At 38.0% G+C, this 576,716-nt stretch overlaps 4 protein-coding genes, 1 long non-coding RNA gene and 5 pseudogenes across 16 annotated transcripts; 7 read left to right on the top strand and 3 right to left on the bottom strand.

Moving 5' to 3' along the window:
• Positions 1 to 34,358: 34,358 nt before the first annotated feature.
• LOC118526529 (U4 spliceosomal RNA) lies at positions 34,359 to 34,423 on the top strand (annotated as a pseudogene).
• A 23,456-nt stretch (positions 34,424 to 57,879) lies between these two features.
• Positions 57,880 to 58,417, top strand: LOC118526513 (small ribosomal subunit protein uS12 pseudogene; annotated as a pseudogene).
• A 59,288-nt stretch (positions 58,418 to 117,705) lies between these two features.
• Positions 117,706 to 161,608, top strand: OTUD4 (OTU deubiquitinase 4). 4 transcript variants are annotated; one of them, XM_078069275.1, is made up of 21 exons: positions 117,706 to 118,470; positions 123,450 to 123,533; positions 126,049 to 126,099; positions 131,907 to 131,953; positions 132,639 to 132,711; positions 134,388 to 134,469; positions 136,059 to 136,191; positions 139,845 to 139,902; positions 140,156 to 140,273; positions 140,367 to 140,431; positions 143,076 to 143,170; positions 144,213 to 144,316; positions 144,436 to 144,622; positions 148,932 to 149,094; positions 150,909 to 151,032; positions 151,341 to 151,396; positions 151,888 to 151,965; positions 153,005 to 153,149; positions 153,892 to 154,152; positions 155,118 to 155,158; positions 156,572 to 161,608. In XM_078069275.1, exons 1-21 carry the CDS (start codon positions 118,312 to 118,314, stop codon positions 157,778 to 157,780), a joined length of 3,333 nt encoding a protein of 1,110 aa, XP_077925401.1. In that variant the 5' UTR covers positions 117,706 to 118,311; the 3' UTR covers positions 157,781 to 161,608. The 4 variants fall into 4 exon arrangements, with proteins under 4 accessions (XP_077925401.1, XP_077925402.1, XP_077925400.1 ...); XM_078069276.1 differs by having other exon boundaries at positions 143,073 to 143,170; positions 153,008 to 153,149; XM_078069274.1 differs by having other exon boundaries at positions 143,073 to 143,170.
• A 3,663-nt stretch (positions 161,609 to 165,271) lies between these two features.
• ABCE1 (ATP binding cassette subfamily E member 1) lies at positions 165,272 to 196,293 on the bottom strand. Of its 4 annotated transcripts, XM_078069268.1 has the most exons (19): positions 196,153 to 196,258; positions 193,822 to 193,904; positions 190,209 to 190,337; positions 188,579 to 188,664; positions 185,742 to 185,839; positions 184,695 to 184,812; positions 183,951 to 184,088; positions 183,736 to 183,805; positions 183,392 to 183,488; positions 182,417 to 182,506; positions 177,189 to 177,310; positions 174,314 to 174,535; positions 172,849 to 172,908; positions 172,689 to 172,747; positions 171,122 to 171,232; positions 170,900 to 171,042; positions 170,653 to 170,775; positions 169,119 to 169,230; positions 165,272 to 167,506 (listed from the first exon to the last, which is right to left on the bottom strand). In XM_078069268.1, the coding sequence occupies exons 3-19, from the start codon at positions 190,309 to 190,311 to the stop codon at positions 167,459 to 167,461; spliced, it is 1,800 nt and encodes a 599-aa protein (XP_077925394.1). In that variant the 5' UTR covers positions 190,312 to 190,337; positions 193,822 to 193,904; positions 196,153 to 196,258; the 3' UTR covers positions 165,272 to 167,458. The 4 variants fall into 4 exon arrangements, with proteins under 4 accessions (XP_077925394.1, XP_035935060.1, XP_077925395.1 ...); XM_036079167.2 differs by lacking the exon at positions 193,822 to 193,904 and having other exon boundaries at positions 190,209 to 190,342; positions 196,153 to 196,293; XM_078069269.1 differs by lacking the exon at positions 193,822 to 193,904 and having other exon boundaries at positions 190,209 to 190,315; positions 196,153 to 196,292.
• A 76-nt stretch (positions 196,294 to 196,369) lies between these two features.
• ANAPC10 (anaphase promoting complex subunit 10) lies at positions 196,370 to 451,865 on the top strand. Of its 3 annotated transcripts, none has more exons than XM_078069273.1 (5): positions 196,370 to 196,487; positions 199,358 to 199,484; positions 217,536 to 217,626; positions 239,974 to 240,094; positions 451,442 to 451,865. In XM_078069273.1, the coding sequence occupies exons 2-5, from the start codon at positions 199,370 to 199,372 to the stop codon at positions 451,475 to 451,477; spliced, it is 363 nt and encodes a 120-aa protein (XP_077925399.1). In that variant the 5' UTR covers positions 196,370 to 196,487; positions 199,358 to 199,369; the 3' UTR covers positions 451,478 to 451,865. The 3 variants fall into 3 exon arrangements, with proteins under 3 accessions (XP_077925399.1, XP_077925397.1, XP_077925398.1); XM_078069271.1 differs by lacking the exon at positions 451,442 to 451,865 and adding an exon at positions 291,113 to 296,647 and having other exon boundaries at positions 196,373 to 196,487; XM_078069272.1 differs by lacking the exon at positions 451,442 to 451,865 and adding an exon at positions 291,113 to 296,647 and having other exon boundaries at positions 196,396 to 196,476.
• LOC118555302 (NADH dehydrogenase [ubiquinone] iron-sulfur protein 5 pseudogene) lies at positions 321,487 to 321,834 on the top strand (annotated as a pseudogene).
• On the bottom strand, positions 371,058 to 372,382 carry LOC118540746 (farnesyl pyrophosphate synthase-like; annotated as a pseudogene). Its single transcript, XR_013446474.1, has 2 exons — positions 371,757 to 372,382; positions 371,058 to 371,546 (listed from the first exon to the last, which is right to left on the bottom strand). The product of XR_013446474.1 is annotated as a farnesyl pyrophosphate synthase-like (transcript).
• LOC118540747 (large ribosomal subunit protein uL11 pseudogene) lies at positions 404,012 to 404,581 on the top strand (annotated as a pseudogene).
• A 4,454-nt stretch (positions 451,866 to 456,319) lies between the features above and the next one.
• HHIP (hedgehog interacting protein) lies at positions 456,320 to 550,992 on the bottom strand. Of its 3 annotated transcripts, none has more exons than XM_036100067.2 (14): positions 550,090 to 550,992; positions 544,185 to 544,377; positions 538,492 to 538,648; positions 537,604 to 537,805; positions 494,354 to 494,505; positions 493,801 to 493,974; positions 492,905 to 493,048; positions 489,352 to 489,473; positions 486,874 to 486,997; positions 485,768 to 485,898; positions 481,784 to 481,865; positions 466,364 to 466,512; positions 463,031 to 463,159; positions 456,320 to 462,201 (listed from the first exon to the last, which is right to left on the bottom strand). In XM_036100067.2, exons 1-14 carry the CDS (start codon positions 550,366 to 550,368, stop codon positions 462,191 to 462,193), a joined length of 2,049 nt encoding a protein of 682 aa, XP_035955960.1. In that variant the 5' UTR covers positions 550,369 to 550,992; the 3' UTR covers positions 456,320 to 462,190. The 3 variants fall into 3 exon arrangements, with proteins under 3 accessions (XP_035955960.1, XP_035955961.1, XP_035955959.1); XM_036100068.2 differs by having other exon boundaries at positions 463,035 to 463,159; XM_036100066.2 differs by lacking the exon at positions 456,320 to 462,201 and having other exon boundaries at positions 462,220 to 463,159.
• A 57-nt stretch (positions 550,993 to 551,049) lies between these two features.
• On the top strand, positions 551,050 to 554,088 carry LOC118540750 (uncharacterized). The gene is made up of 3 exons (XR_004919783.2): positions 551,050 to 551,343; positions 552,909 to 553,005; positions 553,289 to 554,088. It is a non-coding gene; the product is annotated as an uncharacterized LOC118540750 (long non-coding RNA).
• The last annotated feature ends 22,628 nt before the right edge of the window (positions 554,089 to 576,716 follow it).

The following is a 576,716-nucleotide window of genomic DNA, read 5'->3' as shown; positions in this document are numbered from 1 at the left end:
GGGGAGAAAAAACACTTCCTATTCCTTGTAGGTTCACTGCCTGGAACTCTATAAATTAGATGGACAAAAGACAGATTAACAAGAGAAAAATAGAAGTTTATTAACGTGTACATCATGTATACACATGGGAATATTTGGCAATGAGTAACTCAAAGGGGTGGTTAGAACTTGGGCTTATATAGCATCTTAACAATTTTAGAGAACTGACAAGACATTTTTAGAGAACTGACAAGACAAAGGAAAACAACTTTGTTTCTCAGATGGCAAATTGTAGGAAGCTAAATATATGGGTGAACTAATGGAAGGACTGGTTAGGAAGATTTGTAGATTCCTCTGGTGCTATCTCTGGACTGATAAATGCCTAGAGTTGTTTCTGGTGATTAACTTCTGTCCTTCTTAATAGAGAAGGTAAAGGGCACACATTTATAAATTTACGTCACACTTTTAGGTAAATAGAAGGGAGACAGAGCTTTTTTTGGTATCTGCTTCTTGACTGCTTTCAGCTCAAAATAATCCTTATACCAAAGTGGCATATTCTGGATGGCACATTGTGCTATCCTTTATATTGTCATACTCCTACAATTATGACCCCATGACCAACTGAGTAGTTTTCCCACCTCAACAAAGAATTCAACCCATTTGTAAATATATTTGCTGAGTTCTGGGTTTCCAATACTTGCAAACAACACAAACCAAAAACACCATCTTGCCTAAATTTCCAGCACACCAGCAAGTAACAAGGAGCTGTGTACATTCACCTAATTATAGTCAAGTCTTGATTATTGCACTAAATGGACTAGTTCTGTGAGTAACCTTAAATGGCATGTCTAAAACTATTCCTATTTGACTTCAAAATATGTTCTGGAGTGAATGGCACTTGACAATAGAACTAGCTGATATTCTAGTAACAAATTCTATTTGAATTTATTTCAAAGATAGCAGTGAATATTTACTAGGAAGATCTGATTCCAAAACTTCGTAGTTTCCCAAACTCTCTTGATCAACCCTTCCCAATACTCTATTCTGTGTTCTCTCACTGAATGTTGAATTGCTTTTCCTGAAACTTTTCTAGAATAAGGGGGACAGTGAAGTCCTTGGGTATCAGAATTCCCCCACCTATGAAATAAATAGAAGAAAATTAGATATTGACCAGCAAAACATCTGCTGTCAGCAGTGAGAACCAATATAAACTAACAATGACCATTTCTGATAGACTAACAGAAACAAAAGAAAAGAAAGTTTTCAAGATTTGTTCTGGTTTAGCAAAAAGGGATATAGAATCAGATAATCAGAAAGTGCCTTGCTTTATTTTTTTTAAATTTAATTTTATTATGTTATGTTAGTCACCATACATTACATCATTAGTTTTTGATGTAGTGTTCCATGATTCATTGCTTGTGTATAACACCCAGTGCTCCATTCAATATGTGCCCTCCTTAATACCCATCACCAGGCTAACCCATCCCCCCACCCATCTCCCCTCTAAAACCTTCAGTTTGTTTCTCAGAGTCCATAGTCTCTCATGGTTCATCTCCCCCTCTGATTCCACCCCCCTTCATTTTTCCCTTCCTACTATCTTTTTTTTTTTTTAACATATAATGTATTATTTGTTTCAGAGGTACAGGTCTGTGATTCATCAGTCTTATACAATTCACAGCGCTCACCATAGCACATACCCTCCCCAGTGTCTATCCCCCAGCCACCCCATCCCTCCCACCCCCCACCACTCCAGCAACCCTCAGTTTGTTTCCTGAGATTAAGAATTCCTCATATCAGTGAGATCATATGATACTTGTCTTTCTCTGATTGACTTATTCCGCTTAGCATAATACCCTCTAGTTCCATCCACATCAGTGCAAATGGCAAGATTTTGTGGTTTTTGATGGCTGCATAATTTTCCATTGTATATATATACCACATCGTCTTTATTCATTCATTATGTTGTTGGACATCTTAGCTCTTTACAAAGTTTGGCTATTGTGGACATTGCTGCTATAAACACTGGGGTGCATGTACCCCTTCAGATCACTACATTTGTATCTTTGGGGTAAATACCCAGTAGTGCCTTGCTTTATATTAGCTGTCTGACTTTGGGCAAGTTACCTAAGCTCTCTGATCTTCAGGTTTTTTTCCCTTCTATAAAATAGGAAGAATAATCCCCACTTTTGCACACTGTTGTGATGATTAGACATCTCTAACAAATTACCTCGTTTGGTGACAACAAGCAATAGCTCCTAGAACAGCACATAGTAAGCATTCAGTAAATACTTACTGAATGAATGGCAGCTATAACAACAACAAGATAATATATAATAATAATATGTAAAGGAAGAAGAATATATAAAATAAAATTATTATAACTCTTACATTTTTATTCAATTCAAAACTAACCTGGGTGACTGCCATTTGGGGCAGAGGACACTAAAAGACAAATAACTTTATTTTAATACTCAGAGGATTAATTCCAACCTCTGCAGGAGAAATAGATTATCCAAAACTGTGGTGTTTAATAGTTATTGCTGAAAGAATTGGAATTTTTAAAGAATTCCAGGAAACCAGAGGCTTCTAGGTAATACATTAATTATGGGTAAAGGAATCACCATTCTCTGATGTGAGGTTGATTCTCTAATGTTAAAATAAGGTCGTAGACTTTCCATTACCTTAACTTAAACTGACCTCTTCTAATGAGAAAGCCAAGTATGACTCAGGGAAACCCTGAAGGCTTGGCTAGTGAGAAAGTGTCTCTTTCCGCTGTTGATGTAGATCTCTTGTATGAGTTTGAACTTCTAGCTGCTTTACTCTGCTCTGGGTCTGCTTCCTAAAAAAAATATTATTCTTTGGCCTTTTCTTTATTCCAATCTTAATTTCATTTGGGTATTTACTGCTTACTTCCCTGAGATTTATGTAACCAGCATGGTGTACATATGTGTACCTCAGCATGTTTTAGTCTCTTGATTTTTCTATTTAATAGAATGCATGTTACTTCTACTCCTTATATAGAATTGGGGTGACCCTCAGCCCAGTGCAGAGTACCATGAGCTTGTCCTAATCTATTATCTGAGTGTAATCTTTGAGCTTCCTCATGACAATAATTGCTAGTCCAGAGATCCATCTTTATTCTTCTAATAGACCTCTTCATTAGGCATTCAGAAGTCCCACCATGCACAGGAGTGACTTGAGAAGGCAGGTCAAGTTGAAGCTACACTAAGGTCTGTGGCACAGGAGCTTTGACTGCTACATGGAAGCTCACCTTAGAGAGTCACAGCCAAAAGGTAGAACTGGGGAAGTCCTTGATTGTAGTAACCAAGTGCCCTATGGATCAGGGTTACAGTGGAGAGGTTTTCAATCAAACTAGCCTGGACCCACCTACTTAAAGCTCTTTTACTTCTCTATTGCTTCATAGAGCTGAGTCTTCACAAGTTCTGGCTCCAGAGAAACAGTGTACTAAAAGCTGAGAGATCTGGAGTGAAAGGCATCTCCAAACACTTGTGTTGAATCTTCTGTGACCAAAGCAAGACGTTAAAGAGATGCCTACACCCTAGAAGCTATCTCCAGAGCAGTACTCAGCTCACTGGAGGAGGCACTGTTTTCTACTCCTATCACTGCTCTTGGCTCAAAATCAAGGCCTTTCACAGCTGTTCCTATAGGGAAAGGCCATTCCCTGCATCTCATCCATTATAGGACCCTCATGTCCTGAGATTTCTGATCCCGAAGATCTCCGGGTGATTAAACTTCTTCGGTTCATGCAGAGTCACTTCTCAGAATGCAGCATGGCCCCAAGAATGTTGGCCAAAAAGGAAGTTCCCACCTTTTTCTGCAGGGATGGCCTTATAACTTTTCAAAGACACTTAAAACATCATAGTTCTGGTTACACTCTTCTCCCAGAATAACATCCAGCTCACCCTGCACTTAAATGACTCAGTAAGGCCACTTAAGTGACACTTCTCAAAACAAGGAAAATCTTTTCAAAGTCACACTGCCCATCAAGACAATGGAGTCTATTCACACCACACTTACGTAAGTGAGGAGACCACTTAAGTGATTCTTCTCCAAACAATAGTGATCTGTTTCACTGCATTTTTTGCCCCACGTTCATTATATGCTAAAACAGATGCCAACTTCTGTCTTTGAAAATGCTCAGATTAATTGCAAAATGAGGCATCAGTTTGGTAGGGTGACCACCACAGATGTCCTGATGCTCTGTTGCTTTACTTCTCACTTGCATTCAGTATGTTAGCTTCTAAATATACCTATGCCTTTACCTTCAATCAGTAAAAATGACAGCATGTTTAAATATATGAATATGTATTTATACACACATGCACACACACACACAATGTTGATATCTATATCTCACTGCAAAAATCTAAACTGTAGTTTCCTCTTGCTTTCAAAAGCTGCCTGAAAACCATGATCTTAACTGTATTTGATAGAATATATTTTAGGAGTAAAGCTATATGTCAGCTTAAGAGTTAATGTTATGATATATTTATCTAAGTTCCACATGCTAAGGAAACCTCAATCATATTTTACTTTATTTTGTTAAATATTTATTTATTTATTTTGGAGAGAGAGAAAATATGAGCAGGGGGAGGGGCAGCAGGAGAGAATACCCAAGCAGACTCCCCACTGAGCATGGAGCCTGACACAGGACTCGCTCCCACAACCCACAAGCTCATGACTTGAGCAGAAACCAAGAGTTGGACACTCAACCAGCTGAGCTACCCAGATGCCCCTCAGTCATATTTTAATAGAAAGTTGGGGGTTATGGTAGAATCCCACCATAATATGACAGGTAGGGTCCAAAAAGGCTTACTATAGACTGTGTAACATACAGAGTTGCATTACCTTGAGGTAATAAAATTACCTAGCCTGCCAGTCAGGAGTTATCTTAGGGAATTCTTAGTGTGATCCAAATCCATCCAGATCCCTGCAGCATTTTGGAGCCCTTTGGTGCGATCCCACCTCTGACGGCTCCAACAAGCCTAAATACCAATGAGGATGGTTCTGGGTCTCACGTTGGCTGGGATTTCCACAGCTGTGAAAGTGACTCCAGGAATTTCATTTTGTGGTGAAAGCTGTTCCATCAACCCAACTTGCGAGACTGAACCAATGGAATATTGCAGACCTATTCTCTGGATCTCTGCTTCCCAATTGGGATTGCCACCTGTTTGCCCATCAAACTTCATGTTCCCCTCCATAGTTTCAGCCTACTTCATATGACTTAGGAACATTAACCCACTTGCACTTGGAAATGGGGATTGGATCATAGGCAAAGGTGCATTGTCCTGGGGTATGTTATGATGGGGTTTTACCCTAATAGCCCTGTGTGCCTGTATTCCTCATCCATTTCCTAAGCTCCCACCTAAGAGCAGAGGCAAATAAATATTTTTAAAGTCATTGTAGAGCTTCTTTTATTCCACAGTCCACAGTAATACATGTGATCCCACAATAAACCAATAATAGCAGGGCCAAGAATATATGTCAAGCGTGTGGGTCCCATGAATAATAACTTACACCTTTTGATGGCCGGTACAATACTTAGCTTTAAAGAGGAATGGGTGGCCCCCTGCTCTTCAAAAGCTCCTGAAGTCATTAAAGGAATGGCTTCTTAGAAGCCAAAGACAATTATAAAAAAAAAACAACAAACCTTTCGTAGAGTAAAGTTTTGAGCTGTGGCTGGCAGTACGGGGTTTTGTCTAGAGAGAGATTGCATTACACTATCACAGTCATAATTAGGCACAAAAATGTCATATCTGTGCCAGTGGTGAAACTAGAATGTCTGGATGTCAATATAAATAGACATCAGGATACAATACAAGGGGTTGAAAATATCATTGAGATTGTGGGTGTTTTTTTGGCAAATTAAAGCCATTGAGCAAGCACGTATGTTATTCCAGTAAGCCACAGACTGCAAGAAATCAAAGCTTAAGTGCAGGATTTCATGTTCTCTCTTCAGTGAGGGGGGCAAAAAACAAGGGTACTTTCCAAGCCGGTAAACCAAACATTCGTTAGTTGGGAACACTTGATACATATCAGTACAGGTGCAGCCACAGATTTGTCTCCAGGGACAGGGATGTGGGAAGAAAAATATGTGTTCCACGGCGAGGAGGTGACAAATGGAATTATTATCACAAACAGCCTGTTTAATTAAAGAGATATTGCTGCCCCCTCCTAAGAGCGAGATTTTCAAACTAAAGTGAGCTCGGAAATGACAGCAAATAGCTTATGGCTTTGTGAGGTTTTTGAAAGCAATTTTAAATGACGGTAGCTTTACAAAGAAGTTCTAAACGACTTTATCCACTTCGATGGCTCTCAACTACATGCTGGGCCTTGAGAGCCAGAAATGAGAACTGGGAGCTTCACTTCTTTATCACTGCTGAGACAGTTCTGTGTGTCATCAGCTTTAGGTACTGGCGAGAGGTTCAGGATGCATCTTCTTTGGCTCTGGTACCTGGCACCGTGCAGAACAGGGCATGTGCAGGGGACCCCAGGGCTGGTGCATCATCAGTAGCGTCATGGCTCCCACCTCAGCATTCCCAAAGCAACTCAGAGGAAAACAGTGAAGTAAGGATGCTTTGACCTGTTTTTCAGGGGTGTATACCCAACCAAAAAAAAAAGTCTCACTCTTTGTAAACAAACATATTATCTATAAATATATGAACAATTCTTACTAATACACAGTTCAAACTATCACTTTAAAGTAATTGTTCACAAAGTCTACTAATGAATGGCCTCCTATGGCTTCTCCGACGGAATCATGACAAAGCACTAAGTGCCCACGAGGGCCTGAAGCCAGCCCAGGGTTTTTCCCAGAGTTCTCCAAGAGAACTAGAAAATCAAAATAAACCAATGAGTTGCAATAATCAAATTTTAACACCCAAACTGCCTATGAATAAGTAACCCAACTGATATAACTGTAACTGGATCCAATTTACTAACTCTTCAAACTATCCTATTCAATTCAGCAAACTTTTTGCAGGTCCTCTAGGCCTGTTGTGCTTGGTGAACAACAGTATCAAACAAATATTCTTGGGTTAAAAAAAATTTCTTGGGTTAAGCTATAGAATATTAATGTATCAGCTCAGGGATGTTCAGCCCACATTCCAGATGGGGCAATTATAGTTCATTCTGTTTTCTGTATCTTGAGATCAATAACCTACACCTTACTCATCAGCATACTGAATGTCAGAAACAAATCTCTGGTGTTTAACAGTGTTGATTTGTATGATGAATGTTAAATGTTAGATACGGAACAAAGTTGGTGATTTATGAGGCACCTGGCTGACTCAGTCAGTGGAACATGCCTCTTGGTCTTGGGGTCGTGTGAGTTCAAGCCTTACACTGGGTGTAGAGATTACTTAAAAAAAATAAAATTAAGTAAAATGTTTTTTTAAAAGTATTTATGATACATGGATTGGTTGTAAATATTTTAGAGATTTTCTTCATTCTTGCCTAAATAGGGTATAAGAAGCAAAGACTTAGCCTTTACCCTTAGTGATAGAGCTCAAAGTTTGGCCCGTAAGTAATCTTGTGTCTAACTGTTGGTTATGAGTACTTCCGGTGGCCTGATGAATACCACCAGAGTAAAAGATTCCTGACTCTGGGGAGCTATGTCAGTCTCTAAGCAGGCAAGGTAGTTTTCAAAGGACTTAGGATGACAGAAAGCGGGGACTTTATTAAACTTACAGAATTGCATAAATGGTTTTGGACCTGCTTGTTAATCACTGTTTCACTAATAAATGTCTATATATGTGGCAGAATTTGTTGAGACTTGCTTTCATTATGACCTAGTAGCAAGGTAGAGGAGTAACCAACCCTCATCTACCTCAACTTCTACAATGGCTACTGTTATCTTCCAGAAAGAACCTAGGAATTGTATATGACCAAAATGACTTAGATCAATTGCAATACATAGGACCAACTTGCAAGGAAAACAGAGGCCTAACTATAAGCCTAATTGCCACTACCAGAGGCTACTAGAGTTCAAGAGACTGACCAATCAATAGCCATGATCCAAATAAAAGGTATATATAATATATATACATTAGTCCACTAAACCATGGTCTTCAATGAAAGATACCAATTAGTCCACTAAATTTCCTTTAGCCAATAACTGAATGCATATCACTTTTCTTTTACAGGAACATACATCTTGGGAAAATCCATATATTTCCTCATTCCCTAAGAGATAACGAACTTAAAAGTTCATAGAGAAGGCAGTCTTACAGTGTGTTGTGGGCCCAATGGTCAAAGTATCAGAGAGGATTTCTTGACGTCTCCCCTATACTTTGTTACTGACAAAGAAATCGTTCTGAATGGCAAAGATAAAGGTAGAATCTCTTGTATATCAATGTTTAACTTTGGGTTTCTCCTCAGAAGATTTTGGTCTTAAGCTGTATTTTTTGTTTGGCTTTTTTCCCAACCTTAGAGGTGAGTCACTGTAGTCCGGTGATGGGGGTTCTCCTGGCAGTTGCCCTTTGGAATAAATTGCTTGGTATAATTGTTAATAAGGAAATACGAGCCAAAATGGAACAATTTTATTAACACCAAAAATGTGGCCTTAGTTATACAAGTATAAGTCACCGTCCTTTGGCTGACTTGCCCTCTGGCTGCCATTGATGAAGCATCATGTCCTACCACAAGCTGTAATTTGCAGAACTGTAAACTTCACTTCCCTCCATTTCCTCCTTCTTACCCATCCCATCAACCACCACCGATTTTTAAATATAGAGCTGTCCTTTTTGGTCATAGTTCATGGCTAGTTATAGCAAGACTCTCTTGATACACAGCCAGACTTTGATGATTTTTTTTTAAAGGTACCAGTTAAGAATACCGAAAGTTAAAAATAAATTTCTCTACAAGTTCAGAGTAAAATTCTCTCCTGCTTCCTTTCCCATGAATACTAAAATAAAATTATGAAGTCCCTTTATTTCCCATCCCCACAAAACTGTTTTGCTTCAAATAGCTCTTCTTCTTTATGCTTGAAATCAGTGAGCAATATTCATTTTTTATTTACTTTCTGAACACTTATTCTATGGTGGGTATCTCACTGCATGAGTTTTTTAAAAAAAGGAGCTCACAAGTCTAGTGGAAGAGAAAGACTAGTATACAATTAATTACTAACTACCCAACGACACATGTGAGACTCTGGGACATCTAGGTCCCTCCCTAGAATGCAGCATAGTATGATGATTAAGATCACTGGCTTTGGAGACAAACCATTTTCCTTCAAATCCACCCCCATCATTTATTAGCTGTGTAGTCTTGGGCGAATTAGATAATTTCTCTGAGCCTCAATCTCCACATCTGTAAAATGGAGCTAGTATTAATTTTTCTTTATAGTGGATATAAAGCACTTAGCACAGTGTCTGGCACAAAGTAAGCTTATAATAAATATTAGGTGTTGTTTAGTACTGATCTTTCAAGGTCTGAGTCAAATGTGAAGGTCTTCATATACCAGCTAAATCCTAACCTTCCAACTTTATTTTTTGCAAATTAAAAAATTTACTTTAAAAAATTAAATTTAAATTAAAATGAATATGCATATAGAACACTACAATATTGTATTATTTTTTAATTTAAAAATTATTTAATTACAAATACCTTAGCCTTTTAAATGATGTGGATTTCAAGAACAATACAATAGAATGATGCATAAGAAAACAAATTTAATCTGATGAAGCTCAGAGAGAGGTAATTGCTCTACAGAAGAAAAAGGCTGGATGCTTAGTTAAATATGGTAAATTGGGAGTTTATTTCTCTCCCAAGACTCTGCTAAAATGATAAGTGGGTTTTAAAGTTACAGAAATTCAGAAACAAATACAAATAAAACAGATGTCAAGGTGAGACATTGCAGATGAAAGAGCTAAACGTATTTTTGGAAGAAATAAATTAATCGAAGACTGGTGACCGACTTAGCTACAGTCTAAAGTACCTATAAAAGAGGCATCTGATTAAAAACAAACCAAAGCTCTGAGACTCTCCAAAGGACTTGGAGCTGCTTGGTATCACAGAGTACAAGAAAGAGGAATAATGAAAAATAGGGGTATGGGTTGAGTGTTTGAAAATGGAGCAGTGGGATTACCATGCAGACAGACCACTAGCTCTTGGTACTCCCTCAAAAGAGAATGAGGCCAAGGACCCAATGTAGGGGTTACTCCAACTGCCAAGCACATCAATCCAATTATATAATTGGGGAACCAGAATAGTGACCATCTGGTAGGCCAGTGTACCCTCTCTGTAAGCTAGACTTTGGCCAGAACTTAATTTATTACCTAACCTCCTTCCATGTACCCTCCCAGGGGGTCCATCTTGATGCTTTGTGTCTCTGGATACCAATGTCAACTTGGACCCTATGTCCAAAGAGACCTTACAATGTCTGGCTATTCCCTTTATCCCAATATACTGTTACATGAGTAAATGGTTGTAGACGTCTGGGAAAACACTAGGGTAAGCATTGCAGTGTATACTTGTCATGATGGTGTGTGTGTGAGAGAGAGTGTACGTGTCTGTGTGTGTAAAAAAGAGCTAGGTAGTAACTCCAGAAAAAAACAATAGATTATAAAAGATAATGTATAATCATACTACATTAGTTGGCTTTGTAGAAAACAATATTGACAGTCATAACATGTAAAACAAAAAGTTATTATTTTAGCCAGAGAAAATGATGTAATTATAATGATAGGGTGAGGATGAGAGAGAAGTAAGACCAGAGTATTGACTGTGAGCTGGCACTTCAGCTGCCCCTTCGGCAGGCCACTTCAACACTCACTCAAAGCTCTTGTGTACTAGCTCATAATGAGGAGGGGAAGCCCTTCTGCACATCCATAAGGTTCAGAATAGCCTGGGGAGTCAAAATCTATAGAGGCATCTGCCCAGATGTCCTCTTATGTCAGGGACTCATGTTTTCCCAGCCAGAGTCATGACAATCTCAGTTGAGATTTCAACTGTCTTTGAACTTTAGCCAGTCTGAATATCAAATCCTGGGCTTGATCTTCAGCTTCATCTGTGAGCCTTTTGCATGAGATGAGAACTTTGAAAGCCACCAACAAGATGCTTGGCTCTTACATCAAGTTTTCCATGTGTTAATTGCCCTCAGCTTTTCATTCTCAATCTGTAGAGTTTCAATGCAATTTAGAAACAACCACCCAATTCTACTATCATTGTGTGCCTCATCCCCACACCACCCCCCACCACCAACACAAATGTCAAAAGCCTGAATCATCTCATTGACTATTGCATTTCCTTCCACCATCACATCCCAGCTCACTACTTGTGAAGGTTTTGTCAGCTGGCCTGCCACCTTGTTCCAGGTTTATCTGGGCACCACCTGCCACCAGGAATTAGTTCCTCATTAACAGCCAGGGAGTGAGGGAACCTCTACCCCACCTTGCTGCCTGCTTTCTTGGACCACTTCTGGCACCAGTGGTCACAGGTTGGAATCTCCAGGAAACAGATGTGAGCTTGATTGGAGAGTGCAAAAGTTTATAGGAAGGAACACTTGTGAAAGAAAAGGGATGGAAACAAGATTAGGCAGGATAAGCGTCAGACCACAATGCAGATGTGACAAATCCCTGCCAGCCCAACGGCAGCTTTGGGGCAAAGATCACCTGCAAAAGGAGTCTTGCAAATGTCCAGACTCTTTTACCACCCCCTTATGTGCTTATACGCTAGGGGCTGCCAGAGAAAAATATGAGCCCAGCCACGCTACTTTGCTCAGTCGCTGGCTAGAAGCAGCCCTGAGAAAGGATGGCCTTGACTTAAATGGAGATCTCTACCCTAAAGGAGCTAGCTGCAGTGAGTCCTTTCTTAAAGGGACATCTGAGCCATACATCTCTGTATCTGTTACTAATGGTTCTTATCCTGAGCTTAAATGCTGGTGAAAGAAACAGACACATAAACATATGATTTCTATTCAATATGGTATGCACAGTGCACAGGGTCAACTCAGCATAGCTACATGGAAGAGTGAATGGGTGGGATAGAGTGGGAGTGAAGATTCTTCCACTCTCACCTGCATTCAATACCAATCTCAAGAATCTTGATCATTTTCTTGTCCTTTGTTAGTGTGTCAACTTGAAAGACTGCAATAAGACCATACTGTGTATAATAAGTATATTCAGAGATGGTCAATCTATCTTTTACTCCCAAGATGAAAATAACCAAAACAATGCTTGACATCTTGCAATCACAAAAGATGAAATATTTAGCCAAAGTAGAAACTAACTTGATTTTTCATGGAGTTATAAAAGAAAGCCAAGAGAATGTCTTAGTGTGGCTTTATGCTTACTCAATTTTAAGAGTTTAATAGATTTTTCTAACAATCATCAAAAGGTTTTATCAAGAGACTAGCCTTATCATGGTCCTTGTAACAGAAAAAAAAAAAAAAAAAACCTTTATTGTGGAAGGTATTTTGAGTTCGGGATAGTCAATAAAACTTCTAGACAAGCCATCATCTAGAAAAACTCAATCTATTCCTTCAAAATGCAACTGCTAAGAGTCATTATAAAGTTACCTGATCTCTTTTCTCTCATTGGAATTTTTAAATTATAGAAGGAAAACATACTTTAGCTTAAAAAAGAGAGAATAATACAGAAATAGCAATATATCATCTCTCTTTTAGAGGAAGAATACCAGTTTTATGATTTTCCAGATACTCTTCTGAATATCTTTATTTCAGTCTGGGCACCTTGCTTTACCTTGCATGTGTAGAAGAATCACCAGGCTTAGGCATTCAGATCTTTTGCAGAATAGGTCACAATTCTCTACAATAACTGGTTTTATCAGTGAATAATTACAATATAGCACACCAAGATGGGGATAAATGAACTCCACTATGTGCCCAGTCTTACTTAGTCACTATCAAGAATCCTTTGAACTATTACATCACCTTCAAGGATTTCCCCTAGAATATGTTACAAAGAAATCATTCTCATCTTGGTTCCTCAGATTTGTTTTTCCTCCTTATTTATTGAACAAAATATACATATATATTCTATAAAAATCTGTGGCTATAAATACATATTATTTAAAGATTACAAACAATTCTATCAAGTCATAATAGGTGCATAATGGATTTCAGGATCTGAAAAGGTCTAAAATGTTGGATCCTTGCATGAGATCACTAAGAAAAACTACTCACAAATGAATGATTTAGGCCTTTCTAAAGTAACAATATTCTAAAGCAGGCAGAAGTCAGGGTACTACGGCTAGATTCTTCTGAGAAAACTCTGAGCCATGAAATGCCTCTACAAATCCTTAGTCAATACAATGGAAACCATCTATTATTTTTTTAATCAGATATTCAGCGATAGGAATTCCTAGGCCTCCAAGATTCTACTTGACTTTAATAGTACGGCCTTTGTCAAACATTGTGCAAGAAAACTACTGAGATTCTGCAGGGCCACATGTCCATGTGGGTTTGATTTAGTTAATCTATCAAGTACTTGTGTGCAATTTTTCAGGCACATGGTTTTGCTTCTCTGCTTTTCAACTGAGTTCTGTTTACTTAGGCAGATGTTGCAAATTAGCTCTTAAAATATTGCAAATGAAGTAAAGAAATCCTTTATAGCAGTAGATCTGAGTCTAATGTGAATTTCATTACTGATTCACAGAGACAGACTAATCCCAGAATTCTATTTAAGTTCTCAAGGAAAAAAAATTTTTTTTTCTAATTTAAAGACATTTTCCCCCTCCTCTTTCTTGTTCCTTGGTATGCGGTATCACCCCTGCACCTTATGGGCACCCCAGGTATCTGGAAAATTTTGAACTCAGATTCATTCTTGGCCATACAAAACGTGAGTACTGTTAACCTTTTCTGAATTTCTTTGGTTGCTCCATTAAACCAAAACTCTATTGTGAAAGAAGTACTATTACAGCATCCACTTACACTTCCGGTTGTAAGAATTTCATTAATTAAGGTATGTGGGTCAGCTCATTGAATTCAACATGAGGCAACCTTAATAGCACTTAAACCTATCCAGTTAAGACATTTTAAAATGCTGTTTTGTGAATATACATCATGAATAGAAAATATTTTGAATCATTATGCTGAGAATACCAAGGTTTTTCTTTTCCTTTTAATCAGTTCCATCAATAAAGAATAAACTATGAAAAAAATTTTAAATAGAATAAATTATCGCTCAGGAAGCTCATCCATGAACATGTTTTCCACCATTTACCCATGACTGATGACTCCTAAAGCTGGGTCTCCAACATACATTTCTCCAAAATAGTCTGTCCCCATATTTTAACCATCTGCACTGTGACTCCACCTGGATAGGACTAGCACTCACAATCATTACTCCAAAAAGAATCATATTATCAGTTATACCATGTTGAGGAGGGTAGGATGCTTACACTCAATACTCAAAGTATGATTTGAATGTCAACAGCATTGGCATAATCAGGGAGCTTCTCAGAAATGCAGAATCTCAGGCCCTGTCCCAGTCCTGCTGAACCATGATCTATTTCTTAACAAGATTTTACCTAATTTTGCTACACGTTAAAGTTTGAGAAGCACTGAAGAAGACTATGTGAATTTTGGGGTCTGACAATTTTCAGTTTGTTTTCCAGTTCTGCGACTTATTGGCTGTGAGATCAGGAGAAAGTTACTTAGCCTCCCTAGAATCTCAATTTCCCCATCTGTAAAATAAGGATAATGATACTTACTTGAAAAGGTTGTGTTGCAAACATTTCTAAGAAAAGCATTTGGGGGGGTACCTGGCTGGCTCGGTGGAGCATGTGACTCTTGATCTTGGGGGTCATGATGTCAAGCCCTACTTTTGGGTGTAGGGATTACTTAATTAAAAAAATTTTAAAAGGGGCACCTGGGTGGCTCAGTCAGTTAAGCAACTGCCTTCGGCTTGGGTCATGATCTCAGGGTCCTGGGATGAGCCCCGTATCGGGCTCCCTGCTCAGCAGGGGAGTTTGCTTCTCCCTCTCCTTCCCTCCCCGCTTGTGCTCTCTCTGTCTCTCTCACTCTGTCTCTCAAATAAATAAATAATCTAAAAAAATTTTAGAAAAAGAAAAGCATTTGTGTGTGTATGTGTGTGAGAGAGAAAATTAAATAAGTTATTTATGTAAACTATCAGGTTGAATCATCAAATACTGACAATTTCATACAGTTCAACCTTAATTGGCAGAGAGAGCTCTTAATAAAGTACAGGCAATAGATACCTGTATTAGTTTCTGAGGGCTGCTGTAACAAACTATTGCAAAATTAGTGGCTTAAAACAATAGCAATTTATCCTCACAGTTCTGGAGGCCAGAAGTCTGAAATCAAGGTGTAGGCAGTGTCAGTTTTGAGGCAGAATCTGTTCCATATTCCTGTGCTATCTTCTGATGCTTGCCGACAATCCTTGATGTTCCTTGGCTTGTAGATGTGTCACTCCAACCTCTGCCCCCATCTACACGTGGCTTTTTCTTTGTGTATCTCTGTGTCTTCCCCTCTCCTTATCAGGACACCTGTCATTGGACTCAGGGCCCATCAAATATCAAGTATGACCAGAGATCATTATTTTTTTTTAAAGATTTTATTTATTCATGAGAGACAGAGAGAGAGAGAGAGAGAGAGAAGCAGAGGGAGAGGCAGGCTGCCAAGGAGCAGGGAGCCCGATGCAGGACTCGATTCCAGGACCCTGGGATCATGACCTGAGCCGAAGGCAGACACTTAACCATCTGAACCACCCAGGCGCCCGATCAGCATTATTTTTTGACTGTCCTGTTTCTTATATTCAAAGTTTTGCCCAGGTCTAGCAATTTCCTTCTTCAGAAATGTTTCTCAGCTTTTAGTAACGTGGTTTAAAGTTAGGCAAAAATAGAGTGGGACCTCAAAGAGCCGTGGCTGCAAAAGACTCCATCTTGGGGAGAAAACGACTCCAAGGTCACAGGGCTTGGGAGGCTTAGAACAACTTTGTTAGCAAAAGGCATCCTTTCTCTGGGCTGGTGCAGCACTGCTTCTCGTGCTCATTCACATTCTCAGCAGAGTACTTCTGTGCAGTGAGTCATCCCAGCAATGTATGCGGTATCCCTGAGTTCGAAACAAGATCCATTGGAGAAGAGTATTTATGTAAAAACATAGAAAGTTTGTGAGAAATGCATCAAAATGGTAATAGCGGATGCCTTTGCAGAGATGGAATTAGCGGCAGACCCTAGCTTGGCCCTCCTCCCCCATTTCCTAGAATGTGCATATATTAACTTATAATAGAAAAAAAACCCGGGGCACCTGGGTGGCTCAGTCAGTTGAGCATCCAACTCTTAGTTTCGGCTCAGGTCATGATCTCAGGGTCATGAGATCAGGCCGAGGTGACTCCATGCTCAGCACAGAGTCCGCTTGAGATTGTCTCTCCCTTTGCCCCTCCCCCCACTCGTGCTCGCTCGCTTGCGCTCTCCCTCTCTCAAAATAAATAAATAAAATCTTAAAAAAAAAAAAAGAAAAAACCCAAACCTTTTTCAATATCTTAGGGAAAAGAGGATTACAAAAAAATGAGTGAATAGATAAATTACCTATCAAATGGAGTTATCAACTGGCTGACTGAGAAAATATTTCAGCTAAAACCCTAAATACCAACCAAAAAAATTAAAGGGGCACCTGGGTGGCTCAGTCAGTTAAGCGTCTGCCTTCGGCTCAGGTCATGATCCCAGGGTCCTGGGATCGAGTCCCACATCGGGCTCCCGGCTCAGCAGGGAGCCTGCTTCTCCCTCTCCCTCTGCCGCTCCCCCCTGCTTGTGTGTGCTCCCTCTCTCTCTCTGACAAGTAAATAAATAAATAAATAAATAAAATCTTAAAAAAATAAAAATAAATTAAAAAATTAGAAGAAGGGGCGCCTGGGTGGTGCATTCAGTTGAGTCTCTGACTTTTGGTTTCGGCTCAGGTCACGACCTCAGGGTCGTGAGATTGAGCCCCACGTCGGGCTCCATGCTCAGTGCAGTCTGCCTGAGAGTCTCTCTCTCTCTCCCTCTGCCCCTCCCACTTGTGCTCTCTCTCTCTCTAAAACAAATAAATAAATCTTTTAAAAAAATTAGAAGAAAATATAGGTAAAGAGTTTCATTAGTACCTGGATTTTCTCAGTATTAAAGCAGTAGGAGTGTTTCAGTTATCTCTTGCTATTTTACAAACCACCTCAAAATTTAGTGCCTTAAAATAATCACAACCATTTATTATCTTCGAAGAGTCTCTGATTCGATGGGGATCAGCTGGGTAGTTCCAGTGTTCCAAGTAGTATTGACTAGGGTGCAGAAATCTGGAGGCTCCACAGCGCCAGGACGCTCACAATGTCTCTTTTATGTGGCTTGCAGCTGGTGATGGTTGTCGGCTGGGAGGCCTGCTGGAGCTGTCAACTGGTGTGCCTCAGTTCCCCTCTATGGGGCTTCTCCTTGTGGTTCGGGCTCCCCACAGCATAGCAGCTGGGTTCCAAAGAACCAGTGAAAGTGAGAATTGCAGATCTCTTAAGCCCCAACTTTGAAAGTTATACAATATCATTCCCTAGATTCTATATGCTACGTGTCAAAATAAGACCAGCCCAGCTAGATTCAAGGCAGAGGAGAAAAAAATAGCAACTCTCAGTGGGAGGAGGAGCATCTTTAATCCATCACTAGCTGAAATAAGAAGGAAAAGATCAATTACTACAATGATAGAAAAAGCTCTGAATGTCAAATGGTTCATAAAACAATAGAAGTAAAGGACCACATTAAGAAAAAAATCTGTAGTAAATATGATTAACAAGAGTTTACTTTAAAACCCTCAAATGTAGCGATTTGAGTTATGCTCCTTGGTCCATAGCACATTATTTTTCCCCATCTATTAATGACCTCTCTCGTGTATTTTACTTATTTTCTTGCCCTTCTTTTTAATTCCCACTTCTGTTTCTCTCCTGAGCCCAGGCCACCCCCAGGGCTACTGTGTTGCATAATTCCAGGAACTGGGCTGCGTGCAGCAACCTTGGTACCCATTCCTAATATATAACATCTATACCTTAAAATATGTGTCCAACCTCTTAAACATGTAGTATTGTTTCGCATTTTTTTTAAGCTTTTATTTATTTATTTGACAGAGAGAGAGAGACAGCGAGAGAGGGAACACAAGCAGGGGGAGTGGGAGAGGGAGAAGCAGGCTTCCCGCGGAGCAGGGAGCCCGATGCGGGGCTCGATCCCAGGACCCTGGGATCATGACCTGAGCCGAAGGCAGACGCTTAATGACTGAGCCACCCAGGCGCCCCCGTTTCACTATTTTAAATGTACATATATAGTGGAATATTTTTTTTTTTTTTTTGCAAATGTTTTCTCCTGCTCGTTGTTTGATTTTAGTTTCCATTGTTCTTTCTTCTTTTTTTTATTTGATTATAGCTCACTCACAATGTTATGTTAGTTTCAGGTGTATAGCAGAGTGATTGGACAAGTTTATATATTACCCCATGCTCACCACCAGCGTAGCTCCCATCTGTCAACATGCAAGGCTATTACAATACCACTGACTGTGTTCCCTTGGCTGTGCCTTTTATCCCTGTGACTTATTTGTTCCATAACCGAAAGCCTGTACCTCCCACCGCCCTTCATCCACTTTGCCCATCCCCCTACCCACCTCCTCTCTGGCAAACATCCATTTGTTCTCTGTATTTATAAGTCTGATTCTTTTTGTTGTTGTTGTTTATTCATTTGTTTTGCTTTTTAGATTCCAAATAGGAGTGAAATCATATGGTATTTGCGTTCTCTGTCTGAGTTATTTCACTTAGCATTATACTCTCTGGGTTCATTCATGTTGTCACAAATGGCAAGATCTCATCTTCTTCATGGCTGAGTAATGTTTCACATCTTCAGGGTACCTGGCCAGCTCAGTTGTAGAGCATGTGACTCTTGATCTTGGGGTGGTGAGTTCGAGCCCCATGTTGGGTGTAGAGATTACCTTAAAAAAAGGTATATATACCACATCTTCTTTATCCATTTATCTGTCGATGGTCATTTGGTTTGCTGCCATATCTCAGCTATTGTAAATAATGCTGTAATAAACCAAGTAGTGCGTATGTCTTTTTGAATCAGTGTTTAGTGAAATTACTGGATCATATGGTAATTCTATTTTTAATTTTTTGAGGAACTTCCATACTGTTTTCCACAGCAGCTTCACCAATTTACATTCAGTAGTGGAACTTTAAATCTCATGCCTTTTCCTAATTTTTTCTCTCAACACTATGTTTCTGGAATTTATCCATGTTGCTTCCTTACATGTACTTGTCTGCTTCTCCTGGCTGCATATTCCATCCTATACATCCACAACATTTTATTTATTATTCCCCTAGTGATGGACACCTAGTTTGGCTGCAATCTGCTGCTACCACATGAGTCTGAGACGTAAATCTTTTACGTATTTCCTCTCAGGCTCTGCTCAACCCGCATGCTGAGCACCAGCTATGTACCTCTCAGTGGCCGGTGTGTCAGCCTTGTGGCACCCTCCTCTTGGAGGAAGCACCAATCCCCCAGGGCCCCTCCTCAAAGCCTCTATACTGTGGTCACACCACCTCTTGCCTTTTGTCCCCTGTTTCTAGAAGTGGTAGCTGTGACCCAGTTACTAATCTCTGAGTTTCCCCTGGCTTCTTTTGTTCTTCCAACTCCTGTTTAATCAGCCCCCTGTATTAAATACTCCCACTTGAAATACTAGCATGATTTTTATTTTCTTGTCTGTATTCTGATGGATTCATCTCCTACATTCTAGTGCAATCATTTTAGGGAGAGAGAGGAATTATACCCAGGAGTGGGATCACTGGTTTATAGGAAGTATGCATACATAATTGTTCAAAATATTGCTAAAGACAGGCCAGTATGTCTATACACTTAAACCCCCTCATCAGTGAATGAGAGGCTCCAGCCCCTCACATGCCCGTCAATATTTGATATTATCCACCTTCTTAATTTTTGACATTTGGGCATAAAGTGATATTTCATGGTTTTGTTAAATTTTTTATGTCATAGTTTTAATTTTTTTTTTCCAGATTCTTAGAGAATTTTAGTTTCTCTTCATAACACTGTTTCTCATTCAGTCTTCAGGTTCTTGCTTGTGTATCTCCTTTGTTAATTTTTTGTGTGTGTGCCCTATCCTTTTACCGCTGATTTACTGAAGTTTGCTGTAGACTCTAGGTATCAAACCCTTGTCATTTTTACAATTTACAAGTATTTTCTCCCAGTCTATTTCTGTCCATTAACTTTGTCATGTGTATTTCTTTGAACAGAAATCCTAATTTTATATAGTCAAATCCAGTGACCTTTTGCTGCATAATTTTTGCTTTTTAAAATCAGATTAATTTTGATCTAATGTTAATGTCCTTTAATAGAGTTCAACTTTTTTTCTGTAAAGATCTTGCGCATTCTTTGTCAGGCTCCTTACTAGTTTCTTCATAGATTTTGTTGCTATTCTGGATGTTTTATTTTATGTTCTATTTTCTAATTTCCAACTGCTGAAAGAGAGGAACATATTTAACATTTGTCAGTTTGATCTTTGTTCTTTTTACTATTGCTGAAAAACTAGACCCCAACACTCAGGGGCATAAGGAAACCACTTTATTCTGCTCATGGATTGTGTAGGTCAAGAACTCTGACAGGGAACAGCAGAGTGGATTATCTCTGCCTCATGATGACTGGAGCCTCAGCTGAAGAGAATCAATGCTGTGGGTGACTCAACACCTGAGGGCTGGAACATGTGACGGTACCTTCGCTCACCTGTCTAGTAGTTGAGACCAGCTGCTGACGGACCTCAGCTGATCTTTTGGTGAGAACACCTAGATGTGGTCATTCTACTTAGCCTCTCCTCATGGACTGATTTGGGTTTCCTCACAACATGTAACTGAGATCCTGGGAGGCCAAAGGGGAAGTGATAGGCATTTTATGACCAAGTCTTGGCTATCATAGTGTCATTTCCTACCACAGCCTATAAATCAAGGCAGTCACCAAGGCCTCCCAGTAGAAGAGTAGGGGATATAGAGCCCACCATTTGATGGAAAGACTTATCAAAAATTTCCAGGCATGTTTCAAAACTACCAAGTGTGCCCTCTGATCTCAATATTATTATTTATAATTATTTACATTTCTCCCACATACACAATACACTCATACTTTCCCAAGAACTCCCCAAATTCTCATCCTGTTATGAATCAGGCTCAAAATCCCATCCAAATCAGTCCCAGGTGCACCTAAATTTCTCAGGTATGGAACCTTGAATGCAGCTCCTTGAGCACCATCCTTATTAACATGAAGATTGGCAACAGTTCGTTGACTTGAGCCACTATCTCAGGATGTGGGATTTGATACCCTTAAAAAGACCCTACTGATAAGGCAAACTCAGGGCTAGGGTGGCCTCTAGGAGCCTGGAGGAGGTAGTTTCCTACCCCAGCAAAAGTGAAATGCCTGAGCTGCTGTGAGAAATAACCTAGGAAGGAATAAAAAGGCTGAGAGAAATGGATGGGCGGGACTGGATATATTATGTGAGGCCAAAAGAACCACCAGAGCTATATGTCCCATGAAAAGACCCAAAGATCACACCATTCAACAAGGCCATCAGGAAGGTGCCAATGAGAGAAAAACCAGTGCTACTAGGTGTTCAGCAGTGATGCTCTTCTGCAGGCCAGGGCTGGTGATGTGGGAGGTGGTTATGGAGCTGGATTCTTTAAGAGTAATAGAGGCCAAGATCAGAGCAGAAATCAGTGAAATAGAAACCAAAAGAACAGTAGAACAGATCAATGAAACTAGGAGCTGGTTCTTTGAAAGAATTAACAAGATCGATAAACCCCTGGCCAGACTTATCAAAAAGAAAAGAGAAATGACCCAAATCAACAAAATCATGAATGAAAGAGGAGAGATCACAACCAACACCAAAGAAATATGAACAATTATAAGAACATCTTATGAGCAACTCTATGGCAACAAATTAGATAATCTGGAAGAAATGGATGCATTCCTAGAGATGTATCAACTACCAAAACTGAACCAGGAAGAAATAGAAAACCTGAACAGACCTATAACCACTAAGGAAATTGAAACAGTCATCAAAAATCTCCCAAGAAACAAAAGCCCAGGGCCAGATGGCTTCCCAGGGGAATTCTACTAAACATTTAAAGAATTAATACCTATCCTTCTGAAACTGTTCCAAAAAATAGAAATGGAAGGAAAACTTCCAAACTCATTTTATGAGGTCACCATTACCTTGATCCCCAAACCAGAAAGACCCCATCAAAAAGGAGAATTACAGACCAATATCCTTGATGAACACGGATGCAAAAATTCTCACCAAAATACTAGCCAATAGGATCCAACAGTACATTAAAAGGATTATTCACCATGACCAAGTGGGATTTATTCCTGGGCTAAGGTTGGTTCAACATCTGCAAATCAATCAACGTGATACAATACATTAACAAAAGAAAGAACAAGAATCATATGATCCTCTCAATAGATGCAGAAAAAGCATTTGACAAAGTACAGCATCCTTTCTTGATCAAAACTCTTCAGAGTATAGGGATAGAGGGTACATACCTCAATATCATAAAAGCCATCTATGAAAAACCTACAGCGAATATCATTCTCAATAAGGAAAAACTGAGAGCTTTCCCCCTAAGATCAGGAACGCGGCAGGGATGTCCACTATCACCACTGCTATTCAACATAGTATTAGAAGTCCTAGCCACAGCAGTCAGACAACAAAAAGAAATAAAAGGCATCTGAATCGGCAAAGAAGAAGTCAAATTCTCACTCTTTGCAGATGCTATGATACTTTATGTGGAAAACCCAAAAGACTCCATGCCAAAACTGCTAGAACTCATACAGGAATTCAGTAAAGTGGCAGGATATAAAATCAATGCACAGAAATCAGTGGCATTTCTATACACCAATAACAAGACAGAAGAAAGAGAAATTAAGGAGTTGATCCCATTTACAATTGCACCCCAAACCATAAGATACCTAGGAATAAATCTAACCAAAGAAGCAAAGAATCTGTACTCAGAAAACTATGAAATACTTATGAAAGAAATTGAGGAAGACACAAAGAAATGGAAAAATGTTCCATGCTCATGGATTGGAAGAACAAATATTGTGAAGACGTCAATGCTACCTAGAGCAATCTACACATTCAATGCAATCCCCATCAAAATACCATCCACTTTTTTTCAAAGAAATGGAACAAATAATCCTAAAATTTGTATGGAACCAGAAAAGACCCCGCATAGCCAGAGGAATGTTGAAAAAGAAAAGCAAAGCTGGTGGCATCACAATTCCGGACTTCAAGCTCTATTACAAAGCTGTCATCATCAAGACAGTATGGTACTGGTACAAGAACAGACACATAGATCAATGGAACAGAATAGAGAGTCCAGAAATGGATCCACAACTCTATGGTCAACTAATCTTCGACAAAGCAGGAAAGAATGTCCAATGGAAAAAAGACAGTCTCTTCAACAAATGGTGTTGGGAAAATTGGACAGCCACATGCAGAAGAATGAAACTGGACCATTTCCTTACACCACACACAAAAATAGACTCAAAATGGATGAAAGACCTATATGTGAGACAGGAGTCCATCAAAATCCTAAAGGAGAACACAGGCAGCAACCTCTTCGACCTCAGCCTCAGTAGCTTCTTCCTAGAAACATCGCCAAAGGCAAGGGAAGCAAGGGTAAAAATGAACTATTGGGACCTCATCAAGATAAAAAGCTTTTGCACAGCAAAAGAAACAGGAAACAAAACCAAAAGACAACAGACAGAATGGGAGAAGATATTTGCAAATGACATAGCAGATAAAGAGCTAGTATCCAAAATCTATAAAGAACCTCTTAAACTCAACACCCAAAGAACAAATGATCCAATCAAGAAATGGGCAGAAGACATGAACAGACCTTTTTCCAAAGAAGACATCCAAATGGCCAACAGACACATGAAAAAGTGCTCAACATCGCTTGGCATCAGGGAAATCCAAATCAAAACCTCAATAAGATATCACCTCACACCAGTCAGAATGGCTAAAATTAACAAGTCAGGAAATGACAGATGTTGGTGAGGATGCGGAGAAAGGGGAACCCTCCTACACTGTTGGTGGGAATGCAAGCTGGTGCAGCCACTCTGGAAAACAGTATGGAGGTTCCTCAAAAAGTTAAAAATAGAACTACCCTACAATCCAGCAATTGCACTACTGGGTATTTACCCCAAAGATATAAATGTAGGGATCTGAAGGGGTACGTGCACCCTGATGTTTATAGCAGCAATGTCCACAATAGCCAAACTACGGAAAGAGCCAAGATGTTCATCAACAGATGAATGGATAAAGAAGATGTGGTATATATACACAATGGAATATTGTGCAGCCATCAAAAAACCCCAAAATCTTGCCATTTGCAACGACGTGGATGGAACTGGAGGGTGTTATGCTGAGCGAAATAAGTCAATCAGAGAAAGACATGTATCATATGACCTCATTGATATGAGGAATTCTTAATCTCAGGAAACAAACTCAGGGTTGCTGGAGTGGTTGGGGGTGGGAGGGATGGGGTGGCTGGGTGATAGACATTGGGGAGGGTTTGTACTATGGTGAGCGCTGTGAATTGTGCAAGACTGTTGAATCACAGATCTGTACCTCTGAAACAAATAATACATTATATGTTAAAAAGAAGAAGAAGAAGAAGATAGCAGGAGGGGAAGAATGAAGGGGGGGAAATCGGAGGGGGAGATGAACCATGAGAGACGATGGACTCTGAAAAACAAACTGAGGGTTCTAGAGGGGAGGGGGGTGGGAGGATGGGTTAGCCTGGTGATGGGTATTGAGGAGGGCACGTTCTGCATGGAGCACTGGGTGTTATATGCAAATAATGAATCATGGAACACTACATCAAAAACTAATGATGTAATGTATGGTGATTAACATAACATAATAAAATAAAAAGAGTAATAGAGGCCATGTGGTGGTACTTAATCACTAAAAGCCAGGTGAGAGGGGCAGCTGAGGGCCTTTGACCCACAGACAGTTATTGAGATGGTTAATTGAACATGGTGTCCTCAGGGGCAAAATAGACAGGCAGCCAATAAGACTGCTGCTTAACATCCGTAGTAAGAAGAAAGCAAGAATGGGGAAGCAGGAAGTTGGAGCTAGCTCTCCAGATAAATAGTCATGACCCCTTGCTCTGTTCCCTATCTGAGCCAATTTTCAGATCAGGACCCACTGACTAAAGAAGTGCCAAGGCCCCTAGGAAGAAAGACCTTGTAACCCTGTAGCATCCTGGCAAGCATATCCTGTCAGATTCCTTCAGTCCTTCCCCAAAGCCACCCATAGCCATGAATTTGAGGGGCTATCCACTGCAGAAATAGAAATAGCCACACTTTGTGAGGTCTGTCTGACACAAAGTCCTTGCTGACATTCTCAGAGACCTGAAGCATCACCATGCCCTACCTATTAGTGTGGGGGCATATGGGAGAAGTTAATAAATGGAGTCCTGGCCAAGGTCCAATTTATTTTTCCTATCCCTGATGCGTTATTGGGATTGACATACCTGGCAGTTAAAGCCCTGGGCACCATTGGGTCCCTGGCCTGTGAGTAGAGCTACCATTGTGGGGAAGGCCCAATGGAAGCCTCCGAAATGCCCCACTCACCTCCCTCTAGCAAAAAGAATATGTCAAAGCTAGTATTGCTGGGGACGGGTGGGTGCTAGGGATTAATGCTACCGTTAAAGACCTAAAGGGTTCAAGGATGGTGCTTCTTACCATATCTCAACTTAATTTGCCAATCTGACCCCCGCAGAACCTGGATGGATCCTAGAAAATCACTATAGACTACTACACGTTTCACTAAGTAACAGCCCCAACTGCAGCTGCTGTACCAGCTTTGGTGTCTCTCTTTTCAAGTAGATTCATAAGGGCCTCAGGAATGGGCGATGCAGTCATTTGTCCGGAAGATTTATTTTTATATCTTTCATTCAGGAAAGAAGATCAGAAACACACTGCATTCATATGGAAAGCACAATAATACATAGTTTTGCCCCAAGATGATGTGAACTCTCCCTTCCTCAGTCATAATATAGTCCAAAGTGATCTGAACCATTGGGACCTCTTGCAGAGCATCATATCTATTCATTACATCAATGATACCATGCTGATAGAGCATAATGAATAAGAGGTGACTAGTACACTGGAGGACTTGGTAAGATAGACATGTTCAAGAGGATGGAAATAAACCCTATAAAGATGGAGAGTGCTATCACTTCAGTAAAGTGTTTAGAGGGTCCAATGGTCAGGGACATTCTGTGATATTCTGCCAAACTAAATTGCTCTATCTAATATCTCCTACTGCAAAAAAAAAAAAAAAAAAAAAAAAAAAAAAAGAAAGAAAGAAAGAAAAGAAAAGAAACAGCATAACATTTACTGTAAAGTTTATGACAAGTCCAAATGGCAGAATCTTAGTGCAGACTCTAGGGTTCTGAAACAGCATCATTCCATCTGTAATGGAGAGTTACATACACACTTTTTGAAAAATAGCTCTTGGAGTGCTATGGAGCTGTGGTAGAGAGCTAGAATGTTTGAGCACTGGACACCAAAGTCATTATGCATCCCTAACTATAAAACATGAGCAGGAGCCTATTGAACCTGCCAAATGGTAAGGACACAAGGGCCCAGTAGCAATCCATCATAAGACAGAAATGTACATCCAAGCTTGATCATCAGCACGTCCGGAGGGCACAGCAAGGTGCAAGAGCAGGGGGCCTGGATCCACCTGTCATCCATGGCAGTTTGCTAGCATCCCACCTCCAGCTCATACCTCTAGTTATATCAGGGGAGAGAGGAAGTCCTGTATGATCAAATGAGAGAGGAGGAAAATGCCCAAGCTTCGTTTACAGATGGATTGGTTCCATATGTGGAAACGATAATTTATATGGCAGCTGTGTCACACTCCTACTCAAGAGTGGCCTTGAGAGACAATTGCAAAGGAAGGCATTATTGAGTAATACTCTACTCAATGGCTAGAGTATTAGGTGGTGCACCTGGTCATATTCACTTTGTGTGAAGTAGAAGTCACCTGAGGTGGGGAATATATGCAAACTCATGAAAGTAGAAAATGGCTTGTCCAGCTAGTTAAGGATCTGGAAGGGAAAAGATTAAAATCTTGGAATTCAAAGTGAGGAATTCTGGGGTAGATAAATGGGATAAGCACATAGAATTGCATGTGAAGTCTGTAAAATAACCAAGTAGGCAAAATAAGTTGGCCAGTTAGCTAGCCTTTACCAGTGTCTGCTGCAGTGCTGGCAAAATGCATACACGAAGTGGCCACAGCAGCTAAAATAGAGATTTTGTACAGGCCCAACAGCATAGACTCCCGCTAACCAAGGCTAATCAAGCCACTTCCAGTGTCTAACCTGCCAACACCAGAGACCAATGCTAAGCCCCTGATATGGCAATGTTCGTCAAGGAAATCAACTGGCCATTTTGGTAGCAAACTAACTTCGTTAGGCTTCTTCCATCTTGGAAGTTCCAGCAGTTTCTTCTCATAAGCATAGACACTTATTCCTGATGTGGGTTTGCCTTTCCTGTCCACAGGAAAGCACCACTATCTCGGAATTTATGGAATGCCTAATCCACATAACATTCAACCAGGGAACCAACCCACCTTACCACAATAGAAGAGAGAAAAAGCGGGCCCATGACCATGGGATTGAGTAGATCATACCATATACAACTTCACCCACATCCCCCGGAAGCAGCTGGCCTGTTAGAGTAATGAATGGCTTGATGAAGGGGCAGCTAAAGCAGCAGCCAGAAGTAATGCCTTGTGAGGATATCACACTATCCTCCAGGAAGCAATACACTCATTGAATCAGAGACCTTTCTATGGCATTTTGATCCTTTCAGGAAGAATACATGGCTGGAACCAAAAGATAGAAGTCGAATTGGCCCCACTTACTATCACTCTCAATGATCTACTGGGATATTCTGTAGACTCCTGTCTTTACAACTCTGGGCTCTGCAAGATGAAAGGCTCTGCTCCCAAAGGAGGCATGCTCTCACCAGGGGACACATATGGTCTCAGTGAAGTAAAGTCTACAGTTGCCCGGTAAGCACTTTGAGATCTGTTTTCAGGGACCAGCAAGCAAAAAGAAGAGTCGCCAGCCTGTCAGAAGTAATTGACCCTGAACAGCATGAGGAAGAAGTCTTCCTGGTACACCAGAGAGACAAGGAGGAATATATGTGGCACTCAGGTGACCCAATTTGAGCACCCCTTTGCCCACATGAATAGAAACATGCAAAAATTCTGGCTAGAGAAGTTTATGTTTAATAGGGAGTCAGACTCCTGAAAAACGGCGGAGACCAACATAGGTGGTAGCTGAGGGTGAAGGAGATTTCGAAGGAAGAGTGGAAGACAGAGAGGATAAGTACCAGTTGTAGCACTGAGAACACCGGCAGAGATGGGGGCTCTATTCTGTCACACTAACCTCCCTCTATGTAAGTGTCCCCTCAGGAAGTGAGGTCCACCAGAGCCCGTGAGGAGCTGTTTCCAAATGTCCCAGAGAAGTAGATCTGTGTGGCCCAAGTGGTGGATGATGGAAGATAAGGAGAGGTGTTGCTCAGCTCCCCCTTCAAGAAAGGACTCGCCAACTAGGAAGAGGAATGTGGTTACCTGATGGATTCCAGCTGTTAGCTTCTTCAGGATTCACGTCAGCATTCAAGCCACGTTCCTGCACTCCTGGGAGTAGACCCTGCTTAATGATTGAGGGAGGCTATGGTAGAAGAAGTCAGGCTCTTCTGGAGGTGGCCTCCAGCCAATAACCAAGCAAGACAGTGGTCGAAGGGCCTGGCCCTTTACATACAGTGCAGCCATTCTGCTCCGGACCTTCCTGCTGGGATGGCCAAGACACTGTCAGGTCATCTTGTTCTGATAATCTCCTCTGCTCATCCTGCTTCTTCCACTTCTAATTCACAGAGGTCACTCTCCTACGAACAATTTTTGTACTTACAATTCCATCTCAGTTTCCTTTTGGAGAACCCAACCTGCAACACGTGCTCTGTTCATTTTTGTAACCTAACAGTGTGCCTGGAAAGATAATAGATGCTCAATAAACGCTTTGCAAATAAGGGCTAAATTGCCTACCGCATTCTATGATAGACTATACGCTTCCTCACGGTCAAGTAACATGGCAGATGCCAACACAATTTCTTTTCTTCTTTTTTAGTGTCATCTTTTGATTCATGAAACTTTTAGGGATTTGAACACAGCAAGGATGTTGATGGTTTTGTTGGCTTCTTATTCATTAGACACAACCTAATTCTTCCAAGTCCTTTGCAGTTTTCTGATGCAGAAAATTTTCCATGCTGGGAAAAGAAGACAAATTTGTATTTACATCACAAGGAATTTTCACTAAGTATTTCTCTCAAATGACTAACGATGTGTTCATCAAAGCCAGTCACATTTGAGATGCTACTCCTAAGGCCAAGGCAATTGAAACGGCCTATCAGCTAAAAAAACAAACAAACAAAACCCACATAAAAGTCCTCGAGGCAACTCAGAAGCCACCCACGTAGCCGCCAAGCAATCAGTCAAAGGCTGAGGCAGGAACTAACTCATGTGGTGGCTAAAAGACTAGTTGAAGAAGCTGTCAAACGCTTGTAGATTTTATGAGGGGGTTCTTTAAGATGAGAAATAGAAAATGATTTAGATCAGCTGCCCCCACCGTGAATCAAATTTCCTGCGTCCCTTTGTAGATGCTTCACAGCCATACATAATGCTTTGCTCTGGAGAACTCATATAAATAGCACTACCCAAATATACTCCATAGAATGAGAGCGGTTCCGATTGCGCCTCTACACAGATGAGAATGTCTCTCTCCAGGTCAAAGAGGTATGTAAAAGGAAAGAACTTGGCCCAATTGTTTTATCCCAGGAATGAGAAGAAATATCCCCATAAATTTTCTTTAAGCCTCTCAGTGATGAAGTGAGTGAAAAGCAGACCTCTGGACTAAAAGCCTGACACAGTCTCCACCACAGTGTTTCCCGGGCGATCCCGACTTAGTTTATCTCATAAAATTTGAGGAAGCTTAAAGACCTACTGTAAATTCCCATTTAGCCCTTTCCATTCCCACTAAAAGCCCCACAGTCATTTTTGAGTATGACTTTTGGAGTGACTTGTAGCTTCATTAGAGTTGAGCCCTGTGCAAAGCCCCAGGGAGGCTACTAAGACCTATGTCTGCCTCAGAGCTGAGCCAGTATGCCGATCTTGAACTTCCTCTTGGGCAACCGCGATTATGCAGTGTGCTGAAGTCTACAGTGGTTTCGTGATTGAAAATAGATGCAGCTGAAGATCAGGGCTATAAACTCCTTTTTTCTTGAGATATGAAGTGCATGTCTAAGTAAGTGCTTCATTATACCATCTTAAGAGACACAGGGTAATTTGGTATTCTCCTACCACTTCATTTACCTTCAAGTTAAAATGTAACATTTTCCTTGTGCAGAATTTCCTCACCCCTTTGTTTTGTCAAAGCGTAAGAGACTCGTTTAATAAGAGGGACCCTGAAGCATACAAAGCATAACTGACTTCATCTAAAGAGAATATTTTTCACATGTTCCTGTGGATGTTTGTAATTTGTTTATACTAAATACAAACAAACACCCCAGTTTGTTGGCACATTAAACAACTGTTACCATATGTCTGACATAATTCTGGGGATAGAGAGTGAATTTTAAAAGTAAATTCAATTTCATGTGCTAAATACATCTCTTTTAAAAGGAAAAAGAATTGCCTTCAATGGAAGCTTCTACAAGAAGCCCTTTAAATGCAAATTGCTAGAGGAACCTTGCAAATCCCTTACCAATAATATACTGTACTCCTAATTTCTCTTTAACTGCAGGGCACAAAAACACTTGCTTTTCTAAGGTCACATTCCCAATGGTTAAAATACACGTGTGCAACAGACTATGGTTTTTAACTGGCATTAGGTTTCCAAAAGTATGAATATGACATAGCAGCAAAAAAGAAAAAAAAAAGAGGAGGGTGGTAATAAATAGTATTTATTGAAAATTCAAATGTGCCGAACAATTGTTTGGCATATTATGTAGTTTCTGGTAACCACACAAAGGAAGGTAGCAAGTCCAGTCACTAATCACAGTTTTCAAAACACATATGATATTGTATTTCTTGGAAGCCAAGAGCAATGTTTTTAACATTTTTGGTGCTAATAAGAAGTCTACTTTTTCCTGAGATCAATTAAAGAAAAGTTCCATGAGCAGAGATGCAAACTCTTTCTTTTCAATAATTTAGTGAGCCTAATTGTACATGCCATGCCAAAAAAAAAAAAAAAAAGTGCACAAAATAATGCGTTAGCATCTTTTGCTTCAAATAAATGGCATAATAGTTTGAACAGTTGATTACTGAGTGACAAGAAATGAATCAGTATATACTGGGCTGGGAGGCATCATGTAACTAAGGAAGAAATTCCAATTTTGAAGACTGGAGGTATTATTGGATACCATAAAGAGAACTCCTGGGAAGTTATAAGACATAACCTGAAACTACCCATGAAAGACGATGTCCTAGTTATCAACTGGTGCATCACAAACTACTCCAAACATTAGTGGCTTTAAACAACAATTTATTATTATGATGTCTTACTCTTCTGAGGGTCCGGAATTTGGACAGGACACAGTGGGGACAGTTTGTCTCTGTTCTATAGTGTCTGAGGCCTCAGCTGGGATAACCCAAATGACTGGGGGCTAGAGAAATGGAAAGAGAGGACTGCCTCTCTCTCTCTCCCCCCCCCAAAATCCCCCCCCCCAGATTCCTCCTGTGGCCAATTTGGGTCCTCCCATAGTGTGGTAGCCTCAGGACTACCAAACTCCTTACCTGAGAACTGAGGGTATAAGAGGACCAGACCAAACCTTCCAGGCTCCTAATGTCTAGGCCCAAGACTGGCAGAGCGTCACGGGTCAGCCAGGGTCAAGGGGAAGGGAATCATGTCACACTCCTCAAGGGATAAATTATCAAGGAATTTGTGGCCATTTTTAGTTAACCACAGGTAGATAATAGAGACATTTGAAAATTTAGGGCATATAAAAAAATCATGATTTCTTTTTAAAAATCTTTTTGATGAGAAAAAAATTTACCTGAGTTGTGCAGACAATTACACCCATTCTGAACTCACATGAATGGGCACAATTCAAAAACACTGTATTGGATCTCATTACTTTCATCCTATATTTTTGCCACTATTACTTTGGTTTTCTATGTCCTTGATATTTAATAGCAATGACATTCAAAACATGATATTTTAATCCATAACAATAACATTATTTTCTCTTCTGATGTAAAATCACCAACCAAGAAAGGCAGTCTATTAGGAATACCTACTGTGGCTTCAAACAATCTTTCTGAAGAAAGAATGGTTTTGTATTCACATCAGCCTTTAAGAAAGTGAATTTTTTAGAAATACAACACACTAATTTAACATCAGAATAACACATCTGAGTTTGAAGGAATGTTGGATCACTTGATTAAAGATTAAACAAATTTGTATCTACCAAAGGCCCTAAAAACATATTTTAAAAACCACATACGATATCCCTGAACAAAGTGAAATTGAGTAGCAATGCAGAACCATGATAATCTGTTGGCACTCAGACTCCTGACAGTGTGGAATCAGGACAGTTGGTTAAGCTTCATGAATGCATCAGGAAGCACCAGCACCTCTTCCACTTAGCATCACTTGCTTGGCATAGAGCTACCTGCTCTGCCTGACACTCAGTTTGATTCAGCAAATGTGGATGAGAAGCAAGTTCTATGCTAGGAATTAAATACTAAATGACATGGGCACTGCCCTGGTGGGAATTTTAATCTAGTGGTGATTCTTTCTTTTTCTTTCTTTCCTTTCTTTCTTTCTTTTTCTTTCTTCTTTCTTTCTTTCTTTCTTTCTTTCTTTCTTTTTTCTTTCTTTCTTTCTTGATGATTTCCTATTTCCCATCTTCCTTGTCCTCTGTGAAGCAGACTCACAGCATTATATTCCCATTGCTCATTCAACATATATTTGTTGAATGCTCAATCTGCACAAATTATGTGAATTACTTGTAAATAAAAACAAAGATGCCATGGTTCCGTGGGCCCTGTATTCGTTTCCTAGGGCTACCATAACAATGCAATAAACTAGGTGGTTTAAACAACAGAAAGTATTGTCCTGAGCAATGGAGGTTAGACGTCTGAGCTCAAGCTATTATCTACATTGGTTCCTTCTGAGGGAGAATCCGTTCCATGCTTCTCCTAGCTTCTGGTTGTTTGCTGACAGTCTTTGGCATTCCTTGACTTACAGATCTCTGCCTTCATCTGGACATGGCATTCTCCCTGTACGTGTGTCTGTGTCCAAGTCCCCCTTTCTCATAAGGACACTAGTCATATAGGATTAGGGGCCCACCCTACTCCAGGTGACCTTGTCTTAATAATTACCTCTGCCACAACCCTACTTCCAAATAAGGTTACATTCTGAGGTACTGTAGGTTAGGACTTCAACATATGAATTTGGGGGTGATACAATTCAATCCATAGCTCTTGAGGTCAAATTTCCTGAGCAACTATCCACTCTGCCCAATGAATAAATCAACTTTATTTCTATCTAAAGAATGAGAATAAATAAAGACAGAGTGATCACAAGAGTAGCCAGCTCTCAAATGCTGTAAGCTTTATTCTGTTCATGTTCTAGACAAGGATAACTTAGAATAAATGTTTTATGCAAAAGAAAGTAGGAAGGTTTCCTTGAGTATCTGAAATTTATTCATATATGCTTATTGGGCATTGTTCTGGGCACTGAGGAGATAACAGTGAACAAAATGGACAAAAATCTCTTTGCTCATGAAGATTCCATTCCAATGAAGGGAGACAGGAAAAACAAATAAAAAAGTAAGTTACATAGTACTTGAGAAGTTGTCAAGTGCTATGAAGAAAAACAAGACAGAGTAAGAAGGGATGGGAGAATGCAGGATGTGGGGCAGGGGCTGCACTTTTCAACAGGGGGGTCAGGGAGGTCTCAGCCAGAAGGTGACAATTAAACAAGTTGTTGATGGACCATGAGGGAGCAAGTCACGGGGATAGCTGGTGAAGGAGTGTTGCCGAAAAGGAAAGAGTGGGATAAGAGTATGGCTGATGTGTTTAAGGAAAACAAAGAGGCCAATGTGGCTGGAGAGAGAGGATGAGTGTGGTCAGTGGATAAGGTCAAAGAGAGGTAAGGGGCAGATCATAAAGAGTCGTGTAGGATTTCAGCTTTTCTCCAAGTAAAGGAGGAAGCCATTGGAAGCTTCTGAGCCGAGGAGGGTTATGATCTGATTTGGGTTTTATCAGGATCACTCTGGTTCTAAAGGTAAAGGGGAGCTTTGCGCAGTGGCAGTATCGTAGCCAATGAGGTTTATCTGAGGCACGATTATTGCTCATAAAGGTAAAGGGGACAGGGAGAGAAGCAGGGAGAAACACCAGGAAGCCATTGTGAGAGAATAGGTGAGAGGTGCTGGTGGCTGAGCCCAGGGTGGTAGAAATGGAGGTGAGGAGAAGTATTTGGATTTTGGATATGTTTTGAAAGGAAGGCCAAAGGGGTTTGAGATGGATGGATGGAGGGTGTAAAAGGAAAGAGAGAAGCAAGGAAGCAAGGAAAGAAGGAAGGAAGGAAGAAATGATAACTACAGTTTTGACTTGGGTTAAATGGCAAATTCTCCTCACTTTTCATCGTTATCAATTATTCATTTTCGTCTAGGCAAGATGAAACATACTGAATAACTAAATCCAGAAATGAAAGAAACAGGTAATAAATTGCTTTAAATTTGAAATTTAAAAAATTCCCTGGAAAGATGCAATCAGCTAAGTCCAGAATGTGAGAAATTCCACAGTATGAAAAATCCAGGTTGTTCAATAAATAAATCGCAAGGAAGAAAAAAAGAAAAAAAGGAAAGGTGAACCTATAGATTAAAAGATACTTAAGAGGTGTCTGGGTGGTGCAGTCAGTTAAGTGTCTGACTCTTGATGTTGGCTCAGGTCATGATCTCAGGGTCGTGAGATCGAGCCCCACGTCAGGCTCTGCACTAGATGTGGAGCCTACTTAGGATTCTCTCTGCCCTTCTCCTCCCTCTCTCTCCTCCTTTAAAAAAAAAAAAAAGATACTGGGATGCCTGGGTTGATTAGTTGGTTAAATGTCTGCCTTCAGCTCAGGCCATGATCCCAGGGTACTGGGACTGAGTCCCGTATTGGGCTCCCTGCTCAGTGGGGAGCCTGCTTCTCCCTCTGCCTGCCGCTCCCCCTGCTTGTGCTCTGTATCTCTCTCATCTCTCTCTCTGACAAATAAATAAAATATTTTAAAAAAAAAGATACTTAAGAGATTTATCAATCAAATACAATGTGCAGACCCTGTTTGGATCCAACTGTATAAAAGAAAAAAAATAATGAGATGATCAGACCAAAACTGATTTATTTGATGATTGGTTACTTGATAATATTAAGGAATTATTGTTAACTGGGGGATATGATACTGGTATTATAGTTGGCTTTTTAAAAATAGTTATTTTTAATAGACATACTAAAATGTTTATAGATAAAACATGATGTCTAGGATTTCCTTCATCATAATCCAGTAGAGAAATGAAAGATGACCATAAATGGATGATTATTATTTGTTTTGCTGTTCTCTCTACTTTTATGTATGTTAGAAATTTTACATAATAAAGAGTAAATGAGTACAAAAATAAATAAATACATCAATACAATGTTATGTCAGTACATTAAAAATTGGTAACATGAGCTGCCTTAGGAAAAGGATGGCTGGGAGCAGGAATGAGGGAGATTCTTCCCTGCCTCCTCTGTTGTATCTTTCGACTATCAAACCATTGAAAAATACTGTCTATTAAAAAATACAATCAAAAATTAGTTAACCTGCCCTGGCAGGTGTGTGGAAGAAGCCGCAGCTTGTAGAGAAGAAACGTCCCAGGACAAGCTGCTGATTATTTTCTCCCTGAGCCTCCCTGTTCTGATCTGCTAGCCTCAGGTTGTCTCATGACTCCTCATTCTGAGGCAATGCTTAATTCAGCAGAATATAAGCCAAAATTATAATGACTCAGAGAATAGTACCCCTGAGTATTAGAGCACATATTCTGAAGCAAATTTTTCCATGCAAGTTTCATCAGCTCAGTTCAAAAACAGTGCTTACATTGCAGGAAACTGTGGACTACTATTAACCTCTGATTTAGGATGGTAGTCTGTTTTCCTAACCTAACGGATAGGTTAATATCCTTGTACTATTGGTGAGCAGGTTAGGTTTCATGATATGACCACTATCTATATCGTGGGAGTAACTTTTATTCATGAAATGAACATATCATATCTTATCTAAATGATAAATATATTTTATTTTATGTAAGATGTCATGCCATTGCACATAGCTCCATAACTTTGCAGGGTACTTGTTGTACATTAATCATAAAGTCTTTTGAACTTCTAACACTCAGAGACCAATTTCAGGGACATCTATTAATCCAAAGGGTCTTCCGTGACACTCTCCAAACTCTAAGACTTGAACAAATAGCTTTTTTAGAAAGGTGTGAGTAAATTACTTTCCTCACCCTTTTGGAGAGTCTAAAATCAGCTGAACTTTTACATTTTAATTCCTTGGTCTAGGAATCTAATCATGGAATAAGGAAAGTTGAATAGATTGATTCACATGAAAATTATCAGGGTTTTTTGTTTGTTTGGGTTTCTTTCCCAAATACTGGTCATCATCTAAGTTGCTGCCCCTATGATTTATGGCTGAAACTTTCATTTTCTACGTCAACCTTGGAAATCAGACATAAAAAACAAAGTGAGTAGGGGGCCCTGGGTGGTGCAGTTGGTTAAGCATCCGACTCGGTTTCAGCTCAGGTTGCGATCTTGGGGTGGTGGGATCGAGCGCCACGTCTGGCTCAGCGCTCAGTGCAGTCTGCTAAAGTTTCTCTCTCTCTCCCTCTGCCCCTCCCCATGTGCTCGCACTCACTCTCTCTCTCTCAAATAAAAAAATAAGTCTTAAAAAAAAACACACAACAGGGGCACCTGGGTGGCTCAGTCGTTAAGCGTCTGCCTTCGGCTCAGGTCATGATCCCAGGGGCCTGGGATCGAGCCCCACATCGGGCTCCCTGCTTGGCAAGAAGCCTGCTTCTCCCTCTCCCTCTGCCTTCTGCTTGTGTTCCCTCTCTTGATTATTTATTTATAAATAAATAAAATCTTAAAAATAAATAAATAATTAATTAAAAAACCACAAGAAAGAGAGTAGATTTCACACTTAGCTATATAAGTCAGTGTTTTTTGTGTGTCTAGAAGAGTCTTAGCATGTAACTTGGTAAAGAAATTATTAGGGTCTTACCTTCCAAAGATCACCGCACAAGTGTGTTAGTTATTGAAGCAAGTATAATGGTAAGAGTTCACATGTGAGAATCAAGGGTTCTGCTACTAACTACCTTTGTGAACTCTGGCTACCCTGCTTACACGTCTCTGACTTCTTCAAGTATAAAGTGAGAGAGTTTGATTAGACAGCCTTTAAATGTGCTCTCAGTATTTAGAGTCCATAATTTTTAATATTTTAGAGAGAAGCACGTGAGAATCTATTAATTCGGGAGCTCTTACTTTTACCCTATCCTAAAATTATTTATGAACCTCTCACTTAATAAGGTGAGAATTGTTTTAAACACTAGTTAGGGCGCCTGGGTGGCTCAGTCAGCTGGGCATCTGCCTTCAGCTGGGGTTGTGATCCCAGGGTCCCAGGATCGAGCCCTGCATTGGGCTCCCTGCTCAGCGGGAAACCTGCTTCTCCCTCTCCCGCTCCCCTGGCTTGTGTGCTCTCTCTCTCTCAATCAGATAAATAAATAAACATCTTAAAAAAAAATAGGGGTGCCTGGGTGGCTCAGTCAGTTAAGCGTCTGCCTTCGGCTCAGCTCATGATCCCGGGGTCCTGGGATCAAGTCCCACATTGGGCTCCCTGCTCAGCAGGGAGCTTGCTTCTCCCTCTGCCTGCCACTTAAAGTCTTCAAAAAAATTTAAAAATTTAAAAAATAAAAATAAAAAAATAAACACTATTAGTGTCCACACAATATCCATTCTCCCCTCCTCCTCACTAAGACCACTCTAATGTAATGTATGCCAATGCTGAGTTTGGCTACTATCCTGTCACTTCATGTACTCTCACCAATGGGAGCAGAAGTTGCTGAATGAGCCTTCTTGTAAAGCTCTTTCAAAGATGGTAGACTCTGCTAGCAAGTATCTTTCACACCTTGGCTCTTCTCTTCTTCCTGCCTGGAACTGGGACACAATACTAGAGGTGGAGCCCCCACCGTGTGAATACAAGGCAACAAGCACAGCCGAGCACAGCAGTGTATTTGTTTCCTAGGGCCACCATAACAGAGAACCAAAGCTGAATAACAAACTTGGAGCAGCAGAAACTTACTCGCTCATGGTGCTAGAGGCCCCACATCTGAAATCAAGATGTCAGGAGGGCCATGCTCCCGTGGCTCCCTTGGCTCTTCTAGATCCTGGTGGCCCCAGGTATTCCTTTGCTCGTAGCAACATAACTCCAATCCCTGCCTCTGTCTTCACATGACCATCTTCCTGTGTGTCTCTATCTACATTTTCCTCTTCTCAGAAGGACATCAGTCATATTGGATCCTAATGACCTCATCTTAACTTGACTACATCTGCAAAGACCCTATTTCTAAATAAGGTCACATTCACAGGTCCTGGGGGGTTAGGACTTCAGCACCATTGTGTGTGTGTTGGGAGGGCGCAATTCAACCCATAACAGTCCCGATGGCATTCTGGAGCTACTTTATCAGCTCTGGATTTTCTACTTCTGAACTTACTACATGAGAAAAACAAAGCCTCCAATTTGTTTAAGCCTCTACTTATTCAGAGTTTTTTGCATTTAGAAGAGAACTCAACTCTATCTGACACAGTAACTTCAAAGCGAAGCCTGGCAATTACAAAATTATCTGACATAGGGAGCCTCCTTATTCAGAGAGGATAGTTGTAATTTCTTAAAGATAGAGACGATTATTCTCTTGTGAGAGAGTGGGGCAATTGGTGGGAACCTGTGCTCAGCTAAGATTTTTCCAGTCATAATTTAAAGATCAAATCTGTTTTCAAAATAGAGTTCACCAGATACTGAAAAGGTCAATGGGCCTGTATTCAGCAACCAGATTTAAGACCTAACCCTGCCCTGGACTGACACCTGTCTCAGATATTTCTTTATTAGTCACCACTATGTACCTCAATGAATGAGGATACAAATGCAGCCTTTGTGCTTCAATTACCAGAAGCACAGTTTACTTGTCTAACACAATCAGGTTCAATTTTATGATACTATCTTTCTGCCAGGTGTGGTGCTCAGAAATATATGTGCCAGAAAACACTTCAAGCAGCCAAGATTGAAATTTGTCTTAATTTTGAGAGAGTTGCTGAGTCCTTAGACCATTTTCAGGGCATCTATACCAGGAACATAACCATGATTTATTCAGCTTACTTATGGCTCCGTCACTGGGGACAAGCAATTATTCCTGTCATCTCTGTTAGTCAGAGTGCCCTGAATTGTTCATTTGACTGCTCAGCAGGCTCAGAAAGGCTGACATCAGAGTAAATAGATATTCCTATCACTTCTGCCTAAGAAATACAAGGGCATAGTTGGTAAGTCAGGACTTTCCATCCTTCCATCCAAAAAAAATATTTGAGTGCCTATCTTGTGCCAGACTAATGCCAGGCACTGAGGATTAAACAAATAAGACACAACCCCTACCTTCAAGGAGCCCACAGTTTAATTAGAGATAGGCAAATCAACCGATTTCTGCCTTCAGTTCACAAGACACTGAAGTAAATGCTGAGATTGGTTGAAGAACTGATGTGAGGGAAGCATGCAGGCAGGGCAATTAGCTCTTCTCTGGGCAGAGTGAAGCTCCTGATTAAACTGGTGTCAAAAGTTAGACCTGCAGGTACACTAGGAGTTAGCCACGTGAGAGGGAAAAGCATATGCAAAGACTCAGAACTAAAGGAGCACATGACATAGTTGAGACCTGCACAGAGTTCAGTATGGTGGAGTATGAGGTGGAAAATATCAGTAAAAACAAACGAAACGTGGTCCACATTCTGAAGGCACTGGGGAGCTACTAGAACAGTGGTGAGTCAGACAGTTATGTGATCAGGTTTGTAGAAAGTGTCTTTCTGGCAATGGCACACAGACAGATCAGAACAGAGCAGGACCGGACATGGAGAAACCAGTAGGAGTCTGCCGAAGCATTCTAAGGGAGGGGGGAGTAGCGGGAAAGGAATGAGAAGACACACTTAAGGAGTAAAATTGCCAGCACTTGATGAGTTATCAGATTTAGCAGGCACCCAAGAATGACACTAAAATTTATGGTTTAGTTAACTGGTGTGCATGGGTGTGAGGAGGTATTCTTACAGCTTAAAAGTTAGGAAATGGCAAAAATTGTTAATTCTCTTATATTGATACTAAAAATCCATATTCAAATTTCATATTCATATTTAATAAAGTAACTCAGTTATGTTCCCTAATCAAATTTCTGATATAAAAACTATTTGGGGGCACCTGGGTGACTCAGTGGGTTAAGCATCTGCCTTCGACTCAGGTCATGATCCCAGGGTCCTGGGATTGAGCCCCGCATTGGTCTCCTTGCTCAGCGGGGAGCCTGCTTCTCCCTCTCCCTCTGCCATTCCCCCTGCTTGTGCTCTCTCTAGCTCTCTCACACTCTCTCAGTCAAATAAATAAATAAAACCTTTAAAAAAAACTATTTGAATTTTTTTAAATATGAAAAGCAAATTTACTTTAGAAACTAGATATTGATGATGATGAATGATGAAAAAAAATTTGTAGAGTATAAAAGTCCTAATGTATGGAGCAGTAGTTCTCCATTATTTTGTATCTCAGTCTCGTTAAGAGTCCCCTTCCACAACATCTTAAAATAAACTCTCAGAATAGCTCTTTGCTGAAAGGTCATTGGGGCGGCAAAAGGAACACATGCTTGCTAACTACTACATGTGAGGGGGCCTGGGACATGGGGTCGTGGGGACTAAAGGTGGCAATATTTACAGGTAACCAAGCACAGGTCCCCGTGATTGATGGCTACAACAGGAAGACTATGAACCAAAATCCATTCTCTACTTTGTTCTCTGCACAAGGCTGCCCAGCTAGACTGCATTTCCCAGCCTTCTTTGCAGTTAAGTGTTGCCCCGTGACAATATTCACCAAAGGAACATGAGCAGAACTAATGAGTGCCGCTTCTAAATCTGGGCCCTATGATATTGCAAAAATTCCTCCACATTTTCCCTTTCCTTCAAGCTGAACAAAAGCATGACTGCACCCAGCAGGTGAGAACAACGCCCTAGGGACTGCCATGGGAATAAGGCAGAGGGAGCTTGGGTCCCTGGGTGGCCACAGGGAGCGGAATTGCCAGCCTCCCCGCCCTGGACTGCTGTGAAGGAAAATAAACATTTTTGTTCTTTAAGCCACTGTACTGCCTGGTGTATCTGTTACAGCGGGCTTGTCTTTGTCACAAGTAACACAACTTTTTTTCTTTTTCCTTCTCTTCTCCAGCACAGCTATTTCATTTTTGTGGTATTGTCTTCCATGTGTGTAAATATTATAAGAGCTGTAAATGCAACTCTGTTATTCTCATTCTCGTATCACAAGCATCTTCCAGGATCAAAATTATCTTCAATTATTTATTTTAAAATAAAAAACGAAATCACTCAGAGAAGATTAGTGCAGGGCAAAAAAGTTTGGGTTCTTTGCGATTCTCCCTTTTTGTAATGACTGCTGTAGCCACAAGTGTATGTAGTGAATAGAGAATGTTGGAGGTTGTAACACCATCAGGATGGCAATATAGGTCATTCCCGATTTCATTTCCCTCACAGGAAGAACAGCTAGCAACTGTCCATAGACAAGATACCATCGTGAAAATCCCAGAACCTGGGGAGGAAGCTGAAGCAGGCCCCTTGACCACAGAGACTGAGAAGGACAGCATAAGAAGGTAAGAGAGATGGCTACCTTCTGGCTACATTGTTTGCCCTCAGGTCAACACAGTGCTGCATGGAAAGGTCCCCCTAGACCTAGGGTTTCACCAATGGGTAAAAAGAGCCTAAGATGGACATTCAGCACCCCACCAGTTGCAGGACGCATCCCAGGAGGCCCACTCAGGTCTTGCCTGACAGGAATCAAAGGGGGGAATCTGTGAGGCTTGACTTCTGGAGATCAGAGAGAGACAGAGAAGGGGAGTGGGGTTTATAGCACCCAGCACTGAGATCTTGGCAAACCACATTCTTGCAGTGGCCTCTGAGCAGAGATCCCAGGCAGCTTCTCTGCCCATCTGCAGAGCTGAGCTGGTAGCCCTTTCTGGCCAGAGGGCCCAATTTCTAGTTCTGCCTGATTTGAGTCTCCAGGGAATAAGCCATACTGGCCCTGGGACCCATTCTACCACCCCATGCAGATAGGAAAGCAAACTGACAACACTGCCCAATTGCTGAGCATAGCCTCCAGTCCCTGCCTCTCCAAGAAGCCTGGGCAGAGGATATGGGCAGTTACAGAGCCCATCCTACAACCCTGTTAGGTCAGAGAGTCAAGCCAGCAGACTGGACCAACTGTTAAGCATAGCCTTTGACCCCACATAAGCAGGGAGCCTAAACAGTGACCCTGGGCAGTCTTGGAGCCTAGCCTACAGTACCACCAAGCTGCAGAGCCCAGCCGACAGCCCTACTGTAGGAATTTAAACATTTCACTACAAAAAATCAGCTAAGCATAGAAGAATACAGTAATGCAGAAAATGAAGAACAAAAAAGCTATAGAGCACATAGAAAACAAGTAACAAAATAACAGAAGTAAACTACCAAGTGTGAATCACGAAGAAATAGAAAATTTTAACAGACCAAAAAGACATTGAATCAGTAACCAAAAACCTCTCAACAAAGAAAAGCTCAGGACTTAATGGCTTCACAGTAAATTCTACCAAATATTTAAAGAAAATTTAATGCCAATCTTTTCTGAATGCTTCCAAAAATTGAAGACAGAACTCTCCCAAACTTATGAGGCCAGCATTATTCCAAAACCAAATGCAAATAAGGACGCTAAGAAAAGAAAACTGCAGGCCAATATCCTTGATGAATATAGATGCAAAAATTCTCAACAAAATACTAGCAAACCAAATTCAACAGCACATCAAAAGCATCATACACCACGATCAAGTTGGATTCATCCCTGGGATGCAAGAATGGTTCAACATATGCAAATCAATAAACGTGATACAACACATTAATAAAATGAAATATAAAAATCACATCATCATCTCAATAGATGCAGAAAAAGCACTTGACAAAATTCAACATCCATTCATGACAAAAACTCTCAATAAATTAAGTATAGAAGGAATGTACTTAAATATAATAAAGGACCACATATGACAATCTCACAGCAAAACCATACTGAATGGTGAAATCTTGAAAACTTTTCCTCTAAGATCAGGAATAAGACAATGGGGCCCACTCTCAACATATTCCACATAGTACTGGAAGTCCTAGCCAGAGCAATCAGTCAAGTAAAAGAAATAAAAGGCATCTAAATCAGAAAAAAAGTAATATTGTCTTTGTTTGCAGATGATATGATCTTATACATAGAAAATACTAAAGACTCCACCCGTATCTTACACTACTCACAAACATTCACTCAAAATGGATTAAAGACTTAAATGTAAAACCTGAAACCATAAAACTTCTAGAAGAAAACATAAGGGAAAAGCTCCTTGACATCGGTTTTGGCAATGATTTTTTGGATATGACACCAAAAGCACAAGCAACAAAAGCAAAAATAAATAAGAATGGTTATATCAAACTAAAAAAGAAACAATTGACAAAATAAAAAGGCAACTTTCAAAGAATGAAGGAAAAGAGTTGCAAACCACATATCTGATACGATATCCAAAATATACGAGAAACTGTACAACTCAATATCAAAAAAATTAGATAATCTGATTTTAAAATGAGCAAAGGACCTGAATAAAAAATGTTTCCAAAGAAGATATTCAAATGGCAAATGGATACATGAAAAAATGTTTAACATCATAATGATTAGGGAAATGCAAATCAAAACCATAATGAGACATCATCTCACACCTGTTAGAATGACTATTCTCAAAAAAGACGAGATTTACAAGTATTGGCAAAGATGCGGTGAAAGGGAACCCTTGTGCACTGTTGGTGGGAATGCAAACTGATAGAGCCTCTAAGGAAAACAGTATGGAGGTACCTCAAAAAATTAAAAATAGAACTACCATATGATCCTGCAATTCCACTTCCAGATATATATATCCAAAAGAAATGAAATCACTATCTGGAAGAAATATCTAGACCACCAGTTCATTGCAGCATGATCTACAATAGCCAAGACATGGAAACAACCTAAGCGCCCACTGATGGATGAGGAAATGTGATTTTATGTATACACACACACACACACACACAAACCAGAGTATTATTCAACCATAAAAAAAGAAGAAAATTGCCATTCGTGACAACATGGATGAAATGTGAGGGCATTTTGCTAAGTGCAATAAGTCAAATACAGAAAGACTCATATGAACTTATACGGGAAATCTAAAAAACTGACTTACAGAAACGGAGAGTAGATTGGTCATTGCAGAGAGGGCAGGGAGGGAGGAATGGATAAAGGTAGTATAAAAGGTGCAAAGTTCCAGGTAAAAATGGGGCACCTGGCTGGCTCAGTCGGTAGAACATGTGACTCTTATTCTCAGGGTCTTGAGTTCAAGCCCCACACTGGGCATAGAGCTTACCTTAAAAAAAAAAAAAAAAAAACTAGAGGGAGAGAAAAAAAAGATAAGTTCTGGGGATGTAATGTACAGCACGGTTACTACTATTAGTAATATTGTATTGTATATTTGAAAATTGCTAAGAAAGTAGATCTTAAAAATTCTCAACACAAGCACAAATTGTAACTGTGTTAAGTGATGGGTAGTCTTAACTAACCTATTCTGGCAAACACTTCACAATATATACATACATCAAATCATCACATTGTACACCTTAAATTTACATAATGTCATATGTCAATGATATCTCAATAAAACTAGAAGAGTAAAATAGACTCCTAAAGAGAAGGTTGGAGTTGCAGATTGTGAAGCAGACCATTTTTAAAATATCAGTTCCTCAATAGCTGATTCATCTGGTGGAACCTCTAGAAAACCCGACTCCCTTTCACCCAACAATGAATTACTCTTCCCAAAACAGCCCAACTTCCTAAGTGGAAGTTGAAATCATCCTAAAAGCAACAAGAATTTTCCTGGAGAGCAAGTGCCCAATTGTGATTTTTTTCCTTAATGGAAGAACAATGTGTACCTTTAGTTTTTTGACACCTGAAAGATTTGTGATTTTGTTTTCTTGAGAAGCTTAGCAAGAAATTAGTTCAATTTAGTATGATTTCAAAATAGTAGGCATTATTAAAATATTCTAGATAATATGGCAATTTAAGGATGCGACAGGATTAGACTAGAAGTCAGTTAGGTCTTATAGAGTAAGTAAACCAAGCAAACCGATTTCAAATCAAGCTAAAATCATTTAGTAAGCACCTACGGTATGCAAACCACGTCTCAGATACTCTCCATCACCCGTGAGCTGTCTAGTGCGGATGGAAGACGTATAACTGACTAATAAAAATTTATGGTAGAATAAAATGAACTCTATAATACTTGTATAAGCAAAGTATATTTGGGTCATCTTGGAAGAAGAAATTAATTCGATAAATGTTGAAGTAGGGGGAAGAGAAGGAAAGTGTCCAACAGCAGAAAATAAAATCAGTGTTTACCACCCCACCCCCAACAATTCCCATTTCTCAGCCCCTGAGACTCACCTTCCTCTGGGATATTTGAAAAAAAGGATGTTTGCCTCACATTTGTTCCTGAGTCACCCTCTTTGCAGCTGCTTCTGTGAGTCACTTACTCCTCTCCGTTACCCTCAGCTCTGCTCAGATTCTCCATCCTGGCCGCCCCCCTGGATGATCGGGGATTGCTGTTCTCATGACATAATGATGGTGTCCCTGGAAGGATATAAGATCACACTTCCTTTTGTTGCTTTTCTCTTTAATTTCCCACAACACCATCAATACAAAACATGTGCCTATTTGGTAGATTTAATTAAAGGATTGGTGAAAACCAGGGGCATTTGTTTATAATATAGGAGAATAAGACTTAAAATTGGATGACAAATATGATAATTCTCACAGCCCAAAAGGAAAAACCCAAAGTCCTTTTGGGGCATCCTTTTGGGGAAATATCCTAATTCCTAACTTTGCTCTCTTGCTTGAAATCCAGCCTCCTCTTGCCCCTTCTAAGAATGGCTAAGTTCTTCAACCCTTCAAATGCAAATCCTTACTACTACTACTGTATGAAACTCCCGCCCCCCCCACCCCTGGATAACTCAAGGACACAATAACTACAGTAAAGCATTATTCCAATGGGGAGACTCAGGACAGCCGAGATGAGTGCTGCGCTGCAAGTCCAATGTGTCTTCTGAACTCTCTATGCCAATCTGCTGTGAACCCGGGCATCTTCATCATTCTTGCAGTTTTCCCAGTGGATTACCGTTGGACTGAACGTGTCTCACACTCCTTTTCTAGTAGAAACAATACTTTTCAAAGATGGTATACTCTAAATTTACATTAGAGGAGACACGCTTTTTCTAAATGTGAAGTTATCCGCCTATATTCTCCTGCCCACAATGGAAATTACACTTTACACGGTTGTGCCAAGAAGTTTGGTCTCTTTTTCCTACTTCCAGGCAATTCCCAGAGGCCTACCTGTGTTTCAGAAATACAGCCTTCCGTGCCAACAAACAGAACCATCCACCATGACGGCCAGCATTTATTACATAAAAATGAAGAAGGAGATTTCAAAGTTCATTCTTTTCTGAGAGCCTGACTGAATTCATGGGCAGGCCTTTTCTTCTCAGGGATCTCTGTTAGGGTAAGGGAGACAAAGCACAGGAATAGACACAAACAGCCAGAGAGCTGTCTGGTGTACAAAGACCCCCTACTCTTCCTTAGGCTAACAGAACCCACCTCCTTAAACTCAGGAATGGACACGTGACCAGCCTGAGCCAATCACGATACTTCATATTCTCAGCCGTACAAATTCATCCAAGGCTTGGAAACAGGATTTAAACCTAAGCCTGGCCCATCAGAGTCCCGCCTTAGTATTTTAATCTAAAATTGGATGAGAGAAGCCTCTTTTCCTCTAAGGGTGATGAATGACTGAAACCCTGTTTTCTGCCATGAAGAAAGAACCTTCCCTCCACAGTAAAATAGAATAAAACCAGTATGAATAGGAAAGCAGAAGTGAGATTCAAAAGAGTATGTTCCTTAGTGCTTGAGTGCCTGGTTCCAGCCCCTGAGGTCTTCAAAATTGCTGTAGTTCCTAAGAACCATTCTTCAATTCTCTGACTTATTCCAGTATTCTTTTAATTTAGCTCAAATCTTACTTAAACTGGATCAAATTGAGTTTCTCTTCTTGCACACAAAATGTTCCTGAGATTATACCCTGTCCACACCAAATACCTTCCCTAAGGGTGGGAATGAAGACAGGAGAAGTTACCCTTCCATTTGAACAGAAGCAAATCCTACATATGCAATCAGAAAGTCCTTCTCTGGGGCCTGGCATTATTCTACGTAGAGTCAAACGGGACTCTTCAGAAAAGGATTTTCTAACACGCTAATATATCGCAGATCCTATACGTCCGAATGGACCAGTTGTTAAATAGAGCCCAGTGCCTCCTAAGTATCAAACCAATTGCGTATGCTACAAGCTTGTCTTCAGAACATAACTGCAATACATCTATGCATGTCATGTCTAATAATTATTGGGCAACACATGATCAGTGAAACAAAATGGTGACATGGCATACCAAGAATTGTACTTGAGATCCGTTTTATCCAAGGGATAAATCTTGCTAAAGTTTTTTTCTTCTTTTCCAACTTTACAAAAAATATGATAGAGTTTTAGAGTAGCATGTTTGATGACAAGTTTTGTAAGCCTCTAACTGGGGCGTCCCCTAATCTGAGAGAACTGACCATGCTCCTGCAGAACGCCATAGCCACTAACCCAGACCACCTCCTGCGAAGAAGTGGGGAGACTCAGGAACCCCAGGCTGATAATTCCTGATACTTTGCTGCAAGTGTTTTCTTTGGGAATATCACAATAGCATATAATTTCTGTAAGATTTGTGCATCAATTCTCAAAACCTCTGACCCAGTCCTATGAAGAACTACTTTGAGGCCCCAGAAATCAAGAAATACTGAGAAATGTAGACTCTAGTGGAGTTTTTACCAATAGGTAGATCAGAGAGCTGGATAACTTCTAGATATTCAGCCCAAGCCCTAGTTGTTACCAAGGGGTAAAAAACCTCAATGCCTACATTATATACCTTACCAACTACAACTCCATGCTTCAAAAGCAATGTGAGTTATTCACATGTAATCCAGATGTCGGATGAGTCCCTTTGCCTCTTAAGATGGTTCAAACTCCCATTCCAAATTTCTCCAGTGGAAGTCCAGTGCCCTGCCCCAGAGTCCTGGGTATTCACAGGGGACTTTCATTCCCACTGTTATTTCGGACTCCGACTGCTGATTCCACTGATGAGTTTAACTGACAGATTACCTTGCCATGTGGCACACTCGGTCCCTATTCTGCACCACATTAACCCAGACATGGAACCCGGCCCCTCGACCCCTCCAGGACACTTACTCATATATGCACTGTGTTTACACAGGGAATTCGTGTATATGGCACAGTTCTCCAAAGACTTGGGACAGTGATGGTGTTTCTACAGAAATAAAAAGATTATACACTGAACACGGCCAGTTCCACATCTTAAAAGATTTTAAGGTCTCTCCCGTATTAACCCACCAGGTGCTCTCCCACAGATCCTGTTTGCTCAGTTTTCCCCAACCCCAGGTGTTTATTGCAGAGCAGTTTGCTCTGAGCGTTCTTTCTTTGTGTCCAGCTACCCGTGCCCTGGGGATGCACCTTCCACCCAAGTAACTTACAGAGTATTTCCCTAAAATGGATTCTGGTCCCAGCTGCCAAGAATTTTCCACCTAATGTGCATAGAATGAATTAAATCCTGACACTGGAGAATTCTAAAGCACTTGAGCTTTTCTCGCGCTACATTTCATGGGTTCTTACATCAGAACAATAAAAGCTCTCGCCTTCCTTCACCTCTCTCATCCTAAAGAGCTTTGTGTTACCAGTTCATTCGCTGCAGGTAAGTCCCCACCAAGACATGATACTGTTACTATACTCCTGGAAGTTTGTCTGTTAGAACATCTAGGTTTTTGATAATGCATAATAAATTAATTGAACCCCAAATTAAACTTAAAAAGGCACATTTGCAAGAATGGAAAGGAAGTTAGATTCCTTCCTGTAGCAGAACATGTGGGATTGAAGAATGTAAATGACATCAGGAAACAGTTGGTCTTCAGATAGATGTGTTTGTCCTCTAAAGTGATTAATCACCATGTCATTTTGAACTTTAAAGTGGCTATTTTCCCAATTCTGCAAGATCATTCCAGTCAAAGAAAGTGTTTATTTTCTACTTTGATTTGAGGAATGGGAAAGGAAGCAGGCATCTCTCTCCCTCTAGAGAGGGTGGGTAATGAATATGACTGAAAAATCCATGAGTTTGCATTCTTTCCTTTGAGTCCAGAAACACGTTCGCGTGAACTGTATCCGGGTATGGAGGGCTAGGATTTTAATGCTGTGGCCTAAGGTCCCAGCTACCTAAAACCAATTCAAAAACAGGAGAATCCGGTGACAGGGAGTCAGCCTTCTTTCCTCCTTGGAACTGCTGACATTATGTCAGCTTCCCCGGCCTTGCTGACCTCACCCTGTGATCTCTAACTCCTCCCACCCTCAGCCTGGAGCATAGACTCAGTCTAAACCTTCCCTCCCATATCTCACTGAGCTCCAGCCCCAAACATCTGCCTGCAGTTCCCCAAACACACGAGGCATGTTCTGGCTTTAGAGCCTTTGCACTGCTGCTTCTCGAGCTGGACAGGTCGTCCTCCATATATCCATCCCCATGGCAGCTTCACTCTCTTCATCCCCTCACACAAGCTCTCTCTGACCACCTTACCTACAAGAGGATCCGTGTCCTCCTTTATCCCTCTCCCTTACTTTATCTTTCTTCATAGAACTTATTGCTGCCTGATATTCTATATAATAACTTAATATCTGTCTCCCTAGTAGAGTCCCTGAGATCAAGAACGTTGTTCAGGGCATCACTGGATCTCCTGTGCCTAGAACAGTGACTCTCACGCAGTAATTGAATCAGTGAATAAATGAATGAATGAGTGATAGCCTTGGAAGAAACTGTGTAACTTAGTGGTTTGGTGCATAGACTTTTGAGATAGCAAATCTGGTTCGAATTCTGGCTCCTCTCTTTACAAGCTGTCTGGACTTCGCCGAGTCACTTATCCTATATCACAGGATTATTGTACAGACTAAGTGAAGTAACATATGAAAGTCATTTAGCAGGATAAGCATCGTTGTTTTCCTATTGTTCCAGCCTCTTATTTTATAGATGAAGGACCAGAGGTAGACTGAGGCAGAGGAACTGGGGCAGCATCTCTAATCTTGGGGATGACTTGTGCAGAGAAGGAAACAAATCTCCCATTCCCTCATAAAGGCATCCTCAGCCGCTACCAAAACCTTAAGAATATACTCTCACTTTGACTCAGCAATTTTACTTCTGCAAAGGTATCCCAAGGAAATGATCACCTATGTGGGCAAAGATTCTGCCACACAGATTTTTATCACAGTCTTATTTAAAACAATAAGGGAGTTGCCTGGGTGGCTCAGTTGGTTGAGCATCTGCCTCTGGCTCAGGTCGTGATCCCAGGGTCCTGGGATCGAGTCCTACATCAGGCTCCCTGCTCAGCAGGGAGTCTGCTTCTCCCTCTGCCTGCTGCTCCCCCTGCTTGTACTCTCTCTCTCTCTCTCTGTCAAGAGAATGAGTAAAATCTTTAAACAAACAAACAAACAAATAAAAATAAAACAATAAGAAATTAGAACGATACTAGGTGTCCAAGAGGGAATTGATTTGATAAATTATGGTATGGTTAGATGATGTGATATTACATGGCTATTTAGAACTAAATTGAAGAAGATTAGTAAGAGGAAAAAATGCTTGCATATACTCAAATAAGAAGGACCAATATCATCAAAAAGTCTGGGTGGTTGGAATCAGAATGAATTGTATTTTCTTTGTATATCTCCGAATTTCCCATATTTTCTTTAGTAAATAGGCATTCAGTCTTTTAAATAAAAATAACAATAGCTTGTTAGCATTCTCACAATAAAAAGTTACTACATTTTATGGGGAGAGCAATGAGGGATGCCTAAACTTGAGGAAGTTTCCCAAGTTCAGAGGGCATGAAATTGTTTTCCAGATGTCATGATTTTAAGTGAGCAATCCCCCTAAAAGCTTTGGCACACAGCAGATTCCAGAGTAGTCTAGCTTCATGACCATTAGGACCAACTGCCGTGTGTCCAGAACATCTACATTACTCTGTATTAGCACATTTAACTGATGACATTAGCAATGTTGCATTTTAAAAACCAAATTGACTTATAGCATTGCTCATTAGATTTAAATACTAGAGTGATTCATCATTTACAGTAAATCTATTAGATAAATTACACTGCAAAATGCAGCATCGTCAGTGTGGCAGGCCTGCCTGGAAATTAAGAATGGAAAGGGAAATTGAAGGAGAGAGATTCCTATCCGTGATTTGAAATTTAAACTTAGATTGCTATGGCAAGCATCTGAGCCTCGGCCAAAGAGGACAAGGCATCTGCCACATGTCTAAGATATTCCACTCTAATAATAGCCGAGGACCTCTTTTGGAACAGGTTAATGCCTTGCTTCATAAGGAAAAATCTTGAATGTTAAAATACTTTTAGGATTATTTCCTTACCCTTTAAATTTTTTTTTCACAATGTAACTGGGCTGCATATGTGATATATGCAACCATGGTTGGGTTTCTGCTGGTTAAATATAGTCCCAAACCCACAGCATGTTCAGCTGGGGGCCCTCGCTCACCAGATGTTATTCCACTAATAGTGAGTGAGCTCATCCTTGGTGTGGAAGGTTATTCATTTGGGAGAGAATAATGAAAGTGAGACAATCATTACGTCACCTTTTCCTGTACATTATTCTCCCCTGCAGCTAACAAGGAAAACATGCTGCCATGTTAGTAGTAAGCTAAGTCATGTTCTTGCTTTCTTAGATCAACTTAAAGTGAATCATAGGGTAATTCTAGTCCAGATTAATTATTTTAAATATATTATGTGATAATTTGCATTTGGAGAAAGAGACTTGGGAATGGTCTTTGTCTCAAACCCAAGCACCATGACTATCTGAGGTGTGATTAGCAGCACCTGATGCCCAGAGGCGCTGTCCTCTCTCCACACCTTTGCAGAAGTTAGCTTATTGTCCTCAGGGCACCATTGGAGAGGCAGAGCCTGCTGTTTCTGGAAACACGAAGACTTCTGAATAATGAAGTAAACTTTTTATTTCATTTTCATATTCAAGTAAAATAATGCTCATGAGATCATGTCTTTTTTCTGTTTGAATGACTCATTTGGCATTACCTATCAAACCCCAAGTTCAAGTTCAGAGTAAAATTAATTGAGAGATAATACAGCAAACAGGCAATCTCTCTCTCTTTCATACACACACACACACACACACACACACACACACATTTGTTAAAAAAACAAAAGCAATCTTTATGTGAAAAACTATTTATTTTATTTTATTTTATTTATTTATTTATTTATTTTTTAAAGATTTTATTTATTTATTTGAGAGAGAGAAAGCATGAGAGGGGGGAGGGTCAGAGGGAGAAGCAGACTCCCTGCCGAGCAGGGAGCCCGATGCGGGACTCGATCCTGGGACTCCAGGATCATGACCTGAGCTGAAGGCAGTCGCTTAACCAACTGAGCCACCCAGGCACCCAAAAACTATTTTTTTTAGAAAACACACATTTAAACTAATGATGTAATGTATGGTGATTAACATAACATAATAAAATTTAAAAAAAAGAAAACACACATTTATCATTAAGAACTTTAACTCATTACTGAATTTTATCACAGCTTTCCTTTAAATACAATAACAATTCAGCAGCAAGCAATTTTACTAAATTTCTTTAGATGGTTTTAACTTTCTGCCAAGAGCCTAAACTGATCTAGTTTTTCTAGTGTCATATTCATCTTTATAGAACTTGGCTCCAAAAGGAAATGAGACATCCAATAATGACCCACCTGACGAAGTTCTTCAGTTGGGCGCCCCGTCTGGGCCCTCACGATCCCTTGTGCTCTCTTGAGCTGCCCGTGTCTTCATTTAGGCACCCAAGTGTCATCTCAGAGAGAAAGTTTGGTGCCTAGAGAAAATCGTGGCCCATTATAAAGCCTTCCATACTTTTTATTTCTATCACGTTTGCCCATATTGGTCTCTACCCGGTATCTGCCAGCTCCTACGGCACACTTCGTGCAAAGAGCACTGTACTGAAATTCAGGATTTCTGGGGTAGTTCCCAGCTTTACACATTTTCTCTCTCCTCTTCTTTCCACTTTTCAGACTCCTCATTTGTCAAATTGAAATAATATCCCAGGTGACAAAAAGTCCTGAAATTCTTGGCACATTCATATTTAATAAATTTGAATAGGTTGGGACTTGCCAGTGGATCCAGGGCCCTAGGCACTCTTGCCTTCATAGGCCCCTTCCTCCATAAAAAGATATTTAAAATTATATTTTATTCTCTGACATGGACCATATTAACATCTTTCTAGCTATGTCTCCTGAGGCAAGGGAAACAAAAACAAAAATAAACTAAAAAATTAAAAGCTTCTGCGCAGTGAGGGAAATAATGAACAAAACTAAAAGGCTACCTACTGAATGGAAGAAGATATTTTCAAGTGACATATTCAATAAAGGGCTAGTATCCAAAATATATAAAGAACTTATACTATAACTCAACACCCCAAACCCAAATAATCCAATAAAAAAGTGGCAGAAGACATGAACAGACATTTCTCTAAAGATGGCATCCAAACGGCCAACAGAAAACAAAACAAAACAAAACAAAATGGCCAACAGACACACGAAAAGATTCTCAACATCACTCATCATCAGGGAAATGCAAATCAAAACAACAATGAGATATCACCTCATACCCATCAGAATGGCTAAAATCAACAACGCAAGAAATGAGAGGTATTGGCAAGGATGTGGAAAAAGGGGACCCCTCCTGCACTGTTGGTACGACCCTCAGCACTGTGCCTGATAGATAAGTCAGCACTGTCCCAACTCCCCACTGTGATGTCATAGTTTGCTCTCTCCCCTCTATCCCGGACAGCTTTTGTTGTTGCTGTGCCCCCTTCCCTTCTTTCCCGTTTTTTGCTGATTGCTTCCAGTAGAGATAGGTTGCCTCTTTCCCTTGTCTCCAGCCTCCCTTATGTTCTTCAACCCTGGTGAGTCAAGACACTCTTGCAAACAGACAAAGCTCAAAGAATTAAAAATATCATGTGGCGCCTGGGTGGTTCAGTCGGTTAAGCATCTGACTCTTGGTTTCGGCTCAGGTCATGATCTCAGAGTTGTGAGATCGAGCCCCATATCGGGCTCCATGCTGGGCGTGGAGTCTGCTTAAGATTCTCTCTCTCTGCTCCTCCCCCCTCTAAAAAAAAGAAGAACCACTTCTAAGTGGAGAAGAGATTTCTGGGATCACATGCACCAAATTTTAAGAATGGTTTTTATTAGGCTTTGGGCTTTGGGTGACTTTTCTTTTTCTTCTTGGCAATTTCTATATTTCTCACATTTTTGAAATGAGCATAATTTTTAATAGAAAGGATAAAAATAGTAAAATTTTATTTTAATAAGGATCAACTACTATATTTTTCCAGCATAGGTGCTGACCCAGCTTCTATTTACCCATTCCAGAAGAGTTCCTTGGTCTCGATAGCATGCCTTGCTAACTCCATGCCCTTCAATAGTCAGTGTCTTTCCAGGCTAACTCTGGACTTGGCCATATAACTTGCTTTGGCCAATGGATTAATGCTACCAGTAGAGTTTTAAATAACCATTTTCTTGAAACCATGTTTTGGGTTGGAGATTAAGACACACCTTTCAAAAGACTTTTAAGTTTCTTTCAGCCAACATGATCACCAAGAGAGAGAAAGAAGAAAAATCTTTGCATTTTCCTTTAACACATTTTCCATCTGCTATCATCTGAAAGTGCGAAAGAACTTCAAGTGCCTCGGTACTTAAAAGGGAGGAGTTAATATGATGAGGCACAATAAGTTGAATATTTTTCTCAGTGGGTGGCCTTGCAAATACACACCACACACACACACACACACACACACACAGAGTGACTCTGATCTAGCTAACCATATGGTCCTCATTTTCTGTATCTATTTCTATTTATGTTAACACAAGAATTCTGCCACTGTAAGACGGCTGACTAACCTTTTGCCCCTTGTTTCTTTCTTATATTAAACAGAGGGCTTAGCTGGAAACATTTCTTGGGTGCTGTTTTCTTCAGTTTTCCTCACATGGGAAAAAGAGTACAAGGCTAAATTGCTCAGTAAAAAATTACATTCACATTATTATTTTCTTTTAAGGTGTCCCCCTAACTGCATCGTCTAAATCTTTTTCTTTTTGCATTTCATTTATTTAAGGCCGTAATCTTGCCGTCTTCTTTTCCACCAAGAAACAAAGCAAAAAGATCCTGAATGATTTTAGCACATGAAGAGAGGGAATCAGTAAACAATCCGACAACTACTACCATGGTCCTTCCGTCTTACTGGACACCACGGGAAGTTGTAAGTGGTTCCTGGCGCAACTGAGAAGTCTGCGGCCCGGGTGTCCACAGGCTCTCCGCTCTTGGGCTGGGTGGGGACCATGGGGACTGGGATAGCTGCTACTCAGCTCCTGCCAACTGTTGCCATGTGGGAATGGAGGCCTTGTCTTGCCAGGTCAGCTAGTTTTTCCCAAAAAGCTTGAAATCAAGATTTTTGCCTGAAATCTCTCCATTAAAAAAAGTTGTCAACTAATTCACATTTTTAAAAAATACTGTGTGGGTCAACAAATGTGGAAGCCAAATCAAATAAGTCTGGATGGCCTGATGTGGGCCATAGCCTGCCAGTTTGTACTTTCTGCTTTACATTATAAACTTCCTCAGAATTTAAAAATGCTTAGCCCTCCAAATAACTTGGTGCCATTTATAATGATCTATGTACACGGTATGGAGAAAAACCTTAAATAAGCCTACTTGGACACAAATTCTAAACAGTAAAATCAGCCACTTCAGTCATTTGGTGCTAACAGGGCAAAGTAATTTCTTGACAGAATTTTTCACTTCTAAATAGTTGTTTTGACTTCATGGAGATTCAGCCTAAATTATGTATGCAGCAAGACTTAATATTATATTTTTTTAGGATCAGGTCTATATCAGCATCCCCCTCCTGACACACACACATGTAAAATACTACTCCACAACAAAAATGACCCCTATAGACGATTACTTGGGGTCCCTGCAGGATTATTATTGCTGGATATAACAAGTGGTTGGCAAGGATGTGGAGAAATTGGAACCTTTGTACCCTGTTGGTGGGAATGTAAAATGAGGCAGCTGCTATGTAAACAGTATAATGGTTCTTCAAAAAATTAAAAAATAGAATTACCATATGATCCGGCAATCCCACTTCTGACTATATATATCTCCAAAATGATGGAAAGCAGGGTCTTGAAGAGATATTTGTACACCCGTGTTCATAGCAGCATTATTCACCATAGCCAAAAGATGAAAGCAACCAAAGTGTTCATTGACAGTTGAATAGAAAAACAAAATGTGGTCTATACATACAATGGTGTGTGTAGAATGGTGGCCACCAGGGGCTGGGAGGGGGAAAAAAGTAGTTTTTATTTGGTGGGTGTATTAATCAGGGCTCTCCAGAGAAACAGAACCAAAATGATGCCTATATACATAGAGAAATTTATTTGAAGACAGTGGCTCATGCAATTATTGAGACTGACAAGTGGGAAGTCTGCAGGGCAGGCCATCAGGCCAGAGACCTGGGGAGGAACCGATGTTACGGTCTAAATCTGAAGGCTATCTGCTGGTAGAATTCCCTCTTGCCTGGGGCAGGTCAATCTTTTTTTCTATTCAGGCCTTCAACTGATTGTAAGGCCCATCCATGTTAGGAGAGCAATCTGCTTTACTCAGAGTCTACCAATTTAAATGTAAATATCATTTACATATCATTAAATATCAAAAAGAAATAGCCAGAATAATGTTTGATGAAGTATTTGGGTACTATGGCCTGGTGAAGTTGGTACTTAAAGTTAACCATCACAAGATGCCTGGGTGGCTCAGTTGGTGAAGCGTCTGCCTTCAGCTCAGGTCATGATCCTGGGGTCCTGGGATGGAGCCCCGCATCGGGCTCTCTGCTCAGCATGGAGCCTGCTTCTCCCTCTCCCACTGCCACTCCCCCCGCTTGTGCTCTCTCACTCCCTCTTTCTCTCCCTCAAATAAATAAACAAAGTGTTTAAAAAAAATTAACCATCACAATGGGTATAGAGCGTCAGTTTTATAAGATTGAAGTTCTGGAAATTAGTTGCATATCAGTGTAAATATACCTAACCCTACTGAAATTTACACTTTAGAATGGTTAAGTTGGTAAATTTTATGTTATGTGTATTTTGCCACAATTTTGTAAAAAGTATATTCGATCTTTCACCTGGGCCTGCAGCACCAGCAGGATGGGCAAGTGTCAAGGTCTTCGTAAGGAAGCTCCACAGCCACAAACAGGACCAAAAGTGGCGTGATAAACAGAACAAGAAAGCACATCTGGGCATAGCCCTAAAGGCCAACCCTTTTGGAGGCACATTACATTCAAAGAGAATTTTGCAGGAAAAAGTTGGGGGTAAAGTCAAACAGCAAAATTCTGCCACCAGGAAGTATGTCAGGGGCCAGCTGATCAAAAATGGCAAGAAACTCACAGCTTTCATACCGATACTGCAGAAAACAATGAAGTTCTGGTTGCTGGATTTGGTTGCAAAGATCATGCTGTTGGTGACATTCCTGGAATCCACTTTAAGGTTGTCAAAGTAGCCAATGTCTTTCTATCGGCCTTTTGCAAAAGCAAAAAGAAAAGACCAAAATCATAAGTTTTGATGATGCAAACATGATAGTAACAAGCTTTCACCTTCAAAAAAAAAAAAAAAAGTACATTAGAGAGAGAAACTTTCTTTTACCAAATACAAAAATAAATCTTTCCATAAGAGACATTAGGGTAGAAACTGGATTATATCCTAACTTTAGGGTTTTGCAAATGACCCCAAAAAAATGTTCTTCATATAATATGCAAACTTCTATCAAAGTTGAGAGGGTAAATTATTATATCTCAAAAAAGCTATTTCTATGAGGAGTTAAGATTATGTAATCCAGGTAGATTGCTTCCCAGGGATATAATTTTCCTCAGAAATAGAGCATAGAGAGTAAGAGAAATAGAAGTTAATACATTCCTTTGATTGTGGCTCTCAAATAACAAAGTTTTCAACGGAAGTATTGGTAATGGTTAAATAGCAGCTAATCCATGGATAATCATTTGATAAATGACTGTAATTTTAGTACTGTAGTGAACATTGCTATGAACCCAAGAGATAGAATGTGAGTCCTAGGATAAGCAAATCTATGCTCCCGAAGCACTTCAAGTAGGTTTTCTAGAATTTCATGCTCATCCTTAGAGATTCTTAATGAAGTAAGTGAGGTATCGTTTAGTGACTATTACCACAATCATAACTTGGAGATACAGATAATTCACTCAATTTTCTGTAGGCTAGAGAAAGTCTTCCTAGTACAAGTTTCAGAAACTTAAACTTAACAGATGTGACAAGAAGCACCCCTTCTTGGTACCACTCTAATCCAGCTGTCAGTGTATCCTATTAACAAGAGTATATGAGTCATAATAGTCCTGATCCTAATGCTGAGGATCAAGTGCCGATCATGGCAAGTAAAATAATTACCAGTTATAGTTTAAAAGGCAATGTAAGTTCTAGTTACTCTAAATTCCATGGGAAAGATCAATTTAGTTTTTTTGTATTTTACTAACAGTTTCTGTAAAGACTTTTTTCCCCCATGACATTAGAGAGTTAAATAAAAGAGATAATTACTGTTGAGGCAGAAAATGAGCTTTGCTTCTCCACAAGAAGGTAACCCCTCAAGAAGCTGTCAAGGCTCTAGGAAAAGCGCTAACACTTCGACAAGCTCATTTAGGCCTACGGAGAGCAAGTCCGATGAGGTGATGAGAGAGGTGCTGGCTGAAATGCTGAGCTCAGCTCATTGCAATTTCAGATTTTTGAGTCTCCCTGTTTTGAAAAGGAGTTTATTATTTTCTTTCATCTTTACTTCATTTTTAAAAAATCCTCAACTGTATACACACCCTTGGCAAACCAGTGAATCGTAAACATGAAGGAAATCCATAAAGGCCATCTAGCATATTTCTCTGCTTCTGAGTAAAACCAAACTTCAAACTTAGGTCCACCTTTTAAAATGTATCTCTAGGGGTGCCTCGATGGCACAGTTGGTTGAGCAGCTGACTCTTGGTTTCGGCTCATGTGGTGATCTCAGGGTGGTAAGATCGAGCCCCACCCCCCACCGTGGGGTTCCATGCTTAGCAGGGAGTCTGCTTAAGACTCTCTCCCTCACGTGGCGCCTGGGTGGCTCAGTCGTTAAGCGTCTGCCTTCGGCTCAGGTCATGATCCCAGAGTCCTGGGATCGAGCCCCGCATCGGGCTCCCTGCTCTGCGGGAAGCCTGCTTCTCCCTCTCCCACTCCCCCTGCTTGTGTTCCCTCTCTCGCTGTGTATCTCTCTCTGTCAAATAAATAAATAAACAAAATCAAAAAAAAAAAAAAAAAAGACTCTCTCCCTCTGCCCCTCCCCCCACAAATAAATAAATAAATCTTAAAAAAAAAATAAAATGTATCTCTAAGGAAGGCTTTTCCCTAACTGCTCCCCACCACCCCTCCCCAGACTAGGTTAGGTTTCTCTAGTGTATACTTCCACAGCATATAGTATCTCTCTTTCAAAGCTCATACCACAAAACCAGATAATTACTTGACTCTCAGTTTAAGATGGCTGATTAAACTCATACTTTTGCTTCTCTTCCCTCCCCAAATCCTGCTGAGATGATGGAAGAAATACAGCAATACAAAAAAATCTACAACAGGAAGGGCAACTGTAGACCAGAAGAGTATGGAATTTCCAGATTTAATCCAGTAGGAGAAAACTTGTGGAGGCCTGGAACCAGAAACTCCATGTAAGTGAAAAAGGAGAGACTTCTACACAAATTTTCCCACTAGACATCGGGAATAAGCCCTGATCAGAAGGAGCTGGGGCTAGTAGGAAACTGAGTCTGAGAGGCAGCCAGCACATAGTTAAGGGTCTGGGAAATATCTGCATCAGCTTGCAACTCTCAGAACCACTGACATGGCCTCAGCCCTGGGGTAAAGCCATGTATATGTTTTTAAATAGCCAAATAAAATTAGAGTTCTGATGAGAACACCCCCACTGTAAACACTGGGACTAGAGAAGATAGGCAGTAACCCCCCATAACTGACGACTAGCTTGAGGAACGGGGAGCAGCCCTCACACCGAAGACAAGGTACACAGCCACCGTAAAGAAAAGAGCCCAGGGACATCTGGGTGGCTCAGTCAGTTAAGCGTCTGCCTTGGGTTCAGGTCATGATCTCGGGATCATGGGATCCAGCCCCAAATGGAGCTCCAGGCTCAGGGGGGAGCCTGCTTCTCCCTCTGCCCCTCCCCCCATCCCCCTCCCAGCTCCTGCACACTCTCTCTCTCAAATAAATATATAAAATATTAAAAAAAAAAAGAGCCCACTTGGCCACCCTCAGTCCCCTGGTCCTCCCCTTCCTCCTAACCACCACAGCTGTCTCCTATAATAGGAATCTGTGTCCACTGCCAGGAGACCAAACATCTTCAAACATGCAACTGCCAATATAGATCTTTTTACAAATATAAACAGACAATAAAAAACTGCCAAACATTGGAATAAAACCACATTATTTCATTTTGTTATATTATTTCATTTCATTGGATCAACGTCTGAGAAAATAGTGTTAATACAGGAAATGAAAGACAATTTTAAAAGCATATAATTATTATCCTAAGAGAAATTAAGAAAGTACTACACCCATTAAAACAGAATAGGCTACTGTGAAAAAGATCAATTATAGTTTTTTGAAAGTTAAAAATGCGATTATCTAAATTTAAAACATTTCAACTTTTTTTCATATTAAAATTGAGATTTTCCTGTGACTACTAGAGAAGTTTAGCATATTTTTGTGTTTTTTGACCATTTATAACCCCATTTCTGTGAAATGCCTGTTTATGTTTTTTGCCCATTTTTCCCTCTTGGGTCATTTGGGTATATTCTGTATATTGATATGTTGCTTGATATATATGGGATAGATACTTTTCTCTTAGTCTGTTACTTGCCTTTTAATTGTCTTTCAACATTCAAGAATTTAAAATTTTTATACAGACTAGTCTGTAATTATTCTCTTAAAAGTAGTGGGCTTTAATTCCCCTTAAGAGTGTCTTCTCCAACCTCAACGTAATAATGGAACTTCTGCTATCTATAAATATTAAAACCATCTGATCTCCCTAAACATTTTACAGTTTCCTAATCTGTAAACTGGAAATAATATCTTCCTTACAGGGTGGCTGTGAGAATAATTAAGAAAACACATGTAAAATATCTAGGACACGCAGATACTCAATAGGCTTAGCCATGGTAGCCTTATTGTGGAGATAAGAAAATTGAGAGCAACGAAATAATGGGAACTTGCCAAGATAAAATACACATCATAATACAGCCTCCCAAATCACTGATTCAGGGAAGCCAGACTAAATCTCCTCTCCTTAGCCTCTGTTATGGACTCGGGCAGTTGGCTTTCCTTTGCTATGACTTTATGTTAAACGAGTACACAGACACACTGAAAATAGCTTACCCATCCCCTTGTTCAGTGAGGACAATGGCTTCTATGGTTGGAGTCTGCCTTGTCATTCCCTTCTCTTCTACCTCCCACTTGCCTACGGCTTTGTCTTTCCCTCTTCCTCACATTGTCATTTTCACCTCTGCCCTGGCTTCAAATCTATCAGTCCACATACCATGTCCCTAAAGCCTGGGACACTGATGGACATGTCACCAGTGAAGAAGGATCCAGGATTGGCGAACTCCACAGGGAGGAAGGAACACTTCTGACTCTTCTCTGTCCCCTAATTCCTAAGTTTCTCATCCCGCTCTCTATCCTGTAAATTACTTCAACAACCTCCTTGCCTCTCACCTTCCTACCCACCTTCACTTCCCTCCCACACACATATCCTCCATTCTGTTGCCTTAAGAATATTTCTAAAGCCAAATCTGATCATATCACTTTCTACTTAAAACGCTTTTGTTGCTCTGCCCTTCACTAGCTATTTGGCACTAGGAAAATACTCACCTTCATTTGGTCACTTTTTCCTTTTGAAGAATAGGCATAATAATGGTGATCCATTGCTTTTAATATCAAGTTAAGTATCTTAACCTGGCTTATAAATACCTGTATGATCTCCAGCTTCATCCTAGCCATTCTCTCTCTTCTATTTCTAGGTCCAGTCATCCCTGTCCCCTTTCCATTCCTAGAACACAACACACTCATTCTTAACACTGTAATGATGCAACACCTTTCCCACTGGAAGAATACTCTTCCCTCAGCTCCTAGTGCCCTTCTATACACCCTCATTGACCATTCTTGTTTATACTTCAACATTCAATTTCCTCCTGAACTATGTTTCAAGTACATAATAGTCTCTGAATAAAGATTTGTTGAATGAATAACTTACCAAATATTGAGAATCTGCTATATTTATAATCTAGCATATTAATAATTTCATGCACATTATCTCATTTAATGCTCACGAAATTCCTACGAGGTCAATATCATTATTCTCATCATGGGATGTTAAAATCAAGTCTGAGAAAGCTTGAGTGACGTGTCCATGTGTATACAGCTATACGGTTATAGGTGGAAGAGCTGGTATCTTAATCCAGGTCTGTGTGACTCTGAAGACCAAGTATGGAGTGACATAAAGGGTCAAGCAAGACACGAAGGAAGAAGTAATAGTAAAATCAAATCTTAAACATAAAGCTCTCAGAGGCTGCATAGGTTTTCAGAAGCAGCACCAAATCCTTAAAGCTGGGCTTTTTCACCAACTCGAGAGAGAGATGCCAAGCAGTACGTTTCTCTTGGCTGGGAAAGAGGTGTGGCAAACATTCCAGACAACCCTCTCCCACAATCACTCTTGTCCCACAGCATCTCTAGCATGAGAAATTGGGAATTAGAAAGCTCTAAAAAGAAATTCCTTCTTAAGAAATGTCTCCTTTTTAGGGCACCTGGGTGGCTCAGTTGTTAAGCGTCTGCCTTCAACTCAGGTCATGATCCCAAGGTCTTGGGATCGAGCCCCACATTGGGCTCCCTGCTCAGCGGGAAGCCTGCTTCTCCTTCTCCCACCCTCCCTGCTTGTGTTCCCTCTCTCCCTCTTTTTTAAATAAAATCTTTAAAAAAATTAAAAAAAGAAATGTCTCTTTTTTAACAAGGGATGTTATCCTGACATACAAGTTTACTAAAAAAAACCACACTATTAGAGTAGTAGATTGTAGATATAAAGGATAAGCTACTGAAGCACCCACTCCCAGGACTTGGGACAGTCTAATTTGTAGTCAGAGCACACTGAAGAGACTGTTTTAGTGTGTTATACATGGTCATAGATTATAGGTATAGAAATAAAACATGGAACAAATATAGGTCTCCATCTCCTCAAAAGGTTTGAGTGCCTTTATTCTCTGCTCATCATAAGAAAATACATTACAAATAGTCACATGCTTGTGGTACTGTTAAGCTTGCTGGGAATTTCTGTTAATAGTATGTATCAAATAATTCTGTAATGGTTTTGTCCTCAGACGATGCTGACTTCAAATAGCAAAGAAGGTAACTTTCCCTGATGATGGATGTAATGATGAATAGAGCTTAAAGAGAAGGAGGAGCAACAATTCGATATGTATTAATGATGGAACGGTCCAAACACAGGGACTGGGAGTGAAGCACTCAAAACATAACGGGTAAGTAGATTATGAAGTGGGAGGCAGAACGATGGACAGAATACAGTACAATTTGTGGTGTGTATGTGTGTGTTTTAATCGTGTGTATGTATTTTCATTTCTAAACCAAACAGGAATGCACAAGGTTGCCCAGAAATACAAGGCTCAGGTGTTTGGGGCACAGTGAAGCTCAGCCAAGCTACCTTGGATGCAGTCTAGCAGAAGCAGGCCTGAAATAAATACACAACATTCGGAAAATTGAGGCTTAAATAGCCCCACTGTGGCCCACCTGGAGAGAACCTAATGGCCCATATGAGAGCCAAGGAAAGAGGAATAGGAAAACTGAAAAAGACATGGGCATTATGGTGCCAAGAAAAGTGAGAGCTGAAAATCAAAAATGTATCCCCCATTCAGGAGCCAGCTCCCAAGGTCAGTAAGTCTCTGTCTCTGTCAGGTCTTCCCAGAATAGTTGGAGGCTTTTCAGACCATCATAGCTAGGGCAACATCTTCCACTTGTCTCTGCTTGCTCTGGAGCAAGTTTCTAATGATCACTTGGCTTCCCATACATCTTGACCGCAGACAAAATATGTCCTAATCAGCAGAAGGAGGGTGGAATGAGAGGTGATCCTAGCCCACCTTGCAGTTATGTGTCTTACTGTATTTAAATAAATGAAAAGAAAGTCACTTGTATACAGACAAGATAATAGTTCTGAAAGAGTTTTGGTTTCCAAGCATTTCCTTCTCTCTACTCATTGGCTCAGAGAAGATATGTGATGGCAGAAAACAGAGAAAAAATAGAAACTTTTTAGGTTTGTGTTTCAAAAGCTAGCTACATAGAATTAAAAACAAAAAAGGGGCAATCATAGCAAGGTTCAAAAACAGTAAGAGCAGGCCTTCCCTGTCTACCTTTGCTACCAACTAGAAAAGGATTCTCCACATCTGGTGAAAGAAAAGAATTAAAGGAGAAGTGGTAAGAGGATAATAGCAGTGTGACCCTGAGAAAGGGAGTCTGTGCTTTCCTCTTCAGCCTGAGCACTGGAATGTGCATCAGGGCCAAAAATTATGGAAACCAATAGCAGAAGACACTGTGCCCAACCAACTGGGTAGAACTCTGGGGATAGCATAATACCAGAGAAGAAATACCTCTGTGGTCTGTGGAGGCAGATAGCCTCAACATCTAACTTCAAGCTATCATGATGGGGAAGCAACAGAACGAGTCTCATGCGCCCAAGGAAGGTAAAGAAATAGTTGAGAGGGACAGGCTAGGTTTGAAGGCTTGCACAGATGCGAACAAGAGATGTCTCCATGACAAATTGTGTGGACCAATTAGGAAGGAATAGATTTTCTCCTGGCCTCCTCAAGGGAGACCAGATTTCCCCCTGTCCTACATTACCACCACCAATGCTTTGGAACCATATGAACTTGCATAAACCATATAAAGTCAGAACTCAGAAATAATACCATGTAAGGGAGGGGACTGGAATCCAAGCTGGCAGAGATACGTTTCTGCCATCCAGATGGAATGGCTACTCAGAATACAAATTTAGCTGAGCTACATAATAATAAAGTTGACATATTTCTTGGGCACCTAAATGTGTGGCCTTAGATTAATACCCCTTATACATATTGTATACCTCAGCTTCCCGTGAGTTTGAGAGGTTAATCCAAAGCTATTTACATGCAATGTGCCATTGGAATGTCAATTTCCCCATCAGTTGAGTAAGGATTTTAATATCCATCATGTGAGGTTAATAAGAGGCTTCGATGTGACATGTATGTGTAATGCCAAGCCCAATGTCAATGCTCTATAAATACTATTTTCCTCATTCCAATATCATCACTTCTATTGACATCCATAGAATATTACAATTTCTAAGTTTATAGCTGGTTAGACATTAATTACACTTTAAGTTGGCTGCTTCATGATGGCATCTTAGCATCTTAATCTGATCAGTAAAATGTCTTCAAATCACATGGATTACTTCTGGGAAGGGTTTCTATGGCCGGTTAGTCCCACCCACAGTGTGTGGTTTCCAGTAAGATTCAATCAAAGACAGTGTACCCTCCCTGACCTGAGCATGCTGTCATTTCCCAGTCCTTTTGCCACAATCATCTTGAAGTCCATCTTTTGGCATGCTAACTTTCTGTCCCTTATACATAAGATAAGCCATGGCCTGCTTGATCCAGGTCCAGGAAATGTGTGCTGTTCCACTGCAGAACATCTCTTCCTGTTGCTAGGTAAGGAAAAAAGAAGGGTATCAGTGCAAGCCCTTTATATACATTATTTCATTCAACCTTTGCAATTATCACCATTTCATTGACCAAAAATGAAGGCTCGGAGATGCTAAGTGATTTCCCTGGTATCCAGGAACTAGTAAGACATAGAGCAAAACTGGAAGCTAAATCTGGAAGGCTCCAAAGCTCATGCTCTTTTCGCCACACAACCACACGTGGAGGAAAGGAAGGGAAGAACAAGTATGATTTGTACCTAAAATTATGGTTGATTGGAGTACATGGCTAGTAATTAGGGGTATTTGCAGTTGTCACCAAAACACGTGTGTGTGTTTAGATAGTAGCATGTAAAGTCAGAAAGAGAGTATTCAAACATCTTTCATTGGGCTACCATCAAAACTGGGGCTGACATTTAGCTCTGTAACAGTAAAAATAAGGATAACAACGCTTTGTGTATGTCTAGTACTCGGCTTTTCTAAGTACTTTCACATCCATTATATGATTTAATTATTACAACATTCCTGGCAAGATGTGCAGGAAAAGCATCATTATTCCCATTCTTATGAAAAGGAAAACAGGCACAGACTTATCCCACATGCCCTAGGAATCTCAGAAACACAGAATTGAAGTCCCAAACGATGTTTGCAATACTCGTGGATACTCTGAGTGATGGCAGGAGATATGGAGGGGTGGGACCCCCGTTTCCTTGAAGTAGGGAATGAGGTGTACCAGCCAGGGGCTCAGCAGGAAACAGATGACTTGGTGAAGCTGGATCACTTGAGGAGATTTTAATAAAGGAACTATTTACAAAAGAGTGCTCAGGGTGCAGAGAAACCACCAGACACAGTGAAGTTCTCCAGTTTGCTTCAGTCCAGGGACATAAATACCTTCATCTTATTCTCCTCCCCCCTTCCCTCTGATCAGCTGCAATGCTTCCTCTTAGCCAAATCCAAATGAAAGTCAGAGGCAAGGATACCTATTGATGTGGTCAAAACTGTTCAACCTCATGAGGCACAGAACAGGAAGCAAAGAGGTAGAGTGGATCTGGAAGAGCAAATGAAGAATATCCTGCATATGAGGCTTTCCACTAAGGGTTGAGGCCACACTAGAACAGTGTGTCAGTAAGACTTCAGCTTACATGAAATGACTAAACAAAACAAGCTTTAGGTGCAGTCAAATCAGGAGTCTTGCCTTCTGGGAGGGTATGAGACCTGTCCTCCTCGGTGTGCCAGCTGTGTACTCAGGCTGCCTTACCACATGGTGGCAAAATGGCTGCAGCAGTTCCTGGTGCTTCATCTGCACACCACATTGACTGGAGAAAGAGAGGGACCATGTTTCAGAATTCCCAGTGAAAGCCCTAAGACTCCTTGCAATTGGCTATCTTGGGTCATATACTCAATTATGAACCAAACATTATGGCTGAGATATGGAAAGCACCAATTGGCTTAGCCTAGGTCAAGTGCTTCACCCCTAGATAAAGAAATGAAATGGCTTTCTATAAACCACATAGATTCTGGAACAGAAATTAGAGCTTTGTGGGGTGGCTAGAGAGGCCACCAAGAAGTACCCACCCAGGTGGGATTGCCGACCTGCCACTGTCAGTAAAGGGATGAGCCAACTAGGGCTAAGGAGTTTTTCAGTCCAAAATGTAATCAAACTGCAGAAACCTAAAACAGATTAAATGGACAAGGGTTTATTTCAGTCAATGAAGCAACAATGGGTAGGCCATCAAGTGCTGTAATAGTGGCTCAATGACGCCCTGTGGTACTCATACTCCTTTCTTCTGATTAGAACCTCATGGTCAAAAAATGGCTGCTGCTCATTCAAGTTCAAGGCCGGAAAAAGGAAAAGAGGCAAATGACGATCTAAAAGGAAAAAAGTGTTCTCTTCGAGAGCTAGTGCCTTTCTGTTGGCAAAGGGAAACTCTTTACATCATTGCTAGAACTATACTGTTCAGCCACCTCTTAGCTGCAAAGGATGCCTGGGAGTAGGGAATTGTTGTGTCCCAGCCCGAGTCGTAGATGATGGGAGAAGGAGGTTGGGAATTGTTTTGGAGAGCTCAACAACAGTCTCTGCCACAGAAATGATTGCCCAACAGCACTGAAGACCCAGCTGAGGCTGGAAATCATAAATCTGTGGTGGAGCCAATCAGCAGGGAATTACCCACTCAACAATAAAATTGGTTAACTGGAAAAAATGACAGTTTTATACTAAATTTCACAATTCTGCTAACTGAAGCCAAGCTTTCCTAGCAAAGAGGGCAGTGGAGCCAACCACATAGACAATTCAAGAAAACTGCTGGAACAATGGTGCTATCTCGCTTCCAGAAAAAGTAAGAGCTTTTCTGAATAAATTTCTAAGCCAAAGCCTATAGTGTATATCATATACCAAAGCTAATACTGGTTATTTTTCCAGAGAAGCTCATCCAATGAGGGAGAACCTTTCCATCGAGCTTTAAAGACTACCAGCAAAGTTTCAGTACTTGTCTAGATAAACCTAAACAAAATAGTTCATACTCTATTTAGGCAGGAATTCAAAAGGAATCCCTTAGTAGGCAGGTTCTCCACTTTTTTACATTATCATTGAAATACAAATTTTTTTTTTCTTTTATAAACATCTAGAACAGGGCCATATACAAAGGTGTATCTAATTAAATATAGCTTAATTAAATGAATTTTGTGCATATGATTAAATAATCCAAATATAACTTTGCTCTGACCTTAAGACCCACAGTGAAAAATTTACAAATTCAACTCCCAGACTTGAAGAAACATGTCGACCTTCTCTAGGTATTCTCTAGGAGCAATTAAGAGAGTTTACCCCCCACATAACACACCACAGTGTTCCCTCAAGTCCTTCATCACACAGCAGCTGCTGTCCACACAATTTTCTTCCTGTCTCTCCTACCTACCTGTTCCTGGAGAGACAGCCATGTCCTTATTTATGTAGAACCTTTCACCCCCTTTCTAGGCTCCCTTGGGTCCAAATCTTGTCACATTCTTCCACCGGGACATCAAAGGCTCTGTCTGTCTTCCCAAGCAGGAAAGGACCTTCCTTCTTAAACAAAAGAGTAAGGAGAAAGACTGACAAAGGTCAAATCCTAGCAATGTCAAACTCTAAGCAAGCCTTTAATATAGCTTCCTGGAAAGTACTAGTAACTTCCCACCTTTAAGAAATAATAAAAGTATTGGAGCAAAAACATATTAATGATTAATTTTCACATGACACCATATGGCAAAAATAACAAACGTCACAGATTTTGCAGATTTTCAGTGTGAAACAGAAGAGGGAAAAGACAAAGGGAAGATAATGATTTAAAAGATATGAAGCAAGAGCAATCGTTAACATTTTCGTTAGCAGACCATGTGTAACTGGAAAGGGACTGCTGGAAATATGGATTTTAAGCTCTTGAATAAAAGAAGTATGTTGTTCTATTAAAAAATGAAATGGCTCCCACTGTAAATATATAAATTATGCTTCATATAGCATGTGAACTAATAAAGTTGATTTGTGGTTTGTGAATATCCTTAAATATATAAATAACTGACAGGTAAAATGAAATTATTTCCATATCAAAACAAAGAAATGATTAGTGCAGTTTTTTTTTTTTTTAAGATTTAATTTATGTGTTTGTCAGAGAAAGGAGAGAGAGCACAAGCAGGGGGAATGGGAGGCAGAGGGAGAAGCAGGCTCCCCGCTGAACAAGGAGCCCGATTTGGGACTCGATCCGAGGACACCGGGATCGTGACCTGAGCCGAAGGCAGACGCTCAACCAACTGAGCCACCCAGGGGTCCCAGTAGTGCAGTTATTAAGCCAACCACCAAGTCCATCAGTGACTGCTTTCAATTTCTGTGATGCTTGTTAACAACCATGAGCGACGAATACCTGTATTCAAGTTTGGGTTCTTCAATTTACAAGCCATATGATTTTGGTCCAGCCCTTTAGCTTTTTCCCTGTCTCTGCTTCTTCATCTGTTAAACTGAGAAGATAATATTTGTCCTATGTCTACTTCTCCAGATGCAGTGAGGATCAGCCTAGGTGATGCTTGTGACAACATTGTGGGAATTGTGAAGTACGATCGAACCCAAAGTACTACTATCACTAATAATAGTGATAGATAGTACTTACTGCCTATTCACAGAGCATCTTGCAAGATGATGCTAGGCACATAGGATACACAATAAGATGTATCATGGTCACTCCGAAATACTTAGCCTTAGTCTCACTCTCTAGGGCAGTACAACATGCTCTTTGGAATATTAATTAGTAGATCTAATACAGTTATCATTTAGTGAGAGCTTACAAGGCACTAGTCTAAACACTTTAAATATCTTGTATCATTTAATGCTCACAAGAACCTAATAAGGGAGCTGGCGTTATCATCATCTCTATTTTACAGAAGAGGAAGCCGAGACTCAAAGAGTTTAAGTAACTCACCCAATTCCAATTCACAAGGGTATCGAGTGGTAGAACTTGGAACGGATGCAGCTGATAGACTCGACATGCCATGATGTCTCTTTGTGGTTAAACCAGTGATGTATCTATATACACAGGCAACAAATATGTGTTGACTGAATGAACAAAATAAATCCCCGTGTTTCAAGTAGTTAGAACATTATAAGAGATTCCTATGACATTTATTATTATTTTCTAAACGAGGAAAGGGAAAGAAAACTTTGTCATACCTGTACTAACTGTCATCATCAAGAAATGATCTTTCAAGAGCAGACTTTTCCAAATAGATCCTTAACTCTTAAAAGACTAGATTAAAAAACCTTTTATTTATTTTGATGAAAATTTTATAAACTATGCCCCCCCCAAAAAAGTTTGAGGGTCAGTGGACTAGGGATGGCTATTTGATCCCCCCTCCAAGAGATGAGTTGGTTTGTCTTCTAAATTATCCTTTCCACTGTCTGAGTACATTTTTGTGCGTGTGCTACTCAATTTCCCTGTGTCTAATATCTGTAACTGTGACATATCTCTGCTGCTTTCCACCTTTTTCTCTCTCTTTGCTCTTCTTTCCCCATAGATCATCTATTTCTTCTTTTCTCTATGCTTCCATTTGAAAATCTGGCTTTTTAGAGGCAGAACGCACCTTTTCACTCAACTATCAAAGTAAATAATCACAATGAATTAGATGTGTTCCTGATATTCATTTGTCTTTCCACTCAATTTCCTTGTTGCTTCTTGCCTGGGATCTGTCCCACTGGCAACAAAGACTTTTTTAGGGGGCCTAAATCCTAATTAGACAAAAATGGGCCACCAAGCATTTCCTGGCAATCCCTCCAGATTTCATTACTTTCCTTTCCCGCTCTCTAGAAGGACCATCACACTTTTTCTCCTCAGACATATGATGCCTCCTTCTCCATCTCAGCTGGTGATCTCACCTCCAATTTTTCTGAGCAGGGAGAAGCAGCACAAGTGCCCTGCCTGATCTCCCCCCACCAAATACATTAACATGCCGGTGTCCATACCTATATGCCCTCTCTGTTTGCTCTCTATGCTGTGTTCTGGGCTATTCTTTTTTAGGATCTCGCAAATCACCAATTCTCCCATTAACTATCTCCTAATACATTTGTACTCCATGACTGTATTTTTCATTTACAAATTTTTGATCACCTCTTTTGTGTTTCCTTTTTATTTTTATTCCATAATTTCTTGTTCTTTTTAGTAGAAGTTATGCCTTTATCCCTTTGATCATCTCAATCATATTTATATTAGAATCTTATCAAGCTGCTGCAGAGATAAAACTGAGTTTATCTATAGTCAATTCACATTCTAATTGTCGATTCTGTTGGCTTTCTTTCTGAGCATTAAACCTGTCCACGTGTTCTGGAATTTGGGTTTGCAAACATATGGAAGCATTTGGAAGCTTTTAACATTTTTCTTCCTATCTCTCCCTATGCCTTCAGCCATGAGCTCACCCCACTCTGTCAGCAGACCTTCGATCAAAAGCCAAATCTTATAGTAGCAGCTTGGAATTCCTGCCCTAAGGTGATATCGTGAATTCCACAGATCCAATCACAGAACAATTAGGCAGCTTGGCTCAATTTTTGATTGTAAGATTGTAACTAGGTACCTCCATCTCCCTAGGTCCGCAGCTTTCTAGAAGCCACGTGCCTAAGTAAAAATCATCTGGAGTTTTAATTTTTTTCAGGCTCAATTTTGAGAAGGAAGGGGTTTTCGAACTGTAAATTTGGATCCAGTTTCTCATGGAGCAATTTTAGTGTCTTCTACCCCTCAGGAGCTGAAATTCTGGCCAGTACTCTACACTTTCTGGATTTCCATAAACTTTGTGGCTTCAGCCTACTCCCTTGGCATTTTTGTTCTCTTTCCATCTGGGAGGTATTTGTCTTGTTTGTGAACCCAGATTTATCTTCCTCGTTTCTCCCTTTAGGTTTAATCTACGATTGTCATATGTTTGGAGCAGAGTGGGTTATCAAAGCTTGAACTCAGTGAGCTGTCTTAATCTAAAATTGTACCGATATACTCTATCTTCTCTTTCATTTCTATCATAAGCCAAGCTCCTCATTTGTGTACTGCATTTTAGGCACCCTGTCTTCTTAAGGACTTGGCTCCTGTAATTACTCCCCCTTTTTCTGGAATCATCTGTTTCTTCTCCCCTGGGCCATTCCCATCTCATACAGGTAAGCTGAAATATCACCTCTTCCATAAAAAAAAAAAAAAAAAAAAGGCAACAAATCTCTCCTTAGATTCCACATTCTCCTCCAGCTACTTCCCATTTTTTTTCTGCTCTTCTTTGTGCCAAAACTCTCTGAAAGAGTTCTCTATATTCACTGCCTTCACTTTCTCATTCCTCCTTCTTCCAATCAGGCATCATGTCTGAGACTGCATTAAAAAGAGAATGCTTTGCTCATGTGAAGTTTGAGTTGCCAAGTAGGCATCCAAGCAAAGATAATAAGTAGTCTTGAGGCTCAGAGCAGAGTCCAAAGCTGGGAATATTAATATGGGATCTTTCAATATATTGATGTTATGGCAGAGATTATTAGGTGCTTATCAAAAATTCTTTCTCCTCTGCCTCCTTAGTACAGAATTCAATTTTTAGCTAAGCATATTGCTGCCTGGAATAAAAACCTCCCTTGCAGGGAGATGTAAACACATGACTAAGTCTAGCCATTGAACTAAAGAGATAAGCATGCAAAGGGTGGGGAGCATCCCCAAAAGTCTCCTTTAAAAGAACTGATCTGCAAGGAGGGGCCCTTGCCTCTTTTCCTTCTTTCTGGAATGTGTATATAGTGCCTAAAGCTAAATCAGTGATCTCAAATCATACAGTGGGACATGAGAATGAAAGCCACATGCTGGAATGAGGGAACAGAAAATCACAAGTAGCCTGAGTCTCTGAGGACCTTGTGGATCTGCCACTTCAGCTATGGACCGACTCCTGACTCTCACTGTGTGAGAAAAATGAACTCCCACGTGTTTAAGCTATTGTAATCACTGTTATCGGCAGTGGAACACAATTCATTAGGGAACAGATGGCATTGAAAGCCATGGAACTGGAAGACAACATCTAGGAAATGAGTGGAGATAGAGAACAGAAGAGGACCGCGCCACAGCCTATGGAACTCGAACAACCATGGGAAGAGGAAGAGGATCTAGAGGAGGATCTAGGGGAGATCAACATGGTGACAGGAGAAGGAGGCCAGTGTGGTGTCCTGGAAGCAAGTGAAGAAAATGTTTGAAGTAAAGAGCAGTCATTGGCAAATGTTCATCATAGGTCAAGGAAGGTAGAACTGAGAATAACTGACCATTGGGCTTCGCAGCATGGAGCTCATGAGTGACCTGGACAAGAACAAGTTTGGAGGACTGATGGGGAAAAGCCTGATTTGAATGGGTGTGGAGAGAATGAGAGGAGAGGAAGACAGAAAGTGTAAGCAACTTGTTAAAGTACTTTTGTTTCAGAGAAGAGCGGAGAATTGGAATGATAACTGGAGAAGTAAGCTCAAAATAAGTTTTTGTTTATTTGTTTTAAGCTGAGAAAAATAGCAGTGCGTTTGATGCTTATGGAATGATCTAATTTAATGATGCAGGAATGAGAAGGTAGAATTGTCGGTGTGTTTTGTTTAAATCAAGTTGCTTTCTGAGCTTAACTCTAATAATCACTTTAATTAACACTTTATTATGTTTTCATAACTAACCATCATGTAGTTCCTTCTTCCTGGTTCTTTTATATTTAGTATGGTAAAAAATAATAATAAACTTAATGTATTTTTTAAAAGGGCATATACGATACCAGAAAAGAATTTTAAAAAGAATGCTTGATAAAAATATTAAAATATATCCTAATTCAACCTTATTTAGATTACATCACCTAGATGCTAAGTGCTGCAAGTAAATACATACATACATAAATCCCCAATGTATTAGGAGAAAGCATGAGTTGAAGGTAAAAAAAAACAAAAAACAAAAAACAGAGAGAGAGAAGTGCAGTAATTTTACTTTAGGGTATGCTTTGTATTTAAGGATAAGCACTTTGACATACAATGTAAAGGTATGATTCTGAGTTTGTCCTTCCTATAGGAATTAAAACGAAAATAAATAAATAAATACAATTTTAAAATAAAATTACTGTCTTAAAAAAGTACTTAAAGTGCTACCCAGTCTTAGATAAGAATGGAGATGACTAAAATATGAATGTTGAGGGGCGCCTGGGTGGCTCAGTTGGTTAAGCGACTGCCTTCGGCTCAGGTCATGATCCTGGAGTCCCAGGATCAAGTCCCGCATCGGGCTCCCTGCTCAGTAGGGAGTCTGCTTCTCCCTCTGACCCTCCTCCCTCTCATGCTCTCTGTCTCTCATGCTCTCTCTCTCAAATAAATAAAATCTTTAAAAAAAATAAAAATAAAAAAAAATAAAATAAAATATGAATGTTGAGCCTTAAGTATTTATAATGTTACATGGAAACTGGAACCAAATCAAGGACTAGAAGGTGGATTCTTTAACTTGACAAGGGATGCTTGAAGTATCAGGCTCTCAGGAAAGGAACTAGGGTGACCCCTGCTGGGAGGATGAAGTGACGGGCTCTCTGTAAAGAGTTAGGCGTGGTGTAAATAGGAGGTTGCAAATTCAAAAACTTAAGTGGAGGAGGATTTAGAATGAGGAAAGAAAAACAGTAAGAGATACGTGATCATGAATGACTGTCTGAAGTAATTAGTCTACAAGAAAAATTAAAGCAAAAACAGGGAAAAAGTCATAGCATGAAAAGAATCGTAGCACATGAAACTCCCAGTGGGTAAATTAACATGGAGGTTTTGGTTCCAGACTCCGTGAAAGGACATCTGCAAATCCCCTAAGAGCTCACAGACCCTACATAGGTAAAGACACCTTGCTAGGAGAAGATAATAGTCTCTAAGATGTGCAAATGGTCAGTCATGATGCACAAAATCTCTTCAGAAACTCATCATAATTTCAGAGAAACATTGGGGTTTAAAAAAATAAAATCTGAGAAGGGAAAAAAAATCTGAGGAGAGGAGACGACAAGAGGAATGACAACAGGAGGGCTGGGGAAGACTGGAAAAAGTGACGAGTTTTTTTTTCAGTGAGCCATCAGTGATCCTTGCGCCATAGTTTATAAACTCCCATGCTGAGTGATTTTAGTTATTTTCTCTCTCACTTCAGTTATACTTAATAGAAAAAGTACAGATGAAATTGAAATGAGAGAGAGTTTAGTACTATAAGATTAGAGATTTGATAGGTAAGATTGGTAGTTTGAGCTTCATGACCCGGAGCTACCATGGATGGCTTTTGGCGGATTTTGCTTTTATGTCTTCCCCAATATTTAGAATTATAGTTAGGGGGGACCATTTTTTTTGTACAACTTATATTTTTATTAAAGCATTGTATCATGCTAAACAAGTGGAGCAATGTGCAGTTTGATGATTTATAATTGTCATCGCTGGCCAGTTATAATATCCACCAGGCCTTCCTTTGATATGAATTGGAAATGTGACACATCATTATGATTGTGAACATCTACCTAGCTATACCTTGATACCGACTTAAGCTAGGAAATATCAAAACAAAAAATCATTGGGTTTTATTTGTACCTGTGAGCATAATGGAACGAAAAGTCAGAAGGCGTCTTCCGCAGCAAGATTTTTACCTATGGAAGTAGGAAGCCCAAGTGGTCCCTTACACCCTAAATACATTGCACCACGTGTTTCTTTTGCCTGTAAAAGGCTCAATTGGAAAATGTTAAAACTTTACCAAAATTGGACTTGATCCCACAAAGTGTTGTCCTGAGTCATCTTACAGAATTGCTCACTGCATTACCAGATAAAAGACCTTGGTGAAACAGTATGTCTTGGAAATGGTTAAGTTGATTTGTGCTTTAGAGGAAAATTTAAACACTAGAAAACTGCCTCTCGCAAATGTTCCTACCCCTTCCAGAATTGCTAAAATCTATTCCAGTATTTTGAAGCAGGTCATAAAGGGATTGCCATTTCTCTTCAAAATGAGAGTATTGACTTCTCCTAGCAGAGACAAGTCCCGGTTCTCATGTTATTGGCATAAGGACAGGATCAAATGAGGATTCCTATTTTGGGAGCCCTTTGGGAAAGTTCAAAGGCCTCCTGTGGTTTTGAAATTGTAAAAACTGCATTTGCCAAACAAAACGTCAACTCAAACGATGGTACGGGCCATGGTTGGAGAGCCAGCAATGCTCGGCAGCACCTCTGGGTTTCTGCCTTGGTGAAGAAAGAAACTCCACACATCACTAAGATTCATTCCATTCCAGATTGCCTTGTGTTCGTGTCGAAAACAAATCCTCAATACAGTGTTGTTTACTACCCCAAAAGTCGTCAATCTATTCAACATTAGAGACTTGAAGTTCTGTTTTTTCAGTTTTGTTAGGAATGTAGAATACAATTCTCTGCTACAATTCTCTACAATTCCAGAAATCCCCTGGCTGTATGAAAGGTAAGTCTAGTTGTCCTTAATTGAATTTGAGGTAGATAACTCATACTTGGCCTTAAGGTGTCAGGTTAAACACTTCTTTAGCATCATATCCCTCTATTGTTGGTACTCATAGAATCATGTACTTTTCCTCCATAGCAATTTTTTATTTGCGGTTGTGATTATTTTATTAGTATCTGTGTTCCCTACTAAACTGTGGGCTCAATGAGACCAGGGACTAATTCCATTTTCGTAGATCCTTGTCTCTGGCACACAGCACAGTCCTGAGCATATAGTGGTCTCAAGAAATCTTCAGAAATACATGAATGAACAAGCAGAAAAATAAGTGGCACGAAAGAATTTTTCCACAGCCTTCCAGGTATATGTGGCCATTTGAATAACGAAACATGGCTGTTCCTATTATAAGTCTATCTGAATTAAGCTAATTCTCACAATAATCTTGTCAAGTAGGTACTATTATTATCCACTGATGAGGAAATCATGGCATATAGAGGCAAGTAACTTGCTTAAGTTCTCATGATTAGTGAGGGGTGGACTCTTGTTCTAAATTGAGAACCCACACTCCTAACTCACTCTTAATTAGAGGAGTTGCTTGAAAACTACCTACTCTTTGGATGAAGCTACCTCTCTGGAAGTGAAGAGTGGAGGTAGACAGGTAGTTCTGGGGGAAGGTTTTCTGCCACCTAGAATCCAGGGTAGCAATTTCTCTGCAGGAAGAAACCTTTCAAACTGGGAAACACCGCAGAACCCTGTATGTTGCTTCTGCTCAAAATACCACCTGGAGAGGGGCGCCTGAGTGGCTCAGTTGGTTGAGCATCCAACTCTTGATTTCAACTTGAGTCATGATCTCAAGATCATGATATTGAGCTCCACAAGGGCCTCAGCATTCAGCGTAGAGTCTACTTGAGATTCTATCCCTCTCCCTCTAGTTCCTCCCTCGCCCTATGTGTGCTCCCCACCCTTCTCTCTCTCTCTCTCAAAACAAAAACAAAAACAAAAACACCTACACAGTGTCAATGAGGCAGATCTTGACAAAGATGACCTCAGTGACTACAAAACAAAGAAATGGTATAAATGGAATCCATCCCACAACATGTTTGAGAATTCTGACATTTTTTTCAGATTTAAGCCAAACTTCACCTGGAAAAGCAAGCAATGGGAATTTTTATTCCATCTGCAATACTTACCCTTGTACAGGGATTTCATAGCTTACTGCCATGAGAGGTAGAGTTCACATCATAAAATGTTAAGTATGACAAGTGTCACTATGCCAATGACCACTCCATAAGTTAAAATTCTTACTGAAGTTTTAAAAAGAAAAAAAAGGGGCACCTGGGTGGCTCAGTTGGTTAAGCGACTGCCTTCGGCTCAGGTCATGATCCTGGAGTCACAGGATCGAGTCCCGCATCGGGCTTCCTGCTCGGCGGGGAGTCTGCTTCTCCCTCTGACCCTCCCCCCTCTCATGCTCTCTCTCTCTCATTCTCTCTCTCAAATAGATAAATAAAATCTTTAAAAAAAAAAAAAAAGAAAGAAAAAAAAGCCATGTACTTTGACATTTCCTTTTAAGCAGAAATTTACCTATTGAATTTTTTTTTATTTTAAGTAACAATCTGGATTTATTTTTTAAAATTTCAAGTATTTGGAGACTATTTTTTTTTATAAAAATGTAAGTGAGAAAGATCCCATTACTTGTTTAATAAAATTTCTCTCTCTCTAAGGAGGAAAAACATTGTATGTTATTTTGTATGGGGGTTTATATGCCCTTTTTGGAGTCTGTGACCAAAAAGGAATTCGTAATCACCAGTCTCTGGGTTGAAACCGTCTTTAACGACTTTCTAGCTAAAGGGTGAATGTATGGGAAGAGTAGGATGTTGTTGGAAGTCTGTGTGGGGATATTCTCCATATGCCCCTCCAGATTTGCTATCTGTCCTTCTCATCAACTCTTGGGTCCCCTGCTTTCTGGTCTCCAGTTGGTTTCTCTACCTAAGGCCACACTCTTGTCTAGCAGCCCTTCTCCTTCAGCTTCCTGCAGCTGACACTTCCCTTTGCCCCCTTAGGCTTGGAGTTGGAAACTATCTCCTGCTAAGTCATCATCTTTTGTTTCCCTTAACCTTGACCACATCTCAGTAAATAGTGTCTTTATTACAATCTTTTCAGTGACCCTTTGACTATGTTTTCTATTAGGACCCTGATGGATACAGGCTGCCTCTCTTCTTTCACTTTACCTAGTCAAGAGGATTTTTTAAAAATAGGTGTGTTTTTTGTTAAGTGAGATATACCACTGAAGATCCAATCTATGAAAGAAATCATTAATAAGCTGAACCTCATTAAAATTAAAAAACTTTTGCTTCGCAAAAGACAATTCCAAAAGAATAAGACCAGCCACAGAGTGAGAGAAAATATTTGCAAAAGACACCCGATAAAAGACTTTAATCCAATAAATACAAAAATTTGTAAAATTTAACAGTAAGAAAATAAACAACCCAATTTAAAAATGAGCAAAAGGCCTTTAGAGACCCTTCACCAAAGAAGATAAACAGATGGCAAATAAGCATATGAAAAGATGCACCACATCACACGTCATCAGAGAAATGAAAACTAAAACAAGATACCTCTATACACCTATTAGAATGACCAAAATTCAGAACACTGACTACACCAAAGGCTGATAAGGATGTGGAGCAATAGAAACTCTCATACATTGCTGGTGGAATGCAAAATGGTAAAGCCATTTTGGAAGACAGTTTGGCTATTTCATACAAAACAAAACATACTCAGTCTTACCATAGGATACAGCAATCACACTCCTTGGTATTTACCCAAAGGAATTGAAATTTTATGTCTACACAAAAACCTGCACATGGATGTTTGTAGCAGCTTTTTCATAATTGCCAAAACTTGGAAGCAACTAAGTCCTACGGTAGATAAATGGATAAATAAACTCTTGATATCCAGACAATGGAATATTCAGTGCTAAAAAGAAATGAGCTATCAAGTTATGAGAAAATATGGAGGACCATAAATGCATATTACCAAGTGAAAGAAGCCCATATGAAAAGGCTACATACTACATGGTTCCAACTACATGACATTCTGGAAAAGGCAAAGCTGTGGAGACAATAACATTTTTCAGGGGTTGCCAGGGGTGGGGGAAGGGAGAGATGAATAGGCAGAGCAGAGAGGATTTTAGGACAGTGAAAATACTCTGTATGATAGTTTAATGACAGATATATTTCATTATACATTTGTTCAAACCCATAGAATTTACAAATCCATGAGTGAATTCTAAAGTAAACCATGGGCTTTGGATGATTTGGGGTGATTATGATGTATCAGTGTAGCTTCATCCCTGATTAAAAAAAAAAAAAATATATATATATATATATATATATACACACACACACAATTCTGATGAGTGGTGTTGATAAGGCTATTCATGTGTGGAGACAGGATATATGGAAAATCTTTATACCTCCTCTCAGTTTTGTTGAAAACCTAACACTGCTCTAAAAAAATAAAGTCTTGGGGCACCTGGGTGGCTCAGTCGTTAAGCGTCTGCCTTCGGCTCAGGTCATGGTCCCGGGGTCCTGGGATCGAGACCCACATCGGCCTCCCTGCTCCTTGGGAAGCCTGCTTCTCCCTCTCCCACTCCCCCTGCTTGTGTTCCCTCTCTCGCTCTCTCTCTCTCTCTCTGTCAAATGAATAAATAAAATCTTTAAATAAAAATAAAAAAATAAAGTCTTTAAAATTATTTTAAAAAAAGTGATTTAAGACTAAATTTTGTACTTGCTCTACATTTCTCTCTTCTTTCACTACTTCCTCTTCTCAGTCTAATAGTTTTTGTAACCTGAATGCCCTAAAGACTCCTTGGCCCACCCCTGCTCTCTATACCAACCTGGAAATCTCCAGAAAACACATTAAACTCCAAGAAGTATTAATAATGTCGATCTTAAAGATGTTTTTCTGGGCAGATGAAGGAGAGGATTATATCGCCCTTCCACAGAACAATTTCCTCTAAATTCCCTGGCTTTGACATCTCAGAAAGTTTTTCGCCACAGGCAACCTTCTCGTCCTCTTATCTGTCTCCAGAACTCGCCTGTCTTTCCAGACGCTTGGCTCAGCCTCTCTCCCATCTCCTCCCCGCCACATGTTTGCACAGCAAAACAAAGACCAAGCAAAACACTGCTTTAACACTGCCCTCCTTCCACCAGATCTCTCCAGATGTTCTGTTCACAGGAAACAGCCTTATAATGCTGTCTGAGAGGAGGTAGAGTAGCTATACATAATTCAATTCCCATTATTTGAAAATTATTATTTGGACCTTCTTCACCAAATCATTAAATCTGTAAAGATTGCCTTGATTGCATGTTTTGCAAGAAAAAGAAAGACAGATATCTTTTTTGTTTTTTTAATTTTTAATTTTTTTAATTTTTTTTAAGACTTTATTTATTTGACAGAGAGAGAGACAGCGAGAGAGGGAACACAAGCAGGTGGAGTGCGAGAGGGAGAAGCAGGCTTCCCGCTGAGCAGGGAGCCCGATGTGGGGCTCGATCCCAGGACCCTGGGATCATGACCTGAGCTGAAGGCAGACGCTTAACAACTGAGCCACCCAGACACCCCAAGATACCTTTTTAGGGTAAGAAAAGTGATGCCTGCTCATTGCAGAAAAAAAAAAAAAGTCAAACATTTCAGAAATGTGTAACTTACAAATTTAAATTTCCCTTTAATTCTAATATCCACAGATATCCACTTTATTGGCTTGGGGAATGGTCCTCCTGATCTTTATCTTTGTATATACTAATCAATATTATTTTATTCCTTTTTACTGTTTTTTTTTAAAAGGGACCACACTTTTTTTAATAAGCAAAAGATTTGAACAGATACGGATAGCAAACAAGCACATAAAAAGATACTCCACAGCCTTAGTTAATAGAAAAATGGAAACTAAAACCACAATGATTGCAACAACATGGACCTATGGGGGATAATGCTAAGTGAAATAAATCAGACAGAGAAAGACAAATACCATATGATTTCACTTAAATGTGGAATCTAAAAAACAAAACAAACAAATGAAAACAGAAATAGATTCATAAATACAGAGAACAAACTAGTGGTCGCCAGAGGGAGAAGGGGTGGGGGATGGGCGAAATAGGTAAAGGAGACTAAGAAGTACATACGTCTAGTAATAAGCTAAATAATTCTCGGAATGCATATAAATGTTAAATCACTATGTTGTACACCTGAAACTACTATGAAATTGTATGTCAACTATACTTCAATTAAAACAAACAAAACCACAATGAGATACCACCATGAGCCTATTAGAATTATTAAAATTAAGAAGACTGGCGATATCAAGTGTGGGCCAGGACTCAAAGACTGGAACTCTAATACACTACTGGTAGAATATAAAATGGTATAGTCACTTTGGAAAACAGTCTGACAGTTTCTTTAAGAGTTAAACATACACCTGCCCTATGATCCAGTCATTCCACTCCTGAGTATTTACCCAAAAAGAAATGAAAGCATATGTCCATACAAAGACTTGTACACAGATGTTCATAGGTTTTTTTTTAAATAACCAAAAATGGGAAGTAATCCAAATGTCCATCAACATTTGAATGGATAAAAACACATTGTACTATATCCACACAATGAGGTACTGCTCAATAATAGAAAGGAATGAATTATTGATAAAAGCAACAACATGGATGAATAAAATGCTGAGTGAAAGAAGCCAGGCAAAAGGAGTATACACTAAATGTTTCTATTTTCTTAAAACTCTAGAAAATGCAAACTAATCTACAGTGACGAAAAGCAGATCAGTGATTAGGTGGGAAGGAGAAACAAAAGAGAGATCAAGGTGCACAAGAAAACTTTTTTTTTCATTTATTTTTATTTTTATTTATTTATTTGTTTATTTTAAAGATTTTATTTAATTCATGTTAGTTAACATATAGTGTATTATCAGTTTCAGGGGTAGAATTTAGTGATTCATCAGTTGCATATAAACTTTTGATGGTGATAGATATTCTCATGATCTTTTTTTCTTTTTTAAAAAAATATTTTTTATTTAAATTCAATCAATTAATATATAATATATTCTTGGGATATTCTCATTATCTTGATCGTGATCATGGTAATGAGTTCATGTTTATAAAGATATGTCAAAACTTATCAAAGTGTACTCGTTAAAATATGCAGTTTATCACATGTCAATTATATCTGAATAAAGCAGCTTAAAATGGAGACAAAACAAAACATACAGCTTTGTAATTTATGGTTTTCAGGGAACATATGTGCATGATTCTTTTATATAAAGGAAGTGAGGGGCACAATTAAGATCACTTGTACTGGGGTGCCTGGGTGGCTTAGTCAGTTAAGTGTCTACCTTTGGCTCAGCTCATGATCCCAGGGTCCTGGGATCAAGTCCCACATCGGGCTCCCTGCTCAGCAGGGAGCTTGCTTGTCTCTCTCCCTCTGCCTGCTTCCCCTGCTTGTGCTCTCTCTCTCCCACTCTTTCTCTGTCAAATAAATAAATAAAATCTTTAAAAAAAGATCAGTTGTACTAAAAGAAATGCTCACCAATAATAAGAAACTATCTAGTTCAACAAATAATGTGTTACTAAATCACCCTTTTTTTTCGTATTTCACTTGTGCGATCTGTAAGTTTTCTTAAAAATAATGACTGGCTTAAATTGCTAAAAATCAATATTATAAGTGCAAAGGTGAGTTATTCAATAAATTTTGTTGCCTTTCTCAGATATTTCTCAATCTCTAATTAGTTTAATTCTCTTTCTATCTTAGAATTATTTGGAAAAATAAGTGCTTTTAATATATGCTTTTAAGTGCTAATAATTTTGATGCCATATCTCAAAGTCAAACAGATCTGAGTTTGAGTTATTGCTTTGATGGTAGGTAAAGACTCCTAGTTTTGGTTTATTCAATTATTAAAAGGGATCAAATGATCTACTTGTTAGGGTTTTCCTGAAGAATGAATGGGATAGTCATATAATGTACTTATCATTTAGCACGTATTCAACAAATGTTACTCCCCTTCCTCTTGTTCTTCCTAAGCAGATTCTTCTACTCCAGCAAATGATCTACTATGTAGGTAATAATAGGATGGCAAATAGGATGTAATCTGGTAATCTTGGAGTGTCAGAAGAGGCCTTAAATTTGAGACCGTTTGGGGAAGGGCTTACACATTCAAAGAGAAAAACTAGACATATCACCCTGAAGATAGTGAAGCTGGCGTGACCACCAGCATCTACCAAGAGCCTAGAGATTCATTTCAGAAGAGATTTCCTTCTTAGAATTCTTGAGAGTAGAGAACACTGAAGTTGCACAAACCCAAGGCTGCAACAAGATCTCAATGCAAAGCTTAGCATGTAAAAGTTTTTAAGAAAGCTTGTCATGTGTCCCCTGCAGTTGGGGAGCATAGAGGCTGGTGCCTGGATGAACCTAGCACAGGAGACTGGTGGAAGCAGCCAACAATGTCAGGGCCAGGAGGCAAGACAGGAGAGGGCCTGCTGTTTATACTACCAGTTGCAAATATTTTGAGTTGCAATGAAGCTGGTAACTTTTTTTTTTTAATTTTAGTTAGTTAACATACAGTGCAATATTGGTTTCTGGAGTAGAATTCAGTGATTCATCACTTACATACAACACCCAATGCTCATCACAACAAGTGCCCTCTTTAATACCCATCACCCACCTAGCCCATCCCCCACCCACCTCCCTCCATCAACCCTCAGTTTCTTTTTTTTTTTAAAGATTTTATTTATTTATTTGACAGAGAGATAGCGAGAGAGGGAACACAAGCAGGGAGAGTGTGAGAGGGAGAAGAAGGCTTCCTGCCGAGCAGGGAGCCTGATGCAGGGCTCGATCTCAGGACCCTAGGATCATGACCTGAGCCAAAAGCAGACACCCAACGGCTGAGCCACCCAGACACCCCAACCCTCAGTTTCTTCTCTGTCATTAAGAGTCTCTCATGATTTGTTTCACTTTCTCTTTTTTCTACCCCCTTCCCACATGTTTATCTGTTTTCTTTCTTAAATTCTGCATACGAGTGAGATAATATGGTATTTGTCTTTCTCCCACTGACTTATTTCCCTTAGTATAATACTCTCTAGCTCTATCTGTGTCATTACAAATGGCAAGATTCCATTCTTTCTGATGGCTGAGTAATATTTCATTATACACACACACACACACACACACACACACACACCACATCTTCTTTATCCATTCATTAGTCGATGGACATTTGGGCTCTCTCCATAGTTAGGCTATTGTTGATAATGTTGCTATAAACATTGGGGTGCAGGTACCCCTTTAAATCTGTATTTTTGTACCCTTTGGGTAAATACCTATAAGTGCAATTGCTGGATTGTAGGGTAGTTCTATTTTTAACTTTTTGAGGAAACTCCATACTGTTCTCCAAAGTGGCTGCACCAGTTTGCATTCCCACCAACAGTACAAGAGGGTTCCCCTTTCTCCACATCCTCGCCAATGCCTGTTGTTTATTGTGTTATTAATTTTAGTCATTATGACAAGTATGAGATGGTATCTCATCATGGTTTTGATTTGTATTTCCCTGATGATGAGTGATGTTGAGCATCTTTTCATGTGTCCGTTAGCCATCTGGATGTCTTCTTTGGAAAAGTATCTATTAGTGTCTTCTGCCCATTTCTTAACTGGATTATTTGTTTTTTGGGTGTTGAATTTGATAAGTTCGAAGCTGGTAACTTTTCATATCAAAATAAGAATTGAAAAAAAATGAGAAGAATTGTCCTTACAAACTAAGGACAAATACATATGCATTTACAAGATGGAAAGGGAGTTTGGAGTTTCATTGGACTTTTCATCAATGTTTATGTAGTTCATACTACGTGGATAAGAAGCAATTCAGCATTGGGGCACCTGGATGGTGCAGTTGGTTAAGTGTCCAACTCTTGGTGTCAATTCAGATGGTGATCTCAGGGTGGAGAGATTGAGCCCAGCATCAGGCTCTGTGCTCAGTAGAGTCTGAGATTTTCTCTCCTTCTCCCTCTGCCCCCCAAGCCCCACATGCTCTCCCTCTCAAATAAATAAAAAAATCTTAAAAAAAAAAAAAAGCAGCAATTCAGCATGGATCTTTAAGGGGTTCTAACTGGAGGCAGAAATATTTGAATATGTTACATAGTGATACCAAAATTTGTGATAATAAAAAGTAATAAAATGATTCTTTGGAATAAAAATAATATTTGAAGTTAGTGCTACATATATCCGTTACCATAAATAATGTTTGTTCTATATACAAGTATAGGTAAATTGAAACCATAAGGGTAATATCATTGAACTCATAAACTATTAGTTTAGCTGAATCTGATACTTTCTATGATCAAAAGCTGTTCTCTGTTCCCAGAACCACTAAAGCCTTGAGATAGACTTACAGATAAGTCAAAGATTGCTTCTGCTTATTGACTCCTAGGTTGCTTATTTCTTCACTGCAGATTGAGATCCATTAGCTCAATAGCCCTTCGGCACCAAACTCAAATATTTACATGTCCTATTGTTTTAAAAATAGTGCAATCAAAATTTTAGCCATTTAGTGACTGCTGCTTTGCATATCCCAAAAATCTTACTGAACTGCTGTTACGTATTGATAAGACAGGGCCTTGCAGAGATAAGACCCCAGGCTGATGCTCCCTTCAGAGCCTTCTCTCACCCAGAAACTCCATGTAAGGCTCTCTCTAATCCCTCTCTCCCGTGGAAGTTCCTTTGCCTTCCTCTCCCTCTGCGTGAGGAAGCCTCTGAATGGTTTCATGCTGGGAGGGTCTTCCTCTCTAATGTAACTTTGTTCAACTACCACCCTGTGTGTTACTGCCTCGCTTGGTCATCTTTTTCCTTGATCAGCTCCACATCCCTCGAACTCCTCCAGAGACAAATTACAAATTTAGGGGAAAAATTATAAAATGCTGCTGATATAGAACTATAAAAAGAAAAATTGTGAAATACATCTAAAATACATTTATTGTTATCTGAGACTATTAAGGAATGAAATGTGTGGAATATTACAAAGATTCAAAAGACACCAGTTTGGGATAGGCAACCAAATATGCCTTAAACTTAAATAAATGGTTCCCGGGCGCCTGGGTGGCTCAGTCCTTACGCTTCTGCCTTCGGCTCAGGTCATGGCCTCAGGGTCCTGGGATGGAGCCCCGCATCGGGCTCCCTGCTCCGTGGGAAGCCTGCTTCTCTCTCTCCCACTCCCCCTGCTTGTGTTCCCTCTCTCGCTGTGTCTCTCTCTGTCAAATAAATAAATAAAATCTTTAAATAAACAAACAAATAAATAAATAAATAAATGGTTCCTATTTCCACCTATATTCAATGGGAATGGACCATGATCTTGGTTCTGTCATTTACTAGTTGTACAAACCTGAGCAAGTTTTTTTTTTTTTTTTATTTCTGTGGACTTCTAGTTCTGTACCAATAAAATGGAGACAATCATACTCATTGTGAAGTTATTGTAAATATTATTTGAGATAATAAATGTAGGGCACGGGCACGTAAGAGGTTTTCAAAATTTGTGAGCCCTCTGACCTAAATAGGGTGCAAACTTGTTTCTTTTTTCTTTAAAAGTGTTTAAAGTGTTATTACGTATGTGATATATGTCAGTTATCTATACAAACAGGCAGTGTTTTCAGCAGTAATTTACTGAAGAAAAAGCTAATGTTTCAAAAGGTAGAGATGATCCAAATCACTCGCTTATGGAGAAGGTTATTCTTACTGTTCCTATCCTCGCCTTAAAAGAAGTCTTTATGCAAACAGTCAAGTGAGTAGAAGAGCTTCCTTCTGGCTTTCAGCCACACTCTGGTTTCATTTGGAAGACAATGTGGTCTAGTGGCCGAACAGAACAAAAACCTGGAGCCAGCTGATTCCAATGCAGTGTAGGGAAGGCTAGCCGCCAAGTCACCAACACTGACACCCTTGACCTTGACCTCCCAAGGCCCAGTCAAACCCACGACAACAAAGTGAAATGGACTAGAGTCAGGTTTTCTTTTCCTGAGAGTAAAGCATCTTTTAAAGGAGTCAAAGCAGCTTGAGAATTTAAAAAAAAAGAAAAAGAATCTTTCCGCCATGTCAACTCTGAGTGCAGTGGCAAAAAAAAAAAAAAAAAAAAAAGAATACAGATGTCATTGCTTCATACCAAAATCCAAATATCAGAATCAGGGAGATGGCACCATCCCTCCCCACATTCTTCCCCACATCCTTCATTGCTAGATTTTTGGCTGAAACTTCCATTATGCCAAGCAGAACCTTAAATTCTGACGTCTGAAGTGTTGGTTCAGAAAAGAGAGGGTAAGGGATTCCTTACACTCACGAAAGGACCCCCCCCCCAACTTCAATCCAAACTTTTACCATGTGTGGGAGAGAAAATAGTCTCTATTTTGCTTAGGACCTCACAATGCATTTCAAAACATTTTTAAGATTTTTGTTCAAAAACGACCTAATCCAAGACAAAGACCTGGAGAATAATTGCTTTAGGAAAAAGGAGAATAGAAGTTAGTCAGAAGATAGCCTGCATCCTGAAAGAGGTCTCAAGATGTCCAGCTTCTATATTGATTTATCCTGCATTTTAGGCCTCAAATAACATTTGGATCAGACTTTAAATCCATCAAGCTGTCAAAACATACACCTACACATGCAAGATCCAAAAAAAAAAAAAAAAATCCCACAACACATGCCCAAGGATCTAATGCCATCTAAAGGCAGCTGAGGCAAACTGCAAAGAAAAAAAAAAAGCCAAAACAAATAAAAAAATTATTAAAATTTTTCACTTTGGATACAAACATAAATGAAATGTTCTTAGCTTAATATATTCCTGTATTGATTCTATATAATACCTATTGAAGTCACTGAAACTTGTGTCCAAAAATCCAGTGTAAACAAAATAAAAATACAAATAACTAATTGGGAGGGGGAAAAATGTGTCTGTGTCTGTGTGTGTTCAGCATTATAATAAATTGAATAAATGTGATTAAAGGTACATAGGGAAAAGGTTTTTTTTTTTAATTCAATACTGCTCAGCCAAGATGTGGAAGCAACCCAAGTATCCAATGACAGACGAATGGATAAACAAAATATGGTATATACTTGCAATGGAATATTATTCTGTTTTAAAAAGAAGGAAATTCTGACACATGCTACAACATGGATGAACCTTGAAGACATTACGCTAAGTGAAATAAGCCAGTCACAAAAGGACAAATATTGTATTATCCCACTGGTATGAGTTACCTAGAGTAGAATGGTGGTTGTTAGGGGTTCAGGAGAGGGAAGAGAGGGACTTAGTATTTGCATGTTTTAAGATTTTATTTATTTATTTATTTGAGACAGAGAGATAGCGTGCACGCTGGGTGGAGAGGGGTTGCACATGAGGGAGGGGAAGGGGCAGAGGCAGAGGGAGAAGCAGGCTCCCCACTGAGCAGGGAGTCCAATGCAGGACTCGATTCCAGGACCCTGGGTTCATGACCTGAGCTGAAAGCAGCCACCCAGGCACGCTGGGAGCTAGTGTTTAATGGGTAGAGTTTTAGTTTGGGAAGATGAGAAAGTTCTGGAAGTGGATGGTGGTGATGGTTGGGCAGCAATGTAAATACATTCAATGCCACAGAACTGTACACTTAAAAATGGTTAATATGGTAAAATTTGTGTCATGTGTATATTACCACAATAAAAAAAATTAATGCTGGTATGAGAGGGCTGAGATGCATTAATACACTTTTGATGGAAGCATAAAATTGATGTACCATTTCTGGAAAATAATGTGACAATATGTAGCAAGAAATTCTTAAATGTTTATATCCTTTAATTTATTATGTTAGTTCTATGTCTAAGACTCCATCCAAAATATATATGAAACTCATATGCCAGGGATTCATTCAAAGAACGATATACAAGGATGATCATTAAAGCCTTATTCATACTGGGGAAAAATAGGAAACAGCCTACAAATCCTCTGACAAGGGGAGATAAATTACAGACAATCCATATAGATTGGTGTGTTGCAATTGAATCTTGTTTATGAAGAATACTCAACGACCTGCAGAATTAGATGGAAAAAGGGGGATTCTTGTTTCGTTTATTTTTGTTTGTATATTTTACAAATGTTCTATTATAAGCATTTCTTACCACTAACTGGAAAAAAATGTATATATGTAAACAATTCGTGACTTGATGAGAGAGTTGAATTCATTTTCTATTGGAAATGCATTGGCATTGTGTTTAAGAATTTTTAAGGCTTTTGTTGAGATATAATTAGCCTCCTCATTTCACAGATAAAAATTATTTGAATATTCAAATGTATTAAAAATTCACATTATATCTACCACTATGAGAATCTACTGTGAGTGAAATTATAATAAGCATTTAACAGATTAAATAAATTGTATCTAAAACCACCATTTCTGGGGTCCCTGGCTGGCTCAGTCAGTGGAGCATGCGACTCTTGGTCTCAGGGTCGTGAGTTCACGACCCATATTGGGCATAGAGCATATTTTAATAAATAAATTAATTAATTAATTAATAAAACCATCTCTCTTAAGCCCCCATTAGACTTCACGTGAACTTAAAAGCCATGATACAACATTTAGATTAACAGAATGCTTATTCTGTTACAATAAATAAAATAAGCACTTGGCCCTATGTCAAAGATAATGTTTTTAAAATATTGATTGCTTTATTCAATTCAGTAAGTATTTACTAAGTCCTATCTGGGTATTAAAGATACAGCAGTGAATAAAACAGACAAAAATCTCTGCCTTCTCAGAATTTACCATCTAGTGGGGAAGGGAGAAAACAAACAAAATAAGAAAGTAAAATATGGAGTACGTTAGATTGTGATAAGTGCTGTGGAGAAAAATACAACAAAAGAAGAGAATAGACAGTGTTGGAGGGGAGTAAGTTGGGTAATGAGGGAAGGTGACCTTTGGGGAGATATGAAGGAATTGAGGGAGTAAGCCACACATATTGATATCTGAGTAAAGGTGAAGGGCATTCCAGATACATGCAAAGGCCCTGTGGCAAAACAGTACCTGTGTTTGAGGAAGAACAGCTAGGAGGCCAGTGTATCTGGAACAGAACAAGTACGAGGGAAAAGAAGAGATCTGAGAGGTTGAGGGAGTAGGAGCTCATATATGGCCTCCTTTTAGATCATTATAATAACTTTGCCTTTTGTTCTACAAAAATGCCCAGGAAGTCTGGAAACAAAAATAACTATTTCTGTTATTTTATTTTTTACAGATTTACAGTATTTTTTTTTTTTTAATTTGTATTCATTTACCTGACAGACAGATGGAGAGCACAAGCAGGGGGAGTGGCAGAGGCAGAGGGAGAAGCAGGCTCCCTGATGAGCAGGGAGCCGGATGCAGAACTGGATCCCAGGACCCTGAGATCATGACCTTAGCTGAAGGCAGATGCTTAACCTACTGAGCCACCCAGGTGCCCCAACATTTATCTTACGTATCAGATTTTCTGGACACCAAAAATAAGATAGGAAGTCACTTGGAGGGGCAAGTCACTTGGATGACATACCTCTGCTCCATATGTCTTAACCTTCTACAGGCTAGCCCTGAGACGTTCCCATGGTAAAGGCAAAGGAACCTGGCAGTGAGTAGAAATGTGCCTGCACTTTCTCAATCCTCTGTTTGAAAGCATCCCCTTGGTCAAATCGAGTCACATGGCTCAGAAAGGCAGAAATGGGAGGTGCAGCCAAGCCAAAAGGGCTGCCAAGCCACAAGGGCATGGCTATAGGGAGGGGTGAAGACGTGAGGCCGGTAATGAACACCACTACTGATTGGGGGGGAGCTGCTGCTGGTGTCTCTTTTCTTTTCTTTTCTTTTCTTTTTTTAAGATTTTTAGAAATTTATTTATTGGAGAGAGAGAGAGTGAGCGGGAGAGAGAGAAGGAGCAGTTGGAGGGACAGAGGGAGAAGCAGACTCCCCCTTGAGCAGGGAGTCTGATGTGGGACTCGATCCCAGGAGGCTGGGATCATGACATGAGCTGAAGGCAGACGCTTAACCGACTGAGCCACCCAGACGTCCTGGTGTGTCTCTTTTCTGAGCCAGATGAAAGCCTAGGGACTTGGGCTAGAGAATACCAATGTTAGTATTTGAAATCCATATTTCTTATGGAAAGTGTGGTTCTCAAAGATAGGCAAGATTCCAAGAACAAGGTCAATATTCTAGGTCTAGCAGCCAGGGGGAGGATGAATAAACAGAATACTCAGGAAGAGTTCCTTATTAAAGGGGAGCTTCAGGAAGAGAATTAAAAGTAGGACAGAAACTTTAAAGAAGTTTTGTGAACAGCATAAATGGGCTACATATTTAGCATCCTAATTCACAGAAAAGATGTTTAAAATTGAGGCTGAAATTTCTGGCCTGAAGATCAAGTGATCATAGAACAAAAGCTCAGAACAAAAATACAGAGAGATGGAAACCATTAGGGAAATGATAAGAGATTTGAAGGATAGGTCCCGAAGACCTAACATATGAATAATAGTCATGCCACGGGGGAATAAAAAGAAATAATAGAAAAAAGGGAAAAATTAAACATAGCAGAGGAACATTTCCTTGAGCTGAGGAAAGATATGCAGGCTAAAAGGGCTCACTGAATTCCAGATGGTTTTAATAAGAAATGATACCTATTCTGGTAAACTCCAATGAGATTAAGAAATCATAAAAGTTTCAGTCAGAAAAAAATTTTACTTACAAAGAAAGACATACTGCCATCTGACTTTAAATCTGTAATATGAGAAGCCAGAAATTAGTAGGATAACATCTATAGGTTAGTATAAAAAGAATTGAAACTTTAGGATACTTTACATAGATTAAAACAACAACAACAACAACAGCAGAAAATGAATTGGCCAGCTGGGAAAGAAAGTTATAATCAGAGATTCAAAGAATATATCATGCCTGGATTCAATCTGTAAAAAATACTTGGGAAATCACTATAACCAAACAATATGTAAAGTCAGAACAGACGCCTCAATTTGGGTGTTGAGCAAACAAGGCAAAACGACGATGCAGCACATACGTAGAGCTGCATTCGTAGTAGAAGACTCGCTCATGGAAACAGAAGTCTCAGGAGTACAGATCCTCCCATTGCCCACACATCCTGGGGCCAGTGCAGAGACTTCTGGCCGAATCGATCTGTAGACAGGAATGCCAGCCCTTGGGCTATGGGGCTTTTAAGCTGCTTTTATGAGGTTAACAACAGCCCCTCCAGCACACCACTAGGTGTGATCACAGCTGGGACACAATAGCAACGTGACAGGTGCAAGAACTTGGTCTTAGCTCTATCCTAGCAGTTCAGAGGTGTCCCCTCATTCCCTGACATGAAATGGGGGTGAAGTTCTTGCAACTAGATGATGCCATGAGCTGTTACATGACTCAGGACCTTACCGTTCACGGCTGGGGGAGCAGGAGTCCCTTCCTTGCTACAATCAGGATGGAGGAGCATTGGTCCATTGGCCCAACAACTGCCCTTGGCCAGTGCCTTTATGCACTGAGCTGTCATCAGTTTCCATGGAACTTTGCAGAAAGGTAAATGTTTTTCCTGAAAGACCATCCTGCAAAGAGGTCAGTCCTGTACAAGTTAACCCCCAGTTCTTAGTGCCTCCCCCAATGATCCGTATCCCCAAATTTGACCTCTACACTTCATACCTTCTCTGTCAACACTCTGTTTCAACTACTGGGGCAGTGAGGCCAGTCTATTGACTCTGTAGGTGTCACTAGAGGTGATGAGAAATGACCTAGTGTGAACCCCAGGGTGCAGATAACGTGTACTCCAAGTAGACAGAGGAGGCCGTTTATGAGAACAGCCTGGGCCTGAGAGGCACGCACTGTCCAGTCTGGGATGTAAAACAAGTCCAGCATCTGTGGCTACAGTCTGCAGTTCAGAACAAAGTCTAAACAGGACTTAGGACCTTGTTCTCAAGCCTCTTGCAGTGACAGGGTACTGTGGGCTGGAGGAGGAGCCATCGTGCATGGTTTCATTACCAAATCTCTCCTATGTTTCATCTACCACTGCTTCCAGGCCCATAACTGGAGTCAAATGCTAGTTTGCCCTAGTAGGAGAATTACAAGGTCTGATCCAGGAGGAGACAGCTCTGTGCCAATAAAAAAAATAACCCAATAAAAGCTGGATTGGGGCACTTAGCTGGCTCAGTTAGGAAAGCACGCAACTCTTGATCTTGGGGTTGTGAGTTCAAGCCCCACATTGGGTGTAGAGATTACTAAAAAATAATAATTTTTAAAAAGCTGGACTACTATGAGCTCCGGTGTTTCAGAATAAAGCTTGTAGTCACCCGATCAAAAGCATCCCAACCAATCATGGTGCTGGATGAGAACAAAATGATTATAGAATGGGAGGTAAAGGAAGTAATAAATATCACCCTTGACCTTGCAATAGTTACAGAAATAAGGATCATAGCAGCTATGTTTTTTAAAAAACTATACACACACATACACACCAAATTGTTCTTTTTGTTTCAGATTTTTCCCTTTTTTTTCCTACTATGTTGAATGAGAACCAGTAGTGCTGAACTTTACAATCGAGTTCATAGGTCACCAGGACCACAGTGGGGACCCACACCCAGGGACGATTGCTTATCATCTGAAAAGCCTTGAGATGGACATGATGGCTGGTAAGGTTTTGTGTTTCTTCCCTCCCCTGCCCCCTTGCTAGGAAGAAGAGGTCAGTATCTTTGTTTGCATGATGGGTAGTTGCTTTATGTTAGGCAGAATGATGAAGTTGCCCTAAGGGTAAGGGTAGTTGCTAAATAGCAAGATCAGACCTCGAACCCGTCCTCTGCCCTTCCTGTGCTCTAATAATCTATATCAGAGAGAGCTACGTCTCCTCGTTCCTTTTGCCCTGGCTTGCAGGTAGGTTCAGCCAATGAAAGGCACAGGCAGAAGATTGGAGTACAGGAGGAGAGAAGGTCAGTTACTCATAACTCAGCACGGGCAGCACCTGTGGAAGTGGCTGTGTCACATTCTTGGTTTCAGTTTCTGCCAAGCAGGCCATCCTGTCCCAGCTCAGCGTGAACAGGTTCCCCGACTCTAACCCATTTTCTGGACTTTGGTCAACCTGCCTCCTCTGGTTGTCTTCCTGCTCTGGGGCAGTGGGAGCGTCCTGGGTTGCTAATTCCTGTGTTGCCTCGATATCCTACATTTGCCTTCTCAGCTTTTCTGTCACTTGTGTGTGAACCATGTAATTCTCTGAATGAAAATCCCCTCTTGTGAAAGACCTTGAGTGGTTTCTGTTTTCTTGCCTGGGCTTTGATAGATACAATACGCATATTTCATTATAAACTCAAATTCAAACTCTTGGGGAAGTAAAGTAGGAGTTTTACAAACTGGGGCGCCTGGGTGGCTCAGTCATTAAGCATCTGCCTTCTGCTCAGGTCATGGTCCCGGGGTCCTGGGATCGACCCAGCATCAGGCTCCCTGCTCAGCGGGAAGCCTGCTTCTCCCTCTCCTGCTCCCCCTGCTTGTGTTCCCTCTCTCACTGTGTCTCTCTGTCAAATAAATAAATAAAATATTTAAAAATAAATAAATAAATAAAAATAAAAATAAAAATTGAAAGATGCTGGGGCACCTGGCTGGCTCAGCCAGTAGAGCATGTGACTCTTGATCTTGGGGTCGTGAGTTTGAGTCCCATGTTGGGTGTAGGGATTACTTAAAAAATAAAAAACAAAAAAGGTTTTTTAAAAAAATTAAAATTGGGGTGCCTGGGTGGCTCAGTCATTTAAGCGTCTGCATTCAGCTCAGGTCATGATCCCAGGGTCCTGGGATCAAGCCCTGCATCGAGCTTCCTGCTCAGTGGGGAGTCTGCTTCTCCCTCTCTCCCTCTGTGCTCTCTCTCTCAAATAAATAAAATCTTAAAAAAAATTAAAATTAAGATATTAAAATCATTGAAATAGTTGAAACATTATCGCAATCATCTTTTAAAATTCAGTTATTAATTTTATAAAGTATAAAAAAGTTGTCTTTTTATAAGCTACAAAGCACTTTAATGTAAGATGGGGTTATTATTTACAAAAATATTGCTGAGTATATTTCTTGTAATGTGACAAGGTAATGATCTTTTTAAATTTTAGTCTCTTTTTTTTAAAGATTTTATTTATTTATTTGACAGAGAGAAACACAGCCAGAGAGGGAACACAAGCAGGGGGAGTGGGAGAGGGAGAAGCAGGCTTCCCACCGAGCAGGGAGCCAGATGCAGGGCTCGATGCAGGGCTCGATGCGGGGCTCGATGCGGGGCCCGATGCGGCGTTTGATGCGGGGCTCCATCCCAGGTCCTGGGATCATGACCTGAGCCGAAGGCAGACGCTTAACAACTGAGCCACCCAGGCGCCCCTAAATTCTAGTCTCTTGATTTACACAATGGATGGAGGTAATCTTTTGATGGATGAAATTCCACAAACCTCCCCAAAGAAGCCTGATTTCTAAATTTTATATTTGACCAAGCCCTAAATATATTCTTCCAGGCATTTTACTTTTTCTCCTTAAAATTGCATGTGAAGTTGCAAATAATCCAGATGTTACTGATTTGTTTATATTTAAGTAATCAGCACTGTTTGGCATAAAACATTTGAAGGCCTATGATGCTTTTCAAATATCTTTATCCTTTGAAAACCAAAGTTGAGTATTGCCAATGCTAAGTGAAACTTGAGCTACAAAAGACTCAAATCCAAGTCAGCCTAAGAAATTGTAAATTTGCACAAGCCCAAAGCTAACTGATGTTTTCACATCTGGCTCTTAATATTATGGAAGAGTTTTGTTTTGTTTTGTTTTCCTTGTTTTGTTTTTGACTGTTAATTCCATTCTTGTTAAAGGTTCCTATTCAGTCACAAATTATATTTAATGACTTATGATTCTGACCAGATGGCTTCAAGATTACACTGCATTTGCATTTAAGAATGTAAGCCAACATATCTGGCCTCTATTCTGAAACAATGTTTTTCTACTCATCAAATGAGATAAGCTGTTGTCAAATAATGCCTATATATTTTTCTGTTACTTATCTATTTTCATGAGCTGATGTACAGCCAAAGATCTTTGAAGAATTCAAGTATACTGAAAGAGGAAAAGATGAACAGTATAGCAGAGGGGTTAAACACAAGCTTTTGAGTCCGTAAGACTTGGTGTGGATCCTGGCTGTGTTATATCAGTGTCTTCCTCTGTAACATGAAGATAAGAATAGCAGCTGTCTCGTGGAGTTGTGAAAATTAAGTGAGAATTTTGGGCAGGGTGGTGGACAAGAAGAAAAATTTAAGTGAGAAAACATACGTGAAGAGTTCAGTATACTGCCTGGCACATAGGGCATGTTTAATTAGCTATTAATATTTTAATACTTTTTCCAGAACATGTTTTTCCCATGTTAGGAAATCTTTTGATACAAGGTAAAAGACAGAGATGAGAAGACATTCCTAAATGTGGGTAGAACCAATGAAACTTCTGGGTATTAGTGAACAATTCTGTTCACCTGTACATACTTTTGTTTTGTTTTGCTTAAACTTATTTATTTTTTCAAATAGTACATTTACATGGCTCAAAAGTCAAAAGGTACTAAAAACTATACAATGAGAGGACTTCCTCCCATCTAGTACCCCAGTTACCCAGTTCCACTCTTCATGAGACAACCAGTGTTAGTGCTTCCTGGTGAATCCATCCGAAGATATGTTATGCACCTACAAACAAATAAATATGAATATGATCCCGCTTTTTTAAAAAGATTTTTATTTATTTGAGAGAGAGAATGAGAGAGAGAGAGCACAAGCAGGAGGAGGGAGGGAGGGAGGGAGGGAAGGAGGGAGGGAGAGTAGCAGACTCCCCCCTGTGCAGGCTCTATCCCTAGGTCCTGGGAACATGAGCAGAAGGCAGAGGCTTAACAAACTGAGCCACCCAGGCATCCCCTGGTCCCACTTTTTTACACAAATAATAGCATACTACCCACTTTGCTTATTACGCACTTGTTATTTTTGCCTCACAGTATATCTTGTATATAACATTATGTATCAATATAGCTGCGGAGTATTCCATACTTTATTTTAACCACTGCCCTGTTAATAGAAATTTAGGTTGTTTCCAGGCTTTTGCTATTGAAAATAATGTTACATGTAACCTCATGTATTTATTATTTAGCATATATGCTATACCTAGCATATTACTTAGCATCTTTGCTATACATATCTGCAAGATAAATTCTGTCTATCTGTGAGATAAAAGACATGCTGGGTCAGAGTATGTGTAATTGTAATTTTGACGATTTTTGCAAATGGTTCCCATAGAGGTTTTACCCCATAGAGGTATAACCTCACAGAGGTTGTATTTTATATACCAACTAACAATGTATCTGGACATTTAAAAATCCACCTTTTGGGGTGAGTACAGACCAAAGGTTCAGCCCATGAGTTGATCTGAATATACTTTGAGTTTCACATCCTTTTTTTAGTGATAAGCTCCAGGCAGAAGGATATCTCAGAGAGATTTCTTTTTGTCTCCATGGTGACACTTACCTACTTAGAAGCCTCAAATTATTGTTCCTAGGTTACAACAGTAAAAACTCGGGATTAAAACAGTGTGCCCACTCCAGGTTTTAAATAGGAAAGAGATAAGAAAAATTTACGCTGGCAAACAGTGGTACACACACCACAGCATGTGCCTGAGGACTGTTCAATTTAGGCATTTTCTTAGTGTGTGTTTGGGGCTTTAATTTTCTGCCCGCTGAAACTGTCTTTAATTCTTCCCTCTGGCCTTTAAGAGTCTCTAATTTGTTTTCTTTACTAGCAGAACTTGGAGAGAGGGTAAGTTGGGAGGGGGCAGGTATGGGTTTGCACTCAATTTTCAGCCTCTCTAAGCAGAGAATTTTGCTATTTTCTGTCATGGCCCTTGATGACTTAAATGCATTTGAATTTCCTTTTTGTTATTAAGAGTTAAGACTGTAACAAACAGTGTTTTCCAAGGACAAAAATGTATCTACTTGTTTAATTTTCTGTTTCATTTCAGTAGTAATCAGAAAAAAAGAATTCAGCTGAGCTATTGGAAAATCTCACAGGGCAGAAGTAAACACATACACAATCCTCAGTGTAACTAATCACAGGGAAAAAAAAAGTCCCTCTAAAATATCCTTCAAAAACATCAGCGAGGGGGGCGTTTGGCTGACTCAGTCAGAAGAGCATGCAACTCTTGAGTTCAAGCCCCATGTTAGGTGTAGAGATTACTTAAATAAATAAATATTTTTTAAAAAAATCGGAGTACATGTGCTCCTATCACTTGGGGTCGATATGTGAAAATCTGCCCACTTGCCAAAACGATTTAGTTGGCTGTGAATATATTTGTTTGCAACACTGAACAGTCCATTTGTGAATATGTGCCCCCCTGCAGATTAACTGTTTTCTGCATTTGGGTCAAACCATGGGAAGATATTTAAAACAAAAATCTAGAAGGTTTAAGCTTTTACTAGAACTTCCTTCGTAGTGTTGATTTTAAATTCCAATTCAACATTAAATGAGGCCTCATTTCATTGGTCCAACTTTATGATGCTCTTCAGAGTGAAGATTTTTATTTATCCTTGCTGTTTCTTGGTACAAAATTAGTCTTTGAGTTCTGGAAAACTTGTAATTTCAGTTAGAACAGAGAGAAAAATAAAAGCAAAACTTAATATATTGTGTGATAATAAATCAGTTATTTACTGTACTTGAGAACCAAAACTTGATCGATATAACAAAGGTTTTGCTTTTCTTCTGTTTTGACATCATAAATACAGCTACCGAAATATTATCTGACTGCAAGTAATCAATACAGCCCCACAAATCTTTTCAAGCTTCTTTCCGAGAACATACATAAAGCTGAAATGTGAACTACAGCAAATGAATTGTAATTACTTTATTTACATCAGTAATAGTCCTTTTTAAAAAATCAGCAATAAAACTCTAGCAAGTACATTTTTATGGATAATTGCTCAAAGTATCTTAGGAAAAAAGGGAATTAGTTGGGTCAACTAACCAAAAAAACCTTTAAAATTTAAAGTAATTTTGACTTGTGACCTAAAATCTATTAATCCCACATGCTAAGATGTGGTGATTATTGAGAAAATGTTGTTTTATGTATTTCTTCTTAATGTATGAGCCTAATTTGATATAAAAATTGAAATAATTTCCTTTTATTTTTCCAAACAAAATTTAAACAAAAAGAAGAGAAGGCAATTTGGTCGGGGAATATTAAAACACAACCAACTACCACGCCTACTTGTTCATACCTGTTTTATGTTTGGTTTTTTGTTTTTTTTTTTTTCAGAAAAATAAAACTAGCTTTAAATGGTCACTGGTTTTAAAGATTTTATTTATTTATTTGAGAGAGAGAGAGAGTGAGTGAGCACAAGTGGGAGAAGGGCAGAGAGAGAAGCAGACTTCTTGCTGAGCAGGGAGCCCAACTAGGGGCTCAATCCCAGGACCCTGGGATCATGACCTGAGCCGAAGGCAGACATGTTAACCGACTGAGCCACACAGGCGCCCCTAAATGATCACTGGTTTTATTTCAAGACTGTGCGCAGGGCTTCTCCTCACTGCAATACACAGGGACATCAAAGGCAAATCAGGCTGATGGCGCCATTCCTAACACTGCCCCCATCCCGTTGTGTGTATACCATTAAACAGGCAGGTAAAGAAGATCTGACTTCATATCGAGAAGATTCAGAACTTCTAAAGAAAAAAGAATGTCTTTAGATGTCCAATGTTTAGTAATGATTATTTTGTACCCTTGGACTCCACCTAATTATTCTTCCTAAACCATCTCCTATAGCCAAAGAGAAAAGTATGTATAATATACCCCCAGAGGTCTTCCTTTTAAAGTATAAAGTATAAGCATTAGAGGTGAAGCAGCATAGCTTGGTGGATGAACCTTGGAGTCATTTAAGCCTTGGTTCAGATTCTATCATGTTAATTTAAGTTCAGTATTCTTATATTTAAAATTTAAATAATACTGGGGTGCTTGGGTGGCTCAGTTTGGGAGTCTGACTTTGACTCAGGTGGTAGTGATCTTGGGTTCCTGGATTGGTCAGCGGGAGAGGGGCTCCGCACTCAGCGGGGAGTCGCTTCGCTTTTCTTCTGCCCCTCCCCCAGTTCTAGCTTGTGCGGGCTCTTGCGGGCTCGTGCTTGCGCTCACACGTGTTCTCTCTCTCTCAAAATCTTTAAAATGAAAATAATACTTCATAGTGTTACAATTACATAAGATAATGTACATAAAATATAGTTCTTTAAATATACCAGCGTCTTAATAAATAGAGGCTATTGTTATTACAATATGCTATTTGAATATTTTAGGCACCATTTACTGTAATATATAGTTAAACAAGACCCCGAAAGGGAAACAGATAACCACATTTGTAGCCCCATGGGATTTCCAACTATCAGTTAATCAGCAAACCATGTGCATGGCACTGTAATAGATGTGAAGATTACCATCTAACCGGTTAGAGTGCTCTAACTCCAACAATTTTTTTTCCCCTTTCCTCCTATTGTTGCTCCCCCCACACACACACATATTAACTTCATTGTCTTAGACTGACTTTTTCTACAAGGCTGGAATTATAGTTACCACTAGGTCCAAGTTCACATCTCCCCAGCCTGGCCAGACAGGAAATGACTCGCTCCTTTAACTTCTTTTTTTTTTTTAAATTAACAAATAACGTATGATTTGTTTCAGGGGTACAGGTCTGTGATTCATCAGTCTTACACAATTCACAGTGCTCACCATAGTATTTACCCTCCCCAATGTCCATCATCCAAGCACCTGATCCCTCCCACCCCCCTCCACTTCAGCAACCCTCAGTTTGTTTCCTGAGATTAAGAGTCTCTTATGGTTTGTCTCCCTCTCTGGTTTCGTCTTGTTTCATTTTTCCCTCCCTTCCCCTATGATCCTCTGTCTTGTTTCTCAAATTCCTCCTATCAGTGAGATCATATGATACCTGACTTATTTCACTTAGCATAATACCCTCTAGTTCCATCCACATCATTGCAAATGGCAAGATTTCATTTTTTTGATGGCTGCATAATATTCCATTGTATATATATCTTCTTTATCCATTCATCTCTTGATGGACATCTAGGCTCTTTCCATAGTTTGGCTATTGTGGACATTGCTGCTATAAACATTGGGGTGCATGTGCCCCTTCGGATCACTACATATCAGATAAAGAGCTAGTCTCTAAAATCTATAAAGAACTTATCAAACTCAACACCCAAAGAACAAATAATCCAATCAAGAAGTGGGCAGAAGACATGAACAGACATTTCTGCAAAAAAGACATCCAAATGGCCAACAGACACATGAAAAAGTGCTCAACATCACTCGGCATCAGGGAAATCCAAATCAAAACCTCAATGAGATACCACCTCACACCAGTCAGAATGGCTAAAATTAACAAGTCAGGAAACGACAGATGTTGGCGAGGATGCGGAGAAAGGGGAACCCTCCTACACTGTTGGTGGGAATGCAAGCTGGTGCAGCCACTCTGGAAAACAGTATGGAGGTTCCTCAAAAAGTTGAAATAGAGCTACCATACGATCCAGCAATTGCACTACTGGGTATTTACCCCAAAGATACAAATGTAGTGCTCCTTTAACTTCTAAATCAGAAACATCCTAACCAAAGTCTCCAACTGGCTAGACTTGAGTCCTGTGCCTAATCCTGTAACAGTGAGTGTTACTGGCAACTTCCTATAAAATCATACATTTAGAAGAGTGGGTGGGAAAGGGAGAGGAGCAGACCCCCCACAAGGGAATGGCTGCTTTTTCCAAAATGAGAGGGTGCAGGACAGGGCAGACAAAACAATCGATGTGCAACACTAAAGGTGAAGTTTAAAAGTGAGGTAAGTCTGTATCTGTCTAGTTGAAGCAGGAATATGATCGGACAAAGGCTAAAAACCTACACTAAAATGAATAAACCTTTTAAAAACTTGACTTCCCCCTCTAATACACATTTGTGCTGTGATTAATCACTGGTCATAGATATGCTTGATATTTGCATAGTTTTGTATTGATAACAGATGGAAAGAGGCAAAATATAGCAAATGACTCATATCATCAGGGTCCAATCAGGAGAGATGAACGACATAGTGATTTGAACAGGGCAAGTTCTACATAAAGAATTATTAACTATAACAAGAGATTAGAGTAATGAGGGATTGTCTAGCAAGAGGTAAAGAGAATGCTAAAAGATATGTGAATAGCAGATGTTGGGAGCAGCCATCACCCAGAGGGCTGAGATAGAGCACCAAGGAAGGGGGACTCATTAGTGATGACATCCAGACTTTGTCAGAAATCTCATGGCCTTATCTCACCGGATTGCCAAGTTTGCTAAGGTGCCACACTGGTGAAACTTGCTGGAAATCCACCCCCTGGAGTGCTGGAAGAAGGTGTTCATGGAGAAAGACCTTGCTACCAACGCTCAGATGCAGTCACCCAAGAGGCGCCATGAAAAGCTGCTTATGAGGGGCGCCTGGGTGGCTCAGTCATTAAGCGTCTACCTTCAGCTCAGGTCATGATCCCAGGGTCCTGGGATTGAGCCCCATGTCGTCGGGCTCCCTGCTTACAGGGAGCCTGCTTCTCCCTCTCCCCACTGCTCATGCTCTCTCTCCTGTCTTTCTCTCTCAAATAAATAAATAGAATTTTTTAAAAAAGGAAGAAAAAAAAAGAGAGAAAACACTGCCTTAACCTATTTCACTTGATTTTCCTTTACTCTTAATTCTGTTGTCCTGGAAAACTAAGTCTATATTCTCTGTCTCCCTCACCCCACTACCCTCCCCACAAGAAAACACACACACACACACACACACACACACACACACACACACACATCCTTCTTAGTTTGGGGCACCTGGGTGGCTCAGTCGGTTAAGCATCTGCCTTCGGCTCAGGTCATGATCCCAGGTCCCTGGGATGGAGAACAGCATTGGGCTCCCTGCTCAGCGGGGAGTCTGCTTCTCCCTCTGCCTGCTCTGCCTGCCGCTCCCCTTGCTTGTGCTCCCCCTGCTTGTGCTCTCTCTCTCCCTGACAAATAAATAAATAATTGATCTTTAAAAAGAAAAGAAAAGCTGCTTATTGGAAGGTGCCATATGCTATTGGTCCCGAGTGCTGCTGGCCACTGCTAAAGCCTGAGGAGGGAAGAGCACCCTGCAGCCAGGAAGAGAAGCCCCTCTCTCCTCCAGCATGCTTGCAACACCTCTACTGACAATGCTTAAGGAGGAAGGAGAAAGTCCATTATTCTAGAGCAGGCAATGAAAGGTAGATTTGGAGGTGGGAGGCAATAAATTAGTAACTGGTACAAAGTATTTATGAGATTTTCTTAAATACTCATCTGGAAGAATACCCTCCATCAGCCTTATTCTGCCATACTTAAATACAACTTAGCCAGAGAAGGAGGAGGATAGAAAGTGTCCAGGAGGCTCTGCAAATTCTACAGGTGAAAGGACACGACTTAAAAATGTAAAAGGCAAGATTGAAAATCCTGCCACTGGAAGAGCTTTATTTGGCTCAGAATAGATGACTGAAGATGGAAATTTGGTAGTCTCTTACTTTGATCTGCAGAGTAGCATGGAAATACATGACTAGGTGACCTTTAGCTGTACAGATGCAGTAGAAAGTACATCCAAAGTAGATTTGTGTTTTTATAAAAATGTTCTACATACTCGAAGAAAAAGAAACTCAGATGTTTATTTTATATGGAAATTCATTCACTGGTATAGGAGGCTTTATAGGTAGTTGTAGGTGTAGGCAGGTTGAAAAACAAGTATGACATGTTCAAACTGAGATGAATTAAAAATTTTTAATTAAGAAGATGATAAGGGTTGAACTAACTGAGGAGCAAAACTTACCAATTTTTTTCCCCCTTTTTGGTTCAATCTTCCCTTTATAAAGGAAGAAGTGGATGCCCCTCCATGTTACAGTTAGCAGAGCGTAGTATTGTATCTATCAGAGTCCAATGAGGAAAAAAAAAGAAGACAAAAGAAAAGGAAAAACACTGGGTATGTTAACAGGGAGATTTTATAGAGACAGCTGGTTACTCGAGGGTTGTAGAACTGAAAAAACAAGAGTGGAGCAAGGAGGTAACCCAGAGCTGACAGCAGAAGCAGCAGCTACACCTAGGTCTGGGGAAACAAAAGGGAAGATCTTGGGATTACTAGTCACCTCCGTGGAGGAAGAGAACCTCTAGAGCTGGGGATCAGGCATCTGAGAAGTGCTTGCCGCCTGGCTCCCTCCAAGTGGCTGACAGAAGCTTGGCCAACACAGTTAGAAACAGCACAGGATCAGGAAAGAAGTCTTCTTCCTCCTCCCACCTTCTAATCTGGCTCTAGAATTGGCAGAATCTAACACCAGCTGGCAAAGGAGCCTGGGAAATGTAATCGGCAAAGTCCCAGTCATAGCATCAATAGAAAAGCTATGAAAGGGTGCGTTTGGGGTTGAAAGACGATAGGTAAATAATCAGTCCTGTGAGCTAGCCAGCTAAAGGGCATCATTTAAGAAATTTTTTCTTGGGGTGCCTGGGTGGCTCAGTTCGTTAAGCATCCTGCTTTGGCTCAGGTCATGATCTCCGGGTCCTGGGATCAAGCCCCGTGTGGTGCTCCCTGCTCAGCCGGGAGTCCACTTGCCCCTCTCCCTCTGCCCCTCCCCAACTCATGCTCTCTCTCAAATAAATAAATAAAATCCTTAAAAAAAAAAAAAAAAAAGAATTTTTTTCTTGAGGCACCTGGGTGGCCCAGGCAGTTAAGAGACCAACTCTTAGTTTCAGCTCAGGTCGTGATCTCACAAGTCCCATGTCTGCCCCCCATGCTCAGCAGGCAGTGAGCCTGAAGGTTCTCTCCTTCTGTCCCTCCTCCCACTCACACGTGTGCGCTCACACGCACGCTCTCTCTCTCTCTCTCTCAAATAAATAAATAAATCTTAAAAAAAAAAAAAAAAAAAAGAGTGCGCCTGAGTGGCTCAGTTGGTTAAGCGTCTGCCTTCGGCTCAGGTCATGGTCCCAGGGTCCTGGAATCGAGCCCCGCATCGGGCTCCCTGGCTTCTCCCTCTCCCACTCCCCCTGCTTGTGTTCCCTCTCTCGCTGTGTCTCTCTCTGTCAAATAAATAAATAAAATCTTAAAAAAATATAAAAGAAAAAAAGAAAACAGGAGATTTGGGCACAGGAAACGTTACTCATTTTATAAAACTGAATCTTGTAGTAGACCTGAAGGCAAATAATAATAAAATGCATTCATTTTAGACTTTTAAATTTTATTTTAAATACTTATAATCCATTTTATTTATTTGTAACAGCTCTACTGAAGTGTAATACACACGCCATAAAAGTCACCCTTTTAAAGTGCACAATTTCAAGGTTTTTACTATGGTCATAGAGTTGTGTGAACTTTACCGTGATCTAATTTTAGAACATCTTCATCTCCCCTCCAAAATCATACCTATTAGCACTCACTCCCCATTCTTTCCACCCTGCAGCCAGTAGCACCTGTAAAACTACTTCCTGTCTCTATGGATTTGCCTATTCTGGACATTTCATGTGAATGGAACTATACGTGTGGATTTTTGTGACAGGCTTACTTCACTTAGCATAATGTTTTCAAGGTTCATTCAGTTTGTGGCATACATCAGTACTTTCATTTTTATTACTAAAAGATATTGCATTAAAGGGCTATATCATATTTTGTTTACTCATTCATCATTTGATGGACATTTACATTGTTTCTAGTTTTGGCTATGATGAATAATGTCTGTATGAACATTAGAGTGTAAGTTTTTGTGTGGACGTACGTTTTTAATTTTCTTGAATATATAGCTTAAGTAGAATTGCTAGATGGTGTGGTAATTTCTGTTTTCCAATCTCTTCAGCAGTGTATGAGGGATCCCATTTCTCTACATCCTTACCAAAACTTGTGACTGCCTGTCTTTTTGATTGTAACCATCCTAGTGGGTGTGAAGTAGTATCCCATTGTAGTTTTGATCTACATATCCATAATGAATAAATAGCATCTTTTCATGTGCTTATTGGTCATTTATATAGCTTTTTGGAGAAACAAATAAGGATTGTGTTGAATCTGCAGATCAGTTTGCAGAGTATTACCACCTTAACAATATTAAGTGTTCTGATCCATTAACATGTGATATCTTTCGATACATTTGTGTTTTCTTTAGTTTCTTTTCACACCTTTTTTTTTTTTTTTTAAGTAGGCTCCATGTCCAACATGGGGTTTGAACTCATGGCCCTGAGATCAAGAGTTGCATGCTCTACTGACTGAGCCAGCCAGGTGCCCCATTCTTTAATTTCTTTTTTAAAAAATGTTGACAACTTTATAATTCACATATCACATAATTCACATACTACATAATTCACCAACTTAAATTATACAACTTAATGCTTTTTTTTTTAAGATTTTATTTATTTATTTGACAAAGTGTGCGCACACAGGCAGGGGGAGTGGCAGGCAGAGGGAGAGGGAGAAGTAGGCTTCCCGCTGAGCAGGGAGCCCCATGTGGAACTCAATCCCAGGACCCCAGGATCATGACCTGAGCCGAAGGCAGTCGCTTAACCGACTGAGCCACCCAGGCCCCCAATTTAATGGCTTTTAATACAGAGCTGTGACACCATCACCACAATTAATTAATATTCATCATCCTCAAAAGAAACCCTGCATGCATTGGTACTTACTTCGCACTTTTTCCTAACCTCTCACTTGTAGCCTGAGGCAAACACTCATCTTTCTGTCCCTATAGATTGACCTATTTTGGAGATTTCCTATAAATCGTACAATATAGTTTTTGTGAGTGACTTCTTTCACTTAACACAATGTTTTTAGCATGTATCATTGCCTCAGCTCTTTATTGCTGAATAATATTCCATCTTACGGATATGACACATTTTATTTATTCATCCATCAGTCGATGATGGACATTTGAATTTCTTTCACTTTTTGGCTCTTATAAATAATGCTGCCTTGAATACTCATGGATAGGCTTTGATACAATATCTGTGCCTCCTTTAGTTTCTTTTAGCAATGTTTATAGTTTTGCGTAAGTCTTGAACTCCTTTTGTTAATTTCTAAGATTTTATTCTTTTTGATATTGTAAATAGAATTGTTTTCTTAATGTCATTTTTAGATTGTTTATTGCTAGTGTGTAGAAATAAAATTGATTTTTGTATTGATCTTGTATCCTCAACCTTGCTGAACTTGTTTATTAAATCTTAGAGTTTTCTGAAGGATTCCATTTTCTTTTTTTTCCATTTTATTTTTTCAAAGTGAAAATGTGTCTTTGATATGTATGCCGTATATATACCTCCTCCATTTTTTAGAAAACCTTTTCTCTCCATTTACAACTCTACTGGTCAACTTTTGTTTAAACCCTTGTTCCTCTTATACTACTACTGTTTTTGTATATCTTGTGAATTGGGTCACTGCAAGATTTGCTGAACAAATCTTCAAATAAAAGTATATTCACACACACAAAAAAAGTATATTCATGCAAACTGATTAACAAACATGGATCAAAATATAAAAGTAATGAGGCAGTTTCTCAAAATTAGAATATTTGTGAAGAATGATCTTTGTATACGTTAATTTGTGATTGTCCATTGCCACATGGTGGAAAGAAAGCCCTGGGCATTTCTAGAAGATAGATTGGATGCCTCAAGAAGATATGACAGATAAAGACGCAGAGATGATTGGGATCAGATAGTCTCCAGCAGGAGCCAACGTAGCATAGCACTCTTGGAGTCAAAATCAGGGAAATCTGAACTTATTTTGTGGCCCAAACTGAAGAACCTATAAAAAATAAAAATACTCATTGTGTTGTTCTGTATTTGTTTTCAAATTATTACTTCGGACATCAGCTTTCAGCCAAGATGGAATCACAGGAACTTTATTTACCTTTCCTCCTAAAATAACCAAAAATCCAGACAAAGCATATGAAACCATGGTTTTAAAGACACTGGACATTAGACAACAAAGGACAATAACCACTGAAAGATGGGAAACAGATGATTTGAGTTCTACGATTATCCTAGCTAAGGTCTTCAGAGAGGTTTCAGGCCATGGTATAAGGAGAGGAAACTCAAGCAAAGCCCAGGGACTCTCTGAGCTGAGGAGATGGGGCACCAAGTCTGGAAATACCAAGGCTGCTACAATTCACTGGACAGTTTATGGAAGAGGAGAGAGCTACACAGAGAAAGAACTATGGTAGATTTGTGGAGTCCCATCTTACCAATGCATGGGTAGGAGGTAACTATCCAACATCAAGGAAACAACTGAGAAGATTAGAGAGAACAATGCCCAGTGTATACAGAGGGCCTGGAATAGTCCTGTATCCCACCAGTCAGACTGGAAAACCTTATAATTCTTGGGACATTAGGTAAAATACTCAGAAAATTCTTGCCTTGTAGTGGAAATTTAAAGCTAAATGCTGCTTTGATCCCATCTAACAAACCTTAAAAGACCCCCCAATATTTGAATAAACATTCAACCAAAGAAGATACACAGACAATACAAAAGCATACTTAAGGATGCTCAACATCATTAGTCATTGGGGAAATTCATATTAAAATCACAATGAGGGGTGCCTGGCCGGTTCAGTCCTAAGAGTATTTCACTCTTAATCTTGGGGTCAGTGCTTGCTTCGGCAGCACATATACTAAAATTAATCTTGGGGTCATATGTTCTAGCCCCACATTGGGTGTAGAGATTACTAAAAGAAAAAGGAAACTTAAAAAATGTCACAATGAGATGCTACTGTTTACCTATTAGAATAGCTAAAATTAAAATGTCTGACCGTATCAAGTGTTGGTGAGGATGTGGAGGAAATGGAATTCTTATATACTGCTGGTGGGAATGTAAAATGAAACAACCCACTTGGAAAACAGGTTGGCAGTCTGATTCTGGCACCAATTCCAATGTGTGCTTTTTTCACATCACCAAGCAATTTTCTGATACCAGCTGGATGTCCTATAATTCAACTGAATTCAGACACCATCTACCTGAAGATAATGTCAATCCCAAGGGTTAAGGGCTCAGTCCTACAAGACTGTCACCCACCTGTTCACCACACTTCTGACACAATCACAAGACCAGGTGTCACTGATACTTCTGACCAATCTGCTACAGATTGGAGGTTCTAAGGACTCCTCTCCCTGAGTTTGATTAATTTGCTAGAGCTGCTCCCAGAATTCAGGAAACATTTTAATTAGTAGATTACCAGTTTATTATAAAAGGTTAACTGAGGGGGTGCCTGGGTGGCTCAGTTGGTTGAGTGTCCGACTCTTGATTGTGGCTCAGGTCATGATCTCAGTGTCGTGGGATTGAGTCCCGAGTCAGGCTCCACGCTCAGCACAGAGTCTGCTTGATATTCTCTCTCTCCTTCTCCTTCTGCCCCTCTGCTCTCTCTCTCTCAAGTAAATAAATAAATCTTTAAAAAATTTTTAAAAAAGGTTAACTGAGGAATAGCCAGATGGAGGAGATGCATAAGGTAAAGTATAGGAAGAGAGGCATGAAGCTCCCATGCTCTGAGTGTTCTACTCTCCGGGAATCTACATGTGCTCACCAACCGAGCTCTCCAAACACTGTTCTTTGGCGTTTTAATGGAGGCTTCATTACCTGGTATGATTGATTAAATCATTAGCCATTGGTGATTGAACTCAATTTTCAGCCTATGTCCATTCCCCAGAGGTTGGGGTGGAATTAAAAGCTCTAATCTGTTTGTGATTGCTTCCTCCTTAGGTGACCTAGGGACTTTCCAAAAGCCACCTCACTAACTTAACAAAGACACTTTTATCACTCTTTTCAATTAGGAAATGCTAAGGGTTTTAGAAGCTCTGTGCCAGGTATTGAGAGGGACAAAGACCAAATGCGTATTTCTTATTATAAATCACAATGTGACAGACAATTTCTTAAAAAGTTTATACACACACCTATCATATGACCCAGCTATTACACTCCTGAGTAATTTGCCTCAGAGAAATGTGGAGTTCATAGCAACTTTCTTTTTAACTGCCTAAACTGGAAATAACCCAAGTGTCCAACAACAGGGAAATGGATAAACAATGTGTAGCAGGTCAAGACAATGAAATACAACTCAGGAATAAAAAGAAATGAACTATTTATACAAGAATGGCTTAATCTCAAAGTAATTAAGCAAAGTGAATGAAATCAGGCAAAAAAGAGTTCATATTGAAAGAGTTCCACTCACATAAGCCTCTAGAAAATGCAAACTAATATACAGTGACTGTTCTAAGCTGAACTATGTACCCCCAAAATTCATCTGTTGAAGTTCTAACCCTTAATACCTCAGAATGTAACTGTACTTGGAGATAGGATCTTTAAGGAGGTAGTTAAGTTAAAATGAAGTCATCAGTGTGGGCCCTAATCCAATCTAACTGGTGTCCTTATAATTTCCTAGAAGGAAATTTCTACTCAGATGGATACAGAATGATGACCTTGCTGTCTACAGACCATGGGAAAAGGCCTCAAAAGAAATGAACTCTAAGCATACTTTGATCTTGGACTTCTAGCCTCCAGAACTGTGATCAAATAAATTTCTATTGTTTAAGCCACCAGTCTGGTATTTTATTACAGTAGCCCTAGCAGACTAATGCAGTAACAGAAAGCACATCAGTAGTTACGTGGAGTTGAGGGTTGAGGAGGGATGGGGGGTAAAGTGTTACAAAGGGCAATAGGGAACTTAGAGGAATAATGGATATGTTCACTGTTTTGACTGTGGTGATGGTTTCATGGCTATATACACGTGCATCAAGGGTTACCAAACTGCACACTTTAAATATGTACAGTTTATTGTGTGTCAATTGCATCCTCAATAAAGCCATTAAAATTTATTTTTGCTTAACTTTTATACCACTTTTAAGAGTAGCATATTCCATATCTATTTTAGTTTTGGTTATTATGGTACAATTTTGTATTTTTTATGAACAATGCCTTATTGTATATTCCTATTTAAATTTTAAGCTATTGATACTGCATTTTGCAACCATCTTAAGAAACATAATTTTATCTTTAGATGTCTTTGCCTGATAGTATTCTACATAAAATAGTGAGTACAACATTAAGATTGGAGTCTTTTAAGAATTTTTCATGATGATCTAGGAATTATAAACTCGGGAATTTATTTCCTCCTCTCACATTAATTTAAAGGTCCATGATTTCCTTTTCTTGAGTGGTGTACACTGTCCCCTGCCACCATCCCAATTTTCAGATGTTCCCAGACCTGCTGGCTGATCTTTAGAATCCCCTGAGGAAACCCATAAAAGAGATTCCTGTGTCCTATCCCTTGTTACTCTAGCTCAAGAAACCTGGAGTGAAGTTTAAAAACCTTGTTTTTAATCTTTCTATTTTTTTTAAAGATTTTATTTATTTATTTGAGAGAGAAAGCGCAGAGAGAGAGAGAGAGACCGTGCACGTGCACCAGCCAGGGAGAGAGGAAATGGGAGAGGGAGAAGCAGACTCCCCACTGAGCAGGGAGCCTGACTCTGGGCTCAATCCCAGGACCCTGAGATCATGACCTGAGTTGAAGGCAGATGCTTATCCAACTGAGCCACCCAGGCACCCCAACCTAACACATAATCTTGACCAAATATTTAGACCTCAACTATAGTTTGCATAATTATAAATTTTCATTCTAAATATTTTCCTCATTGAGAGATTTATTGGAAATACATGAAAATATTTAATGAATATTTGTTGAAATATTCATCTAAATATGCAAAAACAAACTTTCTTAGACAGTTGGGAAATACAAAATAATCTTAAATTCTACAAAGCTACCAGAATTTATCATCCCACCAGAGATCTAGAGTTAATCCTCTGCAACGCGACTTTGTGAGTTTGCTTTGGTGAGGGTGGGAACTAAGAGGCGGTAGTACTAGGAAGGAGGGGTAAGAAAGACTGGAAATGTGTGGGGGTTTATCTAGAGAGATGAGGGACTCTGGCTAGCTGCTCGTATAAGAGCCTTAGTCTACTGTGAGATGGCTTAGTCTTTCCAGCTCGGGCATGGTTGTGTGTTCACCTCACAAGGAAGTTGACAGCTATGATAGGAAACTAAACCATAATTTGACTCTTCCAATCATACTGATAATAAGGTTTCAGGACTACAGTCCAAGCACTGTGGTTTGGAACTCAGTTTATTCCCTGAAGCTCAGATGGGTGTTCCCTCTCCTCTCCTCTAGGTATTCATACTGGGCCTGGGCAAGGGTCTCATGGCATACGCCTGCTTTAGTCTTACAGAGCAGTCAAGCAGCAAAGCACTGGGGTAGTTAACTAAAATGGCCAGTGGAAGATGCTCCCTCATGTGGAGCCTGGGAGGGGCAGGATGGAAAGGACGAAACTACTCTAGCTCTTGGGATCTCCAACCAAACTTCTTGCAAGATCCTTCTCTAGGTTTGCTCACCTGGTACTTGCTTGTCAGTTGGCACCAGGGGCACGCCCATTTATCCTCCCTCTCTCCATTCCTCCCTCCTTCCTTCTTTTTTTTTTTGGAAGTTCTTGAATTAATCTGGAGAGATATTAAGCCAGAGCAAAAAAAAAAAATTTTAATTAACTACAGGAAAGTGGCTTCCTTTTTCTGTCAGGGCTAGCAGAGTGTGATCTTGAAACACTTTCCTGTGGTAAGAAGAAATATTTGCTGTCTTAGGAGAAGGTGTCCCACCTCCACTATTCATTTGACCCTTTCCATGGAGCTAGGAAAACGTAGAACAACTGAATAATTTGTGCTGTGTTAAAGTATTTTGGATTACTTAAGAATGTGTAGTATTAAAGAGTTAAAAGATTCATCAAGGACCTTGTTAAGGCTTATATTTCAAGTTACTACAGAAATGGGCATAGAATCAGAGGCTTACTTGCAAAAATCTTTTAAAACCACAAGTCTTTGGGTGCCTAGGTGGCTTGGTCAGCTAAGCATCTGCCTTAGGCTCAGGTCATAATCCCAGGGTCCTGGGATCGAGCCCCATGTTGGGCTCTCTAGCTCAGCAGGGAGTCTGCTTCTCCCTCTCCCTCTGCTGCTCCCCCTCCTTGTGCGCTCTCTCTCTCTCTCTCTCAAATAAATAAATAAAATCTTAAAAAAAAATGTCTGTTTAAAGAGTTCTTCACTTTTGGGGTGCCTGGCTGGCTTATTCTGCAAAGCATGTGATTCTTGATCTTGGAGTCATGAGTTTGGGCTACCCTTAGGCATAGAGATCACTTAAAAAATAATGATAAAAAAAAGAGTTCTTCACTTTTGCTGTTCACAAATGCTGTTCTTCCTCAGGGTGAACATTTTCAATCAGATGTGGTTTCTTAAAAAGTTTCAGAAGTTAATATTAACAAGGTCCTTTGAAAGTGAGTTTCTGTAAATTAAGGTCCAGTTTAAAGCCATAGGACCCTTTAACCTTGTCTGAACAGTGAGCTATATTTGGGGATTTGGCATACAGAGGGTCTGACTTGGATTAGGTCTCTAAATACCTAAAGGATTTCCTTAAACAGGCCCAGGGTCAGATACAACAGGTGTTTCATTTCTAATTTTGGAACCAAAAGCAGCCAGTTGATAGTGAGGCTGTTCTTCACTCATTCAGCAGGAGTGAGAACAGTAATTTTGGCAAGATGTCAAATGTAGAAAACACCGGAAATGTGTTATTCTTCTAATACTTCTGATAACAAACCACAGTTTTAGAAGACAACATAGAATTTTGATGAATTCTGATAAAGGCTTCTGTTTTCTTAGTATTTAATAAATTCATTTAAAAATATTGAAAGTACACTTTAGTGTCAGGTTCTATACTAGAATACTCCTTTAAATGATCATGTACACTCTTATTTTGATTATACTATTGTCAGTGAATTAAATTTTTGTAATGGAAAATAAAGACATGTTAGGTACAATAAAGGATGTATCTGGTTTCCTTTTCAAAGTATTCAAAGGAATTTTGGAGCTTTAGAAGATGGTAATATTACTTTATTAAAAAATATATATGTAAGCACATTTAAATAAGATTAAAATATGGATAAGCTTTAAAAAATATGCTTTGAAACACAGCCACCCCAAATGAAATTATTATGCACATAAAAGTGAGAAAACTTTGTATTTGAAAAAATTAAAGCAATGTAATCATGAACATTTCCTTTTTTAAAAAAAGATTTATTTATTTATTTTAGAGAAAGAGAGAGAGTGTGTACACAGGGGGAGGGGCAAAGGGAAAGAATCTCAAGCAGACTCCCCCCTCCCCTTGGAGCGCACAGCCCAATGCAGGGCTCCATCTCAGGACCCTGAGATCATGACCCTAGAGGAAATCAAGAATGAGATGCTCAATGACTGAGCCACCTGGGTGTCTGAAACATTTCAACTACAAAACAAGGGTTGATAAAATTTCAAATGTGAGTTCCTGGAAATATACATTTCCAATACGGCCTCAAGATATTAAGCAATGCAATCTTAACATGATATATACGTAGATTCCCCATAAATACACATTGAACATGAGGTTAGCTTTAGAAATTCTTATTGAAGGAATATAAAAATAAATATTAGAAAAGGCATAGTTTTCTTTTGGCACACCAGAAAGTCTGCTCCTTATAAAATTAATCCTATGGAACCTACTCATTTTAGGAATTCAATAATTAAGCTCTACAGTTCTGATTTTACTTTGAATTCCTCTGTGGGTTTAAAAGGCAAAACATGTTAAGATTTTTTTTTTTTTTGACAGAGAGATGGAGAATGAGAGGGGTCGGTAGGGGCAGAGGGAGAGGGAGAAGTAGGCTCCCCGCTGAGCAGGGAGTCCCATTAAAAGGCAAAACATGTTAAAAAAAAAAACAAGCCATGTTGTAGGTAATAGCAAACTTGGTGTAATTCTTTTTGAGTGAAATGAGAAACATATATATGCAAAATAATTATTTTTAAAGAAAGAAAAGCAATAGGTTTGACTTGAAACTAGATTTTTCTAAAAAGTAATTCCAAACTGTTTCTCTACAAAATGTACAAAATTTAATATTGGGGCAAGAAATTCATTTAGGTCACAGTAACTTTTGTGTTCTTGAAAAACAGCACAATTAGACATAGACTCTTTAAACATTAAGAATTCAAAATTAGAAGCACCGAGGAAACCAAATCCAGGCGTCATTAACTGCTTGCACCCAAAGTACTGAAAACAAATTTCTAAAACAGAACTTTCAGTAATTTGCGTTGAATTCTCACCATCTGGCCAGCCTTGCTCCCATTCCAGAGTTTACTTAACTACATGTCTAAACCTATGCTAACCCTACACTTTTCCCTTCTCTCTCTTGCCCCACAAGGCCTCAAGACTGGAGTCCAGTTTATGATTAACCATGTATTTTGATAATTAGGACAGCAGATGCAGTTGTATTTTATCAAAGTGAATTCTGGTGCCACAAAAACACGCTGGATAAATTCTGGGTTCTAAAGCATGACGTGTCATTCAACTTTGAAGGGTAGAAAGTTGAGTTGGAAGCCTCTGCTGGTAGACATGGCAAAACCATGTTATCAAGCAATTACAAGACGAATTTTTTAAGAAAAAATATTCTAACTTGTCCTGACCAGTGATATCACTTTGTGCTGGGGTGCGCAGCTACAAGGGCAGGGTGAACAAAGTCTGTGGCAAAGGCATCATCTTGCCATAGCGAGGGAGCTGTACTTCTAATTTCTGATAGGAATCAGCAGTCCACGGTTGATTTATGGACAGCCTGTGTCGTCCTGCACGGTGCCAGTTCCAGGAGACCTCGCCAATTAGCTCTATTTTCTGCTTAAGCCGTTAAAGCCACCTCCATGGAAACGCCAGAAGAGGCCGGGGGGAGGGGAGCAGACAGGTGCGCCCTCTGTTTGGGAATACACAAAGGGCCGACCTAGCCGCCGCTGTGTCCCTGGCAACTCCACGCACGCAGGGCGCGCGCACTTCTCGCGGCGCCTCGGGGCAGTGGGCGGCCGGGCGGGTGGGGTGGCGCGCGCAAGTCGCCGCGCGTCGGCTCGCGGACAGCCTCGGCCTGCTCGCGGACGCGGTGCCCGGGAAGCGCGAAGCCGGCTCCCAGCAGCGGCGGCGCCCGCGCTGAAGGGACTTGTAGTCCGCGTGCCTCCCCGGCACCTCCCCCGGGTAGGCCGGTCCGCGCGTCCCCGCCCGCCGCAAGCCGACTTCCTGCCGCTGCCAAAACTACACCTCCCGGCGTCCTCTCCGCTGTGCGGCCGAAAGTGAAAACAAATTCTGGGCTGCGAGGTTGCTGCCCTCCGCCGGGCGCCCCCACTCGCTCCCCGCCCCTCCGGCGCCCTCCTGCGAGGTGGAGAAACGAAAGGCCGGGTCTTTCTCTTTTGGCTTCTTCGGCTCCCAGGGTGGGGAGCGCGCTGGGGACGCAGGCCTCGCTTCCTCTGAGCGGGCCCCGCGCACGCGGGGGGCGGGGGTTTCCTCGCTTCACCCCAGTCGGGACGAGGAAACTTGTGGGGGCGGCGACCCCCGGCTGTGTTCCTGAGCTGGGCAGCGAGGCCGCGGGGAAGTGACTTTTCACGCTTGGGGTTTCTTTAGTTTGCCCCCCGTTGCCGCCGGGCGCGTGGTCTCCCGGGAGGCGGCCGCGTGCGCACAGCCATGCATTAGGCAGGGCTCCCCTATGCGCGCGGGGAGCGCCGCCCGCTGCCTCGGGCCGCCGCCGCCTGCCGCCGCCCGCGGAGCCCGAGCCCGAGGCGGAGCCCGAGCCCGAGCCGCCGCCCGTCCTAGGCCGGGGCGTCGAGGAGCCGGCGGCGCGGCCATGTGGGGTTAGCCCGCGCCGCGCCTGCCCTGCAGTAGGACCGGCAACATGGAGGCGGCCGTCGGCGCTCCCGACGGGGTGGACCAGGGCGGCGCGGGGCCCCGCGAGGACGCGACGCCCATGGACGCCTATCTGCGGAAACTGGGCTTGTATCGGAAACTGGTCGCCAAGGACGGGTCGTGCCTGTTCCGGGCCGTGGCGGAGCAGGTAACGGGGTGGGGAACGGGGGGAGGCTGGGTGGGAAAGCGGCGGCGGGCAGCTGTGCGGGCCGCCCACGTCCGGGGCAGCGCGTGGCCAGGCTGGCGTCACAGCGGTCCATTGTAACGCAGGAATGGGACGCTGCCCTGGGTCTGGAAGCTGTAAATCGAAACTTAAAAACCCGTAAATTAACTGGGTGTCGGTGTCGTCCCTCCCGGTGAAGAGGTAATGAGGACAACCTGTGAGGCCTGTTGAGCGCGTGTACGGTTGATTGATTGCTGGGGAAATGATATTTTTCCATTCTGTTCCGCATTCACCTTCTCTCGGTTTTATAAGCACAGCGTTCACGCCAGTAAACCAGATGTTTACTAGAGGAGGTGGTGCACCAGGCATTACTCGCAGAGCTTTTTTTTTTTTTTTCCTGTACTGGACTTTGGAATGTGGGGGAGTCTAGCCCGTCGATGTCCACTTGACTCAAGAGCGGAAAAATGTGCAGTTTGGAAAGTCAGCTTTTTAAAAATATAGAATGTTTCAAAAGAATTGTCTTTGAGTAGATTCCACTCTTTGTTATGCTCTGCAAGGTGTGCTAAAAATAATTTACTTCTTAAAAGTCTGGTGTTGGGGATTCTCTAGGCTTTTGACCGAATTTTTCCTTGCTAATGGTCAACATGACTTTCTAACAAGGAATAATTTTTTTTCTTTTATAAGAGAGCTTTTTCCGTGTTATATAACACTGTGTAGTTGGTATGCAATCACCACAACACATTCTATATTGAAAAATAGCTGCTGAAATAGTTGGATAAAAGTTTCACATTACTGCCCTGGTGTGCATTTCATACCTTTCACAGTTTGCTTTCCTTCAACTTAAGATCTCTTCCTGCTCTTTCCCTGCTGTAGAGTTTTTATGATTTTTTTCCTACCTTTTTTTGAATCCTAAATAGTTTTTCAAAATTTCTGTTTGTGAGTAAATGTTTTACTTAACATCTGTAGTCTGTGGTCTTTTTTTTTTTAACTTCTAAAGGCCAGCCATTTATTTTCTAGAGGCCCTTGTTTTCCCATCAGTATCATAAAATCTTTTTTTCAAGCGAGAAGTTGATTTACCTACTTCAGGTTTGCATTATGTTGCAGGCATTGTCATTCAGACGTTCTTTGTATAACTCCCCAAATTCAGCTCTTTTTCAGTTCATTAGATTTCTCTCATTTTTAGAAATTTAGGATGTTCCAATGTTGTTGTGGGATATGTTCACACACTCCCACCCCAGTCTTTACTATTAGTAGATAAACAGTCTGTCCGATTTGTGAATTTTCTGGATCTCCGTCTGTCCTGCTGCTTCTGCCTCAGCCTCCCTGGACTGCTCAGCACCTCCAGAGGCAGAGAGAAGGGGTGGAAGTGAATTCAGCCCTTATTTACACATAGTGTTAGCTCTAGCAAGAATTTGGTAAGGAAGGAGGTAGAAACGAATGGAAATAAGGGAAGTATGACGCTTATTTGGCATTGGATTATCCCGATCCTGGTTCATACTGAAGTAGAAAAGTGTGTCTGGTTTCAGTATCCTGTGCCATAATTGGCAAACTTGATTATACAGAAATCTCTCTTATTGAAGGGGGAAATCTCTATTTTTTTTTTTAAGATTTTATTTATTTATTTGACAGAGACACAGCGAGAGAGGGAACACAAGCAGGGGGAGTGGGAGAGGGAGAAGCAGGCCTCTTGCTGAGCAGAGAGTCCGACGCGGGGCTCGATCCCAGGACCCTGGGATCATGATCTGAGCTGAAGGCAGACGCCCAACGACTGAGCCACCCAGGCGCCCGGGGAATCTCTATTTTTAAGTAGAAAGGTGCAAAGTTAGTATCACTAAGAACTAACTCATTGCTCACATCATATAACACCTTTTATTGTATCTCATAGGATTTAAATCAGGCATAAGAAAATACCCCTTCGGGGCACCTGGGTGGCTCAGTCATTAAGCGTCTGCCTTCGGCTGAGGTCATGATCCCAGGGTCCTGGGATCGAGCCCCGCATTGGGCGCCCTGCTCTGCGGGAAGCCTGCTTCTCACACTCCCCCTGCTTGTGTTCCCTCTCTCGTTGTGTCTCTCTCTCTCAAATGAATAAATAAAATCTTAAAAAAAAAAAAAAAATCCTCTTCGATTATGTGACTATGATTTTTAGTATACTGAGCTTAGAAAACTTAAATCCATGAATTTTGAGGGAAACTCCTTTCTTAAGTAGACATGGATTAAGGGTATAGCCTTCATGGCTAAAGGCAAAGTGTGTCTGTGTGTGTGTGTATGTCTGTGTCTGTGTATTGGGGTGGGGAGGGAAGTAACACCAACCTCAGGCTTAAAGGGTGTGCTCTATAAAAATACGTACAAAGGATTTACTTTTTTGCCAACAGTTTTTCCAATAATATTTATCATTTCTAAGGAGCCAGAGTAAATAATCTAAATGGCAGTCTTTGGGAGGTAGGGTAGGGGAGAGATTTGATTTAGGAGTAGTCTTTCCCTCCAAATTACCTGATTTAGTTAGGCCCTTCCCTTTTTACACTTCTGGACTTGGGCCTGCAGGAGGCCTGACCTGAATCAGCTCTGTGGCCGTGGAGCTAAAAATAGGGTGCTCTTAGAGGATTTGCTAAAGCAGTGTGTCTTGGCCTTTCCCAGTGTTTATCACTATCTTGTCCCAAGTAAAGATCAGAAAGTCTCCTATTTTCTAGGTTATTTTCATGTATATAATAATTTGCAGAGATATTTGTCTTACCACTTGCATTCTTCCTGAGTGTCCTTGAACTTGCACAAAGTTATACTTTTTTAAACAGTTGTCATTTAACCTTGCTTCTCTTGCAGTGCTTGGCTTTGTAAAGCTCCAGCACTCTGCAATTTATGGAAGTTGCTGAGAATTTTGCTTCTGAGTGATAGGTTCAGATTTCATGTGCTAATTAGACTTTTTAAGAGGAGAAAAAACAGATATGCTTGTCATTGTTTTTGATGGAAAATAAGCTTTATTCAGTTATGTCTGCCACCTGTTGCTAGGTAAATGGCTTTAGCACTATCTTCAGTTTGCCGATGCCAGGAAAGCCCTTAACAGACAACACTGGTTTACTCAAATAATACCTTGATTCATAATAGTGTCTAAAGTAGCTTCTGTGGAAGAAGTGTTGCTAAATGTCATTTGTTGAATTGGCAAAAATATTGTGTGGTGGTTTATTTTTATATATGGACATTTCTTCCAGGGCTGGAAGCTTAGAATGTATAAGGATGCTTTTTAATAGTTTCCAAGATAGCAATGTTAGGTGTACTTTGTTAAGCTAAAAACCAGCTGTATGCTGAAAACAAACTTATTGCTAACTTTAGCTAGTACATCTTCAATTTACCTTAATGTAAAGACATAACTAGCTGTCTCCAGACAGTTGTGCCTGTCTGGTTCTGTGAGTATAAAGATTTTATTTATTTATTTATTTTAGAGGGAGAGAGAGAGAGAGATGGAGAGAGGGTGTGCTAGTGATTGCAAGTGCGTGTGCCGGGAAGGGCAGAAAGGGAGGGTGAGGGGGGAAGAATCTCAAGCAGACTGCACTGAATGCAGAGTCCGGTGTGGGGCTTGATGCTAGGCTCCATCTCATGACCCTGAGATCAGAGATCATGACTTGAGTGAAACCAAGAGTTGGACACTTAACTGACTGAGCCACCAGGCGCCCCTTTAGTTCTGTGAGTATAAATGAACCTTGGATGTTATCCATAGAGACCTGTAAAATGCAGCTGGAGCCTCCCTTTTCCTGAATTCTCTGCTCACCTGAACATGAGGAAAAATCACTCATTTGGACCTGTAACTCTTAAAGCTACTTTATATTAATATAAATTCTCAAGAGCCTTATTAGTATTTGGACATGTGGTTATTTTAAATGTTTCAGGGTTTTGTCCCCCCCCCCCCTTAACCCTTTAGGGTACCAGGAACATCTTCGTTTGAGACACTCAGTAATAGAAAATAATTTTAATCTTTTCTTTTAAGCTTGATAGTTAAAAATGTTGGAGGTTAGCCAGAAGGGTTCCTAAACATTTGGTTATACTAGTTTCTTTCAAACCAAAGCTTCAGCATTTTAGTAAGAGACAAAATGCCCATAAGGTATCCTTTTGTTGAACTAGTTTAACAGAAGAATACAGAGGCTACAAAGTGAGAGGATTTGGATCATCTTTGTAGTGTCTTATTTCAGTTGGTGCTTTAAGATTTTGGGCTGGGGCTCTTGGCTGGCTCAGTTGGTAGAGCACGTGACTCTTGATCTCAGGGTCGGGAGTTTGAGCCCCATGTTGGGCATGGAGCTACTTAAAATAAAAACAAAAAAAAAAGATTTTGGGCCTAAGAGCAAGTTTCTAGGCTGTTGGGATGACAGCACACAGCAGCATGTTTGCATCCTGTGTGCTGCTCACTTGGATATTCTTTCAAGAGTTGTGTAAGCCTGACAAGGATTTGGGAATGAGCACCTTAATTTTTCTGAAACCCACAGTGGACTTAAATTTCTACATAAGGCAAGTAATTCCAAATTATTGAGAAAAAGAAATCTAATTCTTACAGGCTTAATGGATTCCTGTTGAAGTTGCCTGTTCTCTTTTCCAGCAAGCATAGGATGAAGCTAAGTACCATGTAGCAGGAATTCTGTTAGCCCTTCTTTGTGAAGAGCAAGGCTATAAGAGGGCTGGTCAAGAAAGGAAAAGTATGTTAAGTTTACAAAGGTTTCCTCACAGGAGTGACCTAAAGGAGAAATGGTAATAAATTCTTCCAGACTGACTTAAGAAGTACCACTGACTGTATAGGTCACTTCGTCTGTGGTTAGAGGAAGAGGTGGGAATGAATAAAGATTTAGAAATTACTAAATGGCAAATGGAGAGAGACTGATTTCTATCAGTTTTGAGGTTATTTAGGGTGTGAAAGAAAGTGCTAGCTTGTACCGTAAATCCTCTTTTAACAAAATGTGTAATAGTGTGTTGCTTTTCCTTTTCAGGTGCTGCACTCTCAGTCTCGCCATGTGGAAGTCAGAATGGCTTGTATTCACTATCTTCGAGAGAACAGAGAGAAATTTGAAGCGGTAATTTGTAATTTTAAACATGGAATGGTGTCTTGACTTGCATTTATATTTCAGCCTTTAGAAGTGGCCTGGTGGGAGTTTCACAGCCTGGATCTTAAATGCAGGTTATGGAAAAAAAAAAAATTAAAAAAGAACTGCTTTATTGAATTTAAATCCAATTATATTCAATTGTGACATTTTTAGGCTTTTTTGTGGTTTTCATTTCTTTAGACATTTAGAAAGCTATGATAGTTAACTGTGGAAGTTGGAAGGATGACCTGGACAGAATCCTTGCATATTAAGAGTGAGCTTTGTCTATCATGGTCAGGGAATTGGGTGTCAGTTAATTAATAGTTTTCTGTGATTGGTAACCCCCTATGAATTTAAAAAATTTCAGACTTGGAGTATAAAAAACATGCTGAGCAAAGCTAATACTGAACCTTTAATTTTATCAGAAGGCATTTATAGATTTTTAATTTTCAGGGTTCATCATCGTGAATCACACATCAGAACACTGTAATTATGTAAATAATGATTAATAGTTGCTAGGATGTTGTATAGCAACTTACTGTAATTTTCTCAGTAGTATGTAGTAGCTGTGAAATAGGATGCCACAGTGGCCTGTTTTCATTTTACATTGAAAGCTTTATAGGATTTACTAGTTACTGGTTTTATGACCTAGAATTATGTCATCGGACTTTCAATGATATTTTTCCTCTTTGACTGCCAAAAAAACACTGACACCTTGCAAATAACTCAATTCTAAAACTTAATAGGTAAATAGTTCTTAATTTGGATGTGCTTTTCGGTTGGTGTTCCTGTATTCAAGCCAGATGTTACTACTGGTGACATTCTGGGTGTATTCTGGGTGCCGTGTTATAAGAAAGGCAGTAATGTATTCCAGGAAGGAGAGTTAACCTACTTGATCAGGAGATTGAGAACTTGTTTTACAAAAAGGAAACTGGTGATGTGGAGGTTAGATAAGAGTGTTAGGGTATAGTACAAAAGGGGGAGGGATGGGGAGAGTAGAGTGCTCTTTAAGTATTTTAAAGAAATTACAAGTGATTAATCATTATTATTGGCCCCAGAGAGTAAAACACTGTTGACAGTAATGGAAATTGCTGTCATTGGTTGAGCACTTCTCTGTGCCAGGCATTGTTTAAGTTCTTTGCATATATTTATTTAGCCCTCAACAGTCTTAAGAGGTATGATCAGAGGTTGAAAGTTCCATGGGGAGAAGTTTTACTTTCCTTTTATAATTTATAGTAAGTGCCTTTAAACAATTCCTGTTGGCCAAAATTGGAAAAGGTGGTCATGGGAAGGAGGTGGAGTTTTGTGCTTTGTTTACTGACAGTGTTTAGTCAGTCTAGATGGATACTTTCTAATTGACTAGAAAGGAGAATCTCAGATTGGATGCAGGCTTGTGTCAGAACACTGTGTAGGTCTCTTCCAACTTTAAATGGTTCTGTGGGGTTTTTTTCCCCAAAAGTATAAATAATCACCTAATACAGAATTGTGATTGGTGGGATATTTAAAATATATGGCTATAAAATGCTGATTGGCAGGATATTTAAAATATATGGCTGTTTTATTATAAGCATGTGTTGAAACTTAAGATACTTTTTGGGAATTTGACAGCACATGATCTATAAAAGAATTAATCTCAGTCTCAAAAAAAAGCCATGGGTGTTTAAAAGATTTTTATAGCCGGGAGACTGTAAAAAGTGTATCATTTGCTAAGTTAACTGGGACTATACTTTAAATAGAATTTGATGTTTCAGACTAATGTTTTTTAGAGATTTCGCAGTTAAATTAGTGTGATGGCTAACAAAAATCGCATAGCTTGAATAAATTTTTTAAGTTAAACAATGAAGCAAGCTATCTTAGAAATATTTTGTTGGTTCTCCAAAATATCTTGCATTATTAGTTCTCATCTGTGTTTTTAGTGTGACTGATCTAAGAGACAATATACATATATGTGATTAGTAAATTAATATTTCTTAGCTAATACATTGTTCTTAATTCTATTCTCTGTGTTGGCCATTACCAAAATACTCCTAAGTGCTTGTTTTATATATTTCTCTGTTCATAATGTCACTGGCAGTGACCTTGAATTGCCTTCTCCCTCAGTCTGCAAGTCCTTCCTGGGCTCAAGGCCCTCTATAAACAGGTGGCCAGTTGTGTTCCTCTCTCACTCTCTTCTCCCCCACCCAGTTGTCCTGTTCCTGCTGGCTGGTTGGCTTCTGTCTTCTCAACACAGTGCTCACTGCCTCTTCATGCCACATTGTGCCTGTGCCTGTCCACATCCTGTCCAGGAAATCTTTTCTGATATTGTTTCCTTTATAAAATTCTTCTGTCTGTTTATAATCTTTACTTAATGATTTTTATGTATTTTAATAATTAGGTTGTATATATGTATATATATTACTGTTACTGATGTTTCCAAGGTTCATGCAAGAACTTAGTGATTCACAGTGAAAAGGTTTTTTGTTTTGATGTATTTCTAATAGACTTTTTTTTTTTTTTTTTTTTGCAGTTTATAGAAGGGTCATTTGAAGAGTATTTAAAACGTTTGGAAAATCCACAGGTATGCAGTGATTCTGTAATTCTATTTTTTATATATTGAAGTAATGTATTCAACATTCATTAAAATGCAATATAGTGTATGGAGGGGTTACAGCAAATACTTTTTTTAAAATAAACATTTCTTAGTTGCACATTTTATGTAGCATTTAATTGGAAGACAGTTGGAGCTGTGTACTGGATGTTGCTGCAGTAAGGACAGGGTCATGCTTTTTTTATTTTTGTCATAATGGCATCTGAATGTAGCATAGAAGACCTACGATAACGGTGATGATTTTCAGGATGCTGTATTGGTATGGGTATTGGTCTTGGTGGACAGGGTGCAAGATTTGCATGCTTCTTTAGGCCACTGAGAAGATAGGTTCTTCTATGGAGGTTCCATTTCCCATGATCAGCTTGAGAAGAGGGAAGAGACTGTTGAGAGGAAAAGGATGCCACTTCCCCAAGTCCCGCTGCCATACTTTTCTCAGTCATGTTGAAGTGAAAAGAATTTTTCTGTTTTTGTTGCTTCCAAACTAATACTCTCCCTGTAAAAATCCAAATATCATGAAATGCCACACAGAGTCCCTTGTAGAATATTCCATCATCCCCAGAGCTAATCTCTGTTGAGTTTAAAATGACATTAGCCAAGGAAGAAGCTAAGAAGAGGAGTCAGGTAGGGAGGAAAAGAAATAATAACTTAGGAACAGGGTGTTTGATTAACAGTTGGGGTCTCCATTTGATTCTCTGAAACTAATTTGAGTCCTTGTTGATGCCAAGAATTGACAGGCACTCTGGGGATGCAGAGGAAACTGGGATTTGGGTGCTGTTCTCAGGAGTTTACTTGTAGTAGGGAAAAATACCTAATAGAAGTGAGAAAGCACGTGTCATAAGAAGTGTAGATATGCTATAGGCATTCAGAGTTATCTTTTTACCTGGGTTGGCAAAGGAAGAGGTAGTGGGTTGGCAAAGGAAGAGGTAGTGGGTTGGCATTTGACATCTGAATAGATTCTGAATGAGAAATGCCTAGGGTGAAGGGTAATTCTAGGAAAGGGAAAACTGTGAGCAAGGCAGATTCAGAAAGCACTTCAGTTTGCGTGAAGCATGTGAAGGTAGGAGGTAGTGAGAAGTCAGAGGGCAGGCTGTGGGACCAATCACGGAAGAGCCTTCACTGCTAGGCTCAGTAGTTTGGAGCTTATGCTTTAGGCTGGCATTTCTCAGTGTCAGCCATAGACTATCTGCATCAGAATTACCTGAGGTGGTTGTAAATTCCACTATTCCAGACCTGAATCAAAGTCTATGTCTGGGGAGTGAGAATCTGGTATTGGGAAACCTTTTAAATTTTTTGAGACACGAAGTGAGGATGTCACTGCTGAGAACCAAGAATAGTGCTTGGCTTCTTTGTTGGCTGTCTGGATGGATGGATAGAAGAATAATGCAGAGATGGTTTGGAAGTGGATGAGACCAGAGGTGGGAAGACCATTTGCATGGTTTTAAAAAAAGAAATGTTTAATACATGGTAAAATGTGCACATTACATGCAGTGTGAAAAAAGGAGTAAGTATTGTGTACTCCAGTTTTGGAGACAGATACCTCTGAAGGTCTTTTCGCTAAATCCACTCCTGACTCCATTTTTACTTCAGTCATTTCAGTACTGAGTTTTGCCCACATATCATGGTCACAAATATCATTTTCCTGCATTTTTTTTTTTCTCTTACCTTAAAGCCTCTTTGAAGATGAGGATTGTGTATTTTATTGCTTTTGGGATTTTCATAGTTACCTTTCAATTTTGGGTGCTGAACTGATTTGTGTGTGTGGTTTGAATGTTAAATCCACATTGCATTGTATGTAACATACAGGAAAGATAAACACCAGAATGTTGTTATCTCTAGTAATATTCCTGGTAATTTTTACTCCATTATGGAAAATAAAGGAAAAGGAAATAACAAAGTCTGTTTATTAACTCCTCCCCCCCCTTTTTTTTAAGTAACGTCTACCCCCAACATGGGGCTTGAACTCACTGCTCAGAGATCAAGAGTCTACATGCCCTACTGATTGAGCCAGCTAGGTGCCCCTGTTCATTAACTTTTTAATCAAGAAAAATCCCACAGTGTTTTTTATAGTAATCTTTGTGTAGCAGTTCAGGTTGTCAAGCTATGAGGTTCTGAGGAAGGGCGGACATGGTGGGAGTGGAGAGAAAGGGGAGAGAGGGAGGAAATGACGTAGTGTGAAGTGAACTGAGACTGATTTGGGCCTCTCTAGGAGAGGAAGGAGGAAAGTTGTGGTTTTGAGCACATGGGACAGGGGTCTCCTTCCCAGGGTGCTGGCTGGCCAGCTTTTTTGTTTTTATGACACCCCCTTCCCCAATCTGATCAAATTTCTTCTCCAGATGTTTCAGGTACCTTCTCTTTGTGCCTTTTTTTTTAAGATTTTATTTATTTATTCGAGAAAGTGTGTGCGTGCATGCGCATGGGCAAGAGGAGGGGCAGAGGAAGAGGGAGAAACACACTCCCTGCTGAGCATGGAGCCCGTCCATGTGGGGCTCCATCGCAAGACCCTGAGGTCATGACCTGAGCCGAAGTCAGACGCTTAACTGACTTGAGCCCCCCAGGCGCCCCTTGTGCTTCTTTAATAGCAACAGATATTTATGTCTTTATTCGTTTTTCTTTTTCCCTGGTATATGGGATGTATGAAATGAAAAGAGAAACATAGTTGATAAACTCTTACACGTTTCACCCAGTTCTTAGAGAAAACATCTTTATTCTTTACTTAAAATGCCAGTGGAGCATTTTGAAAAATACCTCAGACTTTTGCAAGAATATATTTTTGTCAGCTTTATGGAGGTAAAATCGACACAGTGAAAATCACCAATTTTTTTTCTCACCTAAAATCCACCAATTTTAAGTGTATAATTTGATGAGATTTGACAAATGTATATAGTTGCATAACCACCACTACAAACACATAGGGGACGTTTCCATCACTTCACAAAGCTCCTTGTGCCCTTTTGCCCTTTATCTCTTTTTCCCCACCTTCTGGCTGTTGGCAACCACTGATCTGATATGTAAGTTTTGCCTTTTCTAGACTATATGAATGGAATCATATAGTTTGTAGTCTTATGTATCTGGTTTCTTTACTTAGCATAATGGAAACACTTTGAGTTTCATCCATGTTGTTGTTGGGTGTATCAGTGGTTTGTTCCTTTTTATTGAGGAGTTCATTATAGTGGATGTACTGCAGTTTGCTTGTCCATTCATCATTTCATGAATATTTGGGTTCTTCCCAGTTTTAGACTGTTTCATGATTAAAGCTGCTAAGAGTATTTGCCTGTAAGTGTTAATGGGGACATATGTTTTATTTTCTCTTGGATTAACACCTAGGAGTGGAATTGCTGTCACAGGGTAATTGTATGTTTAACTTAATGAGAAGCTGCCAAACTCTTTCAAAGTGGCTCTGCCATTTTGCTTTCTCATTGGCAATATATGAAAATTCCAACGGCTCTATGTCTTTGTTAACATTTAGTCTTGTCAGCCTTTGAAATTGTAGCTGTTCAGTGGTTGTGTAGTGGTATGTCATGGTGGTTTTAACTTGTATTTATTTCTCTAATGTTGAACATCTTTTCATGTGCTCATTTGCCATCCATATATCTTTGTTGGTGAAATGTCTGTTCATAGATTTTGCCCATATTTTGTTATGTTGCTGGTTTTATTGAATTGTGTAAGAGTTCTTTATACTGGATATAAGTTCTTTATTGATAATGTAATTTTCAAATATTTTCTTCCAATTTATAACTATGTTTTCATTTTCTTAATAGCATCTTTAGTAACAAAAGTTTATTCTTAGTGACTGTTGAAGAACATTTAAGTTACATGTTTTTTATATAGTTCACTAGTTAAAACAGATTTTGCAGAAATGCTGTACTGTCACCCACAATAAAGTATATTAAACATCGTAAGTGATGAGTAAATAAAATTACAGCCTTAAGGTGGAAGACAATGGTAGAACATTAGGTATTTTATATAACTTAATAATTGACCCTGGTTAGAGAAGACAAGATACTATGATAGCCATTGTTTATTTAACCACACTACAACAGAATTTATTCTGAAGATTAAGGACTTATGGTGCATTATTTGAGAGGTAGTATTTTGTTGACATGAATAGAATAATTTTCCAAAGTGATTTAACGTCTTTTGCATGAAGTAGATGTAGCTTATGTTTATGATTTAAACAAACTGGTTTGAGTGAAGGATTTCCTTTACCCCAGAATGTCACTTGTAGCAGTTTATGAGAAGCCATGATTGTTAGGCTGAGGCCTATTTTAAGAAATCTATTTTAATATATGGTACCCGTTTCATTTTGAAAACCAGAGCCAACCTTTAAGAACCATTAAAATGAAAAATCTCTGGGGGAAAGATTATCCTTGTCTGAGATCAACACATTGTTTAAAATCTTTTCCTTATCTCAAATTTCTTTAAAGGAAAAAGTGGCAACATTCGCTTACCGTAGCTCATTATTGTTAGTGAGTCTCGGTATTAAGTCTTTACTAATTTCACAAGTAGTATAGGAATGCATTCTCATGGTAAAAGATGTGACAGAATGAAGAGTGAAAATCCTTCATTTTCCCTGATCTTGTCTTCACTGTCAATTTAGGATGTATCCTTCTAGTCCTCATACACCTGCACATACATATACTAAACCTACCTTTTTGTTTCTCTTACCCAATAGGGTTTTTCTTTTTTTAAGATTTAATTAATTCATTTTAGAGAGCGAGTGAGACAGCGTGCGTATGCAAATGAGCAGGGAGAGGAGCAGAGGGAGAGAGAGAGAGGATTTCAAGCAGACTCCGCACTGAACGTGGAGCCTGACCCGGGGCTGTCTTATGACCCTGAGATCATGACCTGAGCCAAAATAGAGTTGGATGCTTAACTGACTGAGCCATCTAGGCACCCCATGACTGACTTCTTATACTTGACAGTCTGATCTTTCTAACTCAGTCATGTAGGTGTACCTCATTCTTTAGATGGATTGCATGGTGTTCCATGCATGGTGTGGATGAACCATAAATTATTTGATTACTCCTTTCCTATTAATGGAATATTTAGACTTTCTTTAAAAAAAATTTTTTTTAAACTATTACAGATAGCTACAGTGAACATCCTTGTTTATGTACATTTTTGTGGACCTATGAAATACTTGTTTAGGGTAGAGTTACAGAATTTGAATTGCTGGGTCAGAGAGTATGTATGGATATTTAAAATTCTGATATACTGGCCATTTCCTCTAATAGGCTTAAAGACATAGAGTGACTCCTTTAGGGCTGTAGAACTTCTATCTCATTTCAGAAAGATTGCTAGGACACTGATCTCTTTGTACTTTCAATCACCCTGAAAATAACAGACCTACTCCTTTTTTAACCTTTGTGATTCCTGAGTTCTCCTTCTATTCAACATCTCATTTTCTGGGCACATACATGTTCCAAGCTATGTCCTGGGTGCTAGGTTAAAGGACAGAGTCCTTGCCTTCAGCAGGGTCTCCACTTAGAGATACCACTCCGTGGTCTTACCATACCAGTAGGAACTATCATTTCACCCTGTGTTACTAAGGATTTTTACAACAGAGACTTGGGCTATTTTTTTAAGTAGTTTTTTAGTTATATATGTAAGGTCTGTTTTATATAAATGTTTTCATAATATTCATAATACTAATATTAATGAGCTTTTTCTAGCGCATTAGATATATTGTGTAAAGGTATGTGTTAAGGTATTGTATAGAGGTATATGTATTGTAAAGTATGAGACACTTAAGTGCCAACTTTTTTTCTTCGATACAGGAATGGGTTGGACAAGTGGAAATAAGTGCCCTTTCTCTTATGTACAGGTAAACACTGTAGTAACATAAGGAAACAAAAACTGAGTGGGAAATTAGTATATTCCATTATACTAAAAAATTGTTAAAATAGCTAAGCAGTTTTATGCCTTAACTGTGAAGCTTTTTTTTTTTAGATTTTTTAATTGCATCAATTAGATTTTGACATTAAATACGTCAGCGTTTAGAAATTGTAATTCTCAAAATATTTTTGGGAAGGAATACAGACTTTTTTCAGGCCTGTAAACGATATCACTTACAACTTGATAGAGGAATGGCTTCCTACTTTCTCAGGGCTGGTAGCATCAGATGGCCACTAGAACAGAGGCAAAACACCCCATGTTACTATTTTACTACTTTTGTTTGGGAGAGGAGCAGGTGAATGCTTTATTTTTTCTTTTTGAAATAATCTGTATAAAATTTTGTCTTCACAATTTCTGTAGTTTTGAAGTCTCCTTTTAGAATTGTATCTGAAGTTAGCGTATATGCAAATTATATTTGAAGTTCTACTTTTTAAAAAGGTACTTTCGTAGAGGTGTTTACAACTTAGTTATTGTATTACTGTCTTTAGTTTACTGCTCTGTGTCCACTGCCTGGAACGTTGCTTGAACATATTAGGCTCTTGATGAATGAACGAACAAATGGTTAAGTCATGAAATACATTTTCTCAGAAGTAATTGCTCAATTTTATTTTCAGGAAAGATTTTATCATTTATCGGGAACCAAATGTTTCTCCTTCACAAGTAACTGAAAATAATTTTCCGGAGAAGGTAAGAATTTTTCTAAGTGTTTCTAAAGGATTTAAGTGTAAGAACCACTTGCCACCTTGACCTTCTGAGCTCTAATTTTAAGGTGACCTTTTGAAATATTTTTGTATGAAGTTTATGATAATTTTTTAAAGTTCCTGTTAATCATTATTTATTTATTTTTTTAAAGATTTTATTTATTTATTTGACAGAGACACAGCAAGAGAGGGAACACAAGCAGGGGGAGGGGGAGAGGGAGAAGCAGGCTTCCCACAGAGCAGGGAGCCCGATGCAGGGCTCCATCCCAGGACCCTGGGATCATGACCCGAGCCGAAGGCAGACGCTTAATGACTGAGCCACCCAGGTGCCCCACCTGTTAATCATTATTGAGTCATATTTTGTATTTGTTTTTTTTTCCCCACAAATCACTGTGTTGAACGCTATCAGAACATTATACTAGAGGAAGAAACCTCAGATACTAGTGTATATGATTAACTAGACCGTTTCGCATGACTATAAACATTAAGTACTACAATAACTTGTGAAAGTAGATTCTGCCATTGCATCCAAAAATACTTGGGTAATAGTGATATATTTCTCCTTATAAAGATAATTTACTGGCTGAGGTGTTATTATCTAGTCACAAACTGGAAACAACTAAAAAATTGTGTGAAGCCTAGAAAGAAAAAAAAAACCCTCAGTTGATTCATTAAGAGAACTTTGTTTTAATTAGCAGTTTTGGAATCATCCAGGCCAAATTGAAGTGTTTTGTCATCATGCTAATGGTGTTAAGGGGGAGGGGAATTGAGTGAAATACTACCTTTATAAAAAGGACTTCAGAGTTTCTAAAGTACATGGCTCTGGATTTGGCCTTTCCAATACAGGTTTTGGAATATGACATAATCCAAACAAAATCAGTGTGTATTTCTTATTGCGTAAGTAATTGACTATCTAGAAAGTACTTAAAACTAAAGCAGCAGAAAGAAATTTACTTTTGATTGTGCCTCTTAGAGGTAAGCATCTTAATAAGGTTTTGGAGTATTTAGTATTTCTTACAGTCTTTCAGCTGTCTTGTTTTTTAAGTAGCTGATATTCTGTTGTTTTCATGTATATTGTGTATTTTTTGTGATCCCATAAGCATTTCCCCAGGTCATTAAGAACTTTTTGATTTAATGGCTATGTAACATTTCAGCATTGGATATACCATAATTGACCACATTGAAGCCTTAGGTTGCTTCTAAAATAATCATTTTAAGTAAGCTCCATGCCCAGCATGGAGCGCAGTGTGGGGCTTGAACTCATGACCCTGAGATCAAGATCTGGGCTGAAATCAAGAGTCGGATACTTAACCGATTGAGCCACCCAGGCGCCCCTAAAATAATCATTTTTTAAAATATTTTATTTATTTGCGAGTGCATGTGCGAGAGAGAGAGGGAGAGAGCATGAGCGGGGTGGGGAGAGGGAGAAGGAGACTCCCCACTGAGCAGGGAGCCTGATGCAGGATTCCATCCCAGGACCCTGAGATCATGACCTGAGCCGAAGGCAGACGCTTAACCGACTGAGCCACCCAGGTGCCCCTAAAATAATCATTTTCTATTTGGAAATTATTTATTAGTAATTCAGAGAAATTAGAGATAAAAGTTGCTATGTAAGTGTCATAAATGAAGGACTGAAAGGTGTCTTTAATTTTTCCCTTTCAGGTATTACTGTGTTTTTCAAATGGAAATCATTATGATATTGTCTATCCCATAAAGTATAAAGAGAACTCTGCAATGTGTCAGTGTGAGTATCACCCTTGTGTTTGTATAGGAAGTTATATTCCTAAGCTATACAGTCTTAATGCAAACAAGTCTGTTTTGTTGTATACAAAGATATACTAAGAATCTTAGGTTAGCAAAAATATTAATACTGTAATAAAAACTTGTTTGACTAGGGAAAAATGGAGCTAGTAGCTTGAGTTTGACTTGTAAATACAGTTATTTCTTTCCTGCAGTAATTCATTTTGGTATATAGGATTTGTATGTGTTTTTAAAGTTGCTGGTATAGAGCTTGAAAATCTAAATGAGCAAATCAAGCATTTGACTTTTTGCCTCTAGAACCGGGTTTCTTAACTTTGACACTACTGCCATTTTGGGCCAGATAATTCTTTGGAGCAGTTCTGTGCATTATGGGATGTTTAGTAGTATCCCTGGCATGTACCATGTAGAGGGCTCTCTTTTTCATTGCAACAAGCAAAAAATCTCTCCAGATTTTGCCAGGTGTTTCTTGGGAGGATAAAATCCTCTCTCCTTCCCCAGTTGAGAATTACCGCTTTAGTAGTTCCTTTCTACCTTCTTTATCATCACTCAAACAGAGCATCAGTGCTGGTCATGTAACAGCTTTTTCCTTTGTTCTTAAGCTAGTGGTGACCAGTAAAGATATTTGTAATGCGGTTTTTAAGATTGATGGATCTGTTTTAAAATAAAGTGTAGCTGTCTGTATCCTGGGCTGTGTCCTCCTCTTCCAGCTGGTTAAAATCTAGACATTTCAGCTTTGGGAAGGATAGCTCATGGAGCCTACCTTACCTTTACTTCTCAGTGCCTGTGGTCGGGATGATATCAGGGGTGAAAAAAAGTGATCTGTGAGAAGGTGGTCTCTTTGGGGACTCATTTAGAGAGTGGGCACCTATTGTTGATGAATTTTTAGTTTCATAAAGATCACTGCAGTATAACCAAATGAGAGTCACATATTGCACCATGTGTAATATGTTTTTGAGTATTTGGTAATCTATATTTTCGTGTTTTCTAGAGGTTTGTTTTTTTTTAAAGCAAAAAAGTTGATTAAATATGCTTCTTTCTTTCAGTGGCTGCTCAGAATACATTTTGTAACAGTTGTTTTTGGAGTCCCTTATGAAAAGCTGTCCTCTTCTAGGAATCTTAAAGTTTCTTAATGTTTTCTTTCCACATCTCTTAAGATTGGGCAGATTATGTGAACCTCTCTAATTCTCAAGTTTCCTCATCTGTACTGTTAGAATAATAATACTTTGCTGTGCCTGGAATACGAACATATGTGAAGGCTTTGCACAGTGCCTGGAATGCAGTAATTGCTCAATATGCATGTTTAGCTTTTACTGTCATCATACTTGTTTCACGGTTGTGGTACCTTTTTGTGTTTTAAAAATGGCAGTATCTTATGTAATGATTTTGAATTACAGAGACAGAAATTCTAGTTGCTTTCTATCTAGGTAACTTCGGTTAAATCGTGTTATTGATCAGAAGATGTTACAGGTGCCCTAGTTAGGATTTTTGAAGCCTGGGCAATAGACGTTGTCAGTTTTGGGTTAAAACGTAAAATTAGTTAATGTTGCATAACGTTTCTCTTATTAATTGCAGCTCTCCTTTATGAATTGCTGTATGAGAAGGTATTTAAAACTGATGTTAGTAAAATATTGATGGGACTGGACACCTCTGAAGTAGCTGATGAAAACAGCAGTGAGATATCAGATTCAGAGGATGACAGTTGCAAGTAAGAATGAATTTAAGTCCTAAAATATCTTTATAGTGCCCTGTAAAGAAACAGTTCAATAAGGAATGTGAGGCACAGAGTTGCCTGTGGTAGTCCTAAAATACAGCAATCTACAGTACAAGTTTCTTTTTTACTGATTTTTATCTAATTTTTATTATGGGACTGTTTTTGAAAGTTGATGTTTTTGGTTGATAGGCTCTATTTCTACATGAGCTACAAGTATATGTATGTGTATAATAGACTTAGTCCTGCCTATATGTGTATATATTTTGAAATTTTAAGGTTAACCTGTCATTTGTTTACATATCCAGTGATGAAAAAATGACCATTTTATTTCCGTGGCTTTCTTGTGTTGTTTCCTTACTCAGATAATGCCTTCCTTTTTCTTTTTAGATAATAAAAAGTTGGGGTACAAGTATGTGAACAGCTCTGGGTAATGCCTCTGTTTAGGGTTGTGAACAAGCACCTTTTAACTTAGAGTCTCTCAGGCTTTTCTTTTCCACACAGGATGTGTAGGGTAGTGGTTAAGAGCTTGGGGCTGTGGACAGCCAAATCTGGTTTCAATCCTGGCTTCCTGCCAAAGTAACTAGACTTGGGGCAAGTTACTGAAGTTCACTAGGAAGCCCTAATTCTATATAAAATTAGGATATATTAGTATTTCCTTGAAGGAGGGAATTTGTAAGAATTTAAAGAAATATATAATGTGTATAGCTTAGTTTCTAGATACTGTGTCCGACAGTTTTTAGTTTTTATTAACAGTATTAAAACACTTACTCTCTATAAGAACCTACCCAATTCCATTCCTAGTGAAGATAAAAGTATATTATTCCTACCTCACTGATATGAGGAATTCTTAATCTCAGGAAACAAACTGAGGGTTGCTGGAGTGGGGGGTGGGGTGGGAGGGATGGGGTGACTGGGTGATGGACACTGGGGAGGGTATGTGTTCTGGTAAGCGCTGTGAATTGTGCAAGACTGTTGAATGCCAGATCTGTACCTCTGAAACAAATAATGCAATATATGTTAAGAAAGAAAAAAAGAAGAAGAAGAATGTAGCAGGAGGGGAAGAATGAAGGGGGGGAAATCGGAGGGGGAGAAGAACCATGAGAGACAATGGACTCTGAAAAACAAACTGAGGGTTCTAGAGGGGAGGGGGTTGGGGGATGGGTTAGCCTGGTGATGGGTATTGAGGAGGGCACGTTCTGCATGGAGCACTGGGTGTTATGCACAAACAATGAATCATGGAACACTATATCTAAAACTAATGATGTAATGTATGGGGATTAACATAACAATAAAAAAATTAAAAAAAAAAGTATATTATTCCTAGTGTGTGAAAGTATGAAAGTATCCTACTTGGTGTTACATATTGTGAAACTAGAGAAATAAATGAAATTAAGCCTTAGGATATCTAATTCTTTATTAAATACTTAAATATTATCTCCTTTTATCTGAAATACCAGGCATTTGTTGAGTTACATTTTTCTGATCCTCATTGAAAATTTGATTGACTACCATTTCTTTGTAAGAGAAATGAGTCAGGTTAGAATCTGGGTCTGCTATTGTAAATTTAATTCTAGAGTAGACTAACTTTGAACAGATAGCAGTGCTGCTCCATCATTTAATTTAGGCCCCTCTCTGATTGGGATGTGCCACTGAGCTTAGAGGAAGTTGAGAGAGAGAATGACTCGCTTGTTATAACTTATTACCTGTGGTTGGTGTGGGGGGACTTCAGCATATGCCCTTTGGTTACTGCTCATTGTTTTAGCAACAGTTGGGTCTGGGATAGCAGTTGGCTGATGAACTAGAGTATGAAGTTAAGGCTAGTAAGCTGGAGAAGTTTATGAGGGAAGGTGTGCTCATTGTAAAGTGCAGTCTTTTTATACTTTGCTAGTGTGTAGCCCTTGAACATGGAAGCCATTTTTTTCTCCAAAGATTTATTTGGGAGCAAGAGAGTGTGCACACGCAGAGGCGTGCACGAGTGGGAGGGACAGAGGGAGAGGGAGAATCTCAGACTCCCGGCTGAGCACAGAGCCTGGCATGGGGCTTGATCTCAAGACCCCAAGATAACGACCGGCGCCTAAGAGTTGGATGCCCAACTGATTGTACCACTCAGGCTCCCCAACATGGAAACCTTTTTTATTTTATTTTTTTAAGATTTTATTTATTTATTTGACAGAGAGAGACACAGCGACAGAGGGAACACAAGCAGGGGGAGTGGGAGAGGGAGAAGCAGGCTTCCCGCCGAGCAGGGAGCCTGATGCGGGGCTCGATCCCAGGACCCTGGGATCGTGACCTGAGCTGAAGGCAGACGCTTAACGACTGAGCCACCCGGGCGCCCCAAACTTTTTTTATTTATTTATTTATTTATTTATTTATTTAAAGATTTTATTTATTTATTTGACAGAGAGAGAGCACAAACAGGGTGAGCTGCAGGCAGAGGCAGAGGGAGAAGCAGGCTTCCCGCTGAGCGGGGAGCCCGATGTAGGACTCGATCCCAGGACCCTGGGATCATCACCTGAGCCGAAGGCACACGCTTAACCAACCGAGCCACCTAGGCCTCCTCGAAGCCTTTTTTAAATTAACTTTTTGTTGCATTAATAACATTTCTCTTGTGTCATGTCTGGCTTAAGGAGGATAAGGCTTCAGTTAGGGAAGAATGCTGCATAATTATGGCACGATAGATAGGCATAGTTTACGTAATAAGGAGGAAAGACCAAGGATGTCACTCTACTCTTGTGCCTGGATTCTTTTTACATTCATATTGGTCAGTCTTGAAGTAGTGGGAGTTATGGGTGATTTTTTAGTCTAGACTGTAGATTGGGGTCTCTTAAATATTGCCACATTTAAGGACACAGATTGGGAGATTGTTCTGAAGACTAGAGATTGATTAATTAAGGAGGAATTGTAGGACAGAAGACTACGGTCTCCTTTGATCTTCCGTTCAGCCTGCCATCACTGTGTTCCTGCTTTGCCAATCTCTTGGCCACCCCAGGGTCTTTCCACTTGCTGTTCTCTCTGCCTGGAATACTGAATAGCCATGTGATTTGCTGTCTCATCACCTTTAATTCTTTATTGGAAAAGGCATCTTAGCAAGTCCTTTCCTCATCTCACTTTTTATTATTCAAGCCTATGTCTCAACGCTATCATTTCTGCTACCTGGAGCCCACCCCACCCTGGAGATAGCACTTATCATCATTTAACATACTGATTAGTTACAGTTACTTAGTTTGTGTCTGAGCTCATTATTGTGGAATATTTTGTTTAATGGAGCCTCATCTATATACTGAAAGAAAATTTTTATGTTAAATGTTAAATAAATTCAATTTTTCTATCCACCCAAATTTCAGTTTTTTTGTTTCTGTTTTTTGATGATGAGCCTTACACAAAGAATTACTGATAAAGTTTTTGATTTATATCTTAATATGCATACGTATGTGTTTGTGCATGTGCGTGCCGTGTTTGTGTGTGTGTGTGTGTGGGTGTGTTGTAAAAATACATCCTTATAATAAAGCTTGTATGAACTCACTGGAATATAGCTTTGACTTTTTGGAACGTAACTGTGACTTTGGAGATTTTTATGTGAGGTTAAGATAAGTTAATTGCATAAACACATTTTTGTACTTTTAATTATGGTTATATTTTTTTTGTAGGAGTAAAGCTACCACTGCTAATGATGTGAATGGAGTTAAAGCTTTGTCAAGTGATCAGGTATTTTTTTTTTTTTTTAATGGTTTTAACCATTAAGTTCTTCCACATAAGAAAGCACATGAATTTAGTCTTAATTTTTTCTTGTACGTGTTCAATGGAGTCAGGATCATATGACTGAGAAAATTTTTGGTGACTTCCTAATTTTTTACCTTTTCTGCTTCGTTTGATTTTACTCTTATACATATCTCAAGCAAAAATGTTTTAAAAGCGTTTCTGTTCTGTGTTGATTGGACTTCTGACTTTGTTTGTTTAGCACCCGAAAAACAGTGGGAACTCTTCTAGCCTCCCTTTGTCTAGAAAGGTTCTTAAGTCACTCAATCCAGCAGCCTATAGAAATGTGGAATATGAAATTTGGCTGAAGTCTAAGCAAGGTAAGTTAAACAATCTGTATTTTCCATAAATTTGCTTTGTGGCGTTTGAAAATAGCCAAGTCAACTTGGTATTTATACTGATATCGTTTACAGCTCAACAAAAACGTGATTATTCCATTGCTGCTGGCTTACAGTATGAAGTTGGAGATAAATGTCAAGTAAGTGATTATATAGAGGAAGGAAAGATTTTACTTGAAAATTTATTCTAATGGAAATTAAGAAGACAGTTCAAGTTTGAATGTGTTGTTAATTTGAGATTTCAGGATATACTTTACCACATACACATTTTTAAAAAAATTTTTTTTTTTTTTTTTTAAGATTTTATTTATTTGCGAGGGAGAGAATGAGAGACAGAGAGCATGAGAGGGAGGAGGGTCAGAGGGAGAAGCAGACTCCCTGCTGAGCAGGGAGCCCGATGTGGGACTCGATCCCGGGACTCCAGGATCATGACCTGAGCTGAAGGCAGTCGCTTAACCAACTGAGCCACCCAGGCGCCCTACCACATACACATTTTAATAGTTGTAAATATTTAGGTTTTTGACCCATTAGAATAAGTTACCAAAATTGTATGTATGTAAAACCCATGGCGTCCCATCATGTGATCTTTAAGTACAGTGTCAGTCTTTGATACTACTTGTTTGAAAGCAGTAAAATAACATCTTAGAGTTTTAGATATTTTCATTACAGTTGGCCGATTACTGAAATCTATTCAAACTTGACATTACAGACCAGTTTGTCCATTATAGGACAGTATAGGCCTGGAAGATTTTCATGGATACATAATGGTTTTCTGTTGGATTGAGGAAGAGCGAATAGTAGTGAAGGGAGTTTTGCCATTTATTTTGCGTAAACTATTGCTCTGGACTTAAGTAGCTGATTGTTAAAGGGGAAAGTTGGGTTAGATCAATTCTCAACTTGGAATGATTTTGCAGTCCTCACTCCCCATTTGGCAGGGTTGCAGACAACTTTTGTAGTCACAACCAGGGAGGTGCTACTGACATCCACTGGGTAGAGGCCAGGGATACTGCTAAATATCGTATGGTGCACACGACACCCCCTCTTACCCCCTAGCAGAGAATTGTCCAGTTTAGTGTCAATATGCCAAGGCTGGGTAATATCTAAGGTTCCTTTTCTGTTTTTTGTCTATGAAAAAATAGTACTGTTTCCAAAACAGAAATAACCTACGTACACAAAAATTTTATTTGGAGATAATTTTCATAAAAAATAGTTTTCATTGAAAAGTGTTGCCTTCTAAAAATTACTTTAAAGTAGGCATTGACAAACATTTTTGCTTGACTTGTGGAGGTAACACTCATTTCCTGTGTGGTAAAGGGGTTTGTGAAAAGTATCTGATTGACCAGGATTATATCAGCATCAATGATAGACTATCTTAAGAACTTTTAAGTGTTCTCATTCTGAGGTATTTGAAAGGAAAGGAAGAAGAGGATATGATTCATTTATGTTCTTCCTTATGGAATTGTCAGAAATGTGCTATAATTACAGAACAGAATTGTAGAATCTTTTGTTACAGTGATTTGGAAAACTTGGAATAAAACAGAAGAGAATCTAGGGCTTAGCGCCTCCCTCCCTGTCACTCCCCCTTAACAGAGAAGATTGCTTATCTTATGCTGCATCACTAAAACTGTTATTTTAAGTCAAGTATATTTCCTTTTAGGTTGCAGTGCTTTTGGTAAAGTAGATGCTCTTGATAAAGTAGATGGCAAAGCAGATACATGTGTTAATTTTTTCCTTCTTAGAGTATTTTGTTTCTATACCTACTAGACTATCTCACTTGGGTAAAAAATTTAATTGAAATTCTATTATGGAAACTGCTATGACTCAAAGGTGACCTTTGTTTACTCAGGCATGTAAGATGTAGTTTAAACTTTTGATATAGATTAACTTCAGAAAGATCTGTTTTATTGCTAGACTGTTGAGAGGAAGGCACACTGTCCTTTTTTGGTTAATGAAGAATGAAACCTCAGCTTTAGGACTTGCATCTACTAATAAGAAGTAGGAGGTTAACTTAAAGCAGTGCTGCGTACATTGGGCTCCTAGTGCAGTGATCAGCAGGTACCCTGTTCATTGAGTACCGTTTGACTCTCTAGGAAGAAACCTAAAGGCTTACTCTTGTCACAATTTACTATTGGGTAATATGAATTGTATATTAGAGAACACGTGATGAATCTATTTTTAGGGAGAAAAAGGTCACAGTTACGCATTTTAAATATTGGGAAAGTGAGAAGATAATAGTAATTATACTACTAGTTGCTCTCATTTATAGAGTGGTTGCTGTGTGTTAGTCAGTGCCCTTTCTGTATGTCATATGTTCCTCATTCCATCTCCATGAGTCCTATGATGTAGGTACTATTATTAGCTCCATTTTGCATGTGAGGACACTGAAGCATGAAACAAGTAATTTGCCAAAGGTCATCTTGCTGGTAAGTAGAAAAGATGGGCCTAGAATCCTGGTATGTGCAGTGCTATTGCCCTTTGTTCAGAACCGGGGCATGCTGCCTCTCGTTTGGAGCCTTGATAGATTGTGTTCCTACTCCCTGAATTATTTACAGAAACAGTTTATAAAACTTTGGAAGTGTAAACAAAGAAGTCTTTATTTTAGCTAGAGGTACAGAGGTCTGGGCGGTCAGAAAAATACTATGGTGTACCGTTTTGAACTTGGTTTTGTTTTTAACAGTATATAGTCATTTTCTCTTGAATTGAAAACAAGATAAAAATTTAAATGGTGATTATTAATGCAAAGGAAGCAGGTGACTGATTTTTCTTTCTGGAATTGTTCAGCAGGTTAGGTTGGATCACGGTGGAAAATTTTCTAATGCAGACTTTCCAGGGGTTCACTCAGAGAATGGACCAGTTTTGGTTGAAGAACTTGGAAAGAAGTATGTACCACTCTTCAACTAAGGCATTTACTGTCTCTTCCATTTAGCCTATTGTAATCATGAGGATTTCTAAATGGCTCCGTGTATTTGTAAATTAACCAAAGGTATTGCCAATATGTAGAAAATGTATTCGTTTAGATCTCTTGAAACAGCAGTGTGAGTTCAAATTTTGTGTTTTGCGTGTTAACGCATTTTAAAAACTTCTTTTGTTGTTTCCAGTTTAAAATGTGCCATTTGTCATAAAGGCAGTTTGGGAAATTGACTCTATTTTAACTATAAAGTGGGGATCACTGGAGGACAGGGACCATAGTCATTTCTAATTTTCACTTAGCACTGCATTGCATATAGTTGGTTTTCACTAAATGTTTGTCCCATGGAGTAGTAAAATACTATGGTTGACTTGCTGTTACACAGTCTTACTTTTTAGCACCTTTTGTTTCAATTGCTGCTGTCTTTGTTAGAAAAAAGGGTAGTAAGTCACACCTAAACTTTACTAGGGAAAATTTCAAACACACACACATGTAAAGGTGGTATAGTGAACCCCACTATAAGCATCACCCTGTTTCAGCAGCAGTGTTTGTCAGTCTTTTCTAATCTGTTCTCCTTAACCCCCTTTTTTAAAAACGGGAACGGAATTGAATATTTTAAAGCAAATCCCAGACATCACATCATTTTTTATAGACACTTAGATGCTTATATATTTCTCTGACATAATATGGATTCCTCCCTCCCCACCTTAGCTGTAGTACCATCAGCACATCTAACAGAATTAGTCATTCCTTTTTTATCCAGTCTTTTGGTAAGGTTGTGTTTAAGGCCTTTTAGTTTTCCATTTTTTTAGGTTAGAAAATAGGCTTTTTGATTTATGTCATCTCACTTGATTAGAATTACATCTGGAATGATAAATGCTTTGTACTTTAATTTTTAAATATAAGAACTAAAACTGTAATTTCTTTTATAAGTTAAAAATACTCATGCAGAATACTTAAGTAGATATTCTTACTAGGAATACTTTGTTGTTATAAATGTTTTTCTTTTGAAGACACTCCCCGAAGAACCTCAAACCACCTCCCTCTGAAAGCTGGAACACCGTATCAGGGAAGAAGATGAGAAAACCTTCCACTTCTGGACAAAATTTCCACTCTGGTTAGGATTATATCAAATTAATCTTTCTTCGGGGCGGGGGGGTAATGGTACTTGGGTTTTTTTTTTTTGTTTTTTTGTTAATAAGAAAATCATGCGGTATTTTTGGCTTCTTGTCACAGACATGGATTACAGAGGGCCAAAGAATCCAAGCAAGCCAGTAAAAGCTCCATCAGCACTACCTCCTCGACTCCAGCATCCTTCGGGAGTAAGACAGCATGCATTCTGTAGTCATTCTGCAGGGTCACAGTCTCAGAAACCCTCCAGTGAGCACAAAAATCTTAGTAGGACACCCTCACAGATCATAAGGTAACCTTCCTGAATGCAAGGGAAATATAAATTGAGTAGCATTTCTTTTATCTGCCACATTACATGCATTTAAATCATTATAATTTTTTGTTTATTTACTTGTCTATAGTGTAATATTAGAAGTATTGTTGATAAAATACCATGTGAGGATTTTAGTTCTTTATAATTAAATGCATAATTCTCTTTAAATGAATCAAAGTAGTTTTTAGGGTAAGGCATTTTTAGTTTTGAATACTTTTTTTCAAATGATCCATGAGACCTTATCCTAGCCAAGTCTTATTCTTGCACTTAATAGTTTTCTGGTAGCTTGTGATTTGTTAAATACTAAACTCCAAATTGCATTTCTGTTCCTTGGTGGGAGATGTTCCCTTTATATAGGAACTTAACCAAAATGGTCAGTTTCCTTTGTTCTGATAAGTTTGGGTTGTTTGTGGTCATGTGCCTCGTATTGAATGGGGCTACAAGTTTATAAGTTAATGTAATCTTGCATATTAGCAATCTGAATGCCCAGAGACCGGTGAACTTCAGGATCATAATTTTCCTGTGCAGTGGATTTTATTTTTTCCCTAATCTACCTTTTTGTGGAGTAGTTTATAGCCCTTTGGAGGAACTTTGAGAGGGAGGGTGTGTCTTAAGTTGAGGCTGTCCTTTTCATGCAAACTTAGCCATGTCTCTTGGGTGCTGGAGCCCTCCTAGGTTACTGTGACCATTGCCTTCCCCATTCCAAGCTTCTTCTCCCCAATTGCCTGAGCAGCTGTAGCATCAGCTTATGTGCTTGCCGTACTCTGGTCTTCAGTTCCTTTATTTCTGGCTTTTGGGTATTCCCCTTTCTTGGGAATGTACTTAACTTTTTTTTTTTTTTTTTAAAGATTTTCATTTATTTTAGAGAGCTTGCGAGTTGGGGAAGGGGCAGGGGGAGAAGGAGAGGGAGAGAATCTCAAGCAAACTTCCACTGAGTGGGGAGCCCGACATGGGCCTTAATCTCACAACCCTGAGATCATGACCTGAGCCAAAATCAGGAGTTGGATGCCTAACCAGCTGAGCCACCTGGGCGCCTCTTAACTTTTTGTCATTAAAGACAGCTTATGTAATGAAGATCTTCAAGACAGAGTTGTCAGTTCCTAGGCTGACATATGCCAAATACTGTATTAGTTTTCTGGGGCTATTGTAGCAAGGTACCACAGACTTCTGGCTCAAAACAGCAAATTTATTCTCACGGGTCTGGAGGCTGGCAGTCTGAAATCAAGTTGTGTCCGTAAGGCCATACTCTTTCTGAACACTCTAGGGGCAAGTCTGTTTCATACCCCTCTCCTGCTTCTGGTGTTGCCTACAGTCCTTGGTGTTCCTTGGCTTGTGGATGCATCACCCTGGTCTCTGCCTCCATCATCACATGGTGTTCTCCCTGTGTGTCTGTCTCTCTTCTAATAAGGATAGCAGTCATATTGGGTTTAGGGCCCACCCTACCCTAGTATGACCTCATCTTAACTTGATTACTTCTGTAAAGACCCTATTTATAAATAAAGTCATATGCACAGGTACCAGGGGTTAGGACTTGAATATATCTTTTTGGATTGCACACGTCAATCATAAAAACACCAGGACCTCGAGTCCATTACATTTTTCTTTTTAGTTTAACAAACTGTTGAGGATAGGAAACTACTTTATATTGTTCCAAGTCCAAAACATTCAGAAGTTTATTTATTCTGATAATTTTTCCTATCCCTGTTTTCCCAGTAATCTAATTTCCGTCTGCAGAGGCATCCAGTGTTCATAGATTCTTGTGTATCCCTGCCAGGATATTTTACATATGCATAAAAAGTACATGTGTATTCACAAACCAACTTTCCAAAAGTTCTAACGGGAACAAATGATTAAAAATCAGTCAGAAGAAAGATGTTACCTCATTCCTGAAGGTTGGTGATAGAAACACAATTCTGAGAATTGTCCTGGGTAAAGAGTGGTCAGGGCCTTGCCTTCTTGGCACGCCCAGCAACAGTGTGCAGGGTCGTTCAGGGATTGTGGTGGGTTATTGCTCCTAACAGACAGAATTGGAGCCATTAATCAACTGGTTGTGGGTAAAGTCTGTTGTTCGGACATTAGACTCCCCTAACATCTGGTGGCATCTTATTCAAAGCAGGCGAAGTACTTAAGAGGACTAACTTATTTTGAGTATTAACTTTGGAAACCTAAAAATAGGAAGTAAATATATGAAGGTCATAGGCAGAATTAAGATTTTCCTTAAATAAAGTCACTTTTTTAATAGATTAGAAGAGAAACATTTTTCCCCTTGAACACAAAGATACTCTTTAGTGTTTTAAATATTAAAGAAAATACACATAGACTACTAAATGGCTGATTTTATACTTTTGTTTACCACAAACTGAATTTATGGCCAGTGTTTTTGTGGTGTCGTATCCAATCTAGGAATTGGTAGAATAATCAGACAGTTGTGAAATGTCTTTGTCTTCTTAGGATCTTTTTTATGTGTTAGCTATATACTTGCTGTATAAAAACACTTGATAGCAGAAGGCAGTGGGTAATATATAGACATGAAGCTTCAAAGAATTTTTGACATTGTAACTGATTACATGGGAACCTACTTGGATTTGCAGTTAAGTGTGCCTTCTCCACTGTGGTTGAGAGTGAATTTTACTAGCATATCGAAACAAATTTAGAGACTGCTGATGACTATTCACAATAAGAGTTTTAAAAAAAATCTAAAGTATGGAATTTATAGCTAATAGTCCAGTTGATTTAAGCCCATTACTTTATCTTGACTTTATTTCTTATATTTAACACGTCAGTTTTGAAGTCTTTTAGGTACAGAATAAAAGAACTGTAATGTTGGGCCTTATGACCTCTCACTTTTTCATTTCTTACTGGTATTGGTCTCTCTCTTTGGAGATAAAATATAACACAAACCAGTGCAGGATTGCCATGTATGCTTTCACCATGCACATGCTGAAACGGAGTAATGTCGTTGCTGCATGTGTCCGCTCCAGCTAACTGCAGATAGGAAGGATTTGGTTCTTGCCATGTGTTGGGTGAGGGTGTACAGTTTGGGTGATGGGACATGGTGGTGAGGTAGTGTTAGCTTTCCAGGGATGCCTGGCACTTACTGAATCCTCTCTGGGGTCTGAGAAAGACTGGTCTAAGATTGTGAGGGTCCACATTTGCTCCTCTGCCTTTTTTTCCCCCAACTGGGGTTGACATCTGCCCTATTGGAGTTAGGGTGTGATTTTAAGTGGGACTATATGAGGACATGAAATGGCTATTCTTTATTTTGGAGGTAAAAAAAAAAAAAAAAATCAAATGGTATCATTGTGTCCTCATTTATTTATTTATTTTTAAAAAGATTTATTTATTTACTTTTGGGTGGGGGTCAGGGCAGAGGGAGGAGAGAATCCAAGCAGATTCCCTGCTAAGCTTTGAGCCAGCCGTGGGCTTGATATAATGACCCTGAGATCATGACCTGAGCTGAAATCAAGAGTCAAATGCACTTAGGTGCCCCCGTGTCCTCACTTTTAAAAGGAAGATTATATGTCTTGGTATTGTGACCATGTATTTTTCCTGTAGGTTTTGGATTTTCATTTTCCACTGTTGTGGAACTGGTAGACGTCGTGGAAGTAGTATTCATATTGCCTATAATAGGTACAAGCCATATAAACACATTAGGGTTTTGGTATAGGCTACTGAATCATTCACGAATTTCTTGTCATCCTTCTCGGACCAAAATTACATTGAGATGATGGCAGTCTTATCTGGGCAGTTCTTATCTAGTCTGGTGTATTTTAATTTTTATGCTTTCTAGCTTTCTATCTCTCTCATTGGTATCATCAAAAAGCAGGAGGATAGTCCTGGAGTCTGCTTTGAATGTTGCAGGTATAGAAATGAAATGGGGTACAGAAAATGAGAGTGCTTTTGAGATCCAAACTAATAACTTTCCCTTTCTTTTGAAAGTGAATTTCATGATAGTATTGGACTATGGCATAAAGAGTATATATAGTGCTTAAATTTCTGCCCTGATGAAAAGAAAAAAAAATCTGTTATTTCTGTACCACTTGGAAGTGAATTCTATTTTTCTTTTCTTTTTTCTTTCTTTTTTTCTCCTATTGTTAGTCTTGACTCTCTCATGTGGCCTAGGCTACAGGAGCTTCCATTTACTAAACATTTATTAGTCAGGCTGCCAAAAGTTCTATAATGTCACAGTGTAGCTAAATTAGTCAAATATTTGTATTGCAAAAAAGTTATTTTAGGTACTCAGTACACTTTGTCTTTTTTTTCATGACGAGAATGTTTTATTTGACAGAAAACCCGATCGTGAGAGAGCTGAGGATTTTGATCACACGAGTCGAGAATCTAACTATTTTGGCCTCTCCCCAGAAGAGCGCAGAGAGAAGCAAGCTATAGAAGAATCTCGTTTACTCTATGAGATTCAGAACAGAGATGAACAGGCTTTCCCAGCCCTTTCCGTATGTATGAAAAGAGATTTTAAAAGTTGTTCAGAAGTCTCTCCTTAATATAGTGTTTATGTTAAACTACAGTTTCTAATGGTAGACTAGTAATTTTTAAACTGAAAGGTACCTTAAAGATCATGTAGTTGCCCCTCAGTTTCACATTTTTCATGAGGAAGATGAGGTGTGAAGATATTACTTGTTGGCAGAGTGGAGGCAAGTAACTTGGTTAGCTCACTAGTATTTTCTCTTGAACCACAACAAAATACATTTATTTTGCTAGCTAAAGTTATGCAATAGAGGTTCACATTCAGTAAACAAGATACGTCTATAAACTCTTTTCAGTGTCCTTTACTAAACACCCCAGGACCTAATTAATAGATACAGAAAGAATTGTCATTCAGAGTGTTTGCTGTCGGAGGTGGTAGTCCATGTAATCCAGTGGCTTTGCCCTCACTATGTGTGTCAGTTGCTGGGCTGTGATGGATACTTCTCTGATGAAAGAAGTGTTCTCTATCCTTGGGTCTCTTAATTCTAGTGGGGGAGTCAGAAGGGAAGACAGTTCTCATGTAAAGTGAGGTAACTAACTCAGTTTGGGGCACTGGGGACCCTGTGCCTATGGTCTTTTAAATACTGGTAAGTGTACCAAGTACCGTGTGTTTCAGAATGGTGGTGGGACACTTTTTCTTAACAGTGGATTAAACAAACAAAATGGAATATTACAGGATGGCACCAGGTATACCAGTATAAAACATTAAAGCACCATACACTCAATTCTCTGGCCTCTGTGGAATCCTTCAGAGGCGTGAGATGCTCAGTTGAAACCACTGATCTGGAATAGTAGTTCAGTCTGGCCACAGAGGTTGGAGCTTAGGAATTATTGGAAGATGTGCCCAAATCCATGTGTGCATTATGCTAAGTATATTTGTCTCTATGTGATAGATGTTATTTTCCCATAACATTTAGATAATAAAGAAGTACAAATCATTTACGCTTGTATCCTAGCTATTTGTTCTGTTGTTGTTACTGTTGTTGTTGTTATGGTAAAATACAACTAGTGTATGTGAGTGGTAAAAAATACAACTAGTGTAATGTGGGAATAAATTGAAATTTTTTGATTGTTAAAATGGGTCATCACACTCGCCATTTTTAGGCCTGTCTTGGACTTGACAGTGACTCAGGTTTGTCTTCTAGAAAACTCTTGTCACAGAAGGCTGAGTTCTTGTTCTCAGCTGTGTGCAACATTTACTCACAGACAGCTAGAGAAGGAAAAGATTTTCAGTGATAGTTTAGCTTAGAAACCTGACTTTGTCCCTTTGTTTTCCCAGTTAGAAGGTTGGATCTCATGCAGACCTTAAGGATTTGCTGATGGTCAGCATTTCAGTGGGAAGAATCCTAGTGTACTGTATCTGCTAATTTGCACTTGGGTATTTTTTCCCTCAGAAAGGTCTGTGGCTTACAATGAGCTTTTGAAGGTTGGTATGAAGGATGCTGTTCTTGGTGCAAAGAATATAAGTGTAATACGTTGCAAGGTAAAGATTTGGTCAGGGTGGCTTCCTGAAGAAGGGGTATGAAGAAGTCGCACTACTAATTTAGGCTATAGGTCTGATTGCCTAATATTTTTGACTTATTAATAAGCCTGTTGCTCTAGACTATTTAATTAAACAGGAACCCAGTGTCCTATTTTTTGTAGTTTTGGAAGTATAAAGACATAGGGCTATGAATTTTGAGACTTCTAATCAGATGTACGAAAAGTAAGATGAATTATAAGACTTTTGTTCATACATTTGTGGGTAAATCTTTAAAACAAAGTGTTGGGTTTTCATTTTAAGAGCTCGTCAGTCAGTCAGTCAGCTTCTCAGAGTAGCAACCCATGTGTCCAGAGAAAATCATCACATGTAAGTGACAGAAAAGGAAGCAGGCGGAGAACGGATACCGAAGAACGGAAAGATAAAGGTATGTTATTTCATCATTTGAAAGCAGATGCTAGAGCTCTGTGTCTGGTTTAAAGTCATAGGTTGGGAAAGAATCCTTTCTAAATCATTAAGTAGTGTAACAGTCACATATCTCCCCATTGCAGAGGAACATTGACTCAGGCCAAAGCATATTAAATGTTATTCCAAAAACTGCATTTTTCATTGACTAAACACAGTTGAAGTAGTACTTTTGGTTTGTCTTCATATTTTGTTGTTCTGTCCACAGACCTGTCTAGTGGCTGATACCGGCCTTTTTTTTTTTTTTTTTTTTATCTTGATCTGTTACAGACTCTGTTCATGGACATACTCATTTGGATAAAAAACCTGAGCCAAGCACATTGGAGGTAAATGTTTTAAATAATAATTACATCTTTTTTTTCCCCCTCCTTAAACATGATAAAATAGCAGGAAGAAGTAGAAGGAAAAGCTGGAGATGATTTTATCATTTCATAACTGTTATGGAAGTAGAAAAGCAGAGAAAAAGTGGGGAAAAGATGCTCGTACTTGAGGAGAAGTCACTCACAAATTATAACCCATTTCTTTATGATGACCTTTCTGAATCAGTGGAAAGTAGCTTTTACTTTCCATTATTCTATAGTAGACTGCAATTTTTAAAGATTTTTGAAACCATATCCCCAGTAAAAACTGCCTAGTAGTTTGATATGATCAGGATGTGCAGGCCAAGTTACCTGTTGAAGATCAGATATAATTGAAAAAATACTTAGTCATGAGAGGGTTCAGTCAGGTGCAGGTAGGGTAAGCTGTATAGGCAGCCATGATTATTCTAGAATGTGGGTCTTTGAAATATAAAATTTCGTGTTTCTTGTTTCCAAAGAACATTAGTGATGATAAATGTGCAAGAGTTTCGTCACCATCAAAGTCAAAGAAATTAGAGTGCCCACCTGCAGAGCAAGTAAGTACATTGTTGTTTTTGACATCGAATGCTTCATTCTCTGGGTTTCTTACGTCTTTAAATGATCATCTGAAAACAGAAAATGGGAAGACTTCCTCTAGCATCTTAATTTGGGTGCAGTTCTGATTAATCTATAATTTTTTTTGTTGCTTATTTAGTCTAGAATGTTTTCAGTTTTTGTGGATTTTTGTTGTTGTTGTTGTTTGTAAGTAATCCTAAACCCACCGTGGGGCTCAAACTCAGAACCCTGAGATCAAGAGCTGCAGGCTCTAGTGACTGAGCCAGCCAGGTGCCTCCGTGAAATGTTAATTTTTATAACGCCATTTTTTGGACATAGAAGCCATACTTCTGAATTGATCTCAAATAAGTTTATATTTGGTATCTTGTGTTATCTTTGTGGTGGGTTGGGTTGGCTTGAAAATTAGATTTTTGAAGGGAAATTACAAATTTCTACTTTTAAGGAGTTATCTGAATCTTTAACAATTACTTCGTAGAAGGGAGGGAATGTAATGATTGAAGAGGTTAGAAAAATACATTTAGAAAGCAGTACCACCAATTTACAAATGTAATGAAGAAGGAACTTGAGTTCTGTCAGACGTTTTGGTGATTCTCAGTCTAATACAGGAGTAAAGTTCTTAGTCTTTCCTTGCCTTTCAGTTAACATCCTTCATGTCACTTGGAGAGCATACAGTTTAGGGTATGTCTTTGTGTGAGGAGCAATTCAACATAACGCAGGAATTTCAAAATGATTTCAGTGATTTTTGCGTTCTTTCCTTAAAAGCATAATATTCAGGTTGCTTTAGAGTTTGTTTATATCTCTTCCAGTGTCTTCTGTGACTTTGGTAGGCAGTCCCTGGTTAGGATCAAATTTGTTTGTGTGGAATTTTTAGCTACTGTGTTTTTCTTTCATTTCTAAGATCAGAAAGACCATTTATATAGAAACTACAGTTAAGTAAAAGGCAGCTGAGTGTACATTTGGTGTTAAAATTAGTGTTAAGCAAAATGAACTCTTGTCTTTTTCCACCCCCCTCTCTCGAAGAAGCCAGCAGAACACGTGTCTTTGTCACACCCAGCTCCCCTTCTAGTTTCTCCAGAGGTTCATCTAAGTGCTGCCCCTGCGGTGCCTTCTTTACCAACCACTGTGCCGGCCTGGCCAAGTGAGCCTACCACTTTTGGACCAACAGGTTAGCTAAGAATTAAAAAGTTCCTTGAACCGACCAACAAAAGCCCTCCAAGTCAGCGACTTCAGGGTCAATTTATTATTAGTATTATTTAATGTTTTATTTTACTTTTTAAAGTAACCTTTACACCCAGCACAGGGCTTGAACTCCCAGTCCCTCAAGATCCAGAATCGCATGTGCTACTGCCGACTGAGACTGAGCCAGCCAGGCGCCCCAGAGCTTTCAGATTCTTAATAGCTTGAACTCAGAGCACGGTTAGCTGTGTAGAGCCTCACAGAGCTTTTTGTGGTCCTCTGCTTTGCTCTGCTTCCAGTGTGGGAGGGCCATTTTAATTTGATACTCATTTGAGATAGGCCCTCAGAATCTCAGGAGCACGGTGTTTTCTCCCCTGCGTTCAGCACCGACACCACAGTTAGCATTTCCCGCCGACCAGCTCTGTATACCCCCTGCCCAGCCATTGAACCTGTTGCCTGGTTCTGTGTCTTGCTCATGTCTGTAAGAGCTACTACTAGAAGACACTGACTCAAAGCTTGTTTCCTGGGCCCATTGCCTCCTCTGTGTCTCGGAGGGTTCTTGGTTGATATAAAAGGTACTACTTCAGATTCCTTATATACCATTTTATCAGCTATGTCAGTTGTACGGCATTTTTTTTTTTTACTTTTCAGCTTAATGTAACCTTATATTTGTAGGGAGAAACATTTTCACCTTTTTATAGTTTGTGACTCCTTTCCTTCCTATTTTGTAGGTGTCCCTGCTCAAATTCCTGTTTTGTCAGTGACACAGACTCTGACCACTGGACCTGATTCTGCTGTGTCCCAAGCTCATTTAACACCCTCTCCAGTCCCTGTGTCAATACAGGCAGTTAACCAGCCCTTGATGCCTTTGCCTCAGACATTGAGCCTTTACCAAGACCCACTCTACCCTGGGTTTCCTTATAATGAAAAAGGAGATCGAGCCATTGCACCACCTTATTCACTGTGTCACACTGGGGAGGACCTGCCTAAAGGTGAGATCCTTCTCTGATGTGTACTCAGTTTTATTTATCGAGTACTGATAGGGGTTCAGGGGGAAATGTGAATAGAAGTCAGAGGTTATATTACTGAGTAAGCCTAAGGACTGACTTTGAGAAAGAGAGAGGAGATTTGGCTCTCAGTCATTTACTTTCTTGTTTCATCTTGGGTTTGATTGGAATATGGTTTTTGTATGTGTAGTAACTGTCCCTCCCTTGTGTCATTTTTTTCAAAAACAGCCTAAAACCATTTTGAATTAAATCTTAATAAGGTCACTAACTATGTAACTTAAACATCACTGAGTTTTCTCATCACTGGACTGGGTTTTGAAACTACTCCTGTTATTTCATGTATGAAAAAATGCTAAGAAAATATGACAATGTATTATTTTTTAAGAATTTCTTTTAAATTTGCCTTTTTTTTTAAAGGAATTTTAGTTTGCAAAATTTCGTATCTGTAGAAAAATTGAACAGTCATGGATTTTTGTGGCTAATTTTGTTAGTGGTTTGATGTTTGAGTCTATGGATAACTGGTTAATGTCAAATGAATACCTACTAATCTTTTGTTATTAATGAGTTAGGTTTATGTTGATTTTACCCATATCCCCCAACATTTTTATTTCATAATTTTTAAAACCCCACAGAGTTAAAAAAGAAATAAAATGAACACCTGAGTTTCCCTCATACAAAATTAATTTTAATCAGATAAAAATCTCAGTTTAAGCCATTTTCGGACTTAGGTGTTAGGAAAGACAAAGCATATTCAACCTGGAATTACCCTATAGTAACAGAGCTTGGTTTTGGTTATATTACGGTTTTTATCTATGTTTTATATCACAGGCTAGAGAAAACAATTTCAGTAGGCAGAATTGTCTTTAGAGCTATATATGGTTTGGGGATGGTGGGGCAGGGGAACCTTTTTAATGTATAATTTTAATGAGTGATTATTATGTTATTTTTAGATAAGAACATTCTTCGATTCTTCTTTAATCTTGGTGTAAAGGTATTTATATTTTATCATTTTAAATAAGTGATTTTTAAGTTAATACTGTTTTAAATTGTATTTAAATAATCTTAACTCTTACCTTGTCAGTGAATGACCTAAGGTTTACTAAATCACATTTTAAGAACTAGGATTTTCAGTACTGTAGTTTGTTTTTAGTGGTGGTTGAGGCTGCAATATTTGCTTGCTTTTCCTTTTAACTGGCGATGGTTTAACCCTGTGAGTATATTCAGGAAATAGTCCTCGTCCCCTGGGCAGCCTAGTGAAAATGCCCTCATTGAGGAATTTAATGAAAGATCTGGGTTTGAAATTCTGTTCCATCACTTTTTAGCTGTATATCCCTGGGCAAGTCATTTAATGTATCTTAGCCTAGCTTTTTTCATTGGTGTTATGTGGATAATATTCTTCCATCTGCCTCATTTAAAAGGATCAGAGGAAAGCACTTGTAAAAGTTCTCCTGTGGAGGTGGTGTGTTCACTAGCAGAGCAGAGGTATCCTTTGGGAAGTGGTCAGCCTAGAAATAGCTTGTCATAGAGAGGCTGGAGAACTCTATGTTCTTGTCAGTGCTGTATTATCTCCTGTTTTGGGTTAATTTCTGTGGGTTTTAGACCATTAAAACATGAAGTAAGGTGCCTTCCTGTAGCCTACTGGTCATTTCATAAAAGGAGACTTAGTTAATTTTATCGTCTGCAGTATTCATTGTCTAGTTTTATATTTAACTAGTTAATGTTGGCTTCAGCTAATTGGTTAATTTGCCAATTAACTGGTAAATTTTTCTTTATGTTTGGAGTTTAGCTGGCCCTTTGCAGGGGGAAAGATTTGGTTTATTTTGAGTTATTTCCCTTCTCTGACTGGAGATCTAACATTAATCTGTGCAGTTGGAATGTTCTCAAGGCTCCTGAACCTGTAGAGCCCTAACCTTGGGGATCTTCTACCTCTATACCAGTGTTTTTCTGGTAGAACAGAAAGGTCCAGACCAATTAACTAGTTGACATGGGGTCACACAGTGAGTTAGTGGTAGAGCCAGAACACGAATGCAGGTCAAGCTAGAGAGCCAGTGATTGAGATACTTAAAGCTGGAGGCTCAAGTACTTGATGGTGGTTGTTTCTGGGATCTTTATCACCCAAAACTGTTTCCATGCAGTTATATCCAAAGGATGGAGTTAGTGATCCTGATAATCTGTGGGTGAGTTCATCATATTGTCTCCTCATCACCTCAATACCAGGACTTTGGGTTGTTTTCAGGATAGGAATAAAAATGGAATCTTAGAACAGTGACTTATTTTTGTAATTCCTTTTCATGTTACATATCACAGTGATGATATGGTCTTGGCAGGCATGAGAAACTTGAAGCACTCGCTCTAAACCACCCCCCCCTTTTGTTAGTGTAACTGTTTTTTTTTTCTCTTTCAGGCATATAGTTGTCCTATGTGGGCCCCGCATTCTTACCTGTACCCTCTGCACCAGGCCTACCTGGCAGCCTGCAGGATGTACCCAAAGGTCTCTGTCCCCGTGTATCCTCCAAATCCTTGGTTCCAGGAAGCTCCTTCTGCTCAGAACGAAAGTGATTGTACCTGTACCGATGCACACTTTCCTATGCAGGCTGAGGCCAGTGTTAATGGTCAGATGCCCCAGGCAGAGATTGGACCGCCAACATTTTCTTCACCTCTGGTTATCCCTCCATCTCAGGTGTCTGAAAGTCATGGACCGTTGTCTTACCAGGCTGATCTTGAATCTGAAAACTCTGGGCAGCTTCTTCATGCTGAATATGAGGAGTCACTGAGTGGCAAGAATATGTTCCCGCAACCGTCCTTTGGATCGAATCCATTCTTAGGCCCAGTTCCCATTGCACCTCCTTTCTTTCCTCATGTTTGGTATGGGTATCCTTTCCAGGGATTTATAGAAAATCCAGTCATGCGGCAGAATATTGTTCTGCCCTCTGATGAGAAAGAATTGGATCTGCCCCTGGAAAATCTGGATCTGTCTAAAGAATGTGGTTCAGTTTCCACAGTAGATGAGTTTCAGGAGGCCAGAGGTGAAGGCGCACATTCTGTCCCTGAAGCAAGTGCTAGTAAGCATGAAGGCCGGGCGGAGCAGTCATCCCAGACACCCAAGGCAGATCTGGCATTGGCTTCCATCCCTCCTGTAGCAGAGGAGAAGGCCCATCTTCCCACTCAGATTCTAAACAGAGAGAGAGAAACTGTGCCTGTTGAACTTGAGCCTAAAAGGACCATTCCAAGTCTGAAAGAAAAATCAGAAAAAGTGAAAGATCCTAAGACTGCTGCTGATGTGGTCAGTGGGGCCAACTCTGTGGATAGCAGAGTGCAAAGACCAAAAGAAGAGAGTTCGGAAGATGAAAACGAAGTGTCTAATATTCTGAGAAGCGGTCGATCCAAGCAGTTTTATAATCAGACTTACGGAGGCAGGAAGTACAAAAGTGATTGGGGCTCTTCTGGTAGAGGAGGATATCAGCATGCGAGAGGTGAGGAGTCCTGGAAAGGGCAGCCGAGCAGAAGCCGAGATGAAGGTTATCAGTACCATCGAAATGTCCGAGGACGGCCTTATCGCGGGGATAGGAGGAGATCGGGGATGGGAGATGGCCATCGGGGGCAAAACGCTTGACAGTTGATGCTGTGGTATTTTAGGGCAGAAACCTCTTCTTAGGTGGAATGTTTCTGAAGGCTTTAAGAAAATACATTAAAATAAAAACCCAAATTGGAACTATCTCCTCCCCTCCCCCTTGACCCTCACTCCCATCTTGGACAAAATTTTGGATATGTGTTCAAGGGGCAAGTCAGTTCCTGGCATTGCCATTTTTCTTTGTTCAGAATCTGTTTATCAGGTAACTGCCCCCATAAAAAGTAGAAAATAAGTTTGTTAAAGTATTTTTTATAAACAGCTTATAATATAAAACTTAGATTTAGTGTTTGGTTTTTTCCTTATATAAGTTTAATTTCAGATGTTGGAAATGTGTGCTTTATAGTGTTTACTAAAGTGACAAGAAAAATACCATTTGACACACTGTAGATTCCAAAACCTAACATTGCACCAAATAGAAACGTATATTTTATTATGCAATGCCTTAGTCATAAACTGGGCTCAAATAATTCTTAGCCTAAAACACTGTTGTCTTTTGAAATGCTTCCAACCCAAAGGCCTTTCATCTCAATATCTGTCAAACTTGAATAATGTCTTCTCTTTAATATTACACATAAGGCAGCCTATTAACCTGTGTCTTAGAAATGTTGTATATAGTTCTTTTAATATTCATAGGGTATATTTTTGAATTTTGGTGAGTATTTGTTGAACTTGAGATCGCATACAAGACAGATGTTTAAGAAATAATAGGAAATCTAATGAAATGGCTGTTTCCACCAAGAATTCCTAGCACTGGTGTAAATATCATGGTGCCTACTTGAAAGAAATGTAGATGCTATGCATTTTGAAAATAATCTGCATCTGTTAAAACTGCAGAAGTTTTTTAATGCCACTTTAACACTAATGCACTGACAGATTTAAATATTTTGTGAGAAGAAATGTTGAACATTTTTAGCTTGACAGGTTTCTATGGAGTTACTGTGTTTTCTTTTTCTCTTTGCACCATTGGTTATGTGTATCACTTTACATTTGCATGTTCACCTTGTCACTCGCCTGGAACTATTGTACAAAAAAAGGATGATTGTGATTCCTAGTTCTTTTCTAGAGGATGCTGCTAGAAACAGGTTGCTTTGCATTTTATGGCTTGTTTACCTTTTCGGTAACCTAGCTCTTCTGATCCTGCTTCTTTTCAGTCTTGGCAGTATTCACAGAAATTCCCTTTGCATGTTGCACTCTATTCTCAGTTGGAGATTTAACTCTGAATCAACACAGTATTCATGCATCTGTGTTACTCTATAAATAACTGTAGCTTGTGGTTCTTATTTGTACATACCAATGTGAAAATCTACCCTTTTTTTAATGTTCTCTTTTGATCAGGAAATTTGAGTGCTATGCAAATAATGTAGTAATTTCTCTTTGCATGCCATTTGTAATATACCTAGCCAAAAATAGATTTTTGTTTTTTAAAGGCAGATTACTTTTAGAGGCAAATACAATTCACTTGAATTTGACAAACTGAAGCAGATGAGTTTTCTGGGTTCTCTGATTACCCACAGGAATGTTTGGATGCCAGCTAGGCTCAGTTGAATCTCCACTGTACTGTAATAATGGTTATTTACCTCTGTGTTGTTTTAATTACCTAATGTCTGTGTAACTGCTGATTTGAGTAGTGATTAGCATTTAGATGTTTTGTAACATAGGATTTTAGAGAGCACTTTGAAAGATAACATTTTATTATGATGGTGCTAGGTAAAAATTTGTAAAAGATGGATGGTTGTGTAGAAAAGAAAAAAATTTCATGAGAACTTGGTGAAAAGTTTCTTTTTGTCACCTTCTAAGCTAGAACAATTGGGGAAGGCACTGCCGAAGCCATTTTTTTCTTGGTTAACATCAACAGGTGTTAATGGAATGAGAAGATTATAGGGTCTCTCCACTTTCAGCTAATGCTTTTTTATGTCACATTAGCTTACCTGATAATTTTTATGAAAACACATTTAGATATAATGACCAGATTTAAAAGTGCAGTAGAAGTTTGATCTCAGGAGTCCAAAAGAAATTATTTCCACTGTCTTTCGTTTTATTGACTGAGATTGGATCTCCGTTTGAAATGTCTAAAACGTGGATAGGAAAGAGTACCGTTCATTTCTTCACTGTCACTCTGTCTTACCTCAGTTGAGTAACAGAATACTCTCTAATTCCTGCAGGAAATACTGATTTGCTTCCTGTTTCCCATATCTTACCTCCAGGACATGATGGAAACAGTGCTGAAAGAGAACTTTAGCAGATTGTACTTTACGCAGTGACCTCTGGAATAAAAGAACTCTGACTTTTGATATTTAGTTTTAAAATTAGTCTTTGCATGAAGGTCAGTTTTATTTTTTTCCTTTAGTTTTGTTTTAAATGTATTACTAGTGCAGGGGATTTTGCCTTATGCTGAGGTCAAACTAGGGCCAAGCAAGCTTTTGTCCTCCTTCATTCTAACTGAGTCATAAGGTATGCTGACATGAGATATGTTTCTGTATAAGAGAAAAACAGAAGATTAGGAGTGAGAATCATTTGTGTTTTGAGTTAGAAATTATGGAACTTCACGGTATTATGATTATACACATTTTGAAGAACAGATGTTTAGAATGACCAAAGCTCACCTGTTGATTTTTGTTAGTTGCTTTTGCTGAACTTGGTCCCTGTCCCTTTCCTTTTAGTATCGTGTGTATTTCTCTTCAAGTCCAGTTTCCTCTCAGTTACATCTTCAGCCCTTGTTCCATGTACTCACTGGCAGTAGGATGCTAGCATCTGTGCAGTCCTTGTCTTGTTTCCTGATAACCCGTATGTTCGTTTTCATGGCTGACCTAAGCCCAGACGCTGTCTTGACTTGGCAGGAGTAGGTCTTCCCCAACCACAATGTTGATAACAGCTTATTTGATGCAAACTATGTATATTCTTGCAGTGTGTTTCCTTTGTGACTCAAGGTTGAATTAAGATGCCTGTGAACTGCAAACTTGCTTATGATTGACTTGGTGCAATAAAGTTCCTTTCTAACCATTTCTGGTTTAGAAAACATTCAGCCATCCTAGAAACTAGCAATATTTATTTATGCCTCATTTATTTTACCTTTGGTTTTAGATGAGGTAACCTTAGTCTTTCACTTATGGGTACTAAGCAAGGTCCATTTTAGTGTAGCTAAAGAGAATGCATATTTGGCTACACGATTTCTGTTTACTGTATTTTGCTTCCTATTTAATGTCTAAATGCTATTGTGTTCTTGTTTAAAATCTTAGTAATGGCTCAGTTCCAGTATGTCAATTTCAAAGAACTAAGGTTTTGCTACTAGTATCAGCCATTTACTTTCCCACTAATTGGGATTTCCCACTAATTGGGAATTTTTTTCCCCCCTGAAGTGTAAGTTTTAGAAAATCTTAGAAGAGGGGTGGGTGCATGTCTTAATGCTGGGAAACAGCAACTTTGGGGTTGAATTTACTTGAATGGATTAAAAATTGCATTGTTACAGAGCTAGAAGAAAATTTATGTATGAAAAATGATAATAGCCTTACACTGAGTACAAATAATACTTAAAAGCATGTGAAGATGTGATCATTTGTGATGTTACTTGTAAAAAAAGTATATATACATATCTTTTGAAGTGTTGAAAGGAAAATAGTACTTTATATTCTTTATCATATCACTTTTTGTAAGTGTTGAATATATTCCTGTTTATTTTTCTATGTTCTGTTTTGTAGCCTTAAGAAGTGTTTCAAACATATCTGAATGTATAAAACAAGAGTAAATGCCCTACATGGTGTGATGCTGCATTATATATAAAACTGTGTGCATATATTAAATTTTGTCTCTTGATTCTGCTTGTGATTCTTTGGTTTCAGGGTTAACCAAGTAATATAGCATATAAATCTTAAGAGGAGTTTTAGTAAGCATCTAAAAATAAGAGATGATTTCTATGGTTTCTATCCAGTCAGAAGATAATTCTAGTATGTGCAACTAAAAACTACGTGGGATTTATAATCTATGGGATAGATACTGTTATTTTCCCTACTTAATTATATATAAAACTGAGGCCAAGTGATTTAATTTGACTAAGGTCATGCAGCTAATAAGTGGTAGAATTTGGAGTTGGACCTAGCTCTGAGTGGTTTTAGAACTAGTGCTCTCTACCATTTTTTCCAGCATTCATTAAAATGAAATGGGTTATGTAGACTAAGAATAATTTACAGATTAAATGACTTTATTTAAAGTTAGCGTTCAGTATAGGCATGTATTGTTTTACTGTGTTTTGCTTTATTGTGCTTCACGATACTATTTTTACAAATAGAAGGTTTGTGACAACCCTGCATTGAGCAAGTCTCTTGGTCCCATTTTTTTCAACATTTGCTCACTCTTGTCACATTTTGGTGATCCTTGCAATATTTCAAGCTTTTTCATTATATTTGTCGTGGTGAACTGTGATCAGTGATTATTATGACTTGCTGAAAGCTCAGATGATGGTTAGCATCTTTTAGCAATAAAATATTTTTAAGTTAAGGTTATGTACATTGTCTTTAGACATGCTATTATTGCACACTTAATAGACTACAGTGTAAACATTTATATGCACTGGGAAACCAAAAAAAAATTCTTTGATTCCCTTAGCCCCACAGTATCGCTGAGGTATACCTCTGTTACTTGTCTAATGAAGAAAGATCATTCAAAACAAAAGTTTTATTTGGAAACTGAGGGAGCAGATAGACTTAAACACTTCGAAAACCCAAGTTTCTTAATGCTTGTTTAATCTACTTATTATATGGACCTTGTCTTAAGAATGACTTTCGCAGGAAGGAGAGCCTGAAAGAAAGGCTTCCTTTTCAGTACAAGTGTTTGGTGGAGAGGTGAGCTGGGAACAGGGGTAGCAAGCCGGGAATGTAAGTTGGTTAGACATGGAAGCCAGTTGTTTGGGATTGCCCAAGCAGGTGAGTGAAGTGTCACAGAACCTTGGAATGGAGGGAGAGGACGAGACAGGGGAGGCATTTCGCTGTTAGCTGTGTGAGTGCCACTGTCTTTCCCCACGTAGTAGGTAGAGAAGCTGGAGTATGAGGAAAGCAAGAAGGGTGTCTTGGTGTTGGGTGGAGCCCTTTCAGAATTGGTTACTTGAAGTGGATGGGATAGAAAAGGTGAAACCAAGTGATTGGAAGTGTTCTATACAGTTTCTCTTAAAGTTTTCTATAGTTAGAAGGCTTGCTTTCCACTTGGAGTATTTGTTGTTTGTCTAGGGAATAGTATGAGAATGTAGACTACAACAGAAGGAAGTTAAATAGCTTCCTTGCATAAACCCTCAATTTATAAAGCTCTTCTAGAAGTGTGAATCATGCACTCATCAGAATAGTGAAGCTACAGACATTGGTTATAAACATTATCTTAGAATTTTTTAGATTGATCTGAGTTCATTAGAAATTGGAGCTTCAAAGTCCATCCTTTTATACATACCATTCCTGTGATTATATTTTTCACATTTAGAAAAAAAAATCTAGATCAAAGATGTAAATACGGATGAATAGTGTGATTCTCATGGCCTAGCCCTTTTAATATTTTACTTAACTGTCAGCAAAAATTCTGTGTAGTAAGCTAAATTTTTCTTTTAAATGAAAACTGGCGTTGGACTAACCACCTTCCTATGGAGTAGAAGACAAAGTAATGCTACGTACCTACCTAGGGATGTACATATTACTGTGTAACTTGTTGCATATTTCTTGTGAATTCTTTTCTAAATTAGAAGTCAGTAAAAGCATTTAAATCCTTCATAATTTTATAGGGTATATGTAATTATATGAGATATTCACAGATTAGGGCCAAAGATGGAGACCAGAAACCAGAGGTACACACTTGTAGTGGCACTAAGGCTGCAGCCCGTGAGAAGGGATGGATGGACATGGTTGACAATCTGATTAGCTGAGAACTGTGTAGGTCTGGGAGAGAAACTCTCTCCCAGAAAGGGGTACATGCAACGTTGTGGGCGGGAACTAACACATTTGCATTAAAGCCAGGAGCATCCCAGTAAAAAGGGCAGTCAGAAGAGTAAAAATTCCCTATACCTAAAAATCCCAAACACTGAGCACGTTACCGTATCTGTTTGCAAGCTAAGATGAAAAGTGGTTCCCAGCTGGTGGTAATACACTTGGGTCACCTGGCAGAAACAAATGTAGAGCCTTTGGAGAGACAGAATCCAGCCAAGGAGGCAAGATTACTTGAACAGGAAACCAGTTTGACTTATGGTAGCCTAAATAAACGGCTGTATTTCCCTCTCATGTAAGAAATCTGGAGAGGAGTGGCAGCTGGGAATTGAGCAGTTTTAACGTGAAGACTAGTAACCTTGTGGCTTTCTTGGCATTTCCGTGTGTCACCTTATGGGCACAATAAATCCATAAGAAGCAGTACCAGGTATGTATCTCCTTTTGTTAGGAAATCAAGAAGGCTTCCAGAAACACCCCAAGAGACTTCTACTTCGAACTTACTAGCTAGAACTGGGTCAACATGGCCAGGCCTAGCTGCAAGGGGGCCTAGGAAAATACCGAGGTAGGCTGTCACATATGGGCTTAGCCCATTTACGATCCACCATCCGGGGCTGGGCACATGCTACCCTGTCAAACAGCAAGGAGGGAGGTGCTGGTGAGTACAAGGTTGGGTGGGAAGGAAAAGGGGACTGTTTGGCACACCATACCTCAGAATTTTCAGATACCACCTCACTAAACATCAATTCACAGACCAGATTACAAAGAAACCATGACGGATTAAGTAGTGGTTCAACAGGGGCGCCTGGGTGGCTCAGTCAGTCAAGCATCTAACCTCAGCTCAGGTCATGATCCCAGCGTCCTGGGATAGAGCCCTACATAGGGTTCTCCCTCTGCCTGCCACTCCCCCTGCTTGTGCTGTCAAATCTTAAAAAAAAAAAAAAAAACTCTACAGAATAAAAACTGTAAGCTGAATAACTATCTTGGTAATTCTAGCTGCTTCTCTAAGTGGTTTTTGCTCTCTCTTCGATCCCTACTAGCATGGAAAAACCTCAAATTTCCATATTGAAGGCACTGAAAATCCGCATGTGCCTGCTGTATTCATCCTATTCTCACTCCTCTCCATGCCATGCTGATTTCTGCCTCTGACCTGACATTCTGCTTTACATTGCAGATTTATCATTTGTTACAGGTGCTACTTTTTCTGGGAGCTGCTTCCTTAGCCCTTTCTGACTCCAACCCAGAACAGTTTCTCTTCTGTACCGCTGGGTGTGCATAATATGCCAGACACTGGTTGAGAGCTTGACATAAATGTATCTAAATGTTAATGGATACCAATGAAATTACAGTACCAACTTGAATAGTTTATCCAGTCTTTCTACTTTCTGGCAAATAGGTTCATTCCTTCAACACAGAAGGCAAACTACATGCTAGATGCCAAAATATGCAATTACAAGCCAGAGATATGGGGCTGGGTTTCAAGATGCCATGGTCTAAAATTGTTAATATTGCTGTACACTGGTTGAACATAATACAGATTATCTCTTTATTGAAGATTTAAAAACTTAAATGATCTCTAAACAGTTGATACATACAGTATACAAAATTCAAAAGGTAATGGCCATATGTGCATTTATCTCATTTTCTTACCTGTTCTTTAACCAAGTTTTGTTATTCCCCAAAGGCTTATTGTCCTTTTGGTATTTTAATAGTTTGTATATTTTCATATAAATTGTGTATTGTGTTATACTATTTAGAGATATTTTCCAATTAGGACATATTGAGCATTCTTTCTAAATGTAATAGCTAACAACTGTGCTGTTGGTGTATTTTGAGTTGGTATTACTGATTTTTATAGAAAAGCTTTTTTCTTGTGTTAGCAACTGTAAAACCTTTCTTATTGCTATATAAAAATTTAACTAAATCTGTATTTTAAAAATTTCATTTACATGAACAATATCACAACTAATACATACTCTGTCCTCAGTTAAGCAGAGCTGTATTCTCATCACAAGTGTTTTCTTTAGGGCAGAATATGGAATCAGTAAGTAAAAACATCTTTTGTCTTATTTTATTCAATATACTTGAAATAATCATTCACAAATTTAACCTATCCTTAAAAATAGGCACTACTTATTTTAGTATAATCCCATTTATGTACAAAACAAACCCTTTACATATTCACACTTAGGTTAAGTGCACAGAAAAAAACCATAAAAGGATATGTATTATTAAATGCAAACACTGGTAACCTTTGGGAGGGTAATGTGAGGAAGGATCGTTAACATTTTTATTACATAAATTTCAGTAGGTTTCAATTTTTCACAACAAACATGTATTTATGGATTACTCCTAAATTTTTTAAAAGGCCTAATGGGGACCAGTTAAACCATATTTTCTATTCACCGTCTGCATATTAATTAACACTTCTATTGTTTCAAGGAGCTCTAAAAGTCTTCAATAATTTCCAATTCTCCAATTTTGCTTGCCCCATTAATTTATTTAGTAAACTCTTTTCCTCACTTGTAGTATAAGTTAGTTCCAGTTCGGTGCATTAGCAGTGTAACTGAAAGTGGTATCACATTACCTACCACTGTTCAAACTCAGAAACTCAAAAGATGTGGGTAAGTTTTTAGAGCTCGTGCTACATAGTATCCAAAACTGCCCCCCCCATCAAATAGGTTTAAATCATGTCCTCTACATCCGAACATGAAGGTGAATATATTTGGTACCAAGAGGTACTTTACATAGCTATATGGGGACCTGCTTGCATTAATGTTGCCTTTAGGAAAGTGGCTCACTGTTCTTGGCTGCCCATTAGAAATCTGTGGAAGTTTAAAATTACATAGATGATGCTTAGGCATCAACTCTAAAGATTTTCAGCCTATACTTTTAAAGGAAGCAAATATTCTTTAAAATGCTTTTCCTAAATCTTGATCAGTGATTATATACTTGTGTAAAGAATGACTGACATTACTTTGAGAATTATAGAATATAGAATCTTACGGAATACTAAAACTGAGTAATTCATAGTAAAGTTAGGGTTTTTTCTGGTGGATGGGGAGGAAGGGTGTTGAAATGATTTTTGATACTCAAAGATATTCAAAAGCACCAAAAACACTGTAAACAATGCTTAAGTAAGTTGGGAACATGGCCATTTTCCAACAGTGGTGTTTTGTAGATCATCTTCCTTTGAAAGTCTGAACACACTGAAAACATAGTGCAAAGACTGAAAACAAATAACAAATATAATCCTGATGTTTATTTATCAAATTTCATTAGTGGAGTCTTCGACCGGCTTTTAAAATAAGGGCAGTTTCATTATAAGAGGAATATTTGGCAAACTCTAAGTACGGAAAGCTTTTTCAAGATTTTTAAAAGGGGGTAACACTGGTCAGCATTTGGTACATGAATATGATAACACCTACTGAAAATCTTCCCATACATCATGAAAACTTGGAGGTAATTTGTGTAGCTTGAAATGTCTTCATTTTAGAATGTTAGACACAAAAAGGGCCCTATCAAGAACAGAAAAGTGCATTTTCTGTGTTTAGACTATAATTTAAAACACAACTGGCTTTTGATGTTACATTAAGTAAATTATACTTCAAGCTCCAGAGTATGTGGGGCATAAAACCTGATTAAAGTTTTATATGACAAAAATCCCAATAAATGTTGAAGAAATGGCTTTTCAATATTCTGATTCAGTCTAGTCATCCAAGAAAAAGTAGTTTCCACTCTTCTTTTGTTCTACATCCTAAAAAATAAAACAGAGAAACAAAATCAACACCATTCTCCTACATGTAGGGGTAGACTTTTCACCCACAGTATTGGTTGGCAATGTTTACAACAGCATCTATACAACCTCCTCTGCACTCACTGTCTGCATCTGGATACTCCTGGGTCCACTAAATCAAAGGCAAGATTAGTACCTCTGTTACTCATCCCTACCACCGGAAAACTTACCTTGGTCCACCTCAAGCAGAGCCCTTTTATATAAAATGACTTATTTATGTATGTAAAATTTTGCTATGTAAAATTTTGCTATATAAAATACTATTTTCAGCTAAACTATTAAATTCCATTTTCATCATTTTGATTTTAAGTCCCTCCTAAAAGGTTAACATTGTCAGTTTGAGAACTGCCTATTACATAAAATGTATATAAAAGTATTTTTTTCCAGTACTGTTTATAGAGTGGCCAGTAAATGATCCATCCATCTATCTGCCTAAGAACTTCCTTTTTAGGATTAAGGTATGATGACTAAGATGAGTGGGCACAGAGAAATGATGACTAGGTATACCTGGGGCCAGAACCACAGGTCTCTACACAAGAAAATGACAAATACGACATCTGTAACACTTCAGAAGGAATTCTTAGGAAAATTAAGCTGTGCATAAGTGTTGTAGAATGTAGTTCTTCTTTTCTACTTAATAATATGATTTTTAAAATAAAAACTTTTTAATTTTAAGTCAGAACTTGTAATCTCATTATCCTGGCCAGAGAGTAAAATAATTATAAACAAAATACACAGCAAAGTCTGAAGACATCAATACACTGTGTCAGGCGCTGAAGAATACATGATGTATATTTTGACCTGGTCTCTGCTTTCTAAGAAGTTATAGCTCAGTAGCAAAGCTAGAGTACAAACATGAAAATAATAAAATCTAGTAAATGCTAGTATTAAGGACAAAGGCTAGAGGGCCATGGAATGTTAAGGAGCATTAAGCAGGCCCTGCAAGAAACAAAAACACAGAAATGGTTTTTTAGAGTTCATTCACTTTTTTTCCCTGAGTGACCCAAGAAATTACTGCTTTCTAAAAAAAGCTGTTCCACAGAGTACATCAATTGCAGGGGGCATAATTAATAATTTTATGTACGACAAAGAAAGGAAAACACTGCCAATTAAACTGACAAAATGTTTTCCCACTGTGTACAATTTTATGCTCACTGAAGGAGCTTGTCTGGATTCTTAAAATATTTTAATCAGGTGTTGGCTGTTGTGTATGCAGTAAAAGAACAATAAATGAGAGAAAATGGTCATGATATTTGCAAAAACTTCTTTGTTCCAACAGTGAATTAGTGTAATCTTAACATTTAAAATGGCAATTAAACTCAACACAGGCAGCGTAACAGTGGGTATAACTCTGAGATAACATGAACGGGTCTGAGTCTCCGTAGCAATAGCAACTACATCATAATTACTGCCTACCAGACTGAAGGATGCCATCAGATTTTAATGTGAAAAATATGAATCTGAGAATTAACGAAATGACAAATTTTTTCATGAAACAGCCCTCCAATTTGAAACATGCCTTTCGATTATTTATGATGAGAAATTATCCACGATTTAGAGTTTTTCTACCTACCTTAATTGAATTGAGTTTGTTTATTCTTGGCCTATAGTTGTTTGGATCTCTTCTGAATGTAATTTCAAGCTGAGACAAAAATTTATTCATGCCAGCCAAAAGGGTTTGAGGACTAGAGGAAAAATAAGATCTTATCAATTGTGATTAAAATTTATCCCACAAATTTAACTACATTTTGGGATGAAGAGTATTAAAGCAGCACAGTTCCCTCTAGTTCCCCAATCATAAGTTATCTAGATAATAGTCTAATCACAGCATATTATGAATTCTATGTTCAGAAGGGTCTTTGCTTGGCCTGTTCAGTTTATTTGGCTATAATATTTCTGTGCAGAACAAACCCAGTTTAGACTATGTTTCTGATCTGGAAAAAAACATGTAAGAAATACTACTTTAGGAAAAACAAAAGATTAATTAGGGGATTACAGAATTTCCAATCTGACATTTTCAGGGGAGAAGAGAAATTAACAGAAAAGGTAACATTAACATCAGAAATTTGGAACTGGAGTGAAGATGTACAGCACAATGGATTGTACTCATTATTCCTTTCTCAATTTCTATGCTTTATTCATCTTTTTACCCAAACTAATTCTTAAATCATACTAAACTGCATCATACTTGTGGAACATTTTAAACATTTTTGTAAATACACAGGACTGTTATTTGAATTCAATAAGCTTCATATAGTCTATGAAATTTCCCTCTCAGAAATATGTTAATTCTCAACTGGTAAACAAATTTAAAATGAAAACAAAGGAATTTTGGGAAGAAGCTAAGTACTTTTATTTTTTGGATGAATTATTCAAATAGCAACTCCATTCCTCTCTCTTTAATATCAGAAAACACGCTGGGATCACACGAAATTGCTATTTTTACAGGAAAAAGATGGTGGCATATCAGTAATTCCATATGTTTCAACCTAACATAAGGTTTTAGCACTAAAAAGTATAAGAAATTTCTCATTAAACTGATATCAATGTTAGGCTTCTCTATATGACAAGTGTTCTCATTTGAGCCAATAAAAAAAAATTAGAGAATAAAAGGGGAAACGGTAAAATCATTCATTTTGTCTCTGTTGTAGATCAATACCAGATATTTGGGGTCCACTGTGAGCACTACCACTAGCAGTATAAGTTGGGCAAATCATGTAACCTATGCGCATCTTTTCTTTATCTGCTGTTTAAGAGCCTCAGTGGTTTTCAGGGAATCAAAATCCTACATCTGTTTTGAAAATCCAAATAATGAAGAAGACAAAAGTTTACTTGCAAGAAAAGGTGAGCGGCCCAGAGCTCTGCATGCTTATCCAACCCTGGGTCAGGAGGTCTATAGTCTGAACACTAGTCTTTCCAGTCCCATCCAGTATTCAACATGAATAATCCTGCAAGTCACACAATCATTCCTAGAATTTCTAGCTACCTCTTTAAAAATTAAAATGGTATGATTAATGTTCATAAGCTTAAAAGGAAAATTTTGACTAATAACTTTCTAATTGTTAGAACTTATAACTAGGCTTGAATGTTTCAGAAAATAGTTTTACCTGTTTGCGACTGTGTTCTTAGATGGAATGCCATCAAAAACGATGACTCGATCTGCTAGATAGGTGGCCATAATGAAATCATGTTCCACAACAAAGGCTGTCTTCTTAGCATGGAGTATGAAACTAAAATACATGATTTTGAAAATGTTTCCAGTTTTCTATTATCAACTATTCAAATGCTGTATTAAGCACCGCTGTATGCCGGTGCACATAATTAAAACTAACACTCTTACTGGTAGGACTTTACCGTTTGACAACCCGAGCTGCCATCAATCTTTGCTCAGAATCCAAATACGCAGATGGTTCATCAATTAAATAGACATCAGCAGGCTTGCCCAAACAAAGAGCTAAAGCCACTCGCTGCAGTTCACCACCAGATAACGTCTGCACCTATTTGGAGAAGAAGTTTAGCAAACTATGTAAAGACATGCAAAGTTTAAAATAATAAAATAAAAATCAGAGTATGTACTTCTTGATCGATGATGTTTTCAATTTGCAGAGGCTTCATCACATCAGTCACAAATTGTGGATGAGTGTAAGCATCTCTTATCTTTTCATGTAGCAACTGTCGAACACTTCCCTGTTTTTAGTGAAAAAAGTATTGAAGTTTTATTTCAGTACAGAACTCCTCTAATTATCAATATTGACAAAGTTAAGATCCAGAGCAAAAAAAGTATATCAATTTGCCACTCACAGATATGATAGTATTTTTATGCTTATTCATCATCTATAGCATGTTCTGAAATTTTTATGTTAAAAACATAAACATGTCCAACAAGTAAAAAAAAGCATCTTAAAATCTGAAAGTAGTAAATGATGACTGTTTCAAGAAAGGTATCATCTGAGAATAGGAATAATTCCCAAGGTCAGCATGGGTATGAAGTACCCTCTGGCAATCAGAAAGACAACATAAAATGCATAATGTGATGGGGATGAATCTTAAGATGTCTTGCGCTTGTTGTTTCAGGAGAGGGCTGACTGAATCTGAGAACTTAAAAGCTAAGCTTATATAAAGGATCAACAATACAATTTTTATTGTAAGCTAAGCTGTCTCAAATAGGCCTAACAAAGTGGTACTGAGTACAAATACTATACTTTCAATTTCATGGCTATACCACACTGTGTTTATCCATTTATCAGCTGATGGACATTGAGGTGGTTTTCCACTTTCTGGCTATTATGAAAAATGCATTTGTGTGCAAATTTTTGTGTTGAGACAGGTCTTCATTTCTCCTGGGTATGTATCTAGGAGTGGAAACGCTGGTTCATATGTAACTCTATATTAATCATATGAGGAACTGCCAAGTTTCTTTTTAAGGTGGCTCTTACCATTTTACACTCCCATCAGCAATGCATGAGGTTCCAATTTATCCACATCCTCACCAATACTTGTTCCTGTCTTTTTAAGTCATCCTAGTGGGTGTGCAGTATCTCACTGTAGTTTTATTTGCATTTCCCTAATGACTAATGGTGCTGAGCATCTTTACACATGCTTATTTGGCCATTTGTACATTTTCTTTAGGGGGAAAAAAAAAAGTCTATTCAAATCCTTTGCCCATTTTTAAACTGAGTTGTAACAGTTCTTTATATAATCTGGATATAAGTACCTTATTAAATTGCAAAATTGTTCTATCTTGTAGGTGGCCTTTTACTTTCTTGATGGTGTTATACGCAGCACAAAACACATTAAATTGCTGTTGTTGGGTTTTTTTTTTTTAAAGTTAAGCTCTACACCCAACATGAGGCTTGAACTCATGACCCCAAAATAAAGAGTAACATGTTCCACTGACTGAGCCAGCCAGGTGCCCCCACATTAGGTTTTTATTTTGGAAAAAGATGTCAAACAGATTTTAAAAACATTTCCTACCCAGTGGAAATGAATCAAGGACTGATGTCTTAATACTCTTCCTTCGCCACTTTTTGGTAAAACTACACAGAAAATAATTTGAAGAATTCCAATACAGTGAAAGATTAAAGCTATAGGCGTGTGTGTGTATAAACTTTCCTTTAATAACCAAATAACAATCATAACTCACGGTTGATTTGGGACTGATTTTCTGTGGCTTATAACTGACATTCAGAACTGGCACTTCTCCTGCAAAATAATGCAAATAAAGAAGACACTGAAAATTACCCGTATCTTCAAAGTTTCCTATGCGTGACAGGGTAAAAGCAGTCAACAATACACAACCGTACCTCCTTCATCAGGCTTAAGTCTCCCAGCAAGCATTCTGATAAATGTCGTTTTACCAGTACCTGCCGACACAATACATTAACAAAGGGACTTGAAAGATGCTTCACATTTATAGTAATTCACTATGTACACTCCTGGGTTTTAATAAGAAATTAGTTTTAAAGATATACACTGACACTAGTGAATTCTGAAGGTTATACAGAAAAATACTTAAAACTTTCATGATTCGGGGTGTCTGGCTGGCTCAGTCGTTAAACGTCTGCCTTCGGCTCGGGTCATGATCCGGGGTCCTGGGACAGAGCCCCGCACTGGGCTCCCTGCCCAGCAGGAAGCCTGCTTCTCCCTCTCCCACTCCTCGTGCTTGTATTCCCTCTCTCTGTCAAATAAATAAATAAAATCTTAAAAAAAAAAACCAAAAAGACTTTCATGATTCACCTCTAAAGTATTTGAAACTAAATTGGGAGGAATATAGACTAATAAATCTTATTAATAACCATCTTAATAAATGGTAGATCTGTAAAATACAAGTCTTGGGTTACTTTTTAGAAGACTTATTTAGCTCAAATACCAATACCATTTATTGTTAAGTGGTACAGTATTGTTAAGATTGATGCCATCCTTACAAGTCCGTTTATATGAAATTTTAAGTCAAATGCAAGCCAGTTCAAAATTCCTCCATTAGCTAACGACTGATATATTGCAAAATCCTCCTAGGGAATTCCTACAGATTTATAAGCTGAATACAATTCAAATCTTTTTTTTTTAAATCTTGAAAGCAATACCAGACATTTGGTACTCAAATTCAACTCACAGCTCTATTTATGACAGCAATGTAATATTGAAAATTCAGGTAATACAACTATTTACAAAGACAGACTAGCCTGAATTTAAAATGAGAGCTCAAATGGGAGAAATGCAAGAAAAAATTTTAAACTAGATTGTTTCTGAATTATCTGTTTTATCCTTTCTCATCTAAGATGAATAAATGTCCTATCAATTTATACACAGAAAAACTAGCTTGGAAAAAAAAAAAAAAATCTTTTTTTTTTTTTTAAATATTTTATTTATTTATTTGACAGAGAGAGAGAGAGAGAGAGAGAGAGCACAAGCAGGGTTAAGTGGCAGGCAGAGGGAGAAGCAGGCTTCCCGCTGAGCAGGGAGCCCAATGTGGGGCTCGATCCCAGGACCCTGGGATCATGACCTGAGCCAAAGGCAGCCAACTGACTGAGCCACCCAGGCGCCCCAAAAATCTTATTTTCACTACAGGTTATTAAACAAAATATATAAAATATAAACTTGACTGAATGACTATTAAATCCTACAACATCACAAAATGTGAACTACACTGAGAAATGTATGGATTCAGCCTAGCTCCAGACCTACAACCGAGTCAGTTTTTCATGGAGTAGTTAAAACTAAGTTACTGAATAAACAGATTTTCAAATAAAGGAAATAAGGAAAACTTACCATTTTCCCCCAACATCACCATGATTTCAGAATCTGTAAACTCTCCAGCTACAATTGCTAGCTCAAACTCTCCCATCTTTTTCTTCATTCCAGGATATTTATACATACACATCTTTTTAACTTCTTCTTCATTTGCTGTCTCAGCCACTTTAAAAACAAGTGATGCATCTCTGAATCTCAAGTTTTCTGTCGGAACGTAGCCATCCAAAAAAATGTTTATGCCTGTTGGAAAGTCATTGACAACAGATTAGTAAAGATTAACTAAAGACTAGTTTTTCTCCACAGCAAGAAATTATCATATAAAAGCAAATCCCTAGGCTCTCTTGGGAGCAATTTAAGCACAGATTTCAAATTTCTGTGGATTTGTGGTAACATGCAGTGATAACATGTTTTATGTATCTAATGCAAGTTGAAATAACCTATGCATATATATGTGCCTATGTACACAAAGCGTATCTTTTCATTATGATGTGATTTTTATAAGATTTTTTTCCATTAGGTTTTATGCAAAAGAATATGGTGCCATTTCTGCTGTATTTTTAAATCAAAACTTGCAATTTTTCTGAAAAAATGACAAGTAGTCAAAAATGGAATATTTTCACAGACTGACATAAAATGATATTGTCTGGGGAATAATTTTTTAAATAAATTATTAGTATACATTTTCACATGAGATCTAGATACCACAAACTGAAGTTATAATATATACTGAATTTTTTCAGATTAATTCTGCAGGTTTGTAATATATTTACAGTAATGAACGGACTTCATTTAACATTTTTTTGTCTTCACCGTACAAAAATAAACATTATCTAAACAGATTTTAATAACTGAAAGAAAATATATTGTACATGAGAATCCCTCCATACTAAAACTGTTAAGATCCACAATGGCAAACACAGAAAGGAAAAAGTGGGTTATTTGGAAAAAATGAAAAGATCTGTTTTCAGTGTTTCCTATACTTAAGATAATAAGAGAAAGATAGTAGCTCAAGCCTGGAAGGTCTTGAAAGAAAGCCTAGGGATGTTATTCATCTCCTCTGGAACTGAGAGGGGGTCTGTAGCCTCAGCCTAGAACACAGGTTTTCAGTATTTGCTGAAAGAACAAATCAATAGATTCTGCCAAAATCAGCATGGTTTTTTTTGGTCTTAAAACTACTTAAAAATGATAAATGTGAGGATAAAAAAATTAAAACCAAAAATTAGATAGGAACATAATTTGAAGGAAACCTTAGTGGCCATTTAATCCAGATACCTAATTTATCAGGCAAGGGAATGAGGCTCAGAAAAGTGTGACTGTGCAAAAAACCATTAACCAGCCTTTCCATCTCTACTCTAATGTTTGTCTTGTTAATTTAAGACAGTTCAAGCTATAACTGCCTTTACAGTTATAGAGTCCAAAGAGAGCTTTTACATATATGTATGGCATTAATTTCAGTATATTCACGGAAAGCAGAAAGTAAGTTTTAATTTACTTGAATTGTTTTAACAGATGGGGAACATCAAAAACTTCACCAGGAACCATTTCTTAAATGGTGTAGCTTTTAGACATGGCATTTATAACTAGAATTGTGAAGAGTGAATGCCAGCTGCCTACATCATTATCAACACAATTCGGGACCTACTACATGGTATAGAGTAGGTACTCAATAAGTACTTGCTAAATTGAGAATAAAAAATTGTTTTTTATATCCTCTCTTAAGACTATTGGAAAGAAAACTGGGCAATCTCACAACTTTTCCTTTAACATATGCATATATTTATATCAAATGTACAAACAGATAAGTGACAGCAATTCCTTCATCTTATCTCAACCAAAAAACTTTATGTACTTTTTATAAACTAAAAATTAGCTACAACTGCCTTTTTATGCAAAGTGTATGATGCAATATAAATTTCTTTTTCCAAAAGTTTCTTAGGTATCTCAAAAATTATCTCTTTGAAGAGATCACTTTCAAAAAAAAAGGGAGCCTGCTCAACCTAAAGACAACATGAATAATTATCCTTGTAAAATATGGTATTTTTTTCAAAGTATGAACTAGGTAGTCCTTTTGGGTGTTCCTAATTGTTCTAGGTTGTCAGCTGAAGGCACACCTAGAGAGATGAAATATAAAGTAAAAGAGGAGGAAGAAATCACCGGAAGGAAATGGCAAAGAAATTAAAAGGAAAAAGGCATACCAGATAGAGAATGCACTGACATTTGTTTCAGGTGCCACTTAGTGGTAGGTTAGTTTTTACTTTTGCCTAACTTGCTTAGGTAGAGAAGAGACATGGAAAAGAGAGGCCAGAGAGTCCCTCTTTCCTGAAAGTAGAAGGAATAAATGAAAATATACTTACTAAGCTATTTTATTAGACTTTGAGTTACTTATTAAACCATACTTAGTAAGCTATCTTATTTTAATATACTTATTAAACTATCTTATTAGGCTTTTAGACAGTCTTAGTTCTATAAACTTAGGATACAGATTACGAAAAATTTGAAACATGAAAGCAAGATGAGCACTAAATAAATTTTAAGAGTTTCACTACTGGTATTGGCCTTTCAAAGATAAAGATGACAAATACTACAATGATGCTGTAGAAGCCAAAATATAATAAAAACTTCTAAGATCGCAAAGAGTGAAACTGAGAAAGCATTTCTACCCCCTCCAATAGAAAATTCTCCAAAATGAAATGTTCTGAATAACAACTGATGGATACAACCTCATATATATATATACACACACACACATTCTGTTGAGTAATTAAATTCCATTAAAATTGGACTTTTGAATAAATTATCAGAGCAACACATACTATTTAATATCAACAATAATACATTTTCTAAGCATTAGAGTGAAAGAATACAGCATTGTGGAAATAGTTTTTTAAGTTACCTTCTCTTACACTAAAAGGCATAGTGACAACACCATAAGCACTTGGTACGCCATATAAACAGCAGATGAAGTCAGAGAGATAGTCTAATACACTTAGATCATGCTCCACCACAATGATATATCTGCAAATCAATATAGATTTTTATTTTTAAATGTAACATAACATATAATGAAATTAAAATTATATCTAATTACAATTTAAACTCTTAGAACAGTGTAAATGTCAGAAAAACAGATACGTTAAAAAAAATTAAATGTAGAGACAATACTAAACAAAAGCCTTAAAACATTTTCTTTAAAATAAGACTCATTATCTTCCATTTCAAATTGTTTTCCTAAACTAAAAGGAAGGGGGGAAAAATTAGCAGGAAACAATTTATGGATACATGAAATAAATGTGTTTTGCCAATAAAGAACACATTTTTAAATAAACTTTACCAAGCAGAAAGAGTTACAATAGATTTAAATCTGATGTAGCCTAAACTATTACGCTATTCATCTTACAGATTAAGCCCTTCTAGTTGTCCTGTCCCATATGCTAGCTGTAGAAGGGGATGCAGAGAATAGTATGACAGGAAGCTTAACTGGAGAATTTTCAATTTAGCTGGGGAAAACAAGGGATAGACACAAAACATTACCAAAAAACCTACACAGCCAAGTATGTTCTCTAGATATAAAATCCAGTGAAGGTCAGAAAGGAAAAAGGTGTGTACTGGAGTACTATGTAAGTGGGATGGGACAGGACATGACTTTTGAAGTGGTAGGTAACAGTACTGCTAGTGTACAAACTACCAGGCAAAAAACAGTCATGAAACTTTTATGCAGCACTTTATTCCTATTCAAGTTAGTTCAAAATGTTAAAAAAGCAATGTCCTACAGACACCTCAAATTCCAACTTAATTTGTTTCCTGTACAAATATTCTCCATATTTGTATTAATGGAATCGTTACTCCTGTAAAAAAAAAAAAAAACTAATTTTATTCCCAATGACATACTGTTTAAATTGTCAAGTCTGTCAACTCTTTCTCAACAATGTCTTGTGTGTTCATTTCATCCCTTTCTTTTTCTGCCTAAACTCTAGTTCAGGGTCTCAGATTTCTTTCAATATTGCTATAGATTTTTAACAAACGTCATTTTTTCCAGGTTCCCAGATATGGCTCTCAGTTGCAAATAAACAAATTAACATCCTGAGACTTGCTTTCAAGACTTTCCAAAACTTCAGGTACTATTTCTCTTCATGTATGTATAAGGCACACTGAAAAATCGATCTTTCATTGTTTCCTAATCAATCCACTTTTCCATTTCTATGTGTCTAAGAGACTGTTCCTTCGCCTAAATGGTCTCTTGTCTAAATCCTCACCTGTTGAAATCTTACTCAACCCTGTAAGGTCCATCACAAATTCTACCTACTGTAGGAAACACCTCTCCTAATATGCAAATGAGCTTTCCCCACCTCTTGACCCTTTCTAATTCTGAACTGATACTTGGATTTTATTATTTTTGAGTATTTCTACAACTTGTCCCTAAATTTTATCAAGTGAGACTATATAGTACATTTTAGCACCTCTATGATTTTTAGTCTTGTGATATGTACCAAAGAGATGTTTAGTAAGTTTGCTGAATGACAAAATGAAGAATTTGGACTTATGCTAGTTGGCAATGGGGGAAAATGGTAGGTTCTTAAATAGCATTGTCCAGTAGAACTTTCTATGGTTATGAAAATGTTCTAGTGTCCATATATGGTAGCAAGTAGCTACTTGGAATGTGGAGCACATGGAATGTGAGTAGTCTGACTGAAGGAATGAATTTTTAATTTCAATTAAAATTAAAATAGCAACATATGGCTAGAGGATACGAATAAAAGAATAAGAAAAAAACATTTTAGATTAATCTGGCAAGAAAAACCAGACTTTTTAAAGGAGGCTATTAAGCAATCTAGGTATCAGGTGGTAAAAGGAATGAAAAAAAAAAAAAAAAATAGGGACAATTTTAATTATGAAAAGAAAATATTAAAAGGAAAAGTTTTCGGGGTGTCTGGGTGGCTCAGTTGGTTAAACGTCTGCCTTCAGCTCATGTCATGATCCCAGGGTCCTGGGATCAAACCCTGCATCTGACTCCCTGCTCAGGAGGGAGTCTGCTTCTCCCTTTCCCACTCCCCCTGCTTGTGCTCTATCAAATAAATAAAAATCTTAAAAAAAAATTCTTTTTTCCTACCACATTGGTAGTAAGAAACATCAATAAAAATGGCAAATCACGTAAGTGAGCCAATACTCATCCTGCCTTGGTACCTTTGTTGGCAATGTTCCATTATCTGGAATAACTGTCTACTTTTTACCATTAAAATTTTCATGACTCAGTGTAAGGCAGCATAGTATCATCTAGGGGCTTTTAATTTGCTTTGAAAAGAAGAAAAAAACCAGGTCACACCTTCTGATATCGCTACCTTTAGGTGGAGCTTACACAGAGGTCCAAAATGTAAAAAAGATTCAGGTGAGCCACTCTATTTTCTGAGGGTTTGGAAAGAAACAAATCTGCAACATAATGAGAAATCTATGCTGTGAAATTCCTACAATTAATTTTGGGTTACCTGCTGGTTTTTAATCTTACCAAAGATGTTCTTGGAGGCCAAATGCTAAAAAATCTTGCGTATTAGTGTCCTTTCTCCAATCCATGCTCTATTTCTTGTTTTAAGGACATGATCTCTGAAATCTTTTTACAGCATTAAGACTGAACATTGCCTTGACATGTCACAGAATTTCAGGATGCACAGACTTCTTGTCACTTTTTTTCAGTCTATCACTTACAAAGATATTATTTTAATCCTTTATCTATAAATAACACCCAAGACAGTTGTGAAAATGTCTAATTCAATCATTTTCTTCACTTTGTCAATCTAATTTGTTTTGACATGTTATCACTATTACAATTATGGTTACTGCCCTCTCAAAATACAGGATTATAGTGATTTGCCTGAACATTTACATATTTTTTAAAATTTTATTTGAGAGAGAGAGAGAGAATACCAGTAAGCAGGAGTAGGGGCAGAGGGAGAGGAAGAGAATCCCAAGCAGACTCTGCTGGGTGTGGAGCCTGATGCAGCGCCCGGTCCCATGACCCTGAGATCATGACCTGAGCTGAAACCAAGAGTCGGCCACTTAACCGACTGAGCCACCCAGACGCCCCCAGAACATTTACATATTAAGATACATGTCACCTGGTTGCAAATTATTTTCCTTTTAGTTCTTTTTATTATGGTTAGGATGTTATGTGATATTTAAAAAAAAATTATGTGTGAAAATAGATATCTATGATTTTCATAATAAGGGTATATAAAAATATTTTATAAAAAGTGGCTAGGGTTGCAAACCACTGGCTTGACTGCTTGTATATTCTTTTCTTTACCAGACTGTAAAGTCTTTGAATACTGGGACTACACGTTATATTCTTATATTCCTTAAAGAGTCTATCATAATGTCCAGGCCTACATATGAAGTGAAAATTATAGCTACTCTTTGGCTCAACTAACAACGTCTCTTTATCACTGATATTTTAAGTTTCATTTCAAAGTATATATGTGGATCATTTGTACCTTTAGCCATGACCTTGCCATGGCTTTATTTCTCAGACTCCTATTAAAATATATGTAAATAGTCTTCTCATTCCATTCTCTAAACCTCCCTCTGAACTCAATCTGAGTTCAATCTCATTCTCACTCTGCTGCATTCTGGTAACTTGCACAGATCAACTTTTCAGGTTTCTAATGCTCTTTTCTGCTGTCCCTAACCTGTCTGAGCTGTCCACTGAGCTTTTAATGTCACAGGTGCACTTTCAATTTCTAAATCTGTTTGTGTATTTTGAATATTTACCTGTTGCCTTTTCGTGGTACCATATTCCTACGATTTTGTATCCTTTTATGTTTTTTATTTTAGATACTATAATTTTATAGTTTCTTTGAGAATGTCACCTGAGACATTCTTAAAGGTCTAGTCCTGTTGTCTGTTGTGCCTACTGATTAATTTGCAGATGGTTTCCTAGTATTATTTGGATCATGAGTCTTTTCTTGTAGGAATCCTGTATGACTAACTAGGGTTGAGGGCATATCCCTGCAAAGTGGTTTTGTATTTGCTTCTGCTAGGTACCATAGGACTAAATTCTAGGACCCTCTTTTTATGTTACTTTCTTACTATGATGAGTTTAGACTCCCTGATTATATAAATTTTAATTCCATATCCATGTGAGCTGCTGGTCAATGAATATATTTGAAGGGGAGCCATCCCTCTACTCTCAATGAGCTCAGTGAATGAGATATATGCTTCCTTGACATCTTCACATGCTTGTGTTTTGCTGACAAAGCAGTTCTTTGAGAGTCCTGGCATTTTATGTGATACTCCAATACACAAGGCTTTGTTTCCTGCTCACGAGTGGTTGTTAAAGCCCAAGACCTATTATAGATGAGCAACATCCCTCAGGAAACCCGTATCTTGGTCTCTTCTCTTTATGGTTCTCTTTGGTTTTTACCCTAGGGATTTCTCCTGCATTCTTATATTGGCTGTGTATTTAATCAGTCACTGATAGAAAGAGGCATAGAAAATGCTACACAGGAAAAGATCCCTGGGTTTTGGCCATAGCTTTGCCATGTAGTAAATTTGTAACCTAGAACAAATAACCACCATTTCTGACCTTAAACTTCTTCATCTACAAAATGGGAACACCACCTAAGGAGTCTAACAACAAGATTACTATGAGGCTCAAAGGAGAGAATGGATTTAAAATTTCTGCAAATTACAAAAGTACCCCATAAACACAGGGTGTTGTGATTACTTAACGGGTTAAGAACTCTCTGGAGTTCAGTAAGATCCTAAACAATCAGAGTTACTCTGGTGATCCTTATAATGTTCTAAATTTTGTGTGTCTGAGTGACTTCTCCATTTGAGGCTCTGGTAAAAGCTAATGACCTGCCTCCCAGAAATCCATACAGAGATGCCAGAACTTTCGTATCATTTCGGAGTATCTCTAGGCTACCCGGAGACAGGCATGGTAGTAAATAAATCTTGCATTAAGACCCTCTGTTCTAGATAGAGGAAGGTAATTTCAAGTGGTAGCTCTAAATAACTGAAACAGAAAACATACACATGTATATGACATTGCTGATCCCAGTGTTTAATCTTTAGAAATTTGTATAACTCCCCAATTAAAATAAGAGAGACATATACCAAATCTGTACTTACCTATCTGGATTTATTAGAGATCGTATAGTGATAGCAGCCTTTAAACGCTGCTTGACATCTAGGTAACTAGAAGGTTCATCAAACATGAAACTATGAAAAAGAAAAGCAAATATAATAATTTGCAAGACATATAATTCTCTTACATGATATTTTAAATCCCTGTAATATGGTTTCTGATTTAACAACAATCCCCTCTTACACTAAAGAGGAGTCCACTGCATGAGGGTAAGAACTTCTGTACTCTGTTCAAAAGTAAAAAGATGAAAAAAAATTATGAAAGCAGGGCTGCATGTCAAGCCTGGGGAGAGACTCTCAGCTTAGGCTAACTTACACATTATTATCTCCTCATGAAAGATATTCTGATATAGTCTGAAGTAATTCAGAGAGGTTTCTCTTGATTAGCTAAAATCAGATGCATTAAAACAAGTAAGTTTTTGAAAAGGAGGGCACCGCAGAGAATTATAGAATACTAAGACCTAGCCTGCATTGGATGCCAGAGTAGAAATGTGGAAAAAGATGGGAGCAAAAAGTATCTGGGAGAGGCACCAGAAAGTAGGAAGCAAACTCCTTCTTCCTTTCTCTCTGTCTCACATGGCATGCCACCCTTTTTAGGGTAATCTAAAAGACCTCATATTCTACTTGAGGTATTTAAAAAAACTTGTTGGCCTGGTTGTTTAAAAAAAAAATCTTTTTATGTGTAAATATCGTGTAAATAATAAGCAACTGATTATATTAAAAAGTGCTGCAACCTGTAAGTTGTAAAGTACTTATCTAAATAAATGAGTTAGTCTCCCCTTGCGGGAATAACAGGGAATGGGCAATGGGTGCACAACTGCTTCCATATCTTACCTCAAAAGTAGAACCTTAGATATTATTTCTGTTAATTTCTCTCAAAAGCACGGCTTTATTAGCAGTATTATAAATAAAAACTCTAAAAGAATGATTAAGATATACAAAAGGTGTAAAGCAACCTACATATCAGCTTTCTGTATGCAAACGACAGCACAAGCAAATCTCTGCAACTCTCCTCCTGAAAGATCTTCAACATTTCGTTCTTTTAGATGGGTTAAATCTACAAAGAACATAGAGGCACTGTGTTCAATGTTCTAAGTTTTATTTTACCTTTCTAGGCAAAATGTATATTGTACATCATTCTGAGTGTGAATGATATCTCAGTTGAAAATTGTGTTAACAAAGAATGTAAATACAACAATTACTAGAAATTTTCCCATTTATTTCAGCAATCTATATAAAAGGTATCTGTCTTTATGAGTTAAGTTCAGGGCCTATTAAAACATATACACAAAATAAACACTTACCAAGCTGTTGACATACAATTGCTTGTGTCTTTGTTTCATCCTTTCGGTCCAAAATAGACCCCACTGTCCCCTGTCGTAATATACCAGAAATAGTTAACTACTATTTTTCTTCAATATTAAAATGAGTTACAAAGTAAACCACGTTTAGTTTGATACATCTCTGATACCTCCACAAATATGTATAACACATAAATTCCTCCTAAAGAGTAACTGACCTTTGCAGCCTTGGGAATCTGGTCTACATACTGAGGTTTGATAATGGCTTTTAAGTCATCTTCTAGAATCTTGGTAAAGTAATTTTGCAATTCAGATCCACGGAAGTAAGTCAAAATTTCTTGCCAATCAGGTGGATCCTAGAAATATAATTATCTGAATTTAATAATACACAATAATGCAAAAAGGATGACTTATACAGTTGACTCCTGAACAATATGGGTGAATTTTTTTTGATAATTACAGTAAAGTACCGTAAATATATTTTCTCTTCCTTATGATTTACTCAGTAACATCTTTTCTCTAGCTGACTTTACCATAAGAATACAGTATATAATACATATATGAAATGTGTAATTGACGGTTCTTGCTAAGGCTTCTAATCAACAGTAGGCTATTAATAGTTAAGTTTTTGGGAAGTCAAAAGTTATATACAGACTTTCAAACGTATGTGTGGGGGTCAGCACAAATAACACCCGCACTTTGGTTCAAGGGTCAACTTTATATCCAAATAGAATCCTCTGGCATCTAAAGTTTAGATGGCTAACAGTTTAAGGAAACTCAGATTTGTCAGTTAAGAGCATTAACAGATCTTAATTAAAAAGGAGTTTCATCTATATATAGTTTCTCAGCATTAATGAATGAATAATGTTGAAAATAAGGATATTAAAAAAAATTATATCCTCTCCTTCGAAGTCGCATAAAACTGACCTAAAGTATTCATATTCATAAGGTGGTATACATACGTCATACTTTCCAAGATTTGGCTTTTGCTTTCCTGCTAAAATTTTTAAAGCAGTTGACTTTCCAATTCCATTAGTTCCAACTAATCCCAAAACTTCACCTGGACGAGGAATAGGCAACCTGTCATAAGTATACAAAAAAATAATAAAACAGGACTTAGGTAGAAAAAGCTACATAATATTAGGATCATGTATTTTAATGCACGTGCACTCCACACACATCCATTAATAAGCTAAGAGATATATGCCAGATATTATTGGCTATTAGAAAAAAAAACAGCCAAGATTAACTAAACCGTTAATTGTTAGAAATGCATCCATGACCAATATTACTCCAAATTTTATTTTTCAATTTTCATTCAAGTCCATTCTAAAGTAATTCTCCTTTACATATATAAGGCTAAGTTTTAATGTATGACCAAATGCTTTGGTACGAAATTGCATAGCAAGTGCAACCTCACACTGTTTTTGTTTTTTTTTTTTGGCCTGCCATTTACTTACAAGGAGAAAAGTGCCACATGAACCAGAAATATTCCACTTCATTCTCCCTGTTGCAGTAGGCTCTTTAAAGCTGGCAGGTTGAGAAACACCTTTTTATTAGTAAATCTAGACTCCCAGATTCAAAATATCAGTGTTCAGCGTAATATTCTCTGTAGATGAGATTAATGGATAGAGAATAAGTTCCCTTAAAAGTTATTTTGGGGATAAGGGTATTATTAACAATAGTGATTCTCAACCTCACTTGTATATTTGAATCACCTGGGAGCTTTTACAACTTACTGAGGTCTAGATTCTGTATCTGGGGATATGATGTAATTCAACGGGGCTGAAACCGAGGTATTAGTTTAAAAAAAAAAAAATCCCAGGTAATTCTAATGTTAGCCAGAATGAACCACTGACATACACAGTTTGATTCTGTATGATGTTACAGTTTTGCATTTCTCTTTAGTGGATGGTTAATATCTTTTCCCATTTTTATATTTCTCTGAAAATTCCAAATGTATTTTACTTTTGACCGAAGGAAAGAGGAATGTTGACTTGAAAATATACCTGTGAAGTTTGAAGGCATTGGCACAATATCGATGTGTTGTTTCTTTTTCCAAGTTGCTTGGTAAATTGACAATTGATAAGGCGCCAAAGGGGCATTTCTGTTATTTAAAGTAAAGAATTTTGTGTTAATTTCTAGAAATACACATATGACTGGGGCGCCTGGGTGGCTCAGTTGGTTAAGCATCCGACTCTTGATTTCGGCTCAGGTCATGATCTCAGGATCGTGGGATAGAGCCCCATTGAGGTTCCACACTAAATGGGGAGTCTGCTTGAGATTTTCTTCCTCTGCCCTCCCCCCACTCACGTGCGCTCTCTCTAAAATAAATGAATACATCTTTTTAAAAAAAAATATCTATATGACTAAAATGGATACATTAAGAATTTTTTATAAGCAATCTTCCAAATGTAGGAATTATGGGTCGCCTGGCTGGCTCAGCTGGGAAAGCATGCGACTCTTGATCTTGGGGTCATGAGTTCAAGCCCAACACTGGCTGTAGATATTAAAAAAAAACTTAAAAAAAAAAAAAAACCCATCCAAATGTGGGAATTTCACAAAGATATAAAATATTGCTTCACTTTCTTATTTACTTAAAAAATAAAAGTTGGGGTGCCTGGGTGGCTCAGTCGTTAAGCGTCTGCCTTCGGCTCAGGTCATGATCCCAGGGTCCTGGGATCGAGTCCCACATCGGGCTCCCTGCTCAGCGGGAAGCCTGCTTCTCCCTCTCCCACTCCCCCTGCTTGTGTCCCCTCTCTCGCTGTGTCTCTGTCAAATAAATAAAATCTTTTTAAAATAAATAAATAAATAAAAGTTAAGTTCTTTGAAGGCAAGAAACATATTAGCTAATTTTCTCCCTTAGTGACTGGCATATTTTTAGACTTCTAATATGTTTTTAATACTTACTGAAAAACCTTACAAAAATTGAGGGTTTTTTTTCCCCTCTGTGTGTTTTTTAACATTATCAGATGAAGCTAAGAGGCAAGATAAAACACGGTTACTGAGTATACCATTCCATATTCAGTTGATGACAGATGCCCTCTCACTACTTCCTTCTTCCTGTCTTTGTGTGCTTTCTTTTCTACTTTGTAGAGTCCTTTAAGGTCTTTATGGTTAAGGTTTAGTCCTTTATGGATTGTACCTTTTTTGGGTCTATTTATGTCCCATCATCAGCTAGCATAATATTTGCACAGAGCAAGGATTAATGTCTTTCCATTGTGGTTTTTAACCATCTCATATGAAAAAGATGCTTTATATTCCAATTGAGTAAATTCACATTAAAAAAATTAATTCATTAATTAATTCAAATAACAGTTTATTATCAATCAGATAAATGTCCAAGAAACAAGAATGGCAAGAACTGGAAGGTTATTTAAGAGCATCAATGTGACTAGAAAAATTTCTCAGAGAAACTTATAAAGGTACATCCAAAGAATAAAACCCCAGATTAGAGATCTGTTTAGCAGAACGGTTCAAAGATCTGAGGGGATCAATTCAAAAGTCTCTGTAGATAAAGATTTCAGTGAATTCCCATTTTATAAGTTATAAGAACACAGAGAATTAAAAAAAAAACAACTCCTGTATTCTAACAATGTAATACCACCCTCTAACCAAAACTATTAATTCTTCTTCACACAAGATAGTTTTCTGCCAATGGAGTTACCTCCATTTACAGAAATTTTCTATTATTGTATCAATGTACATAAAATGTTTATAGGCTGCAAAGTAATCTAAGCTTCTTTAAATCTACAAGAAAAAAAATCCATACTGTTTCATCTGTGAGGTACATTTTGTAAGTATCTTAGGGCTCAAGGGGTATATACTACCCCCACCCCCAAACAGATTCATCACATCAGTATCTTTTCAGCCACTGAAGTATACCCCAAAATTTGGGATCTCATTTTTCTATAGCAGTAAAGAAGAAAACAGAGTAGAAGATAATATATTGTTCAAAATCAGATCTCCAGCACCCGCAACACTGACAGGCATGTAACAAGAGATTAGTAAATGTTTGCTGGCAGGAATGTTTCCTGATTATATTTTCAAAACAAGAGAAAACACTTTCAGATACCAACGAAATCTTTCTGGATACTTAACTAAGGATTCAGAAACAAATGTAAAATACACATAAGCCTTATTAGAATCAGTTAACAGGGTGGTATCCATACTCTGGTAAAGTTCCTTTCTAAAAATATTATCTACAAATAAAAATACCTAAATTAAGAATTTAACGTACTGGTTATTAAATATTGTTTATTAACTAAATTTGGAAATCTTTCATTTTAAAGTTAAAAGCCCTAACCAAACTATTCAATGAAATAAAAACTAACTGAGGTATTTTGAAAAATTACACTACTGTGATAACTGCAACAGAAGAAATGTATAATATAGCAGAAGCATTTAAGGATTAGGTTAAATTCAAACAATTTTGGCTGTATGCATTTAGGTATGATTTAAAGTTAAATACAGACTTGAAGGAACTGCATGTAATATGACTCACACTTTTTGTATTTACATTTCCAAGTACTTGTAAAGACATGGGAAAGAATGTCCTCATAAAAGGGTGAGGAAAAAAAAGGGTGAAAAAAGAGAAATTAATTTTGGTTGGAAATGGCTTTCCAAAGTTGAGTACGGCAAGGATAACTTTTACATAGGGTGGTTTAGTTACTTCAAAAAGCAACAATATTAAATATTAGATTATTGACAGAACACCATTTTCCTAAATTTACATTTTTAATTCACTGCTTTACATTTTGCTTCTTTAAAAATAGTTATAATGTACTCAGAATCTTCTGACTACTTCAGGTTCCAAATTTGATCCCATAAATAAAATATCACTTACCTTAATACAAATACCACAACCAATACAAAGGGTTTCAGAAATCCATGCTATTTTGCTCTGGGGTGTAACCTCTATGCATAATTTTCCTGGCAAAGAAAAAGAGAGTTACGTTATTTTCCTTGGCATTCTAATTTTCTGAACATTGTTATTTAGGTTAATTCTGGTTCCAAATCTCCATACAGAAGCAGATTTTCAAAAACAAAGGCCACACAAAGAAATACAATTGAGACAACATCCTAAAAAAAATCAGTGTTTTGTGGGGATTAATTATAATTAGTATACATTAATTTACTACTGGGGAAGAAAATATGCTCATAAAACTATGGCAGATCCTGAAAGCTTTATTTTTTAATTTTTTTAAAAGTTTATTTAAGTAATCTTTACCCCCACTGTGGGGCTCAAACTCATGACCCCGGGATCAAGAGTTGCATGCTCTTCTGAGCCAGACCGGTGCTCCCATAACAGTTTTATTTTTAAGCTGTCTGACCTGAATATTTAATTCACAATATATGCCTTGGAAATGGTAATGTAGAGAAAGGAATATAATACATTAGCTAAATCAGTGATACTCCGAAAAGGTATGTAGTCATCCAATATACACACGAAATTAAACTTGACATTAGGGATATTAATAATGGAATTTCTAAATAGCATGGTAGAATATAATACATGACATCTAAAGTTTCTTTTAAGATTCAAAAAGCTTGGGCGCCTGGGTGGCTCAGTTGGTTAAGCGACTGCCTTCGACTCAGGTCATGATCCTGGAGTCCCAGGATCGAGTCCCACATCGGGCTCCCTGCTCAGCAGGGAGTCTGTTTCTCCCTGTGACCCTCCCCCCTCTCATGTGCTCTCTCTCTCTCTCTCTCATTCTCTCTCTCAAATAAATAAATAAAATCTTTAAAAAAAAAAAGATTCAAAAAGCTTACACCTCACTAATACAGTAAAAGTAACAATTATCTTAACGTAACCCTTAAAGACTACCAATAATTCCGGATTGTTTTAAATTTATTTAATCTTGAAAATATAGCAAAAGCTCAAGAATCAGCCATTCTTAGTAAGCTATTCATTCTTGCTTTTAAAAATGAGAATACTATCAAAAACAAATATATTAGGGGCGCCTGGGTGACTCAGTCGTTAAGCGTCTGCCTTCGGCTCAGGTCATGCTCCCAGGGTCCTGGGATCGAGCCCCGCATCGGGCTCCCTGCTCCGCAGGAAGCCTGCTTCTCCCTCTCCCACTCCCCCTGCTTGTGTTCCCTCTCTTGCTGTGTCTCTCTCTGTCAAATAAATGGGTAAAATCTTTAAAAAACAAAACAAAACAAAACAAATATATTAGTCCTTTCTCCATGACTTAAATTATAGAACTTTTCTAGAACAGTAAGAATCTCGGTAACAAACTGATTTTATAGTCAAAACGAACTTTAAAAAATACTGATAAAAATACGTTATTCTACCATTAACAAAAATAGATCATTTGGTCACAAAGCAGTAAAAGAAATTTAGAACAAAATCTGGTCTTATCCCTATATTTTAAAGAAACTAATAGGAAAAAAGTATATGCCTAGAGAACTATGAAGCCAATTTATTTCTTTTAACCTTCTCTTATCTTTAAATGATTCACAGAACAGCTTACCCATTCGAACCACAGGGCAACTCTTTTTGCACTCCTGCCGACATTTCTTAGGTTTACATTTGTCATGGTTGACGATAGCAATTCTTGTTAATTTATCCGCCATAATTCTAAGAAAGTAAGAATATCCAGCTCTTCTATTAAGGAAAAATTAACAAAATTATGGCACAGTCATGCAATTAGTTAAGAGAAATGAGTCACAGGCATTAAATTATCACTATATTCAGATATGATTATCTGGAACTACTAAAAAAACTAGTAAAAGCAATTAAATAATTTAGTAAGAATGAAAAAACAAAATTTTACATATATACTACTAATCAGAAGATTCACATAAAAAAGAAAAAACATCATTTTCAATGGTCACAATAAAGAAAAGATCTAGGAATCAAGTTAACAAAAGTATACACATGTGAGGAAACTTTCAAACCATAACTGAGAAACATAAAAGACCTGAACAAACAGAATGACATACTGTCTCAATTTTTATAATATAGAATAGTTAATAGAACAGTCAATACCAGAGATTTCAGCCTTCCTCAAATTTACACATTTAATCCAATTTCAAAGAAAAAAAAAAACCAGACAAACCAAAATGAAAGCTCTTATGCAAAAAGAATGGCTAGGAAAAGGAAAAAGAATAAAGGGGATGGGGAAACTATACTTGATGGACAAAAATGATATAATGTCTCCTAACTAATACTGATACCAGTGTGAGACAGTCCAATAAAACAGAATAGGAGCTGATGTGAAAAAGTAATACATAATAAAGATGTCTATTCCCTCCCTCAAATTAAGTATTACTTCATGTCTTATTGGACTATTAATGATACTACTAATGTAAGTTATTATTAAGGTTGTGACCATGATGTTGATTAAGGGGAAAAAATTAAAACTGCATTTCTCTGGGAATTTGTAATATGGCCAAGATGAATTTTATGCTAATAGCATTAATATGAAAAGAAGACTAAGGAACCATAAGTATAGACTGTGCTCACTTTTAAAGCTTTTATAAGTCTTAATAATTAACAGTGCCATCAATTATGCAACTAAGGTCAAAGTGAACTTAAAAATCTTCTATAATATTGGACTTAGTGACAGACATCAATTTTCTCAGAATAGTAATTAAAGTAAATAATTCCAAAAACTATCTTAAAATTCCAGGTTATTCCAGTATATAATGGCAGAACCTGAAGCCAAAAGACTACCCACTGACAAAGACAATCTGTTGGCCTTTTCTATCAAGGACTGTGATAATCAATTCTTTTTTTTTTTGACTGACTGCTTCCCTTTGTAGACCTCCGTCTTTCTCACACGCTGCAATACCATTAGGCTTGGAGAGGGATAAGAGAGCATGTTCCTCAGTGTTGCTCCCAGACTATCTTATCTCTCCCTCCTCACTAAAAAGTCAGCTTTTGCCTCTAGATCATCCAACTGCTTTAGTCATTCACTGACCATCAGATCACTCCCTTCCATTTGAGGACTTCTGCCCTTGGCTAATTTTCACTCTCTCTTTTACAGCTCCTGTCATAATTCTTGATCTCAGTATGTTCATAGATGATCTTTCTATTAATAGCCTGTCTTCTTAGTTCAGTAACCTCTCTCCTCCAGTGATCTTTCTTTCACCCTCCCTCAACCCCTCATTCCTTTGGTGAAATCCCTGACCTTCTTATTACCAATAACTGCAATCCTTTTATAACCTCCATTTCAAATACCCCATTCTCCAACTACCACTCCTATCTTTTCAGTTTACCCCTGTTGTACCCAACAATCCAACAACCCTTTGAACTCCCCCATTCCCTAGACCTATTGTCATTATCTCTTGATTCTACCACATTTCCACTGTCCCTCAGCTCTTGTATCTTCATGTCCCTCTGTACTAGCTAAAATTTTCTTGTCAATCATTTATACCCTTAACTACAATCCTGGTTACATACAACTCTTCACCTGCACACATAAAGCTGAAAATGGGTAGACAAAAAAGCAAAGCCATGCTGACTAGTGTCATCTCATGTGAACCCTTATGCCAACCAGCAATCACATTATATATATTTCCACAGTGAAGTCTACTTGCACACTAAAAGACATCTGCTAAGGGGAATATTCTAACAATTCTCTCTCCTGTCTTTCATATCATCAGTTATTCTTTCCATTGGCTCGTTCCTATCAGCATTCAAACATTCTATTATCTGACCCTAACTTTTCCCATTGCTTTCTTTCTCCTTCCTTTTATAGCAAGACTACTTGAAAGAGTTGCCTACGGTCAGTGTTCCAAATTTCTATGTATTTTTTCTGGACTCCATTTCAGACTTTAGTGCCCATCATCCCATCAAAACAATTTATCAGGTCACTGCTACTCTATACATGGGTAAAACAATTAGTTAATTAACAGTTCTTAATTTACCTGAACACTTACTGCATCTGACACAAATTATGACTTTTTCCTAAAGATAGAAACCCTTTCTTAACTTGGTTCTGGGACACAGCACTAATCTAGTTTCCCTCCTATTTTCTTGGTCACTTTTCATCATCTTCTAGGCTACTGAAAGTTGAGAGGTGCTCTAATACTTGGTCACATTTTTTATTTATATTCATTCTCTAAGGTATTCTATTCTGATCTCATGGCTTTACATCCTATTTATATGCTGCTAACTCCCAAATTTCTCTCTCTAGCCAGGATACCTCTCCTAACCTTAAACTTGTATATCTATCTACCGACTACCCAACATCTCTTCCTGAAGGTCTAACATACATCTCCCAAATTGAATTCCTGATGTCCCCACCAAAATTTGCTTCTCTAGCAGTCTTGCCCATTCTGTTAAATGACAACTCCAATCTTCCATTTACTCAAGCCAAAATCCTTGAAGTTATCTTTTACATGCCATAACAGCAAATTCTGTCCAATCTACCTTCATAAATCTGACCATTTCTCATCACTCTGGTCTAAGCCACCATTATTTCTTATCGGCCTTACTCTAATAGCTCCCTATCAGGTCTCTCTGCTTTACTCTTACCTCCTTCTACTCTGACTCTTGACAGTTCCTTCTCACTGCAGAAGTCAGGATGATCCCTTTTAGGTGTAAGCCAGGATTATGTCACTCCTCTACTTAAAGTCCTGCAATGGCTTCCCTACTCATTCTGAGTAAAAGCCAAAGTCCTTAAAATAATGAATGAGGTACTGATCAGCCTCTATTACTTTCTGATGTCATCTCCAACTACTCTAGCTCTTGTTCATTTTGCTCCAGCCATACTGGCTCCTTGCTATTCTTAGCACACGTCAAACATGTTCTTGCTTTAGGGCCCTGACATTTTCTATTCCCTCTGCCTGTAATGCTATTCCCCCTAGTGAGTTACAAGGCTCACTACTTCAAGTCTTTAATATTTATTTCTTAGCCTTTTCTAACTATACTACCAAAAAATACACCCAACTGCTTTTCTGTTTTCTTCTTTCCTGATTTGCTTATTCTCTTTAGCTCTTTCTACTATACTGCACAGCATATATTTCATATGTGTGTGTACATATGGTTTATGTACATATTTATCTTGTGTATATACATGTATTTATATACTCTTTCTCTCTACACACAGTATTTTTCCCACCCCAAGTAAAAGATACTCCATCATGAGGGCAGGGATTTTTTGTCTGTTCAGCCCAGTGGCTAAACTAGTGCCCAGCACATCATAAAAGGTCAGATATTTCTGTTGAATAAATGAGAAAATGAATTTAGATATAGTAAATAATTTCTTATAGGTTATAGTGACTTCAGAAATACTGTCAATACTTCATAGTAACAGCTATCCACTAAAGTATATACTGGAAAAAAAAAAAATCACCCAAGAGGACACTAAGTATTTATGTAATAAACGGAATTATGGAAACTAAGAGATCCACTCTACCCCCTTAAAACTTTTAAAAACTGGTCCAGTTTTCACAAAGACTAGAAGAGAAAGAAATTAAATGACTTCTGAATTGCTACAAAAAAGCTTTCACTCTAAGTGACAACTCCCTGAAAAGTGAAGTCTTTAGTTATTAAAATACAGCTGGACATCATACAAATTACCTGGTGAATGAATGTCATGAAGTCCCTTCTAGAGAATAAATCTTTTATCACAAACTTGCTGATGCTAAACTTTATTTCTGCCAAACTACTAAAGTGTTTCATCTGATATTTCAAACCATTTTAAAAACCAAGTGACTGAAAGAGATGACTTATAGAAAAATAAAAACATACCAGAGATATTAAGCTGATTTGTATAAGAAACAGTGATAAATTATAATGCATTTAAGAATAAGGAATATAAATTCTTTGTAGAACTGTTCCTTGTGTGAACAATGATGACTAAATTTGTATATTATTTTCAAGAATTGGGGAGGAGGGATCCCTATTTGTTTTTCAATGAGATACAGCACAGTGAAGCCGGGGGAGGGAGGTAGGGGGTAGTAACAGACTCCTGGAGACAAAGAGGAATTTGAAGATATTTCAGATCTGAAGACAAACTGTTCAAAATAGGTACTCAAACAATGACCCTCACGGTCATTCTTCCAGCTGGGAGTAAAAAAGGAAGTGAGAAGCATTATGGAAAGCATTTTCAGTCTAAGACCAAAATTATTAGAACATCATGTGAAAGCATTTAAAAGATTGCTGTGAACAAATAACACCTGATATCACATAAAATATTCTAACCTATGGTTACGGTAAGTTATTAGTCTTATAAAACATGTAAGTTGGGAGTGGTGCACAACTCTTCGCAGAGTCTTAAACTGAAGACATTTAGAAGGGACACCCAATTAATACTTCTTTTTCCTCTCGGAAATTGTATTAAATGTTCTTCCTAAGAAAATGTTTTTAATGGGCATAACAAGATTTTTAACACAAAAAAATACCCTTTTGGGACAAATACAGATTAAGAGCCCTTGGTTAACACTGACAAAGCATTATTGTCAGGTAGCTGATAGAGTACGATTATTTTCAGTATATGAGGCAAATGTACTGAGAAATGCAACACAACCACCGCTATCATAAATGCCTAGCTAGCAGTCCCTGTGGAAGAGAAGGTAAAACAACAACAAAAACACCAGCATAACCCCTCCCCATTGTTTTGACAGTTATTTCTCACTCTTATGGACTTTACCACACAAAAAAGAAGTAGGTTTATGTAGTTTATCGGATGTGGGTATTGGCTTTGGCCACCGTGTCTACAAGGTAGGAACTGCTGCGCTCCTAATCTCATGCAGTTTATATAAAGACAAGGAAAACAAGTCACCAAGAAGAAAGTGCCAAGTACTATAAAAGCGCACCAAAAAAGCTATAGGCGTTGAACTGGGAGATTACTTGGGATAACCGAATACACGTTGCTCTATGAGAAAAGCAGAGCGACAACTGCCCATCATTTCTATAAAGAGGGGGAACGGGTAAGAAGGATTCGACTCCATGGCGGCAAAATGCCATGACTCATTCCATAATCACCAGAGAAGCCGTGGAAGAAAAGGCCACGATTTCCTATAATCCAATACGCATGTGTGACAATATGTCCATTTCACTGTGTCAGGGTAAGGATGGGGGAAAAAGACGATGCTTTAAGTTCTGAAGTTGCCTTCTCTGTCAGCTCTCGGGCAAGAGCGTAGTAAAGGGGGAGTGGAGACGGTGGAGTCTGGATCTCTGAGATGGCATCCAAGTCCATTCTGGTAGCCCCTGCGCGGGTGGCGAGCAACAGTGGCCGAGGTCCAGGTCAGCTGGAGGGGAAGAGCGACGTGCCTCCGAGCCCTCGGCGGTGCCCCCGTTCTGGCGGTTCCAGCTGTCCCTTCTGAGCCGGCTGCCACGCGCCGCTGCGTTCTCCGCCGCCGCCACCGGAGGCCTCACCAAAGACTCTCAGAGAACATCCCTACAGTCTTTAAATCGTGTGAGGCCGCAGCCAACGGCCAAACTTTCCCGGGCTAGTTACGTACCTGGAGAAAACGATCCCCTCGCGGAGGGGAGCTCAGAGGCCAAATCAGTTCTTCCTTTCACTTCTCACCCACACGGCGTGTTCCTACGGCCACCGGCCAAAATGGCGGTGCTTAGCCACCGCCTCGCGCATGCCTTAGGGACGTAGTGCGCGCGCGCGCCAGAGAGCGACAGGCGGAGCCCTGGAGTTGGTCCGGCAAGCCGGCGAGAACTGACGTCATTGTGTTGCGACTCCAACTTAACGTCGTTGGGAAAGCCGGGCTGTCCTGAGTGGGAGTGGCACGGAGCTGCAGGGTATCCTAAAAAGCTGGGTTGCGGCAAGCCGGGTCTGTAAGCTGTAAGTGCGTGGGCTTTTTTCCCCCGATGTGGAGAATGGTTCTAGCGTAAGCAGATGCGTTCTCATCCCCATTCTCAATCCCCTTTTCCGCTCCCGATCTCAAGGCCGCTGGAGAGCCATTGGCCCATTCTAGCATTTCTAGCAGAGGTATCAAGCAGGACCAACAGAGTCTGGTCCAAATACTGCTGGTGATGGCGATCTTTCGTTGGCCTCAACTCATTCTTAAGTGGGTGGCCAGGAACCCAGGCTTTTCCGAGCTCCGTGTTTTATCCACTGGGTGGCGTCCAGTACCAAGTCGGGCAGTTGATTTCTGCTCCAGTGTAGAGATGAGCTACTTTCTTTTCCTCCTTTTTTTTTTTTTTTTGGTACAGTTTGACGTTTTGGAACGTTTGACAACGACAGGATATTCAGCTTGTAGTGATAGTCACAGGTTTACTTGTCTCATCCTAGTCCTTAGCTTGCAGAAGCAAATACTTTAGCTTATGACTGCACTTATTCATTTATTCATTCAGTAAATTGCTAATTGAGCATTTAAGTCTCAGGCCTTTCTGAATTTTACAGTCTAGTGGCTCTACTATTATTTAATGAGTATCAAGTGCTATGTGGAGATTAGGAAACAACTGAGATCTAAAAGGTGTCAAGGAGATGGTATACTGAACTACTGGGCCAGGTTTATAATAACATATATAACCATGTTCAGTATCTGTAACTTTGCACTACCTAAGCTGTTTTACATATTGTTCACTACTGGAGATTTTATTTTCATGTCTGCATAGATTTACCAAGATTAACAAAAGAAGTAAATTTTGGGGTTTAGAATGGGTCGTTTATTCACTTCTATGCTTTGAAACAATTTTTCTGACATTATCTTCTATGTCATGTAAATGGAACTTTTGACAACTTGGGAGAAGTGATTTTTCTCTGTATCACTTCATGGATTATTTAAAATGGAGACCTATATCTCATCAGAGATGATTAGTGATGTTCAGTATCTTTTCATGTTTCTGTTGTGAGATAATCACGTTATGCCTGTCAGAATGGCTAGAGTCAAAAAGACAAGAAGTAAATGTTAGCAAGGCTGTTGGAGAAAAGGGAACCCTTGTGCACTGTTGGAGGGAACACAAATTGGTGCAGCCACTGTGGAAAACAGTATGGAGGTTCTTCAAAAAATTAAAAATAGAATTACCATATAATCCACTAATTCCACTACTGGGTAATTTACCCAAAGAAAACAAAAACACTAATTCAAAAAGATATATGCACCCCTGCATTTACTGCAGCATTATTTACCCTAGCCAAGATGTGGAAGCAACACAAATGTTCATCAGTAGATAAATAGATAAGGAAGATGTACACACACACAATGAAATATTAGCCATAAAAAAGAATGAGGTCTTGCCATTTGCAACAACACGGGTGGACCTAGTGGGTATAAGACAAAGTGAAATAAATCTGATCCAGAAGGACAAATACCATATGATTTCACTAATATGTGAAATTTAAGAAACAAAACAAACAAAAAAATAAACACTCTTTTTTTTGTTTTTTAAAGATTTTATTTATTTATTTATTCATGAGAAACAGAGAGAGAGAGAGAGGCAGAGGGAGAAGCAGGCTCCCAAGGAGCAGGGAGCCCGATGTGGGACTCGATCCCAGGACTCTGGGATCATGACCTGAGCCGAAGGCAGATGCTTAACCACCTGAGCCACCCAGGCGCCCCAAAATAAACAGACTCTTAAATACACAGAACAAACTGGTGGTTGCTAGAGGGTAGGTGGGTGGGAGAATGGGTGAAACAGATAAAGGGGATTGCGAGTAGACTTATTGTGGGGCACCTGGCTGGCTCATTGGTGGAGGGTGAGACTCTTGATCTAGGGATTGTGGGTTTGAGCCCCACGTTGGGTGTAGAGATTACTTAAAAATAAAAATTAAAAAAAAAAAACAGTAGACTTATTGTGATGAGGACTGAGAAATGTATAGAATTGTTGAATCATATTGTACACCTGAAACTAATATAACACTGTTAATTATACTTTAATAAAAAAATAAATTATTGAAGTAAATTTACATCCAAAATAAGTAAAATGGAAACTAATATTTACATATTCCTGGAATAAGAATATTTCAATTTAACTTTTCTACAGAAAAAAAATCATTTGAATTAAGAATTTTTACTCAGAGGGGAGCCTGACTGGCTCATTTGATGGTGCGTGCAACTCTTGATCTCAGGGTTGTGAGTTTGAGCCCCATGTCAGGTGTAGAGATTACTTAAAAATCTTTATTATTTTTTTTAAGATTTTATTTATTTGACAGAGAGAGAGAGAGAGAGAGCACAAGCAGGGGGAGGGGCAGAGTAGGGGGAGAAGCAGGCTCCCCACTGAGCAGGGAGCCCCACATGGGGCTCAATCCCAAGACCCTGGGATCATGACCTGAGTCAAAGGCAGCCGCTTAACTGCCTGAGCCACCCAGGTGCCCCTTAAAAATAAAAGCTTTAAAAAAAATTTTTTTTTATTCAGGTATAGAATTATACAGCATTATAGAATTATAGATCAAGTTGACCCCTATTACAGGTAAGGAAATAAAACCCAGACCTGCCCAAAGTCTAGGCTAAAGGAGAGGCTGATCCCATGCCCTTTGGCTACTCTGCTGTTTTGCACATCTTGTAAGTCATAATATATTTCAGAAACAAAAACTGAATTCCCAAGATTTTTTAATTATAGTAATTAAGTTATGTTACCTGCATTTGAGAAATAGATGGTTAATATCAAGGGTATATAAGTGATATATTTTGCTGTTAAATTTTAATTTTTACCCTTTGTAGAAGATGCTCAGATCCTGGTATAACATGGATATTCTTGTTTTCTACATAGAATATTTAAAAAATGACCACACCAAACAAGACACCTCCTGGTGCTGACCCTAAGCAATTGGAAAGGACTGGAACAGTACGGGAAATTGGGTCACAAGCTGTTTGGTCACTCTCATCTTGTAAACCAGGTAAATCAAAACAAAACAAAAAAGTTGTAGTAACTACTTACAGTTTCCTCGCACGCTAGACTGACTTTAATATTCTTTTTTGTTTAGATGCTTGATTTTAATTCTAAAATAAATTTGAGTTTTCATTTGTTATATATCTGTTCCCAATTGCTTTACTAATATCCACTTCATATTTCATAAGGTCTCTTCTTTTATCCTCCTCTATCTCTGCAATGATTTAGTTATTTGGTGAGCATTTTTTGTTGGCTATTTCTCTAGATGGGATAAGTGGGTGATACATTTTTTGAGTGATTTGGTATTCCTAAATAATTTTATTTTACTCTTGGTTGGGATAGAATTTTTGGGTGGCAGTCCTTTTCTCAAAAATTTGTGGGTACTATTTCACCATTTCCTTTTTGTTACAAATAAGAAGGCCTAAGCTTATCTCTCTTTTTTTCTAAGTGACTTGTTCTTTCTTTCTGGAAAGCATTTAAACTTTTTCTATTCTTAAAGTTTAAGACTTTTGCCAGGATATGCCAAGATACATGTGTATCTTTTCTCATCTAACTTACAATTTGATGGGCACTTTGAATCTGTAGACTTAAGCTCAGAGAAAGTTTTTTATCTTAAGGAACTTTAATTATAATGTTATTGGTTTAATTGTCACTTTTCCTTTGGAAACTTGTTATTTACACATTAAGACTCCTATAGCAATATTCCCAACCAAACCTCTTTTTTTCCCCTCAAGATTCCTTTAGCTCTCTTTTTATAAGTAATTTTTGAGGTATAATTTATTTACAATAAAACTTGTCCTTTTTAGGTGTATAGTTGTATGAATTTTAACAAACACATATGATCATATAACCACCATCACAATCAAATATAGAATATTTCCATTATCCAAAGAAATTCCCTCATGCCCCTTTGTAGTCAGTCTTCTGCCCCCTTCCTAGCTCCTGACAACCTTTGATCTGTTTTGTATGCCTTTGGTTATGCCTTTCCCAGAGTGTAACACATCATACTGTATGTAGCTTTTTGGCTCTGGCTCATTCACTTAGTATTTGTGATTTTTTCTATGCTGTTATGTATATCAGTAGTTTGTTCCTTTTTATTGCTGATTACTATTCCACTGTATGGATGTACCATAGTTTATCTATTCACCAGTTAATGGGTATTTAGGTTTGTGGTAACCAGCTTCCAAAATGGTCCCAGTGATCCTTCTTATCTCCTGGTATTCGTGACCTTCTGTTGACCTCTCCTGCACTGTCAGGATTGGTGTCTGGAACTAGTAGAATATGGCAGAAGTGGTAGTGTGTGATTTCTGAGATTAGATTGATAAAAGACATTGTTACTGTGCCTTGTTCTCGTTTGGATCACTCACTCGGGGAAGCCAGCTGCCATTTTGTGAGGAAACAACAGGCCCTGTGGAAGGGTTTGTGTGGCAAGGAACTCTGGCCTCCTGACAGTAGCCCATGAGGAACTGAGCCCTCTTGTCAACAGCATATGAGCAAGCCATCTTAGAATGGATCCTCCAGCCCCAGTCAAGATTTCAGATAATTCCTTCAGCTAACTTGACTGCAAACTCCTGAACATCCCTGAGCCAAAGTGCTCAATCAAGCTCCTCCCAAATTTCTATCTCATAGAAATTGTGAAATAATGCATGTTTGGTATTTTATTTATTTATTTATTTATTATTTTTTTTTTTTTTAAAGATTTTGCTTATTTATTTATTTGACAGAGAGAGAGAAACAGCATGAGAGGGGATAGTGTCAGAGGGAGAAGCAGGCTCCCCGCTGAGCCGGGACCCGATGTGGGACTCGATCCCAGGACTCCAGGATCATGACCTGAGCCAAAGGCAGTCGCTTAACCAACTGAGCCACCCAGGCGCCCTGCATGTTTGGTATTTTAAACTGCTGTTTTGGGGTAATTGTAATGCAGCAGTAGTTAACCAAGATTGCTTCCCATACTAGGTGATTATGGATAGAGCTGCTGTAAGCATTCATGTACACATTTTTGTGTGGACATATGTTTTCTTTTTTGGGGTGAATACTTAGGAGTAAAATTCTGTAGAATTTTTAGGAGTAGAATTTGTTTTTATTTCTTCATTCCCAACCTATACCTTTTATTTCCTTTTCCTGTCTTACTGTGTTAGGTAAGTCTTCCAATATGATATTGCAGGGGAATGGTGAGAAGGGACATCCTTCTTATTCCTGACCTCAATGGGAAAGCTCTTAGGTTCTCACCATGAAGTATGGTGTTAGCTGTTGGTTTTTTCATGGATAGATAAAGTTGAGGAGTTTCCTTTCTATTCTTAGTTTGCTGATAAATTCCATGTGAATGGATGTTGGATTTTGTCAAATGCTTTCTCTATTGATATCATTTTTTTTTCTTCTTTAGCCTGTTGATATGGAGGATTACATTAATTAATTTTGGAATGTTGAACCAGCTTTGCATGCCTGGAATAAATCCTACTTAGTTGTGGTATATAATTCTTTTTATATATGGTTTCTATTTGCTAGTATTTTCTTGAGGATTTTTGTATTTGTGTTCGTGAGAGATACTGTTCTTTCACTTTCTTTGTAATGTCTTTGTCTGGTTTTGGTATTAGGTAATGCTGCCCTAATGGAATGAGTTAGGAGATATTTCCTCTGTTCTGTTTTCTGGAAGAGACTGTAGAGAATTTGTATTATTTCTTCCTTACATGTTTGATAGAAGTCACTAGTGAAACACCTAGCCCTGATGATTTCTTTTGGAAGGTTATTAATTTTTTATTCAATTTCTGTAATAGATGTAGGACTATTCAGATTATCTATTTCTCCTTGTGTGAATTTTGTTGGATTGTGTCTTTCAGGGAATTGGTCCATTTTATTGAAGATATTAAATTTGTGGGAATAGAATTGTTTATAATACTCTTTTATGTTTCTTTCTATTACCCATGGAATTAGTAGGGATGGCCCCTCTTTTGTTTCTGATATCAGTTATTTGTGTCTTCTCTCTTTTTTTCTTGGTTAGCCAGGCTAGAGGTTTATTGATTTTGATCTTAACCTTTCAAAAAATAGCTTGTGGTTTCAGTGACTTCTTCTCTTTTAACTTACCTGTTTTCAGTTTCATTGATTTCTGTTCTGATTTTTATTATTTCTTCTGCTTATTTTGGGTTTAATTTGCTCTCCTTTTTCTTGTTTTTTAAGGTGAAAGCTTAGATTACTGATTCTAAATCTCTCTTCTTTTCTAACATACGTACTCCAAGCTATAAATTTCTCTGTAAGCACTGCTGTCAGTGTATTCTACAATTTCTGGTAATTTTAATTTTTTCATTCAGTTTCAAATATTTTACAGTTTCTTTTGATACTTCTTCCTTGATTTGTAAGTTGTTTAATCTCCAGATATTTTGGATTTTCCAGTTATCTTTCCGTTAGTGATTTCTTGTTTAATTCTATTGTGTTCTGAAAGCATATTTTATGATTTCTATTCTTTTAAATTGTTTATGTATGTTTTATAGGCCAGAATGTGGCCCATTTTTGTGAACATTATACATGAGCATGACAGGAATTGTGTATTCTTAAGAAGCTTGTATATTCTGTTGTCACCGGATAAACTAATCTATAAATGTCAATTTGATCAAGCTGATGGTGCTATTCTGTTCAACTGATTTACTGATTTTCTGCCTGGGATAAAGGCTAAGATTCAGAATTTAAAATTGTTTAGGTATCCTTGTTTTTTTTTTTTTTTTTTAAGATTTTATTTATTTGACAGAGAGATAGCGAGAACAGGAACATAAGCAGGGGGAGTTGGGAGAGGGAGAAGCAGGCCTCCCGCCGAGCAGGGAGCCCAATGCGGGGCTCGATCCCAGGACTCTGGGATCATGATCTGAGCCAAAGGCAGACGCTTAACGACTGAGCCACCCAGGTGCCCCAGGTATCTTGTTTTTGTTTGCCTTGTTATTTTTGGATTTCCTTAGAGACTAATTAAATGGAGTATAAGTTTATAGTTCTTTGGATTGTAATCTCCTGGTATTATATACGAGCCCTATTGATACCATGGTAAGTTGTAGGGGGAACAGAAGTGTTCTATAATCCTGTGACTAGATCTTAGTCTTTTAGTGGGCCTGTGTCCATGGCTGTGACCTTTACAGGTGCTTCTCACTCCCCCATCCCCTAACTTATGTGAGAGACAGGAAGGCTAGAGGAGTCTAGAGTTGGGTATTTTCCTTCCCCCATGTCAATTAGGCTCTAGTAAAACCCATGTTGGTTAGACTCTAAAGCAGTTTTCCTAGAAGTCAGGTCTTTGTTAAAGAGAGCAGAATGCTCTGGGTGTATTTCACAGTGATTACTTTCCCCCCTCCCTCTTCAGGAAGCACTGGAGAATTTTCTTTGATCTTTACCCTGAAGGGAACCTGATGGGGCTCCTAGGTAAAATTCATGAAAAGGTAAAGCTCTTCCTAAGGTAGGGCTTCTAGGAGTTTTTATCTCAACCTCATCCATACTCAGTGGCCAGCAATTAGTCAGTTAGCAATTACTCTTTAAGTTTTCCTACCAGTTGCTGCTTCTGGTAAGCTGTGATTCTCTGTATTCACCTATTTCTTCAGTTTCCTGGGTGGTGGTTTGCCCTGTGACCTCAATTCTGTGTTGGACCTAAGAAGTATTATTGGTTTTCATTTAGTTAGCTTTTTTGTTGTTGTTGTGAGGATGAGAGTGATATTTTCCAAGTTCTTTACGTGTCAGACTGGAAGCTGGAAGTTTTTCCTTTTCCTTTTAAACTATATATATATCTTTATATTTGAAGTGGATTTCTTATAGACAGGATTGAGTCTTGGTTTTTAATTTAATCTGATATTCTTTATCTTTTCATTGGGAGTGTTTAGATCATTTATACCTTATGTATTGATGCTATTAGATTTAATACTATTGTCTTGGAATTTGTTTTCTTTTTTTCTTGTTGATTTTTTTTCCCCTCTTTCTCTGTTTTTGGATATACTCAGTATGTTTTATGATTCTGTTTTATCTCCACTGTTGACTTAATGGTTATATATCCTTTTTGAAATTTTTGAGTGGTTGCCCTAAGGATTACAATATGTATCTTTAATTATCACAGTTTACCTTCAAGTAGTATTACACCACCATAGATATGGTGTATGAATCCTTCAGCAGTGTACTTCCAGTTTCTCCACCCAGTCCTTTATGCCATTTGTGTCATACATTTTATTTTTGGATATTTTAAGCTGCAGAATATATTGTTGCTATTTTTGTTTTAAATGGTAAATTATCGTTTGGAGCAATTAAAAATTAAAAAAATACTTTTTATGTTTACATTCTTTTTTTTCAATTTTTGGAACTTAATTTCTTTGAATAGACCCAATTCTTCTATCTGGTATCATATTCCTCCTACCTGAAGAACTTTTTTTTTTTTTTAAGATTTTTTATTTATTTGTCAGAGAGAGGGGAGAGAGCACAAGCAGGGAGAACGGCAGGTAGAGGGAGAAGCAGGATCCCTGCCGTGGGACTTGATTCCAGGATTCCAGGATCATGACCTGAGCCGAAGGCAGATGCTTAATGACTGAGCCATCCAGGCGCCCCTGTTTTTTTTTTTTTTTAAGATTTTATTTATTTATTTTAGAGAGAGAGAGCGAGCAAGCGAGCATGTGCGCTAAAGTAGGGGGAGGCGCAGAGGGAGAGAAAGAATCTCAAAAAGATTTGGCGCTGAGTGCAAAGCCTGACATGGGGCTTGATCTCACGACCCTGAGATCATGACCTGAGCCACAATCCAGAGTCGGACGCTTGACCGACTGAGCCACTCAGTCGCCCTCGTCATACTTATTTAAAGTCCCTGTCCAGTAGTTCCAACATTTGGGTCATATCTGAGTGTATTTCTATTGATTGCCTTGTCTTTTGGTAATGTTTGCTTTTCTTGTATGTTTAAGTGTTATAATCTTTTATTGAAAGCCAAATATCTTGTTAGTAGATACTGGGAGGAATGGATGTTACACTTTGAAATGCGTACCTCTTTTCTGCTATCAGTCCTTTATTAGGAATTGACATGTTTTTTTTGTTTTGTTTTGTTTTTTGGTTTGTTTACCTTCAGTATCTCACAGGGTTCAAATTCGTCTGAATATGTCCAGTGCTTATGATGGGGGCTATTGTGCCAGAGGAGGTGTTTTTTTGTTTTGTTTTTGTTTTTGTTTTAATTCCAGTTACTTAACATATAGTGTAATATTAGTTTCAGGTGTACAGTATAGTGATTCAACACTTCCATATATCACCTGGTGTTCATCACAGCAAGCGCACTCCTTAATTCCCATCACCTATTTCACCCCTCCCCCACACCCCCTCCCCTCTGGTAACCATCAGTTTGTTCTCTGTAGTTAAGAGTGTTTCTTGGTTTGCCACTCGCTCTCTTTTTTTCCCCTTTGCTTGTTTGTATTTTTTCTTAAATTCCACGTATGTGTGAATTCATATGGTATTTGTCTTTCTCTGACTGACTTAATGTCATTTAGCATAATACTCTCTAGCTCTATCCATGGTAGTTGCAAATGTCAAGATTTCATTTTTTTATGGCTCAGTAATATTCCATTTTGTGTGTGTATGTGTGTGTGTGTATATATATATATATATATATATACACACACAGACACCACATCTTTTTTTTTTAAAGATTTTATTTGAGAGAGAGAGAGAGAGAGAGCACACATGCACACAAGCAGGGGGAGGAGCAGAGGGAGAGGGAGAAGCAGACTCTCTGCTGAGCAGGGAGCCTGATGTGAGGCTGGAGTCTGATGTGAGGCTCGATCCCTGGACTTTGGGATCATGACCTGAGCTGAAGGCAGACGCTTAACCAACTGAGCCACCCAGGCACTCCGACACCACATCTTTATCCATTCATCAGCTGATGGACACTTGGGCTGTTTCCATAATTTGGCTATTGTAGGTAATGCTACTATAAACATTGGAGTGCATATATCCCTTTGAATTAGTATTTTTTTCTTTGGATAAATACCTAGTAGTGCAATTGCTGGATCAAAGGGTAGTTCTATTTTTAATTTTTTTGAGGAACTTCCATACTGTTTTCCCCAGTGGCTGCATCAGTTTGCATTCCCACCAACAGTGCAGAAGGGTTCCCCTTTTTCCACATCCTTTCCAATACCTCTTATTTCTTGTGTTGTTGATTTTAGCCATTCTGACAGGTATGAGGTGATATTTCATTGTAGTTTTGATTTGTATTTCCCTGATGATCAGTGATGTTGAGCATCTTTCATGTGTCTCTTGGCTATCTATATGTCTTCTTTGGAAAAGTGTCTATTCATGTCTTCTGCCCATTTTTAATTGGATTATTCATTTTTGGTGTTGAATTTACAAGTTCTTTACATATTTTGGATAGTAACCATTTATCTGATATGTTATTTGCAAATATCTTCTCCCATTCTGTAGATGTGTTGATTTTAGTTGTGTTGTTGTGTTGTGTTTAGTTGCATTGATTGTTTCCTTCACTGTGCAGAAGCTTTTTATTTTGATGAAGTCCCAATAATTTATTTTTGCTTTTGTTTCCCTTGCCTCAGGAGACATATCTAGAAGGAAGTTGCTATGGTTGATGTCAAAGAGGTTATTGCCTGTGTTCTCCAACCAGAGGAGTTTTTTTTAATGTTCCTTTATTTTCAGTTTTCAGCTATCTCTGTATGCCTGTGCTTCAAAGTGTGTCTCTCCATGCTTTTGCCTTGCCTTCAGCAGTAGAATGCTGTGCCTTGTCACTCAGTGCAAGGGATGAGAGGCAGGGCTTCTCTGTTTTCCTGGTCCAGCTATGATCTTAGCCCTTGTGTGCTTGGCCTCCAAGGTAGGGCTTTGTCATTGTTTTGGTCCCTCCTACCTATGATAGCCAAACTCTGCCTTGGATCTGTGGCTGGTCTTTTGTGGGAGAATTTTCTGCTCTATCTCTCCCTACCCCGCCCCAGAGGAAGGACTGTTTCCTGCATCTACCCCAGGTGTAGAGGATTTTTTCTTTTAATCTTCTCCCAGCAAAGAAGGGTCTGTCCTGGAGTCAGTAGGTTTGATGCTCATCCTCTAGCAGCTTAAGTTCTTTGTTCTGTTGGAGAGAAGGGTTTGGGAAGGAGGGTGGGTCTTTTTGCTTTTCCTGCAGTTGTGGTCAGTTCCTTTCTTCTTGTATCTACCATTGAAGTACACTTTCTAGTCTCTTGCTCTCCTCCAAATCTTTCTGTTCCATATACAGTGAAGGCCCTTGGAAAAGAGTCTGAGAGTCAATGTGAGTTCCCCTTATATTTGGGACTACCAGGGTTGCTGTACTTTTATGCTAGTCCACACTTGGCGTTTAACAGTTTGTTTAGCAAGTTCTACCTAATGTCTTATGTGTTTATTTGGCTACTGTTCCTTCCTCCCATGCTCTACCACAATTGGGACAGGCTATATATCGTTTTTCTCCTGAGGTTCAGAGTTGCCCCTTCTTGCATTTTAGGCTTTTTGGTTGCTGTATTTTTTCAAGCTCTTGTGTTTTCAAGAAAAATTATGAGTTTGTGGTTTATCTAGCCTCTTGTAGTTTGAATGGGAGTGATGCCTTTTTCCACCTTCCTACATCCTGGACTGCTTCAGAAGTTTCTAATATTCTTTATACTATAAAATAGTTCTGTGAATTTGCTCAATTTGAACACCTCCCATTGCTTGATCTAGTAGCATAATTCAACTGGTGCCTTACGGTATTAGTAATGGGGCATAAGTCAGTGTCAGTTCATATCCTTTTATGCTATGGATTTTGCAGAGGGCAGCGCATCACTGGCTCCCTGAAGATGCCCCACAGCTCTGACATCTTGGAGGTACAGAATCGATCAGTAGTTCCCACTGCCATTGGAGTGGTGGGATCACTACAAAATGTGTTAAGTATGAAAGTCATGCAGTTCATCAGTATTATGTCATACATTGTACTTCCATCACCTTGGGTCCCTCAGTGAACTATCATTAGGTGATTATCATTTTATACAAAAAGTGAATGACTGCTCTTTTATTAATGAGAAACAGGATAAGGTTGTTTAACCTTTGCTTCTCTATGGTCAGATATTTTTCTTTTCTAGGCAGCAGATAATTGCTGAAGTCTGTAACACTGTTAGAGAGTAAAAGATAAAAAAGACAGAATCTTTACTATCGAGTTCACAATCTAGTGGAGGAATTATAGCTTTAAACTAGTCATTATTATGCAGTGTAATAATTTATAACTATTATTTAGTGCTTACTAAATGACAGGTCCTGTTCTAAGTACTTTATATGTGTATGCAGTACATATTGTTATTTTTATCATTTTCTAAATGAGACAACTGTAATACAGAAAGATTAAGTAATTTGGCAATGATCACATAATTAGTGGGAATGCTGTGACTCAAGGCAGTCAGGTTCCACAGTGTCATACTGCTTTCCACTAAGTATGGGCTCAGTAGTGGCCCAGAGGAAAAAGTGATTGATTCTGCTTAACAGATCAGGGAAGGCTTCATGGAGATGCTTGTCCTTCATGATGGAACAAGAAGAGGATTTCACTGAATAAGGACATAAAGGGAAGGGGCGCCTTGGTGGCTCAGATGGTTAAGCATCTGCCTTCAGCTCAGGTCATGAACTCCAGGTCCTGGGATCAAGCCCCACGTCAGGCTCCCAGCTCAGTGGGGGGTCTGCTTCTCCCTCTCCCTCTGCCTCTCCCCCTGCTCATGCTCTATGTATCTTTTTGTCTCAAATGGATAAATAAAATCTTAAAAAAAAAAAAGGACATAAAGGCAAGAGGAACAGGATGCACAAAGGTGTAGAGCTTAGACCAAACATAACTCATTCAAAAATTGTAAGTAAAACTAGAACATAGGGAAGTGGCATAGGTGAAGCTAGCTAGTTAGGTAGAAGCCTGATCATGGAGGGCTTTGTTAAACAGTTGATACTTTATTGTACAGAGCCAACTGAAAAATTTTCAGTAGCAGAGTAAAACACGCAGTGTTCACATTTGAGAAGTGTAGAGGATGGATTGAAGTGAAGCAAGGTTAGAGGTAAAGAAATCATTTAGAGGACATGCAATAATTCAGGTGAGAAGTGATGTAAGGAAGACTTTTAATAAACTTTCAAAATGTTAATAACTGTTTGTTGGAGGTACAAATTTACTTGCCTGCTACAGTGTGGTAGGTGGTATAGAGCTTTGCAAAATTATTCTGTCTTTGGAAATAGTGGGTCAATATTTCACTCAGATTAAAGTTGGAATGTATTTAGTAGATTCAGCTTAGTGAAGACACATCACAAAACAATTCCACAATTCAGCACAATTGTCAGTCTCTGTCCAAGAGACTGGAAAAACTAAAGGTCAGATTTGTGTGACTGCTAGCATTATAACAGAGTCTTATTACAATAACTTAATCATTTAATTTCATAAGCACTAAATTCATATCATGTTGGGAAACAAAATTAGGGGACAAATAGGTAAATCTTCTGTGTTTGACTCCATATTTGATACTTTATAAGCCAACAAAAATAAGGATTTGGTGAGGCTATATTTTGTGAACATCTGATCCATGACATATTTTCCACTCGATTCATATATTTTACCAAGACGTTGCTTTTATGAATTAATTTTGAGAGGCATATTTGGATGCTGTAAGTTCTGTTTTTCTTAAAAAAAATCACTAAATTTTAATTTTTTTAAGTTCATGCCATAACTGACAATTGTGATCATTGAGTAACTTTCTGGTTAAATAGCAATATATACTTTGGAGAAATAAAACAGCAATATAATAAATAGATCAAGAAAGGCTTCTCTTGGAAAATGAAATTTGTGCTGAGATGTAAATGTTAAGAAGAATCCACTGTTCAAAGATTTCAGAGAAGAACCTTGCTGACACAGGAAACAGCTAGTTCAAAGGCTCTAAGCTAAATGGTTTGGAATGTTTGAGTTTCAGAAAGAAGTCTAGTGTGGCTAGAGGATGGCAGGTAAGGAGGAGAAGTGGTAGAACATGAGTTTGGAGACATAATAAGACATGGGCCAAATTGTGAGTTCTGGTAGAATTTGGATTTGAAGTACAATTTGTATCTGAAGTACAAACAGGTGCCACTGGAGATGTTAAGCAGGAAAGAGAGATGATCTGATACAGAGGTTTTTTTTTTTTTTAATTTCTATGGCAGAATTTATTGATTTACTTATTTATTTTTTGAGGGGGAAGGGGCAGAGAGGGAGAGGGAGAATCTTTTTTTTGTTGTTGTTGTTCTTAAAAAAATCACTATGGCCACTGAGAATAATGACTGGTGGGAGAGTAATGGTGTAGACCAGTGGAGGAAAGACTAGTACAGTAACTTGTGTCAGATGATGTTGATATGGAGAGAGATGATGGCTTTGAGATGTATTTTTAGAGGTGGAAAAATCATGACTTACTAAAGGAAAGGAAAGATTCAAGGCTGACTCTTAGGTGTCTGGCTGAATAACTCGGTATTATTTCCTAAGTTGAGAAAGTGAGGTGGGGGGAAAAAATGGGTTTTGGCTCAAAAAAAAGTTATGATTCAGATACATTAATTTTGAGATTAGCATTCTAGTGTGGTATTTATTAGGCAATTGAGTATAGAAGCTTGGAGCTCTGGGGAAAGGTCTGGGGTGGAGATACAAAGTTGAGGGTTATCAATATATTGATGACATTCTGAGCCTCGGGACTGGATTGACTCCCCTAAGGGGAGATTGTATTCAGAAAAAAGAGTAAAGTCTCAGGGCACTTCAAGATGTAGAGATCTGGCAGAGCAGCAGGAATAAGAATCAGCAAAGGGAACTAAGAAGTAGCTGCTGAACTAGTTGGAAAACTAGGAGAGTGGGAGATCATGGATAGAAGAGAACACAGTGTATCAAGAAGTTAGTTAATTCTTCATCTCTTTTTTCTTTCTTTTTTCTTAAATTGAAGTGTCCTTGACATGCAGTGTTATACTAGTTTCAGGTATACACCATAATGTTTCGACAATTCTGTATATTACACGATGCTCACTTCGATAAGTGTAGTTACCATCTGTCACCATACAACGTTATTACAGTATTATTGACTACATTCCCTATGCTTTACTTTAATTTTACCCATGAGATCATGACCTGAGCCGAAATCACAAGTCAGATTCTTAACTGACTGAGCCATTTAGGTGCACCCCCCCTTTTTTTGATGAGTCTTGCTAAAGGTTTGTCAATTTTGTATCTTTTTAGAGAACCAGCTCTTAGTTTCATTGATCTATTGTTTTTTAGCCCATTTCATTTATTTCTGCTTTGCTCTTTATTATTTCTTTCCTTCCACTGACTTTGGGCTTTGTTTTTCTTTTTTTAGTTCCTTTAGATTTAAGATTAGATTGTTTGAGACTTGTTTCTTGAGGCAGGCCCATATCTTTGTAAAGTTACCTTTTAGCTGCTGTTGCCATGTCCCAAATATTTTGAACTGCTGTGTTTCCATTTTTGTCTCCAGGTATTTTTTGATTTCCTCTTTGATTTCTTTGTTGATCTATTGGTGGTTTAGTAGCATGTTGTTTAGCCTTCGTGTGTTTGTGTGTATTTCTTCATTTCTTTATTATAGCACTTAACACTTTATATTGTAATTTATCTGCTTAAGTTCCTCAGTGCTGGCCAGTAGAACATATTGGACTGTACAGTGAGGTAGCTGCTAGCTATGTGTGAGTACTTTAAATGTGACTAGTGTTACTGAGAAATCAAATTTTAAATTTTATTTATTTTTAATTAGTTTAAATGTAAATAGTCACAACATAGATAGTGCATTAGATAGGTGAACTCCTCCACAGAGACTGCATGTTCTCTATCTTAGTGTCTTCAGAGTAAAGGCAATGCCCTAGTTATAATAATGCCTTAGCAAGTGTGAGGGATTTGTGTTAAAAGATATGTTTTAGGTGACAATGGCTGTTTTACTCCTAAAGGCAATCTAAGCTGGGCTAGTCAAATTTATCTCATATATTGATGTGTTAGTCAGCTCTTGCTGCACTAATGGTGTGTAACAAACAACCCTAATCTCTCAGTGCTATATTATAACAACAGAACTTATTTTTTGCTTGGTTATGACTTGGCTCTAGGTTGTGAATTGGGTCCAGGCCTGCTCCATGTGTTCAGGCATGATGTCTTAGTGGGGTGCCAAAATTTAAAAGGCCAAGCCAGACCTTGCAAGCACATTTAAAACCTCTGTTTGGGTGTGCCTGGGTGGCTTGGTCAGTTGAGTGTTCAGCTTTTGATTTTGGCTTAGGTCATGATCTCGGGGTCCTGGGATGAGCCCTACCTCAGGCTCCAAGCCCAGTTCAGAGTCTGCTTGTCCCTCTCTTTCCCTCTGCTTCTCCCCCAATTCATGCTCTCCCTCTCTCTCTCAGTTTCTCTCTCTCTCTCTCTCAAATAAATAAATAAAATCTTTAAAAATAAATTAAATTAAACCACTGTTTGTGTCACATTCATTCACATCGTGTTGACCAAAACAAGTCATGATTAAGCTCCAGTATGACGAGTGCAGAATCAATTTCTTCCCATGGAGGATGGGTAGAGAAGAGTGGATATTTACTAAGCAATAGCAGTAACCATAGGTGAATGCTGGTTTTCTTTTCCTTAGAGAAGTGGTTCTCATCTGGGGATGATTTTGCCCCATAGGAGACATTTGGTAATGTCTATAGATGTTTTTGATTGATACAACTGCTGGCATGGGGAAGATTGTGACTGACAGCTAGTGGATAGAGGCCAAAGATGCTGCTAAATACCCTATAATGCACAGGGTATCCCCTGCCCCTGAAAGAATTATCCAGTGCACACTATCATTAATGCTCAGGTTGAGAAGACTTGCCATAAAATAGTAGTTCTAAAATTTTAGCATGCATCAGAATCATCTATAGGATTTATTAAAATACAGACTCTCAAAGGGGTTAACTCTGAAAGTTTCTGATGTAGTTCTAGAATTCCTAACAAGTTCCCAGATGGCAGTGGTGCTGCTGGTCCAAGGACCATACTGTGAGAACCACCGCTTTAAGAATCAGTACATCATACAAAAGTTTTTTTCTGGATAATATCATTTGTGTGCATTATCATGGTACTTGTTAAAGCACTTATCACAAATTGGTCTTTTAGTTCTTTCGTTTGGAATAGAAGAATCGAGGTATAATACTGAGTGGGAAGCTTTGGAAAAGAAGTTTACTCTATGAGTCATGGCATTGGCACGTAAACAGATGTTTATAAAATGTTCTGTTTGTGAGATATATTTTGAAGAAGTAGAAGCTGATAATCATACTTAGTACTCCAGAGGTAAAGATTTAGACTGATTGGTTCTTGATGAGATTGCAGAGATTGCACCTACTTAGTTGTACTGCTGTAGTTTCCTAAGCAGTATCTTAGAAACAAATTTAAAATGATTAGTCTTGAGTTACAGGACATCTCTTATTCTGGGTAAGTTATTCAGGTTTTTTGTTTAATGTTTATTTTGCTTGTTAAGAACAAACACCATCTTATGAAATTCTTTGAGCTCACACAGGTAAAACTGTGAAATGAAGAGAAAGAAAAACTAGCTAAATAGCTAAAATAAAGTGTCAAAAGGTCTTTTAATCATAGAACATTTAATGGTGGAGCTCTTAAGGAAGAGTTGTATAACTGAGTTATCTTCTGTTAGGGAACTCATAAGCTGGTAAGAAGAAAAAGGTATTTAAAACTTAAGAATTCTTTATATTGGTAGCAAAACAACTTTTTATCTTATAACTTGCAGAAATAAATATTCTGGATTAGCCCTAAAAATAATGTATAAAGAAAGAATAGAAGCATGGTCTAAGGTAGCACTGTCAATAGGAGTATAATGCAAGTTGCATGGGTAATTGGAATTTTTCTAGTAGCTACATTAAAAAGGATAAATTGGTGAAATTAGTTGTAATATGTTTTCAATCCAATATAAGTAGACTTAATGAGATATTTTGTATTTCATACTAGTCTTTAAAAACCAATGTGTGGGGCGCCTGGGTGGCTCAGTCGTTAGGCGTCTGCCTTCGGCTTGGGTCATGGTCCCAGGGTCCTGGGATCGAGCCCCACATCGGGCTCCCCGCTCAGCGGGAAGCCTGCTTCTCCCTCTCCCACTCCCCCTGATTGTGTTCCCTCTCTCGCTGTGTCTCTATCAAATAAATAAATAAAATCTTTAAAAAAAAAAAAAAAAAAACCAATGTGTATAGCAAATCTAAAGTTGAACTAGCTATATTTCAAGTGTTCAGTAGCCACATGTGGCTAGTGGCTACCATATTGTACAGCACAGATCCAAGAGTTACAGAGTGAGTAATGGAGGAGCTCAGTTTTTATATTTTAAGAAGATTTTCTTTGGGGCAATAGAAAGCTATTTTTCGAACATTTGCCTTGGTCACTGTCTGAATTCAGACCATCATCACTTGCAATGGCTTACCATGGCATTCTCCTTTCCTGACATTGAAGAATCTATCTGAAGACCCTGATCTGATTATTTCCTGATCATATGACTTACCTACTAAAAATTCTTCAGTAGGTTGGTGTATTTTTCAAGACAATTTATACTTCATCTCTTAGTGCACTAGAGTCTGTATGATCTGACTCCTTTCATATGTCTCTGACTCATTTCCTGATTTAATCCAAAGTGTATAGCCTTAGCTCCCAAAAGGACCTACCTTTGTTTGCTATAGATTCCACTTTTCTTTCCCCTTGCCATTACATGTTTTTCTCTTTACTGAATGCTCTTTAACTTTGCTCTTCTACCTCTTTACCTAGCTAACTCCTATTAGTACTTCAGAATACAATGCAAGGGGCGCCTGGGTGGCTCAGTCGTTAAGCATCTGCCTTCGGCTCAGGTCATGATCCCAGGGTCCTGGGATCCAGCCCCACATCGGGCTCCCTGCTCGGCGGGAAGCCTGCTTCTCCCTCTCCCACTCCCCCTGCTTGTGTTCCCTCTCTCGCTCTCTCTCTCTGTCAAATAAATAAATAAAATCTTAAAAAAAAAAAAATAGAATGCAAAAATTATTTTCTCTGGGAAGACCCCTCTCATTCACTAGTATATACTGTAAAGGCAGCATGTGCAAATTTAAGATACAAATCGCAGACTGGGGAGAGCATATTTGGATCACGTGGAACAGACATGGGGTTAATATCTATAATAGTAGAAGAGTTATAAAGCAATAAAAAGACCAAAGTACAGTGAAAATATAGGAGATTATAAATAGGTATTTTCTATGACAAAAAATATAAATGATCAATGAAAGTTTGAAATATAATTTTTCACCTATCAGGTTAGTAAATATGTGAAAGAATGATTGCATTTTAACATGAGTACACAGCAGAGCTGTCCAACAGAAATTAATGCAAACCACATATGTAATTTAAAATTATCTAGTACCCATATTAAAATTTAAAAAGGTACAATTAACTTTCATTATTTTGTCTCAGTATGTCCAAAATGATTTCAATATCTAATCAATATAAAAACTTATTAAATAGGGGTGCCTGGGTGGCTCAGTCATTAAGCATCTGCCTTCGGCTCAGGTCATGATCCCAGGGTCCTGGGATTGAGCCCCGCATCCGGTTCCCTGCTCAGCGGGAAGCCTGCTTCTCCCTCTCCCACTCCCCCTGCTTGTGTTCCCTCTCTCACTGTCTCTCTCTCTGTTAAATAAATAAATAAAATCTTAAAAAAAAACTTATTAAATAGATACTTAATATCTTTATACTATGTCTTCAAAACCTAGTGTAAAGATTTCAGAATACCCTAATTTTTACTAGTTACGTAGAGGAATAGGTGTTTTTGTACATTATTGGTGAAGATGCATTTTGGAGGAGAATTTGGCGATATTTATCAAATTAAAAATTTAAATGACCCAGGGTTCTATTCCTAGAAATCCATCCTCCAGAAATACTAATACGCACTTAAAGATTATAGATAGGTAGATGTTTACTGCAGTGTTGTTTTAACAGGAAAACATTGGAAACAGCCTAAATGTCCTCTAGGGTTTTCGTTAAATAATTATGATATTTCCAGACAGCGAGATACTGTATAACTTTTAAAAAATGTGGGAGCTGTTTAGGTTAACTGAGTTTTTATATGGGTTAGATAAATATTAACATAATATAATCATGTAAGATACTTAGAATGTGTCTGGCACATAGTAAATGTGATATCAGTGTTTGCTGCTATTATTATTAATTATTATTATTGTTATTGAAGAATCTTCTAGATAAGTGAAAAAGAAATGCAAAGTGTAGAACTTTGTAAGGTATGCCATTATTTATGTAGAGGGGAAAAAAGAATATATATGCATTTGCTTATATATGTGTACAGTGTTTGTGAAACAGTATGTAAAAAACTGATAACACTGATTATATTTGGAGAGGAAAACTAGATAGTGGGAGGGGGAATAGAGACTTCACAATGTTCTTTTTTCTACCTTCGGAATTTGATCCATGATGAATATAGTACTTAGTGAAAACATTAAAATGTAAATTAAATTTATTTCTCTTAAATATTTTTGAGAAATCCATACTTTACCATTAAGTTATTTCCATAATTAGTATGCATTATAATGATTTTAATCAAGAAAAAACAATACGGGATATTTTTACTTCAGTTATGTAGAATGGCTAGATGATATGAGATTCTGGGCAAATTTAATTTTTGATTAATCAGAAACACTTGGTTTCAAAATGCATATGACTTTTGAAAATATTTCTAAGTTGTCCTTTTTGTTGCCATAGAAAGATATATGGCATATTGGACTTAATAAAATCTGATTTTGCAGGACATGAGGATCATTCTTACTACCACCTTGTAGAAAGTGTAAAAAACTGGGTTTGAATACGTGCTGTCTTTAGAGTATATTTAGAAGACATTCTTTAAAAATTAAAGCCAACAACCAAGAACACTTGCCCTAATATAAACTTTTGTGTGCATATTCTAAGAGTTGAAGTCTGGTGAAGAGGATGGAAGAATTCTAGTTAATTTAAATTTTACAGTATTGACCATCCTATCTATCACATTTTCTAGACAAACGTGAATGGTAATTTTATATTTGGAATATATAGCTCTTTCTCGTTCATGAGAACTTACTGTTACTTGTGTTTTAGGATTTGGAGTGGATCAATTACGAGATGACAATCTTGAGACTTATTGGCAATCAGATGGCTCCCAGCCTCATTTAGTAAACATCCAATTCAGGTAATACATTTTTGGATTTTTTGATTTGTGTAGGTTAAGTGGACAAAGTGATCTACTTTATTTACATAAAGTTGAAAGAAATATAGAAATTATAGCGCAATGCATTTAACTCTGGTTTTTATAAGCCTTGAGATTATTTTTCTACTCCTTTAGATTGTGTTTTAAGTTTACTCAGTCTTGTCTTTTGTGAATTCTTTATAGTACTTTACATAGTTCCTTTTACAGAGAGATTTCTTAAATATACTTTTCATGTGATTTATTTTGGAAAAATATGCTTTGCTTATGACCCAAAGCAATGAATGCCTTCCTTAATGCATTGCATTAACTACATCTGGAGTGATAATAGTAAGTTCTTTAGGTATAGTCTATTCATGTAATTCTCAAATTTGTATTTCCATTTGGAAAAAAAATATTTTAATCTAGAACCTCTAAGGACAGTTTCAGGTTTGAAATGCTTACTTTCTCAGGGAAAGGAAAATTACCATATGGTTTTCAATTGCTTTGAATTTATTGAGATAGATGGAAACCAGCTAACTTGATTATCTTGCCCCATTTATATCATCTATTTTAACTTTTTTTTTAAAAGATTTTATTTATTTATTTTGACAGAGAGAGAGAGAGACAGCAAGAGAGGGAACACAAGCAGGAGGAGTGGGAGAGGGAGAAGCAGGCTCTCCGCCGAGCAGGGAGCCTGATGTGGGGCTCAATCCCAGGACCCTGGGATCATGACCTGAGGCGAAGGCAGACGCTTAATGACTGAGCCACCCAGGCGCCTGTATTTTAACATTTTATAGCATTGTATTTTTAGTTTGTTTTTCTTTTTCTTTTCTTTTTAAAAATGATTTTATTTTTAAGTAATCTCTACACCCAATGTGGGGCTTGAACTGCCACCCCAAGATCAAGAGTCGCACACTAAGTGCCGTTTTAGTATGTTTTTCTCACTGAGGGTACATATCAACAAATTTCTTTTTTCTTTTTTTTTTTAAGATTGATTTATTTATTTGAAAGAGAGAGTGTGCGAGCGAGCACACAGAGGGAGAGGGAGAAGTAGACTCCCTGCTGAGCAGGGAGCTCTCAGGACCCTGGGATCATGACCTGAGCTGAAGGCAGATGCTTAACTGACTGAGCCACCCAGGTGCCCCAGATCAGCAAATTTCTTATGAAAAAAACAGATAAGCATTTTACGCCTTCTGGGCTATCGGGTCTCTTTTGCGACTACTCAGACCATTATTGCATGAAAGCAGCCATAGGCAATGCACACTGGCTAAATTTAGCTATTCTAATTAAACTTTATCTTAAACGGGTGCCTGGGTGGCTCAGTCATTAAGCGTCTGCCTTCGGCTCAGGTCATGATCCCAGGGTCCTGGGATCAAGCCCCGCACTGGGCTCCCTGCTCAGCAGGAAGGCTTTTCCCTCTCCCACTCCCCCTGCTTGTGTTCCCTCTCTTGCTGTCTCTCTCTCTGTCAAATAAATAAATAAAATCTTTAAAAAAATAAATAAACTTCATCTTAAAAAAGTAGGTGATGGGCAGAGTTCACCTAGTGGGTTGTAGTATGCCAACTCTTGTCCTTGTGTACTAAATATGTACATACCAGAAATAAAAACAGCACCTAATATTTTTTAAAGACTTAAAATATCAGATACTTTGCTAAAATGCATTACCCATTCATTTCATTTAACCTTTACAGCTATTTTTATCCTTATTTTATTTTATTTATTTTATTTTTTTTTGCAAATTTCAAGAACTATCAGTTCTTTATTGGTGAAAACATGAATCCAAATGGCATGGTTGCTCTGCTGGACTACCGTGAAGATCGTGTGAACCCACATGTGATTTTCTTTAGAGATGGTTTAGAAATGGAAAAATGTTAACAAATTTGGCTTTTACTTTGGGTGTGTCACCTGTTGTCATACCTGGCTGTTGCTTTTCATCCACACAACACCAGGACTTAGACAAATGGGACGGATGTCATCTTGAGCTCTTCATTTACTTTGACCTTGACTTATTTGGAGCAGGGACATTGTTTTGTTTTGTTTTGTTTTAATTTTATTTTATTATGTTATGTTAATCACCATACATTACATCATTAGTTTTTGATGTAGTGTTCCATGATTCATTGTTTGCGTATAACACCTAGTGCTCCATTCAGTACGTGCCCTCTTTAATACCCATCACCGGGCTAACCCATCCTCCCACCCCCCTCCCCTCTAGAACCCTCAGTTTGTTTCTCAGAGTCCATAGTCTCTCATGATTTGTCTCCCCCTCCGATTCCCCCCCCTTCATTTTTCCCTTCCTGCTATCTTCTTTTTTTTTTTTTAACATATAATGTATTATTTGTTTCAGAGGTACAGGTCTGTGATTCAACAGTCTTACACAATTCACAGCACTCTCCATAGCACATACCCTCCCCAATGTCTATCACCCAGCCACCGCATCCCTCCCACCCCCCACCACTCCAGCAACCAATCTCATACTTAAAGAAAAGTTCCAAGTACAGTACAATTTTTTTCCCCTGAATTGTTTCAGAGTAAGTTGCCGATATATGTCTCAGCTCTCCAGAATCCTTTTTGTATGTCATTCCTATAAAGAAAGACATTCTCCTACATAACCACAATACATCCTTAGGAAATTAACACTGATACATTTAATTCTACAGCCCCATTCCTGTTCTACCAATTGTGCCCGTAAAGTTGAATCACAGGTTGAATTTGGTTGTCCCTTCTCTTTACTCTCCTTTAATCTGGAACATTTCTTCACTTTTTATTTGACTCGGCACTTTTGAAGATTATAGGCCAGTTGTTTTAAAGAATGTCCCTTAATTTCCATTTCTTTGATCTTCACGAGTAACTTCAGATTATACATCTTTAGGAAAAGTAGCACAGAAGTGATGTTCTGTGCTTGTCATTGTATCTTACTATTTGGGATACATGATTTGTATTTTGTCCCATTACTGATGATGTTTACTTCTATTATATGATTAAGGTAGTATCTACCAAACTTCTCCACTGAAAAGTTTCTTTCATTTTATTCAAAATTATTAATATCAGCATGGACTCAGAGTTTACTGTTTTACTTACCTGCTTTAAATCTGTTATTATCATCATTTGTGTCAGTGCTCAAATTGCCTCAGATTTGGCCAGTGGGAGGCCCCTCCAGTTGACACTATTACCTTTTGACAGTCTCTGTGATTATCTGAGCAATTTCTTTTGTTCTGGCACAATATTCTGTGCCCCATTTCTCTAAGATCGGGTGTATTGTAGTGGAGAATAGTAGTTAAAAACCAGATCTTGTGAGGTGCCTGGATGACTTGGTTGGTTAAGCATCTGACTCTTGATTTCAGCTCAGGTTGTGGTCTCAGGGTTGTGAGATCGAGCCCCACATCAGGCTCCCTGCTCAGCGGGGACTCTGCTCGAGTTTCTCTCTCTCCCTCTGCCCCTCCCCGCCTTGTGCACGCTCTCTCAAATAAATAGATCTAAAAAAAAAAAAGAGAGAGAAAGAAACCAGATTGATATATTGAGCACACCCAATACACCAGTTCTTGTATTGGGTGTGCTCATTGCTATGGGATGCTTCTATATCTGAGCCTTCTCAATAAGGGGATATATGTACATAACACATACACATACATACGTAAACATATTTACATCTGTATTTATTTCTCTGTCTTCACACATATACAAATCATAAATTCATACCGACACTTCCAATTCTAATCCAGAGTGAACAGGATTTATTCTAGTTTTTTCTCTTTCCATTGATAAACCCCTTCTTCATGAATGAGAACTTGGTTGGTTCTCTTATCCTTCCTTACTTATCTCATTAATCCCCCTGCATGTAACCGGTCTTCCATTTCTCTCATTGTCCCCTCCCGGACGGATACCCCTTCACCCCACCTAGGCTCTCAGTCTGTCCTGTGCTGTTGTCTTTTCACTCTCTCTGTACTTCCCTATTTGCAGATAACCTGGTCTGGGCCCTGGCATCTTACATTAGTCACTCCCTTGTGTGGGATGTTCTCTTCAGCTCACTTGGGCTTTGATTGCATGCCAGGCCACTTTTCTAACCCTTCTTGGCTCCAGAACCTCACTGCATGGTACGAATGCCCTCTTTTATCCCCCTTTGGGCTTGACACTCCGTAATAGGCTACCTTACAACATAGATGACTTCTCGCTCCACAAAGGCTCTTATATGCTGCATTGGGCCACCTTGTAGTGTGGATGTCTTCATCACCCCACTCAGGCTCTAACACGCCATACCTGGCTGCTCTCCTCTTCAAAAGTTCTGCTCACTTCCATATGGGCTCGAACTCTCTGTACTACACTTGCTCCCCTCCGCTGTGTGAATGCACTCCTCACTTTGAACAGCCTCCAATATCCCATTTTTGTGCACGTGCCTATCTTGCTTGGTTCTTTCTAATAGCTTTAGGATTAAATCATTCAGAAAGGGGAAGCGCTTTTTATATAAAAAATAAAGGAGGTTCTTTTTTATATAAAAGTTTTGTATTTCTTAAAATGGTTTTTAAAATCAAAATGATATTGAACGCTCGTCCCTGTATTAGTGGATAGTAAACTATTATATTTCAAATAGATGAAATAGTAATAAATTATAATTCTACACTTAATCCGCATCCCTCTGCCCCCCTTTTCAAAAAAAAAATCAAGCTCAAGATGGGAAAGGAGGACAAAGCAAGAAGTGCAAAAGATCTTTAGTAATTTTGGTTGACAGTAAATTTAATCTTAGTTAACAGTGTGATGTGGCTGCTGGAAGAACTAATATGACCTTAGGATGCAGTAATGGAAGCATAAAGCCTAGGAAGACCTCCTGTGTATCCTGTTCCATTTTGGCTTTCCCCTCTAACACTGATAAAGAAAGCTAGAGTGTGCTCAGAACAAAGGGGTAGAATGATTAGGGAATTGAAAACAAACCATGTAATAAAAAAACTGGGAACATATAGTCTGCTGAAGACTTTGGGGGTTTTCTTCACATAATTGGAGGGATTTATACTTTGTGGAGGATTAAATTTCTTTTGTGTGACCTCATAAGAAAAAACTGTCCAAAAGATGGGAGTTACACAGATGGGAGTTACAATTATGGCTTTATAAGGAAAACTTTTAAAAATCAGAACTGATCGGGCACCTGGGTGGCTCAGATGGTTAAGCGTCTGCCTTCCGCTCAGGTCATGATCCCAGGATCGAGCCCCACATCAGGCTCCTGGCTCAGCAGGGAGCCTGCTTCTCCCTCTGCCTCTCTCCCTGCTCATGCTCTCTCTCTCTGTATCTCTGTGTCTCAAATGAATAAAAAAAAAAAAAAAAACATAAAAAAATCAGAACTGATCAAAGATAATGTAGTGATTTACCTATCAGAAAAATTTTGAATCTCGGTATTTACCTGGTACAGATGGTTAGATCATTTGACCCTCTCAGCTCATTTTTAGCCCTTCGGGCTTATGATTCTGATTATGTGTAATTAAAATACGTTATTTTTTACTTTGCTATATGTTCGCTCTGCTACTTTGTGAAATAGCTTTAAATGTTAGAATATTTCTAAATTCAGGAATAGACACACTAGCAACTGAAGTGTCATGTAGGGTTCATGCATTCAACATCCATTTTTTTTTTTAAAGATTTTATTTATTTATTAGTGATCAAAAGAGAGAGAGCAAGAGAGTATGAGCCGGGGGGAAGCAGAGGGAGAGAGAGAAGCAGACTCCCTGCTAAGCAGGCAGCCCAACACAGGGCTCCATCCCAGGACCCTGGGATCATGACCTGAGCCCAAGGCAGATGCTTAACCGACTGAGCCACCCAGGGGCCCCTCAACATCTACTTTTATTTGGAAAACTTTCTTATTTCTCTGCTTTTCTTTAGAGGAATGTACTGTTCTACAGCCACGCCAGAAATTTACAAAGAAATAATCTTCATGAAAATTTGAATAAGATTTAAAACTGTTTACCTGTTAAATAAATAAAGAGAAAAGACTCACCCACCAAAAGAGAGAATCTCAGCAGTTAGGGAAAAAATGCTAAGGCAAAGAGGGGGAAGGGTCATATAGCCTAAGAAAATGAAATATCCTTTGAGTGGATAGTGCTGTAATTAAATGGAAAATAGGGAAGTTTTTTGCCTTTTCTGTTTGTAAAGGCAGTACTCTTGGGAAGAGTTTCAAAATTTGTTAATAATTGTCAAAAAATTAGAGTGTAGTTTAATATGGAACATTTAAAGTACATACCAGTTTAAAAGGGTAAGTACTAAAATATTAAGCTGAGCAGGAACAAAATAAAATTTCTGCTTGTGTTTGGTCTGCCTTCATCAAAATTTCTGCAAATTTTATTAAATGTGATCTTGCCCTTTTTATCATTATGATAAAAAATATATGCCATTCATACTTATACACCATTTACAATGATTTTCATGTCATGAAGAAATTTATTGAAATAGTGAAGAACAGAAGAATGTTAAGTAAAATACTGAAAGTTATACTGGCTTGTTTTGTTTTGAAGAGAAAGGTTGATAGTTTAACAGTGAGATAAATGATAATTAAAAAAAAAATCAGGATTTCCTAGAATCTAGTTGAAGGAGAACATTGGTAGTCATAAATTCCATTATCATTTAAAACATTGAACAAAAAGAACTTTATAAATTTAATAATACCATTCATACACATACATATCAATACATGTATGGCTATAAATTGATTAAGTCAAATCATACAAATTAGTTTCCCCACTTCCCCAAATTGCTGACTGTTCATAACTTTTATGATTTAGAAAATTTTATAAAGTCTGTACTTTTTGCTCCATCACCTCTGTTGATTAGTTTTAGGTTTGTAAACCATACCCGTTAACAGGTGAACACCAGGACCTAGCTCATGGCAGCACTGTAGTTTCAGCACTTAGACATCTTTGTTAAAAAGCATTTGTACAGGGACACCTGGGTGGCTCAGTCGTTAAGCGTCTGTCTTCAGCTTAGGTCATGATCCCAGGGTCCTGGGATCAAGCCCTGCATCAGGCTCCCTGCTTAATGGGGAGCCTGCTTCTCCCTCTCCCACTCCCTCTGCTTGTGTTCTCTCCCTCACTCTCTCTCTCTCTCTGTCAAATAAATAAATAAAATCTTAAAAACAAAAGCATTTGTACAGTTATTGAATAGTTTATTGCATTTTTTATTTTCAAAAAGTAGAGCAAATGGAAAAATCAAAGTGCTGATGTCATTAAAAAAATAATAGGTACTAAGCTTATTAATAATTTAAGACAATTGCAACTATAGTAGAAATTGTTAACCTCAACCAGATATTTATTGGACTTTACCAGTCAACTACACATTGAATTATGAATGAAAAAAATTAAAGGAAATGTTAGAAATTTATTGTCAAAGATTATGACTAAAATATGTGATGTAATTTAGGATTGGATAACTTTTTTTAGCTCTTATGAACTGACTTTCATATGTAAGACCCGTGTTCAACTTTCTTCCATTTGCTTTCCATATGTGTGTTCATGAGTACTTTATGTACTGAAGAAAGGACTTTGTGTATTGAAAAAAAATTATATTACAAATAAGCTTGAAAGAGGTTCAGTGTGGACTTTATGCACTTGACCCTTAAACAACACAAGGGGTGAGGAGCTCCCCTGCACAGTTGAAAATCCACCTGTAACTTTTGAATCCCCCAAAACTTAACTACTAATAGCCTGCTATTGACTGGAATCCTTATCGATAATATAGATTATTAAAACATATGTGTATTATATACTGTATTCTTACAATAGTAAAGTAGGCTAGAAAAAAAATGTTATTAAAATCATAAGGAAGAAAAAATATATAGTGCTGTACTGTATTTATTGAAAAAAATCTAAGAATAAGTGGACCTGCACGGTTTAAACTCATGCTGTTCAAGAGTCAGCTGTATTTTGTTAAGATGAAACAAATATTCGACTCCTTAGATATTATTCCCTTCACAGAGAAAATAAGCAACTTTTAATTCTTGTAACAGTTTCTTAGCAACTTGAGCATGTAGATTTTAGGAATAATTGGTATGTATTATTAATGTGTCAAGATGGATTTGAAGTATATAATAACAAAGTACCATTTACTTTTATACCTCATTGTTCTTTTTAATTAGGGGCAAGTTCTTTCTTGCCCTGGATGAGAACTTTGTAGGAAATAGGTATGACATTTTTGGGTAATATATACAGTTCTCTGTTCATTTCAAATAGCAAAACAGACTAGAAATTAAAACATTCCATCCTAGCTGTAATGAAATAAGCTAGTAATCCTAGCTAATAGTGAAAGCCTCAGACTTGCTTGTTTCTTTTAAGGTTTCTTCCTCTCTTTAAGCTTCAGTCTGTTGTAAATGGAATAATATGTGGTTTGCTTCTCTTTCCGTACCTAGGTTTTATTTGTCTTCTTCCATATTTTTAACTAATTCTGAACTCTCTAGGCCTGCTAGTATGGGAATGGAGAAGGAAAACTTAAAATTGCCAATTCTGTCTTGGTGATCTAGCACTGGTGCTCTCTTTACTTGGCTGTATGTTTAAAGCGAATCTGTCTTATGGATGCTTTTGTGAGTGAGAGAATCTGCTTCCACAATCACTTAATGCTATGGATGATTCACCTGCAATTCTTTTGATGAAGGTGCATTTATCATTTACTCCTTCCTCAAATCCTAGGCCTCTGGTGATACCTCTAGCTTCCTGCTGAGGAGTGTTTTCTTTCTAGACAGAAATTAATATAACTCTTCAGGGTATCAGGTTGATGAAGTTCCCTTCTATTTCTAGGATGCTGAGGCTTTTTTTTTTTAAATAAATAGGTGTTGGAATTTCTCAAATGCTGTTTCTGCCTCTACTTATATGATCATATGGTTTTTCTTCTTAGTCTGTTGAGATAGCAAATTTCATTGATTTTTTTATTGTAAAATATACATAACATTTACCATTTCAAGTGTATAGTTCAGTGGCGTTAAGTACATTCACGTTGTTATACCATCACCACTATTCATCTCTAGAACTTTTTATCATTCCAAACCAAAACTCTACACCCATTAAACAATAACTCTCCATCCCTTCCTTTCCCCAGTTCATGATCAACACTGTTCTGCTTTTCCTTCTCTGTATTTAACTGTTTTTCTTTTTATACGTAACCTCTCTATGTATTTAACTGTTCTAGCTATCTCATATAAATGGCATCATACAGTATTTGTCCTCTATATCTAGCTTAACTTAGCATGTTTTCAAGGTCCATCCATGTTGTAGCATATATCAGAATTTCATTCCCTTTTGAGTCTGAATAATATTCTTTTGTATGTATATACCACATTTTGTTTATCCATTCATCCATCAGTGGATGTTTGGGTTGTTTTCACCTTATGGCTGTTGTAAATAATGCTGCTGTGAACATGGGTGTACAAATATCTGTTTGAGTCCTGGCTTTCAGTTATTTTTGTGAATATACTCAGAAGTGGAATTGTCTGATCAGTGGTAACTCTGTTTGATTTTTTGAGTACCACCTTACTGATTTCACAGCAGCTGCACCATTTTACATCCCCCAACACTGTACAAGCATTCCAGTTTCTCCAATCCACACCAACATTTGTTTCCTTTCTTTTCTTTTTCCTTTCCTTTCTTTTTCTTTTTCCTTTCGTTTCGTTTCATTTCCTTTTCCTTTCCTTTTCTGCTTTCTTTTCTTTTCCTTCCTTCCTTTTTTTTTTTTATTATAATCATCCTAATGAGTGTGAAGTGGTATCTCATGGTTTTGATTTCCATTTCTTCAGTGGTTAGTGATGTTGAGCCTCTTTTCATGGGCTTATTGGCCATTTGGTATCTTCTTTGAAGAAATGGCTATTCAACTCCTTTGCCTGTGTTTGAGTTGGGTTTTTGTTTTCTTGTTGAGTTTTAGGAATTCTTTGTATATTCTAGATATTAATCCTTTATCAGATATATGATTTTCTGATATTTACTCCCAGTCTGTGGGTTGCCTTTTCACACAAGTTTTTAATCACAAGTTTTTAATTTAATTTTTTTTTAAAGATTTTATTTATTTATTTGACAGAGAGAGATAGAGAGGGAACACAAGCAGGGGGAGTGGGAGAGGGAGAAGCAGGCTTCCTGCTGATCAGGGATCGATGTGGGGCTTGATCCCAGGACCCTGGGATCATGACCTGAGCTGAAGGCAGATGCTTAAGGACTGAGCCACCCAGGTGCCCCACAAGTTTTTAATTTCAATTTGTGTATTTTACACATTGTGCTTTTGGTGTTATAGCTCTTCAATTGGTTTTTAAGTCTTTTTTTAATGTATTATTGATTTTGAGTTATTAATATTTTGTTGAAGAATTTTATGTTTCTATTCATAAGGGATATTGGCTTATCATTTCTGTTTATTAATCTTAGTCTAATTTTGTTATTGGATAATACTGGCCCCATAAATAATGAATTGGAAAATGTTTCCTTGTCTGTTGTCTAAGAGTTCAAGTAAAATTTCTATTATTTCTTCCTCAGATGTTTGATGAAATTCGCCATTGAAACCATCTGTTCCCAGCGTTTGCTTTGTGTGAAGTTTTATTTTTATAAAGTCATTAATTTATTTTCTTTTTTTTCTTGAATCAGTTTTGAAAATTTGTGTTTTTAAAAGAATTTGTTTCATTTTATCTAAATTATTTTGATTTATTGACAAGTTGTTTCTAATATTCAATTATTTAATTTCTGTTGGAACTGTAGTAATATCTTTTCTTTTATACCTGGTATTGATAACTTTTATCATTTCTCTTTTTGGTGTCTCTGGTCAGACTGGCTAGAGATTTATCAATTTTACTAATCTTTTTTATTGTTGCTTGTTTCAAGTATTTAAATTCTAGTTAGTTATTGTATAGTGTAATATTGGTTTCAGGAATAGAATTTAGTGATTTATTACTTAAATATAACACCCAGTGCTCATCACAAGTGCCCTCCTTAATACCCATCATCCATTTAGCCCATCCCCCACCACTTCCCCTCCATCAATCCTCAGTTTGTTCTCTATAGTTAAGAGTCCCTTATGGCTTGTTTCCCTCTCCTTTTTCCCCCTTTCCCTATGTTCATCATTTTTGTTTCTTAAATTCTATGTATGAGTGAAATCATATGGTATTTGTCTTTCTCTGATTGACTTGTTTTGCTTAGCATAATACACTTAAGCTCTATCCACTTTGTTGCAAATGGCAAGATTTCATTCTTTTTGATGGCTGAATAATATTCCATCGTGTGTGTGCATGTGTGTGTGTATTTATCTATCTATGCTACATCTTTTTTATTGTAGTTTTATAAAATTTTTATTTAAAATGAATTAATTAACATATAGTGTATTATTAGTTTCAGAAGTAGAATTTAGTGATTCATCAGTTGCATATAACACCCAGTACTCGTTATTTCAAGTGCCCTTCTTAATACCCATCACCCAGTTTACCCATCCCCTCACCCACCACCCCTCCAGCAGCCCTCAATTTGTTTCCTATAGTTAAGTGTCTCTTTTGGTTTGTCTCCCTCTCTGATTTCGTCTTCTTTTACTTTTCCCTCCCATCCCCTGTGTTCATCTGTTATGTTTCTTAAATTCCACATATGAGTGAAATCATATGATAATTCTCTTTCTCTGATTGACATATTTTGGTTAGCATAATACCCTCTAGTTCCATCCATATCATTGCAAAAGGTAAGATTTCATTTGTTTTGATGGCTGAATAATACTCCATTGTATATATACAACACATCTTCTTTATCCATTCATCTGTCAATGGACATCTGGGCTCTTTCCATATTTTGGCTATTGTGGACATTGTTGCTATAAACATTGAGGTACAGGTGCCCTGTGTTTGTATCCTTTTTTTTTTTTTTTTTTTAGGTTTTATTTATTTATTTGTCAGAGAGATAGAGAGCAAGCACAAGCAGGGGGAGTGGCAGGCAGAGGGAGAAGCAGGCTCCCCGCTGAGCAAGGAGCCTGATGTAGGACTTGATCCCAGGACCCTGGGATCATGACCTGAGCCAAAGGCAGACGTTTAACCAACTGAGCCACCCAGGTGTCCCACTATGTTTGTATCCTTTGGATAAATACCTAGTAGTGCAATTGCTGGGTCATAGGGTAGCTCTATTTTCAGCTTTTTGAGGAACCTCCATACTGTTTTCCATAGTGGCTGTACTAGCTTGCATTCTCACCAACACTGTAAGAATGTTCCCCTTTCTCCACATCCTCACCAACATCTGTTGTTTCCTGACTTGTTAATTTTAGCCATTCTGACTGGTGTGAGGTGGTATCTCATTGTGGTTTTGACTTGTATTTCCCTGATGCTGAGTGATGATGAGCATTTTTTCATGTGTCTGTTGGCCATTTGTATGTCTTCTTTGCAGAAATGTCTGTTCATGTCTTCCGCCCATTTCCCGACTGGATTATATGTTTTTTGGATGTTGAGTTTGGTAAGTTCTTTATAGATTTTGGATACTAGCCCTTTATCTGATAAGACATTTGCAAATATCTTCTAGTGTTCTGTAGGTTGTCTTTTAGTTTTGTTGACTGTTTCCTTTGCTGGGCAAAAGATTTTTATCTTGATGAAGTCCCAATTGTTCATTTTTGCTTTTTTTTCCCTTGTCTTTGAAGATGTGTCTAGCAAGAAATTGCTGCGGCCGAGGTCGGAGAGGTTGCTGCCTGTGTTCTCCTCTAGGATTTTGATGGATTCCTGTCTCACATTTAAGTCTTTCATTCATTTTGAGTTTATTCTTGTGTATGGGTAAGAAGTTCATTCTTTCGCATGTGGCTGTCCTGTTTTCCTAACACCATTTGTTGAAAAGACTTTTTTCCATTGGATATTCTTTCCTGCTTTGTTGAAGATTAGTTGACTATAGAGTTGAGGGTCCATTTCTGTGTTCTCTATTCGGTTCCATTGATCTCTGTGTCTGTTTTTGTGCCAGTACCATACTCTTGTGGTGATTACAGCTTTGTAATACAGCTTGAAGTTCAGAATTATGATGTCACCAGCTTTGGTTTTCTTTTTCAACATTCCTTTGGCTATTCAGGATCTTTTCTGGTTCCATACAAATTTTAGGATTATTTGTTCTACCTCTGTGAAAAGTATTGATGGTATTTTGATAGGGATTGCATTGAATGTATAGATCGCTCTGGGTAACATAGATATTTTAACAATATTTGTTCTAATCCATGAGCGTGGAAATTTTTTCCATTTCTTTGTGTCTTCCTCAATTTTATTCATGAGTGTTCTATAGTTTTCAAAGTACAGATCTTTTACCCCTGATTAGGTGTATTCCTAGGTATCTTACGGTTTTTGGTGCAATTGTAAATGGGATTGATTCCTTGATTTCTCTTTCTTCTGTCTCGTTAGTGTATAGAAATGCAACTGATTTCTGGGCATTGATTTTATATCCTGCCACTTTACTGAATTCCTGTATGAGTTTTAGCAATTTTGGGGTGGAGTCTTTTGGGTTTTCCACATAAAGTATCATGTCATCTGCGAAGAGCAAAAGTTTGACTTCTTTGCTGATTTGAATGCTTTTTTTTCTTTTTGTTGTCCGATGACTGAGGCTAGGACTTTTAGTACTATGTTGAACAACAGTGGTGAGAGTGGACATCCCTGTCGTGTGGACATCCCCATCCTCACCTTAGGGGAAAAGCTCTCAATCTTTCCCCATTGAGGAAGATATTCGCTGTGGGTTTTATGTATATGGCTTTTATGATATTGAGGTATGTTCCTTCTATCCCTATACTGCAGAGAGTTTTATTCAAGAAAGGATGCTGTGTTTTTGAAATGCTTTTTCTGCATCTATTGTGAGGATCATACAGTTCTGTCCTTTCTTTTATTAATGTGGTGTATCACATTGATTTGCAGTTGTTGAACCACCCTTGCGTCCCAGGAATAAATCCCACTTGGTCATGGTGAATAATCCATTTAATGTACTGTTGGATCCTACTAGCTAGCATCTTGGTGAGAATTTTTACATCCATATTCATCAGGGATATTCATCTATAATTCTCCTTTTTGGTGGGTCTTTGTCTGGTTTTGGGATCACGGTAATGCTGGCCTCATAGAATGAGTTTGGAAGTTTTCTATATGCCAGATCTTCTTTATCCATTCATCAGTTGATGGACATTTGGGCTCTTTCCACAATAATTCTATTGTTGATATCAATTTTATTGCTCTTTACTATTACCTTATTAAGTATATATCTTTATTTTGTTTAATGTTGTTTTAAAATGTTAGTGGTTCTAAGATTTACAATATGCATCTTTAGCTTATCACAGTCTACCTTCAAATAATATTACATTTAACATATAATACAAGAATCTTAAACTCTTTACTCTCATTTCCCCATTTTCCTTTATGCTGCTGTTGTATGTTCTTTATTTCTCCATTTCTTATAAAGCTCACAACATATTGCTTTAAACAGTTACCTTTAGAAAATTTTTTTATTTTTATTTTTTTAAAAAGATTTTATTTATTTGTCAGAGAGAGAGCACAAACAGGGGTAGTGGCAGGCAGAGGGAGAAGCAGGCTCCCCACTGAGGAAGAGCCCAATGTTGGACTTGATCCCAGGACCCTGGGATCATGACCTGAGCCAAAGGCAGATGCTTAACTGACTGAGCCACCCAGGCATCCCTTTAGAAAAATTTTTAAATGTGAAAAATGTTTTCTCTTCACTTACATATTTATTATTTCCAGTACTCTTTATTACTTTTCATAGATTCACATTTCTATTTGGTATTTTCCTTCCTTCTGAAGAACTTTCTTTAACATTACTCATTATACAAATTTTTTGGTGATCAATTCTCACAGCTTTTGCTTGTTTGAAAATGTCTCTATTTTGTCTTTATTTTACTTATTTATTTTTTAAAGATTTATTTATTTTTGGAGAGAGAGAGTGCGTGCAAGTGGGGGGAAGGGCAGAGGAAGAGAGAGAGAGAGACTCTCCAGCAGACTTCCTGCTGAACGGGAACCAGACTCGGGGTTCGATCCTACAACCCTGAGATCATGACCTCAGCCGAAATCAAGAGTCAGATGCTTAACTGACTGAGCTACCCAGGCACCCCTATTTTGTCTTTATTTTTAAAATATGTTTTACCGGGTACTGAATTCTAGGTTGTTTCTTTCCTTTAACACTTTAAAGATACTGTTCCATCATTGTTTCTGATATGAAGTTTGTTGTCTTTCTTACTTTTGTTTCCCTGTATTTAATGTGTCTCCTCATCCTCCCCTGCTGCTTTTAAGATTTTTTTCTTTATCACTATTTTTTTTTTAAGCAGTGTAATTATGACTTATCCTGATGTGGATTTCTTTGTGTTTATCCTTCTTGTAATTCATTGACCTTCATGAATCTATGGGTACTTTTCACTGAATTTGGAAAAATTTTGGCTATAATTCTTTCAAATGATTTCTATCTAACCCCCTTTTTTCCTGGGACTCCAATTACATGTTAGTCTGCTTTATACTGTCTCATAGATCACTGATATTCTATTTATTTTAATGAGGGATGAGAGCTTTTTGTTTTCTGTGCATAATTTTGGAGAGTTTCTTGAAAATACCATTATGTTCACGGTCTTCTGCAATGTTTAAACTGCTGTTAATTCCATCCAGTGAATTTTTTATTTCAGATTTTTTTCATGTCTACAAATTCCATTTTTAAAAATATTTTTCATCTCTCCACATTGTGCTCATGTTTTCTTTTAATTCTTTTAGCATCTTTATGACAGACTATATTTTCCAGTATGCTCACATTCTTTTCTTTTTTTTAAAGATTTTATTTATTTGAGAGAGCACACATGAGAGCACCAGAGAGAACATGAGAGAGAGCATGAGTGGGGGGGGAGGGGCAGAAGGAGAGGGAGAAGCAGATTCCCCATTGAGCAGGGAGCCCATTGATGTGGGGCTCGATCCCAGGACCCCGGGACCATGACCTGAGCCAAAGACAGATGCTTAACCAACTGGAGCCACCCACGTGCCCCACATTATTTTCTGTTGCAAATGCCCTTCTACAGCTTTGCTACTGCCTAATCAAGAGATGGCATCTATGTCTTCTCACTTGAAACTGGTCAGGCCCTTGTGGATCTGTTGCCTGAGAATATGGTTGTTATGACACTGTTATTTCTAAGCCTGGGTCATAAAAAGTATACAACTTCTACCTTGTTTTCTCTCTTTTATGTGATTCTCTCTCTGATACCCATCTACCATGCTGTGAGAAAACCCACATCAAATGGAGAAGCCCATGAGGAAATGAACCAAAGGCCAAAGGCTTAGCTACTTAGCTCCCAGCCAATAACCAGCACCAGCTTTCCAGCCATAGTAGTGAGTTGTCTTGGAAGTAGGTCCTTTAGATCTCAAGTCAAGTTGCCGCACCTGATGCTATGTAGACTTTCCTTCTGAGCCCTGCCCAAATTCCAGATTCATAAACAAAATCATGATTATTTTTTTAAGCCAGAAGTTTTAAATGGTTTGCTGTATACCTGTAGGCATTTATATTTTCTGTCTTAATTCCTTATCTTTTCATTCTGTCATCTCTGTCTTTTGCATATTTTTATTGACTGCATATTGCATAAATATTGCATTTTTTTTTTCCTCATTGTGGGTCACATTTTTCTGATTCTTTGTAGTAATTTTTTTTTCTTTTTTTTTTTTTTTTTTAAAGATTTTATTTATTTGACAGAGACATAGTGAGAGCAGAAACACAAGCAGGGGGAGTGGGAGAGGGAGAAGCAGGCTTCCTGCGGAGCAGGGAGCCCGATGTGGGACTCGATCCCAGGACCCTGGGATCATGACCTGAGCCGAAGGCAGATGCTTAATGACTGAGCCACCCAGGCGCCCTCTTTGTAGTAATTTTTGATTGGATGCTGGATTTAGTGAATTTTGTTGAGTGCTATGTATTGTTTTGTTTTAAAAGAGGATTGGACTTTGTTCTGGCAGGCAGTTAAGTAACTTAAGTAACTTAAGAATCAACTTGATCTTTTTGAGGGTTGATCTCTTTACAGTGGGACTAGAGTACTTTTTACTCTCTGGTGGGGTTCAGCAAACTATTTTTGTAATAGGATAGATAGTAAGTATTTTAGGCCTTGCAAACCTTACTTTAGGCCGTTGCAGCTGCTCAAATTTGTTATGCAAAGCAGCTGTAGACAGTAGGTAAATGAATGGGTGCTTCTTTGTTTAAATAAAACTTTATTTACAGGAATAAGTGGTGGGCCACATTTGGCCTCTGAGCACTGTTTTGCTGATCCCTGCTCTAGGGCAGGAGTTCTTTAACTTTTTTGGTTTTAGTACCACTTCAAACTTTTATCTAGGTCTCCAAAGATCTTTTGCTTATTTTTTATATATATCAGTATTTACCATATTAGAAATTATAGCTGAAGAATTTGAGTCTTTATTCATCTAAAATTAAATAATGATTAACCTATTATATGCTTGGATAAATAACATTTTTTTAATGAAAAATAACAGTTTCTTCCAAAACAAAAAATAGTGAGAATAATGTTATTGATTTACTTTTTTAGTGTGAATGTCTTTTGTGTCTGGCATAAGAGAGAACAGCTGGAGTCTCATATGTGCTTCTTCATTAAATCTTTTGCAACATACCATTTCAGATAGCATTTGTAACACTCCATTGTGTACTCATAAGAGAATGGTTCTGAAAAAGGCAAATAACATCTTGGTATTATTAGGAAGGTAGTTGTGACCTTGTTGATCCCCCGAAAGGGTCTTGAAGTCCTCCACAGGTCCCCAGACCACACTTTAAGATCACTTATCTTGGGCAAGATTTGCCTCAAGTATGCTAAGGCTTGACTCTTCTGGGATCTCAAATGAATGTGCTAGATATTTGAAGAGGTATCCGTACTCTGCATTTTGGTTTTTGGGAACTCTAGTGATTCCCTACCCTTTGTGACCTCTGGGAATTGTTTAGCTTACTGCTTCCCAGTAATTGTTCCTTTCCCAGCAACTGCTGTTCTTTGCTTGTCTTTGTAGTTTCACCCTATGTGTGTACAGCACACTCTGTGCAGACTTCTGGAATTTTTCCGCGGGATAGCTCCTTCCTCAACTTAGTGAGACTGAAAGATTCTCTTAGGCTGTGCCCTCCCTGCATTGCAGTCTAGAGATTGCCTTCAGTCAGAAAGCGCAGTTGTTCATAGGGCTCACCTCATTCATATCCATTCTCGCAGGATTCTTAGTGGTGCCTGCAGATTGTTGTTTCATATGTGTTGTCAGCATTTAGTTGTCTATGGTGGGGGGAGGGGCAGGTCCTGTAGCAGTTATTTCTTCGTGTGCAGACATCCCTGATTGTTTGTTTCTTTGGGTTTTGTTTTTAACCATATCTGCTGAAACAATTACACTGAGGTCTTATATGTCCTCTTAAAACATGATATTTGTTGTTTTAGCCTTCAGTAAAAACTTTCATTTCATTTTAGTATTCTGTTCATGTTGATGAAAAATAACTTTTACACAAAGGGGACATTTTCCACCATTGTATGAGGAACAAAGAAGAATGTAGTCATTTATTATATATGTAAACCATTTGTTTGCCTTTTGTTTTAGGCAAGTATGTGGGCTCTTTATGTCTCAGCCTGTTAGTAAAAATGTATCTAGCATGTTAACAGGAAATGATAAACAGAATATTATAACTACTTTGTTTTTTAGTTTTAAGTCTTGTACCTCAGGAGTTAGTAGCTACTCTTACATACGGTAGTCATACAGACATAGATTCAAATTCTGGCTCTGTGCTTTACTAGATATGTAAATGAGACTGTTTGCTTACCCTGAATCTGAGCCTCTGTTTCCTTATCTGTAATGTGGGCATGATAATGCTATATTAAATAGGAATGAGAACTTTTGGTAACAGAGCTGCTGCTGCTGCTTTTTTTTTTTTTTTGGTAATAGAGCATCTAATAACAGTGCTTTAAACAAGGTGGAAACTTATTTTCTCTTTCTCTTCATATAAGAAGAACCTGGCAATTCAGGAGTGGTATGACAGCCCCACAGTGTATGTATTGTGGACCTAGATTCCTTCTCTTTCCTTTCTACCATTCTTAGCTCAGGAGTTGTATCCTCAAGGTCACCTCATAAGTCAAGGTACCTACTGGAATTCTACCTCTCATGTTCATATCCCAGGCAGCAGGAAGGAGTAGGGGGGAAGGTAAAAGGGGTATATCTTCCTTTAAAGAAATGTTACAAAATACGGTCATTTGATTAAAATCTTACTGGCCATAACTTAGTCACGGGGTCATATCTACCTTTAAGGGAAGGTAGGGAATATAGTCTTTTAGCAGGATGCTATGAAGAAGGAAGGCAAAGGGGCTGTTAGATTGGCATCCAGGAGCATCTGTCACTATTGTCTTCTCTTGCAATTTCATGGGTTCCCAGTGAGTTGAGAAATTATCCAGGAGTCAGCAGGTGGAGACCAAAATATCACCCTTGTAAAACTGACAAAGCTGATTCTTGAGAAAGGGGCTTACATCTGCAGTTAAGTGTGTTTCCTAATATTGAACCCTACCATTAAACAGACTTGTCCATCCAGTCCATGAAAGTGCTAGGCCAGGTAGAGCCTGTCCCTATTAAATTTGTGGCATGAAGGAACAAAGTCAATGTGTGTGTCCTGTCAGCAGCTCTTTCTCAGCAGAAAGGGAGGGTGGGTGAGGACTAGAGAGGCTGGGAGTGTTACTTATGTCATCAGAAATGGGGAAGTGTTACCCTCTCCCTTCTCCCTTCCTACGATGCTTTATCCTAAGAGTTTAGCATGATGTTTGGCATTGAGTAAGCATTCAGTATATGGTGCTTATTATTATAATGATGATTTGAGCAATTTGAGTAGCCACCATGATGTCTCAGAATCTGTGCGTTTAATCTTCCCACATATGTTGCTATTTGACATGTAGCATGGTTTCTATGCAGTATTATTTTTTTTTACTTCACCATGAGATAAAATTGGTAAATAGTTTTAAAAGGCTGTATAGGTACTTTTAGACTAACAGTTTTTAAACTTTTGGTGAGGTCACAGTTTCGTTTGCAAATGTAATGAGATTATGTAGATAGCATAAATTATACATATGCTTTCTGGGAATACATGGATCTTAAGAATTTATGGCAGATAAAATTTAATGAACTACAAATACCTCCATATTACTGTAAACTGGTATCAATGACTGTTGAATAAGTACAGTAAATTAACAGGAAGGTGAGAGTGGTTAAGATCATGTGAGGCAGATGGACAGACACATGTTTCAACTCTAACTGTGCCCACCTACTAGTTATTATTAACCCAGGTGTTACTGTTTTTCTTGTTTTAAATCAGTAAAATGAAGGTGATAATAGCTTCTATATCCAAGGGAGAGGAGTAAATGAAATAATACATATAAAGCCTTACTTCTGGGCCAGAGTATCCACTTGCTCTTTTCTACTGTTGCTGTTGTTTTTATAGTCATTATTGTTGTTACCCTTCTTTGCCTTTCTGACCTCACCTTGATTATCTTGCAGGTTTCAGTGACTAAGTTATCTTGAATTTCATAACTCGGAGATAAAATTATTCTGAGCAAACAGCTTGGTCCTTTAGATCTGTTTTTGTTTAAAAAAGAAAAGCAAAAGTCCTCAAGAGTAATCTTCATGATCTTTGATCTCTCCATAATAAGAAAGAACTTTCACAGCCTGCTTCTGGCTCATCAGGGAAACGATCTTTTGTGTGCCCTTCAAAATTTCCCCTTCTTCCCTTGCTTCCTCTCATGTCTCCTTCCTGGCCCACCAGAAAGAGAAAGATGTCATTTTGATACCTCTGGCCTCTTCTGAAAACCTGGTAATGGTATTTATCCTGTCAGCAGTTCCTGGGTATTTAGTGTTTTACATCTTGATCTGTCTTTATTATTTGAGGAAAAGTCCTTAACTTTCCCCATTCCTTTCTGATGAATAGCTTGGGCTATAGAAGTTTGGTCCCCTCACTAAGAGCTACAGATCCCCTGCTGTTTTTATAGGTTGACTTTTGACACAGACTACTTCTGTTCAAGGAGCTCATTGTTATTAAGTTAGTGCCAGTTTATACCAGAACTTAACTTTTAAAGCATATTTAAATAGACTTCTTAATGGTTTTTTTTGGTTGATGTTTGAAATTGTCTAGTGGTTTTTTTTTTTTCCAAATGACCCAAATAGCACATGCTCCAATGTAAAAAAGTATTCAGAAAATATATAAATCATGAAGAAGAAAGCTCTCCCATAGTTCTACTCCACCAAACTAGTCACTTCTACTTTTTTTATATGATTCTATCTCTATCTATATGTATGTATATATATATATATATATAATATATATACCTATACATACATATAGGTTTATATGCCTTTAAAGTTTTTTTTGTTTTCCCCCAAATGAGATTCTTCTATATATAGTTTTGTATTCTGCTTTTTCCCTAACCTATGTATGTGTGTGATTGTTTTAAATAGTTGTATAGGATTTCATAGAATAGATATAATTTACTTAGCTAATTCCCTATTGAGATGGATATTTAGGTTGTTTATAATTTTTTAGTGATTTAACCCAGGATGGTAAACATTTTTCTGCATCCATTTTTGAGTAGTTGTGTTTTTTTTTTTTTTTTTTAGTGCATTCTTAGAAGTTTAATTCATGTGTCAGAGGCTTTGTACCTACTAACTGGTTATGAAAGTAACTTTTTCTAATCAAATTTGGGTATTATCAGTCATTTTAATATTTTTCAGTGTGATAACAAAACTAATGTCTGAGTGTTTTAATTTCTATTTCTTTGATTATTAGAGATTAAACATATTTTTGTGGTTTTTGGCCACTTGCATTTTTTCTGAGATTAATTTTGTGTTACGTAGTCTTGCTAATCTTCCTAAGATATGTATATTTTAAAAATGGCAGAATTTTATTTCTTGTTTTAAGAGATTATATTTTAAAATTATAGTATTATATATGCTATAAATATATATTATAAAATTATATTACAAATGATTTTGCTTTTGCTGGACTTAATTTCTTACTTAGCTAGTTATTTTCAATATTGACATAGGAAATTAAGTAATTAGTAAAGAAAACCAAGCTTGTTAGAATAATTTATTTACCTGAAATACAAATGAATTTGACTGAAATTCTTAATGCTTATTTGCACTTTAAGGTACCTATTTTGGTTTAACTTTTTAATTTGCTCACATCTGGTTCTTGACCATGTTCTAGATAAGAGATGCCTGTATAAATGTGTATCTGTATTTTTACTTGTTCATTTTCATCATTGTTAAAATGAAAGGAATTGGAGATTGTTGATTGAAGTACTCATTTTAGCAAACTATGATCAGAAGATGCTTGGATATGATCCTTCCACATGATAAAGAACATGTTTTTATTTTATTGCTTTTAGAAGAAAAACAACAGTGAAGACATTATGTATTTATGCAGACTACAAATCTGATGAAAGCTATACTCCAAGCAAGATTTCAGTCAGAGTAGGAAATAATTTTCACAATCTTCAAGAAATTCGGGTATGTCTTTCACATTTTAAAAAATATGTTATCTTGTTACTCTTGCTCTTTAGAAAATAGTGACATTTGACACTAGATTAGACAGATTAAAATGTTAATACATAAAAGGAAAATTATTAATATTTAAGAAAACACTTTTAATTTTTTATATTTAAAAATTTTTTTGAATTCCGATTGTCATCTTAGTTTTTTCCCAGTGTTTTATTATGAAAATTTTCAGACATACAGAAAAGCTGAATTGTATAGTGAGCCCCAGTATACTCACCTCCTAGATTCTATAGTTATTAATGTTTTGCTATATTTGATTTATTATCTGTCCATCAATTCATCTAATTTTTATACTCATTTCAAAATAACTTGCAGATATTTGTACCTACCACCCCAAATACTTCAGCATAATATATGATAACTGGAGTTATGAATATTTGCTTCAGGTTTATTTTTTAAGGTACAATTTATATGCAGTTTCTACAAATCTTAAATATATTATTAGTGAATTTTCACAAATGCAAACATATGTGTAACCCCGACTCCTCTTAACATATAGAACATTTTCATTACCCCGTAAAATTCCCTTATATCCCTTCCCAATCAATCTCCATGTCTATCCTACTCTCAGAGGTAAGTGTTGTTCTAATTTTGTTTGCTTATTCATTCATCCATCTATTCATTCATTCATTCATTCATTCATTCTATAGATCAGTTTTGCCTGTTCTAGCATGTCATATAAAGGAATCACAGATGGTGTAATTTGTTGTAAGGCTTCTTTCATTCAGCCTAATTTTTTGACAGTCCATCCCTGTTGTTGCATGTAGCAGTACTTCATTTTTTTATATTCCTGAGTTATACTCCATTGTTTGAATATACCCCAATTTATTTATCTGCTGTATAACTTTTTGAAGTTATTAGGATAATGCTTTTGTGACCTGAATGTTATTAGTCCCCAAATATTTACATTTCAGAGATACTTTCAATGAGTTTGAACTTTGTACTTGTAAAGTTCTGGCGCTTCACATTTTTTCTTGTCAGAAAGTCATTGAGCTCGAATAATCATTAAAATCTTTTCAATTAGGTGATTCTGAGAGATCTGAGAAGCACCTGTGATTTTTGAAAGACTTCCAGCCAATTTGTGGCCTGGACTCTTAGTGTTTGACTTAGTGTTTATAAGACCCTGTCTCTACATTTATATTTCTTCCCTGAGTTAGTAATAAAATACTTAATAAGAATCACATATACTTTCATTATTTACTCATTAAATGCAGTGTTGTTTCCTTGTGAAATTTGTTTATGTGTTGGCAAATAAGAATAAGTAAGGACATTGTCACCCACAGGTATTTTGTTTTTTTGTTTTGCTTTTTCATCCTTTGAGGTAAGTTTGCAACTTTTTTGAGATGACCACCTGGTCTTATTCTAGTTATCTTCCTTTAATTTTAAGGGATGATCCTATACATTTTCTTGACTACTAATCTGTCTTTGAAAAATCATCCTAAGATATTCTTCTTTTAGTTTAAAAATATTTATTTTGTGTGGCCATACCGGTTAATATGTACTTTCCATGCTTGAATAAATTCATAAATAGATTAGTTCTTCATTTTCTTTGTAAGTTTCTTCGTTTAACCCAGTGCTTTTTTCATTCAGAATATTTTAGATTCTTTTTATTATCATAATTACATTGAGCCTTTTGCTAGCTCTTTTAGTCATATGATACATTTAATCAGTGTTTAGTGCTTTAAGTACTTGAGATATTCTTCTACTTTGTTAAACATTTTGTATTTATCACATGATTGGGTTACTCATAGTGAGCAGCCTTTTGGGAGCAGAGCTGGCTTGTTTGGTTTAAAATTAAAGGTTTATCATATAATCCCTCAAGCAGGTTGAATTATGTGACACTGAAAACAGTTTTGATCCAAGATGTGTGTGGCATATATTTGAAATGTCCACTAGATGTCACTGTTGTCCTTTAATTGCTAGTCTCATAATCTAGTTGTTAATAAGACCTTAAGTAGTTAGTCTTCGTTGTAACTCGTTTTTCTCAGAGTATATATATTCAAATATTCTTTGATGCATTTTGGAAAATGTACATATTCATACGTGATTTCTAGGTTTATGTACTAAATATATATTTTGTATTTTTTTGTAAATGGGACAAACTTGAAATGATATTTGGACCATTTCAGAATACTTTTAATCTAGTTTTTGCTTCTATTATATCATTTAAGTACTGAAACATTAGCCACATAGAATAAGGGCTCTTTTAGGTAGTCTCTTAATTTTATTCCAAGTATGTTTATATTTCTGTGTAGTGACCACATAGCCTCACGAGACCAGTAATACTAAATATTACCAGGTGATAATGTAAGTTGTTTTCCTGAAAAACTTAATGAACATACTGCTTTTCTGCCACAGTTCTCACTAAGGAACCATAATTTTTGGATTTTGCTTTAAAATATTAGTGCTGGCTTTGCAGCTCATGATATAAACTATACTTTATCTTTTAATTATACATCTTTTTACATGATTTATTCTGTTTACCTTTTTTCCAAGTTAAAGAAATAATCTGATATCATTTTGTTTTTTAAGGGAAGATAAGCAGACCATGCTTTTATTTTCTTACATTACTACTGTATAGGATATAAATTGTTATTTTTTTAAAAATCTTCTAACCCAGATACTAAGACAAATGATTAAAATAGTGTTAACTTTTATGAGGTTTTTAGAGCCATCATTTCATTAGTTATAGGACTGATTTAACTGAGTGGAAAATCCAACTAAATCTTTTTATATTTTTCCATGGAGGGTTGCCCACGGGAGGGTGTAGTGTGTATTGGAGTGTTTAATGGGTTTTCCTTTTTTACTAGAAATTATGGATTTGTTTACTTGAAACACTCTAAAAACCTATTTTCTGTCATTTTATTATTGATTTGAGTTGGTAACCTTACAAAAATTTAGTTCAGGACAAGAAAAGCTAATGGCTACCCCCTGTCTATCAAAAAATTATTCTTTTTCTATCATATGTTTTCCTTCATTTCAGTTATAAAACACACTATTCTATCTTGATCTTTGTAACCTCTGTTGAAAAATCTCTAAGAAGAGATCAGGCCTTCCCTTTACTCTTCTAGAATGCATATTTCAACCTCTATACCTGAGGAGGGACTTACAATGGAAATAAAGTTTAGACTTTCTGCTTATATTATACTTACAAGATACTCAAACTAGGTTTGGTTGAATAGAATGCTTTTGATGCCAGAACTTCTCTTGAATAACTTCCTTGATAACATGATGAATTCATTTATGCCACTTATTCTACTTTTTTGTTTTTAAAATTGTCCACCCTACAGATATTGGGAACCAACAACCTAAGAACATTTCATGAGATGCTTGTGATTTATTGCTTCTACACAAACTACTTTTTCTTTTTAATTTTTTTATTTTTTACACAAACTACTTCTGTGTAGAAGTGAGGACTTAGCATTTCAGAGTCTTTATGGCTTTATCTACTCAAAACACTTCATCTCAGTTGTGTAACTTTTGTGCAGGAAGTCATGTTCATCATATTATTGAGGAAGTTATTCAACAGAAGTTTTCAAATAAAGATAAATGCTTTTAAAATTTTTATTTATCTATCTACCTGTTTAGTTATGTTTATTTTTTTCAAGTAGGCTCCATGCCCAGTGTGGGGCTTGAACTCACGACCTGGAGATTGAGAGTCCCGAGCTCTATGGACTGAGTCAGTCAGGCCCCCCACTTTTAAAATTTTTAAATCATTTGCCTTTTAGCATTATGTTTTGGTTTAATGCTGTTTTTTTCCTTTGCCCTCAGAAGGAAAAATATGTGCGAAGGAAATGTTTTGTCATTTAGTGTGAGAAACCAAAGAATAGTCTGTCTTAGATGTAACCATTTTAACATCGTAGAAAACATCTCCAGCTAAAATTCAAAATTCAAGAAAACTTAGTCCTTTTCAGTTTGCCAACTAGTTATTTACCTCTTTAAAAACGATTATAGAAATTTTTGTACTTAAATATGAAACTAAAGTGATTTATTAGACGTAGAGTGACAGCTCTCAAAATTATTTCTATACAGTTCTGTAAAAAACAACTTGTTAACTGAAGGTTAAATAGATATTTTCAGCATATGTGAAAGTTTTCTTTTGATTCATTGTTAGCATTTTGCTTCGAAAATTTGTGACTGCAAAAGGATAGATTAATGGAGCACAAGATTGTGCACTTAAGTGAATTTTAAGCTTTGTTTTTGTCTTCAGATAATAAAGCTGTTACCAAAAGATTTTTTTTTTTAAGAGGAAGCTTGAAACAAGTCTTCAATGTTAAGAGAGCTGTAATGATATTTTTCTTTTCTTCTATGTGGGCGAGCGTTTTGGCTCTCTTCCTTGTGTCTTGAATCAGTAGCATGGCTATGGGAGTCCATATTTGGTACTTTGACAAAAGTGGTTAAAAAGTCAGCTCTTCTGTTAGCATAACATTTACTATTATAATTTGAGTTCTGTTAATGTGTGTGGTAGAGTAAGAAGATGCAGACAAAGTCTCTGACTCTATCCAGCGATCTTAAAATCTACTTATATTTACTTTCTGATGAGGGGTCTGTTTTAAACAACTTGATATAAAGTGGAATGATTTAGGCGGTACCTATAAACATAAATTGGTTTGATAGGACAGTGTTTAATTTATTGAGCCTTTGGAAAAAATAGTTTTTGCTGAATTTAGCTAGTTTAAAAGAAAATGTTTTTAAAAATTAGTTTTTATAACTGACCCTGGGACATCTTTGAAATGAGTGTGGAATATTTTGTTGTGATACACATAATTTTTAGGCCAGAAATATTATCCTCTCTTATCCCTCTCAAAAAGTAACATATGCAATTTTTAAAAAGTTATTCATGATTATATACATACTTATTTCCAAAATGGAGTTGAGATGACTATGCATTTGGGGTTATTTCCTTTTGAATCTAAAATGTTGCATAGTGGAATATTATGTATATATTTTAAAGATCTTACTTATTTTGAGAGAGAGAGAAAGCAGGGGAGGGACAGAGGCAGCGGGAGAGAGAGAATCTCAAGCTGACTCCACACTGATGTGGGGACCCATTCGGGGCTCGATCTCCCGACCCTGAGATTGTGACCAGAACTGAAACCAAGAGTGGGATGCTTAACTGACTGAGCCACCCAGGCGCCCCTATATATTTTTTTAAGAGATTAATATTCTTTTATCTCTTGTTTTTTTGTTTGACCACAAAGACTGTAGAGGTGTAGTCTGGCATTCTCGTTACAAGACAGACTCATGCTTTATTCAGTAGATATTTATTTATGACCCGCTAAGTGCCAGGCACTGTATTAGATACTGGGGATACAGTAAAGATAGTCACTGTTTCTTCCCTTAAACACTTCATAGTTTGGTGGAAAAGGCAGACAAATAAAGAATTACAATAGAGTCTAGTAAATACACATGGCGCTGTGGGAACGCAATGGAATATTAGGAGTAATGTTTTAAAAACTTTTTCTAAAAGAGGTGATGGTTCAACTGAATCCTAAGGATAAATAGAAAGCCTACTCAGGTGGGGGATCAAGTGGAGGCATTTTAGAGGGGGCACAGCATATATAAAGGTATAGAAACAGGAGAGCATGGCATAGTGGCAGAACTGCAAGTAATTTAGTATTTTTGGAAGCTGGGTAGGTATGGAGGAGTGGCAAGGAAGACTGAAGAAGTGTTTATTCATTCTACACATTTATTGTGATGGTAATGGTAATATGGCCTCCATATTAAAATTAAATAAATAATTTTACTCCATAAGGAGTTCACATTCGTTCAGGGAACAAATGTATAATTGTTACAGTGAAAATATATAGGCAAAAATCAGATTGTGCTTACTGTCAGACTTCTAAGGAGTTTAAACTTTAAATGAGGAGACTGATAAAATTTAATCTTGGGAATGCTGGGGCTGGAGCAATGTGAAGACTGGGTAGGTAGTATCCAGGTGAAAATTATGAGGATTTAACCAAGGCCATGAGAATTGTATTCAAAAGAAAGGATGGGGGCGCCTGGGTGGCTCAGTCGTTAAGCGTCTGCCTTCGGCTCAGGTCATGATCCCAGGGTCCTGGGATCGAGCCCCGCATCAGGCTCCCTGCTCCTCAGGGAAGCCTGCTTCTCCCTCTCCTACTCCCTCTGCTTGTGTTCCCTCTCTCGCTGTGTCTCTCTCTGTCAAATAAATAAATAAAATCTTTAAAAAAAAAAAAAAGAAAGGATGTATTTGAAGTAGAATCAGCAGAGCTTATGACTGATTGTTACCTAGGATATACTGGGAGTATGGGTGGGGGTTCAAGTAGGTGGGAGAGGGCATCTAGAATTCTTCTCCTGTTTGGCACCTGGTTGGTTGTTGTATTAATCAGAAATGGAGTACAGAGAGTTAAGGAACATTGGGGATGGAGAGAAAGGTTAAGCTAATGAGATTAGTTTTTGTCACTGATTTCTGGTATTTTTTCAGATGGAGGGCTTTTCAGGGGGTAGTCAGGTAATTGGATCTGAACCCGAGGGAAAAAGTCTAGGTTAGAGGTGTAGATTTGAGAATTACCAGTGTGTAAGTAGAAGCTTAGGTGTTTGTTCTGATTCATTCAGGGAACATGTATAGTAGAAAAGAAGACTGCCAGGGCTGGAACTACAGAAATGCATGCCAGTATTCAAGGGCTGGGAAGAAAAAGATGATTCAATGAGAAAAAGCTGAGAGGAACTGCCAGTGATGAGAAGAAAATCGAGAGACAGTGTTGTCTCAGAAGCTGAGAATGGTCAGGAATATCCAGTTAGATAGGGACTGAAAGCTTCCTGCCTAAGCCTGTGTTACATGTTTTAATAGGCAATTTATTTAATGCAATTCTGTACCAAGGCGAATTCTGCAAGTAGTTTAATCACTCTTTGGAGCAATAGTTTCTGCATTTATAGATTGGAGGCTAATGAAATTATTTAATAGCAGGAATTCAGCTTCTCCTACCCTAGTATTTGGGCCAAGTAAGAAGATTCTGAAGGGGATTCTTGTTTTGTTTCATAATGCTTTGAATGGGAAGGTTTTATACTGCGGATGCACACTTAAACTTTGAAGTGGATGAGGTACTTTTAAGAGCATTGTGCTCTAGAGTCGCTTTTCTCAAGTGCTGTTTCGCAACAGTTATGGAAGAACTGCACTGTTTCTTGTAGGCAGAGTGATAGTAGTAACAGCCAAGGGCAAAGAAGACAAAAAACAAAATTAAAAACCCTTTATTTAATTGTATGGCAGGATACAATACAACAAAAATATGCACTTACGAAAATGAAAATGCTGTGGTTTCAGAGATACAGATTACCAACCCCTTTTATATAAGGAAAGCCTACTGAGTGAGCATAGCCAGCTGAACAGGGCAGGGGGAGACACCTGGCTGAGCACTTAGCACAGGGTCAGAAACAGTAGACCTCTAATATAAAGTTGTCAAGTAAATATACCAGCAGTCAGTCCCTACGCTTGCCACTGATCCATGCTTGTGTAGTTTGCTTCAAAAAAGATTATTTGGGCAAGTCTGATTCCTTCTCTCAAACATTAAAAAAAATTTTTGTTATTGTGATAAAAAACATAAAATTTACCATCTTCACATTTTTAAGTGTATAGTTCAGTAGTATTAAGTGCACTCACATTGTTGCACAACAGATATCCAAAATTTTTTTCATCTTGCAAAACTGAAAATCTATATCCGTTGAGTAGCTCTTCCTCATTTTCCCCTCACCTTAGCTGATAACCACTATTCTGCTATCTGTTCCTATGAATTTGGCTACTTTAGATACCTCATGTAAGTGGGCTCATACTATTTGTCTTATTGTGACTGGCTTATTTCACTTAACACAATGTCATCAAGGTCACCCAGGTTGTAGTAGGATATCTTCCCTTTTTAAGGCTAAATAATATTGCACATTATGTTCATCCATCCATCTGCTGATGGACCTTCCGCAAGAGGTGTGAATAATGCTGTTATGAACATGAGTGTGCAAACATAAATATCTCTTTGAGACCCTGCTTTCAGTTCGTTTGGGTATATGCCCAGAAGTGGGATTGCAGGATGAGGTAATAGTTCTATTTGTAATTTTTGTCTTTCTCAGAAATATGACTCACAAGAAATAGGCAAGTTAGCAGCAAGACTTGATACAGAGAGATAGTGATGTGGGGGGGTGGGAAGGTGAAGGGCCATGTGCATTCTGAAGTTTTAAAGTTAGAAGAGTATAGACTGAGATATGGGAGGCGGTAGTATGGTGTATAATGAATAGAGTGGATGCAGGGACACAGATCGACCAGCAGAGAGAAAAATAGAGTTGAACGAATGACTGGTGCTCCCAGTGTTCTTCATTTGCTGACCTCTCTGGTATCTGGTTATTTACTTTTCCAGGGTTCCCATGGGTATATAAACTTTTTGGTAAGCCCCCTTTCCCTGGAGAAACTTTTGAATGCAACTTTCTTTTTTCTTGGTAACTAAAAATGGCCCTGATTAGAACAGAAGGAGCTGGAGCAAATTTCGCTGAAAACTGCTGAAAAATTTTATCATAATTTTAAAGTGTATTTTAATTGAGGTCAGCCCACTCAGGACCTTCATTTTTTTTTCTCAGCCTCTTGTTTTATGCATGGTGAATGAAGAATTAATAATCTCTAAAAATTAGAGGCCAGTAGCAGATTTTTGATAGGATCAGTGCTGTGTTTGGAAGAGAAGAAATCAGCACATGAATTTTGATTTAGATTGGATTGACCATCACCGAACTGTTTTTTGAGTCCTCTTGTTCACTGTTACTTGTGTTTGTCACCTCTACTGTTTATTCAGCACTCTCAGCACGCATGTCACTGTGCTAAGCAGTCACCACTCACTATTTCATCCTGTCTCAAAAGCTCAAGTGGTGATCAGATGTTGTTGTTATCCCTATTCAGGGAAAGTTGAGACTTAGGTTACATGGACGTTTTGCTATATGGCTCACTCTAAATGTGAGAATGTTAGAGCTGAAAGAAACTTTAGAGGTAACCTATTTCATCAAAAACTTAGATGCTAAGCAGTCAGGCAGGTAATGTAACAGCAAGATTCCATGCCTTTATGCAAAGGGAGCAGCTTCTATGCAGTTTCAGCCTTTATTGCCACATGGGAATGTAGGCCCAGTATTGTCAATCTTAAAATTTTTAAGGAGAAAGTGGAAATCTGGATTTAAGTGTAAAATTTCCCTATTTTTAAAATATGCTGGGCAAACAAGGTATGTCCACAGGCTGGATGTGGCTAAAGGACCACAGTTAGCAACTTCTAATAAAGTACCATCCCATTAATTTACAAATGAGACATAGAGGTGGAGTGAACTGCTCGATGTTCCACAGCAAGTCAGTGGTATAGCTGGGAATCAACATGCAATACATATTCCTTCCGTTTTTTTCCTTAAAATGACATTAGATTATAAATTACCATAATATTTCCTTAAATTTTTTAGAATAATTGAAATGTGGAGCCGAGGAAATGAGCTAGTGACAGGGGATAGATTGACTGTAGAATTTTGAAATGTATTTAAAAATTATTTACTTCCTTGATATATTCTCTTGAAAATTGATTGATACTGTAATGCTAATGCTTTTGGCATAAACATTTACAAATACTTGCTTTTCTTTCTGTTGATTGCTTTTGCTTAATGATTGTATAAAGAGCTTTAAACAGTGTAATTTGGAGCATAAAATTTCTAAGGAAAAAAGAAAAAAATCTCCAAACCTCTGAATAAAAGAGTGAGAATATTGGAGTGGAAACTGGGAATATAAGCCAATTGATTCTTTCTTCTCTGGTCATTTTACCTTCATAAGGGAGTTAAGAAAAATCATCATTCTAGGGTTTGCAGGTTTGGGGGGGCAGTGCGTGGTTTTTCCTCTTGTGTTTGCAGTTATAGTTGATGGTCAAAAACAGAAACAGTAGCTCAGCAATCTCAGCAACATTTTCAGAATAAATCGTCTACTTTGTAATTAGCTTAGAATGATAATTAGCTAATTGAATGGTCCACAGCTAGTCTTGATCTTGGTGCTTAATTAAGTAGGACAGAGGCACTAGGCAGAGAAGATCCCCAAGGAACTCTGATGAGAAAAGATCTAGATTCAGACTAAGTGGTACCATAACTTTAAGACAGTAGTAGGGAAATTGTCCAGATAATATGTTAGCTCAATTTTTATTGAGCCTAGAGTCCTTTATCTCGTTCCAAATTAATATGGTGTTTACTAAGTAGCTGTGTAAATTTTCTGTTACTTATTTTTGATAATGAAGAGTGTAAGTTCTTGCTGTGGGGGGGTGCCTGGGTGATTCAATTGGCTAGGGGTCCAACTCTTGCTTTCTGCTTGGGTCATGATTTCGGGGTTATGAGATTGAGCCCCACATCAGGCTCCGCACTCTGGGGAGTCTTGCTTGAGATTTTCTCTCTCCCTCTCCTCCTCCCTGCTGCACGTGCTCTCTTTCTCTCTCCAGATTAATAAATAAACCTTAAAGTAAATTCTTGCTCTGGGTCCTATATATTCCATAGGTTCCCATTTCTTGGTCACCAGATAAATAAAATTATCACATGGTGACAGGTACCTCAGGTTGAAAATACGTAATATCAAGAGAATGAGAAGACAAGCTACAGACTAGGAGAAAATATTTGCAAAAGACACATCTGACAAATAAAATCTTTAAAAAAAAAAAAAAAATGGGGCGCCTGGGTGGCTCAGTCGGTTAAGCGTCTGCCTTCGGCTCAGGTCATGATCCCGGGGTCCTGGGATCGAGCCCCGCATCGGGCTCCCTGCTCAGCGGGAAGCCTGCTTCTCCCTCTCCCTCTGCCTGCCTCTCTGCCTACTTGTGCGCTCTATCTCTTTGTCAAATAAACAAATAAAATCTTTAAAAAAAAAAAAAAGACACATCTGATAAAAGACTGTTATCCAAAATATACAAGATACTTTTAAAACTCAACAATAAGAAAGCAAACAAGAGACCAAAGACCTTAATAGACACCTCACCGAAGAAGATTTGCCAATGGCAAATAAGCATATGAAAATATGCTTCACATCATGTCTTCAGGGAAATGCAAAATAAAACGAGATACCACTACAAACCTATTAGAATGGCCCAAATCCAGAACACTTACCATGCCCAGTGCTGGCAAGGATGGGGAGCAGCATGGGCTCTCCTTCATTGCTGGTAACAATAGAAAATGGTACAGCCACTTTGGAAGACAGTTTGGTGGTTTCTTACATGACTAAACATAGTAGCCATATGAGTCAGCAGTAGTGCTCCTTGGTATTTACTTAAAGGAGTTGAAAACTTATATCCACACAGAATGTGGATGTTTATAGAGCTTTACTAATTATTGCGAAACTTGGAGGCAACCAGGATGTCCTTCAGTAAGTGAATGGATTAATAAGCTGTGGTACATCCAGACAATGGAACGTTACTCAGCGCAAAAAAGAAATGATCTGTCAAGCCATGAAAAGACATGGAGGAGAATTAAATGCATATTGCTAAGTGAAAGAAACCAATCCGAAAAGGCTGTTTGTATAATTGCAACTATGTGGAATTATTTGTATAATTTCAACTATGTGACATTCTGGAAAAGGCAAAACTATGGAGACAGTAGGAAGATTAGGAGCTAGGAGTTGGGGGTGGTAGAAGGGATGAATAGGCAGAGCACAGAGGATTTTTAGGGCACTGAAAATACTCTGTAGGATACTATAATGATGGATACATGTCATTATACATTCGTCCAAACCCATAGACTGCACACCAAGAGTGAACCCTAATGTTGATAATGAGGGAAGCTCTGCATGTGGTGGTGGGGGGCCAGGAGGTATATGAGAAATCTCTGTACCTTCCTCTCAATTTTGCTATGTATCAAACTGCTCTAAAAGTTGTCTTTTTCTAAAAAAAACCCAAAACTCTCTATCTCCTTTCCCACCTGTCAGGGAAACAAGTTTTCATAGGATTTGACTGGCATGTTGAACTCATCTGAAATAATTATAACATGCTGGCAACTTCTGTTTTCGCTACTTCTTCCCTAAGACTACATACTTGCTGCAAAGCAAATGAGATTTCATAATAATGAGTACCCTAATATTTTTTCTATAGGAAAATATCTCCAATTTTATAGTAGAAATTAATAAAATAATTACAACAAACTTAGAGCCAATTACTATTAAAATGCCATTTTAGTGTATTATATATCTACTTTATCTGTATTTAGAAAGCAACTTTGAAAATACACAGATTCTAATTCTGTAAAATGTTTAGACTAAATAGTGTTATTTTACTCTCATTTTAAAAGAAGAATCCCTGGGGCGCCTGGGTGGCTTAGTTGGTTAAGCGACTGCCTTCGGCTCAGGTCATGATCGTGGAGTCCCGGGATCGAGTCCCGCATCGGGCTCCCTGCTCGGCAGGGAGTCTGCTTCTCCCTCTGACCCTCCCCCTCTCATGCTCTCTCTCTCTCTCTCTCAAATAAATAAATAAAATAAAATAAAAAATAAAAGAAGAATCCCTGTTAACATAATCTTAAATTCTTTAACTTAACTGAATTTCAGTTTTATATGAGTTAACCTAAGTATTCAGATTCAGTAAACTCCTCTGAAGTTGAGGAAAAACTACTCTGATTATTTAGTAGTAGATAGTGTGTTTAGAGTGTGTTTTTGCTTTTTCTCTTATTTAACTTAATTGTAGTGAATCTAGCCAATCAGAAATGTTGTTTACAGTTTGTCTCTTTTTATAATAGTCATATACAGTAATAACTGTGGCCTTTGACTTATTCCTCTAATTGCCGTTTCTTTGAGATTCATGAGAAAAATGAATAGCCCTTTATTTTTTTATTTTTAATTTTTTTAAAGGTTTTATTTATTTATTTGTCAGAGACAGAGCGGGCACAAGCAGGGGGAGCGGCAGGCAGAGGGAGAAGCAGACTCCCTGCTGAGCAAGGAGCCCGATGCGGGATTTGATCCCAGGACCCTGGGATCATGACCTGAGCCGAAGGCAGATGCTTAACCGACTGAGCCACCCAGGTGTCCTATGAATAGCCCTTTTAAAAAATATTGCATCTGTTTTCATTGTCCACTAAGTATGATACTCATTTTAGATATAATTGCTAAAACCGCAAAACTGAATCTGAAAGCTCTATTTTCCTATGTTTTATGAATTACAGTTAAGAGGTGTTACACACAAAACTTGAGTAAGGAATGACTTTGATGCCAGTAGTCTTAAAAGCTTATTCTTAGATCTTCAGACTGTTCTTCCAAGAGTTGAATTTCCTATTTTTTTTCCTTTTTTTTTTAATTGGGAGCTGCTTGAAAGACATGCATGTTCCTCAGTTATTATAAATATTATATTTTGGCTATATTATTTTGTAAAATTGCTTTTAAAGAAGTTCTCTTTAGCGGCATTCCATAGGCCTACATTGAGACATATAGAAAATTATAAAATCTATTATTGTAATTCTGTTAGGAATATTGTTGAGGATATAGTCCACTATATCACAAAGTGGTCTTTTAATACAGATCCAGAGTAAAAATATCCTTCCAATCTGGATTCGGGAAAGAGCATTTTGGTTATTATAACACACGCACACGCACACGCACACACGTTCCTCTTCTCAAGACCTTTCAGCTTAGGGACTTTGGTAAATATAAAAAACCTGTTGTGAGGGGGCAGTGGTTGAGTGGGAGGAGTATGGCAACTCTGTTAGTCACCAATAGATGGTATTAGCAGTTGTTTCTGTAGTTAAAAATTTGCACATATGATTAAATGGACTTAATGATAGCTCTTTGGATGCTAATCTGTTTTTAAGTACAAGAACCTCTGTACTGTGTCAGAACGAATAATGATATCCACTTTGCTTTGACTGCCAGGAACCGTGGAGCCGAATTTGTGACCTACTTAATAATTGTATATGTATTTTTGTGCAGTAATCTCATCCTTCTGTCATTTGTTAAGTAATTTTATGGAATATTTCTTTTTCTTCTTTGTTTTTAGTTTTTATTTAAATTCCAGCTAACATGCAGTATTATATTAGTTTCAGGTGTACTGTGTTGTGATTCAACACTTCCATGTATCACCTGGTGCTCATCATAGCAAGTGCCCTCCTGAATCCCCATCATCTATTTCACCCCTCCCCCCCACCTCCCCTCTGGTAACCATCAGTTCTCTGTAGTTAAGTGTTTCTTTGCCTCTCTCCCTTTGCTCATTTGTTTTGTTTCTTAAATTCCACATGAGTGAACTCATGGCATTTGTCTTTTTCTGACTGACTTACTTCGTTAAGCATAATTCTCTCTTGCTCCATCCATAGTAGTTGCAAATGGCAAGATTTCATTTTTTTTTTTATGGCTGAGTCGTATTCCATTGTGCGTGTATATATATACCACATCTTCTTTATCCATTCATCAGTCAATGGATACTTGGGCTGTTTCCATAATTTGGCTATTATAGATAGATAATGCTCCTATAAATATCAGAGTTGCATGTATCCTTTTGAATTAGTATTTTTGTATTCTTCGGAGAAATACCTAGTAGTGTGATTGCTGGATCACAGGGTAGTTCTGTTTTTAACTTTTTTTTTCTTCTGTCAAGTAGTATATCTTTCGTTTTTAAGTTTTTATTTAAATTCCAGTTAGTTAACATACAGTGTAATATTAGTTTCAGACGTACATTTTAGTGATTCAGTACTTCCATACAACACCTGGTCTCATCACATATTTTCAACTTTTTGAGGAACCTCCATACTGTTTTTCAGAGTGGCTGTACCAGTCTTCATTCCCATCAACAGTGCAAGAGGGTTCCCCTTTCTCCGTATCGTTGCCAACACCTGTTGTTTCTTGTGTTGTTGATTGTAGTATGACATATTTCTTCTCAGCTGCCACAAATCTCTGATGGCTTCCACTAGTACAGGGATAGTATCTGTCTTGATCATCCTTGTGCCTAAGTACCTGGCACATAGGTATTCAGTTAATATTTGTGCAATTTTTTTTTTTTTTTTGGTCTATGCAGTGGCCCTTGTACTTACTCTAAAGATAGTGGAGGGACATTTGTTTTAGCTTTGCTGAAGAAAAGGTCCCAAAGCAGATTAGTTTTTTTTTTTTTAATTTTATTTTGGTTTTTAAACTGATTCTACCCAGGCAGCCCCACTTTATGGTATAAGCATGTGATCTTAGAGATAATGACTAAAGGGAAAGTAATTTACCAGGGAGAATCCAGGAGACTCATAAGTTACCTCTTATCATGGCCCTAATGTGATGAGCTTAGGTTAAGTATGATAAGGAAGGCACTTCAGGGAATGAGAACAAACTGAGGAACGAAAAGGAATCTGTCTTCACTCATCTACCTTAGTATTTTAGGTAGCTGCTTCACATTTAAGATAATAAAAGGATAAAGAAATCAAAATTTTTTTCAGCTAGTTTGTAAAATCTAGTTGTTAAGTGTTAGCTTTATCTATTTAAACATTTGACTATTTCTCTGAGGAAAATTAGTGAAAGGCACTGAGAAGTGTTCCTTGCTTTAAAATACTTATTTTCTATGAAGAATTGCCTTGTGTTGAGAGAGAATTGTCTAAGGCAAATATGGAATTCAAATTCGAAAATTTTCTATTGACTAAGATCAGGATTATCGGTGGCATGGAATTATCATGACTCACTGAACTCCATTTAACCTGAATCTGTAGTCATTTGAAACTTGCTGCTATTCCCCCAGAGTCCTGTTGTACTTGCCATTGAACGCAGAGTTCTCTAACCTTGGCTTACAGGGGCAAAACCCAGTCTGTTTCATAATCTGCAATCTGGGTTTTAAATATTGTATTCAAAGTGGGACAGAAGGATGAGACCTAAGCCAGAGGAAGGAACATGTTTCTGGATTATCTTTGCCACATGCTGCTTTAATCACAGGTTTTGTAGTCAGATTGGAGTTGCAGTCTTGGTACTGTTAACTTCTTTATTTTGTGAAATAGGGCAGTTTCTCTGTTCTTTTTGAGCCTCTGTTTACTTTAAAAAATGAGACTCACAGTACCTGTTTTGTTTGGGTGGTTGTGAAGATGAAATGAGATTAAGCTGTGTAAAAACATCTGCAGCGTATGCCAAACACATAGGAGGTTTCTCAGTCAATATAAATTTATGTCCTTCCATATGTCTTTTTTCTTTAGTTTTATAATGGCTGCTTGCTTTATCCTTACTCATTCATGACTGCACAAGGTTGGAAAGTGCTAGATAAATGTGTCTTCTCTTTATTAAGTCATGCTCCTAGTAATAGAGAGTAGATAGGTTGTCTTGGATTCAGTTCCTTACTGCCGGATCTAAGTGTGAGGTTTTTTTTTTTTAATTAATGTTGATACTTTGCATTTCAATATCAATTGTTGAGAGTTGTACAGAGCATATATCCCATGCAGGTTTTCTAGTTTTTGTGTTTTATTCTAATGGAATTTCCATCGACAGTGGATTAAATATTACAGATTCAGTTCTTTGAAACTACAGCATCAGTGGCATTAGTATTATGTGGCTTTTAAAAGGGAATACATAGTTTAGCAATTTTAATTTTTCTGATATGATCCAGTTAATAGCATAAGATCTGTTGGATCACATGTTGATCCATTGTGTCAATATACTAGATCTTTCTTTACAAATTGAGGCAGTAGTTTGCTAACTTGGATACATCCTTTGATTTTGTACTCTGTTATTGAAATTTTTTGTGCTTATGGGATTTATTTTTATTTGATTTCTTTAAAAAGTAAGCAAAGCTGACTTAATATTGATGACTCTGAATTCTGCTTCTCAGCCCTTCTACTTTCTTTGCAGAATATATTCTTTTAAACTAATACAATATTTATAGTAATAAACTTATAGAGTAGGGGGATAAATGGACATTTAAAAAAATATCATTTATGTACATCTTAACTGTCATTATTTTTAGTCAAGCCAATATTTTCATAAAAGCTCTGTTTATCCTAATTGCACAAATATTTTTACAAATATTTCCACTAAGCAGTGAATGAAGCCCTGAAAGTTACTCTAGCCAATCTGAAGGCTCCCATAGCAGGGAAGTTGAGAGTAGTAATTGAATTTGGGGAATGCACAAAGGCTTGCTCCTGTTAATAGGCATTTGCTTTTAGGACAGTTTGCCCTAATGATTGAACAAATTGTTTCTGTTTGAAATTGGTAAGGCAAAAACAGAGGTAATCACAAAACAATTTTTGCTAGAATGTTAAGTAGGCTTACTTGATCAAATAGTTTTAAAGAACATTACTGGATGAAAAAGTTACTCAACTTATTTTAAAAATCCTTCTTTGCAAAGAAATTTGATACCTTGATACCTGCAGTATTAAGGCAGCTTTTCACTTCTTTGTGGCCTGGCGTAACAAATGATACTTTTGGCTTAGAAATCAGCAGTATTAAGTGTGACAGTTTGGATGACTGTGTGTGGGTGTATGTGGCCAGGTTGTTGTACCGGCCTGTGTGTGGAAGATCACATGTACACTCATATATGTGAGAGTGCACTTGGGTTGGAAGTGATATGAAAAAAAATAAATAACTGTCTTACTATTATTAATAAAACTTAATGATATGATTATATGGATATCAAAACACCCTTATTCATTCATTCATTCATTTACTTATTCATCTCTTGTTGCTCAGTAATAATTGGATGTCATTCTTCTATACAGTGGTTTTGAAGCTTGGCAGTTAGGTGATACTGGGAATGACTGGGTATTATGTCATAGTTTTTAGGCCAAGTGATGTTGAAAGACACAATTTGGCAAACTAGACAGATCTAGTTTTACATCTCTTATTTTTGCCACTTACTAGCTGTGTGAAACCTCTGAAACCTCAGGTTCCTCATACATAGGATAGGGATAACAGTGCCCTTTTCATTGGATTCCTGAGATGATTAAAATAAAGTTTGCAGAGTACTTGTTCATATTGCCTGCCACATAGTAAACACTCACATAGTGCGAACTCTCTTTTTTTGTGTGTTTTAAAAATTAAATAATATTTGACAACTTAAAGACTTTTGAATATTTGAAGTACAATACAAACTAATTTCCACATAATATCTGGGAGAGCAGAAGTGCTTTTTGCACTTTCGGAGAAAGCTTGATAAGAGCACTGGATATTAAAGGATTCTCATATTCTTTATTTAGTTGTATAAACCGTATACATATAAACCGTAGGCATAATAGCTGATTATTGTTTTTTAAAAGCTTCAACATCTCTGTGGTGAACTTCCTTAAAATAGAAATTATGTAATTTATGTACTGTAACTTACAAATTAATTCAATTTGGGCAAAATATAGAGTTTCTATCAAATAATATTCCACCATTTTGGGAAAAAAGATATTACTGTGGTATGTTATTAAGATAAACTGAAGATCCCATTAGATACTAGTATTGTTGTGTTTTTGAGGTTAATTGGCTGCATTCAGTTATGGGTTATGAATGGTCCCACTTGAATAATCCACCAAGCTATCAGGCAGAAAGACCAAGAGTTCACAGGACTAATTGACCTTGTCAGTATAATAGGAACACTTACAAATAAAATTCTCTTTGCCAACAACATTGCAAATGAAAACCCCAGAAGAAACTGTTATGTCCTGTAACTGTCCTGGAATGCTATGATTCAGTTAGCAGACTGTGGCTGGAGGTGGGTCATGGTGGGCAGGAATTGGGGGGGAGGGAAATGTAAAGGATAGGGAGAATTTTAGAGGGAAATAAATCAGGCAAAGTGTTAGAGAGACACACTCAGTTTTAGAAATGATTTTAGCCACCTTGAATCTCTATAAGTAATGTCCTTGGATCTCTGTAAGAGTAGTGTCTTAAGTTTTTAAAATTTTTTCACCCTTCCTGGTCTGTAAATCAAGCCCTTTTGTACAGATTTGATCGTTATTATTGCAGTGATCTCTTTTCTGAAAGGTAAGAACACATCTTTGACAAAGCACAGTGCTGTTATGAGGATGAAGTGTGTTTGTCATCCTGCAGTCTTGCTTCGTTTTTGTGTTTTACCAATATAAGACAAGTATTATGAGGGCACCGTTATATCCTTGACTCTAAAATGGATTTTTGTTTTTGTTTGTTTGTTTTTTGGTATAGGTTTAGATTTGTGCCAGAGTGGGGGAAGGGAGGAATAGGAATGTTGGGAAGAGACATAGAATTAACACTCATTCCATGACAAATTTCAACAATTTGTTTCTCTCTCTGTCTTTTTTGGTAATGATGAAAATCATGTATTTTGTTAAAAAAAAACCCCAAAGCAATAGATCAATTTTTCTAAAAGCAGATGTTTCAAATGCTCTAAGAAACGTAGTGAACCAATATCAAGGCTTGGTCTTTAAAGGAAAAATAAAAAGAACGTTAGCTTAAAATGCATTTTAGGTAAATAGATCCCCAGAATAAGCTATGAGGAATTGTGCAGCAGATATCAGCCTCACTGTAATACTGTAGTAGAGTGATAACATTCCTGTTGCGTTTTCTTTTTTAAAAAGGCATCTTTTACATTGTAAGGAAAAGACAGTCAGATTGTTAAATGGGCTTCAAAAATAGTAATAAAAAAAGATTTATAATGGAAAGAATTGATGGTATATTTCACCTAGAGTAAGAAACAATGTGTAATAAGGGATTTTGTGGTTTTACAGCTCAGTGCATGTGTTTGAAAGCTGTTCTCTCAGCAACGTGGGTGGCAGGTTATGCTACCATATAATGTATTGTAGTTGGCTCTCCACACTTGTCAGGGTTAGTGTTCAACCATTCGGAAAATTTTCCCATTGTTCTAGCATGTGAACCAAGACTAGTGGTGAATTCCCAATAACTTACAGAAAAAAGGTTTAATTAGAAAGCTTGAAGTTTGATTACATCTTTTTGTTTTAATACAGTGCTATGTATTTTAGTATTTTATCTCTGACTGCAATTATTTCAGTCAAAAAGATACCAAAATCAGAACTTCATCTTTTTCTTTTTTTAAATAGGTTTTACAGAAATTTGTATACTGAATCTTGCTCTTTTTTCTGTATTAACACTCTATTTCCATCTTAAGCATTTTGCTTTAGATGGACCATGGCTCTTGGCAGCTAGTGCATTTTTAGCAAATAATACTGTTTCTAGTAAGAGTTGCAGAGAGAGAAAAAAAAAAACTTAGTGTGAGGTCCTTGTAAACTGAACCTTTGGAACATTACTTTATTTCTTTTTTCCCCCCCTTTTGTGCTTCTTCTCTATTTGTGTAATGGTTATAAATTGCATCCTTTGAAAAGAAGAATTAAAAACATTTTGTTTTGTTATTTTTGTAATTGATTTTTTTTCTTTACCTGCTATTTTGAAGATACACAGAGAAATAAGCAATTATAGTATTGAAATCCCATTGTGCCAGCACCTCTAGAGCATAATCCAAAAAAAACAGAAAACCGCCTGCTGGGTTGTCTGCAGTATGCTTGTGTGAACATCAGTGTCTGCTGTTCACACATCATTTTTTTACCAAAAGTTCCTCTTGGAATAAAGACTCTGTGTTTTCTGAGTGTAGTGAAACATTTGTTGGTCCTTACATTTTAAATGTGTGAGGATTTCTGTTTATAGAATAAGTTGTTATAGATGTATATTACATGATTGTCACTGGCACATCAAGAAGCAGAGAAAAGCCTTGTATGTTTATGTACAACAAAAGAATGAAAAACTTTAAATGAAATTATAAGGTATTGAAGGTGAGAAGTAATGAGCTTTTGATATAAAGAAGGATTAATTTAAATACTGACTTTTGCCCTTTAAAATCTATTTTACTTATAAAGTGAAGTGTATCTTGGCTAGAGCGATATAAAAATATCATAAATTTGTCCTGTATTCCACTTGAAATTCGGATACTTAAATATGGTGGCTTCTTGACAACATTAGTAAAATTTTTCAAATGCCCCTGTAAAATTACTCTAATCAAGAAGTGTATTAGAAAGTATATTTATGGATCCCTAGATTGATTTTTTTCTTTTCTAATAATATTCACTTCATTCATTTTTACTCTTATTATGTGGCCAGGTATCATATTAGACAGACAGAAAACTTGCAAAATGTGGTCCAGTGTATTCACAGTCTCTGCCTTTCATTCGGACTCATAAAACATCAAAAAGAAAAAGCATTTACCAGATAATAGGGAACTTCAGTTTTAAATTCGGTTAAATGGAAGTCAATGCCCACAACCTCCCGAAGTTTCTTTGAATCATTCAACATCATTTGTTTTTTTCTTTGAAACTTTCCAAGTAGAGGTTAATAAGAGTAAATATACACACATCTTTGCTGATACTGGGTTTTTACCCATATCAACTATTTTTCATCGAGAGATAATTTCAGGTTTGTTTGCCTCTGAATTCCATTCTGAATTTCTTGACCAATTAAAATGCACTTTTACATTTCATAACAATTGCATGAATCTTTTAATTATCGTTTCTTCTGATTATTGGGATGAGATTATTGTCTACCTGGGACCAGTTAGTACGTTTAGTCATTAGGTCCAGTAGACAATGATGCTTGCTAATCTCTCAAATATTCTCCCCAGTTTGCTTCTTATCAGTTGTCTTAACCTTTCAGTCCCGTAGATGGAAGAGATTGTCATCTATACAAGATATATCTCACATATGCCTCCTGGAAAGGGAAGTAAAAGCACCAAGTCTTTAACATAGTAGTTTTCTAAGGGCCTAAGACGCCTGAGTCTCCTGATTGCCACGAAGCCTAATTGCTCACAAGGCAACCTGGCACACTGCCATTTCCCTACTGAGCTGTTTGTTGGTGCTTGTGAATAGAACAAAAATGTCTTTGCTTTTTCTACTCAGTTGCCACTGATTGCAGTTTTAGGAAACGAGTTAACATTTTTCTTAAAATTATAGTAATTCACATCAAGATGAAGTCAAACCTCAGAGTATCTGAGCAATAAGTTTATAGTTAGTTCAGAGCTTTTAAAATCTATATAAAATAAAATTCATTACTTCTTACTCCAAAATACTCATTTTGTATAATATTACCTGAGCTATTCTAGACAGCTGTTCTAGATTTGGATAAACACTTTTGAAAATAGATTATATGGTGAGTTTTTTGAGTTTTCTCGGGTACTTTCATAAACAAAACCTGTTACGTATGTGAATTATGGAACCAATGGAAATCACAGATCTGGCAAACAAAGTGTATGTGTATGGGCAAATGACTTCAGCTGTTTTGAAACCTGTTATTGAGAATACTAGAGATATTTGCATTTTAATTTTTAATATAACTGGAGGTGCATTATGGGTTTTGACCTCTGCCTCGACCTGTAACAAGAATTTCATTTGTTCCCGTTGTCATGCTTTACTTCTAGGTACCAAAACTAAGAGGAAACAGTGAGTATTGTGGGGCTGTCACACAGTTGAGGTGATTTCTTATTTTCTTCCCAGTCCCCTTCAGAGTTCCATATCTCTTTAAAGCATATATAGTAGTATAGCTTTTTGAATTGTCAATATTTATTCACTTGTATTTATCTCAGAATATATTCTTGTTTTATTTTTATTCCAGACATATTTTAAGACTGCTTTATTACTTTGATGTTCACAGTTTTGGCAGGAAAATTACTTTCAAATCCTGGCTTCATCCTTCACCAGCTAGGTGACCCTCAGCAAACTATATAACCTCTCTGTGAACTTCAGGTTCCTCAGCTATAAGTTAGGGATGTGGTGTTCGGATGATTAAAACAAATGTATGTTAAGTGCGTGGCACATGGTAGCGGCACAATAAATGGTAGTTAAAAGGAGCAAAGCCTTGAAAACTAGTAATGTTTTTATAGTCTGTAAAAGCATCCACTACTATGCTTTTCCGTGTAATCTTTTGAAATTGGGTTTAACTACACATAACTATTGGATATACATTTATGTCTTTGAGTTGATAAAGATTCAAGAGCATGGGTTTTGGAGTCATCTGCTGGGGTTTGACTTCCTGCTCTGCCACTTCACTGCGAACCTTGGAAAGTTAGTTTTCTCTGTGCCTTAGATTTCTTGTGTGTAAAATGAAGATGAAAACTGGGCTGTTGCAAGGCTAGAATAAATCAGTACACGTAAAACTCTTAATGCCTGGCAAGGAGTAAGTGCTCCCAACATGTTAGTTGTTGTTAACTAGTATTATCTCCTAGAAAAAGAAAAATCATAAAGCCAGAAAACTTGGACTCAGCCCTAATTACTGAGTGTCTCTTTCATCCACTCCTAAATACTTCCCATTACCTTCTTTCCAGTTGTTTCAGAGATCCACATCTCCTTAAAGTACAGTTAGGATTATATAGAGCAGTTAGAGTTCTGCTTTTTATCCATTGCTGTCATAGAATTGTGATATCCTCATGGTAACAATTTTAGATGTCTCTTAATCAAATGGAGCTGTTGAGTTTGTCACCTGCTTCTTACAGGTCTTGCCCTAGTTAGGTTTTTAACCGTCCCTTTTGAAGGCAGCTTGATTGTGAAAAGACCTTTTAAAGGAGTCATTGCTATATTGAATGTTCTTTTTAAAGAGTAATTGCATCTCCGTGTATCTTTCTTCTTCAACTGGATTTTGTACATAAGCAATTATTTACTTAGTGGTTAAATGATTGATACACAAGTATTTTATAATGATTCTTTGGAATCTTAAATTTCTGATTCTCCCATTGTGTTTCAGTGTTTTATAACCCAGTGGTAGGCCATTAGACTGCCTGTTTCCTTAGATATGTTACTGAAGTGTGTGTGAAGGCTATCTCTAACCTTTCCTTGTTTTGAGTGTTTACTATTAAGATTTATGGTGATAGAATGACAGTGTACTTTTTAATTTACTTAAAAATTACTCGTGCATGTGAAAAGTCCAAATTTGTATATATTTGCATAAGGTTTTCTCAGATCTGCTGTACATACAAATTCTGTTGCATTTTTGTTCTGGGATAAAAGATAAATTAATTTACTGTGTAAATGAAATATACATTCAAATATTTTTTTTTTTTTTTTAAAGATTTTTTTTTTATTTATTTATTTGAGAGAGACAGAATGCGAGAGAGCAAGCACATGAGAGGGGGGAGGGTCAGAGGGAGAAGCAGACTCCCCGCCGAGCAGGGAGCCCGATGCGGGACTCGATCCAGGGACTCCAGGATCATGACCTGAGCCGAAGGCAGTCGCTTAACCAACTGAGCCACCCAGGCGCCCACATTCAAATATTTTTAAAGCTCACTTAATAGCATATTATAATTCACTTGGCATATCAAGGACTAGGAAAAAAGCTAAACTCTATATACAGCATGAGAGGTTCTATACATGTGTGCTGGAGTTTCAGTTGTGTGCTTAGTGCTACCTCATCGCCAGCGTTTATAGAACACTCATACAATTTATGTGTGTATATAGCCTATTTAATGTAAGAAATAGAACTTGATGACCATCCCAGAAGCTGGGAGTGTACCCTCTTCCCTTCCCTATCACAATCCTTTCTCTACTCTTTAGAGGTAACCACTATCCCAATTTTTATGGTAACTTCTTAGTTTTCTGTACAGTTTTACCACCTGTGTATGCATCCCTAAGCAATTGGTGCCTGTTTTTGAACTCTAAGTGGCTTAGACTTGGTATTGTCAGATTTTGCCCTCTCTTTTTTTGTTTTTGCCAACTTGATGAATCTTAGTCTTTAATTTTCAGTTATGCTAACTTTGAATTTTTTAAGCTTACCTTTTTAAGTTTAATTTTTAAGCCTAAGTGTATTTTTACTACAGTGGAACATATACATAGGTTAAAGTCTGGAAGGACTGCAGTAGCATTTATAACAACAGCACCTGTCTCCCTATCCCACACTCCTGTCCCACTCCGTAGGAGCAATCCTCTTAGTTACTTTAGCCTTTTTTCTTGTATTTGCTTTCATATTTCTAAATAATATATGTACACAGATTTCTATAATAGAGATGTACAACTCTAAATGTGTGGATACCTATCTGTATTTAAAGACATGATCTAATAATATCTTAACTATGAAACATTGGGATTTAGTCGTATAATCCCATTTATTCTCTCATAGACTCCCCTTCTTTTCATCTTCCTAGTACGACTTTTCATGGTATTTGCTGAAATTATGCACATTTTCATTATGACCACATGAGTGTTGTTCATACCTGATTCATGTCATGTCCTGTTCTTAAATTTCCTTTTCAGGTTTAATTTTATTTTTCTGGAATTAATAGTTGCCTCATTTTTTTCTTAATGTTTAAAATGTTATCAGATATCAATACATCCCAAAATTCTCTTACAGACCTATAAAATACCTTTGAAAGGTCTTATGTACTCCCTCAGTTCTACATGTTTTTCTTGAAGACCTCACTCCTGGGCCTCCAGCTCAGCCAATGTTGTCAGTGTGTCAGTGGAAGTTCAGTTAGAGAAGCAGAGCACTAGGGTGTGTGTGTGTGTGTGCGCACACGTGTATGTGTATGTGTATATATGTATATAAATGTGTGGGGAGGATGGGTGGTGGTATGTAATAGGGGGTTTGATATAGGGATTTTGCCTTACCAAGTAGGAGGTGGTTAAATTTTAAGGCTATTGCTTTCATGTCTGATGCTGGAGCTTGAAATTCACAGAGCAGGAAGTCAAAAGTGAACACAAATGTAAAGTGGTGGAGAGCAAAGATAAGCTGGAACCCATGAGCACAAACTAGATGAAGTGGAATCCTTGTCAGTTCTTACTGCCTCCAACCTTGTGATGTGAGTGTTCTGCAGAAAAGAAGCTGATTCCCTTTGTCATGGAGTAAATGCATCGGTGCCAGAAATCAGAGAATTGTAGGAGGAAGGTGGAGCAGTTGCATGCCTGGCTGCTGGCCCATGACAGCAAGGGGAGCCAGCAAATAGTGGCACCATGTGTGATCTACAAGAACACCTACCTCAGTTTGGGTGTAAAAAACAAAATGGCTGCTGCTTCACTTCAGCCCTTCAAATCGTGTATGAAAATATTCCTTGTGTCTCATGTACCAGAAACGTGTGAGGAAGAGAATCTTGGGAAATGTAGTTTAGACTAGCCATGGTAGCACATTACAAAGCCACCACAGGTGGCCATGAGAATGTTCCTCTCAGATCTCTGACTGTGGGGAGTAACTGACTGATGGCCCCAGCTGCTGCTTTCTGAAATCCATCACCACGTTTGTGCTGAGGCCATGCCTCCCACAGGCTGCCCCCAGCCGGTGACTGAGACAGCAGGGGTACTAAAGCAGCTCATTCCTGGGGACTCTGGAGTCCTCTGACAGGCAGTCTTGGCTCAAGGAATCCCCGATGGCCTCGCTGAACTTTCCATAGAACTGCCCTGCAGTCTAACACGTGTCCACCCAACCTTCCAACCATCCTTCCCTGCCTGTCTCCTTCCCCTGGGGTCAGACCTGCATCACTGACAGCTCTGCTAGACTCCCGGGCTCCCTCCCCATGTTCTCTCACAAATGTTTCCCCTAATACATTTCTGGCATTTCTAATTTCTAACTTCTATGCATGCCTTGGTGTCTCTTTCTCAGAGGACCCAGTCTGACAGCTATCTTCTTAAGGCGTCCCTTTAACATCATCCTGGGAATTTCCTTCCCTTTCTCTTTTGGTAGATCCCTTGTTTCTTGGATCCCAGGTCTTCATCTTTTTGATTTACTTCTTTTTTTGGTGGAATGTATCCTCCACATGGGAGGTAAAATTGTTGAAACCTTGCATGACTGAAAAGTTTGTTTTAATCTCACCCTCGAGGGATGATTTGGCTGGGTATGGAATTCTAGTTTGAAAATAATTTTTCATCAGAATTTTAACCACATTCTCCATTGCCTCATAGTTTTCAGTGTAGAAGTTTAGAAATATAATACCACTTTTGATTCCTGATGCTTTGCATGTAATCAGTTCTTCTCTGTAGAAGCTTTTATAATCTCCTTACCCTTGATGTTCAGAAATTTCATGCTGCTATGCCATGCTTGTGTGTGTGTGTGTGTGTGTGTGTGTGTGTTTCCTTCATTGTGCTGGGTGCTCAGTGGATCCCATCAGTGAGGAGGCACCTGTCCTTTAGTTCTGGGAGGTGCTCTTAGGTTCTTTCATATTTTTCCTCTCTGTTTTCTCTGTTCTGAGTTCACTTTTATTACCTATGATACCTCCTGCATTGAGCCACTGATTTTCTATCTCTTTTGTTTTCTCGTCTTCCAAGCAGATTGTTAAAAAATTTTTAAATTTTTGCTCCCATATATATAACCATAGATATCCATGATGGTATATATCCATGACAGTTGACCCATTTTAAATGACATACAATTAATATCTGTCAGCTCTCTATCTTTGGAGTATTTTCAGAGCCAGTTTCCTGTACACTGTAAATTTGTTTTTGCATTACTGCAGGTTATATGGCTAAAATATAGATGAGAGACCATTCAGGCTAAGGCTGAAGAGGTAAGCAGAGACCAGATCACACAGGGCCTTATCAACTGTGTTAAGGATTGTGGATTTATTCTTACTGAAATAAGAAGCTAACGAAAGGTTTTTCAGCTTTACATTTTTATCACATGACTCTGCTGATAATCCAAGCTTAGACTGGAGGAAGACAAGTGACTGGCAAGACTAGTTAAGAGGCCATTAATAATAATCCTGGGTAGCAGATAGTGTTGATTACCTATGCAGCATTCCTCCATCTTTCTTCCCTGCCAACGGAGACCACTTTCCACCATAAAAATAGAAAATGCCTGATTCTCCATTTCCACTTTCCTTTCAGTTAGTGCTTAGACATGTGATCCAGACATGGCCAATGGGAAATCTGATAGCTTCTGGAAAATATTTTCCTTCATAATTAAAAGTGGAGAAAGCCTTTTTGGACATTGTTGTGTGAGAACATGATGCTTGCAGCTGCTGCAGACATCATGGACACACACAACATGACAGAGCAGAAAGGTCTGGGTCTTTTTTCTTTAACTTTTAATTTTTATATTGAAACAGTAAAGCCCATATATCATAAGTGAAAAGCTCACTGAATTTACACAAACTGAGCACACCTATATAACCAGCAACCAAATAAAAATCCTCTTTATGTTTCCTTACCCTCCCTCAAGGCTGATCATTATTCTGACTTCTAACAGTATAGATTACTTTCATCTGGGTTTTTAAAATCTTTTTTTGTTTTATTTTGTGATGTTTTGCTTTATAAAGATGGAATCATATTGTGCCTATACTTTTTTTTTTTTTTTACGTAAGCTCTACACCCAACGTGGGGCTTGAACTCATGACCGTGAGATCAAGAGTGGCACGCACTTCAGACCAAGCCAGCCAGTCACCCTGTGCCTATACTTTTTTGTGTCTGGTTTCTTTTATCCAGCATTTTTGTGAGACTCATCTATATAGTTGGGTAATTATAGATTGTTTATTCTCATTGGCTGAAGAATATTGCATTTTGTGACTTCATTCCAGTTTATCCATTTGACTGTTGGTCTGTATTTGGATAGTCTGGCTATTATACTTAGTGTTCCTGTGAACATTTGAGTGTACACTGTTGAACATCTGTATGCATTTCTGTTGGGTATATACCTCTTTGATTTGTAGTGGTTCTTTTAAATATATATATATATTCAAGATAGGTGTCCCTTGCTGGGTATAGGCATAATATTTCCCAGTCTGTGGCTTGTTTTTTACACTTTCTTTTTTTTTTTTTTTTAATTTTTTTATTGTTATGTTAATCCCCATACATTACATCATTAGTTTTAGATATAGTGTTCCATGATTCATTGTTTGTGCATAACACCCAGTGCTCCATGCAGAATGTGCCCTCCTCAATACCCATCACCAGGCCAACCCATCCTCCCAACCCCTTCCCCTCTAGAACCCTCAGTTTGTTTTTCAGAGTCCATTGTCTCTCATGGTTCTTCTCCCCCTCTGATTTCCCCCCCCTCATTCTTCCCCTCCTGCTACATTCTTCTTCTTCTTTTTTTCTTTCTTAACATATATTGCATTATTTGTTTCAGAGGTACAGATCTGAGATTCAACAGTCTTGCACAATTCACAGCGCTTACCAGAACACATACCCTCCCCAGTGTCCATCACCCAGTCACCCCATCCCTCCCACCCCAGCCCCCACTCCAGCAACCCTCAGTTTGTTTCCTGAGATTAAGAATTCCTCATATCAGTGAGGTCATATGATACATGTCTTTCTCTGTTTGACTTATTTCGCTCAGCATAATACCCTCCGTTTCCATCCACGTCGTTGCAAATGGCAAGATCTTATTCCTTTTGATGGCTGCATAATATTCCATTGTATATATATACCACATCTTCTTTATCCATTCATCTGTCGATGGACATCTTGGCTCTTTCCACAGTTTGGCTATTGTGGACATTGCTGCTATAAACATCGGGGTGCACGTAGCCTTTCGGGTCCCTACTTTTGTATCTTTGGGGTAAATACCCAGGAGTGCAATTGCTGGATCATATGGTAGCTCTATTTTCAACTTTTTGAGGAACCTCCATACTGTTTTCCACAGTGGCTATACCAGCTTGCATTCCCACCAACAGTGTAGGAGGGTTCCCCTTTCTCCGCATCCCCGCCAACATCTGTCATTTCCTGACTTGTTAATTTTAGCCATTCTGACTGGTGTGAGGTGGTATCTCATTGAGGTTTTGATTTGGATTTCCCTGATGCCGAGCGATATTGAACACTTTTTCATGTGTCTGTTGGCCATTTGGATGTCTTCTTTGGAAAAATGTCTGTTCATGTCTTCTGCCCATTTCTTGATTGGATTCTTTGTTCTTTTGGTGTTGAGTTTGATGAGTTCTTTATAGATTTTGGATACTAGTCCTTTATCTGATATGTCATTTGCAAATATCTTCTCCCATTCTGTCAGTTGTCTTTTGGTTTTGTTGACTGTTTCCTTTGCTTTGCAAAAGCTTTTTATCTTGATGAAGTCCCAATAGTTCATTTTTGCCCTTGCTTCCCTTGCCTTTGGCGATGTTTCTAGGAAGAAGTTGCTGCGGCTGAGGTCGAAGAGGTTGCTGCCTGTGTTCTCCTTTAGGATTTTGATGGACTCCTGTCTCACATTGAGGTCTTTCAACCATTTGGAGTCTATTTTTGTGTGTGGTGTAAGGAAATGGTCCAGTTTCATTCTTCTGCATGTGGCTGTCCAATTTTCCCAACACCATTTGTTGAAGAGACTGTCTTTTTTCCATTGGACATTCTTTCCTGCTTTGTCAAAGATTAGTTGACCATATAGTTGAGGGTCCATTTCTGGGCTCTCTATTCTGTTCCATTGATCTATATGTCTGTTTTTGTGCCAGTACCATACTGTCTTGATGATGACAGCTTTGTAGTAGAGCTGGAAGTCTGGAATTGTGATGCCGCCAGCTTTGCTTTTCTTTTTCAACATTCCTCTGGCTATGCGGGGTCTTTTCTGGTTCCATACAAATTTTAGGATTATTTGTTCCATTTCTTTGAAGAAAGTGGATGGTATTTTGATGGGGATTGCATTGAATGTGTAGATTGCTCTAGGTAGGATTGACATCTTCACAATATTTGTTCTTCCAATCCATGAGCATGGAACGTTTTTCCATTTCTTTGTGTCTTCCTCAGTTTCTTTCATGAGTATTTTATAGTTTTCTGAGTACAGATCCTTTGCCTCTTTGGTTAGATTTATTCCTAGGTATCTTATGGTTTTGGGTGCAATTGTAAATGGGATCGACTCCTTAATTTCTCTTTCTTCTGACTTGTTGTTGGTGTATAGGAATGCCACTGACTTCTGTGCATTGATTTTATATCCTGCCACTTTACTGAATTCCTGTATGAGTTCTAGCAGTTTTGGGGTGGAGTCTTTGGGATTTTCCACATAAAGTATCATATCATCTGCAAAGAGTGAGTGTTTGACTTCTTCTTTGCCGATTTGGATGCCTTTGATTTCTTTTTGTTGTCTGATTGCTGTGGCTAGGACTTCCAATACTATGTTGAATAGCAGTGGTGATAGTGGACATCCCTGCCGCGTTCCTGACCTTAGGGGGAAAGCTCTCAGTTTTTCCCCATTGAGAATGATATTCGCTGTAGGTTTTTCATAGATGGCTTTTATGATATTGAGGTATGTACCCTCTATCCCTATACTCTGAAGAGTTTTGATCAAGAAAGGATGCTGTACTTTGTCAAATGCTTTTTCTGCATCTATTGAGAGGATCATATGATTCTTGTTCTTTCTTTTGTTAATGTATCATATCACGTTGATTGATTTGCGGATGTTGAACCAACCTTGCAGCCCAGGGATAAATCCGACTTGGTCGTGGTGAATAATCCTTTTAATGTACTGTTGGATCCTATTGGCTAGTATTTTGGTGAGAATTTTTGCATCCATGTTCATCAGGGATATTGGTCTGTAATTCTCCTTTTTGATGGGGTCTTTGTCTGGTTTTGGGATCAAGGTAATGCTGGCCTCATAAAATGAGTTTGGAAGTTTTCCTTCCATTTCTATTTTTTGGAACAGTTTCAGAAGGATAGGTATTAATTCTTCTTGAAATGTTTGGTAGAATTCCCCTGGGAAGCCATCTGGCCCTGGGCTTTTGTGTTTTGGGAGATTTTTGATGACTGCTTCTATTTCCTTAGTGGTTATAGGTCTGTTCAGGTTTTCTATTTCTTCCTGGTTCAGTTTTGGTAGTTGATACATCTCTAGGAATGCATCCATTACTTCCAGGTTATCTAATTTGCTGGCATAGAGTTGCTCATAATATGTTCTTAGAATTGTTTGTATTTCTTTGGTGTTGGTTGTGATTTCTCCTCTTTCATTCATGATTTTGTTGATTTGGGTCCTTTCTCTTTTCTTTTTGATAAGTCTGGCCAGGGGTTTATCAATCTTGTTAATTCTTTCAAAGAACCAGCTCCTAGTTTCGTTGATCTGTTCTTCTGTTCTTTTGGTTTCTATTTCATTGATTTCTGCTCTGATCTTTATTATTTCTCTTCTCCTGCTGGGTTTAGGCTTTATTTGCTGTTCTTTCTCCAGCTCCTTTAGGTGTAGGGTTAGGTTGTGTACTTGAGACCTTTCTTGTTTCTTGAGAAAGGCTTGTATTGCTATATACTTTCCTCTTAGGACTGCCTTTGCTGTATCCCAAAGATTTTGAATAGTTGTGTTTTCATTTTCTTTGGTTTCCATGAATTTTTTAAATTCTTCTTTAATTTCCTGGTTGACCCATTCATTCTTCAGTAGGATGCTCTTTAGTCTCCATGTATTTGAGTTCTTTCCGACTTTCCTCTTGTGATTGAGTTCTACTTTCAAAGCATTGTGGTCTGAAAATAGGCAGGGGATGATCCCAATCTTCTGGTACCGGTTGAGACCTGATTTATGACCTAGGATGTGATCTATTCTGGAGAATGTTCCATGGGCACTAGAGAAGAATGTGTATTCTGTTGCTTTGGGATGGAATGTTCTGAATATGTCTGTGAAGTCCATTTGGTCCAGTGTGTCATTTAAAGTCTTTATTTCCTTGTTGATCTTTTGCTTAGACGATCTGTCCATTTCAGTGAGGGGGGTGTTAAAGTCCCCCACTATTATTGTATTGTTGTCGATGTGTTTCTTTGCTTTTGTTATTAATTGCCTTATATAATTGGCTGCTCCCATGTTAGGGGCATAGATATTTACAATTGTTAGATCTTCTTGTTGGATAGACCCTTTAAGTAGGATATAGTGTCCTTCCTCATCTCTTATTACACTCTTTGGTTTAAAATCTAATTTGTCTGATATAAGGATTGCCACCCTAGCTTTCTTTTGGTGTCCATTAGCATGGTAAATGGTTTTCCACCCCCTCACTTTCAATCTGGGGGTGTCTTTGGGTCTAAAATGAGTCTTGCAGACAGCATATCGATGGGTCTTGTTTTTTAATCCAATCTGATAGCCTGTGTCTTTTGATTGGGGCATTTAGCCCATTTACATTCAGGGTAACTATTGAAAGATAGGAATTCAGTGCCATTGTATTGCCTGTAAAGTGACTGTTACTGTATATTGTTTGTGTTCCTTTCTGGTCTATGTTGCTTTTAGGCTCTCTCTTTGCTTAGAGGACCCCTTTCAATATTTGTTGTAGGGCTGGTTTCGTGTTTGCAAATTCCTTTAGTTTTTGTTTGTCCTGGAAGCTTTTTATCTCTCCTTCAATTTTCAATGACAGCCTAGCTGGATATAGTATTCTTGGCTGCATACTTTTCTCATTTAGTGCTCTGAATATGTCCTGCCAGTCCTTTCTGGCCTGCCAGGTCTCTGTGGATAAGTCTGTTGCCAATCTAATGTTTCTACCATTGTAGGTTACATATCTCTTCTCCCGAGCTGCTTTCAGGATTTTCTCTTTGTCTCTGAGACTCGTAAGTTTTACTATTAGATGTTGGGGTGTTGACCTATTTTTATTGATTTTGAGAGGGGTTCTCTGTGCTTCCTGGATTTTGATGCCTGTTTCCTTCCCCAAATTAGGGAAGTTCTCTGCTATAATTTGCTCCATTATACCTTCTGCCCCTCTCTCTCTTTCTTCTTCTTCTGGGATCCCAATTATTCTAATGTTGTTTCGTCTTATGGTATCGTTTATCTCTCGAATTCTGCCCTCGTGATCCAGTAGTTGTTTATCTCTCTTTTTCTCAGCTTCTTTATTTTCCATCATTTGGTCTTCTATCTCACTGATTCTTTCTTCTGCCTCATTTATCCTAGCAGTTAGCGCCCCCATATTTGATTGCACCTCATTGATAGCCTTTTTGATTTCTACTTGGTTCGATTTTAGTTCTTTTACTTCTCCAGAAAGGGTTTCTCTAATAACTTCCATGTTTTTTTCAAGCCCAGCTAGTATCTTTAAAGTGATGATTCTGAACTCTAGATCTGACATCGTACTAATGTCCGTATTGAGTAGGTCCCTGGCAGTCGGTACTACCTCTTGTTCTTTTTGTTGAGGTGATTTTTTCCGTCTTGTCATTTGTGCAGAGGAGAATAGATTAATGAGAGAACAAAATGCTAGCAGGGTAACAACGTCCCCAGAAAATATACTCTAAACAAATCAGAAAAGACCTGAAGCAGTGGGAAAAGAAAGGGAAAGAGAGAAAAAAGAAAAGGAAAGAAAAAAAGAAAAAAGAAAAAGATAAAGATAAAAACAAACAAAAGCAGAACAAAACAAAACAAAACAAAAACAGAATGTGATCAAATATGATCAGGCTGGATTATAAGGTCAGTGCCACACACTAGATTTTGGGTGTATTTTGGTCTGTTAAAAGAAGGTCCCTCCCAAAATTTTAAAGAAAGAAAAACTTATATATGTACAAAAATAAGGGTTGATATGATGAAGGGATGGAATATGACTGTAAAGATGGAAATTATAAAAAATTTTAAAAAAGGATTTGATAAGTTTTTTGAAAAAAGAAAGAAGAGGATTAAAAAAAAAAAAGAAAGAAAGAAAAAAGGGAGAGAATGTGATCAGGCAGGGGAGTAGAAAAAAACCATACACTAGAGATTTAGAGTATATTTTGATCTGTTAGAAGAAACTATCTCAAGATTTTAAAGAGAGAACAACTTATATATATATGCCAAAAATACGGGTAACTACTATGAAGGGATAGAATATGACTTTAAAAATGAAAAATAAAAATGTTTTTTTTTTTTAAAAAGTGATTGATAAGATGTTGGTTGAAAAAGGCAAAAAGAAAAATTCAAAAAAAAAGAAAAAAGGAAAAAAGAAAAAAAGACAGTTAAAAAAAATAATTAACTTTGAAAGACTAAAGAATCATGGTAAAAAAGCCATGAATTCTATGTGCAGTATTCCCCTAGCGCTGGAGTTCTGCCGTTCTCATTGATCGTAAACTTGGTCTTGGCTGGCTGTTCTCGCTGATCTTCTGGGGGAGGGGCCTGTTGCCGTGGTTCCCAAATGTCTTTGCCGGAGGCAAAATTGCCCCGCCCTTGCCGGTCCAGGCTAAGTAATCTGCTCGGGTTTGCTCTCCGGAGCTTTTGTTCCCTGCAAGCTTTCCGTACAGCTTTGGAGGCGGAGAGTGAAAATGGTGGCCTCCCAGTCTCCGCCCCGGCGGAGCCGAGAACTCGGGGTCCCGCTCCTCAGCGAGTCCCCAGAGAAAAGCAGTCAGTCACTCCCGTCTCCCCGGTCTCCGGCCACACTCCGCGCTCACCCGGCCTGTGACCGCGCCTTTCTATCTGGCACCCGACCCCGGGTGGAGTCTCCAAACCCAGCAGATCCCTGCGGTGCGCTCCCGCACCGCTCCTCCCGGGGGAAGAAGGTGAGTCTCCCTGGATCTGCCGCTTGTTGGGTCCCTGCTGGAGGAGCAGTGGCCCGACTGTGCCGCGGATCACGGTTTATGGCAACCCCGAGCTGAGAGCCCGCGCCTGGGCTCCGTCTCTGCAGCCGGCTTCCCCGCTCCGATACCTGGGAGCTCTGCCGCACTCAGGCACCCCCGGTCTTTCTGTGACCCCAAGGGTCCTGAGACCACACTGTCCCGCGAGGGTTCCACCCCCCACTTCGCCACCAGAGTGACGTCCCTCAGCGGAGCAGACTTCTAAAAGTTCCGATTTTGTGCTCCATGGCTCTATCACTTGCCAGAAGCGGCTGACGGAGGCCCCTCCCCCGCTGTCTATCCTCCCGAATAACGCCTCGGATTCACTTCTCCGCACGTCCTACCTTCCAGAAAGTGGTCGCTTTTCTGTTCAGAGAGTTGTTGCTATTCTTTTCTTCGATCTCCTGTTGAGTTTGTAGGTGTTCAGAATGGTTTGATCCCTATCCAGCTGAATTCCTGAGAGGAGACGAAATCCAGGTCTCCTACTCCTCCCGTTTTTTACACTTTCTTAAGTGTGTCTTTTAATGAACAAAAGTTCTTAATTTTAAGATAGCTGATCAATATTTATTGATTAGTGTGTTTTGTGTCCTGTTTAAGAAAATTTTATCTACTTTATGAGACTGACGCGCTGCCCACTGCGCCAAGAGGGCCGCTAAATTTTATCTACTTTAAAGTTACATGTTTTATTTTCTTCTGGAAGCTTCTGACATTTTACCTTTGACATTTAGATCAAAATCCATCTGGAGCTCATTTTTGTTTATGGTAAGAAATGTAAGCCTCAAGATTATTACGGGTTTTTCCTCCCTCAAATGGAAGCCCAAATTATCCAGCATCATTATTTGAAGAGACCATCTTATCTCTACTGCACTGGAGTGTCATCCCTGACAGTAATCAAATGACTGTAAATGTGTCGGTCTGTTTCTGAAGTCTCTTAGCTGTTCCATTGGTCTATGACTCTGTCTTTGCACTAATTCCACGCTCTTTTAGTTATAACTTTATATTGACCTTGTAGCCAGTGATCTTGTTAAATTTTCTTATTAATCCTAATCGTTCATAGATTCTTTTGGATTTCTAGATATGCAGTCATATAATTTACAAATAATGTTATTTTTTTCTTCCCTTACCATCCTTTCTCATCCTATCTCCTCCCTCCTACTCCTCTCTCCTTCATTTCCTTCCATTTTCCTTGCAGGATTTCTCTGCTTGACACGTCCAGTACAGTATTAAATAGAAGTGGTGATGATCTTGTTTTGTTTATAATCTCATTGGAGAAGTTTTCAAGATTTCACCATTGTATATGAATGTTGTAGGTTATTTGAAAGATGCTATTTTTCATATTAAGGAAATTGCATTCTGTTCTTATTTGCTAAGAATTTTAAAATTATAAATGGGTATTGAATTTTTCAGATGCTTTTTTTGCATTTAACGAGATGATTATATGATTTTTCTCCCTTCTTCTATTAACGAAGTCAATTACATTAATTTTCAAATGACAATCTAGCCTTGTATACCTGGAGTAAACCCCATGTGGCTGTGATACATTATCCTTTTTATATATTTCTTGATGTGATTTATTACTAATATTTTGTTCTAGATTTTTTTATTTGTTGTCATGAGAAAGATGGGTCTGTAATTTTTCTTTCTTATGTCCTTACCAAGTTTTGGAACTAAAGTTATGGTGCCTTCATGAAAACAGTTAAAAGTGTTCTTCCTTTTTCTATTCTCCAAGCATTTGTGCAAAATTGATATAATTTATTTGAATATTTGGAAGAATTGACTGGCAAAATTCTGGAACTAGTGTTTTATGATAGATTTTAAATTATGAGGCAGTTTCCTTAATAGACATAGTTCTGTTCATATTTTCTATTTTAGCTTTGATAATTTTTTTGAAGAATATGTTCATTTTGTCTTTTCATATATATAACTTGTTAAATCAGTCTGATGAATTCTTAATTGCAGATACTTTATTTTCAGCTCTGTAATTTCCATTTAAAAATACATTCCAATTCTCAGATGAAATTCTTTATCTTTTCATTTATTTTCTTCATTTTGGCCTCTTATTTCTTAGCCATGTTAAGAGTAGTAATTTTTTATTGACTGCTAGACATTGGGGGGGAAATAAAGTTGTTTTTGCAGCTCTGAATCTGTGCTGTTCATTCAGTATCCATTAGCTGCATGTGGCTTTTAATTTTAAGCATTTGCAATATGACTAATCTTAATGCTGGACTTTTTGGTACAGCAAAAAAGAGTGTAAAGTATCTCATTAACAATTGTTTATATTGATCACAAGTTGAAGTGTTATTTTGTATATATTAAATATAAAATTAATTTGACCTGTTTCTTTTTACTTTTTAAAAATGTAGTTAGTTATTAGAAAATTTTAAATTATGTACGTGGGTCACATTTGTGGCCCACACTATTTTTCTACTGAGTGGTGCTGCTCTTGATATTTTCTCTCTCTAGAAAGAGTTTGCTTTTTCCTGGGCTAGACAGATAGATTGAGTAGCTTTACTCCTCTCAGTCTCCAAGTGGAGTTGAGGCTTTGTTCCAATTTGGGTAAGGTTCTGTCTACCTCTGTTCTTTAATACTCCTACATCATAGCTACTCAAGGTTGCTCAAGGCTTTCATCTAGGGGCCGGATGTATTCACTGGGTTCCTTCTCTTTGGCATATCCTAGACTCTAGTATCAACTCTGAGAGATTACCAGAAACTCTGCTCTGTTCTCAGTGACCCCTTGCTTATTCCATCAGCCTCCCATTTCAGGCAGTTTCACAATGTGGCAAATGTTTTAAGGGGAAAAATAAGATGTGTGCTTGAAACTCAGTAATAGCTCTGCATGTTTCTCTGGCCTTAAGAAGCAGCTCTCTGTCTGGGCAAAACCACAGTTCTCAGCATCTTGCCTCATCCCAGAATCTATAAATGCACCCCCCCCCCCCCCCCCCCCCCGCCGCCCATGGTTGACATGGGTGCAGAAAGACCAGGAACCTCAGAGAGGTTCTTTCCTCCCCAGGATCCTGGCCTCCTCTAGTCCTCTTTGCTTCAGCAGCTCTCTGATAACTCTAAAATAATGATTGTATTTTACCTATCTGCTACAAACTACCATTCTCTTCTATTTAAAAGAGACACTTTTAAAGTCCAGACCTTTCTCATGTGGCTTCTATGGTGGAATCTTTCTGTCTTGCCTTGCCTTCCGTAGGTCCTTTGCTAATCCCTTCAGAAGTTGCCTCTTAAAAAGGAGATATAAAATTTTGAGTCTTCAGCATATAGCCACTTGAGGTATCTGAAGTCATGGGTCTGGATATGATTATAGAGGACAATTGTGTAGATTAAAGTCTGTTGTGAGACTAGCCTTAGGACAGAACTATGAGAAATACAACAGTTAAGGAACAGACAAGGAATCTCCAGAAAAAAAAAAAAGAGAGAGAGAGAAAGGTAGTAGGAATATCTGAAGAAGGTGAAATCACAGAGGCCATGAGAACATTTCAACAGAGAGGTTGCATCAAATTATATAGAAAGGATAAGAAGTTTCAAAGTTCTTACCAGTTCAAACAGTTAAGTCTGGTTAACTCGACTTCTCAAGTTTTGTTGTTGTCCAAAAATTTTCTGCAGTTTCTTCTTAGCATTTCTTTACCATTTTGGGCTTTTGATGAAATTATTATTTTTAAATGACATTACTTTCAAATTTATTCAGAATTTTCCATGTAGATTAGTAGAACACTCTACTAGTTCTTTTATTTTCGTTAAGCCTCTCTCTTTTTTTTTTTTTTAAACAGGGCACTTTAAGACCAATTAAGCTATTTAATCTTAACTCTCTAGGAACTCATTCTGGAGTAAATTTGTCTGTGTAGAAACTTTTTCTGACTTACTATCCAAAATGAATGTCTTGACAGTCTGTAGCAAGGTGACTGGTTTTGACCTCAAAGTCACCTTCTTACGTAGTTGCCTTCTTCACTAGGGCAAAAGAGCTTGCTTTCCATACTGAGCCTTTCGAGAGTCAGATTCTTTCTTTCTTATTAAGCTGTTTTTGTGGTATTCTTACTTTTAGCACATTTGGAACTTCTGAAGTTTCTTTTGGATCATATTAGACTTTTTTTTCTCTACAAGTAGGTCATCATTTCTGTTAACTGGGTCTATTCCTTCGTAAGTGAAAGGATGGTTAAAATTCCAGAATCTGCTACTTTGTGTGTTGACAGTTCTCGTTGAGATTCTATAGAATTTTACCAAGTCACAGCTATGGTTAATGAAGGAGGAAAAGATAAGAGTAGAGAATAGAGGACAACTTTCTTGAAACAACTATCAAGTAGTTATTCCTTATTTCATTAATTTTCCAGGGATATGTGATTAGCAGTCGCAAAGGACATATAAACAACTTTGTATTTAATATTTCACATGATTTTTATTGATGAATGACTTTTTTTTTTTTTAATGTAAGCTTTGTTTATGGTGGAATTAAGCAGTGTATCCTTGGAGGGGTACATCTGCTCTTAAATAAATCATAGCCAGAGTAGAGGTCATTACGTAGGCTGGTGATCAGAAGCAGAAGATCCCAGAGCCAGGCTGAGAGATACCTTCATAGAGAAACTCTAATGGATTGTATTTACATACATACTGATATCAAGGAAGGAATATTAAGGAAAGATGGTGGCTCCTGTTCAGAAGTAACTTAGTAGGCTTTGGGCTGGCAGTAGTGCTGATGCTGTGGTCCATTACATGGCTCTTCCTGTAATACCTACTATGGAATAGTAGGTGGAATACCTACTATGTAGGTTGCCTCTAAAACATATTGAAGAAGAAACTAAATTAACTAAACAAGATCACGGTCAAATAATGAAATGAAATGTGGTTTTTAAAAATATTTTATTTGTGTATTTGTGGGGCACCTGGGTGGCTCAGTCGGCGAAGCATCTACCTTTGGCTCAGGTCATGGTCCCAGGGTCCTGGGATCGAGCCCTGCATTGGGTTCCCTGCTCGGCCTGGAGTCTGCTTCTCCCTTTCCCCCTGCCACTCCCCCTGCTTGTGTTCTCTCACTCTCTCTCTGTCACATAAATAAATAAAATCTTTAAAAAAATATTTATTTGAGAGAGCGTGTTCAAGCAGGGGGAACAGCAGAATGGGAGGAAGAAGGACAAGCAGACCCTACATGAGCACAGAGCCTGACATGGGGCTCAATCCCAGGACCCTTTGCTGAAACCAAGAGTCGGATGCTTAACTAACTGAGCCACCCAGGTGCCCCAAAATGAAATATTGAAGAAATATTTATTTCAAATTAACATTAGGAATTGTCTCAGTTTGTTACATCTGTTTGCGTTAGTTATAAACACTTGTAAAACCCTAGACATTTTCTAACGTGGAATTTTCACTAGTCTTACATAAATTTTTCAATATTCATTATTCATCTGATGCCCTATGTATTAGTTTTCTGTTTCTGTGTAACATTTTACCACAAATCTAGTGGGTAAAACACACATATCTTTTATCTCACAGTTTCTCTGAGTCAGGAGTCTAGGCATATCCTAGCTGCATCCTCTGCCTGGGATCTTACAAGGGCTGTAGTCAAGACATGCCAGGGCTGTGGTCTTATCACAGGCTTGACTTAGGAAGGCTCTCCTTCCAAGTTCACTCAGGTAGATGTATTTTTAAGCACTTAACTTCCAACTATTTAACTTAGCATTAATAAGTCTTGACTTTATTAATTTTTAAATTTATCTATCTTTACCAAGTTACCACTTATTTTCTCTGTAATTTAGAACATTCTCTTAACTATCTTTAGTAAACCATGTTATGTATTTTGTGTACAAAACTGTGTTTAAACTACAATATAACTTAAAGCTTTAAAAGCCTTAAAACGTTAAATATAAATAGATATTCTGGTCAGGATCATAAGGTAAAATCATTAGATAAAACCCAGAATTCAGTAATAAACTGTATCAAAGAACTGTTCTGAGGGGGAATTGATTTGGCAAGTTGGGGTCCCTGGTGACTTTGACCAGATTGGTCAAAGATTGGTTTCAGTGGTGGGGACAAAATTCAGGTTGGAGTGAGATAAAAATAACTAGCAGGTAAAAAAATAAACTTTTTTAAGGAGTTTTGCGGTAAAAGGGAACAGAGAATTGGGGGATAAGTGGAGGAGGACATAGAGTTAAGAAAGGGTTTTATTTTTAATTTTTATTTTATTTTATTTTATTATGTTATGTTAATCACCATACATTACATCATTAGTTTTTGATGTAGTGTTCCATGATTCATTGTTTGCGTATAACACCCAGTGCTCCATGCAGTGCGTGCCCTCTTTAATACCCATCACCAGGCTGACCCATGCCCCACCCCCCTCCCCTCTAGAACCCTCAGTTTGTTTCTCAGAGTCCATAGTCTCTCATGGTTTGTCTCCCCCTCCGATTCCCCCCCCTTCATTTTTCCCTCCCTACTATCTTCTTCTTCTTCTTCTTTTTTTTTTTTTTTTAACATATATTTGTTGCAGAGGTACAGGTCTGTGATTCAACAGTCTTACACAATTCACAGCACTCACCATAGCACATACTTTCCCCAATGTCTATCACCCGGCCACCCCATCCCTCCCACCCCCCACCACTCCAGCAACCCTCAGTTTGTTTCCTGAGATTAAGAATTCCTCATAGCAGTTAGATCATATGATACATGTCTTTCTCTGATTGACTTATTTCGCTCAGCCTAAGACCCTCCAGTTCCATCCACGTCGTTGCAAATGGCAAGATCTCATTCCTTTTGATGGCTGCATAATATTCCATTGTATATATATACCACATCTTCTTTATCCATTCATCTGTTGATGGACATCTTGGCTCTTTCCGTAGTTTGGCTTTTGTGGACATTGCTGCTATAAACATCGGGGTGCATGTACCCCTTCGGATCACTACATTTGTATCTTTGGGGTAAGTACCCAGTAGTGCAATTGCTGGGTTGTAGGGTAGCTCTATTTTCAACTTTTTGAGGAACCTCCATACTGTTCTCCAGAGTGGCTGCACCAGCTTGCATTCCCACCAACAGTGTAGGAGGGTTCCCCTTTCTCCACATCCTCACCAACATCTGTCGTTTCCTGACTTGTTAATTTTAGCCATTCTGACTTATTTTTAATTTTTAAAATGACAAGTATTGTGGCATGTTCAAATGCTGATGATAGTGATCCAGTGGAGAAGAGAAAATGATTTGGAGAGAGAATGTTTATTAGGGAGCAGAGTCTTTGGTTGGGAAAGTCTTTGCAAAGGGATCTGTTGGCAAATGGAAGAGCTGGCCTCAGAAAGGTCAGGAGCAGTTATTTTACTGTATAACAGCTGATGGGAAGATGGTATTTTTTTTTTCTGATTGTCTCTGTTTTCTTAATGAAATAAGATATTAGCTCAGAGAGAAATTAGAGGAAGTGTTAGGATTTGAGGAGAAGCCTGGAAATAGCTGTCCCAGAGACAGTGAAAGCAAATTTTCTAAAGGGATATAGTAGGAATTTTGCATTGTGCTAAATATACACTTGAATGGACACTCGTCATCTTGAATTTGAAGTGAGAACCAGTTAGCATGGTTGATTATTTTTCTTCAATAGGTATAGAATAAGCAGAGAGTTGGATTTAACCAGGATTGTTCTTTTCCTTAAAAAAAAAGAAAAGAAACAGTGAGAGAGGGACATTTAAGTGTGTAAAAAGATTGATTATCATGATGAACTATTGGATGTTATTGAGATAAAGTGGGAACTAAGAGTGAATGGATTAATGAACAGTAAGAAAGTAGATGGAATCAATGGTGTAGCTATTTTGCTGGGGGTAATACTATTGCTGTGGGGATCACTAGAGAAAGCCAGTAACTTAGGAACGTGGAGCTGGGAATATTTTAAGTCAACATTTCAGCTATATTGCAGCCATTGCTCATGATCAAGTACAGAATATGACTATGGAGGTATAACTAAGGCAGAAGTCAAAATCGTTGGAAGTGAAGAAATTGAGGAGAGGAGAATCCAGATTGTTAAATGGATTGTCTCTATGGATGTAGAAATCACCAAGAAGGATGAATCTATTAGTGGAGGAAAGGAGTACTCTCAATGAGATACTAAACTCAGGTACTGAAACGTTCTGAAAATTTTTCCTCCCCCAGCCACCATCAAATTAAAAATAGCTTTTTAAATAAGATAAATACTTGTTTATTAAGAAAAACATAGGTAATACATAAAGTTAGAATAAAAGGAAAATGACCCATATTCTCATCATTATAGATATTGTCTATTTGTATTTTGATGAATATCCTTAGACTTTTCTCTATCCACACAAAAATAATCTATAAAAACGTATATAAGATCATACAAAAGTTATTCAGTATTTTGCTTTTTAAAATTAACCAGAGATAGCTGCAAGTAACTGCAAATATATAGAGAGAGATTCAGCATTTTTGCTTGCTGTAAGATATTCCAGGATATGGACCATTATCTAACTACTCCGTGTTTTACTATTGCTGTATAACAAATAACCTAAAACTTACTGGTATTAAACAACAGTAATCATTTATTATCTCTCATGATTTCCATTCAGGAATTTGGAAAGAGCTTGGCTGGCCATTTCTCTCTTATAGTCTCTCATGCAGTTATAGTCCTGTGTCAGCTAGGCTGACTGAGACTGGAGAATCATTCCACTTCTAAGGTGGTTCACTCATGTGGCTGGCAGGTTGGGTCTAGGTTTGTCTCCTTAGGGACCTCTCCTGGGGTCTTTTTGAGTGTCTTCATGTCATGGTAGCTGGTTTCTCCCAGAAGGAATGGCACAACAGACCAAGGCAGAAGCTGCAATGCCTTTTATGACCTATCTGCAAAGTCTCATTGTCACTTATGATATACTCTTGGTTGCAAAAGCCAACCCTAACCCATTGTAGGAAGAAACTAGTTAAGAGCATAAATCACTGGGGTCATCTTGGGGGCTGGCTACCACAACCACCCTTCTATTGGTAGCCATTTAACCTATTTGCAATTACGAATATTATTACATATCCTTGTGCCGTTAAGTATTTCCCTGTAGTTCCAGAAGTGAAGTTACTCTGTTAAAGGATAGTTATATTTAAAATTTTGATAGGTGTTACCAAATTTCTCTTCTGGAAGGTTATACCTATTTAATTTCCATATAAGTCCATGAGAGTACATTTCCCTTACTCTCACCAATAATTGGTGTTCTTAATTATTTTAATCTTTACCAATATGATAGATGTTTTTTTTAATTTAAATTCAACTAGCCAACATATAGTACATCATTAGTTTCAGATGTAGTGTTCAACGATTCATCAGTTGTATCTAACACCCAGTGCTCATCACCTCACATGCCCTCCTTAATGCCCATTGCCCAGTTACCCCATACCTCCACCCACCTCCCCTTCCGCAACCCTCAGTTTGTTTCCCAGAGTCAAGAGTTTCTAATGGTTTGTCTCCATCTCTGATTTCTTCCCATTCAGTTTTCCCTCCCTTCCACAATGATCCTCTGCGCTATTTCTTATATTCCACATATGAGTGAAACCCTATGATAATTGTCTTTCTCTGATTGACTTATTTCACTTAACATAATATGCTCCAGTTCCATCCACGTCAATGTAAATGGTAGGTATTCATCCTTTCTGATGGCTGAGAAATACTCCATTGTATATATGAACCACATCTTTATCCATTCATCTGTTGAAGGACATCTCGGCTCCTTCCACAGTTTGGCTATTATGGACATTGCTGCTATGAACACTGGGGTGCAGGTGCCCCTTCTTTTCACTACATCTGTATCTTTGGGATAAATACCCAGTAGTGCGATTGCTGGGTTGTAGTGTAGCTCTATTTTTAACTTCTTGTGGAACCTCCATACTGTTTTCCAGAGTGGCTGTACCAGCTTGCATTCCCACCAACAGTGTAAGATGTTTTATATATATATTTAACTTGTATCTATTTAATTATTGAGATATAAATGGAATCGTATAGAATGCAGTCCTTTGTGACTAGCTTATTTCACTTATTTTCAAGGTTCATCTGTGTTACGCATATATCAGTGCTTCATTTCTTTTTATTGCCAAATTATATTCCATTGTATGGGTATACCCTGTTTTGTTTATCCATTCATCAACTGCAGGACATTTAGGTTGTTTGCATCTTTTGACTATTATGAATCATGCTGTTATAAATATTTGTGTACATGTTTTTAGGTGAACATATGTTTTTTATTTCTTTGGGATATACATCTGAGGGTAGAATTGCTGGGTCATATGGTAACTATGTTTAATCACTTGAGGAACTGTGAGATGATTTTCCAAAGTGGTGGCACCATTTTACACTTCTGTCAGCAGTGTTTTAGGCTTTCAATATCACCACGATTTGGGGGTTTTTTTAGTTAAACAGAGAACTGGAGTTTTTGTGTGGTTAAAATATACATAACGTAAAATTTACCATTTTAATCATTCATAAGTACAGTTCTGTAGCATTAAGTGCATTGTTGTGCAACCATCACCACCATCCACCTCCACAACTTTTTTTTTATCTTCCCAAACTGAAACTCCGTATCCATTAAACACTAACTCCCCATTTCCCTCTCCCTGCAGCCCCTGGCAACCATCATTCTACTTTCTGTCTCTGAATTTGACTACACTAGCTGGGTACCTTATGCAAGTGGAATCATGTAGTATTTGTTCTTTTGTGACTGGCACATATCACTGGCATAATATCCTCAAGAGAACCTGTTTTTTTTGTTGTTGTTGTTGTTGTTGTTAATGTTATTGTTAAGTAGTCTCCATACCAAACATGCAGCTCGAACTCACATTCCTGAGATCAAGAGTCGCATGCTCCACCGACTGAGCCTGCCAGGTACCCCAAGAACCTGAGTTTTTTAAAGGTGGTGTTTGATGCATACATATATCTTTTATGAACTTACTTTAGACTTTCTATATAACATCCTGCCATGTCCTTTTTAAAAACTTTTTTTTAGTATATATAATACTATTTACCTTTTCCTCTGAAGATTTCAAAATTGAAATTCTATTTTTAATTCTCTTGTTGTTCCTTTTATAATTCCCTTTATATCCTATGTGTCTATGTTTATTTATGTGTAGGATATAAAGGAAATTGTATTATGATGAGGAGATTAGTGGGGAATTCTCTCCTACCCTTATTTCATTAATTCATGTTTTATTTGTATAAGATAGGAGTTCAGATAAAATTATTACTACTAAATTATTATCTTTATATAATGTAAAACACATTATGTTTTTGAAAGCATAGTCCCTGGAATCACACTGCCTGTTTGAATCTCAGCTCTGCCACGTACCAGCTGTGTGACTTCACTGAAAGTACTTAACCTTTCTGTCTCGGTTGTCTCATTTGTGACATCAGGATAGTAATATTACCTGCCTCATTGCTAGGATTAAATAATTAATATACTTAATGCACTTAGAGCATTACCTGGCACATAATAGTGCTAGGTAAGAGCTTGCTGCTATTATCATTAGCATTCTTTTTGAGGAATTATTATTGACATTTACTTTTTATTTTATAAGCATGTTGATTTATTCTTTTTAATTATTTTTGTTGTTGTTTCTTCCTCACTACTAGTATTTTTATTATAACTTCTTTCTCAAAGTCTTACTATCATGTTTAAATCTTATCTCTTTGTACCTCTGTGAGTAATTCTTTTCAGGCATGATCTGTCTTATTTGCTACTGTATTTTTTGTTTATTTGTTTTCAGTCCCTAGAACATTGTTTGGCACATAACAATTGCTCAGTAAAGATTTGATATGTTTGGAGCCCTTGCATATCTGTTAAGCTCTGGTAAAAAGGTGGGCTAGAGGGAGATTGCATGGCAGGAAGAGAAAAAAGAGACTTACTTCCTTGTGTTTGTGTCCTGTTTGCTTTTCATCATCCTAGCAGGGTTTCTTCACAGTAGCAGTTCCTTCCCATAGCTATACCTGAGTCCAGTTTGCAGTTTTTCTAACACTCACAGTACCAGCCTAGTGAACACTATGTCAGAAATGTCAGCACCACAAGCCACTTGGCTCCCACTCCTCAAGAGTTCTGTATGTCAGCCCCACAGGGCTCTTCCTTCAGGAACACCAACATCAGCCAAACAGCTCCCTCCTGCTACAAAATCTTAATATAACTTTCAGTACACTAAAGCATTTAAGATATGCTAAGAAAATAACATTGAGTCTATCAGAAATAATGGTTACATTTGTCAAAAGCATTCTATTAGTAAGGAGTTGAGTTTAGAATCTTAGTTTTACTTTTTGTTCATTGTTGAGATTCATTATAGTACATTTAACTTGAGAATAGATTCATCTTTCGCCCAGAAGATCTTTCTTCTTCTCTGAACTACAAATATCTATTGTATTAGTTTCCTTTACCTGCTATAACAAATTACCACACAGGCAGTAGCTTAAAACAACACAAATTTGTTATCTTACAGTTCTAGAGGACGTAAGTCCAAAAATGGGTCTTATGAATTAAAATCAAGGTTTCAGCAAGCTGCCTTCTTTCCTGGGGATTTCTAGGGGGAAACCATTCCTTCCTTGCCTTGTCCAACTTCTAGAGGCTGCCTACTTTCCTTGGCTTATGGTCACATCACTCCAACCCTTGCTTCCACCATCACATCCCTCTGTCTCTCCTGCTTTCCTCTTATAAGGGGCCTTGTGATTACATTATGTCCACCTAGGAAATCCAGGGTAATCTTCTCATCTCAGGATCTTTAACTTAATCACATCTGCAAAGCCCTGTTTGCCATATAAGTTAAAATAACCGCAGGTTTTGGGGAAGGACATGGACATTTTTGGGATTCCATTATTCTGCTTACCATATCTTTCTTTTATTTAGAATCATTAAATGTCAGAGCTGGAAGGGACACTGGATGATAACTTGTCCAATCCCTTTATTTTATACTTGAGGAAACTGAATGAAACAAATGAAGGTTGTTTGCCTGAGCTTGTTTTAAGGTTAGGAAGAAGGCCTTATTCATGTTTTGTATGCTTAAATATACTTAGAAGAATACCTTGAACATTTCAAGTACTCAATAACTATTTGTTACCTGGTTAAATAAAAGGTTAGTGATGGAAACCAGATATATCTGGTCTCTAATTCTTTCATTTTAAGTTAGTGCTAATAGAAGTTTATTTAAAAAAAAAAAAACAAAAAAACACTGACTAAAAATATCACAAGGAGTAATGATTTCTTCATTAAGCTTACATTCTGTAGTTAAAAGAAGAAATCATTCAGTCTTAAAAATAATTACCCTTTTTTAGGATTCCTTCTCTTTTTATCTTGTCCACATCTCTACTTCCGTCTACCCACCCTTTTCCTATAAAAAAATGAATGAAAGAATGAAGAAAGAAGGAGGGAAGAAGGGAGGGAGGAGGGAAAAGGGAGAAGAGAAAAATGAAAAAGAATGAAAGAAAGAAAAAGAAGAAAAAGGAAGAAAGGGAGAGAGGGAAGGAAAAGAAGATACAGTGGAAGAAGATTCACTTAATTGTTTTGCTAGAATAACTAACTCATGGAATCCAGATTTAGATTCTTTGACACTGCTATTTGGCTGTGCTGATAAGATAAACCTATATTTTTGGTGATGTATATAGTTTATATGTGTTCAATAATTAAGATAATTTAGAAAACAATAATTATCTTTTAAAAACTACTTTATAACTTTAGAAAAACTTTTAGAAACTTAGGTTTACCTTTTGACTTATGATTTTTTTTTTTAATTTTATTTTATTATGTTACTCACCATACATTACATCATTAGTTTTTGGTGTAGTGTTCCATGATTCACTGTTTGTGTATAACACCCAGTGGTCCATGCAATACGTGCCCTCCTTAATACCCATTACCGGGTTAACCCATCTCTCTACCTCCCCTCCTCTCTAAAACCCTCAGTTTGTTTCTCAGAGCCCGTAGTCTCTCATGGTTCATCTCCCCCTCTGATTTCCCCCCGCTTCATTTTTCCCTTCCTACCATCTTTTTTTTTTTTTTTTTAACATATAATGTATTATTTGTTTCAGAGGTACAGGTCTCTGATTCATCAGTCTTACACAATTCACAGTGCTCACCATAGCACATACCCCCCGCAATGTCCATCACCCAGCCACCCCATCCGTCCCACCCCTCACCACTCTGTGAACCCTCAGTTTGTTTCCTGAGATTAAGCGTCTCTTATGGCTTGTCTCCCTCTCTGGTTTCATCTTGTTTCATTTTTTCCTCCCTTCCCCTATGATCCTCTGTCTTATTTCTCAAATTCCTCATATCAGTGAGATCATATGATATTTGTCTTTCTCTGATTGACTTATTTCACTTAGCATAATACCCTCTGGTTCCATCCACATCGTTGCAAATGGCAAGATTTCGGGTTTTTTGATGGCTGCATAATATTCCATTGTACATATATATACCACGTCTTCTTTATCCATTCATCTGTTGATGGACATCTAGGCTCTTTCCATAGTTTGGTTGTTGTGGACATTGCTGCTATAAACACTGGGGTGCACGTACCCCTTTGGATCACTACATTTGTATCTTTGGGGTAAATACCCAGTAGTGCAATTGCTGGGTCATAGGGTAGCTCTATTTTCAACTTTTTGAGGAACCTCCATACTGTTTTCCAGAGTGGCTGCACCAGCTTGCATTCCCACCAACAGTGTAGGAGGGTTCCCCTTTCTCCACATCCTCACCAACATCTGTCGTTTCCTGACTTGTTAATTTTAGCCATTCTGACTGGTGTGAGGTGGTATCTCATTGAGGTTTTGATTTGGATTTCCCTGATGCCGAGTGATGTTGAACACTTTTTCTTGTGTTTGTTGGCCATTTGGATGTCTTCTTTGCAGAAATGTCTGTTCATGTCTTCTGCCCATTTCTTGATTGGATTATTTGTTCTTTGGGTGTTGAGTTTGATAAGTTCTTTATAGATTTTGGATACTAGCTCTTTATCTGATATGTCATTTGCAAATATCTTCTCCCATTCTGTCAGTTGTCTTTTGGTTTTGTTGACTGTTTCCTTTGCTGTGCAAAAACTTTTTATCTTGAAGTCCCAATAGTTCATTTTTGCCCTTGCTTCCCTTGCCTTTGGCGATGTGTCTAGGAAGAAGTTGCTGCGGCTGAGGTCAAAGAGGTTGACTTATGATTTTCTTTCCCTTGTTAAGGAAGGATAGTTTGGACTCTTGATTAAAATAAAATTAAGAATTAAAAAATTTTTATCTGGCATTTCTTATTAAAAATCTAGATTTTAGGTTTAGAATATCATCCAGACTAGATAAATCACTTACTGTTGTTCAAGAAAAAAAGCTTTGTTTGATTTTGTTTAATGATTGATTTTGTTAATATTCTTGTAGTTTATATAGAATCTGATTTATTTTTAAATGTGTTTAAGTATATTAGGTATGGTCCTTGAAATAAAGTATACCTGAAGCATAATGTTAGATTCTTTTCCTACTTATATCAACATGGTCTTCCATTGGCTGTATACATGTATACATGTCTGATTCTAAACTTGTAAGTTATACAAGTTTCTATAAACACTAAGACTGCATACATCTATTTTTATTTTGTCTACTAACATGGTACATGTAGAGTGCTTATTAGCAAGTGTAAAAATGGACCATGATGCAAAAGTGCCAAATAACTGGTAATGGTTGTTACCATATTGTCATTCTCTCAGTGAGCAAAAGTTAATTTTAAGTCAACTTTAGAATGTATTCATTATAATAAATTATATTCATTGGGTGAAAACATAATCTGACTTTTGTTTTCTTGGCAGCAACTTGAATTGGTGGAACCAAGTGGCTGGATTCACGTACCCTTAACTGATAATCATAAGAAGCCAACTCGCACATTCATGATACAGATTGCTGTTCTAGCCAATCATCAAAATGGAAGAGACACCCACATGAGACAAATTAAAATATACACACCAGTAGAAGAGAGCTCCATTGGTAAATTTCCTAGATGTACAACTATTGATTTCATGATGTATCGTTCAATAAGGTGACCTTAACACAGGACAAAAATCATTAAACATATCTTTGTTTTATCTTGTCAGTAAATATTATATCTGGAATCTTTATTGAAAAAAACATCAGTTACTTTGCAATTTTGTATGCATTGAAGAGTATTTTATTGTAACTTTAATAAATAGATTTTGGGTCATATAATTTTTATTTTCTTTAACATATAATGAAGCTCACATATTTTACATTATTAAAAAAAGATTTGAAGCCAATCATTGAATTTTTCATTATAACAAAAGAAAAACAATTGAACTGAAAATTTTAAGAGATAACACAATTTTTTTTACTAAGTGATTATTTCATATAGTGAACGTGCATTAGAGTGATGCTTTATTGCATGTTTGGGAACAATACTATGTTTTATCAATAGATACTGTCTTTAATAGGCCAAAATTCTTCTTTTTTTTTTTTTTTCTTTCTAGGGGAAGCTTATTCTTTTAAAACTGGGCCTTTTAAAAAACAGTATCAAAATAGGCTTAGCATTCAGTATCTTATGAGAACTATTCTGATTTGGAGAATATAGTTATGTGTCTCATAAAGTTTTTTAAATGTATGAGATTGTTATTTGTATATAAAAATATTTTAAAGGTGCTTAAATGTGTTTTCTTTCTATAGTTTAAAATGAGTAGATTTGATTCTGTATGCTTTTTTCCCCCCTGTATCTATTACTTTTTAGGAGGATGATTATTTAGCCACAGAACTTCCCCAGATTGGTTCTTGTTTGGAAAAGATTCCTTGGTGGTTTTCGCATTGCTGGGTAGATTGAAGTCTTAAATTGTAAAGTTTTCATTCTTTTTTTTTTTAATTGAAGTATAGTTAACATACAATGTTCTGTTTGGTGTATTCAGGTGTATAACGTAGTGATTTGACAATTCTATGTGTTACTCAGTGCTCACCAGGATGAGTGTAGTCACCATACAAAGTTACTGCAATGTTACTGACTGTATTTTCTATGCTGTACTTTTTATCTCCAGGACTTACTTATTTTATAACAGAAAGTTTGGATCTCTTAATCCCCTTCACCTATTTCACTCATCCCCCTAATCCCCTCCCCTCTGGCAACCACCAGTTTGTTCTCTATATTTAAGAGTTTGTTTGTTTTGTTTTGTAGACTACACATATAAATGAAATCAGATGGTCTTTGTCTTTCTTTGTTTATTTCACTTAGCATAATACCCTCTAGGTCGCTCCATATTGTGAATGGCAAGATCTCATTCTTTTTTATGGCTGAGTAATATTCCATCCTGTGTATTTATATAGCACATCTTCTTTATTCATCTGCTGATGGACACTTGGGTTGCTTCCATATCTTGGCTATTGTTAATAATGCTGCTTTAAAACATAGGGATGCATATATCTTTTTGAATTAGTGTTTTTGTTTTCTTTGGGTAAATACCCAGCAGTGGAATTACTAGATCATATGGTAGTTCTATTTTTTTTTTTTTAAGATTTTATCTATTTATTTGAGACAGAGAGAGAGAGCATGAACGGGAGCTAGGGGCAGAGGGACAGGGAGAAACAGACTCCCCACTGAGTAAGGAGCCTGACATGGAGCCCAATCCCAGGACCCCGAGATTATAACCTGAGCGGAAAGCAGACGCTTAACCGACTGAGCCACCCAGGCGCCCCACAGTAGTTCTATTTCTAATTTTTTGAGGATCCTCCATATTGTTTTCTACAGTGGTTGCATCAGTTTACATTCCCACCAATAATGCAAAAGGGTTCTCTTTTCTCCACATCCTTGTCAACACTTGCTATTTCTTGTCTTTTTGATAATAGCCATTCTGACAGGTGTGAGGTGGTATCTCATTGTGGTTTTGATTTGCATTTCCTGGGTGATTAGTGATATTGAGCATCTTTTCATATATCTGTTGGTTATCTGTATGTCTTCTTTAGAAAAATGTCTATGCAGGTCCTTTGCCTATTTTTTTTTTTTTTTAAAGATTTTATTTACTCGAGAGAGAGAGCACGAAAGAGCAAGAGCACAGGCAGGGGGGAAGTGGCAGAGGGAGAAGCAGACTCCCCGCTGAGCAGGGAGCCTGATGTGGGCCTCAATCCCAGGACCCTGGGATCATGACCTGAGCCGAAGGCAGACGCTTAACCGACTGAGCCACTCAGGTGCCTCTTTGCCTATTTTTTAATTGGATTGTTTGTTTTTTGGTGTTGGTTGTGTAATTTCTTTATATATTTTGGATATTAACTCCTTATTGGATATATTATGTGCAAATATCTTCTGTCATTCAGTAGATTGCCTTTTTGTATTATTGGTGGTTTCGTTACCTGTGTAAAAGCTTTTTATTTTGATGTAGTCCTAATATTTTATTTTTGCTTTTGTTTCCCTTGCTTGAGAAAAATCCATAAATGTGTTGCTAAGGCCGATGTCCCACAGATTACTGCCTATGTTTTCTTTTAGGCGTTTTATGGTTTCAGGTCTCACATTTAGGTCTTCAATCCATTAAATAGTAAAGTTTAAAAAATAATTATGTGTATGCTTTATTCTGGCAAGGAGTACTAATTTACATGGATACTCTAAAAAAGGCTTTCATTTTTTCACTTAGTAGAATCTCTGCTGTTCTTTCTATGAGTTCCACTTAAAAGAAAAGGGGAGAGAGGGGCACCTGGGTGGCTCATTTGGTTAAGCGTCTAACTCTTGATCTCAGCTCAGGTCTTGATCTCAGGGCTCCATAAAAACAACAACAACAAAAAGACAACAACAACAAAAAAAGGAGAGAATCACAAAAATAATAGCAATATTCACTAGGTACTGTATTGAATGTTTTGCTTTAGTCTGATAAGGAAAACATTCATGTAAACATAAGGTCTTAGTATAAGAGAGAAATCTAATAAAAAGTACAGAAGGTTTTATTAGTAATAATGTTACTACTTGCTAAATGCTTTTTAAAATTTTGCTTAAAAAAAACAAGGAAGAGGACTAATTATCATTGACATGATGCACTCTGTTATCTCCTACTAATAGTTTCCTAAGAGGCTCCTAAAATCAGGAGGGATTAAGAAGAATGTTGAGAAAATCAATATGTTTTCTATTTCTATTCTTATTCTCTCTGTTTTTACATGCCAGTGGGCTGGCCACCTTTATTAGGCATGGGAAAAATTGGTAGTGGAGGATTATGGAGATAATGGTTCCCTTTTATAAGGATTATTTAAAATACAGATAGACCGGGCGCCTGGGTGGCTCAGTTGGTTAAGCGACTGCCTTCGGCTCAGGTCATGATCCTGGAGTCCCGGGATTGAGTCCCGCATCGGGCTCCCTGCTCAGCAGGGAGTCTGCTTCTCCCTCTGACCCTCCTCCCTCTCATGCTCTCTGTCTCTCATTCTCTCTCTCTCAAATAAATAAATAAAATCTTAAAAAAAATAAAATAAATAAAATAAAATAAAATAAAATACAGATAGACCATGTATTATAATATTGACAAAGCATAATTATCTAAAGTAGTTGCATTTCTCTTTTAAAAGTGCAAATAATATACCTGATAAAGGATTTGTATCCTAGAATATATAAAGAATTCTTACAACTCAACAGTAAGAACACAAACAAGTCAATAAAGGAAGCAAAAAATTTGAATAGTCACTTTCCAAGGAAGATATAGGATTAGCAAATGAACTTGTAAAAAGATGCTCAGCTTCAATTGACATTAGTGAAATGCAAAGTAAAACCACAGTGAGATACCATTTCACAGCTGCTAGACTGGCTAGAATTAAAGATAGTTGCAAGCAATGGCAAAGATGTGGAGGAACTGGACCTCACACTGATGGTGAAGTTGCAATTAATGTATAACCATTTTGTAAAACAGCTCAGTGATTTCTTAACAAGTTAAACATCTACCTATTATATGATCCAGTCATTTCACTTCTTGATGTTTACCCAACAGAAAAGAAAGCATATGTCTATACAAAGAATATACATAGCTTTATTTGTAATATCTGAAAACTGGAAACAACCCAAATATCGACCAAAGGAGCATATATGAACAAATAGTCATATATCCATATAATAGAATACTGTACTCAACAATATAAATGAATGAACAGTTAGTACATGCAGCAACATGGGTAAATTTTCATAAAAATTATGCTGAAAGAAGCCATACAAAAGAGAGTACATACTATTTGATTTTTTTTTTTTTTAATTCTAGAAAATACAAACAAATCAAATGACAGAAAGCAGATCCATGGTTGTGTGGGATGGGGAGTTGGGAGAAGTAAGGTGAGATGGACTATTTGGGGGAATGATAGAAATGTTCATTAATCTGATTGTGGTACTGGTTTCACAGGTATATACATATTCCAAAATTTATCAAATTATACACTTTAAGTTTAATGTTCAGTTTATTGCATGTCAATTAAACCTCAATAAAGCTGATTTAAAAATAGCTTATTCTACCTGTTTCACATGGTAATCATTCAAAGATGCTAGATTTGAAGTAGTTCTATGTCTTACTGAAAGGATCTGAAAATAAAAAACTAAGACTGAAGAGCGATTTTAATAGCTAATGAAACAGTGACAGCAAATTCACTCATTCATAGTATTTGTTTTTGAGTATTGGACAAACTGTGCAGTTATAAGATTTAAATTTTTAAATTTCACATGTAATCTAAATGTAAGATACTTTCAAAATCAGCTTATTAGCTGGGGAAATATTATCATAAGAAACTGTATAAAACTGTGGAATTTTAAAATACAGCATTTCCAAATCACTAAGATGTACAGCTGAAACTAATGTAACACTGTGTGTTAACTATACTCACATTAAAAAATTAACTTTAAAAATTAAAAAAATAATAAAATAAAATACAGTGGTTCATTGAACACTAATAAACAGGCAACTCTAAAAAAGACTAGTAGATATTGGGTATTAAATTAGATTTAATAAGGAGACCAAGATAAATATGATGCAGACCTTGCTTTCCAGTTGCTTATAATCTATTAGGGGAAATAATAGATCTCTAATGAGCCAAATCAGAAATTAGAGTGGTAAGATCTCTAATTGATGGGTAAGGGTATAGAGGAAGGGAAAGTTGACTTTCTGTTCAGGAAGACCGAGGTGAAGCTAAAGAAGACATTTGTGGAGAAAGTGGAATTTTTAAAAGACTATTTGTAATATCTAGTTATTTACTTTTCAAGCCTATTCTTGAATCCAGACTATCATTGTTTTTATGAGTAACAACTTGAAACAGATGATTTGTGTGTTAAGAATTAAGTGATGTTTTGTACATTTACTCTTGTTTGAAAGTTTCCAACAATTAAAACACAATCTTGAAAGTAATTTTAGTTACCATGCCTTCTGTTCTTTCAGCCATTATGACTACTAACTTAGTAATTAATGTAATACACTAGATTAATACACCACAGTATAAATTTTTATGAGTGTAAAATTCTAGTGTTTTAGAAAATTGTTATTGTTCTAAAATTCTTAATAAAATGTTGGCTTATATATTATTTTTATTAATTGAATTCTTGGTTACTGGTTTATTTTGTCAATTACCTTTTTAAAATGATAAATTTTGGGGGTGCCTGGGTGGCTTAGTCGTTAAGCGTCTGCCTTCGGCTCAGGTCATGATCCCAGGGTCCTGGGATTGAGCCCCGCATCGGGCTCCATGCTCAGCAGGAAGCCTGCTTCTCCCTCTCCCACTCCCCCTGCTTGTGTTCCCTCTCTCGCTGTGTCTCTCTCTATCAAATAAATAAATAAAATCTTAAAAAAAAATGATAAATTTTGTAAAATGTGTTACATTAAAGCATTAGGGAAAATAATACTTTGTAGTTGTAATTATATGTGGAACTTTTGCCTTGAGCATCTTTTAAACCAAGATTATCTTCTTTTGCCCACATCGTTTGGCTTTCCCCACTTCTATGACTCCCTAGGTGAAGGTGCCCTCTCTTTCTTCTGTGGCTAATCCCATTACCATCGTTTGTCTTCTCTTGTCCTATCTGGTGAATAGAACCAACTTACTATTTTGTACATATAAGCAAAATTACAATTGGACCAATCTAAAAGTGTTCTACTTGCTTATGAAACCTTTTTTCTGGGTGAATTTTTATTTCAGGAAATGGTATTTCACCTCATGTATTAGTGAAGCTCTAGCATTTACCATCTCAGTTGTTGTAATTACTGTTTGTGGCCATCAGCTTTCCACTGATAGAGTTCAGTGATCATCATAAGATATTCTTCCACTTTGCATTTGCTTTTCTGATGTTGAGAGTAAATTATGATTCTCTCCCTGTGGTCTTAGAAATAATTTCCCAAACTGTTTTTATAGACTTCATTCTGCGACTAGCTCTCCTCTTTACTCTGGCATTCATCTATAGCTGGAGATCCAGATTTTAACAGATCATTTCCTGTTATTACTACAGCAGTATCAAAATACTGATCACTTACCAAGAAGCAAAGTATCCAAAAGACTGAAGCGGAGAGTTCAGCCAGCTGTTTTTCAACTGTTAAAATTTGTAAGAATCATATGTTAAATGGATATGGCTACAAAATGAACCAGGGATAGCCTAGGTAAAAGGAGAATGGTAAGAAGCCATCCAGCTCTTAAGTTATAACAAGCTCATGTGTTTACCAAAGACAAAGAAACGGAATTTTGCTGTTTTAAAGTGCTGTTGTTTTAGGTAGCATTCAGTAACTACTAGGAGATGCAGGTAACCTGTTCTTTGGAAGTTTTATTTTTTTTCTAAGTCATTAGGGCTGTTAATATAAAACCCTTTTTTTTTTTCTTGAAATTTTCAGTTGTTAGACTGGCAATCGGGTATGATTTTGACTCCGCTCCTTCATCTTCCCATACTCAGTAATGCCAAGTTCTGCAGATTCTTTCTCCACATTAATTATCACTTTTAGTTTCACTCCATTTGCATCTCTCTAGGCCAATTGCAGGAAGCTCCCAATTGGACCATTGGTCTTTAGTTTATGCAAAGATAAAATAATCCAAACAATATTCCATCATATGGCTTTCTGTAAAATCTATACTAATTGCACATTACCTATATAAATTTACCTATGTAAGTAAACCCAAAGTCCTCTGGCATCCCTTCAAGGCCATACATCTTCCCTGCCTCTTTTATAACCTTTTCATATGAATTCTCAGAATTTTTGCTCTAGCCCAGCAAATATGCTTGTCTGTTTTATGCACACAACTCCCTTATTCTCATTTTACCATTTTATAGTAACATCTAATGGCCTTTAATGTCACTGTTCTAACAATTGGCTCAAAAGTCACTCCCTTGAATGCCTTTACTTATCTGATTTTAATTCTGTGTATTTTGGTAATTCTTTTATCCTAAATCCTCTTAGCACTTACATATTCTGCCAGTACTGTATTAACATATGAATGTCATATTGTGTATGTTGCTAACTCTTGAAGACAGAGTCAGACAAGGAATGCATTATTATAGTTCTCAACATATAGTAGGCATGAAGTAAATATACATTGTTTTTCTAAGATCTTGTATTGACATACTTTATGCCTTATATCTCATTTTCACAAAATCACTGTGTCAGGGCGACGTTTAATTATGAATAACAAATCCCTGCCACGGTGACTTAAATAAGTTTTTATATTTCTTGTATATTAAAAAGTCTGGAGATCCATGTTTGTTTCACTGGCTTCCTGAGAATTCTTAGGTCCTTCTCATGGTCAAAAAATAGTTGCTGTCATCCTAACTCTCACATTGGCACTTGAGAGAGAAGGGAGAAGAGTAGCACTGGCCATATCTGTCTTCTGTTATCCCCAGGAATCTGGTCAGAACTGGGTCATACGGTTGTCTCTACCCAAGAGGGAAGCTTGTCTGGGAAGGCAGGGAGCACAATTGTCATTGTTGCCTTAGGCAAACTACTATTTTCTAGGGCAAAACACATCATCTCCCTAAAAAAAAAAACCAAAACACAAAACTACAAACAATATTCTCTCTGTGAGGAAGAAGGGAGACTAGATATGAGGTAAACAGTAAGCAGTATCTGCCACACACAATCTTTCTAAGCCTCAACACCCTCATCTGCAAACTGGAAGTAATAGCGGTACTCACCTCAGAGGTTTAAGTGAGATAATAAAGGGAAACACTTAGCACAGTGTGTGGCAAATAGCAGTATTCAACAAAAAGTAGCTGGTTTTGTTATTAGTTTGTCTTCAGTTCATGTGGTTTGATCTGAGAAATCTATGGGGAAGAAATGGCTGTTTTTCCCCCTCTTCCCTCATGAATTCTGCTGGACTTGGGAAGATAACCGCTAGTTCTGCAACACTGCCTGTGTGGTAACCTTAGAACCCCTTTTTAGCATCTGTATTTTATTATCTACCATATACTTACACCCTGCCATGATAGCAATTATGTAGAATTTTCCCACACAAAGCAGTAGGACCCTCTAAATTCTGTAAATTCTGTTACAGTGGGTGGGGGCTAAGACAAACTTTTTAGTTATTAACTACATTGTCCTTTTGAGCCCATGCAAAATATCAAAGCTCATTTCTTGCATTTTTCAACCTTACCAAAAAGGAAAACATACTTGATATAACTTTCCAGTGTTGCAAGCTGGAGTAGATAAACAGCCCTGTAAGTTCTTTAAGACACACATTTCCAGAAGCAGGAAGTGAGTATCATGCTAGAAGAGAAGCTCCAGCACACTTACCATATCTAACTAGTTCTAAGCCAGTCTACTAGACCCTTTATTACTCCTGATCTAGGTCTGAATCCCTTAGCTGCTGGTAGCTACTTCTTGTTGATGTCCTGTCTTGCCCCTTTAGAATTTTATGATAAGCACTATTTTGCTAGCTCCAAACTTGTCTCTTTTCAGTATTGTTCTCTCAGGCCACTTTGAATAAGCTTTCTCTGTTTTGATCCACTGAGAAGAAGTTCCTGTTCTAGACTATCTTTAATAACATAACTAATCAAGTTAGTAATACTGTGCCAATGAAGAAAGATAAGTAGTTTGGCTTAGGATATATACTAAGGCCGGAAGGCATACATTTTATAAAGATTTACTTAGAAGGGAATAACCCACAGTGTCATTTTTTAATTATTATGGATACTTGATTGCTCATTCCTATCAAACAAAAAAAAGATGTTTATAATGCTGTAATCAGTTATATTACTTCTAGTTCCCAGGAGAAAAATATTGCATCTTTTTTCAAACAACATGTACTATTGAATGCCTTAAGTCCCGTGTAGAATACAAATAAGAAGAAAACGTATGTCTTATTCAGAAAGAACTTATGGTCTAGCTGTTGATGGCTAGGGACACACAGAGACATTCACACATCCTCAGTATGAAGTAGTATTGAGTAAACCAGATACCACCAATGCCTAGTGTAGTTGTAAGGTTCTTATGGAAGAGAAAGACACTCATGTATACAAGGTTATCTAAAGAGGCCTCCTTCCTTGGTTCTGTACAAGTTGAGAAACAAATAGTGAAGATGAAGGCTGAAATAATTACCTTCTTTCCTGAAGGCTGATGGATGTCTTTCGAAGTCTTAGCTAATTTGGGTTTCTAATAATGAATCCCTAAGATTCATGTCGTGGCTGGCTGCACACTGAATGGGGCAGGATTCTCTCTCGAAGGAGGATGGAACAGAGCCATATATTCTGAATTGTTCTTCCTATATTCACAAACCAGTTGTTAACCTCCTCAGGGCCATGTGACAGGTTGGAGAGAAGTCCAGCCATAGTAAAGGAATTGAACCTCCTTCTAGTTGAGAATCATCAGGAGTGGGGAAAAAAAGTGTTCCTAAATTTACACTCTAGTTCCAAAACATGCAAATTTAAGTAGAGTGAGATGAAATGGGGAGGCATTTTAGGCATGGAAAATTACAAATTTGTGGAGGAGTGAGGAGGTTATTTTCAGACTAGTACAGTGGGGTGCTAACCTGAGTAATCTGTAACATCTTTAAGTTACAGGATGGAAAAAAGGTAGGGTAGGATGTGGTGAAAGTTTACTCTTACCCTGTTATAACTATGGTTTTATATCCATACCCTTATATATTTCTTATATTTAATGCTATATTAAAACTTCGGAGAAGAAAAGAGGCAGAATGGGTAGCCTAACACCCCCTACCATTATAAGTTGTAAAGGACACTGTGGAATAAAAACCCTAGTTTTTGAAACAATTTTATGTAAATTAAAATGTTTAATATTTGTCTAAGATTATCTAATATTATCTAAGATTGAAACCATGGAGAAGGTTATCAGAAGATTGCCTGGGGTAAAAAGCCGGGTGGAAATCTGTGTTTTTCCAAAGGGCGTTCCTTAGAGATTGATGCTTGTGGAATCATAGAAATGTCCACCCAGTTTGGATCCATTGTTCCAGGTTCCCTCTTCCATTCCAGAGATTTAGGTAATAAATGGAATTCTTAGAAAAATACACTTGTAAGCAAGACCATCAGAAATCACACACAGCTCCAAATAAGGCTCTCAAGTGGCCATTACAAAAATATTTTGAGTTCTTGGAATATGGCATGTTGTGTTTTTAAACAGAATCAGCATTAGTAGGAACACAACTTCATTCCTTTGGGTCCAATTCGTGCTTGTCTTACGTCTAATTGCTTTCGGATTCAAAATAAGAAAGTCTTATTTTAAAACTGAAGAAGGCTTTGAAACAGTATTATTCATACTATAATTCTTTTTAAAGATGTGTCAACTGAAGCATGAGGTATACTAGTGATATGAAGAAACAATACAATCTAAGCAGTTTCTTGTTTTAAATAATAATAACCATTTTGCATATACTCTGTAGCTAGTGAATATAGTAAGAGGAAATATTTTAATGGGAAGGTTCTGTATGTGAAATTTTTCTTTATTATTTGCAAGCTAGAAGAAAGTCACTTGGTTGTATAGGAATTAGATGAGCACCTGAGTCCTATCTACGATAGTCTTTGGCTGATTTTGTCAGCTTTTTTTTTTTTTTTAGCCTTTTTCCTTTTTAGTTGTGTGTATGAAGCATAATGTATATACAGTAAAGTGCACCAAACACCAGCTTAATGAATTAGGTCAAGGTAGACACCTATGTACATGCCAAAGATTAGAACACCTCAGTATCCTGGAAGCTCTCTCTGTGTCCCCTCTCAACCACTTTTTTCTCCTAGATCAAGTTCTTCCAGCTTGTTCTTTTTTAACTATTTCAAACATTCTTGGCCTTTTTCATTACTATATACATTTTATATTCAGCTTATCAGCTTACACATAAACACGTACACGCACACACAAACTATAGAATTTTTATTGGGATTGCTTTGAATCTATAGATCAATGAGAACACTTTTCATTATTGAGTCTTCTGATTTACAGAAGACTCCATTTGTTTGAGACTTTAATGTCTTTCAATAGTGTCATAGTTTTCTTGGGAGACATCTTGTATATTTTTTATAGATTTATTCCTAGGAATTTGATATTTTTGATGCTATTACAAATGATACTTAAAGTAGTTTATTTTGGTAAATTGAAGTCAAATTGATTTTTGTAAATTAATTATAATCAGCAACTTTCTAACTTTCCCCTTAATTAAAATAATTTTTCTGTAGATTCTTTTGGATTTTTTACATCTCTAAATGATGCCTCTTTTTTATTTTCCTTTCCTTATACTTTTATTTTTCTTATTATACTAATTATGCCTCCAGTAATGTATTAAATAGAAGTCTGAGATGTTAAATTGAACATTGAAAGCAGTCATTCTTCCCTTGTTTCTGATCCCAATGAGAAAGCTTCAAGATTTCACCGTTTTGTATGATGTTTGCTTAGGTTTTTTCCAAGAATGCTTAGGTTTTTTTCAAGAAACCCTTAATAAAATTAATGCTAGTCTTTTCTATTTCTAGTTTACCACAATCATTTGTTCGTTTTATTTATTTTTTATTTTTTATTTTTTTCAAGATTTTATTTATTTATTTGACAGACAGAGACACAATGAGAGAGGGAACACAAGCAGGGGGAGTGGGAGAGGGAGAAGCAGGCTTCCCGCTGAGCAGGGAGCCCAATGCGGGGCCTCGATCCCAGGACCCTGAGATCATGACCTGAGCCAAAGGCAGACGCTTAACGACTGAGCCACCCAGGTGCCCCATTTGTTCGTTTTAAAATCGTGAATGAATACTGAGGGTATAAAAAGCTTTTCTTGCACCTATTGAAATAACCATATGATTTTTTTCTTTTTTATTATTATGTTGGATTATATTGGTTGATTTTTACATGTTGAATAACCATCTTTCTGGAATAAATCTAACTTGACTATAGGCATTATCTTTTGTTATGAATCACTGAACTTGGTTTGGTAAAAATTAGTTTAGAAATTTTTCATCCATGTGCACCAATGGTTTTTGCATCGAGTGAGATTAGCCTATAGTATTCCTTTTTGTACTGTCCTTTTCATGTTTTGGTATTGGAATTATTTTGGCTTCATAAAATAAATGAGAAAGTTTTCGTTTGTTTTCTGGAAGAGTTTGTATGAGCTTAGAGTAATTCCTTAAATGACTTAAAATATTCATTGTGAAGACATATTTATAGGTTTGATTTCTAATTCTAAATAGATGAATTATTTAGATTTTTGTACTTCCTCTTGTGTAAGTTTTGGTAATTTGTATTTTTCTGGGAGTTTATCCATTTTGTCTACATTTCAAATTTATTGGCATAAAGTTATTATCATTTTATGATCTTTATAATGTCTGTAGGATCTGTATTATTAGATCTCTCATCATTCCTGATATTGATTATTTGTGATATCCTTTTTCTTTTTCATTAGTCTCAGCAAAAATGTATCAATTCTGTTAGTATTTTCCATGAAACAAATGTTGGCTTTATCCTTTCTAATGCATATATTCTATTTCATTACTTTCTGCTCTTTATTATTTTCTTTAGGGCTAATTTGCCTTATTTTTCTAAGTTTTTGAGATGAATACTTAAATTACTGATTTCCAGCATTCTTCTTGTCTAAAATATGCACTTAAAGCTGTAAATTGCCCTCTAAGTACAGCTCTGGTTTATCTTAGCACTATACCACTAACTATACCACTAGCATCTAGTTAGAATGATATCTGTTATCTATTAGAATGCTTCTCTTTGACCCATGGGTTATTTAGAAGTACATTTCATCATTTTCTTTCCAAAATATGGGGATTTTCCACGTATCTTTTTTTTAAAAAAGATTTACTTATTTATTTTAGTGGGGGAGGGTCAGAGGGAGAAGGAGAGAGAGAATCTCAAGCAGACTCCCTGCTGAACATGGAGCCCGACGAGGGGTTCCGTCCCATGACTCTGAGATCATGACCTGAGCTGAAATCAAGAGTCCAGTGCTCAACCGACTGAGCCACCTGGGCACCCCTCAAAATATCTTTAATCATTGATTTCTAGCATAATTACTCTGTGGTCAAAGAACATATTTTGAAATTTGTTGAAACTTGCTTTACTAGCCCAGCATATGCTCAGTTTTTATTAGTGTTTCATAAAAAATTATATGTTGCAGTGCTCCATGTATGTTAATATAGATCAGGTTTATTAATTATGTCCAATATTTTAAACTCAACTGATTTTTTTTGTCTGCCCATTCTATCAGTTAATAAGAAAGTTGTATGAAAATCTTCCACATGATTGTGGATTTGTCTACTTTTCCTTATAATTCTGTCAATTTTCTCTTTATATATTGAAGCTATGTTATTAAGTACATACACACTTAGAATTGTTATATCTTTCTGATGAATCAAACCACTTAAAATGAATGTACTTCTTTGTCTCTAGTATTGTTTTTATTTTTTGCCATAAAAGCTACTTTTCTGATTTAATAAAACTATACCAATTTTCTTTTGATTGGTGTTGAATGTTACATCTTTTTCCATTCTTTTATTTTTGACCATTTCATATCCTTATATTTCTTATATGTTTTCTGTAAATTGAATATAATTGGGTTTTGTTTTTTACTCAGTTTGGCTTTCTGGGAGGAAGAAATCTATATGGCTTATTTGGAAGATATTGCTTCTCAGGGTACCTGGCTGGCTCAGTTGGAAGATTGTGACTATTGATTTCAGGGTTGTGAGTTCGAGCCTCACTTAAAAAAAGGAAGATATTGCTTCTCACTTGATCTTAGCCAAAAGGCCAAGAAGCAATGGAAGATATTGCTTCTCAAACCCATGCAAGTAAACATCTAGGAGAGAGGTGACAGAAAACTTTAGAAAGGTAGTTTTGGGCCAGATTTTGGAGGGCCTTTTAAAGTCAGGGTAAAAAGTTTGGCCTGTATCTTCTTTCAGGGAACCCTTGAAGAGTTTTGAATAGGTAGGTGAGTGATAATGTGTTTTAAGAAGGTTAAATCAGTAAGATTCAATTGGAGCAGGAAGCATTGGAGGCAATAAAGATAGGTTCGGAAAGCATCTTAGTAATGTAGCATCTGGAACAACAGTACCTGATAGATAGTAAGCTTGCAATGAAATATTTGATGACTAAGTGAAAAGCCCAGGTGGGATGTATGAGGGGCCAGATAGGAATATGGCAGTAGAAGTGGCAAGAAATGACTGGAAATATAAAATAGGCAGAATTCTTTGTTTGCTCACATGTGGCTGGGAGGAGATTTAGGTAAAAGATAATAAACAGATATAGATATCATGCTGAGATGTTTATATAGGTATCTATTACATGGGGCCTCAGAATAATAAATTAGGTAAGGAGACAATGGTGAATATATTGACATATTATATTATATTGACATAATATATTAACTTTATTAATTTATAAAGTTAAATTTTTATATAAATTTATACAGTTAAATTACAAATAGTTAAATATAGGAGAAAATTTAAAGAAGAGTATGACATTTTTCTTCACTACCACCTCGTCCAGCTTTTAAACTACTGTGTTCATTTTGATGTGTAGACCAGGATCCTCCAGATCCTATACAGGTGCTTGCTCCACATCGATGTTTTCGCAGGTACTTTTGACGAAAGAGCCTGAGTTTGCACATTTCCAAAAGGAGGCCATGTTATCCTCCAGTAGCTAACTGTTAAGTGCATTTACAACTTTATATTCTTACATGGTGCCAAAGTAATTCAGTGGCAAATAATTGAGTATTTCCTGTTTCTGGGTTTGCCCTGATCTTTCCCCCAAACACAATTATTAATCTTTCCTGAATGGCTACTCATCCATTTTTCATTTTTGTTTTTGTTAAGGAATGCAGATTTGTATTAGTTACTAGAATTTTAGGGAATTTTAGACTAATTAGTTAAAATATATGATAATTCTTTTAGTCATGATTATCTAGTAGTCTCTGTCAGACATTTCTATTGTGTTAATTTCTTGGGTGTTTTAATCTATTTTTGTTTTCTCTTTTGCCTTAAATCTTGGGTTATGAATTTATCTATAAAATTCCTGTGCAACTTGAGTTAGAGTGTTCTTCCAAAATAGTTTCGGATTTACTTCTGTGTGCACTCATTGGAGATCCTTGGCTTAGGACTTAGTTCTTCATAATCTTTTGACTTGTGGCTTTCTAGACCACATGTGACATAAATTCAGTTCTCTTTTTGTTGTGCAGGCCCAGATTATACATTCCCAAGGGATTTATTTTACCCCAGCACAGATAAACCAGTTTCCCCATTGTCTATTGTCTTCTTTTTCTGGTGGGGAGATTTTTTTTTTGCCCCCAACTGAGATTTTAGCCCTTCTAGTTTTATGCAGGGATCTTAATTTCAATTTTCCACCTTGCAAGAGCCAAGTTCTCATCTCCTGTCCTTTGCATTACCTTAAAAGCCAAATTCCTAGGTTGCAACTGTTACTCACCACCCATCATTAAGGCAAATGCAGAGTAGCCTACCCATTTGCCAGTCCTGTTTTTAGTTGCTTCAATATTCCTGGCACCTGGATATTTTTCTTTTATATGGGCTTAGCTGTGCGTTGCTTTATAGTTTGTGTAATTTTTCTCAACGTTTCCAGCTAATCTAGCAGAAAAGATTTTTAATGTATAGTCTGCCATATTGCTGAAACTCAAATCTTGAATTCTTTCCACATCGATAGAGTTTTTTCTCCATATATTTCCAGATAGCCTTGATTTCATTTTATTTTTTAAGGACATTGCATTTCATAGTTGGAGTGACCTTAAAATAAGAATATTTTCCCTTTTTTGATTTAATTTAAAATTATGATGTTGCTAGACCTTGCCACATCATAAATTCTACTCAGAGGCACAAAGGGAATAATTCATTCTAAATATTGATAGAAGACTAGCCTTTTTATCTTGGTCTGAGAAAGTAACCTTGAGAATGCATCCCATGTGACTAAATAACACCAAATTCAGTATGACGACTACCTTGGGGTCTAGGGGAAAGAGGAATTAGGAATGAGATCATTAGGGGAGGCTTCAATTACATTTGTAATGTTTTATTTCTTAAGCTGAGTGGTGTATACCCAAGGATTTATTATATTCTCTACATTTTAAAACTGTATGAAATGCTTCATAGTAAAAATGATTGCAAAGGGAATTATCACCATAAGGAAATTGTACTGTATCTTTTAATTTCACATAACAGAAGCTACATGGGGCATTTGTCACTGTCATATGCATTTGTCAAGTGAAAAGATAGTCTTCCATATTAAAGAAGGAGTAAGTTGTTATTTCAACTACTGTTCACATTTAGCTCTTTCCATATTAGACTTTGTTTCCCCATGCCTGTTAAAAATGTTACATGCCTGACCACATACTCCAGCCTGTCCGGTGATTATGCTACTTCCAACTTGGGCAGTAATTCTAGCTTTACCCAGAATAGCCACAGGTTAAATATGAATCATCTTCCATGCTAAAAAAGGCCCTTTTCAGTGTTTTCACAATCAAATTCTCCACTGATTTTCTTTGTTCACATTCAGTGCAAGCGTTGCTGTTGAGTGATCTTGTTCACGCGCATCTTTAACACTGAAGTATGAGAGGAAGGAAGGGCTGGCGTGCAGAAGCATCCAGGTTCTTTCAGAGATTTACTGAGGCCTGGTGGTCTCCTTGCTGCCTTGCATAGACTCCCTCTTGTCCTCATAGCAACATGAAAAACAGTGAACACTTACCGAGTGCTCTCTCTTTGTGCCAGTCCTTCGGAGGCATTCTTTATGTATTATCATATTCAACCCCTGTAATAATCTCATAGTTATTATTCTCCCCTTCTTAGAATGAAAGAAACAGATTGATTGCTTTGACTAAATCACACAGCTACTAAATGATGAAGTTGAATGTTTGCTGAAGTAACTTTTCTTCCTCTCTCTCTGTCCATAAAATACCATCTAGTGTTGATACCAACTTGCAGTAATCAATAATTTAATATTCCTTAAGCATCAGAAACATTCACGTAGCTGTGATGAAATATGTAGGGCTTAGCTGATCTGTGTTTAGAAACAGTAGAGAAGAGGGAAATACAAGGAATGGATGAGCAGTCGAAAGCCAGCTGGCTCATCAGGATGCAGGAGTGGTCTGAGGGCAGAATGCCTGTTAGAATTCAGCTGCCTGAGGCTGTGGTAGAGTACCTATTGATGTTGATGGTATGTGTGGATAAGAGAGGTATGCGCCTCTGGTTTTACGTTTTCTGTCATACCAAAGACTATTAAAAGGACAATATTGTCCTGGGATTCTCACCTTTGACCTAAATGAATAAAACCTTCCCTCTCACATCACTACTGAGGAGAGGGGGCGGGGTAGGATGGGGATGCAAGGATAAAGAAATATGGAAAGGTGGCCAGGCCATATTGCTTCCTATTTCTTTATAGACTTAGCCCATTGCTTTTTAGAAAAAGAAAAGGAAGAATGGAGGGGAGGGCTGGAGGGACATAGAGATGGAAAGCAGGAGAGATTGATTCAATACAGAGAAGAGTATTCACTTAATATTTCTGTCTGTGGCTTCTTACAGAATAAGGGGGCTTGCATCACTATGTTGTGACTTTACAACTTTGAGAATAAATCAGTGTGATTTAATTTAAACTGAACCTTGTAAAGAGCAAGGGATCTCTTTCCCCCAGTCTTTCTTAGAGAAACTCACATATCTCCAAACTTTGTCTTGAATTATTGTTTCTAGGTCATACTGAGGCTTGTGTTTAATTATTCTGGCCTCGTTTAAGTAATTCTGGGCCTGAGGCATTTAGACCTTTAGGGCCCTTCATTGGCTTCGCAATAAATCATAAATTAGTATAATCTCAATTAAAATATTCTTCATATATCCAACTTCATATATCCATTGTCATCTAAATGTGGTCTAATCTAAATCCCACTATGAATATAGTATAATAATTATTAATAAATTAGTAATAACGTTGGGTCATAGGACCCTGAGGCATGAATAGAGATGTGAGCAGACATTTTCTTCTGCCTTCAGAATTTCGCAGGTGTCCAAAAACATTGTAAAGATGTGAGAAGGGGCCAATCTAAGGACAAGTGCCCCGAGGTGGCCAATAAATAGCTCTGCTTGTGTGAATATTTCGCTGCTTTGTAGTTAAAAGATCAGTAATTAAATTGAAATTAGGTCTTGTGGAAAACTGTGAATCTATTTTCTTCAAACTTTCTTAGAAAGATGCAAGTATTGTCAGCGCTCTCCCTGATGTCAGATTTTGAGCTCTCTGTTCTCTGATCCCTTGAGCAGCTGCTACCTCACTACCCTCTTCCCTTATGTTTCTGATAAGGACAGTTGAAAATTTTACTGGGAATCTTTTATAGTCCTTTGGAAACTTTTTAATAGAAGTTTCTTTTAAAAATGTATTTCAGGGGCGCCTGGGTGGCTCAGTCGTTAAGCGTCTGCCTTTGGCTCAGGTCATGATCCCGGGGTCCTGGGATCGAGCCCCGCATCGGGCTCCCTGCTCGGCAGGAGGCCTGCTTCTCCCTCTCCCACTCCCCCCTGCTGTGTTCCCTCTCTCACTGTGTCTCTCGCTGTCAAATAAATAAATAAAATCTTTAAAAAAAATAAATAAATAAAAATGTATTTCATTCTCTGCACACATGAAAAGTGTGAAATTTGTGAATTTGTGAAATTTGTGAAAGTGAATTATTCAAATATTTTCTAAAGTACTTTATTGTTTCTAAGGGCCATTCATGGCTATTGCCTCATTTAGATGCTTAAAGCAATCTTGTCAGGCCGATAAGTCAGGTCTTCTGACTCTTAATCTAGTGCTCTTGCCTTATTTCAACTCATTCCTTAATCAAATGCCAGTGAAAAGGTTCTATTTTAATGTGCATTCTTGGGTTTTCATATTATTGATACTAACTTTTTGACCCTTTATGGAATCATTAGGACTATCACTGTTCATCAGACGGACAATTAATAGTTAATAAATGCTCAGTCTGCTTCCGTTAACTGACTTTGTTTTCTCTTCCTGTCTATGTTCTGGGTCTCAGAAGTGCAGGATCGAGTGTGAATGGAGTTGGTGGGGGCCTTATCACTAAACACACATTTAACTTACTGCCGCTGGATGGTAAGCAGGTAATAAATGCCAACTTCAGAGAACATTTCAACATGATACAGAAGCAGATTCTTAATTCGGGATTCTAAGATTTAAACACCTTCTTCATTTAGTGGGAACTGGGCGTGGCTGCACCCAATTCAAGTCACTTCTTCCTAGAACTTGGGTGCTCTATATTTTCTTGTGTCTTCCCACAAGAGCAGTGTTAGCCCCGAGAATGCAACTGTGATGCCCAAAGGTTGTGAACTCTAACATCACTGTGTTTATTTTTATGAGAATTAGGTCAAGATTAGCCTAAGCAGAGGCACCAAATAACTGAGGATCACAAGCAAAATGGGAAATAAAATGCACTTTATACTGAATCTTTACAGATGGATTTTGCAAAGAACAGTTAATTAACTGTGGGACCAACTGGGGATACATTTTTAATGATTTTCAGGAAGTCAAAAGAAAAGCTAAGTAAAAAAATTCCAGCCCTAACTGCTCTTCTAAAATGGGCTAAGAACGATAGCAGTGAATTAAAATAACCTGTGAATTTTTCTAACCAAAATAAAAATACCAGTTATGAAATATTTCTTTTACTCTTTGCCAATTCTTTAATAGTCCGTTAGGTATTTCTAGGAGGTGGAGTAGTTGAGATGAAAATTTGAGCTCAGAAACCTGAAAGGCCAGCATCTTGAATAAACTGAGGGGAGATGGAACTGTGGGTGACGTGAAGCTTTTTCTGTGGCAGAGTTGCCCTCAGACTGGGCATGTGTGTCATTTGGATAAGTTTTTGGAAGTTCCAGGAATCAGTGAAAAAAGAGACTTGAAGGAACGTAGAAATAACTAGTCTAATCCTACTCTAGCCTAAGAGTAGGCCACTTCCCGGAGGAGGGATTCAGTTCCTTCTGTGTATGACTTAGCTAAAGTGTTCTGTCCGTTTCAGACCAAGAGGTAAGTCACTCAGCTTGGTTCCAGAATCTGCTCTTTCAACTCACACCTTCCCCCGCCATCGGACCCTTGTTGTAAAACCAGATGTCTTTAATACTGCACCTCCTTTCCCTGCCCTAGAAATTATTGACCGAATGTGTTGTTTTTCATGTCATTGTTTATAGAGAAAACCAGAATGAGTATCTGGTCTTTACACTGGATTTCTTCTCAGCTCCGTAAGCCAGCATTTAAGAACATTTGAATCTTCTTTCTGCTGCTTGCACTGGAAATGCTGGGAATTACATGGTCAGTGATTATATGATTAGTAATTAGGTGTCCAACAGTGAAGATGAGTATAGTTTTATTCTTATATATTTTCCCTTAGGTTGTACATAGGAGTGATTTTCAACTCCCAGATCCTTTCCACAGCTAGTTTTTTGTTTTGTTTTGTTTTTAAACTCCTTAACTGCAATAGAAATAGTTCATTTACAGGGTCGGTCCCTTCTTTTGTGAGCTGGTTTATAACACGGGGATGCTGCCATGGTATTTATACCTACATAGATAGGTTTAAAAAGAAGATGCACTCATATGGGACATTATTTCATTGAAGACAGTTTTCTTCTAAGTCATAACTTTTATCTTCTTTTCTTTTTATGACTGCTTCTTTAAATAGCAGCCATTCCTGGTTTCATTCTTTAAATACTCCCCTAAAGGAGTAAAACTAAAATAGGTGCCTTCAGCTTTTCTTGTACCATAGAGATTTTATTTTAGAAAAAAAGGAAAAATCAAATTTCCTCGAGGCAAAAATTGGAAAAATGAGATAGAATTATGGAATGTTAGCTCTCAAAATTACTTCGTTAAATGTCTTTATTTAACAAACAGATAAGCCAAAGCCCTATGGGCTCGCCGGTTTTCTCGCAGGTTACACAGATGGGTGGTGGGGAAGTCTGTGGGGATTTCTCTCAACTCAGAGTGATTCTGTTTAACCCTGAGTATTTGGTGGGCTCTGGCTTGGAAAGCAGCAAAAGAAGGGAAGCTAAGTAAAAACAACCCATGACAGGTTTATGGCCAGCTTGTTAAGTGAGATCCTTGGCTTGACACTGTATTGCTTTCTTTGCTGGGTGTGGATTGACAGGTATTGATGAAATGTCTTAGATTCTAATTCAAAATGCCTGGTGACAAATTATAGCTCTGACAAGTCGAGGTTATCAGCAAACCACAGGGTGAGTCTGTGGACTGTAGCCTGCAACAGCCATTATACCGTCTCTAGCAAGCTTCTGTGCTTTAACAGGGATGTACTTGATCTCTTCACCCCCCAAGAGTAGATTAAGTGCTTCAGTAAATATGCCATTAAGATACTTCATTGTACTAAGCCATTAGTACACACCTCAACTGCACTGGAAGCAGAGGGCTTTCAGCCACCCAAGAAGCATTATAAATGGCCTAGAGGAATGCCTAGTGCTGTGTTTGCTTGGATATTGCATTATTAAATACAGTTTTTCTCTTGGTTTGAGAAAAACCAGAGTGGAGGAAATAGCAAATTCCTTTCTAGTCTACTCTAAATGAGTCCCTCTGCCACCATGTCCACTTTGTTGTGGTTCTGCCTACATTAATTCCTTGACTTTGTGCCCAAGTCAGACTGTAGCTTTCAGAGTACCCTTTCACCACCAGCTAACCCGCCTTGGGATTTCATTTCCATTTGAAGAAGCTAAATTGGAAGTGTTTTAGAAATGTTTACCATGGATATACTATTTATGTCGGTTGTCTGCTGTTTTCTTTCTTACCTTTCTGGGCATAATTCTCATGATAATAGAAACAACATGGTGATTGGATTTTGCCACTGCATGAAACCCAAGATATCATTTAACTCAATCCTTCATTTTAGAGGTGAAGAAATTATAGGCCAAAGATGTGAAGGGGCAGTCATTTGTGATGCCTTTGCTATCTTATTCGGTATCTGTAGCTTATTTTTTTCCTAAAAATTTAAACCTATTTATCCTCTTAAATCCTTAGTTACGATTTGGTTTTCATCACCTTCTAGTGGTTGGTATGATTTGTGTGAGAAAACTTAGGTACAAAGAGATGACTTAGCTAAAGTGAGAGATTGAGGTAAACTAGAGAAAAACCTGGTGTTGAATTTTGGGGTGCTAATCCAGAGAAGAAGCCCTTTTTAAAAAAGCTTGCACTCATTTCTTTTGATATTGAAAAAAAAGAAATTAATCTGCATTTTTCACATTGATTTTTTTGCACAGATTTTTAAAAAATTTTATCTTAATTTTTTTGCTTAAGTGTAATTGACACACAATGTTACACTAGTTTCAGATGTACAACATAGTGATTCAACAAGCTTATGCATTATGCTGTGCTCACCACCAGTGTAGCTACCATCTATCACCGTACAAGGCTATTACAGTATCATTGACTATGTTCCTTATGCTGTACCTTCTATTCCCATAACTTGTTCATTCCATAACTGGAAGCCTGTATTTCCCACTCCCCTTCAACCATTTTGCCCAACCCCCCACCCCTCTTCCCTCTGGCAACCATCAGTTTGTTCTCTGTGTTTACAAGGTCTGATTCTGCTTTTTGTTTATTAATTTTTTAAAAATTCTACTTATGAGTGAAATTATATGGTATTTGCCTTTCTTCAGTCCGACTTATTTCACTTAGCATAATACCCTCTAGGTTTGTCTGTGTTGTTGCAAATGGCAAGATCTCACCCTTTTTTATGGCATAATATTTTATATATTTATGTAAATATAAATATGTATATATAAAATATAAATATATATAGATAAAATACAAATATATATATATATATATATATATATATATATAAAACACCTCCCTTATCCATTCGTCTATCAATGGATTTTTAGATTGCTTCCATATTTTGGCTATTGTAAATAATGCTACAATAAACATAAGGGTGCGTATATCCTTTCAAATTAAGGTTTTCATTTTCTTTGGGTAAATAGGTAATAGTGGAATTATTGGATAATATGGTATTTCTATTTTTAATTTTTTGAGGAAACTCCATACTGTTTTCCACAGTGGCTGCACCAGTTTGCGTTCCCACCAACAGCATATGAGGATCCCTTTTCTCTACATCTTCATCAACACTTGTTATTCCTTGTCTTTTTTATTTTAGCTATCCTGACAGATTTAAAGTGATAGCTCCTTGTGGTTTTGATTTGCATTTTCCTAATGATCAGTGATGTTGAGCATCTTTTCATGTGTGTTGGTCATCTTTATGTCTTCTTTGGAAAAATGTCTATTTACGTCCTCTGCCCATTTTTTAATCAGGTTGGTTGTTTTTTTTGGTGTTGAGCTTTTTAAGTTCTTTATATATTTTGAATATTAGCTCCTTATTTGATACATCATTTGCAAATATCTTCGGTAGGTTGCATTTTGCTTTATTGATGGTTTCCTTTCCTGTGCAAAAGCTTTTTATTTTGATGTAGTCCCAATAGTTTATATTTGCTTTTGTTTCCCTTGCCTGAACAGACATATCTAGAAAAATGTTACTACAGCCAATGTCAGAGAAATTACTGCCTGTTTTCTCTTCTAGGTTTTTTATGGTTTCAGGTTGCACATTTAGGTCTTAAATTCATGTTGAGTTTATTTTTGTGTATGGTGTTGGAAAATGGTCCAGTTTCATTCTTTTACATGTAGCTGCCCAGTTTTCCCAGCATCATTTATTGAAGAGACTGTCTTTTCCCCATTGTATATTATTGCCTCCTTTGTCATAGATTAATTGACCATAAAGCATGGGTTTATTTCTGCGCTCTCTGTTCTGTTCTGTTGATCTATGTGTCTGTTTTTGTGCCAGTGCCATACTGTCTTAATTACTACAGCTTTGTAGTATATCTTGAGATCAGACCTTGTGATACCTCTAGCTTTGTTTTTCTTTCTGAGGATTGCTCTGGCTATTCCAGGTCTTTTGTGGTTCCATACAAATTTTAGTATTATTTCTTCTGGTTTTTGAAAAATGCTGTTGGTATTTTTATAGGGATTCCATTGTATCTGTAGATTGCTTTGGGCAATATGGACATTTTAACAATATCAATTCTTCCAATCCAATTCCAGCATGGAATAACTTTCCATTTATTTGTATCATCTTCAATTACTTTCATCAGTGTTTTACAGTTTTCAGAGTATGGGTCTTTCACCTCTTTGGTTAAGTTTATTCCTAGGTATTTTATTATTTTGGGCACAATTGTAAATGGGATTATTCTAATTTCTCTTTTTGCTACTTCATTACTAGTGTATAGAGATACTACTGATTTCTGATTATTAATTTTGTATCCTGCAACTGTACCAAATTTATCTCTTCTAGTAGTTTTTTGGAGGATTCTTTAGGGTTTTCTTTTTTTTTAATTAATTAATTTATTTATTTTTTTATTAGAGGGAGAGAGAGTACAAGCAGGGGGAGTGGAAGGGAGAGGGAGAGGGAGAAGCAGGCTCCCCACTGAGCAGGGATTCCGATGTGGGGCTCGATCCCAGGACCCTGGAATAATGACCTGAGCTGAAGGCAACCGCTTAACCGACTGAGCCACCCAGGCGCCCCGGAGTCTTTAGGGTTTTCTATGTATAATATCATGTCATCTGCAGATAGCGATAGTTTAACTTTTTATTCACCAGTATGGATGCCTCTAATTTCTTTTTGTTGTTTGATTGCTGTGGCTAGGACTTCCAGTACTGTGTTGAATAAAAGTGGTGAGAATGGACATTCTTGTCTTGTTCCAGATTTTAGAAAAAAAAACCCTTAGTTTTTCTTCAATGAATGAGATATTAGCTGTAGATTTTTCATACATGGCCTTTATTATGTTGAGGTATGTTCCCTCCAAGCCCACTTTTTATCATGAATGGGTGAGTTGAGAGTTTTTATCATGAATGCATGTTGAATTTTGTCAGATGCTTTTTCTATATCTCTAGAGATGATCATGTGATTTTTATCCTTCATTTTGTTGATGTGGTATATCATGTTGCTTGATTTGGAAATATTGAACTACCCTTATATCCCTGGGATAAATCTCACTTGATTGTGGTAAATGATCCTTTTAATATATTTTTGAATGCACTTTGCTCATATTTTGTTGAGGATTTTTGCATTTGTGTTCATCAAGGATGTTGGGCTGTAGTTCTCTTTTTTGTGTGTGGTTTCCTTATCTGGTTTTGGTATCAGGGTAATGCTGGGGTTGTAGAATGCATTTGGAAGCTTTCCTTCCTCTTCTATTTTTTTTTTTAATAGTTTGAGCAGAATAGGTATTAACTCTGTAAACATTTGGTAAGGGTGCCTGGGTGGCACAGTTGGTTAAGCGTCTGCCTTCAGCTCAGGTAATGATCCCAGGGTCCTGGGATTGAGTCCCGCATCAGGCCCCCCTGCTCCGCGGGGTCCTGCTTCTTCCTCTCTCCTGCTCATGTTCTCCCCCCCCCCCGTCAAATAAATAAATAAAATCTTAAAAAAAAACCAAACATTTGGTAGAATTCACCTGTGAAGCCATCAGTCTTGGACTTTTATTTTTTGGTAATTGTTGATTTCTGATTCAATTTTGTTACAAATAATTGGTCTGTTCAGATTTCACATCGATCTTTAATATTTCATCAGGTTCAAGAAATACTCTGAGAAGTCAAATACATCCTGCTAATTCTATAAAACAACTTTTCAAATGGCTTACCTGGAATGACTCATTGACTTACTAAGTTCAGATAATTTTATGACCTGTTTGTCTTTTGGGGAAAAAGGATGGTTATGATTGATTTCAGTGAAAGACTTCAGGTTGAATTGATAGAACCAATGATGAATATGAATGTAGAAAAAGTGTTGTTTATGGAAGGCTTCTTTGAAAGGAACCATAGTGGAACTAATCTCCAATAGTGTAAGAGTTTGTCTCCCTCAGCTCTAGAGTCATACACAAATCTCTTTGTGATCCTTGAAGAACATGGAGGTGAGGGGTGCTGACCTCCCACATAATTGAAAATCTATGTATAACTTTTGACTCCTCAAAACTTACTGTTGACCAGAAGCTTTACCAATAACATAAAAGTTGATTAATACACATTTTGTATGTTACATGTATTATATACTAGCTCACAATAAAGTAAGCTACAGGGAAGAAAATGTTATTAAGAAAATCATAAGAGAAAATACATTTATAGAACTGTACTGTATTTATTAAAAAAAAAAGTTTGTGTAAGTAGCTCTGTGCAGTTCAAACCCGTGTTGCTCAGGGGTCACTTGTATTCTATAGATTTGAGTCATTTGCTAAATTGGGATCTAATAACTCTTTTATTATCACTTAAAGCTTTAAAAAAAGAAATGAAACAAAGGCCATTGTTCTTAAGCAAATCCTTTTTTCTGAATTAGCTCTAAGGAAATAATATATCTTACATGAAGAACAAACAGGTTTTAGGAGTAATGTACTTACTGACCAGTATTACTCTCTTTATTCAGAAAAAAAACATAGTTAAGAATAATAAAGTGATGGGATTGTGGATGATTTTTTTTACAATAAACATGTTACTTTTATTTTATTTAAAAATATCAGAATTAAAATAATATGACTTTTTATAGTGATTTGGTTGTCAGATCAGATCACATATTAGTGCTCCCATAAGACCATGTATCATGCCATCACTGAATTTCATTTCTATTTAAGTTAATAGTTTCAGAAATCCTTGACACCAGGAATACAGCAATGACTGACAGCCATCTTCTAACTCTGTGAAAATGTTGTAATACTCATTTGTACTGTCTTCTCCACAGAGACCATGTCTTACTTATCTTTGTTGTCTCCAGTTCATAGAACAACAATGCACTCAATGACTATCTTTTGAATGAATCTATTTATTAAATTCTATAATCCTGGTGTACATTCTGAGTTCCTTATGGGTAGGGCAAAATTCCAATTCTAAATGTATATAAAACAGAGTAATGTCCTAATTTGGCCTTATTGCTCCATCATATATAACTTGATACAGCTGTTAAATAAATGGGAGGACGCTGCAACGCATAGTAACTGGTAGAGAATGCGCCCTTCTCGATGCTGATGACATGGTTTTATTAATATGAACCACGATTTTCCTTTAGAAGCTGCTGAACCTATTGCCTACTCACTGTCAGAACAGTTTAGCATCAACTGTGCTACAACGAAAACCATTGTATTTGACAGACATTCTCTAGTATTTAAATGAACAATACTAAGTAACCCCATACAACAGGTCATCTCATTCAGCTATTGGAATGTATATTTTGCAGCTAACTTACTCTGGTGGGTCCATTGGGGATACAATTCTACTTAAAAACAAAACAAAACAAAACAACCCCCCCCCCCAAAAAAAAAAAAAAAAAAAAAACCCAGACATTCACCAGAGGCCAGGCTGAACTGCTTTTATGGTCAGAGCAGCTCATTGGTAGTTTATAGAGTGCCTGGCTCTCTAGGAACCACCCTCCTCCCTGCTTAGAGAAGGGGATCCTAATCCCTCCTGCCAGCCGCCTTGCTCAAGATTACATGAGTCTTTAGATTCTGAGTAAAGCTGCCAACTGCCTTGACTGGAAAACAGATAAGAGAAACATTCCTGAGAAGGAGTGGTGCAGGCCAGGAGGGAGTTGAGCGGAGCTCCTGGAGGGAGCTGAGGGAATGAAGTCCAAAGAACAGATACACCCACAAAACAAGTTAGGATAGTGAACAAAGGCTCCCCTGTGCCTGGGTTGAAGTAGGATAACAAGGGGAGACCCCCATGGTGGTGCAGGAGGAGGATGACCAAGGGGTGAGGTCACTGCTTGCCAGGGGATGGTGGCAGAGGGAAGAAGCGTTCAGCTTGCAAATCTGTTCCTGCCTTTGCCTCTAGAGTCTTCCTTGCAGGGCTGAACCTTTGTTTCTGCCAATTGGGCAGCTGACATAAAGGAGCACAGACACCAGTGAGAACAGTTCTAAAGCTGTGGAAATACCGTGGGCCCATCAGGGAGATGCTACTCCTGAAGCCGTTGTTGCAAGTATGAACAAAGCCTGGTAATAGAGAACACCAGCCTTCAAACCTTCTCCAGCCCAGATTGTCTTCCGTAGTTCATGGCACAGCACCCTAGGGTGTCAACTGAATACACACCTGAGTATTTGAGCAGAGTCAGTATTACGTTTTGAGAAAATAATTTGGCCCTGTTTATTAGGAAAACCCTGTGTCCTGTTTCTGCTCAGAGGTAGAGAATACCTAGTAGAGAATGTCAGGTTCCTCAGAATTTTAAAAACATAAGGTTTGTTCTGCTACATGTGTGGCATTATTTTAATAAACACTATGAAATATTGGCATCTCAGATACCAGTTGAGAATCCAATTATGAAATGACAGCAATTTGCTTGCCAAAGCACGGCCGAAACATCTATTAGGTTAAAGAAAGCTGTTAGGGCTGAAGGTCAAGTCAACGCTGTAGAAAAACTTTTGTGTTTCGATGGAAAACTAACCTTATCCACAGCATACCCTTCCAGATGATCAGATTCTAGCCCAGTGCATTGTCTTTGCGCTATTCTACCACTCTGTAAGTCGTAGGGAACTAAAAGATCCATATATTATGTCTGATCCAGCAGTAATTTTAATTTACTTCCTCTACCACATGGAAAAACTAGTTTTGCCCTATTTGCAACGTTTCTTTAATCCTTATGAGTTTGTGCTGTTTTGACTTTTCCTTTGAACTGGTTTATAACATCTCCCTGGTTCCCTCGTATCATATGATTAAAAAAAATTCTTTAACCCATGTTCATTTTAATAGCTGTATGGGAACCATGACTTTACCTTTTTCTGAAACTTATTTTTTAACAACTCTCTTTTCTGCTAGGCTATCAAAGTACTTTTTCTCTACTAGAAGTAAGAAGAAAAACTAGTATTTACATATTTTACCAAATGTTCTTCAAGTGACCCAAGGAATCTTTGAGGTCAGTTCATCAGGAAGAAAATTACTACAGCCTCGCTCAAGCTCCCCCACTAGCCTGACGTGTTCGTCATTTGCCTTGATGTTCTGGTGCTTTTTTGGGTGCCTCTGTTCTTATCATGCAAATTCATGTGAGCAGTTCTCTCTCTGGGGGGGTAGCTTCAGGGCTTCTGGGCCTCAGGTGAAGTTTGCCAGTTCCCACCTCTTTTGGCGCATTGTGGGGCATTGTGAACTGCCCTAAGTTCCTTTTGAAGAAGGTAGACTATATTTTTTTTTCCAAGTGCTATATGGATTTTATTTTTTTATTATGTTATGTTAATCACCATACATTACATCATCAATTTTTGATGTAGTGTTCCATGATTCATTGTTTGCGTATAACACCCAGTGCTCCATTCAGTACATGCCCTCTTTAATACCCATCACTAGGCTAACCCATCCCCCCATCCCCCTCCCCTCTAGAACCCTCAGTTTGGAAGAAGGTAGACTATATTAATTCATCAAATAGCCCTGCCCCTCCATTTTCCTACTATCACATAGCCAAAAGATCTTAAGGTTGCTCTGATGAAGTTCAACATGACTGATTTCATCTAAAAATGACTTCAGGATGTAAGGAACTGTTAAGAACCGTAAAGAAAACTTATTTCACAAAGTTTGCTCATGTGTGGAGTATTTTGGGTGTTGTTTTGTGACTTAGTTATTCATGTTTGCATTTCACTCAGTGTTTACTGAAGCCTACTGTGAGCTAATAACCGTGTAAGAAACTCAGCTACAAGGATCAAGTAAAACAAAACCTCTGTCTTCAAGGAAGTCATAGGGAAACAACTCACATGTAGAACTAACTATAAAATAGTGTGAGAGACCATCCAGTAGCAGTAGCCAGTGAGGAGACCCTTGTGGGCCACCATGCCTTTCTTTGATGTGCAGAAAAGGCTGGGCCTTAACTTAGATCATTGGATGACAGTCCAAAGTGCTGAGCAGCCTAACCAGATTCCAGGTCAATGCCACGCTTTTGAAAAAAAAAAAAAAAAAAATGGATAGAATGTGCGCCTGGAATCGGTGGTATCCATGCAGAGAAACCGCAAGATTGAATTTGATGATCTCCTACAATGTCTCCTTTGGCAGAAAATGATGAAATGCCTGAGTGACACCAGGAGGCAGCAGGATAAGCTAAATACACACCTCCCCCTCACCACTTGGGCAAGGAGGAGCCTAGGCTTTATGCAGAGCTGATGGCTGGAAGCTGATTTTCATGTTCTCTCTTCAGCTGTAAAGTTGACTTACTGAAAACTTCTTTGTGCACATGTCTAAAAATAAAGGATTGCTCTATCTTATTTAAAAAAAAAAAAAGTCATGTGAGATCATGGCTATACTTAGCAGTAAGAACACTATAGGAGAAACAGAATGGGTCCAAAAAGTGAATATAATTGCTTGGTAAAAAAATTTATCTAGAATTTTCATTGAACAGACTTGAGAGTTGTCCAGTCAGTTTACAGATGAGGAGACCAAGTCCCAAAGATGTTATATGATCACAAATCATCCAATAATGCAAGCATGGAGATATATATTAAAGTGTGTGCTCCTACCATGATTGAATAGCGAATACATTTTACCTCTTAAGCTATAGCTGCTATTTTTGTCAGTACAGTGAATTAGCCTGCAAGACGTGTTGCTGTATTTCTAGTCACTCTACTTGTGAATGTAAAGAAGTCATTTGTAAAAGCTTTTGGCAGGCTAATGTGTTAGGCCTGGGGGAGAATTTCTCAGGTTTTGCTGGATATCCCATTATCTGAGCTGTTATCTGAGCTGCAATTCTGGGAGGTCTCCCAGGGCTAAAGCAGACAATCTAGCAACTGGGGAAGCTGGGATGGTAGTGGTGGTGGTACCCCTAGCAGGGTTTGTCTCCTGGGCTGGCAAGAATTAAGTGGAGCAAGGGCTACAGCTTTTTTGGCTGGGGTTCAGGGCTGGGCTCTTATCCCAACAGGGAGCTAGGGTGAAAACCAGAAGCTGGGCAGGAGGCCAGTCAGATGAAATGGTAGCTCAGTTCCCGGGGGTCTCAATTTACCTCCAGGAACACTGGACAAACTAATTCCAGATTCTGCTCAGTCATGAGAAGGAAGCTTCAAACATATTGACGGACCGAGCTATTCCCCGCTCAGGACTCAGGTGGGGAGCAGTTGGGTAGGGTTGGGACAGTCAGGGATTGACAAGGATGGGCACTAACTTTTATAGATTTGGGGTTTCTTATAAAAATACACCTATTGATAGTAGAAAACACAGATAAAGAGGAAGAGTTAGAATTAACCATGAATTCAAAGACAATTTAAAATCAGAAAATATTATATATATTGTTAATTAAACTGATTTTCCACTCAATATTTTGTGTACATTTTTGAAATCATTAAATGTGTATTTTTATTAGAATAATTCTTTTATTACACACATATAATGGATAATTGTGTAAGTTAGTATTATCCCTGTTTGTGTAATTAATCTTAATTTTAATCACAGATTGAATTTAGCAGTTGAGAAGGACGTGATAATCATCCTGTCACTCTCATTTTACAGATGCAGAAACTGAGGTCCAGTTTGATTCAGTGATTTGCAAGTTTAAACACAGTAGGTTTAAACAGAGCCAAGTCTAAAAGCACTCCAGTGTACTTTATGCTGCACAGTGATATCCTGAATTATTCATTTCACGGGCATATGGCTTGTCTGCTTTGCCAGACTATGCGTTCCTTGAGGACAGAGCTAGTATCATGTGGTGCCTTGCTACTTCAAGTGTGTCTTCAGATCAGCAGTAATGGCATCATCTGGAAGCTAGTTAGAAATGCAGAATCGCAGACTCCACCCCAGGCCCAATGAATCAGAATCTACATTTAGCAAGCTGCCTAGGTGATTCGTATCCACACTAAAGTTTGAGTAGCACCGAGGGAGTGGTCATTAAATATTTGTGGTTGTTACAGTGTTTGGTCCCCATCCTCCCCCACCACTGGGCAAATTCATATGTTGAAACCTAATCTTTGGTGTTACAGTGTTCAGAGGAGGGTCTTTGAGAGATACTAGGTCATGAGGGCTGAACCCTTTGTCTGTTCACGAGGAAATGGGTTCTCACCAGGCACCAAATCTGCCAGGGTCTTGATCCTAGACTTCCCAGCCTCCAGATGTGAGAGAAATACATCTCTGTTGTTTATAAGCTACCCAGTCTCTGGTATTTTGTTATAGCAGCCTGAATGGAATAAGACAGGGGCATTAATTGTTTTGTTCAAAGCAATGGAAACTGATCTCAAGTACCTGAAAGGAAAAATGGGAGTCATGGCATTTGTTGGAAAGAGACTGGTGTGTTATGGAGAATTAAAAACCAAACCTTAGGGATGAAGCTTCAGAGACCTTAGGGATAGGACTTGGTTGACTATGGGGCTGTACCATTAATGTGACTCCCAGGAGCATTGTCTTTCCATTTCAAGTTTTAAATGCCAGGGAGGGAGAGAGAGAGAGAGAGAATACCTTCCCTTGCACCAGGTTTATATTCTCTTCATCAGTGCCCAAGGTGCAGGGTCATGAAGCAGCATGGCCATTGGCGTCCACCCCTGTGGCCATAAGCATTCCCAGAGATGGAGGATCATTGAGAGGCAGGTACCATCACAAAAGTTGCTTGCTGTAATTTTAAAACTGAAGTGATCACATTTTCTCCTGATAATTGGGCATAAAAGTCTCAGAAGAGCCCATTTTTAGTCTCTTCCCCTCTGTAGCCCTTGTTTCTCTGATTTTCTTTGTTGCAATTTTTCCATCGAAGAGATCATACATTCTAATGATTTCAGCAATTAACATTTTGCTGGTGACACCCAAATGTACTTCCAGCTTGAATCTCTTTTCTGGGTTCGAGCCTCATATCTCCAAATGTTCTCTCACTGCTTAAAGTTCAACATGGCCAAAATTGGGTTCATCATATGTCCCTCCCAATTTCTTTATTTCTATCAAGATGCTACTGTTTTCCATGATAACTAGCATCTGTGGCTCCTTCCTTGTTTTTCACATTTCAAATCCTGAACTTCAAAATGTGAACGACCCCCCTTCTATACTGACTGCTAACCAGAGTTCAAATCCTCCTCCACTCTCATTTAGATCATAGTCTGTTACCTGGCCATGCCCCTCCTCCTTTCTAATCATTCTGTCTTACCATTGCCGTGTAGATTGTTCTTAGATTCCACTTGTATCATACTATGCCCACCTCAAAACATACTGAATGCTATTTCAGGATATTTTATATAGAGGTCTGAGGTTGTCACCACAAGATAACATTGGTAACTCAGAGATACCCGCTGTCAGTGATCTACTTAAAAATTATTTGAAAAAAACTTTTCTAGAAATATTCTATGAGATAGATAGCCAACTCTATTAGACATGAATAGCATAGTGTTGACAGAAAGGATAGTATGTTAGCATAACCATTAACCTATTAGAGGAAAAACTATTTCTCCTACTCACACCAGCATTTCTGACACCCAGCCTGTGGGTTTTGTACACCAAGAAATCCTCCAACTCTCTGGACACCAACTGGATGTCCTGTAATTCAATTACGACATTAACTACCTGGAGTTAGTGTAAACCCCCTACGTTAAGGGCTCTGGTCCACAGGACTGCGCCCCATTTAAGATGCCAATTACAAGTCTAGGTGGTTATCTGTGCTTCTGACCAAACGGCTATATATCAGAGGTCCTGATAATCCCTTCCTCAGGTTTGATAATTTGCCACAATGGCTCGACAGAACTCAGGAAAAGTGCTTAACTTAGTAGATTACTGATTTATTATAAGAGGATACAACTCAACAGCAGCCAGTTGGAAAAGATGCATAAAACAAGGTAGGCCACCCTCCCAGCCCACCTAGATGTGTTCAGGAACCTGGATGCTCTCTAAACCCTATGGTCAGGATTTTTAATGGAGGCTTTATTAAGTAGGCATGATGGATTAAATCATTGGCCATTAGTGGTTAACTCCAGCCCCTCCCTTTCCCCCTCCCCAGAGATCTGGGGGTGGGGCTGAAAGATCCAACCCTCTAATCATGTGGTTGGTTTCCCTGGCAACCAGCCCCCATCCTGAGCTATCAAGAGCCCCCAGCCACCAGTTATTTTGTTAGCATACAAAAAGACACATCATTTTGGAGATTCCAAGGGATATAGGAGCTGTAAACCAGAAAACAGGGACAAAGACCATATATGTACTTCTTTTTATATCTCAGTATCACACCTGTTAGGTTTTTTTAAAACTTTTTATTTTGAAATAATTTCAGAGTTTCAAAAAAGTTACAAAAATAGAGACTTTCCATATGCCCTTTATTCAGCTTCCCCAAATATTAATATGTTATAGCCATGGTACAGTAATCAAAACCAGTAAGTTAACATTGAAACAGTATTATTAACTAATTTACAGGCTTCATTCAAATCTTGCCATTTGTCCCACTCAAGCACTTTTATGGTTCAGGATCCAATCCAAGATTATGCATTGCATTTAATTGGCATGTCACTTTAGTGACATGGGACAGTTCTTCAGGTTTCATTTGTTGCTCGTGACTTTGACACTTTTGAAGAGTTCTGGTCAGTTATTTTTGTAGAATGTCTTTTGATTTAGGTTTGTCTGATGTTTCCTCATGTTGAAACATGCATGTTGAATTATGCCTTCTTGGCAAGAATACCACCAAAGTAATGTAATGTCTTTCTCAGGCATCGTATCAGGAGATACATGATATTGATTTGTCTCATTGTGGGTGATGTTAATTTTGATCACTTGGTTGAGAAGTTGTCTGCTAGATTTCTGCACTTAAATTTATGATTTCCCCTTTGTGATTAATAAGTATTTTACAGAAAGATATGTTGAGACCATGTAATACCCTGTTTTTTACTGTAATTTTGCTTACTAATTTTTTAATCCATTGATTATTCTAGCCTGCAATAATTATTAACTCAGATATTGCCAAATGGTAATTGTCTTATTTCCATCATTCAACCTACATTTATTCATTGGAATTCTGCTATAAGAAAGAGCTATCTCAGGGCGTCTGGGTGGTTCAGTTGGTTAAGTGTCCAACTCTTGGTTTCCACTCAGGTTGTGATCTCAGGGTGGTGAGATCGAACTCCACCTCAGACTCTATGCTCAGCATGGAGTCTGCTTGAGTTTCTCTCTCCCTCTCCCACTCTCCGTCTCCTTCTGTCCTGCCCCACCCTCCCACTCTCTCTCTCTAAAATAAATAAATACATCTTAAAAAAAAAAATTCTGTCTCTTCTTCCACATTTACTTGTTTATTCAATTATTTATATCAGTATGGACTTGTGAATGTTTGTTCTATGGGTTGTATCTATTACTATCATTACTAATTTCCTGTTCAAGTTGCCCCATATTTAGCCATCAGATTGCCTCCAGAAATCGGCTCCTGTGTCCTTTCAACAAGCTCACATAATTTTGTGGTTGCTGTTGTTATTACTTCCTTACTTTCTGGCAGAAAGTTCCAGCTCATCCTGTATTTCCCCTGCCCTGGTCCTGGAATCAGCCATTTCTCTCCAAAGCCCTCGTTCTTTCTATTGCTTGAGGAGAATGACATTTGAAAACCAAGATCTGGGTACCTGGTGTGTTAATTTCTACTGCAGTGTCATGGCTTCTAGGCCTCTCAGTGGACAGAGCTGGGAAATATATGCATGTATATACATACATATACATATGCATATATGTCTACTTCTATAACATTAATTTTTAATGTGCTTTCTCTGTCCCCAGCAAGGGTTCATAAGTAGGTGACTTGTTAGCTGGATATAGATCACAGATATCTTTTACTGGTTCACTTTGTATTTAAAAAGAAAATATGAAATAATAGAATTTATTTAGCTGCATAAAACAAACACCCCTTCTCCAAAAAATATTTGAAACGAGGGTTGATTTTTTTTTTCATTTTTCTATTATGTAAAAGTAGTTTGGAAGTAGGCAGTTAGGGTGGAATGGAAATGTCATAGTCATCAAGGACCTAGACACCACCCATCTTTGTGCTCTACCATCCCTAACTCATAGCTTCTATTTTCAAAGTTATGTCATGACCTCAGACCATGGTCCAATATGTCTGTCATAGCTCCAGCCATCACGTCCACATTTCAGGCTGGAAGAAGGTAGAAAGGAATAAGGGCAAAAAGAACATCTGTCCCAAGTGTCTCAACACTCTCTAGAAGTCACCTGACAACTCTGCTGACATTTCACTGGCTACCCAATCAACAGAAGAGGCCAGGAAGTGTCAACTTTTAATTGGGACATTGTGGCTAGAATAAAATTGGAGTTCTGTTAGTAAGAAAGGAGGGGAGAATGGATGTTGAAAACGCACAGAAGAGTCTCTTACACAGCACCAACATTTAAAAACCAGAAGGAGAGTTCACATAAAATCTGGATTTATGACTTTTCTTGAAAAATTTCAAAATCAGGCATTGCTGAACCCACATTAGGATGGCACCTGTCAGCTGAAGTGGCCTTCTTTGGATAGAATATAACTTCTCCATAGAGTAGAAATTGTTTACCAACTCTTGAATCTTTTTGTTGTTATTTCTAGTCATAATAAATATTTTGCTTTTAAACGTGGATTACAGCAAAGCACTTTAAAAGAAAAGAAACAATGGAGAAGCTTAATTTCTTCTAGGCTTTAATCATTTGATATTTCCTAGACAAATCCTCCAGATCAGACAATCTTGATTCATGATCTCCTAATATTGTTTACAATATTGCTGTGAGTGTGTGTGTGTGTGTGTGTGTGTGTGTGTATGGCTGTATGTTTACTGTGTATTCATTTTCCTAGAGAGAGGATTCATAATTTTATTGAGATACTCAAAGGAGTTTTTGACTAACAAAGGGATGTCTTATTCATGTCCATATCCCAGCACCTAGCACAGAGCCTGTTACAGTATTAGGTCTGCAACAATGTTTTCTTAGATTAAAAAGCTTATTTGTTTATTTCTGAATTCAATTGCATTTATAGTGTTAAGCTGTGAGATGATTAGTACTTAGTTATAGACTATTCTTATATCATCCATTAATTGTTTTATAATTCATTAATCATTTCATTTCAGTTTGTGTTTTCCACTAATCTAAATTATAAGGGCAAAGATCATGTCTTATGTTTCTTTTCTCTGTCCCATAGCACCAAACACAGTACCAAGCATCTAGGAAATTTCAAAAAAGTCTGTTAATAATTTATCTCAAAAGCTCATTGACCCAGGAGTTTGATTTCTATATAATTAAACAGCAAATTTGAAGAGTAGGTCCACAAATGGCCATTATGATGGAGACTTGAGCTATCCTAAGGCAACTTTCAGGTCTTTGCAGTTATGGGGACATAGAAAAATAATAATTATTCTGATTCATGTTTTTTTCACTAATCACATATTCATTTTTCCATTTATTTAACAAATATTTGTTGGGATCCTACTATGTATCTGACACTGTGTAAGGCACTGGAAGAAATGAAAGAATGGTTGTTCCCTCCCATTGAAGAATTTATAGCCTAGTGTAGGACCAGACCTGTAACAGTTAACTGTAATATAATATATTAAGTGCTATTAGAGAAATAGCTACAAGGTGCTGTAAAGGAGTGAATAAGTAGCTATAGAAGTCAGGTTAAGTCTTTACAGAAGTGACATTTGAGCATGTTCTGAAGGAATGGGCAAAGAATGAGCATAGGTAAATTTAGACAGAAACTTAGAAACAAGAGAAAGATTTTATATTCATTAAATAAAGGATCCTTAAGTGTGATTGAGAAGAGGCCTGGGCTGGGGATAAATTATGGGAAGTGGGTGATGCAATCAACATTTATTAATTCAGTAAATATATATGGCAGACACCATGCTAGGCAAAGGGGATGTAATGGTGAATCAAATAGACATAGTCTTTACCTCCTGGAGCTTATAATGTAGCAGGGGGGACAGAAATTAAGCACATGGTGAAATGTGGACATGTAATAGGGATAATAGAATAATATCTATTAAATATCTAAATAATAGAATAACATCTGAGAGGGTGGGAGCAGGTATACAAGGAAGGAAACATTTAAGCTGAGCCCTGAAAGATATATAGGGACTGGAAAGGGGAGGTGGGAAGAGATGGGGAAGAGGATAGGGGAACATTCTGTTATAGTACTGGACATCTGGATATCACATGCAAAAGAATTAAGTTGGACCTTTACCTCACATCATGTATAAAAACTAACCCAAAATGGATCAATGACCATATGAATATAAGAGCTAAAACCATTAAACCCTTAGAAATAAATGTAGGGGCAAATCTTCATGACCATGGATTTGGCAATTGATTCTCAGATTTAACACCGAAAGCATAAGCAACAGACGAAGAAATAGATAAATTAGACTTCGTTAAAGGGGCACTTGCATGGCTCAGTTGGTTAAGCATCCAACTCTTGGTTTCCACTCAGGTCCTGAGTGGAACAATATGTGGGATCAAGCCCTGCATCAGGCTCCATGCTCAGTAGGAGTCTGCTTAGATATTCTCTCCCTCTACCCCTTTCCCTGCTCGTGCGTTTCTCTCCCTCCCTCTCTCTCTCTCAAAAAAATAAATAAAAATAATTACCTCATTTAAAAAATTAGACTTTATTAAAATCAAAAGCTTTTGTGCATCAAAGGACATTATCAAGAAAGTAAAAAAACAGCTACACAATGGAAGAAAATATTCGTAAATACATATCTGACTAGGGTTTTATATCCAGAATACATAAACAGCTCTTACAACTTAACAGCAAAACGACAAACAGCCCAGTTAAAAAATGGGGCAAAGGATTTGAATAGACATTTCTCCAAAGCAGATATACAAACAGGCAAGAAGCTTTATATGTTCCCTCTCTGAATACACATGATGCTCAAAACCATTAGTCATTGAGAAATGTAAATCAAAACCACATGAGATACACCTCACACCCATTAGGATGGTTATAATCTAAATGTCAGATAATAATAAGTGTTGATGAGGATATGGAGAAACTTGAACACTCATACATTGCTGTTGGGGATGTGAAATGGTTCAGCTGCTATGGAAAACAGTTTAGGGGTTCTTTAAAAAGTTAAGAGTTAAGCTACAGAGTTACCCTATGACTCACAATTCCATGCTCAGATATATACCCAAAAGAACTGAAAACAGGTAGTCAAAAAAGTACATGTACCAGCATGTTTTTTGCAGCAGTATTCACAATAGCCAAAAGATGGAGGTGGCCCAAAGCTCCATTGACAGATGAATGGATAAACAAATAGTGGTATATATACACAATGGAATATTATTCAACCACAAAAAGTAATGAAGAACTGATACATGCCATAACATGAATGAACCCCCCCAAACATTATGTTAAATGAGAGAAGCCAGACACAAGAGACCACATATTATATTGTTCCATGTATATGAAGTATCTAGAATATGCAAGTTCATGGAGACAGCAGTTTGTGGGTGCCAGGAGCTAAGGAAAGGTGGGAATGGGGAGAAACTGCTTAATGAGTAAAAGGCTTTACTCTGGAGTGATAGAAATGTTTTGCAACAGTATAAGGGTGGGGGTTGCACAATGTTGTGATTGTACTAAATTCCACTGAATTGTTCACTTTAAAATGGTTAAATTTCTTTCATGTGAATTTCACCTCAATACATTATGAATTCTGTTATCAGTGGTCTGTAAAGTCCAGGGCAGTGGAAATAGTAGTATGTGTGAAGGCAGGTGGGCTCTAAAAGAATTTGAAGAATTGAAATAAAGGATAATTGTGGCCAAAACATAATAAATTAAATTGAATCACTAAAATGTAGGCTGGAGAGGTAGGCAGAGGCCAGCACTGAGGTGATAATACTAAGGGATTTGTTAATGGGAAATAAGAAGACAAATATCATGATAGAATTCATGTTTGTTTTTCCAATTCAGTTTTTTTTTTTTTAATATCACTCTGTTTGCTGTGTAGAAAATGGATTTTAAGGGGTCATGGAGCATTCAAGGAGTCTGATTGGAAGGCTATTCTAGAGATCTAAGCAATAGACAATGGTGGGTAGGTCTAGGATGGAGGCAATGGGAAATAAAGGGTCATGAAAAGATTTGAGAAATATTTAGGAGCTTGATGTTTGATTAGATGTAGGGGTAGAATTGCAAGATAAAATACAGTGTGCTCAGTTAAATTTCAGTATTTGGAAAGTATTAATACTAAAAAATGATTCATTGTTTACCTGAAATTAAAATTTAGTTGAAGGTCCTATATTTTTAATCGCTAAATCTGGTAATCCTGCATGAGAGGTAAAGGACATCTAGGTTTCTGGCACCAGCATTTGGTAGGTGATATCTCTTTCCTGAAATAGGGAACATGGAGGAAGGAATCTGTTTTTCTTGGAGGAGGGGACATCACACATTCAATTTGAATTATAACCATATAGCCCGTAGATTAAGATAGATAGAGTCACTCAAGGAGTGTTTGCAGAGTGAAAAGAGAAAAATGTGTAGGATGATATAGGATCATCTATAATTAAAAGATGGTCAGAGAAAAAAAAAAAAAAAACCTGTGTAGGAAACTGAGAAGGGGTTCTAAGACTGGAGGATGGGAACCATGGTGGTGGTGGTGTGAAAGGCCAAGTCAGGGAGAGTTTCATGGAGGAAGAAGTACTCCATAAGGTAGAAGTTACAGAGAAGTCAAATCAACTGAGGACTGAAAAAAGACCAGCAATGTTGGCAATTAGGAGATTTCAGGAGACTTAAACAAGAACTCCTTTAGTGTGATGTTGTAGGGGGGAGATTGTACAGATCTAAATTTGATGGGCTATGGAATGACCAGGTAAGGAAATAGGAGGAGCTACAAATTTGATAATTAGGGGATTTGTGCTGGAATATCTAGTCAGACAGTGGTGGTAGTAAAGAACATCAATTCTAAATTCTATAAGTTGCCCTCATCTATTAATTGTTTTCTGCAGAGCACTGAAGCAAAAAATTAAGAATCCAATTTTTAGACTATAGACAAATACAAAATGAAGGAGTCTGGTTTTTCAAGATAGTCCCTTTTGTTTTGCAGAGGAAGACCACAACTCTTTATATCTGACTCAACTTTGCTGTAACTATAGTAGCACTACAGCTGGACCCTAGACAGATACTAAATGTATTTCCTTTTTCTTTTCTTTTCAAGATTTGCTTTTCAGCTCTGGTGATCTAATATAGTCATTCTTTTGAATATCTGGAGGGTTGATTAACTGTACTTATCACTTTATAATATGTAGGGCAGGTGTGTTTGTGGGTGTATGAGCTAGAGATAGAAGAGTGTGTCTAAATGCTAAGTCAATTAACATTGATTTGGTATATAGTGAAGCATACCATGTTATAAGAAAAATAAATATAACTTAAAGGCAAAGAAACACTAAACACCCAGTTAATTTATGGTGAAGCATACTTAGTTTATGATTTTGGTACATACTTTAACTAGAACACTGTTCTGTGCTCATTTTTATTAAATACTGTAGGTGTTTGCTGGGGCATGAGGTAATAACCTAAATACAATTAAAATGACCATAAAATTAGGGTCTCCACATAGGCTCCCAAGGATGGGTCTGTTTGAGGCTTCTAGTCATCAGCATTGGGTGGTCTGGTATTGGTGCATGATACTTAAATAGAGCCTTTTCCCCCTTAGGTCTGTAAGGTGTTAAGGTGTTTTTATAAAACCCCATAAACCCTTGTTAAACACTTTTTTTTTCATAAAGAAAACTTAAATCTTTATTTCACATGTTTTCTGTGGCACTATTTTGGCATTTTAACAAGTCCTTTAAAGAATCACTCTAATAATTGCATACAACTCTGGGGTGGGGGGGGGAGGGGTATTTATTCAGGTTTTTTTACATCAAACTGCCTGACCCACTAAGCAACAAGCACAGCATTTTGGTACATTTTAATTTAATAAGAAAAAAGATCAAAAGATTCTCCAGGTGGAGAAAGTTAGGCTAATTTGGGTATTGTATATTAACTGATTGAAAGGAAGGTTTAACTACTGCCTGAATTGACTATGATTCAAATATATTAGATTATTTACTACAGTGAGGGTTTCCCTAAACACTATGGAAGAAATAGCTGCACTTTTACCCACCCTGACACTCCTCATTCCCTTTTCCTGCTTTATATTTTTTCTCCATAGCACTTATCACCTTTGAACATAATGTATAATTTATTTGTTGTGTTTACTATTTTTTGTCTGTCTAAATGTAAACTCTATTAAGAAGAGACTTTGTCTTTTTGTTCATTATTGTATATTTAGTGTCTAAGACAGTGCTTGGGACATGATGGTATACAATAACTTTGTTTAATGAAGGAGGGAAGGAAGGAGAAAAGGAAGGAAGGAAGGAAAGAAGAAGGAAGGAAGGAGGGAGGGAAGGAAGGAAGGAAGGAAGGAAGGAAGGAAGGAAGGAATTATATTTCATTTGTGTTCCAAGATACAGCATGAATTCAGCTCTCTCAGAGTCCAGATTTCACCTGCATGTAAGTTTCTCTTACTTAAAGATCTCATTTCTCTCCTTTAATTCCACATCTTGAATCACAAAATCTTGGCATCATTTAGAATAATATTTTAAAAAAAGAATAATATTTGTATGTTATAGGAATCATGTGATGTCAGACCATGGTTTTTTAAATGATCATGAGGCAGTATTCTATATAAATGCGTTTGCATTCTAGAATTTCTTCAAGTAGAAACAGGTGGTGAACTTTTTCTTTTTCTTTCTTTTTTCTTTTTTTTTAACTTTAAAAGAAAGAAAACACTTCAGTTCACAGCAATGTTATATATGCAGACTTCATTTCTTAAAAATATTTAGCTGGAGAGGAGGATTCTAGGAAGATGGAGTAGGAAGCGTGAGAAATCTCTCTTTTCACCTAGACAATAATCGCACTGCAGAATCTGTCTGATGTAACTATTTGGAACCTTGGAGTCTATTGAAGGCTTGCAGCTTCCAAAGGAAGTCTTGGACAGTTCATGTCAACCAATTTCTACTCTTAGCACAGTGGTAGCTCCCCCATCTTCCACTCCCCAGGCCAAGGCAAACATCTATGCACATGATCCTAGAGCAGCTTACGTGCAACTTGCAGGAGCCAGGGTGGGCATTAAGGACCCTTTCCTTTAAATATTGAAGATCTGATATTGAATTCTGATTGCTGCTTCTAGTCATGGAAGTACAGACACAGAAGTGGCCAGCCATTGTTGCACCACCCCCCTCCATTGTTGTAAGCTTCTACCCCCCTCGCTCAAGTGGCTTCCAGGGAACTGATGAGCTGGCACCCCTGTTCATTGACCTCCCATTATTTTTATCTTTTTCCCCTATGGAAGCCACACATTAAAGATTAGGACATTCAAAAGCAGCTGCATATCCAGAGGAAATTAGAAAGTTATTGCACATGCCCAGGGAAAGGTGCAGGCTCAGAAAAGACCTGAAAAGACCTTGTTTATATCTCAGGGTGATCCTCAGCAAGGAGATAACTTACAAGGATCAAAACCAAACCAAACCAAACAACAACAACAAAAAAACAGCAAACCCTTGAAGAAGAAGAAAATCTGATCTCAAGAGATACCACATTATTAGATTCAAATGTCCATTTTTCAACAAAAATTCCTCAAGGCATATAAAGAAACAAAGCAGTATTCCCCATTCAAAGGGAAGAAATATACAAATAGAAACTATTCTTGAGGAAGACTGGAAGGCAGGCCTACTAGATAAAACAACTGTCATAATGATACTCAAAGAATTAAAGGAAGATGTGGGAAAAGTCCAGGAAAAAATGTATGAACAAAATTGAAATATCACTGAAGAGATAGAAAACCAAAAAAGAAGCCAAAAAGAAATTCTGTAGTTGAGGGCGCCTGGGTGGCTCAGTCAGTTAAGTGTCTGCCTTCGGCTCAAGTCATGATCCCAGGGTCCTGGGATCGAGTCCCACATTGGGCTCCCTGCTCAGCAGTGAGCCTGTTTCTCCCTCTCCTGCTCCCCTTGCTTGTGCTCTCTCTCTCTCTCTGTCAAATAAATAAATAAAATCTTTTTTAAAAAAAAGAAATTCTATAGTTGAAAAGTATAATAACTGAAGTAGAAAATTTACTAGAGGGATTCAAAGACAGATTTGAACAGGCAGAAGAAAGATTCAGCGAATTTGAAGATAGGACAGTTGAAATTATCGAGTGTGAAAAACAGGAAAAAAAAAGACAAGAAAAGTGAAGAGAACCTAAGAAACCTGTGGGACACCGTCAAGTGGACCCACTTACCCATTGTGGGAGTCCTAGAAAGAAAAGAGAGAGAGAGGGAAGGAGAGATCATTTGAAGAAATAATGGCTGAAAACCTCAAAAATTTGATGAAAGACATGAAGATAAACATCCAAGAAGCTCAATGAATTCCAAGTAGGATGATCCAAGAGCTCCACACCAAAACACATTATAATCAAACTGCCAAAAAGTCAAAGACAGAGAATCTTGAGAGCAGCAAGAGGAGAGTAAATGGTTACACACAAGAGATCCTCAGTAAGTCTGCAGATTTATCACCAGAAACTTTGGAAGCCAGAAGGCAGTGGGCCAATATAGTCAAAGTGAAAGAAAGAATTTGTCAACCAGGAATCTTACATGCAGCAAAACTGTTTCTCAGAAGTAAGGGAGAAATTAAGATGTTCTAAGTAAACAAAAACTGGGAGAATTCTTTACCACTAGACCTGCCCTGCAGGAAGTCTTAAAGGGAGTCCTGAAGATTGAAATGAAAGGACGTTAGATAATAACTTGAAACTGAATGAAGAAAAAAAGTTCTCAGTAGTCTATAACTCCACTTTTTATTTGCCACATGACTTATGTGAGACTAATATATTTTTTTTAATTTATTGGTCTAAAAGCTAGTGTTAAAGTAACTTTTACTTGTAATTCCACATTTTGTTTTCTACATAACTTTAAGAGACTAGTGCATTTTTTAAAAACAATTATTAGTTTAAGTTCTTGGACATACAATGTACAAAGACATAATTTTGTGACATCATTAACTGAAGGGGTGGGGATAGGGCTATAAAAGGCAGAACTTTTGTATCTTTTTGGAGTTAATCTGTTATAAATTCAAATTACAGTGTTATAACTTTGGGATGTTAAATGTAATCTCCATGGTATCTACAAGGAAAATGATTATAGGATATACATAAAAGAAAATTAGAAGGGAATTAAAACATTTCACTCCCCCAAAATGAACTAAATAGAAAAAAGACCATACGCAACAAATGAAGGATAAGAAAGCTATAAGGCATATAGAAAATAAACAGCAAAATGACAGAAGTAAGTGCCTCCTTATCAACAATTACTTTAAATGTAAATAGATTAAACTTTCCAATAAAAAGACAGATATTGGTAGAATGGATTAAAAAACAGATCCAGGAGCCCCTTGGGTGGCTCAGTCAGTTAAGTGTCCAACTCGATTTTGGCTTAGATCATGATCTCAGAGTCATGAGATCAAGGCCTGCTTTGGGGTCTGTGCTAAGTGTGGAGCCTGTTTGGGATTCTCTCTCTCCCTCTCCTCTGCACACCTCCAACTTGCACTCTTTCTCTCTCTCTCTCTCTCAAAAACAAAACAAAACAGATCCAACAATATGCTATCTACAAGTGACTTACTTTAGATCCAAAGACATAAATTGGTTGAAAGTGGAAGGATGGAAAAGGTATTCCATGCAAATAGTAACCAAAAGAGAGCAGAGGTAGCTATGCTAATATCAGACAAAATAGACTTTAAATCAAAAAAGGTCATAAGAGACAAAGGAGGATATTATATATTAATAAAAGGTTTAATACAGTAAAGATAAAACCATTATAAACATTTATGTATCTAATAATAGACCATCAAAATATATAAAGCAAAAACTGACAGAACTGAAGGGAGAGAGAGATATTTCTACAATAATAGTTGGACACTTCAATACTCAACTCTCAATAATGAATAGAACAACCAGACAGAAGATAAGTGAGAAATTAAACAACAAAATAAACCAACTAGATCTAATAGGCATATATAGGATACTCTACTCAATAACAACAGAATACACATTCTTCTCAAGTGTACATGGAATGGTCTCTGGGATAGACATATGTTAGGTCATGTACTTTAAACTTAAAATAGACTTTAAAATATAGATAGATATCATACAAAGTATCTTCTTTGACCACAGCAGGATGATGTTAGAAATCAATAACAGAAGGAAACTGGAAAATTCACAAATTTGTGGAAATTAAACAACCAGTGGGTCAACCTCAAAGAAAAAATCACAAGGGAATTAGAAAACACAGACTGTTAGAGACTGAATGTTTGTGTCCCTCTAAAATTCATATATTGAAAACCCCCAGTATGGCTGTATTTGGAGATGAGACCCTTAAGGAAGTAATTAAGGTTAAATGGGGTAAAAAGCATGTGGCCCTAATCTACCAGGATTAGTCTCCTTATAAGAAGAAATACCAGAGAAGACTCTCTCTCTCTCTCTCTCCACACTCACCAAGGAAAGGCCATGTGAAGGCGCACTAAGGTAAGCATCTGTAAGCCAGGAAGAGAACTGAAGCCAGGAAACTGAACCCTACTGGACCTTGATCATTCCAGCCTCCAGAATGGTGAGAAAATTAATTTCTGTTGTTTGAGCCACACAGTCTGTGGTATTTTGTTATAGCAGCCTGAGCAGATGCATCTGGTATCATGAAGTAGGCATGCTGTGGTAACAAATACCTAAAGATATGGAAGTGGCTTTGGAAATGGGTACTGGGTGAAGGCTGGAGGATTTGGGGGATATATGCTTTAAAATATCATAAATTTCCATGAAGAGACTATTGGTAGAAATATGGATGTCAGTGGTGATCCTGGTGGGGTCTCTTAAAGAAAGGAAGAGAGCTGGAGAGAAAGCCTCCATTTAAAAAAAAAAATAATCATGAATAGAATGTTGGTAGAAATATGGATGTTAAAGACTACTCTCGTGAGGTCTCAGATGGAAATGAAGAACAGGTTATTGGAAACTGGAAGAAAGGTGATCCTTGTTATAAAGTGGCAAAGAAGTTGGCTGAATTGTGTTCTAGTATTTTGTGGAAGATAGAACTTGTGAACAATGAAATTGGATATTTAGCTGAAGAGATTTCTAAGCAAAATATTGAAGGTGCAACCCGGGCCAGGAGCAGAATGTTATAGACTGAATGTTTGTGTCCCCCCAAAATTCATATGTTGAAACCCTAACTTCCAGTGTGGCAGCATTTGGAGATGGGACCTTTAAGGAAGCAATTAAGGTTAAATGAGATAATAAAGGTGGAACCCTGATCCAATAGGATTAATGTCCTTGTTAGAAGAGACACCAGAGAGCTCTGTCTGCCACTGCCCCTCCCCCCCCATATGCACAAGAAGAGTTTATGTGAGCACATGGTGAGACAGTGGCAGTCTACAACTCAAGGGGAAAGTTCTTATCAGACACCAACTCTCCTGGGACTTTATCTTTGACTTCCAGTCTCCAGAACTGTGACAAAAGTAAATTTCTGTTAAGCCACCCAATCTATGATATTTTGTTATGGCATCCCAAGCAGACTAAGACAGAGACAAATGAAAATGACAACATGCCAAAACTTATGGGATGCAGTAAAAGCAGTGCTAACAGAGAATTTATGCTTGTAAATACTTATACTAAAAAATAAAGAAGATCTCAAATCAACAACCTTTACAACTTAAGGAACTAAACAAAGAGCAAACTAAACTGAAAGTTAGTAGAAGGAAGGAAATAATAAAAATTAGAGCAGAGATAAATGAAATAAAGAATAGAAGAGCAATAGAGAAAATCAGTGAAACCAAAAATTGTTCCTGAAAATAATCAACAAAATTGACAAACATTTAACCAGGTTGACTAAGAAGATAAGAGAGAGAAGATTCAAATTACTAAAATAAAAATGAAAGAGGGGATATTACTACTGATTCTATAGAATTAAAAGGATTATAAGAGAGTACTATGAATGATTATATCCCCAAAAATTGGATAACTTAGATGGAATGGACAAATTCTTAGAAATGCAAAACCTATTGAGACTGAATAATGAAGAATTAGAAAATCTGAATAAACCTACAACTAATAATGAAGTTGAATCTGTAATCAAAGATCTCCTAACAAGAAAAGCTCTGGACCTAGTGGCTTCCCTGATGAATTCTATCAAATATTTAAAGAAGAACTAACACCAGTACTTCCCAAATTTTTCCCAAATATTACAGAGGAAAAAACACTTCCTAACTCATTCTGTAAGGCCAGCATTACACTGATAACAAAGCCAGATAAAGAAACTACAGGGAAAAAAAATACAAAAGAAAATGACAGGAAAAAAAAAATTACAGACCAGTATCTCTTATGAACATTGATGCAAAAATTGTCAACAAAATACTAGCAAACTGAATTCAAACAGTGTATTCTAAGGATTATACACCATGACCAACTGGGATTTATTCCTGGAATGAATCATGAATCATCCAAAGATGATTTAACATATGAAAATCAGCCAAGGTAACATATAACAATAACAGAATGAAGGGAAAAAATTTATGATCATCTCAATTGAGGCAGAAAAGGCATTTGACAAAACTCAACACCCTTTCATGATAAAAACTCTCAACAAACTAGGAACAGAAGGAAACTACCTCAACATAATAAAAACAATATATGAAAAACTCACAGTGAATATCATTCTCAATGGTGAAAGGCTGAATACTTTTCCTTTAAGATTAGGAACAAAGCAAGCATGCCTGCTTTTACCATTTCTATTCAACATAGTAGTAGAAGTCCCAGCCAGAGCAATTAAGCAAGAAAAAGAAATGAAAGGCATCCAAATTTGAAAGGAAGTAGTAAAATTATCTCTGTTCGTAGATGGTAAGATCTTATATGTACTCTTTTTCTGCCCAAGGTTCTAGGAAGATACATTTTTATTTCTCTAACTCAGTAAATAGAATTTCTCTAGTCTCTTTTTACTTACAAAGAAGCCCTCCTAGATTCCTGGCCTTACACAGGTAGCTCAGTTTTACCTTCCTGGGGGACAGGATCTATCCTTGAGTTCCCTTCATTTCCCAGGCTTAAAACCCTAGCTTCTAGATGGTAAGGCTCATCACTGGCCCTGGTTACCCAATGAGCCCCATATCTTTGGCTTCAGCTCACCCCTAGTATTAGTTTTCTGGGGTTCCTGTAACAGTACAGAAGACTGCATGGCTAACACAACAAAAATTTATTATCTCACTGTTTTGGAGGTTAGAAGTCTAAGATCAAGGTGTCAGCAGGGTTGGATCCTTCTGAGGACTATGAGAAAGAATCTGTTTCATGCCTCTCACTTAGTTTTTGGTGTTTTGCTGGCAATCTTTGGTGTTCCTTAGTGTGTAGGAGCATCCCCCCAATCTCTGCCTTCACTTTCACATGGTGTTTTTCTGCATGTGAATGTGTGTCCAAAGTTCTCCTTCTTACAAAGATAATAGTCATGTTGGATTAGGGTCCCACCCTACTCCAGGAAGACTTTATCCTAACTTAACTAATTACATCTGCAGTTAACCTATTTCCAAATCAGATCATATTCTGAGGTACTGGGGATTAAGACTTCAATATATGAATTCAGGGAAGGACATAATTCAACCCATACACCCTTCTTTAATTTTCTTCTTCATTTTTAGCACCTGCACATTTCTTTTTTTAATTTATAACTCAACTATTTAATTTTGTTTGTGTTTTTTATTCAGCACAGATATGTATTTGAAGTGCGAGGGTAAGGTCCCATATCAGCACAATCCACTCATTGGCTGGAATGTTGTTCTCCCATGACTTAAATAGTGAGAGAAAAAAAAGAGAGAGAGAGAGAATCACCAACTAATATTTTAAAAGAAATTAAAATAGGGGCTCCTGGGTGGCTCAGTTGTTAAACATCTGCCTTTGGCTCAGGTCATGATCCCAGGGTCCTGGGATCGAGCCCCACCTCGGGCTCCCTGCTCAGTGGGAAGCCTGCTTCTCCCTCTCCCACTCCTGCTGCTTGTGCTCCTGCTCTTGCTGTCTCTCTCTCTGTCAAATAAATAAATAAAACCTTAAAAAAAAAGAAAAAGAAATTAAAATAATTAAGGGCATAAAAGAAGAAATAAAACAATTTTAAAAGATGCTACCAATAAAGAAAAGGTAAATTTGAAATATAACTGAAGAGAACTTTTAGAAATGAAAAATGTCATCATTGGAAATACAAAACACAATGGATAGGTTAAACAGAAGTTTATGTTACGTTAGGCACAACTGAAGAAGGAATAGTAAACTAAAAGAGATCTGAGAACATAACAAGAATGCAGAAAATAAAAAATGAAAAAAGGTAAGAAAAGAGGGGTTTAAAAACATGGATTTTAATTTAAAATTAACCTGATTTTAATTTAAAAATTAAAATGAGATATAATATTTGCTTCATGAGAAGTTATAGAAGAGGTGATGGGAGGGACAGAAAGAACTGGTAATTCCCACATATGAAGGGAAAATGCAGAGAAATTTTCAGAAGTGAGAAAGTCGTTGATTTACAAAAATGCTGACTATGGTTAATTCCTGATTATTCAAGAGTTGACACAATAGAGTCTTGCTTCTTCCTACTGCCTAGGGAGGGAAACTCTAAGGAGGATCCTTAATTTTGTGTTGGTATTTCTGGAAAAAGATTTGCTGGCCAAGATGTTGAAATTACTGGCTAAGAGGTAAAAAGACTTGTCTGAAGTCTCCTCACATTTTTCTCCATTTCCAAATCACATTGTCACAATAATACAAATTATACCCTTTTAGTTGTTGGATGATGTATTATCAAAGTGAAATTTAGTGTATTTGTCATACTGAGCAGTTGAATGAATTAAATAATATTATAAATTCAACTATCTCATCAAAGACATTTAGAAAATGTTTAGACTAAAGCTATGACCATACATACTTAGGGTGTGTTTTATAACGCTTAACTAGTATGTGGTTCTTATTCTGAATGTAATACTTGTTTTGAAATTTAAATAATAAACAATATTTTATACATATTTTTGCTTAAAGTCACATTTTGTCATATTTGGCTGCAAAGCGTATGGTAGAATCAGCACAGTGCCCATCCAATGGAAATATGAACAGGACCACACAAAATGGTTCAACTGTGTCATTTTGTTCAATGTGGCTTCATGAAAATAAACTCTTCTCACCACAAAAACTTGCTTGTCATTTCCCACTTTTAAAAATGATCTCCTCTAACTTCATTTCCAGCACCTTATCCCTTTTCTAACCGTTGTCTACTCTAAAGTGACTTGAAAATTTGTTTATTTTGATTTGGAATTCCTCATTCTTCATTTTTACCACATTTCTAGCTATAAAATGCATATTATTAAAACATGTTGAGCTTTTGGGATAGTTTGATGTTGGTAATGTAAGATTTTTGGCTCATTCATTTAGAGTTCTGTGGTATTTGTATTTTTGGTGTATTTTATATTTTTCTATGTGTTTTAACTTTTAAAGATTTTCTTTTAGCACACAATTGAGAACTGACTTAATTCTCCATAACATTCAATTTAAATTTTATTCAGATTTCTTTTTTAGTCTGTTTATCAGATAGTATATTTGTGAGTGTTTTTTTAATCCAGGAATCTTAGCTTTCTTAGCTAAGACACGGAATTCAGCTTCAAAACAGGCATGAATTATTTCCACATCTTCTAAATAGGTGGGAGACAGAGTAATAACATAATGTTCCTTGCATAAGCAGAAATGTAAGACATGGGCAATTATAGTAGAGTCTATTTTTAATCATTCACAACCTACATTTTCTAATGGGTAATACCCTAAGTAGGATACAATGTTCTAATAAGGATTTGGTACAGAATATTGTTGAGGGGAAACTTTAAATGTCTATCATTTATTTTAATACATTCTTGTATCACATAATTTTTTAATTTGTTTCTCAACTTAAACATATTGAAAATTTGGACCAGGTAATTTTTTGTTGCTGTGGCAAACTTTCGTTGTGTGTAGGATGTGTAGTATATCCCTGGCTTCTATCCACTAGAAGCTGGTAGTACCCTTCCCAATCATGACAGTGAAGAATGTCTCCAGATGTTGTCAAATGTGTCCAGTGGGTCAAAAATTATCCCTGGTTGAGAATGACTGGTTTAGGGTATTAGGTTACTAACCCATTCTGCTCATGGTCAAATCGAGCCCCTTATGTTCCAGTTGTTTTCTTTTGTAGTTAAGGTTTACCTGTCAATTATACTTTCTTCTGCATATGAATTATTTATTTTGGTTTAAAAATATACAATTTTGTCTCTTCCTTTTTTATCTCATTTTATAGGAAATTTCCCCATTTCATCAAAGTCATTTAAATTAATCTTTTAAAGATTCTATTTATTTGAGAGAGAGAGAGAGCATGGGGGGGTAGTGGCATGGGGGGAGAGGGTAGTGGCAGAGAGACAAGCAGACTCCCCACTGAGCACAGAGTCCTATGCAGGGCTTGATCCCAGGACCCTGAGATCATGACCTGAGCCGAAATTAAGAGTCAGCTGCTTAACCAACTGAGCCACCCAGGTGTCCCTAAATTAATTTTTAACAGAGTACAAACAGCTGCATATTTCTAGTTCCTTTATTCTGAACATTAGTAATGATAAGAAATGTAGGGCTTATACCTGTGAAACACAGTATGGAAGGTTTCTCCAAATTGATAATATATCATTGATAGTTGCCCTCTGAATGTAACCCCCATGTCAGTCATTCACTTGTTTAATATACACATGACTCAAAACCTCTTTTTCTAAATGTCTTTAACTTTGTTTTGTAAAACAATCAAAATGCCTTATCAACATCCGGAGAGATTACATCTCTCTTTGGTAGAAGAACATTAATTAAGTCCCTCAAAGTTTCTTTTTCACATGGTCACATTGGTTGCTTGGTAGTGATTGAATGGAATCATTCTTGAATTAAGCAGCAGAGCACTGTATAGTCTATTCCGTTCTGTGAAAATGGAGCATGCTGAGAATGGCCAGGGTGTGTAAATAAATGTCCTTTTTATAAATCATGGATGGTGGGAAGTGTCATTTCTCTTATAGATGTAGAAAACCTTTATGGTTGGGCTTGTGAATAAGCATTATTAAGCATCTTGTCTCCCAGATTTCTTCCTCTCCTCTCCTCTCCTCTCCTCTCCTCTCCTCTCCTCTCCTCTCCTCTCCTCTCCTCTCCTCTCCTCTCCTCTCCTCTCCTCTCCTCTCCTCTCCTCTCCTCCCCTCCCCTCCCCTCCCCTTCTTTCTTTCCCACTTACCTCTTTATTCAACTAACAATTATTGATCACTCATTCTATGTCAGGCGTTGAGAGTACAATGATGAAAACAATAGGGACCTTGCCTTCAAGTAGCAGGAAAACTGATTTGGGGAGTAGAGTAGAGGAAGACAAGTGAACACTTATTTATACTGTAATATGCTAAATGTAGTGATAAAAGGAACACACCATTATAGGAATATCAAGAAAAGGTGGTGCCAGAGAGTGCTTCTCAGCGTGATGTCTAAACTCAGGATTAAAGGTGGAGTAGGAATTATTCTAGGGAAAAGTGGGAGAGATGTTCTAGGTGAAAGGAGTAGAATGAAAGAAGGCGTGATTGGAGAAATTCAAATGATTTAGTCTAGATGGAAAGTTCTCTGTGACCAGAACAAAATCAAGTAAGAGACACTGAATATACTAGAAGACCACCCATGATTTATATGAAAACAGTAAGTGTCCACAGCTTATGACTATTTGTTTATTCCTCCCAGATTTATACTGGTAATGGGAATATCTAAAAACTGCCACATCATTTTTTGAGTGAACATTTCTTAATGGAGACATAGGTGGTTTTTCTAATGGATTATTAGCAAAAAAAAAAAAAAAAAAAAGCTGTTGCCTCACATAATGACCCTACTGTCAAGTTGGCATTAATTTATTCTCATATTTCCTTATGCTTTCAATACCACATTATGCTATTTTATACCAATATTTCAAATTAAGTCATACCTAGTGAAAAAAGAAGGCAGCCACTATGTAACCACTGTTTAAATTCCAAGGAAATTAGTGCTCCCTCTCATTTATTTGTAATAGTTCCAGTCTCCTTTCTTCCTAGGTCTTTTTTTCTTTTCTGATTTATTTTTCCTTTTTTTTTTTTTGTACTTTAGAACTCCTGCCTCCTGCCTCCATCCTACCATATCTTATATATAATTATATACTGGACTAGATAGACCATGTTCACTGTTGTCTAAGAGGATAAAGAATTAGATCACAAGACATAAATAATCCTCATGTCTGCTTACAGATGGGCAGATCATTTTTGTGTCAGTTTATTATAAGTTGAGAGCAAAGACTAATTATTGTTCATCTTTATTTAGTAATTAAAAAATTAAACCAAGATATTGATCACTACCTCAAAATAAACAGCAATTACTATCATACACTGCAGATAAGGAAAGAGGTAAAAATAAGGACTTGCAGAGGGTTTGTAGTAAATCAAGGAACTTATCAATAATGAAGCATGATGCATTGAATTGACTCTGAGTGCAGCTTATCAATAATATATAAAATACCCCATTCTGTTTTCCCTCCCTTCCCCTAGTGTCCTCTGCTCTGTTTCTTATGTTCTGCATATGATAATTGGGTGATGGGCATTAAGGAGGGCACATGTTGTGATGAGCACTGGGTGTTATATGAAACTGATAAATTATTGAACACTACATCTGAAACTAATGATAAGTTGGCTAATTGAATTTAGATAAAAAATAATATATAAAATATTCCAATTATATTCTTTCAAATGATCCTTCTTATTGTCAAAAAACTATGATGCATTCTTTTCCATTTCAATGATGATATGGTAGATATTTCTAGAATTTGCATTGGAAGATGCAATTTGCCATCTAAAGAAATTCTCCTTGGTATCATAAGCATGTGCTGCAAAGTCTCTCTTGGGAAGAATTAATTTACATCATTACAGATCAATATCTAAGGTAGCCTGAGAAAAGAGGTGGGATGGCCTAGATTTTGTGATAGGCAGAATTATGGCCTCCCAAAGATGTCCATGTCCTAATCTCGGGAACCTGTGAATCTGTTATGTTCCACGGCAAAGAGGAATTAAGGTAGAAGACAGAGTTAAGGTTCTTAATCAGGTGACCTTAAAATAGGGAGATTATCCTGGATTTGGGTGAGTCTGATATAATCACAGTAGTCCTTAAAAGTGAAAGTGGGAGGTAGAAGAAGAATCAGTGCCAGAGTGCGGTGATGTAAGAAAGACCCAACAGCCACTGCTGGCTTTGAAGATGCAAAGAGGCCATGAGCCAAAGAATGCAGGCAGCCTATACAAGCTCAAACAGGCAAGAAATGGAGTCTTGCTTAGAGCCTCCAGAAAGGAATGCAGCCTGTTGACACCTTGATTTTAACCCAGTGAGACCTATTTGAGACATTTGACCTCCAGAACTGTAAGATAATAAATCTGTACCGTTTTAAGCCACTACGTTTGTGGTAATTCATTATAGCAACAACAGAAAACCAATACAGAATTAGAGAGAGAAATTGGGGATGAGATGGGGGATTCATCCAAGTGTATTCAGTTGTTACACCAACTCTCTTATAATTTAGGGAAAAAGTGTAAGAAGCATTAAAGCATTAAAGTACCAAAGAAGATCTCCTCTATCTAGATACGTGTATACCCTTTGGTAATGGCAAAGTCAGACTTGATGTAAACTAAACATACCTGAATAAAGGACTTGTATTTTGCTAAATTCAGTCAACTATTGTCAATTATTTGCTAAATTTCCTATAGTCAGTTATTTTTTTATTGCTCTTTCTAGGGGGAAGAAAAATATAACCATACTCAAACCTATTGATAGCTGATTTTTGATGATGCCACAGCAACCACTGGGTCCATCATCATCACATACTCAGGGCACATTATGAGTTCAATATTTCCTGTTTGGAATTTTTGTCGTCCTGAAGTTTTTCTGTGCTTTGTGGAAGTAGTGTTTTCAAGGATTCTGGTTTAGTGGGAAATGTTAGTGCTGTTTACTTTAGAATCCCCAGTTTTGGGGGATTCTATATCTATGACATAGACGTGAAGTCCCATATTACTTAATAGAGCTGGACATAAAAACTGACACAGACATTTAGAATAGTCAGTGTCACTTGCCTCAGCTTGTCCATCAGTACTGCTAACATTCACCCCACTAAGTATATGTGCAATCCATGATGTCCTATTTCAATAACAAAGTGAGAACTTTAAGTTATGTGGAGCATATTTATTTCCTAACGTATTATCTTTCAGAAAGGAAAAGTATTGGAGAGATTTCTTGCTTGCCACTAGGAAAAAGATACTCTGTTGGCTCTGGACTTGACATAAGGGCACTTTCTGGAATGTCAAGCAGTTATTGATTTCTGCACTTATATATCACAGTAAAAATAAACTCCTGCTTTTTCTTTTAACCACTGTTTCTTCATTTTCATGGCAGAAAATTATTAACCTAGGTTCATGGTAGGTATGGTAAATTGATGGAAAAATTGGCTCTGATTCTCTACCCCTCCCTGTAATAATACCCTTTGCAATACAATTTTATAACAGCTTACATTAAGAGGTAGAGCCTATTTCCAGCCCACTGAATCTGGGCTGGCCTTGTGACTTGCTTTAGTCAAAAGAATGAAGCATAGCACCAGTTATGAGATTTGGCCTTAGGAGGCCTTGAGCATTTCAACTGTCTCTCTTGGACACCTGTCTCCACCATGAGGCTAGGTCCGGACAAGTTGCTTGAGGATGATAGACCACATGGAACTGAGCTAAGGGTGTCCCTGGCCTCCAGGAGCCAGCACCCAGAAGCATAAACAACAGCCATAATTGACCTCTGGCTCACCAAAGGTGGGGGAAGGGAACCCAGACAAGACCAGAAGAACTGCTCAGCTGAATCCAGCCTAAACTGTTGATCCTAGGAATCTTCAGATAAATAGTGTTGTTTTATGCTATTACATTTGGGTTGGTTTGTGATGCATTCAGTAATAGCTAACTGATGCAATAGGTTTTATGGTGGTCTGTGAACCCTCTGAAATTCTGCGTAAAACTGGTGTGTATGCGTGTTTTTCTGGGAAGAACTTTTAGTGTTTAGCAATTCTCAGACAATTGTGGCCCAGAAAAGTTTTACAAATTTTTGCCCTATTGGTTTATTGATAGGCTTAATCACATGCCAGATATCAGACCCATTCACCTATTGAATGAAACTGCACAGATTCTGAAGAAGACAACTTGTTGTTAGAGTAAGAGTTAAAAAGCAAACAAGCCACTTTGTGTGTTGGGTGTGTGCGTGCACACGCGCCAATACACACTTTGTCCATTGAACTGGAAATCTTTAGGTCTCTTTCCTAAATATATTCTGGCATACCTTGGTATCACCTGTTATGTAGTACTTAAGTCTTTTGTCACTGTTTGTGATTAAATGCTAGAGTATTAAATTAAAAGATCAATTTCAAATGCTAATATCCCAATTAGATTGCTACTGCAGATTACAAATATGTTCTTCTTTGAAGAATTTGCTGTTAAAATACTTTCATAGTCCATGGCTTAGGATAATTCCTTTCAACCCTTGCCAATTCCATCCTCACTCTGTGCTGATAGCCTCCCCTCCTACTTTATAGAGGAAAGATAAATCATCGGAGGGGGGGGACCTTCTCAAATCTCGTTTCGGACAACAATTGTGTGAACTAAGTAAAACCTACAACATATGACCAACTGCTTAGCTAATGTAGCTAATGGAGGCTTTAGCAATGCTTTGTTTTTTTTACTGAATTTTTGTTCCCAAGATTGTAGGGTATGTCATTTTTGTCTGATGTCTGTGGTGTCCTTTGGTGAGCTGATGAGGCCAACACACAAGGCTTTGCTTGAATGTGTAGTATTTGCTCTGCACTTATCTATCATGTGCCAAGGCTTGAGAGCTGTGCATTTTCCCCTAACTCAGATCTTCTGGCTCATTGTCAGTCAAGTCATGCCAGAGCTGCTAGCCAACAAAAGCATATAGGGAAAATAAATTTGTCATAGGAAAAGTACAGAAAAGTGATCACTCTTGGGCAGGATCACAGTAAGAACACTGTTAGGCTGCATTTCACTAATGTCAAAAACAATATGCCTTGCCAAATATCTTTTTTAATTTTTTTTTTTGGCATGTGTCAATTAAAGTACAAGTGTTTGGATACTTTCACCATATAGTTAGACCCAAATTTCGTTATACACATAATACCATAGACATTTGCAAGAGTTGTTTATCCAGGAACCATATTTTAACCCTTCCCCCACACCCTACCCAACTGTGGTTTTGCTAGCCAGCTCCCAGATGTGAGGAGTTGAGAGATGGGGGTCTGGGGGTGTGGGAGGTTTGAATTTCAGTAAAGCATAGCAGGTGTAATGGTGGTCTCAGAGAAACACCTTCTTTCTTTTGACAGAATAACAGGTCATTTCACTGAGAAAAGAGCTGGGTTTTCTCCAGCACTTGCACCTTACAGCTTCAAATACCACATGGAGAGGACTTCCAGAAGAGTACAGCATGGCTGCTATAAACACCTAGTGGCTAGGAGTGGAGGTTTCTATCAGTTCTTTGTCTTTTCTCTAAGGTAGAACATAATAGTAGTAATGCCTGCCTTCTTTATGGCTCTGAAATTGCTTTGAAATGCATATATAAAGATAAAAAAGGAGGTAAAGCAATCTACAAAAGATTGATGTTCTAGAGATTTAAATACTCTTTTTCAACGACAACATTGTCTACTCTGTATGCCTCGGTCAGATTATAGGAGGTTTTGTCATCCAACGATGTAGAATGGAATAGGAACAGAAATCTGAGGTGTCCTCCACACGCCATATTTGCCAAAATAATTTCTGATATTGCTAAAACAGGGACTTGGCAATTTGGCAGGCTCAAATGCTGGTGCTGTGAGAACCAGGCATCTGAGCTTCCTTAGAGAGGTAATCATAGTGGGCAAAGGAGGTGGTGCCTACCACCCAGTGAAAAAGAAAACGAACCACACATAGAGTCCATACAATTCACAAGCAGTCATGAGAGTCTCTTTACTGCTTCCATATTCCCTAAGTCACATGTTCTTTTGTTACATCTTTTTGTCCCCAGCAAGGTGGCCATTAGTGTTCATTTTCACTAGATATATCTGTATAAACATTTTGGATTGGCAGGATGGGAGACACACATTGTGTTTTGCCCTGACCCACATGTTAAGGAAGGCTATGTTTATTACATATTATCCTCAGAAGATGAACATAATTTCGGGATTTCTGCCGTGCTTGTCCTGGGAGGTACATGTTGGAATGAAAAAAATCCCACACAAAGAGATTAGGCACAAGTTGAGCTCTGAAGTTGCATGCTCTGTTTCCTTTTATTATTTTTTTTAAAGAAAATGTTCTCAGATTTTCCTCTTGCATCAACCCAAGATAGTCTTTTGAGCAACTTATAAATTTTCAGCTGCCTCCACCCTCTGTTTTTGGATTGCTTTTGTTTTCTAACTCTTGTGGCCACTTAATTATTTACTAGTGGTTCAAGAAGTGTCATAAAGCAGCAGTTATTTTGTAGATATATGTAATTAGTGACACACACACAAAATATGCACCACATAAATGAATCTCTAAATGGATTCTAAGGTGGCAGGAAGATAATCTATAGTTGGTGTAATATAGTTAAACTTGTTTTGACAAATTTTTTCTTTAGTAAAGAACTTTTTAAAAAGTTTCTGTAGTAGATGAACTTTGATAATTTTTCCTTCCTCCCTCCTTCCCTCCCTCCCTCTCCCCCTTTCTTTCTCTTTGTCTTTTTTTCTTTCTTTTGTTTCTCTCCCTTCCTTCTTTCTTTTTCTTTCTTTCTTTCTTTTCTTTCTTTCTTTTCTTTCTTTCTTTCTTTTCTTTCTTTCTTTCTTTCTTTCTTTCTTTCTTTCTTTCTTTCTTTCTTTCTTTCCTTTCTTTCCTTTCTTTCCTTTCTTTCCTTTCTTTCCTTTCTTTCTTTCCTTTCTTTCCTTTCTTTCTTTCCTTTCTTTCCTTTCTTTCCTTTCTTTCCTTTCTTTCCTTTCTTTCCTTTCTTTCCTTTCTTTCCTTTCTTTCCTTTCTTTCCTTTCTTTCCTTTCTTTCCTTTCTTTCCTTTCTTTCTTTCTTTCCTTTCTTTCTTTCTTTCTTTCTTTCTTTCTTTCTTTCTTTCTTTCTTTCTTTCTCTCTCTCTCCCTTCCTTCTTTCTTTTTCTTTCTTTCTTTCTTTCTTTCTTTCTTTTTTATTTGAGTGTAGTTGGTGCACAATGTTACATTAATCTCCAGTGTACAACATAGTGAATCAACAAGTTTATCTATTATGCTATGTTCACTACAAGTATAGCTACCTTCTGTCCTGTTACATCGCTATTACAATATCATTGACTATATTCCTTATGCAGTGCTTTTATTTCCATGACTTATTCATTCCATAGCTGGAAACCTGTATTTCCCACTCCCCTTCACCCATTTTGCCCATCGCCCACCCTCTCCCCTCTGTCAGTCATCAGTTTGTTCTCTGTATTTCTAGATCTGGTTCTGCTTTGTTTTGTTTTAACTCATGAGTGAAACCATATGGTATTTGTCTTTCTCAGTCTGACTTATTTCACTTTGTAATACCCTCTGGGTCCTTCTGTGTTGTCTCAGATGGCACAATCTCATTCTTTTCTATGGCTGAGAAATATTTCATTGTGTGTCTGTGTGTCTATGTATACTATGTCTTCCTTATCCATTTGTCCATCGATGGACATTTAGGTTGCTTCCATATCTTAGCTTTTATAAATAATGCTGCAATAAACATATATACATATGCATATATCTTTTTAAATTAGTGACTTTTGTTTTCTTTGGGTAAATACCCAGTAGTAGAATTGCTGGATCATATGGTAGTTCTATTTTTAATTTTTTGAAGAAAACATTCTGTTTTCCACAGTGGCTACACCAATTTACATTTCCACCAACAGTGCATGAAGGTTACTTTTTTTCCACATCCTTACCAACGCTTGTTATTTCTTGTGTTTTTCATTTTTACCATTATAACAGGTATAAGGTGGTATCTCATTGTGGTTTTGATTTGCATTTCCCTGATGCTAAGGGATGTTGAGCATCTTTTCATGTGTCTGTTGGTCATCTCTATGTCTTCTTTGGAAGAATGTCTTTTCAGGTCCTCTGCCCATTTTTTAATTGGATTTTTTTTTTTTTTTTTTGGTGTTGAGTTGTATAAATTCTTTATATAGTTTGCATATTAACCCCTTATTGGATATATCACTTGTGAATATCCTCTCCCATTCAGTTGGTTGCCTTTTTGTTTGTTAATGGTTTCCTTTGCTGTGAAAACACTTTTTATTTTAATGTAGTCCCTTGATAATTTTTTCTTAAAAGTATTTTGTGCTGTACAAATACAGTCAAGTGTATATATATATATATATATATATATATATATATATATATATTTGAGAGAGAGAGAGAGCATGCAAGTGGGGGTGGGGGAAGGGGCAGAGGGAGAGAGAGACTCTTAAGTGGGCTCTACACAGGGCTCCATCTCACAACCCTGAGATCATGACGTGAGCCTAAATCAAGAGTTGGAAGCTTAACCCACTGAGCCACCCAGGCACTCCAAACATAGTCAACTATTTTTATTTTATTATATTTATTATTTATTTTAAATAAAAAATAAAATAAAATTATTTATTTTATTATATTTATTATTTATTATATAAATATATATATTTATTTTATTTATTTTTTAAAGATTTTATTTTATTTATTTGAGGGAGAGAGTGAACGAGAGAGAGAGAGAGCACAAGCTGGGGGAGAGGCAGAGGGAGAGAGAGAAGCAGGCTTCCCGCTGAGCAGGGAGCCTAATGTGGGACTTGATTCCAGGATCCTGGGATCATGACCTGAGCTGAAGGCAGATGCTTAATCAACTGAGCCACCCAGGTGCCCCCGTAGTCAACTATTTTTAAAATTTACCTTATCTTTATCTCAACTCAGGAGTTATAGAAACTGTGGGGCTCAACTTTTTCCCTAGTTTGTGTGACATTACCTACAGCTTGGAAGCAAGAGTGCAGGCAAAGCTTGAGTCTCCGGTACAAACTTAGGTCTCTGAATTGTCACAACTGACTCTAAACTTGATCTGAAATCCTGGGATATAAAAATGTTCATATATATGAAAAGTTGAGAGAATCATATGTTTATAATTTGAGCTGTATTTTAAATCTCACAGAGTTTGATATTTAAAAGAATTCTATTGTGAATCTTGTTTTTCTTTTTGTTTGTTTTTTGAGTTTTTTTGGAAAAGAATTATCTTGGAATCTATTTTGGGTATAGACCCAGACCTTCCTGTACTTTTGCCTTAGGTGATACACACCTCTTATGAAGACTCCCTTCATCCTAGCTAGTAATATCTATATTGGGAGTTCCATTTTATTACTTATAATAAATACAATACTCTAACATAACTTCTGAAACTTTTCCACTAAATTACCCCCATTGGTACAGAACATGAACACTAAATTTGTCTGCCCTGAGGAAGTCTAGCCCTTAGTCCAAAATGTTCCAAATCATGTTTGAACTTCCTTTGAACATTTTACCTTCAGTATTAATTCTGTGTTTATACTATGATTCATAATAAGTCCTTGCTTATTTTAATTTAAAGTATTTTAAATTACTTACCATTGTGTAAAACTGGAGGAATAGGAAGAGTTGTCATGTTCATTGTGTTCCTCTCCAGCACCCAAAGCATGGCTTTAAGGCAGTAGACCAGATTCACAGATCCATGTTCTTCATGCACTCATTCATTAACATATTTAGCAAGCTTTTTTTTTTTTTTTTTAATTTGTTTGTTTACTCTGTTCAGCATTGTGCAAGGTGTTAGGGATAAAGAAAGAAGATTCTTTCTTCAATTATCTAACAATTTAGTAGGAACGATAAACATGGAAACTCATAAGTATAATAAAGTCTATCAATGCTATGATTGAACTGTGTACAGAGTACATTAGGGCCCCAATGCATTGGGGAAATGAGATCAAGAAAACTTCATAGAGGAGGTCATATTTGAAGAATATTCTGAAGTTGAGTAAAATGTTCAGCAGGAGAAGAAGAAAGGGCATTATAAAGGAAGCAGCATGAACAAAGGCATGGAGGTATGAAAGGGGTTGGGTTTTGGGAGATGTTTCAACATGACTGGTACTTGGGCATGTAGTAGGAGGGGAGAGAGAGAAGGTTAGAGAAAGAGGTAGAAGCCAGATTGTGTTGGGCCTTAAATGCCATATTTCAATGTGGAGTTTATCTTAGCAGACAGTCAGGAATTCCCCAAAGAGTTTTACCACCACAGTGGATAATGAATTGGAGAAAGCAAGACTTAAGGCAAGAGGTGGGTTAGGTGACTGTAACAAGAGTCCAGGTGCAAAGTGATGAGAACTGGAACGAAAGCCATAAAAGTGGGATGAAGATGGAAGGACATAAATGAGAGATGTTATAGAGAGGGAATTGACAGAACTTGGTCATCAATTTGATATGGAAGGTTAGGTGAGAAGATAAAAGGGAAGAGAAGAGTTTAAAATGATTCTGGGTTTTTGACTTGGGGGATGGCAAATAGTGCCTTAACTTAATGCAAGAGGAAGATCACTTTTGTTTATTTGTTGATTGATCCTGGGTGTTTCCTTTCCTTTTCATTTTGGGAATATTAAGTTTGAGGTGTTAAGGCGGGTACTCCTTAACATAGAGCCAGTAAGCTGTTGGCTGTATGTACTTAGAACTTTAGGGAAGGGGTCATATCAAGAAATCGATTAGGTTTTCATCCATATGTGTGGTAGGTAGAGCCATAGAAGAAGATGAGGTTCTCCAGAGAGCAAATAAAGGAGGGGAAAGCCAGGAGTCAAAAGAACCTAGGGTATTAGCAATGTTTACGTGACTAGGAAAACAGCAACATCAAGGGAGTTTATGAAGACATGGGGCAGGGGAGAAAGAGAATTAGGAGAGAGTTACACCTTGGAATTCAAGAAAAGGATATGTTCTAAGAAGAGAGGAGGCAGTAGTATCAAATACAGCAATGAGGTCAAATAAGATGAAAGTTGACAAGAGTTCACTGACTTTAGCAATTTTGAGAACACAGGTGACCTTTGCAAGAGCATTCCACCGGGGCGGTAGGTAGAGCAGTTTGACTGTAGCAGTCTGAAATGTGAGAGGGAGTGCATGGAGAGGGAATAAAGTGCAGGCTATTTTTGAAGTGTTTACCTGAAAAGGAAACAGAAAGGGGTAGAGTAAAACAAATAAATGAAATATTTTTTAAGACGGGAGAACATTGCAAGGATGTATGGCTAAGGGAAAAGAGGCAGTAGAAGGATTGAAAGTATAGGAGAAAGAAGAGCTAATTGATAATGGCAAGATCTTTCTCTGGCAGGGAAGGTATATTAGTTTCCTATGGTTGCTATAACAAATGACCAAGAACTTGGCGGCTTAAAACATCAGAATTTTTTTTTTCACAGTTCTGGAAGTCAGAAGTCTGAAATCAAAGTGTCAGTAGGGCCACCTCTCTCTGGAGCCTGGGGTGTTGGGGAGACCCTGCCTTGTCTTTTCTAGCTTCTGATGGCTGCTGGCTGTCCTTGGCATTCCTTGACTTGAGACCTCATCACTGCAATCTTTGTCACCATTGTCACATCCACTTTTCCCCTGTGTGTTTTTGTCTTCTCCTCTTCTGTCTGTTTCAAATCTCTCTGTCTGTCTCTGACAAGGACACTTGTTATTGAATTTAGGACCCACCTGGATAATCCAGGATGATTTCCTCATCTCAAGATCCTTAATCACATCCTCCAAAACCCTTTTTTCCAAAGAAGGTAACATTCACAGTTCCAGGGAGTAAGCCATGGACATATATTTTTAGGGACTGCCATTGAACCCACTGGAGAAGGGATCAGGAATAGAAGTGAAGGGATAAGTCTGGAACTTGAAATGTGATATGAAGAGACTGGAGAAAGGAAGTTAAGATAAGTATGTATAGAAATTGGAGTTGGGGGGTCAGAAGCCAAAAAAGTTCTTACTGCAAGGCCTCAAATTTTTCTATGAAGCAGGAGGGAAGGCCATCGATTCAGAGGAGAGGCAGTGGGGATAGGGCTGAGTGTAGGAGAAAAATGAAATATTATAAAAGCCATGGGTGTGGTAGGATAAGTGGACAAAGAACAGGTAAAGGGCAAAGGAGGGGGAGCAAAGGTGTTGGGGATTATATATTTATAGATCTTACATTTGTAGATTTGACTGTACCTTTATACAACTTTGGTTATATTTTCTGGCAGTAGTATGCAAAAACAACTGCAACAACAAACAAAGCAAAGCAAAGCAAATCAAATGCCCATGAAAATAAAGCAGCAGCCTGCTAACACAGTCTAGACTAGCCCAGCAAATTCGCTGCTTTCTCACCATGAAACCTAGGGAAACACTGATGGTGACTAACGCACAGCCAGAATTAATGTGGGAGAGAGGGAATGAAAGCCTTCAGTCATTGGGAGGTCTATGGGGAGCAGGGCAAATTGAGCTGAATTTTCTTTGGCTTCTGATCTGAAGTTTCTCCAGAAAAGGCTTTTCGAGGAAATGAGAGAAATGCCAAGAAGGGGAGGGTGCTAAATGTGGGGTAGATAAGCCTATGAACATACTGTACTTGTCTAAATGATCAAACCATAAGAACAAACTTCAGTTTGTAATTTTAGCCTTATTATCACTTAAAAAAAATTAACATGGGGGTTTTACTGGGCACCTGCCATGTGTTGGCCGCCATATTGCCCTCACTGTGTACTTGGTGGAAATAGTGCCAGCATTTGTCTAAATGACTCCAAGCAAGTTCTAATCTTCCATCTTCCCACTATGTACCATGAAACCCATGTCTAAATATCCAACCTGTTTTGATGTGATCAGAAGAAGGGATCAGAGATTTTTCTGGCATCCTTTATGTACAGATGAATGAGTTTAAATGAAATCTTGATATTTGGATTAATGGAACAGAGATAAGAGATGAGCAAGAATTTTATTTTTCAAGCCCATGATATTAATCTCTTGGTTCCTCAAGTTCCAAGCTACAATGATGTGCGTTATACTACACTGTAGTTGCTGGATTTCGTATTATGTATAGTATCCCCCAGGCACTAGGAGCCAAGGGAGTTACTATGTATACCTAGTAGTAGTGCTTCTCAAACTTTCATGTGCATATTAATCTCTTGGAAATCTTGTTAAAATGCAGCTTCTGTAGGTTTGAGGTGCGCCCGAGATTTTTCATTTCAATCAAGCTTTCACATGATGCTGATGCTGCTTGTCCAAGGAATATATTTTGAGTAGCAAGATATTAGACTAGTTAAAAAACTTATAGAATACTTACATGGGATCCCAAAATATGTGGATCAGTAGCTGTAACATCAGAAAAAATCATAGATCACAACAAACTGGAAATGTTTCCCACATCTTTTGGGAAGATCCATAATATTTTAGCCTCTCAACAAGTCTTCATATTGACCATAAATCTAATCAGCTTTCTCTGTGGTGAGTATCCAGCAATTAAAAGGAGCCAAAATATCTACTCTAAAGATAGTGTGAAATTTCTTAGTTTTGAGGTTGAAAATGCTCAGTAAATACATCTCTAAGAATATATAAGCGTTTTCTTTTCTTTTTTCCTTTCCTTTTTAATATTAAACATCATGAAGAAACTGGACAATCTCTTAAGAAGGAAGAGCTTTCTGTTTTTACAATTAGGATTTCAGTAGTAGTTTGGAGACATTAAAATTTATTTATTTATTTTTAAAGATTTTATTTTTTTATTTGAGAGAGAGAGAGAGAGAGAGCACGAGTGCAGAGAGGAGCAGAGGGAGAGGGAGAAGCAGACTCCCTGCTGAGCAGGGAAACCGACTTGGGCCCGATTCCAAGACCCCGAGATCATGACCCAAGCCGAAGGCAGACGTTTAACCAACTGAGCCACCCACGGGTTCTGAGATACTAAAATTTATTAAACTACAGTCAACCTTTGAATAATGTTGGGGTTAGCAGCACTGACCACCTGTACAGTTGAAAATCCCTGTGTAACTTTTGACTCTCCCCAAATTTAACTACTAAAACCTTACTGTTGACTGGAAGCCTTACTAATAACAATAATACAACAACAAGCCTAATAACATACAGTCAATTAACACGTATTTTGTGTATGTATTATATGCTATATTCTTACAATATGGCTGGAATAAAGAAAATGTTGATAAAAAAATCATTAGGAAGAGAAAATAGATTTATGGTACTATACTGCATTCATTGAAAAAAATCCATGTATAATTGGACCCAACCAGTGCAAGACCTTGTTGTTGAAGAGTCAAGTGCACTTCCAGATTTAGCTATCAGAGAGGATTATATAGGTTCCTCATTTAGCATCCATTTTTCTCTTTCTTCTTTTCTACCAGAAACCCAGTTTTGTGAAAGTGTTGCCCCCTCCCAAGTCCCCCAACACCATGGAGTCATGTACCTAAGGCTAACTGACATCTTCTCTGACACTAAGCCTGGTTTTTTTAAGGATAATCTCATTCCTTTTGCCAGTGGTGATTTAGGAATGAGATGTAGAAGCTTCTAGGAGAGCTTCTAGGACACATTTTCTTGCTCCTAAGAGAGATCTATAGAAGAGAAAAATCTGTCATCTGTATTTTATCAAGATATGTGCTCTGGAACTACCAAAGTTATCTTGTAACCAGCCTGAGAATAAAGCCAACCTCAGTGGAGAGAGGGATAGAACTGGTAACATTGTTAACCACTGACTTAGCCATCTCATAGCCCTCCCTACTTCTGGACCTTTTATTATGTGAAATTGTTTGTTAGTATTCTGGCCAATTTGGCTTGAGATCTCCATTACTTGTAACTGAAAACATCCTTCTTTTTATCTTCACACTAAATAAAGTTGAGAAGGACAACACTTGGAGAGCAGTCATCTCTGGATAGTTGCTTTTGGAATCCCCGAGAAGATCACAAGCAATGAAAATTTATAACCACCTTATTAAAACCGTATAAACTCAATTTGGTTCCACTGAAATAACCAACCACATCGATTCTCCTCAACTAGGTGAACAGATGAATTTCTTTAATTTTCACAAAGTTTTTCAAAAAAATGTTATTTTAAAAGTTAACTTTCATTTTTTTTTTAAAGTTAACTTTCAAATTACACTGAGCAAATTAGAACTGAGCAGGTTTTTAAAACATTGATTTATTTATTTTGATTTTCTATTTTATGTACTTTGTGTGGCTTCTGATGAGTGGTCCTAGATTATTCATGACTGTTTCTACTGTGAGTAGATATATTTTAAGAAAAACAAGTCACCGGCCACTCTTTCTGCACTTTGAACACACACATTGCCAGAGTGGATACTGTACAAATGTGAAAAATTAGAACTCACATTACAGTTCAGGCTGCTGCAATGCTTTGACATTGGCTTCTCCCAAAAGTAAATAGTCTTAGTTTGTTGATCATTTTTTGTTCAAACTCCATTTGTGAGTGTTGTGAAACATTAAATAATCCTTACATTTGCACTGCTGAGTATGATGCTGTGTGAAGCAAAGGGGTTGAAGAATGACTTCTTTATAATAGCATATGGCAATTCTCTCTAATGAGAGGCCATTTACTGTACAAGTCTCCTACATGTGGTACTTGACAGCAGGTGTCTGGAGAACATCCTGTGAACATTTTCAAGTATACTGTTACTGGCGATTGGCAAGAAAAGGTAAAGATCTGAACGTGGAAGATTGAACCAGAAAGAAGAATAAAATGCAAAACGATAATGAAAGAGCTAGAGAAAAAAAAGAAAACCTAAAAACCCTACCTCACCAGCTTGTTTCTGCATTAAGGAAGTGTATAAATAACTCCATTAGAGGGCACTAAACATGACATATTACCTACAGAGAAGAGAAAGGTCTTATTGTACTCAAACCACTAAGTTACCTAAGGCTCCTTTCTCAATAGAGAATGGATGCTAGTGACTGGCCCACGTCAGTGTGGAGTTTAATTAAACCACTCAACGCTAGTCTGCAGAAGCTGAGAATGAAATTTATTGAGGAAAAATATTCCTTTGGACAAGTTTTACATGAGATTTTTGCATCCCATGCTTAATGTCAAATGCAGGGCTGTCACTCATAATTGTGTTTTTGTGCACTGAACAAAGGCACCTGGTCCAAGAGGTGAGTGGGGGCTTCAGTCAAAGCCACATTGCACTTGCCAAGCTGAAACCTTCGCTAACGACTACATTTGCTGGGAGCAAATTGCATTTTGTTGTTGTTGTTGTTTTTTCATCCCACAGAGCTACGTTCTTTAAGCCATGTGCTCTCCTTCAGGGGGCATCTTTTACTAATTCAACCACATGGGAGGGAGGGGAACTTTTTTTTTTATGGTATTTTCCCAATTTGTCCACCAAGGGGAGACACCTTTTTCATCTTTAGCACAAAAGCACGTGTACATTAACAGCTGCCCTGTTCAAGAAGATTGAGTCTCTGCTCCCAAAATTGGACCATACAAAAAGAATAAAATAGAGCGCATTTGGGCATTTAGCTACTGATCTGTAGCAGATTACTCTGATACTTTGAGAAATTTTATTGTTAGAGGATAGATGTGGCCTTATGATCTGTGTGCGATTCTAGGAACTGGCCTACTCTGTTGGTGAAAGTTAGTAAGCTATAGGAGGGAAGAATAGACCTCTATCCCTGAAAGGAGGACTCTATAATCCTCCCCTTCCATTGCCACCCCGTGTCCCTGGTCTCAGCGGTCTTAGTAATAGAAAGTGAGCAAAATCAATGGGGACTGTTTTTTTCTTTTATTCCATATGACATATTACACTTTATGTATGACTAGAGAGGGAGTGAAAACAAAGCAATCAAGAGGAAAAAGAAATCACACACACAGTCTGTTCTTTCTTTTTCTTCTTATCAAAGTTTTAGTGGGGATTGTTGACTCATTTATTAATTCTCTTGCTTGTCAAGATCAAGAGAGAAAAATATCTTCCTCCAATAATTCTGTTCTTGACCAATGTGGTTGATTTTATGCTTTCTTTAATTATTTGCTTCCTGCTCCTTGTGAGAAGATTATACATTTTTACCCTGCAGTTCTCACCCATCAAAGACTATTCTTCCTTGTCCCATTGATATCAGGTTTCACCACGTGACTTCCTGTGGCCAGTCCTATTTGAGCAGATGTGATAAATGCCATTGAGTGGTTGGCTCTAACACTGTCTTCCATGTGCCATGAGGACAGCATGTCCTAAATAGGGGCTGTTTCTCCAGCCTGGGTCTGAGAATGAGAAGCCATGTAGAATAGAGTCACAACCCACCTTCAGCCTACATGTAACACAAGTGTTGAATAAACCTTTATTTTATAAGCCACAGAGATTGGGGCATCATTGTTATGATAACTGACTGGTACCAGGAGTGAAATGCTGCATAACAACTGAATCCTAAAAGATATGGCATTGGCTTCTGGACAGTGTGTGACAGGAAACTTTAAAACAGGGGAAAAAAAAATGGCAATCCATGACATGGAGTGGTAAATATTTGGAATGGTAAATATTTGGTATAATGACTGTCCATAATAATCTGAAGGCAGATAAGACAGTTAATATACTTGTGACTTTAGGTTAAGATGTGGTGAAACAGAATGTCACTAATGTGCCATGGTGGTTATTAGGTGCATTTCACAACTATAAAGAAGAAATGAACTCAGCAAGGAATTGGCCAAGCAGGGATGAGAGGAAAGAGAGAATTTAGAAGTGTTGAGAATTGCAGGGTTGAAATATGTAACTGTTTCTCTTATCTACCAATAAAAGATAAAATTTAGAAATGATTTCAGCAATAGAAGTCAATTAAAATTCAGTCATGGACAGAAGAATAAATCAAGGGGCATGGCTACCACAACCCTTCTTAAAATCTTTAAATGTATTAAGGTGTCTCCCTCCCTCCCAAATAAATCCTTTTAGCTGGACAGGAGAAAAGAGATGGTTCAGAGGAAAGTGATAAGGGCCTGTCTATGCAATAAAAGACCAATAAGCTCAATCTGCTTCTGGTGGGGGGAAGGGGCTTAAAAAAATTATAGTGACTATTGTCACATGGACCTAACTGAAATCAAATAGATACAAAGCCAACAGTTGTGTGTGTGTATGTGTGTGTGTGTGTGTGAGAGAGAGAGAGAGAGATTGTCAAAAGAGCCATCACTGGCTTGAATTTGAAAAGATCATGACTGCAAGACATAAAAGCAAACATTTTGGATCCCTGCATATCTATACCCAATACCCAATACCATTCTAGAATTCCTTCCACCCTTGATATCTGGTCACCCTGGCTTGCCTTCAGCAAGAATCCTGGTAAGTTGGTTTAACAACTACCCTTCACGTGCTCCTCTAGTAATTTTCCATCTACCTCCGCATTCTGCTCACTGACTATCAATCCCCACTTGTGTTTGTTGTATTCGGAATTGATCCCGATTTACCTCCTTATTGTGATAGTCTTGGCACCTATTACAATAGTCCAGAAGTCTTCCTTACTGTCTTAACAAGTGTCAGAATAATTTTTTCTTTAATAATGCTCAGCCATGGGTGCCTGGGTGGCTCAGTTGGTTAAGCGACTGCCTTCAACTCAGGTCATGATCCTGGAATCCTGGGATTGAGTTCCACATCGGGCTCCTGGCTCAGCGGGGAGCCTGCTTCTCCCTCTGACCCTCTCCCCTCTCATGCTGTTTCTCTCTCTCTCTCTCTCTCAAATAAATAAATAAAATCTTAAAAAAAAATAATGCTCAGTCATGAAGAAGGACATATTGTTCAGTGGCCTCTTTAGATGTAGTCAAGGAGGATAATGAAAAAGGTAGAGTCTCTTAGAAGGTAGAATCAAGAGCCATAGAGAAAAATGGACTGAAGAATTATTTCCAGGAAGTATAACTAGAGCCAAATCTAGGAGCATTTCCTCCCCACAGAGGAGGCCTTTGCAACATTTGCCCAGGGGGTTTTAGAATTGCTATTGGTATATATATATATACCGGGGTCCTGGGATCAAGTCACGCATTGGGCTTCCTGCTCAGTCGGGAGCATGCTTCTCCCTCTCCCTCTGCTACTCCTCCTGCCTGTGCACTCTCTCTCTGTCTCTCAAATAAATAAATAAAATCTTTAAAAAAATAATAACACTGATAATATATATACATATATCAATCACATCTTTATCCATTCGTCTGTTGATGGACATCTGGGCTCTCTCCATATTATGGCTATTGTGGACATTGTTGCCATATATATACATATAATGAAATATTACTCAGCCATCAAAAGAATGAAATCTTGCCATTTGCAATAATGTGGATGGAGCTAGAGGGTATTATGCTAAGTGAAATAAGTCAGTCAGAGAAAGACAAATACCATGTGATTTCACTTGTATGTGTGATTTAAGAAACAAAACAGATGAACATAGGGGAAGGGAAGGAAAAATAAAATAAGACAAAAACAGAGAGGGAGGCCAACTCTAAGAGACTTTTAAATATAAAGAACAAACTGAGGGTTGCTGGAGGGGAGAGGAGTGGGGGGATGGGGTAACTGGGTGATGGACATTAAAGAGGGCACATGATGTAATGAGCACTGGGTGTTATATGCAACTGGTGGATCACTGAATTCTACCTCTGAAACTAATAATACAGTATATGTTAACTAAATTGAACTTAAATAAAATATTAAAAAAAAGAGATTTGCTATTGGTATGTTACTGCTCTGCATCTCTCATTCTTCCCCTTTCTGAAGAGTGTTTGTTACTGTTATCTTATTCCTGAGCTACTATTATATCTTAACCATGTAACTTATGTTTTAGTCCATGTATCTCTGAAGAAAGAGTAGACATACCCAGATATGAAGTAGAGACTATCAGGAGATCCTGGGCTTCAGATGTGCTTTCATAATTACATGAGATTTTGCATGTGGAGAGGATGAAAGCAATGATCCAGAGGGTAAACTGTGGCAGATTGTGTATTGTCCCCCCGTTATTTATTCTCCCCTTCCCTCAAAGAGGATTATTCATACTCACCCATTGCCAGATGATTTGCGGTTACCCTCCCCACCTGACCCTCCCACCATGGGAGGGGTATATTTTGTGGAAACAAGCAAAGACCACCCAACTGAGAATAAACAGAGGCTATTTATTCAGAGTTTGCTATATAGCAAGGCAGTCAGCCTCCATCACTAGCATTTGGCAGAGATTCAAAGGCAGGCAGGGGAGTAGGAGAGCGATTTTACAGTGGAAGAAAGGGAAGGCTTCAGGTATGCTGATTGGATGTTGTTGGCATGGGGAAGCTGGAGGCAGATCTAACTCGAAGTGGGGACTGTTATGTGATTGGTTTGGGAGCATATTTGGCTTTCTCTGGTTGATCCTGAGTTGGAAGCAGGGGCAAAAATTTCTGGCGGTCTTTGACCAAGTCCTGACCATTTTGGACCAATTGCTACAGATGTTGTGGTTTGGCTTCCTGGGCTGGTTGCTGCCCAGGTTATGGGTCAAAGTCACTGCACAGGTCTGGTCATTATTCACTTGTATATTCGGACTCTCCACTTTGTCTCATTGACATTGAGCTTAGCAGTGGGACTTCCATGGCCAATAAGAGGTGAGTGGGCATCATATATGTCATGTTTGAGCAGGAGGTTTGAGAGCCATGGTGTGTTGGCTCTGGCCCTCTTTTCCATCTGCAGTGAGAATGGCATGCCCCACACAGGGGCTGCTTCTTTAGTCTATGTTCTAGAACGTGAAGACTCACGGCACAGAGCCACAGCCTACGCATTGTCCAATTTTAGTATATGTGCTGTCGAAGCGAGCACAGCCTATGCATTGTCAAAAACAGCTGTAGTGGACCTCAAGTCCAGGTGAAATGCTATTGTTTTATAAGCTATTATCAATTGAGATTCGTTGTTTAGGCAACACAGCTAAGTAATACTGTCATCCTCTGGTTTGGATCAGAGAGACTTTGATAGGGGGATGGTTCTGCTTTAAAGAAAATCTAAATGAAAGGTTAAAGGCATGTTTTTCTACATACTAAGAAACAGTATGTCTGCACCAACAAATAATAATAATACTGATAGGGGCGCCTGTTAAGCATCTGCCTTTGGCTCAGGTCATGATCCCAGGGTCTTGGGATCGAGTCACGCATTGGGCTTCATGCTCAGCCGGGAACGTGCCTCTCTCTCTCCCTCTGCTACTCCTCCTGCCTGTGCACTCTCTCTCTCTCAAATAAATAAATAAAATCTTTAAAAAAATAATGACACTGATAATAGCAGCTGATACAGGCTGGCCGGGTCTGAGGACCCAGCGGGGGTCCCGCAGGACCAGCCAAGAGGGTCCTTGGCTTCACACAGGATGGCAGTCAAACTCAATCCAAGAGGAAGTGAGAGCAGAGTTTATTGAAGACGCAGAGAGAGTGCAGATGCAGACAAAGCATACGGGAGACTTGGAAAGGAAAGAGGAATGAAGAATGAGTCTTGTCTTTGCTTGGGGCCTGGGGTTTTAACTGAAGATTATGGTCTGGTGCATGTGTGTTCTCAGCCATCCAGGAACAAAGATGAGTGTTTGTTCCTAAGTCACTTATGCCCTGGAGTCAGGGGTCTTGGTGAGTCAGTGGTCTTGGAAAATGTTCATGACGAGACGACCCTGCCTGGTCACTCCTTAGATGTTATCTGTTGTGCTGGAAGACTCCAAAGAAATCATTAACTCCTTGACCTTTACCAGGAGGACATACATTATCTGTTCTATAAGCCAGGTCCTAGCAAAAATAGAAGCAGGAAAAGGAGCAAAAAAGCAGTCCTTCATGGGGTCCCTTCCGTTTCCCTGTCTCACAGTGACCATCTATAGTTAGTGATTTTGAAATCTGCATGTAATGATATGAAGACAATGTTATTCACCAGAATTCCTTTTTAAAAAGGAGAGCTGTTTTTGCTAGGAAAATACTGCAATTACTGATAATGGTGAGACAGTGAAGTTGGAGGCATGGGCCGGGTCACTCTTAGTAAGCGAGGCAGCGTTTTGGTTGTTGAGCCAGACAGAAAGGGGACTAGGAAGAGAGGAAGACAGGACATGGGACCAGTGAGGTGATGGGAGACTGCAGCACCCATCTCGAGTACATTCCTCATCTTGAGTACATTTGTGCAAGTTATGCAAGATCTGGGTCCGGAAACTTGGTGAGACTGTGAAGGGGCCAGGCTTCCCTTCATATGGATATGCTGAAGTAGACTGGTGGGTGCAGAAATAGAGAAGTGGAGATCATTAAGGCCTTGAGCCGCCGGAAGTTACAGGAAGTTGTAGGAAGGGCTTTTAAGCAGGGGTTAGAGAGCTGGGCCAAATTCAACCAGATTTTTAAGTTTTAGAGGGCTCCTGCTGATAGATAAATGATAGTAAGAAACACCCATAAGTAAATATTATTCCCATTTCACTGATAGGAAGTTGAGACACATAACAATGACATAACTTGCCTCGAATCACACAGTAATTTGAACAGTTGGGATGAAAGTATAATATGAATTCTCCAAAGGTTATGCTCTTTGGTCTCTGTTATTATGGTCCGTGCTAAATTTAAGTTTTGATGATAAATTTATAGCATTTCAGGAAAATTTTAACAAAGGTAATTAGGGAACTATGGAATTCTAGCAATGTGCCATTTTAATTTTTTTTTTTAAGATTTATTTATTTGAGAGAGACAAAGAGAGAGAGAGAATGAGCAGGAGGAGGGGCAGAGGGAGAGGGAGAGAGAGAATCCACAGACAGACTCCCTGCTAAGGGTGGAGCCTGATGCGGGCCTCTATCCCAGACCCTGAGATCAAGACCTGAGCCAAAACCAAGAATCGGCTGCTTAATTGGCTGAACCACCCTGGTGCCCCTGCATTGTGCCTTTTTTTTTTAATGGATTCAACACCTCTTTTTTAAAACCATCAATTGTTCATGTTACTTCTGGCTTAAAACCCTTTGGAGGTGAAGGATCAAGTCCCAGGCCCTTGCCAGGGCACCCATCTGACCTGGGCCCCCAGGCCACAGCTCCAGTTTCAGCTCACACCACACTCTGCCTCTGTCTGAATTCCAACTACACTGATTTCTTCAAAGCCACCACTGTATTCTTGCATTCACCTCCACCCCCTTGTCAGAAAAGAAAAAAAAAAAAACAAAAAAAAACCTTTCATGGAACTAAATCCTGCTCATCTTTCAGATTCCAGTGTAAATATTTCTTCTTCATTGCAGCCTCTCCTAACTACCTGCCTGCTTCCCCTCCAGTTTAGGTCATGTCCTCTTGTTACCTATTCTCATAGCTCCTTGTCCTGCTCTGTTGTCAGTACTTGTCTTTGGTTGTGGCTATAAATCTTTGTGTTAGTAATAGAATCTCTTGTTGTCTTAATGAGAGGTAGGGGAATTGTAGGGGTTACCAGGGAGAGTGATGGCCGCCTGGGTTCAAGCTTCAGATCTGCCATTTATTAACAGGAAGGGCCTGGCCCTGTTACTTAAGATCTCTCTGTCTTGCTTCCCTCTTCTGTATAATGGCATGGTACAATAGGACATACTTCTGGGAAAGAGCTGTTTCTCTACACTCTTACACAGAACACTTCTGACACCAGATGTGTGTGTGTGTTTCCACAACAGTACAGTTCACTTCTCTGTGGAACATCGACTGGATGTCCTACAGTTTAACTCAATTATGACACTAACTGCTTGGAGTTAGAACAAACCTCACACATTAAGGGTTCAGTCCCACAAAACTGCCCCACTTCAGATACTAATAAAAATGGTGGGTCCCCGGGTTACCCACGACTTCTGTTGGACTTGGCTACAAACAGAGGTCCCCATAACCTCAGGTTTGATATTTTACTAGAATGGCATACAAAACTCCAGGAACATTTACTTACATTTCCTGGTTTATTATAAAGGATACAGATGAAGAGGTACGTAGGGTGAGGTCCAGAAGGTTCCTTGAGTGCAGGAGCTTCTGTCCCTGTGGACTTGGGTCTGTCATCCTCCCAGCACATGGATGTATTCACCAACCTGGAAGCTCATCAAATCTCATCTTCCAAGAGTTTTTATAGAGCTTTATTATTCAGCTCCCTACCCCAACCCTCTTCTTGAAGGTCAGTGGCTGGAGCTGAAATTTCCAACCCTTTAATCATTTGGTCTTTCTGGTGACCAGCCCTATCATGAGGCTATCTGGGACTTCATCCTAAGTCACCTCATTTGCATAAATCAGGTGTGATTAAAATGACTTGTGGATAACAATAGACACTTCTATCACTTAGGAAATTCCAAGGGTTTTAATGAATTCTATACAAAAACCAAGTTTAACAAAGGATGCTCTTATTACCTGTATTACTCAGGATATTACAAAGGTTTTAGGAGCTCTGTGACAGGAACTGGGGAAGAAGACCAAATCTGTATTTCTTTTTTTTTTTTTAAGCTTTTATTTTAATCTCTCGATGCTCACCAAAAGTGCCCTCCTTAATCCCCATCACCTATTTCACCCATCCCCCACCCACCTCCCCTCTGGTAACTATCAGTTTGTTCTCCTTAGTTAGGAGTCTCTTTCTTGGTTTCTCTCTCTCTCTTTCCACTTTGCTTGTTTGTTTTGTTTCTTAAATTCCACATAAGAGTGAAATCATATGGTATTTGTCTTTCTTTGGCTGACTTATTTCACTTACTATTATAGCTCCATACATGTCATTGCAAATGGCAAGATTTCATTCTTTTTTACAGCTGAATAATATTCCATTGTATATATATAGCACATCTTCTTTATCCATTCATCAGTTGATGGATACTTGGGCTGCTTCCATATCTTGGCTATTGTAAATAATGCTGCTATAGGGGTACATGTATCCCTTTGAATTTGTATTTTTGTATTCTTTGGGTAAATACCCAGTAGTACAATTGCTGGATTGTAGAGTAGTTCAATTTTTAACTTTTTGAGAACCTCCATTCTGTTTTCCAGAGTAGCTGCACCAGTTTGCATTCCCACCAACAGGGTAAGAGGGTTCCCCTTTCTCCATATCCTCGCCAATGCCTGTTGTTTCTTGTGTTTTTGAGTTTAGGCATTCTGACCAGTGTGAAGTGATATCTCATTATAGTTTTGATTTGCATTTTTCTGATGATAACTGAAGATAAGCAACTTTTCATGTGTCTGTTGGCCATCTGTATGTCTTCAGAGAAACCTCTGTTCATGTCTTTGGTCCATTTTTAAATTGAATTATTTGTTTTTGGGGTGTTGAATTGTTTAAGTTCTTTATATGTTTTGGATACTAACCCTTTATTCGATATGTCATTTGCAAATGTCTTCTCCCATTCAGTAGGTTGCCTTTTATTTTTGTTGATTGTTTCCTTCTCTGTGCAGAAACTGTTTATTTTGATGTAGTCCAATAGTTTATTCTTGCTTTTGTTTCCCTTTCTTCAGGGGACTTATGTAGAAAAAAGTTGCTATGACCAATGTCAGAGAAATTACTGCCTGTGCTCTCTTCTAGGATTCTTATGATTTCAGGTCACACATTTAGGTATTTTGAATTTATTTTTGTGTATGGTGTAAGAAAGTGGTCCAGTTTCTTTCTTTTGCATGAATTGTGATGCCTCCAGTTGTTTTTCTTTTTCACAATTGCTTTGGCTATTCAGGGTCTTTTGTGGTTCCATACAGATTTTAGGATTGTTTGTTCTAGTTCTGTGAAAAATGCTGTTGATATTTTGATAGGGATTGCATTAAATGTATAGATTGCCTTGGGTAGTATAGACATTTTAACAATATTTGTTCTTTCAACCCATGAGCATGGAATATCTTTCCATTTCTGTGTCATCTTTAATTTCTTTCATCAGTGTTTTATAGTTTTCAGAGTGCAGGTCTTTCACCCCTTTGGTAAAGTTTATGCCCAGGTATTTTATTATTTTTGGTGCAATTGTAAATGGGATTATTTTCTTAATTTCTCTTTCTGCTGTTTCATTCTTAGTGTATAGAAATGCAATGGATTTCTGTGCATTGATTTTGTATCCTGAGACTTTACTGAATTCATTTTTCAGTTCTAGTAGTTTTGTGGTGGAGTCTTTAGGATTTTCTATATAGAGTATAATGTCATCTGCAAATAGTGAAAGTTTTACTTCTTCCTTACCAATTTGGATGCCTTTTATTTCTTTTTGTTGTCTGATTGCTGTGGCTAGGACTTCTGTACTATGTTGAGTAAGCAGTGAGAGTGGACATCCTTCTCTTGTTCCTGACTGTAGAGGAAGAGCTTTCAGCTTTTCCCCATTGAGGATGGTGTTAGGTATGGGTTTTTCATATATGGCCTTTATCGTGTTGAGGTATGTTCCCTCTAAATCTACTTTGTTGGAAGTTTTTTTTTTTTTTTTTTAAACTTCGACAATTTATTGAGAGGCACCCCTCCCCACCCGCGCAGTCTCTAGGTCACTTTTTCCTCTTGTAGATCTTGTGTGCCAGCAGCAGGAAGATGGCCGGGGGAAGGGGCGAGGTGTACTGCTCAATGAGGCCCAGAAGGTGGCCATAGCTGTCTTCCTCATACTGCGTGAACAGGGAGGGCATGTTCAGCTCCTCGTACAGCGCCTTCACCCGGGTCACATTCTCCGCCTCCTTCTGTCCGTGATTCTCCTGAAAGAGCTGACGCTGTTTCGGAGTGGCCCGCTGCAGACACTGAACCACCAGCCAGCTGCATTTGTTGTCCTGGATGTCTGTGCCAATCTTGCCTGTCACACTGGGGTCCCCAAAGAGGTCGAGGTAATCGTCCTGAATCTGAAAGAACTCCCCCATCTCCAGCAGGATCTTCTTGGCATTGGCATGCTCTTTCTCCCCATCCATGCCCGCCATGTACATGGCAGCCGCCACAGGAAGAAAGAACGAGTAGAAAGCGGTCTTGTGGGGCGCCTGGGTGGCTCAGATGGTTAAGCGTCTGCCTTCAGCTCAGGTCATGATCCCAGGGTCCTGGGATCGAGTCCCGCATCAGGCTCTCTGCTCCTTGGGAGCCTGCTTCTCCCTCTGCCTCTCTCTCTCTCTCTCTCTCTCTGTCTCTCATGAATAAATAAATAAACTCTTAAAAAAAAAAAAAAAAAAAAAGAAAGCGGTCTTGTACTTGACCATAGATTTGTACCTCTTTTCAGTGAATGTGCCAAGGTCCACATTGCCCTGGGGGGCTGTGATGAGGTCCAGGGTCTGTCCGATCTCAGTCTGATAGGAACTCTGCAGGAAAAACTCAATCAGGTTCAGGTAATGGGGCTGCTCCCGACAGTGGAGCTTCAGGGGCAGTAGATACAGTGTTCATAAGCAAAGCATCATTGATGGCATCCAAACCTATGCCTGGCTTCTGATACCAGCAGATCTGCCCCCGTCAGGTGAGGGATGAGTCCATAATGTCGTCGGACACCAGGAAGAAAGCTTGGAGCAGTTCCACACACCAGCCCACAGTCAGGGTCCGCCGGAGACTATCGGCATCCTGCTTCCTTGGCTCTACCAGCTCCTGAAATGCTATCAGCACAGTCAAACCCCGCTGGCACTTGCCTCCAATCACATTGTACTCCAAGACCTCCTTGAGCCGGGCAATGGCGTCTCCGGTCTCCGGGTGGCCCACGCCATCCTCGGTCAGCACCTTGACAATCTGGGAGAAATGCTGGATGAAATCCTGCTTTGCTTGGGCATAAGGGTCCAATTTCTGGTCTCCATTCATTCTGAGGGAGGAGTAAAGTGCTCTACTCCTGGATGCCAGCTCTTCCTACTTTGTTGAAAGTTTTTATTATGAATGGATGCTGTACTTTGTCAAATGCTTTTTCTGCATCTATTGAAATGATCATATGGTTCTTATACTTTCTCTTACTGATGTGATGTATTGTGTTGATTGATTTGCAAATACTGAACCACGCTTGCAACCCAGGAATAAATCCCACATGACTGTGGTGAATGATTTTTAAAAATCTATTGTTAGATTCATTTGCTAGTATTTTGTTGAAGATTTTTGCATCTATGTTCATCAGAGATATTGGCCTATAGTTCTCTTTTTTTGTGTGCTGTCTGTATCTCGTTTTTTATCATGGTAATGCTTACCTTGTAGAATGAATTTGGAAGTTTTCCTTCCTTTTCAGTGTTTTGGAATAGTGTGAGAAGAATAGGTATTAACTCTTTTTAAAATGTTTGTTAGAGGGGTGCCTGAGTGGCTCAGTCAGTTAAGTGTCTGACTCTTGATCTCAGCTCAGATCATGATCTCAGGGTTGTGAGACTGAGCCCCGAGTTGGACTCCACATTGGTCATGGAACCTGCTTAAGATTCTCTCTCTCTCCCCCTCTCTAAATAAATAAATAAATAAATAAATCGATTGATCGATCGATTGGTAGAATTCACCTGTGAAGGCATCTGCTCCTGGACTTCTGTTTGTTGAGAATTTTTTGATTACTGATTCAATTTCTTTTCTGGTTATCAGTTTGTTCAAATTTTCTGTTTCTTCCTGTTTCAATTTTGATAGTTTATATGTTCCTAGGAATTTATACATTTCTTCTAGGTTGTCCAGTTTATTGTTGATTTGTTTTATAATATTCTCTTATAATTGTTTGTATTTCTGTGGTGTTGGTTGTTATTTCTCCTCTCTCATTTGTGATTTTTATTTATTTGGGTCCTTTCTCTTTTTTTCTTGATAAATCTGACTAGAAGTTTATCAATTTTGTTGATTCTCTTCAAAGAATCAGCTCCTGGTTTCATTGATCTGTTCTTTTTTTTTTTAGTTTCTATATCATTTATTTCTGTTCTGTTTAATATTTCCTTCCTTCTGCTGGTTTTAGGTTTTGTTTGTTGTTCTTTTCCTAGCTCCTCTAGGTGTATGGTTAGATTGTCTATTTGAGATTTTTCTTGCTTCTTGAGATAAGCCTGCATTTCTATAAACTTCCCTCTTAGAACTGTTTTTGCTGCTTCTAAATGTTTTGAACAATTTTGTTTTCGTTTTTATTTTTTCCATGTACTTTTTAGTTTCTTCTTTTATTTCCTGGTTGACCCATTCATTGTTTAGTAACATGTTATTTAACCTGCGTGAATTTGTGGTCCTTCCAGATTTTTTCTTTTGGTTGACTTCTAGTTTCATAGCATTGTGGTAAAAAAAGATGCATAGTATGACTTCGATCTTTTTTAATTTGTTGAGGCTTATTTTGTGGCCTAATATGTGATCTGTTCTGGCGAATGTTCCATGTACATTTGAAAAGAATGTGTATTCTGCTGTTTTAGGATGGGATGTTCTGAATATATCTGTTAAATCCATCTGGCCCAGTGTGTCATTCAAAACTATTGTTTCCTTGTGGATTTTCTGTTTAGATGATCTGTCCATTGAAGTAAGTGGGGTGTTAAAGCCCCTACTATTACTGTATTATTATCGATTAGTTCCTTTATGTTTGTTATTAACTGTTTTATGTATTTGGGTGCTCCCATGTTGGGTGCATAAATGTTTACAGTTGTTATATCTTCTTGTTGGATTGTCCCCTTTATTATTATATAGTGTCCTTTGTCTCTTGTTACAACCTTTGTTTTAAAGTCTATTTTGTTCCACATAAATATTGCTACTCTGGCTTTCTTATGACATCCATTTGCATGATAAATGTTTCTCAGTCCTCTCATTTTCTATCTGTAGGTGTCTTTAGGTCTAAAAAGTCTCTTGGAGGCAGCATATAGATGGGTCTTATTTTTTTTATCTATTCTGTCACCTTGTGTCTTTTGATTGGAGTGTTTATTCCATTTACATTCAAAGTAATTACTGATAGATATGTATTTATTGACATTGTAGTACTTGTTTTGTGGTTGTTTCTGAAGACTTTCTCTCATGGTTTTCTTGTTTCTTTAGTGATATATTTTGACTTCTTTCTTTTTATTCTTTGCATATTTATTAGTGGTTTTTTATTTGTGGTTACCATTACAGTAGTATATGACATCTTCTGCATATAGCAGTCTATATTAGGTTGATAGTTGTTTAAGTTTGAACCCATTCTTTACTCCTCTCCCCCCCATGTTTTAGGTATAAGGTGTCATATTTTACATCCTTTTATGTTGTGAATTACTTGACTGATTTTTTACAAAAATATGAATTTTTACTGCTTTTTTGTTTCCTACCTTCATACTGTTGTTTTTGGCCCTTCTTTCCACTCAGAGTCCATTTTAATATTTCTTGCAGGGCTGGTTTAGTGGTAATGAGCTCCTTTAGTTTTTGTTTGTCTGGGAATCTCTTTATCTCTCCTTCTATTCTGAATAATAGCCTTGCTGGATAGAGTATTCTTGAATGCAGGTTTTTTCCATTCAGCACTTTGAATATATCATGCCACTACTTTCTGGCTTGGAAAGTTTCTGCTGAAAAATCTGCTGGTAGCCTTATGGGGTTTCCTTTACATGTAACTGTCTTCTTTGGTCTTGCTGCTTTTAATATTTTTTATCATTATATTTTGCCATTTTAATTACAAATATGTCTTGGTGTGGATCTGCTTTTGTTGATTTTGTTGGGGGGTTCTCTGTGCCTCCTGGATCTGGATATCTGTTTCCTTCCCCAGATTAAGGAAATTTTCAGCTATTATTTCTTCAAATAAATTCTCTGCCCCCCTTTTTCTCTCTTCTTCCCCTGGAACACCTATAATACAAATGTTATTACATTTGACGGTGCCACTGAGTTCCCTAAGTCTATTCTTATTTTGCGTAATTCTTTTTTCTCTCTTTTGTTAAGCTTGCTTACTTTCCATTACTCTGTCTTCTAGGTCATTGATTTGTTCCTCTGCTTTTTCCGGCATGCTGTTCATTCCTTCAAGCATGTTTCTCGTTTTGTTTATTAATCCCTTTATCTTTGCTATGTTATTTCTTATCTCTGTGTTAATGGTCTCACTGATGCTCTTCACTCTTTTCTCCAATCCAGTGAGTATCCTTATGATCATTCCTTTAAAATCTCCATGAGGCATATTACTTATATCTGTTTCATTTAGATCTCTGGCTGTGGCCTTGTCCTATTCTTTCATTTGGGACAAATTCCTCTGTCTTCTCATTTTGTCTACATCTCTGTCCTCTTTCTCTGTGTTAGGAAATTCAGCTATGTCTCCTGTTCTTGAGAGTAATGGCTTTATGAAGAAGAGGTTCTATAGGGCCCTGCAGTGTAGTGTCCCTTGTTCCCCAGGGCCTGGTGCTTCTGGGAGTGTCTCCCTTGTGTGCTGTGTGCATGCTGCTGTTGCATCCTGGCCTCTTTATTCTTCAGGCCAGAAGTCTGCAGAGGCTCTCTTTACCCGTTGTGGGCAATGTTTGGTCCTTATCTTGAATGTGGCTCATCTTAACTAGGTGTGCTCTGGTCTGCTCATGGAATGAGACCTATTGCCACTGCACCAGAACCGAGGCCTTACGAAACTCCCTGGTTGGGAGACACGGTGTTGGCAGGAGTTTGGGCTGGTCTTCTGAGGGAGGGGGCCCACCATGCTTGAACTGAAGCAAGTATGACTGGGAAGGGCAGTTCCACCAGAGCGTAGGGGGGCGGGGCTTGGTGTAAGCAAGTTAGGTAGCGGTTGTGCTGGTTTCTGTAGGTGACTCTGTGTTTATGCTGATGGGTGGGGAAGGGAAATGGCACCAGTCAGTTCCTTTGTTCCTGGAATGGTCTCTCTGTGAACACTGCCTCTCTGGGACATGGTTCAAGAAGAGCAAATAACCTCCCCACTGTGTGCCCCAGGCACTCCTCAGATCACTATTTCCATGCTGTATGGCCATTGGATGTTTGCCCTTTGTTTTCTACAAGAGTAGCCCCAGTACCCTCCAAGCTCCCCCAGAGCCAAGCATGGTGACCTTTTAAACTCTAGGCTTTAAGACCCTCTGGTTGCAAGAACTCAGGAAATTCAGGCCCTCTTGCTTTCCAAGCCAATTGCTATGGGCATTCATTTTCCTTGTGTGCTCTTCCATGTGTCAGTCTGTCTCTCACCTTTTCTGTGACCATAACTCCCTCCCCACTGCAGTGGCCATGATCTTTCTCCACATCTCATCTCCACACTTCCTAACTTCTTTGATGAGGCTTCTTCTCTACCTTTAGTTGTGGAATTTGTTCTGCCAGTCTTCAGATCAATTTCTGGGGTAATTAGGATGATTTGATAATTATCTAGTTGTATTTGTGGGATGAGGCGAGCTTAGGGTCCTTCTACTCCACCGCCATCTTCCTTCCCTAGAATCCAAATCTATATTTCTTATTATACACTACTTCATATGCATGTTGTGAGAATTAAATGAGTCAGCTCTATGGAGTGCTTTGTATAAAAGGGGATCACTCTTAAATTTAGATGAAAAGCAGACTGTCAAAATAGGTTACTTGGGGGTAGGGCAAATTGAAAGATGAACTAGATATGCATAAATACATACATGTACACTTCTTTTTAGTATTGACAGAAATTAGTAGGCCCAGAGATAAACAGATTGAAAATATCATATTGTAATACAATTTCTTCTTTGTGGCTGAATAATATGGTCATTAAAGCACAAGTTAAAAAAATGGGTTTTAGGATCCACTGATCTACTTGATGAATTATGTGTAATTATTGCTTGTTAGCCAGCATGAACAGAAGGTTATTGCAGTTGAAGGTCAAAAACTTAAAATAATAAATTCAGTTAAGGGAAAACATATTGATAGTGTCCAGAATGCAGTATTTTATCTGTTTAAAAGTGTGAGCCACATGATACACCCTAATCTATCTATATTGGCTAACTTCATTTCTTGTAGTCCACAAATACAGCCTTTGGCCTTCCCAGAATCACCAAAACAATTTTTAACAAAAATGCTGTGAGACCTACCCTACCAGATGTCAAGACTTATAAAACTTAAGTCTGTGGTACTGCCGCAAGCTTAAAAAAATAAGCAGTGAAACTGACTAGAAGACCCAGAGAAAGATGTGTGCATATGTAGAAGCCTGGAATAGGACAGAGGTAACATTACAGTTAGTGGGGTAAGGACTAACTACTTAACTATTCTGAAATAATTGGTTATCCATATGAAACACATAATTGCTATCTCATATAGCTACAAATATAAATTCCAGATTTATTACAGAGGTAAAAATGAAACAGTTCAAAACTTTTAAAAGAAGACATAGGAAAATATCTTTATGACATGTAAGAACAGATTTCTTAGATAAGACACAAAAAGCATGGATGACAAAACAAAAGCTTGATGTATTTAACTACATTAGTGTGAAAATTTTTTGTATAGCAAAAATAACCTTAGTAAAATGAAAAGACATGCTACTAGATAGAAGATATTTGCAACTGCAAAGATATAGTGTACATAATATATAAAGAATTCATAAATCAATATTGATAAGCAATTCAACAGAAAAATGAACAAGCCATATTACCAGACAACTCACTAAAAAAGAAAACTGAATTACCAATCAACATATGAAAAATCATTAATCGGAGAATTGCAAATTAAAATGAGATCCTTTTTTGTACCCATCCATTTAACAAAAATTAAGAGTGTCACAAAGCAAATTTTGGTGGAATTTTCTTACGGGAAAATAAATTAGCACAGCAGTTTGCAGAAAATTTTGCCTATATCTAGTAAAGCTAAAAATGTTTATACCATGACCCAACAATTACACTCCTGGGTAATATACCCTGGAGAAACTTCCATGCATGTGCTCTGTATCAATCTGGGTTCATCTTTGAGGAACAGAATCTATTCTAGCTCATTAAGCAGGAAGGCATTTATTAGAAGTAGTTTAATGGCTTTAGAATTATTGAGAGGGCTGAAAATTCTAGGTTGTGCTTCCAGGAACGACTCCCCAAGATTGCAGAACTGGGTCAACAAAGGAGCTCTCGCTCCTTTGCGATCAGGAAGCTGCTGGTTCCAGAAGCAGATCCCTGCCGCCAGGTTCAGTTAGTTGTCACAGCAGGTAACTGTCATAATCAGGAAACGACGATGATCAGAAAGCTGCTGCTGTTACTGCTGGATCCAGATCAATGCCATGCCTGCGATGATCACATCACCAAAACAGATAACTTGCTCTGGCTCTTGACACCTACAAAGCTCATGACTAGCCACCAGGACTTGGCCAACACACAGTCCATGATCACACTTGCCAGTAGAGCACACAGAGACTGCAGAAATGTGGGTTCTGCCTTGCTTCTACCTCCCAAATTTAGAGTTCATCTGATTGGTAGAATCTAAATTGCTTCCAGAACCTAGTTGTAAAGGTAAAGGGGAATTGTTTTTAATCTGTCTAGTGTCTGCATGTGTGAATCTCCATCTGCAATATACCGCGTTGTACCTCTGTGGTTATTCAACACACCAACATGCTCTTTTTCCCTGACTTAGATCTTCAAACAACAGCAAGACAAAAGCCTAACTTATTTTTTCTGTCACTCATACAAATAAGAACTTGCTCATCTCCATCCTAATAGGGGAAAACTGAAGTCCCCTCAGTCCTTGCATGTAATTCTGGGAGTTATTCATTCCTTCTTTATTTCAGTTTATAATTCTATCTTGATATCCAGTGACATATGAACTAAGTTGTCAGGCATTTGAATTTTTATGAGATTTATCTTCTACATACATCTTATTTTCTGGCATACATCTCTCTTAAGAAATTCAGGGTGACTGCCACTCCTTGTTCACCAGGTCCTATCAGTCTGATGTCATCAATGTAATCACCAGTGTGACCTCCTGGGGAAAGTAAGATGATAAAGAACTCTGTGACTAGAGCTGGAGAGGTAATTAGCCTTGAGGCAAGATGGTAATGGCACATGCCTATCCATGTGCAATTGAAGGGCTTCTGTTGTTTTCTTCTTACTGAGATAGGGATAGAGAGTTGCTAGATCTATAGCTGCTAACCAAGTGCTTAACAGAGGCATTCCCAAATTAAGCTTGCATTATGGACTGAATGGTTGTATCCCCCCAATATTCATATAATGAACCAATAACCCCCAATGTAATGGTATTAGGAAATGGGGCTTTTGAGAGTCAGTTAGGTTTAGATGAGGTCATGAGGGCGGAGCCCCATAATGGGATTAATGCCCTTATAAGAAGAGGAAGAGACTAGAGGTCTCTCCCCTAATGTGATGATCCAGCAAGAAGGCGGCCCTCTATAAACCAGGAAGATGGCTCTCACTAGACCCTGAATCCATGGTCACCTTGACCTTGGAATTCCCAGCCTCCAGAACTGTAAGAAATAAATGTCTGTTGTTAAGCTACCCAGTCTATGGTATTTTGTTATAGCAGCCCAAGCTGACTAAGCCAGTTTGGGATAGTCCGCTATTGTTCTCCAAGAATGTCTTCTGCACAACCTAAATAAGAGAGTTAAAGGGGGATGTGAAAAGAATCCTCCTCCTCCTGTCTTTCAGGTCTTTGATGGTAGCACTAATCTCTGTGATTCCTCCTAGAGATTTGGTATTACTTTTTGTTTTCTACTGTGGTAAGGAGTGGTAATTCCAGAAGCTTACTCTCGGTTTTCCTACATATATAATAGCTATAAGTCCGCGGGTCAGGAAGTTATTATGAGAATTCTTCTAGTTGGCATTTTTTTTCTTTTTTGTTTTAAGTTTTATTTAAGTAATCTCTATACCCAATGTGGGGCTCAAACTCAAAACCCTGAGATCAAGAGTTGTTTGCTCTTCTGACTGAGTCAGGCAGGTGCCCCTACTTGTCATTTTTCCCAAGCCTGCATACAGGAATAGGGAAATAACTACAGGATGTCTTGAAGAACTTGCTGGGCCCCTTGTGAGATGGACTTGGATCAAAATTCCATTTATCACTTGACACCAATAAATCCCCCTTCTTAATAGTTGGCCACACTGGCGATATAGAGCCCCAGGAATTAGCATTTACTCAGGGCCGGCATGTGATAATTCTTTAAGTAAAGATATGGGTAGTTACCTTTTTCCAGGGTACAGTTACACTATTAAATGTCAACAGGAAGGCTACGTGGAATAGTATTAGTATGGACTTGCAGCTGCGTCTTGGCTTTCTTCCTCAGGTATTCCTGGCTTCTTCTTCATTCGTGGGGCTCTGGTGCTCAGACCTGGGAACTGCGTGAGCAACCTTGATTGTTTATCATTTTCATTCAAGTCAAGTCTCCATTTATCAGCCAAAGAAGTTTTTTGGTTTTGATGGGAGATATATAGAATAGATCAAGCCATTCTGACTATCCCTGGAGCCCTGCTTTCTATTCAGTAGGTCTATGTCTTTGATCTCAGGTCGTTACTTATTGCCATATGGTTTCTGCTGCTCTGAAATGGCCTCATCCTTATTAAACTCAGGATTCTATTTCTGGGAAAACATCTACTACCTTGATCTGTAGCCTACAAAAGAATGACACCACAGTGATTTTCAATGTTTTGATAAAGAGAGGGTCTTCTGAGCCCCTTCAGGGCTCACAGCTAACAGGTGGGTAAGACAGTCATGCATGTTAAATTTTCCCCAACATTCCTTTCTCCCCAAATCTCTGTCTTCTATCAAGGAATTCTTAGTGCCCAACTTTATTTAGTGTAGGCTACCATTGAGTTCAGGTTCAGTTAACTAATCGAGCAAACACTTTAGATTATTTCTAACTCTGCGAACTGGAATACTGAATCCAGAATCTCTAGTAAATGCATCCATGTTGATAAATTTAGCCTGAATGATCATTCTCAGAATTCATTCCCACAAGTCTCCAGATTTTTATTACCACAATTGAGCAAAATCTTAGCACTATTTTGCTATCTAACTTTTCTCTTCCTTAGTCAAACTTTGTACTTACATGTGATCTGACTCCTTGACTAGAGTGAATGAGGACTAGAAGAGTGAACCATAAGAAGGTTTAGCATTTCTTGCAAGGTAATTACTGCAGGTGCAGTCGCATCGGGTCTTTAAACATGACAGATTTATCTGACAGAGGTGAGAGGGTGACATGTGCTAGACTGGAGAGCTCAGTGGGGCTTGTATGTTCAGATACTCAGACATCTAAATCCATTCAAATGTCCCATTCCAATTCATAGTGTCCCACTCTCTCCTAACTAATGTGTTTTTATATAAGAGGCCAAGTGAGGCTGAAATTAATCTAAGTTGTATTTTGGCAACCTGTTGCATCTGATTTTTAGTTATATCTGTCCTGCAGGTCCAAGAGGTAAGGCGTTCATTCACGGCAGTGGTTCTCAAATGGTTCCTGGACCAACAGTATTATCATCACTTTGAAACTTGTCAAAAATTTGAATTCTCAGGCTCCACCTTAGATCTACTGAATCAGAAACTCGAGGGATTTGGGATCCAGCAGTCTGTACTTCAACAAGCCTTTCAGGGGATGCTTATCCATGGCATAGTTTAAGGACCATTATTTTAGGGCACTTATAAGAGTTCTCTGATCCTCTGTGCACCAAATTAAGAATTTAAAATATGGAGCTTGTCCTGCTCCTCCTCCTCATTAACTCTCTAATGCAGCTAGAATTCGGCAACTCACCCCACATTTCTTTTGTTCCTCATTCTCACCAGAAGGGGTTGTGTAGCAGCCAGCTGTTCTGCCAAGCCTTCCACTTGATAGGTATTTCATTCTTGGCCAAACATAATTCATCATCTGTTGCTAATGTAGTTATCATAGCTTTCAAACCCACCCAGGTGAGATAACCATTTCCAGTAGTCCATTTCTTTGAAATTCGGTTGCATGCAACCATATCCGATAGCTAATGACCTAATCTTTTAGAATTCCATTGCAGGGAACAGAATCTGCTTTAGCTAGTTTAAGCAATTGATTTATGACTGACAGAGAAGGATCTAGTTCTTTAGGGACATGACTTTAATACAGAATTTGGCAGCTTCTTTAGGGAAAAAATACAACATAACAAATACAAAATTAGGTATGAAATTCAAAATGTACTCATAATGAGAAAAGAAACTGCCACAAATTACGAATTCTAAAAAGCTGACATTTACCACAAAGATCACAAAATCCAGAAAGTAAAATAATATTTTTATTAATCAAATACTTAATGTACCTTTACAGTTTTTTTCTACATTTTTTTGCCTTATACACTCTTTGATTGCCTCTTTACTTGATAATAATTTTGTAGTATCACTTTATAGAGAGAAGAAAAAGACAATTTAGTCTTTCCTTTGTTGTAACTGTAATTTTGTTTTATTATCTATAGTTTAGAAAATTTCATTTTTACAACTCATTATTGATAATGCCATGTATGTTTTTGGAATTATTGTCAAAATTGGGAAAACCCCTGTCAAATCTCTTTCTTATATGAACTATAAAATTTGGAACTTTTCTACAACTTATCTTCTGGCTCTGTCAACTTTACACATTGTTCCTTCTCCACTACTCACTCTTATGGTGGTAGCATGTAGGATACCTTCCGACTGCAATATGATCCCCAGATCTGTCCCCTCCTGTCCCCATCCTTAATTGGATCCCCGAAATGCCTAAGGCCACTCCATCAACCCTAGAAACAAATGCAACTGAGGGGAAATTTGAATGGGAAGAGATAATGGCCTTAATTTAGAGTAGTTAAAGTATCTTACTTCTGCAATTTTTATAAAAACGTATACCAGCCATGGGCCCCATGTAATGAGGATCTCCGAAGCTTAAGCTTTGTAGTAAGCCCTCCTCTGATGATAGGGATTCAATGAAATCATTAGTCGTTTGAAAAAATAGACTCTTGGGTGAGCTTTCAGGTATGACATCCAAAGTCACACTACAGAAGTGACTGCTGAGGCCAGCTCTTTTATGATCAGAAAGCTGCCACCCATAGAAGCAAACCACCCACTGCCCTGAGCAGGAAGCTGCCACAAACAGGAAACTATCATGTCATCAGGAATCACTTGCTTCCAGTTCCAAGCCCACAGCAGGCCTGCAACGATTCACACTGACAGAATGGATGCACTCTGCCCTGCCTCTCAAAGCTCACAAAATGACCGCACACTCGGACCCCTGCCATCTCCGTGTAGAAAAATCTGGTAGCTCTATGACTACGCGGATCAACTGCAGCAGCATTTAGAGTCCAGCTTACTTCCATGCTGAAAGCCTTTCATGATTGCCTTTGCTCAGCCAAACCTAAATGTCTTGCTGTAAGGGGGGCTGATAAATGTAGTTTTTAGCTTTTTAGACACTGATTTACAGAAGGATGCCCAAGAAGGAGCATGGAATAGATATTGCTCACCAGTGTCTTGAATGCAAAACAAGACACATAACAATAGCTAACATTTATTGAATACTTACAATGTTCTCATCCAAAAAAAAAAAAAAAAAAAATGGAAAGAAAAAAAACCCCTCACTGTTCAGCAAAAAGAGAATCAATAAGTAATTAAATTGGTTATTCATATACTGAAATGCTATTCAACAGTTGAAATGAATGAACCGGAGCTACACCGGTCAAGAGGAATATCTCTTACAAGTATAATATATTGAGTTTATAAAAAGCAAGTTACAGAATGATTCATAAGACTGATACTGTTCATATAAAGCCCAAAGCAGAGGAAATCGATACAAATAGATACATATGTAATAAAAGTATCAAAATGGGAATAATCAACACCAAATTGAGGATGGTGGCTCCTGAATGATACACGGAAGTAGTAGTGACTGGAGTTCTGGGATGGTGTCCAGGTTTGTTGCTGCACAGCTCAATCCCAGGGGACACCCTTCACATAGAATACAATGTGCTAACCTCAGTGGGAATCATTCACATTCCATTTTAAGAAGTACGGTGCCTTCCGCACAGTAGTTGCTGAGCATGCCCTGAGTGTACTGGGAACGCTTTATTGTTTTTAAGGTCGGTGAGATGACTATGCCAGGATTCATTTTAATATTCCCTACAAAGAAAGATTTTATAATAAAGTATTCTATGAATTGTAATACAAAGTTCTAATTCCATCTATGAAATTCTATGTAACCTGATCTGGGAAAAATCATCTTTCACACCTATGAATTTGATAGTCAAGCTCCACTTTGTAGTTCTCGTTCTTAGGATTTCATACTGGAAGACTAGGCACATACCTTTTTTCAGTGCTAGTCCTCATTTTGGCAGTTTTTTGGCAGTGAGAGGCCAAAAGAGGCTAAGAGAGCCAACAATAAGTATGTGATAAGTGATTCAGCTTCTAATGAAAATTTTTAAGAACTGACTCATGGCACACTTACTAAGCACTTTGAGGTCATTGAGTTTCACTGGCATTGCTGCTTGGACTCAGAATTCTGATAACTGAACAATAATTTTTAGTTGAATTTTTGTTTTTTGCACCATCATCTAAAATACAACAGCAATAATTATTACTAACATTTATGGAATACTTAGCAGGTGCTAGGCACAATTCTAAGTGCTTTATATATACACTAATTCACTTAAAACTCACACCTATTTTAGGAGATAGGTACTGTTATTATCTTCATTTTATAGATGAAGGAATTGAGTAATAAAGATTAAAGAATGAGTCTTGGGTCGCATGGCCAAAAAAGTGATAGAGCTGAATCCAGGTAGAGCTGATCCAAAAGCATGTAATGTTCCATTTCTAAGACTTCTCTAAGTTCTCTTTGATAGCTCTTCACTCAGATGGTACGAAGTAGATTTGCTTCTTCCCCTTAACCTCCACTTTCCAGATTTATGTGCCTTAAATATTTAATACTGGAGAAGACATAATTTCCATCCATGGAAGAAAGCCATTCTAGAATATCAAGTTGAAGATTAGTCAGTAGATGGAAAGAGGAAATTCTAATTATTCTGGGATTCAATAAAATTTATACACACCCACATAATTTCTCTTTCAAATGAGGATTTCTGAGTATTAATTTCATATTATTCACATTGTCTGGTGAATATAGCCTTTTAAAAATTCCAAGCCTATCTCTCATTCTGTTTTGTGGTTTGTATAGTTGATTGTTCGACTACTTCTGAAATTATTCCCCAAAGCTACATTGAGGAGCCCACCTCAAACATTACCATCTAGTACATTTGTCAGAGAGAAAAACTTCTGGCAAGTAGCAAAGTGTGTTCATTGAAATGTTATGTTTTCAAAGAACAAACAGATACAAACAGTGAGACCTTGGGTCCTAGGTCAAAGATTTGAGGTATCTTGAGCATCATTTTCATGGGTGTGGGTTAAAGACTTTCTATTTTAATAGCTCATTTTAGAGAGGTTAAAAATGATTTCTCTGAATGCTGACAGAGAAGGAAAACCCACAGAGGCTCTTTGCACTCAACCCTGGCCCAGCAGCAGTAGCTGGTGGGGGGCGGGGCGGTGGTTTAGAGGTTGCTGTGGCAATGACCTGTATTACATAATGCCTCCCATCTGTCCGCAGATGTGTGAGTTTGCTCACATGTTTGATTAGATTTTTATTACACTTTCATACAGCTCCAGCCCATCTGCATTTGCCAGCCTGGGTGCAATTTCTAAAATACCTAAGCCATTAGTTATTCAATATATGCAGATATATATTGAGATATGTTCTCTGACCAAGTCCCTTGTGCTATTTGGGTAATACTAACACCCATTTTATGGATATACTGCATGGAACTGGTAGGGTAGGCACTGCAGGCCTCTTGATGACTCCAGTGACGGTGACGGTAATGATGACAACGGTGATGTCTGTCCGGATCAGCTCAGTGCCAGAAGCTCTAGATGACAGTCAGTGTTCTGTGGTTAGCATCTGCGATCCCACTCCAATCCACTCACCACTGGATCTACAGAGAGAGGAGACAGAGGACACAACAACAACAACAACGGCAACAAAAACAAAACAAAACAAAAAAGGTTCACAATAAATTTTAGTTTGTTTGGATTTCTGTAATAAAAAATACCATAGACTGGGTGGCAGAATGGAAGGGTTCTGGTGAGCACCCTCTTTTGGGTTGCAGACTGCTGACTTCTGTTGGTACGCTCACATGGGGGAGAGCAGAGGAAGGAAGCTCTTGTGACTCCTAAAAGAGTGCTAATCCCATTCATGGGGACTCAACCCTCATGACCTCAGCTAACCCTCATCATCCCCCAAAGGCCCCACCTCCTAATACCACCACATTGGGAGATAGGGTTTCAACGCATGAATTTTGGGGGACACAAACATTCAGTTGATAGCAAACTCTATGTAACTTTTTTTTACTCAGAGAAGTGTTTTAAGCGTATTTGTTCTTTGCAACCCCATCAGTAGTTTGGCCTTGAGAAGACTGGAACAAGAGTTCTCCCATTCTGACACCAAAGATAAGAGCACCTTCATCAATCTGAGATGTCGCTACCATTTACAGTTTGGCAAGCCCAGTATTAGAGTGAGACCATTTTTACTCTACATGAGAAGAGCACTATGTCTATCTTGCTCACACCCCAGCTCCCAGGACCGTGCTGAGTATGTGGTAGGCCCTTAATAAATACGTCCTGAATAGATGACGGAACAGATACAGATTTTTATTGGGTGTGTCTTTTCCAGCTGGCTCATAGTTACTGAATGCTTGCTGACTGAATAGATTTCTAGCCTACTGTCAACTTTAAATTTTGTGGTAGAATTTTAGTTAGTCATAACCATCATTTGTCATGAAAACGCAATCTTGGAACCCCTCTGAGAGCCCGAGAAATCTTTCTGTTGCGTATTAGAGATTCCATGCTGGATAATAGTGGCTTTCTTAGGCTGAATTATTCATATGGTTAGTTGGAAAGGTCTGCGTACTAAAGCTGGATGATTTTCATCTTTTGATATAGGGATAGGATTTGTAGGAGACTAATTTTTTTTTTTTTACTTCAACTGAGAAAGCTTTTGGGTTTTTAATATCCATTTCTGGGAGCTCACTATCAATAGATGGAGTGTCTCTCACAGTCCCAGAAGCAACTGTTTCATTCAGATGCCATTTGTGAATATAATACACTTCCAGGTTGTTTGTTCCAGTTAAAAATGTGTTTCGCATATATTTGAAGGTCAAGAAATCATGTCCTCTCTTTTGTATTTTAGCATGTGCAAAATTCATCTTGGTGTTATTTCATTTTTATTTAAAAGGAAAACAACAACATCGAAGATCTCATGAAATAGCAGTCGTCTGGCATGTAGGTCCCTGGCTCCCTAGTTCCGATTCCATGCTTCTGTGCCAAATCCAGTCAGGAGGGGAGAAATGGTTTGCAGGTGTCATGGAATTCCAGTGTTTCACTTGCATTGGGTAACCCTAGGAAGGAGAATTTCCGTACATGTAGCCAACATTGATTTGTCCAAAGTAAGCATCCTTGAATCTCAGGCTGAAATATAAGGTATTTGGTTGTAGGAGAGGATGAGCCCAGCACTTGGTAACCCAGCAGGAGAGTCTTCCCGGAGAAATTGTGATTATTTTCACAGGCAAAGAAAGAGACACATGAATATCATTTTCAAACCTCTATCAGACTAAACACACCAACCAGAAATGCATCTACCTACATCATTTTAAAAGAAGTCCAGTGGGGCCTTGACAGCATGTGAGCTGTTTCCATTGACCTTCTTTCACTAAATGTTTCTCACACTTATTTGCTCTCTATTTTCATGTTTATAAAGTGTGTTCCCAAGCCCTTTAGGATAAAATCAACAATAGTGCCCAGGGCCCCAGCTAAAGATTCCCAGTGGGAGGGTCTGAGCCTTTTGTTCGAGAGGATCTAATAGAGTGCGAAGCTGACACAGAAATGGGAGGACCATTCAGCGAAAATTAAAGTCTTTGTCCCTTCATTAGTTGAACTTGAACTTCACATTTCTGAAGTTCTGCTAGGTTACTTTCTCTAAAATTCTGATTTAATCAAGGTGAACAGGGAAGCTCATTAAAATCTCTCTCTTTTAAAGAGATTGCAAAAAATCCCATTTGTTTGGTACAGCTAACAGTCCTGATGTTTTTTAATGAAATTTTTGAGAAATTGACTTGGCTCGCAAGTGTACATTATTCTTAATCATTAAAGGTTATTGTTGTTGTTTTTAAATTCTGAGAGAGACTTCATTTTATTTATCAGTTTTTTGACTTTCTCAGCCTTATTGGGAAAGGTGGAAGGTCAACAGCTGAGCCTTCATGTGATTAATGAGCTAATGTGATTAAATAAAATTTATTTATTACCTTTTGTTTGGGGGAAACATGAATGTGGAAGGAAACTTTTGACAGAAAGTTTTCTGATTGATCTCTTCGCTTTCATATCAGACTTGCTATATCCTCTTTCTAATATGAGCTCATTTCTTGCTTTCTTCGGTTGGCAGAAAAAAGGTGAGAACTACTAAAATGCAGTGATTGAGAGTGTGTCAATAGGTGGCTTTGGCATTTCTGTGACCTGATCATACAGTTTTTTGTATTTCCAAATTGCAACAAACACATATTACCAAAGCCAGTGAAACTTTGTGAGATTCTGATACAACAAATTCTAACCGTGAGGTAGTATTTTATTTTATTTTTTATTTTTTTCTTCTCTTTGAGAATGGAAATTTCTCTTCTTTCTCCCTCCCTCACTGCTCCAATCATAAACACATGATCACAGTCTTTCCCTATTCTCTTTCTAAGTGAAGAATGGTGTTTTTTGAGCTTTTATTATATTTTTTTACGTAACACAGAATTCCCTATATTGTCTCTGGATGTGCAATTTTTTGCTACTCTAGCAAGAGGTAATAGGGATTCCATAAGACCCTCTGATTTTAAGTGAATTCGACATGTCATAGGCTGTTACTGTTTTCTTACTCTGATCAGAGCTGATATTTAAGGTGATGACAGTGGATAGGGAGAATGAACTATGAACATGCCATTGGGTAAACGGACATCAAATTCAGATTTTAAAAAGTGCAGTTCTATGCAGACGTTTACTTATCCTAAGCCAAAAGGAAGACAAAAAACCAACCAACAAAAAAACCCCAAACCAACAAACAAAAAGCTTCAGAAAATGCTTGGGGGAATATCTATTATCTGCCCAGGGCAGAGTGCTGTGGGAATAAAAAGGAGAATAAAGCATAAGGTCTGATCTCAAAGAACTTACTTTTAATGGGGAAGAGATAGTGGGCTATAAGCAACTGCCGCAGGAGGCAAATTCTTCCATTTTGTAGGCCTCTACTCTGATTCTACCCAGAGGGTCACACATTCAGATGCCTAAAGGGAGCATGCAGGTAAATAAAATTAGTGAAACCAATGAAAGCGGTAGCTAACGGAAGGACTTACGGTCATTGTAAAGATAACCATTGCTTCTCAGTTCCCTCTAATTATTGCCAAGTGGAAGCATGAGACCAGTGTTGCAATGTCTTCTAACTTTTCAAAAGAAGCAGGAAATTGATCTTTTTTGGATGAAATTTCTGAATTTTTAAGTGTCATCAGATAACAGTTTTTAAAAACATTGTGTAGGGCAAACAAAACTCATTTGTTGGCTCAGTCCAAAACTGCTTTTCTCCCTGTCTTTTGGTTGACCTCATCCATTCCCATGGGATTTATGCCTAGAACCTCAAATCAGATATGTCTTGATAGCCACTGGTGCTAGCTGATCCCACTTGGGTAGCTTTTGGGGATATCTCTGGTCTCTCCACTGTTAGCCTTCCTGCTCTGAGGAAGTGTTGGTTCAAGTAGCATTGATCACGATGAGGCAGGTCTGCAAGAAGTGTGTATAGAATGTCGAAGGCATGGAACGGAGACTCACCTGCATTTGCATTCCCAGTGACAAGACACTGACCTCAACCTCAGCTTGGGCTCACAGGACTTGGCTGGGAAGGACACCACTCTTGCTCCAGGTACTGAGGAAGGGCCTGTGATTCTTTAAGCACCCTCTGACCAAGGTTGGCGTTCCTAAGATGGACCTCAATATTTTCATGGTTAAAAACATACAGATCACTCTCAATTTTCTCCAACATGCTGAACTTCCCCGAAGTCGACTCTGCAAATTCAGTAACTCAGAAGTTACAGTTAATAAATCCCCAATCTTCAGCCTTCACCTTTTTCATGAGCTGTAGGCCTGCTGCACACATCTGTCACTGGACATGTCCAAAATGGGATTTTAAAAATCTCTCTCCAGTATACTCCTTTGGTGTTCTCCGCTCAGTGAATGTTATCACCAGCCCCATTCGTGCAATCAAGAAGTGTCATTCCGGATTGTTTTCTCATCTGCATACCTAATCAACAGTAGGTTCCAGGGGATTTTACCTTCTAACCTGTCTCCTTTACCTCCCATGCCATAGCCCGAATTCAGATGTCCATCATTTGTTTGCCTGTATGATTACCAGCTTGCACTGGTTTTTTTCTCCAGGGAGGCCATTCTCTTCTCTGCCACCAGAGACTTCTTCAAGATGCAGTGCTTCTTATGTTTTCTCCTTGCTCAAAACCTGTAGGGGTGGATCCCTACAGTTAAAACATTCAAATTTCCTAGCTTGGAATACAAGCCCTTCCCATCTTGACTTTAGTGTTCTCCAATTGTATCTTCCACACCTTACCCTTAACTATGTATCTCCCCCTCCAGCTGCACCTATTTGCTTTTATTTTTTTTTTTTTTAAGATTTTATTTATTTATTTGACACATCGAGAGAGATAGCAAGAGAGAGAGAAAGAGAGAAAGAGCACAAGCAGGGGGAGCGGCAGGCAGAGGGAGAAGCAGGCTTCCTGCATGAGCAGGGAGCCCGATGCGGGGCTCGATCCCAGGACTCTGGAATCATGACCTGAGCCGAAGGCAGTGGTTTAACCAACTGAGCCATTAACCAACTGAGCCACCCAGGCGCCCCCTATTTGCTTTTCTTGAAATAAATCAGGCATTTTTAACATTTCTATGTTGTTGGACCTGCCATTCCACAGCCTGAAAGGCTCTTTCTGTCTGTGGGGCTGCTTCTCACACTTGGAAAGAATAATTTCTTTGAGAAAGCCTCTGAATTCCTCAGGAAACTTAAAAGTTTCCTTCTCTATTGCCATACTGCCTGGCACATGCTTCCATTATTGGATCTGATGCATTATATTGTAATTTTTTATAAGTGAGTCAGTATCTTCCATGACTACACTGTATTAACCTTCGGGGAGGGGACCAACTCCTTGGAGAAACTGATGAAAACTATGAGCTCCACTTTCCCCACAGAAGAAAAGTGCCTGAGGATCCATGCCAGATATCACATATCATTTCAGAAAAGTTAAGATTTCTTTAAATTCTTCAGTGGGTCCCCAAATTAAAAGATCTTGTCCAAGAAGATAAGTCCTTGAAGGGCAGAAGTGCCCAGTTTCCATCTCTTTATTATACCTAATAGGTAGTTTTATTGTTACCTATTACACCATAATACTGCCTAAGAAACCACCTCAAAACTTAGTTGCTTAAAGCAATAGCTATTCATTGGCATATAATTCTGGGAGTTGCCATCTTAGTCTGAGTTCAGTTGGGTGGCTCTTCTGCTCTTAGCTTGATCTCCATGAGCACGTGTTGTCAGCCACTGCTTCAGAGCGTCTGTGAGCCATCATCTGGAGCATCTCAGCTGTCTTCCATGTGGACTGTCATCTAGCCTGGCCTTGTTCTATGGGGTAGTCAGAGTCCCAAGTGACCTAGTACAAATAGGCAAGACACACTATCACCTCTGCTACATTTTATTGGCCAAAGAAAGTCCCAACGGTAGTCCACATGCAAAAGGTGGGAAAATAGACTCTACTCCCTGATGAGGTGAACTGCAAAGCCACATTGCAAAGAGCTTATAGGCATAGGAAACAGGGCCATTTTTGCAAGTCATCTACCGTAGTAATATGTAATACAGCAGTATGCTCACAAAGCTGTTGAATTAAATTTGTTGGAAATGGACCCCAAAGTACAGAGTAAACTCAGATAAGATGGAAGAAGTGAGGTAAGCCATTCTAAATAATGGGGATGATGTAACTGTTTTTTTTTTTAAAGATTTTATTTATTTATTTCAGAGAGAGAGAGAGGGTGCAGGTGCAAGCATGAGCAAGGGGAAAGGGCAGAGGGAGAAGCAGACTCCCCGCTGAGCAGGGAGAACGATGTGGGGCTTGATCCCAGGACCCTGGGATCATGACCTGAGCGGAATGCAGACACTTAACCCACTGAGCCACCCAGGCACCCCAACTAACTATTTTGTGATATAAGCAAAAAGTTTTTCCCTCTGTGGTGTGTTTATGTGAGAGGAGAGGTCAGATAAAAAGAAAGTAATATAGAGTTTATTTATGTAATTATTTATTTACATATGTCCCAGCATGTTCCAAAACAGATTTGAGAACCTTATTTATGAAAACAGAAGTATATTAAATATTATATAGGAAAAACGACAAATACAGTATTATTTCATTATTAAAGTGTTATTCTTGATGCAGATATACACTTTGAATTCTTTCCTGGGCAACATTTAATACAAAGAAGAAAAAGGCTGCATAGTATTCCTATGAATAAATAAATTGATCTCCTTACTCTAAGGAAGAATAATACCTAAATCATTTTGATGGATGAGAATTTATTTAGTGTCTCCTTGCCTTTACTATAAAGAAAAGTCTTTCTCATATCCAATCTTGGTCTTCTGTATCAGTGTTTTTTAAACGAAGAGTAATACATTTCTTCCTAACGGGTTTCCCAAATTTTTACAACAGTGTTCTCTAAATTTTATATCCATATCAGTGCTTGCTTTGGCAGCACATATACTGAATTTTATATCCATATCACTAAAAACAATTTTATGTAGGAACAAAATTATTTATGAATTATATGCGTATACTATTTACTGATATGCACATTATAAAACATATAGAATAGAAATTAACATAGACTTAAATGAAATGGAAAATATTTTTAAAATTATTTTACTTGGTTTTATTTGTGGTACCAAAACCCCCTTTTTGCTGTCACTAGTGAAGGTTATGTGATTTAATATGCTTCATTATTTTTTCTAACTCATGTTTTAAAACTTTGTCATGTAGTGAATCCAAAATCTGACTCAGTTTCGGATTTTTGACTATCTTATCTTAAAAAGATGCTTCATAAATATTTTCAGATCCAAATGAAAAGAACTCATCATTGTCTAGGCTTACTAAATCATGATACTTATTTTCCTCCTATTTTTCAATTATGCAAAGACTTATTGAAATGTGGGTAAAAAAAATTTCATCCTTCGTAATGTCAATCGATTGTTCTTACAGGCTAAACTGGAAGTTACTATATTGTTATTGTTTTATTAATTGGATCTAAATCATTAAAACTCTGATAAATTATTAAATAGCTTAAATACTAGATTTTTAAGTATATTGTTGTTATAAAAATTTACATAGGCCTGCATTTGTATAATTATCTGCAACAACACATACAGTGATGGGAGTACTTTTAAGTATGTTTCAAAATGTTCTCACCATAGCTTGAATTCCTTTAAAGAACAGTTATTTTTTTTTTTTAGCTGTTGTAAAATATCATCCTTACTTTGGAAGCAGACTGTGTGTGTATGTGTTCTTTGCTCTTTAAAAAAAAACAGCAAACTTCTGAGTGGTAGAAAGTATTTTCTTGGGTCTTCCATATCTCACCACAAAATATTGTAAAGACTGCTCTATATTTAAAACAATTTTAATTGTAATAAAATACATAATACAAAATTTACCATATTACCCATTTTTAAGTGTACAGTTCACTAGTGTTAAGTACATTCACATTGTTGTGCAACCAATCTCCAGAATTTTCATCTTGTAAAACTGAAACTCATAGTGCTTAAATAACAGCTCCCCATTCCCCCTTCCCCCAGCCCCTGGCAACCCTGTTCTATCTCTGTCTTTATCAGTTTGACTACTCTAGGTAATCACGTAAATGAAATGATACAGTATTGTCTTTTTATGACTGGCTTATTTCACTTAGCATAATGTCCTCAAGGTTCATCTGTGTTGTAGCATGTATCAGAATTTTCTTCCTTTTAAGGCTGAATAATATCCCAATGTATGCATATAGTACATTTCATTTATTCATTCATCTGTCAATGGACACTTAGGTTGCTTCCACCTTTCTGTTTTTGTGAATGATGCTGCTATGAATGTGGGTGTACAGACAGCTCTTTAAGACACTGCTTTTGGGGCACCTGGGTGGCTCAGTCAGTTGAGCGTCCTGACTCTTGGTTTCAGCTCAGGTCATGATCTCAGGGTCCTGGGATCCAGCCCCGTGTTGGGCTCCACACTCTTTCTCGCTCTGCCCTTCCCCCCCCAAAAATAAATAAATCTTTAAAAAAAAAGACACTGTTTTCAATCATTTTGGGTATATACTCAAAAGTGGAATTTCTGGGTCATATGGTAACTCTATTTTTAATTTTTGAGGAACTGCCATATTGTTTTCCATAGTGGCTTCTCCATTTTATATTCCCACAAACAATGCACAAGGATTCCAATTTCTCCATATCCTCCTCAACACTAATTGTCTGTTGTTTTTTTTTTTAAGATTTTATTTATTTATTTGACAGAGAGAGACACAGCGAGAGAGGGAACACAAGCAGGGGGAGTGGGAGAGGGAGAAGCAGGCTTCCCGCAGAGCAGGGAGCCTGATGTGGGGCTCGATCCCAGGACCCTGGGATCATGACCTGAGCTGAAGGCAGACGCTTAACGACTGAGCCACCCAGGCGCCCCTTATTGTCTGTTTTTTGATAGTAGCCATCCTAATGGGTGTGAGATGGTTGACTCCTCTATATTTTAAAAGTCTAGTTTTTATAAAAGTATCCACATCCATGACATTTTATAGCATTTTCTTGCAGTAGCTTACCTATGAATGGTGGAACTAATACATTTCACTGTGCTACCTCAGTAAACTTATCCCAGAAACCTATTAAAACATTTAAGTCAAACTGTCCCATCAGTGGTTACACTTACACAGTACAATTTTCTCTTAAAATATTGTTTTTTGCTAAATTTACTATTGACCCTTTAATGAAAACTCCATGAAGGTAAGAGTAGGTGCTTAATAAATATTGGTTGAATAACTGTTGAGAAGATGCATTATATGTATATATATATATATATATATATATATACACACACACACAAATCATTGTATATTGAAAAAGGATCTAGAAAGTACTATAAGCTGAGATATGTGGAAACACCTGTACTTTCATTCATTTATAAATCAAACCCCAACATTACATAACATACTTTAATTCTTATTTCTTAAAACCTTAGTAATTTTTTCAATGTTGACAAAGGAATGTACCTTGATTTGTTGCCAGATTGTTTCGCATATATTATCTTGCCATTTTAATACAGGGGAAAGAAAAAATGAGGAGACCTCAATACTGTGTGGCTTTTTGTATTTTGTTATTAAATAAATCTCAAAAGAAGCTTCTATACATCTATCAACAAGGTTAAGAAAACTTTTCAAAATAATATATTGAGTATAGTATTACTTTAAGCTGTAATATAAAATTATAGAAGTTTGTCTGCAGTTTATTTTATGGTTACATAATTTTTTTTGCTAATTGTGATATGTTCACATTCTTATTAACAATGATATAGGAAGAGTGAGGTTCGTTATAAAAATGGATGTAAATATGCATTTTAAATAAACTTATTTTTTTGAAAATTTTTAATTTGCTTCTTTCCAGAACTAATTTAATAATTTTTTTAAGTGTATGTGCTGCTAAAGCAAGCATAGTCTTTTTTTAAAACCTCACACTATGGCTGACAAAGAGGTAAAAATACGAGGCTTTAGCTCTGACACTTTCTTGTTACCGTCTTTGGCTTGGATTATTAGTATTATCTTCAATTTGTGACTTCTTGGTAGGAATATTTTTAAGCCACCTGGTCACCTTGTGGGATTAAATTTTATTACAACAGTTAAATCAGCGTAAGGGGAACATGTAGACTGTGACATACTGTGATAACTGAATGGCTGCGGGTGCCTGTGGTCAAGACTGCTGGCTGGTCCCCATGATCCATTTTCCTCTTCTTGGGCCCAGAACCAGGTTCTATTTCCTGGCCTCCTTTGTGGTTAGGTGTGGTTATGAGACCAAGTTCTAGCCAATGGTGAGCCGAAATGATGTACACTTCTTCTAGGCTGGGCCTATAAAAAGCCTCCTAAGACTGATTCTCCGTGTCCCATCCCATTCTTCTGCCAGAAGAAATTCAGATGGCCATGTTGCCCATGAGCAGAAGTTGGCAGAAGTGCCTGTATTACTTGGGCTCTCCTGCTGATTTGACCACCAAAACTGTTACCTGAGCAAGAAATAAACTTGTATTGTGTTGAACCATTCCATGTTCGGTCTAGTTATTGCTGCAGCCCATCCTACCTGAACTGATACAGCATCTGTCACACCTTTACCACTGTTGACCTCAGCTTTCTTCCGGGAAGACTCATGGTCCACAGGTGGTATGTGATCGTCTGTATCTGTACTGAGTGAGGACACCTGGTGTCATTCTTATTTTAACTATTAATGAGGCTTGCTTGCTTTCTTATTGTTTAGATAAAGAGTCAATAGAAATAGAAGTTCTAATATTACTTCCTGCATTCTGAGATATGACTTCACTTAGCAAACTATTGCTTTAAGAAACTTGACTCTGTGGGTTTCACATTTCTTCGTTGGCTCAACTTTGTAATTGCTATACAATGACAACGTAAGGAAAAGTTTGGTGTTGTCAGGAATGCATTATTCAGTAAGAAGAGAAAAAGAGATCTGATTCTCATTCTGATGTCCTGACTATAGAAACAAAAGAGGCCTGAAAGGTGACTCTGATTTATTTTCCATTGTTCATGCACCCTTCTATGGGATTTCCTGACTGCCTGTCTTTGTTCTATAATGTCATTGGTTGTTAATTTGCCATGTGTGAAGAGTTTTGGTGTTGCTACCCTTTTATTTCTTTTTTCTTTTTGTTTAGCAAGTGATGGGAAATAGAGCCACACTTGAGTTTCAATCCCATTTGGTATGAGACTGGGCAACCTGATCCAACCCAGATCTGTCTCTCTCCCCAAGATCAGCTTTTGCTTGTGAAAGAATGTTGCTTCAGTTAGCCCTATCCCTGCCCTCCCACCCATGGAATAAATCACAAATGCAGAAGAGAGCTGCAATCCAGTTGACCCACTGCCATGAAATAGCTTCATCCGATTTTCCTGGCCCCTTCCCCACCTGCCCATCTTCATCTTACATGAATTGATATTAAACAAATGTATAACCACCCAAAGCAGCCAGCACTTTTAGAATGAATAGGGCAGGCTAAATCTCTACACCCTGGTGACAGAATTAAAACTGATGAGAAAGTAAAACATTACTTCAAATGTTTGCTTAAGGATCGGGAAGTTGGGCCCAGCCCCTTTGTATTGCCAAATGTTACATGGAGCATCGTAAAATCAAATTCTCACATCTTGTTGTCCTCCCATTAGATCACATTAAACTCTGGCAGCGAGGCCAGCCCGCCTTGGTGGTTTTCTGATTTGTGGTTTGCACTTGGCTCTCCTCACACGCTTTAAAAATGATTTTATTTTGTGAACAGTCAGTGATAGTCAGACTCTAGAGTAAACTTGCCTGAGCCAACATTTGCAGTAATAACATTTCACATTATCAAGAGTTTCCTGAAGGACTGCAAAGAATGAAAACAAAGAAGAGCTTTTCTGGTAGTGGTTGTTTTTCTTCAGATGCTGGTAACCTCCCGCGTGGAGAGGTTGTGAATTTAGGCTTTGAAGGGCTCCGCACAAACATCCACAGTTCCTTGCCTTTAAGGTGAAACTAGAGAACTGGAACAGATTTGAGTTTTCTTGTTCCCTGACTTGTTGAACATGTAACCGATTCTCCCTTTTTCTTTTCTTGGGTGGTTTTTCTGATTATCTCATTCAATCTTTTTGTGGCTTTTTGTGGCGTGGGAGGTAGTGGGCGGTGGGCTGGGGAGAGAGGTTGCCCTGGGCAAGGGAGGGAACGTGGAGTTTAGGCAAAACCATCTAAATATTCCAAATAAGGACTTTCTCAATGTTCTTCTTAGTGTTTTTCACAAAAAATATTCGTGCTGCTTTTATAATGAAATGAATAAAGAATAAAGCAAACAACTGGTTTTCTAGATGATCTGATGATGGTAGATAGTAATAATGAAAATGATGGTTATGGTTATAATGATTCATGAATGAAAAATAAATGAGCCTATGAAATTAAAAATGAATGTTAGGTACACATTACCTTGAAGTGTTTGAAGATTCATTTTTTGTATTCATTTTTTTATTGTTTACATTGTGGTAAAATGTATATAACATAAAATTTACCATTGTAACCATTTTTGAATGTACAGCTCAATGGGATTAAGTACGTTCATATGGTTGTGCAACTGTCACCACCATGTAGAATTCTTTTCATCTTGCAAAACCGAAACTCTGTACCCTAAACAATAACTCCTGTTCTCCCTTCTCCTCAGCCCCTGGCAACCACCACTCTGCTCTCTGTTTCTATGAATTTGACTACTCTAAGTACCTCATATGAATCAGATAGATGTGTCCTTTTGTGATTGGCTTATCTCACTTAACATGTCTTCAAGATTCATCCATGTTGTAGCATGTGTCAGAATTTCCTTCCTTTTAAAGGCTGAATAATATTTCATTTTTTATAAATACCATATTTTATTTATGTATTCATCCATTGATAGATGCTTGGGCTTGCAGACTCAATTCTATCAATGGGGTTTGAGTGGCAAGGGCTGATGTTTTGGAGAGAACTGAATAGTCATCCAAATTATATTGGTTTGAAATTCTGATAAGCCAAGCCAAATGGATAAAACTGTATCAATAAATTCACCAACATGTATTTACTGAATGTCATAAGTGACCTCTTCCTCTCTTTAAAAAAGAATTATACTCTTTTATTATCACAAAGATATATCATTTAAAAAAACTAGAAAATACAGAAAAATATGAAGACAAGTATTAAGGACACTTGTAAAACTGTAGCCTTCTTAGCACTGTCAATATTTATGTGAAAAATGATATCAATCGAAATAGAAGTACTGTCAATATGAGTATAGATAGAGATTTTGTACTTTTACAGAACCAGAAACATGTTCACATGCTTGCAAACTGCTTCTCTTTATTCGCAATATATTGGAAACATACATAAATATAGTTTTACTTGGTAGCTTTTACATGCTTTAAAATAGTGGACCCTTCCTTCATAGGAACTCTCAGAATACTAATTTATAAGGAAGGGAACTTTTCTACTTAAAGTGGACAAGAGAAGTCCAGAACTCATCACCTCAGGACCCATAGTTCCTTGGTAGTGGTTTTTGAAGCAACTCTCAGAAACCCTAAGACTCTGTTGTGCGTTGAACTGTAACTCACAAAAGATGTTGAAATCCTAACCCCAGATACCTGTTGAGTGTGACCTTATCTGGAAATAGACTTTGCAGTTGATCAAGTTAAGATGAGGACATTAGGGTGGGCCTTAACCCAATATGACTGGTGTCCTTATGACAAAGGGAAATTTGATCACAGAGACAGACATGTACACAGGGAGAACACCACACAAAGATGAAGGCAGAGATTGGGGTGATGCTTCTACAAGCTGAGGAACACCAAAGATTGGCAGCAAACACAAGAAGCTAGGAGAGAAGCAAGTAAGATATTTTCCCTCACAGCCCTCAGAAGGAACTCACCCTCTGGACACCTGGATCTAAGATTTCTAGTCTTTCTACAGAACTATGAGACAATCAATTTCTGTGGCTCTAAGCCACCCAGTTTTTGGTACTTTGCTAGGGCAGCCCTGGAAAACTAGTACAGACTCCCAGAAGCATAATTTGAAAACCACTACTTTCTATAATTATTTTATAAGCCCGCAGGGATTCCAGTGTATGGAAGTACATAATCTACTTAATCATTCCCTTATTAATGTATGTGCAGAGTGAGAGTGTCCCAATATTTTAAAGAATGAAGCTTCGAATGTCCTTTGAGGTGAATCTTTGTGTATCTGCCCTGTTGTTTTCCTCAAAATAATTTGTCAGAGGAGGATTATTGGGCTAGATGATAGGAATATTTGAAATTTTGATCCTTACTGCCAACGTGCTCACTGGAAAGCTTATAATAATTTATTCTCTCTTTGTAGTGTCCGGGACTGTATAAATTTCTCCACATCCTTACTGGGTATTGTCATTCTTGCTTTCTAAAAATCTAGAGGTCACACACACACACACACACACACAAATATTACACAGCCATAAAAAGGATGAGATCTTGCCATTTGTGACAACGTGGATAGACCTAGGGGGTATTATGCTAAGTGAAATAAGTCAGACAGAGAAAGATAAACACTACATGATGTCAATCATATGTGGAACCTAAAAAACAAAACAAGTGAATAAACAAACAAAAGGCAGAATCGGACCTATAAATACAGAGAACAAACTGATGGTTGCCAAAGGGGAGGGGGTGGGGGGTGATCGAAATGGGTAAAGGGGAATGGGAGATACTTCAGCTATAGAATGACTAAGTCATGGGAATAAGAGGCACAGCATAGGGAATATAGTCAATGGTATGGTAATAGTGTCGCATGGGGACGCGTGGTAGCTAGCTACACATGTGCTGAACATGGCGTAACGTATAGAGTTGTTGAATCACTGTGTATACACCTGAAACTAACGTAACATGTGTCAACTGTACTCAAACTAAAAAACATAAGAAATTTAATTTAAATTTTTGTCAAAGCAATACATGCACGTAAATAAGTGAATGAGCTTACAGCAAAGCCCAGCAGTCCTAGCTGCGTCCCTCTACCCCTGCCACCCTCGGTAGCTTCACTTTCAATTCTTACAGCTGTTTCTTCTGGTTTTCACATTTACATTTCTAAATAATATGCTTAGGCTACTGCCTTTTTTATTTTTAAATTTCAGATATTACCTACTGACTTCCTCTTATGGAAGAGAAGGAATTAGCTTTCTTGTATGAATGACCCCTCCCACCACCCTATTCTCCCAGACAGGTTATATCACAATTTTGGTTAAATCAATATTCAGAGTTTACATTTATGACTATATATATTATTTGCAGGCGAGTCATATAATATACTATAATCCGATTATTTTTCTTAAATAACTCTCCCTCCCCAGAGTTCATAGTTTACTCCGTTTCTTTCTTTGCTTAATTTTCTAGGTACTTATTATTATTTCATATGAAAACTCCGCCTGAAGTGTACATCTCTTCTCATTATATTCTAACAGCATTCTATCAGTTTCTGTCTCTGCTTTTCTTTTTTATTGGGACTATCCTGCCTGTGGCCACTCAGCCTCCTGCTCTTTACGCCCTAGATCTGCTGCACATTAATCTGCCTGGATTTTCTTTCACTGTAGTTCTGGGGCTTTCCTTTGCCTTTCTGCTGTGTCAGATCACCTGTTTCCTGGATCGCATGTCTTCCTGGTTCCTGATTTGCTGCCTTGTTCCACCAGAGTAGTTTCTGCTGAAGAGTTATGAGTGTGGCAGAACCCTTCACTTTAATGGAAATGCTCTTTATGATTCATTGAAAACATCATGCAGGTTTCTGGTAGTGTCTTCTATCAAGTTGCTTAAGAAAAACTTTTCTCATCAGGAATAATTGCTAATTTTGGCAAATGCCTTTTCACATGTCCTGAGATAATCATACAACTTTTCTCTTTTAAGCTCTTAGGGTAGTGAATTACACTAAAAGATAGACAGACACTAATGTTAAACTATCCTGGCATTTTTGTGAAAAAGACTAACTGGTTCATGATGTAATTCTCTTTGTAAAGGGTTGAGTGAAATTTCCTAATATATTATTTGGGATTTTTGCCTCTATTTATCTTTGGGCTTCTTGTTTTGTTTGTGGGTGGTTTTTCTCTCTGTTTTTATCTGGTTATGATTCAGTGTTATGCTGTTATTTGTAGAATTAACTGAAAACTTTCCATCTCTTCCTATGTTCCTTAACAGTGTAAATAATACAGAGAGTATCTATTCTTTGCAGGTTTAGTATAATGTGCCCAGAAGATTATCTGGGCATTGTGCCCTTTTTAGCGTGTTTATTTCCTCTATGGCTGTTGTTTTTTTCAGGATTTCATTTGCTTTTTGAGTCAATTTTCATTACTTAGTTTTTCATACAAAATAATCTATTTTAACTAATTTTCAAATTTGTTTGACACAAATTTGCATTTGATTTGCTTATAATTTAAAAAAATGTTCCACATCTTTTTTTTCTCAATTCTAATGTTGATTATTTAAGTCGTCGTCGTCTTCTTCGTCTTCTTTTTTTTTTTTTTTTACCATGGTCACATTTGACAGTCTGTTTATTTAATTGCTCTTTTTAAAGAACTCATCAAAAAATTAGATTTTCATTTGATTAATCATCCACTTATTTGTGTTTTCTACTTTTATGCTTATTAACTTATCTTTTAGCTTATTTGATTCTCCTTCTCTTCCCCCTCCTTCTTCTTCCTCTCTCTCTTTTTCTCCCTCCCTCTGTCTTGCTCTTTCTTTAGCTTCTTGAGTTGATACTTCATTCCTATATTTTTAGGATTTTTCCCTCCATCCCCAAAATGCAGGTTTTGTTCAGTATTTGCATCATTTGGTAGATTCTGCAAGTGTATCAATGTAATTTATGCCAATATAGATATAAATATTTTTCTTAATTCTATTTTTCTTAATTTATCTTTTCCTGTTTGTTTTCTGATATTAATATTAGTACTCAAGCATTAATTTTCTAGTATATCTTCCTAATTCTTTATAGTAAATCTTTCTGAATCATTTTCCTTTTTTTTTTTTAAGATTTTATTTTTAAATAATCTCTACATCCAATGTGGGGCTTGAGCTCACAACCCTGACATCAAGAGTTACATGCAGTACTGACTGAGCCAGCCAGATGCCCTTGCATCATTTTTCTTTTACAATATCTATTATAATTATCACATAGCTGGTTCCTGCCTCCTGTCTCTGCAGTCTGAGTTTTGCTGTCTTTTAATATTATGATTAATGATATGTTTGGATTTATTGTTTTCATTATATTTACCAGGCATTTTTTCTTTTTCTTTCTGATTTCCTGCCATAGTCTTCCAGCATCCAGTGTGGGTGATGAGAAAGTGAATACCACTCTGATTTTCATTTATTTGTGAACAACTCCTTATTCTACTCTGGACATTTTTAGGATTTGTACTTTATGCTTGGAGTTCTGAAATTTCACCAAGATGTACTTAGGTATTTTTTCTTCATTACTTGAAACTTTTAAATCTGTGGATTCATTACTTTGGGTCATTTCCTTCTTTTATTTTTAAAGAATCACTTCCATTCTCTGTTTCTTTGAAATTCCTAATAGACATATGTTAGAACTCCTACATTTGTCCTCCGTGTCCCCTTTTTTCTACTCACATATTTCTGTGCCATAGTACTGTGTTGGAGGATAATCTTTCTTCTCAATCTTCCGGCTAAACTATTTGATATTCATTTATGTCCATTTCCCCTATTCAGTCTCTATATTGAATTCTTTAGAGCAATAAATTTGCTCTTAAATTTCCAATTATTTCTGGGTCTTTTGGCTTTCGGCCCAGGAGGCAAAGGTACAACCTTCTTCGGTCGTCCCAAAGCCGGGTTCACCCGACACCAGCCACCTCCGCCATGCCGCCTAAGTTCGACCCCAACGAGATCAAAGTCGTGTACCTGAGGTGCACCGGTGGCGAAGTCGGTGCCACGTCTGCCCTGGCCCCGAAGATCGGCCCGCTGGGTCTGTCTCCAATAAAGGTTGGTGATGACATCACCAAGGCAACCGGTGATTGGAAGGGTCTAAGGATTACAGTGAAACTGACCATTCAGAACAGACGGGCCCAGATTGAAGTGGTACCTTCTGCCTCTGCCCTGAAATAAGCAGAAAAACATTAAGCACAGTGGAAATATCGCTTTTGATGAGATTGTCAATATTGCCCGACAGATGCGACACCGATCTTTAGCCAGAGAACTCTCTGGAACCATTAAAGAAATCCTGGGGCCTGCCCAGTCTGTGGGCCGCAATGTTGACGGCAGCCACCCTCATGACATCATAGATGACGTCAACAGTGGTGCGGTGGAATGCCCCGCTAGCTAACTACAAAGGAAAATGTTTCAATAAAGGATCATTTGACAACCAGTGGGGAAAAAAAAAATTTTTTTCCAATTATTTCTAAAATAATTTTAGATTATTTTTCATATCATACCTGTTTTATTTTATGGATGTAATATTTTCAAATCTCCCTGAGAATGAATGAATGTACATATGTGTGTGTGTGTGTGTACTTATATATTCACACACACATGCATTTAAAAAAAAAGTTCCCTAATGTTTCTTCGAGGCAAGGCATTTAGTATAGCATTTTCTTTATCTTCCCTGGTGAGAGAAGGTTCACGTTGCTGAGCTGCACGTCACTTCCCTCCCTCTGCTGTCAAGGCCAGGGGGTTGCTATGCCCATTGTGCAGGCTCTAGGGCAGGCGGGAAAAGAGGCTGACTGAGGTTCACAGAATGGGCTTTCTCCTCCTGACTAGGTGGGCTTCTCCCCAGTGAGTGCCTCTCTCTCTGCCATTTTTGAAGAGTCCATGCACAGGTCTTTTCTCTAGACCTCCTCCTCATCCATCCTCTAATTTTGTTCCTTTTCCATCCATGACCATCTGGCCAAACCACATCCTGTTGCCTATGGACTGCTATAGACCCACGCCTCTCTCGATCTCTCCTTTCGGGCAACGTGGAGAACTGGGTACACAGCTTGAAGTTTTGCCCGCTGAATATATCTCTGTCTGATTGTCCTCCTGCTGGGCTAGTTCTGACTGGGGGTTTCATGTACAGCAGGTCAGTTTTAGCTGGTGCGGGCATATCTTGCCAAGCTACAAACTAGCCTGACATTTTTTTTTTTCCTTCTGCAGCCATTGGTTATAGGGAACTAACTCCGCATAAAGCAAAGGCTATTCGTTTGGGGAGAGGTTGCAGCATAGCAGGAGTGGATACCATGGGCATCAGAGTCACTCACTTGCATAATTTCAGTATCTGCTTGTACGCAGTGGCCTCTTCAATTCTGCAACTTTATAGTTCTGGCGTCAGTTAATACCAGGTTTGTTTGGCAGTTCAGAGCTTATGGTCACTCCCTCTTCTAAGAGTGGGCATTTAGTCACTACTAGGACCCAGTGACAAGCCCAAGACTATTCCTCGAAATACTTACTTATTGCAGAGGGTATATCTAGCTCCAGAAACTTGAGGATTGTCCTATCACGGCTTGACGGAGGACCCGTGTTGTGTCTGCATCTTTAGCAAGCATTTTAAATATGACTGGACATCCTGGGTCAGAAAGCCAGAGCTGCTTGAACTGCAGCCTGGACTAGTTGCAGAGCCTTGTCTTACTCTGGGCCCTACTCAAAACTGGCAGCTTTAACATTTACTCAGTTTAGTAGATTATTGTTTTTAATAGCTCCCAATTAATGGCCTGCAGGTATCCATATACTTTGACTCGTAACTTTGTAGTCTCGTCCTACCCTGACCCTGACTCTGACTCGGCCATAAGATTTCTCTGGCCAATAGGATAATAGATAACTGGACTCACGAAGAGGCTGGAAGGGTCCTCATGTGTTTCCACTTCCTCCCCTGAGTCCTCCACTCAGTAAGCTGCTGGAGGATTTGAGACCATGTGGAGGAGGGCTGGATTCAAGATGCAGTGGCTTATCTTGCCTTTGGAGGAGCTATCCCTTCCTGACCTCAGAGGACTGGACTCCTGAAAGATTCCCTGAAATGTCCTCCCAACTTCCCATCTTGTCAGTGGTGACTGCTGCACAAACCTGGCTTCCATCCTCCTTTCTGCTCTCCAAATTTCATGAGAGTACATCTCCTCGCCAGAATCGAAGTCATCTATAAAACCTTAGCTGCAACAGAGTCTTACAAATAGAATATTTAGCTTTCTAGATCGGGCCAATGGGGGCAGGATGTAGAATAGAAAGGGTTGTGAGTAGATACCCAGGACCAGTAGAAAATACTGAATGCATTCATACCCTGCATCTGGGAAAAACACGGCTGGTTGAATCGACCTGTCCAGCACCAGCCCTCACTTTTCTTTTTGTATCTCCTCTTCCCCAGCCAAACAGGACAACTGGAGAATCTGTGACCTGTCGTTTTCTGTACTCATCCCACCGAGCTGTTTCCTCTTTTCAGCCATGCCAGTAGAAATCCTGTGGATCTGTCACTGCTGTCTCAAACACCATTTCCTCTAGTCAGACTTTCTGCTGGCCTCCAGAAAGAGATGCCTCCTCTCCCTTCTTTAAAATTCCTTCACCTTTGGGGCGCCTGGGTGGCTTAGTCGTTAAGCGTCTGCCTTCGGCTCAGGTCATGTTCCCAGGTCCTGGGATCGAGCCCCGCATTGGGCTCCCTGCTCAGCGGGAAGCCTGCTTCTCCCTCTCCCACTCCCCCTGCTTGTGTTCCCTCTCTCACTGTGTTTCTCTCTCTGTCAAATAAAGAAATAAAATCTTTAAAAAAATAAAATAAAATTCCTTCACCTTTGGTACTTCTCTCATGATACTCCTCTTATTTTACCTAGCATTACTGTGCAATTTGTACATCTCTACTCACCTTCTTCTGCAGGATGAAGACCTTGGGAATAGGGGTCATCGATTAATCATCTTTATAGCCCATGTAATACTAATAAAGTATTTTGGACAATGTGTATTCACAATAAATATTTGCTGATACAAATGGAAATACATCCACAAACACTCTGGCAGATATTTTGCTAAATACTGAAATGATTATGGATGATGCCCTTTCAAGGATAGGCTGCTGAAATTGGACAATAGCTTCGCCCTGTGCCTTCAAAGAGTACAAAATTTATAGTATTTTAAATGGGGCTACAATTGGGAGGTTGGGTTCTCCCACAACCTACTGGGGTAAGATTCAGTGGGAGAAGTGTGGGGAACTTACTCCCATAGAGCTTATTTTTAATGAATAAGGTTTTGCTATAGGAAGTACTTGAACTATAATAAAGAGATAATAAAATAGTCACAAATTTGCTTTACTTCCTGGTCAGTCCTAGCTTAAGCACAGTGAAAAAAAGCATGTTGACTATATTAGTTGTATTCTGTCTTCTCTGCAGTTTCTACATACGTGCAATTTCCTGGTGCATGTGATTATCAAGCTCCATGACAAGTAACTGGTGAAGTCCCTTCCCAGCTCCCCTTCCTTCTTCTGATGGAACAGACTCCTGATTGATTTTGACTCCAGATGGGCCATCTTTAATTAGGTTAGCAGTTGAGTTGACAGTCACAAAGTTTTTCCTCTGCCATGTTCTATTAATAGGGGGAAATGGGTGGAGAAGAAACCTCTTATGCCATATTCTATTTAGCTGCTGGTTGTGCTTTGGGAAATGGAGGAAGCCAAGAAGGAAAGGGAGAGGTACGGTCTGTGGTGACTTTGAATCCACCAGACTGTGGGCATATAAATTTCTTCACTCTATGCCTGAGCGAGACTGATGTTTTGCAGGCTCACAGAAGATGGTCTTCTCTATACGAAAACATGGATGTCAAGTGTTGTATTCAGACATGAGCAATGACTGCCCTCTGTTGTTCCCAAATTAGGAAAATGGAGCCTCCAAAAGCTGGGTGCCAGTGGAAAAATCAACAAATATAGCTGTCACTGAAGAAAGCAGTTCAACGAGATTTTGTTTTACCCTTTGCCAACCTCAGCTCACCAATGTGCAGGCGACATATGTTTAGAATTAGCAAGTAAGGTTTTTATCCTTCATTTCCCCATTTCCCACCCCCCACTCTTGAGGTTGCTTGTCCAAAATAGAACGAAGCTTCCGGGCTCCTTGGAGGTCAGCCGTCTCCCAGTACAGGTGCAGTGGAAACCTGTCTACTGAGCTCTCATTAGGCCTGGAGCTGTTTTACTTCCATAGCTCTCTGGAGGGCTAATGAGCTTTTAAGAAACACTTGCAGCAACTCCAGATTCTACACAGCAACCTAATTTTTCAGAGAATGTTTTCAAGAGTACCTTGTTGGGGGGCAAATTCCTTGCCCAGAGAAATGGGATTGCGAATATGAGAGAAGTTAATCCAACATCCACATTCACTTCCTTTTTTTTTTTTTTTTAACTGATATGCCCAAGCTCTAATGCCTTCATTTCCTCTTCATTTGCAATGGTAAAGCCTCCTTGACCAGAAAAATAAATGTGCAGTTGGCCAGAGCTGAAAAGAGGTCTGCTTAAATGATTTTTAATTTATGTTAAAATGCTAAGAGCAGTTTTCCAGGTCCCTGTTGAATACCTCACAAAATTAAGTTTTTTGAAGCCTACCTTTAAAAAAAGACCTAAAAGAGTTCAAAACATTCCTTTTAATTTTAGCTGCCCCAACTATATCTTTTCTTCTTGCCCTACTGGGATCCAGCACCTAGTCAGGGGTTTATACTTCGTTGGTCTTAGAGCTCTGGTCTGGAAGTCAGAGACCTGTCTTCTATCCTTGCCCCCAAAACAAAAAGTGGTGTTACCCTGAGCTTATCGAATGTACCTCTGTTTCTCTTCTTGTAAAATGAACAGTGACTTGATGTAAAGAATCATAACCATGTCTTTACAAAATACTTAGCATTTCTTGGTGTTTTTACATTTGCAACATATATTATCTCTTTTGATTGGTGTCTTCTTGGAAAGGAACTGCAAAATAGTTGACCATCTAAATTGTGAACTCTTGATACTGTTGATTGTTTGGCCTAATTTTTACTCCAGGCTGACTTTTCATCTGCCGCTCAACATGAATCTAAGTTAAAATTGTAACAGTATTTCTTTTCTTTTCTTTCTTTCTTTTTTTTTTTTTTAAAGATTTTGTTTATTTATTTGAGAGAGAAAGAGACAGAGAGTACAAGCGGGTGGAGGGGCAGAGGGAGAGAGAGAAACAGACTCCCCACTGAGCAGGGAGCCCAACGTGGGGCTCGATCCCAGGACACTGGGATCATGACCTGAGCCGAAGGCAGATGCTTAACCGACTGAGCCACCCAGGCACCCCTGTAACAATATTTCTTGAACAAAGATACAATCATGCAGATACACACCAGGAGATAAATGCTTAAAAAATAAGAATTATCTTAAATGTTGAAACTAGGTAAAAAAACAGTGCTTTTTTTTTTTTTAAGATTTTATTTATTTATTTGACAGAGAGAGACACAGCAAGAGAGGGAACACAAGCAGGAGGAGTGGGAGAAGGAGAAGCAGGCTTCCTGCAGAGCAGGGACCCCGATGCAGGGCTCGATCCCAGGACCCTGGGATCATGACCTGAGCCGAAGGCAGATGCTTAACAACTGAGCCACCCAGGCACCCCAAAGCAGTGCTATTTTAAAGAAAATTTATAAGATACTTTTTAAAGATATCTTTTAAAATGATCTTTACAGTGGTACCACATCATCACTTAGGATAATAGTCATTGATTATTCTTCACTGAGGTAGTTAATCATCATGCATTTTTTAGTTTCTTTTTTTTTTAAACTCATTTTTTAGTTTTTTAATTTAGGTTTTTGCCTATCACTGTGCTGAATTCCGTAGGAGATATTAAAGACATACAAAGTCTTGTCCTCGTGGAATTTATAGTTCAGTTTAGGCCACATGATTAATATGTGTGTAGGGGTGAGTATAACACAAATGATCAGGGTTAAATGAGACATGCTAATCCTAAATGCAAGCAGCTCGAAGAAAGGCAGCACAGAAATGTAAATGATCATGAACATTTAAGACTTTGGCTAGGTAAAAGAGGAGAGAGAGGGTGTTTTCAGATGTGAAAACAGATGAAAGACACAAGGGAGATTTCTAGCTTGATATTCAGCTCTCCCATAGGTATGTCCACCTAGATGGCTCAAATCTAAAAACCAAACCCAACTGAACTTATCGTCTTCTCTCTCCTTTTGTGTTCCAGAATCAGCAGATGACACCTGTGCCCTCCCAGTCTCTTAGACTAGAAAACTGGGAGTCATCCTGAATTCCTCTCCCTTTCCTCCTACTTCAGTTCTGTCATTTTCTCTTCTGGGGCTGCCTTTCGAGGGCTCCCAGGATGCCCATTGCCACAGAACTGAGATCAGTTTAATACAGTCACTGACTCTGCTCCTCCCCCTCATTGCGATCTTCTCTTCCATTAGCTCCTTTTGAGAGGTTTATCCTTGTATTTCTCGTCTTGGCCTAATGTTTTCAAATCAGTGAATTGATTTAGACTGACTACCCAACTCTAATCAGACACTTCCCTGAGTTAAAGCTTCTTATTTAGTTTCTTAGTGTCTTGATGAGGCAGTCCATCCCTGCCCATCCCAACTAGCTGGGGACCCCAGACTCTGGTTATGCTCTCAGCTTTCCTGACCCCTCTTGTCCATTCCTACTCCATCTGCCTTGGTTTAGGTGTTCATAATCTTTTGCCTGGTGTGGTAGATTGAATTAATATGTTCAGCAAATATTTACTGCTCCCTTCCTCACCCTATGGGTAGAGAATCCTACTGTGTCCTGTAGACATGGAGGTTGGCCATGTGACTTTGGCTAGTGTAGTGTGGGCAGTAGGGATAGTGTGCTAGCTCTGAGCAGGGGCTTTAGGAGACATTACATATTCCTACCCACCTCCCCTGCACTCCTGTCATCCATCAATAGAAGAGCATGGCCCAGAGAAGCCATTGCTCCGTCATCCTGTGTCCCAAAATGAGAGACCCATGGAGCATACACGAGCTGCCATGTCTGGAGCCAAGTCACACTCAGCCCTGCACAGCCCAGCTGAATTAAAGCCAACCCACAGCTGACCAACAGACCCATGAGTAAAAAATAAATGCTTGTTGTTGTAAGATACAAAGGTTTTGGAGGAAACGAATTTTTGTTGTTATAAGCCACTAAGATTTTGTTTTGTGTATTACTATGGTAAAACCTGACACATATATCTGAATTTCTGCAAAAACTTCCTACCTAATCTTCCAGTCTCCAGTCTTACCTTCCTCCCATCTATCCTTCACACTGGATTAAATAAAAAGTCTTCAGTAGCTCCCATGTGCCACAGGATAAAAATCCAAGATGGAGTAAAAGATTTACCTGCCCACCTTCATGTCCCACTACTCTTGATCTTGCATTTTAAGCACTAGTCATGCCTAAATACCCAACGTTCCTTTAATTTACTGTACTGTCTCTCCGTGTCTCTTTTGCAAATGCTGTCAATTCTGAGCCAAATACTTCTCCCAGACCCCCTCCCTCTGCCACCCCCCATCTGGCCCTTTCACCTGCAAAACCCTTATGAGGTTAAAGTGTTGCCACTGCTGGAAATCCTTCCCTGGCTTCCCTAAATTCTCAAAACAATTTGCACAATTCCATGATTGCACACTATGGTTTGAAATCGATTATTTTTATACATCTCTTTCAGTCAGGTTGTGAACAATTTGCTGATAGGAAGTTTGTCTTTTCATCTTTTTACTCTCAGGACTTAGCATTGTTCCAGGCATATTTGAGATACTCAATAAATGAAGCAATGAATGTTTAGTTGATTTTGAAGTCAATTCTGCTTAATGTCTTTCTCATCTGGTTGAAACATGTTCACTTAACATATACCATGAATTTGGATTAGCCCATGTCCGTCACCAAGGTGCTCCTTCTCAAACTATACCTGAAACATCGAGTGAATGCTCTCATGTAACCAATGACCAGGTCAAGAAATGAAACATTCCTGGCACCTTCCTTTTTCTGTGACCAGTCACTATGGCCTCTTCCCAGATGTAAGCAGTGTTCCGACTTCTATCACCATAGATTTGTTCCGTCTGTTTTAAAACAATATATAAATGGAATCATAACGTATGTGCTCTTTGTGTCTGGCTTCTTTTGTTCAACATTATAATTTGTGAGACTTATTCAAGTAATTGTGAACAGCAAGATTTCATTTTCACTGCTGTATAGCACCTCATGGTACAAATATAACACAATTTATTTATCCATCCTACAGTTAATAGATATTTAGGTTGTTTCCTAAATGAATAAAGATGCTATGAACATTTTTGTTTGTATCTTTTGGTGCATATACGATTTTCTGTTGAGTATAAATGTAGGAGTGGAATTTCTGGGCCACAAAGTATGTAAATGTTCACTTTTGGCAGATGCTTCTAGACTCTTCTCAAAAGTGTATCAATTTATGCTCTCATCAATGATGTGTGAGAGTTCCTCTTATCTTACATCCTCACTAACTCCTGATATTATCAGTCTTTTTCATTTTAGTAATTCGGGTGGACATGCCATGGCTTTAATTTGCCCTTCCCTGACGGCTAATGACGTTGAACCCTTTAAAAAATATGTTTACTTACCATTTGGATATCTTCTGTGAAATCCCATTTTTCCATCAGGTTGTCTTTTTCTTATTTATTTATAAGAATTCTCTGAAATCAGATGCTAATATTTTGTATAGTATGTTTTGCTTCTATCTTTCCAGGAGAGATTGGCTTATAATTTTCCTTTTTTGTAATATTCTTGTCACTCTTCCAAGTGAAGGTTATTTTGGTCTCATAAGTTGAAAAGTGTTCTTTCTTATTCTCTGGAAAAGTTAATGTAAAAGTGGTGTTATTTCTAATTTTACATTAAGAGTCTGTACACATAGTGCTTAAGCATATGAGCCTTGGAATCAGACTGCTGGAGGGGCATCTTGGTTTTGCCATGTTCTTAGTGTGTTGACCTTGGGAAAGTTACATAACCTCTTTGTGCCTCAGCTCTCCCATTTATTAAATGGGAGGGATAAAAGTACCAGCTTCATAAAATCACTGTCAGGATCTTACGAGTTTTACATGTAAAATTCCTCGTACCATGTCTGGCACATAGTAGGAATTTACTGATTATTAACTATTTTTATTACTTATCCGTCTAATCTGTGCTTTTGCTCATAGCATGTGCTTTGTAGAACCAGGAGCTGTATTCTCTTCGTGGTGTTGGTTTGACAATAAGCCTCACATGGGTTGAGGAAGTAGAGTAACAACTTTTAAATGGGATGCCAAAATCAAATTCTTCTTCACACTTGGCCTTTTCTCAGGCATATTTTTCCCCCTCCTTTTGCTCTATTTTGTGAAATGTCAGGGAAGAGATCTAAGAAGCTTTCTGTGGAAATAGTACTCAAAGAAAGACACGGATCTCAGTCATGGTACTTTCTTGGGGTTTTGGCAATGTCCTAGGTGGGTGTAGGTCCACATGGCAAATATTCTAGTGGTTAGAGGGGAGTCAGGACTTTTGATTTGCACTGCCTGGGTAACTGACCTCAGAGATCCTCAGTTTTTCTTTTTAACAAAAGGAAGCCCAGCCTTCCCAGGGTGTGGTTTGAATTCCTGATTTGGTGGTTGTTAGGGGCTCTGAAAATACCGTGCAGCTTTAAAGCAATGATCGAGTCATTACTATGCAAATCTTCCCCCCCTCCTTCAGCCTTTGTGTCACTAAAATACCACTTAAGTGGGACATCTGTTTTCATCTGGTTTATATCTGAGATTGAAGACACATGGCTCTCTGATTAACTCTGAAACCATTAACACCACATCTTCATCAGAAAAACCAAAGAAATTAGGGTTAAATGGGTCCTCCTGTGATTTTCTCTAATCCTTTTCCAGCTTTACTGGCTTCTCCCTCTGCTTCCCCTAAGTCTTCTGTCTGCTTTTCTCTTGGGAATGAATTACCCATCCAGACCTCCCATACCTACTCCCACCTCGACACACATATTCTTCTTGCGCACTTCCTGCCTGCAGGATGCAGGCCATGCTCCTCTCATCCTTCTTTCTGAGCAATGAGAAAACTGAAAGATAACAACCCCTGTGGCTTCCTATTGTTTGCAGGTGTCTGTTCTGAAGAGAGTCACTGCATTCTATACTGCCAGAAAAATATTTGCCATTGAAAAATTAATTTTCATCATTCTGTGCTTCTGTTTAACCTCAGTGGTTTGAAATCCTACTCATTTTCTGTAACGTAGATCACACATTGCCTTATTTGCAATGTTACTCTGATGTCAGGATGAGATGCTGGACTTTGCATCTTGTTTATACTCCTATTTCAATATTCCTATCTGTCCCAGATAGGAATCGAAGTTCAAAATCCTAGATATGCAAGCATCAAGCAAAATTTGATTTTATTTTTTTATCACGGGTTTTTGTCTTTTTACAGTCCCATCATTGTTTTTCTTCTCCCTCTTTCGGGGGCATCAGTTAAGTTTGAATGTGTCTGAGGGGTGCCCGGGTGGCTCAGTCGGTTAAGCGTCTGCCTTCGGCTCGGGTCATGTTCCCAATGTCCTGGGATCGAGCCCCGCATCGGGCTCCCTGCTCCACGGGAAGCCTGCTTCTCCCTCTCCCGCTCCCCCTGCTTGTGTTCCCTCTCTCGCTGTCTCTGTCAAATAAATAAATAAAATCTTAAAAAAAAAAATTAGAAAATATTCATTCAGTCGTCTTCAAATATTTTCTCTGCCTTTCCATGCCCCCATATTTTTACCTACCGATATTCTATTTATTGGCATATTAGTCTGCTTGATATTGTCCTACAGGTCACCGAAGCTCTATTCATTTTTTTAAAAATCCTATTTTTCATTATGTGTTATTTTGGGTTTTTTCTCTTGCTATAGGTTTATGTTCGCTGATCTTTTATTCTGTTAGTCCCATCCTTTGTATTTTTTTTATCCCTAGAATTTCCATTTGGAAAATTTTTATGTCTTTTATTCTTCTCGTTATGTTCATTTTTTCCTTTAAATCTTTGAGTATGTAGTATTAATAATTGGTATTTTAAAATCATTGTCTGAAAATTTTATCACATTCATTGTTTCCTGTTCTCTTCTATCAATGAATTTTTCTATACAAGGTTATATGTGACATTCTTATGCTTCTTTAGATGCCTGATTATTTCTTCTTATTGGAGTCCATATTCCTGATTTAGTTGTATTCCTTTAAAAAGTACTGTGTTCTAGCAAGCAGTAAATTATGCAGATCAGTGTAAACATTTTGATTCTTTTAAAGTTGGCTAGGGTGGGTTTAGAGCAATCTCTACCCTGCGGCTAGGTTAGCCCCACTCTAGACTCTGACCTTTCTGAAGTCTCTACTGAATGCTCTGCATGTGACGACATTTTTCCACTCTGACTGGTGAACTGTTCTTAACCCCATTACGGGAATGGTTCACCCTCACTCCCAGCCTCAAGGAATTTTATTCAACAGTTGTGGAGATCATCACTCTGCCAAAAGAGGACCCCTTTGCAGATCTTTAGAGTTGTCTTTTTACAGTTTTCTCATCTCTGGCACTCTGCTCCATAAATTCTAGTCATTTTGCCTTCTCTGAACTCTAATTTCAGTCTTCTCAACTCAATGAGGATACTGGGCTATGTATAATTCTCTCCTTGAGCTGCCTAGAAACTGCCACCTGGCAGAAAGCCAAGAAAATCATAGGGCTCGTCTTGTTTGCTTCACTCTTCTTAGGGATCACAGGCCAATGTTGCCTATTGTCCAATGTCTGAAAAGAGTTGGTTTATATATTTTGCCCAGTTTTCTAGTTATTCACAGTGGGGGGGTAATTCTCCTAGCCCTTCCATGATATTTTGTTTTCTATTAACCACCCTTAAAAATTACTTTATTTTTTCCTCCTTTTGGAACAATTAAGGTTTTTTTTTTAATTCCATAATTTTACTTATTGATTCAGAAAATGTCCATTCTTTGAGTGGTTACTCTTGAATTTAGGGTTCTTTCAACAAGGATCTGTGGATCAGGGTTTCCAGACACACTTCACAAGTTGTGCACTGAGCAACTCCAGGGAGAGCCATTTACACATACCTGCAATTGTGTAACATTACAGCTGGTATACAAGAACATCTTTACATATCTGACCATATTTTTATTTTTTACTGTTGAATGATAATTTGTCTGAATATAGAATTTATGTTCAAAGTTAGATCCCTTTAGATCTTTAAAGATATCACTCGATTTTAAAAACAGTCACCTATGTTGCTTTTGAAATGCCTGATATAAATTTGATTCTCCTTCTGTTCTAGATGGTTTGCTTTTCTGGTAGCATTTAGGATTTTCTAATTATCCTTCAGGTTCTGGAATTTCAGTGCCAATACTCAAAGTATAGGCTTTAAAACACTTGTTCCTGCTTGGCAATCTTTTGGAATTTTCTACTTGAGGCCTCATGATATTCTTATGTTCTATGATATAGAAAATATGTTAAGGATAGAAAGTGTGTATGCTTGTATGTTTGACACGGGGGAAAAAAGATAATCACAGCCTCATCCTCCATTAAGTACATTGAATAGATATGCCTATAACAGGGCATAACTATTGTTTCTTTTGGGTATATACTTAGAAGTGTAATTGCTGAGTCGTGGAGTGGGTAGATATTTAGCTTTAGGAGATACTGCCAAACAGTTTTCAAAAGGGGTTGTGCCAATTTACCCTTCCACCAGCAATCCAGTTGCCCAACATTCTTGGCAACAATTGATATTGTCAGTCTTTTCAGTTTTTTTCATTCTGCTGATGTGTAATGGTATCTCTTTGTGGTTTAAAATGGCTTTCCCTGACGAGCAATAATTTGGGGTCCCTTTCCATACATTCATTGGTCATTTGTATGTCTTCTTTTATAACACATCTGTCATCACATTTACTCAATTTAAAACTGTTTTTTAAACATATATTCTGTATGTGAGTCCTCCACTGGACTTTTGTGTTGTATTTATGTTCTCACACTCTGTGACCTATTTTTTCACTCTCTTACTGGTGTCCTTTGATGAACATAAATTCTTATGATTAATTAAATCCAATTTAACAATATTTTCTTTTATGGTTAGTGCCTTTGCATCTTGCTTAAGAAGATTTTTTTTTCTGCCTGAGGTCATGAAGATATTCTGTTTTTTTTTTAAAGTATTTTTTATGTTTTTACCTTTTTTTTTTTTTAAAGATTTTATTTATTTATTTGAGAGAGAGAGAATGAGAGACAGAGAGCACGAGAGGGAAGAGGGCAGAGGGAGAAGCAGACCCCCTGCTGAGCAGGGAACCCGATGTGGGACTTGATCCCCGGACTCCAGGATCATGACCTGAGCCAAAGGCAGTCGCTTAACCAACTGAGCCACCCAGGCGCCCTATGTTTTTACCTTTTTATATTTACGTCCCTGATGACCTCAAATTAGTTTTTGTGTATGGTCTGAAGCAGGCATCAAGGTCCATTTATTTTTTCCATATGGATATCTAATTGTTCTAATATCGTTTACTAAAATTATCATTTTTTCATTACAGAATTTCAATGGCAATTTTTTGTATTCTATTGCATTTAGTCCATATTCTACAAATTTGATTGTATATATGTTGGTTTAAATATGATTCTTTTTTTCTGTTCCATTGGTCCACTCTTGTAATTACTATGGCTTTATAATAGGTCTTGAAATCTGGTAGTATTATTTCTCCCAATTTCCTCTACTTCAACATTTGTCTTTCTAAGTTCTTAAATTACCATATAAATTTTAGACTCATTAGTCAATTTCCAAAAAAAAAAAAAAAATCCTTGCCTGGGATTTAGTTTTGAATTTCATTAGATAAGTTTGAGGAGTATCAAATCTTAATAATCTTGAATTCTTCCAATCCATTAACATGTTCCATGTCTCAATTTATTTAGGTCTTCTTTACTTTCTCTTTAATATTTTGCAGTTTTCAGTATATACTGGTCATATACATCTTTGGTTAGATTTATTTCTAGTTATTTTATTTTTTATGAGATTGTATACAGTATTTTTTTTAAATTTCAATTTCCTGTTGTTTTCTTGTTAGGTCATTGAAATACAATTAGTCTTTGTATATTGATTTTGACATTAGTGACACTCTAAATTCACTTATTAATTCTAATGGTTTGCAGATTATTTTGAATTTTTTATGTATATAGCTTTTTCTCTTTTCCAATCTTTTTAGCTTTCCCTTCTTTTGGTGACTTCCCATACAATGCTGAGAATATGTGATGGTGGTGCATTTGTTGTTCTTAGACATTATTGGTTGTCACCACTGAGGAGGTGGTGCCACTGGAAAAATGCACAGGCCATGCTCCCACAACAAAGGATTATCCAGACCCAAATGACAATAATGCCTATTGAGAAATCTTGATGTAAAGGAAAGCAGATTAACATCTCATCAACCTCAGGGCGTGGCTACTGATATTCATAACCTTGATCCTAATCATTAGGAAAACATTAGATTATGATCAATATGCCCTAAGATATAATGCATTCTAGAAAGATTTGTGTAAAAGTAGTTAATATTTGCAAAAATTTGGGGCTTTAGGACAACTGTCTATGTTTCAACTGTCTAAAGGATTAATTTATGTGAAAGATCTCATTTCCAAATAGTGCCAAATGCAGGAAGTATTACAGAAAGTCAAGACCTCTTTACAATTTTTGTATTGTTCAAGATAATTTAAAAAACATTTCTGGCTTACTGGATTGATATTTGCTCAAAGAGATTATTTTTTTTAAAAGTTCTAAAACAAACTGCGGTTTGGACTTCAGGGCCCCAGTGAACATTCTTCCTCTCTATAGAGACTTTTACACAATAGTCGGTCCGGACCTCGGACCTCAGCAGCATTTGGCTATCAGCTGGGAGTTCATTTAAGAGAGTTCCTCCTGCAGACCAATCATTCCTTCCACGTTCAGAGCTGGGGCACACTCAGTTGGGGCATGGAAAAGCCAACTAAATTTGGTGTAATTGCAGCAGATTTCTGGAATTCATCTGAATGGAGTGGAGGAGGGGGCAGGAAGGTGTCATGGGAGAGAATTATGCAAAAGTTCAGGGAAGGATAAAATGTGCTGGAAATAAAATGAATAAGCAACGACATCTGGAAATTGATTGAAAAAAGGCCACAACTGAAAGTGCATCTGGGGAAGAGAAAACAGGACCCAGATTGCCACAGATCTGGAAAGATCAGGAGCCTAGAGAAAGTTCTTTTAAAAACAAAACAAACCCAAAAACCCTCATGGCCTGGTGACATGCATTTGGAAGCAAACAAACTTGGGTTGACTTTCTGACCAAGAGATCTCTATCCGTATTTAAGCACGCTTTCTGAGCTATGAAATATGTGCAGAAAGGAAACCCAGAAGAGCCAGGAATCCCAGTGGGAAGGAAAGATGGCACTGCTGTGGCAAAACACAAAAACATGCAGAGTTGAGTGGAGATGGTCTTTGTAACTGATAGGTCATGTATTAGGCAGCAATAAGCAAATTTCATTGCCTCTTTGATCACTGCATTTACGTCTCACATTCCACCTGTCTCTTTAATGAAATACTTTGTTGAGTCCTGGGTCACAATATCATCAAGCTGCTCAGATGACACTGGCTTGTGATGTGGCATGAGTCTATTTCTCAATGTATTTATAACATAACATTGAATAATAGCCACATTGGCATTGCTGGTCATAAATCATGCTATCCTCGCACTCTCCAATCATGCAGAGCCAATTGTAATGTTCCCTATCCATCTACAGGACGAAGAGAGCCTAGCATTATCCACTGGACCTCGATGTTCTCATTTAAGTCACGGAGGAATGAATGTGTAATACAATCTCAAGACACAAAATGAATCTGTCATATCAAATCTCCAGGGGCGATGAGGTGAAGACCACCAGAGCTTCTGGCTAGTGATTCTTGTGGAGACTTGAAACCAGGACAGAATGCCTTTCACTGCTGGGATTATGATAGGACTATTCATCAAAAACCCAGTCATGTTACTCAGGAAGCTCACAGATTTCTTCCTGCTATAGTATTTTGGTCCTTTGCTTTCAATATCTCTTCCCTTTAGTTCTTTTGGTCCACTCTGTAATGCTAAGCCTTTAAGTTTGAAGAAGGGACACTATTTTGTAGTATGTATTATACTAATCTGTGGAGAAGAGGGTGACAAGGAAGTCATCTATCCATTTTGCCTCTAAAGATAAACATGACACAATACACAGACACCTCCTGTTATGGGTTGAATGCTTTGAATGCCCCCTAACTTCATATATTAAAGTCCTAACCCCCAGTATCTCAGAATGTGACTGTATTTGGAGAAGTAATTAAGTAATTAAAGAAGTAATTATATTAAAATGTGGACATTAGGGTAGACCCTAATATAACATGTCTGGTGTTCTTATAAGAAGACAAGATTTGGATACACATACACACAGAGGGAAGACCATTTGAAGGGGGAGACAACAGCCATCGACTACCTAAGGAGAGAGGCCTCAGAAGAAACCAACTGTGCCAACACCTTGATCTTGGTCTTCTAGCCTCCAGAACTGTAAGGTAACGAAGTTCTGTTGTTTAAGCCACTCAGTTTGTGGTACTTTGTTATGGCAGCCCTAGCAAATGAATACATCCACATACAATTTGATGTATTTTTCTGGATAAATAAATATTTTCTTCAAGTTTAAGTGGAGTATTAACAAATACTGAGTGTTGTAAAGAAAATGAAGAGATAATACCAAATAGCCCCTACAAATTTTCTTCACATAAAATGGACAGACAACAGTGTGAATTCACCCTCCATGACACAAATGTTGTCTTCATTTGAGTTTCCATAAAATCAGACCCACAGACTGGGATTGAAGTGTATATAGGCTCTTTGGGAAGTGACAACAGGAAATCATTGTAGAGGGGTAGAGAAGTAAAACAGAAAACTTGGGTTAAAAAGCAGGCTACCATTACAGGCAACTGGGGCTCAATCCCATCAGAGAGCTCTAAAGAGAGGGTGTAGAACATGCCTCAGAACTGTTGCTCCTGAAGAATGAGGCAGGTGCAAACAATAAAATTACTAGGAATAAACTGAACCAAAGAGGTAAAAGGTCTATACTCTGAAAACTGTAAAACACAGGTGAAAGAAATTCAAGATGATGCAAAGAAATGGAAAGACGTCCCATGCTCATAGGTTGAAAGAACAAATATTGTTAAAATGTTTATACTACCCAAAGCAATCTACATATTTAATGCACTCCCTATCAAAATACCAACATTATTTTTTCACAGAACTAGAACAATCAATCCTAAAATTTGTATGGAACCACAAAAGACCTCGAATAGCCAAAGCAATGTTGAAAAAGAAAAACAAAACGTCACAATTCCAGATTTCAAGTTATATTACAAAGTGATAGTAATTAAAACAGTATGGTACTGGTATAAAAATAGACACATAGATCAGTGGAATAGAACAGAAAGCCCAGAAATAAACCCACAGTTATATGGTCAATTAATCTTCAACAAAGGAGGAAAGAATATGTAATAGGAAAAAGACAGTCTCTTCAACAAAAATCCTTGAAGAGAGCACAGGCAGTAATCTGTCTGACATCAGCCATAGTAACTTTTTTCTAGATAGGTCTCCTGAGGCAAGGGAAATAAAAGCAAGAATGGACTACTGGACTACATCAAAATGAAAAGCTTCTGCACAAAGAAAGAAGCAATCAACAGACCTCAAGATAAGGAGAAGATATTTGCAAGTGACATATCTGATAAAAGGTCAGTATCTAAAATATGTAAAGATATATATAAAATATATAAAGGGTCAGTATCATTAGTATCCAAAATATAAAAAGAACTGAAACAATTCACCGCCCCCAAAACAAATAGTCCAATTAAAAAATGGGTAGAAGATGAACAGACATTTCTCCAAAGAAGACATAGAGCTCCTCAATAGACACATGAAAAGATGCTCAACATCACTTATCATCAGGGAGATGCAAATCAAAACTACAGTGGGATATCACCTCACACCTATCAGAATCACTTGAAATCGAAAACACAAGAAACAACAGGTATTGGCGAGGATGTGGACAAAAAGGAGCTCTCTGGCACTGCTGGTGGGAATACGAGCTGGTAGAGCCACTACCGGGAGACAGTGTGGAGGTAGAAGCTGCCAGTAGCTAGCTCTAGCCCCAGATCAGGAGAGCTGGCTTGAGGTCGCAGTAACCATACGGGGAGGTTCGCCAGAGATGGTGCACACAGCATACATCCAGGATCCAGGCTTACGCATGGGCTTCATAGTGACGTGAATCCATCAATTCCCTTTATTTGCTAAAATTATGTGATTGGGGTTTTTGTTACTTCAAACTAAAAGAGGCTCATCTTCTTACCAATAAAAATACTTGTAAATCGTATATTACTTTCACTTTTCTTTCTTCGATTTTAATTTTTTTGGATACTAATTCTTTTTTCTAAGTTGTGGTAAAATACACTTAACAGAAAATATACTTTTTGTCTTATTAGCTCAGGCTGCTGTAATAGAATACCATGGACTGAGTGCCTTAAACAGCAGAAATGTATTTCTACTGTTCTGGAAACTGGGAAGTTTGAGATCAGGGTGCCAGCAAGGTTAGGTTTGGGCGAAGGCCTTCTTCCTAGTTTACAGATGGCTGCCTTCTTGCTCTGTCCTCATGTGGCTAAAAGAGTTCAAGAGACCTTTCTTCTGTCTCTTCTTATAAGGGCACTAATCCCATTCGTGAAGGCTCTGCTCTCATGACTTAATTAATTCCCAAATGTCCCACCTCCAAATATGATCACATTGGCAATTAGGACTTGAACACACTGTCTTTGGGAGGACACAAATATTGTATCCACAGCACCCTTTTATCCATTTTAAGTCTTAATAAGTTCCTTCACGTTGTTGGGCAACCATCACCACTATTCATCCCCAGAACTTTTTCATCACCCCAACCAGAAACTCTGTACCTATTAAACAATGATCTCCATTACCCCTTTCCCTGGCCTCTGTTAACCACTGTACTACTTTCTGTCTCCATGAATTTCCTTCTTCTAGATACCTGATAAAAGTGGAATCGTACAATATTCGTTCTTTTGCATACGGCTGATCTCACTCAGCATAATGTTTTCAAGAGTCATCCGTGTTGTAACACATGTCAGAATTTCGTTCCTTTTTCAGGCTGGCGAATATTCCATCATATGCATATATTACGGTTTCTTCATCTGTTTATTTGTCGATGGACAGTTGGGTTATTTCCACCTTTTGGCTATTGTGAATAATGCCGCTGTGAACATGGGTGTATGAGCATATTCTGCCAGTAGGAGCTCAGATCAATCCTGAGGTGTCATTCAGCAGTATAAGGCTCTGGGCTCTGTGGATAGGGCCTGGCTCCCACAGCTTCAACATTGGCTAAGAGCCCCAGTTTCTTACCTTCTCTTATTCCTACCTTATCCCCTTATTCCTGCCTTATCCCCTTCAAAGTGAATTATATAAATTAATCCTGGAGTCAGACTGCTCTGTGTGATTGCTACCTCTGGCACTTAATAGCTTGCTATTTATTTATTTATTTATTTATTTATTTATTTATTTATTTTCTTCCAAGTTTTTATTTAAATTCCTGTTAGTTCACATACAGCATCATATTAGTTGCAGGTGTAGAATTTAGTGATTCAGCACTTTCATACATCACCCACTGCTCATCACAATAAGTGTACTCTTAATCCCCGTCACCCATTTAGCCCATCCCTCACCCACCTCCCCTCTGGTAACCATCAGTTTGTTCTCTAGAGTTGAGTCTGTTTCTTGGTTTGCCTCTCTCTCTTTTCTCCCCCTATGTTCATTTATTTTGTTTCCTAAATTTCACATATGAGTGAAATCATATGATCTTTGTCTTTCTCTGACTAACTTATTTTGCTTAGCATAATACCTTTTGGTTCCATCCACGTCATTGCCAATGGCAAGAGTTCATTCTTTTTTATGGCTGAGTAATATTCCACTGTATATACATACCACATCTTCTTTATCCAGTCATCAGTTGACAGACATTTTGCCACTTACTAGCTTTTAACCTTTGCCTAGTTATTTAACAATCACAATTATACCTATTAATAATTATTATATCTACCAATATGATAGCCATGATTATGAATCCAAACAGTGATAATAAGGCCTTAGAACCATATGTGTATTCCAACCAATTGTTATAGTATTAAAGGGTGGTGTGTCAATTAGGATTCTTTGCAAGCACTAAAATCCACCTCTGAGTAACATAAACAAAACAAAACAGAACAAAACAAAAGGACATTTATTTGAAAGCTATCTAAGACTTCACCAAACTGATGGGGAAACAGATTTGGAAAAAGGAATATATAGTCATTAGGGGGCTTCTCCTGGAGTGACAGAACCCAGCTATTTCATCTCTCCTTGAGTTATTCCCCTCAAGATTCCAAGTTTCAGGAGAGGGAGTCTGATAGAGCTGATCCTATACCAACTCATCCATTGGCTGGGATCAGGCCAGGGGTGAGTGGGGAAAAGGGATGGTCAGGAAAGAGGGAGGGGTCAGCAGTAAGAGAAAGGATGTTCCAAGAACCCTATGACTTCTGAAGACCAACTCAGGGCATCTGAATTTACCATCCCACTAAGATGGCACACGGTGGGTGAGTTGTAATCCACCAAAGGAAATTAGAGTGCCTCTTGGACTTATCATTTAATTTTTTTCACACACACCCTAAAATAGGAGAATGAAAACTCTTGAATTAGAGTAGTGCTTCTCAAATCTTAATGTGCATGTGAATCACCTGGGGATCTTGTTAAAATACAGATTCTGATTCAGTAGATCTGAGGCAAGCCTGAGATTTTGCATGTAACAGACTCGCAGGTGATGCCTTTGGTGCTGACCTATGAACAACATTGTGAGAACAAGGCATTAGAAAATTGTGTGTGTGAGCAATGGTTTGATACTAATAATCATCTTTTTATTTTTTTATGTTATATATAATTCAGAATTTTACATTTCTTTTATTGAGATACAATTCACATACTACAGAACTCATCTGTTTATAGTGTACAGCTCAATGGCTTATAGTGTATTCACAAGGTTGGATAAACACCACCACCATCTAATTTCAGAACATTTTCATCATCCCCAAAAGAATTCCCCCATTAGTAGTCATTCACCACTTCTTCCTTTCCTCAGCCCCTGGCATCCACCAAACTACCCTCTGCCTCCATGGAGTTGCCTATTCTGGACATTTCATATAAATGAAATCATATAATGTGTCACCCTGGCTGCTTTAGCTTAGCATAATGTTTTCCAGGTTCATCCATCCAGGGTAAGCTTGAGACTTCATACCTTTTTATGGCTGAACAATATTCCATTGAATGGACAGCCCACCTTTTGTTTATCCTCTCATCAGTCTAGGGACATTTGGGGTTATTTCCATTTTTTCCAGTATTATGAATAGTGATATTGTGCACATTTGTATGTATAATTATGTGTTTACATACTTTGGCTCTCTTGGGAATATATCTAAGAATGAAACTCTATGTTTAACTTTTTGAGGAAGTGCCAAACTTTTTCTCATAGAGGCTGCATCTTTTACACACCCACCAACAATGTCTAAGGGCTTTCATACTCCACATCCTCATCACTTGTTACTATCAGCCTTTGATTACAGTCATTCTAGTGAGTATAAAGTGGTATCTTATTGTGGTTTTTATTTGCATTTCTCTAATGACCAATTATGGTAGCATCTTTTCATGTGCTTATTGGCAATTTATATATTTCCTTTGGAGAAATATTTATTCAAATCTTTTGTCCATTTTTAATGGTGTTGTCTTTTTATTATTTAGTTGTAAGAATTCTTTAAGTATTCTGGAGACCATTTGTTCAAAAGACCATTCTTTTCCCCATTGAATGGTGTTGGCACCCTTGTCTAAATCAACTGACCATAGATGTGTGGGTTTATTTCTGGACCCTCAATTCTATACCATTGATCTATATGTCTATCCTTATGCTAGTACCACACAGTCTTAATTACTGTAGCTTTATAGTAAATTTGAAATTCGGAAATGTGAGTTGTCCAACTTGGTTCCTCAATAAGGTTATTTTGGCTATCCTGAGTCCTTTGCATTTCCATGACTTTTAGAATCAGATAGTTAATTTCACCAAAAAAGGAAACTTTTTTGGGTTTAGTTTTCTCTTCTTAGGGTGGAAGAGTAGGTTATTAATTTGAGCTTGTCTTTCTTTTTTTTAAGATTTATTTATTTATTTGAGAGAGAGAGAGAGAAAGAGAGCATGAGCGGGGTGGGGGGGGCGGGGGAGAGGCAGAGGGAGAAGCAGGGAGTCTGATGTGGAGCTCAATCCAGGGACTCCTGGATCACGACCTGAGCCGAAGGCAGATGCTTAACTGACTGAGCCACCCAGGCACCCCTGAGATCATTTTTCTTAATATAAGCATTTTACAGCTATAAATTTCCCTCTAAGCACTGCTTTAACTGCATCTCATAAGTACGTTGTGGTTTATTTATTTATTTATTTATTAAAGATTTTATTTATTTGTCAGAGAGGGAGAGAGAGCACAAGCAGCAGGCAGAGGGAGAAGCAGGCTCCCCACTGAGCAAGGAGCCCGATGCGGGACTTGATCCCAGGATTCAGATCATGACCTGAGCTGAAGGCAGACGCTTAACTGACTGAGCCACCCAGGCATCCCTGTATTTTAGGTTTATTCATCTCTAAGCATTTTCTGATTTTCTTGTGATTTCTTCTTTGAAGCATTGTTTTTTTAAGAAGGTGTTGTTTAATTTTCACATGTTTGTGACTTTTTCAAATTTCCTTCTGTTATTGATTTCTAATTTTATTCTATTGTCCTCAGAGAACATACTTGGCATGATTTTAGTCTTTTTAAATTTATGGATATTTGTGTCAGTAAAAACATATGATCTAGCCTGGACAATATCTCATGCACACTTGAAAAGAATGTGCATTCTCCTGTTCTTGGGTAGAGTGTTCTCTCCATTAGGTGTGGTTGGCTTAGAATGCTTTTCAAATTTTCTATTTAATCATTGATTTCTTTTTGTCTCTTGTTCTATCTATTATTGAAAGTGGAGTATTTGAAGTCTCCAACTATTATTGTTGAACTGTCTATTTCTCCCTTCAATCTTGTCAGTTGTTGCTTCATGTTTTTTGGCACTCTGTTGTTAGGTGCAGTTGTCTTTTAAGTCAGAGAGGAGGGAAAAAATGAATTATAAACAAAATTTCATTTATTCTGTCTTTTATTTTTATCCATGTGTTTGCCTTTACTGGCCCTCATTTTTCTTTATATAGATTTGAGTTACTGTCTAGTGCCCCTTCATTTCACCCAGAAGGACTCTCTTTAATATTTTTTGTAGGGCAGGTCTCAGGTTCACTTATTGGCTTCTTATTTAATTTTTTTCAGAAAGAAGATGATGTAACCATAGGCGTGGCTATGAAATCTTTAGAGATAACTGACAAAATGATAAAACAATAATTAGTCATTGTTACAAAAAATATTTTGCTTTCTTTGGAAATACCGTAATTCTTTTATTTTGAACCAGTTCTATAGGTTCCCTTGTTTCTAAAACTGAAAAAAAAAATTCTTTTCTGTAAGAGTGATGGAAAAACCCTTCCTGAATGTAGCAATGCTAATAATTAAATTATGAAAAGCACTTCAGTCTTCAATTATGAAATAAATTCTTTGTGAAATCAAATCAAAGTCTGTAAACAATGGTGTTTGTTTAAAAAAACTGAACAAATAATGGCAAGTTTGGATAAAGGCACAGAACATAATTCTTGAATATTGAGTGGTAGGATTGTCTTTCATAACTCCTTCCAAAGTGTTTTATACATATTAATTTAAACCTCACAAGTATTCACTGGTAGATTATTTATCCACAAGTGTTTGCCACTAGATTGTTTGTCCCAGAGATAGAGGATGGAATTGAAGATACAACTAATGGAGTCTGAAATCATAATTTTCTTACCAGAAGCAAATGTTATTTCTCTCAGAATAGCCCTGGACCTTTAAAGAGAGCTAGTAGGCATCTGCCTAATAGCATTTGCATTTAATCATGGACAAAGAAGAATCTAAAATAGGCCTTGGCAAATGGCAAGTGTATTTAGTGGCCTTGCACCATAGAAACATGTCAATTTGCAATGTACAGTAATCCCACACTATTTCTGTTCTTGCCCATCACAGACTCTCTTGTTTCCTTGGCCAGGTAGGCAGGGAGGCCAGTTCCCTCCTTCAAGTCACTGAGGAACTGATTGCTGTCATAACACATCTGTTGATATCATTTGGGACAAGCAAGCGTTGTCGGTCTTACTCAAGAATACTACTTTGCTCAAAGCCCTTCTGGAGAGTTCCTTCCCAACATGACTCATCAGGAAGTTTTCTCAGAAACTTAGTGGCTATCTGTGAGGTCCAGCCACTAATGATCTACCTTCCAGTTCAGGCAGGATATTTTCCCTTCGCCAACTAAAGAAATTCTTTTTATAAAGAGTCCTCCTGCTGAGCTTTTGGAGGATTAAGTGCCTAGTTGAGTGCCCTCCACCAGGGAAAGCTGGAATGGATTTGGTTTATTTCTTAACTCTGTGGAATCCATTTTGAAAACTATCAACCAAAGCAGATTTACACAGTGATTCCCATAAGCTATTTGTGGATCCCACCCATAGTTCTGAGGGCTTGGCCTCAAGTCTTACCTATCTTGAATGTGATGCATTGAACAGAGAAGAGAAAAACAACCCATTTCGATGAATCTTGATACTTTATGAAAAGCAGGTCTAATGCTAACCCAATATGATTTTTCAAGGGAAGTCTTTTTGCTAGAGGAGCTGTTTTTCTCAAGGTCTCTCCATCTAGCAGGTTACCTGAGGTCTAGTTTATTTACTTCTTCCACTAGGTGGCAGGACTTTTAAGCAATGCTGCACATGTGTCCCAGAAAGTTCTCTTGGAACGGAGAAGTTAGAATTGTCAACATTTGATGCAGGTCAAGAAGTTTAACTGGATTGTGTCTCTGGGTTTCTATGATTACCTTGCTCTACATTCCTCCCTGTAATGCAGTTTATTTTTCCAGACAAACAATGCATTATGAATGTGTTTTTGCTTTTGGCATGATGTCTCTGTTGCAGAAATTATTTTAATCACAGATCTTTGACTGAAACATCTGTGGTTTCTTGTTTTCAACAGGAAAGAGGAGTGCACTCTAGACTCTGAAATGACAAAGGATAGAATCTTTCATTTCCATCTAAAATGTCAAGGGCAGAGGATGGAGTGTTGGTGCCAGTGGGAGAAGGTTGGAGTGTTTGGACCCAAATAGAATGAAAATACATAGAAGGAAATAAAAGCCATGATATTTAAGTTGTGGCAAACACTACAAATGTAAGGGAAAGCCAACTGCTTCTATGAATTAGTACCGTGGATTATTGGGTTCAAATTATGTTTTGCTTAAATTTCGTCACTGAATCGCGGCCCCTTTGGCCCATGATTCAGGGTGAGTGGCATTTGGGGTGATCCTGGCTAATTGAGAAATTAGTCAAGATACTTTAGAAATCATGTCATCAAATACAAGTGAAAAATGTTTTTCCAACTATCTGAAAATAAACGGGTGAAAAATGAAAAGGTCAAATTGCCATAAACCCTTTGGCTTTTGTTGTGGGCAGTTGTGAATAGCATCACTCACTCTCAGATAACTGGAGCTTGAGTTACATGAAATAAGCCTTTGGAATTAAGTTGATGGGTGGTCTTTATTTTAGTTTGTTACTCTGGCACTTGGGTACCAATGCTTAATATTCATGATTAAGTCCAAGGAGGAAAATGCTTGAAATTACACCCTTCTTTTGTGTTTGGAGAAGAACCTCGTCTCAGACAAACTTCTCATTTCACCAACATATTTTAACCTTCCTCAACAGAGCAGGGGTAGAGTTCCAAGTACCATCAAATGTTTACCTTTGGTTCACTTGCCGTAGAATGTGACAGGTTTACAGATGTGTTTCCAATACAAAGACAAGGAACCTGTTTCTCTCTTTCTCTCTCCTGCAACACAAAACCTCACAAAAGCCTATATACTGCAGAGACAGCTGTTGGGAAAGTTCAGGCATAGCAACTCCCCCAAACATGTCATCTATTGTCTCCTTGGCTGCTCTGTGAAGGTCTGGCTCTCACAGAAAAGTGCCCTTTTTTACAAACACCTCCCATGAAGACAGGCAAAGGTGTGAGGTGTGCCTGTCAGGGTGAGTGATGGGTGCAGTAGGAACTAGTACGTGGGGGGGATGGTGGTGAGTTGAAACCTGAGCTCTTCTAATCCCTTGGAGCAGGACACCTGGGAGCTCCTCCTGCCACTTCCCCCTCGCAGGCCCTGGTTTTTTCAGATCTGGGAGGGTGGAGAGAAGTCAATAGTGTGTGTATGTGGAGGGGGGGATGGGATGAAGAGATGTTTGGGGAGTTTAATCCCAGTCAGTGAATTTCAAAAAGCCTCTCATGAGTGCAAACAAAGCTATCATGGGTGGTTCTTGGATTTTCACTTTGGTGGCCCTTACACTCTACAGGGCCTGCCTTTGACCCACTGCCCCGCCAGCCAGGCTTCTTTTTCCTGCTTCTTTTGCCTCTTGAAATTCTCTGGGGTCGAGGCCAGGGTGAGGTAGGGAAATATTGAAAGGAACGACCACTGTGAAATCTCCTTAGTCTGCTGCTCATCCCAGTCCTTCGGTGACTTTTGAAACATTGGTTGAATCTTCCACAAGGGTGATCGATCACACATTGGTTTTCAGATTTGTAAAAGGAGAATATTCTTTTCTTCTTTATTTTGAATTTATGTTAGTACCCATCAAATCCAATAGTTTGTGCCTGATAGTTTAAATAAAGTATTATAATTGCATGATGTAATGAGGTTTGTCTTGAGAAAGGAAACTTAACTTAGATACCAGTAATAAGCTAAGTTTTTTCTAAGAGACAAAGCACTACATGAACAAGCTCATACGTTGTACAGGAAAAGCTTTAGAACTGGGCACATTTGGTTTAGATTTCTAACTCAGCATTTATTACATACAAATGACCCCAGACAAGTTATTATACTTCTTTGTGCCTTAGTTTTCTCCCTCTGTAAGATAGGGATATACTATCTCTCTGTCAGTGCTGGGACTGGGTGAGTGCATAGTAGTAAATGGGGAGCACTCATTCTGATGCAGAGGGTGGGCTCAGTGCATGCTAACTCCTTCCTTCAACCATTCACAACAGAACCTGTTTAAAAACAAGGATTAATCATGAAGCAGCGCCTCTAAAATGTTATCTTCTTGGTTGAATTTTAATCATAGGAGAAAAGGTGTCCTTGGATGCATTTGAGTTTTCTGCTGTTTTCCCTCTCCTGGAAGAAACCCTAGGTACAAGAAGGGCAGTTAAAGACAATGTTGGGTGGATGGGAAATGAATAGAACTCGAGTGGTGTCCTAATCAGGAAGATTTTTTTTTCTTCTGGTCATAGAATTTTCATCTGCCCCTATTTATACCCATCTCAAGAGATAAAAGCACGTATGTGCCTTTCTCCACCCATGTGACACCATTTTTGAAGATACTGATGTATTCTTGCCAGTTCCACAGAAATCTAATTCCAGGGATAATCAAATAAGAATATTAGAACTAGAAGAAACTATCCTTATTATTAAAACAGAATGTCGGAGGACTTCGAAGGAATTTGAGAACCTGGAGATGCCATACAGTGAGTTCACAGCAGAGCAAGGTTTGAGATCCAGATTATTTGAATTTTTAATCCAAAACCCTATATTTCCGAAAGGGTGTTTCATCGTAAGTGGTTGTGAGTTTCTTCTCTCAGCTGCTACTCTTGGTTGATGAGAAAGGTGAAAGCCAACATTAAAAAGGTGGGCTTTTTTGCTTGTCTTCATACAATCCTTTATTGACTTGAAAGAGAGGAGGCAGATGGATTCAAGGTGGAAAAAAGGAAAGACTCAAGAATGGCTTTTCCAGGCTGCAATCACCACAGAAGTTTCTGTTTGGGACAAATATTAGAATGTTGAATCTTGAGCTTGCCATTTATTCTGTCAATTAATTAAGCACAGACTCATGGATTTGAGGAGCATCTAATTAATGTAATTTGTGGGCAATCAGAAGGCATATTTATTAAAGATGTATAAGGAACCATCTCATATGGGTTTGTTTTGATTATTGTATGAAACTAAATCATAGTGAGATTTCTCAGGCTTTACAACTATGCATTAAAAATTAACAACCAGTCTCTGGCCAAAATCTTCTCTCTAACCTGTGTTCCATATCTCGTTCCAAGAGCAGCATACTCGGCCAAGCATACCGGATGGGACATCTGCAACAAGGACTGGAAAGGAGAATTTTGCCCTGAGTCTGAAGGTGTTATTTTTCCCATGGTTTGATTTGCCTGGCATTCTTTGCCTGGCATTTTTTCCTTTTCCTTTGCAAGGAAAGGGAGAAATGAGGAGTGTTAGTTGCTGACGAAGTCAAGAGGGCGCTGAGGCTGGCTAGGTTTATTACTTTTGGCCGATAAATGGTGTGATGTGGTTTTACTTCCTATTTGTAGAGCCTTTCTAGAAACCTGGGCCCTGTTCTTCAGTGAGTCCTCCTTGTCGGCTTATATATATTAAAAGAGAGAGAATGAAAGTCCAAAAGAAGGAAAGGAATTTTAAAAAGCAGTTCCTTCAAGAGAACAGAGAACCCCATGGGAAAGCAGTGGCATCAGAAGGGATAGGGCAGAAGATGATTATCAGCATGTAAAACGTGTCTGTCTTTCCAGTATAGAATCTGTGGAATTTGCATGCGTCGTTTCTCTCTCGTAGCCCGCTGGAGGTACTACTAATGATAACAATAACATCAGAGATGACATGTGTGTGGCCCATCCCAGTTGATCAATGACTTGTTTGCACATACTATTTCATTTAAATAATGAAGGTATGGAACACAAAGCAAACCTTTTGAGTATTCATATTAAAACCCCCCAGGGTGTGGGGCACAGAGTGGGGGCCGTGGGCCCGGCTTCTAGATATCTGGTTTTGGTTCTGCTCTGTCATCAAAGCCTTGAATACAGCATAAGCCCCCTGGCCTCTTTTCTCATCTTTAATGCAATAAAATTATATGAGATGATCTCTAAAAATCTTCCCAGCACCAACAGTCTAATTCTATGATCCATTTCCCTCGATGGGGAGAAATTTTCATCTTAGACAAGGCATCATTTGAATGTTGAAAGGCTATCTCTGGGGCGCCTGGGTGGCTCAGTCAGTTGAGTGCCCGACTCTTGATCTCAGCTCAGGTCTTGATCTCAGGGTGGTGAGTTCAAGCCCCGTGTTGGAACCTACTGAGGAAAAAAAAAAAAAAAAGAAAGAAAGAAAGGCTGTCTCTGCTCTTGGAGGAAGCTCTGTATGGCAGCCAGCAGTTTGCTCAGAGGTTTACAGTTGGTTTACAAAACCATTATCTTTTCAAGCATGCAGCTAGCTAAAAAAAATACTGCTTTCATCACCACCATTTCTATTTTGAAACAGAAAATTCTCCTTGAAAAGATTTAAATGGGAGTGTGTACTGCACATATTGTGTAACTACCCCACGGTGTAACAAGTCTAACAAAAACAAGGATCACTTATTGGATGCCATAAGCCAAGTCTTCTTGAATGTAATTCTAAGCCAGGAATATCTTCAATCTGCGCACATAAATACTTATGTTACTTAAAAAGAAGTTTCTACATGGCCAGGCAAATATAGGAAAATGAAGAGCATGTGTGCATACAGGAAAGGACAAGCTAGCTGCGTTTCAGCATTGATCTGGAGTGTGTGTGTGTGTGTATGAGAGAGAGAGAGAGAGAGAGGAAGAGAGAGAGAATTAGGGAAGGTGGCAATGATTAAAAGAACAAGTGTTGTAAATTCAGAGTTAAAAAATAAAATCATGGGGATGCCTGCGTGGCTCAGTCAGTTAAGCGTCTGCCTTCGGCTCAGGTCATGATCCCAGGGTCCTGGATCGAGCCCCACATTGGGCTCCCTGCTCAGCGGGAAGCCTGCTTCTCCCTCTGCCTGCCACGTGCCCTGCCTGTGCGCGCACTCTCTCTCTCTCTGACAAATAAATAAAATCTTAAAGAAATAATAAAATCATAGGAATCTTGTGTCTTTAACTTGGGACATAAGATTCTACTACATACTTGTTCATTTTACACATGCCTTGAAAGGTAACCTTAAAACCAACAGGAGCAAATTTAAAGTAGCATGGGAGAAAGGGGAAAATTCAGTGAGAATATTGTCTTTTATAGACTATCAGTTTCTGGGGTTTGGAGTTTTTAGGTATATTTCTCCTTAGTTTCAAGAAAACTTTGTAGCTTGTCATTGAGAGCTATATCTTTTCCCAATGCCAACTATGTGCTTTTGTTTTTAGTAGCTTTTTATTATTCATTTTAAGGATTCTGTTTCATAAACAAACATTAAAAAATAAACTTATTGGGGCATCTGGGTGGCTCAGTGGGTTGAGTGTCTGACTCTTGATTTCAGCTCAGGTCATAATCTCAGGGTCCTGGGATTGAGCCCCACATCAGGCTCCACACTCAGGGGGGAGTCTGCTTGAACAATCTCTCCCTCTGCACACACGTGTGCTCTCTCTCTCTCCCTCTCTCTCTAAAATAAATAAATAAATCTTAAAAAAAATAAAAAATAAATCTATTATTTTGGAGTAGTTTTAGAATTGTGGAAAAGTCACCAAGATTACTGAAGGGTTTCTAAACATCTGTCACCCCATTTCCCCAGTGTTAATATCTACACTGCAATGCACATTAGACAAAACTAAGAAATTGATATTGGTATGTTGCTATTAACTGAACTCCAGACTTCATACAGATTTTACCTGTTTTTCCACTTGTGTCCTTTTTCTGTTTCAGAATGCAATCCAGAATACCACATTGCATTTAGCTGGCTATGTTTTCTACGGGCAAGCAGAAGGGTCCACAAATTCCTTTAAGAGGCATTGCCTTTTCTCTAGAGTTCCCTTCCATATTGTTCTAGAGGTAGTTCCCTTCCATATTGTTCTAGAGGTAGGTGCTTAGCTAGCCTCTGCTTTTCTGACCAAGCACCGATTGCCCCCAGCATGGCGTTGGCTGGTCCTCCTTGAGGCGCCACTTGCAGATCTCTGTCAGGGCACGCACTCATCGGGCTGTACTGCTGTCTCACTCACAGGTCATGGGAGTCATTGAGCATCAAAGCTGTGTGTCAGGCAGAGAAGCAATGCTGAATATTCAGGCAAGGCAGTGTGCTTCACATGGGTTGGGTGGTATAGAGTAAAGGAGTCTTGAGGCCTTTGTTTATAGCTAGTGTAGCTAGACCCTAAAACTGTAAGCCCCATGAAGCAAGGGATTGGTTTTCTTTGGGTCACTAGTGTCTTTCCAGGTCCACCTGGTGCCTATCCCAAAATAGGGTCTTAATAATATTTATGGAATGAATGAATGAATGAATGCATAAGAAGGTGAGAAGCTGCAGGGCTGTAGGAACACCAGCAGAGACAGGGAACACCACGGTTGGCAAGGGAAGGGCATTTGGCTCTCTCCCTCCCCACCCAGGCGGCCTTGGCAGTGGGGAGGAAGGAATCCTCCCCAGTGGGGGGCAGTTTGGAGTTCTTCAGCTGTTCTTAGTTGGAAGGCTCACTTCACTACATCACACCTGGCTATATTTCAAAGATTAATGAACAGCATCTTGTCAGATTTAATATATTGCACTTGGGGAGTTTACTTTGACGATGTAATCATAAATTCCCTGAGCTGCGAATTACACCTTAAGGACTTAAATGAAGTTCTAGTGAGAACCAAAGAAACAGGAATCACCGTAAAATGTAAAAAGTGCCAGTTTTGAGAGAAAACTGTAAATTTTCTAGGACATTAGGTTTCAAAAGAAGGATTACACACAGACTAAACAAAGTAGAAGTCATAAAAATTTAAAGACACCACAAAACATAACAAAAATAAGATCCTTTTAGTTATGACAGAATTCTAAAAGGAAACTTACACCAAATTATGCCACCCAAGCAGAGCCATTAATTAACCTAATGAGAAAATATGTTCCATTTCCATGGCCAAAGCATGTCAGGAAGTCTTTGACATTTTAAAATAGGAAAGAAAGAAAGAGAGAAAGAGACAGAGAGAAAGAGAGAGAAAGAAAGAAGGAGAGAGAGAGAGAGGGAGAAAGAAAGAGAAAAAGAAAGAAAGAAAGAAGCCATTGCACCATTCTAAAAAGTTTTAAATATTAACTTATCAGTTCAGGAAATCTGAGGTACTTTTGATAACATCCTCAATGACCCCTTGGGGAAATTTTTGCAATTGTTGCATAAATAAAATGTGGATTACAAAAGCGGCATTGGGAAAAAGAAGTTAGAGTCAAGGGAACAATCAGGAAACTAAGGATCAGAATCTTAAGTGTAAGCTTAGCCACTGACCCTTGGGTAGAACTTCACAAGATGAATTTGAGCAATGTGGAGAGATAAAGCAATAACCTCCCTTCAACCCTGCTCCCCCAAAACCTACACTGACCCGTGTAAAGACTAAAGCAGAGCGTGAAGAGAGAAAAATATGTATTCTGAAGCAAGAACAACAACATTTCCAAAAGCCAACCCTCTTTGGGTCGTCTAGTAATTCTGCTGGTTTCGTGATGAATGTTGCTTACCTTACAACCAAAGTTGATTCCCCTCAGGATTACCATTTTTTTTTTAATCCCCTTCTTCCTGAGCCCCTTCAGTGACCCAAATCTCACTACATGCTCTGAGCCTTGAGCCTAGTTATGAGTTCAGAGTGAGGCCTGGGCAAGTCACAGACGCTCTTTTCTTTCTCATCTGAGGAATGGAGATGATAATATTTCTCATCGATTTCACAGAAGTTGTTTCAAGGAGTAGTGAGGTCATCTGGGCCGGGTGCTTTGAGATCTTCAGACGAAAAGGGCTATAGAAGTCTGACATATTATTAGTCAGCATTATTCAACTGTTGCATGCTCTCGCACTACCACAGTCATAGTCGAGAAGGCATTAGTCAGGGGTTTATGGATTTCTCCCCAAGATTCCTCTTAAAACTGAAATTGCAAAGTGGTCCCAGTTGTGAAAGTTGAAACCGGAGTAGGTATGAAGGCTCTAGGCCTGATTCACTGGCGTCCCGGGTGGTGCTCTGTGGCCTGGACAGGCTCCAGGTTTCACCTTCTCTGGTGATCTGAGAGGTAACATGCCCTTTCACACTCTCCGAGGTGATAGACGGTTAACAGGGTCTTGGCAGCCCTGGAAATTTTGCCTCAAGGTCTGAGGTCAGAGATGTTTTCCCAGCCTATGCAAGGAGGGCAGTCTAATTCTTGCTAGCCTCCTGATCCTGCCAATCATTTTAGGAGGTCGTCCATTTGGCTGACTCCATTTGAGTAGAAGAAACGACTCAAGTCCACTGTTTTTCAGCCTGAGAAATCACAGAGCTGTCTATTCACCTCCCTTCAGGAATAACCACTAGGTCCCCCGGAAATGTTCAAAGATGTGCCTAGACTCCAAGAACTCCAGCGCCCCTTGGCTTGGTGTCTACACCTGGGCATTAAGAACCTGGCTTTCGGGATTTTGGATTTTTCCCAAGATCATATTATTGAACCTGAAGATCTTTAAATGATTAATCTTTTTAAGTGCAAAAAAAGCTGAGGATTTTTATATGGAAGTTGCATCCTAATGATGAGGAAACATTTTTAGGTTAATTTCAACTCTAAACTCTAGATTTGTATTAAGTACATCAAACCTGTTGATTCTAGAGTCGTTGATTGTTAGATCAAAGTTTGGAGATGGGGCTCAAATTCTTACGTCTGTCTGAATGAGGGAATCTGGATAGTGCCTTGGTTCTCACACTTCTGGGGGCATCAGAATCCCCTGTATGTCCATTAACATACTGAGGGCTGAGCCTCACTGCTGAAATTTTAGATCCAGTAAGTGAGGCCTGAGAATCTGCATTTTAAAAAAGTTCCCGAGTGATGCTGCTGCTGGTGGTCTGGGGACCGTGCTTTGGGAGCCACTCTCCTTGGGGGCATGGGCAGTAAAATCTGGAGTCTAAACTAGAATCTGGAGTGTAGACTCTTCCTACCCCAAATATGGTCCTGGACAAGAGCATTGGCATCACATGGAAGCTTGTTAGAAATGCAGAGTTTCAGGTCCCACTCCAGACCTATTGTATCTGAATCTGCATTTTATAAGACGCCCAGGCAATTAGTTTGGATGTGAAAATGTGAGAGGCGCCACTCTTGAGGCCCCATTATCTAGTAACCTGTGAGTTGTTCTGGATTCTCAGAATGGAAATCTCTCTGAGTCCTGTAACTTTCACCTTGAATACAGCTCTGATTGCCTATGACCAAGGACTCCCTGAGAATGAGCTTAGCGCAATATAGTCTAGATTTTTCTTGTCTCTCACTCATGTCTCATCAAAGAGTGAATTGAGACCTATAAAAATGGCCAATGAACAAAATCAAAAGGCCTAAGTGCCCTGACAAGCTTGCTTTTACCGCGGGCACTAAAAGCACAAGTCAAGACTCTAGTGCTTCCGTAATCATGAATGAGGTAATTCCTTTGGAGCCAGAATCCCATGAAGCAGATGGGAGCTCATGGGTGTCCACCTTTAGCCCCATTATATAATTCTATGGAGCAGCGATGTCGATGCTGCTCCTGGCAGGGCTAGCTGCAACTCTCCTTGTGTGAAGGCAGGTGTTCAACATCAAATAACACTGCCCTGGACCTGAGCAACCCAGAGAAAAATGTAAATGAAACTAAACAGTTATGATAAGAACCAGTTGACCCCCCGGTCCACCCTGCCCAACTCATCCCACTCCTCTCCACCTCCCTTCTTTGCTCACAGAACTTAGACATCTGGGACTGTCTCTAAATTCCAAATGCTGTTTAAAAAACAGACTCCACAAACCGCAGGAATCAAGGTGGATTTATTGAAGGCCCTTAGCACAAAGGACTTCATCCAAAAGAACCCATCAAGATAAGTTAAGGACAGGGTTTGCAGGGTTAAGAATGGGTTTGCAGGGTGCAGTTTATTAAATGTGCAGATTTGACTACCAAATCAAACATTTGGTGTATCGTTCATGGTTTTGCATTGTTCTAGCAAGTCATTCATTCAACAAGTCTATTCTCAGTAGTAGGGTCTGTGGGGAAATACAAAAATGCAGCTCCCTGTCCGGGAAATAAGTGTGAAGATTAAAAACTAGGGCGCAAGGTTGGGAGAGTTGGAGACCTGACATCTTGGTCACCAGGAAACCCTGGAGAGAATTTAGGGTGCCAGTCTCTGAAATAAAAGAGACATGTGCCCCAGCAATGTGAGCAGCCACAGGTGATTGAGACTGTGGGTGTACTGTCTATTGATGCCACGCAATTTCAGTTTCCAAAGGATACTGAGGCCCATTCTTTGGATTAATGATCATATAGCAAGGGAGTTGTGGCCTGGAGGGACAGCCTTGGAACTAAGGCACCTGGACTAATGGTTTGCACTGGTGTTAATTAGTGTCCTTAAATCACCCAAAGGCTTTCCAATGCACTTAAAACCCATACTCCTTATCAAGTACCTACAAGACCTTGCATTATTGTCTCCTAACTACATCCAACCTCATTCTTCCCTTTGCTTCCAATATTTCAGCCAGGCTGACCCCCATGACCATGACTAGTCCTTTCTTCCTTCAAGGTCTTGGGTTTTGCTTCTGTCTGGGGTGTCCTTTGCCAGACTCTTCACATCCTTCTCTTGAGATGGGATTTCTGTGGCCTCCCTATTTAAAGTAGCTTTCACTCCCCATTACTCTTTGCCGTCACCCTGTTCATTTCCTTTTTAACTGTTCTGTTTATCAATTACTGTGCAACAAATCACTCCAAAACTTAGTGGCTTAAAGCAAAAGCAATCATTCTATTATTATACCTCTAAGTTTCTTTGGGACAGGTATTGAGGAAAGGCGAGGCTGGGTGGCTTCTGCTCAGAGTCTCTCATGCAATTGCAGTTAGGAAGGGACTGGAGCTGGAACAGTGTGGGGCCAGAGCAGTGCGCCTGGCTGGACATCACCCCCCTTCATCTCATGATGTCCCTAGGCAGGCTAGTTCTAGCTTCTTCATAGCATAGTGGCCTCAGGATAATCCAATTGCTTACCTGGTGGTTGAGGCTTCAAAAGGCAAGTGTTCCTGTGAGCAAAGTGAAAGTTGCTTAACCTTTTATGACGTAGTGATATTGAAAGTCTGGCAGCCTCATTTCTACTTTTTATTGGCCCAGGTTCAAGGACGGGGGTATAAGTCTCCATGTCTTGATGGCAGATGACTCTAGGAAAGCATGTGGGATGGGAGATCTTGTTGCATGCAACCTTAGAAAATACAATCTGCCACAATACCGTTTGTTACAATATGTAATTATACTGTTTATTGTTAATTTCTCTGTTATGTCTCCCTCCCTAGAATGTACATTCTTCGAGGCCTGGATCCTTGTTTGTCTTTGTTATTCCTGTACATCACCCAAAGTGGGCTTGCTGCAATTGTTGTTAGCTGAATTTTGAATGAATGCCCAAATGCCAGGATAAACTGATGCTTTGACTCAATTTTTTTTCATGAAACCAAAACACATTATTTGTGCAATGTCTTTCCCCTTGACCCACCCGGTTTCTAAAGGATGCAGCAATAACTACTCAGCGGTGGTAGGAAGCCTCCCCTACCCCTTCTTCCTCTTAAGTTGACATTTCTCTAATGCAGTTTAGTTCCCATTTGGAAGACACAGACATTCTGAAGCTCCCCTGCGTTCCTTGGCCTTCGTGTCCCAGAAGCCCACGACCCAGCCCCACGTCCCAGAGATGCAGGCTCTGCTATCAAGTACCTTCCTTCCCTCTAGTCTTCTGCCCTATCTAGTCTTTCCAGTAGCACTCCAAGTCTTCCGAGGCAGGGCAGTGGGTACTTCAAGGGAATTCTCTACTACGCATACTTCACTGACTGATCATTGGATCACATTTTACTGAGCCAGATAGTGAGACATTTGGCCACCCATTGGCTGGCTTTCCATATAATGTTTTATATCTGGGTAAAGAACTATTTGCTGAACATTTTGGGGCTCCCTTTAAGTTTTTCCCTTTAATTAGCTCAACTCTCACTACATATGCTGCAAGTATTTTGTTAAATTGCTTGGAAAGGAATTTGGGGACAAGTAGAATTGAGGTCGAATAAATTCAATCAAAGTGTTCTAAGTAGACTTTTTTGGGGGGGGGGATCTCATAAGCTGCTTTCTTCATACACGAAATGCACTTTGTCTCCCAAAGGAAGAGTAATGATGTATCTTCACATGGTGGTTTTCAGACGAGGATTCCTTGCAAATATTAGCATTGCTCATTTTACTTCCTAATGAGGAGAGAAGCAAATTAGATAATGAAGTAAGACTGGCTGTATGAAGTTCTAATCCCAAGAAGTTCCATAATCTGGTTTCACTTCTATGGAGATATTCAGGTTGTATCTTTTTGTTAGGAAATTTAACTTCCTAAGACATTAACTAAATATATTATGTTTGGAGCAGTATAACACAGCCACACTCTTACTGGCCCAGGCTACCTCCCTGCAAATAAACTCTCCTGGACCTGGGTATGTGTTTTGTTGTGGCTGTCTCTGCTTCTAGTGAGGTCGCTCGTTAAGCACAATAATGAAAGGAAGAGTATCCATCTTGAGTTGGAGTTGAATAGACAGGCCGATCAAAGAGGCTGAAAACAGGAGCTTATGACACTTAGGGTGGTGGTGGGAAGATTGTTTGGCTAGCCCAGGAGTCCAGTCAGTCTGGATATGGGAAATAGGAATAGCAGGGAATCTTAACAATGCCCAGGGTGACAAATGGTGATGGGTTCGTTTAATGGACTAAGTGAAAATCTCATCTGGGATTTTAATTGTGGCACAAGATCTTGCCCTTCTTTCTTGACCCAAGCCCCAAACACAGGCCTTAGGTAAATAACCAAAGTGGGTTGGATTTAAGCCAAAAAATTTGCTATGCCAGGTAAATACTTTAAGACACAAATAATGTTATCTTTATGTCTGGATATTGTCTCTCCTCCCACATTCTCGGCATTTTGAAAAAGAAGAACTTGCCCTCTACACCTTTGCCTTACCAACAGGGCCTGGACTAGTCTTTGGTAACTATCAAGTGGTGCCTTGTTGTAAATGTTCTTAGCACCATCCTGTGATTAAATCAGTGTTTCCTGGCCCTAATATCAGGTTGTATCATTTAAATGCGAGAAAGTGTATAGCAAAAAAACCTCCAAATTTCTTCCTCTCTCTCCTTCCTTTCTTTTTCTCCTTCTTCTTTCCCTTCCTCTCTACTACGTTCTTTCTTTGATTTTCTCTCATTATAGAAATGTGAAGCTGGGTTTATATTGTTTTTGTTTTTCTAAAACTTTGATAATCAACTTCCCTTTCTCCTTTTACACTGTAATAAGTATAATACATTGATATGAATTTTTTTTTTTGATATCTAGTATTGTACAGGGGATCAATTAGGGGAAGCACATTAATATGAGATCCTAAGTCAAAACAAGTGGAAGCGAAATACTTTAAAACAAGCTTCTAAGAAGCCAACAGAAATAGATCAAATCATTTCTTACAATGAAACAAGGAAGTATGGAGGCCAGTCTGCACATATCTGTGGTGGGAGAGGGGGTTGAAAGTAGGTAAAAAATGTGAGTTCATGTCCAGAATGATATCACAACGCTTTGTGAGATAAATGCTATAGACCCCCCAAGTGATTGCCGTGTTTGATACTCAGCATGCCTTTGAAAAATCCTGTGGACTTTGTTTTTACCAAAGTTGGTAACATAGTGAGTCCGGCTAGATAATGAGCAAACTTACCAACAAAGTATGACTGCATTGTAGTGTATTAAACTCATCATCAGAAATAAATGTTTGAAAACAAGATGAGAATAAATATTATCATGAATTTGGCAGTCACATTGTGGGAGGCAACACAAATACCTAGAAATTTATAGTAGTTAAGTCATTGTAATCTTAATAAGTTTTTTTTTTTTAATGGGTAGACAAATGTAAGTAAACTCCAGTCCCCCTTCCCCCTTTTCTCCTTACCAGAAAGAAAAACAAAACAGTATTGTCTATTATGCCAAAGATATACCAGGCCAGTTTTGTCCATCACACTTCAAATGAATTGTATTTATATGCATAAAACACTATTTTTGAAGCACTTTCACAATGTTATCTTGTTTCATGTTTGCAGAAATGTAGCAGTTATCCTTACATCTATTTTATCAAATATAAAATAGGTATAAGATCATGATGTCTTCCAAATGTCAGCCTTCCCGTACCTCTTGAATATGACATCAGAAACACCACTGATCAGTGACTTCTGACCTAATTCCCACTGGGGGTCCCACGACCCCACCACCATGTCATAATCTACTCCACGTTCCCCTGGGCCTTGAACTAAGGACACAGATTAATCTATATAGTCATCGTTAATTCAGAGATTTCCAGTTAAATAGCACATGATCCTGAATTACATTCTGAAGTCAAAGGAATGTAATAAGAGTTGCCATCAGGGCCCATCCAGTCCCATATTCTCTTGCTGAGACACTCTCCCCGGAAGAGCACTAGTGGTCCCTTAGCCATCCTTAAAATTCAGGTGTATTTCAGCTTCAGTATTCATGTAAGGCTTTTCCTCTTGCACATGTCTACAGGAGAAAGAAGACAACATTGAGTTTAGTCCTGTGGGTTTTTTTATTCTGACGATTTGGAGGTTACTTTTGAAAGAGTTGGAATGTTAAACAGAATTTCCTGAAACACTGTTACTCAAAGAGGAGTCTACCGGGCAGCAACATTGGAATCTGAGTCTGCTTAGAACTGTAGACTCTCGGGTTCCACTGCACACTTAGTGAATAAACTGCTTTTCACAAGACTCCCGGGTAAGTGGTGAGAAAGGACAGTAAAGTTTGAGAAGCACTGGCCTTAAAGACTGCATACTAATGAGCAGGGCGGGGGCTGGGGGACCAGGATCTGAAGTCGAAGAAAGGAGCACATACTTTCTGAGGTTTGGGGTTCTGAGGGTTTTGGCACTAGGGGGTGACACTGGGCTGCACAGCCGAGGGAGCAAGGCCTCTCTCCAGGAAGCAAACAGGCATCTTAAAATGAGGTACTATCAAACATTTTTGGTCACATGTTAAATTTTCTCTAGTTACCAAATAATGACTGACATTTAGTTAGCATGAACTATGTGCCAAGCACTGGGCCAGGCCCTTTATGTGAATGGCTTCATTTAATCCTCCGAGGTGCTATCATTGCCCCACCTTAAAGATAAATTAGGGCTTGGGGGGGTCAGGAAATATGTTCACGGTCACACAGCTGAGAAGTGCTGAGAAGCGCTTCGTCGGACTGAGTCTGTCGGACTGAGTCTGTTGGACTGTGAGCCTGGGCTCTGATCCTCCATGTCGTGCTACCCTCTTTTCGCTTCTCGCCCTAGCCCTGCGCGGCAAGCATAATGAAATAAACAACTGCGACTCTGCTAAATAATTAAAATAGAAGAACAGAGAATTAAGTTAAAATTCAGTACATTTTTAATGCACTTTCTTTGTGAGGCAGGAGAGCATGGAGGTTATGTCTACAGGCTGTAAAGTCCTTCTGTTCAATACAGGGGCCCCTGTATTGTTCAATAGCCACGCCCGGCTGATGAGCACTCGAAATGTGGCTACTGTGACTGAAGAAATGAATGTTTAATGTGCTTAATACTGATTAGTTTACCATTAAAAACCGAGACTTGATTCGGTTACTGGAAGCTTTTAAGTGTGCTTGGAACAACTTGGGTATGTGAATCTACTTTTTCAACTGTCACGTCGTTTTGATAAAAAAATTCATGTCTGAATTAAAATGTACTTTAAGTGTAGAATACACACTGGTTTTCAGACTAAGGATAAAAAAGAATACAAAATATTTCCTTAATAATTTATATACCGATTACATGTTGAAATCATACTCTGGGTACATGGAGTTATATAAAATATATTATTAAAAATAGTTTCACCTGTTTCCTATTTTACTTCTTTATCGTGGCTACTAGAAAATGTTAAGTGATACACAGGGCTCACATCATATTCCTGTTGGACAATGCCACTCCCAGAGCCCGATTGTTGGGTTCAAATTCTCACTGTACCACTTAATAGTTATGGGAATGCTGTGTCCCTCCATGTCCTCATTTGTGAAATGGCATAAGAATACCTACCTCGCATGATTGTTGAGAAAGTTAAGTGAGTTAATATTTGTAAAGTGCCCACTGGGTGACAGTTCTTCATGGGTCTTTTGTGTTTCTGCACATCTTGTAAAGCAGAAGCACTGAATGCCTTTGTTCTGAACTGTTTTTTCAAGGAAAACAGAGGTAGCTTCTCCCTCTCATGCAAAGATCAGATAGGTTTGCGTAGCTTCCATTATAAAAGAGTTGGTGCTCCTACACTCAAAGTTCCTTTTCTGCAACTCAACCCACTGCGTGTGCAAGTACCCATCTGGCCCTTTCTGTGTTACTTTACGGAATTTGGGGCTCAGAAAACTAGATGCTGGTTATGGCTACTGTTTTGAGTAATCAACTATCCTTTGTCTCTGAACCAGGAGTGTCATGTCTTCTGCCAGCATTCATGAAATTGTGGCAGGCTAATTCGTTAGCTTCTAAGTAGAGTGAAATTCTCAGACCCTTCATAGTTCTTTATGGTACTTTGAATAGGTGCCTGGCATATGGCACTATGTAAGGATTAGATATTACTACTTTTACCCCCTACTTATTTACACTTGGTTTAGATGAATTGCTACTGTCTTATGCCTTTTGTGTCTACTTTCATTTAGGGAAACCTCTTTTCTTCACTATTTCTTTGGGCCCCTGACAGTCTGCTTGGTTGTACCTCTTTGCTCATGCTTCAGAGTTACTTCAGGTTGCATGTGGTAAAATTGTCAGAACTGAATCTTATAGACAGCCTAATGGATTTGATTTTTCTCTCTCTGAATGTTGTTGGTTATTGCTCTCAAATTCTTCTCCTCCACATGAATTTTATACAACTAAAAACAAAAGCACATAGTGGCGCTCTCATGCCCCTGGTTCCTCTGTCTGTACTTTGGGAAGTTTGGCACATGACAAGAGATAGCCACCATGACTTCTGTCCCCCAACATTCTGTGTGTATGGTGCTACTTCTTCACTTGTGTATACTCAGAGATGTGCATACACATTATTACAATGCATGTTTCCACACTTGCATAATGGATTTTCACTGTACTATAAAACTATGCCCAGAGTTAAAAATTTTATTGGTTTTGGTCAAAAGCCAAAGTAAAAAATTTCAGAGCAGAGTATACGGTACTCTTTAGTACTGCAACAGTACAGTACACTATTTGGAATAAGCTACAGGATCAAAACAGAACAAAGTTACAGGGAATGTGAAGCATTTCAGTGTGAATTATATATAAGGGATTATCAAACAAATATCTCATCAAAACACTTAAACTGAACTGTCTGAATTGCCTTTAGTTCTGGTTTTTGAAGTAGCCAATATAAGAAGACACTCTATTTCATTTTGGTAACTTAAATTTACATTTAATTAGAATTAAATAAAATTAAACGTTCAGTTCCTCAGTCGCACCAGCCACATTTCAAGTGCTCGATGGCCCTGTGTGACTGGCTAGTGGCTACTGTATCAGACAGTGCAGGTATAATACATTTCTATCATCACAGAAAGTTCTAGTGGGCAACCCTGGCTCTAAAAAGTGCATAAATATTTGAATCAGATAGTAAGTATTATTCTTTTAGTGAACAGCATTAAAAGTTGCTTCCAACGCATTTTGACATCATTCTAGATATTTTTAGAACTCCAAGTAACATGATTATATCTTGGTGGTAAGAGAAAGGTATAAACCTTTATTTCTGAAAACTCAATACGACACAGAAGTGATTTTCTATTTCTTTTCAAGTCTATATCTACATTTCAATATATTTATAGATAGTGATATTTTCCTTTTTAAAGTGTTTTCTCTTGACAGGAGTCCTTCACAGTTTTCTGTTATTACTACATACTATCTTGGCACAATTTCCACAGCTTAAAACTAACATATATTTTATTTATGGAACACATAGCCTTAGCAAGCCAGTTTAAGTTGATTTGGAACAGATAGATGAATTCCAGTGTACGTGAAAATATTGTACTTTTTTGTGTGATTATGATGCTATTCCTGAAAATGAAAACAACAGCTGTGGTAACAACAGCGGGCAGCCCCAGCTTCGCTTCTTGAGGAAGACTGACTGCCATGTGCAAATATTTACTCTGTGCTCTTGTGTACATTCTACTCAATTAAGCACAAGCCTGGAATTAAGATATAGGACATTTGCTTCTTTCCCTTTTGGAGGCAGATCCATGTTTCCATCAAGGACAGTAATACTATTCTGTCCTTATAGTTAAAACAGCCTATAAACCATGCTTTAGATCCTTGCCCTTCAAAGTGTGGCCCGTGCATCGGCAGCATTAGCATTACCTGGGAATTTATCAGAGATCTAGAATCTTGGGCCCCACCCTAGACCTACTGAATCAGAATCTGTACTGTAGTGAAGTCCCCAAGTGATTGGAGGCGCACTGAAGTTTGAGAAGCACCACTTTAAGACAATGAAACCAAGACCTCAGGAAGTGTGATGCCATTTCTGGAACATGGTGTTATGGGTTGAACTGTGTCTCCCTCACAAAATCCATCTGTTGGCCTTCTAACCCTCAGTACCTCAGAATGTGTCCTTGTTTGGAGATAAGGTCTTTACAGAGGTAATCAAGTGAAAATGAGGCCATTAAGGTGAGCCCAAATCCAATATACCTGAGACATGGCTAAAATTTTTTAAACAAAAGGTATAAGATCTGCGTGCCTATTTGTATGTTATGTATGTTACAGGGGTGTGATATTGTTCTACCTGTGGATCATATTGGCAAAATTAATTTGTAAAGAGCTCTATTTAATTGGCTTAAAGAAAAATAAGTGCTTATGTAAATGAAGTAAACAAATCCAAATCTTTTTCAAGGTCACATGATCTGAGATAATCTTTGATAAATAAAAGTTCCTTAAGTTGTCAGTTTAATAAAAATAGGCATGCCTTCAGAGTTATCAGCATTAAATACAATGCCGATAAATAACTGATTCCACCTGGGTTTATTAGTGAAATAAATTCATGTTCTCTCTGTTACAAAACTTGTTAGCAAGAAAATCCACTTGAGGTGATGACTAACTTTGCTTAATGTCTCATAAAGTTTTTGTGAGTAATGTAAACATAATTGTTGGGAACAAATGATTAAGATAGATAAAAATGGGATAAGAGTTTTTAGATGCCATAATTATGTTTTATGGTATGTGTACTTAAAAAAGTAGCTTCCACAAATCTTTTTGGTAACTTGAAACTGTCAGGTTTTGCTAAGTTAAACATGGGAATTTCATTAAATATCTGGATCATTTTCCAAGGAAGATAAAACACTAAAACACTAATCATTGAACAGAGGTTTATCTACTTTTGGCTTCCTATTTCAGAGAAACAAAAGATAAATTCAGGACTGTGAGTAACCATGTCTCGTGCCGCACTGAAAGATTGTACTATTCAAAGGGGCATATGCTTCTAGATAGCATAAAATGTATTTATACATCTGTTGGTCCACAATTGCCTACTTCTTAGTTTTTCACTAGGAATTAAAGATTTTAAGGGTTAAGAATTCTAATTAATATATGTAAAAATCAACTAGTAGGAACAATAAGGAGGGAAAAAATGACTGTGTACGAGGAGGAGGCAAGGGAAGAACGGTGTGCATTGTCGGTAAGAGAACAGTAAGTTGTAGAAAGTTTGTGGAAAAGAAATCTTTGAAAAAGAATTTTAATGTGTGGTCAAGCTGGCTAAGATTAAAATGAATTTATTTAAAAATCAGTTTTAATATCAAAATATACTCATTCAAAATTAGAATTTCTCTCTGTTAAAAGGACAACATTTTCTGGATTATTGGTCCACTCTTAATAAGAAATTGTAAACAAAGTTTGTTTACCTTTAATGTAATTTGTCTAGCAGAGATTCTGTGTTTTGTTTTTATCAGGTCATTGATTACTTAGAAAAGCTGAGTTTTCTCTATTAAAAGAGCAAACAAATAAAAACCCACCCAGATTCTTAAATACAGAAAAAAAAACTGGTGGTTGCCAGAGAGGAAGGGGGAGTGGGGAGATGGGTGAAACAGGTGAAGGGGATGAAGAGCATACTTCCTGTGATGAGCAGTGAGTAATGCACAGAATTGTTGAATCACTATATTGTACACCTGAAACTACTATAGCACTGTATGTTAATTATACTTCAATTAAAAAAAGAACTAAGGCTTTTTGCAGTCATGTCACCTTCTATATTTGTCTTTGAAATCTTTTGGTCACTTTGGTTAAATGAATAATTAAATAATGTTTTATAATTTTCTGTGATCCTATTTGGTCAACTGTGCAAAACATTTTGATACTTTTCACAAACTGCCCAAAACCAAATTCCAAGCCTTTTAAACTGTGAACTAACTTAGGTTTTTTTTCAGAGGGTCCCTGGAATCTCAAAGGATTCATTCCCTTTCCTTATAAAAAGGGAGATATTAAACTAATTAGGCTTATTTGATATGTTAAATTATATGGGAAACATTGTCAAATAAGAAGTAATACTAAACCTTCTTTACTTTATATTTCTTTAGGTATGTGTTAATGTAAGTGTCCCCCAAATTATATATAATTTTTAAAATTCTTGACATGTCCTGAAATAATGTTATCAGTCATAATTTTGAAAATGTATGTCACCAAAATAAGAAAATGTAAGTCTTTTGCCATTTATAGGCAGTTATTGTTTTACTTGATGCTTTTACAAATGTGTTTCATCTTCGGGTGTCTGGGTGGCTCAGTTGGTTGAGTGTCCGATTCTTGGTTTCCACTCAGGTCATGATCTCATGGGTTGTGGGATTGAGCCCCAGGTCCAGCTCTGAGCTCAGTGGGGAGTCTGCTTAAGGATCCTCTCCTTCTGCCCCTCCCCTCACACACTCTCTAAAATAAAATACATCTTTAAAAAACAAACAACAAAAAAAACCAAGTGTGTTTCATCTTCAGAGAAATTCATAGAAAGGACTTTGACAAGTTCTTTAGAATGCAGGTCTCTGGTAACTTCACACCACTGAATTGAATTTAAGGAAATTTTCTCAAACTATCTGTGATTTACAGCAATTTGGTAAAATATATCTTTGTGAGCCTATATGAAACAGTGACTTTTTCTCCCTGTCTGATACCCCAAGAATTCAGAAACTCAATGAGTACTCTTATTTTCATAGTAATATAGCTATTTGCATAAGTTTGATATAAGAACCTGTTCTTGTAGACAGGCCACTGCCTTCTCCTAGGCTAAAATTCTATTAGAAAGGATCATTCCCATATGGAGAACCATCCCCCAGCTTTTGAACTTCACAGTGACTGGGGAACCCACTTTACAGGTCAGGTACTTTGGCAGGTTTGTGCTGTTTGGCCAGTTGTACAGCATTTTCACTGCGCTTACCACCTTCAACCTTCAGGACTAATGGAATGCGCTAATGGCATGATTAAGACGAACCACGAGAGACGATGGACTCTGAAAAACAAACTGAGGGTTCTAGAGGGGAGGGGGGTGGGAGGATGGGTTAGCCTGGTGATGGGTATTAAGGAGGGCACGTTCTGCATGGAGCACTGGGTGTTATGCACAAACAATGAATCATGGAACACTACATCTAAAACTAATGATGTACTGTATGGTGATTAACATAACAATAAAAAATTAAAAAAAAAAAAGACATCATTAACAAATTGGTAGAAACTCTTCAAATACCCTGGCTAAAAGCACCACCATTGGTTCTTCTGAGTCTCAGATCTACTTCTTTTGGAACCCCTATACTCTCCTCTTTTGAGATAATTACAGGATGCTCAATGGACCCTGCTTACTTTAATCCATAACCGATAAAAAGGAATAGTTTCCATATTGAAAAGGTCAATTGCTTCTGTTGAAAATAACCATATTTGGGGTGCCTGGGTGGCTCAGTCATTAAGCGTCTGCCTTTGGCTCAGGTCATGATCCCAGGGTCCTGGGATCGGGCCCTCCCAGGGGGGAGCCTGCTTCTCCCTCTCCCACTCCCCCTGCTTGTGTTTCCTCTCTTGCTGTCTCTCTCTGTCAAATAAATAAATAAAATCTTAAAAAAAAAAAAAGAAAACATATTTCAGTAGAGCAATCTTTCCAAAGTGCACTCCCAGGAGACAAAACCATCAGATGTCATAATCTACAGCCTGAAGATTTCATCACTGGAAAAGACACCTTCAGAAAGACTCCCTCCAACCTCGCTGAAAGAGACCTTACCAGGAATTGAAGCAGATGACAGCTGAGGCAGACAGCTTTCCCAAGGTGACTGGACCGGATTTGTATACCTTTTTTTTTTTTAAGTTAGCTTCTTTTTTTTTTTTTCTTCAGACCTGTATACATTTTCCTTGCCATTGCTTCTTACCTTATTTTCTTTCTTTAAGCCATGCTTTTATTCACATTCCCAATCTATTGCAAAAGGGGAAAACCTTGGGGCACCTGGGTGGCTCAGTCAATTGGGTGTCTGACTCTTGATCTCAGCTCAGGTCTTGATCTCAGGGTTGTGAGTTCAAGCCCCACGTTGGGCTCCATGCTGGATATGGAGCCTGCTTAAAAAAAAGAGAGAGAAGAAAAAAAGAGGGAGAGAGGGATACTTTCTGACTGCTGGATCTGTCACCAGAGACTCCAATCTGTGCATGATGTCAGAGTCCTCTTGGCCTTACCTGTAACAATCTCTCTTTAATCCCCCTTGTCGCTGTCAATTATACCTGCAAGACTATGAATGTTAACTATTGGCTTAGGACACTACAGCTAGGTGTTCCCATACCTTGTTTCAACCTCTCCCCAGTCATTACTATACTAGCTCAACTGAACACCTCCACTTCTGAAAATTGTATGATATTTGGTTCCCCATGTTCTTTTCCTTATTTAAATATGATCTGTCCCACCGCACCAAGGGAAATGCAAAGGGCTAACTCCTCTTTGCAAGGCTTTTTAAAAAGGCCACTTTAGGAGTGGATGGTACCTCACAGAATGTTGTCCCAATTCCTCTGGCCCCTTGTTTAAAGGTCAATCAGGACATTTCAGCTAATGGATCTTTCAATGACCAGACCTTAGCTGGATCCTCTGTGCTCCACCTGGCTTCATTTTTGTCTGTGGTGGATGGCATTTTCATGGGCATATGAATGTTTAGATAGCTGGTGAATTGGAGGTCAATGTTTATTAGGACATGTAACTGTCCCTGTTAATATCCATAACAACTCAGAAGCCTCCCATTGGCCCTCCCATTGGTCCACCCCATTAAGCCTCCATGGCCATCTTAAACGGGAACTTCCAGGAGTCACACATGACCCTGGGTTTGCCTCAGTTGGGACAGCCTTTCTTCCTTGGGTCAGAGTAAGTGCCAGTGAACATATATGATTAGAAATCTCTCCCCAACATTAAGAGAGCCAGTCGATTTCACAACCAAAGCAGTAGCAGTCCAACAACGATCACTTGACTCACTGGCTAAGGTGGTTTTGGACAATCTCATAGACCTTGGTTACCTACTTGCTAAAGAAAGAGGCATTTGTGTAATAGCTAATACCACCTGTTGTATCTGAATAAATGACAGTAGAGGTAGAAACTCAATTATACAAGATCAGGGAACAAGTGCACTGATTACAACAGATTTCACCCAGCTCTCCATGATTCTTTGGTTTGTTCAGCTGGCTACTTTCATGTCTTACAGTCATGGTTTAGAACTATCACATAACTTTTGTTCAAAACAATCCCTCCCTACGCCCTTCTTTCTCCTATAAAAGCAAGCCCTTCTCCTTTGTTCTTTGGACTTGTCTATGGTTCACCATATTTTGCCTGTCCCAAATTGTAATTCCTCTGCTATTCTCAAATAAACTCATTTTTGCTGGTTAAGTAACTGGCTATTTTATTTTTAAGGCTGACCTTTCTGTATCATGAATTGTCTGCTTTTAGATGATGTCTATTAGGCATTTATGCCCTGCATCTGCTTAGAATATGGTATCTATCTGGAAGGTAGGGAGCCTGCAGCAGTCTTTTTGAGAATCCAGTTCACAGAAGAGAGAATAATATTTCTGACAGATTCTGACAGCAAAACTAGACATTAAGGACCCCAGAGGGAATGGTAGCCTCCCTATAACAGTGTATTTCTTGAGCACAAAGCAAATGATGGCCAGAGATTAGATAGTGTGTTTAGAAATTTAGAGTGAAAGCTGTAGGAAACATGAAAGGACTCAAAAATGAACCAAGAACATTGATTCCAAGAACACATCAGAGAAAACAACAAAGAACCACAGAAGGTAGGAGGAGAAGAGGCTGGGAGACTAGAGAAAAATGACTAAGAGCGTCTTTTCTAATTATTTAGCCACCACAAATTAATGAAATGGGTAGTTAACAGACTTCTAAGATTTACCAATTTCAGATCTGCAATCCACATGAATCCTGGGATTAGTAACATCTAGTAGCAATACCTGTTAAAGCCAGATGGAACTTAAGTCTCTCATTTTATATATAAAGAAACTGAGTCCCAGTGCAGCGAGAAACTTATGTGTCACCTGGCTAATTAGAGACACAAGCCCAGATCCACATCTCACAGCCCTAGCTCAGGGTTGCTGCCAATCCACCTGGCATGCATGGATTTTAGTAGCTGTAGATCATAGAACACAGTGTCTATGATAATATAAATTGCTTTACATCAAGCACATGGATTTTGCATCAAGTAGTTTTAATTATAAGGCTATAAATATGTCAAAAGGATCTGACAACATCTTATTAAATTACAAGAGTGAGCTCGAGTAGTTTCTGATGTGGGCATGTTCCCAAGAAGAATGAGTTTCATAGTCAGCAGCTACCCAGGCTTCTCCTTCCCTCTTCCTGCCCCCTTTTTTCCTCTTTTAAATTCTGTTTGTTTTAAGCATCGAAAATATTGTATAGAAATCAAACATAAATCAAATGATGGAAATGCAGAAGAAATATTTTATCCAAGTTGTTTTTCTTCCTTTTATCTTCTCATTTCTTTGAATGATGGTAGGATTTAATCTCCAGAGGGACCTGTTTGGGACTCCAAATACGAAAAACTGAATTTTTTTCTAATGAGATACTAAGTGTAGCTGCTATTTTAGGTTGCACTTCCTTTGGAACTAGTACATTAGTCTAAAAAAAATCTGAAAAAAATAAAAGTGCAAAGAAGCAAGTTCAAAGAACTATCTCTTACATTAGCTATCAGACTCCTAGACAAAACTCAAAGCTGATAGTTTTTTGTTTTGTTTTGTCTTGCCTATTTTTTTTTTTTAAAGAAGCTCATAGTACATATGGGAGGTATGAAAATTCTTAATGACAACTGTGAGAGTAATGGCATTTTCCATCTGTAGCTGCCTAAATAATCTAAGGGTTTGTATCAGGTTTGGAGGTAGGATGTCTCTGATTACATCTTCCTGTGATCACGTTGGGATTCAAGGCAATGATTTCTGAGTGTGTTCTCCTACAGGAGATCTCAGCATGTCCCTGTGTAATTCCACTATGTTATCTCTCCTCATCTGTGTCTGAAGCACTCTTGTGAATACATGTATCAGGTTCTAAAAAAGGAAAACAGAAACCATTTCAAGTGTCCACAACAAAGGGCATTTAATGCAGGGGAATTGATTACACTGATGATGGCAGAGTTCAGAAGCCAATCAAGGGAGAGGGAGGGAACCCAGAGAGATTGCAAGAAACACTCGAGTCTCTAGGCTGTTACCTATGTATGATTATTTTCCTTATGGCAATTATGCAGGAGCTGCTCTAGGACTGTCAGGGATTATAAAAGTAGAAGATATCCTCAGGAGATTTATAATCTGGTGGGGAAGACCAGCCATGCACAGGAAACCCAGGGTGATTAGGAGCTAAGCTGTGGGGACACATCCTTCAGAAAGCAGAAGGGCAGTGCCTGAGGAAGCCAGAACTCTGGGTTCTCCCAGGCCACTGTGGAATGAACTAAAGAATACTTTTTTTTTTTTTTTAAAGATTTTATTTATTTATTTGACAGAGAGAGACACAGCGAGAGAGGGAACACAAGCAGGGGGAGTGGGAGAGGGAGAAGCAGGTTTCCCGCGGAGCAGGGAGCCCGATGCGGGGCTCGATCCCAGGACCCTGGGATCATGACCTGAGCCGAAGGCAGACACTTAACGACTGAGCCACCCAGGCGCCCCAAGAATACTTTTCATGGGGTGATTTTTGCCTAACTTAAAACTTTGAGAGACAAATCTGATCTCAGGGACTGTCTATGAATAAGCACCTTATAACACTTTTTATTCTCTTAGAAATAATCATGTCTTAGGGAGAAGCAGCTTTTCCTCTCAGAGAGTCAAAGAGATGTATTTATTCAGGAAGAAAGGAGACCCAGATGAAATCATTTTGCTCTTCTAAAGAATATTGGCAGATTTAAAATTTTTGTTCAAAATAGCATATTTGACCATATATAAATCTTGCTGAGGTCCACTGAAAGCAACATGGCCAGGTCAACAAAGTTTTGGGGGTATCTGCAATCACCTTTTCTCATGTCTCGCCCCTTCTATGTGCTTCTTCGCTTCAGTGTGGGCACCAAAGTTTTGGGGGTATCTGCAATCACCTTTTCTCATGTCTCACCCCTTCTATGTGCTTCTTTGCTTCAGTGTGGGCACTCAACACTCTCAACTGCTCTTGTACATGTTCCCTTAGTGATTCTAACTGGCTTAAAAGGATCAGATTTAAGTCATTTACAATGTAGAATACATTTAAATCAGCATAACATCCTATGGCTTTCCAATATATGCATATATGTGTGTATATATATATATATATATGCAATAACTGATCCTTAACATTGACATATACTTTGGGGAATAAAGTTTTAAAATTAGAACGTGAAAAATGGCAAAAGGCAAGAATATTTTGAAGAAGTAGTTTGGGTATAGAATATTTAAAGATAAGCGCTTATATCATCAGTATGAATATTTAGGAAAAACTTTTAAATACTAAAATAAAAAAGAATTTTAGAATAGCACATGTATATCAGGTCATAAGATAAAGTTTAATACATTTGATCATGTTAAAGGACACAAAACACAGCCAATCTAACCAAATTTCAGGCATGCATTTACATAAATATATTAAATTAAGAAAAGAAATTGTACACTTAAACATCCTTTTCACCTAAAAATCATTAAATCCACAGATCAACAATAAAAACCAATTCTCTGCATTTACCACTTCAAGATACAATCGTTCTATTTTAAAGATAACACAAATACACTTGTTAGAATTTATATGCATTATACATATATTATATATTACATAGATAGTGTGTATACATATGTAGTGTTTGTACAGATAGATAAATATATATACATGGGTGTGTGCACACATACAGATACACACAGATGTACTTTAGGCCATCTGTACTATTATTGCTGGATTCTAAAGTTGAGCTGAATTGGAGCTGGTTGGGTGTGATTATAGTCTTTTGCTTCAAACATGTTCATCATACCCACTGGGCTCACAATCCCCCATAGTAAACGTCCTTGCCTTTTCTATAGCACATAATCATGCTAGGCACTTCTATAAATATTTGTGGAATTAATGGATGGAAGGATAGCTGAATAATAGAGGCTTGATCAAAGAGAACTGCATGTTATAACAACTGGGTTAAATAAATCAGATTAAGTCAAATTTAGAGGGATTATCTGAGCCAATGGCTTTGCATGTTACTCTTCAGAAGCACGTTTATAGGAATCCCAACTAGTACCTGTATTAACTCTGCTCCCTCCAACATGTACCTGCTTTTGCTATTTGCTCCCACAGCTTTCCACCTCTTGACAGAAGTTCAAGCAAGGATTTGTTCTGGTATCTTTTGTGAATAAGGTTATGGACAAATTGTCCCATTTGTCCACAACTCAGAGGAAAATGAACAGCTAGGAAAACTAACACATGTTGAAAGAATGATAAAGTTAACTATTCTTTAAAAGTGGACAAAGTTAATCACAGATAAAACCAGGAAAGACACAGGAGTTTCTTTTCAGATATCTTTTATGCTTATCGATGATAATGATTTGGTAATTCTTTCATTTGAATTAGATGGGTTTCTTTCAAATTAATAGTCTTCTTTAACATGGCCTAGGGAATCAAGCCCACCCCCCAAATTCCATAGTACCTTTGTATCATTTACCTTGCTACTACATGGTTCTTGGTCTAAAAATGTCCTGTGAATATGAGAGAAGGAAAACACTTGACTTTCCATAAGGTTGTCAATCAATTTCTCAATAGTATAATGAATAGAATATATTGATGTATTAATAATATTGGATTCTACTATGCATGAAATCTTCATTTATTCTAGGAAAAGCATGTCTCAGATTTTAAGAATGAGGTAAATAAATATCCAACATATATTTTGGGTAGAGGCTACGCCAAACCTGACAACAAATTATTCATGTGAATGGAAAGTATTGGCTAGTTGTTTTTTAGTGCAAAAGGAAATGTACAGGAATTAGCTTCTGTGAAGACAAAGCTTATTTTAAATTTATCCTTTATGAATTTCCCATCACTGTTAATGTTCTGTTTTTTCTATCCTATGTGCTAAAATGTGTTTTTTAACTTAAAATGTTATAGTCAATTGAGATGACTCCCCAAACATTTGTTAATTTGCATGCATATTTATACATGTATTTTGATTTTAAGTAATGTATAATCAATGCAAAAAAATATCCCGACTGAAACTTGATGTCTGACTTTGTGATATACAATGAGATATAACTTTAGAATTCATGTTGAATTGATACCTTTTTTTTTTTTTTTGGTAAGTCAATATGTAGTCTGGCAAGAAAAAAAAGCAATAACAAGTTTTAGGCTTAAGGCTTTATGTTGATATGAGGAATCCATTATTTATTTTTTATTTTTTCAACCCACTTATATAGGACCTTTACAAAAGAATGCAAGGTAAGTGATGGGTGTCTCTTGGGCTCATATGTAATTGGAGATTTTAAGAAAAGTGCTGATCCGATAGAGGAATGCACCTCTTCCTAGCAGCTAGGGAAAGTACCGCTCTGATTGAGAAGAACATGGCACGACAACACTCATGCTCTCTTGAATACAGCTTGCTCTCCTAAACAGCTTTAAAACAATTTCCAAAACTTAGGAGAAGACATTTAAGAGAAAGAAGTGTTGAAATTCCCTAGGATTAGTGTTTGGCAGGTCTTATGGTCGTGTTTTTAGTGTTTTTAATATCGAAATGCTTCTGTTCTTAGGTTTCCACCTTCTTTGACATCATTAATTACCAGAGGCATGACTAATTTGGGTTAGCGTGATGAAAAGAAAGAATGTAAGATAGTAAACATGTTTCTTTAGGATATTCTAGAGGAACTTCCTAAAAAGTATTGCCAGCATTCACAATAATGGGCCCACTAACTTCCTATGGGAGACACAGAAATATGTACATTTTCTGGGCATGGAACTTTGGTCTAATTTCTCTGCAAGTTCAAGTCTCATCCCAGAGGTGGGCAAAGAAGAGATTTGGAATAATCCTCTTCAAAATAGACTCCATAGAGATGGTCATGCCTGAATAGGAAATGGCTACTAACTTTTCCTGCTGTTAGCTCAAGCTCTTGCCTGGGATATTCTTTATGTTTTCCTGTTTATGAATGATGGCACGCAAGCCGAACTGGAGCATCCAGGCTCGTGGTCATTTATGCTTTTGGTTATTTCTTTCAGTAACTGTAATAGATCAATTTAGTATATTCATATTTGTCTACTGTTCTTCATGATATAGCGTCTGAGCAAATGTGACATTGGGAGAGGGTATCTATTAGGAAAATAAAGAAAAGGTCGTAATGAGCAAAATCAATCACAACCTACCACAGGACATCTTCATTATGGGTGTACTGAGGACATATCTGTTTATTCAAAACCAATAGAAATGGAAGAGAAGGAAGAGGTTAAATGGAAGAAGGATACATTGGGGGTAGGTGGGAGAAGAGAGAGAGATAGAGACGGGGGGGTAGAGATAAATACTATAGGTAGCATTCTATAGAGACATAAAAAACTTTAATTTATTGATCAGCCGACTACATCTGCCTATGGTATACCTTATTTTTCCACTTAAAAATTGGGGTTTGGCTTCTGTTTTCTGTTTCAAAGTTAAGAATGTTAGACTAATAATTAAGTTTAAGTTAATGTGTACTTTGAAAGACCCTAGATGATGCAGCATCTAACCTCGTGTCTTACGCCTGGTAGGCTTGTTATACAGTTTATGATTCAGAGATAAAAGCAATATCAAAAGAAACATATTAAAGTTGTTAATAAATTGGTATGTAATCGTTTTCAAAGAAATCAGTAGAGAAGAGGTGCCTGCTCTGAAGTATATAAATGAAAAAGGGAATGGTTTTCTATTTAGGTTGCGTGTGTATTTGGTATGTGTAGGTTTCTCTGTTCCTTATGATATAGTCCATTAATCTGAGAAGACTTCTGAGTATTCTTTGTGATAAAATATTTTACAGTAGCCACACTGAAAAAAAATTCCAAGAAGAAAAGGTATGGATGGAACTTCTTATCATCACACAAAGTTTTTTTTTTTTTTTTTTAACTCTTTCCTTCTTTTCAGTTTAATGATGTGCCAATTAAGTTTTCTTCTCGTTACCTTAACTAACTGGCAAGAAAAACAGGTTCTATTAACCAGGACAAGAGTTTGGCAAAAGCGGCGGTATAGAGTTTTTCTCCAACCCTTTATAACTACCTTAACAGCCCTTCACATTAAATTGACACCCAAAGCTTAAGCTCCAGAATGGACAAAGGGATAACCGTACATTTTTCTATCTCTTTATTTTATCTTTATCTCACAAATCTACATTCATGCCAAGGACATTTTTCTCCATTCTGATTGTGTGCGTTAAGAACCAAGTAGATGTTGCCATTCGCATGACAAAACAATCACTTCTCCCTGGCTCATACTTGAAACCAATTCCTACCTGCCTTTCATGGAGCATTTAAGATAATTCTCCAGTCACATAGTTTAAAAATCTGATTGAAAACAAAAAGGTCAAAAGATTGTTTTTGAAATGATCACAGAGTTTAAAATTTATAGCCATCAATTAGCCACTGCTCTTTACGTCTCTCCCAAGAAGAGAAAGAAATGACTCCAACGACTTGACTTTCTTTGCTCGGATTTAATATCCATGGATCTTGCTATCTTCTCTTTCAGAAGGTTTTGCTCTTTTATTCTAATGACTCACAATAGAAAAGGCAGAGACACCTGGGGTACATATGTTTTTCTAAGACATTTGAAACTCTTTCACTTGGGAAAGGACTGTGTAAAAAGTCTGGGCCTGGTCAATTTAATAAAGATATTTTTAAATAGGAGGACTAAGGGCAATATAACACCTTTTCTTTTGGAGAGATTCTTTTGGAAGAGATGGAAAGATTGTGTAAGAAGAAACCTCGGATTTTTCAGATTTTGCTGAATCTATAGCAGTGTCCTTATTGTTTTCAGTGAAACTATGAACAGGAGAATGTGTAATAAAACTGCACAATTTGACAGATTTAGACAGCTGGCTCCCTCACCAGAAGTTCACATTTTGTTAATGTCACCCACGTTGAATAAGGGACGATTAGATGATAAGGTCCATTTACAAAAATGGTTGTCAGGACATTTTTTTTTTTTTAATTGTAAAACTTTCTGTGATGGAATTCAGTAAAAGGGCTATGAAGAGAAAGCAACGGAGACAAAAGACTGCTATTAACCTCCAGATGCAGGCTACTGCAGGTTCATGGCAAGATTTGTCACACTCTTGGGCCAATGAAGTGTTAGTGTGACTAGAAGGGACCACCCCTTTTCTGGGGTAAGAGGGCAATTTGGTCTCCATGCTCATTTAATCCTGAGACTTCTTTGAATAGACTGTCAATTGAATCTAAATTGTGCAAAATTATGCATGCACTTTTTAATGCAGGCTATTGTTCACTAAGCACTGAACCAAGGTTTCTCAACCCATTTCCATTTGGCATGAGGTCACTTGAAACTTAAGTAATCATATATGGAAGACAAGAGCAGTGTACTTAAACAATCTTTCTACACAAACGCTCACTGTGCTTTAACTGAAAATCTCTCGCCTTAAAACAATAGAGAAATACTAGTTACACGATTTTATTCTTTTTAATTGAGGTTCATATTCCTATAGGTAAGGAGCAGGTTTGGAAAGTCAGCCTATGCTGCATAATCTACACTAGTCTCCAGTTTAGATTCTGGAAGAACAGATGTTTATAGGACAACCTAGAGTGGGTGTGCACATCACGATAGATGTTTTCTCCGTAGTGCAAAGAGGCCTTATAATTTTGTTACGATCCGAATGTGGAGAGCTGGCCTCAAAAACCATTAAGAAAAATGTCCATCAGACTTTTTGCTGCTTTAAATTAAAACATGGCATTTCTTTAAAAACCTGAACAGAACATTTACAGAAATTTATTCATACATTAACCAAAGAGGATTTTCATTGAGTTCTAAAGGAACATATACATTAAAACCCATATTTGGCAAGAATTATTATTTAAAAAAAATTTGTACAAGTGACAGCTTACATAGCCAAGATTTGTTCAAAACGAGTGAGCGCTTCTCCAGTGAGGTTCGTTCAGTGTGAAATCTGCAACATTCTAATCACATATACACTGACAGTCTTGCTATGCACTTTACATATGTTTAATGCTGGAATTTTATAAGGATTGGCTGTTTTCTTGCTTTTTCATCCGTCGTTAATGATTACATGTTGGCACAAGGATACATTGCTAGATTAGATCCACAGCACATTAAAGACTGTTTGCTTTCTCACTCCCCTTCTTTCCAATTAAGTTGGTGAAAAATGTAACTTTAGTATTTTACAGGACAGGGCAAAGGTGTTTCATCTAGGTGATGTCTATATTATAAAAATAAAATAAAAAATATAAATAGGTAACACAAACCCAGTGCCTATTGTTAGATACAATATATAATAAAAGCAGACCTTTTAGGAAGATTGATTTTAGAATATGCTGTTATGATTTAATTATAAAACACTTGAAAACAATCTTGAGATTAAACTAGAGTAACCAGATTTCTCTGCCAATAAAAAGTAAGTGGGTAACATTCTGTAATTGGATACATTGATACAAATGAAGATTACAATTTTATATCAAGTTGCCCATTTAGAAATTCATCAGGGAGTTCTGAAACATTCTCTCACATTATAATCCTTTAATATAAAAATATTGCCTTTTTTTTTATTAGATCCATCAGATTGCACAGTAATGTTTCAAAACTCCATTAAAGTTGACTTTGGTTATTACAGACAGAAAATTCCTGGGAAGTCAAATAATCTCTTCTGGTGACATAAACATTCCGTTATCAATTTACAATGGAATTTCTGTGTAAATTACTCCACACAAGGAAATATATATTTTTAAAACCCATCTGTTATGCAACCACGCGTATAGGGGTTGTTAGTGTGTGTGTGTACGTGCCTTTGTGAACAAACGTGCCAACATACACACACAGAATCTGCACATTTCTGTAAATTATTTTTAAATTAATAAAAGAAAATGAAATCACAGGAAGTGTGTAGTAGGATAACAGTCTTTCTTTTTAATGACAGGATAAAAAATAAATGCCCATTGGAAAGGAATATTCAAACAGTCCCAGAAACTATACAATGTAACTTGTTAGATCCAGCAAATAAGATGTCATGTCAATGATCTGATCAAGAATACCTGCCCTGGTCACTCGGCGGATGTTTCTGTCCACTTGTTCACACTGAGGACCGAGATATCCTTTTTTACAGAGGCACTTGTTCGGTCTAACACAGACACCTCCATGACGACATGCCGGGTCACATTTTGCTGGGAGGGGAAAAAAAAAAAAAAAAAGCAATAAAACCACACTCTCATTCTGTGTGTCAGAAACAGTGCCGAGTATGAGGCCAACAAATATTTGATGAGTAAGGGAAGGGAGGGGGAGGAGGTAGCCAGTCACAAAATGATCCAAAAGATGATAAATACAGGAAGGAAAGAAGATTTCCAGAGCCACGGTTATGTGCGGGCTAGAGCTCAGTAGAGAATGGGAGACATTTCCAGGGAAGCAGAGATCATGGGAGACAAGTTCAATCCCTTCCGGAACTGACTCTATTTCCAATGAGGATTCCGGCTCTTTCAAACCTCTGTGCCACTAGGGTGTTTCCAACAGAGGGCCTTCCAAGTAACTCTAGGTTCCCATTCTTCCAGGGTAGGACCTTAAAATGTGGGAAGGGCCTGGCCTGAGAGGGAGGCCTAGTGGCTTCAGCCTCTCCAGTGCCGTACAAAGGCACGGTCAGTTCTCAAGTTAGGTTCGATGGGATATCTTCCATGGGGACTCCCTTGGGTTCCTCTTTTCCTTTGCTCCTGGGGAGCGCATCATATTGCTTCATCTCTGATTACACTTTGTAGCCCTTCTTGGGGCAGTGCAGTTGGCCAGGGAAGGATATTCTTAGCAATCCTTTTCAGGGTTACTCTACACACAGGATCTCTTCATATAAGGATTTTTGCCACTACAATATAGGTGGGAAATGTAAAGATTTACTGCTGGGGCACCTGAGTGACTCAGTCAGTTAAGTGTCTGGCTCTTGGTTTTGGCTCGGGTCATGATCTCAGGGTCATGGCTCCACGCTGGGTGTGGAGTCTGCTGGAGATTCTCCCTCTGCCCCTACCCCACTGCTGGCACACTCTCTCTAAAAAATAAATTAATTATTAATTCTCTAAAAAAAAAGATCTACTGCTAAAATGAGATACAGAGATAAAATTGGTTTGTATAAGTTAATTGCGTTTTACTGATGGGATAAATCTGGGATGTGCAGTCACTGTAGACAGAATCAAATTCCTTGAACACGTTTCTTTACACTTTTGGGGGACAGGGTTATTTTAACCTTTTCAAATGCATTAATCAAAACCCAGGGGTCTGTGGCTGACAAATGGAAAAGAAAAAACTAGAGAATAACTAGACGATTTTTAAAAATTTGTGGGCAATGAACTATGTTAGTATATGAATAAAGTTCTTGCTTGGGTCAAAAACATCATGAACAGATTACCTTTATAAAATGGTTCTGGTTTATCTTATATATTCAAACTATTTAAACTGACTAGTAGAAAGATTAAAGTACTTTATTGAAATAAAACTTCATGTTATCTCAAAGAATGTCTATTTTCATTTATATCACTTATTATTATTATTATTAATATCTATAATGTAATGTATAATGCCACCTATATTCAAAATAATTTGGTTATGGGGTGCCTGGGTGGCTCAGTGGTTTAAGCGTCCACCTTCGGCTCAGGTCATGATCCCAGGGTTCTGGGATCGAGTCCCATTTCGGGCTCCCTGCTCAGTGGGGAGCCTGCTTCTCCCTCTCCCTCTGCCTCTCCCCTTGCTCATGCTCTCTCTCTCTCTGTATCTCTTGTGTCTCGAATGAATAAATTTAAAAAAATTAAAAAAAGCAAAACAAAATAATTTGGTTACCCTCAGTTCTAACATACTATTACCAGAAGGCACTCAGTAAATTTTTGTTATCTGATAACCTGAGGTGACTTAAGAGATTAGGCAAAATACAAAGTAAGAAGTACAACAGAATGGACACTATTATAAAAGAAGCAGAGAGAATAGGTATTGTCAGTCATTAAAAGGAGCAGAAGAAAGATATATTATCAAGAATTAGAATATTTGTGCATTTGAACACTGATTCTCATTTTTTTGTCAACTATGGAAAAAGAAGACAGAATGGGTCAATAAAAGGTAAGCATTTGTTTTAACTGATGTAATTACCTAATTTTGGTAGAGCTTTAATTATGATAGCTCTCTCCTAGATATATAACCCTAGTAATAATCAACCAGGTAGTGTTATCCCCGCTGAAGCAATTTAAGCTTAAAATGTATACTGTGTATGTGACTTTAAGTGTTGGCTACATTTTGTTAGACGATGTATAGACAAGTTATGGTTATCATTTTTGGAACAAATAATATATGTTTAGAATAAAGGAAAGATAACATTTAGGCATTAAAGATAATATTAAATATGAATTTGGAACATATTTTCATTGGCAAGAGATATTTTAATATCTGAGATAGCAGAGCTCAATTCTTTTGTAAGAATATGCATACGCTGGTTGTTGAAAATGCATTAAAAATGCATTTATCCTTATGGAAATCTTTCCCAGTTTTACTGAGAAATAAATGGCATGCATCGCTGTGTAAGTTTCAGGTATAAGCATGAAAGTTCGGTTTGCGTATATTCTGAAATGATTCCCACAACAGATTTAGCAAACACCCATCACCTCATATATAAAAGAAAAGAAAATTTCTCCTGAAAATGCATTTTTCAACACATACCTTCTTAAACTAGGTATCTGAATTTATCTAATTTTCTTCACATCAAGCAGAATGTAAACATCGTTGCATGTAATTGAGGAAATCCCTGGTTAAAGGATAGAGTAACCCTGGAATAAATCTCTTTTGCTGTCTCTGAGTAGCTGCACACCTAGCTGATGGGTCACAAAGGAGTGGCAAAAAGAATTAAAAACCTCATACTGTGCCTCCAGATAATTGCGCTTTCCCCTTTTATTTAATAACACCCACTGAAAAACCCTGCTTTTCAGGCACTGCCGCAAGAAAGCAAGCAGTAAAGTTAGGGAGGGCATTTATGGGGTGTCTGGAAAATGCTGGCACTTGGAGAGGGGCTTTGCAAACACGAGGTCATCGGCTGGTGTGAAATCTCAAACCTGGGACTGAGAGCCTGTACAGATGATCGCGTTGTGCTGTGTTCATTCTGTACTTTTTGAAAGGACTCGGTTATTTAAAAGTCTCTTATGTTTATGATTAACCTTCAAAAGTGCATTGTTTACAACAGGAACATGGGAAAGATTGCATTTACAAGTTTAGAAACAGATTGAGCGTTAATATGATAAATGGCTAAATTTTGAACCGTAGATCATTCTAGAAGAAAGAGCTGACATTAAGTTCTTAAGTTCCCAAGGACTGTCCCATGCCCAGTCTTTCCTGGGGACAACAGAAACACTCACCAGTTCTGCAGAAGTCCCCTTCCCATCCCGGGGTGCAGCAGCACTTGCCCGTGGGGGTACAGTAGCCGTTCCGACAGAGCCGGGAACACTCCGAAGTCAATGTCTGCGCAGCTTGTACGGTGGCCCTGCATTCCTCAGGCATTAGAGGTCTGCATCAGAAGACAACGGTTCCAAGTACATGTTGGTTGAAAATCAGGATTAGGACGAAACCCAGTGATTTTTATCGCTTGCAAAGCATTTCCTTTGCTTTCTAAGGACACCTTTCTTTTAAGCGGCTCGGAAAGATTGACAACTTTCTGAGAGTGGAAAATCCACACCAGGGAGGCAAAATCTAACTAACCAATTTTGAACCAGAGAACATACTAAACATTATAAGAAACTTTATCACAATCAAAATTCATTGATTAAAACTGTAATTATATTGATATTTTCCATTCAGTAGCTAAACATTTCTAGCAATTACATTTCTTTTCTTTCTTTTTTTTTAGCAATTCCATTTCTTAAAATAAAGACATATCAATATTTTAAAATGTTTTTTTCCCAGATCTATAAAAATTTTTAGGAACAATATCTGAGATAGTTTTTGCTTGTTTTTGGCATATTTGGTAATATCACAGAGCTGAAGGCATTCATCTAAATAAGCACTTGCAGCCTAAAAAAGCTTGGGAATCAATTTTTGTTTCATTTCATATTTTTCTTGAAATACCTGTCTCAGACTGATTTTTCTTGAAGGGATATCTCTGTACTGTGTGTGTGTGTGTATGTGTATACTATTGACTCAAAATTTCAACCCTTTATGCAAAAAATAATCCATATATATACATTTTCAGATTTTTTATTTTGTAATGCTATGAAGAAAAAGAATGCTATTAGCAAACAGAAACAAACATCGTATCTGCTAAGTAAAAAGTCATAGACTTTAATTGCTCTACCACTGCCATCATTTAGAGATGCCTTCAGAAGATTTTTATGGTTCTTACTGTTTTTGACATAAGAGGTTGTCTTTCAGGCTGGGTGAGGCTGGAAGCATGGTCACAACTGCTCATTAGCTAATCTCGGAGAAACAACGTGCAGTGGTACTCCTCCATCAGTCATGTTGCCTGTGCCACAGTGTGGTGAGAAGGTTCTTTTCAGTTCAGGAATGTAAACAAACGGTCATCACCGCTCAAATCGCCACCATTAAGATGGCCAAGGCAGTAGGACTCCTTAAGCACCATAACAAAGAAGGTGATAATTATAGGTCAAAGCCACTAAAAGAAGTAAATGATATAGCTTTCGGAGATAAGCAAATAATTTGGCCCTGTAGACTCCAGTTTTCTTGAGATAGGTTATCTTGTTATGTCCTTCTGGCAATAGGAAGTGGTAATACCCTGGGGCCTGACTTCAGGCTATTTCTACAATGACTCAAAACTGTATTCAAAATATATAGTGACTTCTTAAGCTCCTCTCTCCAATAAAAGTCTCACTTTGTGTTGAAAGTACTGTGTTTTGCAACTAACGTGACAATTCAGAAAACTCCCTTAAATCCATTCTACCTCTTTTTTTAAATCTAGAAGCGGTCAATTTATGTGAAAGGTCCTCAAGGCATTCTATGGACTGAGCATATTTTCACTCAGATAACATTAATGAATAATTTCCATGTGTTCCTCAAGGGAGTCTTTCTGGGGGTATAAGCAGGGGGGGTTGAGGTGGAGAAAAAGTGAAATGGGTATGCCAAGGAAAGTGGGCGTATTAATTCACCTTCCTGTTTTGTTGTTGAATAACCCAAGTTGGCTCTAGTTCTTCCTCAATAAAATTCTTACTTTGTGAAACCATGGTGGCATTTTTGATCACTAGAAGAGCTGTTTTTCAATAGCCATGAAGTTCCTCTGAGTCATAGGCCCTGGCATTCAGTAAACAGGTATTTTACTGGTAACTGAAATTCTGTTTATCCAATTTCTACTGATTACTCCCTCATTCACTCTCTTTCTGACTCATTCAAGAAGAGATTCTAAAGTAGAGTGTGTCAAAAATATATTACATGTATATGACACGTTGGGGCGCCTGGATGGCTCAGTTGGTTAAACCAACTCTTGGTTTCGGCTCAGGTCATGATCTTGGGGTCATGGGATCGAGCCCCGCATCGAGCCCCGCGTCAAGCCCCACATCAGGGCTCCACGATCACTAGGGAATCTGCTGGAGATTCCCTCTCCCTCCACACACACCCACACGCTTGCTCTCTCCCTCTCTAAAATAAATAAGTGTTTAAAATATATATGTTTTATATATATATAAATACACATTTATATATGACATACGATATATATCATGCTATATATGATGCAAAATATGCAGGCACGTAGCTCATGCACTCCTTGACAATATGGTTTATGCCTGAGCAGATGAATTTGAAGAGGCGAGAACACCATTTAGATCAAGAATGTAAATTACCGGTTAAACAACCACCACCAGAAGATGTCGCCCGCCTGGGGCAAAGTGTAGGGACACTGATTCATGTGCACTGGGAAAAGGAATGAGGATGTGACAGATAAGGACCCAATAGTGAAGTACAGTTCTTCAGGGGAGGCATCTGCCTCTTCTTTCCCTGCTGACCCTCCAGTTTGATGCTTTGACTCTTTTTCCCCAAACATTCAAATATGTGGAAACTCAGATGGGGGGGATTCTAAGTTGTTTTTTGCCTAAGATTTAGTAAATGCTTATCTATCTGTGGATGTAACTATTTCATACTTGGGCTTGTTTACTTTAGTTTATAAACCTATGTGATTATCATATATGAACATGATTCCCTTAAGTTTTTATTTAAATACCCAGAAAATAATCCTTTTTCTCTTTAGTGCAGTGGCCAACTAACATTCCTCACTTAGCATCTTAAATAAATCCTCTCCCTCTCTTTAAACTGTTATTCTATTGTGGATCCATTAATTGAAAATTTTCATGGAGGACAGCCCATCTTTTTTTTTTTTTTTTAAGTAGGTTTTTATTTTTAACGTGGGGCTTGAATTCATGACCCTGAGATCAAGAGGCCCATGCTTTACCGACTGAGCCAGACAGGCGCCCCAGGGTTAACCCATCTCTTATAGAACTTTACTTCTCTTAATGAATGGATTCCCCTATCTCCTTTCCCATCCCCTTTGAAATGAAAGCTTTCTGAAGGCAAAAGTGACATATTCAATCCTCCTCAAGACCACTCAGTCACTCACTCAGGGAAATACTGTGCTCTTCAAGGGGTAAGACATAAATAAAATAGGGTTCCAATCCTCATGGAGACACCATGGGGCAGACAGACATTTGAACACAAAATTATAACACAGTGTAACCTTTGTTATGATATAGGTGCATATGAAGTAACACAAGAATACAGACAAGGAAGCAGTTAGTTTAGGATTGAAGGATATTTTAGAAGATGACATTTAAACCACCAAAGTATTTTATCTCTTTCAACTCCTTATATTCAGAGGAGCTAGGAAAACACTACAGAAGCATTCAATAAATGTTTATTGAACGCATATAGTAGAAACTTTCTCAAATGCTTTTTCTGGACTATGTTTCCCCTTCTTCTCTTGTGTCCCTCCAGGACCTAGGAAAATGTGCAACATATGGAAGATATTTAAAAGTCTGTTGAATGAATGAATAAATAAGAATATGAAATTTTAAGAGAGTGTTTGTTTCTTTTTTTTTTTTTTAAAGATTTTATTTACTTATTTGAGAGAGAGAGAACGAGAGAGAGGGGGGAGGGTCAGAGGGAGAAACAGACTCCCTGCCGAGCAGGGAGCCCGATGCGGGACTTGATCCAGGGACTGCAGGATCATGACCTGAGCCGAAGGCAGTCGCTTAACCAACTGAGCCACCCAGGCGCCCGAGAGTGTTTGTTTCTTTTCTGTGCTACTAAGTAAAGATATCAGGAATATACAGACTATTTAGGAGAGGGATATCATTAAAATCTAATTGTTATACTTTTATATCCTAAGCTTAAAACTAAAAACACTTGTTATATTTCTGTTGCCTAAATTAACTCGGGGCTTACAAAATTCTTCTAAGGCATGGTTAAATTCATTTTCAATGAAACATTTTTACATTAATCATAGTCATAGTAAATAAACAACAGACTAAGAAGTAAGCATGACACAAAGATAGGATTGTTTTCTCCTCCAGCTGGGAATTAAGCCAATGTATTAAAATTCATTCTTCTGGTTATGTATTTGGTAAAAGTCTAACAAAGAGTTTGGTTATCCCAACCATCCTCCTCCACTCACTCTCTGTTCTAGTGACATTTCTTCCTGCCATTGAAAAAAAACAGGGTTTCTTTACATGCAATGAGGAGAAGAGAAAAGGGGATAAAACAAGTAAATGTGAACTTTTATAGTGTCACCTTGAAATAGTCCATCATATACGTACATAATTATTACATATACACAACTACATGGCATCAAAACAAAAATCTAGATTATGTGTGTATATTATATATTTATAGTGATAGGTTACCTCATTTTTCATTCTTATTTGACTGGAAAATTGGGTGTTTTAATGTAGGTGTACTAAGAATTGCTTAAATAGTTTTGTTCTTCTTTTAAACAATTATTTTCTTAACTTTTGGATTCTTATCTCTACTGAATGAAGTCCAAGATAGCTTTCAAAGTAGAAAACTTCCCCAAAGGATATTTAGGTTTGTAATAAGAAATATATCAAACCCATTTGTCGATTGTTATCTCTATAGTCCCCAAACTTAATTTAAATCAGAAAAACACACTTTATAATCTTTACACTTGACAATGAAAAAATAAGGACTAGTGCCAAAAAATTGTCCAACATTCTTTAATGCATAAAGCATTGTTTCTGGAAATGTAAGATGTTTTCTTAGAAACCCACTTTTTCTGGTTTTGAGTAGTAGCATAAAGGTTGAGATATTTTCTTGAAATAAAGAAAGAAGTTGAGAAGCATAAGTGATTTATAACATATCCTACATGATGACTTTTTGTGACTAGCTAAAGCCTACAGTGAATGTCTTCAGGTAGTGAGATGATAGATGGCTTTAATTTTAGGATATTTAATTTAATAAATGATTAAATAAATCAATAAATGAGAAGTCCTCTGTGTATCTGGATGGAAGCACCGGGATAAAGCCTGTCTTGAGTAAGCCTGCTCTTCAGATTGAGTGTGTTAGAAATCTGTCTATTGTGTTTTTTACAAAAAATAAAGGGACTCATTTTGAAATTTTTGTTAGGGGCTCAGATTTTAAATTCACGTTACTGTCAAACAAGGTACATAAATCATAAGTAATACTCATTTATAAATTCTTGACTTATAAGAGGTTTCAGAAGAAGTAATAATTCTATAGCTTCTCTTAGTCAACCATCTGTTTAAGGGGGAAAGGTGATGTAAGAACTATCTTATTCTTGGGACGCCTGGGTGGCTCAGTCAGTTAAGCATCTTCCTTCGGCTCAGGTCATGATCTCGGGGTCCTGGGATCGAGCCCCGTGTCGGGCTCCCTGCTCAACGGGGAGTCTGCTTCTCCCTCTCCCTCTGACCCTCCCCCCCGGCTCGTGCTCTCTCTCTTTTTCTCCCTCCCAAATGAATAAGTAAAAAATCTAGAAAGTGTTCCTTTGCTACTGCAACCTTTGCAAAACTAGTTTTCTTCCATGCTTTTTCCTATTCTCATGAGAAAGGAAAAAGTGAGAAGTCTAAATCCTTACTACCCATAGCATGGTACCAGACCAGAAGAACCAGCATCACATAGGAGCTTGTTAGACATATAGAAGCTCAGGCCCCTCCGCAGACTTAACTGAATTTACACTCTTGCCAGTTTGTCAGGTGATCCACATGCATATTAAAGGTTGAGAGGCACTGTTCTAAGTGAAGGCCACTTCCCAGCCAGTAGCAATTAATGTGGCCATGAATTGGTGTGGCCAGGGGCTTCCAGGTAGAGAATGCTTTGAAATTGTATGCTTGGATGAAGACTTCACCTCTGCACAGGAAGGCAGGCTTTGGAAGCCACCACAGATTCTCTGGTTTAATGGGGTTCCTCACTGTGAGCATTTTGATATGCAACGATAATCCGTAACCACTCGTCATTTCTAAAACCAGTCCTCAGCACTTTTACCTAGAAAAGGGTAAGGGATAGATTTTCCTGTTTCCCTGATGGGATAGATGTTCCTGTTTCCCACCTGTCTAGCTCGGGGCGTAGGCATAGCCCTACTTTAGTAGAACTGCATGGTCATCTCTCCCACACTCTTTTCAATGCCTTTCTCCAAGGTCAATACATAAATTGATTTTTTCTTTAGTCTGAATGTTCACTAAATTCTTCTTGTTCACGTTGACATTTCTCTTTTCAAGGTTAGTTTACCCACCAGGAGTAGAAGTTGGGATTCCATTGGATTTCCAGCCTGTTTTGGGACCACACATAACCATTTTGTGGCAGCTAATGAAATAATACATGATACAAATTCCATTTGGCTGGAAGGAATCTTACACACTCATACTACAATCATATTCCAGGTAAAAGAACAGAGAAAATGGCGTCTCTTTCTGCATAACCAAGCAATATTGCTCTCATTGGGACTTCGCGGCAGTATTGATGGCAATACTCATTTCCTAACAGTATTTTTCAAGGACCATTTGAGGTATTTTTTTTTTGAATTATTTATTTATTTAAGTAATCTCTACACCCAACGGGGGGCTTGAACTCACAAACCCAAGATCAAGAGTTGCATACTCTTCTGACTGTGCCAGCCTGGCACCCCCTATTTGAAGTATTCTTAAGGAATACTGTCCTTGACATTATATCACATGTAGGTTGCAGAAATATCTTTTTAAAAAAATATTTATTTATTTACTTGAGAGAGAGAGAGCACGCGAGCAAGTGGGGGGATGGGCAGAGGAAGAGAATTTTCTAGCAGACTCCCTGCTGTGCACGGAGCCCCACGAGGGGCGTGATCTCACAACCCATGAGATCATGACCTGAGCTGAAACCAAGAGTCAGGTGCCCCAGAAATATCTTTTTATATATGTCCCAAGCAACCTTGATATTGGAGTAAAGGGAAACATAATTTAAATTCAAGAATAGCTCTGAACTTATATACATTATGTATCATATTAAAATTTTTAATTTGTACTGTATATTTCTAGAATTCCAATTTAGGATGGATAAAGCCCATGTTTGGTCTTATTTCCAGACCTCACTTTGAACTACTACATTTCTCTATTCTACAAAGTGCTGAGAAAAAGGGGCCTGGGCCTCAGCCGTTTTTGACACCAATGTTGTCTTCATTCTGAGGTCTGCAATTTAAATGCTGAGCATATACTCATTTAGAAATAGTGTTGATTGGCTCTAATACCTGAGCAGTTTGGGACTGAGTGAGTACTAAACTCAAAGGGGGCAGGGGCACTGATGATTTGATGAAGGGAGCCACGGGTTTGGCTGCTTAGTGCTGATAAGATTATCAGAATTTTCACAAATATTGCTAAATTTTGTTCTATGTCTAAAGATGAAACCATAATAAAAGCAAATAATGAAGCCACATATACTTTTTAATAATTTCATATTCAACTTATCCTCATGAGGCAGGGCTAGTCCTGTTATTCCCAAATTTAAAGGAGAAGAACATGTATGAAGAGATTAAATGGCTTTCACACAGCTAGTTACACATAGTCTGGAACTATCTCCTAGCCCAGTGTTCTTTCCACTCAACTGGCCCTCTTACTTTAGGAAAAAGGGAGCAAGGCACCCATATTTCAGGCCCTGCTAATCTCACTATCCAAACACCACCACCACAATACACAAGTATCTAAAAGGGTGTGTGGATCTCCTTCATTCAACTTTTCAGGTTAACTCAATGTATATATATCTCCATGGGAAAATTAGGAAATGAAAAGTTATGTATTTCCTTAAAGGGAAAACCTAGGAGAAATAATTAATGAGACTAGATGATAACATCATCTGCTTTTACAAACCAAAAAAAGCCCAATTTTACTAAATTGCCTTCAGTGCCTGTTGCATTATGTTTTCAATGTCCTAAATTCAGAAACTGGTCTATCCCAATATTAGTGGTGAATATAGAAAAACAGGCCTTTCTGCTTTAATTCAATGTGCACATCCCTGAAAAATCTTGTATGGTACAAAATTGTGTACTAAAAATAATAGGGCTTATGGGAAAAATAGGTTTGGGGCAGATCGCTGAAGATTGGTGCAACTTTGTAAAGTAAAGCAAAGCAAAGCACTAAAACAGCAAAACTTGGTACCTAGGGGGAGAGTTTGGGCAACCCTGTGAATGCGGACAGGAGCTGGAGGCTGCCTCAGCCAAGTTCAGGAATACCCAAAACCAAAATGGCGGTGGAGGTGGGCCATGAACTCCTGGGGGATGTGCCACCTGCAAAGAGCCCAGGCTGAAGGAAAGCCTCATCGGGGAGGAGAACCCAGTACAGACACTCGTTTTTCATTTTACCTCTCAGCTGAGAAACCTCCTCTGCCTTTGCAACAGCCTGGCTGAGGGTTTGTTCTATTTCTTATAATTCTGGCCATACTTGCTTGGAAAGCTACATAATTTCCATGTTATGTAGTCATCATTCTCTTTTATATGTGAGCTAATTAGCGTTGAAGAAAAGCACAGTGGAGCAGTATGGACTGGGCCAGGGAGCCAAATCATGGTGAATTTTACCTGTCTCAGTATCCATAGCTTTCTGGGCCATTAATTCGGTGATTTATAGGGTATAATGTTCTTGCCTAATTTTTTTTTTTGTCCCAAAGTGTTATTTATCTCAAATAATATTTACATTTTTGATAATGTGTGTGATCTCCCAATTTAAAGTAAAAATAAGTTCCTTAGAGGATGGGACTAAGTTCTCACTTATATTCTCCCTCTGTAGCACATAATACATGACCTTGAACACAGGGACAGGTACAAGATACTTGCAGACTAATTAAATCTCCTGTTTTAATCTTGGAGTATAACTGTACTTACTCTCATATGATAAAAATAAAAACTGAAAAATTAGGGCACAATAAAAAGTCAATGCCACTGCTTCCTAATATAAAGAAGGAAATATATTCTGTTCAGAATTTTATGTCCAAAAGCAAGTTTGAACTTAAAAACTTAATTCATAAACCATAATTGATAAAAAATGTTAGACACGAAATAAGAAATGTTTGTAATTGGGAAAATAAGCATTTAAAAAAACACATTGATTACATTATAATTCAAAAGACTTAAAAGCCGGGCGCCTGGGTGGCACAGTTGGTTAAGTGACTGCCTTCAGCTCAGGTCATGATCCTGCAGTCCTGGGATCGAGTCTCGCATCGAGTCCCGCATCAAGTCCCCCATCGGGCTCTCCGCTCGGCGGGGAGTCTGCTTCTCCCTCTGACCCTCCCCCCTCTCATGCTCTCTCTGTCTCATTCTTTCTCTCTCAAATAAATAAATAAAATCTTTAAAAAAAAAAAAGACTTAAAAGCCTAGCGTACTTTTTTTTAGAAATCACCAAATAATAATGATAATGATAATAATAATAATATTAAATCTTTTCTCACTTAAAGCTGTAGAAGTACCAGTGTTTTAATTTTATATCAGAGGAAGGTAGAAATTTTAAATATCACTAAATGCTTTAAATGGGAAGCAAAAACTGGACACAAGTTTCTGTCCTTTAAAAGAACACAAGAATGTCAGTTTAAATTCTCTTTCAAGACTATTAGGGTGACAAATGCCCAAATTTTGATGTTACACTTTTTGATTCATTTGTCAATGTTGACAAAAACAAGTCATGTGAGCTTTTAACTCGACTAAAATGAATTAGTTAAAAAAAAAAAAAGATGCTAAGAAGCAGTTTTTCTTTTAAAAAAATACACCTTGCTCAGGGTACCTGGCTGGCTCCATTGGTAGAGCATGTGACCCTTGATCTCAGGGTGGTTGGGTGTAGAGATTACTTAAAAATAAAATCTTAAAAAATAATAAAAAAAATAAAAAGTACACCTTCCTCTAGAAAACATCTTATTACAAATTTATGTGGCTGTTTTATTCAAGGTTAAATCTGCCTTTATCTCAAGTACTGCAATATCTGATGATATGTTGCCTTATAATGAAAGTACACAAAATTCAGATCTACTAAGATCTGACTTTCACCATTGTCCCAGGCAGGGGAGAAACATGGCAATTAAAAAGAGATGCTTTTACGAATTTTCGACTCTTAACACATGAGTTTCATTTTGAAGAATATATTCTTCATTATTTGTATTTTTCATTTTATATCTTTTTAACAAATGCCGCTTGAAAGTGGCAATTCATCCAAGTCTTCATTGCAATCTGCACAATTACTCTAGGAATTGATACTCCAACATTCAAAATTGATAGTTTAAGAGCGACTGTAATTAGCATAAAGCAGAACATTCCTTTGAGTGTTGTGGTCATATATCACATCTCCAGGAAATAGGAGATATATATATATATATATATATAGTTTTATACGAACACCTTAAATGACATGGTCACTTAGATAAAATTTTTTTCATAAATTGCTATATGATATTTTCTATTTATTTTGAAATGGGTGATGGCTCTCCGCAGCAGGGTGTGCCCGACCTGAGTATGTTTAAATGTGTGTGCATATACATACATATGCAAATCCTGGTAAAGTAGGACTAAAATTCCAGTTATACTTAGGTCATTACCATACATTATGTATGCATGCTCATTCATTCATTAGAAGTTTCTCCTTTGATCTTATCCCATTCTTTGGTAATATATCTTCAAAATTTCAAATGCTATAGGGCAGCTTAGGAAGGATTTGTTAGCCACCAATGTATCATGCCTCACTACGTACAATACAGTGCATTAAGAGTAAAATATAAGCTGGCAGATAAGAATATCTCCATTTTCAGTTATCGGATATGCAAAAAAATAATAATAGCAAAAACGTAGAACATGCTTCTTTGTCTTTTAGACCTCAAATCCACCATGCTGAATGGATTTTTATAGGGCATATACTTGTTCATGACCTCTAGTGTTAAGAAATTCTGTCATGTTTGAAAACTAGTCCCTGGTGGAGCCTGTGTCCCTGTTAATAGCTGAAAGGTCAATGGAGTTGCTAAACAGTTTGTATTTCTGTCAGGGTGGCTGTGCAGCAAGAGGACTTGGCAGCTGGGTCAACAGGCACTGTGGGGATTTCTCAACCTAGGGGGCCCACTTGCATAAAACTTTGACTGATGAATTGGGACTAGACTGGCTTATTGGGCTAAAGCCTCTCTATTATGTGTGACTTTCTTTAGGATGGCAGAGCTGCCTGCTGGCTCCCTGAGACATATGTGAAGGATGCACAGAACCGATTTCCTCTTATGAAGTGAGGTTTTTTGGGGAATAAAAAAAACAACCCAAAAAACAAACGACTCTTTAGCATCTAGTATAATTAGGAGTAGGATAAAGATATTAAGAAAAAAATAAACAAAAGGGCCATCGAGGGGAGACGTGGGGAGGAGGCGGGCGGGGAGGGGGGAGGAGCAGTTTTTGATACTGCTCACACAGGACTTTGGGGATACGACATTTCTGTAAAATGACCTCCCAAGCCTGGAATTTGTTTTGTTAATTTATAGACCTCTTAAGGGAAGGGTCTGTGTGACTTGGCTGGATAACAGATCAGCAATATGTTAAAATATAGTAAGACTGGGTACATAGTAATTAAATCAAAATGATTAAGAATCATTTTGTTTTACAAATTCCTGGAGAATTTGGAAACGTTTCAAAATAATAATAAAAAATAATAATATTAAAAATAATAATAAAAATGTATAATAATAATAAAAAAGTCATTTGGTCTCATCTGATGCAAAAATTAAAGAATCTTTGGCAGAGGTGTGAAAAAAATTGTGTTCTACAAAAATAAAGCTTAGAAGGTACGTAACTGTTAGAATTCTTTAATTTCCACCCCGCAGGCACATTTGTTTGATTCTGAAAAGACTGAATTAAGAGCAAGCATCCAGGGCATGATTTGGACATTTGGAAACTGTACCAAGAGCTCTTGAAAGCTCCACAGACACCTTTACCCCAATGTTGGAAAGACAACCTTAAAAGTTGAGCGATCACCTGAAAATAATTCTTGAATGCACAGAATGAATACCAACAATATTAAAGAATCTACTCTATTTTAAATGTATGATGTAATCATCTTCAAAAGCACTCCGCAGAAATGAGGAAGGGACAGAGTGATCATGTGCACTCCATTGATGGGCAAAGGGGCAGAGGAGGGTGAAGTAACTTGATGAAGGCTCCCCCAGTAAGGAAGATTCAGAGACAAGACCAGCTGCCTCCCTGTCCTGCCAGGATGGACTTGTTCCTAGTCTTGATTAGTCTTAGGTGGCACGACTAAGTGAAACTAAAATTATCGCCCCCCTCTCTTGTGCTCAGTGTATTCAGTCTGTTTTCTGGAACTACTGGCCAAAGGAGCTCCCCTGACCAGGGCCAGCAGGACCCTGTACTAGAGACTTTTTGGGACCCAGTGAGATGACTCAGCAAGCTGGGTGATTGGTATTGACTTGATCCTAACTCCACTCTCTGATGAGATGCAACTGTTTCACCTCTGAAAACATTCCTGAAGTGTGTTCAATGTTCTCACATGGAGGAAAATTCACTCCTTCTCTACTTTTTGTTTAAATGACTCCTGAGTTCTATTTAAGGAAAACCGAGTTGTAGTCTTATTGAATTTTCATTTTTTTAAGTTATAAATAATGATATTTGATTTTTGTAACAGGTTATCTTGCCATCCTTTTTGAGATGGATGCCCACTGTAAAATGATTTTAAACTTATGTAAATGATTATGTAACATATAGCCTTAGACCAAATTGTCCTTACAGACTGAGGTGGTAATGCTGTAACCTCATCTGCTTTTGCCAAAATGACTTCAGAATATTGCAGATGGTTTTTAAACTCTCTTGTCTTCTTTATATGTGAGTGTGTGTGTGCGTGTGTGTAGGGAACAACAGAAAACATAAATCCTATGGTGAGTAAGCATGTAACCTCTATGACATGTAATATAGAACATAAATTTAATTTATAAAAAAATGCCCAACATGGAGCCCAACGCGGGGCTTGAACTCACAACTCTGAGATCAAGACCTGAGCTGAGACCAAGAGTTTGATACTTAACCAACTAAGCCACCCAGGCACCCCAAACATAAAAATTTTGTAATTTGTTGTTACTCTCTTCCAGGACCATGAGTCAAGTGCTGTTTGAAAGTAGTGATTCTGAAAACATTATTCTAACAAGTCTGGGGACTCCTCCACAAGAATACAATTAACCTAAGATTTTAATTTGAGTTAGATTTTTGATATAACAAGAAATGTCTGTAACAAGAAATGTTTTTTTCAGTTGATGAGGCCCTTTCTTCAAATTCTCCCTCCAAAATTTTGGAGAAACAATTTGGCTCTGAAGCAGACATTCTGAACACTGTTACACTAGTAATTAGCTTGTGTTTCTAAAATAATCCTGTTCACATACACTAAAGTGTCTGCTTATATAGAACTTCAACTCATCTAGGGAGAAATACTATAATAATAAACGTTGGCATCCAAATTGAAACAGCATGAGGCTCCCAACAAATGTTTATGAAAACATTTGTTTTCTTACAGTCAGCTTCATTTTGAAATTTATGTCTATGCCTGTGTACAAGGACAGTGTGTTTGGGACTCTGTAACTCCCCCCACCTTCTGAAAACCAAACACACATCTTAACCCTGGCCCCACACGTGACAGGACTCACCAGAAACAGGCACCGTAATGAGAAGTCAGGCCTTTCAGGTATGTCACTCTGAGACCACCCTACTAGAGGAGGCCCCAAGATCACAAAGCCAAGGTCCCTTATGGAAACCCTGGTAATTAGACACTAATAATGGATGGAAAGTGTAAAATTCACCTCAACTCACCACCAGCAGACTAAACAATCCAGATGAAGAGAGAAAGATTTTGTGGGAAGGAGGAAGAATTCATGATAAGACTAACCGGAAGCTTGTGAAAGCATATCAACTTTGACAAGCATGATGGAATAATGACTATTAGGAAATGAAGGGCATTAGATCTGAGTGAAATCCCTAGACATCATTAGGAATCAGGAGAATGCTGCTACTTTGTGTTTTGTTCTTAATATTGCCAACTTCAACCATCACCGGAGAGTCTGATATTTTTTCGTTCATTATTTTATTTTTCACAAAGAGGGCATTCGTTTCACACCCAAGGAGGAAAAAATCTCCTACAATGCATAGATGGGTGCTTCTCTTACTGTGGAAGAAAATGTATATTGTTACATAGAGGAGGAACACGACCAGGGCGTGACAGATGAATATATGTGATACGCCAACAGACCATTTAGAATTGATTACTCCTCTTTTTGTTCTCTAGTACCAACGTCAACTTACACTTTTCCCAAGAAAGACAGTGTTTTGTGGTATGGGAAAAGGATGAAAATCTCTATTTTGTTAGTCTGTGATTTTTCAGAAAAAACCTACATCATAACTTACAAATAATATGTTTGAAGTGTAACTAAATTCATGCCTTTAGCAAACTTTTTAGGTTATTAGAATGTATTCTGCTAAAAGAGACTTGAAATATGGGAATTTAAATATGCAAATGGGCTCATGAAGATAAGTTAGTACAGAGAGAATTTGAAATTCATAGCATGGTGTAGCGAGAGTCTGACAAGTACGTGCTCAACAGTAGTGGTATCTGAGGACACCCTAGGTTCTGTTAACAGTTATTTCTAAGCTGATGACTAATACCTTTTTGATAATATATAATTTTAGCAGCTGCTGATAGTTCTGACTTTATCCATGAAATTAACAACTGACTAACTATGATTCAAGATAATGCCGTTGTGATGGGTGGGTGGAAAGGAGCAGGGGGGATAGATATATTTTTTAAAACATTCAACGTTCAAGTGTTCCTCTTGCTGGGGTAAATGACAACATTTCTTCAGTTTCCATTTGTTTCGTCAGAGGCCTGCATGAGAGCTGTGAGCTGCCAGATAGTTTTGAAATGAGGCTCAGATGTTGAACTGCCAAATAGCTTGTCTTGATTACCTGATGAAAAAATCATACTGAACAGCTGTAACGTCTGCCAGTATGGTTCAGGTTTTCTAGAAAGAACCCGAGGGTTTATTGCTTGCAACACGAAAGCTAAAGCCACAGCCCTACATAGGGTCCTTCTCCAGCATGTAACTGAGGACGCTGATTCCACAAATAGAATGCTGCTCTCTGATGGCAGCAAGAATGACATGAATATGTGGACACAGTAAGGCTTCAAAGTCCAGCAGAGTCAAGTCTAGACCTCATATGCACATGGTCAAAGTGTTCATCTTTGTTGACTGCTAATTGCAATTCGTCATCACCAATTTGAACACAGTAAAACAACTTGGAGAAACATTACTTGACTTAAAGGAATATGAAGAGATCTCACCTTTTGGGATCTACAATTTTGTAGAGTTTTCCATTGTGGGTCTGGGTCATACTTTTACTACTTGACAGAATATAAACTTCACCTGTGAAGAGAGAATTACAGTAAGTTAATTTACAGTATCACAAGGCCTTACTGCCTATTGCCTAGGCAGATACTTTATATAAATCGATAGGTGGATATTTTAGATTTATTTTTTATATCTATTTGTAGATCTATGTATATATGTATGTGTGGGTATATGAGTGTGTGTGTGTGTGTGTGTGTGTGTGTGTGTGTGTATCTATATCTCTCTGTGTTATCTCCGTATATCCTCAAGGAAGATCACTTGCCTAAAGACGATGAGTTTCACAAGTGTACTTTCACAGTGCATCCAGAATCCAATCACTTCTCTCTATATCCTACTACTATTCCAGAGCAAGCAGATACCAGTTTCTCCTGAATTAGGGCAGTAGCCTTCTAACTGATCTCCCTGCTTCTACTCTTGTTCTTCTATGTTTAATTTCAACATACCAACCCCAGAAATTCTTTTAAAGCAAGTCAGATCATTTAATTGGATCACGCTCCTTTGCTTCAATACCTCCAATAGCTTCTAATCTCTCTTACAGCAAAATTAAGTCCTGGCAGTGGCCTGTGATGCCCCCCTTTATTGCTCTGTCTGACTTTATCTGCCATATATCACCCTCTTGTTCCCTCCTCCCTGGTCTCGCTAGCCCCTTGACTTGGTACACAGGAGCACCTGTCGCAGGCTCCTATCTAAGGTCCCCGCTGTTTCAGGCTCTTCCTGTCCCAGGCTCCTGACTCAGTTCCTATCTCAGCTGCTGTTCCAGGCTCTACCTGTCTCAGCATCTGTCCCAAGTTGTCCCAGGCATCTGTCCTTCTCTAGATCTCCCTTAGGTTGACTTTTCCCCCTCCTTCAAGGCTGTACTTAATATCATAATATCATCTTTCCTGACTGCACTATCTAAAATTGCACTTCTCCCAACCCTAGAGGTAGCAATCTCTATCCCTCTTCACAATGGGATATTTCTCCAAAGCACTTATTACTAATTGACACTATATGTATATATCTATCTTCATTTATTTGTTATTGTCCTTCTCCTTTAAAATATAAAATTTATGTCTCTTTATCTGCTGCTATATCCCTAAAAGCTTTGCACAGAATAGGTGCTCAATAAATATTTTTAGCATGAGTGTTGAGTGGCAAGTTTTATCTTCATTTATTCTGCCCAAGATCAAAAGGTTTGGTTACTACGTTGTTATTATTAATTGATAATTGGAGGCCAGATGGAATCCTTTTAATTTAAGTTTTTTAAAACAAATATATTAAAGTAAATATTTGGGAAAAGAGAGACCTGATGTTCATCCCAACTCTACCTCTTTAATTCTTGGTGTTGGGCTGTGTTATCAACGATGAAACACAACAGAGGAGAGAACCACTCTTGTTTAGTACCACTACTTCCATATAATGGATCACATGAATAGGGAATTATAAGCTGTATTTATGATGATATGCTTATAGGGCTTTAAAATTCATATTTGGTTCTCATTCATGAAATAGTCCTTGATTAATCTCTATTTCTCTATTCCACTCTATTGTGTTTTTTTTTTTTTTTTTTTTAGCACATTCTACTACTTTCTTACTTCTGGAAAGGATGTTATGGGTTTATACTAAAAATGCAGACACAACAGAAAAAATAAAAATGAAGTTAGGAAGCAAAGGAATATAAACAAAGAAAAATTAATATTTATTTTGTCAAGTACTTTATACTATTTATTTCACTTAATTCTTACAACAAACCTCCTGGTTTATAGCTAAAAAAAAAACAACAAAACAACAAAAAAACACACACATAGAAAAAACAGACTCTCAATACTTTTTGTTTCAAAAAATGCAAAAACCTACTCATTTTCTTTATGGCTCTTTAGTTTTTTTAATCTTCTTAAAAAAATTTTAAGTTTTATCTATTTAAGCAATCTCTACACCCAACATGGGGCTTGAACCCACAACCCCAAGATCAAGAGTAGCACACTCCCCCCACTGAGCCAGCCAGGCACCCGCTTTTTTAAAAAAGTAATCCCTATACCCCACATAGGGCTCAAACTCACAACCCCGAGATCAAAAGTTGGATGCTCTACCAACCAAGCTAGCCAGGCACCCCCATGTGGCTCTTAATTAAAGCCAAAGAGTTTCACATTAAAGCATAATTCAGTGAAGGCATGTTTAATTTTTTTTTTAAGATTTTATTTTTTTATTTGACAGAGAGACACAGCCAGAGAGGGAACACAAGCAGGGGGAGTGGGAGAGGGAGAAGCAGGCTTCCTGCGGAGCAGGGACCCGGATGCGGGGCTTGATCCCAGGACCCTGGGATCATGACCTGAGCCTAAGGCAGAGGCCTAATGACTGAGCCACCCAGGCGCCCCAAGGCATGTTTAATCTTAATTATAAATATACACGATGTTATAGCTTTTGGACACTAAGGATTGTATATGCTTCGTTTGTTAGTTCTGCTCCCAACATAGTATTAAGTGCAGATAGATGTTTGGGTATTTTAACCAACGGTGGTAACACTAACAGGATGATTGATGGTGAGTCATTTGCAGTAAGGTCTGGGGAAATCAGAATGATTCAGTCACAACATCGAAATATTCATCTCTAACTCTGCCACAAACAATTTAATCCTCATTTATATTTTAAAACCAGAGTTTGCCAATGAAATTTAAATTACGTAACAGAGGATTTCAGTGAGAAAGAGTTATCTCTTTGGTTCTTTTGAGTGAGCTAGGAGATATTGAGGGTAAATTAATTGTAAATGTTTTCAATTATGGAATAAGAAAAGAAGGGATTGGAGGTCTCTTCTTTAAATCATTATATTCCTGTAGTTCTGAAATGCATGTCAAGTCCCTGTTAACCTAAGTGAATGGCATGGAACTATTCCTGGTGAATTCTGCATCTGATGTAATAAAACCAAAGCTGGACTTCTAGGGAAAATATTTTGATTTAGGGGCACCTAGGTGGCTCAGTCGGCTAAGTGTCTGCCTTCAGCTCAGGTCATGATCCCTGCGTCCTGGGATGGAGCCCTGTGTTGGCAGGGAGCTTGCTTCTCCTCTGCCTGCCGCTCCCCCTGCTTGTGCTCTCTCTGACAAATAAATAAATAAAATTAAGAAAAGAAAGAAAATATTCTGATTTAGATGGGTAACACAACTCTTCTTTCTTAAGACCTAAAATTTATCTCCGAGGCTAAAGAAGCATAATGGCCATGGTTTGTTTGGATGCTGTTCTTTAAATAGAGTCATTATGAAAGCTACATTTATCTCTATAATTTAAAATTTGGAGCATTTTCACTCTTTCATGGCATTCTAATTTCAACTTCTTTTTGCTTGTAAGCTGTGCACATTTTGATAACATACCAACAAATATATTTTATGTTATCCCATAGATCATCATCCAGAAGATAATTTTTATTCTGTTCGAAAGCAGATCTACAAATTCAGCTTATCATGTACAAACTGCATGCCCCAATGCACAAAATAAAATAAAATTAAAAGTTCAGAAATAGAGGATAAGGTGAGACTGAGATTACAACAGATTTTTTCTTTATTTAAAGAGACATGGATAAGTGGAAAGGCTTTCAGATAGAGAATAGAAACAAATGACTCAGATTTATCTAAAATATCAGTAGACATTTACGATTTTCTTCTCTTTAGGACTCAAAAATTCTCTTTTGTTCTTGCCTTCCATTTTCCTGCTTTGTTACTTTTATATTTTTGGAGTGGAAATAAGATGTGAAGACCCCCCAGAGGAAGGTCATTGGGAGAGAATACATAGCTGGGCCATCTCTAATCTCCACGGTAGGTCACCCTTGCTGCGGGTTACATTGCCAGCAAATGGAGGGCAAGATTGTTACACTTATTCTTCAGAGCAAAACAAAGCCTCTTGGGCTAGGGAGTGAGAATGGAACTTCATAGAAATAGTTTGTACAGTACCTAATTCATCTTCTCCAAATCCCAGTATGTGACCTGAAAAGTAACCTCTACAGGAACCACTGTTGCCGAGACAGAGTGGTTTTTCTTGCCATTGCTTGCTCACAGGACTTTGCTGGAGGGTTAAGAAATTCCTACAACAAAAAGATACCGTAAACTTACAATGAAAATATGCTTTTGTTTAAAAAAAAAAAAAAAAACAACCACAATAAAATGCTTAGAATTAAGGTCACAATGAATAGTTGTGCCATAACCCTGGCTTCTAAAAGGAAAAATAATATAGCCCATAATGTGTGCAAATACTGTGAAATTCTCATGTGGGGAGAAAGTACTTAAAGATAGTATTTTGTTTGGAGGGGGGCACTAAAAGTACCTGAGTATGAGAAAAGCCCTCCCCTTCATCCAGAGACTGATACTTCCTCTCCAGGACTAGACTCCATGCTGTGCTATTAATCAGAGAGAGGGACAGGGGGAAGATCATGGGGTCAGTAAACTTTTCTAGTTCCTTTTAGCGACCAAGCATAGCAGTTCTGCCATATGCCTGAATGCCAGTGACTTGGGAAACAAGATTCATAATTTGGGTTTCATCACTAAGAGTTCCTGAGAATTATCCACACAGTGACCTCTAAAAAGGAGGCTAAAATTTAATTGTGTAGTATTCTTACTGATAGAGACTAATTAAATTCTGTTGCTAAAAGTTCTGAAAGTCTGGCAAAAACAAAAATCCTTAGCCTTCTAATTTCCAAATAATCTGGAAAATATTTACACAAGTCATGTATAACAATAGTTTTCAAATTACTCATTGTCATGATAAATTTATGTTAGGACGAAGGGAAAAGCCTACATAATATGAAAAGTCCATCTGAAGACTTCTCTGCTCTTAAAAATTACTTTATGAACTGAATCAAATTTGTTTAAAAAGCATCTCTTAGGAAGTTCTTTAATTAAACCACCATACATAATGAAACAAAAAGGAAATAATAATGTTTATGTGTGTCCCAGACCTAACCCCCAAAGAGAAACAATCATTTGAATATTTTATGACAGTTTGCCCACTAATCAATGGATATGTCATTTGATACATCAAATTGTGGTATCAGGAAACCTACCCATTACGGTCTCCAAACACATAGCTTCCATACAGTCTTTCAGACTGGCAGCCTCGGTAAACAAATCCACCAACCAAAGGACCATTACTGAATGGCTTGAATTCTAAAAGTGATGGCTCACTTTCTGGAAAGAAATAAACATAACATTAGATCAAATGAAACATTTTTATGAAATAAAAGTAATGGAGATCAAGTAATATAATTATGGTAATTTAGGCTAAATTTGAAATGTGTTCCATGATACACAAGATGAATCCTGTTCTAGATATTTAGTAAAAATAATTAAGTTCCTTTGCTTAAATAGTATAAAATATAAAGAGCTTCCATGTGCAGCTTACTGAAATGGGAATGCTCTACAAATGTTTGCTGCTAGAATTGCCACCCATACCAAATTTTCAATGAAATTAGAATCTGGATATTTTGGAAATCATGGTTATTTACTTAAGAACCAAAAGACTTTAAAAAATAATAATTGTTTTAAAACTGAATTTTTTTTGTAGAAATGCTTCTGCATATACTCAGTAAATTAAGCCAGACCTCTGTCAAGTTATATAAAATGTTTGAAAATTCATATTTTAATGAAAATAAAAGTATAGTACATAAAAGATCTTTAAAACCACATTTGTATATTTAAAGACATTGTCACTCAAGTGATATCTTCATTTAAACTATTTTAATAGTTTTGTTTATAGAGTTGTATGGTTAACAATGTCTCTTGCCGCCGTTCTTTTTAAGTACATGTGTATAGTTACATATCTCAGTCTTTGCATGCATGTCATTATATACTTGACTATGCATACGCTAATTGCAATGGAAAAGATCTAAAGCCAGTTGCAAATTAATCTGAAAATTACTTATTATGTGCTTAATGTCAAATAAGTCATTATCAACAGGCAATATTTTAGGCAAAAGCTTTTGCGGGAAGATGGTAATTTTAAAGTAATTCTCCCTTCCCATGTTGTTATAGTGACTATATTATAAAAAGTAGAAAAGATTAAGTTTTAACTAGTTCACTGAAAGGCAGCATAACTGAATGATTAAGGTCATGAACTCTGGAATCAGTCGACCTGGGTTCAAGTCCAGGCCTTGCCACTTTATGTTGTATGTTAATTAACCTTTCTGTGTCTCAGTTTCCTCATCGGTACAATGTGGCCAATAATAGTGCCTATCACACAGAGTTGTTCCTCGAATGAAAGGAGTCAAGTTTATAAAGTTACTGCAGGGGTGGGCATGTAGTAAGTACTGTGGATGTGGTTATTTGGTTTTTATTTTTGTTTTCTTCTTTATTGAAGTAAAAATGACAAAGTTGTAAAATATTTAAGGTGTACATCGTGGTGATTTGATATACGTATATGCTGTTAGAGGACTCTGTGGATGGGTTTTGAAAACATAAATGCAAGGCTACCGATATTGTAGCCAGTTTCAGCAGAACCCCAATTAATGTGATTGGAGAATTTAGTTTAATCTGCATAAATATAGCCAAATTCCATCAAACCAGTGTCTCATAAGATTTTTTTTTCAAAACATATCATCCTTTGGTTTGGTTTTTATAAGATATGCATGCGCACACGCACACACACACACACAACGCGGGAATACCTGAAAAAAAAATAAAGTAAAATAACTGAATACCACATGAACTAACACAGCTGCTTCATTCCTGTTGCTAAATAAATATCTGTATTGAATGAGTAAATAGAAGGAGCAATCAATTTAATAATCTTAATCTACTGTGTTCCCTGAATCGTAATAATTTTGATATATTGCTTCCTCCAAAAGGAGTAAATACTCAAACACTAAAAAATATTGAGTTTTTTGGCCTTCATTATTATCCAACTTTATTTTGTATATGCATCTCTAAAACACTCTAGTAATCATGTTATTAAAAATAATGTCTAAACATCCCGTTTTCATGACGTGGGTAAATAACATGTTTTTACAAGTCTATTACGTTGTTTTCTCCAAAATAGACACTTAAAAATTACATTATTTGTATAATTACATTATACAATTTCAAATAATTACATTATTTGAAACACATTATTTTTCTAATTGCTGAGACTAGCATATTGGGTGTGCTAGTTTCAGCAATTTCTTACCTTTAACTTGTTTTTTCTGCTGTATATAAGATGTTAAGACAAGTTCTCCTTTATATATTAAATAAATAGAAGTTATTCATTTTGACTCTCAGATGAGCAAAATATAAACAGCTAATTTTTGAAGGTCCGTTAAATTTTGGGACCTACAGAGCACACTTCAATCCATGGAAAGGTAATTACCCAAATGGAATTCCTAGGGCTTATGAGTGTCACTGGACCTTTAAAAACTCGTGCAAGTTACTCCCTTACCACTGTTAGGTCAATGTTTTTATGCTTTCCCAAATGCTCGTTTTGTAGAAATCCTTTTCTCTTCAATTAATATATTAAAATAAAACAAGGCCCAAACTAAAGCCAAATCAACAAATTATGCTCTACTTACCATAATCTTTCCCCTTTATTATCTGTAGGATTCTGGCTGATGATCTGTTCTTTCCATTGGAGTCTGAACAAAGTATTGTTAAATTGATGTTTATATCAGCGGGATGTCGGTCCACAGCACATCTGCATAACAAAAGGAGGACATCCATGAATTCTTACCGTGCCTTTTCTAAACTCAGACTGGAGATTCCTGACATGGGAACCCTTTGTGGGCTGGCAAGGACCCTGTGGGCTATTTCGTTTGGATCCTCAACAAAAACATTCAGATTTGTTTGTTAACTCTGCTGAAGCTAAATGACCTCTGGAGAATATTTCCTAATTTCTCTTGGTATCTCTCTCTAGCATGAACGTGCACAGTGACTTAAAACATTTGTTAGTGTGTTATTAAGGACTGCCACATATATAAGACACTGATAAGGTATGAGAGCCGGCGCTCATCAACTCACATCTGCAACACACAAAATAGAACTAGTTTTGGTATTAGTTTTGTGTTTTTTACATGGGATCGCTATATTCTAAAGCTCAAGCTGCTCTAACAAAGGAAAGAAAGTGTACGCTACAATTTAGGGAATAAAATAAAGCTGGTCCCACAACCACTGAAGTCTTTTACATTAACTGTGTCTTCGTGTCACCCTCAGTCTGGAACTAGAATATTTCCATGACTTAAGCCACTGACTGTAAATTCTACGAGCACAGGGACCACTTCCAGCTTCTTTATCACTGTGTTCCTGTTACCTAATTCAAACCCAGGGATATAAAAGGGGCTCAATATTTGTTGAATGTTTAAGTCCATGAGGGATTGGGCATGTGGAGTTTGGGTTGGGGTAAGAATGAAGCTGTATAACATAATTTTTGAAGTTCTCACAAATGTGGAAAACAGTGTTGCATTGTTTTCAGGTTTCTCAACTTTGGTAGTATTGACATTTTGAGCCAGAAATTCTTTGAGCAGGGGACTGGAAGATGGAGGAGAGGGAAGGTTCTGTACTGAGCATGTAGGATGTTTAGCAGCATCTCTGGCCTCCAGCCACTAGATGGCAGTAGCAGGAACCCCTCCAAAAATGTTCCTAGACATTGCCAAAGGTTTGCAGGAGGCAAAATCATCCCATTGGCAATCACTGTTTTAGGTCAACAAAATACATTAATGACTTGACAACCGAACCAAACCATTGGGACTATTAAATAAACTAGAAAACAAAACAACCTGAGAGTAAGTTCTGGGTCTTAAGAGACGTTAAGAGTCATATGTAGCAATCATCTCAACAGTAACAACAACTACAAAACAAAAATTGTTGCATCCAAATGATCCCATTCATAATAGGGAAACTATAAGCCTGACCTGTCAAAGATGAGTTAGTTGTTCTGTGGCAACAGTCCCTTTATTGTCCTCTTTAATTCAATGATTCACAGAGTACAATGCCTGGCAGGGAACAGGACACAGACATGATGTGACTTAAGGTGGAACTAAATCCATACAGGAGGAGAAATTTTTCCCGTATTGTCTTCCTTTTAAAGATGGAGAAACTATGACAAAAGAAGGTTTGATCTCTTTCTATTAAGAAAAGAGCAAATCTGGAAGGAAAGCCCAGGTCTCCCAAAGGTGGAGATGCCATCAGGCCTAGCTCTGGCTGAATACCGTGGCCACTGAGAACCACTTGACCCCTCTAACCTTTAGTTTCTTGGAAAAAAAGAGGTCGGACAGTGAAACTTCTCTGTATGATACCCTATGGTGGGTCCATGTTATTATATATCTGTCCAAATCCACAGAATGTACAACCCCCAGTGAACCCTAATGGAAACTCTGGACTTTGGCTGATAATGATGTGTCAATGTTGGTTCATCCATTGTAACAATGTCCCACTCTGGTGGGGGATGTTGCTAATGGGGAGGCTATGCCTGTATGGGGGTCAGGGGGTTTATGGGAAATATCTATGCCTTCTGCTCAATGCCAGCTACCACTGAGTACTGCTGAGAGGCATAAATAAGATAATGTGCATTAGATACTTAGCTCAGTACTCTGCACCAAGGTGCTTAATACAATCCAGCTTTACTTCTAGCCAATAATTGTTTTAGTTTCCTTTCTGCTTTATTAAATCTTTCTCTGCTTGAAATGCTCTGGGAGGGAGGCACGACTTCCCTTTAGCCCGCTGCTGCCAGAGGAGGTAAGACACCACGGCACAGGCATCCTGCCATATGCAAGGTCTGAAAAGCGCCTCACCCTGTGTTTTTGCACCGAGGGTCCAGGACCCCCGGAAAGGTTGCACGAAAGCTCCAGTGAGACTGTGGTGACTCAGGCTGCTCGACTTCAAAGTGCTCTTTGCGGAGGTATCTGCGAGTTCTGAGCTATAGGAATGGAATGTGACAGTTTCCTCCACATCCTGAACCCACCTTAAGTATTCCCTGTCGCACAGATTTTAAGATCTGCTGAGATGCCAAAAAGGAAATGAACTGTAGACTTGGACTTTGATGGAGGGGAGATGAAGGGCATGAGGGATTATAAAAATAAAAAGTTCGAGAAATACTCACCTTGCACATAGTGAACACTCAATAAACATTAAATAGCAATAATAACTTAGCTAGTAAATGAATGAATGTGGCCAAATATCCCGTAGTATGAACAAGAGACCACAGATTGGATGAAGCTTTCATCATAGAATTGTTATATTATACTTCATAGCATTTTTTAAGTGTACCCCAAATTTCTCACTGTATGTACATCTTAGTACTACTTTCTTTATAGTTATTATAGTAAGCCATCAATATGAATTCCTTTAGTATTTATAATTTTTTTTCAAGTGAAAAAACGTTAACATTGAGCTCAACTCCTTACGAACTGATACTGCATCATCATATGTTAAGTAAAGTTATGATAAGAACTATAATTTATTTAAAACCTACCATGTATGTCAGGCACTCTACTTTGTACTTTAATCTAGATTTGTAGTAAATCATTATAGCCTCCTTGCAAGGTAGTTATTACCACCCCCATTTAATGTGTATGGAAATGTGGCACCTCTTGGTTCCGGCTCAGGTCATGATCTCAGTGCGGTGATCTCAGGGTCGTGAGATAGAGCCCTTTGTGGGGCTGGGTGCTCAGTGCAAAATCTGCTTAAGACTCTCCCTCACCCTCAGCCCCTCCTCTCCTCTCTCTCTCAAATAAATAAATCTTAAAAAAAAATGAAAATAAAAAAATAAATGTGTATGGAAAATTTCATTTGGGGGGGTTTAAGGAGAAAATCTAAAAGGTTAATTATCTCTCTAAATTTGAACAACTGAAGTCTTAATCATTATACCTGTCCAACAGCGTTTATCTGATAACACTCCAGAATCTTAAGGCAATTTTTCTCCATGAATTTGTCCTTTTGCATATGTCTAATCTGCCTTCTCAATCTGCTTCACACATTAATAGAAGAAAGAGTGCTCAGATAATGAGCTGGTGTGATTCTGGAGGCGCGACCTTGGAGCGACCTCTGTGCCTCGACCCCTCTTTCTTTTCCCAGTTCCCGAATCCCGGCCTGGCTTTACAGCAGAGGCAAGAGGACAGATCGTGTTCTCACCTGCCTGGATCATGCAGGCCGTGTGCAAACACTTCCGGGGGCTGGTTGGTGCTATTGAAATGCGGGTTGCTCCGTGGTATGGAATAAGGCACGTTGCACATATCCGTGTCCACATCCAGCCGGAGCACCGAACCTGTGAAATCACTGAGAAATTGGAGGACAAGGTTCAGTGTTTCTGCTTTTGTTATGTATTTCACCTAAACCAAATGTAGGGCGGTTGCCCTACAGTCCAAAGAATCATTCCCTCATTTGAGACAAAATTATTTAAAGTTACAAATTCCGAATCGTGGGAAATGCAGCCAGGGGTAGGTTGGCTTCAGACAAGCGGCAGCACCGCGATGCAGCTCGATAGTGGCCGAGGACGGCAGCATCAAGGGCGTGCCACGTTTGCAACTGCTGTGTATGTTTTGCCAATCCATGCACTTTATGCGCCCGCAGAAGCGCCGCGGGACTCTGAGTCTAGCCTGCCCTGTGCCGCGCTCGGACGCACGCACTTGAGCTGCTGCCCAGAGCATGCAGAGGGAGCTGTGCCTTTCCTAGCCTGTGTATCCCGCAACCCACGCGGCACTAATGCACTTTAGAACATCTGGGTACAGCGACTTCCAAAAATACCATCAGCGTATGGCTGAATTCCTTTTCATCTTATAAAAGTTAAATATTTAACCAAGGCGACATAATTCAAAGACAGTTCTTTTTTTTTCCCCAAAGACAATTCTTAACTTAACTCACTGGCTCTGACATCCTCCCCCCCCCCCCCCCCCCCCCCGCGGCTGGCTGTCACTTAAAACATTTTAACATCAAGGGGAGCTTTTTTTTCCTTTCTTTCTTTTTCTTTCTTTCTTTCTTTCTTTCTTTCTTTCTTTCTTTCTTTCTTTCTTTCTTTTTTTTTTTTTTACCTTAAACCATCCATTTCTTCCATATCATCCAGTGTGATCATCCCATCACCAAGAATGACGTATAAAAAGCCCTCGGGACCAAAGAGTAGTTGCCCTCCTAGATGCTTTCGGTGGAGTTCTGCGACTTCAAGAAATACTCTGGCTGTTCTCAAATCAACTTGATGGGGATTTTTTCTACATCGTGGGGAGGAAGCAATATCATAATTGTTAAAGATGTAAGATGAACCCACCAGAAAGTAAACCGTACACAAATAGGGGAGAGACACTTAGTGTGTAAATAAGGAAACATATGCTTAAAATGGATCTAATAAAAATTCCCGATAGATGACATTATTTTCTATGTTTCAGAAGAGGCATATAAGCTGAAAGAGAATTGAGGAAAAGTGCCACAGCTACCATTTCTCTCAGTTCTCCTTAAGGACACATATGTGGTTTTCAGCAAGATGGAGATTGTGGTTTAATTACTGTCACCTTAACTTCTAAAATAACTAGGAAGAGATAATGAGAAAATAAGACTGAAAAATATTTATGCCGCAGGGCATTTTAGTGATACCTGGATACTGTGTATTCCACAACTCGAAGAATGTGGTCATGAGGCCCGATAGCCCACCGTTCTTGGTTGGTGGTATAAGACACATAGAGCTTTCCATTTTTCTTGTAATTGGGATGGAATGCAAGGCTTAGCAGACCTCTTTCATCTCCTCCCTGCAGTCAAATGAAAAACACAAAGAATTGTGAAGTTAATTATGTTCTTTATTGTGTTTCAACTGGAACCCCAAAAGAGTCTCTCTCTTTCTTCTGGATAATCTTTGCCCAAACTCTTTTCTTTTCTTCCTTGCCTACTGCACAAAAAAGGATTATAAAACATTTCACTTTGCAGAACTCTTTAAGGGTTAGAACAAGACAATTGTCTTGTGTGGTTATCTATGCACAAGACCCTTACACCACTTTTGTCAAGTGATTTGTGTATGCAATCTCGGGAAGCTAGGAAGACAAGTTTAAGTGCTACGAAGCATTCTTTGCCGGGTTACTAGGTTGCTTGTAGTTCATAGAAGACAAATAAAAAGGTTCATAATCAGCAGTCACTTCTAATCCAAGTCTCCCAAACCTAAAACACAGTGTGGGCTGCCAACTCCCACTGTCTTGGCAATATGTTTAGAAAACAGTTAAATTGCTTGTGTAATATGTAAACCTTTGTTTTACCCTGGAGGCATCTACATCAGTTGTCACAACGATGGTGGTCTGTTCATCATAACTAGGTAATAAGCAGCCTTGGCCTATCTACGTAAGAATGAGGTATTTTTACATATATCTTTCACAGCATAGAGCTTTTCTTTATAGACGGATGGAGAAATGGGAGGAGAGCTAAAAACCAGGGCTGGCATGGGGGTGGGAGAAATACTAGAGAGGAAAGGGAATACTAGGAAATAAAAGAAAGATCCTAAACAACTTTCTTTGTTATTATATGAATGTCAAGAATTGTATATGTTAGGCATGCCAAATGCTGTAACAATTAAAACATCATCATGTTCTTAAATAGAAAGGCATTTTATCTTTATTTTCTGCTAATTCAGCTTGATGAAACTCAATATGGTCTGAACATTTGTTTTATCCCACAAGTAGTCTAGGGATTTCTATAATGAAATTAAAGTATCTGAAATTATCTAGATCAGAGTTTTAAAGTTCAAAGTCTAGTAAGCTAGTGAGCGCTTTCTCTGTAGTCTGAGGAGTTATCCAAACTGGTGAAAAATGTGACATGGAAACTGTATGAAGCAACTCCTGCGAGTCCATCACCTTTACCCACGTGATTGCATCACACACCACGTCTCCTGTGGCGAATAGCTGGAAGTGACCCCTTAGGAGTCTTACAGGAGGGAAACGATCTCCAACACTGCGACTTCTTCACAAGGTCATGCTCAGTAATGGAAGCACCCTCATGCTCTTCTCCCACAGAAGAGCTTGTGTTACTACCAAAGCAAAGAGCTGTGTGTGGTTTGGATTCTACACGGATTGAAGAGTTTAACGTTTTAGGCATAAAAGCTCACTTAAAGTCAACTTTGCTTGATTTAGCTCTTGGACTAGAGAAAAACTGCTTCAGATATATGCCATCCAAAGTGGAGACATCCAAACTTTAAGAGCGTGTAAATACTAAAGTGGATGCAAATATCCCAGCACTACCAAAACATTATTCAAGTGTCAAAAAAGTCAACCTCTTCATCTGCATGTCACAATATGCTTAGTATGAATTTCAGTGAAAACAATCTCATTGAAGGGTATGGATCTAGGATCTAATGACTATGATTAATGAAAATGAGCCTCTATTTTTCAGCTTATCTTATAATGATTTTAATATTGATTGGATGTTGCTGTTTTTTAGTGTTTTCATTAAACAAATACCTCTTCTTAGGAGACATTGAAAGCTGGGATGCATAACTAAGGACTGATTGTAGAAAAGCACATTTAAACCGCTTTGACAGATGGATAAAAAAAGCCGAGGGGTGGGATTTAGTTTGTGATTAATTCCTCTTCCGAGTGTATTTCACTTTAAAGCTGTGAGTGCAGGGTAAGCACTTTATGCCCACTTCACAAATATTTGTGTTCCACTATAAGAAGCTTTTGCTGAAAGTAGTTCTTTTGTAGTTTTTAATCAAATCATCTGAAATACAATTTGAGTCGGAGAGCAGCATGGCTTAAAACTGTGCTAACTGCTTTTCAGGAATTAGGAATGTAGAATTCATGCACCGTAGAAAGATGGGGAAAGAGATTTAAACAAATCCATAAGTGACAGAAGACAATTGTTCACTTTAGAGATTCACCTATCGCATGAATGAATTTGGGGGCATCACTGCATTTGTTGAAGTGCCAAATATGGAAACAGAATGAGACATCTGAACGACAAGAAAATAAATCTAAAATGCAGTTTTAAAAACTCCGTAATTCTGAATTTTTCAGGTTGTAGGATTTCCACTTGTTTAATTATTACATATGATTTTGTATTTTTAAAGTCACCTTCTTGGTGCAAAGTAGTGATTCGGTTGGCTTAGAAACATGACTCATGACTCTTAAGTTATTTCAGAGAAATACTTTCATAACTATATTGATGAAGAATTTCATGTATTATGTAAATATGCTAGAGTGTCTCTCAAAATTAGCTTTGTAAACTCTGTAGTGAACCATGACTCCTAAATGTTCAGAGATTGTGAAGGGGGGCTCTACCACCACTGTCAGGAGATTAGAGCATCTGTGTAGGCTCACATTTAGCTTGAATTGGCCTTCAGAGTTACATGTCTATTTAAAGTATGTGACTGACAAGTCATGATTTACCTCTCAAATGCAAACCTATGTTTGAGGTATGGTCCATTTTTCAAGATCTATATGGAGAAATAGGTTGGTTTGGCATTAAAGGTTTAAATTTTGGAGCGGGGTCTGCTAGAGGCTACTACGCCGGAAACACCATCAGACATTTGAGGCCTCCAGGGTTCTCTGGTTGCTCCAACTACAGTCTTCACCAGGAAACTGCCCAGCCTGAGACCCTGACATTGGTGCCAGGAGGCGGGGCAGGCGAGCAGATCAGCTCTCACGGCTCAGGGGAAAGTCCTTGTGCTAATGTTACTGGCTCTTCTTCTTCCTCCCCATCCTTTCACCTCAATTATGTGTAGCTTTTATGGAATGAAAATCACGCACTCCTTCCAGAAATGTCAAATTATCAAATTGTTTCTAGTGAGCATCTGGGCAGAATGAACCTCTAGTGATTAGTTCAGTCAAGCTGGCTGAAAAGGGAGAAAGACAATAGAATGGCGAATGGAAGAGTCATGGTCCAGGGAGCCAGTCCTTTCAAAAAGACACTGGCTTCTAACATTATACTTTTGGAAACATTAACCAATGTCCAAAATGCTTATCCTGACTCATGTGAAAAGCAGCGATTTATCAAAACATTCCCATTATACTCTGTACTTCATTATTTTTTTTAAACACTTATTTTTTTTATTATGTTAGTCACCATACATTACATCATTAGTTTTTGACATAGTGTTCCATGATTGTTACTTCATTATTATTGATATATTGATATAATTGTATAATTATAATTGATTATATATTGATGTAATTGTACTTATTAATACTGAATGCTTGATGTGCACATTGTGCTTCTGGGAATGTACATCAGTGCTAGAAATGGGCAAGTAATTTACAAATAATGCTTTGGGTTCTCTCAGTTTGGGGGTAATGCTTTTTTTTTTTAAGTTCATTGACTGAAACCTCACCTAAGCATCATAGGCTACCTACCATAGGACCCTTCCTTCCCCTTTGCTCAGCTTTCTCAAACTGCATCAACTTCTGGGCAGCGCCACACCAAGCACAACTGATTTTTCAAAATCAGGCAGTTGAATGATTTGAAAATAATGTCCCTGTATACTTTAAATTGACCCATGTTTCAGAGTAAATCATAAAACCCTCCTAGAGACTTTAAATAAGTAATTAACTGCCATTCTAGTTATCATTCAGCTTTCAGGAGCAATTTCACAGGGTCAACAGAAAAGAGATAAATACCCCAAACAGAGAGTATTGATGACTTTAATGTGAGTACAAGATCAGATCTAGTCCTATAGTTTTGGGACAAACTCTTCCCTAATGAACATATCAAAGTTCTAACCAATTGACCAAGAATATTCCTCTTCTTTGAAGAAAATGGAAGTATCTATTAGAAAAAAGAGAAGTAGGGACACCTGGGTGGCTCAGTCGGTTGAGCATCTGCCTTCAGCCCGGGTCATGATCCCGGGGTCCTGGGATCGAGTCCCACATTGGGCTCCTTGCTCAGAGGGAAACCTGCTTCTCCCTCTGCCTGTTGTGTTCTCTCTCTCTCTCTCTGACAAATAAATAAATTAAAAAATCTTAAAAAAAAAAGAAAAAGAGAGGTAATGATAAAATGATTATATAATATATAATATATAAAATAAATATATATATAATGATTTTTTTAAGAGAAATTGTGGGCATGGTCTTTCATTATGATTTTTAAGGAAATCATTCCCTTCATACTTTCAATGTGGTTAAAGTCAATTTTTTCTGATTTCTATCTTTAAAATTTGCCTTACTCTTTTTCAGGGAATGCTGACTTATATATTTTAGGAAACAAGACTGGGCAGCACTGAACTAGAAGCACCATTTCTCATTTCTGCATAGTTTTTCTTAGTGACCCTTTGGCAAGTGACTAGCTTCGAATTTGGTACTCTACAGCATGGCCTTATGGTATCGAGAAAGCAATGAAATGTAAATTAAACTAAATAATGCAGTGCTAAGTTCAATATATACCTTGTTATATATAGTCTTTGTATAAAAAGTTTGTATTTGACATTCATTCAACAAATATTTATCAAATACCTACTATGTGTTAGGCATTGTACTTGGCACCAGGGATAAGACAAGACAATAAGAACCAGTCTCTGTCCTTCAGAAGCTAATAGTATACATACAAAGTCAGATAACAAAGTAAGTTTTTAGTTGTTCCATTCTCACCATACTTCGTGATGCTGATTTTTGGGTGCGGGGGGAGGGGGAGAGTTAAACATTGCTACACTATTAGAAATGTGCATGGCCCAAAAAACAAGTATTAAAGGGAGTAAATACATATTCTGGGTAACTTTGGACACACAGGCTAATTAGTATATTAGCACCCAAGGTTTCTCCACTCTAAAACTTGGTAAGGAAAAGAAAAAGCTTGGTTTTGTGAAATCTAAATTACGTGAAGAATATTAGGTAGAGTTTCTACAAACAATAAGACCATCTTCCAATTTATTTTATGCATATGACACAGGTATGAATGAAGACCTCTAGTAGAATTGGTGTTCTCTTAATAATTAAGGAGTTTCTGAGAATTAACATAAGAACAGAGTGGTGGTATTTTTAAAATTCTCTATAAAATAGATACTTTTATTAAGAGGCAGGTCTTCCTTATTAACTGTTACTCACATACCTACATTTTCTGTTCCTACACACCAGGAAAGGAACAGGAGAACTTGGAAACCAACGTGGGCTCCTCCTCCTCATGCAAAAACTTTTGCTTCTCTTAGACTGCAAACTTTTGCCATTCCAAAATGAGAAATAGGTTTGTTTGAGAATTGTTAGTTCAAATACAATACCAGATGTATTCATTTTCCATTGCTGCTGTAAAAAAATTACCACTTAGTGGCTTGAAACAACACAAATCTATTATCTTAAAATCTGTAGGTTAGCATCCAACATGGGTCTCCCTGGGCTAAAATAAATGTGCTGGTAGGGCTGTGTTTCTTTCTGGAGGCTCTAGGGGATAATCCATTTCCTCTTCCTTTCCAGCTTCTAGAAGCCAGCTGGCATTTCTTGGTTTTGTCCTCTTCCCTCCATCTTCAAAGCCTGAAACAGGGATGAATCCTCCTCCTATGGCACCACTCAGGCTTCCTCTGCTCCCTCTTCCACTTTTAAGAATTTGTGATGCCACTGAGCCCACCCAGATAAAACAGAATAATCTCCCTATGTGCAATCTAGCAATTAAATTCCATTGCAATTTTAATTCCCTTTGCCATGTAAAGTAACATATTCCATGGATTAGGATGAAGACATCTTTTGGAGAGGGGCATTATTCTGCCTACTACATGGATGTTTTAATCTGTTTTTTAAAAGGATCCAAAGTACTTATGACCTGACCCATCTTGGCCATGCCCTACTGGGAGCATCCTGAAAGAGACAAGTTAAGTTCATCTATAAATTCACACAGATACTTAATGGAAGCTTTGTCACAGCAAGCACCCTCTCTTAGCTGTCAGTAATGAAAGAACAGCCACCACCCTCTAAAATGAAGTAAGAACACCTTTCAGAATTGAGGAGGAGAAGGAGAAGAAGACCATCAGGTAGCATGTGGACACATATGAACTCAATCACAAGCAAAACTGCTGTGTTTATCACAGGATGCAAAGAACATTAAAATTAAATGTAGACAAACCATTTCTACAAACTAGAGGATTTCAAGCTCAATAAAACTGTATGATTTTGTTTTGTTCATAAGTTTTGAAACATGCTGTAGAGTCTTAATTTCTTCGTAACTCCTGGAAAAGATGAGAAACGATGCTTTTCAGTAGTTCCAGAAGTGTAACTTGGACTCAGAAGGAGTCAGTTCCCTGAGGATCCTGAGTTAGCTTATAGGAGGGGCTGCATGATTTGGTTCTATGGTATAATGAAAAATATATTTGGTCTTGGTCCTGGGTTCCTGGCCCAGAGCTCCTAAAACCGTTGGAATTTCCTGAGTGACACGGGTGTTTTTGTTATTCACAATAAACCCCTGTCAACCTTACCTGAGTCTATGCTAATGAAGTGACTCTTGGTGAGCCCCTGGATAGCTTCAGTATGAGGGTTGGTAGCCAGAGGAACCAAAAATGTGATTAGCAGATTGGAACTTTCAGTCCCCACCCCCGACAACCTCCAGGGAGGGAAGAGAGACTGAAAGTTGAGTTCAATCACCAGCACACATGATTTAACCAATCACATCTAATGATTTAATCAGTCATACATAATAAAGCCTCCATAAAAGCCCTAAGCAACAGGGTTTAGATAGCCTCCGGGTTGGTTAACAGAATGAGGTGCTGGGAGGGTGGCATGAAGCGCTATACCTTGCCCGATGCATCAATTCCATTGGGCTGTTCCTGAGTTGTAGACTTTATAAGAAACCAGTAATAGTAAGTAAAGCAATTTCCTGAGTTCCGTGAGTTAGTAAGCCTGAGGGGAGGCTTATGGGAACCCCTGAATTTGTAGTCAGCTGGGCAGAAATGTGGACAGCCTAGGCACCCTATTTGCAACTGGTCCCAGAATTGAAGGCAGTCTTGTGGGACTGAGCCCTTAATCGGTGGTGTCTGGGCTAACTCTGGATAGTTAGCATCAGAACTGAAATTGTTGCACACCCAGTTGGATGAATAATTGGTTGGTGTGGGGAAAAAAGCTCTCATTTGGTGTCAGAAAACACTCCAGAGAAAATCTGAGAGGTTCATTAGCCCATCCTCCTTGCCGGAGAGAAGGAGATCATAATCAACTCTGTTGAAGAAGTTGAAGTTAAAGAGTACTTGGGAAAAATTTGGTAGTCTTCCTGTCATATAAATCTTACTTGGAGATTAACATTTTTATAAAATATCTTGTGTCATTTTATTATTCATTCTTTGGCTTTTTTTACCTTTATTCTCTGAGAATGAAACCAGCCACAATATACTCAGGACCTATTATAATAGCAATAGTTTTCTTCTTTTCTTTAAAATGTCTCCTATTGGGGAGCCTGGGTGGCTCAGTCCTTAAGCGTCTGCCTTCGGCTCAGGTCATGATCCCAGGGTCCTGGGATCGAGCCCTGCAGGAAGCCTGCTTCTCCCTCTCCCACTCCCCCTGCTTGTGTTCCCTCTCTCGCTGCGTCTCTCTCTGTCAAATAAATAAATAAAATCTTAAAAAAAAAAATAAAATGTCCCCTATTTTTCCAGATTTGGCTTTTCTTTTAGATATGTTTTTAACTTACTCCAATTATTGTCTTGGTTTCCTGATAACTGAATGCTCTTCAAGGTACTGTCTTATCTCTTCAAGGCCTCAGTCTGGCTTCATTGTATTCACCCACTGTTCTAGTTCTCCAAGAAGTAAATACAATTTTCAAATGCTTGCAGGACCCAAGCTCACCTCTGTCACACTCCCCTGACAAAGAAATCTGACCTGCTTCAAGTGAGGTTGGAGAGCTGCTGGAGGCCACCCAGCAATTCAGTTTTTAGGCAGTTTCTCATGAAGTATACGATTTCTGTTATGTAGCGATTGGTCCACGTCAAATCTGTGTTTAGGACTCTACATTTTATCTTCTGAAGTGAATGCGAAAACAGACTTAAAAAGTACAAACGGGAGCTATTCTGGATAGAAACTGCTAGACCACTAGCTTTTCTCAACATTCTCTTCCCCACTCTTTTCAAACATAAACTAAATAAATCAGTCATGCTGCGTTTAAATTACGACCTATATAGAAGAAAGATACTAGAAGTGGTTCTTTTCTAGAAATCCAGCTTCCCAGTTGCTTCTTATGCCAAATACTAATGTTCTTTTGATATCTCACACCTATGGGGGGGAAAACGTATAAACATACTCAATTATGTACTTAAAAAGTATTATGGCCAGAATATTTTATGTGTGTATTATATGATTTATTTTATATAAACTTTATATTTATCGGGTGGAATGAAATTTCATCTTTCTATTTTCCCCTAAGCTTTTTACCCATTTGAACTGTGATATTCAACACAGTATGGCATATTAGATAGTGGATTGACTTGGACCTTTTATCTTGTCCAGGCAGAGCTGCCATAGAACCTGTAACAGATGCTGCCCAAGGAATCCAGTATGATACCAGGGAATGGCTTGAACACTAGGGACTATTTGTCTCAATATGTGTCAAAGGATAATAATATCTGTGGTATTCCAAAGTTCAGTTTTCCAAAACATCTTCTCTAAAAGAAAAAAAAAGCCTCAATAGAATTAAACTGTGTGAGACATCTATTTGAAATAACAAAATAATAAAACTACAAAAATATCAATTCTCAAAAGCAAAATCCTGGCCCTACATACTTTTTTGAAGAAGGAAAATTTATAGAGATGTTGGAAGCATTTAGAGAAAGCAAAGCTTTGATGCTGCGTGTTTAGGCTACATGAAAATAAATTAACAAGAGTTTGACAGAAACTACAAGAATATTCATGGGAATTAAAAATGAATAAAAATGATAAGCAAAAAAGTTTTGTAGCTACACTAAACTTTGCTATTACAACCTAGCGGTTTAATACTTATTGGACCTTAGATTTGAAAAAGTACACATTTCTAGACTGAACTGTAAATGGATAAAATATTGGGCAGCTACCTTGTTAGACACAGCAAAATGTCAGATATGTAAAATAGGAACTAGACCAATTCTCCACTAGACTGCAAGCTTCTTGAAGGCAGGGATCTCTGGTCTTTTGGTGTCTTAGGGAAGACCTTATCCACATTGGAAGCCTTGTTATAAAAGGTAACATAATGAATTCTTCCTATGTGCCAGAGACCATGCTAAGTAATTTACAAGCATTATCTTGCTTAAATTTTATAACAACTCTAGAGTTTAATACTATCCTGTCATTGTCTTTATGTTCTGGATAAGGACACAGAGGCATAGAGGATTTGAGTAACTTGCCCAAAATGCACAACCAGAAGTGGCAAAACAGAGATTGTCTGTGATTGGAGGACAAATAATATAAACAATTATGTGACATTGTCTGTGACTGGAGGACAAATAATGTAAACAATTATGTGACACTGCCCCACCAACTAGTTCCTAAATGAAGAAATGAACAAACAATGAATAGATTGTATTTCCTCATCAGTATCCATTGTTGATAGCTTGAGACATTACTGAAACAGTCTTACTTAAATTTCCAAAACTTTATGAGGGAATAAAATGAAGGTTATAACTCAAGTTATTTTAACACAAAGGTTAAATTAGTTTTAGGGCAATATGCTGATACACTATCTGGAGAAAAAAAAAATCCTGAATTGTGTATATTTCCATGGTGTAAGTACTCTCACTGTGGCCAATTTCAAACCGGCAAGTTGATGTCACTGACTGGTATCTGAAGAGACAACACAATTAGCTCTTGCAAGCCCATGACCACCACTGTAGAATACTTCTATTCTCCTTCAAACCTCTTTTATTCTTTCCCTCCCTTATTATTGTGCTCCTTTCTTTCTTCTTCTGCTTTAAAATTTTGGTTTACCTGTCCCTTTCAATGTGAAACACCCAAATATTTTTGTGAGTTGAGCAGGGGTTTAAAATCATTAAATAAATCATTATTTAAACATGAGGGAGGAGGTATTTCTCACAGGATTTGTATTTACTTTATTTATTATTATTATTATTTTTTTTTCTTACTGGATTTTTAAGTGAAACATACATAAAAACTAATATGCCACCCAAGAATAGAGCAGAACACTCAAGAATCCTTTTGAGGGGTTTACTTGGTTATTTAATGGGGCAAGTGAAAACTTCTCAGTATCTTTCCTCCTTCTCATAAGCTTGTTTAGATAATCAAAGAATGTAAAATCCCTTTGTAAATTGCAACATGCTATTTGAATAAAAGATAACTCTTATAATGGATAGAGAGGTAAGAGCCATCCTCAAATTCAACTGACCTGTCAAATAGTAAGATTTTGGAAGGGAATGTTATTCTGAAATACAGAATGTGTAGTCCTACATTTTAATCAGATGAGGAATACATTTAAATGATGTACAGGAAGTATTATCTCGCTGCCTATCATTCAAAGATCTTTTAGACTTCACAAAATTACAGGCATGGAAAGGCATATTTATACTTATATTTAGCACGAGGCTCACCACATAGCTTTGATAAAGATCATTCCACATCTCTTCAGAAGATTTAGATGGTATCTATTACCAATGGCTTACTAATAAATGATTTTAAAGACTGGAGGTAATGAGATTTTATCTTTGAATCAAAGCATACATTCTTCACCACTGCAGGAATATTATTTTTTTCTTAGTTAAACAAATACCTATACTGTTCATATACTCTAAGGTTAAACATAAAATAATTTTTTTAGAAATCAACCCCAACGTTTGAGTGTTCTCTAATGATACTGATGCAGATCACAATGATCTTTCCCCCCCTACCAAAAACAAACTCTATCGGAAAACACACTTCCAAGATTTATGATAAAAACATATGCATTCTTGATATTGACAAACAGCTGTGACAATGACCTCAGAGCAACATTGCATAGTACAACACATTTATATGAATAAAAGATACTGAATTTAGATTCAAATTTGGATATCCAATTATAAACTAAGGAAGAATTTAAGATTATTCAAAAAGTGTATGAGACAATGCACATCCATTCAAAAATATACATATACCCAAAGAATAAAGAAAATATTTATGTTTGGGGAGTTCCATTTTTTCCATCTTATACTCTCTCAAGGATTTCCTTCATAGGATCATTCTTAAAGTATATTGTTTTTAAAAAATTGTTAAATTGATGAATGTTGGGCAAAACTTGTTAGTAATTTCTACAAAGCCCCTCAATTAATTTTACTTAATGAGTAGGAAAAAGAAGATATCCTTCTATTGTCTTGCAGCTTGGAAATATGTCTCTTAGAATGACTTGGTCTATAATAAAGAAAAATATTTTTTCATAGTTTATTAATAAAGGTCTTAAGAAAGTTAACGGTTCTTATGTTTATAAGAATTATTTTTACTCTTATGGAATAAGTAAATTTTTATGGAATTATTAGGAATATTAAATCTTTAATTGGAAAACAAATGAAATAAAATGGACTAATATAATTTCATTTACCATCTTTAAAGCTAACACCTTTGAGGCACAAAGTCTGACCATTTTGTTTTAAACATTAAACCTAGGGGCGCCTGTGTGGTTCAGTCATTAAGCATCTGCCTTCTGCTCAGGTCGTGATCCCAGGGTCCGGGGATTGAGCCCCGGGTCAGGCTCCCTGCTCTGTGGGAAGTCTGCTTCTCTCTCTCCCACTCCCCCTGCTGTGTTCCCTCTCTTGCTGTGTCTCTCTCTGTCAAATAAATAAATAAAATTAAAAAATAATAAATAATAAATAAACATTAAACCTAGAACTATAAAGCATGTTCCCTTGATAGTTTCATCTGGTCTATACCTCTGTGGCTTGAGAAGTCTTTTTTGTCCTCAGAAAATGGAAGATTCAGGGTCCTTTTAATGAAAGAAAATCACAATATTAAAAATAAATGCTTAACTACAGCAAAGGGTACAAAATTGTTTTTAATGAATTTGACCTCGTCCTTTTATCAAATTTGTTGTTTATGATGTGTGGCTAATATGGTTGTCATGCAGCTAAAAGCATTATCTTCACATCATTATATCGAAATATAACACTAAGATACTTGAGTTTCTTAGCCAAGTTTCATTGCTTTTGCCATTAAATATTTCCTATTGTTACTCTAAGAACTCAAATTGGCTTATATGAGAACAAACATTAAACAATTAAGATTATTGCTTTGAAAAGAAACCTTGAAAAAAACCCCCCAAAATTTGGACCACCAAGGAGCACTAATAAATTTAAGAAAATATGAGGTTTCTTCTATGTGACTTCTCTTAAAAAGTTATGCAATAGATTACTGCAACTTCAAGGTCATATAAAAATTATGGTACTTTAAAAATTATTTTCTGAGTAAGGTTTGTAATTACATGATTTACATGTCATTTAAACTTGCAATTTATCAAAATAGTAAAATCAAATTTTTGAATCTTTGATACTTTCATTAATCACTATCTTGCAAAATGATAAAACGCAGGATTTTGGCAATACTACAAGACTAAAAAATGATCAATTAAAACATTTTTACATTGAAAAACCACTCCTATTCCAAAATACCAATAGCTACAAATCAACATTGAGAAAACAAACTTTTGCTATGTGTCAGATATCCAAATTCAACAACTCTTTTTGGTATTTGACATATCACATATTTATACTAATTCTGAATAAAAACAATTGATACATATTTCTGAAAAATGTATCCTTGATGTTAAATTAGGTAACATTTTAAAACATACATTTTTGCAGTTTTGTGTAATCAGGAAAGTATGATACTATTCCATAGTACCTATTCCAGAATCAGTGTGGGAACCATATATTATATGGTTTTTCAGGTATCTGAAAAATCTGAAGTCCACATTAAAGACAGGAAACTAATTATAAAATCACGAAGGAAGACTAAAGGGAAGGCTTGGATTTCTTAAGTTCAAAAAATGAAAAATGAAAAAAAATCTGAGAACACATACCTTGCCTCAAATACATGAGGATTAATTTTAAAGAGGACAATGTCTGGCTGTTCACCTTTTCCATGGAAGTGTCACAGTAGGACAATTTTCAATGCACAGGAAGCTCTATTCCCTACAATTCTTAATGACACATTTTCTTTAAATATCTAGGAATAATATAATTTGGGGCCAAAAGCCAGAATTTGGGGAAACTTCTGATACTCAAATTGCATGAGACTGTGTTCTTAGTTGACTGAGGGAAGAGCCGAAGAGAAAGACAGACTAGAGTTTTCTAAGGTCTATAATTCAACATATGCAGCCATTTGGACAAAACTGATGACATGCGAATGCTTCCCATTTTAATGCACAGAATCACCATGCAGAGAAGAGTTCCTGGTTCTAAATCAAATGAAGTGTTTATAAAGGTTCCACTTTCCTGACGGGCAGCACCCACTCTCTGTAACACTTGTAATGTCATTACCATTTATCCTCGCTGACGCTGACGGCCCAGCCCTTGCTCTCAGATTCCCAGCACTCCGCTCAGTCATCAGGGGTAAATGGGGTAAGTCACTTGCTTCTGTGGCATGGTTGCACCGAACTCCTATTCATTCGTGTTGAAGAGCATGGGCTCAGGGGTTCAGATTGCCTGGGTTTGGAACTTGGCTCCTTCACTTGTTAGCTTCTTGACTTAGCCCCTCTGTGTCTCAGTTTAATCACCTTCAAAACAGGCACATTTCCTGTCTCCTGGGTTGTCCGGAGGTCATTAAGGGAGAGAGGATAGATTGGGCCCCCCACGCTGTTGGTACTCAGTAAAAGTGAACCACTGTTACTATATGCCATGGCCATGGCTATTGTATTCTAGTTGGCAAAAGAGACTTTCAACAAGTAAGCCCTCAAATAAACACATAATTAAATTTTGAAAAGGACTCTAAAAGAATAGGGTGTCAGGGGAGAGCATATCGGGGGAACCTAATTTAGATGAGGGGGTCAGGGAAGGCCTCTGAGAAGATGTACATTCAAGCCGAGACTTCAGGGGGGCAGAGGAGGAGACGAGAGAAAAGTCCGAGGAAAGAAAAATAGCATCTCCCAGAGAGAAACTTTATTGAGTATAATTCTTTGGGAAAAGAGAAATTTGAGGGAAGAGCACAAGAGTGGAGAGACTCTCCCATATTTGCTCCTGACGGCGAGAGTGTTAGGTATCTGAGGGCACACATGAATGGAGCGGGACAAATGTGGGTTCTTCACTATGAGAGCTGGGCTTGAGTCCTTGCCTTGTCACTTATAGGCTGTTTGACTCTGGGAAAGTAATAGAACACCCTTGAGCTTCAGGGGTTTTTCTACTGTAAATGAATTATAGCTTCTCCTCCACAAGACTTCTTTTTTAATGACAAATACACAAAATAAAAGTTCACCGTTACTAGAACTCAGCTGGTGCGTATTAGATGCGCACTAATAGCTCCTTTCTTCCTTGCGCTAGATGGCAGAGAGGTGGGCTTGTAGTTCATGTCCCTGACAGAAGGCAACAGGAATACTATCCTTAAATGGAAGGGAGGATTGAGAGTTTGAGATTATTACCAGGGACGAATCATCATTCATTCATTCATTGATTATTCTGCCAGAGCTACAAACCCAAACTAAGATGTCACTCTTGAAAAGGTCAGCTTTAAAAGAAAGGACAGGGCGCTTGGATGGCTCAGTCAGTTAAGCGTCCGACTCTTGGCTTCAGCTCAGGTCAGGATCTCAGGGTCCTGGAATCGAGCCCGTCAGGCTGGGTGCTCAGCGTGGAGTCTGCTTGTCCCTCTCCCTCTGCTCCTCCCACTGCTCTCTCTCTCTCTCATACATAAATAAAATCTTTAAAAACTAAAAAGGATAATTCACTTATTCCTCCTAAGCACTTATAATTTTTTTCATTTCAATAGGGAAAACTATTTTTTTCCATTTCGATGGAAAGCTGCAGTGAGATAAAATGTTTAACTTTTTTTCCCTCATTGGACGGTGTGTGGGACAAGTGACTTTAGGGGTGAGGGCCTCGAAAGGGCACTGATGATAACACTTGGTTTTTCTCATGTGTGGCATTTGCAGTAAAGCTGCTTGTTTTACTGTATATTTGTAATCATTTGAAATCAAATAAGGGAACCAATTTATAAAGGCCTTCTTATATACGAAATCTAAACTTACACAGGCTCATTCAGTTATGTCAATAAAGATACTTATGTTTGTATTAATACATGATGTTTGAATATTTAAAAAGAAAATATAAACATAAACACATTAACAAAAACTATATAGATACTTCAAGAATCATCATACAGTTAAAAAAAGTAAAATTCTAGAAACAGCAGTTCATCAGCCAAATTATGGACACAAATATCGGCAATATTAACAAACTATTTTGTTCTTCTCTTTTTAAAATATTTCCAGACACAAAATATATTGCCTTTTATGCTCCACCTATAAGCCTGGATTGTGGGAATCAGTGACTTGAAATGTGAAATTACTTATCAAAATTAATATGCATGATATAAAACTTTTTAAGGATTTTTTTCTTATAACCAAAACGTTAGGCCATGTTGATGTGAATATTAGAAGTCCAGGTATCTGGAAGCCCACATTTTTATCACTATAATGATAAGGTCAGTTATTTCTTTTATTGGAAAACTGGCAATCTTTCCATCGTGTGATAAACAGCAGACTGTTTATCTCTAGACAATGTGAGATTGTCTAGAGAACTCTCAAATGTCAGTGAATATTATTTTTTATAACACCACACGTCATTCCAGAACAGTCTAGAAGCAGGAAATGGTCCGAGACAGAACTGCCCTTATCAATGCTGGAGTAACTTTGGCATCTGTCCATTGCACTGGTTAAAGCACAGATAAAGCTAAGTTTCCTTTGAACCAAGTTATTTTCTGATAAAAATCAAAATGGAGTTAAGAAAAGCATGGACAGGTAAAGGACGACTCGTTTTTCGTCTTTGGCTATGGAAGTTTATTGTTTCTATTGTCTGTGTCAGATGATTAGAACAACCTTTCCCCACTTCTGCCACACAGGTTTGTGAAAAATAAATCCAATCATTTCACTTGCCTCCTTAAAACAATAACAAAGCTTTCTGACTCTCACCACCTAAAGAATTAGTCCAAAGTATTTAAAAGGGAACACAAGACCCATAACAAGACAGCCCTAATCTTCTTCTCTAGAAAAGGTATGACTTCCACTTGGTATTAGTAGAACAAAGGAGCATATTGCTAACATATACAATAGTTGTGAAAAACCTTTCTCTGATAGCAACAAGTAATAGGCTATAAAATACTGGTCTAAAATTGTTTTTCGAGTTGTAGACTAAGTGAAGCAGTGGTTCAGACAAAAATAAAAGTAATTGTTTCCCATTACAAGTTTTAACAAATTTGTGCTTTACTACCATGTTGTTCTTTGGGATAAATGGGTAGAAGACAACTAATGATAATATAGCTGTCCTAGAATCACTTCCTAGGATTACTGTCACTAGAAAACATAAGGCAAAGAAAGTATTAGGGAGTCACACTAGACAATTTGTTTTTCCTTATAACTACTTGTCTAGAGCTTCAGAGCACAAACACTAATAAAAGTCAGTCATCATTATGATGTCATTCTCATAATTTCCTTAGAAATAAACTAGCAAGTACAAAAAATATTTATAATGTACGACATCATCTATGTGCCTTTCCATTGCTTAAACTTCGGGTTATATTTAGTGAGGTTTCCTGTTCGTTATAAAGAACACCTTCTGGGTGAAATAAAATACATTAATAAGAGCGTTCTGAAGTCAAACTATCTTTTCAAATTGCATATGTGCCGGTGTAGCTGAAACACTACGGCCCAAGACAACTGTATGACCTAATCTGGCATATTAGGACAAGATTTTTTCATTTTTGCAACCTAAACTCTTTGGAATGTGTTTATCTGTCACTGAAATGATTTCAGTATCTAAAACCAGCTCCTAAATGTTATCTGCCTACTGGTATGCCATGGGCCCCAGATGACATTAATAACACACCAAACTGTTTGGAGAAACGAGTGCTCCAATGACATTTTCAGTTAGAGTTTTCGATGCTCCCCCACTTTAAACCCATAAAACGTCTATGCCCTTTACCCACATTCAATTTCCGAGTAATTACATCTTGCACAGAATGGGAGACACAGGAGAGTTGAGAAGTTTTGTGTGTCTGAGAATGAATTCTCAACCCTTCCATTCTTGCATATAACTTCTTGGATGATGCATTTCCCCACTTCCCATTCTACAGGTGTTTCATCAGGCAGAGTTAATGAGTTTCTACCACTTTACATAGTCTCTTTGACATTTAACACCCTCCCTGTGACATGTGCCTTTTGGAGTATAAAACGGACTAGAAAAACAAAAGAACAAAAGAATCTCAGGTTTTTTCAAATACATTAGAAGGGCATAACCCTTCCCCATAAGTTCTAATATTTAGACTCTCAATTTATTTTGGCAGAAAAAGCAAACTTCCCACTCACCCAGGATAGGGGAAGGCTTATCTCACCACAGGTGAAACTTTTCCCTAAGACCTGCATGAACATTTTCACCTGTTGGCTGCTTACAACTTCAAAAAAAGAATCTATCATTAATTCTACAGAAGGGCCCTCTGTCAACCAGCATCCAACTGGGGCTCTTCTAGCAAGCCACACTTAGCTTCCTTGACCATTTATATTGCTCAAGGCCAAATCAAACGTAGCTACCTTTTCTGCTTCAACAAGTTAGTCCAAGGTTGACTCCTACTTAAAAACAGGCTGCCTGGACCAGGAACTTGATGAGTGTAACTTTCTATTAGTTTATTATGTAACCCTCATAGAAGACAGCCCCGTTGGCCATCAGTGCTGATTCTGGAAACAAAATCTTTTTCAACTGTTCACAGACTGGATCTTAGATAGTTATTGGATGAATTTTGCACAAGTCCTCGAGTCAGACAGCATGAATTTGAATCCTAGTTCTGCCAGTTACCAGATATATATCTTTCAGAAGATTACTTAACTTTTCTAAAAATGAGTTTTCTTATCTAGAAAATAGGATAATAATGCCCAGATCATAGGACTATTGCAAGGATTAAATGGAAGCATATTTTGCAACATCTCTGAAACGTAGTGGACTTCACAAAGGTGCAACCCCTTCTCTAAACCAAAGGCATGTAGAAGACTGGCTGTATAAAAGATGAATTTGCCAGAGACTATCTTTAGCCCCTTTCTGTTTGGCCAGCGTCATCTGAAGGGTCATCCTTTACACTGAGTAGCTGTCCTCCTTCTCTACCCCAAAGCACTCTACCTTTATGAAAGCAATGTTTATTGCAATGTCACGAGGCAGGACACATGAAGAGGATATTATTAGGATATTGAAGGAGACATAAGTAGAATGACCTGCTATAGTATTCGGTTGTAACCAATGAATGATAAGAGGACTGGCTAAGTATCACAATCACATAGAATGACAAAGCCGCGGTATATTACCGAAGAATAAATCACCCTTGCCCTGAAGACTTGCTCGTTTAAGCCAAGCTGTCATGGAGTCTGAGAAATAAAGAGTAATGCCTTGAAAGACAATGATTTGGAAAGAAATCCAGGCTAAGCATCTTTCTTTTCAGTGTTTATGCTTTCATACATATTGTGAGAAAGTTTTTGTCCCTGTGACTGTTGAGACCAGAATAAAGTCTATTGGGAGCTGCTTTGCCGAGAACGCTGTGGCCCTATGACAAGCCAGTAAACAGCTCTACAGTCTCACTCCTTTATCCCCTTCTTTCCACTCAGAGTCGTTTACATCTTTAATAACCTTTTAATAGTCTATATGAAGTCTATAACTTACTGGTCTAAGTTGTTATCAGAAATTTTATTTTATTATATTTTAAGAGTTTATTTATTTGTCAGAGAGTCAGCACAAGCAGGGGGGGCAGCAGGCAGAGGGAGAAGCAGACTCCCTGCTGAGCAAGGAGCCCGATGTGGGACTCGATCCCAGGACCCCGGGATCATGACCTGAGCTGAAGGCAGACACTTAACCGACTGAGCCACCCAGGCATCCCCAGAAATTTTATTTTTAAGTACAATTTAATTTGGATATGCAGAGAGCAAATGTCTTCCCAATAATTTAAGAACATTTCCTATTTTTACTTTGTTTTCAATATTTGAGAACATCTTTAATCCCCCATTTTTCCCCCCCAATCTAACTCTAGTAGCATCTTTAATCCCAAGACATCCTACTCTGGAAAAGATACACTTAATGCACTCAGAATCATAGATAACAAAATATTGCATTTTAACCAGTTTTTTTCCTTGAACAACTTTTATGCTGTTTTCTACTGATTTTTTTTAAACCTTGCAACATTCCCCCAAAGACTGCTTCTCACTAATTTCCTGGCTCTTAAAAAAATTCCTTTTCTTTAAGTTTGGTGTCATAATAATACTTCTCAGAGCCTCCAGGGAGGATACTGAACTTAATTATATTATGGCTACTGTAATTTGGTGGGTCAGCCACACTTACTTCCTTAACCAATTCATACGCTACTCAAGGCTAAACCAAGAGTAACCTCTCTTTATGCTTCAGCAACAAGCTGTTCCAAGAAAGCCGTTGTTTATAGTATTGAGAAACTGTTCCTCCAAGCCACATCCCAGTGTAATGTTCAGTTGGCAAAAAGAAGGTTGTATGTTGTTCAACACGGAAATCTGCCTCATTCGACCACCCAAGAGGGCAGCAAAAATAAGTCACCTAGTAAAGGTGGTCTTTTATACAAAGGTCAAACAGAACTTTACTGGAAACTTTGGGTGGACTGGAAAGTCCTGGCTGAATATAGTGAACTGCATAATTTAACATGTGCTCAGCTTTTACTGTATAAGTGAAGCTTATTGCAAGACTGATGCATGCTTGTTGATGTTTTTTCTTTAAGAAACAGTGATTTAAAAAAAAAAAATGAAGCAAGATGGCTTGTGCAAGATATTCCTTCCTAATCCTGACACAAGTCTAGATCAGCCCCCTTCTTATTCTGTTTTTTTTCTTTTTTTTTAATTGGCAATTGTCTGTAGTGACAGCCACCTGCTTTTCCTGCTTTTCTTGATGACTGAAAGGAGGAGAAGATACTAGGGAAGTAGGAGAGCAAAAGCAGGAGGCTCGGTCATTGTGTTGCTTCTATCAGGCACAAAATATACTAAGTTAAAGTTAACTGACATTCTCTCAATTTTTAAAACATTTTTGTTTTTAGTCATTTTGTTGCCATCATCAAGGTCATTTTTATGCCTATTTTATGATAAAGAGTTAGTGATCAGGTGTGGTATAGTTAAGGACACTTTGTAACTTTAAAAGTATAAAATTTTAGGGTGACCATTTGTCCTAGTTTGCTTGGATAAGTTCTGGTCTATGTTCTAATGAAATCAGGAGACCCTCTTTTCATTCTCAAAAGTATACCAGTTTGGATGACAAATTAAATTGTCACCCTTACTGTAATACATATTTCACCTGCTAAGCATGGGCAAAGGAGGAAAATTCTAAAAGTACGCTTTTAGACAAAAATATCAGTTTTGTTTAGTAAATGATTCTAAAGGTTGGTATATAGGAAGATGACATCAGTATGGTCCCTGTCTTCTCAGAGTTTAGGTCTACATGGAGAGATAACGGCAGTGTAAGGTGGTTCATCTTACAATAAAGGATGTAATTCATAAAGAATGTTCTTAGGCTATTTTGTAAAGAGCAGAAGGGTGGAGTTATATATAGATAGTGTTGCACTGTTAATGGTAGAAAGCAGCAGTATACCCAGGGGGTCAAAACAATGCAGTTGGGATTTGAAATATGTATAAAAGCCCCAGGTGTGCCAATGACTGATGTAAATCCAATATAAATAATTTAGAGTAGGAAGTTGCAGAACGCAATCAAAAGCACCTATATTTTCTTGTTACTAGTCCCATACATAGAAGTCTCAGAAACAGTTCTTGGTAATGTTGTCCTAAAAAATGCAAAACTCTAAGAATAAAAACCATAAAAAAATTAGGTTTTTAAATAGGACTAAACTGTGCATTTAGACAAATACATTAACTTTTTAAAGATACCCCTAATTTTGTTAAAATATTGTGCAAATGACATTCTAGTGGTCTTCAAAGACTTAAAGCAACATAATTTCTCAGAGAGGAGTGTACTGAGAATAACTAATTGATCATCTAAATTTGGGGTCAGCCAACTTTTTCTTAATGGGCCAAATAGCAAATATTTAAGGTTCTGTGGGTCATATAGGCTCTCTCTGACTGCTACTCAATTCCACTGTTGTAGCACAAAAGGAGCCACAGATAATATGTAAACAAATGGTATGGCTGTGTTCCAATAAAACTTTATTTATAAAAACAGGCAGCGGGCCAGATTTGGTCTGTAGTTTGCCAACCCCTAATCTAAGTGATTACCACATAGTGTGTCTTAAGTATACTTTACTCTGGCCTACAAGCTATATAATGTCCACATATGTTGAAGTAGTTGGTATAATTTATTATATGCTTTAAATTCAATTTTTTAACTATAATCTTAAATTTATTTTCCAAGAACCAACCATGTAACCACAGTGATCTTTTGTTAATATTTTAACATTACTAAAACAAAAAGAAATGATGTAATTAGCTCCAGTTTTTTAACAATTGGTCACCTTTTATATTCAGAAATTCATAAATATATCATACTTTTTCTTTATTTCTTCTATAAAAATGAAGAATAAAGAAAAAGTATTTGCTTTGGACATTTATCCTAAGTAAGGATCGAGATTGAAAAATATTTTGTCTCTGTTCAATCTGATCCAAGGTTCTTTATTTTAAAAAGAAATTGAGGAACATCATATTGCATATGAGTAGTCTAAGCAAATTAATAAGATTTCAAAATTCTTGGACAAGAATGTAAAATCCCCCACCCCCTCACCAAAAGGGTCTATCTAAAGACACATTCAGGGGGTGTCTGGGTGGCTCAGTCAGTTAAGCGGCTGCCTTCGGCTCAGATCATGAACTCAGAATCCTGGGATCAAGCCCCATGTGGGGCTCCCTGCTCAATGGGGAGTCTGCTTCTCCCTCTCCTTCTGCCACTCCCCCCGCCCCCGTGCTCTCTCTCTTTCTCTCAAATAAATAAATGAAAATGAAATCTAAAAAAAAAAAAAGAAAGAAAAGAACAACAAAACAAGAACATAAAATCCTGAGATCTGAACAATGGAGCTTAATTCTGGAAGTTACTACTTTAATGTGGGCTAGATTACAAAACTAGAGATTTATTTCCAGTGCCCAAACCTTCTCAGGCTTCACATTTCTATTTCTTCTTCTTTGAACCTAAAGATTCTTAAGCTTTCTTACCATCAAAATCTGCATTTGAGAAAAGAGCTGAAATCTCACTAAACTAAAAAGACTGGTAAGGTTAAGAGTCAGTTTTCTTGGGGACATTTGCATTCTAAGAGATCAGACTGATAAAAATTTTTCCATTGAACTTTAAAAAATATATTTCATACATCCTTGCTTTTGTAAATACAATTTTAATGTCTTAGTGGCATCCTTTAAAAGAACAATCTCATCTGTATTTTTTTCACACATGGAGATTGTTTTCTTGAAAATAACTCTAATCATCAATAGCATTAATAGTGCCGTTTCATGTCTCTATTCCCTTAAGAAATTCCATTTAATTGAAATATCGTTGAAAAGTGAATGCAATTCTCTTTTTCTATTTTGGCACTTGAGGGTGTTTTTTCTTTTTCTTTTTTTTAGAGATTTTTATTTATTTATTTGTCAGAGAGAGAGAGCACAAGCAGGGAGAGTGGCAGAGTGAGTGGGAGAAGCAGGCTCCCGCTGAGCAGGGAGCCCAATGCAGGACTCGATCCTAGGACCCTGAGATCATGACCTGAGCTGAAGGCAGACACTTAACGGATTGAGCCACCCAGGCGTCCCAACATTTGAGGATGTTTTGAAAGAAAGCAATCTAACCCACGGTGAATAGGTTGGCAGTAGTGCCATGTAGCCCCTCACTTTGTGTTCATGGAGAAACACCATTTTCATTTATGAAAAGCACCTGAACAACCAACAGGTATTGTCATCCTGACATGAATCTGTCAGTCGTGCTGTCTTGACTTCAGGGTATGTTATGGTATGTTCTTTCTACTCTGCAAATCTGCTGTTTCCTACCCTGCTATCTGTTTCCACTTCTTAGGAAGTCAACCCCTTGAGTGCCCTGTATGTTCTCCATTATTTCACTGTCACTCAGAAACATGAACATTCTGGGAAAACTAACAGCAAAACATCAGACTGTTAAATAATGAAGATTAATTTTACATATAATTCAATGTCAGTATGACTCTGTGTGGCTAACCAACCTCAAACAAATTATTTCGTTTCTCCAGGCTCCGGTTTCCTCAACTGTAGGATGAAAGAGCTAGGTTAAATGATTCCAAAGGTCCCTTTGACTTCTAAAAATTTTATGATTTTATGACTAAAGCACATGCTGCTTAGTGACAGCTATTTTTCTTTGAAGTTCAGAAGCCATTTTTGCTTTCCCGGCTCTGTCCCTAAAAGTCGATATTGAACTGACTGCCAGACAAATGAGATGCTAAAGTACAGTACCGTGATCTGAGAGGTCCACAATCTCTTCTAGGCATTTTGGCAATCCAAAAAGTTTGAAAAGCAAGAGCTTTCTTATAAGTTTAGTGTAAATTTATTTGCCAGCAAAACTAGACCTGACCGGCTGTGAAACATTTTATAGTCTTTATTGATTCCACTCAGTATGCATATTCAGATGTTTTTCTGTACATTTATGACAAGATGCTACCCTGGACCCCACCACGGTCGTCAGGTAATATGTAATAAGTGAACCATATTGATTTCGTAGAAATCGGAACATCCTACAATTCTGAAAACTTATCTTGTCTCAAGGGTGTCACATAAAGGATGGTGAGGGACGGCAAACCCAATATGTTTCTAAGGATGACCTTAATACTACAATGTTTCATTCTTGCAACTAAGAATAAATGATGCTTGGTATAATTTTCATGTTTTTCATGACACTTTCATGTATATCCTTTGATAATTCTCACCATGCATCTTTTAAATTATTAGCTAATCAAAATAATCAGCTAATAAGAACTCCCCATTCCTTGTTATGGCTAAATGGAAATGTTACGCATTTTAATATTTTGCAGGTCAATGTTGGGAACAATCAGACAGCCTCATACCAAATAAATGAACAAATAAATGGGGAGATATTTGAACCTGCTTAGAAAGTAACCCGGGCACACAAATCCAAAAGCCTTCATTCCCTCCATCTTTCTCTCTTTCTAATACTACCAATCTCTATCTGAATGTTTACAATTAATTCATCATAATCCCTCAACATACAAAAAGAGCATTTCTGGATTTTTCCCAGTTCCTCTGGCTCAATCCAAAGAGGTGCAATAAACATTAGCTTGATGAATGAATCCATCAATGAATGAACGACACACCTAAAGCCATCTCCCCCATGTGGAGCTGAGCCATATTACTTTTGCAGATCTACAAAGCACAGGGGAGACATTCAGTAAGTTCCTACACAGAAACCCTTCGGAAAACAGGTTATTCCTCTGAGCTAAATTCCACAGCCCCGCTTTTCGAACAAACCAAAAGTAGCTTTATTACCATCTATCTTCTGGTTAATAATCCTCTGGCTGGATCTCATCTGGACCTTCTAAGAGTGAAAGGCCAGTTTCAAAGAAAAATGTTTTCCCATCATATGACATAACCAAGTGGCAGAATGAAGAGTCTGACAAGGGGTCAGGGTAGTGAAATAAAGCAGAAGGGGCAAGTCATTTCAATGTTCTACATGAGCGAATTAAAGACGCTTTTAGAAGGAACAAATATGACTGAGAATGGTAAAATACGTGTTACGGAAAACAAGTAAACTTTTTAAGTGAAGGCTAGTGAGTCCTTAGGCATGATTTTAGGCAGAAAGAACAGAAGGGAAAGTCTGTCATACACTTACGTAATACTACTCCTATTTAAAACTCAGACATATAAGATAGAAACTAGTTTTTTCCCATTAAAAAGAAATTAACTTTTTATTTTTGAATGCTTATTGCATGTAGTTAGCATTAATATGAAGAACATGCTTAAATGTGACAAAGGCTTTCAATGAGAAAACAAATGACTACTTTAAAGATTTTCCTGTTAGCGATAAAAGTATACACATCCTTGGGTAGAGTCAGGATCTGTGCTTTTCAAACTTTCTCTTGCTTTCATTTAAGTGAATGAACAAGAACAGATTTTAATATGTATATTAAATACCTAGCAAAGGCACCCTAACAGACTCATGTAAATATTCAAAGTATAAAAAAGGTGACAATATTACTCTTTAAGTAGTCTACAGCACATTAATCATACTATTATGACTAAAGACAAATTAAAACATGTCATACTTGTTTACCAAAGTTAATTAAATTGCACACAATGGAGCTCAACATCAATGGAAAGAAAATGTGAATTTTACAGCCATAGGGTGCAAAATATTCCAAAACTATATGTTATAAAAATGCAAAACCTTATCATTAAATATTTCATATTCTCTGAGCATGTTGGAGGCAGTTCCCTACATACATCTGGTATCCTTGTAGATTTGGATGCAAACTCTATAGTGACTCACTAATAAATATGATTAATGGAGGAAATTGAAATAGAAATTTTACAGAAGCCTTTCAAAACAAGGAGAGGACTGTGGGTTGTGTAGCTGTGTTTCCTACAGGGCCTCAGTGACCCCTTTTTGGAGTAGAGTCATATTTTGCAGCTTAGAAGTTATTAAGTCAGTCTCTTGGATGTCATTATTTCTGGTGATTCAGCAATGTTTCCTGATGCATATTTTACTGGTCCATCAAATCTAGGGTATCTTGGTCTATATGCCTTAAAAATGAAAGTGGACATAAGAAACTAGTATTGAGTGAACATTGACAAAGCACCACCTAATTAGGTATATTGTACCTACAGAAAGCTTTCGTTGGGTTGCTTTGCAACTCATGAATGTCCCTACTATCGATGTGACACAGATGAAAGCTCAGTAATAAACAGCATGGGGAGGAGGGCAGACAGAATTAAATATTAAGAACCTGGACTCTGATTCAGAGCAGGCTTAGTTGCCCCATGAGCGGTGAATGTCTGCTGTCTGCATGGATAGCCCAGCATCCACGCCCTCTTCGTCTAGGAAGAACACTTCAACTTTCCTCCGGGGCACTACCCCTTCCATGCTTGGGGTTCAGTGCTTTGGACTAAGCTGATCTCTGCCCCTAGCTCCGGAGAAGGGCATGTGACCCATGCCTGGCCAATCATAGCAGCACATGTTCTGAAATTCATGAGTGGCCTCAGTTACAAGACTTATGTTGGAACTCTTAGGAAAAAGCAGCTCCTACTCCTCTGGATTTGCTAAGCTGGTGAGCCTGGGGCTGCTATGGTCTGTGCCACAGAAGAAAGTCTGCCCAAGAATGAAGCTAGCACAAGGGAAAGCCCCAAGTCAAAACAGGGAAAGCAAAGCCAACAGTTGTTTTGTTTTGTTTTGGGATTAAGCCCATTTGAACGGAGTTTCTGTTTTTCCTAGGATCTTCTCCCCTTGCATGCATTTTTCAATTATTTCTAGATTCAATTCTTAAGTTGCCTTGCCCTCTGGATGAGGAGAAGCTCCCAAATCCCCTACAAGGGGAAATAGAGCAGTCACAGCACCTGAAGAAGCCAACTGGTTCCAGAGAAGCCTACCACATCGCTGGGGGCTGGCCATAATTGTCCTTGTCGCCTACCACAGACAGAAACTCCGAATCTTTCGATGAGTACATAAGACCCTTTATGAGTACTGTCCCTTGCCCCAGTTTACATGTCTAGCTTCATCTCAATCCCCACGATCTTTCCTGCATAAAAGGCTCTTGCCTCTTTTCTGCCAATACCCTTTAAGAGTCGTTCCCTGTATACCAGGTAATTTATTGTTTCCTCTCCCTCATTAGATTTTTCTCATATCCCTATTGCTTTTCCTGCCCACCATCCATTCCCTGTGGTCAGAGCACTCTGATTTTCCTGTGGGGAACTACCTTCCACACTCCAGGTCCTGTGTTTTGGGTTGGGTTCCAGAGATGGATCCTGTTCAGTACCTAACACATATTATGAATTGTCTCCTGGTCCATGTTTAATGGTAACTGAATAGTAAGTTCCCAGACAGTGACAGAGTGGAGCAGGCTGTACCAGTGAAAATCATCAAGATCCGTCAACATAAAATTTCTGATGAAGCAAAACAAAAACAAACACACAAACAAATAAAGACCACCTAGCCATATCTCAGCAGGTGCAGACATGATGACAAACAAATGCTTTTGGTAGGATTAACGTAAGCAAACAACCTAAGACAGTCTGAATATTAGTGTCTTCACACATATCTATTTTGTTCAAACTCTTGTTTCCAAATGTGGCTCAAAATTGTGAGTTTGCCATTTTCTCAAGTTAAAATCTTAGGGTTATCAGCAAGTTACATCGACATTCTAATTTACTATTAGTATGTTTCCCAGATCCAAAGATAAACAATTGGGGGTGGGGTGCAGGGAAGAGGACATTCTGTGCTGAAATTTTTGGAAGCACATGCTCGTGTAGTCCTAACATTATAGTTACCAATTTAATATTGTCTCCATCATTTAAAGATTCCTTTCCGTCTGTTGACAACCCTTTTACCATTGAGTTTCTCTCCTGGGTGGCATTTAAGCTATATTTAAAACTTACATCTTGTTTATATATGCTCCTGAGCCAGAACCTTTGATTTACAGGAAGGAATTTGCTGATCTCTTTCCTTCCCCACAAAAAAATTACTGACGTTACAGTAACTGCGTCTACGACTGTTATTGTTGATCTCCTCAAAGGGTTGATAACAAATGCAAAGCTTAGGTATCTTGGCTTTGCTTGTGCTATAGTCCGAAATAAAAGTCAAGAAGATTATAGAAATATTCTACATTTAGCCTATGCATTTACAGTTGCATGCCTAAATACTATCTGATTAAAAATTAGGTGTGTCATTTGGGGGAAAAGCTTATCTTTAGCAATATTTCATTCAGCCACACAGGGTTCTGTTATACATACGCATACATATAAGTATGTATATATAAAATATGTAAGTGTTACATATTTTTAAACCATGTAGTACACTTACAGACAATAAAACTGAGCAGTGAAATACTTTTCTTGAGGGAAGAATTAAAAATACCAGCCCATTATATGTCATCCAAAACTAATGGGAAACGAAGAGAAATTAGACATTCATGCAACTAAAACATGAACATCTGGGTCAACCAAGTTATGCCCTGATCATTAATGAGAAATTAATGATCGCTTTGTATTTTGTATCTTGTAAAAAGCCATTATTTCCCAATGTTTTCAGTCTAATATAGCCAAATAAGGGTATATTTCTTCATCCAAAACTGAGTCTAAATTCCTCTGTTTGATAATGTCAATGTTATCCCAAAAAGCACAATAAAAACTTTCTCATGATGGAGACAACAAAAAAATTGACAAGACTTGTTTTCAATTACTAAATATTTTGTGAAAAATTAAATGTATTCTGATGCAATATCATCATTCATCTTTAATAACATAAATTTTCAAGTACCACAATAAATTCAAATTAACAAAATTATGGGATTAAATTTTCTACAGTGTTTTCCAAATGTCACCCAAGGCAGTCATAATTTAACTATGAATCTGTTTTGAACTCATTTATATTTCAACCCATTAAATGTTTGGTATTTAAAATTAAATTGTAATGAATTACAGAAAGGGAAAAAATTAAATTGTAGAAATAAAAAGCTTACTGGCATGCTTCATCTGGAAGTTTAACAACAAATGTGTGGCTAAGACTAACTCTCGGGTGCAGGAAAGGTCTCACTTTTCATATGATATCCAACAATGTGACTAAGTGCCTCCCAGAAATTTAGAATTAGAAATGCAAAGGTTAGATAAAGTTAAAGGTCATCCCCCTACAGGCAAGAGGGGGCCAGCTCCCTACCAAGTTTCTAGCAGACCTGCTTCCCTAGGGCACATCATAAAAGTAATTTACTGACAACTCACCTTACCAGGGGTCATTGGGGGCCTCAAGTCTTCTGGAATTCACTTTTAAGAAGCATGATTAAGTGGGGACAACTATTGGCCCTAAAGTATTTATGCTGAGAACAAATGTCTGTCAGAATTAAATTCTTTGTGTGTGGTGGTTTCAGACTTAAAAAAAGATGTGTGGCCTGATGAAAAGCACATATATTCTATTCACCAAATTAAATCTTAGAATGAATACTGGTTAATTGCTTTATTAGGTTTTAAAAAAATACTCCAGAAATCCAAATAGACAACATAGCCTAATAAAGTGGAGAATGGATTTACCAAGTTAGTTAAATCCTTTTCAATCTTTTCTAGTCCAGTTTTGTCTTATGCTGGAGGAAAAAAAGCATTCACATTATTTCAAAGAAAAATGAAAATGTCATTTAAACCGAGCCAAGAAAAGTTGACTTACTTTAAAATTTTTGCAAGAAAATAGATTTCCTGATTAAAACAAATCTCCAGCCTTTTGTGTTTTTGATAGTGTTGACATGAAATATTTGGTATAATATTAGGTTGAGATGGCTTTTCCACATTCAAAAAAATTACTAAAGGTTAGCATTGGACAAAATTAAAGCAGATTATCCGACACTGTGTGTGGGATACAGCTCTAATCTCTACAGTGCGTGGAAGCGAAGCTGGTCCTTTCAACTGCACAGCACACATCTCAGTAATAACAGGGGATGAGGCATACAATTTCAAGGAACACCCACAATGAAAATTATTCTTTCCAAACAAAGAATTGTTTTGGAATAAGTTAGGTTAATTGGCACCATGGGATTTCTCTCAAAGAAACACAGAGCACTGAAATCCTTACAAGTGCAAGTAAAATGATCAAGCATTACTCTCTTTCCCTTTTCAATTGTTCACATCTAGTTTATTCTATCCACAACGAAATTAACTTTTGTAGTTTCATGGGCAGGTAGAATAGGAGATCGTTTTTTGCCCGCTGAATTTATAGCCTGAAGGACTGGTTAGTTAAATGAAGTTCAGTTGCCAACAACAAAGAAGAAACTCACTGAGTCTATCTGGGAATACTCTACTTTTGAGAGTAAATTATGGGTACTTTGTAAGTAAGGTCATTATGTTTTAATTTAAATAGTTAAAAATTCCCTGCAACAACATTTGCATATCCTTCTTATTAGAGGTCCATAGTTTTGTATTCTGTCATCACTTTAATCCTCTCGACTTCAAGATACCTGGATTTGGCCTCTTGTATGCTAAATCCGAGTATAATTATACTTTAAAAAATAATCCTCTGACCCCTTTTCTCCACTTAAATTTGCATTTCCCAAGGAGGTATGTGTGTGTGTGTATGTGTGCACACATACAGTATTTGGTTGTGGTTACTATTTTTAGGAATTATTATTTACAACTGGTGTAGAGTGACTCCTCTTCTTTATTTTACCACGATTGATATTTTCCTGTCATTTACAACCTTTCACTGGAACCCATTAAATGTCCTATGTTGTTAATGTACCAAGTTTGAAAATTTGCACTTTAAACCTATGGGAAAGGAGGTATAAATTCAGTAAACAGTATATGTAAAAATGTTTACACTTAATAAGTTATTTTTTTCTTTTTTTAAAGATTATTTATTTATTTATTTATTTTTAGAGAGAGAGAGAGAGCATGAGTGGTGGGTGGGGGGAGAGGGAGAGAGAGAATCTTAAACAGGTTCCACACCCAGCGTGGAGCTTGACAATAGGGCTTGATCTAACGACCCTGAGGTCATGATCTGAGCTGAAATCAAGAGTCAGAGGGTTAACAAACTGAGCCATCCAGGTGCCCTAATAGGGTAAATTTCTAAATATTCCTCCAAGTATTGACTACCAAAAGTTGGAACTGAAAGGAACCTCGCCTATCACTGATTCTCTCATTTACAGGTGAAAAATTGAAGCTTGAGTGGTCAATGACTGGCCCATGACCACAAAGCACATTCGCAGCAGAGCTGGTGCTCGAAGTCAGTATTCTATATCCCTGCTTCCCCTCTCGTCCCTCCGAGTCTACTCTCAACAAGGCTGCTATTGATCTTGTTTCAATAGTTTGTCAGATCACGTCACTCTTCCGTTCAAAATCCTCCAGTGATTCCCCATTTCACTTGAAGTAAAAGCCAAAGACCTTAGAACATGTTAAGGCCCTACATTAAACAAAGCATGCTTCCCATCCCCACCAACACACAGATGCACAACTCTGTGACCTCACCTCCAAGGACTACTTTTCTCTTCCTTTACTCAGCTCCAGACTGGTCTCCTCCTCAGCCCACTTTAAGGTCATAATCTATCTTCACCTTCAGACTTGTAGGTTTGAAAACTTACCACCCTGTTATCCCTACAAACTAAAGATATTACCCTGCCATTATTAACTGAAACCTGAAGTCTCACTTCATGCTGAGTTACATAGCTTTTAAAAGTTTCACTGGAGTAATGATGACCACACATATGTATTTTACTTGACTCGATGAATGGTAGAATTTTTTCAAATAAAAGATTCCACCACCAAAAAAAAAAAAAAAAAAAAAAGTTTGAGTAATGATGACCACACAGAAAGGTGAGGGCACTTCTTGGCCATTGTGGTAGGATGCCCAGTTAAGCTTTGTACTAGCAGACGCTGACGGGGTTTCTGTATCAGGACAAAGGAGAAAAAAAAAATCAGAATAAAGCAAAGTAAGCCCCACACTCTCTGAGCCTGGGCAAGCAGGAAGCCTCTAGTGCCTGAGCCACACTGGTTGCTTCTCTTTCCCATAATTCCCCTGGAAACAGTTGGAGACTAGCACTGCTTTCCATTTCACAGAATTTGGAGCTAGAAAGGACCAAAGGTATCATTTAGCCTAGTCCTCTGACTTCAAAGATGAGGACGCAGAGATCCCAGGTTAAGCAGACTGCTCCAAGGCTCATAACCACTGGCAAAACGGGTACCCTCATCTTGGCAGTGGATGAGTGCTATGGCCACGCAGTGAGGTGGGATCTGACAGGACTGCAACACATCAGGGATCAAAGGTGTTGAAAATGGATGCTGTCATCACAGGTTTTCCTTAGTAGTGCCGGTAATAATTATTCACAAGGAAGAAGCTCACCTAGTCGCTCATGTCTGGAAGTTGTGTTTTGTTTTTGTTTCTACGCAGAAGTTTTATATGTATTGACATTTAATCAAAGCCAAAATCTTAAAATAGACACCCACCCACACACCTACACCCACCCACCCACGTACACACACGCACGCGCGCACACACACACACACACACACACACTCATACACAAGCTTCCTTGGACAAGGAGACACTGTCTTTAGGTTGCAATTAAGGAGCTATGCCAGCTATTGGGTAAATCTTTTTGGAGCTAGCCACATTACTGCGAGTCACAAAATCCTAAGATCAGCCCCAGGTGACACGCACAGAGACCCTGAGTGTAAATACATTATTAATGTCATGGGGTTAATCTGATCTTCCAAACCCCTGGAGATTTGAACAGAAGTTTTAATGGTGGTTAAAAGGGGGAAAAAACCACAGCAGATTGGATAAGAGAGAACAAGCTACGTGGCTTTTTCAACTTCAGGTCATAGGCTTGAGTCCAGTCTAAGGTTAGGAATTGATATCTTATGACAGATGTTTGGTGACCTGTGTGTGGAGGGAAGTCAGTTCAAGTTTTGTTTCACCTTTTCTGAATAGGTGTGCTCACATCCATCCAACAAAAATGTTTGAACTGTGAGAGCCTTATCACCAATTCTTTCATAGAAAGCCCAAAATGTTAATGGGAATTAAATATAGTTATCTTTTTATCCTTTTTAGAGTAATGCTTTCCTAATTTTTTCTAATCTCAAGAGTCTTCCATTGTCACTGTGTACACTGTGTTTTTTTCTTTCTTTTAGGAATTTTTTTGAACAGTTTCAAATTGTTGGCTAAGCGTTGTCAGAACAGATGTGTTTTCCCTATCTAGAAATAGCCTGAGGTCAGATGTAATTTTATTTAAGTTTGTGATCCATTTGGATCAAAGGTGCTTTAGGATAGGAGGCTGGTTTAGAAATAGCTTATTAAAATTTTTTTAAAAAGTAAAGAATTTAGCTACTCTTGAAGAGAGAGCCAGAATATTTGATATTTGGATATTTGAAAGGAATATTATTTTCTCAAGAATTTTTTAACAATATGTAAATTTGTAAGATCCTTTTGTCATAATGTTTTATTTTTATATTAGCTTCAGTTTATTAGGTTCAGTTCATAATCAGATTAAATAATTTTAATTGCTAGCAATGATGGAATTAAATTCACTGATGTTCTCGTCTTCTGTTCTTGTCCTACTACAATGTGTGTGATAGAGTAATCAGCACATATTTTATCTTAAATAACTATTTTTTACAGATTTTCTGTGATTTGAAATTTAGGTGTGTGGAATTACATATTATTTTAAAATGAGTGAATAGATGAACTTAAAATTAAATTGTACATGCCATGTCCAGGTAGAGTAAAATGGAAATTCATTGACTAAAGGATTCCAATTTTACTTCCCTTTTGATGGTAATTCCTGAGAGCCATTGTGACCACATGTGTGGTCACCTGGTATCACAAAGTCATGCTGAGAGAGGTAATTAGATGGTTTAGAAAAAGATTTTCTCAAGCTTTTCTCATTATAATACATTATAGAATGGCCTCAATAAACAGCACTTTATTTTTCAAAACATATCTTTTTTTTTTTTAAAGATTTTATTTATTTATTTGTCAGAGAGAGACAGAGCACAAGCAGAGGGAGTGGCAGAGGGATAGGAGAAGCAGGCTCTCTGTTCAGCAGGGGGCCCGATGTGGGCTCCATCCCAGGACTCCGGGATCATGACCTGAGCCAAAGGCAGACGCTTAACCGACTGAGCCACCCAGGCGCCTCTCAAAACATATCTTGACTGCAAAGTCCAGAGCTGATTTAATAATCTAGGCAGTGATCCAATTTTTAAAAACACTTTATAGGGGCACCTGGGTGGCTCAGTCGGTTGTGCTTCCAACTCTTGATTACGGCCCAGGTCATGATGTCAGGGTCGTGGGATTGAGCCCCGCACTGGGCTCTGCACTGCGCATAGAGACTACTTAAGATTCTCTCTCTCCCTCTCCCTCTGTCCCTCCATCCCGCCCCCCCTAAAAATAAATAAATAAATAAATAAATAAATAAATAATAATAAAACACTTTATATATGTCCTCAGTTCTCGTCTCCTTGGCATTATGATAGTTCAACATAATCACAGACTTTACAGACTTAAAAATAACTAACAGTCAGTTGATGAATACTACCAAGAAATAAACTAAAATGTATTGTAGTAATTGATAATGTATTTATTGTATATGATTATTATATATTATACAAATAAATCTATCTATATATTTATTATATAAATGTAAAAATTAAAGAAATCTGTTAAAAACAAAATGCTACATAAACAAGAGGGAGATAGTTGAGGTCATTCCATTTATATTTTCTTGCATTTGATCTCCAACACATTTCAATGATATTTGTGGTTGCTCTTGTTTAACTTTGAAGTTTTCCTTTAAAGTTCTCTCTTCCCTGACTTCATGGTACATTTTGCTAACCTGCTTTTAAAAGAAAAAATATTCTGTGGAGTAATACGCTCTCTAAGTCATGACATTACATGTTAACTTCGTAGCAACTCTGCCCGACTGCCTCCCTCCCAAATCCCGAGATTCTACATCTGTGCTTTGAGCAATAGTTGCTAGTGGGCAAAAATATGTGCCTTCTTAGTTTTCAGTCCCAGTATATTTCCTTTGCAAATCCTACAATTTATTAACTCTATGGCAGATTGACACAAACCATGTTCCAAAATAAACACACAAAAAGACCTTCATTACTATAATATCCAGGTTGAGAAAAACTACTATGGAAGCACAGAAATTCTAGTGAAAGGCTGCTGCCGTGCTCAGGGGTCGCCGCTCTGTGCTTAATCATCCTTGGGCATGTGCTCTGAGAAACCCCAGGACTGGGGATTTTTGCATCACGAGGCAGGTAACAATGCCATCCACCTACTGTCAAGAGGTGATGCTGTAAAAGTGAAGGTTTTGTCTTTCTCTAGTTACACACTAAAATAAAAATATGTTCTAGGTTTTTCTTTTTGAATTAAAGAAAACACACACATACATCAATATAAGTTTGTTTCCATGGGTCTGCCATATACTTTTGGTGCAAATGCTAACACTATCACAGAATTTCCTTAAGTTATCATTCAATCCCATATTAAGGGGGCTGTTACATACCAGGGCATATAGTTAACGGTGGCCCCTGGAGCTTGTGGGTCGTTCTGGGGGCTGGTCTTGTTTTCCCTCCTTCCCCCCTTTTCATGTTAGTATGATAGATGATAAGAGCTAATACTTACAAAGCATTTCAGATTCATGTGAGATTGTACATATAAAGTATCAGGTGCAACCTTTTATTACCTGTTCTGCAGATGAAGAAACTAAGACTAGAGAGATTAAATCACTTGCCTAAGGCCAAACAACTGGCACACGGTGTGGATGCAGTGACTGGAACTCAAGTTTGTATGCTTGACCCTAGATCTAGGCCGTCAGGTTCCTCACTGTCCTGCCAGCCAGGTCTAGCGCTACGGAGAGTACTAACATGGCCCGTCACCAATCTCTGCTTCTTTTTTTTTTTTTTTCTCCTGCTGCTTGAACATACTTCTCAGTCTTTCCTCCTGAGCAGTCAGCTGACTAAAGGCAGAGAGTAGGAGAGCACTGGGGTTCAGAGCATGACATCAGATAACTGCCTTGGAAATATGGCTCTGGTGCTTGCTAGCTGTGTTAGCCTGGGCAGTTTGCCTAACTTCTGGGCCTCAGTCTCTTCGTCTGTGAAATGGGATAGTAATACGTGCCTCACAGGGTTACTGTCAGAATTACAGGGGTCATCTCTGTCATGGCTTAACAAAAGTAAGTGCTTAAAAATAAATGGTGGCTATGATTGGTAAGAATGAAGACTGAAGGATACTTGCTAACAACACAGCTTGCTTGAGGACTGTAGTTTTGAGAAAGAAAAGTTTTTGAATGTCTCTAAAAGGGAGCGTTATGCTACTTTCTCCCATTTATAGGTAGTTTTGTGATGCCTGATATTTTCTTTTCGTTAGATAATATAGCTCGTGGAAAGCAATGACAGGTGGTATCAACAATAGCTCTTCTTTCTCCTCCTTCTAGTCAGATACTATGAGGTGGTGGCAGCCACGTTCAGACAGATGCTTTTTACAAGTGGCAGAGTCTTTCTCTAGGGCCCAGATTTCTTAGTTTTTCACTTGTTTTAATGATTACCACAGACTACTGAGATTTATAGGCTCTATTTCCTCTGCCCTTCAAGTCTTAGATAAATATAAAGACATTAATGTAAAAACTTTCCTCACCTCAGCTGTGACTTATGGGACCTAAAATGTAGAAGAAGGCAGGCCTTTCTCTACTCAACCAGAGGGACATTACATCGGCCACTTCAGTTTCTGCTTCAGTAAAAAACATGATGCATGATGGAAAAATAATTTATAGATTAAACTGATGTATACTGGCATGCACCATATATATGCACATTTATATTTATTAAAACGTTTTATCAATAGGATTGCAAAGGCCAAAATAAAGAAATAAGAACACGAGAAATGAAAACTAACTTAATTAAACCAAACAAAAAATGACACTGACATTATTTCACATCACCAAGGGACTTTTTGCTTTACATAAAATAATTGCTCCGTGAACATTCCTAGTAGATTTGAAATGAGATTCAACTTATTTAAAAATTAAAAACAGCATTTTTCACAGAGTATAGGGCATTCTGATGTAAAGTGTCAGGGAGACTCAATAAAAAAAAAAATAGTTGGGTTTAATACCATGTCATTACTACCTCGATATAAAAAAATAACTGTGGCCCCAAATTTTACTTGTTAATCTACATTTTGCTTACATTTCAACTTAATGGTTTGGAGCCAGGATGTTAAACTACAAAGAAAGGGAAAGCATTAAAAAGTTTTTATATGGGGGCAGACTATTTCATTAACTTTCTAACCACTTTTAGAATGAAGTTATCTAATGGTTATTTCCATCTCTATAGCAAGTCTCTCCTAATGCAGTAATCTGATTGGCCAAAAACTTCAAAAATGCCATATATACAAAAACATTTTAGGATGGTGATTCTTCTATTGCAATATTTACCAAATATATTTTGCAAGCTTTCTTTCAAGGAAACACATGCTTTCTTCCAACCTAAAGTATGCTTAAAAGCAGGCTTCTAATGATTTTCTGAGAAGGTATTTGACCCACAGTCCAGTCATCGACATATGCATTTGTGTGCATGATATATATCCCACTACTACTTTTGATAAGCGAATTGCTTTTTCTTCTGCTCTGACTTATTTCACTTGAGCAAAAATATACTAACATTTCATGGGCTACCATAAGATAGCAAGTTGAAGGCAGAGGAAAACATGAAAGGTTAGGTCTCTGACAAACCTCAGAGAAGCAGGACATCAGCCCCAACGGGTTGATGAGCACTTGGATTTCATTAAACTTTCGATGCTCATGATTATGCATGTGATTTACAAGCATGTGAAATCAGAGGCTGCCCCACTGGGGCTTGCCCCGGCACACCCTGCGTCCTCCTCCACATGCTCCCGTGGCTCGGGCGCCTGGGCCACTGTCTCTCAAGAGTCCCACCTCAATGGACTCAGTCACCCGGACAATCAGCAGCTTTCAGCCTTATGTCCTCTCCTCCCCTGGTAAAAGGATTGTTTCGAAAAGCATCTTTTGAAATGAGGATCCAAGTAGATAGAGAGGGACAGGAGTCCAGTCACACTTGTTCCAATGATAGACAAGTCTTTCGGCTTTGTCTGCTGCACGCTGCTAGCCAAAAGGGCTGCTGTGGGTGTGAGCCTCTCTGTCTTCTGGCCGCTCATGAGAACTAAGTGGCAGAGGAAGCTGCGTGTTGGTTTCCTTGAGAGGCCACCCTGTAGGTAACAGGTGCAGGCTTGTCCTTCCTGCACACACACAAAGCTAAGGCTGACTTTCAGATCCTTGGTAGTCAGAAGTTTGGTAAAATTACACTAGAATAACGTTTGGTGTCCTTGTCATTTTTACAAGGGTTTACAGATATAAACGCAAACTACACATTTTAGGAACAGGAACGCTCTTTTGCCAACTAGCTGAATACCAGGTTCCAAAAGGAACAAAAACAGGAAAAATTTATAGGCAAAGCAATAGTCCAGTTAGAATTGTTGAGATTTTACAATACTATTTTTCAAAACTTTATATCAAGAATCTTATATGGGGGGTGCCTGGGTGGCTCAGTCGTTAAGCGTCTGCCTTCGGCTCAGGTCATGATCCCAGGGTCCTGGGATCGAGCCCCGCATCGGGCTCCCTGCTCTGCGGGAAGCCTGCTTCCCCCTCTCCCACTCCCCCTGCTGGTGTTCCCTCTCTCGCTGTGTCTCTCTCTGTCAAATAAATAAATAAAATCTTAAAAAAAAAAAAAAAAAAGAATCTTATATGGTGCAAGAATGAACTCATCTTCTCCCTCAAAGTGGACAAGTAATATGTATAGGCCAAGTAAGTGACAAAAGGTACAGGGCAAATGACAACTAGTATTCAACCATTTGCTCCCCGTGGACATTTCAGTAATAGCACTTGGGCATAGTCTGGGCAGAGAAAATGTGCCTCATTCAATGTGTAACTGACCTAGGGGGTTGGTTCAGTCTAGATCAGTGTCTCTCAAATTGGCTACACATTGAAATTGCTTGGGAAAGCTTTAAAATCATACCAATGCCCAGGTTCCAATCCCAGGCAGTGCGATTTAATTTGGGCAGCAGAATTTTTGAAAGCTTTCAGGCAATTATACTGTGCAGCCATTCCTGAGAACCACTGGCTTGTCATTCCCAAGGACTTCAGACAGATGAAGCTGGTTCTAGTACTTGCCAGAAGGTCTGATTCAGAATTCAGATATAAGCTCAATTTAAAAATTTCAAACTACCAGTATCTTAAAGAAGTTTTTACCCAGGGAGATAGATAGTATGATTTTTAAAATTTCTCCCTTTGGGATAAAACAACCACAACAAACAATGCACGTGCACACACATACACACACATACACACCCACAAATGAAGATTTTAAAGACTGCTCACCAATTGAACACTTGGATCATTCTTCAGTGTATTAGTGGTTAGCTTATACAGGGCACTGTAATTGAAAATCTACCAAATCACTACATACTTTTAAAACATTTTTCTGACTCACTCTTCACTTGGCAATTTCACAAAGCTCAGTCTTCTAGGATTTGAGCTATTGTGAATGGGATCATCTCTTCCCAAATGAATGGCAGTTTAAATTCATATGGCATAAGAATTTATTCCATTAATCCAACTCGACAATTTGTTTCCTATAGCAAAGAAAAGTCGATTCTCTAGCTTGTGTTTTGCATTTTTGCATATAACTTTGGTTTGGTGAGACACAGACAATTATGTGTACTGAAATCTCCTATAATATAGGCAGCACACTATGGGTGTTTAAAAATAAGACATCATATTTTTAGCTTCAGACAGGACCACGTAGGGAAGAATTGTCTAACTTCCCTGGATAATTGGCTATGTTGATGACACTTCTCTGAAGTAGCTTTAAGAATCAGGGCTGGTAAAGGTTTGAGGATACCAACCCAGTCCAGCTTCTTGCCACAAAAAGGTCAATCCTTTACCAGGTGACAGAAATTCCTGTTGATTCTTAATTAACAACTAGCAGAAATGGAATTCCAGATTCCCTTATAGCAAGCACTAGCTTTTAGAAACTCTTGTAATCAGGAATTCCTCTTTATATTTGATTTAATATATTCAAACTGATCAATAGTGAATATCATGGGGGGATCTTCATGGTGGTTTGTCTTGTTTTCATTTAAACATAGGAAGGTTAGGTTTAGTATACCTTATTAATTTCTGTAATCTGAGTATTGCCATCAATACTGTAGTCAGTTAAAAAAGCTTTATGCCCCCTCTTAGAATTTTAAAACTGAAAACACAGAGAAGTGATACACATAATAATTATGAAAATGCTATTTGTATTATTTATGTAAGATGATTATTGACAAACACAGAATACTGCCATGAACACACTAACTATTCATATATCAAGAAGCCTGAAAAAATTACTGTGAAATAGGTGTGAAATTTTTTTTTTTTACTTCAGGAGTCTCTGAGGGGCATATCACAAAAATCAATGGTATGATCAGCTCATGAATGTGTTGGCATCTGCCCCATCATACCAACAGTAGCCTCTTCTAATAGTTCCAATTCGTGACTTGTGAGGGAAGCTTCATGGAGCCTAAGATAAAGGACGGTTGTAGTATCACCCACCTGAGGTAACAAGGCTGTGGTCTCATTACTCACTATACAGTATACACTCAACTATGCCATGGTAGGTTCCTATCTTATTGACATCATCAGTCCCAAACTCCAAGAGAATTCAAATATCGCACTTTAAAAAAATACGTTATATTATGTATTCTACAAATGTAGAATCATGGATTTTGAAGTTTATGTTAAGCCCTAAAAGGCCTAGAACTGTCCTAGGAAACAAGGCACAAAGGGGGTTCTACAGAATTTCCAGAGGCCTGCAGAACATACCTACTGCAGAATCATGGCACTGTCATAATCTTCTTGTTCAATTTTATTGCCTGATGAAATGTCTCATGGTCGGAGAAGAAAAACTTTCATTCACTATCCCAATGAATGGGCATAAGTTGAAACAGAGGCACTCTGAAGGAACCCTAATTAAAAGGCTGTCATTCCTTAGGCAGGTAAATTGAAGTAGAAACGAGAACATCAGTTCTTTACTTCTTACAACAAAATTGAGCCCATTTCTTACACCTACATTTTATCATGCATTATCTTTTTAATACCAATATTTTTATTCAAATAATATTTAAAAGCTATATGTTATTCTTTCAAATACTTGAAAATATATTCTAAAGCCATTGGCAATGTGTATCATGGTTTATGTCCTTCATCTCCGTAATGCTCTATGAAGGGACATTAAGGAAGTCATTCATGAGCAGGTTAAATAATACACAAGAGAATGATAAATCACATTATTTACACTGATAAAAAGAAAATACTGGAGTCACTCTAAATGTCTCATAATTAGGAAATGGAATACCCAGAAGAGATAAAAACTAAGTTTTTGAGAAAAGTTTTCAAATCTGGTAACATACTCATGACATATGGTTATGTCCAAAAAAAGAAGGCTAAAAAGATGTATATATGGTTTGATTTCAATTTTATTTTAAAGCTGCTTAGGAGAAAAGCAAGAAGAAAACATGTTCTTGTATGTTTCCACATTTATTAATATGGACCTGTATTACCTTTGCAGTCAGGATAAATTCATCTAATTTTAATATAAAAGCTGGAAGTATATAAAAATGTTAGTAGTGGTATTCTTCAACCGATGAGATTATAGGTGATGATTTTTAAAATACATTCCCCAATTTTTTCTTTCATAGACAGTACGTTTAACTTTCACAGTAAGAAAAATACACTGCTAGTGAGTAATGTACTTAATGCTGTATCTTAATTCTTTGCTCTTTAGGTACCACTGGCAGTGAATTATCGGAACACATTTCAAAATGTACTTATTAAAGTCTTATGTGCAAAACACTAATGCTTCATCTTAAGAGACTTTTGGTGATTTGCTGGGAATTCTAATGAAAACTTTTATTGGGAGAAAGTTGAAACCACGGAGTTAAACAGATTTTCCAAATGATCTATGTGTTGGTGCTGAAGTCCTTTTCCATAAAGGACCATACGTACCATAAAGTACTTATCTTAAGCAGGAAGTCTTGGTGACACAGTCACAACACACAACTGAATTTGGGTGGTACCAACAATACGGAATATAGAATCCCTGTATTCTAACTGAATCATTCTAATTATTTTGCATGGTAGGTAATGAATCGGTATCAGGACTATACCTCTATTTTTTCCTGACTTGTTTCTTCTGGTTTTGATGTTCTTACCTTTGAATAGAGCTCAACAAAGCAAGGAGGAGTTCATTTCTATATGAGCAGAAGAGTATAAATCCTCCTTTAACTTTTTTTCCCCATGTAAGAAATATAAAAGACAACCAGTTCTTCTCAAATCATACTATTACTTTGTTTCATTCTAAATTAGTCATGAGCTGTTGAATGTGCCTCAATTTTAAAACGTCGCAGTTTGCTCTACAGCTTCGTACTGCCAATAGTATCACATGTTATGCTCTCGCCAGACAAACTTGACAGTAATTTTATTTACATACTACTAGATTATTTAACGTTGAGAATTCAAATTGGAGAAGTGAGGAAGAAGGCAATATATGCATATGTACTATAAAAATGGCCAATTATAGATGAGCACATTTGACTTACCTGTAAAAACATTGTACAAGGAAGGACCAGTAAAAGTAGCATTTTTCATGACAGACTCAAAAATGGATGCAGTAAAAGAATGCTTTGCTATTGCCGAAATAACCAAAAGACCTCTTTGTTTCTACTAGCAAGTGCTGACACACAGTTCTAAGTATGATGCCTGTTAAACAGCATTTAAACACGTACTTTATAAAACCAAGAATTATTTTAAATATGCAAATTACATAAGGAAAGCATGTCAAGATATCAACCTGATTGCACTGCTTCAGAGTCACCAAATAACATTAAAAATGTAATGTCACTGTCCCAATTCAGTTGCCATAATTATTGTCCCCTTAGGTTGTCTCCTTATGTTGTCCTTAAACATTCTTTCTTTTATTACAAATACTTTCAGTGAGAGTGATAACCCTAAAATAAAATTAACATAGCCAGAGCAAAGATAAATAAAATTTAAAAAGCCAACCTTTATTCCACTTTGAACAAGTTTGTGAATGTCCAAATAAGGCTCCTTGAAAATTTCTCCTTCAGGGGTAAGTATCTTCACGTAACCTTCTTTTTCCAGAATGAAGAGACGGTGCGAGCCATCCCCACTATGCAGGGCGCCGACAGGCTGGCGCAGCCCACTCACAACCTCCTGAATACAGAAGCAGTTGTGTTTGTGCTTTCTAAACAAATTAAAGAAAACCAGTAAGCTTTTCTTGAGGTGAAGGAGGTAAAGGATGCACTTAGCATCCTTTTCAAAATATATTTCCTCTAGGAATCAATGGTTTTGAGAACCATGACGTGCCGTTAACCCCAAAGTCACAATATGATTCTTTTAAATTCTTTTCAGTGGAACAAATAGCCTTCTACCAAAAAGTCAAAGAGAGAATCAAAATAAGAATTTCACATATTTTAAAATTTCATAAGCTCATCATCTTATCTTTCAGTGACTATAATTAAAATTAGCTCTACTCACAATAATTAAGCCTTACAGAAAGGCCCTCAGAGAGAAAGTTCTAAGATCTATTTATAAAACTCTGATTTGCTAATAATAATTGTGCTGAATATTTCCATATGCTAACAACACTCATAAAGGTCAAGTTTAAAACTATAATCATGAAATTCACATGAATCACAGAGAAGCCAAACTCATAATAAAAGATTAGTAGTCTAAGCATTAAAAGCATTTAAGCAAAAATGATATTAGAGAAGCAAACTACCAAAAAGAAAAAAAAAAAAAATCTGGAGGATATAGCTGCTGGAATCCAGCACAGACAGTTGATTCACTATCAAAACCACAAGATTTGTCAGTTGGCTTTTTGTTTTTGTTTTTGTTTTTTAAGATTAAAGAGCATTTATCTTTATGAACCTGCTGATCTCTTCCACTTTGTCATATTCTTCCATCTGGTCCAAGTAGTTAGATGCTGGTCCTCTGATTTGTTTTCTTGGAAAATCTGGAAAGCACAACCCACCATCTTTTCTTGCATAGTAAAAACAAAACTCTTCAGCAGTAGTTTGAAGGAAACCTTTAAAGAAATGCAAAAAGACTCATTAGAAATATTTAGCATCACAGTAAAAACACCCTATTTGGAAGATAAAATATAGGAAAAAAATTTTTTAGAAAGTATATGAATATTCTAGGAAAATAATAAAAGGAAAAAAAGCCACTTTCTTTGGCTTGGGATTTCCATTTCTTTAACCAAAATTTAAGAATTTCAGTTCAAGTGAAATAATATTGCATTGGATATTTTAAAAGACTCATAAGAAATACACATAATACACTTCCAGCATTAATCTTGTTATTGCCCTGACTCTGGTTGCAAGCTTCCTCATTTACCATATGTTGTACTTGTAGTTTATCCCATCACTAATTCAGCACTTTCCCCCCCTACCGTAATAAATAACTTCCTAAGAAGAACACACTAGAATCAAGAAAGAGATAGGCCATCAGGTACTTATTTGGGCCATTTTACAATTCTTTTTCTATTGCCACTCACATGTGATTAAATAATAAATCTAATGAATATCACAAGGTCCTTATATGCTGTAATAAATGACTGACTGACTGCAATGGTGCTAAGAACTGCAATGGTGCTAAGAACAGAGCCTCCATTTCCTGCACCTCACTTATAGAAAATAATGATTATTTTGTAATACAAGAACTATATTTAAAATATTCCTTCAGTCTGCTCAATCAGAAAGCTGGTATGCCACCCTCACTGAAAAACAAAAATAAGTCAAAACAAAAATGCAAAACAGATTTACTTAAAGAGATCTGGAAGAGGTTTTCTCTTTTTTTACCTACTGAGAATTTTTATCAAATAAAAACAGCTATATTTACTAAAAGAGAGGAGGACCTTATGACAAAAAAAGAATTTTGACATTATTTTCACAATTTGAGTTAATAAGGTATTTTTTTTTGGAGGGGGGGAAGGCATATTCCTAAGACTGCTTCCATATTCTGATTATTTCTGCTCTCAAAATCTGATACTGCTACCAGAGTCAACCTTACATGATGTCCTGACTTCCTGCTGCAGGTCTCATATCTTTGACTATGCACACTGTTTTGATTTTTACCTAACAAATTAGATTAGTGTACACATAACAGCTTTGTGATAAAGACACCTCGTAACTTGTTTGATGTTTAGAAGTTGTATAATGGATTCAGGTTTGCAAGGATTTCTAAGAACAAGAATTGGGGATGACCCAGTGAGACTTATCAGTGGAATATGAAAGACTAAGTCTGTTTTCTATGAGCTTGACTTAGGTCCCCTCAAACCTAAAACCAATCTTAGAATTCTGAGGGTCTTGATGTACAATTTGACCTAACTTTTGGATAAAATGTATCACCCCTAAATTTCTGAGACAGACTCTTCAAGGCCAGTATGTGACTAGGCTATTGGGAAACATCTTCTCCTTGGAAATCAGGCAAGTGAGAGCAGATGTCCTTGGGAGTGTGTGTGTGTAGGGGTGGGGGTAGGGGTGAGACTGAAAGGAGGCATGGCAGCTGGGAGGGGTGCTCCATGGGAGGGACAAGGCAGCTGGAAGGAGGTTATCTTTCTTTGAAAAAATTCAGGGATTAGAAATTGGGGAGAGGAATGAAGGCTGCAGTAGCATTTACTCTTCTTCAGCGATTCACTGTCTACAAAAGATAATTTTTCTCCTCCATTCTTTCCTGGCTAAGCATATAGATGAAAACTGCCCAGTATTGTCGAACAAGTCTGTTTGATGTAAAAAGAAGAAAAGGAAAACTGCGTTGCTAAATCAAACTTTTTGCAGTTTTGGGTTAGACCTTTTTTTGGGGACACACACACACACACACACACACACACAGCTCCCAGCAGGCAGCAAGATCTCCATGCAAATATTATGCATGCAGGAATACTGTCATACTACAGATATATTTATAACTGAATGTGTAAATGAGAAATTTTGTTTTAACATGATTTTTGCCTGCAGGATCACAAAAAATTTTCAAAGTGCAACTGAGAAGAAATTTCAAGTTTGCTTTTTAAAAAATATCTGCATTCCAGGATTACAGTCTCTAAAACCAATACCATCTTAAGAGAAAATTAACAAACAATGCTGATGGCTGATTCCATTTTACAAAGAGTTATTAGCTGGGGACAAATGTGGAAGTGACAAATCATTTTCAAATGGAACATCTGAAGATTAAAGAGTACAGATTTATAAGCTCTATGGCTCCAGAGGTGTTCTCTTACCAAATTAAAAGAAAAACAAAAATGGAATTAACAATGAATTACTCCTAGCTTTTTACAGAATCTAGGCAAACTGAGTAAGTGTGAAGGAGGGAGCCAACTCAGAAGACTTTTACATAAAAATATGGGCATTTTTCTCATAATTACAATATTTGTCACATGTTACAATCACATATTACAACATTTGAATTGCAACATCTAATACTTTCATTAATACTTTACCTTAAATGATCTGATTTTGTGGACAGTGATGAATAAGATAGATTTTGCTGTGAAGAGCTAAAAGGGACCTGGTTTCAGGACACTGGTCTTACATTTATTGCCAGGGAAGACATAATTTACCAAATGGTACCCTTCTACTATTTGGAACAATACCCTGAAGAGCATTTTACTGAAGGTGGGTGTTTAGTTCACCCTGGATCATCACAGTATGATCAAGTCTACTGATGATGGGAATACATGGATTATTCCAGCAGCTGCATTTTTAAAAATTCCTTATAATTTATTAAATAGCCTGGACCTGTAACTATTCTCCTGGATCCTGATGAATCCAGTCCTACTATACCACAAAGCACCCCCTAACATACTGATGTAAATAAATATTCTCTGTGGAATATTCTAAGCTCTAGCTTTTCTCTTGGCCATGTATGCTAGAGAAAAGTTACTTTTCCTCATTATACATGCTGTTTATCATGATAAGGAAAAAACAAAACAAAACAAAACTCACTCAGTAGGGCCTGCACTTGACAGCATTTTCTAATAGAGGTAGTGGATTTTGATGTATCCATCCATTCCGTCTGGTTTGCTCTCCTGGGGACTAATAAGCCCCATGTGTAAGATATCTGACTGGGGTCAGGAGTGGCTGTGGACTAGAGAGCCTCAGTGGAATCAAACCCTTGACCTTGGCCTCATTAGCAACAGGATTAAACCAATTGAACTAATTGTATACAGACATTTTGCACTAAATAACCCACAGCTGAAGAGAGGACGGTCTAAGAGTGAGAAAAAGTATATCATGATACTCGTGGTAACAAGTGTAAAGGAAGAAGCAAGGCCAATACATGTCCGTTTCTACCCTTTCCACAGAGTGTACTATGCCATCATTGTTATATATATTTCTTGAACTACTGGGCAATGGGGGGAAAATGAAGATGCCTCTGAGATCTTTTTTTTCCTCTCTCAACCCCTTTCAGCATTTGCCCTAGCAGTGGATTTTCAAGTTTTTGACGTGCAGAAAGATGAGGCTATTAATACTAGAGGATCGTCAAATACCTTGACTTCTTATAAGAAAGAATCACAAAGTATCTGTTTTCCACAGTTCTGAACTCTAGAGGAAAGTAAGCCATGTCATGCCATAGATTTAAGAAGGTGAAAATATTAAAAATTTGCTTTGAGGGCAATTTCTGAAAAAGAAGTGTTCCAGAATTGTGAAGAGCCTTCTGTGTTGGGGCAGGGGCTGAGGGGCGGGATTACCATCTTATCTATCATACTTTAGAAAATGGTCAACTGTGTGCCAACGATCAGTCTGGAAACAAACCGATTAACATAAATTAACACAAAGAGTGTGTTATTACAACTCACTTTTGGGACAGGTCTTTAGAATGATTATTAGCATTTGACGGATGCAGGGGAAGTCCCCTCTGCTTGTTGCGAGAGCCTGTAGCCTGTCCCCGGAAAGCACCCTTGCTGCTCTATCCACCACTGGAGTGGAGCTTTCATCTGGTTATCTTTCAAGGCAGCCTGGGTGGTCACCAAAAGCACTTGACATCTTGATGCTCTTCAGCAGTTTTACATATATACAAACTTTGTAGAAAAATAAATTTGTCATTCGTCACCACATATGTTGATCTGGGGAGCGAGGTGCTTGCAGTTCTGGCTCTTGAGCTATTTGCTGCACTCTCTCTCTTTTGCTGGATACTGCTTTCTGTTGTTTGTTTTGGAAGCTAAAATAACTTCACATCTATGGAGACCTTAGGGGTGAGTCCTTAAATCCAGCACAGTTGTGTTTCTCTCAGGTAGGTAAAGGTGGACGAAAATGGTAAGTGCCCATATTACTTACAATTTATATTGGTAAAGGCAACCCTTCAAGACTTGAAATTTGCAGCAAACCTTTATGGTACCTAATCTGTTATTGCTTCTCGGGAGGACATCTAGGCACCCGTGACCTATTCTACTCTGCTTTGGGGAATGTGATAAAGAGGAACAAACAGCTGGTTCAAGAAAAGCCTTACAAACATGGCGGTAGTTTATAAAGACAATAATAATATTTTTGCACAAATGGGTTTAGATACGTGTTATGGCACACCAAAGGAAGCAAGCAATCCTAGTCAAAATGTTTTCTTAGGTTATTAAGAGAGCTCTATAAAAAAATAAGAAATGTACACTTTTCTGGGTCAGAGAAAAATGTAAAATATGTATGGCAGTTAAAAAAATTCTCCAGGCACATCCTACAGTTCTTAAAACTTGTCTTTTCCTTCAATGCCATTTAGCTTTATAAACTGTTAGCTTCAGTTGATTTGCTTGTGTGTGACTCTGCCTAATTGAACAATCTGTCTCGTTAAATTCTTTCGTATCTCTATGTTGATTCTTCCAACTAAAGCAACAACAACCAAAGTTTACAAATTTTTGATGGTAAAAGTAATCAAGGTCCAAGAATCTATGTGTTTATTAGGGTCCAAAATATGGTAGTGAGCAGGTATTATTTGTGACACTGTCAGCCTATGAACTTCTATATCTGTCCTATCACTTCCTCGCCACACAACTTTGGTTGAGGCATTTAACTTCTCTGGAGGCTCGGTTATCCTCATTGGTCAAATGGGGATGATTCCACTTTTCCTTCCTGCAGCACAGAGTTTTTGAGGAGCAAATTAGTCATTATATGTAAAGATGCTCTGTAAGGTGTTACTTTTTTGGATTTCTAATGATTCTTTATTTAAGGAAATAAGACCTTAAGAGTCCGTGGGCAATCAGCACTTTGGTATCAGCTAGGTAGAAAAGGAGGCTGTCTTGATATTGATGCTGATGGATGAAGAAGACACCAACAAGAAACCTGTACTGATAATCCAATGTGTGTAAAGACTACCAACTGTATTATCGATTTAGCAAACGTAAAACATCTCAACAAAACCAACATACTGTTTGTAGACTGAAATGACAGTAAGCCTTTTAGCAGCAATTTTGAAAGGTTACAAATTTGTAAAGGTTAACTGTGAGGTAAAAATAGGTATTTGGGAAGGTGAGATTAAACTTGACCCTCTCAGAAGCGAACATTTAAGAACAGGTATCTTGTAAGGATATTCTGCAGTAGTTTATTTAATTTATCCGTTTTTTTTTTTTTTTTTACCTGGAATATGGCCTCGGCAAGTATAAAAGAATTCTTTGCAATAGTCTTTGCAGAGCAGGGGCAGTACAAGGTCTCTTTCCAAGGCTTCTCTTTCAGGTGAGTGGAACAGGCTCTGGGAATGTGGAGAGCATAGCGCACATTTGATTTCCTCCAGTAACTTCCCACATTCTGTGTTGTTGGTAACAGAAAATATCTGAAAGCCATAAATCAGACACAAACTTCTTTTTAGTCATGTGAAGTTAGGTTTAGTTATGTTTTTTGTACTCCTATACGTAGAATTGTGTAATTTAGCCAATGCGGTTGTCTGAAAAGAATTACCATGTCACAAATACAGAATGCTTTTAATTAGGATGTAAGTAGAGTCTCTTGGGCTGGGCTGGGGTACCAGAGGGTAAGGATGCACAAAAGTGCTTCTTAGTCTTGCAAACCAAAGTCTGTTTATCTTTTGGGTATGAAAAATTAAATGGTGATTGTATTGAGACCCTTTAACCCTTTATCATTTTACTCTGTATCAGAGTGTATAGTGACTGATACTTACCTTTAAAACTCCAAATACCTTTATCCAACTGTATGTAAAGCAGAATTTTTTAAGACATGGTTATTTGTGTCTTAGGTAAAAATGTAGTTCATTCCTGATATTCCTTAATACGATATTCTCAGGGATATTACTGGAATTACATTTCTCTAATTTCAGTTAATTTTCAATCTACGGATTGCATAGGGAAAGTTTCCTAAAGTGGGGGAAATACCTCCTTTTCATGTTGTATAAAAATAATATCTGAAGCTGAACTGGTTTAAGACCAATTTTTATTATTCATTTTATCTTAGCCAGGAAAAACTTTCTAACTAGCTCTTCAGGTATGTTATATGCATGAATAAACACAGGAGTTTAATAAAAGTGCTTTTGTATAGGATTTAGTGAGTTTTAGTAAAAAAAAGGAATACTTTTTTCTTTATTTATACAGTATTATGCCTTTTATTTCAGTAAGACCAATTCGGGAGTTACTGATTCACTGAGGTTAGTAATTTGTTGATAAAATAGGTCTTGGTGTCTAGTACTAACTTTAAAAAAACTGACTTCAGGAGCTCCTCTAATAAATATGGAAGACAATACCAGCACAATATTTGAGACATGAAATGTAGTGCTGTCTAAATTAAGCATTGATTTTTCATAATAAAAAACACCATAATGGGAATGGATTTCATACCTTTTCTGTTTATATAACTACATTTATACCTAGTTATTTCTTTAGAACTATGAACTGAAATTAACATCTGAAACTTCAGATCATTGTTTTAAAGCAAATACTTCATTCACAAGGAGGTTCAAATTTGAGTAAACGGTCTGGCTTCTATTTTTTAGGATAAAGATATTCTAGGTGATCACAAAATTTGGATCTGAAAGAACAAAGCAACTAAAAAGTATCATTGAATACAAGCATGCTAAAATTTTGGCATGCAGTAATTAAAAGTTCCATAGAAGTTACCCTATTTCAAAATAAATAAATATATATATATATGCGTGATGTGTTGTAACTATTCACAACATTCAGAAAAGTTATTATTAATCACAATTATATTTACATTTTGATTTTTATCAATTTATTTAAATGACAATTGCTTAAATGGTTAAAGTTTTCTAAAAGGAAACATACGCCAGACACTTAGAATTTGCATTCCAAGAATGTTTTAAATGTCTTTTATTGTCCATACTCTGGCAGACCTCGCCGGATCTATTCAATATTAATACTGTTCAACTTTGTTCTGTTTGCTTATCGTATAGCAGTCCGCTAAGAACAAAACAACTGCAGGATGCTGAAGCCACGTTTTTTTGCTGGCTGAGAAACTGGAATGTAATTACCTTTAGTTTTATGGAGAATATACATGCTTCCATTTTTTATAGCTAAAACAAAATGATCCCCATATACTCTCCCAGCTGCTGTCCAGGAAGAGCTTGATTTTAGTGCCTAAAGAATTTTGTCTTTTACAATTTTTGGAATGTGTCCTGGCCACAAGATCTCTCATCAAAAGTTTCAGAAATAGGATTCAATAAATTATCTGAAATCGAGTATAATATTATTCTTTGTAAAGTTTCATGCTGTTCCGGCCCAGCAGGATGGTAACATTTTGCTCTGTGTGAGGTCTGCAGTGTAAATACCTATTTGAAGATAGATAGAGCCATCATTCTGGCTTTGGTTTCAATGAACCAATAGTCTTACTGAAGTCAATTAAACTGACTCAGCCCAAGCTGCAACACTGTTTTAGACAGATGAGTCCTGGTGTGTGTAGTGTAGTTTTTCTTCTTTTTTTGCCTATGTGCTTGCGTCGATAAAGGTCCTTAACTTTATGTCTGACAATGTCATCAATCTTAATAAGAAATTTAAGCTAATTTCCTGTTTCGATTTTTAAAAGCCATATATGAAACCATCAAATTATAGCGGTTTAAACTAAATATACTTTGAAAGTCATGTAAAACTTCGAAACATTATTACAGCATGCCTAGTAATGATTGTGGCTGTTGCTGACTAATTTATAACATCTGGCAGGTCATCCTTTAATCTTAAGCCACAAGAAAGTAAAATCCATAGAAGAAAGGTAAGATAAATACTGGAATACACAGTGAAGCGTGGCCTACAACTATAGCTTATCAACAAATAGTAAAATGGGTGACAGAGACCTTCTGTATTTCTCTTTATTTATCAAGTAACTGAACAAAGAGGATAAAAAGGCACCCACATGGGTTCAATGAGCAGACAAAAGGAGAAAATACGTGACAGTATATTAAGATGTCGCCTTAAGATCACTTGGTCCACAAAAAGTTATTTCTAAAAATCATATGCCTACAAGGTTGTTCAGCTGTTGGCTAGAACACATGCGTCTCTGGACTATAGTGCTGGATTATGTCATTAAAGAGTTCAGTTTCAATTTTAGGCTAATATGTAAATAGATCATTGTACTAAGGCAGCTGTTAAAGGGACCCCAGGATGAGTTATTTGTTTAGTTGGATGTGTTCAACAATAGCCTTTGTCCCTGAAAGAGCCAGAGCAAACAAATGATTGTAAAAGGGCACACTTGAAAACAATTACTTTTCACCCATTCCTTGACAGCTTTGGCTGTGAAACCACCCAAGGTAGAGAGAGCTTCTATGCCTCTCTGGCTACAAGTTAAGTTTTAGAAATGGGGGTATTTCAGTTGGCTGCGGATTCAATTTGGCTAATGGGAATTAGATCCTTTTAGCATGTTGTATTTAGGAGCTGCAAAAATATTGCCAAGACAATATAACTTCCTAAATTTTGGCAGCATTTATTTATAATGGTAGTTAATAATCTCGTTACAATACATAAAATTACTAAAATATACCAAAAAATTAAAATATAAAAGCATGATACCATAGCTGAAGGATTGAACTCAATGCTAGCTCATTATATTAAAGAAAATGTGTTCGCTTGGAAACTGGATTTAATTGCACAGTTGAGCATGCTCAATATTCCTACCTAGCGTGCTACTATCTATGAAGTTTCTTCCTCTAGGAGAAAGCTATGCCTGTAATTTCTTGAAAAGTTGCAGAAATGCTTCTCGGGATTTTTTTTTTTTTCAGAAACAAAAACGGGTCCTTTCAAATAGCCATTATCTCTCCTGTACACACATTATGAAATAAGACCCTGACATATATTATAAGCCAGAAAGGCTTAGGGGAAAACAGGGAAACACTGAAGTTTATTATAAAATAACATGTTTTAAAAACTATTAAAACGTGAGAACTAACATAGGTCAAGCATGCACACGCACAGCTATATCACTACCCTGTTTTGAACAATTTGAGTATTGTTGGTTTTTTATAAAGCACTTGTAATGGAACCAGCAAAGTCTAGTGTACCAAATTTAATTCAGACACATTTTCCAAATGAGTAGGGGTTTGTTGGAGATTGGAAGCACGTAAAACGGAAAGGAATGTGGATAGCTAACGTGGCAGATTTCTTCCTAAAGAATGATTTCTTAAAAAAAAATTTATATAACTCCTCTTAAGGGTTATAACTCCCCTCAGTTCCTCCCCCAACCCCTCCAACTCCCCACTATATTTAGTTAACAAAGTTTTCATTCCTCATGTTCCTGGAAGAGTTCAGTATTGCAGGGGTCTGCAGATCATTGGTATATTCATAGTGTACACTGCACACAGGGAGACTTAATGGCAAATATTTCTAAACACTTCTATGAATTTCCTGGTTCTTTTGGGCTCCTGGTAAGACCCTGCTGATGATGTGAATGTAGGTTTTTGTTGTTTTTTTTTTTGGTAATTTAATTCAATTACCATACAGGAGCTTAATGACATTGTTTTGAATAAAATGCTGGAATATCTGTTCCCTGAATCTCAGACTACTGCTGCATATGGTAAGAATAAAGAGAGAGTTGCAGCTGAAAACCTGCAGCAAGACAGTTCTCACTCATCTGGGAATAGAGGGAGTTGGACAAATGCTCCCTCAAAAGGCATGAACATTTGGACAGAGCTGGGGACTGAAAGAGAATGATGTTCTCTAGTTTCACCCATTAGTGAACCAACTAACAAACACAATGGTGTTGTTGTTATTCTTTTGCCATAAGCAACAGGACTCTGTGTGTGGGCAGCAGTTTAGTGGGGAGGAGGATAAGTCGACCCCTTTTTGTCCTATTGATTTTTTCCTATTTGCATGACTTGAGCAAATTAAATGATGCAATATGGCTTTTTGTTACAAAACAAAGTGAGAGATACCACCCAGACACATATGTTGATTCGTAGGAGCTGTTTACATGAGAATAGAGTGAAATCTACCGTGAACTGAGCATAAAAATTAGATTCAGCCTGGGTATTTTTTTTTTTTTTTTTAATGCCTGGGCCAGCAAGACTGAAGCACAAGTTTTCCAAGAGTCTCTCAGACCTTGACAACTGCAGTGTTGTAACAGAGGAATTCTTAATTAAACCTAAAATGGGGAAAGGGAGGGGGGGAGCAAAGACACCTGATTGTTTATTTCACGTGCAGGGATTGTTAATGACGTGCTCCCCGGGCTTCCTTGCAGTACAGTAGAGAGCACACGTTGCTGCATCCCATGACAAGAAAGATGTTGCAAACTCAAAAATAAGCTTACCTTTACACTCAGCCAACACTATTTCATATTTGTTTAAACTTAAGAACACAAGGAAAGTGTAAATGCCATTACTCCTCAAACCAATTTCCAGAGAGGATCTTCCTAGACAGCTGCCATTGAAAGCCCGAATTTATAATGTTTCAAAACATTACAAACTGAGGCGGAGAGAAGAGTCTCAGTTTTATGTGACAAATATGCCCCAGCAAAATCTTTCGCCCGTCCTTCGGGTTCTCAATCGGAGTACCAGGAGTTCCTTGTCGCAGCTTAACTATTGTAATGCGAGACAACCCCCTCTGACGGGGCTGGGGCTCCTAAACCAACCATGCTTCAACATCCTTTACGATTCAATCCTCTCCCTAACCGAGCACGTGGAGAAAACTGCACAAATCTTGTTACCCTAGAAAAATAAACCGGAAACCACAGCCACCTTAATTTACAGTTTCACCGCAGCCAATGCCCGATTCGATCCAAAACACACTGTTAATCGCAATTCTTTTACAATATTTACCCAGCCCAGAATGCGGGTACCACAGAAGCTTCTCTTTTCTGAGACAGGCAGTTTTGCACAGCATCCCGACCGCGGACTCTTGGGGGCGGGAGAGCTATCTGCGCACCCCAGAGAAACACCACAACCGAATCACACTAGCACTTCAGGAAAGTTATCAAAAAGAACTCTCCAAACAAGTTTCGCCCTTTTCACAGCCACCAGCATTTCTGGAGCCACAGGGAACCCCCACCTCGCCAGTACGTCAATCAGGCATCCGTGAGGCGGGTGCGTGCTTACCTTGTTATCCAGGCGCCCCAACCCTGGGCTGTCACTCCGCAGGCAGCAGGACAGCCGAGGGTAGAAGCCACCGCACAGCATCTCTCCCCCACTCAGCAGCTCCAGCTGGGACATCATCCGCCTATCTCTCCTTTTCAGGCGCTTCGGGGGGTTCCCATTTAGGCACCTTCTCCTCCTCGCTCCGCTCCCTTCGCTTCGTTCCCCAAACTTAGCATCTCCTTCAAAGAAGCCCAGAGCCACGGCCAGCAGCAGCAGCTTAAAGGAGAGCATCTTCAGCATCGTCTGCCCCGAGCGGCAGGGGCTCGGCGCGGGAGGATGGGGGGGAACGCCACTGCCCAGCAGGGGCACTAGGGCGCAGCTCCAGGAGGAGGCTGCGGGGGACACTCGAGAGGCAGAGAGTGGTGGCGGGGGCGAAACTATGTAGAGCGATGCAACTTTGCAAAAAATAAAAGACAAGGCGATGGGTCCAATGCCTTAGGGGAGTCCGAGGAGCAAGATAAAGTTGTGCGGATGACACCGTTTGCAGTTGTGCCAGTGTCAGTTGGGTTAGGGGCTTCCTGCTGCGGCTGGGAAGTGGGAGGAGGAGAAGGAGTTGGAAAAGAAGGAGGAAGAAGAGGAGGAGAAGACGGCCACAGAGGTTCACTTGTCCGTGTAACGGGAGTTGTTTAGGTGAGACAGTAGCAGGAACAGAAACGGCGGCGGCGGCGGCGGCGGGGCAGGCGCAGGCAGGGCCAGCGCTGGGCTCTAGATGATGCTGAGGTCTCCTCTGCCGGCGGCTGCAGCTTCTCACACAGCCTCTCATGTTTCGCTCCCTCTTTTCTTCTTCTTTTTAACTAGCGCGCGGGGAGGTGCTGCCACCGCGCGCCCCTTGACGTCACCGCTCCTCGCGCGCCCCCGCCCGGACCGGGCCGGGCCGGGCCGGGGGGGGGGGAGGGGAGGGGGCGGCCCCGGCGCGAGCCCGTCCCCCGGGCCCGACGGCCTCGCGGCTGCGGCGGGGAGGAGCCGCGGGCCGCGGCGGCGGACGGAGGGGGAGGGCCCGGTGGAGCCCTCGGAGCCAGCGTCGAGGGCGCGGGACCGAGCGCGCTTGCCTCCCCGAGGCGCGCGGCTGGGGGGCGTCCAAGGCCCTGGTCCTTCGGCCCGCTGGCCCGGGGCGAGGGCGCGGCACGGAGATTGCTCGCTGGTTCCTCTCTCCTCCCCTCAGCCCCTCCGCACTACCCCTGGGTAAGGGCGGCCAAGCCGAGGCTCGGAGAGCAAGTGAGTAAAAGTGGGCCGCGGGAGGTGAGAAAGGGAGGGGCCCCTTCCAGGGCCTCCCCCCACCCCCGGCCCGCCCCTCGCCCCGGGCGGGGGGAGGATGCACCGAGTGGGCTGGAGTTGGCGGGAGGGAGGTTTTCGGTCCCTTTCCCGTCTCCTGGCCGCACGGACTCCCCCTGTTCCCCGGTGATTTTCAACGTGAAGCTCGAGTCGGTAAAGCTCTTCCTTGGGGTCTGATTTAGAGGCGGGGGGACAACCCAAATGCTGCGAGCCGCTGAGTAGGTTAAGACGGTTTGAAGACTGAGAAGAAGTACCCATCCTTGCTTAAGGTGCTCCGCGCTCCTGAAGTGGCACAGTCGCGTGTGCATGCGTGGGCTGGGGTGTCGGGGCCCCCAGCCTGGAGGGCTGGTCCGGGACGCCCCTTCCTAGGGACCCACCTGTGCCCTGGAACTCATGTGGGCCCGGCCCGCAGCTCTCCAGAACGCAGGAGCGCAGGTTCCTCCCTGTCAGATGGAGGAGAGAAGAAACTGGCCGCGAAATCAGCGTTCATTTTGAATTGGGGGGGGGGGAGGATCCTGGGGCGATTTCCCCGGGGGGTGTAAATACAGAGGCTACGGAGGCGTTGGTTCTGGAGGGAGAATTAGTAGCAGGTTTGCGAGCCCAATCCCGTGTACCTAGATATTAACCTTTCCCCTAGCTAGACAAAGTCTGTGTAAAAGTGTTTCTAAAAAGATCTGTACGTTATCAAGAGTGGTGACTTGACGTTTACGGAATCCCCGCAAGTTGGCATGAGGATGAGCCTACACGGGATTGCACACAAAATGTGCTTTCTTCCCATTTGAGTATTTTTACCAGGGGAGCAGATTTTCTGGTAGATAGGATTTTGAAGAGGAGATAAGGCAGATTTCCCATTTTGGCAATGGAAGAATGTTCCCCATATTTGGATTTGCTTCACTTCTCGGACATAAACTTCGCCAAGCTAACGTGAAAGTTGGTGATGGTGGAGGTGGACAGCGGATTAAACGAATTACTGTTAAAGTGGCCGCAGTGGCTAGATAAGACTTCTTCTGCCCCTTTCGATTTCTGGACCCTGATTTACTAGTGGAGTGAGAATTTCCCCTGAAGAGGTGACCGATTAGAATAACTGAAAAATCTGCTGCGATATTTGGTCCAGTACTGAGCTCAGTGTAGGTCCAAGATGGCATATTTACCATTTCTCTCAGGGGCTGTTGTATACTCATGACTTCTTTATGTGTGTGATCACAAATGCTACTTCTGATCCCACAGACTGCTTATCTGACATTCTTCCTGCATTGAGAACTTTTAATATAAAATAAATCTTAGAGCTATAAGGACTTAAGACTTTAAACTCTCATTTAATAAACAGGAGAAGACAGACATTCCATCAAGATTAAGTCACTTGCACAATCTCATGTAATTAGGTAGCCTAAAAACCAGGACTCAGGGATCCAATCTAGGTTGTTTTCCACTATCCAATCCTTTATTCCCAAATAACCAGTATTATGTTCAATTTCCAAAATAAAAATCCTTTTAAAATTATATTTCAGTGGTTTGAGCTCTCACTCCAAGTGATGAATTCATCTTAGTAGTTTTGGAACAGGCCTTCCTTATGGTTTGTACTTCGAGACTAAGGACATTGAAAAGGTAAATTAATTTTGGTTTTAAAAAATTATGTGGCTCTTAAAACCTGTGACCCTACGTTTTAAGAATTAGAATTTATAAAAGATTACTGAAATGAGACAAACATGTTCTTTCTTGATACACAGGAGCTAGAATTGATCCCATATGTTGTCAGTCATGACAGTCAGTAATCAGATCACTGATGAGATAGCTGAGCTTCTTCTCAGTGCCACTGATAGAATTTCCAAAAAGTCACTAAGCAGTGCTATGGAAGTGAACTAACTTCTGATTCTTTCTTTTTTTGCAGGGGGAAATTGCATAGCTCACCTAGAGCCAGCTTGACAGCGTAATTTTTAGGAATCAAGAAATCAAGAATTAATATTGGGTTATTTCTTAAGATTAAGCCTTGAAAGTCCACTTCGACATGGCACACCATGTGCACACTTGAACATGAAAATGATCTTCCCTCAAGGAGATCTCTCTCTTCAACTAAATCAATGGAAGTGGTTCCAACAAGAAGAGACCCCCTATCTGACCAAACTCAGCCAGACAAATTAAATCAGTCTTTTTGAGCAAGGAGTAAAGCTATACAAGAGTGGCCTGATCACCCCTTTCTGCTTGCGTCACCACCGAGCAGCCCCCTCTAGGATGGCCACCTATTGTGCCTTGTACAAGGGCACCTGGCTGGGACAGCCAGTGAGAGCTGGAATCCTGCCAGGCTCCACTCACCACGCCGGGTTTATGGGTGTGTGGTTGTGTCTACTCAGACTATGTGGCTTTTCTAAGTTGTACCAAGGCACCCTGTATGGGCGAGGGGCAGTTCTGACCATCCCAGTACCATATCCCAGTTCTACCCAGGATTCCTGACCTCAGATGGAATGACGATTCTCATGAGCAGATTAGGTTTGTTGTAAAAGATGAAATATTTGACCCAAATTGAAATTAATTTCATAGATAAAGCTCAAAATTTTACTATGGATATGAATTATGTTTGTATGTATTTATATATGTATATATAGTTACATGGCTACACATTTCTATGTATCAGAAATTAGCACAACTTAAACTTAGTAAATGGTGAAAATAAAACTATTTTGGGTATCGGAATCACTTTTATATATGAATTTCTGGTCTTGACAGAAATACATACTATTACCTTTCAACAAAGAATGTATTAAGTGCCAGGCACTGTGCCGAGCAATGTGTATACAGTAATGAAAAATAATACACCCTGCTTCTAGGTAGTTTATTATCTAGCAAGGAGGACAAATGATAAGGTCACAGAATAATTTATGATTTTATCAATTGTGCTAAGGCCTGTGAGAGACATGCCAAGATGGAGAATAACAAGGCACACTTATTTCAGATTAAGTGACTGGAAAAAGTCTGTGAAAATGACATTTCAGTTTGAGACCTGAGGTGAGTTGGAACGAGTTTATGGTGTAACTCCACCCTATTAAAGTATAGAAGCATTTGAATTCAGAATAGAATATGAGACATTTAAGGGAAAGCACAGAATAAAGAGGTAAATAAGGAGAGAGGTTAAATTCGTAGTGTAGTTTATAAACTCTAGGTAACTAATGAAGTTATATTCATGTATTTGTCATTTCCTTTTGCAAGTACCTAATCCTCATTGATCTTTGTCTCTTTCTTTAAATCCTGGGTTTTTACTCAACTTCTAGGGATTATTGTAGTTTGAATGGACATGGTAATGGCCATTGTTGTCTTACCTAACCAGCACTTAGGTGTTATGTTTTTGTTTTCATTTGTGCATTGTTGGTAACTGTGGAGACTTTCTCATTCGTGGGAGTTAAATACTCATGAGATTTTAAACTCTATGAGGGTAGGAATTACATTTCCTTCTTGTTTGGCTCCCCCAGCAAGGAGTCTTAATCATACAGTGTCATACATTTCATACTCCTCATCCCACTCATACAGTGTCATACACCAGCCTCATCATGCAATGACCAGTCTCTTCATAAATTCTGCTGACTGACCAGTCTTGCTCAACTAAATACCTTTAAAGGTTTAAAATGGAGGAAATACTTGCCTTATAAAAAAATCTAAATTGTTAAACAGAAGAGAACACACAACTTAAAGTGCACCGTCATGAAGGAATTTCAGGACGTGCTGCTACAAAGTGTGGCCCCGTGGAGGAAAGGCAGCCAACAAAGCCAAAGAAGAATCACACATCTTTTTTAAAATTAAAGATTCATTATAGTTCAAGCACATTGACGCAGTGGTAGGGCTGCTGGTAAGGGTTTTTCTACAGTTACTCAGTCTTCCTTTCAAAAGTTGGCACAGCAGTGCACAATGATTCTCTCACGGAGCTTGCGGAGGTGATGCGTGCTGTAGAGGAAAGGGATTATGCGGAACGAGAAGGCAGGAGTTGTGAGAAATAATACTTTTGTATACATTGTCAGGAAAGAGGTCTCCAGAGGTATGGGCAGAGACTTGAAGTAGTGAGCCACATGCATGCAGATGTCTACAGGCATAGGGAACCGCAAGTCAAAGGCCACGAAGCCAGCATGCTTGGTATGTCTAAGGATTAGCAAAGAGACCAGCGTGGCTGGAACAGAGTGGGTGACAGAGGAAATGACAAGAAATGTAGCCAGAGAAGTAGCCAGGGGCAGGGCACAGATTGCCTAGGATTTTGTAAACTAGGTTTCAGATTTTGGCTTCCACTCTGAATGAATGATTATCGCTGGGGGTTCTTACCAGAAGTAGAGAAACTACTCGTTATTTCCTATATCCACAGAGTGAATTAGATATAAGGCATTGGTTAAATGGGTGTCAGGAAACTGAAAAAAGCAAAAAGGGAACACTGAGGAAAAACAGGAGCAGCTCCCATCCTTAGGGACTGAGGAACAAAAGAGGAATTAGGATTACCAGAACCTAGAAGCTGACTGAGAGCCCGAGGACACCTCGGAGATAGGGCTGCGGCCCAGCCCGGGTGGGGATTCTCCAAGATGGTGAAGTGTAGTTGATTATGGGAGTGCTAGAAGAAAGCTGGAGACTGGAACCACGTGCCACTGACAGGATGTATTTGTTTTCTAAGGTTGCCATTACAAACTACCACAAACGAGGTGGTTTAAAACAACAGAGATTGGGGCGCCTGGGTGGCTCAGTCGGTTAAGCGGCTGTCTTTGGCTTGGGTCATGATCCCAGGGTCCTGGGATCAAGCCCCGCATTGGGCTCCCTGCTCAGCGGGAAGCCTGCTTCTCCCTCTGCCTGCCACTCCCTCTGCTTGTCCTCTCTCTCTCGCTCTCTGATAAATAAATAAAATCTTAAAAATAAATAAATAAATAAATAAAAAATAAAACAACAGAAATGTATTCCCTCACAGCTCTGGAGGCTGTGAGTCTGAAATTAAAGTGTCAGCAGGGTTGATTCCTTCTGAGAGATATGAGGGAGGATCTGTTCTGTGTGTCTCCTAGTTCTGGTAGGCTCAGGGGTTCTTTTGGTTTGTAGATGGACTTCCTTTTATGTCTTCATATCATATCCCTATGTCCTTAATCTGTCTATGTGTCCATATTTCGCCTTTATATAAAGACACCAATCCTTGGATTAAGGTCCATCTCATCTTGATCATCTGCAAAGACTTTATTTTCAAATAAGGTCACATTCATAGGTACTGGGGATTAGGACTTTAATAATCTTTTGGGGGGCACAATTTAATGCATAACACAAGATAAGGAGTCATTGCCGGGGTTATGCAGACAGGAACAGCAAGATAAAAAGAAGGAACAATTCTCTTCTGTCATCCTTTTGCCTTCCATCCTCACATGCATTCGAATAGCAGTGTGTAACTTCTGACTCCCCCCAAACTTTACTAATATAGCCTATTGTTGACTGGAAGCCTTACCTATAACATAAACATTCAGTTAGCACATATTTTGTGTTGTATGCATTATATGCAGTATTCTTATGGTAAATTAAGCTAGAGAAAAGAAAATGTTATTAAGAAAATCATAAGCAAGAGAAAATACAATACTGTCCTATTTTTATTGAAGAAAATCTGCATGTAAGTGGACCTGCACAGTTTCAACCCATGTTGTTCAAGGGTTGACGGCCTTGCCTTGTTATCCTTTTATTCTACAGAATCTGTAGTAATGTCACCTCTCTCATTTCTGATACTGATAATTTGTGTCTTCTGTCTTGCTTCTTGATCAATGTGACTGAAAGTTTATCAATTTTATTGGTTTTCTCAAAGAACCAGATTTTGGTTTCATTGATTTTCTCTACTGTTTTTGTTTTTTATTTAGTTGATTTCCCCTTTGATCTTTATTGTTTACTCTGTTTTGCTTACTTTGGGTTTCATTTGCTCTGATTTTGCTAGTTGCTTAAGACGGAACCTGAGGTCATTGATTTGAGACCTCTCTCTTTCTCTAATGTAGGCATTTAGCCCTATACATTTTCCCTTTTGTACTGCTTTAGCCACATGCTAGAAATTTTGAAATGCTGTATTTTCAGTTTCAATCAGTTCAAAATACTTTCTAATTTTTCCTTTGAGTTCTTTGACTCAGAGGTTATTTAAAGTCTTCTATTTAGTTTTCAAATACTTGGGGATATTTTTGAGGCCTTTCTGTTGTTGATTCTAAATCAATTACATTGCAGTCAGAGAGTATAATGTGCATGAACTGATTCTTTTAAAAAATTTTTGAGACTTTTTATAGGTAGGAAATGGTCCATCTTGGTAAACATTCTGTGTAAAATTGAAACAATGTATATTTTGGGTGGGGTGTTCCATAAATGTTGATCAGGTTCATTTGGTAGATAGTACTGTTCAGTCTTCTGTCTCCTTACTAATTTTCTGTCTACTTGTTCTATCAGTTATTGAGAGACAGAAATAATGACATCTTTGACTATGGGGAGGATTTTTGTTTCTTCTTACAGTCCTATTGGTCTTTGTTTCATGTATTTTCAACTTATGTTAATTGGCTGTGTAAACATTTAGGATTGTTATGTCTTCTTGATAAATTGTCTCTTTTGTCATTATGAAATGTCCTTCTTTGGGGCGCCTGGGTGGCTCAGTCGTTAAGTGTCTGCCTTCAGCTCAGGTCATGATCTCATGATCCCAGCGTCCTGGGATCAAGCCCCACATCGGGCTCCCTACTCAGTGGGAAGCCTGCTTCTCCTTCTCCCACTCCCCCTGCTTGTGTTCCCTCTCTCATTGTCTCTCTCTCTCTGTCAAATAAATAAATAAAATCTTTAAAAAAAATGAAATGTCCTTCTTTATCCTTGGGAATGATCTCTGCTCTAAAATCTACTTTGTTACTAATACAACTACTCTTTTTTCCTTTTGATTAGTGTTAATAGATTTTTTCCATGCTATTTTTAATTTATTTCTGTCTTTATATTTAAAGTGCATCTATTGTAGGCAGCATATAGTTAGTTGGGTTTTGTTTATTTTTGCCACTATGACAAGCTATTACTTTTAACTGAAGTATTTAGACCCTTTACATTTGGTGTAAGTACTGATCCAGTTTGGTTTAAAATCCTTTACCTTATTATTTGCTTTTTATTTGTTCTGTCTATTCTTTATTTGCTTGTTATTCTTTTTCTCCTTTTTTTATATTGAATATTTTTATTCAATTTTATCTCTGTTAATGGCTGATTAGCTATAACTTTCTTTTTTGTGTGTGTTTACTATAATGTTTGGAATATCTTTAGTTTATCATAGTGTGTCTTCAGTTAATATTATACCACTTTAGGGGTGCCTGGGTGGCTCAGTCATTAAGCGTCTGCCTTTGGCTCGAGTCATGATCCCAGGGTCCTGGGATCGAGCCCCGCATCGGGCTCCCTGCTCAGCGGGAAGCCTGCTTCTCCCTCTCCCACTCCCCCTGCTTGTGTTCCCTCTCTTGCTGTGTCTCTCCCTGTCAAATAAATAAATAAAATCTTAAAAAAAAAATTATACCACTTTATGTATAGTATAAAAACCTTAACAGTATACATTAATTTCCTCTTCTCAGCCTTTGTACATATACTGTATATATGTTATCAATTACAGTATATATTATTATTTTTGTTTAGACAGATACCTATTTTTTAGGGAGATTTGAAAATAAGAATAAAAGTTTTTTGATTTCCACACACATACCATTTCTGATGCTCTTCTTTCCTTAGCATAGATCCAGATTTTTATCTAGTATGATTTTCCTTGTGCCTGAAGAACATGTGTTAATGGTTTTTGTAGTAAGGGTCTGATTGTGATTTTATTTTTAGTTTTGGGATGTCTGGAAAACTCTTTCTTGTGCTTTGGTTTTTGAGAGAGATTTTTACTGGATATAGAATTTTAGGTTGACAGTTCTACCTCCCACTGCCAGTATTTTAAAGATGTTGCTCTACTGTCTTAATTATATTTTCCCAACAAGAACTTTTTCTCATTCTTATTTCGTTTTTGTTTTTGTTGTTGTTGTTGTTTATGTGTCTTTTTTCTGTGGTTACTTGTCACATTTTCCCTTTTTTAGTGGGTTTAAGCCCTTTAATTCTAATATACCTTGGTGTAGTTTTCCTCAGGGTTCTTGTGTTTGGGGTTTGTTGAGATTCTTGGATTTGTGGGTCTATAGATCTCCTCAAATTTGGAAAAATTTTTGTCCATTATGTCTTCCAATATCCACCCCACTCTTTGAGGATCCTAATTACATGTATATTAGGCCAGTTGTGTTCTACAGTTTACTGAAGCTCTCTTCATTTTATTTTATAGTCTTTATTTTCTCTGTACTTTAGATAGATTCTATATATTTAAGTTTACTAGTCTTTAATTCTGCAATGTCTAAATTGCTGTTTATCCCATCTCAGGTATTTTTATTTTTTTATTTCAAGCATTATATTTTTCATCTCCGAAAGTTTGATTTGGGCCTTTTTAAAATCTTTCAAGTTTGTATTTTACCTGTTCAATGCTTCCTCTACATTCTTGAACATATGGGATATAGTTGCAGTAACTGTTTTGATGTCCTTGTTTGACAGTTCTATTATCTGTGCCAGTTCTGGGACTGTGTTTATTTACTGATTTTTGTCTTTATTATGGTTTATATTACCCAACTTCTTTGCATGCCTGATGATATTTTATTTAATTCCAAACATTGTGATTTTTACCTTGTTAGATGCTTAATATTCCTATAAATATTCTTGAGCCTTGTTCTGAAGTGCAGTTGAATGACTTGGTAATCGTCTGATCTTTTTTTTGCTTTTAAACATGGTTAGGTAAAACCAGAATTACCTTTAATCTAAGGCTAATTTTCTCCACTACTGAAGTGATATCATTGTAAATGCTCTTCCTGATTTTCTTTTCATTATGAGGTTTACCTCTGTGGCTGTTTGGAACATGCACTATTCTTGGACCTGAGTTCTATGTATCTGCTCCTTTCAAGGGTTCTTTCCCTTTCCTCAGGCAAGTTCTCCATAGTCATATGCTACTAAAAACTCAACTGAAAACTTGAGGGGTATCCTCTGTGGATCTCCACAGCTCTCTTTCTGTGCAGCTGTCTCCTCTCTGGGACTTGGCTTTTTGAACTCCTCCTCTCGGCCTCTCTAGACTCCATGTGTCTCTTCTGTCAACTCAAGGTTACTGCCTGGTTCTGTTTGGATTCCCCTCCCTGCACCGCGGCCTGGAAAATCTGTCTGGGCAGTATGCTGGGACAGTCACAGGGCTTACCTGGCTTGTTTTCCCTCTCGGATCAACATTCTCTGCTTACTTAGCTGATATACAATGCCTGAATATCTTGTCCAGTGTTTTAGTTTTCATGGTTATAACATTATAATATTAACTGTTCAGTTGTTTCAGGTGGTGTGGTGAATCTGGTCCCTGTTCCTCCATCTTGGCTAGAAGCAGGCATCCCAGAGTATCTTTCTTTTTTTTTTGGTGAGAAAGTTTTCAAAGGCGAAGTCCATTTCTTTAAGGATTTAGGAAATAATGGGAACCGAGTCAATGGGGGATTCATTTCAGTTTCTTATTGCCAGCCTATGTTCATGTCTTCCTGCCTCCTTAGACCTATAGCTTCATATGATCTGTACCGTCATGAAGTAGTTGGCAAGAGTTTATTTCAGTCTTTTTCCATTTTGACTCTTCATTATAGGTAATGATCCTAACTACATTTCCCCTTCTTCTATCATGTCCCTTTATCTCTGTCTACCACCTTTTGTTTTCAGACCCATGTCAGACCTTCTTCCTGGCTCTGCTATTACCCTGGGGAAACCTGACTCTCAGAATGTTTTTCCCTCATGCTACAACAGTAACAGTTACTTATTTTGTTTATGCTAAACAGTGTGTTAAATTTATTTAGAAAACACATAAAAAAACCTTCTTCTACTTTTTTTTTTTTTTTCTTTGCCTAGAGGGTAACACCTGGCTGCTGTGTACTCTGAATATAAGGATGGGGAACTAGCAGCAGACTTTCAATACATGCTTCTGTTTTCAGCCCTCTGTTGTACTCTGCTGCCCATCACACCTGGTGTCCTTGAGTCAATAACCCCTCCTAAGTTCTGAAAGGCAGAATGCCTCAGTCCTTGGCTGCAGCCTCTTCATATTTATTCTGGGCTGTGTCTTTTCTTAGCCTGCTTCACCTCACAGAACTGTATTGAAATAGTTCATCCATTGATAAACTCCCTCATGTCCTTCTCCCTGCTCTGTTTACCCCTTCCCTTTTAAACCGATATATTCTTATTTTAATGGGATCTGAGGAATGAGGGGAAATTAATTCATATGCTCAGTTTGTAATCTTGAACTGGCATGGATTGCTATTTAGTTACTAAAGCTAAGAATTAATTTCTGTAACTTACATTTAATTCTTTAATTCACACTACTGACCAATTCCTTTCCCTGAAGCTGTGTCTTTCCTTATTTTAGTAACTCCAATCTCAACTGATTTTCCTCTTATTTATCTGGATACTACTGCTTAGTCTTCACTTCCTTTCTACATCTCTTTACATGTTTTTATACCCTAGACTTATATTCTTGACCTTCTTCTCTGCAGTATACCTATTGAACCCTTGCATATTGATACCTGCCTGGTATTTCAAACTCAGCACACCCCAAACCAGACTTGTCAATTTCACATCTAAATCTGCTCCTCACCTATACCTCCTGCCTTGATGAACAGTACTTCCATACCTCTAATCACCACGCCAGAAATTTAGAAGCCATCTGTCCTCCCCCTTTCAGATATAATTGGCTGTCATGTCCTGCCTGTAACATCTCTGAAGTATTCGCTTCTTTCTATCCTCTCAGCTTCTTTTGTTTCTATTATTCTTAATTTTTTATTATAGGAAAATTTAAACATAGTAAAATGTACCTATCACTCATTTTCAACAATTGCCAATATTTGGCTAATCTTGTCTCACCTCTATTCCCTTCTTATTTTGTCCTTTCACTGGATTATGTTAAAACAAGTTCCAGGTGTCATATCATTCATCAGTAAAAACTTCAGTGTTCATTTCTAAAAGGAAAAGACTTTTTAAGACATGGGCACAACAACTCTACCATCATAAAATAATAACAATACCTTAATAACATATTTATATATCCAGTAAATGTTTATATTTCCTTGGTTGTCTCATAATTTCTTGCTTTTACAATAGATTGGTTCAAATCTGGAACTAAGCAAGAACCACACATTGTATTTGGTTGATAATTCTTTATTGAGTCTCATTTAGTTTAGAGGTTCTTCCTCCTTTTTGTTTTTACTTTCCATTTGTTTGCTGAATGAATCAGGTCATTTATCCTATAGAATTTCCCACATTGTGGATTTTTCTGATTTTATCTTCATGGTATCTTTAAAACTTTTTCTCTATCTCTGTGTTTTCTATAAACTCATATTTAGATCTAGAAGCTTGATTAGAATTTTTATAAGAACGCTCTATAGATGGTTCCTATTTCATCATTTCAGGGGGCATATAATATAGAAATTTTCAGTGGCTTAGTATGTTGTCATACTAACCCATCCATTAAAAAAATCCCTATAGCCTTTCATCTAGTGGTTTTAATAGCTACTGAGTATTGCCTAGGTCCATTTTTATTAGAAGCCTATCATTTCTTACCAGATTTACTGCAACAATTTCTTAAGGTTTCCACACCTATAATTTCTTTCCCTAACTTGACCTCATTATATCCACTGCCACTAAATGGATTTTTGTATACAACACATAATTTCATATGATTCCCCTGGATAAAATTCTTCAGTAGATTTTTAGCCAATTCAGAATAGAATCTAAAATCTGTAGTAAGATATGCAAAAGCCTTTACCTCTGGTCCCTGCCCCATTTATATTCCATTTATATTTAATTTATTCATAATTCATTATAGTTATTTTGTTATATATAATTTATTATAAAACAACTTTTAAAAACCACATATTAATTAGGTCTTATTCCTTACACATTACATATTATATTTACTTATTCAATTCAACTGAATAAAATTTTATTGCTATATATAAATTCCCTAAGAGAAGAAACACCAATTAGCAGATGGCATTTACGTGAGTTTCTTTACAGAGAGTTGACCTTTACTAAATATGTACAATTGGTCCTTAATCATGTCTGAATCACTGATGGAATCATGGAATCATGTCTGAATCAGATGGATTCTATCTGCAGCATTCACTGCATTTGGCCACAGCTGCAGGGACTGTGACCTGCCATTATCACCTAGTCTCTTTTATGTAGCCAGCTCCACATCTAATATGTGCTTTTGAGTCTCCAAAGACCTTGCTGATGTGCCTTTGAAAATCCTCGATTCACTGATTTGCTCTCCGCTCATTGACTGGAGTAGGTCTCAGTGAGAGGGACTAAATTAGAGTGGAGATCCCGGGGCGCCTGCAACAGGAGTTTCTTGTGTGGATTTGTCATGATGGCTAGCAGTTGTGTCTCTTGGAATTGAGTGTTATTGATTCAAACTTATTTTTAAAAAGTAGCTTAATTTAATGGTAGTGACTTAAACTGTTATTTTTATAGTATATGCTAGGGTTTTTTTTTTTTTTCCTTTTAGTAAATGTCAATTTCTTATAATACCTTAATCAGCTGCAGTGGTATAATTTGCTAATACATTTTACTTCAATGGAATTGGAAGGATGAGCTAATGGGACCAGACGATGTTCAGAAATGGTACTTAATTATAAAATATTTGGAAAATAGTCTACATCATGAAATTACCTCATAAACAGAATGATTACAACTGAGATGATTCAGTAATTAATGGTTACATCAAGTAAATTAACTCATTTGTATCTCAGCCCTATGTAAATGATGTGAGAAAGTATAATACCTTAACTATGTAGACAATTAATAAAATATGGAAGACATTATAAATTCACAGACTTGAAAGCCCACACAGCTATGGAATTAATTATTTTTGTGTGTACTAGGTGTTTTGGAAACTGAGCATTAATTTTCTGGCTTTGACTCATATCAAGACCACCCTGTAGCAGAATTTAATTCCTCAATGAGTATCTATTTATCATTTAGCTAAATGTTTGGCAACTAAGCCACCAAAACAACATATGCAAATGAACATTTACTAATGATTGAATGAAAACATGCTCTATTTCTAGATGTGTTTAATTCAAGAGTAATATAAAAATACTAAGACTTATTTATTCAAAACAGGCTACCTCAATCTTCAAAGATACCAAGCTGTGTACAATTTTGTCAATTTGACAATCTGGCAAAACATTTCTTTGGAAATATGAAAGATAGGTCCAATATGAATCTAATTAAATCAAACGTAAATATATGATCATTTAAACATTTTCAAATAAACATTTAAAACATTATTTATCTTATAAATAATTGTCCTGGAGAAAATTTATGTTCTAGAAACCTTTATCGTGTAGTTTAAAATGTGGATTTGCAGTAGTGTTGTGGTTATTGGTCTGGATGGGGACAGATACATCTGTAAAAGAATGTTCTGACTAAAAAAAAACTTAGCATTTAAATTTTAGGGCCAAAGAAATCATTACATCTAAGGCAACAATATATCAAAATTTGATAGAATGTGATATAGTTAAAAAATTATTTGTGTGAGGTGGTTTGAGACCACAAATTTGGCCTTATTCTAAAATTCACGAATTGCACATATCCTTTTATTTTCAAAATGAGTGGTTTACTCATCAAAGAAATTCTTCAGTTTTTTGTTGGAAATGTGTCTAAATTTTATGTCCTGGCCAAGGGCATGAAGTTCTGCAAACATTTTCATTTATTAATAATTATAAACACCTGGGCATTTTGTAGACATTACAGATATTTTTACATGCACAAATTTAGAATAAATGTTGGATAAGAAAGAAACCTTTCTAACTTTAAAATCTATTTGTATTTCATAAGACCATAGGTTCCGCAAGACTCAATCTTTTGGTGTTTTGGTTTGTTTACCTTACATAAAATGTGATTTTTCTATTTAAAATATCTGAAATATATATTCTCAAATATCAACTAGTTTTTGAAACATGTTTGGATAGTTTAAGTGTAAATTAACCCAAATGTCAGGATTTCATATCATTTAAAACAGATGATTTTTTTTTTTCCTTTTTTGGTAAAGGAATGGAGAATTGTGGGTTTATTCTTGGGAGCATGAGTTTAAAACATACTGAGCTAGCCCTTATTTTCCTTTGAAAAATAATTCTATTTTAATTACCAAATGTACATTGTTTATTGCTTTTATAAGCTAAAGAATAGCTTAACATGATTGATATGCACCTGAGGAAGAATAATTTTATTTTCATCCTGAAAAAGTGAGAGGCTCTGCATGTGAAACCAACCCAAAGGCCAGCACTATACATGGAGATAGTCCTAAAATGAAGTCTTCACTCACAGGAAAAGAAAATTTTAAGGGTGTGTTGATCTTGTGAAGTGCGGATATTGATTTAGTGTCTCCTTAGGAAAAACTTAGATCGTATTTCTGAAGTTCAGTGTTGCATTCTGTACATTTTTAATCCAAGCTTATCTCATTTCTTTAAAAACTAGGATTTTCTCTTTTTTCATCTCTGGTGGGACATAATGAATTTCTCCATTCTTTTTGTGCTATTCTATTTATACAGATGAGTGGCTATTTTTTTCATATTGGTTCTTCTAGGAGCTTTCTCGAACCACCCATGTGACATTGCTGTCTAGTCTTTGAATCCATTTGATCAATTACTCTTGTGAAATGAATATTTCTTGAATGGAAGAGCTGTTGTTGAGCGGTATTTATGCCAGGCTCAGCAGTAAGTGTTTGGCATCTATCACCTCATTTAATCATTGTAGCAACTCTACACTGAAATATATTTTGCATAAAAGAAACAAAACTCAGTGAGCTGAGGAAAAGACCATATTCAATCAGTTGACTATGGTGCTTCCAAAAGAGCTGGCCCCTGTGGTTATCATTTTATACTAAACACAGATGTCCCAGTATGGTGCTTATCTTCTCATTATTAACGTGAGATCACATCTTTCTGTACTTGTACTGCTAATAAGAGTTCTTGGTACTTGCTTTCATCATGTGTTTTTAAAGTCTGAAGGTCATTGCATATATAAGTTCTTAGTCATTGTGATACAAATAACACAACCTCTTTCTCTAATTCTCCTTATTTCCACTGACCCTTTCCTTCACTTCATCTCCTCTACCTCCTCTGGAGATAACACTCTGTGCTTTGTCATCACCTCTGGTTTGATATTTCTCCATTTGACTACATTCTCTCTATTAATTATATATGCTTTGTAACAATATCATTATAAACTTGGCAGCTTAAAACAAAAGATGCTTATTATCTCATAGTTTCTATGTGTTAGGAGTACAGGATCAGCTTTAGGGCCTCTCAGTGCTGCTATAAAGGTGTTGACTGGGGCTCCAGACTCAACTGAGGCAAGACTGGGGAAGGATCTGCTTTCAAGTTCATGTGGTTGTTGGCAGATTTCAGTTTCTTACAGGCTGTTGGACTGAAAGCCTTAGTTTCCTGTTGACTGCTGGCCAGAGGACATTTTCAGTTATCACATGGCCCTTGACGTGGGTATGTGGTTCAGCTCACAACATGGCAGCTTGCTTCTTCAAAGCTAGCAAAGAAGAGAGGGTGTCCTCTTAAGATGGCCATTAAAATCTTGTGTAATGTAATCATGTACATCTTGTCACCTTTGCGGTATTCTATTGGTTAGAAGCAAGGCACAGGTCCTGCTCACTCTCAAGGGAAGAGAATCACACAAAAGTGTGAGCACTGGGAGGTGGACATCCTGGGGGTCACCTAATGTCTGCCTGTCCTCCTGTCTTCAAGGCTTCCTGCTTAACTATTTCTGCCCTCTTTGTTCTACCTCATTTGGTGCTCTAGGCCATTGATCTCTCTTCTTTCTCTTGATGAAGAGAAAGAGCTTCCTCCTATTTTTACCTCTCTCATTATCCTCCTTAGATTAGATTCCTTGCTCCTGTAATAGCTCAACTACTGTTTCTTGCTAATGACTCCCTTGACCGTTTGCCTGTTGGCCACATTCACCTGAAGGCCTTTAACTCTAGGTGATCCCAATAATCCCTCTCCTCTGAGTCTAAACTCAGATGGCACTACTATAAATTCATGCTCACAAATTCAACTCAGTTCACAACTGTGCTCAGCAATTTTACCAGATCTCCCAACTCAGTTTGCTTTCCCACTTGCCACAACTATTCCAAACTTTCTTCACACTCCTCAAATCTCCAAGCCCCACTCCCTCCACCTCTTTATTATCAGCATGACAAGTTACCTCCTGTATTATGCACATAAAAAGAGAAACCATCATATGGGATTTCCCTTGACTTCCTGCCACCAAATTTACAAATCTTCCTGCATCTGCTGCTATCTCTTCCTTTATCTCCACTTTCACTGGACAGACTGCTCTGTCTCCTGTAAAAAGTCATATCCTCCACCTGAATCTCATTCCTACTTTAACATATAGCTTCAACCTCTTCATCTTTATTGGCTTCTTCTCATAAATATGTAAATATGTAAATATTTAAGCCATTCCTTGAAACCCATGTTTCCCTATGCAGCCACATTCTCATCTTTCTTCTCTTCACAGCCTGACATCTTTTTGTTTTTTTAAGATTTTATTTATTTAGAGAGAAAGAGTGTGAGCAAAGGGAGGGGCAGAGGGAGAGGGAGAGAGAGAATCCGAAGCAGATTCCATGCTGAGTGTAGAGCCAGTTGTAGGACTTGATCCCATGACCCTGAGATCATGACCTGAGCTGAAATCAAGAGTTGGAAGTTTAACCAACTGAGCCACCCAGACACCCCTTCACAGCCTGACTTCTTGACAGTGTTGTGTACACCGTCTCTTTTACCTTATTTTCCACTCCATTCCATTCCAGTTTCCAACATCAGTCCTTCTCGGTAGTGATTTCTGCTAATTTCATCGATGGCCTCCCAGTTACTATATCCAAATAAGATATTTCAGTCCTCGGTTAATTTAGCCACTCAATAACACTCAATAGAGTTGACCATTTTTTTCCTAAAATATTCTTTTCCCTTTTTTTTTTCCCCACATGAAGACACAGCCCAGGTTCCCATTCTGGATATCTCTTCTCAATTTTTTTAGTTAGATTCTCCTTCTCTGTTAAATCATTAAATGTTGTCATTCCTCCAGATTTTGTCCAAAGTCTTCCATTCTCCTCTTTTTCACTGTCCACTCTCTTGAGCAATCTCATCTACTCCTGTGGGTTAATTTCCATTACTATGCCAAATAATTCCAAATTTATATATGTAGATCAGGTATCCCATGTAGCTCCAGGATTACATATCTGCCTTCTTGATATTCTACTTTAATATTTCATAAGCATTTCAAATCCAAATTCACAATCTTTATTATATAGACCTTCCCTACTTTTCATGTTCTTTACTCCAGTGAATGGCCCTGTTATTTACTGATGACTTGCTCAAGCTAGAAACCTGTGAGTTATCCTAGATCATCCTTTTTCCTCACTCCATAGTTTTAATCAGTTACCAAATCCAGTCCTTTCTATATCTTAACTAACTAACCTATCTTCTTTATGTCTACTGGTATCATCTTAGTCTAAGTCACAATTATCCCTCACCTGGACTATTGTGTCAGCCTCCTAACTCATCTTTCAATGTATATACTTACTCTTTCCAGTCCATTCTCCACATTGTAACTAGAACAATCTTTTAAAAATGCAAATTGAATTAATCAGCCCTTGCTTTAAAGACGTTTAATAGTTTTTTTTTTAAATTTTCCTTTTGACAAATCAGATTCCTTGGTATGGCCAATAAGAACATAAGCTCCATGAGGGCAGAGACTTTGTGTCTTGTACACTGGTGCATCTCCAGTGCCTACTTAACACACTGCCTTATACATAGTTAGTGCTTAATAAATATGGGATAAATGAATAATAACCATAAGAGCCCATATATTCTGTGCTCTACTTATATCAGTTAGCTTTTGCTGTGTAACAAACCATCCCCAAACATAGCAGCTTAAAACAATTTTTTTGCTTATAATTCTGTAGGTCAGCTAGGCATTTCTCATCTGAGCTATTTTGGCAGATCCCTGAGGTCATTTTGCAGCTTTGCTGGAGGTTGGCTACAGCCTCACTTATATGTCTCACCAGTACAGGTTGGTTCATTTAAGGGGGCTCAGCTGGGCCGTACATTTCTGCTCCACATGGCCTCTCATCTTCTAACAGGTTAGCCCAGGCTTGTTCTCAGGTGGTGGTCTCAGGGTTCAAAAGAGCAATGTGAGAGAGAAAACTTCATGCATAAGCACTTTTCAAGGCTTTGTTAACATTCTTTGGTTCTGTCCAGTTATCCAAGGCAAATCACATGGTCAGGCGTAGATGAATACCTGGAGGCATGAATAAATTGGTGGTTATTTCGACAACAATCTGCTGTAGCACTTGTGCAGCTTCATCTTGATAAGTCTACCCCTTTCTATTTCTATATCAGACATATTGAACATAAGTTTAGTTTCTTGAATGGGTTCTGCATAATTATCCATTTGTCTAGAATGCTGTCTTCTTCTGGTTTACTTGGCCTGTTCCTTCAAGACAGTATTAACATATTATGTCCAACTGTGTATAACAGAGAACAAAAATAACAGTGGTTTAAATAAAACTGAAGTTTATTTCTAAGTTGGTATGGCTGCTATACTCTGAATATCATTAGAGGCCCATACTCTTTTCTTATTATTTTACTAACCCCATAGAATTACCCTTACTCACATTCTCCAGAATGCCTTGTTCCCATTATCATATTCCAGACAGTAGAAAGTGAGGAAAAGAGAAGTAAGATCATATACTTTCCCTCTGAGGGTAGAAAACAAAAGTTCCATACATTGTTTCTATTCATATTTCCTTTGCCAGAAATTAGTCATTTGACTCATTTAGCTGCAAAGAAAGTAAGGAGTCTTTATTCTGAATCTCTATGTATCCAGGTAAAGCCCTATTACAGTGGAATAAGGAAAAAACAAATATTGGGAGACAACTACCATTAGGTCTCAGCTTAAATATAATTTCTTCCAGAGAAACTTTTCTAAAACCCTAGTCAATATTAATTCTCCTTTATGGGATTCCATAGTATTTTGCACTTCTTCATGGAATCTGCTTTGTTTGCTTGTTTGTGGTTTTGTTGTTGTTGTTGTTTTTGTTGTTGTTGGTGGTGGTTATTATTGGTTGAGTAGCAGTTATTCCTGTTAGATCATAGGCAGATTAGAGATAATATTCTTCTTACTCATACCATTATTTACTTAGTACCAAGCGTAGTGTTTGGCACATTGTAGGCAATTGATGGATATTGGTTGTAGAATAATTGTGGCCAGGGCCAAACCAATTACAAACAGTTCAAGGAGAAAGGAAAGCTGGTTGCTTTTATAATTTTATTGTCCACATTAATTTTCTAAAATTTAAATGAACCAAAAATAACATTAAAACATGAACTGAAAATCAAGATTTGGTTAACAGCAAGTAAGAAGTTGTTGCAAGTAATTGGTACACCACCTTAATTAGGTATAATTAAAAGCAATTCTTGGAGGGTGCGCCTGAGTGGCTCAGTCAGTTAAGCATACAACTCTGACTCTTGATTTTGGCTCAGGTCATGATCTCAGGGTTGTGAGATGGAGCCCTGTATTGGGCTCAGTGTTGGGCATGGAGCCTGCTTAAGATTCTCTCTCTCCCTCTCCCTCTGTCCCTCCCCTCCACCCTCCACCCCCCACTGGCAATCACACACTATCCCCCCAAAAAACAACCCATTTTCAAACAATTTTCATAAAATGTATGAAGTAGAGATAACCTCTAAACTGCAGAGTAAGTCTGTACAAATCCAATTCCTACATCTTTTGGAAGCAATTTCATAATGTAATAGATATTTTTATCCATGAAATTAAAAGCAAATTCTTAACATTGTAGATATGCTCAATAAAATGATTATTATACCACTCATTCAATTGTAAATTTCTACAATATTTTAAAATGCTGAAACGGGGCACCTGGGAGGCTCGGTTGGTTAAGCATTGGACTCTTGATTTCAGATTAAGTCATGATCTCAGAGTTGTGAGATTGAGCTCTACATTGGGCTCTGCACTGGGCATGGAGCCTGCTTAAGATTCTCTCTCTCCCTTTCCCTCTGCCCACTCCCCCTGTCTCTCCCTCTCAAAAAAATAATGCTGAAACATATAAACTACCAAAACCGAAGCAGGAAGAAATAGAAAATTTGAACAGACCAATTACCAGCAATGAAATGGAATCAGTAATCAAAAAACTCCCAACAAACAAAAGTCTAGGACCAGATGGCTTCACAGGGGAATTCTATCAAACATTTAAAGAAAAGTTAATAACTGTTCCTCTCAAACTTTTCCAAAAAATAGAAGAGGAAGGAAAACTTCCAAATTCATTTTATGAGGCCAGCATTACCCTAATACCAAAACCAGATGAAGACACCAGAAAAAAAGAGAATGACAGGCCAATACCTCTAATGAATACAGATGCAAAAATCCTCAACAAAATATTAACAAACTGAATCCAACAATACATTAAAATAATCATTAACTATGATCAAGTGGGGTTTATTCCTGGGATGAAAGGATGGCTCAATATTCACAAATCTATCAATGTGATACATCACATCAATAAGAGAAAGGATAAAAACCATATGATCATTTCAATAGATGCAGAAAAAGCATTTAACAAAGTACAACATCCATTCATGATAAAAACCCCAATGAAGTAGGTTTAGAAGGAACATACCCCAACATAGTAAAAGCCTTATATGAAAAACCCACAGCGAACATCATACTCAATGGGAGAAAACTGAAAGCTTTTCTTGTAAGGTCAGGAATAAGACAAGGATGTCCACTCTCATCACTTTTATTCAACACAGTACTGGAAGTCCTAGCCACAGCAATCAGACAACAAAAATAAATAAAATGCATCCAAATTGGTAAGGAAGAAATAAAACTTTCACTATTTGCAGATGACATTATATTCTATATAGAAAACCCTAAAGACTCCACCAAAAATCTACTAGAACTGATAAATGAATTCAGTAAAGTCGCAGGATACAAAATCAATGTACAGAAATCCATTGCATTTCTATACACTAATAATGAAGCAGTAGAAAGAGAAATTAAGAAAACAATCCCATTTACAATTGCACCAAAAATAATAAAATACCTGAGCATAAACTTAACCAAAGAAGTGAAAGACCTGCACTCTGAAAACTGTAAAACATTGATGAAAATTGAAGATGACACAGAAATGGAAAGACATTGCCTGCTCTTGGATTGGAAGAACAAATATTGTTAAAATGTCTGTATTACCCAAAGCAATCTACAGATGCTTTCCCTATCAAAATACCAACAGTAATTTCACAGAACTAGAACAAATAATCCCAAAATTTATGGAACCACTAAAGACCGCGGATAGACAAAGCTATCTTGAAGAACAAAAATAAAACTGGAGGTATCACAATTACAGACTTCACATTATATTACAAAGCTGTTGTAATCAAAATAGAATGCTATTGGCACAAAAAATAGACACCTAGGTTAATAAAGTAGGATAGAGAGCCCAGAAATAAACCCACACTTATATGGTCAATTAATCTATGACAAAGGAGGCAAGAATATACAATGGGGCAAAGACAGTGGCTTTAACAAATGGTGTTGGGAAAACTGGAAAAATACATGCAAAAGAATAAAACTGGACCACTTTTTGCATCATATGCAAAAATAAACTCAAAATGGATTAAAGACCTAAATGTGAGATCTGAAACCACAAAACTCCTGAAAGATAACATAGTCAATAATCTCTTGGACATTGGCCTTAGCAACATTTTTCTGGATATGTCTTCTCAGGCAAGAGAAACAAAAGCAAAAATAAACTGTTGGGGCTACACCAAAATAAAAAGTGTTTGTATAGCAACAACACTTTTGTTAACAAAACAAAAAGGCAACCTACTGAATGGGAGATATTTGCAAATGGTATATCTGATGGGGGTTAATATACAAAATATATAGAGAACTTATACACGTCAACATGAAAAAAAACAAGTAATCCAGTTAAAACGTGGATAGAAGACATGAACAGACATGTCTCCAAAGAAGACATACAGATGGCCAATAGACACATGAGAAGATATTCAACATTACTCATCATCAGGGAAATGCACATCAAAACCACAATGAACTCAAGAAACAGTAAGTGCTGGTGAGGATATGGAGAAAAAGGAACCCTTGTGCATTGTTGGTGGGAATGCAAACTGGTGCAGCCACTATGGAAGACAGTATGGAGGTTGCTCAAAAAATTTAAAACTACCCTATGATCCAGTAATTGTATTATTGGGTATTTACCCCCAAAATACAAAAACACTAATTCAAAGGGATATATGCACCCTTATGTTTATTGCAGCAGCATTATTTACAATAGCCACACTATGCAAGCACCCCAAGTGTTCACTGATAGATGAATGGATAAAGAAGAGGTTATATGTGTATATATATATATATATATAAACACACACACACACATACATATACACACACATATACACATAATGGGATATTATTCAGCCATAAAAAAGAATGAAATCTTGCCATTTGGAACAACATGGATGGATCTAGAGAGTATAATGCTAAGTGAAATAAGACAGAGAAAGACAAATACCGTATGATTTCACTCATATGTGGAATTTAAGAAACCAAAGAAATGAACAGAGGTAAAAAAGAGAGACAGAGCAAAAAACAGACTCTTAACTATAGGGCACAAACTGATGGTTACCAGAGGGGAGGTGGATGGGGGATGGGTGAAATAGGTGATGGGGATTAAGGAGTCCACTTGTGATGAGCACTGGGTGTTGTATGGAAGTGGTGAATCACTATATTGTACACCTGAAACTAATATAACAGTGTATGTTAACTACACTGGAATTTAAATTAAAATGCTTTGGAAGTTTTCTTTCCTTTTTTAAAAAATGTACTTTTATTTGAGGAACTAAGAGACTTGTGACTATGTACATTCCTTCCTTTCTGTTATTTCTTCAAAGTAGTACTACAATAATGGTAAATTATTTTTTAAATATATGAAGTGAAAGAAAGAAATATTTGGGATCCCCTGATAAAGATCCAGAGAAAAGTGACCATAAAAATACTGTTTTTAATATATGTTGTGAAATGGCAACAGTTTCATATTCCCTGATAACTTGCTGTTAAATTAGCTCCGGTATGTTTATGGGTAATGTCATCTGCCTGTAAGGAGTCCCCTATCACTCCAGGGACAAGACTTCCTGTAAGGCAGAGAGGTAGATTGGGGTGTGGGAGGTAGGTTACAAACACTTAGAATATTAACATGCTTTCTGATAATCCCTTTATAAACAGATTGGCCTGAACTTATTAGGAACTGGACAGCCTCTTCAGGGCCAAGTGGAGCATTTTCTATGTTTCTGTGTTGGCCTGGAGGACAAGACAAGACCCTTCTCATAGACTCCTACCACAAGGCGGTCTGCTGTCAGTGTGTGTAGCTCACCCAGAGAAGCATGAGGTTTCTAATGGCTTACGTAAGTCTTTTGGATCCTTTTTCTCTTGGTGACTAGGGACTTGTTTCTAAAATCAGTCATGCTATGAATTAACAACAACAAAAAACCCATCAGAACCTTGAGCACTCCAACTAAACCAAAGGAATGATTTCTAGGAATTGTGTCTTCTTAACTTGCATTAACTCTTTCATAAAGAAATGGTACCCCAGTGGCTATACTTTACCTTATCTTCCTATTTTGCATAGGGATATTTACACCGAGATAACAATATCGATGTATAGAAATCTAGGGAAGTAAGATGAGGTTAAATTATTTTTGCATAATAAAAGATGCCCCTGGCTCCTAATGTGTTCTTAACTGATACCATTTCACACTTGCTGTTTAAATGGAGGTTGATGTCCATGTACATAAAGAAAAGAAAATGGACTTGAGTTGCCTTAAAACATACAGTCAAGTAAAGCTGAGTACATATTGTCTAACCCAAAACCACAGGGAAAATTTTGTTTTACTTTTGCTTCATTACTGAATTAGTATCCACTGGCAAAATCAGATTATCATATCTAGTCTAGTGTCATGCTGAGAATAGCAATATATATCAGAGGGCAAAATATAAGTTCTATCTTTAGAGAAATAGGGCTCTTTGATTCCCTAATAACAGTTCCTTATGGAACTGGGAGAAAGCTATAGAAACCAGAAGAATCTAACTTTTAACTTTCATTCATTAATATATGACAGTTAAATCAGGTTTTATATTATTACCTGAACCAGCTGAGTCAATGTCAATAGAAATAAAGAGGAAAGTCCTTAAGGCAGTTAAAAAGTTGGGATTTTAATTACACCACAGAATAATTTTTAATTTAAAAAGAACCTTACAAAAAAAGAAGAGGCTTGCCCATGTCCAAGTTGGGCAAGTAACATTACTCTAAATGAAAAGAGCGAATGAATAGGTAAAACCTTTCTATTTTCTCAAATGCTTTGTGTTAATAAAACCCCCTGCATGCTGTTTCTCTAAATGAAGTCCTCCTTAATTTAAACCTACTGCCATTTTAAGGAAAATTTAATAAACAAATGCTTTCCTGGTCCAAAAGAATTCTGTGCTATGCGAACAATGAAGAGAACCATGACAGAAGATGCTGAGTGCATGCTGAGCCAGGTTTCAGTTCCATTCCCCAGATAGCTTGTTCACACACAGAACTCCTTGGAAGTCAATGAGAGGAAATTAATGTGCCACCCAGAGCAGAGAACATTGAAATGTGCTGAATTAATATTTTGGGTCATAAAACCCACTCAAAGAAAATTCTTTCAATAGGGTGCCAGCCAGAGTCTGGTTATATAATTCTTATATAAACCTTATTTTTTCCTTATGAAAGGAAATTTTGGTTTTCCTCAGAAAGAATAATGGTACTGTGAATGTTTACTTTATAAATAATTCTTAATTTTTTTCTGATTATAAAAGAAATATATTCTCAATGTAGAAAATGTGGAAAATACAGAAAACCACAAAGGAAACAAAAATCATAATAATCCCACTCTATCCCCTAGCCTGAGATAAAAACTGATATATTTTGCTATATTTTTTAAAAATTGTATTGCTTTAAAGCTAATAAAGTTAGCACATATTATTATTGAAAAATGTGAGTGTATTTTATCTGAATGATGGATATATATATATATAACCTTTAAATAGCAAGATCAACTTTTTTCAACAGATGCCTCAAAAAGAGAAAGCAATGTAAAGAGAAGGCAGCATTGTACCCTTGA

Source organism: Halichoerus grypus, chromosome 3 (genome assembly GCF_964656455.1).
Source record: "Halichoerus grypus chromosome 3, mHalGry1.hap1.1, whole genome shotgun sequence".
NCBI classification, from domain to species: Eukaryota; Metazoa; Chordata; class Mammalia; order Carnivora; family Phocidae; genus Halichoerus; species Halichoerus grypus.
Note: the sequence above shows the minus strand (reverse complement) of the source record. Positions and strands in the feature narration are given on the sequence as shown.

Bases quoted from the DNA above. Each gene is read 5' to 3' on its own strand.
- OTUD4 (XM_078069274.1), top strand. From the start codon at position 118,312: ATGGAGGCGGCCGTCGGCGCTCCCGACGGGGTGGACCAGGGCGGCGCG. The intron at 143,171-144,212 runs GTATGTACCACT...TTTCTTTTGAAG, and splicing joins GTTGAAGAACTTGGAAAGAA to ACACTCCCCGAAGAACCTCA. The intron at 155,159-156,571 runs GTATTTATATTT...TTTCTCTTTCAG, and splicing joins TCTTTAATCTTGGTGTAAAG to GCATATAGTTGTCCTATGTG.
- ABCE1 (XM_036079167.2), bottom strand. From the start codon at position 190,311: ATGGCGGATAAATTAACAAGAATTGCTATCGTCAACCATGACAAATGT. The intron at 170,776-170,899 runs GTAAAGTCCTAC...CATGTATTTTAG, and splicing joins GCAGCTCGGGTTGTCAAACG to TTTCATACTCCATGCTAAGA. The intron at 169,231-170,652 runs GTAAAACTATTT...TTTTTCCTCTAG, and splicing joins AAGAACACAGTCGCAAACAG to TCCTCAAACCCTTTTGGCTG.
- ANAPC10 (XM_078069271.1), top strand. From the start codon at position 199,370: ATGACCACACCAAACAAGACACCTCCTGGTGCTGACCCTAAGCAATTG. The intron at 199,485-217,535 runs GTAAATCAAAAC...CTTGTGTTTTAG, and splicing joins ACTCTCATCTTGTAAACCAG to GATTTGGAGTGGATCAATTA. The intron at 240,095-291,112 runs GTATGTCTTTCA...TTTTCTTGGCAG, and splicing joins ACAATCTTCAAGAAATTCGG to CAACTTGAATTGGTGGAACC.
- HHIP (XM_036100066.2), bottom strand. From the start codon at position 550,368: ATGCTGAAGATGCTCTCCTTTAAGCTGCTGCTGCTGGCCGTGGCTCTG. The intron at 538,649-544,184 runs GTAAAAAAAAAA...ATTTCTTTAAAG, and splicing joins TTGCCGAGGCCATATTCCAG to GTTTCCTTCAAACTACTGCT. The intron at 494,506-537,603 runs GTTGGCTTTTTA...ATTTGACTGCAG, and splicing joins TTGTTCAAAGTGGAATAAAG to GGAGGAGATGAAAGAGGTCT.